The sequence below is a fragment of the Neofelis nebulosa genome, chromosome 11, assembly GCF_028018385.1.
Source record: "Neofelis nebulosa isolate mNeoNeb1 chromosome 11, mNeoNeb1.pri, whole genome shotgun sequence".
NCBI lineage: Eukaryota > Metazoa > Chordata > Mammalia > Carnivora > Felidae > Neofelis > Neofelis nebulosa.
Genome location: NC_080792.1, coordinates 26,264,538 through 26,765,694, shown reverse-complemented (window position 1 = coordinate 26,765,694; position 501,157 = coordinate 26,264,538). Strand labels below are relative to the sequence as shown.

Sequence of the window (501,157 nt, the reverse complement as noted above, 5' to 3'; positions counted from 1 at the left end):
AGGGGAGGGGAGAGATGAGCAGGGGAAGGGAAGGCACGGAACCCGCCGAGCTGCCGACCACCCCTCACTCATCGCCTGGGCCCGGGGCCCCTCCCCGGTCTCCTGCCAGCGCCATTGGGTGGGGCCTGTGGGGGCCGCCGCCTAGTCCACCTTCCGTACTCAAGCCGGGAGTGGACACGTGCTCATCTTTTGAGGGGGCCCGGGGTCCGCCTCGGGGACAGGACGAGATGGGGCAGAAAACGGGTCCGCAGAAGCCCGAGGACCCGACCCACCCTGGGCCCGCCCAGAGGCGAACGAGTGGGCGGGGCCCTCGTGGTGGTAAACGGGGCGGGGTCCGAGATGTAAATAAGCCCAAGGAGGGGATTTTTACGGGTTTTAGGAGCCAGGGTAAGGGATGCCAGGTATTTAGGTAGAACCGGAATCTTGGTTCTGTCTTCGTTAAAAATGGTGCTAGTCATGCATGCTCTGAAAGATCCTTGCGAAGTCTAAAAGATAAGCGCTTAGCACGATGCTCCCTAATTGCTGGGTTATCTTCCCTTCCTCTTCAATTCTCCACTGATGAGGCGATGTTCTTAGGCTCCAACTTCGCACATATGCGATACAAGGCCCTAAGCTGCTGGCTGTCCAAGGCTGGTGGGTGGGTGTCTGCACTTCAGTAATCTTGTCGCTTGTACCCTACGGACACCCAAGCCTATGCTGAAACATTGAACCCAGCTAATCACATCAAGTATTTATTAAGCACCTACTACGTTTGGCGGGGAGCACCACAGAGCCAAAGACGAAGAGGAACAGGTCTTACACGGGTAGTTGGTGCCAGAGCAAGACCGGAACTCAGTTTTCTTGGCTCCATGGCCCGCATTCATCCCCCTCCATCCTTACTTTGTGGCTTCAACGGGGAGCTCAAGACAAACGAGGAAAGAGACACTTGGTAGTACACATCTGTTTTCTAACAGGTCAGGTGACCATTTCCAACAGCAAGAGTTTTGAAGCATACTCTTTCTTTTCAGAAATGAAAGCTTTCCTGAAGAGCGTGCCTTCAAATGGACTTGGAGAGATAGTTGGCCATTCTCTGTGTCCTGCAGGTTTTCCAGACCATCAAGATGTTCATTTCTACCACCTCCTCCAATATGGAAGCCCTGGAGTTAAGCAAATTGTAGTTTTGAATGCTGCTGTGTTCCCAATCTGTGAGCTTTGACAAGTGGAATTCACCTGCAATGATGGCTCTTTAAAAATAGTTACGTCATGGGGCGCCTGGGTGGCTCGGTCAGTTAAGCGTCCGACTTCGGGTCAGGTCATGATCTCGTGGTCTGTGAGTTCGAGCCCTTATCCGGCTCTGTGCTGACAGCTCAGAGCCTGGAGCCTGCTTCAGATTCTGTGTCTCCCTCTCTCTCTGCCCCTCCCCTGTTCATGCTCTCTCTCCGTCTCAAAAATAAACGTTAAAAAAAATTTTTTTTAAATAAAAATAGTTACGTGGTGATTCAATAAAATAAATATGACCATGAAGAGCATAGGGCTTTGAAGTGGAAGGAAAGTCAATAGTCGTTATCATTTCTTCCTTTCTGTTTGTGCTAAGATGACCGTACTCGGCAGAAATTCTTCACAAGTTTACCTCCAGGGTGGATTCTACCATTGTCAGTTTAGGGACAGCTATATTCACCCCTTTTAAAAATTAGCTTGTGAAGCAGACCCGGGAAGCCAATTGGTGGAGCTGTTCCACCTCCTAAGATTTCTATTTCCGCTTCCCAGAGACATCAGGGAGGATAGTCTAGGGCAAAGGCTGTTCCATTTAGAAGTAGGAAGGCTGTGTTTGATTTTTGGTTCTTCTTCCTGCTGACACAAGCCAACAGTTTTAACATGAAATAACTTATAAAAAGCTACCCTGGGTCACACAAATATTTTCTCCTTTGTGACCCGGATGTGCACTTGGGTGTCCACGTGGGTGAGTAGGAGTAGAAACAAAAGCAAGGGTGGCTGGGATTCCAGAAGAATCTGCTCCCAATATGGGAGTCAGGTGCTTTGGGGTACATTAAGTAAATGGGTAATATGCTTGAGGTCTACATTAGACCATCTCTCCGAAGTGTCAGAATTTGGGTTCCTAACTCTTTCCTGTAGGGAGCTTTTCAGGACCTCTGGGATTGAGGAAAGGGGAGGAGGGGAAACCTGACTACAATGATGTCCCCAAAGGGCTTAGAAGTGGGAGCATGCCTACTGTCCCCTCTGCTAGAAATGCATCTAAACTAAAGTGGGTCAAGACAGAAACTAAAGGCAGATGGAGCAGAGATTGTCGTGGCAACAACCAGCTTGGAAATCCACTGGGGTACCTCAAGACAGACCTAACAGTAGGTCCCTATTGTATAAATTGTATTGAGTCTTATTTTTATGTGGATAGACGTTGCAAAATCAATTCAGGGGCATCTAGGTGGCTCAGGCGGTTAAGCGTCTAACTCTTGGTTTGAGCTCCCGTCATGATCTCACGGTCCATGGGTTCAAGCCCCACATTGGGCTCTGTGCTGACGGCACGGAGCCTGCGTGGGGTTCTCTTTCCCTCTCTCTCTCTCTCTGGCCCTCCCCTGCTCTCTCGCTCTCTCAAAATAAATAAATTAAAAAAAAAATCAATTCAGAAGCAATTTAAAAGTAGTTAAATGTATTGGAAAGACACAGAGGACAAATAGTAATGGTGATTGCTTTTGGAAAGAGATGTGTGGAGTCACAAGTTGGAAAACTTAAATTCCATCATTAATTCTTAGGCAGTTTGAGTTTTTTAAAAATCTGTGCTTTTGCTGATATTTCAAAAGATATAACTCCTATTCCATCTCCTCTGATAAATCTATAAAACCCTTCCTGGTTACTCCAGCCCAAAGGATATCACTCACCTCTGAATTTTCTCTCGTAGTCAAAATGATTTACATACCATGACTTCACTTTGATTAATGCCTTGATCAGTTAGTTTAGTCTTGAGCAGTTTTTTAACTTTTCATGTGTATGTTTTGTCTCGCCCGTGTAGATTGTAAATTCCTGAAGGACAAGGACAGCATCTTGTTCTCAGTTGTCTTCCCACACTCGGAGATAAAAAAAAAAAAAAAAAAAATTACTAAGTAATTGAAAAAAGGTGAAATAGAGCATTTGTGTAGCAGGAATATGCTCTATGTGTGTCAAAGGTCTGCAGGCATTCTGCACAGCTTTGCCCAATCTACTGAGTTGCCCTTGACACAACTCTTAAGTATCCTATCAGCATCCAGTCTGTATACTCGCTCTTCCTGGTGGAACGCAATTACAGCAAGCTTACTACCTCTTAAAGAAAGATCCAGTCATTTACAACTAAAAGGACACCGATTAAATGAGATAACCTAAGTAGAAATTGTAAAGAACAAAGGTACGGTGTTACTTTTGTTGCAAATGACGATGAAGAAATCTGACACCAGCTGGATTTTTATCTCAATATGATGAAATAGCACTTTTTTAAATGAGTTTTTAAACGAATTTTTAAACGAATCCATGTTGAAGATGTGTACCTGCCTCTGTGTACACACAGTCTTTATTCACATGCTAGTTTTTATCAAAAATAATAAAAATTTAACATCTGATGGAAATGCTGGAGAATAAAGTATGTATAAGAAAAAAGAATTAAATTTGGCATTTATCTGGTGTCTGTTATGTGCCTATCATAAAAGCATGGTGGAAAATTCTCATTTTATGGCCAACATTTCTCAAGAAAAGAAGACATTTGTTTAGGGTTTTTTAGATTTGAAGGGAGAAAGTATTTGAGAAGTTGGCACTGGTTGAGAAAAACATTCAGTGAAAATTAAAAACGTATGTCTCATCGTTCTCCAGGCATCTGATAATTAATATATTTCTTATCTATACATTTAAAAGTGTAAATAATCATTGGATCAATTGATCATTGGATAGCTAATCTAATGACTGCTCAAATATTACTTGGTAAATTATAAAACCGTTTTGATGCAACGAGCATGCCCATAAAGGCATTTAAATATTATTTAAGATCTATACGTTTGGGAAAAACTAGACAAAGGCCCATGTCTAAATGCCAAAAGAACAATGTACAAATTATTTAAAGTTCTATTGTAAAGAGGGGTAACTTGGTAGTCATATGTCAACAATAGGGCTTTATGCCTTGATTATAATTGTCTGTGTTGACGATATTGACTGAGCCAGGCTGCTGCTAGGCAGGTTTAATGTATGAAGGTATAACGCTCTTGGAAAATTTCAAGCATGTTAGCATAATTGCTCTGATGAAGAGCTTATTTAACATAACTGACTAGGGTAGACAATAGATGCATAATCAGTGTCCTAATGATTGAATTAATGAGCCCCAGTTGTTTGTCCTTACTGTAAACAGTCCTCAGCTATGAAAAAGACATTTTGCTGAAGAAGTCTGACGATTGGGTTAGCTGATGAGTGGCCAGAACATCATTAATGGTGGGAAAGGGCCAACTACTATTGGGTCCTAAAGACGTCAATGGTGGATTTCAAGGAGTAAATTATATCGCTACATAGAAGCTTCATATCAGTTCCTGCTTGCCTTAAAGTATGCATACAGTCATGGAGCCTGATCAATGCTCTTATTTTCAGATAAAGAAACCCAGGCCCGAGCTTCTTCAAAGTCCGATGGCCACTTAGCTCCAGAAATTACACACAGTATCTACCTTTCCTGCTCTGACACTGCCCACTAATTCATATCCCTGTTCCTGGTCTCTACCCTCACCCATGCCTTTGCTGCCTCTCTTCAATTCTCCTGTTCCCATTACCTTCTATGCACATGCCCTGACCAACTATTTCACAGTGAAAATAGGGACACATTTCCTGTCCACACCTAAACCCCTAGCATTAGACTATATGTCTGTCTCCGGATCTATCCTTCCAGCCATGTCCTGTGAAAAACCTGCTCCTCCTAGAAAAGGCTTTTCCTTCTGTTCCCTTGGCCACCTAGTCTAGGTTAGCATATACCACCCACCCAAAACACGCATAGCAGCCACACTATCCTATCACCTTTTTAAATTTCTCTTCCAAACTCTATTTAGAAGGACATCCACTTATTTCTGTACTGATTTATCATTTGTCACTCCTTCCCACTAAATGTGAGCTCTATGAGAACAGGAAGCGTGTCTGCTTTGTTTACCACAGTATCCCTACTTGAGCATGTCTCTCTTGTCCACCACATTATCCCTAATTTAACCATACACGGAGGCACTCAATAGATATTTTTGAATAGTTGGATGAGTTTCACTCAAACTCAACATCAACTGAAAGTTGATCAACTCCTTTTGTTTTCCTCTCTGAGTGTGCCTTAGCCCGGTTCCCTGGAACATAGAGCCTGGTGCAAGGATGCCGGTGCTTTATTTAGGAGGTATTATCCCAGAGCAGTGACCACAAGAGAAAAAGCAAGGAAGAATGGGGAGTAATGCAGAAAGATGCATCACTGTGCTAAACACTGCTTCATGCTAAGCCTTGAAAAGATACAGCCAGTCTCTTGACAGGTGCAGCCACTGGGCCATACAGGACATCTTCCGATGGACAACAAGGAAAAGTCATGCCTTAGAGCAATCTGAGGAAGGGAAGACATTTATCTGCATGTCGCCTGTCTCCTATTGGTCAAAGCTGGTCCCAAAGGGAGCTCACTTTCCCATACTTCCCACCGTATGATCTATATTCTCTGATAGCGACTCCGAAAGCCAGGTGACCTGCCCTGGAGTCCAGGAGTGGTGTGAGAAGACTATGGATATGTGGCTGGTTGGCCTTAGTCAAATCAGAAGGGACTTAACTAAGTCAATTGTGGTGGCAGCTGAGACACAGCAAGAGGCTCAGACAATCTAAGACATGTAAACAGAGCCTGATATAGAGCAAAGGGACTACCACAGTAACAGTAGGGTCGAGTCTGTTTTATTCACTGCTAATTAAATTTTGGTTGAATGAATGGATGCATATATAAATGGCATCACCATCTACTGACTCATTTACGCTGGAACTTTGGCGTCGTCACGATCGTCCTTTTTGCTGAATTCCCACATATCAAAGCGAGGGCAGAATTCCTCCTGGCTCTACTTCCTCAACATATCTCGGACCGATGCCTCCTCTCCACGCTCACCGCCTTGATTCAGGCTACGTCATCTTTCATGGGAATTATTGCTCTGGCTCCTTAACTAGAGTCCTCCTGTCTCCACCCTTGCTCCTTTCCAACTCATTCTCCCTCCTCGCTGCCAACATTTACTTCCCTTAGAGCATGTTTTACAAATGCAAAGCTGATAATGTCACTATCTTGACTATATTGATAGTTCCCCCCCCTCCCCCTTTTTTTTCTTTTCAGGATAGAGTCAAGACTCTCTAGCATAGCCTGTAAGATCCTTCATGATCTGTGCCAAGCTAGTCTCTTTATCTTTACACCTCCCCACTCCCTACCTTGCTCCTTAGACCTCAGCCAGACTGAATTCCCAGCAGGACACTGGGCCGTCTCATTCCTCAGTGCCTATGCTGTGCTCTTGGTTCTGCCTGGAATATGTTTGTGCCTGATGAACCCCTCCTCATACTTCAAAACGATTTCCATGAAATCCCATTCAGCCGTGGATGCCTCCACCCACCCATCCTCACCCCCCCCCCCCCCCCACCCATCTGGTATTCATGGTTAACAGTCAGGTTTTTCAGTTGCAAGTCATAGAAGAAACTGCCATTACTGACTTAGGAGAAAGAGCGCTTGTGACAGGTTATGGGGTGGCTGACACAATAGCTAAGAAGCCTGCAGAAACAGGCCAGACGATAAGCGAGAACAAGGAAGTCTGGGCAGCAGCTAGAGTCACAGCCAAGATTACAGCACAACGTGTTGGGGAGGTGGCCGTCACTGCCACTACCATTCAACACAGGATACCTCAGCTTACACTTCCAGGTCAATGGCGCTGGACTCTGGACCCCCTGCCACTGGCATTACCAGTGCTGTTGCCCCTGGAAACCAGATGTCACTGCAGTGCCTGTTACTGTCATCAGAATGGATTCTGCACCCACCCTGCTCTGCATCACCAGAGCTCCCTCTTCGAAGCCTGGGGCAGATCCATCAGGTTTACTAAGCTTAGCGTAAGTTTCTTGCTCTTGTTGCCGGCAGAGCTGGGCCAACAAAGAGCTGACTTTTTTTTTTTTTTTTTTTTTACTTCTATATTGTAATTGGGATCGGCTTCCTTCCAGTAATTATGAGATGACCCCAAACAAAGAAAAGTGGGTCAGATGCTAGAGAGCCCCCAGATGGCTGATGTTCACCATGTTCTCAAATTTGCTCAACAAATAAATTGTGCGTCTGCCCGTGCCAGGTTCTCTTTAAGGCACTCAGGATGCAAAAATGGATAAGGTGACTGCTTCATGCTCACGGAGGACATTGATGGCCCAAAAGACAAAAAACATGCTTTGGCAAAGATGTAGAGAAATCGATGGGAGGAACGTAAAATGGCACAGTCACTGTGGAGAACAGGCCGGTAGCTCTTCCAAAGATTAAACAGAGTAAACGCACGACCCAGCAATTCCACTCCTAGATACACAACATGTGAGAGAAATGGCAACATTTGTCCGCTCCAACATTTGTACACAAGTGTTCACAGTGACATTATTCATAAGAGCCAAAGAGTGGAAACAACTCAAACACTCATCAGCTGATAAATGGACAAATGGTGGCACGTCCATACAATGGGGTGTTATTCAGCCATGAAAAGGAATGAAGTTCTGGGGTGCCTGGCTGGCTCAGTAGCTAGAGCATGGGACTCTTGACCTTGGGGTTGTGAGTTTGAGCCTTATGTTGGGTATAGAGATTTCTCACAAAATAAAAGCTTTATTTAAAAAAAGGGAATGAAGTGGTGAGACAGGTTGCCACCTAGATGAATCTTGAAAAGACTGTGCAAAGTGAAAGGAGGCACAAAAGGCCACATACTGTAAGATTCCATTTATGTTAGGGGCGCCTGGGTGGCTCAGTCAGTTAAGCATCCAACTTCGACTCAGGTCATGATCTCACGGTCCATGAGTTCGAGCCCCGCGTCAGGCTCTGTGCTGACAGCTCAGAGCCTGGAGCCTGTTTCAGATTCTGTGTCTCCCTCTCTCTCTGACCCTCTCCCGTTCATGCTGTCTCTCTCTGTCTCAAAAATAAATAAACGTTAAAAAAATTTTTGGAAAAAAAAAAAGATTCCATTTATGTCAAACATCCCAAACAGGAAAATGTATAAAAAGTAGATCAGGGGTTAGTTAGCTAGGTCTGGAGATCGGGTCGGGGAGGGGGCGGGTGGCGAATGGGGAGTAACTGCTAATGGGTTTCTTTCCAAGGTAGTAAACACGTTCTAAAATTAGATTGTGCTGACGATTGTACAAATCTGTAAGTATACTAAAAACTATGGAATTGCATACTAAAACAGATACATTGCTCGGTATGTGAATTATGTCTCAATAAAGCTGTCTTTGAATAGCAAGTAAGACCAAAACGTCTCCCTTTTCCTGAAGGGGCTGATGCGCTCCTCAGAGAGCAAACAATCAACAGAGAAACATTACGACTTCAATTCATGGCAAGCCTCTTCCTCACCCCTTACCTCTTCTTTCTCCATTCCTCAAGAGGGAATAGGTCCCTTCCTTCCTGTTACACTTACGCTTTTGTATTGTCTTTCTCTGAAAAGTGAGATGCTTGAGGGAGTCTGTGTCTTTGAACTTTGGGTCCCCAGGGTTAAAATGCAATGCTTGGCATACGGTGGGCTTCCAATAGTTGTTCACTGAATGGTGAATAAGGGACAGAGCCGGGACGAGAATGTGGGTGTCCTGAGTCCCAGCACTCCTTACAACGAGGCCAATCGCATCAGTCGGCGATCAGTTGGAAGCCTCCCCAGATGTAACAGCGAGCCAGGAAGGTGTCCACCCTGAAACAGTCCCATTTTCTACAAGCTGTCAGATTCTAGGTACGGGTTTATACTGTACATCATAAACGTAATTTTGCGGTGTCCTTCCTAATTACGCGGTGTCCTCTGAAGAGTCTTTCCACTTTCTTCGCGAACAGCCCTCCCCACCGATTTCAGCATCAGCTTTGCGGGCATCTTTAGCACCTTGTAATTGTGACTTCTAACCAACTGCCCGGTCAACAGTGAGTGGGGCGGCCTGGCCTGTGGGCCCAGGGTCTCCAAGGCCTAAGTTTTAGAGATTTGGGTTTTTTTTTTTTTTTTTGCTTACCAAGAAGCATCGAGTAGAACTACTCCAAACAAAGATTATTTAGAAAAATAATTTTTTACGGTCTGCTGAGGTATAACTTTGCCACAAATGTTCTCTACTACTTTTTAAAAACAGCTTTATTGAGCTATAATTCACACGCCATACAATTCACCCATTTAGGCTGCACAATCCAATGGTTTTTAGTATATTCACAGAGCTCTGTAACTATCATCACAATCTAACTTTAGAACACTCTCAGCATCCCAGAAATAAACCCTCTACCATTACCATTCAGTCCCCACTCTCCCTCTTACCCCAGCTCTAGGCAACCACTGATGTCCTTTTTTCGCCTTTATAAATCTGCCTATTCCGGACGGCTCGTGTGAAGGGACTCATATCGTATGTGACCTTACGTGACTGTCTTCTTTTGCTTTGGTTGTTATCAAGGCTCATCCATGTGGAAGTGTGTCTCAGGACTTCATCCCTGTTCATGGCCAACTAATATTCCAGTGTGTGCGCATTCCACACTGTGAATACATTCATCAGTCATGGCCATTTGAGTTATCCCCACTTTTTGGTTCTTAGGACTAATGCTGCCATGAACATTCATGTGTCTCTACTACTTTCTAGATCATAATTACTGTACTCTAAACCCTCCTCCCCTATTCTGATGCTTTGCCTCTAAATACACTGCCTATCGGTTTATGAGATTCTCCCAGGCTTTTTACAAAGTATCATTAATGTATATTGAAGGGCTGGCAACCCATAACGTGGCCGCTGTTGGAGTTGGCTGCCAACGTATAAAATATTTTAATGAAATGATGAAGTGATCATCTCTCCAGTGACATTTTCTGACTTCCTTTCGAGGATGCCAGGAAGCCAGGTTTTCCACTCATTCAACAGAGTTGTGTGTTCCTGGAGAGTCTGCTGCATACTGGGGAGTGTGCAGTGTGTGGGGAGAGAGGTCCTCGCCCCGCAAAATCTTCTATTCTGTTAGAGGACAGAGCTTTGGGGGAGGCAGCTCACCTGGTCCTGGTGATCAGGGGAGGCTTCCCCAAAGAAGAAGAAGCAACCAGAACTAAGATGATACAGCTAGGAGTTAGCCAGGTGAAGAAGGCAGAAAGCAAAAGAAAACACGAGCGTAAAGGGCCAGAGGTGAGAGGAGCATGTGTGGATGGGAGAGAGGAAAGAGAAAGGAGAAGGGAGGGCATGCGGAGGGGTGGAAAGAGATTAAACTGAACAAGAGAGTGAAGCCATACCATTCAGGGCTTTGAATGCCAATATAGAAAAGACCCATAGCCTGAAGCGAAAGGGTTCAAAATTCGGCAAAATTAAGCACTCACTGAGGGTTGGCCCTCTAAAAAAATTAAATTAAATTAAACTAAACTAAAAAAAACCACAAGAGTTTATTGAAAAAGGTACAATATGAAAAAGAACTCACGGATTGCTCAAATTTGTAATCTCATTAGAAGCAAAGAGGTTTCTCTTTCAATCAAAAATTTCAGGTTTCATGTCAATGTGTAAGAATAGGGATGTTTAAAATTATTGTTTTATTCTTTAAGAAATGTGTTTAGGGGCGCCTGGGTGGCTCAGTCGGTTAAGCGTCCGACTTCAGCTCAGGTCACGATCTCATAGTCCTTGAGTTCGAGCCCCGCGTCGGGCTCTGGGCTGATGGCTCGGAGCCTGGAGCCTGTTTCCGATTCTGTGTCTCCCTCTCTCTGCTCCTCCCCCGTTCATGCTCTGTCTCTCTCTGTCTCAAAAATAAATAAACGTTAAAGAAAAAAATTAAAAAAAAAAAAAAGAAATGTGTTTAGACCCTCTTATGTGCAAGAGATTATTACTCTGGTCTCTGAGGCTGTAAAATGGTTCATAATGCTGGTTTCTTAACTTCCAGGCAAGAAGTGGTCAATCAAGTGAGACATGAAAAAGAAAAAGACCCACAAAGAGATTTTGTATATTGGATACATTTAAGAAACTATTTATTTAGAGGAACAAGCATTACACAATAATTCAAAGGGCACCAGCACTAATCTCTCTCCTTAGCACAAATATAATTCAATTAAGTTTTATTTATTTTGAGAGAGAGAGGGTGTGTGTATGTGTGAGCATGAGCATTGGGTGGGTGGGGGGGGGGTGGAGAGAGAGAGAGAGAGAGAATCCCAACTGTCAGCATGGAGCCCAATGCAGGGTTCGAACTCATGAACCCTGAGCTCATGACCTGAGCCAAAACCAAGAGTTGGACACTTAACTGACTGAGCCACCCAGGCGCCCTGTTCATATAGAACCTTTTAATTTTTTTTAACGTTTATTTATTTTTGAGAGACAGAGTGTGAGTGGAGAAGGGGCAGAGAGAGAGAGAGAGAAAGAGAGAGGGGCAGAATCTGAGGCAGGCTCCAGGCTCTGAGCTGTCAGCACAGAGCCGAACATGGGGCTCAAACTCACAAGCCGTGAGATCATAACCTGAGCTGCAGTCAGACGCCTAACTGACTGAGCCACCCAGGCGCCCCTAGAATCTTTTTTTTTTTCTTAAGTTTATTTATTTTGAGAGAGACACAGAGAGAGAGGGAGAGAGAGAGAAACAGAGACAGAGACAGAGAGACAGAATCCCAAGCAGGCTCCACACTGTCAGTGCAGATCCCCACTTGGGGCTCGAACTCACGAACTGTGAGACCATGACCTGAGCAGAAATCAAGAGGCTCCGTTCACATGATTTTTTTAAAAAAAGAATTCTATACCAAAAGACCTTCAACTAAGAGTTATTTAGAAATTTTTGCTTTGGAGATTTTTGTATCCTCTGGTTCAATTCGGGGTGGAACACCAAGAGTACAATAAGTAAGAATTTATTAAACGTTCTACTCCGTGGGCCATGGAGAACATAAAGAAGTGGCAGGTATGGCTCCTTCTCTCAATGAACTTCAGTTCATCTAAGAATATGGGAGGCAGTGTGAAGGTCCGGGGAAAGAAGAGAGTGAAACTTTACTGTTCCTTCTATCACTGTCCAAGGCTCCTAAAACTAATGTATTTCACCTCACCTTCAAATGATCCCAGAAAGAAGGGATTTTCTTACCAGCAACCAAGTCTCCATAGAGGTGAAACAAGCCGCCTAAAATCAATAGGCTACAGGGGACACATTTCCAACAGAGGTAAAAACCAGGAAATCCACACCAAGTGCAGACATGTGGGCAAACTCCTAGTTCAACGGGGCAGGAATAGGGCTGAGCTCTCTCATAACTGACCTTCAGGGATCTCGTTTGCATATCTACTCTTTAGTTCCGGGGAAGGCGATGGAAAAACCTGGGGTTTGGATAGCCAGCCACCAGGGAAACGAAGGTGTGTTTCTATAAGGCCTTGGTTTGACCGCTGGGCCCGGGAGAAGCACAGGGGTAGGTACGCTGCTGTGCAGGCAGGGGTTCCACCCCCGGCCCCCAACTAAGCCTGTTTGAGTCCCCAAGATGGGGGTGTGGGTACAGGGGAGTGGGGAGGGTGGGGGGAGGGACCAGAGTTGCAGCCGGGAGCAGAGTGCTTTTGCCTGGACAGAGGAGCAATGAATGTCGCTCAGAGGGTCCAGAGAGAGGTGCCACGTGGCCAGGGGGCTGCATTCCAGAGGGGCTGGGATGGAAGTGTCCCTAGCAAGCAGTTACGGAAGACTGTGACACAGTCAGGCTTGCCGATACCAGGGAGCTGTTATTGTACAATTTTCGCGGGGCCTGAGTGAGAGTCACTCACTCCAAAATACCTACTAAGCGTGTACTATGTGTCAGGCGCTATTCTACTATAGAAATAATTCTACTATAATTCTACTATAGAAATAGAAATCAGCAAATAGCGGTAAATGAGACAGACAAAAATCCCCATTCTCTCAGGGCTTGCATTCCAACCGGTGGGGAAATAGAAAATACAGAAGATGAGCGGTAAACATCAAGGGGTGTTAAGAGAGAAATAAAACAAGGAAGAGGAACAGGGTGGGGGGCCACTGCAGTTTTCAGTAGGTCGGTTGGAAAAGTCCATACCGAGAACGTAACATTGGAACTAAGACATTGGAAGGAGCCTGCCATGTCTTGCCGGGGAAGGAGGCTCTCAGGAAGTGGAAAGAATGAGTGCAAAGGTCCTGTGGCAGAAGCGTGCCAGGCAAGCCAGTTCAGGCATAGCAAGGAGGGGCAGAGTAAGGGAGAAAGAGTGGAGACGGTGGGGGGGGTGGGGGGGGGTTGTGTTAAGGATTGTGCCTCCTGGGTAGAGGCACAGGTTGACCTGGGTAGATCGAGCATTTCCAACATGCTCTGCTATGAAGCTGCGGGTGTGGAATAAGGCAGGGGGTTTGGATTCGCCAAGGTGGGTAGGATTTTGTCACGTGAAAATAAAGAATTGGAAGAGGGGCCAAAAAATTGAGGAGCGATTGCAATGATGGATTATTCCAGTTATCCCTGTTGTGTAACCAGCCACATCAAAACACAATGGCATAAAGCAGTCACGGATTCTGTGTGTCAGGAATTGGGGCAGGACACAGTGGGATGGCTTGTCTCTGCTCCATGATGTCTGGGGTCCCAGCTAGGAAACTTCAAGGTTGGAGAGTGGGCTGACTCAAGCTCACCCTGGCATCGTCTGGAGACACCTTCCCTCTGGCGAGTGATGCCGGCTGTCAGCCGATACCCCGGCGCATGGTCTCATCGTGCAGTCCAGCTTCCCCACAGCCCAGAGCCCTTAGACAGCCCACGTGGCCACTCAAGGCGCCCAAGGTGAGCATCCTAAGTGAGAGAAGGTGGAAGCTGCCCGTATCTTAAGGCCTAGGCTTGGAAGCTGGCACAGTGCCATTGTCACGATATGCTATCGATCAAGTGGTTGCAGAGCCCAGATACAAAGGAGAAAGGAGAGAGACCCCGCCCCTTGAAGGAAGAAGGGTCAAAGAAGAATGATGTTTCAAGTACAAGACTAATTGAACTCATCCAAGAAGGAAGGAAGAAAGGCCATAGGAACACACCTAGAAGAACACGCCATCATTTAGAAGCAGGAAATAGGAAGAGAATCCAGCCGCCGAGAACAAGACGGTAGGCGGAAAGCCAGGAGAACAGGACGATTGTTTCAAGAAAGAGGGAAAGATCCACTCTGCCTAATGCTGATGAGAGGTCAAGAAGGTTACGCTGAGAAGTGACGTTTGGACGTGGCAAGGTGGAGAACAGTGACATGGTGACAATGGCAGATTTGGTAAAGCCACGGGAATGAAAGTCTGATAAGAAAGGGTTGAAGGGAGAACAAGGGAGAGGAAGAAAAGCAGCAAAGACAGGCATGTCTTCGGAGTTTTTTTTTTATAAGGGGTACGGGGGAAATGGGACATGCTGACGAAGCGAGACACAGGTTCCAGGGAGGATTTTCATAGATGGAACATACAACAGTTTTGTAGGCTGAAGGGAATGATCTAGTAGAATGGTGGAAATAATGGCAGAAGAGAGAGGGGATGATGGTGGGAATGATACCCTTGAGTTGGTGAGAGGGGCTGGAACCCAGTGCACAGTGGAAGCTTTAGCCTATGGTGGCAGCATGGACGGTTCACGTGTTGCATACATTCTCAACAGGCGCGAAAATTGGTTCCTACTCTTTTGGGGTATAAAGTGCATATACTTACAGTATATGAACAGATATACAGTATATCTGTGGTAATAAAATCTCATGGGAGAGGTTGTGCAATTAGCAAAAACTCTATCTAAAAAGACTACCTAAGGGGGGGGGTGGCAATGAAAACCAATGATTGTGAAATACTTGTCTATTATAACTGAAGAGAAGGTAGAGTGTATGAGTAGGTGTTTCTCTAAATACATGGTAGGCAACAAGGAAGGAAACATGGAAGATGTCTTCTGATAACGTCTCTTTTCTTTGTGAAATAAGGAGCAAGAAGAATCAAATGTGAGGATGAGGAAGGGGGTCTTTCAAGGTTTGGCAAGAGATGAGAAAGTTTGAAACCAATGTTTTGGAGGGTAGTAGAGGGAATTAATTAAGGATTAACTTGGTGTTGGTGGACCTTTCAATGTGAGACCCATCAGCATGTTTGTGTGCTTTTCTCCAATGACTTCACCTGCTCAGATCAGGAAGAGATTGGGTTTCACTAGGATTGGGATTGTACTAGGGGAGTACAATGGATGGAGTTATGGGCAGGAGTGTATCTTAAAGGGATAATGGCCAGTAATGGTCATCAGTGCCTTCCCCACTCTCAGTGCTCCCCATAACAATACATATGTTGTCTCTTTACACGAAGCACCTGCAACTCTCTGTCTGAGGACTTCCTGTTGATCTGTGTTGTTGGCATGCCAGAAATGCCGGTAAGTCAGTGTCCCCAGCAATGACCTACAGCCAATGATGGATGGGATATCCCTGTTTCCTTGCCCCTGAGGGGAAAATAACTCTGAGGATTATTCCGCATGCCTGTTCAATAAATGCCCTTTATTCACTTCATTTTCTTCCCTGTAGGACTTCCCTATACTCCCCTCAGCACTTCCTGGGATCACCTCCCAAATAAACTACTCACACTCAGATTCTTGTCTCAGAGTCCGTTTCTGAGAGAACCAAACTAGGACAATGATGAACCATAGTTTTTAAGCCAGGCTAGGAGAGAATTAAGAATACGATGCGGGGTAGGGAAAGCAAGTGTTGATAAGACAGTGAAAGGTGATAAGATCAAAGGATTGGAAGACCCAATGAGGTCCAAGAATGTTGAAGTTAAGAGTACTTGAAGTAGGGATTGAAGAGTGGGACACTTGAAATTGGAATTATTCCGTTATTGGTGAAGGTAAACTTTAGTGTATAACCATGGGAGTGAGGACTGGTGAAGTGGAGGGTAAGATCATTGCAGGTGAGAGAACAAGGAATGGAGAGGGCAAAATGGCCCATAGAAGGCTGATTGTTTCTCGTTTGCCTTCTATCTCTCCTAGAACATTATTCTGAAGGTTAAATGACCTAATCCACACAAAGCTTCTAGTTCAGATCTCCATACATAGTAAGTGCCTAACAAATGTTAGCAGAAGTCCACAGTGGGCATATGACCCAAACCACACCAGCAATCCCTCCCAAGGATTGTTATAACTCAATCCATTGAAGAAGCATTCTCTTTCCTCTTTGGGTGTAAGTTTGGGAAGCTACAGCCGCCTATGGCTACCCAGACTGTCCAACAGAGAGAACAAAGGAGTTGGGGCAACACAAAGGCAGAAGGAGAGAGAAGCTGGAGAGAGAATCCTGGCAGTGTTTGATTCCCTAGAGTCGGTTTTCTCTGCAGTCAGATCCACCCTGCCCTCTCTACAATCATTCACTTGGTTTCAATAAGACTTTTGTAAAAACTTTAATTTCGCTTTACTTAAGCTAGTTTGAGTTGAGTTCCTATCACTTGCTATAATGACAAAAACAATAATTTAACTGATAAGGGAGCTCATCTCTTGCCTCACAGTGGCCAAAGGGTTCTAATGCAAAGTTCATACATGGAAATCTTTTCAAGCCTAGAGAGAAGGAAGTATTGTGAGGTTTAAACACCTGAGGAAGCCACATACCTGAGTTTGTCTCAACTCACCCATTTGCCTGCTGAGTGGGTATCAGGCCTTGGCATCTCATTGGGAGACTGTGAGAGTCAGCCTTGCTAATTTATGTTGTAGCAAAGCTGTTGAAAGCATCGTCTACCCCACCTCTCAGTGTCTGCTCTATGATGCACACAGGTGAAGTTTATTTTAGAATTTGTGGGCAAAAATCTTTACTTTTCTCAAAGAACTGGCAAGTGTTCTCTTGGTGGAAAGAGAGAACTAAGTAATCAATTGTGTTTCTTCACTTTGGTCACCTGGAAGCTCACAGCCAAGAATACAGCCCAACTTTTGGGACCTTATAATCTCTATATGTGAATATGTGAGTTTTATGTTTTTCTACTAATCTTAATATTCTATTTTAACTTGTATTTTCCTTAAGACTTACTTATATTTTACTACTGTAAGTGTTCTATAAAACTTCCTCAAATCATTTAGAGAATAGAGCAAAGTATAAATAAATAAATAAGCACACATACTTTGTATTCAACCTGGGAAATATCCCTTTGCCTCTTTATTGCCAAACGATGGGGTTAAAATTTCCAATGGAGGCGGCAAATCTAACACATCCCTTTACTCTAAAATACAGCAGCAATAGAGAACTATAACAAAGCAAAACTAAAATAACACAACTGGGTTCAAAAAGAAAATAAAAATTTCCATGACCCAGAAAAAATAAAAATAAAAACATCAAAAAGTAAACAGGGCTGAAGCCATGGCTTCCCAGGCTTCTGGTCTAGAGGCACAGCCATGGCTAGGAGGTCAGTTCCTGCAGAATAATGGGGACCAAATGTGCTCCACATGAGATTAAGTATTGAAGCCAGAAATACCTACCTGACCATGATGGGAAGCTGTAAAAGACAACTGTTGTTGGCTAATGTGTGAGCTCTCAGCTTTTATAAAGGAAGAAAGGAATCAGAGGGAGGTAGGAAACAGAAACTATCCCACAAGCAGAAAGCAAAACAAGCTGCCCACTGGCCTGGTGACAGGATCTAAAACGTCCTCAGTATCATCATAGGGCAGGAGCCCCCATCCATATACATAAGATCTGGTTCTAGACTCAGATACCTGAGAAAAGGTGGGGGAAACTCACAAATGCACTAAACAGAGAAGAGAGATAGGAACAAATCCCCCTCTCAAAATGAATTTGCAAAATTAAAATGACTGCATTTGAAGAAATCTAAGATAAAGAAAGACTATAATCAAGATCAGGAATTAAAAATACAAATTGTTCCATTAGGAATAAGTTTTAGAGGTTATTTTAAGAAAAGACTTAAACATAAGTGTGGTTAGTATGCTAAAACTAGATTCGTAAAAATAAAGACAAAAAAAGCAGACAGACAGAAATAAAAACAGCTTTACACAATGAAATTGATCCAGAATTTTGAAAGAAAATTAGATTTTGGGGGAGCGTGGGTGGCTCATTCAGTTAAGCATACAACTCTGGATTTTGGCTCAGGTCATGACCTCATGAGTTCATGGGATTGAGCCCTGCATCAGGCTCTGTGCTGCAGCATAGAGCCTGCTTGGGATTCTCTCGTTCCCTTTCTCTCTGCCTCCCCCCCTGCTTGTGCTCTCTCTCTCAAAATAAATAAGTAAACAAACTTAGACAAATAGATTTTGTAATCAAAAACTTAATAGGTCACTGGGCACTTTTAAAGAGCAACTTAGTGAGTTAGATGACTTATCACAAAATTCACCCAGAACACAAAGTGTTAAAAAATAGTTAAGAGACATGTAGAATAAATTGATGGGGCGCCTGGGTGGCGCAGTCGGTTAAGCATCCGACTTCAGCCAGGTCACGATCTCGCGGTCCGTGAGTTCGAGCCCCGTGTCAGGCTCTGGGCTGATGGCTCAGAGCCTGGAGCCTGTTTCTGATTCTGTGTCTCCCTCTCTCTCCGCCCCTCCCCCGTTCATGCTCTGTCTCTCTCTGTCCCAAAAATAAATAAAAAACGTTGAAAAAAAAATTAAAAAAAAAAAAAAAAAAGAGACATGTAGAATAAATTGAGAAACTACACAATACATGTAAAAAGGGTTCCAGAGGAAAGAATAGAGGAAATGAAGCAATAATTGAAAAGGCAGTAGTTGAAAACTCATCAGAATTAAGCGTTGTTACATGTCCTTTTTTTGCAAGTACCAAGTAAGAAAAATGTAACTAAATCCACATGTAGATACTTAACAGTAAGACTGTAGGACATCAAAAATAAATGAAACATCTTTAAGAATTATTAGAGAAAAAGATAGATCACCTAAAAATAAATGACAATTAGAGGCTTCTAATTGACAATAATACACACCAAAAAACAATGGAATAATATCATCAAAATGCAAGAAAATATATTTGGCAAGCTAGAATTTTATACCCAGCTAAACTGTGATTCAGGAGATAGCAAAGTACACACATACACATAATCTGAGCATTTAACACCCACAAGTCCTCACTCAAAGAGAATAATTGCACCTTTTAATTTAAGGAAGTAAGAAACAAAGAAGAGAAAGGAAAAAGGAAGAAGAAATGAAGGAAAGAGAAGCAAAGCCTGGGGTACAAGAAAAAAATTGTGAGCACAGAATGAGAAGGTATGTTTCTATAAATTTAACAAAAAACTGACTGTAATAAAAATAAAAATAACTAATGATATATGTTTACAAAGAAACAGTAAATTGATCTTCTAAACAATAATAGGAAGTTTAGGGACACATTGTTCAATAGGTAAAGTGTATTCATGTCTGTATCATCTTTAAAGAGGGATAGAAATATTGGCTAATTAGCTAAATATGTACAAAGTAAACATTTAGAATAACCACTTTAAAGAATAAAAATAATACCCAGAGCTTGCTAAAAGGGGAAAATTTAAAGATAGAAGATTTTATCTACATACAGAAGGAATGGAGAAAGAAAGCAAAGAATACCATAAATAGAAAATACAAATGAAGAGGGTAGAAACGAGTTCAAACATATCAACAATTTAATATATAGAAAAGGATTAAATTTACATATTAAAAGGCAGAGATTATCATATTGAATTTTAAAAATCCATCTATATAGATCTATACCTTGCTTATAAGGTTCACCTAAAAAATCTATATTTTTTATATATAGAAAGGTTAATAAAAGGACAGAAAAAATATACTATGTCAATACTATCCAAAAGAATTCGAGGACAGCAGTAATGATATCAAACAGAATAAATTTTAAGGCATAAAGCCCATATAGGGATATATCACATAATGATAAAAGTAACAATCTAACAAGAATATATATTAACCATGATCACCTAACCACACAGCCTTTAAAAACTGATACATTCACAAGGAGAAATGGACAAATCTGCATTCATGGTGTAAAACATTAACCTGCCTCTTTTCGAAACTGCTAGATGGAGCAGACACAATGTTAGAAAGAATATAGGAGCTTGAAATAATAGTATTAAGAAATATGACCCAATAGATTATTTAGGAACCCTGCTGGCTGGGTTGGGAGAATACTAGAGCAAACACTCACAGACCTGAGCTTTGGGACATGGGGGCATCCTCAGGCAGCACACCAGGCCTCACTGGTTCCGAATTCCAGGGCAGAGTCCCAGAGGTGCCAGCTGTAGGGCAGGGACCTAGTAGAGGGGTAGAAGCTCAAGACAGGGGCTCCTGGTTTGACTGAGCCACTTTGGGCAAGTCATTTTGATTTTCCTAAACTCTACAAAATAGAGATAATAGTAACACATATACATCTGGGTTTTGTTATGAAAATCACGTTGTCGGTCAATGTCTGTGACGAACTTAACAGGGTACTTGACCCATATTGAGTGTCTGCTATGTGCAAAGCGTGATGGTAGTTGTAAGAATTACAAAGACAACGACGAAGGACCCATCTTTAAAGAGGCAAGATGGCAGCAATGGTCCAGCAACAATTTACCAAGGATTGCTCCCTCCTTCATTGCTTCATCACGAGGACAACAAGCACATGTTTTGGTATCGGACACACCCAGCTCTACCATTTTCTGTCTATGTGCCTTTTTTTCTACTTTGTTAAACTGACCTAGTAACAGTGCTCATCAAATGGGGTTATTGGGAGAAATGATTGGAATAATACATGAAGCAGAGTGTTGGACACATCTAAAATATTCAGTAAGTGGTTATTAATATTACCTATAGGATCGTGTAAATGTGAACTATTACCATAGATATTATTAATAAGATTAAGTAGGAGAAAATAATGCAGGGTTACCATAAATGAAGATGAAGAAAAGACCAAAGGATTTCGTTGGAAAATGTATCTCGATGTACCCAAGTCCAGGATGAGAGCAGAAAACAATATGATTTGGTACTAGAAAAGTATTTCTCTTCCCCAGCCGAACATCTTTGATGTGATATAGGATTATCAAATTCAACCACTTAGTTTTTAATTCCCACATAATGATGGCTACATCACAGTTCCCTGACAAGAGTCAACTGACGAAAGCATAAAAATCTATAATTAGGGATCTTACTTGGATTGATGAAGGGAGTCATGTTACCAAATAATGCTTGAAGACTAATCTTAATTTTCTAACACAGATAATTGCATTTTTTATGTTACCAACACTTTCCCACTCATTAATTTTGCTCTATGGGCTTCTCAACACCTTTATGAAGTATATCTGGGCACATCTAATTCTCCCCATTTTTCAGAAGAGTAGAGACTAAGAGAGTTGAAGGACCCATTCTAAGGTAGCTATCTAATTACCTAAAGTTGGTATCATCCTAAGGCGAAGCCAGGCCTAGAACCCAACTGCCTGCCCAAGTCCATTGAACTAGGCCTCTTCCTAAGAGAAACATTAAAAAAAATCTTGCATGGATGGCACAAAGGCCAAAGAAAGTAGGTCAATCAATTCGATGAAAATGTTCCATACTCAGACTAACCATGTAATAAATGACTTGATGTGTCCTTTTAACAACAAATAGTATTTGCCCTGGCTCTGGGAACACATGGAGTCTCAGTCATTAACCTACCGGAGTTTAAATTTAGCAAAGAAGGAAAGTAGAAGCAAGGAACTTTTTCAAGGGGGAGAGAAATGTACAATAGGCTCACAAAACTGCTATAGTGCTGTATTGGAAAATTAATGTTATCACCTCCCCAACATATCCCTTTCTTCATGAAACAGTACTTCCCTTCTCCCCAAACTGCTCCTCTTCCACTTATAAGGATCCCATAGGGGCTTCCATATGCTTAGATGACCTCAGTCTCATGGCCATAGTTGGCTGGCCCAAGTTGTGCCAATCAGAACCCTATGCAGGGCCACCACCACCAGTCCATATGGCATCTTTGTGGAAATTAGAAAAGGTGCCCTTCCTCAAGATACTTTATGCCCATCTGTGAGAAATTTGTTGAAATCTACAATGTTTTTATGGCATGAATGGTGCCTCCGGGTTTGTGCAGTGGCTCCCTATGGCAGGAGTTTTGAACTTGAGACTAAAAACAACAAGGCAGTGTCTTTCCAGTAGCAAAGACAATAACATTCAGGAGTTTAGGACAGACATTGACTCTGACACATGGAGAACGCTGGTGTGCAGTGAGACAGAATGACGTCAGTGTGTGGAAAAAAGCCAAAATGCAGAACAGAGGGAGACGGTTCTGGTCATATTTGGGGCTATGATTCCAATTGTTCGTGGAGGCTCCGCTGCGTCCCTGCCTCTCTCATTGTTTGGTCGTTAAACTCTTTTTTTTTTTTTTTTTTTTTTCCCCACAAGCCAAAACATTCCTCTTTTTTGCTCATGCAAGATCAAATAGAATTTTTTGTGACTTGCAACTAATGCAGCTGTGAATTTAATTTCACTAATTTCCACATCCCTCAATTTTAAAAGCAAATTGGGGGAGAGCACATTAGCTCTAATCTCAACTTGATCGAGTATGATTTTTACACAAAGGGAAACAGCTCTGTTTCTATCTATTCCAACACAGTAAGTAGTTTCTCATTCTATGTCCATGCCTAAAAAGAAAATTACATGTTGGCTGCCCACTTTAATTGTTTGTAATCACTGAAATTTGCAATCCTATCCTGTGGTGTGTTCTCAGACCTTTCCTCATGGGGCATTCTTTCAGTGTGTTTTGTTGGCAGTAGCTGTAGCAATTAGAAAATTGGGAAATGTATAAAATCCGGAAGGATATCAATTTTGGCATTTCTTCCCTTTAGTCAGTGTTGTTAGAAATGTGTAAGGCCCTAGAAGAAATTAAATGGAAGCATGGGCTTTGCTACTGAGCTCATCCTGTTCCAAGAATCACTTGTTATGCCCATTGGCGAATCTAACTCTAGGGGGCTCGGGGTCCAAAGAGGCTCTTCCTGGAAGGAGAGGAAGACCACTGGGCCATCTTCTTTCCTCAGTGCACATGACCCTTTCTTAGCTTCTCTTTGTCAGAGTGGACTTTAATTTACAGTTACAGTCAAATATGTAGTGCAGGAAGATGTAGCCTTATTTATGTACTTGCATACACAAACCTGATCAAATGCAACTATAAAGTCATAAGACTAATTTTATTTTACTTTTTAAAAATTTTTTAATGTTTATTTTTGTGAAAGAGAGCGAGTAAGCAAGCACGAGTGGGGGAGGGGCAGAGAGAGAGAGGGAGACACAGAATCCGAAGCAAGCTCCAGACTCTGAGCTGTCAGCACAGAGCCCGACACAGGACTTGAACTCATGGAACCGCGAGATCATGACCTGATCTGAAGTCGGAAGCTTAACTGACTAAGCCACCCAGGCGCCCCAGTACAAGACTAATTTTAAAGCATAACTTTCCCCATCTTCAAAGTGCTTCAAAGTTTATTTTCCCTTTGATGTAGTAGGGACCAATTTGGAACCATGTTATCTGGCAAATAAGGTAAGCTGCAGTTAAGCAATTTTGAGTCCAAAGAAAAGTATTATTAAGTTATAAGACTGGTTTTCTCTGTGGCTCAAAAGCTATTTTCAACAACAATTTCCAAAGGAAATCAGCAAAGAACTTTTCAGCAATGGAAGCATCCTTGAAATAATTATGTTGTCTTCTAAAGAAACTACTCAGAAGGGGAACCACTCATTTGGATATAAGAGGCTGTATATGCTTACCATTCGAAAGAAGTTCAGTGATGAAAAGCATAAACTAATGCATCTGCACCAAATACAGCAATAGAGATATATGTTTCTAGAATATTCACCAAATGGTTCTGGAAAAATTGGCAACTTAGAAACAGTGAAGTTAGATCTTCACCTTATACTACATTTTAAGATAAATTCACAAAATATTAAAGGGAAAAAATAAAATCATAAAAACGCTGGTGATTGAAAAATGTGAGAGGAATATAGGTCAATATTTTAAGTGGTCTTGGGACAGATTTTCTAAGCAGACAATTGTGAAAGAAACATAAGTGTAAGAATGATATCTCTGTTTACATAAAACATTTTATTATTTTATTTTAAGTTTTTAATGTTTATTTATTTTTGAGAGAGAGCGAGTTGGGGAGGGGCAGAGAGAGAGGGAGACACAGAGTCCGAAGCAGGCTCCAGGCTCTGAGCTGTCAGCACAGAGCCTGACATGGGGCTTGAACCCACAAACTGTGAGATCGTGACCTGAGCCGAAGTCAGACGTTCAACCGACTGAGCCACCCAGGCGTCCTTACATAAAACATTTTATAAGATCAAATGCATTTTATACAAAAATGTTACATTAAATAATGTTTTTAAAAAATGTCCAATCTTACTACTCACCAAAAAATTTCACATTAAAAATGTTGTAACTAGAGTAATATTTCTAAGTATGCTAACATGAATGTTTGCTTAATGGTCCTACGCATGTGATTTTAATCGGCCTAGGAAATCCAACTGTGTTAGGTGAAGGGACAGGAGAGGGGGTGAGGGTCTAGGGGGCAGGAGGGGCACATAGAATTCTTACTATAAGAAAAAGGAAGGGGCGCCTGGGTGGCTCAGTTAAGTGCCCAAATTTGGCTCAGGTCATGATCTCACGGTTCATGAGTTTGAGCTCTGTGCTGACAGCTTGGAGCCTGGACCCTGCTTCAGAGTCTGTGTCTCCCTCTCTCTCTGCCCCTGTCCAGCTCATGCACTGTCTCTCTCTCTCTAATATGAATAAACAGTTTTAAAAAAATCAAAAAAGAAAAAGGAAGAGTTAATAATTTGCTTTTGATACCCAAAATAGTTTTAGACCATGGAAAAGGTCCTGAAAGACAGATTTTGTCAGGAAAAACAGGATTTCTAAATTCCTGTAGCTCCTGTTTAACCAGATTAGAAACTAATCCAAGAAGGCAAAGAGCACACACTTTCTTCCACTGTAGAAGAATCGTCTGCCTCTGCCCTATGAAGGTTAAACTCTGAGGTCTGCTGACCTAGGGACAGGGAAGGTATGACACAAAGACAGCGGAAAGTCCAAAGGCAGTCCTTGTTCTGCTCAGATGGGATGAACACAGGAGAAAGACTGTTTTCCTCTCCACACATGCCAGGCAGGCACTTAAACGTCCCAACAGGGGCGCCTGGGTGGTTCAGTCGGTTAAGTGCTGACTCTTGGTTTCGGCTCAGGTCATGATCTCATGGTTCATGAGTCTGAGCCCTGCGTCGAGCTCCACGCTATCATTGTAGAGTCTTCTTGGGGTTCTCTCACTCCCTCTCTCTCTCTGTCCCTCCCCTGCTCGCAATCTCTCTCTCTCTCTCTCTCTCTCTCTCAAAATAAACTTAAAAAAATCCAGACAAGTCTTGAGAATCCCAAGGCCATTAGAGCTAGGAGCTCATTTCTACAGAAACAATGTAGGAGAAAACTTACCTGCGGCTGCTTCAAGCACCAAGGGACGCTGCGGTGGGACGGGCAGGAGATGGGCAGTTAGACAAACTGGGAGCTCCTGGTTCTCCATGGCCTTCTGGCGGCAAGACAAGGACCTGTAGGAAGCCGAATGCCTTAGTGGGGAATGCAATGGCACTGACAGGGTCAGGGGACCACAGAAGCAAGATGGGGCTAGATTGCTTGGCTCATGGCTGGGACAATGGCGGCTAGCACATGATCCCAAGAGGCCGGGGGTGGGGGTGGGGGTGGGGCAGGTGCCCTTCAGCAGAACCAGGTTCAGGTAACAGATCACTCCAGTCCCCAAGCAGCCAATACCTTACGGGAAACTAATCTCCGAGACGTTTGAATTTATAAATTTAAAGTGCGCGTTTGTCAGAGAAAGACAAATACCATGTGACTTCACTCATATGAGGACTTTAAGACACAAAACAGATGAACACGAGGGAAGGGAAGCAAAAATAATATAAAAGCAGGGAGGGGGACAGAACCATAAGAGACCCTTAAATACGGAGAACAAACAGAGGGTTACTAGAGCGGGTGTGGGAGGGGGGATGGGCTAAATGGGGAAGGGGTATTAAGGAATCTACTCCTGAAATCCTTGTTGCACTCTATGCTGACTCACTTGGATGTAAATTAAAAGAATTTAAATAAAAATTAAAAAATGATTAATAAAAATAATCTAAAAAAAAAATAAAGTGCATGTTTAAAACCAGAGGATGTGGGAGTACTGTTCATCAGCAAATCTCAGGGCTTCCATCATCCAGGGCTCATGAGGGATATCAGAGTATTTTCAAAGCACAATGAAACACCAGTTTCTTAACTAAGTGTAACTTGAGCAATTCGTCACCCTAAGATGGTACTTTCTTTTTTTTCAATCACAAGGTTTACTGTCTTCAATCATATATATGTGTTTTCTGACTTTTTTCTATAAAAAACACGCATTGCCTTTGAAATACAATTACCTTTCTATAAAAGCACGCATTGCCTTCGAAATAAAAAAACACTATAAATATTTTCAAAGATGTTTGCATATTAAACAAGATCAGAAGAGAATCTAGGGTGGCGTTTCGGTTAAAATCAGTTTCCATATAGTTAAGCACACAATAAAAATTCAAAAGTTAACCAAGTTGTCCTTCTTGATTTAGTCACACTTTACCCGCATGTGTATCTTTCAGTGTGTGTGTGTGTGTGTGTGTGTGCGTGTGTGTGTTTAAGATGAAAACGAGCCATCTCCTGCACTGATTTTCAATCATCTGTACTGTGGAAATCCAACATACTCTTCCCAATTAAGCATATGCTTGGTGGGATTAAAACTAGAGAAGAGATGTACCATCTACCGAGGCTCGCTCGGCTCCCAGCACCGTCTACACGGTGAGCTGTGCCTGGAGCAGTATGGGACAGAGATTTGGTGATTCACTGGAACCTGGTCAAGAGTCGGTGAGACTCTGACAGAAAACAGGATATGGTAATTCTCTCGAGGCTTAGCCCAACTCGGCTGTGGTTTCCTTGATATGCTCTCTGATTTCCCAAGACCAGCCTTCGGTTTTTATTGCTCTGCAGTGGTTTTTCCACTCACACCCTGGTTCGGACGGAATGCGTTCGATAATGAATTTGTGCGCTGTTACTTCTCCAGGAGGCCAAGAGGCGACGAGAGGCTTGCCCAAGGTCACATTGTTGGCTGGCGACAGAATGAAGTCCCGACCCAGGTGTCTGGACTCCTCATCCAGGAGTACAAGAATCAGACCAAAATGCTCACAACCCGAGGTAATACCGCTTGTTTACTTACCAAGAGTCATGACACAACCTTTTCATTTTTATGATCCATTTGAGGGCAGCTCAAGTTCAAACTAATCTAATCCCACAAGGAATACGCCACAAATGATTGCTAACTGTGGGCCGTGTTGAATTGTATTCAAATACAGGCATTCTCCCCTCCCTGGGATCCCCTGGAGGCTGCCCTTTCCAGAGCTTCCCTGCACTTGCCGCTAACGGGGGTTTCTCAGCAAGTCAGCTAAAATTTATTGTTATTGTTTTGAAAGGTACTATAAGCACGTTGCACAGAAGTAAAAACAAAAAAACCCATAAAAACAAACAAAAAATCTAGTGGAACGTAATTCTTTCTCTCACTCAGTTCCCTTCCTCAGACACAGCTACTTTTGTCAGATTTCTGGGTATCTTTCCATGAATACGCAAGTATATATATTTCTATACAAATATATGTCATCTAAAACGTGGATGGAAGTGTGCTATTTATACCGTTGCGCTCACTTTGTTTTCACTTGCTGTATTTTGTCGATTGTTCTCCATTAGCACATGTAACAAGACAGCTATGTATTTTCCCTACCAAATATAAGTGCTTTCTTTCATTCCTTGCAAGATTCATGCTGGGAGGATTTTAACAGTTAATGGTCAGGATACAAACTCACGCACGGACATACACTTCGGATGCTCTCCTTGTATGGGTCCAGTAAATCGTCATTGTATCAGGCCACGCCTTAGTGTCGGAGAGACTTTAAGTGTCATATGGTCTGACTTTTTGCCCCAGAAAAGAATCCCTTCCATGGTTTTCCCGACAGTGTCATATAACCTCTGCTGGAGGGAAGCTCCACAGGCATCCCATTTCCTCCCAAAATAAGCCATTCTACCCCCATGGAGGTTATAGTCTTCTTATATCAAAGGTAAAGCTTGACTTCCTATCAGGAATCTGATGACTGTTACCCTGGCACCTCAGGTCTTGTCTGTAGAGTCCCCTTCTCGGGAAGCACCCGGGTATCCACACCCCCACTGTCCCGGGCAGGTCCCTTGCTGCCATATTGTCTGAAAGAGAGATGCTCGGACCCTGTGGGCCACACAGTGGGGGCCTGGCCAAATCAGAGCAACTGGCAGTCATGCCTAAGGACAAAAGGATATTGCTTGAGACCTTGCTCATCCTTTCCAAATATTTCTCCACTTTCTTTGAAAACACCCAGGACAAATGTTAACCCATGGGTCAGTGGCCATATTTTCTGAGCCAAAAAGCACACACATCAGCCACCAGGCAGAAAGGAGCAGGCACAGGAACAGGTGGGCTAGTGCCTCAACTGGAGGGCTCCCTGCTCTTAGAAGTTCATGCATTGGGGCACTTGGGTGGCTCAGTCAGTTAGGTGTCGGACTCTTGATCTCAGCTCAGGTCATGAGCCCACGAAGGTCTGTAGGACTGAGCCCGACATCAGGCTCTGTGCTGACAGTGTGGAGCCTGCTTGGCATTCTCTCTCTCCCTCTCTTTCTTCCCCTCCCCCGCTCATTCTCTCTCTCTCTCTCTCTCTCTCTCTCTCTCTCTCTCTCACTCTCTCTCTCTCTCATTAATAAACAAATAAAACTTAAAAAACAAGAAGTTCATGGGTTGTCTCTGCCAAGACAGCGTGACCACCATGAGGAATTGTATTGATTCTACGATCTGAAGTTATGATAGTGACTTGGAAAGAATCAAAGTGACGACTATCCACGTTTGTCATCGATTCACAGGGGTATAAGTAATGCACTCCTGATTTTGAGGAAGAGGCTAGATAACTCTCACTCCTTGACAGTGAAAATGGTACTAATCAGTGCGTGACGGATAAGAACAACCAACCACAGAAGTCTCTCCAAGCTGCACGTGGCTTCTAAATCAGTTGCCAGAAGGACAAGGGACACGCCTGCATCAGACCTGCCCAGGTGACCAGAGGATGTCCTTATGCTGGGGTCACTGCATGAGGAAAGCCATAGCCCAGGCAGCCATGAGGGTTCTGTATGACTGAAGAGAGCCTCAGGGACCAGAGCCGAGAGGCAGGCACGCCGCCCAGATGAAGGGCAGTAGAGGGGGGCGTCCGCACTGCCGCTCCTGCGAAAGCATGGAACTCAAGCAGGAGGGCTTTTATTCTGGTTCGGGGCTCGTCAATCTTCTGACTATGGGTTCAGTTTCCTAGTTACCTGGGTACAGGCAAAGGGTGCCAAGAACAACAGAACTCTGAGTGTGCCAGTCGAAAAGGTGTATTTCCCCCTGAGTTAGTCAACAGGCACACGGCTTTCTAGGTCCAGCTTTATGAAGAGTGAGCCTGTTCCTGAGCCTCCAACCACTATGGACAAGTGGAAACAAACTGAGTTGCTGTGAAACCCCCGACCAAGACTGGCTGGTGAAAGCCCATCTCGGTGCTGGCTCTTCCTCTCCTTAAATGCAACACTCAGTCTTGCTCTTTGGGACCCACTCCTAAGCTCCTCGCTAACTCTTTGGCATCGGACTTTCACTCTTTCTCTCCACGGCTGCCATCATCCCAGTGACTTTCAACATTCATGTCAACAACCTGACAAATGCGTTGACTTCTGCCCCCTCAACGCCATGGACCGCTCCTCTGGCCCCGTGCGAGCCACCCTGGCGGCCTCACTTTCTCACCCCCGGCTCTGTGGAGAGCTTGTCCTTGGAATGCCCTCTCTGCCTCTGCCCTGCTCTGGCTGTCAGCCAATGGCACTCTGATTCCCTTGATCTCCGAGATGCTACACTTCCTGGTTCTCCTAGAAAGAGCTCCCTGACCATTCCTTTTCTCTCTCTGGTTTTCTAACTTGCTACATCAGTGAGGAATGACGCTTAGCTTCACAAAGCAGTAACCCCACTACCAGGACTTAACCAAGATCATTTTTTCTTATATCATGAGTCGTACAGAAGTAAACAGTCCAGGACTGGTGCAGTGGCTCTACCATATCTCCGGTCTCCCGGGCAGCTTCTCGAAGCTCTCCTATCCTTAGCACGTGGCTTTCGTCTTCTTAGTTAGTCATGGTTGCAAAATGACTGTTCAATCTCTTGCCTCCCATCCTCTGTCCAGGCAGAACAAAGAAGAAGGAAGCCACAAGGAAGAAGGGTTGTCATCTCGATGAGGAAACAAAAACTTTCCCAGAAGTTCCCATCACGCTTCCACTTAGGTGTCCTAGCTAGGAACTGTGTTGTGTGATCACCCCTTGCAGCGAGGGAGCTGGGAAATGCATTTTAGGCGCAGGCACACTGCTGCTCAGGCTTAAGTCAGTAAAGAATATCGGACGGATACCAAGTAGGCAACTATCACATTTTATTTATCCGTGCAGTAGTGGATGGGTATCTGTGTCGTCTCCACTTTGGGGCTTTTCCGAGCGACGCTGTTACGAACATTTGTGTACGAGCTTTTGTGTGGATATGTTTTCATTTCTCTTGAGTCCTCTATTCCTTCCCTCTAAAACGAGGTTAGCACATTCTTCCAGCAAAAGACCAGATAACAAACATCCTAGGCTTTGCTCTAGAGAAGCGACTCCACTCTGCCCTTGTAGCACAGAAGCTACCATAGACAACGTGCAGACAAGCGTGGTTGTATTCCAACAAGACGAAAACATCGGCAGGCCAGGTTTGTCCCATGGACCGTAGTTGGCCAACCCTCGCTATCAAACGTCAGCCTGTTTATTTCCTTTGAAGCATGTTCCACAAACCTCGGATGGCTCTCTGTTCACTTGTTTGATCTGCAGCTGCCCCCACAAGAATGCAAGCTTCACCAGCTGTCAGACAGTCAACACGTTGTTGAATTAATAAATGTAATTTGTGTCATTGATCCCGTATAAATAGATGTTTGAGTTGTTTTCAATTTTGTGAAGCTGCAAATGATGTTGCTAGGAATGATCCTGCCAATAGGTATAACTATCTAACGTTTTCACTGATTTGACAAATTTTCCTCTTGAAAAGTTATGTTAACAAGTATTTAAGTGTGCCCGTTTTCCCATACCCTAGCCAATATTGGATGTTGTCTAGGGGCAACCAAGCCAATCTCATTATTGTTTTATTTGTATTTGTGTAAGTTTCATAGCAAGGGTTGGAAAAATATGGTCCATGGACCAAATCTGGCCTGCTATATTTTTTGTAGACTTTTTTTTCTTTATTAGACCTTGATTTGTAAGAGCTTTCATTGATTTTTGTACAAGGAAATTAGCCCCTTATCTGTCAAATGTGTTGTAAGTAAGTTTTTTGCTGTGTTTTTATGTCTTGATGTTTTTGGCTTTTGACTTTATGAGAATGCTCTTTTTCTTTCCATACAAAATGTTCAAGTTTTTTAAATGGTCAGATCTATCAAACATTTCTTTTATCTCTCGTGCTTTTTATATCATGCTTGGGAATCCTTTCTCATTGAAAGAGAATAAAAATAAGTCGTTCTCATTTTCCTCTAGTAATCTGTGTCTTCTCTAACATTTTAATCTTTAAGTTATTGATAATGAACAGTAGGACAGGTAAGACAGGGAACCAGCTTTATTTTATTCTAAAGAATGAAGTAGACATCTGTATAAGCCATATTTTCCCTGTTGATTTGAAATACCATTTTTAGAGTCTCCTGGATGGCTCAGTTCGTTGAGTGTCCAACTTCGGCTCGGGTCATGATCTCATGGTTTGTGGGTTCGAGCCCAGCCTCAGGCTTGCTTCTGTCCGCACAGAGTCCCCTTCTGATCCTCTGTCCCCACTTTTTTTTCTGCCCCTCCCCTGCTCATGCTCTCTCTCTCAAAAATAAACATTAAAAAATTTTTTAATAAATTAAAAAAAATACATAGCATTTTTAGAAGACACTAAATGTCCAGAAATCTTTGGTATGTTCAGGAATGATATTCAAAATATTTAAAAACAGATGCAACTCAGACACCCCCAGTCACTGGGAACAGGTCCTCAGCACGTCAGAACACAGGGTGGGTATAGGTGGGTATAGGTAAGCGGTACAACATGGGCCACACAGGTCTATTCCAGGGTTGGCTCTGGCTCTTTGATCCCCTTCTACTTATCAACTCCCCTCCTTCCACCTCTGAGGCCAGGATTCCTGGGACTTGAGATCCTTGAGGGTCTCATGAAATGTCTGATCCAATAATGAAAACACCTATTCCTAGACTTCTGTAAGGTTTGATAATAAATGGCTTGGTATGTAAGTCACTACTTTTTTTCTAATTTTTAAAGTTTATTTACTTATTTTGAGAGAGACAGAGACAGTGTTAAGGGGGGGGGGTCAGAAAAAGAGAGTGAGAGGGAGAGAGAGAGAGAGAGAGAGAATCCCAAGCAGGCTTTGTAGTGTCAGCACAGAGCTCGATGCGGGGCTCGAACCCATGAAACTGTGAGATCGAGACCTGAGTTGAAAAATTTTTTTTTCAACGTTTTTTTATTTATTTTTGGGACAGAGAGAGACAGAGCATGAACGGGGGAGGGGCAGAGAGAGAGGGAGACACAGAATCGGAAACAGGCTCCAGGCTCTGAGCCATCAGCCCAGAGCCCGACGCGGGGCTCGAACTCACGGACCGCGAGATCGTGACCTGGCTGAAGTCGGACGCTTAACCGACTGCGCCACCCAGGCGCCCCTAGACCTGAGTTGAAACCAAGAGTTGGACACTTAACCAACTGAGCCACCCAGGTGCCCCTTGAAGTATTCACCCATAAAACTCTCCAGCCTGGCAATTTGACAACTTTCGTTCTCAATTTATCTCATTGTTTTTGTTCTGGTCACTACTTTGAATTTGCCTTCATTTTATTCATTCATATCGAATAATTTACATTTCTGAGAAAGTTGTCTATCTCACTCAGATTACTTAATTTACTAGGATAGAGGAGTAAAAAAACCATTCTTATAAGAATCACTTGTACTATTTCATCACCGTCAGATAATATAGCCAGTATTAGCTTCTTCCTCTCAAAATTTACTTAGGTTTTCACGGCCGTCTATTTGGTAAAAAATTTTCAAATCTTTCAGGTAGTACAGCATAGAGGCCAAGAGTAAACCATCTGGTTCGTGAGTTCAAGCCCCACATGGGGCTCTGTGCTGACAGCGTGGAGCCTGCTTTGGATTCTGTCTCTCTCTGTCTCTGTCTCTCTCTCTCTACCCCTCATCTGTTCATTCTCTCTCTCTCTCTCTCTCTCTCATAATAAATAAATAAATAAATAAATAACTTTAAAAAAAAAAAGAATGAACCATCTGGTGTTGAAGCCCATTTTACCACTAACCAGCAAATCTGGGACAGTTGTTAGTGTTTTGATTTGTAATATAGGGATAACAATAGTCTCACTGCACAGGCTTTTTTCTTTTCTTTTCTTTTCTTTTTTTTTGGGAGACAAAATACTGGACCACCCAGGCGCCCCAGTATTGTTATGGTTTTGAAATGACTAAGACACATAAGACATTACAGAACAATGTCTGACACATAGTAAATATTCAATAGATATTAGATTTTATTATTATCATCTTGTGGTAGTATCTTTTTGAGCATGTTTTATATAAAACTTTGTGCTTTTAATATTGCAGACAAGTTTAATCCAAAACCGTGTTCTGGGTTTCTTGCAATTTTTAAAAATGTTTATTTATTGGGGCGCCTGGGTGGCTCAGTTGGTTAGGTGTCTGACTTCAGCTCAGGTCCTGATCTCACAGTTTGTGAGTTCAAGCCCCGCATCAGGCTCTGTGCTGATGGCTCAGAGTCTGGAGCCTGCTTCAGATTCTGTGTCTCCTTCTCTCTCTGGCCCTCCCCCAACTTGTGCTCTGTCTCTCTCTGACTCTCAAAAAAAATAAATAAATGTAACAACAAAAAAAAATGTTTTTAATGTTTATTTATTTATTTGGCAGGGGGTGGGGGTGGGCAGATAGAGAGGTGGGGGTGGGGGCGGGGAGAGAGGATCCCAAGCAGGTTCCACAGTTAGTGCAGAGTCTGACACAGGGCTCGGTCCCATGAACCCTAAGACCATGACCTGAGCTGAAACCAAGAGTCGCTCACTCAACCGACTGAGTCCCCCAGGTGCCCCAAACCATGTGCTGTGTAGTAATTCTTCTTTTGCTCTTTATCTAATTTGTACTTGATACATTCCTTCCGATCTTTTCTCTTTGTGGTCTCAATGCACAGGAATCGGAGTGGAGGACAGCCTATTATTCATCTTTGGATGGAACATTCTATTCCAGCTTATTATCTGCCTGAGAATCCCGTTTGTGGATCACCGTTCATTGTTCTTTTTCCCCACCTGTACTTGGAATTTGAGTGGGAGTGCAGGGCACCGTGGGCAGCCTCCGAGAGTGACCTCTGCCTACAGGGAGGGCTGGGAAGTGAGTGACAGCAGAAAGGAGCCTGAACATGAAGCCTGTCTTCCCTCTTGTGCATGTGGCTCATGCTATGAAAGAGGACCACTTCCTGGTTTGGGCTATTCCCTCACTTTGGGGCCAGCCAGTCAGCCTGAAGGGTGTTCTCAGTTAGGAAATTCAGTGAAGAGGAGGGACAAGAGTCTTGCAGTTTCCCTTCAGGTCCATCTCACTGGCCTTTCTCCACCGTGGAAATGGATCCCAAGCGACACATGCCCCTTTTCTTCTAGGTCTTCTCATTACCCCCTATTCTGTATCCATGGTATGGGACCCTCTACCCGTACAGAGCAGCAGTCCCCAGGACACCTCTCTTCAACAATCGCAAGTTTGGGGGTCCCCAAACTTGCTGAACTTGGGTTCAATAATTCATTAGAAGGCCTCGCAGAACTGAGAGCCATGACAGTCAGAGTTATGGTTACAGGTTAATCTCAGCCAAGGGAAGAGGTGCATAGGGCAGAGTCCAGGAGAGCTCTAAGCACAGAGCTTCCAGCTGTCCCCTCCCAGTGGTGCTGGGGACAGTGTCGCTTTTCCTAGGAATGATGTCTGATAATACCCGCGCAAGCTTCAGTGCCCGGGGTTCTTATTAGGGCTTTGTCACGTGGGCATGGTTGACCACCCATGTGACTAATCTCCATCTCCAGCCCTTCCGGAGGTCAAGCTGATACCTTGTGACCCAAATCCCCCACCCTAACTCACATTGTTAGTCTATCTGGGGTGACCCAAGGCCCCGTGGACAAACAAAAACATTCCTAGCAGGCATGGCATTCCGAGGGCTTTAGAGATTACCTCCCAGAAGCTAAGAGTAAAGATCAAACCTCTCTTTGGGCGACATTAGATTCTTTACCAACGAGGCCCCTACCGGCACTCTTATTTACATTTCTAATTCTGTCACTGTTTCGAATTAGAGGGAAAAGGTGCCAGACCTCTGCGCTCTCTTTCGCTTGGGCTCAGTTTTCTTTACATCTGGCAGCTAGAACTCCTGGCGTCTAGAACATTGCTGGCACCTCAGAGGCCCCCTGTAAATATTTGTTGAATGGATGAAGAATGAATGAACGAACGAACGAATGAATGAGTAGGTTTTGAATTTGTCGTGTGAGATTGTGATCATTCCCTAATACTACTATGGTTGAATTTTTTTTTTTTTTTGCCTTTGTTCATTCTGGTGGCTTTCAAAGAGAGTGGTGACACAAACGTGCATTTTGCCCATCTCTCCGGAAGGGAACCCTCTCATTTTCCAGATGAGGAAGCTCGTGTCCAGAAAGGCTGAGTCACCTGTCCTCTGGTGAAGGACGGAGACTGGGCCAGCATACAGGTTTCACAACTTTGACAACTTCTGTCAGCCAAGTGCTTTATTTCCTCTTTTCTTTACAGAAAAATGACCACAAACTCTTTCTTTCTGATAAGTTTGTTACTGAACAGTGAAATCCCCTCGTTTGGGATGGCCTTCCCTTGTCCGGCCTGCCTTGTTGGGATGGTGCTAATGAGTCAAAACTTCATCCATTCCGGGGCTGGGGTGGAACACTGATTCTCCCTTTGAACAAGTGGGAATACACTGTGTTTGCATTTATTTTGAGGATGGAGTGTCCAACTGAATCCCTCAAATATTATATAGGATTATGGTGTAAAAAGAAAAGTGCCCACCCAGAGATGCTTGGGGCCTGGGCCGGTAGCCAAACACTTGGCAAGAAATACTTTTTAAAGACAATGTTTGACCTAATGATTAAGACTCTAATGAAGAGACAATAACAGTAAAAAGGACCAGAAAACAGGACATTAAAATGGTATTTCTTATATGGGATTTGTCCCCTGGAACTACCAGTTGTGTCCGAGTTTCCTGCCATGTTTTTGACTCGAGCATAACTGCAAGCCTACCATTTACTGAGCACATACTATGTGCCAACCACTCTTCATAGTGACCGGGGCGGGGGTGCTATTATTATCATCATCTCTGCTGGGGAAACTGAGGCATCGAGAGGTTAAATCACTTGACCGTGTTAACTCAGTGTTAACTGCCAGCAGATTAGAGAACTCTGACATATCGCCTCTCTCCTCCCCAGCACGCCCACTCTCATGATGGTAATACCAGTCAAGTTCAGTTAAAATGAACTCTAAGGAAGTTACTAGTTTTCTACTGGTGCATAACAAATGGCCACAAATTTAGCGGGCTTGACACAACACAAACCTATCGTCTCCCCGTTTCCGTGCATCGGGAGTCTGGATATGGTTTAATCTGGTTCCTTCCTCAAGGTCTCACCAGGTACAAATCAAGCTGCCGTTCGGCTGCAGTCTCATCGGAGGTCTAAGGTCCTCTTCCAAGCTCACTGATTGTTGGCAGGATTCAGTTCCTGGGGGTTGCAGGACTGAGACCCTAGAGGCCCTAAGGGCGGCCTGCTATTCTCTGCGTTGCGGCCCTCGCCATAACATGGCCATTGCTTCCTCCAGGCCAACAGAAGAGAATGTCTGCGGCTTTGGATCTCTCTGCCTTCCATCTCTGACAGCCAGGCCCTCTTTTTAAGGGCTCACTGATTAGGTCAGGCCCACCCAGGAAAATCTCCCTTTGGAAGAACTTAAAGTCAATGATTAGAGACCATCAATAGATTTCAGAATGGCATATCTAACCGCCCACACTCAAAGGGAGGTGACTATACTGGGAATGTACACAAGGAGGCAGGAATCCTGAAAGCCAGCTTAGAATTCTTCCTACCACAAAGGATAATATTGAGGAGGAAAATGCCAAAGGGTAGAGGTAGGGAGAGGGAGGGAGGGAAAGAGGAGAAGGTAGAGGAAACATCCCTACATGTAGGTATATGAGCCTCAGGTCTCTTTTTAAAGCACAAGCCCATAGAGGCAGTTCATTTCTTACCTCCACCCCCTGGCCACCCTGTGACTACCAGCCAGTCCCCACTGACATGCCCAGGTGTGCCCCATGCTGGCTTGTCTCGAAAATCTTCACCATCTCCTCCTCCCTCACCACTCCCCTGGCACCTGGCTCCTTCTGCTCTGCCTCAATTCTGCCACAAGTGGCCCCATCCCGCATCACAGAGCCTTCCCAATCCAGCCCCCCAGGGCTAGGTGCCCCGTGAGAAAGGAACTATCCTGGTCATCTCGAAGGCCCCCTTAGAGATCGGGGTGTCATCGGGAGCTGGGTAAAAGCAGTCAGTGAAGGTATTCGCTGTGATACACCAAGAGGGAGCTGAGAAGACAGTGAAGAGGAAGTATGCCTGCTTAACGCCTTCGTTCCGAGGCATTCCCAAGGATCTCCAATGGGAGCTTCAGCCTGTTACAATGATATTCTCCAGTGGTCAAATCACCGTCATAGGAGCTCTTCATCAAGTTGTGCTCGTCCGGCCAGTTCCCTTTTCCCCACTGCTTCTTACCTCGCCTTCCCCACGTTTTCTAGACAGCATTCTTGCAAATCTAGAGGCAATCAAAACCCTACCTGTGCCGTGCTGAGCCAGCAAAACAGTTCTACCCATTCACGAGACCAAGTCACCGATTACGTCCTCTGAGGAGACTGTCCCTCACAACGATGAACATTTGCTCCGCAGCCATGGATTCAGGGACTGAAAGAATGGTTTGCTTTTTAAAACACAGAGGGTCCCTTCGGTTATTTGGTAAGACCAGTGGAGCTAAAAATAAAGCCAGGGAGAAACACCCAGAAGAGTGGTCAGAACCGGTCTCCATTGAAAAATACTCCCACCAATGAAACATCCTGAATGAGAGTGTAGGCAAGGGTTTACAGATGACTCAGGATAAGGAATTCGTCATAGACCCTTGTGTGTACCCCCCCATATCTAGTCCAGCACTGTGCCTGTAGAATCTGAATAAACAGTTCATCTCCATCTATAGCTTCCATGCCATTTTGCTCTAGAGAATAAGTTTAGCCTTTGGGGCACAGGGGAGCTTATCAATTTCATTCATTCATTCATTCATTCTTTTATCCATTTAACCAATATTTATTTAATACCGGAAAGAGGGTTATGTCTACCCTGGTGATACTGACCATAGGCAAACTTTCCACCTTTTTGTAATGAGTACAACAGAAAGCTAACACATAATTATATAATGCCACGTCATTTAAGTGTATTTGATATTTTTTGGTATTTGATAAGTGGTATGAAGTTTCCTTAGAAGAATATGATAAAAGCTAAGGTCCTTTTATTAAAAAGAGGAAGAAAGAGAAGGGGAAGGAGAAGGAGAAGGAGAAGAAGAAAGGAAGGAAGGAAGGAAGGAAGGAAGGAAGGAAGGAAGGAAGGGAGGAAAGTCAGATTCAATGTTGCCTATAATTTCCAGAAGCTCATGGATCCTCTGCACCTTCCCCCTTCAATGGAGGCGTTCTCCAGCAGAGGTTCCCAAGCCCATGGACAGGTGGAGGTAGGGCTGATTTGAAGTCTGAGAGCCTTTTTAAAAAGTTCTACCTGGGATTCCACTGCACAGAGCTAAGAACCATTGTTTTAAAACATCAGTTTGAATGGACATGATAGAAAAGGAAGACTACATTCATGATGGTTTACAGGCCAGCAGAGAAAGACAAGCATGCCTAGAAGACACCTGGCCAAGGCCCGCAGTGAGCGGGGTGAGCTCAGCATCTATTGTCCGTGGCCTGTCCTCAGAGGTTTCCAGCCTAGGGAGCCAGAGTCTGGGGTGTAACCGAGGGCATTGGCATTTCCACAGTGTTTAGGACAATCATGCCCCCTACTCTTTCTTTCTTTCTTTTTTAAATGTTTATTTATTTTTGAAGGAGAGAGAGAGAGAGAGAGACAGAGTGTGAAGGGGGGAGGGGCAGAGAGAGAGGGAGACACAGAATCCGAAGCAGGCTTCAGGCTCTGAGCTGTCAGCTCAGAGCCCGACGTGGGGCTCGAACTCAGGAACCGTGAGATCACGACCTGCGCCCAAGTCAGACGCTTAACCCACTGAGCCACCCAGGCGCTCCTCTTTTTCTTTTTCTTTTTCTTTTTTTTTAATTTACGCCCCCTTTGGATCAAAATTAAAATCTTGCCTCTCCCTGGAGATTCTGAAATCAAGTCCTACCGGTGTGTAATCCTCAGGGGAGAATTTTTGTCACTTCGGTGTAATCTCATAAACCGAGACATTGCTCTGCCCAGTTTTTCAGAATGTGCGTTATAAAAGGATCAAGATTAAGATGATACGTTCGTGCTCAATATACTTTTCTTTTTTTTTATTTTTTTTTTTATTATTTTTTTTTTCAACGTTTTTTAATTTATTTTTGGGACAGAGAGAGACATAGCATGAACGGGGGAGGGGCAGAGAGAGAGGGAGACACAGAATCGGAAACAGGCTCCAGGCTCCGAGCCATCAGCCCAGAGCCTGACGCGGGGCTCGAACTCACGGACCGCGAGATCGTGACCTGGCTGAAGTCGGACGCTTAACCGACTGCGCCACCCAGGCGCCCCTCAATATACTTTTCTGCCACATCCGTGCAACTCGTGTCCTTCCCCTCCCTCCTGGCTAAATGTCGTGTTATACAGTTTACGGCCAAACTTACGCATTCTGTGTTCTCTCGGTTTGATTTCTAGGGAGAAGAATAAAGGGATGGGAAAGAGAAGGGGGAACTTGAACAGCAGGGGGTTTTGTGTAAAGATGCGAACACTTGATTTCACTCCCTACTGAAACCCCATTAAAATGCCAGTAAAGAGACTTTTTAAAAAAAAAAATTTTTTTTTTTTACATTTATCTATTTTTGAGACAGAGAGAGAGCATGAACGGGGGAGGGGCAGAGAGAGAGGGAGACACAGATTCGGAAGCAGGCTCCAGGCTCTGAGCCGTCAGCCCAGAGCCTGACGCGGGACTCGAACTCAGGGACCGCGAGATCGTGACCTGGGCCGAAGTCGGACGCCTAACCGACTGAGCCACCCAGGCACCCCAAAGAGACTTTTTTTTAAGGTACAAGCCCACGTGAATGGGGAGAATGGGAAAGCAGAAAACAGCAACAAAATTTGAAAGCTGAGACGCAGCTAGATAAGAGGTAATTTACTCAGCCGGCCCAAGAAAATGGAGAGAGAATTGAATCCCAAGCTAACAGCGCTGAATGTGGAAAACCACCCCCGTTTGTAAGCCAGAATCCCCCAAAGGATCATGAACTGGCAGCAGTGAGTACCTCTGGGAGTGGGGGGTGAAGGCGAGGAGTGCTAAAATTAGAATTGGCTCAAGGTCTGTTTTGTGAAGCAGTCACATCTCCAGATTCCTTCCCCAAATCCGTGTACCCAAGTGACTGCCTCTCCCTCATTCTGGAAAAAGACAGGAGAGGGCTGTAGCAAGAGTCTCTGCCCCTAGAGAGGCAGGCACTGCTGAGACCGGGGGATGCCGATGTCCCCACCTGCCATCCCTCACTCCCCCCTCCCCAGCTCCTGGCAGCCTGGCAGCCAGACCTTGACCCTTTAGGTAAGAGCTTGACAGAATCATCTCTGATGATCTGACCCGCTCCGAAGGAAAGACCTAACAGAGACTGACATTGGACTTCCACAAGGAAGCGGCCTAAACCCACCAAGGTGAGGTTTACATTTGAAAGGTTCACCTATAGCCCGGAACTCTCTTTCTTTTTTTAAAAAAGTAGGCTGCACGCCCAGCGTGGAGTTCATTTCAGGGCCTGAACTCACAACTCTGAGATCAAGACCTGAGCTGAAATGGAGTCCGACACTTAACTGACTGAGCCCCCCAGGCGTGCCCCTCACCTCCCACCCTCCCTGGAGCTTTCAATCAGATTCTTTGTTTCCTGGACCTAAATATGGATCACCTCACTGAAACAGGGGTAGCAATATCCCTACCGCATAGGATTGATCTAAAGATGAAAAGAGATGGTCCTTGTGAAGTCGTTCGAACAGTGCCTGGAGCACAGTAGGACTTATGTAAGTTATTGATATAGCTAGCTATCCAGATAGACAAAATAAGGATTATCAGACATCTAAAGAAAGTCTCTAACATGACCAACAGAGATAAAAACAAATAGAAAATAAGGTTGCTTGGAGGTTCTGTCACGGAGAACACAATTCAACATCGCCGACGAAGGGAGGCAGGCGGCTGCCCCCCCATCCATCATTTACATAAATATAGCTATGAAAATATATTTATGTGGACATACATGTAAACACATAATACGTTAAAATGTATACATATACATATACACAACGAGTTCTTGGGAATTGAAAATATAAGAGTAAATCTGAAAAACTTAACAGAAGCTCAGGAGTTAAAATTGAAGAAATCTTCCAGAAAGCAACTGTAAAATGTAAAAGAGATGAAAAATTGGACAGAAAGGAGAAGATCATCAAAGCAGTCCAGGAGTTCTCATAACCAAGGATAGAGGCTCTAGAAAGTGAAAGGACAAAATAGAGAGAAAAATCAAAGAAATCATTCAATAAAACTTTCTAGACCTGACATATTTTCTGGACCAGAAAACCCATGAGCTGCCCACACTGGGGTACATGCCTGGAAAGTTCAAAATGCCAGATTAGAGTAACTCCTGTCATTCCCAACCAGAGGGAAAGTCAGGTATAAAGTAACAGAGAATCAGAGGCCCGAGATTTCCCGAAAGCCACACTGGAAGCAAGAAAGCAATGAAGCAAAGTGTTCAAAATTCTGGAGGGAAATGGTTTCCGAGCTAGAATTCCATGCTGACCCAAACAACCAAGACGTTCTCTGCATTAACTAACCTTACTGTGGTTATCACTTCACAACACTCATCACCATATGTACATCAAATTGTCACATCGTACACCTTGAACTTACAGAATGTGTGAAGAATACATCTCAAGAAAGCTGGGGGAGGGGGGTGGGAAACGTACAAAAACCATGAAATGACATAACAGAAATGTTGGTACGTGGATAACGGAATGAAAGCTATTTTGTTGAATATATCTACTTCCAAATACTTGATCGTGGGCTTATCCGAAGAATATGAATCATGGCTTCCCGAGAATAAAACGTATTAAACATGAAAGGAAAAAAAAAAAAAGACATCTTCACAGGGTGCAGATCTGAAGAATTTATGTCCCACGCATGCACTCTCTACTGGCAGCTGCTGGAGGGTGTGCTCCAGCAGCTTCTAAACCCAGAAGAGGCAGGATGCAGGAAAGCTGACCTCCAAGTACGAAGGAGGAGGCCTGAGGGGCGGGGGAGGAGAGAAGGGCACCGGTGCGGGAGAGCAGCCGGTCCAGGCTGGAAGCTCTGGCAGACGGGCTTCGTGCAGATTCCATCACGAGAAAAGGGGGCACATGTGAGCCTCTTGAGAGAAGATCGGACAACTGGCGGAAGAATTTGAGGTTGAACTGGGAAACGCAGACCACTTGGCAAATGAAAACCCGAGATGAAGATTCCGGTGAAAACAGAGAGTAGAGAGAGGTAATCACAGTGGAGTGCGGGGGCTCGGCGGAGCCGCAATAATGTGAAGAGTGGATATTGATCGGACTCGAGCTGCGGCGGTGTTAGAGGCGGGGCTGGGCAGCGAGCGCGCATGCGCCCAGGCACTGGTGACTGTTTTCAGGCCGCTCTAGAAAGGAGTTAGAGAACGGCTAAAACCCCCAAAGCGGAAAGTACAATACGGGGATATCATCTAAAATAATCAGCAGAGAGAATAAAAGTGATTGCTTGTGGGGAGAGAGAAATTAGGGGAAGCGAGCGACGGACTGCCTGTTTGTTTTTTTTTAAGAACAAAACCAGAGGTATTTGATCTTACAAAACACATCTTGCATGCGTATAGCTTTGAATAAAGATAGAAACTTTTAAAAAAGTTTTACAAGTGTTGCAGAGTGATAACTGTTTCTTTTCCTTTCACATCTAGGTGGAATCGAACAGTCCTGTCAACACCCCATCGGCTTTGGTGTGGCCGGTGTTGCTCTGATTTTTATGTGTATGTAAACTAAAGCCAGTGGCTCCTGGGTGGCTCCGTTAACTGCCCTCAGCTCAGGTGATGGTCTTGCCGTTTGGAGTTGGTGCCCAGGGTTGGGCTCTGCGCGGACAGCTCAGAGCCTGGAGCCCCATTTCAGATTCTTGTGTCTCCCTCTCTCTCTCTCTCTCTGCCCCTCCCCTGCTTGTGCTCTGTCTCCCCACCCCCCCTCCCCCCGCCGCCCCCCAAAATTAAAAGAGTTGTATACTCTAAAAATAAACAAACATAAATAAAAAAACTAAATCCAAAATTCTACTGTGACCTTTCAGGCGGGTCCATAAGCAATGACAAAGGCTCACCCTGGCCGGGCCCCATGGGGAAAAGCTGGCCTCCTACAGCAGATGAGGTGTGCAGACTAGAGGGAGTGTCAGTCAAGGACTCAGCCGGTGCCGGGGAGGCAAACAGCCTCCAAATGGTTACTTTCGTCTAAAGTTTCTGAGATGTTTTCCACACTCCCGCTTTATATTCCTGTTGAGTTTGGTTCTTCAGAAATCCCCGCCTTGGGGGTGCCTGGGTGGCTCAGTCACTTGAGCGTCTGACTTCGGCTCAGGTCATGATCTCGCGGTTCGTGAGTTTGAGCCCCGAGTCGGACTCTGTGCTGACAGCCTGGAGCCTGCTTGAGATTCTGTGTCTCCCTCTCTCTCTGTCCCTCCCCCGTTCATGCTCTGTCTCCCTCTGTGTCAAAAATAAATAAATAAACAACAACAAAAAAAGAAATCTCTGCCTTGGACAAAGGTGTGCCCCCAGTACATGCAGAGGGTGCATTTCCTTCCCTCTTTGGACCCTCGGCATCTGTATCCAGAAAAGGAAGGGACTGGACCGGAGCACGTCAAGGGCCCTGTGAAGCATCTAGAAAGTTACAAGTACAGCTTCTCGTCTGAACTCCTGCAGCATTTCATTCATCACCTGCACCCAGGGGTTAGGCACCGAGTTACATCCTCTCCCCAAATATTAGCTGGCTTTGTGTTTGCTTATTTATTTTGTTCTGTATGTGTGACCTAGGCTTGTCTCCTCCAAACAGATGAATGTTCCACAGGGCAGAGGCCCACCCTATACTTCCTGTGCACCCCGCCCCCCGCAGCCTGGTACAGGGCTAGACCTCCCGTTCGTGACCAGTGAAAGTTTCCTGAAGACATCACGATACAGGGGCTTTCTGGGGGAGAGGACGAGAGTTGACAATGACCCTTGGTTTTGCTCACTGCCATGCTAACCTAGAGCCATGCTTCCTGCCACGTTGTCCGACACATAGGCAGAGTGAGTGCTCCAAAATTTTGTTGGATGGAAGACAGAAGCATTTGGGGGCCCCTGGAAAAATCTGCCATTGCCCGCTCCCGGTAAGTGCCTTGAGTGAGCCTCAGGGGGAGGAACGGGAAGGCATCCACCTTCTGGCCATGATTCCCAAGCGCAGCGGGTCAACAGTCCATCCCCCCCGGAAAGACGGTTTAGCTAAATATGTAAAGCCTTACGAATATGCGTTACCAACTACTTCCTGTCTAACAAGCTGTTTGCTAAAGAGATAGAGCAGAGGCGGGCACAAGGCTTGACCCCATGATACTGGAATCATGACCGGAGCTGAAATCAAGAGTCGGGATGCTTGACTGAGCCATCCAAGCACCCAGTATTTCTAAAGTTTGCCTTGCTTTTGTATTTAGGGGGAAAAATGTATTTTATTTCTTTAAATGGCATTATGTGGCTTTGCTATCCAAGTACATATAGACAACAATATTGGTGAATCACTAAATGCATGTTTATAACACTCTTATGGACACCAGGAACTCAGGGAGACTCACAATCCCTGCCCTCTATTTTGAGAGAAGTGGGGAATCATTCTGGGCATGCTTAATAGCTAAAAATGTGTGATTCTACATGATGTGCCAATTAAATTTAAGGAGTGCAACTTGTTCATCGGGGGATACAGACGTTAAAAGCCATGAGTAAGAAAACTGAGCCTGTTTTTAATGGTGGGGGGACTGGCCCGGGAAGGTGGGTGGGGGAGGGGACACTTAGGCAGGGAGGAGCGAACAGAGCCAAGTAGCTTGAGACGTGTCATTAAACGTCTATTGTCTACTGTGCGTGCCCCACTCTGTGGCAGGTGCTCTGAGAGATATTAGGGAAGCAAAAGACCAGTTTATAGTCTAATTAGAAAGACAAGCCTAGCACTTATAAAACCATTAAAGACAAAGGCTAGACGGGATTGTTTATAATTAGTGCTAAATAGTGAGATTCAGCCGAGTGCTCTGACAATACTCTGGATTTTAAATATTTTAAGGCGCTTCTAATATACATATATATGTATATTTAAACAGAATTTCATTAAGAATTCAAATAGGCTAAAAATAAGCAAGGACTAAACATTGAAGCAACAGGATACATTTTGGTATCGATATGATTTTATATATAACCTCCTGGTAAGGATGTCCCAAGAGATCAGCGTCCTAGACAGGAAAGACGCCCAGGCACTTAGGTTTGTAAGGAGAGCAGACAGTGGGGCTCACCCCCTTTCTCCCAGGAAAGTCTGATGGACAGGAGAGATCTATGAGGCCTAAGAACTCAAGGTTCAAAGGCTGCTAATGGATTTAGAGGGGAAGGGAGGGAAGGAACTCGAGTTTTCAGGAGATTGGATGTGACAGGAATTGATACATGATAGTGAGGGCATAAACCTGGAAGCGGCTGCAAAGTCTGGGGGTGCTGGTAGGCAGGGGTGCTGGTAGGGGGCTGGCGCTGCTCACTGTCCCCCCTGCCTCCAGATCACCCACCCCCAAAGCCCGACCCAACAAGAAAAACACCATTCACTCAGAAATCAGAGAACACAGGATTAGGATCTTCCCCCCTGATGCCAAAGTAATGCCTGTTCGTGAGATAATTTAGCCAATACGGACAAGAATCAAAGGAGGAAAAAAAAAAAATCATGCGTCATTCCCGTCAGAGAGGGTTGCCAGATTTAGCGACAAAAACAAAAACAATAGGGGCGCCTGGGTGGCGCAGTCGGTTAAGCGTCCGACTTCAGCCAGGTCACGATCTCGCGGTCCGTGAGTTCGAGCCCCGCGTCAGGCTCTGGGCTGATGGCTCGGAGCCTGGAGCCTGTTTCCGATTCTGTGTCTCCCTCTCTCTCTGCCCCTCCCCCGTTCATGCTCTGGCTCTCTCTGTCCCAAAAATAAATAAAAAACGTTGAAAAAAAAATTAAAAAAAAAAAACAAAACAATATTTGGGCCATATATACACTAAAAAAATATTCATTGTTTCGCTGTCGTTCGTATTTATTATTTATTTTTGGGCAGGGAGGGGCAGAGAGAGAGGGAGGGAGGGAGAGAGAGAGACAGACAGAGAGAGAAAGGGAGAGAGAGAGAATTGCAAGCAGGCTCTGGGCTGACAGACTTGGGGCTTGATCTCACAGACCGGGAGATCGTGACCTGAGCCAAAATCAAGAGTCAGACGCTTAACCGACTGAGCCACCCAGGCACCCCTGTAATTAAACTTTAACTGCGCGCCCTGTATATTATATTACCTGGCAACCTACCATCAGAAGCAATCACCAATGGCTGGCTTCCTGGGCACTGCCCCCCCCCCCCCGCCCCCCATGTCTGAATGCCCTTCAGACATGAGCCCTGGCTCTACCGCTTTGGATTCTATGCCTTAAACCAGATTTATCTGAACCCTCACAGAAGTCGTGGGAGAGCCGTTGTGGATTTGTCCTGGGCACCGCCCTGCGGCAGGCACCTGAGACAACAGGCTTGGGTGTCTGTCACAGCTTCCCGCTCGTCCCTACTGCCAGGCCCGCCCAATCCCACAGCACCTAATGCCAGCCAGGGGAATGCCATCATCCTGGGAAGAAGCCAGACACCTGACCCAGTGCACTCCCACTAGGCCACACCAACATGTGCCCAGCTTGGCTTCTCATTTGGCCACTTTCAAAATTACCAGCTCCCCCATTGCCCAAAGCAGGAGGACACAGAAAGAAATCAGACGGAGCCTGGGCCTGCCCTTGCCTCTACACTCTGTTTCCAATCTGTCCCCGTCATTCCCAGTCAGGCCCTTGGGTCTGGGTCCCTGGTGGTCCATCCCTTAGGGACACCGTCCTTCTCCTCCTCCTCCCTTCAGCCTCCAGGTATCTTTACCTCAGGCCAAACGCCAGCCTTCTGGAACCCAGGGCCCTCCATGGGACCAACACAATCCCCGTCAGGGGTGCAGGACCCTCAAAACTCGCTTCTTCTAGAACCTGACTCAGGAGCAGAGCTGTCGAGGGTCAGTGACTATTCATTCCAGTGGTGGGTGGGGAGGGGTAAAGCCGAAGAAGGAAAGGAGGTAACAGGGTGAATTTCTCCCTTCTTTCTCTTCCAAGATGAGGCAACATCTACTGTATTGATTTCTGCTTTCATCAGAATATTTTGGACCATCCGAGGCCTTGCCGGATTCCTGCCTACAACCTGACTGTCCAAAGGGTTTTGGTTTCCATTTCTTCTTCCTCTTTTTTTAATGAATAGCTGTGCTCCAGGGAAATTTATTTCGGAATATCATTTCCCATTTGCAACTTTAGAAGAGACAGGAAAACATTGTTGAAAACCAAGTTGATCAATAGGGTTAGGTTAAAAAAATAAAAGACCCAAACGGACCCACCTTCGGGTCATTACTGAAGCGATCCCTGTCAATTCTGCATTCAAGATATTGACACATGCAAGCGTTCGGTAAACCAGAAGCCGCTTTCCCACTGAATTAAGCGGGTACTCACTAAAATAATTACCTGATTTCACAGGAATATGCTATTAACCCCAATCCTAAATTCAATTCTTTAGACGCTGGGCGTTCGCTTAAGTACTCCTAAATGTAATCCTTTAATCCGCCTTAATCTCCACCCCACCCCCACCCCATTTGATTACTGAAATGGAAAAATCCATCTGTGCTGCTGTTCCGGAAGCCAATCCTGAGAGGTACTTCAGTCTTCCCGGGGAGGGTTAATTGGCAGAAAAGGGAATTCGAAGGAGCCCTGATGTTGAATCCATTTGCTCTGAAAGCATTCACCACCACCAAAACCAAACCTAAAACCAGCAAGAGTGAACAGTTTGGTACAAATAATAACTTCTCTCTACAACTTCTTTTGTTTATTTTTTCTTATTTTTTTAAATCATTACATGATGCCCCTGCTCTTCATTTAAAACAAAATAAAACAGGGGTGCCTGGGTGGCTCAGTCGGTTAAGCGGCCGACTTCGGCTCAGGTCACGATCTCGCAGTCCGTGAGTTCAAGCCCCGCGTCGGGCTCTGTGCTGACTGCTCAGAGCCTGGAGCCTGTTTCAGATTCTGTGTCTCCCTCCCCCGTTCATGCTCTGTCTCTCTCTGTCTCAAAAATAAATAAATGTTAAAAAAAAATTTTTAACAAAACAAAACACCAAAAAAACCCAACCCTTGGGGTGCCTGGGTGTCTCCATCAGTTGAAGAGTCCGACTCTTGATTTCAGCTCAGGTCATGATCTCATGGTTTGCGGGTTCGAGCCTCGGCGTAGGGCTTCATGCTGACCGTGTGGAGCCTGCTTGGGATTCTCGTGCCTCTCTCTCTCTCTCTCTCTCTGCCTCTTCCCCCCTCCCTCTAAATAAGTAAATAAACATTAAAAAAAAGAAGATTGAAAACAAAAGAACCCATTTTTTATGGTTCTTAGGTATCCCCACACCTCTGGTTTTCAGATCACGATGGACTTGCCCTTATGCCCACACATGCAAATTGGAAAGTAAGAAATGGGGTTTTGAGCCTCGGAGGGGACGGTGAGCAGTGCCCCTTACGTGTCTTCATTGAGTTGTTACGGTTTCCGAGTAGAAATCAATCTTGTGGTGTTAGAGGACGTCTGGAGGCGGCAAAGGTGAGGAGATCTGCAGCTACTACTCAAGGCCAAAGCCAAAGGCATTCGTTGATAAATGCAGCCGGTAGAGAATCCTGCTCATTCAAGCTCCTGCCCTCGTCCACCTGCCCCAGCTGCAGGACGCTCCCTGCAAGAACCTTTGACGGGAGTCCCCAGGGCCAGACCACATTCTTGTCCTGCCTCCAATCCCCCAGCTCCTGGAGGGGGACTTAGTGCAGGTCATTTCACTTTTTGGTCCTCCACCGTGCTGTGTCAAGTGGAGAGGATAAATATTTTGTATTCCTGAAGGCAGGGGGCTCATGGAAAGAATGCACACAGGGTGCCCAGTGTTACGCCGGCCCCTGAGAGAGACCCAGTCTCTCTGGGATCTGGCCACAGTGGTCCTTGCTGTAAAGCGCCTCACTGCCCCCCACTGCCGCAGGACGGAGTCCCGGCCCCTTCGTAACCACATTCGCCGCTGCCAGTCCGGAGAGTTCACCCTTGACATTCGGGCAGCATGTGAGTTTCTTACAGCTTCTCCGGCAGGACCTGCTGTTTTGCACCCAAGTCCATCTGGATTTGGGACTTCCCTCGATAAATCCGTCCTTCAGGCTGGTGGCAGAGGGTGGTGTTTTCTGGGCGCTGACAACAGGCTGGGGCCTGGTGGCTCCTGCAGGATCTAGACGGGGCCTGCGTGTGCAGTTCCCACGATGCCCAGCAGACGTGCCTGCTCTTCTCTTCTGTTATCGGGCCAGACCCTGAAGACTTTTGAGTTTGAGGTCACGGATCATCTTACCCCGTGCCAAGCAGATGGACCGAACTTAACAGCCATCCCTGAAGAAATGAGAACAGGCCCCTCACCGAGGGCCGTGCCAAGCCTTTCACCTCCTGCCGCAGAAGCCGGAAGGGCAATGTCCTTACCGGTAATGTCCTCACCTCTCCGTGGCGGTCGCGCACGACAGGCCGAGGGCCTGCTACGTACGGGTTGTCACAGACCAGAGGAAGCCTCGGCCCGTTTAAGCCCCCGTTCCTTCGGCTTGCTTCCTCTGAGAAGGAAGCAAAGTTTCCTCTTAGCTGGTCCCCGAGTCCTCCCCTTTCCCCCCAATGCCTGCATCTCACCAAAGGCTATAGAGGCATCGTTCAAAGTAACTCCGAAAATGGTGCCGCTTCTCAAGACCACTCACCTCACTCCTCCTGTGGGCGACAGCCCCCAGGCCACGGTTGAGAGCAGGTTCACGGCTGCCAGAGCCCTCACGGCACGCTCCCTCAGGAGTGTGGGTCTCAAGCCTGAGCAAGCATCGGAAACACCTGCAAGGCTTGTGGAAACACCGGCGCCCGGGCCCCACCTGCCAGAGGTCTGGATGGGGCCTGAGAATCTGCGCCTCTGACCGGTCGCCCAGGCTGCCGCCGCTGGTCTAGGGAACACGCTTTGAACACCACCGATCTCATGGTCCTCCAGAGAAAATGTAATCTTCTTCAGGCGCTCCCTCCCTCCACACACACACACCATCCACCCTGTGGAGGACAGAGCTTCCCTGCGAGGCAGGTTAGGGGCCTTAGCACCTGCTGGTTCATCCGCGAGGCCGCACCTAGGCTCTCGTGACTCCTGTCCCTCACCTTCTCCCCTTGCTCTCAGTTTCCCTGTCTTGCCCTTCCCATATTTCATCTCTCCCCGCTATGGCTTTGTGTCTCTATCTCTGGGCTTCTCCACACACACATACTTCCCTAGTGATGAGTTGGCATGGGATTTATAGAGTAAGCTCTCAGCCATCTGGAGACGCCGGGCGCCCTGACTGACATATGTTAAAGTACAGGCGGTGGAAAGACTCTGGGCAGAGAGACCAATTTGTTAATTTAATTGAGTTGCAAATAATCAGGAAGCCAACAGGGTTTGTGTGAAACCTATTAGGTGTTCTCAGAATCAGCGGCGGGGCGGGGCCGCCCGCGTGGAGGCGGGGCTCTGGGAGCCCGCATCACAAGGGCAGGGGGCAGGTGGAATGGCCTGTGCCTTGTGCTGCTCCCTGGCTGGGCAGGGGGAGACAGAAAGGTGCTCTGTAGGGGCTTGTCTGGGGCGGAGGAGGGGGAAGACACCATTAGTGACTCCCCATCCCCTCTACTGGGCTCCTGTCCCACCCTCCCTTTCCCCAGAGACGCACCCTTCAGGCCGAATGAATACCAACTCCCCTAGGAGCTTAGCTCCTCTCCTGCTTGGGAGCGCTCCAAAGCCAGTGACTGACCGACTTGGGGACAAAAGCTGGGCCTCCTATAGGAAGTGTTTGCCTGGAACTGAGGGATTTCCTGGGATGAAGGACTTTCACTGTTGCAATGGAGACAGTCCCAGGCCACCCAGTTGGTCACTCTACCATGACCTCGATGTCGAGCTAATCTTGCTATGGGTGGGCTTCAGGCCTCTTCCTGGGATCAGCCTCACAGGAGACTCCAGGAAAGACTAGATCCTTCCTTGCTAAGCTACTTCCCGACGGGTCCTGCTTCCCTCCTTCCTGAGAGCACGCCCCAATCAATCATGCATGCCCAATCCTTGTCTCAAGCTCTGCTTTCAGTGAACCCAGCCTAGACATCCAGCTCCCACCCCTATCGCCACCACGGACAAACCATAAATGCAGGGGCCGGTTCTTCGGTACTTCTAATGGTTTTGGCAATGAGGAATGTTCAGGATGGTAATAAAAAATAATAATACTGCTACTTATTGATTTCCAGGGGACTTCTTGGCTTCACTATGATGCCTCCTAACTCCAGCTAGTTGTCAAAGACTTTCTGCCTTAGTTGCACAGAATGTGGAGGGCTAGAAGCAGGGAACAATTCAGCCTTCTCTGCCTTTATGTTAAGGACTTACTATGCAGTCAGCACTGCTCTTAGCTCTGTGAGGGAAGGAGAAATGAGCCAGACACAGGCCCTGCCCTCCTGTGTAGCTGTGTGGATAAGGCCATCTCACCCGCAGCATCTGAGAAGGGCACAGGGGTAAGTGCTCAGGCTTGCTGAGATGGCAAGAGGGCTTGCGTTCAGAGAAAGGACCGCCAGCGTGGGGTGGGGGATGCCCGACAGGTTTCCCAGAGGAGAGGTTGTGGCTGGGCCCTGAAGGGGTGGAGAGTTAGGGCAGGTGAAAAGGAGAGAGAGCAGAGATGTCCCTGGAAGCCCCACGTAAGGCAGGGAGGCCCAGGTCGTACTCAGAAGCCTGGAAGAGGATGATTTTCTGGAAGGAAGGGCTGCACGAGGAAAGAGGAGTGACGATCTGGGGACCTTGGCTGAGGAGTTAGTGCCCTGCTCTGTGGGCGGCAGAATGAGAAAGGCTCCCAGCAAACTTCTGGGAGAGAAGACTGGGCCAACCCTCGGACAGTTGAGAACACCACCTTCTCCCTGAGGGGCACTGGTCCCTGATCGGGAGGCCGGCTCAGTCACACAGGGAGTTGGGGGCCTAGATCGGCCAAGGCTCTCCCCCCAACGTCTCCAGGATGGTCATAGAAAAGACAGAAGAATGCTGGCAGAGAATCATAAGCAGGAGATCCTCTCCCCTTTCCTCCTCCCTTTAAGTAGCCCTCTTGTCTCTTATCTCCTCTGCCCTGCATTTCTTCGAACTCCAGTCCGTCCGCCTCCCTCGCCCTCCCGGACACAGCTGCAGACTACTCTTCACGAAACACCACTCCCATCCTGTCTCTGTCCATCTAGGGGACGTGAGGGTCTACCCACTGCCTTCTTCAGATTAGCCTCCAAGGCCCTCTACACTCCAAACCCCCCTGCTCTCCCCTCCCTCCCCTTATTTAGCGTTTTCCCCATAAGGCCCTGGGTTCAGTCAAGCAGGTCATGTCCCAAGCTACCTCATGGGTTCTTGCTTTGAATCTTTGTTCAGACTTTTCTTTCCCCCAGGATACCCCGCTCTTTTTCTGGGCCTGCCTGATCCCACTCATTCTTCTCCGTGCCTCCCAAATGTCTTCTCGTAGAATGTCCAGCCACACTGGGCTTGCCCTCTCTGAATTTCTACAGCCTCCAGGTGATACGTTGTCTGCAAAGATGGCTGCCAACCGGTGGTCCCATTCCTGTGTACATCTGCTGCTTTTCCCATCCAAATCTGTGGTCTACTTGCTGACCCCTAGGACCCCAAGCTCGTCTCGTGACTTGCTCTGACCAGTAGAACTCAGTAGAAGCAATCAGTGCTGTGACAGTCTGGGAGTAGGTCTCGGGAGACCTGGCACTTCGTCTTACTGAGGCTTTGAGCTCTGAGAAACCTAGTAAAGAAGTCTGACTACCCTCTTAACAAGAGAGGCCTGGCCGGCACCTGGCCAGTCCAGCGGTAAAGTCAACTGGATGCTCTTTCCCCAGTCAAGCTGCCCCCACAGACACATGAGAACAGAGACGTGCCTTCCTTGCTGAGCCCTGGAGAGAGTCATCGGCCAACAAATGGCTTGTTATGTTAGGGTGTTTGGAGTCAGCTCCCACTTTGGTCTGAATCCTGGCTCTGCCATTTCACAAGGAGTGTAGGAAGTGGTCTCGTAGAAAGTGCTCTCTGGCACCAGGCTTTGTGCTAAGTACCTTACACATATCCTCCCGTGGAGTGGGGACCGTGATTGTCCCCATCACGTGGGGAGAGAGTGATTCTCCCAGGTCCACACCTAGTAAGTGATCAAATGGGACCATCCCCTGAGCCTGAAGTTCAGAGTCCAGATTGCTAACGATTGCTCGCTAGTTACATGAACTGTGTGACTGTAAGTGAGTATTTAACTTCTCTGGCCCCCTTTCTCCTCAACTAGGAGATACAGAGACAGATATGGCACTGTTGGGGTTGGTAGTTCATGAAGAGTAAAATGTGGCTCACTTAAGGGCTGGGCGCTGAGCAATTGCTCATGAAATTCTGGTTCCCTTTCCCCCGGTGTGATGTAGAAACAATCTCCCAGTCTCCTCCCAACAGAGACTGTCGAAATCCTGAAACCTCAAGTCGTAACTTACAAATAACAGCGCCTGGCTACCCTACGACAACTTGCCGAGACCAGATCGCACCAGAAACTCTGTACATATATACTGGAATAAAGGTGTTAGTAGAAAACAATATGGATAGTTAAGCAAAGTGGTTAGGAAGGGGGGCGGGGTTTGTATTTGTCTTAGTAATAGCATAAGTTTACAGGGGTGGAGGGTAATGAGGAAGGGCCATGCTAGCCTTGACCTTAAAGTTCAGGGAAACCTCGAACACTGCCTGCCCATTTGGGGCAAATGTTGCTGGCTGTTCAAAAGCAGGGAGGGCAACTGGTCACGGTGTGAATTCCAGGCTTGAACTCCACCCTCCATCTTTCTGCCCCTTACAGAGTGGGAGGCAGGGCTTGTGTCGGTTCCATTCTACCTGCTTCTGATCCCATGGGTGCCTGCCTCTCAGAGAGCACCGTAAGTTCCTCATGAGTGCTCCCCCGTCCTGGGCCTGACGCATAAAAACAATGGTTACGGTTACATCTACAGTTTAACAGAACTGTATCGACCGCTAACTTGCTTCTTTACTAGACCTTAGTATGGTTTTGTGTTTGTTCACTCGTGGCTTACTTCATAATTAGCCATCCCTGGCTTACTTCCTAATAAGCCGCCCCTAATTTGTTACGTTTTGGGTTAGTCTACACTTGGTTCATGTCAACAGAAGTACTTCACGCTCAACTCACCTATTTGTTCCATAGCTCAGTTGATCTTTTTTTTGTTGGTTTGATACTAATGTTTTCCGATGCACGAATAACCCTTCAACGCCCTCACGGTCGCAGTGGGTGCTGAAAAAGTGACCAGGACTCAGTTGCACACATTTTCTGAATTTAGGTCTTTTCCACGCTGGAAGTCTGTGAGTGGTAAAATGGATAAATAAAGGGTGGTTGACCCACACCGCAGCGTTGTATACAACAATAAAATGGACACACGGTAGCTGCCCTTGACAACATAGGTTGTCAGGATCTCAGGAACACAATGTTGAACAGAGGAAGGAAGTCAGATACAGAAGAACACACACGGTAACGATTCAGCGATGCATTCTTGCCTGGGAAAGGCATAAATGAGGTGAGCAAGGGTTAGTATGAGAGTCACCAGGACGGACCTGGGTGCCTCTGGGACACCAGCGATGTTCCATCTCTTGATCTGAAGGTAGTTAGGCATATGTTCGTTTTAGACTATTTTGTTAGGTCATGTATCTATGTGCTTTCGGTAACAGAGGGGGTTGGAGATCATTCCATCCTGGGTTGAGTGGGAATTTAGGCTTTACAGATTCCATTCCATTTGTCAAGGATAAGCTTCCTGATTTATCATTTTATGTTTACCTCTGACTTTGCCAATTAGGCTTAACCGAAATCCGTCCCACCGTCAGATAAATCTGAGGATGGATTTCAAAATCTTCGAGCTGCCGAGTCCTGCCAGGTATTTGCTAGACAATAGGCGTCGAGCTAGGGGAATGTGTCAGGCCCCTGAGAAACAGAACCAGTGGAATGTGTCCGTACCCGGAAAAGATTTATTCAGAAGGAGTTGGCTCACGTGATTATGGAGGCTGGAAAGTCCAAGACCTGCAGCAGGTTGAAGACCCATCTGAGTTTGAGTCTGGAGGCCACCTGCTGTAGAACCGAAAAGAAGATGAAGTTCACAGGCAGTGTGCTGGAGAATTCTTTCCTGCTCAAGGGAGGTCAGTTCTTGTCCTAATTAAGACCTTCAACTGATGCGGTGAGGCCCACTCACATTCTGGAGGACGATCTGCTTTACTCAAAGAAACCGCTTTAAATGTTAATCCCATCTTAAAAAAAAAAAAAATCCTCATAGAAACACCCAGAATAATGTCTGACAAATACCAGCACCCTCGCCCAGTGAAACTGATGAACACCATGAAATATCATAGTGGGTGTTACATGCTACCTGATTTACTCCTCACGTGGCCCCATGAGTTGGTTATTTCTGTTTTTAAAAAATTTTTTTTAGGTTTTATTTCTCTTTGAGAGCGAGAGAGACAGAGCATGAGCGGGGGAGGGGTAGAGAGAGAGGGAGACACAGAATCCAAAACAAGCAACAGGCTCCAGGCTCTGAGCTGTCAGCCCAGAGCCCGATGCGGGGCTCGAACTCGCAGACCGAGAGATCATGCCCTGAGTTGAAGTCAGACACTTAACCAGCTGAGCCACCCAAGGCGCCCCACGCTGGTTATTTCTAAGCCCACTTTGGACAGGGCATTTAAGTACCCTGTTTGGGCTGCACTGTGACACCACCAATTATGAGTGGTGAGCAAGTTTTTTTTTGTTTTGTTTTTGTTTTTGGTGTGAGACTCGATCCAGGAAAAATGTGAACGCTTACGGGCTGCGTGTTGTCAACCCAGAGGAAGATAACTCGATTGAATCTCATGGGGCAAAATGTATTTTGAACCATAACGATCCGACGTATTGATGGAAAATGGCCTCTGCTTTTTAGTCATAAAAATGTCATACCTGGGCATCCTTGAGAGGAAGCAGCTTTCTAGTATTTCTCCCTGTGAGGGAAACGAAGTGGGCTGTGTGGTACCTTCTGCACTCTGGTACTACCAGGGAGATGACCGAAGACAAGCGGGCTTCATTGTGGATAGCAGGGGAGACGCGGAGTATCAGGTATGTGGGCAGAAATTTCCAGGAGCTGGCTGAGGCTTCCGTGGCGGATGGCCCCGGCTCTTTATCACGTCTAATCTCACTTCAAAACTCAAGGCATGCCTTTCCCTAGAGGAAGCGCGTTATTAGCACAGCACTTAACTTTATCAACCTTGACCTGAATGCTCTTTGGAGGTTGCAAATGCAACGCACAAAGAAAGACGGCAGGAAGAAGGGGAGGGGGTGTGGGGAGAGTGTGAAGAAGGGAGAGACGAAAAGAGACCGGGGAGATGTTTTCCGAGGAAAATGGAAAAGAGAGTGGACGCTGGTTAAGGATGCCTGATTTTTGACAAAGGGACTGTGATGGGTTGATGGGGCCCAAGAGTGGTGATGATCAGGGGACAGGATGAGGAAAGCAGGACGATAAGGGTGTGCATGGTTCCCCCTGCAGAAGGAAGAAAGATGGCACCCCCAGAGACGGGGCTGGACAGTTTGGGGAGCCTAGCTGAGCTGGAGCAGTTTGGGGAGTGGGGGTAAGGGGGCAATGAACAACCATCCTGGTGTGTTAGAGAGCATGGGCTTGGGAATGGATTCTAGGGGCTCCTGGGGGGCTCAGTTGGTTAAGTGTCCGACTCTTGGTTTCAGCTCAGGTCATGGCCTCACGTCACAGTTCCTGAGTTCGGGTCCCACATCGGGCTCTGTGCTGACAGCACGGAGCCTGCTTGGGATCCTCTGTCTTCTCTCTCTCTCTGCCCCTCCCCCACTCATGCTGTCTCCATGTTTCTCAACATAAGTAAATAAATGTAAAAAGAAAAAAGGAATGGATTCTAAAAAAAAAAAAATCATTGGAAGTTCACCTTAAAATCATGTTACCACAAGGGCGCCTGGGTGGCTCAGTCCGTTAAGCGTCCAACTTCAGCTCAGGTCATGATCTTGTGGTCTGTGAGTTCGAGCCCCGCGTCGGGCTCTGGGCTGACAGCTCAGAGCCTGGAGCCTGTTGCCTGTTTTGGACTCTGTGTCTCCCTCTCTCTCTGCCCCTCCCCAACTCACATTCTGTCTGTCTCTCAAAAATAAATAAACAGTAAAAAACTTAAAGAAAATAATGTCACTGCAGCATGGCCATCGACATGAATGTCAATTTACGTTTATGTGATGCCATGTCACGAGATGTTGGTGAAAAAGAGGATTATTTATCCTTTTGCAACAGGTTGCAAGAAAATTAAATATGATAGTAAGTATGAAGTTCCATGCACAGAGCTGGCTCCTTTCTTTCATTCCTGTCTCATCTTGAGTGTTTGTAGCTTTGCCACTTTTCACAGTGTTAGTCACTGTTTTCGCGTCTGTAATTTTCTCTCTTGGGTAAGACAGAAGCTCCTGGAGGTAGGGGATGGGGCACAGCAGGGGGAGAGCAGAAAGAGAGGGGCTCGGGGGTCAGACAGAGGGTGAAATCACCGTGTGGACCCCCCCCCCCCGGGCACAGTATTGCCCTCTCTCGGAGCTCTGTTTCTTTCTTGCCTGCATAATGGGTTTCTAACACCTGCCCTGAAGGTCGTCTGAGTGTTAGGAAAAATGGACGTTCGATGCCTAAGCTGGATCTAAACCAATGATTGTCCCTGAGCTAAGCCCAGAGTAAATGTTCGGTAAGTAACCGTGCAACTGAACGCTGTGGGGCCCGGTCCCCAGGTGAGCTGCATTTCCAGCGTTTGCCAATGAAAATCCCCCTCGGGTTGCGTAAAGCCAAGAGCTGAACTTGTGAGTGGCCGGTCGTCCAACGGCCGAGCACCAGCACACAGGACCTCGGCACCAGCCTTCAGACCCTGTCCTCTGCCTGGGAGAGGCCCACGCGGTCCCCGAGTGGTCGCTGGAAGAGGGGACTCATCCCTAGGACAAGGCAGGCCTTGAATTAGCCGGCGTGACCCCTCCAGTCTGTGGAGTCGCAGAGATACTCCCCCCACCCTCTCTTCTTCTGACTCTGGAATGCCAAGATCTGGTAGAAAATTAAAACCCGCTCTGTGAGATTCCCCGGGGATGAAAGGGAGGAGATGTGGACGCTGTAATTCGTACCCACCAGGTGCTGGAGACAACAGTACCCGGCCTCTGATCCCAGCGCTGGGGACCCACGTGCTTCCCGGAAGTGGGCAGGTCAGGAGAACCTCGCTCCTTGGAGGCCCTCGGTTTAGCACGTGGTTGTATACACGTGCTATTTGCTTTTCTTTTACACGAGGGATTCTGGTCTTCTGAGTTAGTGAGTAAGCACCATTGGCCTTTTTATTATTTCCTATCTGGGCCCCTGCAACAGCCTTCCAAGTAGTTTGCTGCAGCTGCACCTGCCCTCGCACGATGCATCCACCTGGCCAGCGGGCTCCCTTCCAAAAGCAACGCTGATGATCTCAAGTCTCGCTCACCCGGCCCCCCTCTGCAGAGCCTTCGATGGCTTTGCGTTGCCCTCAGCACGGTCCCCGAGCCCTCTCCGGGCTCATGCTACCCAAGAAAACATAGCAGCAGCTGCCTGCCTTGTGCCGGTCTTCCCAGCAGTTATAAGCCCTGCAAGGGCAGGGACCGCGGCTGACTTGGTCACCACTGCGTGTCCAGGGCCTGGCACGCTGCCTGGCACACCGAGACGTTTCTGTTGAATGAGTGAATAAACGATTGGAGGAGTGACCCCGTGCGGTCTCGAGATTTCTGTCAAGCAATATTGTATTCAGTGTCTCTCCTGGGTTGGGTGTTCTGCGGTCAGATCCCTAGCAAGAGGGTTTGTGTGCACATGCCTCATTGAGGAAGGGCGCCATGGGAAACCGGGAAGGGGGTTGAGGGCAACCAAGGGTGGTGGAATCCTAGATATTATTTTGTATTTGTCCGCAGTTCGGGGCCCAGAGCTCCTAAAACTCCTAAGGGATACGAGTGTGTTTTGTTATTCTTAAGGAGCCCCTCTCAACCGCACCTGAGCTTATGCAAATGAGGGGGCTCTTGGAGGTCGCCCAGGTAGCTTCAGGGTGGGGGACTGGTCACCATGTGGTTAGAGGGTGAGAGCTGTCAGCACCGTCCCCCATCTCCAGGGAAGGGATTGGGGCTGGTGGTTGAGTTCAACCATGGATGGATGGCCAATCAGTCACGTCTATGTAATGAAACTTTGATAACAATTCTTCAGCAATGCGGTTCAGGGAGCTTCCTGGTTGGGAAACCTACAGATACATTGGGAGGGTGTTGCACCCCAGCTCCACAGGATAGAGGCTCCTGTGCTCCAGATCCTTCTGGACCTTGCCCTATCTACCTCTTTATCTTTATCTTCCATTAGAACTCCTCCAGCCCATTGGGCCTTTGGGTCATCATCCCTTCAACACCAGTTGAACAACTAACTTGTGCCTGCCCCGGGGGACTGTGAAGACACGGGACCTGGTCTGTCCTCTTGGGGTTATTTTCCTCCGGTGGGCGGGGTCACCTGATGTCTCACTAGCAGAGTAGGAAGCACCGTGCAAGAATTTTGTTACTTCTTTTTTCAAGTTTTAAATGTTTTTCTAATTGAGGCATAATTGACCTATGACATTATAGTAGTTTCTGGCGAACGATGTAACAATTCAATATTTGCACTTATGGCAAAATGATCACCACAGCAAGTCTAGTTAACCATCATCCTGTGTAGTTACACATTTTTTTCTTGTGATAAGAAATTTTTTTTAAGATTTTATTTTTGGGGCGCCTCGGTGGCTCAGTCGATTAAGCATCCGACTTCAGTTTGGGTCACGGTCTCGTGGTTTGTGGGTTTGAGCCCCACATTGGGCTCAGTGCTGACAGCTCAGAGCCTGGAGCCTGTTTCAGATTCTGTGTCTCCCTCTCTCTCTGCCCCTCCCCCACTCACGCTCTGTCTGTCTGTCTGTCTCTTTCTCTCAAAAATAAATAAACATTACAAAATGATTTTATTTTTAAATAACCTCCATACCCAACTTTGGGCTCAAGATCAAGAGATCTGAGATCAAGAGATCACAGGCTCTACTGACTGAGGCGACCAGGTGCCCTTGTGATGTGTAGTTTTACAATCTATTCCCTGCAACTTTTCAATATGCAGTACGATGTTATTAACTGTGGTCACCAGGCTGTACGTTACCTTCCCAGGACTTATTTATTTTATAGCTGGAAGTCTGTACTGGTACTTTGTTATTAATAATAAAGTGCGAGGACATGGAGATAATTTTTTCTTTTTTTTTTAATTATTGGGAGACAGACAAAGAGAATGAGCAGGGGAGGGGCAGAGAGAGAGAGGGAGAGAGAGAATCCTAAGCAGGCTCCACACTGCCGGCGAGGACCCCGATGTGGGGCTCCAACTCCCGAACCGTGAGATCACGGACCTGAGCCGAAACCAAGAGTCGGAGGCTTGACTGAGCCACCCAGGCGGCCCGGAAATCATTTTCTCTTTAAAAAGAAGTTGCAGCACGTTATCTCAAAATAATGCCCATCTCCCTTACTTCTGTGCTGAGGTTTTTTTCTGGAAGCATCCAGCACAGGGGCGAGGAGCCTGAATCCTAAGTACCACCGCGTCAACAAGCAGGGCTGAGGACCGAGGGCTGCCACAGCAGGGGGGCCTTGCGGATCCTCTGTGAGCTCTGGCCTCTCCCCACACCGGGCAAATGGAAGGCAGGGACCTCTCCCAGAACGTGGAGGGCCGGGTGAATCCGTGGCTCTGGGCTGGTTGTCGGGTGGCAGCTGTGGGGGTGGCCTCTGCTGAGCCAGCCGTTCCCGGTTACAGGGCACGATTCCAGTTGCTGACTGCTCTCAGTTTTCTGCTTGCGACAGATCATTAAAGCCAGGCTCTGTCCCTGCTCCCCGCCACCTCGTTTTAATATTAATTGCAGCCAAGCAAACGAGGAGAGCAAATCTGTTGTTCCCGAAACATGCCACAGGCAACAGAGCCAAACTGTAAAGTGATTCGATTTGTACGCACGTCATTTAGGTGACTGCTCTCTTCGACGAGCGCAGAGAGAAAGATGACTGCCTCTGGGATGAGAGGTGATGGGTGATGGTCAAACAGCCGGGAGGTGACCCTGGGAGACTAATAGATCCCAAGACATCCCGCTGTGCCTATGCTCTGGAGGGGAGAAAGAGGGGAAAAAAAACGCCTCATCCTGATCAAAAAGCAAGGGGCCCGGTTCGTTTTGCCGTGTGGTGGCCCACCCACACAGAGCATCGGTCAGATGCATGTCGCGAAGTCCCATCCATCCCGGGCCAAGGCAGATCAAGGCTGGAGTTATCTGTCTCGTGCCTGTAGTTCTTCAACAGCTCCCCAAGGCGAGGGACGGGTGTCAAAACGGATCCTTTGTCCTCCCCTTCTCGGAATGTGTAGAAGGGATGTGTCTAGGGAACTCGAGCTGCCAAGGTTTGCTTGGGAGGCCTTGAATGAAAATTTATGCCACTTCTTGGTGGCAGTTCTGTGCCGGGTCGGTCACCCAAGAGGCTGACAAAGCCTTTATTTAGGGAAACAGCAAAGCAGGCTGGGAAAAAGAAGGGGGGGGATGATTCTTAAACTTCTGGTATTTGACACGTCGCTCCATGTGGAAAAATCAGAACCGTTGGTAGACTTCTTTTTGTGTCACTTCAATTTATTTATTTATTTATTTAATTTTATTTTTTAACGTTTATTTATTTTTGAGACAGAGAGAGACAGAGCATGAACGGGGGAGGCGCAGAGAGAGAGGGAGACACAGAATCGGAAGCAGGCTCCAGGCTCTGAGCTGTCAGCACAGAGCCCGACGCGGGGCTCGAACTCACGGACCGCGAGATCGTGACCTGAGCCGAAGTCGGACGCTTAACTGACTGAGCCAGCCAGGCGCCCCTGTATCACTTTAATTTAGATGTATGTGTGGAGGGGGCTTTGGTATCTCTCTTTTCAGGATCTAGGACTTTAATGAGGCAGACACCCTGTCCCCACGGAAAGGTAGGAGAATGGCAGGGGGCGGGGCATTTGATTTGTGTAAGAATTTTACCCTCTGGGAGGCAGAAGTAAGTTTGGGAGTTCTTTGTTTGGCGAAGCCAGATCTAGAGAGAAATAGCCCAGAACACCCCCCACCTCCCTGTGGATGTGAATGTTGCTTCCTGGGGCCCAGGGAGGTCCTGCCCCGCGCACACTTGAGTGTGTGTCCGAATTACCTGCAGGGCTCGTTAAAATACAGATCACTGGGCCCCATCCTCCCCGGAGTGTCCAGCAAAAAAGCCCTCATTGCAGCTATTGCCAGTTTCTATGGTGTAAATATTCCCATCATGGCCAGTTCTGAGTGACCACCTGATGCCATTGAATTTGGGAAAAGACGTGCCTAGCCAGCCAGTTCAGCAATACGAGGAGCGTGGGTTTACTGGCAGGGAACAGGCCCGTAGCCCGGGGAGTTTGCTGGAATGACTCACAAAGCCACCTGCCACCATGCGGAGTTCCCGAGGTTTCCCACCAGAAGAATGAGGAGCAGAAAGCATGAGGGCAGAGGGGCCGGATACATTTGATCTGCCCTTCTTTCTCCTGCTGCCCTGGGACAAAGATTACTACCTGTGCCTTGTTTTTTTTTTTTTTTTTTTTTTAAGTTATATATGTGTATAATATCCTTCTCCTGTTTCATAAAGTTAAATTTAAAATTTTTAAATTTATTTTTGAGACAGAGAGAGACAGAGCATGAGCAGGGGAGGGGCAGAGAGAGAGGGAGACACAGAATCCGAAGCGGGCTCCAGCCTCCGAGCTGTCAGCACAGAGCCCGACGCGGGGCTCGAACTCACAGACCACGAGATCATGACCTGAGCCGAAGTCAGACGCTCAACCGACTGAGCCACCCAGGCGCCCCTAAAATTAAATTTTAAAAAGGTGCCAAAAAGAAAAGAAATACCAGGTATTATTTTGCCATGCAGAAATAAACACTGGTAACATTTTGGTTTATATTCTAGGTTTGTTTGTTTGTTTACTTTAAAGAACCCCCTCCCCCCCATACAAACATGCGTGCAGATTTTATGGAGTTGTCCTACATACGTTGTTTCGGAACTCAAGTTTTTCACACCACACGGTATTGCGAGCATGTTCTCATGTCATTAAATGTTCTCCTACCACATGATGGTAATGGGTGAAGAGTGTTCCCTTGTTTGAATATACCATAATTTATATTTTGAATCCCTTGTTCTTGGAAATTTGCTTTGTGTACAACCTTTTTCGATTTCAAACGTCTTTGATGGACAGCCTTCTCTCCATTTCTTGCCACTCTGCGATTATTTCTTGGGACTCGGTTTTCTAATAGGAAACCCTGGCTCAGAAGAAAAGCGTGCATCTCTTAAAACCTGTGATTCTGGGGCGCCTGGATGGCTCAGTCGGTTGAGCGTCCGACTTCGGCTCAGGTCATGATCTCACGGTTCGTGAGTTCGAGCCCCGCGTCGGGCTCTGTGCTGGCAGCTTGGAGCCTGGAGCCTGCTTCAGAATCTGTCTCCCTCTCTCTCTGCTCCTCCCCTGTTCATGCTCTGTCTCTCTCTCCTTCAAAAATAAATAAAAACATTAAAAAACAAAACAAAACCAAAAAAAAAAAAATCCCCTGTGATTCATAGTGTCCAATGGCCTTCCAGAGACGTCGCCCCTACTTAGACTCCCGTCAGTGGCATTTAAAAGTGACCGTTTCACCATACTCTCATTGACACTGGGCTATGTACATTTTAAAAATTCTGAAATGTGGTTTTGTGTGTTTGTCTGCTTTTTTTTTCTCCCCCCAGTACGATGTAAGAGTCACATCACGAGAGACTGACCGGCATCCCTGTGCAGGACGGGCCCTCAGTGAAAGTACCACCCGCTAAACTTTGAAGTTCCACGAAATATTTCACTATTTGGCTCCCAGGGAGCTGATAACGGTGGCAGCTGTTACAGTGAGCTATGCCTTCTGAAACCCGTGTGTCTGGATCGAAGCAGGGGAGTGTGAAGGGCCAGGGTCCTCTCAGGCAGAACCATCTCTCCCAGGAGAAGGGGGGCATTTGGCGACCACGATTCCAGGAAGGAACAAGAATGGGCAGTAGCAGGGAGCCAGGGAGACAGAGGACAAAGTATTAACAGGCAAAGGAAGACCAGGCAAGAGAGATGAATCAGAAGCGACCCAATAACCAGCCCTGGATTAAGGGCATCTGGCTCATCCAGGAATTTCACAGTCATTTGCTTCAAGCCGCTAATCTTTTCTGAGAGGTTCCCTTGAAGCCGTCTGGAAGGAATGGATAAATGGAGGGCTTAGCCAAATGTTTGCTCCTGCAGGGTTTCATGCCTGGGTGCACAGACACGTTGTCATGCTTCGTTGATTCAGGACCGAAAGCGTGGCTGGCTCACAGAAGCACGGAATTTTAGGGTTAGAAGGGGTGTAGACAATATGTGGTCCACCTGTCCATTTTACAGATGAGAAAACGGAGGCTCAGAGAGGTGATAGGATTTGTCCCGAATTGATACATCACAGTACTGGCAGAGCCGGGACTAGCACTCTGGTCTCCCACTGTTACTTCAATACCCTTGCCGTCTGTTTACTTCAGTATTTTTTCAATGTACTTAACAGAGAAGAACAGAGAGAATTCACGTGGGCAACTCAAGACTGAAAAAGCAAGGTACGTAGTTTCACTAGTCGACTTCCCCAGGAGGGAAATGACAGGCACACATGCAGGAGGATCCGACGAGGGACTTGGGGTGTGTGGTCCCTGACAGTGCTGACTACTGTTAGTAAAACTACTAGCATGGATGATGTTCTCTTACAATCCCCGCCAAGCATCCACTGGGCGGAGCCAGGGCAGTGACCAGCGGCTCCCCTATCGGCAGCCGGGGAAACAGCAAGAATATTCGGTGGAGCCCCTTTGGCTCTTCTCCGCGCCTGGTGTTTGCAGCCTGGACCGAGTCCTTTGGAATGAGGAAGTCCTGGGTCATTCTGGCTAGAAAGAAGGGTATCTGGAGGGATGTGCTGGGTTTTCTGTTACTCTGGGCAGTAATTACACATTTAATTATTCTGACACATACAATAAGAGCGTCCTTTCCTGTAGCCAAAGCTGGTCACACGGGCTACTAATTTATATCCGTGAAACATATATTTACAAACACACACAGAGCAATCTCAGCTGAGGGCCTTGGTAGTTCTGAATTAAATATATTACACTTCGTTAGAAGGATTTTTTGATAATTTATTGAGATGAAATTCACATAGCTTAAGATTAACCATTTTAGAGTGAACCATTCAGTGGCCCTTAGCACATTCACAGTACTGTGCAACCTCTGTCTCTAGCTAGTTCCAAACCATTTCCATCCCCCCAGGATAACGCCCCATCCCCATTCGGCCATTTCTCCCCACTCTCCATTCTTCCCAGACCCCTGGTGACCACTGATCCATTTCCATCATTATGGAATAATCTACTCTGGGCATTTCATATAAATGGCATTTCATATAAATAAAGGGACACGGGGCCACATAACTAAAAGTTAATTAAGCCTGTGCCCCGGTCATTCTCTGGTTTAAGAATGAAATCTGCATTTCTCAGAGTGTTTTTCAGGAATCTCTCCAAACTTTTTCTCTGCAGAATTTTGGTTTAACTGAAGATTCCTAACTTTAGTTAATAATAATAATAAACAAAAAAACAAAGACATCTGCCAGGTACTTAGTATATCAGATTCTTTTTTTATTTTTTTTGTTAAAGTTTATTTATAGAGACAGAGACAGCACAATGGGGGGGGGGGAGAGAGAGAGAGAGAGAGAGAGAGAGAGAGAGAATCTAAAGCAGGATCCATGCCATGAGCGAAGAGCCCAACACAGGGCTTGAACTCACAAAACGGTGAGATCATGACCTGAGCCAAAACCAAGAGTCAGACCCTTAACTGACTGAGCCGCCCAGGTGCCCCAGTATATTCGATTCTGTGTTAAATGGGTATAGGCATTATCTCATTGGATAGTCACAGGGATTTTACCAGGGGGGTGCACTTCATAGATGAGAAAATTGAGTCCAAGTGACTTAATACAAGGTTACGCAGCTGGCGTTGGCAGATTTAAGACTGGAGACCAGTGTGAATGACTCTAAAATTCTGCCTTTTCAAAGAGTGTTTATTAAGAAGGGGAATAAGAGGTACAATCTTCTGGTTATAAAATAAATAAGACACAGGGATGTAATTTCCAGCATAGGGAACCCAGTCCATAGTATTATAAAAACTTCATATGGTGACAGATGGTAACTAGACTCACCGTGGTGAGCATTTTCTAATGTTTATAAATATCAAATCACTGTTGCACACCTGGAACTAACAATATTGTATGTCAATTATGCTTCAATAAGAAAAAGAGTGTCTATTAATCCCAACACATATTACATTCTTCTTGCATTCACTGGTACTCCTCAGTCCCACCAGTGGGATGTTTTTTTTGTCAGCCACTTAAGGCTAATTAGTATTATTGTTTTATGATTAAAACATTTCCTTATCAATAGCAAAGTCACTATAGTTGTTTGCTTATACATGTATATATTTACTATGTTTATTTGTGTCTTGAATGTTTCTTCTCCCTGGAATGAAAGTCTCTCCTCGTGGCTGCTACAGAGGAGGACCTTGGTCAGTAAGAGTGGAAGAAAACCTAAGTGATATCCTTGGTTTGACTGTCCCCCCCCTACCCCCCCCACATGATGAGCATTCCAGGTTTTCCAGAACAAAGTTCTATTTCCGCTGCTGTCTCCGTTCAGAAGGCCTTGAGCCCAGGGGGTCGTGGCTGCGGGGAGCAAGGCCCTGGGTGTGGGCGGTGCTGGTCTCTCCAGATTGCTGCTGGCTGGTCCCCTCGCCCTCAGCCACACCTCCTGCTGCTGCCCACGTCTGCCCCCTCGCCCCTCGGGCAGAGGCCTCCGCATTCCCACCCCAGAGGTGTGCACCTGCCGGATTGCCGCTCTCTGTCTCATTGTTGGCTACTCTCAATTCTTTGTCCTCACGACGTAGCTCTTCCCCCAGCCCTTCCCCGCCCTTCTCATCTCACCCACACATTTGAGCCTCTACTCGGCGAGAGCCCGCAGCTGTCGCTGGATGTCGAAGATGACCCGTGCTCAGGCCCACAGCATCATCGGGGTGGGGGGGAAGGCGGGGCTGGCAGGGGCCTCAGACGCCACCCAGACCGGAAGTGGCAAACTGCCCTGGGCCCGGGGCTTCCCGGGAAGTGCCTTAGGGACCCCCCTTAGGGAAAGGGGCAGGAAGCAGGAGGGCAGGCCAACAGGGCCCTGGGTCCCTTGCCTTACTTAACCAAGATACACTGCTGTTGTCTGCATTATGTGAGTTCCTTTGAAAAAAGACATCAACTGGTCAACAAGAACAACAAAAAAGGTACTATTTGTTTCTACCTCCTAGTTTTATAGATGAGAAAACTCTGAATTATATAACTGAAAATTCTTCCTTCCTTCCTTCTTCCTTCCTTTCTTCTTTCCCTCCCTCCTTCCCTTTCCTGCCTCCCCCTTCCTTCCTTCCTTCCTTCCTTCCTTCCTTCCTCCTTTTCTTCCTTCCTTTTTTCTCTCCATTCAATAGAGTTTGCATGGTCCCCACACTAGGGACCTTATTCTTGTGCTTTCCTTGCAGCTAGCCCTGAGTGGCCACGTCAGGATGCTCTGGCTCACAGAGCACATGGAGTGATGCAATCTTCTGCGTGCCCCCCCAGGAAGGGTGCTGTTTGCCTTCCCCTTCCTGTTCCTGTGTGCCCAGGTGCCGGCTCACAAATGGGCAGTGACTCAGCCTTGACACCCCCCCCCCCCCCCCCCCCCGTGAGGACAACTCTGGGGCAGGGGTCCCCGGCCTTTCTGTGCCACGAACTTCCTCGGCAGTCTGGTGAAGCCTGGGGACGTTACCAGCATCTTGTTTTTTAAATGCATAAAATAAAACACACGAGATTACAGAAGGAAGCAATTGTACTGAAAGACGGACGTCAGAATAACGGAACACACGTAGACGTTTGTGACAGAGGAGCAATGCGCTTCTTTATTAACATTCAATGGTGAAGCCTAGCAGCAGGATTGACAGCAAATTGTAACTCTGAAAGAGTAATAAATGTGAACTGAGAGCTTGGGGTATCTGTACTATTACAGTATGATATGGAAACGTAGGCGATTTCCGCCGGCCACAGAGTCCCTGATCCTGCCCTTATTATAGTGGTTTGTTGCCACATTCCTAATGGAAAGGAATGCTAAGTTTCACTGAGAGGTTGGTGAAAATGCAGACGCATTTTTGTTTCGTGCCCGTTCATCTTGGGTTCTCTCTGTGGAGTCCGCGTTCAGAACCGTGTTGGGAGCTGGCAGAGAAAATCCGTTTTCTCTTTTAGACATTTACGTCAAGAGTTCCGTGTCAGTCGCCCTTCCCGGCCATCTCCTTCTCTCTGGTGTGTAGACAATGCCTGGATAGGGGTCGTGTGGGGAGCAGGTGTTCACTTACTTTGCGCTGAATTAACACGAATCCTCACGATCGGGCCCCCGAACCCCCTAGAAGAGTAGAGGTCAGTGAGCTGCGGGGCTCTGGGCAGTGAAGTCCTGTGTTTAACCCCTGAGTCTGTCCTTTACTGGCTCTGCCCCTGCGAGTGGCTGTTTACACTCAGCCTTAGTGGTGACATTTGTTAAAACGGGGATAATAGTTTCTTGAAGTGTCCAAAGTCCAATGGGATAGACCAACGATCACTCAGGTCTCACGCTGCTGCCCTTTCTTACGCTTGGAGTCCTTTCTCGTGGAGTTCCAGCACTTACTCACCTGATTTCCAGGCTGCTGTCTTTGCCAGGAATCTCCGCCTATTGACTTGGGGGGCAAAGGTAGGCCTGGGGGCCTCCGAGAATCTTCTGGCCTGCTCTCTTTGCTCCATGACGTAGTAACTACTCTTTTCTGTATTACTCCGCGTCCTGGGTGCCAGGCACTCCGCGTTACCTCACGGATTGCCTCACGATGGCCCGAAGAAGACACTCGTAGTGTTAGTCCCACTTGCCACAGAAATGGAGGCTCAGAGAGGGCAAGCAACTTGTCCATGGTCATTCTGTTATCAAGTGCCCGATCCAGGATTTGAACTCGAGGCTACTGGTTTGTCAGCTGGAGGCATAAGTCACATCTGTGGGCTCGTGTGGAGGGAGACAGTGGTTGTGTGAGACACCCGGGCTGAGAAAGGTGAACAGGGAGGGAGCAGCAGCTGGGGGGTGCCCTGTGGGGCCAGTTTGGAGATTCCCAGGCTGGGGGACCGCCGAGCACTCGAGTCCTCTCTCTCATCTCCTCAGGGCTGAGGGCTCTCTGTCTCCCGGCCTCTGGGGTGACATCCTCCACTCACCTGCTGACTTCCTCTCCTCTTCTTGGCCATTCCACTCCCTCTGACCCTTGCTCAGTGCCCCAGCCTGTGCCTTGTGGCCTGTGGCCTGGGCAGGGGCGTGCGAAAGGCAGTGGCATTCCAACGGGGCTGAGATCATTGAGCCGGGGGGGGGGGGGGGGGAAGAGGCAGCGAGGGGAGGTCAGCCTGCGTCACTCGAGGGCCTTGCTGGCAGATCATAAAAGCTGGAAATGCCCGATGAGGTCATTGCACCCAGGCCCTGGGGGCTGGACCCCGCCGGTTCCCTTGGTGGCTGCCACCTCCCCTTGGAGAGGCAGAGCAAGCAGGCCCCGCCTGGGAGGGCTGCCCTTCTTGACCTAACCTTTCCCTTTGCTTCACTGTTGGACCCGCCCTGGCCTCCGGGAGGGGAGGACAGAGCCCCGACTTCTTGTGGGGCAGCTCCGGTTTCCCAAGGCTCTGCAAACAGCCCCTGCAGGCCCCCACCTCAGAGGGTCCAAGCAGCTGTTCCCTTGATACAGAGGTATATGGAAGAGGAGGGAGGGGAAAGGCAGCAAATTAATTAATGTTGATGTAAGAAGCTGCCGTGATCGATGGGGAGAGACTCACAATCTGGAACGGGTGTTGCTCACCAGAACGGCTTGCTACTCCCTTCTCTGGGCCTCAGTTTCTTCATCTGTAAAATGAGTGTGTTGGCCCAGAACAGAGGGGCAGTGAGAGGTTGTCACCTTTCCTCCGATGCTATGTGGGTTCCCAGCAAGGCTGGGCCTTTAAAGGCCTGCCCCGCCTAACAACCTCTGTGTGCTTGAAGGTAGCCAGGAAATGACACAGAGGCCCCTGGAGTGGTGCCCAGATGCCCATGTAGCCCAAATCCTGAGGCTCTAGGGGCCCAGCCCCCGGGACAGTGAGCAAGGCCCCATGCTTCTTGGAAGAGCCGGTGTGGATAGAGCGCCTTCGAAGTGCCTGACCAGGTCCTGGGAAAGAGGAGGAAGGGGACAAGTGACTGCCCATTTCCGTCCTCCCCTTACAGGCTTCTCGGGAAGTGATCACCGAAGTGGTACCAAAAACTTTCACGTGCCCGAGGTCATCCACACCAGCAGGTGATCTTGCTACGCTCACTCCTGCTACAGCTCCGGAAAGACTTCCTGCCCCACAGCTGGAATGGGCCCAGCTGGAGCTGAAAGAGCGGAAGCTGAAGTCCCAGAGCAATTAAAGAGCCACATAAAACCCTCGGCTTGCTCGCCATTATTTCCAGGAACGCCAAGAAGCAGGTGGTAATATCCGCAAATTTTCAGCTTCTGCATGAACCTACCAGGTCAAGCTCAGGCCCCTGGACCGGTCACGCCAGGACCCTCTGCCTCCCCCCACCCTATTTAGTCCTCACATGGTGCTCAGGCTCACAGTGGGCCATGTATGTGTGCAATGTGTATGTGTATGCGTTTTCGGGTTTCTGAAAGTGCTCACCAGGGTTTAACGCCCATGGCTAATTTCAGCCCCCTCAGCAGGGGCCTCTGAGAGTGGGATATCTGGACTGATGTACCTCGTCACATCCATCCCCGATTAGCCCCATTTTTAAGTGAAGAAACTGAGATTGGGGATCACCCAGCTGTTAGGGTTGGACCTGGCCTCGTCACCCAGATGTTCTGAGGCCACGCTGAGGTCTTCCGGACCCGTTTCATCTGCTCGATTAGGCCGTGATGCCAAGATACGTCTTCTAGGCGGAGATGAGCAATAAGCCATCTACAGCCTGGGGGCCAAATCCAGCTCCCTGCTTGTTTTTGTGGATAAAGCTTTATTAGAACACAGCCATGTCTATTTCTTTACCTATCGTCTGTGCTGCTTTTACTACAAGGGCCGAGTTGAGTAGCTACAGCCGACACTGTATGGCCTGCGAAGCCCAAAATCTTTACAATCTGGTCCTTTCCGGAATCAGTTTGCCCCGTTACCGAATACCGAAATCAAGATGAGTTTCCCCAAGAAAGCAGATCATCAGGGAAGTTACTTCTTATCCAAAGGCCCCATGTCTAAGGGTCCGCAGAGATGATGCAAGCGACTGCAAGCTGTGGGATTGAGCCAACCGGTGATGACACCCTGCACGTGTTTCACCCAGAGCTTTCAAGTTACAGCCTCAGCAGGCCAACACTGCGACTTGGGTGGTAATCGTGAGGAAACAACCGCCGGAGGAAGGAGGGCGGTATTTGAGGCTAGAAGCTGGGGAGTAGGGGTGAGGGGCAGGTTTGAGTGACAGCAGACTCTTACGCCCCCCGCAGGGGAGGGAGGCCACCAGGCTGGACCGGACAGTGCAAAGCGCTCACACAGGGTCTTGTACATGGTGGGAGCTCCATTAGCATCCTCGATGGAGGTGCTGGCCATTGGGTGCCCTGTGCTCAATGGCCCAGGCAGAGGGGGCAGGGCTGGGGAAATGGGATGTCCGTGGCCAAAGGCTGTGTGAAAAGGAAAGAGTTCATATCCTTTCCAACTGACAGCTGGGGCCGGGCTCCGTGTGTGTGTGTGTGTGTGTGTGTGTGTGTGTCCTAGGCTGAAGTGACTGTCCTGTGGGGTCTACGTGACTGTCCTGTGGGGTCTACAAGGCCACCCTGCAGGGATATCAGTTTCTGAGGAAAAAGTGAGTGCTCCCCGGAGGTTCTCTGGATCTCTCCCCTACCCTTGAGATTGGCCTTGGGAGGCAGAAGGGGACCTGGTGTGCCCCCCCCCACCCCCCACCCCCCACCCCCCGTCCCTCGCCAGCTGGCCCAGGATGTGTGTCATGGAGGAAAGACAAGTGGCTCAGGGAGCTGACCAAGGAGCTCTGTCTCTGAAGGCAGAGGGTCTAGATTCAGAAAAATTCCCATCTGTTTCTCCTCCATCATCCTTGACCGTCCCCCCCCCCCCCCCCCGCCAATATGCCCCCAGTCACGCCTTAGTGGATGCGCCAGGATGCACTCAGCCAAGCAGGAAGGTTAAGAGACGGGTCCTATGCCAATTTTGGGTGGAAGCCTGGAAGCAAGTGTGGCGGCACCGATGCCCCATCCTCACCAGAGTCTTCTCCCCTTGCCAACTTGGGCAGCTCTGGGTTTTGTTTTTGGGGGGAAGGTGGCATTTCCTCCTCCCGAGATGGTGCTGGGCAAGGGGTAGCCTCTGGGGGCAGGGCATGGCAAGGACCAAGGGACACAGAGAAATGTGACAGTAGTTGAGGGTGGTTTCAGGTCCTGGACAGGAGGGGCCCCCTTGCTCCGGACATGGTGATGGTGTGGAGGGGTCTCCGGGTTGTTTGCACGTGGGTGGGGGACCCTCTCCCGTGTGCTTCCCCGCATCTCTGCTAACTTTGGTGCACATCCGAGGCCTCGGACGGAGGGTGGGGCATCCGGGGCCTTGGCTCTCGGCTCTGCCCAAGAATGGCTCTCTGGAGCTCCCTAAGTGAACGGAAGCTTCTGTTCCAAGGCGGGGCGCTCTTCCCTCTCTCTGCTTCAAGACCTCCGTGAAGCGGATTTCTTCCAGCCGCTCAGCGCTCACACTGGAGCTTCTGGAGCGATCTTTCCCGGTGGGTGGGGTGTCACAGCCCCTCCTCCTCTCCCTGCTTGCACCCCGCCCCACCCCCCGAGTAATCTCCAGCAGCCTAGTCTGGAATCACAGTTCTTTTCAGGTGGGCTGTGGGTGCTCCCGCGGTCCCGACCCTTCTTCACGGGATCCCGCAGCGCCTGGGACCCACCGCCGCCTCCGCCCCTGGGCCCCGCCCCCAGCACGCGCGGCCCCCGCCGGCCCCGCCCCCGCCGGCCCCGCCCCCGCCAAGCGCTTTGTTCCCCGAGCTGCGTAGCTGCGCGCGGCGGCCACACGGGGGCGCGGCGGAACTGGCGGCGGCAAGCGGTCCCTTTCCCTTTCTCCCAGCTTCTCCGCCTCGCGCCCGGCCCGGGCCCACCACCCGGGCGCAGGTCTGAGCGCGTCAGGGCTGCTCGGAGGAGGCGGGCGGCGGGGGTGCTTCCACAATCGTTTCCCATGTGAGCCTCCCGGGGTGCCCCGTCTGGGATCCCGGCCCGCTGGCTCCCGCTCCCCACTTCTGTCCCCGCTCCAGGTCTGAGTCAGACTCGGGGAGCCCCCGTCCCCCCTGCATCGCCGGGCCCGTCGCGTCTGCACCGTGACCCCCTGGCGCGGCCGCCCTGAGGTCTCTGTGACCCGCGGGGGTGCTTTCTTCCTCTGGGGAGATTTCTCCCGAGTCTCGCTCTAACTCGAGAAGGAATACCTACCTTGTTCGGATTTAGCTACCCATAAGTAGTAAGATTGCAGTAGGCGCTCAAAACATGTCTGTTGAATGGCGAGGTGACATATGTTAGGCCGTGGTGCATTCATTATCATACTAATTTTTTAGAGCCGTTTTGAGTTCACAGCAAAACTGAGCAGAAATACAGAGTTCCCCCCTAGGCCAGTGCCTCCTTCCCCAGCACAGCCTCCCCCTACCATGGTCACCCTGAAAGGGAGTGGCTTATCTGTTACAATGGATGAACCTATGCTGACTCATTATCACGCAAAGTCCATAGTTTATATTAGATGTCACTGGTGCCCTTGTACAGTCCGTGGGCTTTGACAAGTATATCAAGACAGGCATCCGCCACCGTGGATCGTAGTTTCATTGGCCCTAAACATCCTCCAGGCGCCCTATTCATCTCCCTGCCCTGAGTCCCTGGGAACCACTAACCCTCCACGGTTTTGTCTAATCACACTTAATTTTCACATCCATCCAAGAGATAGGAACTCTTCCGGTTTTATCTTTGAAGAAACTGAGGCTCACGGCTGTCAACCAGGGCCTACTTAGCTTCCGGGCAGGAGGGTCATTAAATTCCAGTGCATCACCCAGGCTCTCCACGTCTGTGGTCTGGGATACACTCTTGAACAATAAAGCCAGTAGTGGCTTAAGAGCAGAGCCCCAGGGAGCCCATCATCACAGCACTGCTTCATGCTGGCCAGCAACTCAGGGGACCCCACTGTCCTATGTGGCTGTTACTGCAGGCAGAGGTGTAACAGGTGTAACAGGTGCAGACCGCACAGTTCTGCTTTGGGAAGGAGGCACCTGCTTTGGGCAGGCCCACCGCTAACATTAGTTGGCTGCCATAAGACTACAAATGGAGGCCCCTCGCCTGTGACCTGCCCCTTCTCTTCCCCACCCTGGGCTCCTACCTCCCCACGAGGGACTTCCAGAGCGTGTGTGGACACCCAGCCTAGAACTGATGCCTCCAGGCCTAGGAGGGCACACACTGGGGGGACCAGACACCCACAGGAAAAGAAAACTGCAGACCCTGGAAGTGGGTTCTGGGCCCTTTATGCAAGGTCCCAGGTGCCCAGAATATGCTCCAAGTGGGCACATCCCCTTGACCGTGTGATGAGGTTACCAGATTTAGCAAACGGAAATACAGAGGGTACCTAGTTAAATTTGAATTTCAGATAAACAACAATACAAATATATATATATGTGTATATATATATATATATATATATATATATATATATATTACTGTATCTCAAACGCATACTTAAACTAAAAGATTATTGGATTATTGCTGTTTGGGGTACCTGGGTGGCTCAGTCAGTTAAGCGTCCGACTTTGGTTCAGATCATGATCTCACGGTTCATGGGTTTGGGCCCCATGTCGGGCTCTGTGCTGCCAGCTCAGAGCCTGGAGCCTGCTTCGGATTCCGTGTCTCCCTCTCTCTCTCTCTGCCCCTCCCTGCTCGCGCTCTGTTTCTCTATCGAAAATAAATAAACATTAAAATTTTTTTTTAATTGTTTATCTGCAATTCAAAATTAATTGGGTATCCTATATTTTATTCACTGACCGCACCCAATGGACTTCTGACCCATGGGGACAGACACAGCAGGAGACGGGCCCCAGTGGGGCCTTCTGAAACACAGGACTCCGGGCAACAGATAGTCACTAATGCTAAGGCTCTCCCAGCTAGCTGTAGCGTCCTGGGTTCTGGGGGTGCTGGGGACAAGGTCCTTGCCAAGGGCTAGCTCCTGGGCCAGGAGGAGGCCAGGGTGGTTTGACCAGAAATTTTACCACAAAAGCCTCTGGGATGCATGTACGTTGGAGGGAGGGTGGGAAAGGGGCAGATGATGGGAGCAGGGAGGGGGACAGAGAAGGGAGCTTGCTGCTATGGCCACTATCACTATCCCTTCTAGAAGGTTGGAGACGGTCAGGGGAGTGGGGACAGAAGTTCCAAGGGGAGTTGGGGGGGGGGGGAACTGACAAATCCCCAGAGCTGCCTGCGGTGAAATCACACTGCAGGTGTGTGGCCTGCTTCCCCAGCTGCATGGTCCCTGCCACTTGCGTTAGAGCATCCTGCGCCGGGTCGGGAGGGGAGCTGGGCAGGACTTGAGGGAGGCAGTGTGGACAACCTACTGAGCAGGGCAGAGGGCGGTCTCCCTGCTGGCCTGGTGTTGGCATTTGATGGTCCGGGCCTGGGTCTGTCGGTGGTGCGGTCTCTTAAGGTAGCAGAAGGAGCTGTCATCTGAGGGAGAAAAACTGGCTTAGAGAGGAGACATTGGATAAGGTGGAAAGGCCAAGGCAAAGGTTCTGGAATCATTTCTGAGAAGCTTTTGTGACAGACTGACCGGGACCAGATGAGAAGCTGAGTTCTGATCTACCTGGTGGCTTGAAAAGGGGCTTCCGGGGAAAGAGAAGCCAGTGTCCTCGAGGCAGGGTCCTGGACAATCTTGAGCAGGCGGGGAATTCTCCTAACCTGCTCCCCAGCCAGTCAGGACCGTGTCTTCAACTTCTCTGCACCTTAACCCCCTCGCCTGATGAGTGGAGAGCACCGTGGATTTATCAGTCAATCGGAATCGCACATAACAGCAACTCGCAAATGGAAAAGTGCTCAGTTCCAGATGGCATCCTTTACTGATGCCGTGGATAGTAAGCCCTCCTTTGGGGCCAGGCCCTGTGTCCACCCGGGAAGAATTGGAATGCTTCTCAAGGAGCTAGGTTCTGCTGGGGAAGACACGTAACCAGGTAACATGGGTAGGGCCCGGGTACCCCCAGGGTGCAACCTTGACTCCGGTCGTGGAGACTGAATTTATCTTCAGACAAAAGTGGAAAGTAGCTGCCTCTATCCACTTCTGTCCCCTCGAGTGTTCACCTCAAAGGTGCTTTTCATCACCTTCTACTCCTGCCCGCCTTTCCCCTCTTTCCCACCCCTCCACAGACAGCAGGGAAGGGTAGAGAGAGGACACGGTTGCCCCAGAGAGACCCGATTGCCCGGTGTCTGGACATTCCCGGCCAGAGCCTATTCTGTATATCGATGCTAACCGGGCTGGCCGCAGACAGGTAACCTCTCCCACACAGAGAATAAAGTGAGAAAGAGAAATAAAGAGAGAGTGTGAACAGGAAGCCCAAGGACGTATTCTGGGTCTGCAGTTAAGGCACAACTCCCGAAAACGAACGCGTTTTGCAGAGCTAGTCACACACGCAACCCCAAGCACAGGGGTGACGACGCAGGCATGTGTGTGCGTGCACGCGTCTGCATGCGGGCTCACGTGTGTGCACGTATGAGAACAGAACGTCCAGCAGGCTCACCCCCATCGGAGACACAGGAGGGGAAGCAATTCTGCGTGTTGCTTGGTGTGTTTGGGATCGAATGGCACCCCCAGGGGGCTATTTCGGATCTGGGGTGTCACTGTCAACAATGCTTACATCACGCAGTCTCGGTTTAGGCCCCCATTCTGTGTGTCGGGCAGCTTCAATCCTGGGAAGAGTTGAGGGTGGCCTTTGGTTGGGAAATCAGGCCCAGTTCTAGTGGTCCTTGACGCAGAAGCATGGGATCTTGAGACGTGACAGCAGAAAGAAATCCCGGGGCCCATGTCACCCGCCCCCTCACTTTCCAGATGATAAGATACAGATTGAGAGAGTTGAGGTAGCTTTCTCAAGGTCGCCCAGAGAATCGGTGGCAGAGAAAAAAGTCTTTGAAACCAGCCTCCTAAATTCTGGCCAGCCCATCAGGCTGCCCTGAACAGCGGTAAAAAGGAATTCCAAATGACAAACGGAAGCTCTCAGAAGTCGCGACATCACGGCTAAGTGTCTTCAAACACAAAAATCCCAAGTAACGTTTGGACCCTGCTGTTAGCATCAGGGCCGTAATGATGTGTCTTCCTTGTATGAACAGACGAGAGAAATGACGGAGGACTGTGGTCCCCAGGCCAAGCCCGCTGACTGCACCTGAGCTCTGTCACCTTTCGGTGCTCCTGCATTCAGTCACTCTCCCATTTGGGAGACACCCCCAATAAGTAAACAGTAGGATGCAGAGGCTCGGAGGGCCAGGGATACCCTTTCCCGTCTCTCGGCAGCTAGAGGGGGAGACTGGGCTGTAGCCTTGGATCTTTGGGTGGTCCTGCCTGGGACTTCACACCCAGAGACAGTGACGCCCAGATGAGGGGACGGTCACGGCCTGGTGGCTTCTCGGAATGCTGACGGTGATGCCGATGTCCTGCGGCTTTTGGTTCCTCCCTGTTTTCTGAGGCTGGCCCTCCAACTTCCCTTCGGTCGCCCGGGCTACAATATCCTTTTAACAAATCTGTTTTCTGCTTCCTTGTCGGTCTCCCCTGGCTCACGGACAAGCCCCTCGCCTGCTGCATTCGAAGGAGAACGGAAAGCCTACACTCGTCCCTGTTCTAGTGCTTCTGCTGACCCGCTGTTCTGTATATCTGACCATAAAGATCAGAGAGGCACTTGTCTTGGATGTCCCAATAAAATCAAGTTGGAGGCTACACGTACATTTCACCAGGGCCTACAGCCTTGGCCTGAGGAGAGAAATTTCAAGGGTCAGAACGTCTCAGTGTCCAGCTGGTCACCCAGTGGAGCCTGCAGAAACTTGCAAGTAAGGCGCCAGGAACCCCTTCTGTCGTCTGCCCCCCATTCATGGAGGAACCAACGCCGGGACGCCCGGACACGGGGAAAGAGACCCCTGCCGGCAGGGGAACATTTCGTGCAGCGTAAGCGATCGCCCCCTCTGTCATTTTCCTCAGGACTCCGACTGGTTTGCAGGGATACTGTAGGTGGTGTAGGAAATCAGCCGAGTGGTGGGGCGGGGGAGGCTCTTCTCCATCAGGGAACGGGGGAGGGGTGGGGGTCCAAATGGGGAGAGCACGAGTCAGCGTTCGGACATCGGCCACTCCCAGGGCACCGTCCACCTGTGGTGCCGTCCTGCCCTTCTCCCACATGCCCCCTCTTTGCCGGCTCCCAGAGGAGGCAGGACCAGTAGCTAGTGGGTGTGTGGGAACGTGGTACACAGAGGGGCAGGCGCCTGTTAGGGACTGAGTGCTTGTGTCTTTCTCAAATTCAGATGTTGAGCCCCTGCCCCCACGTGATGCTCTTGGGAGGTGCGGCCTTTGGGAGGTGATTAGGATGAGACGGGGTCATGAGGATGGGGTCCCGTGATAGAATTGGTGCTGTTAGAGGAGTCACAGGACAGCTGGCTTCCTCTCTCTGCTCTCCATTCTGCGAGCCCACAGCGGGGAGATGGTCGTCTGCAGCCCAGAAGAGGGCTTTCAGCTGAACCCAACTGTGCTCCCGCCTCCAGCCTCCAGGACCACGAGGGACACGTTCCTGTTGCGTCTAAGCCATCTAGCGTGTGACATTTTGTTACAGAGGGCCGCTGTTCCCGTCCCCCTATAGGAAGGAGCCTGAGGTGTGGCAGGAGTGGAGGGCAGCATAGGAGGGGTGCAGAGACGGGAGAGGGATGGACATTTTGCTGTTGGTTTGGGCTGGCCAAACCGGTTCAAATAACTGAGAATGACACTTTTCTTATATCTGAGCACGACCAGAAAATGTCCAGGGCCTTCTCAAAACATGGAGTCAGGGAAGGGAGATCCAGCAGAGGGGGGTGAAGGGCAGTGGTGGGGGAAAATGGAGCCCCTTCTTTCCGGCAGGTTACTCGGTCCTGCTCCCTCAGTAAAATGCAGATAATTTCATGGGAAGTCACCATGCAATTCAGCGACAGACCCACCCCAGCCCCGCCAGACCTCTACACCCACGTCCTTCCTTTCTAGAACTTCTGGGACCACCATGGCTTCTCTTGGTCTTTCCCCCAACACCTGCAGGCCTGGGCAAGGAGACAAGTAGAGGTCCCCATGTCTTATGTCAAAACATATAAATCAAGCTAACAAATTGTTAAATAAATTCAGTTGTGGTCTCCAATCTTGCCGAGCATACCTTCAGAAAAACCTAGAAAGCTGGGTTCACTAGATCCTTAGGTTCCTAGGTGTTCTGGTGGGGCAGAGCTGGTCTGTCAGCCCACAGCCACGTCCTGGCTTCCACTCGCACCCCCCAGCTGCTTCCCTGTCCCAAACGCTAAGAGGTCTCGCTTGCTCGCGCCCCAGTCAGGTGTGAGTTGTGTCCATCCTCCCCAATAAACAGCCACCCCTGGTTGTCCCTCAGCTTAGTGGGAGGGACTCCTGCAGCAACCTGCCCTCCGAAAGGCCTGGGGAGGGGTCTGCTGGGAGTTGTGGGGGTTGGGGGGGGGGTCTCAGGTACTCTGAGCATGTGCCATCCAGAAAGGGCACAGGCTCCTTAGATTCTGGGACCCGTGGGGAGCCCTTTAAAACATGGAGCCAGGGGCGGGGGCCTGGTTTCCAGGCCGAAGGGCTGTGCTGAGAACCCTTCTCATCTTTCCGAGCCAAATTTTTAGGCTCCAATTCTGAAATCACGACTTCTTTCCTGGCATGTGGGACAGGCACACGCCTCTGTTCGCCTCCCTCCCCTCCAGGTGTGTGGCAGCCGCTGTCAGCCCCAGAGCGGTCCTTGTGGTGCCCGGGGGGACCGAGGGAGGCTGGGCTATCATCGGGCAGCATCTGGAGAGGAGGCCGTAGCCACAGGTAATCAAAGTTCTGCTGTTGAATGGGTCTCCCTGGGTGTTTTCAAACAGCTTTCCATGCCAGGCAAACCCTGAGAAATCACCAGCTCCATAGTCTAATTTAAAAAGAGGATGTCCTCGTCGTGTCCTTCTCCCAGCTTTCCCACAGGAACCGGCAGCCGATTAACCCCCATCATTGGATTATCCAAAACAACAACTCAGACAAGCACCGGGATAAGCCGTGTGCGCTGGTCCTTTCCTCCCTCCCTCAGACACTCTCCCCTTCCCTCCTTCCTCTTCCATTGGAGGAATAAAAGCAACACAAAAGAAAAAAGGTGAAAAACAGAAATAAGCATAATTATTTTGCGTGGCGTTGAAGGGGCAGAGAGGAAAGAAAAAAGGAAACCAATGTGGATTGAGCACCTACTAAGTGGCAGGCGGGGCTGGTGTTCCACAGGCCTCCTCCAGCCCCACGACAGCTCTCTGAGATGTCACCTCCTTCTTTCTATGGCGCCGAGCAAGGCTGCCCGGGAACACGGGGGCTCCAGGGCGGACAGAGGCTCTGGGTCAGTCCCCGGGGCAGAGGCTGGGCTGAAGGCAGATGGGGAGGGAGACTCTGGAATCCTCTCCAGCCACTAGCAGCTCCATCTGGAGGAGGAAGGAAGGTGGCAAGCCCGAGCCCCGTATCATTTTGCTCCCTTCTTTCTTGCTATGCCACACCCCCCTCCCCCTCCTGCCCTCCCTCCCCCACCCCACCCCGCAAAGGCCGACCTTCGTGGGAAATCCCAGCCTTTAGGAAATGAAAATGCATCTCTGCGTCTCAGAATGCCGTTCCCGTAAGGAATGATATCGAAATGGCAAGATAATAAAGCCATTGTCAGTAAAGCCCACACGCGGGCTCTGCTGTGCGGATTAAACTAGAAAAGCCCGTTTTGAGGAGGGAGCCTGAGCCTGGGCCTGAATCTCGGCACTGGGAGAGCAATATGGGTTAAAGTTCTGGGTCCCTGCAGGGAGGAAGAGGGGGACAAGGGGGACCCAGCCTGGCTGAGGTTACACTCCGGGGTGGCAGGCTTGTATGTCTCCGGGACAAGGGGTGGGGGAGCTCTGAACGAGGGTTTTCCAGGGCTGCAGAGCCCTTGGCGTGTCGGGGGCGGGGGGGGGGGGGGTGGCGGCAGAAAACGGCCAGTACGAGCTTTGTCTGAATCGTCTAAATCTGTCTAAATTCGTCTAAATTGTCTGAATTCTGTTCCTTGGCTCTTTCTGGGCCTCAGCTTCTGAGGGGACGGTGTGGTGCGGTGGCCAGGAGGCAGCACATCCGGGTTCCAGCCCCGTCTCTGCCACAGCTCGCCGGCCCTGCCCCCTTGTCCTCACCGTCTGGCCGCTTCGGGCTTCGGGCCCGCCCCCCATCTGCAGAAAACCGCTTGGTATGTGGCGTGTTTTGAGGCCACATTATTGGAACTCTTTTCCTATTTGGAGAATATGCATCATGAATCCTTCCCTCTCAAGGCGGAAGCCGGAGGCTTACTTTCCCAGGCGGCCTGCGGTTAGGCCGCGAGGCATGGGCCGTGAGCTGTCGTAGTCAGATGCACCGGCGCAAAGTGCCACGCGGCGGGGAGCAAGGTGAGGAGGTCCAGCTGTGTGGGATCTGTTTTCTTCGGGCAGCAGGGTGGTGGGGAGTGGGCCACGGGGTGGCGCTCCGGGGTCACGGGCCCGGTGTTAGTAGGGTGAGCAGTGGGGTCTCCGCCTAGCAGCGACAGCAATCAGATCTCCGCTGGAACAATGTGGCACAGCGCGCCCTGGGGTTGTTCCTGGCTTCCAGGCCTTGGACTATGTGCAATATTGACAAGGGCACCACTTCTGAACACTTTACTGCCATCTGCTGGAAAATGGCTGTGATATACAAACCGAATGTCTGTTACAACAAACATACAGGTCTGTCTAGGTGTGAGTAGTGCCTCTTCAAGAGTCCTGGTGTTGTGCAGTATGCAACCTGCGCAACTGATCTTGGTGACTGCAAGCCTGACTCTTCGGCCCTTGTGGAGATTCTGTAAGAGACTTCTCATTTTTTTTTTTTTTCAACATTTTTTATTTATTTTTGGGACAGAGAGAGACAGAGCATGAACGGGGGAGGGGCAGAGAGAGAGGGAGACACAGAATCGGAAACAGGCTCCAGGCTCCGAGCCATCAGCCCAGAGCCTGACGCGGGGCTCGAACTCACGGACCGCGAGATCGTGACCTGGCTGAAGTCGGACGCTTAACCGACTGCGCCACCCAGGCGCCCCGAGACTTCTCATTTTTAATGAATGCCTTTTCTACTTAAGCTACCTGGATGGGTTCTGCTGTTTGGCTAAGAATCTCAGCTGCTACAAATAGGGATAAGGATATGTGCCGCATTGGGCTGAAATCCAGTCAACCAATGGATGTAAGAGTCCTCTGAGGAAACATAAAGCAGTTAATGTCACTGAGAGGTTGTGTGCGTAGTGTATTCATTTTTCGAGGAACACGGGAAAGGGTCTGATTCACTCTATCTTCCTTCCTTATTCCAGAAACCCCTTTGTTTATTCTTTTGCATTTATGGCCAGGGTCAACGTTCATGGTTGAATAGAGGAATCCCAAGGATGAGAATGAGAGTACGCGTTATAAATATTCCAGCAGGGAGGCCTGTGGGGGAAATGGCCTTGCTGGGTCTCGTCCGTGCACTGCCGTGTCTCCTCTCGTCACAAGGAGGGATGACATCAGCCTGCGTATCATTTGTCTGACGACTCTGTGTGCGCGAGCGTGTGTGCGTGCGCGCGCACGTGCGTGCGCGGGTGCGCGTGCATGTGTGGGTGTGCGTGCGTGCGTGCCTGGCTGCGGCTCAAGTGATCAGTTTCCAGGTTTTCCAGGATGGTCCAGATTTGAGATGTTTTGTCCTCATTTGTCAGTCCGTTTCTGGGCCCAGAGTTTTTGGTTTAGGCCGTGTGGGCTCTGTCCCTCAAGGTCACAACAGCCCCTGCCCAGGATGTGGTAAGGAGGAAAGAATGAGCAAAGCCTCCCCAGGGAATCCTCTCCCCGTCAGTTGCTGGAAATGCGTGTTTGACTCAGTCCTCAGTGCTTCAAAGCTGAAAGGAGGGAGAGGGGCTATCTGCTTGCTTCCTGCAACCCCCTCCACTCCTGCACCCCTCAGCAGGGTAGGGGAGAGGTGGGGGGCGGTGGGGGAGGTCCAGGGGTGATTTCAAGGCTGTCGGTCGGAGTCAGCCATCCCTGTTGCTCCAGGGCCTTTCTTTCCACCTTGAACGAGGAGCAGGGGTGTGTAAAGGCCGGGAGAGGGAGCCTGTGAGTCACGTTCACCCTCGGAGGCTCCCATCAGGGTGTCAACAGAGGGCAGGGAAGAGAAGACAGAGTGCTTCCCTCCGTCCTGAAAGACAGCTGGGATAGGAAGAGGCACCCGGAGAAGGGGACAGGGTGACACGGCGGGGGGTGGGGAGGGGTTGGGGGGATTGGGAAGTAGACCACCGGATACAAACATTTTTGATTCCGGAATTTGTCTCGGGTCCCTGGAGGGGCCTCTGACCCTCTGCCTGCAGGTGGCATTTTCCATCCTGCAGGACCTCCTGACCCTTCACTCCTGGAGAGTGACAGACTTGTCGGATGAGGGAGCCTGTGGCCAGGAGGCCCTGCTCTTTCTCTTTCCCTTACGAAGCCCTAACGGCATTTGGCGCTCAGAAGGGCAAGTACACACACACAAGGGCAACACACAGTTGGGCTGTTTCTGGAAATGCCCGCCTGCCCACTGCGGTAAGCTTGGAAAACCCTCAGGGAGGACGAGCTGGCCAGGTCGCAGGACACGAGGAGGAACGGGGTCTGGGGAGAGGGCTGCCGGGATGTGACACGGACCGACCGCTGCAGCCCGCCAAGTGGAGACCTTTGTTCTCCGCCATAAGTTCGGGCCTTGGGGACAGATAAAGGCCCAGGTCTTCATTCCCGTTGGTTCATTACTGTTTGGTCACAGAAGGGCCTCAAAATAAGTCAGGGCCTTTTGTACAGGGTCCCGTTTCTCTGGCCCCGCGTTGTTGGAGGTGGCCGGAGGAGGGCTGCGGGTGGGGGAGGGCGGACAGCCCTGGGCCACCGAGCTGAGTTTGGTGAACTTTTCCCAGCTCATCTTTTCCACGTGTCACCCACTCTCTCTGGCACAGTCCTTCCAGGCTCACGTGAGGATATATATTCGCCTTTTCCCAAATCAGACGGAAAGGACCCAGGGAGCAGCCCTCCTTCTTCTGGAGGAGACTCTCCTCTCTGGCATTCTTGAAAGGCTGTGTTGAAGCCTTCCAATGACTAAGAGCTCACTGCCTCACAAGGGACCTCATGCCTCTTTAGGGCAACTCCAGATGCTAGAAGTTATCTTCCTTTGTTTGGACACCCAGCTACCTCCTGGAATCTCCCTCCTATCCGTTTGAGTTGGCCAGACTTTTGGTCCAACCCTCCCTCTACCTGACAGGGCTTTAGAAGTTCCAAGGTCTGTTCGAACGTATTCCCTTAAGCCTTCCCCTGTGGGTTAAGAGGCACACGTTTCTTCGGCCTGTCCTCAGTGGCCTCATTCTCCCACCCTTCCCTCCCGCCCTGTGTTGGGAGTTCCTTTGCTGACAGAACCCCAACTCCCTAACCTCCTTGGAGCCCGAGGGAGCAGGCCATACCTGGCAGGGCTCTATGGAATGCCCACCCGGCCGGGACTAGAGGAGAGTTTACTCACATGAGTTTAGGAGCCCCCAAGGGCCAAGGCCTATTGGGAGTCAGTTCCCTATCCTTTCTCCATGTTTGCCTACAGCATTCAGTGGCCTCGTATTTCTTGCACTGAGCTGGGCTGGCCCCCAAGCCCTCAGCCATGAACTTAGGCCTCTCAAAGCTGCAGGGTCGCTAAGGAACATTCTGACTTTACTAGAAGATCCTGGAGAAAAGACAAGTGGTGTAACTGGCAAGTAGTTCAAGATGATGTTTTTCTATTAAGGCAAATGCATCTATACTACGCGATAGAAGGTGGACGCGTGATTTTCGAAGCCACAACCTGCAGCTGCAGACTTTTACACTGTGGGAAGGTGGCTTCGGGCAGTTTTGTGGGGTTCAGGCCCCGTTCCCCAACGGACTGCCCCCGGCTGCTGGAGGGTGTTCGGGTGGAACACTTGGAGAAGCTCTGGGTACTTACTCCCCTTTGTCGTTAGAGGTGAGGAAAGGGAAGACCAGAGTAGGGAAGTGGTTAGCCCGAGGACACACAGCTCGGAGGAGTCTGGAAACCCAGATTTGCCCTGTCCGGAAACGTGCTGCATTCGGTGCCTAAGCATGTTTACCATGGCAAGGAAGGGGATCCCCAACAGGCAAGCTTACGATCAAATAGTGCCTCACACGTCTGCAGGGCAGGAGACACGGAGGAATTACGTTCTGGCCTCCCTACCACGCAGCTCCCCACTGACAACTGAAACGAGAATTGGAAGGAGGACGTCAACCTGAACCAGGAAACGGACCGGCACAGCTTTCTGTCACTCGGAACACTGGCCTTCAGGCGACTACATACGGGTTTGTGCTTTCTGCCAAGGTGTCTTTGACATTTACTGGAAGCTCCTGACACCCGAGCGTCCCGTCCTTTTTTACAGCGAGCACCTACCCACCGACTAGCGGCTGGTCACCTCTCACAGAAGTGCAACTCTCGGTAATTTAATCAAGTCAGTTAATACTGTTTAATAAATAGGCCAGAAAATTAGCTGAGAGTTTTTCTCGGCGGGCTGCGGCGTGCGACCAAAGTTGTGGAAGATTGTCCTTTGAATCACTAAGGCAAACTCTGTTGTGTCATTTTACAGAAAGCAATCACATAAAAAAGAGTTATAAATAGGAAAAAATTCCAAAGCTTCCCCACAGAGGGACAGGGAAATTGAAACACCAAAAAAAAAAAAAAAAAAAAAAAGAAAAAAAAAAGAAAGAAAAAAGGAAAGAAAAAGAAACAAAACAAAACACAACCACCCCTACCCCCACAAAACATTTGTGTCAAGTTCTCCTCGATCATACAGTACTCAAGATCTTTGGATATTTTACAATATACAACCCCAAATTGCAGCCAAGAGAAAACAAAAAGAACTAACCAGTTGTCTGAAAAACGGAGTTTATAAGAAGTCATTACCTTTACAAAATAAAAACAAAGCCCCAACACCACTGGTTTCCAATTTGTTCATTTTTCCTTGTTTTCTTTTAAAGTTTAGGTCAGCCCCAACCCCTTGGCTGATGGGGGGGAACACGGGGATGTTGGCTGATGGGTCCCAGAAGCAAGTGTCAGAAACAGAGACAGGACTCTAAGAGGTGGCTGCCCAGAAGGATGGTGTCTGAAGACAGAAGGGTGTCAGGACCAGTTTCCTCTGGTCGGAATGGTGTCTGGTGGGGTGTGGAGTCAGGGTCCTCTTCTGGGGAGCTGGAGAGTGACAGAGTCTGTGGTCTTCTCTGGCCTTTTTGTTCTTTTGTGTGTGTGTGTTTGCTCAGGAAGAAGCCAAGGCGATAGGAAGAGCCGAAGTCTCTTGTGCCCGCAGCTCCTGGACTGGGGACACCGGCCCTGGGTAATCCATGCAGGTGAACCCTCCTACCGTCGGGACTACCGAGAAACAAAGGCAAACTCAGCAAGAGAAGGGATGGAGGGCAGGAAAGGGGAGAGAAGAGGAAGGCACAGGGCCAGCAAAGCTGTCTTCCTTCTTGAGACCTACTGCAAGCTTATGAACCAGGGAGAGCGTGCATTCGTGCGTGCGTGCGTGCGTGCGTGCGGGCAGCTGTGACTCACAGAGCCCCCTACTGGAGCCGGGCCCCGCCTCCCACCACCGAGGGAAGCCAAACCACCCAGGGAGGGCTTGAGGGTGTTCAAACACAGCAAAGGGGGCAATCCCCAGCAATACCGGGGATTGCTGAGAAACCCACAACAAACATAAACCCTGGGTAACCGGGTGTTTTGTCTGTTTCTAGGAATCAGGGCAGAGGGGGGGCAGCCGCCAGGTGTTAAGAGGTGACGCTCGGCCCTTCCGTGTTGGCCCCAGGAGTCCCAAGAGACTTTGTACAGCCCTGGAGAGGGAGTCAATGCTAACTAGTCATCCCCAGGGGCCCTGGCTTACACGGTGGCCTGCCTGCCTGGAGAGGCGGGGAGTATTTGGAGTTCCCCACAGCTGCCTGTGGACACGGCACATCTCAGCCCTTCTTTGTCACTCCTGTCTAGGGTGGCCACATTCCTCACCTGTGCTAATAGAGAGGTGGATGTGAGAAAACTAAATCCGGCAAGATAGACGGTTTTACCAGAGACTTTAGGCGTGCAAAGCTCCCACCTTCTCAGTTCTTTTGTGTGTGTGTGTGTGGGGGGGGGTGGGACAGGTGTGTATATGTGTGGGGGTGGGTGCAAGAGGGGAAACTAAATTGCCAGCTCCCCTTCGGAGCAGGGTAGAGACGACCGACCCGTCCAAGGTCACAGGACAGTGAGGAATAATGGGCCCGGACTCCAGGAGCCTTCCCTGCCAATAGGGCATTTCCCACAAGGATCCCGGGATGGCTGGAGACGAGAAAAGTGACCCACCAGAGCAGGGTCAGCAGGGACTCTGCCGTACAATGGTGGCTCAGCTAGGATGGGCGCCCCAGGCCCCTCGGTAGGCCTCGTCCCTGTTCCACCTGGTCTGCCTCTGGCCAAGCTACCTTCCTCCATCGAGCCCCACACACAGCTCCAGAGTGCTCCTGGGCACCCAGGGTGTGGCCGCCTCGGGGCACGGGTCCCTGTGAGTTTGTGTGTGACAGCCGGAGAGACAGCCAGGTAGAGGCCAGGCCCTGGGCTCCAGGCCCTGTGGGAGGAGATGCCCGCCTCAGACACCACCAAAAGGGATGCAGGAGGCCTTGGGAGGCCTAGAAAATACCACTGCTGCTGCTAATACGTTTTCGTTCTTTTCCGTTGTGATTTGAAAGAAACAGTCCAGACCCACTGGGTAGGGCAGGGGACGCCTGGTGGGAGAGGGGGCAAGGGCCGCTGGACTGGGATGGACAAAGACCAGCCTAGTTGTTGGCTTCAGACATGGAGGCCACGTGGTTGAGGCCGGCGAGCCCGGGGAGGCCGGCCAGGCCCGCGGCCCACGGGTCGGGCAGCGGGAAGTAGGGCCGCGCGGCCGCCACGTTCTCGGCCAGCGCGAAGGCCAAGAGGCCCCCCGCGTTCCTCTCGGCCTCCAGCTGCGCGCGCCCGAACAGCTTCATCTGCGTCTCCTCGAACTGCCTCTCCAGCTCCTGCAGGCTCAGCGCGCCCTTGGGCGCCGCCAGGAAGTGCTTGGCCGGGCTGGGGCCGGGGAGGCACACGGCCGCCCCGCCCAGGTGGCCGCCCACCTCGCCCAGCGCGGGCGGCATCACGAAGGCCGCCTTCTCGGGCGCGGGGCCTCCGGGCCCGAAGAGCAGGCTGGCGGCCCTCCAGGCGGCGGGCTTGCGGCCGCGCCGGGGCCGGGCCATGCGGCAACTCTGGCGCTTGATGTGGCGGTGCAGGTGGTCGGAGCGCGTGAAGCTCTTGTAGCAGAACTCGCACTGGTAGGGCCGCACGCCCGTGTGGATGCGCATGTGGTTCTTGAGGTCGTAGTTGTGCACGAACTTGGCGTTGCAGTGGATGCACAGGTAGGGCCGCTCCCCCGTGTGCTTCCGCATGTGGATCTTCAGCTTGTCCTGCCTGCAAACGCACAGGCGGCGGTCAGTCCCCGCGGGGAACCCCGGGAGCCGCGCCCCCCCAGCCCCTTCCCCCTTCCTCCACAACCCGCTCCAGCTGGCCACGGCCGTGGCGTCCAACGCCAGAAACGGGCCCCGTGCTAGGGTTTACTTGCAAACGCGGCCTCACTGCAAACGGGTGTGGCTACTCACCTGGATCAGAGGGCTGGAAAAGGAGCGGTGTCCCGAAAGGCCTCCTTCCCTCCAGGACCCCGCTTACTCGTCGGCTCCGAGTAAGGAAGCCGCACCCTTTGTCGGAGGCCCGGCTGGCACGCTGGAAAATGCGCCTGTCGGGGACACTTCTCCCCACAAGTCAGCAGCCTGTCCTTAGCCCTTGCGCGGTGTGGCGACCTCTGACACCGCCTTGCGCCTTAATTTCGCGCCCACTGTCTCCAGGCGGGTCTTCCCTCCTGTTCCTCCTGTGCCTTTGCCCCATCCTGGCCCCTGGGCTCTGGAGATCTGTCTGTCCTCGGCACTAATCTGGGAGGCTACAGAAGCCGGGCACACCTCGTTCAAGTCTCCTGCACTGTGGTTTCGCATCCCAAGCTGTGGGCTTTCCTCTTTGTCTGCAGAGAATTCCAGGGTTTACAAAAGAGCCAGGTGCGACAAGAATGTAGCCTAATCTAGGGCAAAGCTTTTTAGGATTTACGTGCTATTATTCAGAGGGAAGGTATGGTGTAAAGGTGGGGCTCCGTTGGGGTTTGGGAGCCCCTGCTCCAGCTGCAGACCCACCGCGAACATGCTGGAAGACCTTAGGCAAGTTACTCGATGTCTCTGCACAGAGCTGAATTTAGCATTAGACACAGTTCCTATTGTCCGGGGCTGACGGAGAGAATCCGGGTTTGTGTCAAACTAGATTCAACACACCTCCTGGTGATCTCGCAAGGAACACTGACATCACGGGGCTGTCTTCCTAAAGACCGAGCGCTGCACAAGGCAGCTAGAGGAGCCTTCCAGCCTGGCCGAAGCGGAGTCAGGTGGGCTGCAAGAACCCCTCTCGGGGTCCTTCCGCAGCCTTCCCCCACCAGGCCTGGCAGGCCAACGAGCTCTGCGTCCTGTCTCCTACCTCCTCCCCGCAGGTGTGGCCCCGGGGTGGGGCATCTGTCTGTAATTTTTGCCTCGGGTTTGAGGTCGGAACAGATGCAGAGCCCAGGCATTCGCCCTGAAATGGCCAGATTTAAACCATGCTCAATATAACCAACCGCAGGACAGCAGGAGCAGGTCCTGGTCTCCTGGTGTCCCCTGGCCGCTAGAGGTCTCACTGGCTCTCATTTTTGGACTGCTTCCCCAGGGGCGGGGCAGGAGAGAAAAGGACATTCTTAGGTACACTGGCAGAGAGCAGGGGAGGACCAGGACGGGTCCACCCCTTCTACCTGTGTTACCAGGAAGGCACAGGGCACCTGGGAGATGGATATGGGGGGAGGGAGGAGGAAGTGAATGCAGCTTCCGAAGCCGGCAGGTGTCCCCGCACACCAGACCCTCCTCTCCTCCACATTCTCCGTCCCTGCCCCTCCCACGAGCCACCAGCTGCGCCCAGGCTGCATGGCACCCTGCTGTGACATCCCACGCTCCCTTCCCCAGCCACAGCATACTGCCCTTATGGTGTCTATAACCCACATTTCATCCAGGTGACTGGGGGGTTTGAACAGGAAGGGGCTTAAGCGAGCATAGGGGCCAGTGGGTCTCAAACTTGAGCCTGCCTAAGCACGGCTCTCAGGGCTTGATGAAGCAGCATGCTGGGCCCCACTCCCGGAGATGGTGATTTGGGAGGTCCCCGGGGGGAGAGGGCAGGGAACACGCGTTCCTAACAAGCTGCCAGATGCCACTGCTGGTGCTGCGGGTCCATGGGTCCACGCATCACTTTGAGAGCCACCTTTGCTGGTGGGCAAACTGGGGCCCAGGGAGGGGACCTCGGCAGGGCCACCCAGAGAGTAATGGCAGAGCCGAGGCTAGAACTCATGCCTCTTTCCTCACCGCTGCAGAAGTGGGGTGCACAGTGCCCTTTGTGCCCCAACAGCAACGCGATCTAGTCATGAGGGACGTGTCTTGGGACTCACACATTCATCTAGGCGCTCAGGGAAATGCCGATGCCAGGCGGTCAGCTGGGCGCGCTCACTGGCTACGGGACTTGTGTCCTCACCAGGGCCCGGTGGAGGACTCCGTTGGAGTCATCAGTGGGGCTTTAAGTATATCAACTCACTTAATCCCACCATAACCTTATAAGGTGGATATTTTTCAAAATCACTGTTGCACATAATTAGTATTGATGCTGAGGGTCACCCTCAAATAATGGACGGTGCAAAGGGTAAATCTTTAGATATTAAGGGCCCACTGTAAATATCCACAACGTCTCCCAAGCTTTTCATTAGAGCATCCAGATTAAGTCACATCTTAGCAGCAGTTAGCTGGCATGTGTAGGAAGTGCTGAGAAGGTGACTTTCTTTTACTGAGCACCTGCTATGGGCAGACGACTACACCATTTCAATGACCCTGGGAGGTTGTTATTTAGAGGCAAGTTGTAGTGTAGGAGTGGGGCCCCCATTAGGGGTCTGGGAGCCCCTGCTGCAGCTGCGGACCCACCACTAACCTTCTGGGTGACCTCAGGAAAGTTACTTAACCTCTCTGTGCAGAACTGAACCTGGGGCCAGACATCAGTTCCTATTGTCCAGGACTGATGAGAGAAGCTGAGTCTGTATGAGTTAGATTCAACATACCCTGAATAATTTCCTCACTTAGAGGAAGAGTTGAGGCTCAGAGAAGTCAAGCAGCTTTCCCAAAGGTGTCCAGGCACGAGGGGCCAAGGAGCGTGGGGAGCAGTCTGAGGTATGGTTTGTTTGCAAGCTCTTCTGAGGTTGAGAAAGGGTAGATTTTCAAACCGGGGACTTCCAGCCTGTGAGGGAGTCAGGGCTGCCTCAGAAAGTGCAGACTAGAACAATCAAAACAGGGCATTTGCAGCCAGCTTTCGGACTCTGGGGCCAGAAGACCGGGGCATGCCTTGGGAGGGGCTCAGCCCTGGGCAGGAGCTGGCTGTCCCTAATGGAGACTTTTGTGGGAGCAGTGGAGGGTAGAGCTGCAAAGCTTATGATATGTTAGTCCTGGAAAAGAAAGTTAGAGATCATCCAGTCTACCAGGATCCCATTAACATGTTGTGATTCACAGTCTGAGTCAGCGCGCCCAGTAACCTGCATTTTAGCAGTATATTTGCGAGGACCTTGAAAATACTGATTTCATTCAGTCCCTTAACTCTCAAGATGAGGAAAGCGAGGACAGAGAGGGAATGGCTTCCTAAGGTCACGTCTCCTCCTTATTCCTGTAACGACCTTTGCGCGTGGATATAATGCACATGCGCGTTGACAGGCCCGGGGCCAGCCACACTCCAAGAACTAGACCAGGTCCTTAGCTGCCCTGGGCCCCAGTTTCCTGACCTCTACAATGGGGCGGGGGGACCCTGGGCTGCACCATTGTGACCTCTGGTGTTCTGTAAGTGTTCAGATGTTCTGGGTGTTCTGGGTAATGGGCTTACACTGAATCTCTTTCTCGCCAGTTGGCTTCATGCATTATGGTTGTTTTACCCCTATCTGAGGTGATGGATGTGTTAACGTGTTCACCACCACGTTATTGTGGTCTCACGACATTGTATAAGCTTACGTGTTAGACGTCAGTTATATCTCAACGAAGCTGGGAAAAAAGAGATCACCCACCTACTTGCTAGCCCCCGGCCCCCACAGTACTGCACCCGCACAGCGCATGGATATGCTGTTCCACTAGCAGGCTGTGCTCTGGTCACTCTGTACCCCGGCCACCCGCAGGCACGAGCTGGGCTTCCAGGCTTCCCTCCCTCCAATGCGGAGCCTGCCATATTGTGAGACGTGGATGTTTGGTACACCCTGTGTCCTTCCCTTTCTGCGCAGATCTCGTGTTCCCACGCCAGCGCTCCATCTCTGGGCTCCCACCAGAGGTCCAACCCTGGATGTCAGCGTGTGCGCTCCTTCCTTTCCAGCCGTGAGCCCTTGGCTCCGGCCCCCCTCCTCCCTACACCTTTTTCTCAGTTTACTTTTGCAAACCGCCCTGCCTGAAATGTCTCCCACTCCCAACTCCCCCTCCTCCCGCTCCCGCCAACCTTTCAAGGACAAATTCAAGGGCAATCCTCTACAAGCCCTTCCCTGTCCGCCCAGGCCCCGTCCTTCGCCCTCGCCTTCCAGAGCACCTGCGACCTGAGTACTGTACCTCAAGCTAGGTCACTGAGGGGCAAGGAGGGAGCAACAGAAGACAACGTGTCAGCATCACCGTCTCCTGTTCCCAAATGACCCCATAGGTATCAGATTTGTCTCCCCTTCCCTGCCCCCCCTGCAGGGCGTGAGCTCCGGGAGCCAAGCCTCTCTCTCCGTACTGTGGCCCCTTTCGACCGTACGGGTACTCTTGGCAGATGAAAAAACAGGGCTCAGAGGTGCCTTTGCTGCTTTTATTTTCTATGCGTGTTATTTCCAGGGCAGGGGCCATCACGTGTGCCGTTTTCCTGAGCTGTCCCTCTGCAGAGCCACCTCCCTGTCCCTGGCTCCCGCAGCCCTGTCTCGTTGGAAGATGATGCAGGGGGAGCACATGGATGGGCGAGGAGCACTGGTCCCGGCTACTGCAGATAAGGAACCAAGGCTCTCCGTACTAACCAGTAGCATGGACCAGGTGCTTGCTGGGCACCCGGCAGTTACGCCTTATCTCGCGGAAGCCTATGGAGGACGTGTCGCCATCACTGTCATGAGGAAACTGGGGCAGAGAGGCTGCAGTAATGCGTCCACGGCTTCCCCGATCTTGGGCCATATGTGAACGGAATCAGGGGCCTGGGGGCAACTTTAGGAAGCGCCTGCTCCAAGCCCCTCACATTACACGTGGGGAAGCTGAGGCTCAGAGAGGGGAGGGGGCCAAAGTCACACAGGCAACGAGAGGCAGAACCAGGGCCCTGAGCCTGGGGTTCCCGATGACCACTCTGGTGCCCTTTCCAAGGTGCCCCAGTCCGCGGAGACCCTGAGCCCTCCGGTCCCTCCTGGAGCAGCGCTTAGCGTGAGCCTGGCTGGCACTGCTCTCTCAGCCCTCGCTCACGCTCAGTCTGCGGCACCGAAGGTACCGGATCTGCTTGCGTGAGGATCTGCCAGACGCTTCTGTATCCTGTGCGGATGGCGCATGGCACTGAACACGCAGCGGGGGGCTCACGGCACGTTTGTCGACTGACCGCTGGCCTGCAGCTGCCGGATCGGCTCTCAGGACCCCCTACTCCAGTTCCAACGTGCTCTTGGTCACCCTGATTCCCTTGTCTGCCACCCCCTTCCTTTACTCTGCACTGGGAGCAGCCCCGGCCACGTGTGCCCGAGCCTTGATCTGCATTCCCCCTTCCAGCCCGGAGAGCTTATCGTGGGAAAGATGCGCCCGTCCCCATGAGCTCATTCCCCTGAGTGAAAGCGAGGGCTGCGGGGTCTCGCCCGGGGGCCTCGGCCTCCACGAGGGCTCCCGGTCACGATAATGCTTTCCCAGCACCATCCGCCCAGACTTCTTGGTAACCTGATGGTCTGAGACAAACCCTCTTCCTGCTGCCACTGCTAATGACATTGCATTATCTTAATAAGGTCCCCAGGGCTGCCAGGAGTGGGAGGGCTAAAAGGAAAATACGGGAAGAAAGCAGCAGCCAGGCTCCTGGCCTGGTCTGGGGAGCAGACTGCTGCCGGCGTGCGGAGCGACCAGCACGGGGCTCACGCCGGCAGCAGCTGTTGGAGGCGAGACCTTGCGGCCTTTACGGGACGGTGGCAGGAGACCCCGTGGAAACTGGGGATGTCACAGCTGGCCAGAGAGTGATGCTCAGGGTGTGAGGCATAGGCAGAAGGACTCCCAAGTGCTTGCGGGGTGACCAGAGCTAGGAGGGGACAGCGTGGGGCCAAAGAAAACATAGTCTGGTTGGAGACTTTGAGGCCTTGCCCGGTTTCCGGGGGTGTGTCCTATCTGAAACAACCGGTGTAGGACAACGGTCCCCAAGGCCGGTGGAAATTGAGCACCATCTCAGAGGGGAGGGTCTGATGCCAAGGGACAGACAACATCATGGCGGGGAAGGCCTTCATCTCTCTTCTTGGAGAACGACAGAATGAGAGCTACAGGCAGGCTTTGGGGGCAGAATGGGCTCTGTGGGAAGGAGTCCTGGGTCCTTCCACCACGGTGGCTGAAGCCATTAGGAATGATGTCCCCATGGGCGTGGCGATTCTGGGAGTCGGCATCTGAGGCCGTAACTCGGAGCCTGAGCCAAAGGGCCACTTTGCAAGAAGAGGGTAGGCCGCTCCAACATCCCTCGGGGCGACGGGAAGCGGGGTCACATCAAGGAGAAGGGAAACGAGGCCTGACTAGAGAGTAGAAGCCCAGTTGTGTTCGAGGGAAGAAGGGGAAGATAGTGTCCAGGAGGAGGAGTTGAGGGCGGCCGGTCCTGGCTCCCTCAGCCTCTGGGGGGCCGGGTCCCAAGGAGCGGCTTGGCCTTGCAAGGGAGTCTGGGAATTCTGAGTCAAGGCGCCGCTGCTTTCAGTGGCCGCTGAAGCGCCTCCATCTGGGGAGGGAGGGAGGGAGGGAGGGAAGGTGTTCTGGGTGGTGGCTGCAGGAAGTCAACCACAAAGAAGGTCCCCGTGGAAAGGCTGCAAGGGGACTTGGCTGCAGGGAGAGGTACGGGAAGCCCTACATGGACAGGCTGGTGGGAGACAGAGAAGAACCCTTGCAGGGCAGCTCTGGGAGGGGTGGGAGGGAAGCACCGAGCCAGTTCTTCTGAAGAATGTGACCCGGAGGGCGGTCGGGGAGCGTTCCAGGCGGACGGCCACAGCCCAGGGTACGAAATAAAGTCCCCAGGGTCCCTTGTGGGAGGAGGCCAAGAAAATGTCCAGCCTCCCCCCACCCTGGGGCTCCTCTGCCCCCGGGAAGGGAGTGCCCAAGAGCAAGTCTGATCTTTGTCAGCAGGGTCCGGGTCCAGTGGGAACCGGGTGAGGGGAGGTGCTGACGGAGGCAGGAACGCAGCTGCTTCAGGGGCCAGATGGCTGTGGCGGAGCAGAGCAGGAGCAAACCGGAGGGAGGGCAGGGCAGACGCAAGGCCGCCCCGCGGGCGGCCGGTCTGGCCTGGAGGGCTGGTGAGGCTGCAGGCACAGAGGCCCCCTAAGTGATCATCAGGAATGTGCTGGGAGGGAGGGTTCTGGAATGCAGCCCTCCTATACAACCCAATATCCTGCCCAAACCAGGAGGCCAACTCAGAGAATGTTCTCGTGTCAGGAGGGCGAGAAGTCTGTCTGCAGTGAGTGAGCAAGCTTAACCCTCTCCCTAGGGAAGGCAGGGCCCACAGACCGGCGTGGCCTGGACAGAAGGCTGTGTGTGGGAAGGGCCTGGAGGGAAGGGACATGGGGTCCTGGGCAGGCTCACTATGTGGCATGCTGAGACGTGCATCACCTTGAACCCACAGACCTGGGGCTCCCCTGAAGGGAGAGGTGCCCTGGAGGCAGCCATCTGTGAAGGGAACAGGTATGGGAAATTAGGGACACGGACCCTGGACGGCAGGAGGGGGGCACTCTGGCGGACTTGGGGCCTGGCTTTGTGAAGAGTGTGCTCGTCTTTGAAGTCATTCCTGGGGTCCTGGACTGGGAGTCACAGGCTGGAGATGGGTGAACGGCACTCCAGTGTAGATTGTGCCCTAGCTGATCTCCCCAGCGTTATCCCTGTGTCCTTGTGCTCTTGTCACACACCTCGTTCAGGTGTTCTGGCCCCGCACAGGGGTGAATTCAGGAGAAGGTGGTGGGGGTGGGGCATCAGAGCGGCAGGGGCATTAGTGAGGGATATCCCAGGGGAGGTGATCCCCAGGAACTTTCGGTCCAGCTGCTATGCGGCGATAACAGCAGAACACCCTGAGGTCAGCACTGCAGGGCGGAAGGGGATGCACGCGGGACATGGGGGGGGGGGCCCTGCCCCTCCGCACCTGGGGACTCTCCCTCCACTGTCAGCTCAAAGCATCTGGGAGAGATTCGGTGTGGAGTTTCCCTCCCAGAAGCAGCTGTGCGGGGACCCCAAGGCCACCTTTGAAACCGTCAGCATCGTCCTTCGAAACAGTCACCAGAGGAGCCTGCTGCAGGGCCGTTTCAGCAATGCCACGGTCACCTGAACACATTTCCGACACCCTTCTCTGGAGACTTCAAACAGAGTTTTCAAGCCACCCAAGATAGCGGGTCTCATGACTTTGTAAGACTCATCTTCTTTTTACGCCCGAAAAATACCGTCCCTGATATGCTGTTCAACTTGACGCAAAACAATTTCACTCTGTGCTCAAAGGCCAAAGCTTGGGCCCACTGAGGAAGCTCAGGAGAAGGCGCCCCCAGCAGTTCCCAAAGAGAAATTTCCAAGAGGATGTGGGGTAATGGCAGCTCCACTGGCGTAAGCGTGGGTCTCGGGCTGGGTTCTTTGCCAGGGACGGGGGCCGTGTGGAAAAAAAAGTGCAGCGGGGCGCCTGGGTGGCTCGGTCGGTTGAGCGTCCGACTTCGGCTCAGGTCACGATCTCACGGTCCGTGAGTTCGAGCCCCGCGTCGGGCTCTGTGCTGACAGCTCAGAGCCTGGAGCCTGTTTCGGATTCTGTGTCTCCCTCTCTCTCTGACCCTCCCCTGTTCATGCTCTGTCTCTCTCTGTCTCAAAAATAAATAAACGCTAAAAAAAAAAAAGTAAAAAAAAAAAAAAAAGAAGTGCAGGTAAGAAAATGGGTGCTTGGGTTTCTCTTATATAACCAGGGGATTTTCATTCCAAATAAGCCTAGGACCTGGAAGAGAAGGACATCATCGACTCCAACAAACCAGTGCATATGATTTGAATAGAAATGCACATCTTCAAAGGAAAGGACCTGGTCCGGTCAGTCACGGTCACAGAGCTCTGTCCACATCCGACACACAGAAACGAGCAAGCCCTGAGGCAACGCCACTCACCAGAACTTTCTCCACCGTCAAAATGGCTGGGAGGGTCAGCCTCACGCCAGTGACCACAAACAGCCCCGACAGACCCCATTTTCCCCAGAGGAGGACCGTCCAAACCGAGCAGGGAACCAATCTGACCCACATCATCCCACTAATCAGCTTTGAACCTGAAAGTTGCCGCGCAGAGGGGGTACGGAACACACGCTGGCTGAACGGCACGGAGTCTGTGAAAGGCGAAAGGCTTGTCACGTATTGATTTCAAATTTCAAATTATACAACCGCAGGAAGTTAACCCTCTTCCCAACATGGAGAGTCAAGGCGGAGAACGTAAACAAGAGGCTTATCCTTTAGCTCGGTTCCCAAAAGAAGATCGGAGGGGCTCCAGGGGTCTCTACAGTCTCCTGGTCACAGATTTTGCTGTCCTGCAAGTCCCAGTTCTGGCATCTTCCTCTGCACGTGCTTACCAGAGCGGTGGGTGGCTCATCTGTAAACAAAGGCCAGAGCACCTCCCCATCTCCCCAGGACCTGGCCGTGGTGACAATATGCAATATACTTAGGACGGCCCCTGGCCCATCCCGAATAGGATAAAGAGGTGACACTCCTCAGGGGAGCCTCAGAGCGGTTTCCGTGGATCCACAGTGGGGAAGGGGAGGAGAGGTCAAGCGAGTGAGGAGCTGAGGCCCCTCGCTTCCGACCGAACTTGAACCCCTCTGCCCTCATCTGTATTATATCCTGTGCTTCCGCCTAAGAGTGTATCTCAGACAGTATTTTAGCCCCTTAGGAAGAGTTTGGAAATCGCCACACCAGGGAAGGCCTGGCATGCCTTCTAGTGAATAAACGTGCCATGCATCCGGGGTCCGGCTGGGCCTCCCCTCCATCCCAGCCCTCCGTGTCCCTCTCTGCTGTCGTCACGGGCCACCCCCCCTCCCTTCCTCCTCCTCCCCGCCGGCCCCCCGCCAGAGGGCCGTGATGCGCACCTGGTGAAGCGGACCTCACAGATGTTGCACATGTATGGCTTCTCCCCGGTGTGGGTCCTCATGTGCCGCGGCAGCTTCCCGGCCCCCATGATGACTTTGTGGCAGATGGGGCACTGCTGAGAGGCCTTGGGCTTCAGCTTGCGCTCCTCCACCAGCGGCCAGGGCGGGAAGAGGCCCCCCAGGTGCGTGGCACTCAGGAAGTTGAGATAGGCACCGTAGTCGTTCTCCGCCTTGATGGGGCCCAGCGGCCCCCCGGGAAGGTCGGGGAACATGTCCTTGAAGAAGTCGTTGGGGAAGGGGGGCGGTGGGGGCGGGGGCAGCTCCTCCTTCTCCTCCTCCTTGATCTTCCGGTTCTTGATGACCAGGTCTAGCGGCCCACTGTCCATGGGCTGCTCAGGCAGCTGGGCAAAGGCACCGAAGTCCCCCGGCCAGAGGTGCGGGAAGAAGTCAGGGGCGAACGGAGATAAGGAGGGTCTCCTATCAGTGATGTTGGCTTTGGGGTACAGGTTCTCCCTCAGCAAGGATTCGATGGAGAAGTCCCGGATGACGCCCAGATGGCCGGGGCTGCCGGCCTGGAAGGAATCGGGGAAGTCCCTGGGTGCGTCGGAATAGGCCTTCTCCGTGAGATGGTCCGTCTTGGAGGGGCTTTGGTGGCAGTTGATGTCCTGGGGGTCGGGCAAGTTTTCTTGGTCGGCGAAGTCTTCGGTGTCATCATCTTCGTCTTCTTCCTCTTCCTCCTCCTCTTCCTCCTCGTCCTCCTCATCGTCGTCATCCTCGTCGTCATCGTCGTCCTCCTTGTCGTCCTCCTCCCCACCGTCCCCGCCGGGCTCCATGATCTCCAGGCACACGTTCACGATGCACTGGATCTCCAGCATCCTGGCGGCGTTGAGGATGTGCTTGACGTTGGAGGCGGTGATGGTGAGCGTGGAGGTGTAGGCGAAGTCCAGGATGGCAGCCAGGGCCTCGGGCTGGACAAAGTCGATCTCGTAGACGTACGGCTGACTGGCCAGGGCGCCGGCCGTGAACAGCTTCTTGAAGTATTTGCTGCAGGCCGCCAGGACGGCGCGGTGGGTGCGGTACTCGTGCTCCTGCACCACGAGGAGCACGTCGCAGAGCAGGCCGTCCTGCCGCTGCTCGTTCAGGCTGCACAGGACCTCGCTGCTGTGGTTGGGGAAGGGAATGCCGATGAGTTCGTCGATGCCATTGGCCATGTTCTCAGCCAGAGCCCTGCAGGGACGCACAGAGAGGAGGCCGGGGTTAGAGGCACAGTCCCAGGAGGGGACACCCAGCTCTGGGGCCGGTGAGGGGGGCCGCCGGGCTGGTGGGCGCGCTGGCCACGGCACCCCTGCCTTGGCTTAAGGCTTCCCGCTCCACCAGAAAGCCGACCCTCCTCCCTCTCGGCCTGGCCAAACCCCACCTGCGATTCAGAGCCCAGCGCGCAAGGCGGGCTTTTCACTGTACCCCCGGGGCCCTCTCCCGGCACCCCCAAGGCCCTTGGCCTGAGGCTTCTCAATGGGCAGATAGTGTACGCCATTTAGCCGAGGCTGTGGAAGCTTCTCCTGGGCACGGTTCCACTGAATTCGCTTCCTGCTCTGGGCACTACAGGAGTGGCCCTCAGTCGAGGGCCAAGCAAGGGAGTGTTCTGTCGCCACTCAGGGCTCCTGCTGGGTAAATGCTCTGTTGTTTTGTTTCGTTTTCCACAAAGCCTCTGACTCGGGTAATGGATGAATATGTTGCTACTATTGGCTACTGTTCTGAGCGGCGCTGTGGTCCCCCCTCTGCCTGCCCCAACTCGTATGCTGGAACCTTAAGCCTCAGGATCTCAGAATGTGACTCCCTTCGGAGGGAAGACTTTTAAAGAGGTGACTGAAGATCAAATGAGGTCACGTGAGTCAGCCCTAATCTAGCATGACTGGTATCCGTATAAGAAGGGAGGAGGACACAACACTCAGAGGGCAGAGCCCGTGAAGACACAGGGAGAAGATAAGCCGAGGGGAGAGGCCTCAGAAGAAACCAAACCGGCCTGACACCGTGACCCTGAACTTCCAACTTCCAGAACTGTGAGAAAATCGGTTTCTGCTGTTTAAGCCCCCGAGTCTGTGGCTCTTGCTAACTGCGGCCCGAGCAAACCGATAACAGCTTCTAGGAATCTTAACAACCAAATTTTGTGGCCCATTTTCGGCACAGGAATGGGGGCCTAAAGGCATATGTCTTGCCTTCTGACCTTACTTCCGGCTTCGTTCTAGTTGATGGCATTTCTATTCACTTGCAAATCTTGATCTTTTATTTTTTTTTCCTTTTGAATGTTGACCTGCTATATATGTACATCGGTGAGCTGTTTCACATGTCAGTAAACGTTTAAATTCAGTATTAAGTTCGAGTACACTGTTAGTTAACTTATCATGTCTGTATTCTGTTACCCTCAGGGAAACGCATCGCCTGCAGGGAGAAGCCTCTTCTGAGACCCCTTAGGATGAAGTGTGGCCAGTGACAGCCACCGGGAGGGAAAAGTGCAGGACAGAGGACACCAGAGGACATCACCTCCCTTCAGGGAGCCAGACTCATCGCCCAAGTCCACAGATTCAACCTGGACAAAAAGCCACTTCAGTTTTTGTGCCATGGCATCGAGGACCCCCTCTGCTTAGGGCAAAGCTTGATTGTGGCCCATGCGTAAATCCTAGCAAAAGCCTGGTCCTTACCCTGGTGCAATGACGGTGAAAAGCAAATAAAAATGAAAACAAAACCTGAAAGCCTCATGCCCCAGTGGGAAGAGCTTTGGGGATTCCCACACATTTATCTTCTGGACGTTTCCACTTTGGGAAGGCAGGTGCCATGGGAGTGGAGGAGTGAGAAGGGCCACTCACACGATACGTGCCCTGGGTGGGGACTGGAGGCCCCAGGGACCTGGGGGGGAGTGCAGGTGCTCAGGAGGTTTCCCAGAGTGAAGGCCTTGCTGCTGCCCTGCCTCCTCATCTTCAAAAGGGCCAGGGACCCCCACAGGCCACGCATTCATCCCCTAAATAGTCACTGGGTCTCTCCCTGTGCCAGGCACTGCCCTGACCTCTGGGGATGCACGGCAAGCAGACCAAGAAGGTCCCTGCTCTAACAGAGCTTACAGAGAGACAAAACTGTGATAAAGGAATATCAAGATTCACCAAAGAGAAACGGGGGCTCCCCGCACACCCATCAGAATGGCTAAGATAAAAAGAGAGACAACACCGAATGCTGGGGAGCATGTGGGGAAAACTGGATCACTCATCCATTGCTGGTGGACATACAGAACGGTAGAGCCTCCCTGGGAACAGCCTCGTGGTTTCTTACAAAACGAGATGTGTGACGACCATATGACGCAGCGCTCTTGATCAGGCACTGTTGAGCATTTGTCCCCAAGGAATAAGAAGGCAGGTGCACGCAAAGACCCGAACGCCAATGTTCCCAGCAGCTTTACGCGTAGCGGTCAATGACTGTGAAGGGTCCAGAGGTCCTTCAACGAGTGACCGGCTCACCGAGTGGTAGTGCACCTACAGCACGGCATACTAGTCAGCAAACAAAAGGAATGAGCTACTGATACCTAAAAAAAGCCTGGATGAGCCAGGGTGAAAAAAGCAGCACCAACAGGTTACATACTGTATGATGTCATTTACGTCGTGTTCTTGAGGTGGTATAATTACAGAAACGGAGAACATAGGAGTGGTTGCTAGTAGCTAGGGAGGGGGTGGGGCAGGAGGGAGGTGGGCGTGGCTATAAAAGGGCAACAGGAGGGACCCTCCTGGCGATCGGGACCATTCTGTATCTTGAGTGTATGGAGGTCAATATCTCGGTTGATGTTTTACGGGGATTTTGAAAGATGCTACCGTCGGGCCAAACTGGGTAAAGTGTACATGGGATGTCTGGATTATTTCTTAAAACTACATGTGAATTGGGGCGCCTGGGTGGCTCAGTTGGTTAAGCACCCGACTTGGGCTCAGGTCATGATCTCGCGGCTCGTGAGTTCGAGCCCCGCATCGGGCTCTGTGCTGACGGCTCGGAGCCTGGAGCCTGCTTCGGATTCCGTGTCTCCCTCTCTCTGCCCCTCCCCTGCTCGTGCTTATCTCTCTCTCTCACAAATAAATAAACTTTAAAATAAGCTAGATTTCTATTTTAAAAAAAAAACTACGCATGAGTCGACAAGTTATGTCAAAAAGAGAAAGCTTAATTAAAAAAATCAAATGGTAGGAAATAACTTAAACCAATAAATAGATCTCCTTCCACCCTAGTGAATGACTCTTATCATCTGTCTATAGTAGTGGGTGAGGTGGTGGGAAGAGGGAGGCTACTTTAGTCAGAGTGGTCAGAGAAGGTCTCCTTGGGCGGTGTCATTTGAGCTGAGGCCTGGATGGCAAGAAGGATCCAGTCATAGGATGCTGTAGGGAATAGTGAGTGCAAAGTAGGCAGTCCCATCAAGGTACTCTAGGTCTGGGGGGCCAAGTTCTGCTCTGAGTGGCCCCATTTAACGTGGTTCTTGTCCACTGAAAAACCATTTCACTGCTGCATCCCTTTGGGGGGCTCAGATCCCTCGGCGGTCCTGTGTAGGACTCCCCCCTTCCTCTCTGACCAGGGAGGGCATCCCCATGCCGCAGGCCTCAGCTATCTGTGCTGCAGAGAGTGTTCTGAGGCTCCCTCCTTCCCTTACACCCCAGGCCTTCCTGTTGTAATGGTGGGAGCCAGAGGGAAAGCTTGAGAAGCCAGGGCAAGCGTTGAGGCTAGGTGCTTCTTCGGGGCTGCCATTTCTATTACGGTCCCAGGAAGGATGCTTTGTTGCAGCCAGGTGCAACATGACCTCCCGTGCAGTGAGTAAGGGGACCTGAGGACACTGGTCCCCATCCCCCTGGCCCCAGCCTTCTGCTTCAGACACTCAGGCCTCATAGGGCAGACTGGGAGGACTTAGGGCCGGGCCAACCTTGGCCAACACCTTCTCTCTGCAGGCCAAGTGCCCGCCCTAAACAATGGGGTTCCCGAATGAGGGATCAGAGTCATCATCTGCCCTCAGGCCTGCTCATCTTCACGATCACTGGGGTATAGCTCCTATTGTTATCACTATTTCTATCTCACAGAGGAGGTAAAGAAGGCACAAAAGGATAAATCACAGAGACGAAGGAACGGCGTAAAGATCTGAGTCTGAAGTCTGGCTCCTCGGGCCATGCTCTCGACCACAACCAATATACCTCCTGCCTCTGCTTCACAAAGGCAACCAAGAATTGCCAGCAGTCCTTGCTGTGGCCTGAGTGGCCCAGACTCAGGGCATTCAGAGATGCTCAGGGGTGCCTCTGGGGAGGAGGGTGGGAAGGATTTGGGTCAGCAGGAGAGAGCGGCCCTGCCTCCCCACGGGGGGCGAGCAGGCAGGGGCAGCGGGCAGGTGAAAGCCTGGCCAGCCTCAGGAACTGCAGCGTCAGGAAGACTTCCCAAGCAAGCCCCAGGTCGTGGTTTTTCTCCGAGTGGGTTCAGTGGCTCGCCTACTTGCTCCCGGGCAGCCTCCCCTGGTGGTTCTGGCAAAGCTCCGCCAGGGGACGGGGAGAGGGCGAGGGGAGGTGATGGAGCTGAGGCCCCATCAGGCCTTCCCATCCCATCTTCTGAGCACCGCCTACCTGGATATGCTGACCGCCCACAGCGCTGTTCTCAAATGTGTCCCCTGTCATTCCCCGGTACCCCCTTCCCTCTAATCCCCCAACATGAATCCTGCTTCGCAGCCCCCATGGCTTTGCTCACACTGAGCTCCCGGCTGGAGAACACCCAACATCTTGCGTCTCCCGCATCCTTCACCTCTAGGGGGCCGCATCCCACCCACACTTCAAGACTTCCCCCGTCCCTCAGTTCAGATGCCGGGCCTCTCCCGCCTTTAGATCTCCCGAACCCCTGATGCCTCCTACTGTTTATTTCACGCTGCTTGTGCTATAACTTATGTTATGCGCCTTGCCATTTCTGCTAGATTGTGAGCTGCTGGAGGGCGGGCTGTCATTACGATGCTCGGCACAGTCCTGGCACACAGCTGGTGAAGGTCTAGGGCAGGGGCTCTGAGCGCTGAAATTACCACGGTGCGGGTGGTTCACAACACAGCGGCACCCCCTCTAAGGGCAGACTCGAAGATGTCCCCCCACCCCAGGATTCTTGCCTCCTGGTAGCAAGATCCATGCCCTTGTGTGGCCCCCTTCCACGTGAATATGGCTGACCTGTGTAACCGATGAGATTTGTGGACCTGATGGTGTGGTCGTGAAAGACATCCTGGGTGGGGGGTGGGGGGTGGGGGGGAAGCCAGCTGCCGTGTGATGGGGACGCACAAGCAGCCCTATGGGGAGGAACACGTGGCAAGACTGTGGCTTCCTGCCAGCAGCCAGCCCCAGCTCACCAGCTGGGTGAATGAGCCACGGCGAGAGCGGGCCACTCAGCCCCAGTCAAGCCTTCGGATGACGGCAGCCACACTGACATCCTATCATCCAGGGAGATACAATTCCCTGAAAGATACGGAACCAGTGTCCCTTAGCAGAGGTGCTCCCGAGATCCTGACTGTGAGACAGCAAATGTTTACTCTCGTTTGAAATTTCTAAATTCTAGGGTGACTTGTTATGCGTCAACAGGTCACCACACAGGGGGCCCCCCCGCTGACGTCACACGCATTGTAGACGTGTGATCGTTAGCATGACAATTGTCCGGCAGACGGCAGTTAAGATGCTCCAGTCTAACAAAACCAGCGTATTACGAGATGATTTCGATAGATGCAAGTAGACATATTGAGGAAATGGCACCTTTTCCAAATTCCCACCAAGCACCATATGGGCAGCAGGGTCCTCGCGCTTAGAAACACCTTCTCATCTCAGACGATGGTTTGTAAATGAAACTTCGACTGCTAAGTAAAATGTCCAAATCAGTAAAACCCCAGGAAGTCGGTTCTTTACGGAGAGCCAAGTTTTCTTGCTTGCTAAGGGCTTATTCCTCTAAAGACGAAAAATGTTTTCAACGTTTTCCAGAGAAAATTCTTACAAATTCTTTAAGCTTTCCCCCAACCTTTTAAAACAGAGGAGATGCGACCCATGGAACTGTGGGTCGGTGGTCAGTGTCTCATTGGAGCCCACCGAGGAGAGCAGAGTGGCCGTCCCTATGCTAAATGTCCCATCTCGTGTGCTCTTGGAGCATGTCTGCTGGGACTAGAAATCAGGAACCCATCGCTGTGTGACTTTGGGGGGCCCCTCTGCCTCTCTGGGCTTCTGCCTCTTCATCTCGTCCTCGACGAGTCATGGAAAACCTGATAAGTGCTGACATGACTTTGAGAAGCTACAGGTGCAGAATGGAGAAATGAGGAGGCGGTAACAGGCCCGGGTGACCCTGGGCACCAAGGCCGGCCTGCCCAGCAGCGACTTCTCGCCGCGCCTGGGTTCTGAGCCTTCGTCCCATCGCATTCCTGGAGGGGCAGATGTAATCCTGTCTTGGGGGCTGTTTTTCCAGGCAGGAGGCAGGTCTGCCACTTGCTGTTTCATTGTCTCTTTGGGAAAAAGTGCCCCCTCCATGCACCCTGGGAGCTTCCCTGGTGACCCTAAGATTCCCATGCCCTGGAGGGCCTGCAGACAGCACCGTCCCCAAGGGAAGGCCACGCCACACCCCCACCTTCCCGGCCAGGCCCTCCAGCCTCTTCCTCCCATTGCCGGAGACAGGGCAGTCCTGTCTCCAAGAGTGACACACTCAGGAAAGACAATCGCACACACACACACACACACACAGGCCAGAAAGAAAGGGGTGGGAGAGGGGGCAAGAGGGGCTTGGAGATGGAGGGAGGAGGTGAAAGAGGAAGAATGCAGGGTGGGCGGAACCTTCTCCAGTGCGGTCATTATCCCAGAGGACCTCCCCTGGGCCTCTGCCCTCGGGGAAAGGCTCTAGAGCTCAGGTATGTCTGAGTAGCCCTGTCTGACCAAAGCAGCATTTCTCACCTCTGGGCCTCTGTTTGTTCAACTGCAGAATGAGAACATTACCCACCCCAGGTATGCACCTGCTCCCCCCTACCACCCCCACCAGGAGAGGCGGTCATGCCCTCTGAAGAGGGGAGGAGGTGCTCCTCCAAGAGAAACCAAGAAGTGGTGGGGGTAGGGCGATCGGAAGGCGCTTGAATTTTTGTGTTATTCTGTGTCCTCTTCTAATAACCCAATCAGTCAAGCACGCCAGCTAGCATTCGCGCTAATGATCGATCCCAACGACCATTTATGGACTGCTTGTAACATGTCACCCGTTGCACTTCTAATGTTTCCTCAGCTGACACAGTTCTGAGAGGTACATATTTCATATCATCACCTCCAATTAAGAGAGGAAGAAACAGGTATGGAGGGGGTCAGTGGCCTGCCAATGCCACAAGCCAGCAAGTGTGATGTGGGATTGGAGCCCAGCTGCCTCCGGTGCCAACACTCCTATCCATTCCCCTTTACACACTGCCTCCCACAAAGTCCAGCTTGGGATTTGAACCCTTCTCCCCAACGGTTGTCTCTCACTTTAGAGATTTCTCGGAGCCCGGCGTGAGGGATGTGTACATGGGGGCGGGTGGGGGGAAGGCTGCATGCATATCAGGAGTCTCGGTACCAAGTACAAATGAAAGGTATGGACAGGAAGGCTCCACACACCAGGCAATCAGGCTTGGCTTTCAGGAGGAGGGGCCTGTCTGTGCTGCACAGGATAGAAAGGATTTCACTGGGCAGAGGGGCAATGGCAATGTTATTTGGATCCGGAAGGCTTTGGATGTCCAGAATCCCCTCCGAAAGTGTTTAACCTGGATTCCAAGTGGGATCATACAAGAAGCTATTCTCAGCCAGACATGTGCCTGAAGTTGACTGATGGCCACCTGATAATAGGAGGCCTACTCGGAGTGGTGGGGGGTGAGACCCTGTTCTCAGACTGCCTGGGTCCATGTCCCTGCTTCCCCACTGATGGCCTCTGGGACCTGGTAGGACCCTTCTCGAGCTCAGTTTCCTCATCTGTACAATGGGGATGATAGTCCTGTCTACCTCACAGACTCATCCTATGGGTCAAATGAGGTGAGGCACATAAAGGGCCTCCTGGTACATAGTAGGGGCTCAACAATTACGTGTCAGCAATTATGAAGTCCAGGAAGGACACGGACCTCGCACTGATGTCTTGGCAAAGGGAAGTAGGACCGTACTGGGAACTACTTTGCCTTCTGCATAGTTTCCTAGAAGTCCACACTATTTAAGCACTTCTCCTAAAGATATTCTGAGAAGGACACTTACGTGCTCCCAGGGCCACCCCTGGCACGCGGAGGGCATCATCACCTTCCAAGGTCCTTCCATGCCTCCTGTCTCGTACTTCTAAGCCATCAGGCAGGCAAGGCTGACATAAATATGCCCATGTTACAGATGAGAAAAATGAGGCACAAACAGGAGCCTTGCCCAAGGTCGCACAGCAAATTAGTGCCAGGGTCAGAACTAGCATCAGGGTGTTCTGATGCCCCAGCCTCTACTCCCCTGATAGGGCTACAGTGCCCCCTGCGAGGTGCAGAGTTGCCCAGCTAGTCGGGGACCCACGTTCTCGGACTAGTTTTACTAGGAACGTGAGGTGCGTGGAAGGCAGGTTACACACTCCTGCCACCCTCGGTTTGGAGGGAAGTAACTGCCTAGATCTCACCTGCTCCAGGCAGGGTCTGATCCTTATATGTCTGTATCATTCCCAGGATGCCATCAAATGGGAACATAGTAGATGCTGAATGAATGAGATCAGTTCAAATACATAGTGGGGACAGACCTGAAGTCACAAACGGCAGTGGGGAGGCTTGAACCCTCTGCCTTGGGGACATCTAACATTTGATCAGAGCCCTGTCATTCGTAAGGCATGTATACTCATTCATTTCATCCTTATTATGATCCCCATTTGATGGGGATCAGAGAGGCTATGTGACCTGCCCTAAGTCACAAAGCTCGGTTCAGCAAATCTGGGGCTCAGGATGATGCTTCCATCTGCCAACCCCCCAGGGCAGGCTGGCCCCAGCAGTGGCAGACTGCCGCTGCCCCAGGAGTGGCCCCACTGGTCTCCAGTCCCAGCTCCTCCCCTGCCTGGGCATGGAGCTTCAAAGCCACCTGGCAGAATTGGTGGCTGCGGTGAGGGCGAGGGGGCTGTACAGGGGCAGAGGAGGGATGTGGCTTTTTCTTCCAGACCCAGGAATGAGGCTGGGCAGTGGACACCTGCATCCTGTGAGCAGGTTCTTACTCCCTGTGGTCTGTGTAGGCATTGAATTCTGCAAGGGGCCGGTGGGCCAGGGCAAAAGAGGCACAGGGAGGCCTGGCCCAAGCAGCTGGCCAGCCCCGCAGACCTGTGCTGGGCGCACCCCACCCAGCCCTTGGCAGGTCCCCTGAGCGGGGGCAGCCACACCCCATGGCCCCGGGATGCCCCGGGGCCTCGGCTGCCCCAGAAGTTGGGGCCAGACATGTGGGCTGGGAGGCTGGGAAGGGCTACTTCAACTTCCAGCCTGCCGGAGCACCCCAGGAGGAGAAGCCGGACCCACCTGCCCTGTTTCACAGTTCTCTGCTGAAGCCCCCGAGTTAACAAAGCTTCAGGCCTGTTGAGTTCTATATTCTGAGAGGCTTGTCCACATCTGCTTTTCTGCATACGTTTCCCTAGGATCCTTGGTACAGAAGGAATTACTCGGCCCATTTTGCTAATGAGAAACCCCAGCTCATGCTGGTGAACACACTTGCCCGAAGTCACACAGCGAGGTGAGTGACAGAGACCCCAGACCTCCTGCCTCGTAGCCCGGACTCCATCCACTGTATCAGGCTGTATCCCTTGCCAACGACCCCCCCTCACCACCGCCGTCTCCCCCTGCCCCCTGCGTTGGTTTGATCAGAACGAAGTCTAGGACCCCTCCTAGGAGCTGGAGTAGGGACAAAAGCCAGGGTGGGCTTCTCGTCCCTTAAATTCTTATAGACGTGAAGCATACTCTAGGGACAGACTTGAGGGGTACCCAGGAGGGTGGCTTGAGAGATGGGCAAGGAGGAACGAGGGGCGGCTCTGCACTGGACTTCGGTGATGGAGGGGGGACAGGGGTATATGAGTGTCAGAGCTGTTCAGTTACTCCCTGGAGGAACCCCCTCGTCTTTACAGCAGCAGCCTGTGAGCAGCTGGGTCTGCAGGGGCCACAGCCCACAGACCCCCGCCCGAGGGGCCTTTTACTTTGCAAAGTACATTCACCTCCTTGGTGCTGTACCCATTTAGCGGATACAGAGACAGAAGTAAACCGAGGTCCAGGTCATAAAGCAATGTGGTTACAAGACTGTTGAAGAACTCATATATTTCCACCCCCCCCCCCCCCCCCGAGGCCACTTCTACTGCTCTGCAGTAACCTTGCTGACAAGATCGAAAGAGCGGGTTCTCTAAGGGGCCGTGTGGCCTCAGGAACACAATGATAGAGGCAGGCTGGAGGGGCTGAGGGTCGAGAGAGCAGGAGGGTCCCCTGCTGACGGCCGGAGCACTGGCTGGCTGGCCCGGGGGAGTCTGGGTTGGACAAACAAAGTGGTGCCCCTTCAAGCTGCTGTTCTTTAATTATTTATTCATCCTTTATTTACTAGAGGGTGAGGTGAAGGGGGGCCAGGGAACACTCGTTTTCTTCTAAGAAAAATTGCACACCTCTTTATGTTCAAAATAAGGGATTTATGGCTTGTGTTTATTACAGGCGATTTCCTGAGCCAGAAAACTCTTTGGGAGGCTTATTAAACCTTATTAAACTACTGAAAATCTAGATAATAAAATAAATCACTCGTCCCCCACTAAACAGCTCCAGGCCCCGTGTCACGGAGTTTCAGAGTCTCAGCTGCCTCTGGCTGCCTTTTCAGGTATGCTGGTTGGTCTGCTTGGCTCCCTGAAACCGGCATCAGCAGGGGACAAACATATGGGGGGGGGGGGGGACACACGAGCATGCTGGGAGCGCTCTTGTCTTTAGCATTTCTGTCCAAGGAGGCTGTCTCCTGAGGGGGTGGGGGGTGGGGTGGGAATGATTTAGATGTTGCTAGTTATTTAAGGGGCTGTGCGTGGATTCTTGGGTTGAGCCCTGATTTCGACCCTTCCTGGGGATGTTTCAGTGTCTCTTCTAGAAGGCACCAAGGTGGCCGCCGAGGTGGCCGGCCTCTGAGTGTGCTCTGCCTGTACATCATCCTGACCCACGTGCCAAGGGCCCCCCCGTGCTGCGCCGTTGCCGCTGAGTCAGGGGACTTAGAGCAGGAAAGAAGGAAAGCTGGAGGCAGGCGAGAGGGACATAGCTGGGGTAGAGAAAGGCCAAAGTCAGTTTTTCGAAAGAGCATGAGGAGTTAGGGCTGAGCCGTGCGCGGGTGTGACGTCTGCAGGGCGGGGCTGGCCCCTTTTGGGGAGGGAGTCCAGTTCAAGCCTGCGCTTACCATGGTCTCTGCTCTGCCGCTGAGTTACAGGTGACCTTGGACCAGCCAAGTTCCCTCTCTGAGCGTCAGCTTCTTCTTTAACGGAAGCCCCGGAGGCTGCTGCCCTCAGACTTGATGGTTCTGTGCTGTCTTCCAGCTCACCCACTTAAATATTTCGGCTCTGGGGTTGACCTTTGGATCCCAAGGTTAGGGACAGCTCAACTTCTGCCGTCTTGGGGCTGCTGCCCCCAACTGTTTCTGGATTCTGTCCACCTTCCCCCTCTGCCCAGGGTGAGGGGAGACTCTACAGGTTGGTAAAAAGTGCCTGCTGTGTTCCCTCACCCTGCCCCTAAGGGAGGGCGAGGAGACTGACTGTATTTATCTTCCTGACTGTCAGACAGGTGGCCAACGATGGTTCCAGAGCTGTGCAGTGGCCGGGGCAGAGAATGGAAGCTGCTTCTCCAGAATATTCACTAATTCATTACCAACAAACCCTCGGGCCCTGTGGGAGGACGCCGGGGCACAGACAGGGAGGCAGATTGACAGAGAAGCAGTCTATGGGAGACAAGGCGTTAATTCGGAGCTTCCTCCAACTGACATCAAGGGAATCAAACCCGTAACTGAGATGTACAGAGTGCCCATTCGGCGCCAGTTGCTGTCCTAAATGTTTTATACGATTCTCTCATTTAATCCTCTCAAAAACCCCATGAGGGAGCCGGTGCCATCATCGTTACCCAGTTTTTCAAACGGGGAGACTGAGGTAGAGCTGGGATGTGAACCCAGGCGGCTGAGCCCCACGTGTCTTGAGCAGGCCTGCAAGGCTGCCTCGCAGCAGGTGGAGTTTGCCCGTTCTGCCGAGGGCAGAGAGGGAAGGCTGGATTTCCTGGCAGTGAGAACTCACAGTACAGACTTAACGCTAATACTGAACACCGGACAGTGCCGAGTGCTAGCCCAGAGGTGTGGACAGGTCCCCTGGGGGCTGGGGTCAGGGAGGGTACTCCAGCAACAAAGTGGGGGCGCTGAGCTCTGAGGCCCCAGGCAGCCGGGGTGTGGGGCAGGGAAAGCAGAACATTCTGGCAGAGAGAACGGTGTGTGGCAAGCGAGGGCACCGAAGCTGGAGCTTATCAAGGCAGGAGCGACGGGCAGCGGGGCGGTGGGTTCCGTGGCGGCTGCTCACTCTTCGGGGGTCTTGGGGGGACGGAGGCGGTGGCGGGGCAGGGAGGCGAGGCCTCACAAACGTTTGGACTGTGTAAGAGGCCATGGGGGGGAAGTCAGAGAAGGTTCTGGAAGGGAGAGGGACCTGCCCGCCACCGCATTTGAGGTTGGTGTCAGCGACAGGCAGTCCCAGAGCGGACAGGGCAGCCGGAAGTCAGCTAGGAGAACGTATGTTCTGACCCCTGAGGCAGCTCCCGTCACTCACAGGCACGCGCCTGCCCTTCTCTGTGCACCAGACCTCGGGTGAGCCTGGGTGGGGAGAGGCTCCAGCGGAGGTGGGGGCTGTGGGAGGCAGGAGGGCAGAATCACACTGCCAGGCCTCGGCCCAGGTGGAAGACGTCCTAGTTACGCCTTCTGCCTCCCTGCCGTCGTCCGCTTCAGTGTGCCGACGGGGCCCGGATCGGCCGCCCAGCTGGATGGCCTCAAGGATCCCAGCCCTGCCTCTGTTTTCCAAAGGAAGTGAAACCTCAGATTTGCCTCGGATCTCGCTCCTTTCTTCTACGCAGACGGCATCCACCACCAGAACCGCCTGGTGCTTGGCTGGGAAAAACAAACTGGAAGCTTGCAATTTTCAGGCTTAATTGCACAGTTACATATAATGTTATTATACGGAACTTTTATTGCACTGGGAAAGTCCAAGCCTTTCCTTTTCCTATTTATTCTCCAGCCTAGTCTCTCCTCTACTAGAATGTGCTTCCTTGCCCGCTGCGGAAGCTGATGGCTGTTCGGTTCCAGGAGCCCTTTCCAAAGCAAGGACAATTAGGAGGTGAGTGGAAATCATCTGTCATGAGTGGTTTCCTAGTGGAACATCAGTTAATCAAGCCACAAAGGTCACCGATTACTCACCGGGTGCTTGACCTGGGCTTCACACAGCGTGGGGTTTTAAGCAAGACCTCACACCTACTTTTGAGGGGCTTCTGGCCTTACCGAGCGGTGAGACTAACCCACAGCAAAATATCAGACAGAAACAGAAACCAGGAAGGAACCCAGTGTGGTCTGGGTCCTACGATCAGGAATGTGAGGCCAATAAGTGATAGGTGGCTGTCCAGGCCACACAGCTGTCTGGGCAGGAGCCCAGTGCCAGGCTGTTGTGACAGAGAGACTAAATAATGGTGTGAGGCTGTGAGCACAGCCCCGGGAGTCCAGCCTTCCCCGTAGGTTTGGTTTCCCCAATGCAAATCTGAAGGAACACGAGGCTTTCTCCCCTCCGCCATGTTTGTCCTCAGCCACAGGAGCCCGGCACTAAGGACTGGGGTCTTTCACAGCCTCTGGGGAGGTGCCTCCCCTGCCAGAGCCTTCCAGAGTAACTGCCCCAAGCCCAACACTCACCCTGCCCTGCGTCACCCACCAACACTCGTTCTCCATCTGCACTGAGAGTTTTGATCTCCAGAATATCACAAATTGCACTGAAAATATTCTCAAGGCACGAGAATCCTCACCGCACCCCCCCCCCCACACACACACCCCTCCCAAGCAGCCCCCAGCCCAAAGAAGCCTGGCTGACCTACTGATGAGCTGGAAAGGGCTCAGTGATTTCCTCGCACCTAAGGAAGTCTGGTCCCCCTTTGAAGTCTCAAGATCAAACATATCGAATAAGAATTATAAGGTTAAAAAGTTAGAAGAGAGCTGGCAAAAACCCCCATTATTTGCAGAGGATACGATTGGATACTTTCCTATATAAACAATGGACAAGTTCAAAAATATGTTAGAGGAGCCCATTTACTTGGCAACAAAAGTAGATGTAACACCTAGGAATAAGCTCATAAGAAATGTGCAAGATCCATACAAAGAAAGTTTAAAACCATGACTGAAGCGCTTTTTAGAAGTACTTAAGTGGAAAGATATACGCTGCCCTTGGCTAGAGAGCCACAATGTTGGAGTCATGCCACTGCCCCCTAAATTGTTCAATAAGTGCAATACGATCCCAATAAAAATATCAACAAGAATTTCGATTGAAATGAGATAAGCTGACTCTAACGTTCATGCAGAAAAATAAGCATTTAAGAATAGCTGAGAGCGTTTTGAAAAGGATGAGTAGCGGGAGGAGAGAGACTAACCTTACCAGATAGGAAAACACATGATAAAGCCATAAAAATAAAATATTTGGTACTGGATCCTGAACAGTGAGACAGATCAATAGCAAGTCGTAGACAGTCCATAAATAGACTCATATAAATTCATATCTATATAAATTAAGCATACAATAAAGGGGGCAGCTCAATGTCTATTTTAAGATGAAATTTTCAATAAAAGGGATTGGGACAACTTGGCCAAATCATATGGGAAACAAAACAAAACAAAACAAAACAAAACTTGGATCTCTTCCTCACTCCTAATGCCAAGATAAATGACAGGTACGGCAACAACTTAAAAGTTAAAAAAAAAAATAAAAAGGAAATATTGGAGGATGAGTTTATAATCTCAAAAGGAAATGCCTGTCTAAGTAACACAGAAACTCCAGAAGCCACAACAGATTGGTAAATTTGATGAAATAATGACTTAAAATTTTGGGCACATCAAGAATCCCGTAACAAAATACGGGTGCCTGATGGCTCAGTTAAGCGTCTGACTCTTGAGCTCAGCTCAGGCCATGATCTGATGGTTTGTGGGTTTGAGCCCCCCCATCGGACTCTGAGCTGGCAGCACGGAGCCTGCTTGGGATTCTCTTTCTCTCTCTCTCTCTCCCTCTGCCCCTCTGCCCCTCCCCTGCTCGTGTTCTCTCTTTCTCTCTCTCTCTCTCTCAAAATAAATAAATAAAAACTTACAAGAGAAAAAAGAATCCCATAACAAAATCAAAGCACAAACTGGGAAAAATATTTGCAAAACATGATGAAGGGCTAATTTCCTTTATAAAGAGAGAGTATATTAAATCGGCAAAAGCTCTCTATAGCTTGCTAGAGAATTTGGCAAAAAAAAAAAAAACATGAATAGGAAGATCACAGGAAAGGAAATACAGTTTTTAAATATGTGAAAAGTGCTCAATATCATTCAGCATTAAATACATAAAGATGAAATATAAAGAGATTTTAATTTTTGTGTCAGATGGACAAAAATAAAAAATTCTGATGACTGAGACATTTCCCTTATAGATATTCATCATATATATAAAAATAAAAATAAATAAATAAATATATATATATATATATATATATATATATATGTATATATTTTGGGGGGAGTGGAGAGAGAGAAAGTATGAGAGAGAGAGGGGAAAAGGGAGAAGGAGAGAGAGAATCCTAAGCAGGTTCCGTGCCCAGCACGGAGCCCAACACAGGGCTCCATCTCATGACCGTGAGGACATGACCTGAGCTGAAATCAAGAGTCAGATGCTCAACTGAGCCACCCAGGTGCCCCCATCTTATAGTTCTATTATCACATGTGTTCAGCTTATGTACAAAGATCATCCCTGCAGCACTGATTCTAAAAGCAAAGACTAGAAGCGAACAATATGTTCAGCCATTGGGGGCTGGCTTGACACATGGTGGAGTTTTACGCAGCCCTTGAAACGAATGAGGCATGTCTGTGTACGGCAATATAGAGAACCGTCTCTCAGATTTAACTGCAAAGCATACTACGGAGCACGTGGTTTGTTGCCATGTTTGGAAGGCAAAGGATGACCACATCCACATATCTGTTCGCAGATGCCTGGCTATCTTTGGAAAGACACCCTCTAAAAACTGGCTACTGGTTCTTTCCAAGATGGGGTTGGAGATCTGCCAGTGGGGTGGAAGACAGATATATTTCCCTACACACACTGTTGATATAGATGATATTTGACTTTTAAAGCCATTCCTATTAACAATATTGAGTGATCTGGAGTCTCTCCCTTCTTTCACAAACTCCCAAATCTGTGGGTTTTTTTTTTTTTTTTTGTAATGTCTGATCACTTTTGATTCGTTGTAGGGCTTTTCAACTATCCTATCTCAGTTTCCTGTCTGTAAAATGGAGTTAACCACCCTGGGGTGTCTATCTCGTAGGTGGTTGTGTGGATCAGATGAGAATTGGCTGAGGACAGGCTTTGGCTGCCTTCAAGTCTTGCAGGATACGACTGTAGGGTATTAGGGGTGGTCCATGCTCTGTCCAGCACCCACGTGCCATAATTCCTGTGGCTACAAAGGCAGGCCATGGGTGAGACTCTTCAGTAGTGGAAGGGCGCCTGGTTTCAGCCTCAGGAGGCTGTTTGCTATTCCAACACAGGGAAGAGGAAGAGCCCTGATGTGTTTCGCACCACCTGAGTGTCAGGACTCCTAGGAAGGGCTGGCTGCAAATGGTGATCTCTCAATAATCAAAACCTACTGCTTTCTTGTCAACCACCAATCTTACACATATAAACTCATTCACGATGTCCATTTTACAGATGTGGCCACTGAGCTCTAAAGGGTTGAAGTGACCCACTCAAGATACCGAGATAGTAAGAGTCTGAGCCTCCCATGGTCCCTGTTCCGTACAGAACTTTCAATGACTCCTTTTGGGGGATCTCACCATCCCAGTCTGCCCATCATGATCCTTTATAGTCCAATCTTGACCTTGTTGCCCAGAGTCGTCTAACCTAGATTCTCTGCATTGTCCTCCAGACACACCATGCTCATTGCAGCTTTTGCACCTGTTCCTGTAGGCTGCTCACATCTCTACTCTAGTCTCCCCTCTCCTGTCATCCCAGTCTCTTCAAGACCCTGTTTGAATCTCACTCTTTCATGTCTAACCCAAGGTGACTTTCCCCTGTGTGGCAGCCAGCCTCCGAACCCCAGTGATCCTTGATTCTTGGTATTCAGGAAGTGAATTCCCCTCCCCCACCCACATTGTCATCAGGGTTGGTCTGGATGTGATGGTGTGCGGCTTCCAAAGCTAGGTTAGAAGAGACACTGCCAGTTTTGCCTTCCTTTCTCTTGGATCTCTTGCTGTGGGGGAAACCAGCTGCCACGTTGGGAGATACTTTCGTGGCCCTCGGACAGGTAGGCGTCCTACCAACAACCAGCACCAACTTGCCGGCTATGTGAGCGAGGCATCTTGAAAGCAGGTCTTTCAGTCCCAATCAAGCCCTAAGATGACTACAGCTCCAATAAGTCAACATCTCGACTTCCACCTCTCGGGAAACCCTGGCCCAGAACTCCCCAGCTAAACAGCTTCTGAATTCCTGACTATAAAAATCATAAGGATAATAAATGCTGTTGTTTTAAGCTTCTAAAAATGGGTTATGCAGCATTTTTGTTATGCAGCAACAGCTAACTCATGCACATATCTTTCAACGCCTTTGGGGGTCGGGACCTTACCCCTTGGTCCTCATGCATTTACTCCCTTGCCTAGCTTTCTGTGTATGTATTCTCAGCTGCCCAGCAAAATAGTAAATGTGTGTGGGTAAAAATTCCCCTAGATCTCCCGTCATGCCTAGTTGGGGGACTGGAGACAGACAGAGCCGCAGCGATTTTCTGGCTTACTCTTTGTGAAGAGAAGGCAAGTGAGTAGATGGAAGGCCACAGCCCACAGGTGTGGAATGCTTCCTGCTTGACTGGTACCCACCTAAGTATGCAAGCAACTCACAGAACACCTGCAAACCTGCCACCCGAGACCCACAACTCACCCACACACCGCAGCATTCGTGGAGGAGCCTCCTGCAATCCACTTCCAGGGGTGTCCCAGAGGGCGGGAGGGGGAGGTGGGGGGAGAAGAGGGCCTGGAAAGGGCTATTGTCTCATACTTACGACCCTGAATGCTACTGGTGATTTATTGCTTGTTCCACACCCTTTCCAAAAATATTTCTTTCAAAGCCAGAGTAACAGCCTCCATTCAGCATTTCTGACACTCAGTTCTAAATAGATGGTATGCTTAAGCCCAAAGAACAGTTTTGGAGTTTAAGGATCATAAAGAAAAATACTGTAAAGGGAACTACCACTTTCAAAGCAGTGCGCGCCCCCCCCCCCCCAGTCCCTCAAAGAGTTGGAGCTGCCTGCCCTGTCCCCAGAGACACATCTCCAAAACCACCCAGGCTCTTTTTCCCTAAAGGCAGCCTGTGGGAGGACACGACCTGCACCCCCGAATTCCCTCCCGCCACCCATCTTTCCCAGGCCAACGGGCTGATTTTCCAAGGCTGATCAAAAAAAGAGTCGAAGGAAGGAAGAGAGCTCTTTTGTAAAATGGTGTCTAAACAGACGCGGCCCCCCCCCATTTTGGGGGCCGGGTGGGTGGAGGTGACCAAAGATACAATTATAACAGAGCCCATCCTCTCCCACGAGACCCATTTTAACCAGTGTGTAATAAAGCCCCAGCTCATCCACCCTCTGATTTGGGTCAGATGAGATGAATTTTTAGCTTTTCTGGGGAGCCAGTGCCAGCGGGGGAAGCAGAGGAGGGGAGGGACGAACAAATACGCTACAGTTCCCTGGAGGAAAGGAAACGTAGGGAGCAGACGGGGCAGGGACTGAGGAGGTCACCCTTTGCCTCCTTCCACCATGTCTCCACCCTGTCAACCTCCTCACCCTCCTTAACCTCTATTGGGTTGACTCTCGCTCATCCTTTGAAACTCTGCCCAGGCGGCACCTCCTCCAGGAAGCCTTCCTGAATTAGGTGCCTGCCTTCCATGTTCTGTTCCTTGCCTGTCTCTTAAGCCCTTGGCACATGGAGGTATAACTGGAAAATGGGTGTTACCGTGATTGATGCGAGGTGCTGGGGGTGGGGGCTCAGGACAGGGGTAGACAGACCACAGTGGGTGCTGCAGGATGAGCATAGGAGTGTCAGGGATCTCCAAAACCCATTGAGTGAGAGGGGCTGCCAAGAGGGAGCTAAATGCATCCCAGTACAACCCCAGGAGCTTGAAAGGTGGTGACCGAGCAGCCATGGATTGCTGGGGCTGGGGCGGGACTGGACAGGGGTAGAGTATGTATGACCCTGCTCCAGCCTGTCCAGCCGAGGAATTTTCCAGGTAGTGAGGGAGGCAGGGCATCTTGGAAGACGCTACAGGCGATTTATAAAGCTTCAGTTATTGAAATTGTGAAAGGAACAATGGGTACCCAGATGCAAAGCTCGTCAGAGAGAAGGGTTAGGGAGGAGGGCTTCCTAAAACAGACAACAGTAGCCTTGGGCAAAAGTTGGATTACTTACATATTCCCCCAGGAAAGTGTCATTCCTTCCTTTTCCCCTTCGCCCCAACATTCACCATGGTCTGCGACTGAGAGGGCCAGCCAACTGGTGCGTTCCTGCCCTGGAGCTCTTGGTCCCCTCCTTTGTCAGGCATGTTCTTACCCTCTCCAGCCTGAGACCCCGTGTCCCTCCCTCCAATCGTCCTGGGTCCTGAGTAAGCCCCCCAGGCTGCTGGAGTCAAGGGTGGGGGGTGGTCTTCAGAGCCCATAAAACCCCAACTCCGTTGTATGCTGAGCAAATGATTTTGCACGCACACACGTACGGTTAGTTTTCCAATGCATGCAGATGGGATTGTAAGGAATTCAACACAAATGCACAGAAAAACATTACTGAATTATAAGAGGCAGGTACAGCCAGGTGGAGGTCCAAGAAATGTTTTGAGCTTTGAAAGGATCCTCATTTTTATTTTTTTAAAATTTTTTTAAACGTTTATTTATTTTTGAGACAGAGAGAGACAGAGCATGAACAGGGGAAGGGCAGAGAGAGAGGGAGGCTCCGGGCTCTGAGCGGTCAGCACAGAGCCCGACGCAGGGCTCGAACTCACGGACCGTGAGATCATGGCCTGAGCTGAAGTTGGACGCTTAACTGACCGAGCCACCCGGGTGTCCCGGATCCTCATTTTTAAAAGGATGGGTCCACAGGATCGGAATATGAGGGCCTTGACAGTAAGGTTTGCTTCTCTGGACCCTGCACAGGAGGGACACGGAACTTCATACCAGCAGGCATTTGGCCTATGTTTGTTGAGTGACTCATTGAGCACGTGGGGGCCGGTTTACTTTGAAGTGGTATGACCTTGCCTCTCCTAAGGAGGAAACGCCTGGGAACGTAAATAGTAAAGAATAATAAAGAATGGTAAAGCCCTCGGTGAGCAGCACCGTATGCTTCCATATGCTTCACCCTTCTAGTAACGTCGGGCCCAGCCACGAACTGTGCGTCCGTGCTTTTGTGTAGCCAAGGAGAGCAAAATGCTCAACCAGAATATTTACATGAGTTACATCTCCCGAGGAAAAAAAAAAAAAAAAAAAGTGAGACTCTTATTTCTTCGGATTCAACAATACCGCCTAGGGATAAAAAGGATTTCCTCTGAAAACCTCCAGCTTTACAAATGCTACAACCCCAACACAACAAACACCACCACTGAGACACTCCATTTTGTTCTTGAGTAGTCAGAGAGGTGAGGGGAGCATCTGGTTGGTGCTCCTGGAGAGATCTGATCCTCGGGAGAGGAGACAAGAGAAGTTCCCTCTCTCCCTCTCCCAGAAGGACCCGGGTTGGCTGCAGGCATGCATCATGTTGGATGGTTCACAATATCATTTCTGTGCTAAACATCCTATCATGTCAACCCACAGAACCACTGAACCCTGAGCCTGTCAACAGATCTAGAGCATTTTTAATTTCATGCACCATTTCTTGAGCATCTACTATGAGCCAGGTATTGAGTGGGCTCTTTTACGGATATTATCTCGCTTAATCCTTACGACAACCCTGTGAGCTGGTTGTTTCTACCCCCGTTTTCCTCTGAGGAGACTGAGCAAGCAGGGGTGAAGTCACACGTCCCAGGCATCCAGTCAGGAGTGGACTATTCTATTCTAGGAGATCCATCGGAGAGCATCCAAAGGCCTCAAACTGGGATAATGGTGGGGCAAGCTGGAAATACTGTGTGCAAACATCTGAAGAGGGTTCCTAGGGTGTCAGGGCTGGACAAGATTTTTCTAGTTGAGGATGCTGAGGCCCAGAGGGGAAAAGAGACTCGCCACCTAGTTATGGCAGCAAATTCAGTGTGAACTCCTAGTCATGGCCATCCTACCGCTCTGGCACAGGGACTGTAGTGACCACGTGGGGCCCACCTTTTGCTTCCCGGCTACTTAGCTCTCCACTGTGGGATAGAGGCCCAGGCAATGGTGGGTGGGAACAAGTCTGTAACTCTGCCATCCAGCACTCCAGAAAAGATTAGAACACATGCTTCTCACCCCAGAGGTACCCTCCCTCCTTCTCACTGCCCAAAGCCCAGAAGGGAGAGACCAACCAGGACTTGCCTGGTTTAAACATTCAAAGACCCACATTCTGGGGATCCCCTCAGTAACCCTCAAAGTGGGACAGCTGGTCACCCTAGATAATCTCCACCTTCTTGTATATATCACCTCCACTGACCCCCGCTGCCACCTCTGATGATCACACGACCCAACAGCACTAGAAAACAGTGCTGGGCTTTGGCCCTAGCCCACGCTCTTGAGGCACTACCCAGCCCTAATCAATGGCACAGGAAAAATTCCTGCCATCATCACGGGTTGCTCAACCCTGGCACCTTTCTGTTTTACCTGTGAGAGGACAGCCTTCTGTCTTGGGCTCCCAGAGGGACACAGGGAAGGAAGGGGCAGATGTCAGGGAGGCAGATGTGATGGGGGTGGGAAGAGGGGAGGGAGGGGGAGGTAATGAAATTGAGATAGGGAGAAAAGGGAGCAAAGGGAGGCATGGAGAAGGGACAGAAAGAAGGACAGGTGGCAAAATGGGTCATATAACCAAGGGAATGACCGATTGCTGTGGCCAGCTGTTGTCCAGGTTTCCATGAATGCCCATTGGGCAGGGGTGTATTTAGAGCTACGTGGGGCTGTGGGGACCGCCTGGCTTGATGTCTCCATTCTGCAAATCTTGAGAAAGCTGAGACCTCGTAACTGGAGGATAAGAGCCTCCATAGTAGAAGCCATGCCAAGCTCTTTTTTTGGTACCCAACCCAGAACCTTCATGGTATTGCGTGTGTGGCAGGTTCTTAAGTGCTCATTACTAAGGACTGTGACAATAGTGATATTTATCTCTGGTAATCCAGACCTCTTAATCAGGTCTCTCCAAATCAATGTCAACATAAGGCTGGATAATTATCTTGGAAATTTGAGCAATTTGGCCACGAAGGATGGGAAGGTGGCTCTAATCCATTGGGAAATAAGCAGGGTTGGCCTCACACGTGGGCAGCTGCTGGATGGGGTAACTGGAAGGACCTCGCTAAGCCCTACCCATCCCGGTGTATATCTCTTCCATGAGCCCCATACGATGCCACCCAGCTTGCCATTCCCACCCCTGGAATTCCCACCAGGGGGGCATTTTGACAAGGAATTCTGTGGGTGGGAAGCACCAAAATCGTTTTTATCCCACACCCAGGTTTTTGAGGATTTCTGGATTAGCCCAAGGGTAGTAGAGGTGAGCTCATCAGATCGAGTGCTTATCTCCTTGGAAGACCCAGGGAGCCTGCCCCATGGACCCCAGGCCTATTGTCCATGCCGCTAGCTGTGTGAGGTGTGCTAGGGGAGAGAAGGGTGATAGGAGCAGGGAGAGGAGGGGGACTGAGGACGAGGGCGCTTCTCCAGGAGAAGGGAAGGAAAGGGGGGAAGGGGCACTCTAAGGTGGGACCTAACAGGTCTGTGCTAGAGGAAACTAGCAGGGGACAGCCTAGTCTTGAGTGGCAAAGCCCGCAGTGGGCTTCTCCTGATACTGTGGGCGTTGTTAAGTACCAGTCCGAGAGAAGGACTCCATGGTCAAAGATTTCAACTGCCAAGACCTGACATGTGTCTTTGGTCCGGCATGTCTCTTCCATTGTGAAAGCCTTGCTGGGAAGCCCCTGCTGGGGAAGAGGGGGCTCCCTCCTCTCCCATCCCCCAGCAGTGAGCTCATGAGCCCATAACCCAGGTTCAGCTCATCGGACGCGGCTGCCTTGCCAGGACTTTGAGTCTTAAGTGAGGGACAGCTAGCAGCATTGGCTCCTGCCTCTTACTTGCAACTGTGAACTTGAACGACACAAGTATGCTTGGGACGCCTGAATACCAGAGCCCCGTAGGAGAAACACACGGACATCTCACACACGCATACACACACACCCTTCTGAGAGAGCCCGGAGTAAAGAAACCTGTTTAACTTTGCATTTCCCAAACTTGTTTACTCTTTCTGCTTTGCCTAACAGCTTTCAATACCCTGCAGGACTGGTGCGACAAGGACGCCTGCAGGGACACTAGTATGAAGCTGGGCTTTCCCAGACTTTTCCAGTCACGGAATACATCCAGGAATACTGTTTTCATGATGCCCAGGAGTACGGGGGCTCTTATGGGACTGCTGGCCTGCTCAGCCGGCAGGACCGAGGGTGTTAGTGTGTGGGCACAAAGCTACACGGGTTAGGAAGCCCTGGAATAGAGCCTCAGGGATAAGAGCCTGGAGATCTGACCTTCTGCCTTGGCTCTGGCTCGAACCAGCCTCCCTGAGGTCACATAGGCAGTTGTGGCCCAGCCTGGGTCTCTGGACGCCCTGCCTGGGGCCACCCCAGACAGCTTCCTGTCCAGAGCCCTTGGAGGAGTGGTCTTACCCACGGACATCTGTTTTCTGTCATCAGATGAGGAGGGCAGCCCATCTTCCAACCCACCCTCCACCCCTGGTGTTGGCTCAGGGTCAGGGCTGGCCAGCTCTGCCATAAGCCCCCTCCTTCCTTCAGCAACCAGTGCCCGGATCCAGCCCCAGCAGGCAGCTTACGGGAGCTTCCTGTGGGAGGCAGCCGTGCCTCTGGAGGCTTCCTGCCCCGGCATGCCCATGCTGTGTCTCTTCTGTTTGTTCTTCACCTGCCAGCCAGGAATCATCTCCTGGCTGGCCAAACCTTTGGCTTCAAAGCTACTCACCTGCGGAGGCCCCACAATCATTACAGGGGATTGGTGGGGCCTAGCCTGGTGCCCACTGTGGCTCTCTGAGCTCTGGGTTTCGTCCTCTCCCTTGAGTCCTCTGTCTGCCCACAGCCTGCTTCATCCAGGCTTTGCCTGGATCACAATCTCTGGCCAGCATCACACGTGGGTTTCAGAGGGTCCACACACCCCACTGATATGGGTGCTGTCAGACCCTTGGGGGGCAAGGATGGGGGTGGCCTGCCACTTACAAGATCAACCATCACTACTGGGCAAACTCTATGTCATGCACCATATTTAATACTGAACAAGACGCAAATATGCAGACACCATCTCTGTGGCTGATGGCATTAAGTGTGCACGCCCAAGCATAAATGCAGCAGCCGTGAAATTAAAGACAGCAGCGGGGCCTGGATACACGTGCAAGGAGTTGGCAACCATTGGGGGGGTTTCCCAGTTCTCCCCTCCACTTAGAGGGACAGTCAACCCTCCACTCTTCTGTTCCCAGGATCTTGAAGAGTGAGCCTGCAGGCCGGAGAGAGACGCAAGGCTGGTTCACATGGTCACAGACTCGAGCTGCAACATCACCTCGTCCCTGGGTCTCTAGCCTGCCAGCTTGCCCCGCAGACTTGGGACTTGCCAACCCCCACAATCACATGAACCAATTCCTTAAAATAAATCTCTCTCTCCCTCTCCCTCTCTTCCTCTCTCTCTCTCTCTCTCTCTCTCTCTCACACACACACACACACACACACACACACACACATCCTGGAGAAGTCTGACTAATGTAAGGTAACTGGATGAGTTAGTGGTCCTCAAACGCGAGTCCTGTGGGTTTTAACCCTGGCTGCACGTCAGGATCACTGCAGAAGCTGTTAAAACTTACACCAGTGTCCACACCCTATCTCCAGACCAGTTGAATCAGACTCTCCAGGGATGGGGCTTGGGCATTAGTGTTTTAAACTCCTCAGGGCCTCCCCATGTGCAGCCAAGGCTGAGAACCACGGTTGAGTCACTCCGGAACTTATTAAAAATGTATATTCCCTGGGCTCCACCCAGGAGCTATGATTCAGAACTTTGGGGGTGGGCTCCTGGCATCTTGAGATTTAACAATATCCCAGGCACATGGGTCAGCTTCCCTCTAAAGTTTGAGAGCCCTGGGTATGGATCGCCTCTCGGGGCCCTCTTAGCTTTGACAATGTACCATATTCAGCAGTCCGGGTTTTGGGGCTGGAACCCACGATTCCCTTTCAGGTGCAGGCCAAGGATACCGCACCCGGAGAAGCAGTGGGGCACCATCATTTGGAAAGGGGACAAATTCTGCATCCTCCCTTCCTCCACCATGGGCACGTGGCACCTGCCAGGTAGGTCACCTACCCTCGTGGAGGGCACCCAGCGTTCCACCCATCTTTGTATCCCCAGCCCCCATGCAGGGCACGGCACAAAGAGGTGCTCATATGTCTCTGTTGCATCATCGACTGAATGAACGCATTGTCCCATCACCGCAGGGCTCATCCCTGTCCAGGTGTTTCTGTGGGTGGCACGCCTCTGCCCTTTTGCTAGCCTCCCCTGCTACAATCTGAGAAGGCCCTGCCCTTCCTTGTCATCTCAGCAGCTGGCCATTCTCCAGGGTCCAGCTTACACCCCTCCCTTAGAAAGATCTTTGCCATTCTTCTCTTTCCCATCACTGAATCTGACTGGACTTAGGGGCAGACCTGAGAGCTGTCACATGGTGCTCTCCAGCCGTCTCACCTGCCTTTCTTGCGTGCCATCTTCCGACTGGGGGCAGTGAGAGGATGGGCCACCCTCCAGGGTCTACCCAGGGCTGGCATGCGGCATGCAGTTGTGAGAATGCACGGCACAGGCAGAAGAAATCTGTGCTTTGTGATCAACAGAGGCTCAAGAAAGCCAGCTGGCCACTCCAACCTCTCCCACCACCCCACCCGCCGTTTCGAGGAGCCTCTGTTATCAGGAACAAGGCTTTGAGCCCTACGTGTACTGTCTTGTACCCTGTTCCTTCCAGTTCTGGGGCTATGCTCTTAACCACTAGACCATAAGGCCTTCCCACTGCCCTGTAGGTAGAGCAGACAAAGGGTAGTTATTGTCCCTGAAAAAGGCAAGAATGGAGAGCAGGATGTGGATCAAGGAGGTAGATTAGAAAGAAGATCTGATAGGGGCGCCTGGGTGGCCCATTCGGTTAAGCGTCTGACTTCGGCTCAGGTCATGATCTCGCGGTTCGTGGGTTCGAGCCCCGCGTCGGGCTCTGTGCTGACAGCTCAGAGCCTGGAGCCCGCTTCGGAGTCTGTGTCTCCCTCCCTCTCTGCCACTCCCCCGCTTGCACTCTGCCTCTCTCTGTCTCTCAAAAATAAATAAAATGTTAAACAAATTGAAATAAAATAAAGAAAGAAGATCTGATAGAGGCTTGGGCAGTTAGTGGTTGGGAAGTCACTTCAGGTGAATTAGGTCTGGTGTCTGGAGGGGAGCCCTCTGCTAGGTCCTTGCACATTCCCTCCATGAGGCTTCTGGAGGCACCTGAGGCTCCTACTTCATTTCCCAGGCGAGGCAACAGAGGCTCACGGAGCTGAAGTCACCTACCCAAGGCGTCAGCCCTCCCGTGTGGTAGGGTCAGGACCTGTGTGATGGGTCTGTGTGACTTCCAGGGGGCACTAAGCGAATATCAAGGAGGCAGATGGGGCTCCATTCCTTCCTCCACTCAAAAATACATGTTATGGGGGCGCCTGGGTGGGTCAGTCGGTTAAGCATCTGACTTTGGCTCAGGTCACGATCTCGCAGTTTGTGAGTTCGAGCTCTACGTCGGGCTCTGTGCTAACAGCTCGGAGCCTGGAGCCTGCTTTGGATTCTGTGTCTCCTCTCTCTGCCCCTCCCGTGCTCATGCTCTGTCTCTCAATAATAAATAAACGTTAAAAAAAATACACGTTAAATATGTGTGATGTGCCAGGCAGTGCTAGGCATATAGCAGCGAACAAAAGTCCGCAATGAGTTTACGGTTTAGTGAATGAGGGATGGAATGCTTCTACACCATGGCATCCTGGAAGCCAGCCTGCCTGGCTATAGAATCATCCCCACCAGGACCTTCCATGCCAAGCCCCCGGCTGCAGACTGATACTTGGCCTCCAACTGTGAAAGCCATGAAGACACTCTCAATAGATGGTGTCCTTTGGAGTAAAGCATTGGTGCCACTTTGCTGGTCGAGGTCCAGAGGCATCAAGAGGAAGAGAAGGAGGAAGGCTGTGCCCTAACCCAGTGGATGCCAGCCAAGAGCCCCGGCAAAGCTGGAAAGAACCTGTCCCATCTCAGTGCAGGGGCCACACCTTCTCCCACGAGGTGTTCTACTGGAGAAGGGCAATCCCCCGCCCTGAAACAGCACCCAGAGGTCAGAGATTGCTGCTGAGTCAGACTTCGCATCCATATGCCCCATTACCAGACGAGAAGCCCAGAGCAGCCATCAAGGGGGACAAGGCATCTGTGCATGTTGGGTAAAGAGGATGTCAATGTGCCATCATGGTAGCCTCTGGATGCGAAGCACCTAGAGATCCAGAGCCACTCCCCCCACCCCCCAGCCCTGCAACCCTCCTCTTTCCTGACGTGCTGATTCCTTCTTTAGTTTCATTCGGAGCCTGGGTTCCTCCCTCTCCTAGCCAGTCTAAGCCCAGCTTCCTACACCAAATTTCCCATAGATGATGACATACCAGGACTTCTCGTTCAGAAAATGTGCACGTGTCACTTTGTGTTACCACTGCCTTCCCCAGCCGGGTCTAAGGTCCCTGAGGGCAGGGACCAGGATACATTCCGTCATGCCTACAGCACAATGCTTGGTGGGTACTTAGTAGGTACTTAACACATGCATGGTAAATGAATGAAAATTTCACAAGAGCTATGGATTTTCAGGTATTTCAAATGCAGCAAGACATACAACAGCACTGCACGAGCTGTTTACCAGAGAACACTGCAACTTGCCCAGGGGTCCTGGTTATGAACATAAATGACTTTAGATGCTCTGAAAAACTCCTGATTATTATTATTATTAATATTAATATTATTATTATTATTAGAGAGTGAGTATAGGTGTAGGGCAGAGAGAGAGGGAGAGAGAGAATCTATTTTTTTTAATGTTTATTTATTTTTAAGAGACAGAGTCAGAGCACGAGTGGAGGAGGGGCAGAGAAGAAGGAGACACAAAATCCGAAGCAGGCTCCAGGCTCCAAGCTGTCAGCACAGAACCTGATGCGGGGCTCGAACTCACAACCTGTGATTTCATGACCTGACCCGAAGTCGGATGCTTAACCAACTGAGCCACCCAGGCGCTCTGGGAGAGACAGAATCTTAAGCAGGATCCACATTCAGCATGGAGTCTGACATGCGGCTCGATCTCATGACCCTGAGACCATGACCTGAGCCGAAATCAAGAGTCAGACGCTTAACCGACTGAGCCACCCAGGCGCCCCAATTTGTAATTTTGAGTAAAGACGCGTGGATGACACAGCCACAATCAAACCACACACAGCCCAACTCAAGAATGGACAAAGGACTTAAATAGACATTTCTCCAAAGATACCTGAGTGACCAATAATCATAAGAAAAGATGCTCTGCATCACTAATTATTACAGAAATGCAAATCAAAACCACAATGAGGTACTATCTCACACCCACAAGGGTAGCTACTATCAAAAAACAGACAAAACAACCGAGAAAATGACGAGGGCTGGCGAGGACGTGGAGAAATTGGAACCCTTGTGCACTGCTGGTTGGAGTGTGAAATGATGTAGTCCCCGTGGATAACAATCCAGGGGTTCTTTAAAAAGTAAACAGAGAAGTGTCCCATGACCCAGCAATTCCGCTTCTGGAGTATATACCCGAAAGGACTGAAAGCATGAACTTGAACAGATATTTCTACACCCATGTTCACAGCCAACAGTTCAAAAGTCCATAGACAGATGACTGGATAAAGAAATACGGTACCTCCACAGGATGGAATATTATTCAGCCATAAAAAGGAATGAAGTTCTGACACCTGCTACATTATGAATGACCGACCTTTAGAGACGTCATGCTGAGTGAAAAAAGCCAGTCATGAAAAGACACGGACTGTATGCTTCCACTCGTACGAGGTCCTTAGGATAGTCAGATTCATAGTGACAGAAAACTGAACGGTGGTTACCAGGGGTTGTGGGGAGGGGGGATTGGGGCGTCAGTGTTTAGTGGGGACAGAGGTTCAGTTTGAGAAGATGAAAAGTTCTGGAGATGGATGGTGATGATGGCTGCATAACACTGTGGATGTACTTAATGCCCCTGAATTATATACTTAAATGTGAATTTTATGTTATGCATATTTGACAAGGAAGGAAGGAAGGAAGGAAGGGAAGGGGGGAGGGAAGGAGGGAGGGAAGGAAGGAAGGAAGGAGGGAGGGAGGGAAGGAAGGGGGGAGGGAGGGAGGGAGGGAGGCAGGAAGGGAAGGAAGGAAGGAAGGAAGGAAGGAAGGAAGGAAGGAAGGAAGCATGGATGCCTCTCTGAGGAAGACAGCCGTAATTTCTAGTTCCAGTTGTGTGAGGTCGGGTGACACTTTGCTTCTCTGAATTTCAAGTCCCTCGTCTGTCACACCCAAAAGGGGGAAAAAACTACCCACATTATGAAACAGATTCAAAGACTGAAAGAGATGGGCCAGGTGTTAACCCTCCCTGACCTCTCACCTGTCACCCTCCTTCCCTACCGGCCCCTGGGCAGTGGTTTCAGCTGGCCGGCTTTGCCTCTGGCGCCCAAATCCCGCTCACCTTTCCCGGGCCCGCTCCTGAAGGATGGCTGCCAGCTTCCTGGGTTGCCCTACTGGTGGCCTCCCTCCCCCCAGAGTGCTGGAGACAAGGAAACGAAGGCTGAAGTGGGAAAGGTAGAATTTCACCCTCTGTGGGAAGCTTGCGGTGGGTATATTTTCAGGATGGGAGAAGGAAGAAGGTATTTTTAGGGCCGGGTATTCTTCCCACTACTTCTCAAATCCTCCTTCGCCGAGAGGGAGAAGAGCCGCCTCTGTGGGGAAGGGAGAAGAGGGGGTTCCCAGGGGCCTCGCTTGAGGGGTGAGGCAGCCGGCACCCTCGGCAGAGCAGGAAGTCATCCCGTGCTTGGTCCTGGGGCCGGGACCCCGGGGCGGCTGACCCCGGCCAGTGCCCGGCCAGCCTCCCTTCCAGAACAGCCTCCTTTTTGGGAACGGGGCCTAGAGCTCCCTTCCCCCTGCGCGGCCACATCCCGACTCTGCCTTCAGGATCACCTGAAAGGGAGGTTTATAAGAGGAAAAGGAACAAAAAGGATCCCATTTAACAGCACATACTGGGCGGGGGAACTTCCTGACAGGAAATGCTGTGGAAACCGGGCCCGGTCTGGCCATGGAAAACTGGTTTGGCTCAGAACTGGCCAGAGTGGACAGGAGACCTCGGGCAGCTGAACGCCACAATTAAACTGGACTTGTCCGAGGTCACTTTCTTTCTTGTGCCTCTTCAGCAAGCAGACGCTGTAATAATCTGCACACCACAGGGGGGAAAGGTACCATTTCTTCTTTTTTTTTTTTTGATCCAAGAAAAACCCCCCCCTAATTTAGGCCGCAGAGACAGAAAGGGCTACTGGTTCGGCCGGCAAATCGGCAGCAGATGTAGGCAGCTGAGCGGAGCCAGGCCGAGCAGCACGGCTGACACCAGCCTGAGTCACCCGGGTGTGGAAGGCGGGCGGCAGTGGGCAGGGGGCGGTTATCTTTATTCTTGGGCTGGGGTGTGGGGGTGGAGGAAACAATAGGACAGAAGAATCCTCGGGGCTGGGACTGGCGCAGTGTGGCAGGCAGGTATAGACAGGTTCCCAGCAGGCTGCTTCTTCTGAGCCAAAGAATTCAAACAGGCCCTCCATCCCAATGGGGAGAAGGCCTCTCCTCCCCGCCCCACGCGACGAGACCTTGCAATGTCCCATTGGCAGGGCTGAGTCTGGCTGCGGCCGGCCGGCCGGCCGCTCTCCGCCCCTGCTTCCCCACCCGCTTTCTCTAAGAGCCAGGCCATCCTGCGGCTGGCGTGGGCGGCCCAGGCCCTGCCCGGGCTCCTGCTCTGCTCAGGACCCCGTTCCTGGATCAGGCTCTACCCCCTCTCCTCAGTGTTCCCTTTTCTCTCTGCTCTGCAATGCATTTCTTGTGGTCCCGAGACGCAAGCTCCAGGGTGAAGCCTCTCAGGCTACTGGCTCAGCCCACAGTGGGGGACCTGGTAACACTGTCCCCTGGAACGAGAGCTGTCAGGAGCAGGGACATCCCCTGTCTTGGTGGCCCTCCGGCAGCGGGCCTGGCACAAAGCAGGGTTCAGCAAGTGTCCGCCACCTGAATGGATGAGTACCACTGGGCATCAAGGCTTCTAGAACATTCCAGCACCCCTCTGAGGCCGGCTTAGTGGCTCCTTGTATGAAAAGGAGGGTTTTCATGATATCCTTGAGTCAGTTAAACATAGAACTCAGCCTGGGACAGAGTGTTTTGGTTTTCCCGGCCCTCACAAACCTTCCAGTGATAGAAAGGAGAGAGGAATCAAGGCCTGCCCTCAAAGATGCACAGAAAACAGAATGGAAGCATTTTTCGCGGGAAGGTCTCAGAGCTCTGCAGCCTGCGGAACGGGGAGGGAAATGACGCGATCAGGAACACTTGGCTCATCAGAGGAATGGAAACCTAGGTCTCTGGCCATCCAAAGCCTTTCCCATTCACTCATGTTTTGGGGACAGGTCACGTGGTTATTAACATTCTGGCACCTTTTGTTTTTAATTCTCAAGCTGTCCTTGACCCTTGGACTCCTCTAGTTAATTAAACTCACATTCGCCAGGATCAAAATCGGTCATCTTTAAAAAAAAATTTTTTTTTAACGTTTATTTATTCTTGAGAGAGACAGAGCGCGAGCAGGGAAGGGGAAGAGAGAGACAGGGAGACCCAGGATCCGAAGCAGGCTCCAGGCTTTGAGCTGTCAGCACAGAGCCCGATGTAGGGCTCGATCTCACTAACGGTGAGATCATGACCTGAGCCAAAGGCGGACACTTAACTGAATGGGCCACCCAGGTGCCACAAAATAGGTCATCTTTTAAAGTGCACAGAGAAGACAGACGTGGCAAAAGGTATGAGGGAAAGGAGAAACGAGGGGCTTTACCGTTTTCCTGGTATACAGGCCTCTTGTGTATTTTCTCAAGCGCTGCTTTCCCTACCCCACAACGCGACAGGGATCATCGGTAACAAATAAATGAGTTTTCATCAGTATGCGCTCTTCCTCCGATTACACTGCTAAGCAGACTACTCGGCAGACTTGGTTTCCACCTGTCACCGTCTCCCAGCCCAAATGCCCACCTCGTTCTACAGGAGACAAGGGGCCCAAGAGGGGCCGTCGGGTTTTAGCTGCACTTGCTTGGTGGTGGCAGGGGAAGGGGCGGCGACACGGAAGGGCTTCTAGCTCAGGGCCTTGAGCCGGAAGCGAGACAGAAGCAAGACTCAAGTGTCAACAGCCAGTCCAGAGAGGAGGCACCTGTCCAAACCTCCAGGGACCTGTTTGGGGCCTGAGGCTCCAGGAAGCCCAGTAGTGGCCCTTCTTGCTCCACCACGGACTTGGCTGAGATCAATGATGGTCACGCTGTTCTGGGTTGTTTATTCCACCTCCATCTCCCCACTTCCAGGATGGGATCTGTGGGCGTAACCTGCAGCTTTTGGGATAGCAAGAACCCCGGGCCTGCTTCGGGTTCTTCTCAGGGAGGGGCACATAAATCCCTCCCATCTTTTCCCAGAGGTGGTTTTCTCTTTCCTGCATCTGGATGGGAGAGTGTTCAGGTTAAACAGAAGTGCTAGAGAGGACCCACCTTTCTGTTGGCTAATCCCCCAGCACCGGCAGAAATCAGAAACGCGGGTCGAAGACGCTCCAGCCTCCCCAGAGACCCCAGCCGTTCCCTGAACGTTCCCAATAGAACACATTGTCTATGGGCACCTAAGGCAGGGCCTGGCACCCAGGCTCCATACGAAGGGAATGTTTGCTCCCTCGCCCCTCCTTCCCCGATCTTCCTCCCCAGGGCACATTTGGGCACCTTCAACAAGAGCCCCTCTGTGTGACAGACCCGGGATAGGTGCGGTGGGATGAAAAGCAAGGAGGTGGGTGGGGGACAGGACCGCACTTAATGAGTTGCTTCTATGTCACAAGTACTTTGCGAAGGGCTAGACCCCCATCCTCTGACTTGATTTCCTTTTCACAACAGTTCTGTGACCAACTGACAATCGAGTAGTGCAACGGGCTCTTCATTAATAACCATGAAGGTCGATGTAGTAAGGGCCTGGGGAAGGAAAACAGAAAGTGCCCTGGGGGTGGCCCAGAGGAGGTCAGGTGGGGCTGGGGCTTCCCTTGGGGGAAGGCTCACCAGCAGTCTTTCCACATCCAGGATACTAACTCCAAAGACTCCCTGCTTTCCAAGCACTTTGCTCTGAGACCGAGGTCAAGGTTGATGCCCAGAAAGTACTGATCTCCCAAGCAGAGCAGACACAAGAACCCCAGGGGCAGGAAGCACAGGAAATGGGCCCAGGCTTGGCAGGAGCTTAGTTCAAGTTACTGATAGACCTGCACCCCCACTGACCAGAGGCCTTAGGATAGCGACTACTACAGGATTTCCACACTCTACCCTCTGGACTCGCAGGCCAGAGCCAGGGGTCCCATGATGCACTGCTTTACTGAGAACCCACAGGAGCCCAGGCACACATGGTCCCTGCACGCCCACCCCCGCCCCAGAGGCCTGACCATGCTCACCTTTTCCAGTAATCTAATGAAACCAAGGAGGAAGCTTCAACTAAGTGCTAACCTGGCTTTAATACCTCTCCTTAGCATCCTACGTGTGTGTGCTGACAGCCTCTAACCAAGAGAACGCCCAAGCTCGCTTCTAACAAAGGCAATGAAGGTACAGTGGAAAGAAATTACTGATCCGTTTTGCGGGGGAAAAATGAGTGAACTAAAAAGAAAACATTTTCTCCTGTATGGTCTTCTTATTGGGCAATACAGGCTCATTCCTAAAAAAACCCAGAAAATACAGAAAAGGAAAAGGAAGAAAACAAAAACCACCATCTATCCTGGTTATTCAGGGACAGCCCCATGCACACTTTGCAATATCTATATTTTTGTGCATATAGGTATTTTAAAAATGGGATTATATATTATAAACTGCCTCGTAATATGCCTTTTTTCCCCGCTTAACAATATTCATAAATTTCTATGCTGTCCTGACTGCCTTTGCTAGAAAGGAATTTAGCTAGTCTCTTGGTTAGGGGCCATTATAGATACCTTGGGTGTTAGGGGCACCCGGTGGCTCAGTTGGTTAAGCATCTGACTTCGGCTCAGGTTATGATCTCACGGTTTGTGAATTCAAACCCTGCGTCAGGCTCTGTGCTGATGGCTCAGAGCCTGGAGCCTGCTTCAGATTCTGTGTCTCCCTCTCTCTCTCTCTGCACCCCCACCAAAGTAAAAAAAATAAGATTAAAAATTACACATTAAAAAAAATTAAGATACCTCGGGTGTAAAGGTTAGTACTTATTTGCTAGTTGATGCCTCCTCCTCGATTTAACTTGACTAGTTGAAAGAGAATTAGAAAGAAAAAGAGAGTCTATGAATGCACACTGGTAGCCATCTTGAATAATTTTGTTCTAGAACAAATATTGGAAGAATTCTCCAACCTCTGGGTTTCCAGCACCCATCTCCTCTAAATAAGGAGGGTCTTCTGGATATCTGGATGTTCAGAGGGCAACTGTGAGTGGAAGGGAGTCCTTGTCTTCCTGGGATTCCCTGAGATTTGTGCGCTGGTCACCAAGGACCCAGTTGCTGAAGTCTGTGTTCCCAAAGGAATAAAAGGAAAAACTGGTAATTACTCAGTCAACTGAGCAAAGCAGATGGTCTGATTTCATGCCCACCTGAAAGTAAATGTTTTGGACCTGAACTCTTAAGTGTGGCTGAATTAACCAGATAACAATCAGGCCTGCCCCCCCCCCCCCCATAGAACCATGGAGGCTAATTCTCCCACAGATGAGCATAGTGTGAACAAATCAAAAGTCAAAGGTCAAAAAAGTTCCAAAGGTATTTTGGAATGTCCCAGAGGCCTCTTGGTCTTGTGTCTATGAACATTCCAATACAGGAAATCTGCTCCCAATTTCCTTGTGCGAATGGGGGTGACAATTAGGAGAACAAAGTGGGCGACACTTGAAAACACAGCACCGGTGATTCTGATATGGCACCCTCCTCATACACCCCAAACCTCCTGCCTCTTTTTGTGCAATTAATTCACAAAACCAGGGAATGAGGAAGGGGGTGTGGAGCATATCACGCCCCACCCAGGTAGACTGAGCCTAGTACAGGGCCTGGCATGGAGTCGCTGCATAAGATAGCTTGTTGGATGGATGGGTGGATGGATGGATGGACGGATGGGTGGATGGAGGGAGGAAGGGAGGAAGGGAAGGAGGAATACACAGAGAATTTACAGTCAGGGCGTGCATAAAGGACACCAGGGAGTTTAGCTGCTTTAGCATCAGATGCATGTGTGAAAGTGGCAGGAGGTGAACTTCTGAAGGTGTGACAGCTAACTGTAGCAGAAACAACACTTAATGAGCACTTGGTAAGTGCCCAGGCACCACGCCAGGTGCTTTCCATGCCCAGGACTCAAGTCCTGTCTGCCGCACTGCTGCCTCCCTGGTTGCCAGCATAAGATGGTGGGGGGGGGCACTCCTCACAAGGCTCTTTCCATCCCTTAACCTTCCCCAGCTCACATGGCTGGATTCCAGCCTGAGCATAAGCTGTGTCTACCCAGAATTAGAATGTGTCAGGGTGCATTCAGGAGAGTCTGGGAACAGGTGGCCAAGCATCTGTTGTTTGAAGGAGCAAGCTGCCCACCAAACATGAGTCTTCTAAGGCAGATGGAGTTGAAGCCCTGAAAGGGTCTCAAATGGTTCCCTCAGGGTTGGAGGTGACAGGAGATTTGGGTACAGCTGGCTTTTGTCTCTAAGATAGCCCTCTGGCTCTTCTCCCATGGTTCCAATATCCCTTCGTTCACCTGTTCATTCACTCATTTGAGACGCCAAGTATTGAGTACCTATCATGTACCAGGTTCCGCACCAGGGAAGGAGTCCTAAAGGGGGAGGCACAGGAAAATCGAAAGGGGGCGGTGTCTCTAACATCTCTGAGATAGGAACACAAGTCTCCTTGGGGCCTATGGTACAGGCGTCAACACACAGATGGGGAGGGGGGTTGTCCCACCTCTGTGGAGCACACAGTGTGGCAGGGCACCCTTGACCCCGGCCCACACTCCACAGGGAGTGGCAGGCCCCAGCACGGGGAAGCAAGTTCACAGGTGCACAAGGGAACAGTCATGGGACACCCTGGGGCACACCAAGGGTGGTGGTGAGTGCAGTCCCAGACCATGTGGAAGCTTAGCTGCTGGAAACCCAGTGTTCTTACACTAGAGTGGCAGAAACAACCTGAAAAATAGTGTTTGTTGCTTCCATTGTGGCCCTAATTTATACCCAGCAAGTATGGCGTGGGAGACACAGGCTATACTTATATTATGGTTGTTAGGAATTATAGAAGGTTGGGGGCGCCTGGGTGGCTCAGTTAAGTGCCCAACTTCGGCTCAGTTCTAGAGTCTGAGCCCTGCATCAGGCTCTCTGATGTCAGCATGGAGCCTGCTCTGTGCCCCCCTCTCTCTGCCCCTCCCCCACTTGTGCTCTCTCTCTTTCTCAAAAGTAAAATAAACACATAAAACATTTTTTAAAGGGGATTACAGAGGAGTTTTCAAATTGAGGTGAAATTCACATAACGAAATCATCTTAAGCCGAACAATTCCCAATATTGTGCCATCGCCACCTGTACCCAGTTTCTCAAACATCCGAAAAGAAAGCCCCATACCCATTTACCACTTGCTCTCCGCTCCCTCTTCCTCAGCTCCTGGAAACCACCCATCAGCTTTCCGAATATTTCGTACAGTTGAGACACAATATGTGACCTGTTGCGTCTGGTTTCTCTCACCTAGTGTAATGTTCCCGTCGTTCATCCACTTGGGGGCATGTTTCCGCACTTCACTCCTTTCTTATGGCTGAACACTATTCCATCGATATACCACAACTTGTCGATTCGTTTATCTGTCGATGGATAGTTGGGGAGTTTCTCCCTTTGGGCCACTGTGAGGAGTGCAATGAACACTTGTGTACAAGCATTTGCCTGAATCCCTGCTTTCCCTTTTTTTTGGCGTGGGATTACTGAAGGGAAATCATAGCTCTTTGAGCTAGAATGAACTCTAAGGTCAGTTCTTCCAATTTTACACACAGGGAAACTGAGGCCATTATTTGCCCTGCTGTGGGCCACCTCCGTGTCAGGATAGGAGGTGTGGCCAGAAGCCAAGGTATCAGAGGCTCTTCCCTTGTCTGTTGCTCACAGTATGGATTCCAAGGTGCCACCTGCACATGATGTTTATGGGTGGGTGAATGAAAGAAAACATTTAACCCTGGTTTCTAAAAGTATTACCCACTAGGAAAAGGGAAGTGCCCCTTATCCCATTTCAAAGGTTCAAAGGATCTTGAGGTCGGAATAAAATGAGCCCAGCAACCACCTCCCTTGGAAGAGACAAACGCAACCAGAGTGGGATCAGCGGGTGCTTGTCACTCCATTCCCTAACCTGTCCCCTCCTGGCTACCTCGGCTTCTCCTCGTCACCTCCCGCAGTAGGGGGTGAAGTTGGCTGTGCCTCAGTGAGTCACCGTGGCTCAAGGAGAAGGGGGCCAGCTCACCCCTCAGCCAGAGCCTTGTAGGAGTCATACTCATGGAAGAATGCCCTCACTGGGCAGAGCCAGTGGGCTCAAGCCCACTCGATAGGCCAGCTGCTGTTCCATTGGGCTCTATTGGGCTCTCATGGTACCAAACGATTCCATTTTGCAGGGCATGATGTGGTCCCCAGGACTTCCTGCCTGGGAGGCGATAGGAGGTCTGGGCAAAGGGTCTGTGGTAGTAGAACCTCAGAGGGGACCAGGCAAAGGCGACACCACTGGCAAGAGACCCTAGTCTGTTGGCCAGGGAGCATGTGGCCAAGGGTTACAGGGCACGGTCAAGCTCCTTCCTTGCCCTTTCACCTCCTCCATCAGCGGGACTGTTGAAACTTAGGTCAGCTGCACAACAAAGCTACCCTAAGGACAGCGCTGCTAAGGAGCAGGGAGGGGCTCGGAGCTCACCACCCCCCCGCTCTATTCCCCGTGCTGTCCCTGACTGGCCCTGGCCTGGTCATTTGACGTCTGGGGGCCCCTGATCCCGCATCCGTAAGGGAAGGAACTGTCTCTGTACCATTCCTTTAAGCTCTGAAGGGCCCTTGGCAGTGACCTCCACACCCCGGCAGGTGTGTACCTCACACTGGATGTGGGACAGCAGGCTGTGGCTGACGCGGCACCGCGTAAAGCGTGGTGAGCTGTCCCGACTCACAGGCTGCCGTGGGCTGGGCCGGTCCCCGTCATGATGCACACAGCTAGCCTCCGAGCCCACAAGGCCGGAGCAGCCACAGAGCCCACGCTTTTCTCAGACTGGCTGTCACCCTGTCCACCGTTCCTCTCCTGCCTCTGTCACTTCAGAGAGTCCGGATGAGCCCGCGGGCTCACTCCCGCCTCCTTTCCCACTCGGATTCGTGTCTCCTTTCGTCCACTCGTGCTCTGTGTAACCTCTCACCAGTATTACTGCAGCCTTCTTGGGAGTCAGACACCGGCAGACCTACAGCCCTCCCTGGGGAGCCCACGGCGGGGACAGCCAGGCAGCCCCACGCTCGGATAAATGCATTCTGGAGGGTTACATCTGAGGACAAGGATGCTCATCCAGAATAATGGGGCAGCAGAAAGGAATGACTAAGCCTGTTGGGCGGGGCTGAAGAGAGGATCAGAGGCACCTTAGAGGACGTGGCCTCTTGGGGAGCAGAGAGGACAAATGCCTACAGGCCCTGGACAGGCTGGCCGTGTGGGAACACCTGAAGTGCAGGTAAGAAGCCACATGCTCCCTGCACCCTCCTACTCCCACCCCAGTCCCAGCCAGTCCCCAGCCCCCTGGCCTACAGTGGCTCTCTCCTTCCTGTCTCTACAGATCCACAATTAGCATTTCGCCACTCCTGATGCTGATGGTTTGCCCTTCTACGACAGATCCCCCGAGGCCCTGGACCTCCTCTCGTATTCCGGTGCCTTCCAGAATCAGGGACACTGATCATGGGACAGCTGGCAAATGGTGCTCCAGGCTGCGGTCCTTCCACCAAGCAGGCGGTCCTTCTGTCCTCGAGCATGTGGAGCAGCAGCAGGGGACAGCGGGATTCCAGCTTGCCCTGGGGACTGACCCCCTACAGAGATACCACAGAGCTTCTCCTCTTACTTGGGGTAAGGTCCTTGAGGCGCGTGCACAACAACAGCTAAAATTACGGATCTTCTTAATGCAAATATACAAGAAGCAGAGTAGAAACCTACCTGCAATGAACACGAGAGCTCAGGGGCCAGCGCTCAGTCCCAGGGCAACTCAACGGCCTCACTTCCGGTGAGACTTGGCAAGGCTCCCGGCCCCGAGAGACGGGCCCTGCAAGCTCACAGCACAGGGGCGCGGAGTCTGTACTTGCGACTCTGGTTTTCTGATGCTCAACACCTCTGGAACGCCCCACGTCATGGCGGGCAAACACATCTGATGTAGCTGTGAAAGGGAGGCGGTTCTGTGGCTGATCTGAAGGCTGTGATTCTGCTCATTCTAAGGACTTCTTTCCAACACCCCCAGCAGGGTCCTCCTCCCAGGTTCTTCACTCAGTCCCTGCTCCCCAGTCTCGGCATACTGCCCGCAGTTCAACAGGTGTCCGACGTCAGGTTCAGTTCAGCAAAACGTTTTGAACTCCTACTCTGTTCCAAAGACTCGATACCTGAGCCATCCCACATGGGAGCAGCAAGCCACACATGGCTACTGGCACATAAAATTTGGCTAGTCCAATGAAGATGAGCCGTGGGTATAAAATATATGCCAGATTTTGAAGATCTGGCACCAAAAGAGTGGAATACAGCATTCATAACTTTATATGAATTATATATCGAAATAATAATGATATTGAGGAGACTGGGTTCACTAATATACAACACTAAGATTAACCTCACCTATTTCTTTTTCTTTTTTCAGTATGACCACTAGGAAAACTTTAAGGTGCAAGATGTTTCTGTAAGACAGCGCTGGTCTATATACCCAGGGATGCCAGGAGAAGAAAGTTGGTCCTCACCCTCAGGCTTCACCTGAGGTGAACTTTCACTTGGAACAGGGCTTTGCCGCCCAATCCAGCAGCAAAACATGTTCCCAAAACATGTTTGGGGCCCTGGAGTATTCCAAATGAGTTGACGTGAAAACAGCGTCCAGGGCGCCTGGGTGGCTCAGTCAGTTAAGTCATGACTCTGTCTGACTATTGATTTTGGCTCAGGTCAAGATCTCACAGTTCATGAGATTGAGCCCCACGTCGGGCTCTGTGCTGACAGCCCAGATCCTGCTTGGGATTCTCTCTCTCTCTCTTTCTCTCTCTCTCTCTTTCTGCCTCTCCCCGACTTTCGTGTGTGTGTGCGTGTGCGCTCTCTCTCAAAATAAATAAATAAAATTTAAAAATAAAATGAAATGAAACAGCCCCACAAGGCATTTGTTTTCCACATAATTATGCACCATCCCCTTGCACCACCTGTTTGGAGAAGATTCCAACACACCAAATTTCATACAGGGCAACAGAGCGTTAAGGTATCTGGGGCCAGATGTGGGGTCTGGTCCATCATTTTCCTCCGCAGGTGAGGCAACAGGTAAGTCTTCCACACCAGTCTCCGGACACGAGCACGTTGTTGGTCATGCTGTAATTTTCCCAACCCACCTCCGTGACTACCAATCATGTCACTTATCTGCAGGGACCCAAGACGGAACGGAGCCGTCCCTCAGGTTCTCGGCAGAGAAGCAGCAAGCTCAGAGAAGGGCTAGAATCCGGCTGAGAAGGGAAGGGCCATGCAAGCAGTCTCAGCTCCTTGGCTGTCCTCTGGGGCGTTTGGCTGTGGCGAGGTACTGGTCGGGGGGAGGTGCACCACGTGACCAGATACTTGGAAAGAAAGAGGAAGTACAGACAAATCGCGTGCTCTGAGTCCCTTCCACAGGCCGGACATGGTTTTTATGTAATCCCACTACCCTCCCCACAACCCTGCTAGGTGGGTGTGGGCTCAAATTATGGACAAGAAAACAAAGGCTCAGAGGCTTAAGTGACCCAGCCTGGTGCAGGCTGCTTCAGAACGCTCCCCATAGAAAAGATCTGATGCATGAAATTGTTGGAGGGTGGGGCCCGGCCGAGAAATCAGGCCACGCGTCCTGGATTCAAATTTCATGAACTAGGTGATCTTGGACAAGTGCTTTCCCCTCTTAAACCTCAGTTTCCTTAAAGAGAAAACGTAGCTGTTGGTGGACAAGGCCAGTGTTTCTCTCACTTGTGAAAACTATAAGTCACCACAGCATTTTTTTCTTCGTGACCAGGAAATAAACCTGTGTGTGTGTAAAACTGAACGAAAAGCTTGGTTGAATATTTACGTTAACTGCAAATGAGGAAGGCTGATATTTTCTATTCTGTTCTCTTTTTCTATCTCTCTGTATCTTTTTCAGCTGGTGGATTGCCATCCGCTAGATGAATCAAATGACCCACATGAGGTTGCCACCTACAGTTTGAAAAACGTGGTTCTAAATGATTGATTTCCAAGCACCTCTCCAGAACTAATAACCTGAGGGTTTGTAACTGACGCCAGACTGAAAATCTGTAAGCACCTCGGTCTCTCTTTCCTTCTCAATATTCCTCCTTCCCTTCCAACTCCCTTTCCCCTCCTCTCGTGCTCCCGCCACCCCCACCTCCTCAACAGGCTAAGCAGAGAATTTACCACGTTTCTCTCCGCCCAAGGGCACCCTGGCACCAGGGAGGGACAAGAGGCGGCCGCTCTACAAAACGGTGCCTCTGACCCCCAGATCTTCCTTTCTGGAGGCCATTTGCCAGGACACAGAAATCTCTCTATTCCAACGGAATGCTTCTCCGTAATGGACTTTGTTGGAACAGGGCTTTGCCGCCCAATCCAGCCGCAAAACATGTTCCAGAGCCCAGAAAAAAGATGACATTGAGAAGTTCTCCTGATTGTAAACGGTGCCTGTGGAAGGCAGTCCAGTTACTCCTTCCGATCATGAGGCTATAAAGTGCCTTGTTTTAGCAACCCCTTCCAGGAACTTCTTCTTCCTCCTACCTTGTCGCTTCAGTGGCCCAGGACGAGCAGCTGGATGTGCCCTGATCCCACACAGCGGATGCCGAATCGTGTTGGCAGAAGCAGCCCTTTAAACACAGCCGAGATATCTGTCTGGGGGTTGTTGCAGGGACAGCCTTAACCTCCTTGCTGCCAAGTGCCTGTGGAAAGCCTCTACACCCAAGCATTCTAGAAGCTTCTGAGGGTGTGAGGCCTCCTCTGCATCCATTACCCCTGGGGGGATGTCCCACTATGAAGTGTGGTGTTGGGAGGCAAGCGGCAGCTAAGGAGGGTGGTGGTGGCCGGGGGGACAGGGAAGGACGGAGCCCAGCAGAGGCTCAGCTCTCAGAAGGCAGGGAAGGGAAGTGGCGGCCAGGAGCGGAGCTCAGTGGGGGGCAAACACACGTCGTTCTCTCCCGACTGCTGGCTGTTTTGGTGACCCTCCCTCTACCTGTTGCCTCGACTGGGTAAATGCCTGTGTTTCATTTCTTTTATTTCAATTGTTCTCTTAGGACCTATTCCATCCCGGCCCTGGGTTAACTCTTGGACGTGGCGTCAGGTGATTCTTCCGGTCCTGGCCAGTGTTCCCTCACCACTCCTGTGTCCCTCGGGGCTGACTCCGGTGGGGGCCACAAATCTGAACTTCACTGCGGCATTCAACATATACCTGGAGACCCCAGTGGGCTGTGAGCCAGGGATGAGTGAACTGCTCAGGCCCCAGCTCCAGACCTTGGCTTGCGCTCATACAGATTTAGACCCAGCATGGCCAAAATGGGCCTCTTGGGATCCTCTGGGCCAGGGCCGAGCACTCCCCCATGCTTCTTGGATTCCTCAGAGGTCCTAGTTTGCAGCCCCTGGCAGGACACAGGCAGAAAGGACGGCTGCTTGCATGGGGTGTGGTTTCAGGAGCCGGGAAGAGCCTCTCTCACCCTGATCCCTTTCCTACTGTACCCCCAAGCCACCTTGGTTGTCTGATGCCCATAATTCCACAATCAAACCTTCATTCCTTTGGGGCAAGCCAAACTTGGACTTTAGCCCATATTAAAATGCCCATCCCTGGGAGTGGCGTCATTAAAATCTTATCAGTCACTTATCTCTTAGAATGAATAAGTTCATTCAAATAAACTCAGCTGAACTCCAGGGCCTCGTTTGTGTCTGGGCCTCTGCTGGGCCTTCCGGGGGGATGGGAAGGCGCGAAAACATAGTCCTTGCTTCCAAGGCCCATAGGCTCCTTCCTGAGAGCAGGCTTTGAGGAAGGGATAGGAATGTGCCGGACAAAGGAGGAGGAGGGAGAGGGAAAGAAGAGACCCATTTCTGCACCCAAGCATGGTGTGATGCACGCCCAAGGGACTTGTCACTTCCCCCCCTCCCCCACAGAATTTTTCTCACCAGAGAAGTCTGGCACAGGCGCATAGCAGACGGGAATTCACGCTCCCTAAACAAAGGTGAGCCGACCACAGTTGGCATTTCTGCTCTGCTATGTATTAGCCGTGACTCGGAGTAAGTGACCTAACAAGCTCTCTATGCCCCAGTGTTCTCATCTGTCAAATGCAGAGAAGAACAATACCCACCTTCTAGGGTTGTTATGAGGATTGAAAGAGTTGGTAAGCCTGATGGACTTATCATTCCCTAGTAACTTCCAGAATCACTGCAAAGAGATGTAATTGTCTCCTGCTTCAACAGTGGGCCCATGTATGCTGCTTGCTCCCAGATAAGATCACGGACAAGGTAATGAGATGTCATATATCGAGGCATTGGTATGCATGTCCCAGTTTATTATAACAAGGCAGGAGAGGCAGCAAAGGCTGGGAAAGACTCTAAAGTTTCCTTCTTTCTTTCTTTAATTAAGAGAGAGGGAGGGGGGGGAGAGAGAATGCGAGCGGGGGAGAAGGGCAGAGGGAAAGAGACAGAATCCCAAGCAGGCTCCACACTCGGCACAGAGCCCGATGCGGGGTTCCATCCCATGACCCTGGGATCACGACCTGAGCCGAAATCAAGAGTCCGGGACTCAACGGACTGAGCCACCCAGGGGCCCCTCTGAAGTTTCTGATAGGAGGACAGCAAGCACAGAGGGTGGGCCTTGTAGTAGCAGCTGAGGGCAGCTTCGGTCTGGAAGCAATAGACCACATACTTCTCAAGAATCTCAAGAAGGTGAAGGGGCCAATGGATGGGGGAATAGGGTTTGCCACAGGCTACCAGAGCATGAAACCGTGTCATCAGGGGGAAGCGACAGTTGGCAGTCTCTAAGAGAATGTAGCCAGACCTGAATCTCTCAGGCGGTAGGTCCTCCAAGAGAGAGGGAAGAGAGCAGTCCAGAGTGTGAGCACGGGGCTGGCGGGCGGGGCAGGGCAGCCCCTTTCCTGTTGTCCCAACAGGAGAGGGATGGTATCACGTCATTCTTTTTCCAGCTACTTAGTGCAAGAGTCAGGATGTGACTGCAGGCCAGAGTCTAAACCCCATGCTCCCTTCACTGAATTATGCTACCTTGTTAAACATAGAATTTTATTTTTATCGGCACATACGTATTTGATTTTAAAATGTATATACGTCCATGAATAAAATTTGGAAAGTAAAAAAAAAAAAAAAATCACGTTAATAAAAAGAAATGGACACCTCTGTTGCTACCTCCTAAAGGCAATTCCTGTTGAAAAGGAGTTGATAATGTGAGTACCCGGCCTGGCCGGGAGGATGTGCTCAGTCTACATTAGCCAGGATTAGTATCTACTGGTAAATCTCTTCAGGGGAAACCGAGTGTTGGCTATGCTGAGCTGGGCTTCGGGCTCAGTGTAAGGAATGCTGGTCATGGACAGATGCTAGGACCTCTTACGGAGGTCTGGGATCTTCAGAGACCCCTCCCTGCCCTGGCCAGTGTCCAGGGCAGGTTCGGTGACTCTGGCCCAGGTGGGAGGCCTCTGAGGGGCTCTGGCTCCTTCTCCAGGATCCCCGGCTGTTGTGCTGACCATGTGTGGGCCGTCTCAGCCAGAGGTGATCAGAGGCCAGGCCACTGATGGGTTAGCACTTGTCCCAGGCAACTTGTGGTTGTCCCAAGAGGGGCAGGCTGGGCAGTTAGGCTGCCTCTCTTCTCTCCCTGCACTAGGGACTCTGAACATTGCTGGCCAATTCACCTTCTCAGCAGACAACTTGGATCATGCCATCCTCTAGCTCCAACACCTTCAATAGGTTGTTGGTACTTTGGACCGACTATGGGTACTTGGTACTTAGTACTTCACCCATGGCATGAAGGAGAATCCCTTAACCTGGCATTCACTCTGCCCCTACCTGCTTCCTGGGCGTTTCTTTTTCTCACTGCTGTCCCCGCCTAATAGCCCCAGCGAGCACTCGCTGAGCTCTGAGGCTGTGCTCCGAACTGCTGAACAACCTCGTGAGGTAGGTACTATTATTACCTTCATGGCATAGATAGGGCACTGAGTCACAGAGAAGTTAAGAAACACACTCAAGGTCACCTAGCTAGCTGGCGGAGCTGGGACTGAATCCCAGTAAGCCAGGCTTCAGACCTGCTGTTCCTATTTGCGGTCCCACGGGGCCACGCCCAGGGATCTGTCAGTCTGGATCACTTCCTGTTCCCCCAACACCCGTGCATGGTCCTGCTGAGCGCCCCACTGCTCAGGCGGAACACGTCCTGCCCTGCTTGCTGTCTTGGAAATGCACATGCCGTTGTATCTGCCTTATTGGGTTCCAAGGGCTCGTCTGTGCATCCCTGGTCTTCCTACAGCAGCCCAAGCTGGCTTAGAACTGTTTGTTAATGAATATATGATGAATGAATGAATAAATGAGTGAATATATGATGAATATATGATGTGAATGAATATATGATGTGCAACAGGTTTTAAACTTGACAAGCACTCCAAGACTTCCCGTTTAATCAAGTTCTGTGTTGGAGTGGGTAGTATTGTCCCCATTGTGTAAATAATAACAATAACAATAACAACAATAATAATAATAATAGGTTCCATCTATTAAATGCTTACTCTGTTAGGTACTGTGCTAAAGGGTTACCATATATTTTCTCAGTAACTGTTTCCAACTATTCTGAGCAGTAGCTTCAATTACCCCATTTCCCAGATGAGAACACTAAGGGTCAGGAATACCAAGGGACTTGCCCAGCAGATTCTTGGAGGGCCACCCCTGCGTCTTCCAGTGCTGGTTCCTAAGCCCTGGCTATTTGCTATCCAGGATCCACTATCCTCCCAGGTCTGGAGGAGGCACTGAGAGGGCGTCCCAAAAGGACGACATCTGAGTTCTATGAACAAAGGCAAGATATGAGGAAGTGCCAGTGTATTCGGGTGACAAGGGGGACGCTGGGGTTCCTATGAGAAGGTGAAGTCTCCAAGTCAAAGAGTTGAATACGGTGCAACCTTAAAATACGATTCTTGCCGGCTGAGTGTGGGGGGTCTTACAGATCCCTTTTCAGGATGTGTTTGCTTTAAAAATAGGCTACGTCCTTATTCTTATTCCTAGTTGCTCTCCCACTTCTCAGATTTGATTCCAAGTGGTCAGAGCTGAGAGCTGGGCTCACGCGTGCCACACCCCCACCCTGCCCTGCTCCTGGGAGCTGCCCAGTGGCTGCTGTCTGATGCCTGCTAATACCAGACTCGGGACCAGTGACGGATCCGATCCCAGGGAAGGTATTTTCCCCAATTTTTCTTATTTCTCGGTGAACTGCTGTTGCCTTTTCACCTTATTCTACTTCATTCTTTCTTTTCTACTCTTTAAAGCTACCATTTACTTTCTGAAAAGACTAAAAGCAGATTTACCTACTCCCCCCCCCCCACGTATGTACATACATACACGCATACATGCATACGTGTGACGAAGAGCAGCCGTGCTGTCCTCCTCAGCCAGTTCGGGATGTTACACTGAACATCCACACCTTCGGTTAAATGAAACCAGGCCATGCACAGGCTACAGTGCTAAATGGACTTAGGAAGAGAGAAGTGTTACAATGAAAGCATAAAGATTTGGTCTGGGCCTTCACCTTAGTCTCACAGTCTAACAGGAGAGGAACACTGACCCCCCAAATGCCCCCTAGGCTCCCATTACCTTGGGCTCCACCAAATGAATGATACAGTCGTAAGTTAGCCCCACAGGAGCTTACAGGAGGGACCCACCGCCTTGAGGTCGGGCTGTCAGAGAGCCTAGACCTTGAAGGATGGACAACATTTAGGGACAGAGAAGCTGTAGCCCTAGAAGGGGCTGGGCAGATGGTCTATCAAACACAAGACAAAAATCAGACCTGTATAAACAAAGGCACAACAACAACAAAATGAACGCAGGAAGTGTGTTTGGCCTATCAAGTGGTTCCGTTTTGGTCATGTGATGGATTGATAGAAAGAAACTGTGGATGCGAGCCTGAGAGTAGGCTGGGGTGGGGGGGGCGGGTGGTGGTCGTGAAATTATGGAGCTTCTGCAATGCCGGTCTAAGGAATTTGGCCTTGATTCCTTAAGGGATAAGGCAATGGGGAGCCACAGATGGTTTTTGGATGCAAGAGTGATGTGTTGAAAAGCAATTCGTTTGGTGGTAGCATGTGTGCAATTGTCCCTGGATATGGGCTACCCGTCACAGAGGGAGGAAAGGGGCTCTGAAAAGATGAAATAACCTAAACCCATTATTTCAATTAAGTAGGACAATCTTCCTCACGGCTTAAGAGTGATGCCTGGCCCAGACTTAAGGGTCAGGTTCAGAAAGCGGGGACCCTGCGTTTGTCGTTCCTCTAACTCTGCTAAGTGGTTCTGATGTACATGAAAGCAGTACCCTCACTCTGCACTGTGCACGCCGACCACCCCAGAATCATTAAAATACAGATTCTGATTCAAGAGGCCTAGGGAGGTGCCTAAGAGTTTGCATTTCTTTTTTTTTTTTTAAACGTAGTTCTTAATTTTTTATCAAAATTTTTTTAACGTTTGTTTATTTTTGAGACACAGAGAGACAGAGTATGAATGGGGGAGGGTCAGAGAGAGAGGGAGACACAGAATCTGAAACAGTCTCCAGGCTCTGAGCTGTCAGCACAGAGCCCAACGCGGGGCTCCAACTCACAGACCGCGCGATCATGACCTGAACTGAGGTTGGACGCTTAACCGACTGAGCCACCCAGGCGCCCCTTAATGTTTTATTTTTAGACAGATTCTTTTTTTTTTTTAACGTGTATTTACTTATCTTTGAGAGAGAGTGTGCAAGCGGGGGAGGGGCAGAGAGAGAGAGAGGGAGAGAGAGAGAACCCAAACCAGCCTCTGGAAGCCTGATGCGGGGCTTGAACTCATGAACTGTGAGATCATGACCTGAACCGGAGTCGGATGCTTAACTGACTGAGCCACCCAGATGCCCCAAGAGTTTACATATCTAATGAGCTTCCATCGGGTGCTGATGCTCCCAGTTCAAGGGCCACACTTTGAGCAGCAAGGAGACAAAGTTTTGCCCTAACCCTAAATAGTTGTTTTCCACCCTTCAAAGCTTAAAATAAATAAATAAATAAATAAATAAATAAATAAATAACCAAAACCTTTTACCTGGGTACTTCAGCCTAATTAATCAGATGCTGAGGTTGCAGCCAGACCTGGATATAGTTTAAAAGGTCCCCGCATGCATCCAGTGCAGGCAGGGCTGAGATTCTCCATCTGTAACTCTGGAAGGTAAGCCTCATCAAGGGTAGTCCCCCGATTCAGAGCTGGGTGCTGGCGGCAGGAGTATGGCCAGCAAGCAGAGCAGTGAGGTGGACAGCCCTGAGCCCTTCCCGCCCTTGGCTGACAGCCGGCACTCAGGAAGGTTCACATGGGGTGGGACGCAGGCGTGGAAAGTGACGGGAAAACACCCACATCCAGAGACAGCATGTGCTTTTTCCTATAAGCCCCCGGATTTTGTCAGGTCATAAAAGGGGAAGGCGAGGCGGGGGCTCGTATGAGGTAGTCACATGGCCCGTCTCTGTGTGCCAACTTCGAAGCAGGGGTGCTCGGCCTGCGGAGAGGAAATGTGTGCTCCGGGGAGCTCCTCCGGCTGGCTGGCTGGCGGCCAGGGGCGGCTGGCTCTTGGGGTTTGGTTACCCGTTCCTGATCCTGGGGTGCGAATCTCTAGCAAGGGGAGTTCTTGCCCGAGGAGTTCAAAGCCGCTTGCCATGACACCTAGAGAGTTCTGGACACCATTCTGCCCTTTCCTGAGCCATCACAGCCTCTAGGCACAATGCTGAGCTGGCCTTACAGATGAGTCAGGCAGCAAGAAGGACCCTCTCTTTGTTCCCGCTCATTTAAAGGGCCTGGTTGAGCTGAGCATGCTCAGTGGGGGGCACTGAGAAAGAAAAAGGAGTAGAGGATGGTTGATGGCGGGGGGGGGGGGGGGGGGGGGGGGGGGGGGGAGGGGGGGAGGGGGGGAGGGGGGGAGGGGGGGAGGGGAGTGGAGATAGGTCAGCCCTAGGAATGCTCAGCATGGTCCTGGCCGGTCTTTTGAGCCTTCACGCCCCCAATCCCCTCCCAAAGCCTTCACTTCCAGAAAGGTTGGCCAACCAGGCACCTCGGCTGCAGGATGAGTATTTCCTGCTCTGCTATCTGAAGCGGACCCACCCCGCTTCCTGCCATGTCTTGTCGGGGGACTCCAGCCCATCATGCTCTTTCCTCTCTGAGCTCTTGCCGCAGATGTGCCCTGGGTACCCTTATCTCTTTATGCAGCTTCTCCCTGCAGCTGTGCTAGCCCACAGAAATATAGTATAAGCCACACATGCAATTTCAAATAGTCTGGCAGCTGCATAAAAAGAAGTAAACAAACAAATTTTAGCCATATATTTTAACTGACTATGTCCAAGATATGATTGGTTCAAGATGTATCGATCATGATGTAAGTCCCCTTTTTTTTTTCTTTTTTTGAGGCGGGGGGGAGGGAGGAAGGGGGCTGCCATCCAAATCTAGTATTTTTTTTTTAAGTAGGCTGCACGCCCAGCACGGAGCCCCGCATGGGCTGAACCCACGGCCCCAAGATCAAGACCTGAGTTGAAATCAAGAGTTGGATGCTTAACTGACCAAGCCACCCAGAAGCCCTGAAATCCAGTATTTTATATAGTCGCAGGGAATATATACATTTGGGGTAGCCACATTTCAAGTGCTCAGTAGCTACACGCGGCTCATGGCTATTGTGCCGGACATCTCTAGCCTGTATGCACTCTGAAGGCAGGAATCATTTTTTTTTTAATTTTTTTTTTCAACGCTTTTTTATTTATTTTTGGGACAGAGAGAGACAGAGCATGAATGGGGGAGGGGCAGAGAGAGAGGGAGACACAGAATCGGAAACAGGCTCCAGGCTCCGAGCCATCAGCCCAGAGCCCCATGCGGGGCTCGAACTCACGGACCGCGAGATCGTGACCTGGCTGAAGTCGGACGCCCAACCGACTGCGCCACCCAGGCGCCCCTGAAGGCAGGAATCATTTTATGAGAGCTCACAGACACATTGGAAGTGAACGCTGAAGGAAATCTTAGGACTACCTGGTCCAACTCCTGCACTCTGCACGTATGGGAACAGCCTCAGCCCACGAAGGAAGTGGCTGGCTCTGCCTCTCAGGGTGGCGAAAGGCTGCGGCCAGGCCAGAGCTCCAATCTTGCAAACAGAACCCTAATGATCGTTTTGGTGCTGTGCCGTCTCAGGCTGCGTGGCCTCCCCGATGCCGGGAGACTCCACCCCCTCACCCACTGTGGGTTCCCGAGAAAGGTGTCCATTGATCGGTGCCCACTGATACCTTAGGGGCCACTCAGGGGGCCTCCGTTTAGCCACGTGGCACAGTCCAGCGCTCTGAGTGTTCCCACTCAAGCCAGTGCCTCCTTTCACCCCCAACTCCAACCCTGGGTTAAGCTGTGAAGAGATAAGTACTCAGGAGGAAGAGACTCTGGCAAGCAAGCGGAGTGTGGATGCCAATCACACAATTCTTGGCAACAGAAGGCATCCTGGGAATCATTAAGGCGCCGCTATTGTAATAATTAGGGGACCATCCATCGAATCAGCCTGAGTGCCTGTTTCTCCAGAGCGGGTCCACACTTCCAGACACTGAGCCCTGGCTGAAAGGACAGAGGCCGCCTCCACTTACTAGACTCACCGTTTTGTTTTGTTTTTCATTAAGTTTATTTATTTATTTTGAGGGACAGAGAGAGAGCAGGGAGGGGGGGCAGAGAGAGCAGGAGAGAGAGAATCCCAAGCAGGCTCCGCGTTGTCAGAGCAGAGCCCGACGCGGGGCTCGATCTTGCAGATGGTGAGATCATGACCCGAGCTGAAATCAGGTGTCGAACACTGAACCGACCGAGCCACCCAGGCGCCCTAGACTTGTCGTGTCAATCAGTGCTCCCCATGCCCGCTGCAAACCTGAGCATCCTCCACACTCTGAACACCGGAGGCTCACTGGGCACCCCCTGGGTGAGCCCGGGCACCTCCGGAGCCCTCAGCTGAGTGCACACCTTGCAGGGAGCAGCTGTGCCCAAGCCTGTTTATGCCAGTCGAGCTAGTTATTATTTCACAATTTAATGTAATATAAACAGATGAAATGGAAGTCCAAAAGGAAAGCACGTTGAAGTTTTCACACAAACAAAATTGGTAGTCTCAAAGGTGAGTCATTGCAAAAATGCTGTTGGATGAGGTGTGGATGCGATAAGAAAATATTGGAAAGCAAACCAGGAACCTAGAAGGATTTCGCGCGCACGTAGGCTTTGCGTGTGTCTTTACGTTCTTCGCTTTGATACATCCATTCGAGAAACCTCAGAAGATGCCTTATTTATGGGGATGTTTATGCAGGAACAGTGGGGAACCCGAACTAGTAGACTCATAATCAAATAAAAGGACTTGACTTGGCCTCAAAAGATTGGTGAGGAAATGCACCTTCAAATGGTCTAAGTTAAAATAAGACATTCAAGGTATTCATGTGCCTTTAGTTTCCGACGCCTGCCTTAACTGTTTTTTGTTTTTTATTTTTTGGGGGTGGGGGGTGGTGGAGTGGGGGCAGCTGACCGATTGACTCCAGGTTCTGATCAACTAGATAAAAGTTGATGGGGCCAAATGTTTGCTCAAGGGGAGAAGCCCATGAAACACAGCTGGTCTCCACTCAACATTGAGGTTGGAGGTATACAGGGTTTGCAATTTTTGAAAATGTTTTATTTATTTTTGAGAGAAAGAGTGTGAGCACGGTTGGGGGCCAGAGAGAGGGTGGGGGGCAGAGGATTCTAAGTGGGCTCCTCGCTGACAGCAGCGAGCCCAAGGCGAGGCATGAACTCATGAACCGAACTTTGAGATCGTGACCTGAGCCAAAGTTAGATGCTCAACCGCTCAACTGAGCCACCCAGGTGCCCCAGGGGTTTGCATTTTAATACAGGGGGCTCCTATTGGTCAGGGACCAGTCTGGACCAGGTAATTCAACAGAGAGCATTCAATGTGAGGGAACTCATGACAAACAATGGTGGGAAGCTGCTAGAATACCCAGAGAGCAGATGGTGTCAGCAGAGTGCAGCAGACTCCAAGGCCAGAGCCATGGTGGGTCACCTGGGAGGAGCTGGAGCCACAAACAGGACACAGGCATGGTGGAGATGCCACCAGATTCACTGCCCTCCTGGCCCAAGCTGGGGTCTCCCATGGGCCAAACCCAGCCAGAACCCTGTTGGCTGGCAAGGGAGCAGTGCTCAGGCTCCCAGCGTGCAGAGCAGGGAAGAAACGCATCTGAGGACAAAGGGCCCAGGATTGGCCCAGATCTCCCGAAATCCAAAAAGTCCCCCTTGAAGAAATCGGCATGGAATCTAAGGCTGATCGTGGAAAAGGGAAGACTTGGGGCCAGGGCTGTCCTCCTGGTGCCTTACAATGGCGCTGTAACAAGTGACTACCTGTCCTGAGGCTGGCCGGACAGCAGGAAAAACAGTGGCAGGGATTCCTTCGGATGTAAACCTAGCAGTTCACAGAAGAGGAAGCAACAAACTGCCCCGGGGAAATCAGGAGAATTCACCGTGAGGCAACGCCACGTTGCATCTGGCTTTTGAAAGTTCTTTCCTCAAAGCTCTTTAGGTTTCACAGGCTTCCTGTTGATGCTAAGCAAAATCCAAAGTAGGGCTAACTTAATCGGCCGCGGCACTCCGTCGTGGCTGTTGTCCAACTGCTGTCCTGAAGTCCTGGCTGCCTGGATAATGATGCTATCACCTGCCTGGGCCCCTCTCGTTTTCCCCTCATGTTTTTGCTGCACGTGCAGACCTTCTGGGGACCACCAGGATTAGGCAGCTAACATTGGGGGGGGGGTGGCACGTCCTAACGGTGGCACTTGACTAGCATTGAAGAGACTTGGCTGCTGGCAACCATCAGCCGGGTGTCTTAGGGCCAGGTCACTCCGCCTCCTGGGTCCAGGGTCCCCGTCTGTGAAAGAGGGGGCTGAACTGACCTCCTACATTTTAGGGTCATCCCTCCGACATTAGTTTTTGTCATACGGGCCTCTAAATGGAGACGAAGGAGAAAAGGGATGTTAGGGAGAAGGTAGATGGACTCCAGGCAGGCTTTGGAGGACGTCTAATAAAAAATTCCTCAGATGAGATTTTTTTCCCCCGTTATCATACGCTTTCCCCCCTAAAAGCGGAATTCTACGAAATAAATCCTAGTTAATTGAGGGTTCTGGTTACTTGGGGTGCAATTAATCAGGGTTTTGCTGCATTTCCAATTGCAGTGAGTTACACAGTGGTTTGCATATGCGGTAACTTCTTAAGTGACTTCTGTTCCCTGACCTCATATCTGTTTCATTAAAATTGAACACTTTGAAACGAAAAAGGGAGCATGGAGCGGAATGGTTCCACCTGGACACAGCTCTGGGGAAACAGCAGTCAAGGTGATGAAAAGCAGCGTCCAACCATGCCCATACATTAGCCACCCTGCCTGAAAGGCACTGATTGTATTTTCGACCACACTTCACAGCACTTTTCAACCTGGCCAGGCCTTCCTAGGTTATTCTTCTCACTCTGGGGCAGGTAAATTTGGTATAAAAATCTCCCCCAACCCCTTCCTGGTACTCCAAAACCATAACTTAACTTGAGCTGGCTAAGCAATGTGAACAGATTATCTCAATACGGTCAAAATGCTGTGCATCAGAACTCGGGCATTCGGGAGTCTGGAGAAACATAAGGGGCTCTGTAGCAGGCAGTGGTGTTGCCATTTTACACAGATGGATCAGAGGTCTGCAAAAGCAAAGCCATTTATAGACCTGCACACTTCTTCAAGCCAGACATCTGGTGGTCAAAGCCAAAGACCTGGGTGTAAACTTCAAGGAGAGTTCTGGGGCAGGGTCCGCCAGTCGGGATCTCTATATCTGATTATTAGGTGAATGAATGAACCAATGGGCTTTGCTGAGCTGTCCTCCTGCAGCCCGCACATGGCTGTCTCCTACCCTTGCTTCCCCTTGAGTATCCAGAGGGAGAAAAGCCTATGGCCTACAAGCTGACAAACAGCAGGTAACTCCTATGCAGAACCCGGAGATGCACAGAAAGCCATATTTCAATCAGGCGGGTGGACTACAGCCAAGGCAATCACCCAGCCTCTCCTCATAGCTGCCCTTTCTCCTGGAAACTTCAGTTACTGTCCCTTGACACCCAGCGCTCTGGCTTTATTGGGGGCTCGGATCCTTGGTCCCCTGAAAGCTCTCCCACCCCTCTTCTGGAAGTGCCTTTTAATTCAGGCAGGTAAACACGGTTGCCTTCCATTAGCAGGACAGAGGAAAAGGAGAATGTGCCACGTGCGAGAATCTGATTAGAAAACTAAAAAAGTAGGCGGCATTTGGGTTCCTTCAGAGAGTGTGTGAGAGCAAGCCAGAGCGGAAGAGAGGAAACTGAATCACAGGCCTGATCCCTTACACACAGGTCACAAGCTGAGCTGTCGCTTCTTATGAAAGTTCTGAAATGCTAAGTTCTCTGCAAATGTACTCGCAGTGCAGGATCCTTATGGAGAAAGGAAATGGGACTCCTAATGACATCAGCGTGGTTGCAAATTGCTTCCTGGGCTCTGGCATGACTTTATCCCTATTTTTTTCTTTTCTTTTAAAATAATTGTCAGGATGTGACAATATTTGACGGGAGAGAGTGAAAGGGGAGGACAGGGTCTGGCTGGATGATAACAGGTTGTTTGGGGGGCTGAGGGCACTGCTCGGCCAGGGACGGGGGGCAGTAGGGAAGGGACAGTTGACAGGATGCTTCCCTCTGAGGTCAGAAGTCTGAATCTTGACATGACCTTGAAACCTATGAATAAATGTTGTCTCATCTTGTGGGGAGTTTGAGAGAAATGGGTGGAGAGAGGGCAAGGGGGTGTGGTGAGCCAAGTCAATACAGTGATCCTGCCCCCAGGATCTGCTTTTTGGCAGGTATCAGAGTCAGCGTGGGGTCGAAGTCACTTTTCCTTACTAGATTTGCCAGTCCCTCAAGGGAAGGCTGAGTTTTACTGATGTCTGTATCTTTGCCCCGGCTACTGTCATTGCCATTATTGCTACAACCATTACCACTGTGGCGTCCATCACGACTCTCAATGTGTGGTCAGCAAATACACAGAATAAATAGAAAGGAGCCACCTTTGGGAGTGTCTGGCCAGCCCTCAATGACCCTCTTTTCCTGAAATCTGGCTCCTCTCTCACCTCCTAAGGTTCCTCATACTAAGGAGGTGTTCTTCGACCATTGTTGACTAGATGAAAGACCATACCTGTTCTTTGACCATTGTTGACTAGATCAAAGGTAGATAACTGACTTAGGCTAGGGTAGCCCAGACTTTCTCCACATGTGGTTAGACCTGACAGCCATTTAAATGAGGATCTCCTAGAATGCAAATTGGTGCAGCCACTCTGGAAAGCAGTGTGGAGGTTCCTCAGAAAATTAAAAATAGACCTACCCTATGACCCAGCAATAGCACTGCTAGGAATTTACCCAAGGGATACAGGAGTACTGATGCATAGGGGCACTTGTACCCCAATGTTTATAGCAGCACTCTCAACAATAGCCAAATTGTGGAAAGAGCCTAAATATCCATCAACTGATGAATGGATAAAGAAATTGTGGTTTATATACACGATGGAGTACTACGTGGCAATGAGAAAGAACGAAATATGGCCCTTTGTAGCAACGTGGATGGAACTGGAGAGTGTGATGCTAAGTGAAATAAGCCATACAGAGAAAGACAGATACCATATGTTTTCACTCTTATGTGTATCCTGAGAAACTTAACAGAAACCCATGGAGGAGGGGAAGGGAAAAAAAAAGAGGTTAGAGTGGGAGACAGCCAAAGCATAAGAGACTCTTAAAAACTGAGAACAAACTGAGGGTTGATGGGGGGTGGGAGAGAGGGGAGGGTGGGTGATGGGTATTGAGGAGGGCACCTTTTGGGATGAGCACTGGGTGTTGTATGGAAACCAATTTGACAATAAATTTCATATATAAAAATAAATAAATAAATGAGGATCTCCTATAACCCTCTTCTCTCATGCGCAAGGAAAACCAAAGACAGATAATCTGTAGAGATGAAAAGATTAATTAAAAAATTGTATAGATAGGAGCCAAGATGAGACAGCATATGGCCCAGAAAGACAAATATTGAGAAAATAATTGGTTGCCAATGGCTTTCCTGGTTCCATGAAGTCCGGTGACTGTAGTGTTTTCCCAGAGTTTAAGACCTATAACCTATCCCTGTACCCTTGTAACAAATGGTATTTTCACCTTAAGCTACCTTGAGTTGGTTTTCTTCACTTGCAACCCAAAGCGTCTTTAAAAAAATTTTTTTAAGTTATTTATTTTTGAGAGGTAGATAGAATGCGAGCAGGGGAGGGGCAGAGAGAAAAGGAGACACAGGATCTCAAGCAGGCTGCAGGCTCTGAGCTGTCAGCACGGAGCCCAATGCGGGGATCAAACTCACAAACCATGAAATCACGACCTGAGCCAAAGTCAGTCACTCAACCAACGTAGCCACCCAGGCGCCCCGTTTTACTCGCAACCCAGTGTCTTAACTAACACCATGTGACTACGACCACCGTACTTGTCTCAGCAGGCATCACTACTCAATCACAGCAGTCTTCCAGCAAGCCTCGGAATCCTTTGTCTGCAAACCACTACCAACTGAGCCAAGTTAGTAGATAAAGATAAAAATCTACTGGCACAAACAAACCCCACAAACTGTTGGCTAACTCAGTCTGTGATGGGCTGAGGACCAAAAAGAGTACAAGAGAAGAACATGGGAGGGAACGATTCATTCTGAGCATGGACTTGACCATTGTGTGGGATTTATCCAGGCAGAGGTGGACAGGATACACTTTGGGTGAGAGAGGACATGGGCAGCGTTTGTGGATCAAGTCACAGTATGGTGGAAGGACCCAATATTCACCTTTGTGTCTTCCTAATCACAGATTACCAGGCTGTCTCTGGTTCTGGGAATACCTTTTTTGTTAGTTTTTTGTTGCTTAGGATGTTGTTAGGATGCTCTAGAAAGATCTGCTTGGAAAAGGAACCCTAAGCAAAGCCAAAAGTTGGCCTGAGCTACAGTAGGGATGCCTGTTCTCCCACTGTTTCCCAGTTCCCTGTGGGATTTGGAGGAAGGACCACATGACTTGGTACGTGTTGGTTTCCAGGTCTGGCTTTATCACCACTGCACTCTCTGTCCTGAATCTTGTGCTTTGGCTTCCCAGAATTCATTCTACCTGTTTTAGCCACAGCTGCTTTTTTTTTTTTTTTTTTTTTAATTTTTTTTAGTTTATTTATTTTGAGAGAGAGAGAGCAGGGGAGGGGCAGAGAGAAAGGGAGAGAGAGGGAGAGAGAGAATCTCAAGCAGGCTCCACACTGTCAGCATAGAGCCAGATGTGGGACTGGAACCCATGAACCATGAGATCATGACCTAAGCCAAAATAAAGAGTCAGACGCTCAACCAACTGAGCCACCCAGGGGCCCCTAGCCACAGCTTCTGATTTCCAATTGTGCATGTTTTGGCTCCCACTTTGGACCATGCGGTGTGAGAGGACTCCATAACTGGTTTCAAGATGAAGTGTGTGACTGGGCATAAGCCAATCAGAGTTCCATGCTCTGGCTGCAGGGATTGATTCAAGGACAGACATGTGACTCAAGACAGCCAATCAGCCCTACCAAAACGAACCCTAAGGCTTTGTCTCTAACAAACAGCAAGAGGTGTTCTCTTTTTTTCCTGCTGGGCTTGAGCTGGAGAGGGTGTGAGGCTGTCCCTGCTGCTACCCTCTTGCCTCTTTGCAGACCTGAGAATGAAGCAAAGACAGGAGACAAGAAACCTGCATCCTGAGCTTACGGAGCCTGGATGCAGGGATATCTGAATCTGACCCTACCCACGAATCACTGCATTATGTAGCCAATACATGCTGTTTCGCTTAAGCCAGTTTTCTCTCATTTGCATCCAAAAAAGTCTGATTACGCTCTGGGTTGGTTACCTCATCAATAACATGGGATTAGCAACGCTATCCTTTTGCATGGGACCGCTCCCAGGAATGACTGAGTGCCTATAAAATGCTGTATCAATTAGCAAATAGGCTCTAGTTGTAAATGATAACACCCAGTCCAATAAGTGGTTTCAGGAAGGGGCACCCAGTGTTCTGCAAAGAAAAATGAATGTGAAAGATGTTGTCTCATCTTTTACAAAATTTAGCCCAGCACACGCCCTCCAAGGACAGACGCTTAATAATAATAGTCAAGGGCTAAAAGTCGTTGAAAGAACACACCTCCCGTGCTTCACCATTGACCCTGGGCGCTCTCCCCAATCTCTCCACACAGGGCGGCAGGAGCCTGAAGAGGTCCCATGCTGTAGATAGCATTGAAGTGGACTTCCACTGTCACTCTGGCTTTAGATGACATTTTCCGACCACCCAGCACTTCCCCGCCTCCCCCCCATATACACCCAGGCCTGCCTGTTTTGAAAACACCCAGCTCTAGCTGTTTTACCAGGGGGTTGGGAGAGGTTGCAGGGGAGGGACTGGGCAAGTCTGATGATTGAGTGTGATCCCTTAATGAACCGGTAGGATGTAGCCCCCAACAACCAACCTCCCTTGCTAGTTGGGGTGCAGGGGGAAGGTCAGACAGCCCCAGTTGGTTCTGATAAGGAGCCTGGTTATCACCAGCCAATCTCAACTAGCTGGAGCTTTTCCCCACCCACCGGGACAGGTACAATGGCTCCACTAATGGCCCTGGTTGTCCAAATATCATTCATCACTTACGACAAGCCAAATAAAAGGCAAAGGGTGCTCCCTCTGACACTTACTCCTGAACGCAATTCACTTTTAAATTATTCGTGCCTCCTTTAACCTGCAGGGCTGTAAGCCTTTCCAGGCTCCTCCGGGGAAGCCTGAGCCCAGAGCCGCTCCCGGGAATGGGGCGCCCACACCCCCACGTCTTTGGCAGCAGCAAACTCTCCAGTTGGTTTCCCTTCGCTCCTCTCCCATCACCCGCCCCCTCAACCTGGACATTTGGTTTGGGGGAGGTGGACACGTTCTCCCAGGTTTTTCTCATCAAGCGCTCCCTTTTTAACTTTTCCTCCTTCGTCAGCAGATTAGGATTGGAAATAATTTACGTGCAAGTAGGTGATTCTACAGTTCAGCTTGCACGCTTGACAATTAACTAAATAAACTGCTTGGGGTCACTTGGAGTAACAATTCACAGACTTCCCCGTGACAGGCAAAAGTTAAACCCCTCGGCGTGCAGGACCTCCCCACGGGGCAGGAGGAGGCTGGTTCTGCGGGAGGGAAATTCTAGGCATCTTATTATTCACCCGCTCCCTTTCCAGTTCTGACCTTAAGAGTACTCTTAACCTTCCTCCTCCAGCTTGCTAATGGGGAAATAAATCTTGGGAGAGTATCTTAAATTCTTTTTTATCACAGACTGTATCACCGAGATAATAAGACCAGCCTTCAGAGTAACCATTAAGCCACAGAAGGTGTGGTCATCATTTATGATTTTTTTAGCCTTAATTGCTAGACAGACACTTTAAGTGGGAAGTCTGTCTAATGAGCCCAGTCATTAAAACATCAAAAACTGTTATCTGGGGTTTCTATTTTAGTTAGACATTACATTATTTTAATAAGGGGGCCGCATTTCTTGTCACAGGGTTTGGTAATGGAGGCTGAAGCAACCCCCCGGGGACTGGGGGAGGGAGAGGCAGACTTGCCTTTGGAAAACAAGGTCGCAAATCAAGACTGAGCTCTGGAAGGGGGATGCAGATGAGCAAATCTGGGAACCCAAGTGGGAGGAGGGCCTGCCGGTCTGGCCACGGGGACTGGAACCGCACCCTCGCCCAGGACAGGGGGAAGGCAGGTAGCGGGATGCTCTGGCCTCATTATGCTTCGTGTCCGCTTTCTGAGCCATTGCTACGGCTCTGTGCACAGTGTCCTTGGCCTGGAAGGGCCTCCCCTCTTGGACACCTCCTCGCGGCCCGGGGGATGTGGGCAGCCTGCAGGCCCAGCCCAGTGCCGGGCTCTGCGAGGCCCCCTACTCCACCAGCTCCCTGTTCCTCCTTCCTCTGGACCCCCACAAAAGGTGTGCTCAGTGCCCCCCCGTGTAGCACTCCAGTCTACACCGGATGTTCTCGCACTGAAGCCTCCAGATTCTGACAGTCACTGTTGGCTACGTTTTACTGATCTGGACCAGTTACCGTCCAATGGAAATACGATGTGAGCTACAAATCCAAGCCACACGGGTAATTTCAAAATTTCCAGTAGCCATACTTAGAAAGTTAAAATAAGCAGGTAATTTTCCTTTTAACAGCATATTTTATTTAAACCAACACATCCACAATATTATCACTTCAACATGTAATCGATATTTTTAAAATGGCTAATGAGCTATTGTACATTTTTTTTTTTTTTACACTAGGTCTTACAGCGCATCTCAATTTGGAGTAGCCACAGTTCAAGTGCTCAACAACTACATATGGGGTAGAGGCTACTGTTTTGGACAGAACAGGTTTAAATAGATTTTCCAAGTAACTAACTGTTACTGAACACTTACTCCGTGGCAGGCACTGTTCTAAGCAGTTTATGTGCATTAATTCACTCAACAGTCACCACGACCCCATTGAGTAGATACTATTATGCCCATTTCACAGATGAGCACACTGAGACACAGAGAGTTTGTGTAATCTGTTCCACACAAACACACAGAGCTTGTGAGTGCTACCACTCAAATGGGGCACATGATAGGTGTGGGCTCAGCCTGTCTTTGATATTCCACCATCAGCCCCATGCCCCTTCTAAATTCAGCTGAGCCCTAGAGGACTGGCAAACGTAGTGACAAATTCCCCATCAAACTGAGCCATCTGGGAGCAGGAGGTTCCCTCCCTCAGTGTGGCTGACATCCCTGGGCTCGGGAGCCGCAGGTAACCACCAACTGCCTGTCTGGGGGCATATGTCTAACACGAAGACATCCTCCTCCCAGAAAAACTGCCAACATGTAGCCATTATTTTGAAGAAAAAAAAAAAAATCCAGAGGGGATCCTTAAAAAGACAGCATTAAAAAAAACCCAACTTCTTAAAAAGCTTCTGACACTGACAACTTCAGAAGAACACCCTCAAATCCACGCTCACACGATAGGAGGGCAAAAGGTAACAACAGGAAGTTGCTCTCAGGGTTATTGTCACCTCCTTATCAAAATGATATTCATTAATGGTAAAGGGCCCGCCCCACACACTGCAGCCTAGAAGGTACTCAATAAATACTGGCTGGAAGAATTGAGCTAACCAGGTCTTCTCGGAGAAAGAACGCAAGGCTTGAAAAGTACACAGTTCCAGAAAGAGCAGTCTGGAACTACTTTCACCTAGACACAACTGAGAATGGTTATCAAAACCAGGAAAACAAGATAGCGCGACCAAAGCAGATAGAGGTTTGCACCAAATGCGAGCACCAAATGCGATGAAGGCAGGAGGGGAAAAATCTTGACTCCTGTGACCACGCTGCATTTACATCTCACCCAGTCAGCCCTCACTAGGTGTGTGCAAAACATATAAAGGCAGTCACAATTCACAGCATCATTGTTTGCTTTTAAATTTTATCCGAATCCAATTCAACTGATTACGCTTAAAGAGAGGCAGGAAAGGCAAATATAAGACAGGAAAGATACACACACACACACACACACACACACACACACACACCATAGAAGAAAATGCTGGAGTCCTAGTGGGTCACAGACCAGCCAAAGACTTCCAAAACTCAGAAAAGCATATTCCCAGAAAGAGAAATGAGAAGTCAGGTCTGGTCCCACCAGGAAGGCAAAGATTCAAAGAAAACAACAAAGGCATCGTTGGCAACCAGAGCTGCTGGCAAAGATAAAAGGATCACACATCTGAGCTGAGGGACAGGTTAATATTGGCCTGCTGGGGTGCAGGAGCTTCTGACCTAGAGCAGCACGGATCGCAGCACAGAAGAGTCACACAACTTGGGGTTGCCTGAGCAACTCTTTGGCTCTGTGGTCTGGGGCAATTTCTTTACCTCTCAAAGCTTTGCTGCCTTTATCTGTGAAGCAGGGGTAATGACAGCTGCCTTGGCAAATTGGACAAATCGGTAAAAAAAAAAAAAAAAAAAAATATATATATATATATATATATATATATATATATATATATGTATGCGTAGAGTTACCATATGACCAATTCTGTTGCTCCTCACTATATACATAAGAGACATGAAAACATCCGTCCACGAAAACCACCTGTAGGTGAATGTTCCCAGCAGCATCATTTCCAAAGTGGAAACAACCCAGATGCCTGTCACCTGATGACTGAATAGTCAAATGTGGTAGATCCATGCAATGGAATATGAGTTGCCAATAAAAAGGAATGAGTCACCGATACCTCCTACAATATGATGACCCCTGAAGACGTCATGCCAAGTGAAAGAAGCCCAGTCACAAAGGGCTTTCCGTTTTTGTGAGCTATCCAGAACTGGCAAATCTATAGAGAGGAAAGAGCGATTAGTGGTTGTCAGGGGCTATAGGGGGAAATGGGGAGTAACTGATAATAGGTCTCAAGTTTATTTTCAAGGTGATGGATATGTTCCAAAAGCGATTATGGTGATGTTGCAAAACTCTTCGACTCTACTAAAAACTTTGAACTGTATGTTTTTAACGGGTGAGCTGCATGGTGTGAATTATAGTTCAGGGGCACCTGGGTGGCTCAGTCGGTTGAGTGGCCAACTCTTTGATTTTGGCTCAGGTCAGGATCTCATGGTTCATGAGATCGAGCCCCGCCTTGGGCCTCGCATTGACAGCACAGACCTGTTAGGGATTCTCTCTTTCCCTCTCTCTCTCTCTGTCCCTCTCCTGCTCATGCTCGCTCTCTCAAAAATAAACTTAAAGAAAAAGAAAAAAATCATAGTTCAGTAATGACATACATATATGTATGTGTATGTGTGTGTGTGTGTGTGTGTGTGTGTGTGTGTGTGCAGGTGCGTGTGTGTGTATATATATATATATATATATATACACATATATATTCCAGTCAGTGCCTGGCATATAAAAAGCATACCCAGTAGTCCCTGTTATCTGCAGTCTGGCTTCCTGTGGTTTCATTACCCAAGGTCAACTGCAACCTGAAATCAGATGATCGTCCTTCTGACGTAGGGGCAGAAGGTCCGCATAGCCTAAAACTACGTCACAGTGCCTGCGTTCTCCACCTCACTTCGTGTCATCACGCGGTGCTTTATCACCTCACATCATCACAAGAAGAAAAATGGGTGAAGAGCATACAACCAGATATTCTGAGAGAAAGACCACAAGTCACATCACTTCGATTACAGCATATTATTATAATTGTTCTATTTTATTATTGGTTATCGTGGTTAATCTCTTACTGTGCCTAATTTGCAAATTAGACTTTGTCATCGGTATGTACAGGAAAAAAAACCCACAGTAAATACAGGGTTTGGTACTACGTGTGGTTCCAGGCATCCACTGGGAGACCTGGAATGTGTTCCCCACGGATAAGGGAGGACTTAATCAGAGAAGCTACCTGGTAATTGTTGGTTGTATCAGATCATTTCTCCTCCTCATTTATTTGGTGTCACGATGCAAGAGGGGCAAGCACCACGGGGACCTAAATGCCCTCCTAAGTCAGTCTTGCAACAGGCAGCCCGCTTCAGGTTTCCCTGGGTGGTCCAGTCTCCAGGTGGGACAGGAGGGGTACAAAGAACAGGGAGTGGACCCAGCAGGGTGTGGGTGTGTTGGGCAACGTGAGGGCACACCTGCAGTGCCTCCCAGGCCCTGGGCAGGCCAGCCCTGCAGCACTGGGCTGCTGGGTGTGGGGCTTCTATAAAAAGAGCCCACGCCCAGCTCTCTTGGGATAATTTGGCCTTGAGCTCTGCTAAAGCTGCATTCCCATAGTGCTTTGCCAAGGCTGGCAACACACTGATCAGTGCCTCCGTGGCTCTGCACGAGATGCGTTCCAACAGGGCAACACTAAACTGTGGCCAGAGTGTTTGCAGAGGCTGTATGGCCTCATCCTCTTCATTTCTGTCCTTTCTTCAGAAGACAAGCCCTCCCTGCTTGCCCCCAATTCTGCTGACGTGTCCATTCAGGATATGGGCAGCCTTGCTTCCCGTGCCCACTGCAGACCTGTACGCGGCAAAGTCATCGCGGGCCCGCGGGAAGGCGGAGTCGAGTGCTGTTCACCTTCATTGCTCCACCCAAGGTGTCTGATACCCTTTGGTGGAACGGAATTGGACTCTCGGACCTCCTTTACCAAGCCAGGAGCTCAGCAAAGAATCTTCGTGCTCCTCACAGAGGCACTGCTGCATCTCAGGTGCAACAATCTGGGGGCTGTGCTGGGCTTCGCAGAACACCTCGCACCCATGGCCCTACCCACTTAACACCAGCGGTGGCCCCCCACTGGGGAGCCCCAAAGGAGTCCCTGCACAGGCTCTCCAGATGCCCCTGGAGGAGGTGCTGCCCCAGGCCGTGGCGGTGGGGTACTGTCCCTGGTGATCTCCCAGGTCCCTTCCAGCCCTGATCAATGGAAGCCTGGTTAAGTTTAACAACCAGCTCTCCAGGACAAGGGGGGGAGGGGAAGGCGCCCCTGTGTAGACTGCATCGATTTCCATGGAGTATATACTCCCACCATGACAGATTTCAAGGATGGTTTTATTGAACAATTGATTCACCAAATTCGTAAAATTTAACAATCAGCTAGAGCATTCCCAAGCTGGTACCAGCCGGCCCCAGCATCCCAGGGCCTGATGTCGAGTGTCTTACGTATCGCTCTGAATGCTAATTAAAAATGTACACTGAATCAGGAAATCAATTGGAATATTCTATGGTGATATTTAAGAGCCACCTAATACTACTCCTAATAAAAATCCTCATAGCATCCTGGGACCTGAACCAGGCTGTGGAAAATGGAGAAATGTTTTGGGAAAGGCACCACTGCCGGCCTGCACCCTGAGGGGCAGAGTGATTATGGCTCTGGCTCCTTCCTCCCCGCCTTGCCTCCCATTCCAACCTGTAGCAGGAACCCTCTCCTCTTCCCAGGCCTCCCCTTGGAAAGCACCTGACAAACTCCTTCATCCCCAGGTGGTACAGACTTGATGTGAGCCTCCTCCTAGGGGACCTCGTGTTTCCAAAAGTGGCAACAAAAGCAAGAGGCGGTGCTTAAACCAGAGGGTTCCAGACCTGGGCACAGGCTGGAGACGCAGCCCTGGGCGGCCAGCTCGCAGAGAGGCGGCAACTGTAATAAGAAACATGGAGGGTAAACCCTGTTCCAACCGGGGAGGGTTAGGGAAGGGGGCTGAGAAGATGGTGTGTGCAAGAAACTAAAATCCCTTAAAGGAGAAATATACTTAGAACTAGCCCCCAGGTTGCGGGCGGGGAGTCCTAGGAGAGGCAGGAGGGAGGGTTTAGAGGGGTAGCTGGGAAGGAGGCATGTAGGGGTGATGGATTCGTCCACTCTCCTGACTGTGGTGATGTTTTCATAGGCAGAGCTATCAAAGGGAACACTTTATGTGCCGGTAGCCCCCCTGGGCAAACTGTGGACAGGGCTACTTGGCTCACCAGCTTGGACCAGACCGGAGTGGCACTAAGAATTAGGGAAAGGGGACCTGGAGTAGGGTTGGGGGGCAGGGGAGAGGACCTCCGTGGCTTCCCACCTCCAAACAGCAGGGATTGCAGGGGTCCAGGGAGGGGCGAAGGGAGGAGGGGAGGAAACGGTTATATAAGCTGGCTCAGCAGGCTTCTCGGACTGCCCTGAATTGTCTGTTTGTGAAGATGAAGGTGATATAATTGGAATCAGAGCCTCAGCTGAACCAGGAAATGAGCGGAGATTTAAATACCAGGAGGCAAAGATTACCAAGGGGATAGGAGGAGAGAGGGAGAGAGAAGGGCGGAGGGGTGGAGATGTGGGAGGGAGCTCTGGAGGAAAGAAGGGGTCAGGAGAGAGAAGGGGGGGGGGACGTTGGGAGACAGGAAGGATGAGGAAGGAAGGAGGGATAGGAAGAAGGTAGGGAATGATGGAGGAGGGTAGAGGGGTGCTAAGGAGGAGGGGGGGAGGGAGGGGGAAGGCTGAGGAAGTGGTGGGGGGAGACTGAGGAGGGAGGAGGAAGGGGGGAAACTGAGGAGGAAGCAGGGGGAGGCTGAGGAGGAGGGGGGAGAAGTGGGGGAAGGCTGAGGAGAAGAAGAGGGAAGGCTGAGAAAGGTGGCGGGGGGGAGGCTGAGGAAGAGGGGAGAAGAGGAAAGGCAGTAGAAGGGCCCAGAAGAGGGAAAGAAGAAGAGGAGGAAGAGGGAGGTGGAGGGCTGAGAATCAGTGAGGAAAGGTGCTGATTCAGCAAGGCCAGGGGCAGGTCACACAGTGGGCTTTCTGAGAAGATTCCTGGAGGTTGCCAGCACCATTCAGGCAGTCAACAGGGAAAGGGGAGCCTGGAGATGTTTCCGGAGATACGAGAGGCTGGGGAGGAGGCCAGAGGCGGGCCCAGAGGCTGCGCCTGGGAGAACCCGGGAGCTTGGCACGGCTTTCGGTGCTTCAGGACATGTGGGTGCTCCCGGACTGTAGGTTACACACGGCACTGACATGGGATCTTGCCTGGACAGGGTCCCCCTATGCCCTAGGGGCTCGTTTCCGAGGAAGGACAGAATCTAGGGTCATCCCTGGAGCCGGAGCTCAGGTGTGGACGTGGAACCTCAGAAAACTCCACAGCTGCCCAGTGTAGCAAAAGGCAAGTTACCTGGGACCAGAGCTACCAGAGAGCAGCTGTGGAACGAGCTGGTAGAGATGATTTCCTTAGCCCCCCTCCTCTTTTGCTCTCAAAAGGAATTCAGGGGTTCCTGGGGTTTGATTTTCTGCCCAGGAAAATGTCACCTCTTCCTCCTCCCTCATTAAGATAAAACCTCTCCCCCCAAATATCCGTCAGAGTGAAACTCCACCATTAGAAAGTCATTCCTTTCAGTGTGTCTGAGGCTGGAAGAGTGACGTTACTTTCTCATGGTCACAGGTGTCTGACTCCAGAGCCCAGAGGAACTTCTTTTAACCTGAGGGGAAACAGCGGGGTGCCCTCAGGGGTGAAGCATCCAGGAACAGTAAGTAGCAGCAGGATGATGTGGAGGGATTGCCAGACTCCAGGGCCTGGAGTTTTTTCATGAAATTTACAAAAATGAGAAGCCGTCAAGAGGAACGTTGCGGTGCAGAGATTTAAGAGATGTTAGTGCAAGGAGGCTAGCCTGGCCAAGCAGGAATGTTAGGCCAAAGAGAGCAGGACACCGAAGGTGGTAGGCTTTTCCCAGCCCGGGAACCCCGGGAGCAGGGAGATTTGGGGAAAGACAGAGCCGTGCAGACCTCAAGGTCCATCTACTCTAATGACCCCATTTTGTAGCTGAGGCAACTGAGCCTCCGAGAGGGGAGGACCCTCAGCGAGCCCAGGATGATGGGCCAGACCACAGGTTCTCCCCTTACTCCGTTCCAGGACTGACCACTCGAAAGCACTGGCAAGTTACAGGAGCCTGGGTAAGTGCCTTGTGCCCTGCTCTGCCTGTTCTGTTCTCAGTGAGGCGGAACTTGCTCCTGGCCATGGGGTCACTGGATTACCAGAGTGGTGAACCGTCCCTGCAACCGTAATAAAGTGGGGAGAGGGAGCGCTTGGGTGGAAGGCACTGAGTTTTGGGAGACAAAGTCCTGGCGGGGGACATAGCTCAGGAGGTTCTGGAGTAGGGACACTTCCTGGAGGAGAAGAGTTTGGAGCGGAAACAGGGAAAGACACACTGTTTTGGTTTCCCTTGTTGGTTTCCCTGCCCCTTCCTGTAGGGCCCCTTCACTTTCCAGAATTGGAGAGATGCAGAAGTGACTTCTGCCATTACAAATGATGCTTATGGGGGCCCCTGGGTGGCTCAGTCGGTTAAGCGTCCGACTTGGGCTCAGGTCGTGATCTCACAGCTCATGAGTTTAAGCCCTGCGTCAGGGTCTGCGCGGACAGTTCAGAGCCTGGAGCCTGCTTCAGAATCTGTGTCTCCCCCTCTCTCTGCCCCTCCCCTGTCTGCACTTTCTCTCTCACGCGCGCTCTCAAATATAAATAAAAACATTAAAAAAAATTATGCGTATGGGGGCACCTGAGTGGCTCAGTTGGTTGAGCGTCTGACTCTTGATTGGCACGATCCTGAGATGAAGCCCTTCGTCGGGCTCCGCAAGGAGCTTTAGATCCTCTCTCTCCCTCTGTCCCTTCCCTGCTCATGCTTGCTCACTCGTGCTCTCTCTCTCTCTCTCTCTCTCTCTCTCTCAAAAAAGATGCTTATGACCACTTGGTAACTTGCAAGGCTTATGAATTTGAGTGAAAAAGCAGGATACAAAGTTGTAAATGGTGTGCGCATTACTGCATTGCAACAGACACCCACACAAATGGTGCCTGCCTGGCAAGGAGAGCGGGGCCAAGTGCTGAGCGAGGTTGTCCGAGGCAGGGCCTGGATGAAGAGGACGGCAAAGCAGGAGAGACGGGAGCAGGACAGGGACTGTGGATGTAGGTTACATTTTCTAGGCATGCTACACGGAGCAGGTGTTACTTTATTGAAAGGAGAAAAAATACTACATTTTCAAAAAAGAAAAAGAGCCTTCTTGCGCAGGAAGAGACCCAAACACGAGCAGTTCTTCAGCCCACAAATACTTCCTTGCCTTGGCCCAGGCTCGGGGAACCTGGTTTCCGCCCGTCCCCCGTGGTCCACGGGCTTCGCGAGCAGCAGGATGGTCGGGAGACGCGTGCGTGCTCAACGGGGAAGGACCACTCAGCTCAAGTGGCACCGCAGGCTGGACAGACGGCTGTCTTTCCCAGACTAGGAGACTGAGGCCCAGAGAGATAAAGTGACTTAACCACAGGCCCACGGGAAGGTCGTTAGTGGGAGAGACCACGGGTCCTTAAATGCAGCGTGGTGACCATTTCTGTTCTACATACTGCTTTATGGAATTTATCACAGCCATCATCATCATCACTGGGCGCAGCAGTCTTGTCTCACAAGGACAAAAGAGATCATTTTCTGTGTGTCTTTCGCACGCAGTCCTCGGGGCCCCTCCGGGCCCCACACCACGCCGATCAGAGGGTAGACGCCCTCCGGCTTCCGTGACCACACGTACATTCGCTGCCCTGCATCTGCTGGCCGCTCTGTCCCCTCACCTGGTTGGAAGAACAGACCTCTAAAAGCCTCTCCATTGCTGGCACCTCTTCTCCAGCCTGCAGAGCCTTTTTAAGAGGCATGCTCTTTAGGGAGCTAATTACCTAATTAGTGCATCTAGAGGAAGGCTTAAGTCATGAGGCTGATAATAAGGCAAAACCCACGGAACAATTGTGCTAGGCGGCTCCTTGCTGCCAGCCTCGTTGTCTGCGTCAAATTATTAATTACGATTCTTAATCACTCCTTTTCCCGTCAGAACCCCGGAGATTTCATTCCCTTCATCGCCTGGCCTTCCTAGAATACGCGGTCCTGAATGTCTTTCTTCTTCAGGGCGGTGGGAGGGGCGGACGGCTACATCCTGACTTAGGTGGTCATGCTTTCTGCCCGGACCCGAGAGCCACCGGCCTGACCGCTGAGCTGGGGTCTCCCCCTGCCCATGGGTCCTGTCCTGGGGAGGGTGTGCTTGGGCGGGTAGGGCCAAGGAGGGGGTCCGGGATGCGGAGAGGGTGCCGGACAGGGCAGGGGAGCCCAGAGCAGCTGTTGTTAGCCATGTGACAGGGGTGTCAGGCACAAGAGAGATTAGGTTTACTCCACTGTTGCAGGGCACAAACAGAACCGGTGAGAATGCTACGTGGAGGTTCCATTCCGGTATCATGGGGTAACTCTGCCAGTTAGAGCTGTGTCAAGGACGGTGGGGTCTGTCTGGGGGCCAAACCAGCCTCCAGTGCCCGGACGCTTTCTGGCGGCTGGAGGATTGCTCCTTCCTCTGTGCCCCTTTCTACCCTAAACTGACCCCTGCCCCCGCCCCGAGGCCAAGACCGTGCCTGACTCACACCTGTGTCCCTCTCACAGCCCCCCCCCCCCCGGGGACAAGGGCTCCACCAACGTCTGTGACTTTGAGTTGGAATAAAAAACAAGCCCAGATTTCAACGCATCAAAAAACAAGAACAGAAAATGGAATATTGGGATTGGGGGGGAAAGGTCAACGGGGGCTTAGTTTTTGTGCTTGCCTTTTCTCCAAGGGGCAGAATGAATTTCTGTAATATTTGTGACACCAACAATGAAACTTCGAGATCCGAGAGTCAATATGAAACTTTACTGGAGTCCTGAGATGGCATTTTCTCCTTCTTCTAAATATTTGGTAGCCCAAGATGAGCTACAACCCAGGACTGTTCTGAGACTGTCACAGCTGTTAGGGGAGGGGGTGGTGGGGAGAGACCCTGGGAGGACCGGGGTACAGGAGGCAAGTTCTCCTTAACCTCGGGTGTGACAGAGGATAAGGTGGCTGCGGAGTCAGCTCAGCCACAACGGTGACCCTCACTCTGGGGCCTTCTTGTAGACGGACTTCCCGTGTTCATTCATTTTTAGAGACCAACCTTGTCAAAACAAAAATCAAAACATCTGTGCATATAAAACAGAAGAAACTCAGGCATAGCCCGTCAAGGAAGGAAAAAGAAAAAAAAAAACCCCACAAATGCACAATGTTTTGATAGGCAAGTTAGCAATTTAGGACCTAAAATTATTATGTACATTTTCTTTGAGCTGGCAATTCCACTTCTCACTGCTTATCCTAATAATTAAGTACGTGCAATGGTTTTATTACCCGGTATTAATCTCAGTATTGCTATGCCATGGGAAAAAATTTTAAATGTCCAAAAAAAAAAAAAAAGGTTAAAGTATGAGATGGTACATTTATACAATGAAATGACTTGTAGCCATGAAAATAATGCAGATAAATAATTTACTAGCATGGGGATATGTTCTGTTGTGACATGTACAAACATTGCTGTATAGAATGATCCCAATTTGCATACTAAGACATGTTCACAGAAAAATGTCTGGAGTAATACAGATGTATATTTTTAAGATTTTTTTTAAAGAGTTTATTTTGAGAGGGAGACAGAGCATGCACGTGTGCGTGGGGGGGAGGGGCAGAGAGCGAGAGCAAGAGAGAGAGAGAGAGAGAGAGAGAGAGAGAGAGAGAGAATCCCAAGCAGGTTCTGCACTGTCAGCGTGGAGCCCGAGGCAGGGCTCGATCCTACGAACCATGAGATCATGATCTGAGCCGAAATAAAGAGTCGGAAGCTTAACCCACTGAGCCACCCAGGCACCCCTGGCGTAATATATATTTATAATAATCACGCTCAGCAAGAGGATTATAGTGGTTTCATTCCCTTTCTCTTATTGTCTGTATTCTCCTAATCCTGTCTTTCAACAATGGATGTGTGTTACTTCTATAATTTAAAAAAGAAGTTTAGTACTATGTGTCCTTTCTCCAGGAAAAGAAGATCATTGCAGACGGTTGCGAAAAAAAGCTTTGCAAAGTGTATGTGTAGAAACCCATTATGTGTGTGTGTTTGCGTACATTCAGAGAAAAACGAGAGGAAAATTCTAAGAGGATTGTAACAGGGGATGAAGGGTACCCTTTCTAAATAGCGGGAAGATGAGTATTTCGGTTGTTGAAACCTTTCTATGTAAAATAACTATTTTAACATAAAAAGCTTTGAACTTAAAGACCGCGTGGCCTCTTAATTGCTTACTGGGTTCAGCGCTTTAGAGAAAGGGTAACAGTCATCCATGCAGATCACACCTGACTTTGAGGGCCCATCAGAGGAGAATCCGCCCGCACGAAGCCAGTAAGCTGACAGGGTGATATTTCCTGAGCAATCCTTGAAGGTGCCCTTCCTGCAGTCAGTCCTATGAACGGGCATTCTGTTGCAGACAGGAGAATGACACGAGGGAGAAGTCCCTGAGCCTGCTGGCCGGTAGACCACCCGCGACGCCAACTCCCTGCAGTCTTGCTTCCAGACCTCGGTTTTCCTCATCTGCTCAGATGGGGATACTACTCTGACCTGCCTCCTTTCTTGGGTTGTGGGTGTTCACGGAAAAGCAAAAATCCGCAGGCGCAGGAAGAAAAATCACAGGAAAGACACAGAAGAGACAAGAAGGTAAGTTCAATAGGGCTATTTGGAGCTAAACTGGTTCGGAACTCACTCTGGCCCCCAGGGCTGGCAGGAGGCAAGAGTCAGGAGGTGCTCCGTGGGGTCCAGACCTCTCACCTCATCGGGGACTGCCTCCTGACCGAGGAGGGGGTCAGGCGGCTCCAAGTCAAGCGGGAAGCCATGCAAACCTGCAGGTCTAAATTTCTTCCAGAATCTCAGACACGGAGAACGTGCAAATGATGAACTCATCCGCAAACCCAGCCCCGACACAGATTCGGTCTCGAGTTGCATTTTGGCTGCCGGTGGTATAAACACGGCCCCGGCTATATCAGTAACCAGCTCGGCCTCCTTCCCGTGCGAGGCGTGCTCCTGGCCAACCATCAGTGGAGGCGCACCAGGAAGCGGCACACGGGGTGGCTGCGGAGGAGGCACTGCGGGCCGGGCGGCGCCCGAGACCTTGGGCAAGTCCCCCTTCACTCGGGGTCTTTGTTGACTCATCCGTAAAATGAGGGTTATGTTGCCCCGTGAAAGGTCTGTTCCACTTTTGAGCTCCTGGGATCACTCGGTAACCCAGACGCCGTAGTTCGGTTCTTGACAGCGGTCACAATACCGGGATGGATGTAAATATACAGGAGGCCGGAGTACTGGGCAGGAAGGAGCTCAAGATAATATCCAACTAGGAGCTGACGGACAGCTGGGCGAGCGAAAATGGGTACGACCACCTTGGGACACGATTCGGCATTATTTTACGAAGGGACGCACACGTACCCCCTCACCCAGCAATCCCACTCCTTCATGCAGAGCACGGAGAAACTCCCGGACCTCTGCTCCTTCTTACCTAGATGCTTCCAGCTCAATCTGAGGCTACCTCCTCTTCAGTCCTCAGGACAGATGAACACAGGGCCCGTCGGGTCCAAAGTCAGCTCCCACCCCCAGTCTCTGCCGGGTTTGCTGTCTTTCACGACTGTCCCCGCCTATCTCTCTGCCGGTCACACTGGGGCCGGCCAGGTGCTCATCTTTCTGTGGCTGCCGTGGCCTGCTCCCTCCATGCCGGTGGCTCTCCGGATCCTGCCACTTCCCAGAGCCTCAGAGGGTCCTTGCTCTGACTCCTCACCTCCACAGGCTGCCCTGGCCACTGCCTGCCTAGACCTTGACCCTCTGTGCATATCATCTTTAGTCCCAGCGCAGACTTACAGCCGGCCCACTACGTGCCCATCATCCTCTCGTTGCCCCACGCGGGGAGATGCTGAACAAGTATGGCTCCTGCGTTGCTGTTCCACAGCGAGAAGCTGACAGAGCCAGCGCATAGAGGACAAAGAGGCAGCTGGCTTCTGCTTTTACCCTACACCTCCCTCGGCGGAGGTCCACATCAGGCAGGGCACCCGTCCTGCCTGTCACGTGGAACCTATTCTTGTAACACAATCAAGCTGCCCTTGGCCGAGGCCCGAGGCCCTTTCTCCCCCAGCCCACATCTCCTGCGCATTCCTGTCCAGGGTGGACAAGTCCCAGGCACCTCGTGTTTACAGGCTGCCTTGCAGAGGTGGCCCAGCAAACGCTCCGAGACCCAGACAGGAGCCGGGGCCCAATCTAGTGCCCATCAGAGTCTGGAGACGAGAGCTGGGTTGGCAGGGTCCCAGAGGGGTGTGGCCGCTCTCCCAGAGATCCTGGCAGGTGCGAAAGGATGAGCACACACCTGTCAGTGATTTCCCGGGGGGGCGTGGCCTCTGCCAGTGCTCGCAGGTTCTCCTCCCAGTCTTGGTGCCTCAAAATCCCCTTCTACTGGGCATCACCTTACCTGTCCTTCACCTCCCTGCCTGGGACTTCTGTTCATATCAGCAGAGTTAAGCAACACCTGTCTTAACAAGACCTTGCTCTAATCACGACCCTCCTGGCTCCGCCTTCAGGGTCCACGTCACTCACTCAGTTTATCACTGGCTCACTTGCTATAACATCCGATGAGCCCTTGGCAAGTCCGAGGCAGTCTCGTGGACTGTGCTGGGGACTGGGGGACACAAAGATAAGCACAAGGGCCACACTCCTCAGACTGTCCCTCAAAGCCCTCCTCTATGGGGACCCCACCTACATTTCCGGCCGGATCCTACCTCTACCTCCCAATCCAGCCAATCCGGAATGCTCACTTTCTGAGGACACCTGAGCCTGCCACCACTGTGGGTCTGCATCTATCATTCCTTGTATATTGCTGTTGAAATCCTTCCAGGACCCGTTCAGGGGACACCTCCTCCAGTAAGCCTTTCTGGTCAACCCCACCAGAAGCTGGTGTCGGAAGAGAGAAGGCACAGGACCTGCATCGCCCAGTCCATCTAGTTCTCCAGTCCCGTTGTGAGAAAAAGGGTGCTACATTCCTCAAGGGCAAAGGCTCTGCTCTCTGATTCCTTCGCGGCTCCCATGGTACTTAGCACACCTCTGCGCACCTGAGAAAAAAGCTGTGACCTGAGAAAGGATTTCATTTTTTCCTTTCCAGTGATGCAGTTTTCCTGGGGATGGGTTAGAGCTGGGAGTCTAGCCAGCTGCCTCCGTCACTCCGAGGACCCAGCAGCCATGGAAACGACGGGTCTATTTTCAAGCAGAAACAGGCTATCCCACGGCATACCAGTCCCTCCATGAGCAAAGCAAGTTGTCAGCTTGCTTTATAAACCATGAATCTTTCCTTACCGTTATCTGCAATGCAGGTGCCTCAAAGGCATGAAGGGTGTCTAGCAGGCAGGGCAGACCAGAACCCACGGCCAGCGTCAGCAGATGAAAGGTGACCGAGAGAGATGAATGAATGCCAAGTAGGTAAGTTCTTGGGTGGCTCTGGGAGGGTCACTTAGCCTTTCTGTCCCTCAGCTTCCGACCTAACTCGAAGACGGCCTTCCACGGAGCGTAAGCTCATGGGTGTTACAGGGAGACTCCACGGGTTCAAATCTTAGCTCAGTCAATCTCCTACCGTGACCGTATACAAGTTACATGAACGATTCAGCCTCATTTTCTCATCTATAGAATGGAAATAATCACTAGCCCCTCCCTGGATGGTTGTGAAGGTTCAGCAAGTCAACACAAGTGAAACACTTAAAACAGCGCCTGGGCATCACACGCTCTGTGGACGGAGCCTTTGTGACGTCTAATGAGCCATCCTCGCGGAGCTAAGCTTTAGTCAAAACATACCAAACTGGTCTCCAGAGCAGCGGTACTGATTTATATTCCTTCCAGAAGACCTGGGTGGGGAATATCTGTTTCACTTCACCTTTGCTTTTATTACGTTGACACAGCGTTGTGAAATGGACGAGTTAAAATAAAAAAAAAAAAAATGTAGCATCAGGGAGCTTTAACTTGGGGATTTTTACCAGTAACGAGGCGGGGCAACAATTGCTTCATATGTGAACCGGTCACTAGCCACATGCAATCCCACATCCGTCAACTGTCAGCTCCTTTCCCCCACTTTTATGCCACTAAGACCTGTGACTTTCTCTTAAGGTTTCAGAAGCTCTCCATAGGGTTGATACCTTAACTTTGTTTGGCCATATGTGTTACATACACCTGCTTTAAAACATTTTAAATAGGCAAACGTTCATAGGGGGACCTAAAGTATTCAGTGTTTGCCTGAGTATTCTTCTTGTAGCATTTTAGCCTAAGAAAATACGGCTGACTCTGTCAGAGGAGCATGTGACTCTTGATCTCGGGGTTGTGAGTTTGAGCCCCGTGCCGGGTATAGAGATGACTTAAATAAAAAAAAAAAAAAAAACTTTTAAAAAATTCTAAAGACTAAATATTTTAAAAAAGAAGAAAATATTCAGATTTTGGAGCCAAGATGTTCATTCTCGTGCTATTTATATTAGGGAAAACTGGAAACCAAATGTTTAGCTATTGCTGCATATTAACGTGTGTGAATAATGTGAAGCCGTTACAGTGAATTTCCTATGAATGATTAGAAAATGCTCACAGCTAAAATGTTAAATGAAAAAAAGCAGCACAATATCCAGCGTAATCCCAATACGGACAAAATTAAAAAAAAAAATTACACAAGTGCTTTACAAAAGTCTGTAAGAAGTTATACCAAAATATTAATAGTATTAACCAGAGCTATTTCTGAGTGGTAGAATTACTGATCCCTTCATCTTTGTACGTTTCTGGCTTTCCAAATTTTCTATAACAAATGCATTTTTTCACATATTTTTTCTTTAAAAAAATTTTTTTTAATGTTTATTTTTGAAAGAGAGACAGAGAGAGACAGAGCACGAGCGGGGAAAGGGCAGAGAGAGCTGGAGACACAGAATCCGAAGCAGGCTCCAGGCTCCGAGCTGTCAGCACGGAGCTCGACGTGGGGCTCGAACCCACGAACCACGAGATCATGACCTGAGCCGAAGTCAGACGCTTAACCGTCTGAGCCACCCAGGTGCCCCTCACGTATCTGTTCTTAAAGGAGATTTATTTTTATCCCACCGGTCTCTCAAAATCCAGCGCCCATCAGATGCCTCCCTTGGAAGCTTCTTAAAACACAGATCGCTGGGTCCCTCCCCCGGACTTCCTGGCCCGAGATTCTGCATTTCTAACAAGATCCTAGGCTATGCCGCTGGTCTAGACCACACACTATAAGAACCAAGCCTCTATACTAGAGGGTATCTTTTTTCTCCGTTACCTTGTTTCCATCCAGATTGAGGTGATGAACACTGGTGCCCGCTTTTCTTAATCTTTGAAGATTGATTGTTTCCACCCAGCAAGAAGGAGCCAGAACATCACCGCAAGCCCAACCAACAGGCAAGCGTCGTCCTTCCCGCTGCCAGCCCCACATTCTTGGAAGACCTATGTTCCACACATTCCTTCCCTAAAACTACCAGGCACCTCCCTTGCCTTCTCATTTTGCAAGCAGATGAACTTTGGGGGGTCTGGGCGCATTTCTCATTCATAGTCAGCTCCCATACTTTGAATGAACTTTCACATGTGACGGGCAGGTCCTCCCAGTCGGACCCCAAACTCCCAGGGGGCTCGGGGAACCCTGCACGGGCCTGGCACAGGTGCTCGGGAAATACGTGATGGTTTGTTTGGGTGCTCCAGGGACTGTTACAGGCTGGGAGGACCCAGGGGAGGGCAGAATTGGCCGGGCCTTACCCTCAGGAAGCTTACGTGCTAGTAGGAAGGCATACAATATCACAAAAACATAAATAATCTCATCGATGGGGAAGAGCACTCTGAAGAAAGTAAAACAGAAGAATAGAATTGTAAGTAACGGGAGTGGGGGGGTCTCCTTTATTTGGGGGCTCAGAAGGGGCCGTCCGAATCTGCAGGGAGCCAATCTGTGTTGGCCCTCAGTGAGGTCAAAGGGACAGAGCGGATCTCGCTGGGTCTGCCAGGCTGGTGTTCCTCAAAAGTAACCTGCACCGTGCCCTGAGATTTCTACTCAGTAGGTCTGGGGTGGAGCCTGAGATCCTGCATTTCCATCGAGCTCCCAGGTAGGGTCCAAGCCACTGGTCCAAGGACCGACCTCTGGTTAGCAAAGGCTTAGGCCAGAGTAAGTTTAGAATCTAATCACAGTGGGGTCCACCGAAGGTTTGAAGCTGGAGAACGACAGATCCTATTTATGTTTTAACAAGATGATTCTGGGGGAGAGGACATCTGGGAGGCTCCAGATCAGAGCCCGGGAAGCAGGAGCTCCGGAGCCAGCGGAGGGCGCTAGGCAGCTGGAGGTGGCAGCGGAGGTCCGGAGGAGGGGTCAGGTCCAGGATGTGTGCTGGAACGCGGGCTAGCAGGACAGGCTGTGTGACTGGGCTCTGGGGGAGGGGAGTGGTGGGGGGAGCAAAGGAGATTGAACCTGTCGCCCAGCAGGTGGGTCCGCACACCTCAAAGGGCAGGACCATACCGAACCTCATCCTCCCGTCAACCCATCAACGATTTACTCGGGGACTGAACTGGGTGGCTTCTTTGGCACCGTGCACACACAATCTGGGCTCCGGGACCCCCCTGATGTGCCTGCAGGTGAGGCTGGGAAGGCACGTGGTAAGTTTGCACGCTTGAGTCCTCCTGGAGCATCAGCTCGGAAGGGAAGGCACACGGCTGCAGGTGGCAGCTGGGCCCTGGGAGGCTCCAGGAGAGTAAGTGGGCACCTCGGGGGTCTCTGTCTCGAACTTCAGGTGACACGGCCCTCCCAGGGCGGTCCCAGGGTCCTCCCGGGGAGGCAGCTGCCTTCCATCATGCCTGCTCCTATGCTTCCCACAGAGCCGGGCCTGGGAGCGCTGTTCTCTGTCTTCCACCCCAGCTGAAAGAGAGCCATCTCTCAGGGACAGAGCTCCAGGCCATGGAGACTGGCCATGATCCAGGAAGAACGGGTGGAGAAGAAAGAGAAGGTGGACCACCCGGGCAGGGACAAAAATCTCACATAAGCGACTCTCAGGCTCCCATGTGTTTGTATCTTCACGGTCGGCCTGTGCTCTGCCCCCACCAGAGCCTTCCCCTTCCTGGCACATGCCAAGCCGTTCTTGCTGTGCATCGTCAACCTTCTACAGCCTTCCACGGTTGCTCCAGCCTTCCTTTCATTCCTTTCCAATGTTGGCTTCACGCTCACTTAAAACTATTTTGTTGATTGTATCACAATATCCAAGGGCAATTGTTGAAATGCACGCGCTAGAATCCCTGCGCCACGCTTACACTTACTCACACCGCACCTGTTTCCCTTTCTTAGTTCCCTTGGAGCCGGCACCCCATGCGTTCCTGTTTATGCAAACGCGATTCTGGACTTAGCTCTGTGCGGAACTGATGGGCAGTCATCCTCAAGGAAGCTTTGGATTGGATGGAAAGAGGCAGTCCAGCAGGGCGGGGGATGGCAGGAGAGACAGCAAGAACAATGCCGTGAGTCCGCACCTGGCCGGGCAGGCATGTTGGAGGAGTCCTTGAAATTAGAGCTTAGAGGACAGGCAGAGGACTGTGGGACCCTGGTGCCAAAGAGGGTGCGGAGAGAGGGAGAGGGCTGTGCCGGGCACACGGTGGCTTTGCTGTCCTGAGGGCTCCAGGGGGGCCCGGGGAGGCCGGCTTCTCATGATGTAGCAGCGGCCGAAGCTGGAGAATTAAAGTGTGAAGCGACCTGTGCCTGGGGCCCCGTGAGACCCCACGGTCCCTGCTGACTTACAGTCTGGGGAGGTTTCCTGCCTGTGCTGGGGGAGGTGCTCGCAGCCGGCTGAGCTGAGCTGGGCGCCATCGCCATCGGGTCTGGCTCGGGAAGGGGGATCTGCATGGACGATACGGATGCCAGCACAGCCTGGTGGAGGCACAACGGCGTGGGCAGCACAGGCTTTGTTCTGTTACTTCTTTTAATGGTGCTTCATACATCCACTTCCACGTTGCTGGGCAAGGTCGGCGTTTGTCCTGTTCATGGTATACGATATTCAACCGAGTGGATGGCAGCAAATGGGTATCACCATTGTCTGATTTTGGACTACCTCGATTGTTACTCCTCTTTCTCTCTCTTATGAAGATGAAGTCGTTATTTTATCTTTACTTTAGAGGCGCACGGACTGCTGGAGCAGCCTGTGTAGGGGGTGAGGGTAGAGAGCACACGTGCCGTCCTGCCCATGTGCAAGTTCCCCGTGAAAGGGGCCTCTAAGCAAGTGGTGTCGTTTACCCCCACTTGCCGTGCCGTCCTAGCTGGTTTCGCTGAGAGGGCTCAGAAGAGCGAGGCTGGTGAAGGCTGGGAGCGCAGGCATCAGGCTGACTTAATCTGTTACAACACGCTCCGGTGAAGCATCTGGAATGGGCAGCAAAGTGCACGGGGTGGAACCAGGGCGGGGGCATTCCAAGGGAGAGGAGAGAACCAGAGGCCAAATGAACATGAGCAAGAATTCCCTGGAATGGGAGGGAGTGTTCCAGAATGGGGAGTGGGGAGTCCCCGTCCAGCTGTATATACAGTCTGCCCCACAGAGGAAAACTGCCCACACCCTGTGCCTCGGTGACCCTGTGCCAGATTCACTGGGGGGTGCTCCGTGAACGAATGAATCAATGAATGAACGAATGAACAAACGGATGAACGAATGAAGGAGTGCGTGAACAGACACAATGGCAGCAGCCTATGTAACTCACACAAAGTAATCCTCAACCCCCACCCCCACCAGACCCTGACCCCCTGTAGAAGGGAGGGGTGAGGCTGGGAGGAGCCTGTCCCTGGGGCTCTGTCCAAATTGGCTGACACCCTAAACTGTAGCATCTCCCTCCTGGCAGCTGTGGCCTGGGTGATGGGTCCCCAGGCACAGAGACCTCCAGCCTGCTGCCTATAACGGTACCTAAGCATGGATCACTGACTGCCTTATGGCCACCTATCATGTGCTTGGCTCCATGCAAAGCCAAGGGCTGTGGGGGGAGGAGAGGGCCTTATGGGATACACTTCCTGTCTACAGTAAGTTTACGAACTAATGAGAAAGACAAGCCATGTACAGAGTGCAGAGGGCACAGAGGTGAGCCACCCAGGTCCCGCTCCACATGCACTGCTGGGAAGCAGTCAGCGGTCACCCTCAGCTCAGAACAGCCCTTGGAGGATTTCCTGGGCTGCAGAGCCACCTGACCCAAAGACATACCTGTCCAGGGACACCCACATTCAATGCCTGCCTAAGGCATCAAGGGCTCTATTAAGGCAGGGCGTTTTGACCCAACCTGGGACAAACCAGAGGGGGTCATTTCAGCTCCAAAGTTCCTACGGTTTGGGCTGAAGCTGTTGGGGCTCATTATCAGTGTCTCCTCTAGCCCTCAAGTTCCCTCCCTCCACCTCCTGCAGGAGTGGATTCCCTGGGAACTCTGACCTCCTCATACTGAACTCTGCCTTCTAGCCATCTGCCCAGAGCCCCCAGCCTTGGAGAAACACGGACTGCAACACTGAATATAACGCATACAGTAGCACTCAGGGTTAATTTTGTCGTTCAGACTGTAAGCGCTTAGAGGAACGGCGGATGTGGAAATAAATGTTGTTTGAGATATACTCTGAAAATACGGTTTTCCTTAGCAATTGTCAAGTAAGTTTTTTTAGTAATGAATTTGTAAAGTACAAATACATACACGTTGCAGTCCTCTTTATTAACAAGAAGAGATGGTTCTCTCGTATTTTATGTATGATGCTCAGCTCTGGGGTTCCCTGATGGACAGGAGGTGAGGTAGCCTGGGGACAGTGAGATGGTTTCTTTCCTGTAGGGCTCAGCCAGCCAGGAAAAATGCCAATTAAGGCAAAGCTGTCTGCGAGGAATCATTTCAGTTGTCACGTTAACCCCACGACCTGGGGATCACAAGCTGGGTACTATCTCCCCCACTCTCCAGGTAAACCGGGCCCCTTTAATTGGCATCCGTTCCTTTGGGTCGTGGTGACCCTCACCTAGTAATGTTGAACTTTGCAGGGTTGACGAAAAAGCCAAATGAAGCCTGCAGTCTGTCTGCCTGTCTGAGAACCCTAAGCGAGCCAGAGATGGGAGAAGGTGGGAATGGGTGCCCCCATGTGAATGGGTTAGGAGATGCCTAGAATATACCTTCACCAGGAGCCAACAGCACATGCTCGTATAGAATCCGCATCGTCCCCAGGGCCAGACAAAATGCAACCAACTACCTTGGAGAATCGTGGTGTTTTGTCGCTAATTGCCTTTTTCAGATGTTTTCACTACTAAATTATTGCCTATGCTATTATCGATTACATTTATCATTGTTACAGATAGCTGGCTGGGTGCAGGGGACAGGAGTGTGTGCGCCCATCCCTGCTGGCCTGCCAACAGAACCGGCGGTAAGAGTCCTAACTGTGCAAGGACCACGGCCCCTTTGGGGCATAGTGATGCAGAGGATTTGGGGGGTGGTGGCTGGCTGGTCCCAGGGCCTTGGGAGTGAGGCAGGGGTGCTTGCCCTCACTGGCTGGGGCACTGGGAATAGTCATGGGATACTAGTTGGTGTCTGTCCATTTGTCTAAGCTGACCCTGGAGGGGCTCCGGTTCCTCAAGGAGCAGAGGTGAGTGAGAAAATGCAAAAGCAGAGACGCCTGTTTGGGAAATGGAAAGGAAGGGTTTTAGAGATAGTTAGGGAGAAAGCCTTTCGCTGTCACCCTTCGCTGTCACCCTTCGCCGTCACCCTCTCTCCAAGCCCCTCTGCCAATATAGGGATGGTCAGGAGGGAATTGAAGGCCAGGTCAAGGCAGGGGCAACGGCGGCTGATCTGATCACTTGCTTTTCTGCAGCGACAGGAGAAATGCCAAGGTCCCGAGATGTGGTACATGATTTATCTTTTGAATTCTTCCGTCAGCTCAGAAGGCAGCTGTAATTTTTGCCATGTACCGATGAAGTAATCCAAAGCTCAGAACTTCCAAGAAGTCCACAGTGACCCGGCCACAGGTGGATGAGCTAAGACTAGAACGCAGGCTAAGGGATTGTCCCCCAGCAAGTGCCTCTTGCTGTTGAAGCCACAGAAGGGTTCGTACTCCTGAATGAGACTCTGGACTCAATAACGTCCCGAGGAACAAGGTTCCGCAGCCCCAAAAGTGTGTCTCCTCTTGGCTGCCTCCCAGACATCCGCTGTTGCCCCGCTGAGCCACTGGCTGCCGGCCACCTTGCTGGGGAACCCCCCCCCCGCCCCCGGTCACAGAGAGTGCAGGGAGCTCTCTGTGCCTGGGAAACCACCCGTCAAAGCACCTTGTTTCAGGGTTTCTCTATCCTGGCGCTCGGGTCCCAGCAGGCCGGGAGGCAGGGTGGAGGGGTGCTGGCCGTAACAACTCAATGGCTTCAAGAGGCAGTCAAGCAACACGGCAAGAGTGTGGTCTTCGGGGTAGGTAGACCCATATTCTGGCTCTGCCATCTGTGGGGAAGGATTTTTGGAGCAAGCGGTCCTTGGGACACTCCGACGTTGTCTGCCTCTCCTCGTCGGGTGGCCCCAGTGGACTAGGACATCCAGGGCATTGACCCTGCCCAGACGGCCCTGGGAGACACCGTCCAGCAGATGTCTCTCTGGTGCGGTGTGGCGTGGCTGCACTCTGATAGCCAGTGGTGCATTCTAAGAACGTGTGACCAGGGAGAACCCTCTCCCTCGTGCGCTTCAGGCAAGTGATCCCGGAAGGGCCCCGCCAAGAACAGGGCAGCCAGGGCGGCGGGCACAAGGCCACTGCAATAGCACCGAGCATTGCAACGCATGCTGTGGGAAGCTTTGTGAACTCGGCCAGGGCCGTTCTTTGGTGATAACACCATTTTTAGAACACTTCATGTCTTCAGTGGGTATCATTTTAGCAGTTTACGTACTAATATTTTCTATTTCCTTTATTATCTCTCATGCTGATCACCCCCCCCCCCCGACCCCGCACCTTCATTACCTGCTCTGATTTGATAGCTGGTAGTAATTTGAAAATACATGATAATCCTTCACCGCCGTTGGTCAATCGACGGAATCTGAGAGCAGGCCAGGATTTTGTCACAAGCCTAAGGGGTTTCTTATTAAATACACTAGAAGAACCGTATCTGTAATCTACCCCGTGACATCGTGGAACTTGAAGACATCCTGGTGTGCTGTCCTCTCCGTCCCCATCAGAGCAGGGCTCAGAGCCCAGCCCTGCCCAACATGACCACCAGTGGCTTTAATCCCGGCACCCGAAACCGACTCTGGACTCACATCTCCCACAGGGTGCTGCTCAGCTTATTTCCAAAATCTCAGACAGTTCCCGCCTCCAGGGGAGATCCTGGCCAAATGCTCCTGTCACCTGCGCCCACCTGCCTGGAATGGGCCATTGTGATGCATCGCCATTCATCCTGCCCAAATGGTGACGGCCAACACGTAGAGGCTGGGCACGGAGGAGTTCCCTTGTTCAGTCCTCACGGCAACCCAGTGAGGTTTCCTTCCCATCTTACACATGGGGAAAGTGCAGCACAGGGAGGTTAAGTTAGAAGCCCAAGGCCACAGAGCCTGTAAATGACAGAGCTGGGGCTTAAACCCGGCCCTGGCTCCAGAGCCTATGTGCTACAAGGCTGTGCCATACTGTTTCACCCTCACAGAGCACCTTGGTGAAACCTCTCCTGAGCGCCCTGCCCCTCACCCGCCGCTCTGACCCTGAATGGCACTGCCTTTCCGGACCACTCAGCTGAGTGTGACACTTGACTCTATAGCATCTTGCTTCATTTTCAAGTTCTGGTCTTAACTGGGTATATGGATGATCACCTTTGAAAGGTGAGGGCCAGAGAGCTGCCTCCCTGTCCTTTCTAGGGCCACTCAGGGTCTGGCCACTTCTGCCCTTGCTGGTTAGGTATCACCTATCATGGCCCCTCCGATTGCAGGGAATTTCTCCTCCCAGGGCCCCACCCATCCTCTCCTGGCTCCCTCCACATGAGGCTCACTTGGCCTGGGCCTTTCAACCCAGCATGGACTCAGGCTCTGGGTTGGCTGACGCCCAGGCTCTCTCCTCTGCCTGGGTCTGCAAAGAGTTCACCGCCATGTTATTGGAAAAACTTCTAAGAGCTGGAGGCCAGGTTCACTCAGAGGGTGCACCACGGGAGTGGGGTGGAGGGAGGGCAGAGATGGTGTAGGGATGCACCCCTCAGCAGAGAACCCCGACAGAAGAGGGTGGGGAGGAGGAGCCTCCGAGTTGAGAACCCCAGAGCTGGATATGCATGGGGCCAGCTACGGGGCCCATTGCCCCAAGGCCCAAGCACCCCTTAGCTCCATCTTTGCATTCACTCATTTGTTTCCCAGCTTTCCCGGGCCAGGTGGGTCACCCCCAGCGTTACCTTGAAGCAACCTCCTGGCCTACAGACAGGGAAACCATTGTCACCTGCCCAGCTCTCCCTGCAGTGCACCCTAGGGTACCCTCCTTCTGGTCACTCACCCTCCTCTCAACTCATGCCCCGCCCCCCTCCCCAGGCCACCTCTGTGCCCAGGCATCACAAGCAGGGACCAAAGTCGCTTGGTTGAAGTAGTTCTAGCACGGATGTCCCCATTCCCACATGAACCGCCCCGTGCTCTGCCCAGAGTTATTTATTCTGCCTTATTGCCACGCCACCATTAGAAATGTGGGTTGGTGAGCCCCCTCTTCCAAAGACGGAAGCCCCGCAGAGGGGGTAACTTGGCAGCCAGTGTTTTCTACACCTTGATGTGAATTAGCACAAAAAACTGGCTATCTCCTAATAACTGGGTCAGATCATCTGAAAGAGAGGACAAGGTGAGAGTTTTTGCAGGGGTGCTAAGAGATGGGGGCTGTGGGGTGACTTGGGCACACAGAATAATTCCAGTTGGGCAGACCCCAGGAGGTAGAGGAATTTGAACTTTGAAAGGAGAGCACGGAAGTACCAGGGAAAAAAAAGTTTACAGTAAATGCCTGTTTCACTGCCCTCCACAAAAATTGCCAAAATGGAGTGATGACAAGCTAGGGGTCGAAGACACTCAGGGAGGCTTCATAACTGGTCCTTGTCACCTGGTCAAAAGCTCACAGCTTAGGCAGTCAATATTCTTAGTGTGGAGTTCACCGAGGGGACACACGCACGCCCGCGCGCGCGCACGCACACACACACACACACACACACACACACACACACACAGGCATGCACACACACAGTCCAAAGGAAAATACAGCAATGCCCAGAAATCTGCCTCAAACATGTGTCCCCAACCAAGGAGGCCTTGCCGATCAGTGGGAGGTGGCAGACCAAGCCTGCTTCCTTTTATTGCAACTTCTACCCTTCTAGAATTTCTCCTTCTCTGCAGGTCCAGACCACAGAGACATTAATCCCTATTCAAATGAGCCTTCAAGGTTCTTCATTAGAAAACAAAACAAAACAAAACAAAAATCTCTCAAAACACCCTAAAGCAGGGCTCTCATGTCCTAGCGTTGTCATCGGTGTGTGCATTCACCCGCAAGGGAGGGAGAGGGCTCTGGGCCTCACCTGGCCTCTCTTGTTAGAAGGCAGAAATGCGACCCTTCCTTCCCTCCTCCGCCTGCTCCCCCACCCTGCAACAGCTTTCATAAACAGTGATTATTTCAGTCTTGGAGCACAGCTGTCCTGTGAATTGTCCAGTCAGGGTTACGGGGTGGGAGCCACGGGCTGGAGCACGGAGCTCAGATCTCGGAGGAAAGCAGCCCTCCCCTCCCCTCCTCCGCCTGCCAGGCTCCGTGCAGGTGGGAGTTGAGGAGGAGGGCACGTCTTTGGCTGAGCCCCTGGGATGACAGAAGCATTTTCCCAGCAGCCGGATGAGGGCAGAGCCTCAGCGCGGGGAGGGCTGGGAGGCAGAGCTCGTACACAGGGCTGGAGGTGGGGTCGCCCTACCTACGTGCCAGGAATTTGGGCCTCTCCAAAACGCTGCCGCATCCAAATCAAGGAGCCCTGAAATTGCCCCTCCGGCGATCAGCCTCAGGCTGCCTGTCTGGTTAAGATGTGCTGGCCTACTGAGGACCAAGATGGAGTGGCAGTCAATCTGGTACCTATAGGGGGTATTTGGGAAATGTTGGTTAAGTGAATGGATAAGTGAGTGAAGGACACGCTGGGCCATTAGACATAGTAGTAGAAATAGGGGAGGAAAATCCTGGGTGCTTCAAGGCAAGCGGGTAGGATGCCATCACGGGGGTTGGGAGAAGAAAGGGATGCTGGGTAGAATTCTGCCATGTCACAGCTGTGCACTCCACCAGCCAGGGTAGCCTGGGCCCCTATGGAGCACGACTCCATTAGCAAGCAGCTATCAACTCCTCCTCCTATACCCCCCTCTGAGAAGTTGAGACAATGGTCCTCTGAGAAGGTGATGCTCAGAATTGTCATAGATGAACGTCAGGAACCATCTACTCGAGGGCCCTCTGAATTTTTCTTCAGCCGCAGAAGCCGCCTGGTACAAATAAAATTTTGTGCAAGACGAGACACACACACACAACTGTTTTTGGATCAGTGCAGTGAATCCCTTTGAAGAACACCAATCTAGTCCCGTTTCTCATTTTGAAAACGGAAACCCAGGCCCAGAAAGGCCAAACTGTGTTCTCAGCCTCCATCATAAACATCTTTCCTACAACTGGTTTCCTCTTCAGTACTTCCTGGGTGGGGCCCGGGGCACCTGTAATCTGTTCAAAGGTTTCATAGGCGATCACCTCTAATCAGGTTTCGGGGCTGCTGCATTACGCACTGGTTTGAAGGGGAGGGGCAAATTCGTAGCAGAGCCTGACCCAAGCTGCTCCTGGGGTCATACCGGCCAAAGTCCATGACAGTGACTTCCCAGAAGTTACAGGAATGAATTTCTGGTACTGAGGCTTGCTTGTATTGAACACGGTGCCCCAGGATGGCCACTGACCAGCACGGCAGTTATGTTCTGGGGAACAGGTAATTTTTTGTAATCTTTGGCAGTCATTCAAACTAGGTGAGTTTCTCCATCTCTCTCAGCTCAAATGTATCTTTGTTCAGAGTGTTACCCCAGCCAGTCCCACAGGTATGAAGATGGGATAAAATTATTTCATCACGGAGCTGAAGCCCCAGTGTGAAATGGAGCGCTAAGCCACACCAAGCAACTGTGAATGAATCTGTGGGCCTTGCTGGTGGTTCAGGGCCCCAGCAAGCAAGCAAGAAGGCAGCCTTGCATCGCCTGGTTAAGATGTCAGAGCTCTCCAACTTTCTTTGTGGTCCCAAAGGGGTCATCCAATGGAGTAAAAATGTCAGGATCTTGGTTATGTCTCCATTCAAAGCCCCAAACATTGAATAGCTTGTCCACATTCACTTCCATTAGGTCAATTTCTTCCCTTCCCAAGGCCTGGCTTTCCCATCAGCAGCTGTAGCTGGAGAGAGTGGGGCTGAGGTAGCCGACCCCACCGCCAGCTCTCTGGAGCATTCGAGCATTCTCTTTGGGAAAGAGAATGAGAGCACCAAGCCCCGTGTCATACTGTGGGACCCTGAACTGTTCTACCGAAACATACAGGGAAAACCGGAAGTGAATCCAGACACGCAGAGGAAACCCCAACCATGCAGGACAATCCGGAAGTCGAAATGGCTCTCACTGTAAGAATGGCAAACGAATGTGACTGAGCTAAATCCAGAAAACTTCCTGGGTGGTGCTTCTTTGAGCACATAAACCCTTAGAAGGTATGACGGCTACAATAAAAAAAGGCAGATACTACCAACAAGCGTTGGCAAAGATGTGGAGAAGAGTCTGGGATTGTCACGTACTGCTGGTGGGAATGTAAAGTGGGGCAGCCGCTGGGAAAATCGGTCTGGCAGTTTCCCAGAAGGTAAAACGTGGAGATACCGTATGACCCAGCACTTCCACGGCCAGGTAAACACCGGAGAGAAATGCTAACCTAGGTCCACACAAAACCTCGTGCGCAGATGTTCGCGTTGGCATTCTTTACAAGAGCTGAACGCGGAAACGCGCACCCACCCCTGATGAATACAGAAATAAAATGTGGTATATCCCCCCATAAGGAATATCATTCACAAACACAAAGGAATAAAGCACGGATACGTACTACAAATGGATGGACCTTGAAAACATTACGCAAAGAGAAAGAAGCCAGTCATGAAGGGTCACATACTATACGATCCCGTTGATAGGAAATGTCCAGAGTAGGCAAATCTGTTTAGAGACAAGAAGTAGATTGTTGGTGACCTAGAACTGGGGAGTTGAGGCCAAATGAGGAGTGACCGCTAACGGGTACAGAGTTCTTTTGTGCACGATGAAAATGTTCCAGAATTGATTGCGGTGATGGTTGTACATACGTGAATATACTAAAAGCCAGTGAATTCTATACCTTTAAACGAGTGAATTGTGTGGTACATTAATTATAACTTAATAAAGGTGTTATTGTTAAGAACTTAGAAAGTTTCCCATCATTTAAGCTCTGCTTAACGGATGCATCCTCCGCTAGACTTCCCTAAGGCCTGACTTCCCTAAGGCTTAAGGAAGGCCGGTGTCAACACAAACTGGCATCACGGTCACCTCTCCCGTGGTCTTTACCTGTAACTTCACAAAGACCAACGGGCCGACCTGTTAACTCCAGAAACCACTGAACAGTAACAGAATCGTCAGCCAGAATCCATAGCCAAGAAAGCAAGAGCCCTGGGCGTATGAGTGTGCCAAGTTCGGCTCTATGACATCATGTGGGTGGGTCACGTGTACATTTGCTTCTGGTTTGTATCTAATTTGAAAACGCCGACATAGACTGTGTACTCTATTATTAGGCAACTTTTCCAGTTTGGAGTCTCAGTGTTGTTTCACTCAGTTTGTTCAGAGAATGAACTCACTTCTCCACCGATGAGGAACATCCCGCCCCAGGGTGCTGCCCTAGGACGGGCAGGCTTCGGTCCTGCCAGCTTCTCTATTCTGCGCTCCACGTGGACAGGAGCCAGGCCACCACTGGGGGAGAGCTCTTAACCCGCAGGGGAAGCTTCCTTCTCCCTAGCCGGCCTCCTGCATGGCATGGCGGAGGGGGCGCAGGGGTGACTACGAGCGGGTAGGGGGCCGAGTTGACTTGCTCTCCCAGGCAAGGCCCCGATGGAGGGGCGGGGGGGGTCTGCCAAAGGAACAAAAGGGAGTTCGACGGAAAGACGGCCCACATTCCTCTTTTTCCAAACACAGGCTCAAGATGTGCAGAGGGAAAGTTAAATTATGTGGCAATTTTCAAAGTCATCCACTGAAGATAAACTCTCCCTTCAAAGGAATTACTCATCTCACTCCATCATGATACCTCAGGGTCTATCAGTATTCAAATTTATTAAGCAATGACATGGAGAACGCATTGTTTAAAGGCCCCGTTTCATCACCCCCATTCCCCAAGCTATTTTTTTTTTTTTTGCTAAGTCATGAGAAGTCCAGCAAGTGAAAAATCAAAACAAAAATGAACGTGCACACACACACACACACACACACACACACACACACACAGATGGGGGGAAAAAATCCTTCGTGGAAGCTGCTGTGAGGCAGGCAGCTTCAGAAAGGAAAAACACAATCTCTGACTAATATGAAGGAGACTCCAAATTGCCCTTGGCAACCATCTCTCAACCCCAGATTCCCCTCCCTCTATTCATCTCTGAAGTTCCCAGCCAAAGGAAAATAAACTGAACAGCTCTGTCCCTGGCCCAACCTGTAGGGCTGCACGGCTGAGAAAGAGCTAAGCAAACAAACATCCCCATGCAATTATACACCTGTGTAATTGCTGCAAACAGGACAGCCAGTTGGGCGCTCGCCGCGCTTTCCAGGCTGATAATCTCAACATCGGGAGAAAATGCCTATATTCAGGCACCGTGACATCAAAAGGGAACGCAATATGGTTTCGTGACCCCAAACACAAGAGATTAAGAAAAAGCAGGTGCGGGGGTGGGGGTGGGGGTGTGTGTGGTGGGGGCGGGGTGCTGGGGAGGAATAAGGAAAACGCCATCGAAACTGTCCCTCCCGGAAGTCAGTTCTAGAGAAGGAAGGCCCCGGAACATCACTCAGGTGGGCTTAGCTTCCAGGCAAGATTTATCAGTTCACCTTCCTCACAAAAGTGATAGTTAATTTTAGAGGTAGTTATCTTACGCCTGTTACATCGTTGAAGATGGAAGGAGAGTTAAGAGGCCAAATGTCCTAGGAATATTTATGGCCGCTCTGTCTCAAAGATTCATCTGACACCATTTTATGAGGACGGATATGTCAGGTCGGCTCAATGGAGATGGACAGGAACAGCAGGAAATGGCACTGAAGTGGAGACACGAGCAGGTGGTCTTTACAGCTGAGCCCTGAAATGCCCTGGAAGGCTAGTGCAAGCCGCCGTGAGGATTACGGATGGCCGAGAGACGCGGGGTCCAGTGCTGGCTTTGCTACCAAGTCCCGCGAACTTGGACAAGCCTCCCCGGTGGTCGGATGAAGGTCAGAGAGCTGGAACTCCAGACCTGTGGGTGTGGAAAGCGCCACCCCGGCCACAGAGCAACAGCTGATGCATCAGGAGGGCGATGTTCTGGGGCATTCCCAGCCTGGCTGGCCCTGCTCCAGAGAGGGGCCAGCCCTCCTGGAGGCTGCACAGGGTTCTTGTCATCTCCAGCTGGGATGTGCCAAATCTAAAAGCTCATCTCAGAACTGGAACCCACAACCGTAAGCTGATAATCTGAGCCACGGGGGGTTCCAATAGCTTCCTGGATACTGTGTGCACCCCACAGTGTCCTCTTGAGCCAGGGATGAGTTCCTGTGACTGCAGCCTGGGGACAGCTCATCATTCCAACTTCCCACCCATCCTCTTCACCCAGGCTTCCTGCCGCTTCTCCTTCAGGGCAGTGCTTCTGGAACACCTTGCCACACACTGTCGCATTTCATCCACTCAATACCCGCTGAAGGATGTACTGTTGCTATATTCCCACTGGATAGAGCCCAGGGACCGGGTGGGGACTTCAGCTACTAATGTATGCCCAGCACTTAGCAGGGTGCCTGGAATCACACATTAGACAAGACAGTCATAGTTGAATAAATGATTGACTGACAGAGTGGAAAGAAACCGAGGTTCAAAACAGTTAATATTGTGTGTAACACTTACATACTATTTCGTATTGTGCTGTAATTATATCAGGGGGATTCCTGGGGCACCTGGGTGGCTCAGTCGGTTAAGCATCCGACTTAGGCTCAGGGCATGCTCTCATGGTTCGTGAGTTTGAACCATGTCGGGCTCTGTGCTGACAGCTCGGAGCCTGGAGCCTGCTTTGGATTCTGTCTCTGTCCCTCTGCCCCTCCCCTTCTCGCTCTCTGTCTCTCTGTTTCTGTCTCAAATATAAAAAAATAAAATAAAACTTATGTCAAGGTGATTCCCGTCTCCCCAACTAGAGTATAAGATTCTAAAGGATGTGCACTGTAACAGGCAGCTTTGATTCCCGGCTCTGTCACTTATAAGCTGGACAGCTCACTTAACCCCTTTAAGCCTCAGTTTCCTCATCTGCAAAGTGGGGCTGGTGATTCATAGCCGACAGCTTCCGTGGATCACAGTAGATAATGTGTGCCAAGCACAGTCTGGCACCTGGTCTCTCAATGCCCCGTCCCTTTCCTTCCTGCCTGCACCCTCTCTGGTTTATCTCCCAGCACGGACATGACAAGATAGGCCTAAAGCTCTGTGACCTCCAGGCCTTTGCTCTTCTGGTGTTCCTCCTTACCAGGTCCTGCCCCAATACCACTTCTGATCTGCAGCCTTTCTTGACATCACTGGCTGCCAAAATGCCTGTGCTCAGATCCCAGAGTGGCTCTCCTAGAGTCTGTTGAGGACAGTCTACTTGCTACCCAGGTTCGCTATTCTTTGCAACCCTCATCTCTCTGTGCTGGCCACCCCTCAGTGGTGGCTCAGGCCTGAGTCTTGTCTGTGTCTCCCCAAGGTCTCGGGGGGGGGGGGGGCGGGGCTTGGTGTGATCCAAATCTCCCAATCTCATGAAGTCCTGGAACCTAGGCTGGTGGCCTCAGGGCCCAAGCGGCACTGGGGTCCTATGGTTCTGGGCAAGGAGCACTGGACTCTGCTGGTCCCCTGGGACTCAGTCCCTCCTCGCCGTAAACTGGGGGTGCTAAAGATACTGCCCCTAGTGGTACTCTTCCCCCCCCCCCCCCAAGCACTAGCCCTAAGAGACAGAGACCCCAGCCGTTTTGGGGAGGGTGGCTTTCTTCTCCCTTTCAGTCCAGGTTGGGCCTTAAGGGCAAGAGGGTCAACCAGGGCAGCCAGGTTACTTACTGTCCTTTCCTGGAGATCTATCCAGAGGAGGTTCCTGACCCTTGTCATCCCCCCAGAACATCACTGGGTGGAGTGGAGCTTAAACTTGAATCCAGCAGGGCCATCCCCTCCCCTCCCACAAAATCTTCAATCAAATCTGGAGAAAACTGCCCGATTGTCTCAACCACTTCCTTCCCATTTTCAAAATTCTGCATTTAGAGGGATTGGAAGGGTTATGCCCACAGCCTGCCAATGAGTCCTCGGGATTCATTAATAACAAGGGTTAAAAGAAAGAGCGCAGTCGTCCCCTGCCCCACCTGCCCGCAGCCAGGAAAACACAAGCCAGAAACTGGGGCAACCGCACCGGGCGCCCCCCGTCCCCCCCCCCTCCCCCGGAGCGCTCACCACAGGCACGAGAAAACCGCCCCCACTCGGGATGCTCCGCGCTGGGCTCTTTGCGGAGTGCTTCCCTGGCCCCGCCGCGCCCACTGCAGGGAACCGGGCGCTACGGCGGGCGCCGCGCACGCGGGCGCCGGCAGGGGTGGGGGCGCGCGGGGCCGCTCCCTTCCGGTCTCCAGGCCCACCTGAGGCTCCAGGAGCTTCGAGACCCCGGCTGGACTCAACGGGCCCGGAGGGAGTTGTCCCGTCCACCGTGCCCAGGTCGGAGCGCAGGGAAGGATCCCCCGCCCACCCAGCTCTGCCAGCGGCTCCCGCCCAAGGATCGAGACGCGACCCTCTCCAGCTTGCAACGGCGACTCCTGCCAGTCCTCCCCTTTAATTTCTGCCCCCCGTCCGGCCCTCGACTTCTGCCCCGAGTTGCCTCTGCTTTTGCCCCTCGTCCCCCAAACCCAAGTTTTGCATCTGACCCTGGGGAAGCCCGAGGTTTTTTGGAGGGAGGGAATTTAAACGATCCGCGTCTGTCCGCCACTCCCTTCCGGAGCGGCCCTCGCGCCTCGCTGTCCCCTCTCCCCGCTACCAAAGGCTGCCCGCGAGGGCCGCGGGCACGGAGCAAGCCAGGAGAGTTGCTCTACAGAGTTCCAGACTCTCTTCTGCGTCCGGCCGGGAGGGACGCGGCCGCGCGCCCCGCCGGTAGCCTAGGAGCCCCGGCCCCCGTGTCCCCGGCGCGCTCGGCCGGCCCGAAGCGGGTTTGAAATTGCTGCCGTTGCCGCCACTCCCATCCGGCCGGTCGGAGCCCACGCCCGGGGCCAGGGGGTCCCCGCGGCGCCCCGAAGGGCTCCCCGCTTACCTCCCTCCGCCGCCCCGCCGCCCCCTGCCGGGCCCCGTTCCCCGCCGCCCGGGCCGGGTCGCCGCACACCCACCTGGCCGCCCCGGGGGCGCCGCGCTCGTGCCCGGGCCGTGTCCTGAGCGCCGCCTGGGTCCCGGGCTGGGGATCCACGCGGCAGCGCTGCTCAGGGGAGCCTGCCGCGGCCGGCGGGAGGTTGTCATTGATTCGCGCTGGGCGAGTTAAGCCATTCCAGGAGTGGTTTTGAAGAGAGCACTCCCACCCCTCCCTCCAACCAAAGTATTTGGCAGGCAGCCCCTGCCGTCCACCTGTACTGCTAAGCGCGGGACAAGGACCAACTTCACTAGTGGCGCTTTATGCTTCACTTTAGAGCACGCAAACGAAGCTCTTTCCTAAAGGTAAAGCAGATATAAAAGTAGGGGTGGTAGAGGATTCCTCAACCCCCCCCCCTCCCCGCCTCTCTCCTGGTCTCCTGTTATTTCTTCTTCCCTCTGAATGTTTCACAAAATGCCTTCCCATTTTTCTCAAACCAGGGCAGCCTTTTATTATTATTGTTTTACTCAGTTCTGTGTGTCTCTTGTTTTTAAAGGCGATTTTACTTCCATTTGCCTGAAACCTGAGCCCAATAAAATTACCAGAATTACGTCTTCTGCTCAAAGGGTCTTGAACGTAACTTCACCAAATCAAACACTGCACTGCAAGCATTCAAGGGGCATATAAAACAGAGGGAAGTGCAAGAAGGAAGCACAGAACGGCAGCTCCCTCCACCAGGGTGTCCACCTGGGTTTGGCCCAGGTGGAGTCAAGGGGCCTGCGCGGGGGCACCCGCGGACAGGGCTCACCCACAGCAAACATATCTGACAGGCTTTCCATTGCTTTGTCTCCATTCGAAGCCTGACTCAGAAATGCCAACCGGAGATCCAACAGTCCGCATGTGGGGTGGGCCAACCACCAATCACAGGGAGGTGTGGCTACAGCACCCTCTCCCAAGCTGCTCCTTAAAGCCACATGCTACACCCTTTTTGAAAACTGCCAGTGGGGAGGCTCCTGGCTCTGTCATCCCTCTTTCCCCTGCAACTGTCCTTCACCTGGGGGAAATCTTCGTTAACCCCTTGGTACCTAGGCTGGCAGTTCTCAGAAACATGGGAGGAGCCAAGGGGAGCTCTTCTTCCCTGGTGATCAGCATCTCCGCGTGCCATGGAGAAGCCCCACAAACCAAAGGAGACCAATGGGGGTCCTGGCCCTCTGTGGCCTCTGCCCCTCTTCCAAGGCCAGGCCACTAGCCTTAAAGTACCCCAGAGTCAAAGGTAAATCCCAAAGGTCCGTCAGTCCATGAAGGTCAAGAACACTAGGAAGATGGTTCCGACTAAAATATCTCCTCCAACAGGTGCCCCCTGCCTGAAATTCCAGTGTTAGTGATTCATTCCTTTGTGAGCCACGCCCTGCACAAAGCCTGTACCAGGCAGGCAAAACTGCTTCGGGAGGGCAGGAAGGGTCTCTCCCTGTGGTTCTAAAACTGTAAATACCCATGGGCAAGGGCATGGATGAGTCTGTCAGTCCCTGCTTGCTGTGGTGGGAGGGCCATGGATGGTGTGTGAGGCAACAGAGGGTCTCAGAGCCAGGGAGGTGTGGAGTAGGGTGGGGAGGGGGTGCTAAATCAGGGAATCAGTCACTGAAGTTCAGAAGGGGAAGCACTTAACCAGGGCAGGTGGACAGTTTCCAAGACTGGATGACTCCATAGCTTTTTATCAAAAACCACGTACTCCCGGAACACCCAAGCCAAAGAACGAAAAGGCAGATCCCTTTGTCCACAGAGTCACTAATTAAATATCCAATCATGTGTAACTCCATACTCCACTCCCAGACCCGGTAGGTAAAAGTGCCACCACATGACCTGGACGGAATCAGTATCAGTCCAGAAGCGTTTGTCGTGCACCCACAGGGGTTTGCCTCAATGCCCTGGGCAGAGGTGGGGTGGGGTGGGTGCCGTGGGGTGGGCCTCACGTCTGGTGGGGAGATAAAGCACCGAGGGTTGGCCAGTGTGGGGCAGGGCCCGTAGCGCATTGTGCGGGGTCCATCAAGACAGGGTGCTAATTTTGCACAGCAGACAAGGAGCTGAGAATAGTCAGGAAGACAGGGATCATCTGGAGAGGGCTCCAGGAGGTAGGCTAGACGGCTCTGGAAGTGTGTGCTACCGTGAGCAGGAAGGCATGTCAGGTGCGGGAATGAAGGCCTGGGGAGTGGGCAGCTGGCCTGGGTGAGAAGGCTGTCGAGGTGGGTACAGCAGCAGGTCGGGGTCTGTGTGATGGACCCAGTTTATAGGTGCAGCTTCTGGCTGAAAGAGAGCGCAGGGCAGGGACTGCTTTCAGGGGAGGGAGGGAGGGAGGACTGGAGCACGTCTTTCAAACCCAGCTGGAGCTGGATGTAGGCAGAGGGGTGGTGGAGGGAGGCTGCCAGGAGGGGTGGGGGAGAGCTGTGGTGCCTAGCCCAGCCTGCCCCCAGGCGGCCCCTCCTAGCAGGGCTCCAGCCCCAACCCGAAGGAGTGTCTGAGTAGGCCAGTGGGTGGTGCCAGGGCCGAGGATACTGCGGCCAAGAGCCTGGGGGGGAGGGCTGGCCACTCTCCAGCCCACCGGCTGGGCCCCCGCAGTGGACAGTGAATGTCATCCCTCCCCCCAGCCCTCCTCCTTAATCACTGTCTGTGTGTGCCCAGTTGGGACACACCCTTCGGAAGGGCTCTGGGCAAAAAGTGGAGAGCCCTACCCCTTGGCCCCTCCAGCCTTGCCTCCTTGTTCTCAGTCTCCGTGCCAGGTGCCTCTTGGGAACAGAAACATAAAGGCGTCTCTCTCGGAGGGGTGGGGTGGGGTGGGGGAAGGGACCGAGGAGGCGACCAAAGCCACCCACAGAAGGGGCTCTGGGCTGGCCGGACTCTAGATCTGTTATTGTGCATTTCCTTTTGGGATGTGGCTTCTTCCTGGGCCCTCTGTGGACCCCTCCCTCTCGCTCCCCGCCCCCCACTCCTCTCTCCAGTCTTTCCCACCCCCACCCCTCTTCCTGGGTCAGGTCGGTCAGAACTCTTGGAAACAGGCTGGCTTACAGACACCTTGCTTTTCACATCTGCCTCCAAACCCACAACTCTCTCTTGTTCCAGGGAGGGTGAGCGCTCCTTCTTCAACCACCCAGCATGGCTCAGAGGGCTAAACAGAAGCCCAGTGAGCGAACCCGCTACTGTCTTAACTTGAAACTTCAGTGATGCCTGGTCATCAGCGGTGACGTAAGCACACAGACGGCTTCTGAATGAGCGTGCACACACACAGGCTATGTTTGCACACATGTACAGAGAGGTGGGTACAGAGATGAGCCGTACTACCTAGAACTAGAGATAACACATATCTATTGAGGGTCTACCCCCGACTACAACCCTGCAACCGCACCAAGAGACAGATCCTCTCATACCCCGCCTCCCCCCCCCCCTTCCTTCTGATGAGGAAATAGGCTCAGAGATGTCTTGCCACTTGGTCAAGGTCACAGGACTTGATAAATTGTAACATCGGGCGTGATACCGGAGTCTTGGAGCTCTGGTGCCCAGGGGCGCTGGGGTGGCTCAGTGGGTTAAGTGTCTGACTCTTGATTTTGGCTCAGGTCATGATCTCAGGGGTTTGTGAGTTCGAGCCCTGAGTCGGATGGACTCCCAGCTGACAGTGCAGAGCTTGCTTGGGATTTTCTCTCTCCCTCTCTCTCTCTGCCCCTCCCCTGCTCATGCACTCACTCTCTCTCTCTCTCTCTCTCTCTCTCAAAATAAACTTAAAAAAAAAAAAAAAGAATTCTGGCACCCAAAGGCTGCTTCTGGGGCTCAGCTCTGGCTCTTTGTCTAGCTCCTACAGCCGATTCTCTTAGGAGTGGTTTGCTTTGCTGATGTGTACCTCAGTTTCTCCAGCTGCTGATGACTCTCACCAAACCAGGAGGCTATTATTAGCCAGGAGGAGGCTGAGATGGAGGGTGGACTAGTAAAAAGCACCAGAGCAAGTCTTCCCTAGAGAATTTGCACAGCAATGGTTTTGAGTGTTACTCAGACGGGAAACTCAGAGCCACCCTTGCTGCCTCCCCGTCCCTCCCAGCCTGCACCCCACCCCTGCCAATCCATCCATCCACAAGTTTATCTCCAAAATAGATCTTAAATCCACTCTCTTCCTGCCACCTCCTCCACCACTGCCCTCTGCTGGGCCACCATCCCTTCTGGCCTTGACCTCTGCAGAGACCGCCTAAGTGGCCCTCCTGCTCCCTTTCCTGTCCTGCTCCTTCAGCCCAGGGCCACAAGGCTGCCCGTGTAATCTTCTTAAAACGTGCATCTGGTCACATCACAGGACACTTCAAGTGCAGTCCAAACTGCTCGCCACAGCCCCTGAGGCTCAGCAAAATTCCTGCTTCTCACTCCAAGCTCACCCGTGCCTTCTGCCCCCATCCTCTGGTTGAGTTCTTTGTCCTTCCTGTTGTGGGACTTTGCATGTGTGGATTCCTTGGCCTGACATACTCTCCCCCTATGCCAGGTCTTAACAGAAACATTACCTCCAGGGCGCCCGGGGGGCTCAATCAGTTGAGTGTCTGACTCTTGATTTCGGCTCAGGTCATGATCTCACGGTTTGTGGGTTTGAGCCCTGCATCAGGCTCTGTGAGGACAGCATGGAGCCTGCTTGGGATTCTCTGTCCCCCGCTCTCTCTGCCCCTCCCCTCCTCGTGGTCAGGTCTCTCTTTCTCTCTGTCTCTCTCAAAACTAAATAAACATTAAAAAAACAAAGGAAAAAAAGAAACATCACCTCCTCAGGCAAGCCTTCCTTGACCACCACAGATAAAGTAGAAACGTCCCTCACCATCATCTATTTCAGACCTTTGATCAAAGCACTCATGCAACGTGCATATTTTTATTTAACTGCTTGCTTACACGGAATTATTTTTTGACTGTCCCTCCCACTAGAATAGAAGCTGCTTGTGGGCAGGGACCTCGTGTGTCTTTTTCACTGCGTGTACCTGAGACACGATAGGCCCCTGGCAAACACGCGCGAGGCAAAGATTTGTTGAGAGAGCCTCAGATCTGGGAGACAGGCAGAACGGATCTAGTTCTGGATCTGTGCCCTCGAGGATGTCACATGGCCGCCCAGATCCTCTGCTTCCTCCTCTGTCAATGGAGGCCATGGATGAGATGGTGACCCAGAGCCTTTCGAGGGCTGGTGCTCTGCAGCTGGGTGGGCCTTCACTCTCCAAGAAACTGCAAGCACCGTTAAATAGACAAGAAGAGAAACTTGGCCATGCTGTACCTTGGATGGCTTTGAGAAGGCTCTGCTTCTGTTGTCCGTCCTGCTGACACTTTAGACAAGTCAGTTTGTGAGGACTTAGCCTGCTCAGGGCCGTGACTGGCCACCATCCCCACAGCACACCCTGCCGCGCAAGCATGGAAACTGGGGCTCGTCCAGAGAAAGCAGTTACCTCGGAGAGAACCAGCACTAAGTCAGGGCAGATTTTATCTAGGGCTTTCCGTCCCAGCAGTCATGTTCCCCCCAGCGCCCCAGGTCTGAGGCCTGACCTCTGAGGATGTCACCTTGTGTGGGTGCAATGCTTTAACTCCCAGTGGCTTTCTACTGGGCCTTGCTACTTGGCCTTCTTCGCAACAACCCGGGAGGGCAGACCGAGGAAACTGAGACGCAGACCAAAAAAGTGAGTGAGTGGCAGAAAGGAGACCTTTGAAATCAAGGAAGAAGAACTCTAGTGACATTAATATTCTTTATATTATATAAATATAATTTGTAATTCATATATTATATACGAATATGCGACTTTAAGAGAATATTAATATATATGAAATATATTTGAAAAAAAAAATGAAGTTCTCCCATATTAGAGAAAATTCGTGAAACAGAGGAGAGAGGGTCCCTCATAATCATACCACACTAGACAGGGTGGATACTTGTAGCATTAGAGCAGGTTAGGGCAGTTAGTCTGGGTCTTAGTGTCCCTCGCCCTCACTCCCCCTCTCTCTCTCCCCCTCCTTCGCTCCCCCTGCCTCTCTCCCCCTCTCCCCTTCTGGTTCACTCACCAGAGTGAACACTGACTCCATCCAACGTCCCACTTTGCACTTCTCAGGTGCTCCACAAATGTTTACTTAAATGTTGAGGCAAACTGAGAGAAAACTCAACCTAGCCGGCTGGGGCAAGAGGAAGAGGTTGCACTTCAGGGGTGCCAGCCTCGGTCTAGGTGGCCCTGTGGCTTCCCAGTTCCAATGACAAGCCAAGTCCTCACTATTCCGAGCTCCCTGCTCACAGTTACATGCCGATTTAAATAACAATCCGTAGCTGTTTAGCATCAGGAACAGAGAAGGAGCCTCGCACATTGGATCTCGGCTCTGCGCTGACAGCCCTTTCTGTGGTCACAAAGGTTATCCAAGTCTGCCGGTTGCCAATGCGACACATTTTTCTGCCACCGTGTTTTGGGAGGGGGGCAGACCCAGTCATCCAGAACCTACTGGCAGTGGGCCAGGCTCCTTGACCAAACTCTCCCCCTCTTGGAGCACGCAGAGGAGGTCCGGAGAAGCAGAGCTGTGGCCGTCTGGCCTTCGGCTGCCCTGTCCTTTGGGAGCTGGAAGGTGAGAGTGGGGCCCAGAAGGGAGGCTCGGATACTTGGAGCTGCCTCCTGCTTCTCAGGTGTGCTGAAAGACCAGCCAGAGCTTGCCCTGACCCCGGGCCCTTGGAGGGGAGGTGCTGGCTGAACACGGGGTCCCGGAAGTGCTCCCTCCGGGGAAGCTAGGGGAAAGTACCCCACCTGGCTGGGACTCTGGGCAGGGCTCAGAGTCTGGCCGGCTGTACAATAGACAGAGCGAGTGGCCGGGTCCCAGCCAGCTGCCGCTCACAGCCCCAGGGCCCCAGGGCTGCCAGGGCCTCGCCCTCCTCTCGGATTGTGGATTGTATTGGGTGACGCAGTTAGGCACCCACGGTGGGGGGAGGAGAAAGTGCCAAGAGCCTCCAGGGCTCTGGGTGACTGGGCCTGTCACCTCAGAGCTGGGAGCCTTGGGGAGGAGGAGGGCTCAGCCAGGACCTGGCCAAGGGGGCAGCGGAGGGAAAGGGGGCAGCATTACCTGACAGGGGAGGCAGGTTCCTCCTCCCTTCTCCCTCCTCCCTCCCACCCTCCCTCCCCCCTCCCACCCTCCCTCCCTCTCTCCTCCCTTCCTCTCCCAGGTCTGTAGTAATTGCCTGTTTGTGCCCCACCCCCACTACTCCAGGCTTTGGCTATAAAGTGGTGAACACGTCAAGATCTCCCCATCCTCATGGAGCTGACCTTCTAGTAGGAAAGACAATGCCTAGACAACCATCTGCCAGGAAGTCAGGTGGGTGAGGCCGCAGTCACTGCCCCCAACCCTGAGAAGCGGGGAGAGCCGGGACTGCACCCCATGCAGAGTGAGGACACGGAGTGAAGGCAGGGGTGACTTACCAAGACCAACCCAGGAGAAGTGGTGGGGCTGCTATGCACTCAGTGCTCAGTACTCAGTGCTCCCAGCACTCTCCCTCTTCCCTAGCACGGCCACCGAACAGACCTATCTGCAAAGCAAAACTCTGTGCCCCTAGGGATACCATTTTTTAAAGGAGGTGTTTATACCCAGAAAACTAAAAAACAAAAATCAACTAAACTAAGAAGCTCAGGCTAGGCAAAGAGCTAACTCCACGGTGTGAAATGACACTCCTGAGACAGGAGCCTGCGGGTCTAGACAGCCTGGGGAGCTGAGGGCCAGGCAACACTGGCCGCAAACTCTGGCCTTGACCCAAGTTCTCTTTAGTGACCCTGGCGAAAGCTGGCCTGTCCCTCCTGGGTCCCCGCAGATGTGTGAGGGCCCCATCACCCAACCGCGCTGTTGGTACCCTTTGGGCATCACAAATACACCCTGGCGGCCCATGTGTCCCTTCACAGCGGTCTGACCAGGAAGAGAAAAGGCAGTGTCGGGTATGAGGAAGATGTGGGCAGGACCACGTGTGTGCATGCAGGTGTGTGTGTGCAGGGGTGTGTTGGGGGATGCGGGAGGGTGGATACCGAGGGGGCCGGCGAGTGGAAGGATGGGCTGCTGGGCTGGGCGGCTGATTGTTGATGGGGGAGGGGTGTGCACCAGCAGTTTCTCTGTTGGATGAAGCAGTGGACAGGCTCTGACACCCTCCAGATGCTCTAACTGGCGTTAGAGCGTGCTCAGGCAGAGGTCGGCCTCACCCCTCGAGCTGGTCAGCATGCCATCGCCAGGGACTGCTGGGTACGGCCAGGACAGCCTGCAGCCCTTCCCTGCTGCTGGAGGGTCAGCACAGGGACCCTCCTCATCCTGTGAGGGTGGCAGGGACCTTCTCATTGAAGCTGGCACCTTCCATAGGTCAAGGTTACGGCTGCAGGATGGACGGGAGGACAGGCCAGAACTGAATGGCCACTATGGAGATCAAACCCAGGCATGGTGATGCCTTTCCGAACGCGGACCTCTGATCCTCTGCTCGAGTCTCTGGGCAGATGGTTACAATGCAGATTCCTGGCACCCCCCCGCCCCCACCCCCGGCCCACTGAATCAGAATCTGAGAGACGTTGTCATTGACATAAGTCCTGCAGGTGTGTGCTGGGAGGCGGGGCCAAGGAGGAGGTTTTCCAACTGCTGGACTGTTCCTTACACGTTCTCCGCATCAGCCGGTTTCAACAGCGGCAGAGCATGCCAAGGACTAGAGACACCGCTGTGCAGGTAGGCGTCCCTACTCTCAGGCACTTGGGACTCTTCCATGTTATGGATAATGTTGGCATGAACATCCTTATGCACACTTGCCCTTATGCGGACTCGTGCCTTAAAGTCCATTCTCAGAACAAAGGATGAAAAGGGTATGAACATTTTTATGGCTCCTACCATAATAGCACTAAATTGCATTTTCCAGAAAGGCTGCACATTTGGGCTGACACCTGCAACGTGCAAGAGTGTCGGTTTCATCACAGTGCTGCCAGCATTTCCGCCCCTCAGTTAAAGATAAGGAAACTGAGGCTGCATTGCTGAAGTGACCTGTGACCTATGTCAAGTGACACATTCAGTCAGTGCCAGAACTGGGACAAGAACCCAGGGATTTCTCATTCAAGGGCCAGGATGTTTCACCAAGGCCGACTTCCTCAGTCTCCAACCAGGCAGGAGGGAGAAATCAAGTCTGGCAGGTCACTCTCTGTCCCCCACCCCTCCCTGCCAGCTCTGACCTCAGCTAGGAGCTCACGTTTCAGTGCATTTCATTGTTTTTCTGCCTGTAAAACCGGGCCTCTCCCTTGTCTGCTCAAGCTCCACATCCTGAGTGAACTCTCTGATTCCTCCGAGGAGGCCATCACATACTTGAACCGCGGGTTAGATGCAGATAAGTGGACGGGGAAGGAGTGGGACAAAGGCGAGGTGACGGTCCCGGGGAAGGACAAAGGCCAGGCCAGATCGGCCAGAGCAGTGGGGGCCCCAGGAGGAAAGTTAAGACGCAAAGGAGTTGGGGCCCAGGGTGGCAGACAAAGGAGTCCAAATGGGGGGCCTTGAGCACATGCCTAGGTCTCCATCTGCTACTGGGATGTGGGTTGTTCCCATGAGAAAACTGGGCTCTGGCTTTAGCCGGGGGGTGGGGGCAGTCCTTACCAAGGTGTCTGGGGGTGCAGAGGATTCCCAACCCCCCAGCTAATCATATGGAAATTGCAGGAGTATGTGAGTGTGTTCCTTTTTCTGGGAAGACAGCCCATAGAGCTTAACAGATTTTCAAAAAAGTTTATGACCCTCTCTAAAAGTTCAAAAAATAAAAGTTAGATGAAAAGTGGAAGTCATGGAGAAGTCAGAACTGTTTGTTGTAGGAATTATATATATGTTTTTACCCATGGTAAGGAGAGAGGAGATAATTATAGGTGGTCCTTCTCAGATAGGTTGATGATAGATGGATGGATGGATGGGTGGATACATTTGATAAATGAATGAAAGGAAGGAAGGAAGGAAGGAAGGAAGGAAGGAAGGAAGGAAGGAAGGAAGAGGGGAGGGAGGGAGGGAGAGAGGGAGGGAGGAAAGAAGGAAGGGAGGGAGGAAGGAAGGACGGGTGGAAGGGAGGAAAGGAGGGAGAAAGGGAGGGAGGGAGGGAGGGAGGGACGGAGGGAGGAAGGAAGGAAGGAAGGGAGGGAGGGATGGAGGGAGGGAGGAAGGAAAGGAGGGAGGGAGGAAGGGAGGGAGGGAGGAAGGGAGGACTTTTTGCAGAGACTGTAAAGAATCAGTATTCGTACCATCTAGGTTTCTTACTTTCCAGTCACTGCCCTCCAAAGATGCTCCTAGGCAAAGATAAAGCCTTCTCAAAGTGGAGAAGCCAATTAGTGGGAAAAGGGGATTTGGCTTCACAACTTTTCCAGAACCATCTCTTGCGTAAGACGGGATGCGCTTGAAAACAATCACAGCAAGCCCTTCTCAAGCACTTAGTGGGTGTTCGGCACAGTGCTGAGTACTTTAGGAGTATTATCTTGTTTACTGCTCAGCAGCCCTGGTGGTTTGGACAGTATCATACCTCCCATTTTACAAGGGAGGAAACGGAGGCCCAGGGAGGTAATGTCACTAGCCCCCAAGCAAACAGCTGTAACTGAAACAGTGGGTACTGGAAGCTAGGTGGGCAGGTCCGGAGCGGGGGCTAGATACAGCCTTAGAGAGCAGCCACGTCCTGTCCTCAGTAATCAGCCCCATATTCATCTTCCACCAAAAAACCTGGACCGTGACCACTTGAACCCTACTGTTCTCTATGCCTTTAAAGGGATAGCGCAGTGAATATACTTGAAATTATCCAGGCTGATTGTCTATACTTGCTAAAAAAAAAAAAAAAAAAAAAAAAATGGTAATAGTAGACGTAGTAATAGCAATCCCTCCCATTTACTGACCATCTAATACGAGTGAGAATATATATATATATATATATATATATATATATATATATATATATAAAGGCTTTATGTTCATTTTCTTAATCGTATCCTTATAACAAGTTTCCAAAGTGAGTATCAGCATGTTCATTTTACAGATAAAGGTATTGAGGTCCAAGGGGGTTTAAATAGCCTGCTGGAGGTCAGCTAGGAAGTGGAGGGGGCTGGACTGCACTCACACTCTTTTTCTGCTTCTCTGTCTCTTGCTGGGTAATGCAGAGCACAGAGGTACAGGAGCTGGCTTCCTTGTTGGGGCCTGCCTGACGACTGGGGCACAGAAAAGGCCCAAGGGGCTCACTGCCATGGTCAAAGGAGAAGGAAGGAAGGAAGGAAGGAAGGAAGGAAGGAAGGAAGGAAGGAAGGAAGGGGGGAAGGATGGAGGGAGGAAGGAAGGAATGGATAAAACATAGCCTATGCCTCAGGCAGCACCAAGATGATAAATTACCCAAATCTAGAGCTGCAATTTCAAAAGTCCTACAAAAAGGGGAAGTAGCCACTGGCGCTGTGAATCAATCCACCCTGAGCCACTCGCTCGAGTGTACATTCAGAGGCATGACCCAAGTGTTTTTGGAATTTGGCTATAGTCTTTGAGGCCAAAGTTCAGTGCCTCATGAAATGTTCTTGTGAAGTTCATGTGCAGGTGGGATCATGGCCCTTAACTGAAATCGGTGGTTGTTTCAGTGCATCCCTTCTCTGGGGTTTTGATCTTTTTTTTAACATTTATTTATTTTTGAGACAGAGAGAGACAGAGCATGAATGGGGGAGGGTCAGAGAGAGAGGGAAGCACAGAATCTGAAACAGGCTCCAGGCTCTGAGCTGTCAGCACAGAGCCCGACTCGGGGCTTGAACTCACGGACCGCGAGATCATGACCTGAGCTGAAGTCGGACGCTTAACCGACTGAGCCACCCAGGCGCCCCTCTGGGGTTTTGAGCTTGATCTGAAAACCCCAGGGCCTGGAAAGCAAGAAACGCAGTGGGCAGAAGGGATGGCCAACCCCAAGGACAGGGCCGGGGAGTTGGGGGTAGATGAGGTGGCAGCTGCGGCTCAGGGTTGTGGCCGGGAAAACCTGAAGGGGAGGACTACGCCAGTCTTGTCAAGTCCAGAGGCCGAGCGGACACAGAATCTGAGAAGTCTTTGGGCACAGCATGCTGCCTGAGTTCCAAGTAAGCAAGAAAGGTCACGGCTAGGCACGATGCCAGACGTGTGGCCCTGTCGCCTGGGATCCTACCAAGCAGGCACATATAGGGGTCAGGAGTCTATCTGAACAGCTAGGAGGTCAGTTAAGGCAGGAGGAAACAGTCTGGGTTGGATCCCAGGCCCTGGAGGGAATGAGAGGAACCTCTCGCAAAGGGCTCAGTGAGCCTTAAGGAAACCCAGGCATGGAAGACAGGGTCTGCCCTCTGGGGCAGCGTGGGGGCTGAGCTTGGCCAGGGAGAATGGGGATCCCAGGAGACTGTGGGCTAGTGACTGCACTCCAGAAACCAGGCCAACCCCACAACTGCCTTTCTTCCACGGGGGTGGAAGAAATCCACCCTGGTCGGTTCTCAGAGGGTCGCTCTCCCGACTCTATAGTCCTCTCGGCTCTGGCATTTCCTTTCATTTCAGAAAATAAAACTTTGTGTCTCTTAATCTTCAAAGTCATACACATACATTGAGAATAACCTTATGTGTTTAGGATTCTATTGTTATTCAAGGCACTTGTTTTCACCCCGTTTTCCTCACTAGCCATTTGATGGTGAGCACCCTTCCATGACGTACGTCCCCCATGCCCCTTCCCTGCTTCTTGCTATCTCGCGTCACCTCTTACCTGCAGGTGCCTCTGGCTGGCATCTGGGTATTCAGATTAAGCAAGACACCCTCCAAACCACATCGTCACTGCAAAGATGTTCAAGCCCTAGTCCCTTCGTGGGAATTGCTTAAACAATCTGAAGACATTTGCATAACAGAAAGTTCGAGAGCCGCTCGCCCTCCCGACAGTGCCAGGCATCAGGCAGTGCTGCTTCCGTGAGCCACCAAACACGGAAAGAGCTGATGCAAAGCCGAGTTTGCGTTAGCCACCCTCCATCCTGTGTTCTCATCTGCTCCAGCTGGTTCCGTGATGTAGGTTGGAAACCAAAAAACTGTGTAAGTTAGGATTGTGTATGAAACAAGAGCCGATGGGCCCCCCAGTCACATGGGCCCCAGGAAATGAGCATGACAACCTGTTCTGTGACTTCTTGGGGTTCAGTATGGTTTTATGTTCCACTCAGGTTCTTGGCTCCGTCCCAGATAGAGGAGGAAGCCAATTAAGTGATGCTTCCCTGTCCTCGTAATATTCTCTGTTACATTATATGGACTTTACTGCTTTGAAGTTGCCAATTATTTCCTTCTTGCTCCTGTAACATTACTATGGCGTGGTTATCTCTGTGGGGAAAGACAGATGCTTCGAGGTTCCATGTTTTACTCGTCCGCCCAGGCTGAGAACCACTGGTTTAGGGCAGCCAGGGCTATTCTAGAAACACCAGACTTTCAGATCTCCCTCAGCCCGTCAGTGTTGCAAGGCTCCTCAGAGCCCCTAAAGACCGGCACCCTCGCCTTATCCCTAAGGAAATAGGGTGTGTCTAAGGTTACTAAGGAAACTATTGCCTAATCTGCAACCATCTCCCCCACAGGAGACCTTATGAAATGATTAACAATGACATCCTGGGGAGGACTGTGTGCATTTCTAGCCCATCTTCTCCGGAAAGGATTTGAACCAGCTTACAAACGTGCCTACAAGTACATTTGTAGGCAAACGTATGTTAAAAAAAAAAAAAAAATTAGGAAGAGACAGTAAAGCAAGGGGAAAATAAGGAAGAAGATAGATCTGGGTTTAAGATCCGCACCCAGAACGAACACCACCGAGACGGGTGTGCTCAGTCCGGGACGACCATAGATTCCATACCAAGACGCCCAACCATCAAGACTAGGGGAGGTACACCAGCCCCATGGGGCCCCACTTTTCCTGTTCTCTACCACTTCCTACTTCCCTCTTCAGGCCATCGGTTTTCCGGTCTGTCAAATGGGCAAGTCCCGCCTTATAGAAGCGTTCTGAGGCTCCAGTTAAGTCTCGTATGTAAAAGAAAGCACTCGAAGAATATGGCGCCCAGAAGGGACTGTCATTTTCTTTTCTTGCTGCCTCCTTGTAATGAATTGAACATTACTCATTTTCCTTGGCCACATGAGGTGGCCACCAGATTTTAGCTGCTGTGGTTGGTCAAAATTAACTCTATATCCATTTTAAGAACACAAGGGGCGCCTGGGTGGCTCGGTCGGTTGAGCGACCCACTTGGGCTCAGGTCATGATCTCACGGCTCGTGAGTTCGAGCCCCGCGTCGGGCTCTGTGCTGACAGCTCAGAGCCTGGATCCTGCTTCCGATTCTGTGTCTCCCTCTCTCTCTGCCCCTCCCCTGCTGACGCTCCATCTCTCTCTCTCTCTCTCTCTCTCTCAAAAATAAACATTAAAAAAAAAAGAAAAAAGAAAAAGAACATAAGCACAGTCCAAACACTGGATGAGAAGGCTTGTAACATCTTTCTGAGCTCCAATTATGCCAATTTTTACCATCACACCTTTCCCCCTTTCCTTGCTTCAGTTGGAGGGGGGTGCGGGGGTGGAAATCAAGGTACTTGGGAGCCGCAGGGAATGTGAAATTCTAAAGTAAAGTTTAAGTACCCTAGAAAATGCCCGTTTTCTGGCTCAGGGATGATGTTGGGCAATAAAGAGGAGAGAGGAGGGTTGAGAAGAGCAGAGGGAGCCCCTTCAGGGGCCTGTCCGGGTGTCCTTTGGCAGGCATGGCACCTACCTGTCGTCACTCAGACGGTTTCCCCAGATTTAAGCTTTGGGGGTGGGATCAGGCATCTTCTGAACACAGGCCGGCATTTTAGCTGAAAGCTGACTAGTGCTTAAGATGGGGCATGTTGTGATTCTAAATGGAGAGTGAGGGCAGAGGGGCCACCGAATCTCGGGGGACAGAGCTTCAGGGGCCTCAGCTGGCCTCCTCTATGCGGCATTTGTTATACTCACCGCAAGGCGAGCCGCTCAATATACGAGGGCGCTAACAGCAAGAACAACCATACAACTACCACGATAAGAGAAATGTCATACAAACAACACACGCCTGGTCTGTTTGGTTTGGGGTTGAACACGAGAAGGTCACGGTGGGCAAAGGGGGTCCAGCATCCTCCCTGGGAAGTCACTGGCCCCTCCTGCTACTGCTTCCAGCACCTGCTGCACTGTGAAAGAATAAACAGCAGGTGGATAAATGACCCTCTTCAGGGAATGTGGTCAGATAAGAACCGGCCCTCCTGTCTGTAGAGACCTTCGCACGTCCCAAGGCTGCCATCTGAGGGGGGACCACGGGGTTACGGGTGGGATCGCCAGTCGACAGATGGGGAGACAGATCTGGGCTGGTGGAATTATTTTAAATTTTTTTTTTCAACGTTTTTTATTTATTTTTGGGACAGAGAGAGACAGAGCATGACCAGGGGAGGGGCAGAGAGAGAGGGAGACACAGAATCGGAAGCAGGCTCCAGGCTCCGAGCCGTCAGCCCGGAGCCCGACGCGGGGCTCGAACTCACGGACCGCGAGATCGTGACCTGAGCTGAAGTTGGATGCTTAACCGACGGCGCCACCCAGGCGCCCCTGGGCTGGTGGAATTATTTGTCAAACCATCAAAGATCCAGTTGTCCCAGGGGAAAGGCAGCCTGTGATCCCAGATGCGAGTGTGGACGCTGGAGCTAGACCCCGAATGTTGGCTCTGCGATCACTCACTGTGTGACCTTAGGTAAGTTCTCTCTCTGCCTCAGGTTCCTCATCTGTAAAAGGCGTTGGGTGCGTTACCTGAGCCGATATCAGTCAAGTGCTTAGAACAGTCCTGACACCTATCAGGTGCCCTATGAGCGTGTTCAACCCAAACTCCCATTTCAAAGCCTGACTCTGCAGCCCCCAAACCAAGACAGAATAACGGCAAGATCCCAAGTGTGTGTGCTCTGTCCCACAGAAGAAAATTCTAATCCTACTCAGTGTCAGCCCAGCGGCACCGCTGGGGGTGGAGGGAGGGGCTGGAACCAGATCAGGGTGGGGAGCGGGCACCTTCCCCAGCGCCTGGGGACGGTCCCACTTCCTTTCCCTTCGAGGTCTTGCCAAGGAGGAACACATGGGCTCGATAAACATGTGCCAAGCAGGAACGAGATGGTATCTGAGCCGGACAAGCGGACAAGTTCAATGTGCCCAGGCTCCCAGCAGGGGCAGACACCCGCTCCCCCTCCCCCGCCGGCTTGGGCTTGGCCCTCCTTCTCCTTCTCTTTGCTTTGGTGGATTTGTTGTAGCTGCTGCCAAGGGCACCCATCAGGAATGACAGGTGGTTTGCCTTTGGGGAGGGCTGCAAAAGTGTCAGGCAAACAAGCCGTGGCTGGCTTTCTCATGACGCTGGCCCTAACAGGCTACAGGCTGAACACGGTTTCCCAAAAGCCACAGGCCCATGCGCTTCAGCGCAGGCTCTGAACTGGGACGCAGGACTCCTGTTTCTTGGCCCAGCTCTGCCTCTATGGGCCTGCATGTCCTTGACCAAATACTTCTTCCTTCCAGGTGCTCACTATTCTCATCAGTAAAATGAAGGCCTTGGGTGGGGTGGGGGGGGGTCGGTATTGGGGGAGGCAATGAACCTGAAGGCCCTTTGGACTCTCCCATCTATGAATCTGGAGCAAGTGTGCTGGGGCTAGAGCCGCACAGCTCTGACCGGTTGCTGGTGGGCATGGGCGGTGTGGCGGGGCGTTTGCTCATTCAACAAACGCATGGAATGAGTGTCCCCTGTCCCTCTTGCCCTGCCGTGGTGGGAACAGAAGAAGGTAGACTCCAAAGGTAGAGGATGGCAAGGAGAGGCCCAGAGGAAGAGGGCCAAGCATGGTCTTCGCCTCACTGCTTGGTTCACCCATCTCAAGGCCTTGAAGGCCCTGTTTTAGTGCTGGGGGACGGGGAAAGGGGCGGTCTCAGGGGGAACACGGAGGTGAAGGCAAGTCCCCAGAGGTGGGCGTGAGAACCAGGGGCCTGGGGAAAATGAGGCCGGGTCAACTGCTCTTACCTGCATCTTTCTCAGCACATCTGCTTCCAAGCAGCCAATCAGAATGTGGAGCAGAGGGAGCGTCGGACCAGAGACCCCTGCCGCCCCGGGCACATCCCTTCCCCTCTCCCGGGCCAGTCCCTTCAACTGAAAAATGCCAGGACTAGACTAGTGACCTCTTCCACCCTCAGTCCCTGCGGTTCTCTTGGTTATTCGACGTCTGTTATGTACAGGCATTACTGGAATGGGGCAGGGGACGCAGGGAGACTCCTGCCTTCAAACAGTTCAACCCATGTCCTCACCATCGCTTAACTAACGAATTCACTTACTGAGCACCTACTCTATGCCAGGCCCTGTGTTTACCTCTACCACTAGCTCCGAAGCATCTAGGGGGAGTAGAGGTCATGGCCTATCCTATTTTTTTCTTTTTTCTTTTTCCCCTATCCTATCCCCTTTGCCCTAACACATAAAATCTGGCAATTAAAAGCATGAACCCTGGAACCAGACTGCCCTGGTGTGAATCCTGGTAGTTTTCTTTTTTTTTTTTTTAATTTTTTTTTTTTTTGTTTATTTATTTTTGAGACAGAGAGAGACAGAGCATGAACGAGGGAGGGGCAGAGAGAGAGGGAGACACAGAATCGGAAGCAGGCTCCAGTCTCTGAGCTGTCAGCACAGAGCCTGACGCGGGGCTCGAACTCACGGACCGTGAGATAGTGACCTGAGCCGAAGTCGGCCGCTTAACCGACTGAGCCACCCAGGCGCCCCAATCCTGGTAGTTTTCTAATACCAGCCTCAGTTTCCCTGTCTGTAAAATGGGAAGAATGATCATTCTTACCTCATAAGGAATCCTCTTGAGAAGGATTAAAAAACTTAATGTTTATTAATTTAGCACTTAGCACAGGGCCTAGCATGTAGAAGGTGCCCAATAAATGTTTGTAAATAAAATGTTTAGCAAGGTGAACGGAGCTGACCTGCTTCCAGTCAAAATTCGTTATCACAATAATGCACGCACCTTCCTCCTCACTCTGAGTCATGTGTGCGCTGTTTATCTATGATGGGCCGTGTTCACAGGCAGTGCAAAGGTGAACCTCACCACAGCCAAGCTCAACTATCCGAAATTCCAAATCACTGAGGTCCAAGTTCACGAGCTTCTACTGCAACCAAAAGTGTTATTTATTTTAACCACTCATTTCGGTCCATTTCCTCTGCAAATCCTTTGCTAAAACTGATCATCGTAGCCCGACTGTCTTGAATTTCTCCTCCTTTTGCTCTTCCTGACCCCGTGCTCAAAAATAGCCAACACCCCGCAGGCAGGACCCCAAGGGCTGGGGCAGCTCCGAGTCAACAACAGGGGCCTCCAGTCCGGAGTTTCTGGATGTGTGGGGCCATGGTCTCCTAACACAATGCCTGGCAGGGCCCCAGGATGACAAGAGTCCCCGCAGGAACAGACATGCCTCGGTCTTTTGCAACCTTTTCTGATATTGGCTGAGGGCAATGAATGGAAAAGAGTCACAGCATTGATTGCTCTGATCTGTACTTGCCAATTTGGCTCATGCTGATACCTACCTCCGGACCCACAGTTTCCTTGGGCATAATGACCGGGCTCGAGGTGACCAAAGCTGATGCTAGAATCCTAATGGATCTCCGACTACCCTGGAGAGACATTTCACCAGCACACTCAGTGGAGAGACGCTAGAGTCCCAAGCTCGTAGGGGTGCAGGGGTCTTCTCACTTCTCCCAAGTGATGTATTTCTCTAGCTTCCTCACTGAGGCCTCATCCATTCATCTCTGTGCCTCCCTGGTGCTAAGCTAGGTCCCCACCACAGAGCTAACCCTAAAATTAAAGCATGCTGGCCAGGGAGCTAGGAGGTGAATTAGAGTTCCAGCTGTGCTACTAACAAGCTGTGTGACCTTGGGCAGGTCACTTACCTCTCTGGGTCTCAACAGCTTCAGTCTACAAAATCTGGGACTGGGATGCTGGTGCCTGTGGTCCAGTTCTGTTAAAGATCCCAGGGATTGAATCGATTTGATAACAGTCTTGATAGTGGTAATCTTGGTCAAAGAGTTCCAAGCTTGTGACAAACACAAACTCAGCAACCCACGAAACTTCCCACAGTCACAAACCCGAGGGTGTCCGGTTTGTCACTTGGAAATGGAAGAACTCACAGCCTCAGGGGATGAATTAGAAATTGAACTGGCCAGTGGGAGAGACACAGGGGCAGGGCAGTGGCGGGTGTAAGAGGGGCTGTGGTGGCCTTCTTGATGTGATCCCAGGGCCCTTGAAAAGCCTCCCCTGCCTCAAATATCCCCTCCCCCAAATCCAGATCCCAGTCTTTGTAATTCCATCCTTTGAGAGGAACTGGGGCCTGGGCTGTGTGTGTGTGTGTGTGTGTGTGTGTGTGTGTGTGTGTGTACCATTTTGGGAAGCTCCCTGCAAAATGCAGACACCCTGGAGAAGGGTGAGCTTCTTACCCTGCTAAGGTTGCCTGGGTCTTGCCTCTTTGCCAGCAGGAGCCTGGCAGCCTGTAGGCACTAGGCCCCTGAGGCCACAGGAGAAGGGGGGACCCTGAAGGGACAGTAAAGGACTGGCATGGGAGGGAGGGCCTCTGGCGATGATTCACTAAGCTCCTTCAAGATACCCCAGACAGCCTGGGGAGGGGCAGGGGTGCGGGGAAAGAGAAAAGGAGGGCATGCACAGGAGTCCTCCAGGAGAGGGTGGGAGTGGGGCCAGCTGAGGGCAAGAGCTTGGTGCCTCCCTCTGGCTAACCGATTCCTCGGAGGAACCAACCCGGAGAGGAGAGGGGAGGGGAGAAGAGGGAAGGGGAGGGAGGGCGACGGGAGACGAGGGAGGGAGGGAGGGAGAGGGTGGGGCTGGGTTTGGGGGAACTGTAAAACAAACGGGGCGGCTTCACAGAAAAATTCCCGGGCGTCATGAGAATAGAGGGTGCCGGGCAGCACCCCATTTCGCCGGGCCCACGCCCCCTCGAGTTGCCCGGCCAGTTCAGACTGGTTCGCCCACCTCTCCCTCCCCGCCAGCCCCCCTGGCCCGATCCCTGAGAAAGCAGATTCGGGAACGTGATGTAACCACAGCCGCTCCGCCCCGGCCACAGGCACTCCGGACTCCCAGCCCGCCCGCAGCCCCCTTCCCCGCGCCGCCCCCTCCCAGGTCCGGCCCGGGCGCCGCCCCCCTCCCGCCCCTCCCTGCTCGCCCCCCCCCCCCGCCCCCGGCGCCCCGCCCCCTCCCTCCCCGCGGCGTCCTCGCACCCTCTCCTCCCCGGCACCCAGCGCCCTCGGCCCCTCCCCGCTGTGCTCCCCGAGCCCCTCCCCGCGGCCCCAGCCTGTGTCTCCGGCCCTCCCCTCCGCATTCTCCCACTGCCCCGGCCCGACCTCCTCACCCTCCCGCCTCCCCCGCCCGCGGTTAACGCCGGAGAGCCGGCGCCGGCCCCGGCGGGGACTGTGCCGACCCCGGAGGGGGGCGGCGGGGTGCGGCAGGGGCCCGAGGGCCGCGGGCGGCAACGCCGAGCCGGACCCCCGCCCCCTCCGCCCCATCCCCCTGCCCGCCCCCCCCCAGCGCCCCCCCCACCCCCCCCATCGGGCCAGGCTCCTTGCCAGAGCGGTGTGGGCCAGGCAGGCAGCCTGCCAGGCTGCAGCTATCAGCTGGGTGGAGGGTAGTGCCAGCTGCAGGCGCCCCTGAGGGCAAACACCACCCCACCAACAGGCCTGACTGCGGCACCTTCCACCTCAAATCTAGAGCCACGCAGAGCCAAAGGCAGAGGACTGCAGCTCGCCTGGAGGTCTCACTGGAACGGGGAGACTAGGGGCCCCGGGACTGAAGCCCAGCCCACTTATTTTCTGGGTGACCTTAGACAAGTCACTTCTCTATGCCTCAGCTGTTGCATTTGTAAAGTGGAGGTGATCACAGTCCCCACCTCTCCGGGCGTTGCGAGTTTTGGTGCATGACACATTAATAGTTGCTTCATAGATAATAACAATTATTATTATTACTATTAGTAGCAGCATTAGTAATCATCACCATCATCTCTCCGGGGGCATTTGCTGTTGGCAAAGGGAAATATAGTGTAATCTGTCATTAAAGATCTGTTAAACACCTATTCTGTGCAAGGGAGGACCCTTGGCGTTGTGCAAGAGTCTTGGGAGTGAGATGGTGGCTTTGAGTCCCAGCCCTGTCACTTAGGAGCTGTGTGACCTTCTCTCTGAGCCGTGGCCAGACAGGGGACGGTACTTCTCACTCTGCAGAGCCAGTGCGGGGATTAAATGAGATGTGAGGACGATGTGTGGGACAGTTCTCAGCACATCAGAGGTTCCTGCCAGTAAGTGAGAGGTGCAGAGGAGTAAAGAGGATGGGGATGCGAAGAACAGATTCAGTCTCTGCCGTGGAGGAGTATTGAGGAGCTAGGACTTGTGTGCGAAACATGTCACTGAGTCAAGGGGATCCGAGCTCAGTGCCAAATTCCAGGTCAGGAGAAGGGGCAGTGGGAGGGGCAGGGCGGAATGTCGGGCAGCGGTGGGGTGGGGTGGGGTGGGGTGGGGGATGTTTTGGAATGCACCCCCAGCCCTCTCCCACCAGGATCACGGGGGTGGGGGGGGGGGGCAGCCACTGGGTTTGGGAGGGACAAAGTGGCTCCTGAACAGCTGGTGTCAGCATCTGCTTTACCAGGGAGGCCCCAAAGATGGCTTGGCCATCTCCCATCCTGACAGGAAAAGAGGAATGAAAAGGACAGTTGGAAAACGCAGGCTGAGCGAAATCTCCACCCTTTATAATGACGGTGAATGTGGCTGAACACGGACCATGCCCGCGGCTATGGCCGCGCGACTCTGGAACCCAGTTCCCTCGTCTGTGAAATGACAGGGTTGGCCCCCTGGGCTGCCACCCTCCACCCTTCTTGAAAACAGTACTTGCTCTGACCTGTAGGAATGTGGGGGAGAAGCCGCTCCTGCTGGGAGATGCAGGCAGGGCTCCGGCCCATGGACCATTCTGTGAGCTGGCTCAGAGCCCTCTGGAGGGGAGCAGGAAGGAGGCAGGGCTCCACCCTGGACAAGCAGCTGTCCCGTGGAATATGACCCTGCGCTGGAAGGAGCCTTGAAGCAGGCATCCAACCCTCTCACTTGAGGACAAGAGACAAGAACACAGAGAAGTGAGGAGACTTGCCCAAGTTCAGGGGTCTCTTCGGGGGCACAGCCAAGGTTCAGTCCGCAGCAGCATACTGCCTCCATTTAATTTAGCTAACAACAGACCAGGAAGCTGGTGACCGAGGCGAATCCAAACCTCTCTGAGCTCCTTTCATGAAAGCAAAATGGAAATGCATTCGCTTCACCGCCAGGTAAGAAAGCGCTTCTGGAGGTGAAGGAGCCATATGAACAGCCCACACAACCTCCACCAACACCGTCCGAAGCTGGAGGGGTGAATGGTGGAGCAGCGGGCACAAGTCCCTGCCAGACCGGGGCGGGGCGGGGGTGGGGTGGGGGGAGGTTTGCTTTTGTGATCAGCGCTGCAGGCTCCCTGAACAGAGCCCAAGGACACTGGGCTCGAGTACTAATATGCATTTTTATTCTGCAATAATTTTCACACTGAGTTCAAGAGGCACCAGCTCCAAGTACATAAAACCAAATCAAATTAAATTAATTGATTTTATTGAAACCTGCTGCAGTTGTATTCAAGCCCACAGCTAGGGGCATGACCCTCGTGAAATACCAAAGGGGCTTTTGAAATAATTAAATTAATCACACCCCGGGTTATGCACCAGGGCTTGCTCCCGTGCTCCACGCAGGCAAGTTCCCGCTCACAGCCACAGGCAGGAGAAGTGCATGTGGCCGTGACACAAATTGTGGAACTGCCTAGGGGTCTCAAGGCCCAGACTTTCCATTCGGGGGTAAACCATCGTCCATGCTCTTTCAGCAAACACACACATGAGTGCAAACACACATACACTCACGCTAGGGAGAGGTCCCCTCCCCTCTCTCGTTCTCTGCCTACCCACGGCCCCGGCCAAGTGCTCTCCTTGTCCTCCTGCTTTCTCGACCCCCCCCCAGAACCCCTCCAGCACTTACACTCATGCATTTGGATGATGCATTCCCTTGTTGGCTATTGTTTCATGGGAGATTGTCTTGCACCACTAAGCAAAGGTTAAGAAGCCCCTGACATGCAGAGAATGGCCCTCTGCCTTCTCTGGATGTTGTAGGAAGCTTGCACAGAGCTCTTCCTATGCAAAGAGCTCCACACATTTGTTAAACACCTCCTGTGTGCTAGGCACCATTCCAATGATTTTACACATATTAACTCGCTTAGTTCTCTCCAGCTGCCCCCTGTCCCCCCCGCCCCCGAACTGGGATTGTTCTTGTCCTTATATTGCACTAGAAGAAACTGAGGCACAGAAAGTTCAGGTGACCTGCCCAAAGCCATCCAGCTGGTAAAGGGAGCAAAGCTGTATCTCTTGTCAGTAAAATCTTAAACCGAAACACTTCTGTAAACCTTGTTGCTGATCAAGCCATGGCATCACCCTTTCTATTTGAAGACATTCTTACAAACAAGTAAGGTCACAAAATCCACCAGTATTCCTGGTGGAAGGGACACACCAGCCCTTCGTTCCACAGAGGTGGACATGTGCAGACCAGCAAGGGGAAGTTCACACAGCAAATCAGAGATAGCATCCTGTCTCCTGTTGGCCCCCAGCTCTGAACCGCTCTACCCAGAGCACAAAGTTACTGATTATTCCAGTTACTCATGTCTTTGGGGCTAACACTCCACCTTAGGCTATTCTCGAGAGGACGGTGAGTGTTCAAGAAGGGGCATGAGTAACCCTGTAGAGTCCCCCACTTTCTGTGGCCTTGTGCACCTCCAGGGAGCACACCGGAGCAGAGTGAGGGAGCCTGGCCCTTCAGGGGTCAAACCCCCCACACCTCATCGGGACCTGCTCTCTTCCTTGCCCTACTGCCGGGGGACCCCTCAGGGGACAAAGCCTGCCACTCTATCTGTTGCACATGAACTTCCAAGCGCTGCTCCCCGGCCCTCCCCCCTCCCCTTCCACACCCTTCTCACTACCCTCAAGATCAACCTGCCAACAGAGCCCAGGACGCTGGCCAGCCTGACTCCCGTCCCTAACTCTGTGAACCCAAGCTGCTTCCCGATAATGACCAACACGATCATCACAGCCATGACGGCCACTCATCACTGTTCTTCATTGCTCTGTTCCAGCCACATGCATGCCCAGTGCGTCTAAGCCTCCCAATAACCTCATGTGACAGGTGAGGAAACTCAGGTAAAGGGAGGTGAGGAGTTTGCTCAAGGCCACAAAGCTAACACCTGCTGGGGCCTGGATTCAAAGGTGCGTTTGTGGCTTACCTGTCCGACATACCTGCATAATGCATGTCCCCTGTATTTTTGTGACGGAGATTCTTTGATTACCTCCTTATCTGAGAGTAGTTTTTAAAAACTGTGATAAAATACATATAACACTAAAGTTGCCATTTTCACCATTTGGGGGCACAGTTCGGCGGCATTATCCTAGCCACAGCACTGTGCGATCGTCACCGCTATTTCAAAATCTTTGTCACCAACTCAAGACCAAAACTGTAACCATTAAGCAATAACTTCTCAATTATTCCTTCCTCTCTCCAGCCCTGGTAGCCTCTCATCTACTTTCTGTCTCTATGAGTTTGCCTGCTCTAGGGATTTCATACCAGTGGAATCCTGCCACATTTGTCCTTTGTCTGCAAAGCCAGAAAGCCCAGCTCCTCGACTTTTCAGGCTTTCAGGTTGGCACCTGCCGAAAGGCCTGCCTCCTTCAGGGGGATATTGTGGAGGTGTGAATTCCAGCATGGGGGCTTGGATGCCATCATGGGGAAGGCCAGTCCTGTGGGGGGTTCAGTGTCCCTGGTTACTGAAGGCAAGGGGCCTCCTGCAGAGGGCTGCTGAAGCAGCATATTAGGGGAAAAGAGAGAGGAGTCCTCGCAGGAAGAGGAGGAAAAGAGGGGACCCCAGTGCCTCCGGCACATGGGGGCTGTGTTGTCACAGGTGGCCAGCGGCAGGCCTTGGAGGAACACGTTGGGCATTGCATCCCCGAGGAGAAACAGGGTGGCCCGACCAATGTTCAGAGCCCCTCACCCCCATTCTGGGCCCACGGACTCTTCAGCCACCTCCTCCTCTCCTCCCGCCGTCTGCCCTTCCCTGGGATTCCAGCCAGGCAACTTCTTCCCTATCCCGAGGTGTTGCTCGTACAGCCCTGTGTATTCCCTCCGCCAGTGCCCCGGCTCCGGCCCCTAACTCAGGTCCCCAGCTCTTTCAGGAAGCCTTCCTCCCCACCTCCACTAGGTCCTTTTGAGTCTACATCATGGGATCTACCACGCTGCGGGGGTGGCGGGCAATGCCTGTCACACAACGGAGAGGGTTCTGCACCTGAGTCCCGGGGCTGCCCTTTTCCTTCTAGCTGACCTAGGGTGCCCTGCTCAGCCACTCTGCACCTCAGATCTTTATCCGTCAAGCGGACCTGAAAATACCCACCGCGTGGGATGGTCACGAAGATGAGAAGGAATGCGTGTCTGTGGCTTACAAACCGGGGTGTGCGGCAGAAGTGACACAAAGGCACAACATACGAGGCGGCAGATCTTTCTGATGCTCAGTTTTACTCAACTGTTTGTGCAAAATGCATTCCTTTTAGGTTAAAAACTACAGGTGACTACATAGAAGAATGAAACACTCGCATTGCTTTTAAAAGATGAAACAAGCAACCTCCAGGGCATCTCTCGCTTTCTGGGAGCCACGTTAGGAATTCTCTTGGACTCACAATAGGCATCGCCCACTTTGTTTAGTGGGTGCTTCTGGGACGGGCTGCTGAGGACACGGGAGGTCATGGGCCAGGCACGTGGCAGGCACTCGATAAAGGGTAGCTGGGGTATTCCCCCCGTTGTTGTGGGGGAAGGGTTTAAAGCAGCGGCACCTGCTGAGTGAGCCAGTACAGTGGACAGGTCTTACGGTTGGTATTTGTGTCTTGATCTCCCTTGAGACAGGTACAGTATTGGGGTGGGAAGCCTAGGGGGCTGGATTCCCCGGAGACTTTTGTCTCGGCTCCACCATCACAGGCTGGATGTGTGTCCTTGGACACGTCACTTAACTTCTCTGAGCCTGGGTTAACTCACCTACAAAATGCAGACAAATGGCCTAACAAAGGCTTCTTTGCAGGGCTCTGTGCAGATGACATTAAGAGCAAGTTGGTGCAAAGAGAGCAGAGACTAAAGAAGCATCCACATGCTCGTTTAACTCCAGTGCTCCCCACTGCGGCCCAGTGAGGCCCGTTGGGCAGGTAAAGCACTCTGTGAACGGTTGACCACAGCCTGGAGTGTAAGGTTCTGTTACCACAGCCCTGCAAGGCAGACGGGGCGGGGGCTGTGCTGTCGACTCCGGAGACGGAGACCAGGAGGCCAAGGCACTAAGTGGCTTTCCAAGATCCAAGTGGGGGAGCTGGGCCCGGAGCCCCTGACTCTCAGTTGGTACTCTCCCGGCTCACCACCCTCCTACTGCGCAGTGCGGCCCAAAGATGAAACGGGGGTGGGGGGGGCCTCGGTAGGCGATGAGCTCCCGGTACCTTCAATGTTCACTCAGAGGTTGGCAGGCATGACAGAGTGAAATCCAAGCCCTGGAGACGATCCAACCTACTGATCTCTGAAAGGTGTCTTTCAGTTCCTGAGTTTCTGGGATTCTAGCTGGCTATCGGATTGGGAGAGGCTGCCAAGGGCTCTGATTTGGTGGTACTCTCCATGTTTGCTTGTTACACGTCACTTGTCTTTTCTGCAGAGCCCGGTCCAGCACTCAGCACCCAGTTAGTGCTCAATATATACTTGGTGATGGTTTTGCTAAAGTGGCCCTGGAAGCTGTTGTCCACCTGGAGCAAAGCCTTTGGGGCTCAGCCAGCGAGGACACTGACACTCACGGGGCACCTCCTGTATGCTGAGCAAGGAGATGCCTCAGCAGGCCCTGCCTCTCCCCGGCCTGCTAAACCCCATTCCACCCTTCCACCAGAATGATCTGTGTCTGCTCTCTCTGCACAATGGCCATCCGGAGGTAGCTCTGTGTCCGGTCCCTCCTTGGCCAGAGGCAAAGTCCTGACCCTTCCCCCACCCTCAGAGGCTTCCCGCCCACTCCTGAATCTCCACTTTGAAAACTTCTCATGGATAAGAGATCTCCAGGCCACAGCCACCTACCCACCCTCACTTCCCCTCCCTGTCCGGGCTGCCCCTCCCACGGGGCCCCAGCCTACCCATTTCCTCTGCCCTTTTCACCCTTTGGCAGCATAACTGGCTATTCTGAGCCTTTGGCCCAGCTCCTTCTCCCTACCAGCTGCTCCCTTACTGAGGCCTCCATGTTTGCCTCTCTCTTTGGAGGTGACTGTGACTCAGGCCTGCCACGCACACAAAAAAAAATCCTGAAAGCATTTGGCACTATGATATGGGGACCCCAAAGGCAGCAAGACTCAGCACAGACCTAATTCTTGAGTTACCTACTTGGAAATGTTAAATACAGACCTCTGCATTGCTAGGCTGTGTGTGTGTGTGTGTGTGTGTGTGTGTGTGTGTGAGTGTAGCGCGTGCATGCCAATAGATCCGGGGTCCTTCCAAGAAGCTTTTCAAAGCAATCTTTCCCCCCTCTTGCCAGAAACAATGAATTAGTAAAGATGAGCCCCAACAGGATTAATAGTGCTTTTCTGGTTACCCCAGGCTTCTTGCTTTCATAACACAGCAGCCACTGGATTTCAAGGTTTCTTTGAGAAGATTCTAGGGCAATTACTGCCGATCTTATAAAATTACACCGAATGGTATGTTTGAAAAGACAATTTTCTGAACTCGGCTCTGTGAAAAGTTTCCCATAAAAGCAGCAACAGATAAAGATGCCCGCCCCCCATCAATCAGTGTTAGTAGGATCTTCGGATTCCTTTCAGACAGTGAGGAAGGGGAAGGGGAGGAGGACAGGGTTACAAAAAGGAAAAAAAAACAGGTCCCTGTGCCTTGATTTGGCCTTGGTGACCAAGAAAACACACTCTGAGGGCACAGTCCATATTTGATTCGCTGAGCTTATCAGCCAAGCCTCGACCTGCGGGGAGCAAAGGGCAGAGCCTAGCACAAAACCTGGGATGCTGTGTGAGGTGTTCAGGACGAGGGCTGGGCGGGCCAACAGCTTTCCCAGGTCAGAGGCTCCTTGCAAAGAGGCCCTTGCAAAATGTTTGCTTCCTTCCAAGACAACTTTCCTGTATCTCTGTCCCAAAGCTTTCAGATCGTGAAGCTGTGGCAAATTTGTGTTTTTGACAAATACATGGTCAACATGCTGGTATTCCTAAGCGGGACACAAAACCCAAGGCCATAAGGGGGAGAAAAAGGGGGGGGGGGAGATGAATATGATTAAATAAAAGTTAAAAACTTTTATGTCATAAAGATGCCACAATCCAAGTTGGAAGTCAAGAGACTGGGAGAAAGTAACTGTGTTATACGTAACAGACATACATTTACACCTACAGTATAAAGAGTTCCTATAAATGTATAAAAAAAAAAGAAAAAAAAAGAAAATACCATGAAGGATACATGCTTGTTCAAATTACACTGCTCACTGCTCGATCTCACTAATAATTTTTTTAAAACGTGAAAACCAACTGTTAGGGACGCCTGGGTAGCTCAGTCGGTTGAGTGGTCAACTCTTGATTTCGGCTCAGGTCATGATCTCAGGGTCATGGGATCAAGCCCGGCATCAGGCTCCAGCTCAAGATTTTCTCTCTCTCTCTCTCCCTGTGACCTTCTTCCCCATTAGTGCTCTCTCTCTCTCTCTCTCTCTCTCTCAAAACAAACACAAACAAAAAACAAAACAGAACAAAAAACCACACAAAACAAAAACAAAAAACCCTAGAAACAACAACAACAACAACCCAACTGTGAAGTGCATATGATGAGATGAGGGGGCAGACACCCTGTCTCTGGAGGAGGCAGGGGCTCCGGAGGCCAGAGAGTGCGGGACCAATGCCAGGGTTCTATCATGGTGGCTTTTGAAATTCCAGGTAGGACCTTCGACTAAAGAGCTAAAACATGAGATCTAGTCATCTGTCCAATGAGACCTCGGGCAAATCATTATCCCTGTCTGGGACAGTTTTCTAGTTAACATTTTAGTGGAAGTGGCACTAAAGAATGGTATTGGTTGGTTCTGTGTCTTTTGCGTCAAGCATTAGAAATGGCTTTGGACACCTTCCCCCTTCCCTGAGCGGCTCCAGAATGTTTCTTGCACTGTTCTCTACCCACCTTCTTCACTCTGGAAGACTGGAAACAGAGAAGTTTTAGTGGGTCTGCTTCCCAGCTGTGGAATCGGAAAGCCTGGAAAAGAAGTGGCTGAGCAAAGACCCTCAGCAGCCCCCGGTGAGTGTGACAGCTGTTCCTGGGCTCCTGCCCCGTCTCCTTGGGGGTCTGTCTGTGCCCCAAGGGCTGCTGGTCGGATGGGTGCATGGGGGTGGAGTGGAAGAACAAGCACAGGTCAGACAAGAGGAAGGTGAGGTGCAGGGAATGAGCACAGACGGCAATGAAATGTCATTCCGTTAGCTATTCATTGAAAGCCCCATTTGAACTGTGCTCATCCCAAAGACAACCTTCCCCCAGCAACACCCGTGAACGTTCAGGTCAGCCACCAAGGGTGTTCTCACGGCCTGCCCCTTGAGCAATGGGGTTCCTCAGTGCTTAGCTGTCCTCCACTGCACCACCAGTGAGGAGTGGTCCAGAGGCACCGCCTTCGGGTGCTGAAGCGGTACTGATCCCTCCCCGCCCGGCTAACTAGCACCTCACTTTCCTATTGGTCAGGGGGCCCCTGAGCCCGTCTCAGATGGATGGGGACTCATTCACCACAGCTCCCGGTGGGCCTGGTGGCCTCTCCAGAGAAGAATAGGCAGGCTGAGATGCGAGCTGGGGTCCTGAGGTCCATCCACCTGGAGAAATGGGGGGTTGAGGGGAGGAGGAGACACATCTGGAGTAAAGAGAAGTGCTCCCCCACACCAGGGACAGCTCCAGAGACGCGCATTTTCAGATATGTTCTGGTTTGTGTGGCTGGGCTCTGGGATTAGGGGGATGGGGCTGGCGTGCCTCCTGGTCCTCAGACATTCAGAGATGGCCAGGAGGAGTAGAAGACCCATTAACACCTCAGCAAAGGAAGCAAGTGCCTGCGAGAGCCTCCTACACATCTGTGGAAAACTTCGAGCCGGGGTACACAGGTGCCTGCCCTAAGTGAACCCACCCTCCCTGGGTTCACCCCATCCTTTATGCCCGTCCTCTCCGCACGGACGTGACAGATGATGGAAGTCACGCTTTTGCGTGGCCTCTGGGGCTTGCTGTGGTTGCCCCTCGCCCCAGCAGGTCACGGGGGGCATGGTGCTCTTCCACTGGAAGACAGCTCACTGCCCCATCAGGCAGGAACGCTTCACTTCCTGACCCCGCAGGGAGTGGACCCTGGGCTCTGCACACAGCCCACACTCAACTGGCACTTGTCAACCACCCACCTGGAAGTGGGCATTACACCCCGGGGTTGGCAGGTCCCTGGGCCCAGAAGGTCCCTTGGCAGCCACTGAAGACAGCTTAGAGTCTCACTTGCTCTCCCCCAGCCTTGCCTGTGCCTGTGGACTCCTGGCCGACAGAGCTCCCTGGCCTGGCTCTTAAAGCAGGACTAAGCAGTCTCGTGGCTTCTTCCCTAGGCTGGCCGATACCCAGCTCCCCCACAGGAGGGACTGAGGCCATCTCAACGCCTCCTGGATAGCAGTGGATGTGACACAGCAAGAGCTCTTTGAGATGGGGAAGCCAGCGCTGCTCCTTTTGAATTCCCCCGCCCCCTCAGCCCTTACTTTGTTCACCTAAGCCAGGCCTTCTACTCAGTGAGGAATATTCCAGAAATCATCCATCACTAAACTCTGGGAGTGGATCTCCGTAGCTGTACAGTTAGAAAGGATCTGGAAAACCCACAGACCCCCCGCGATGGGAAAGACCGCTAGCACGTGGCAGGCAGGGACGCCGCATCCGTCACTATGGCACCAGCGCCTGCACGACCCGGACGGGCTGGGCTCTCAGCATCAGCGTGCAGTGTTGCACTCGGGCCTTAGCTTGCCGTCCTCTGGCGGCCCTACGGCCTGGCACAAAGGCACATACTAAGTGTCTGTAAATGAACGGACATGTGCCTTTTGGGCATCAGGGTCCGGGCTGTGCCTGTGGCCTACTTTATTGGTGCAATGGCCTTGCAAGGCAGATATGATCATTCCGTTTAACAGATGAGAAAACTGAGGCCCAGAGAGGTCAAGGGGCTTCCCCCGGGACACTCAGCAAGTGTCTGGCCAGAGTTCAAGCTTACCTCCTGTCCCTAACCACTGTGGTTTTTCCCTTTGCATCTCGGCAGCTGGGCACTGATTGCCCATCCCCTATCTGTGACACTACGGCTCAGCATTCGGGGAGCATTCAGAGCTGAATGAGAAGCAGTTCCAGCTCTCAGGTCGTCCATACTGAAAGGGGCAGACAGTCCCATTCACAGCTACCTTTGAAGACCAACAAGGCAAGGCCTGCCCAAGCAGCTGAAGCCCCACCTGTGTGGGCCACAGGCGCGGGGGTGGGGGTGGGGGGCGCGGTGAAGGGGGCGGGTAGAGGGTTCATTCTGATGTTTGAGAAAGGAATCTGGGAAGAGGCGGCTCTGAGTTGGGCCACAAAGGCCACATGGGCTTGGAGTGATGGACAGAGGCTGAAGAAGCTTTAAAGATGGATTTTCAGGGCACCTGGGTAGCTCAGTCTGTTAAGCATTGGACTCTTGGTTTCAGCTCAAGTCATGATCTCGTGGTTCGTGAGTTCAAGCCCCACGTTGGGCTCTGTACTGGCAGTGCGGAGCCTGCTTGCGATTCTCTCTCCCTCCCTCTGCCTTTCCTGCGTGCCCTCTCTCTCTCTCTCTCTCTCTCTCTCTCTCTCTCAAAATAAATAAATAAATAAACTTTAAAAAATTAAAAACTAAAGATGGATTTTTCAGGGGCACCTGGGTGGCTCCGTCGGTTAAGCTTCCGAGACTTCGGCTCAGGTCATCATCTCACGGTTTGTGAGTTTGAGCCCTGCGTGTGGCCCTGTGCCGACAGCTCGGAGCTTGGAGCCTGATTTGGATTCTGAGTCTCTCTCTGCCCCTCCCTTCTTCACGCTCTCACTCTCTCTCTCTCTCTCTCTCTCTCTCTCCACGGTAAGTAAACGTTAAAAAAAAAAATTACAAATAAAAAAAAAAAAAAACAGATGGATTTTCAGGAGCCCCCTGGGGGGAGGATGGGTGTGAGATGGGGGCTTCCCAGCATTTAAATGTCATGACGTAAGTCATCTGGAGCCTGGCAGGGCAGGCCTTGGGGGAGGGGGAAGGGCTGGTAGCTCTCTGTGACTCTGCTCCAGGGGACCTTTCGGATCTCTCCGCCAGAACTTCAGCGCAGAGGAGGTTGGAGGGGGGGCCCTGCCGGTGAGAGAAGGGAGCAGAGAGCCGGCCTCAGCATGCCCTCCCTCCTAAGTGTGGTCTGGGAGATTCAGCCAACCTCCTGGCCTCGATCATCAGGACCCCGGAGCGGGGAGGCAGATAAGCAAGCTCTGAAGGACGAGTTCCAACCACAGGGCCACAGACTTATTATTTTTCCCACACACTTGATTGGCCTGCCACACTGGGCCTCAGGAATGGCCTCGCTGGGCCCGCAGCTGATCCTGGAAGAGGAGGGAAAGGACAGGTTTGGCGGCCCGTCCCCCAAGTGCCTGGCCTGGGGCTGGATCCAGAGGGCAGTGGGGTTTGCTGCTCTCCCTGCCTCCTGTCTGCTGCCTCCTCCTGGTTTTGGGCTTTTTCCCTTCCAGGTCAGCACAGTTCAGGAGGGAGCACTTGGCTCAGGAGGCCGTTGGAAAGGTTCTATCAGAGGCCCACAGGCACATGCTTTTCTGGGAGTGTGGCCAGAGCGCTGGGTGGGAGTGAGAGCCCACATCTCTCTCGGGAGGACGCCCTGGAGCACAAACAGTAACTCACTGTAAGCCATTAACACTCTGTGACACCTTCCCTGGGCCTCAGTTTCCGTTTCTGTAAAATGGGCGCCTCGGAGCTGCCCCTGTCTTAGTCCTTGAAAAATGGCATCTTCCTCTAAAACCAGGTGAGCGGACAGATAGTTTGCTTCAAGTTTTGTGAGAATTTCTATGCCTACATTGTGATTTGAACAGTCCCACTGTGTCGAGGGCACTGGACTTGAGACCTGATGAGGAGAATCAGCAGAACCCCACCCCCACCCTGCAGTACAGGAAACTATTGTTTGCTGAAATTCCACTCCATGCCAGGCCCTCTGCCCATGGAAAATATTTATGTTTATTATCTTATTCAGTCTTGACATCGACTCTGGGAAGAGATGGTTATCATCCCCATTTTCCCCAATCTGACAGAGTTTCTTCAATTTCTTAAAGTCCTGAAGTGGTTTCCTACCCCCTCCAGGATGAAATCCCGCACCTCGCCACTCCCTGTTAGCTCACTTGGGGCAGCTCCTACCCCATTCATTCTGGTTCCTGAAGTCCCTTCAGGTCCTGCTTCTCCCCAAAGAAGGGCCAAGACCTGGGGGAGGCCAGTGAGGTGCCCAAGGAGCAAAATTTAAGGAGGTCCTCACTCCCAAGTGCCCGAGCTCCACTGGCACAGCGCTGAGCGTGAGGCCTCCTTAAATTTTGCCCTACAAGCTGCACTTGTCCCACACTCGCTGTGTCTTCCCTCCCAAAGGACCTGTTTCTTCTTTGGAGTTCCCTTAGCCTTTTGGTGGGGGGGGGTTCAGATTTGATTCCTTGCCTGAGCCTCTCTCACTCCAGGGCAGAGACCACTTTTCCTCTGTCCCCATCCTGAAACCAACTGGGCACAGGGCTTTCACACCTCCAACCCTCCAACGTGCTCCCCTCTGCACTTATCTGCTCTCTGCTGCATGGCCCTGATTCTCCTCTTAGCATCGACATAAAAATAATGATTTTTCTTCTCAATGAAATATTATGTAGCCACTAAAAACTATGCTTGCCCGTGGGTGAATTCTTCTATAACCTCGATGTAAAAAAGGCTTTCTAAGTATGACTGAAAATCCAGAGGCAATTACAGAAGAGACTGATGCATCTGACTATATAAAAATAAAAACAATTTAGGGGTGCCTGGGTGGCTCAGTGGGTTAAGCATCTTGATTTCGGCCCAAGTCATAATCTCCTGAGTTCATGAGTTTGAGCCCCGCATCAGGGGCTTAGGCGTGTGTGTGTGTGTGTGTGTGTGTGTGTGTGTGTGTGTAAACTCTTAAAAATTGAGAAACAAAGAACCAAAACCCAATAGAAAAGTAGACAATAGAAAAAAGAACAAAAGAATGGATAATTCACAGAAGGAATATAAAAATTATCCTTAAACCTATGAAAGAATGTTCAACTTCACTCATGATAAAAGAAATGCAAATTCAAACTACCTACACCAAGGTGCCATCTCATACTCATGAGACCGGCAAAACGTCCAAAATTGACACGACCTTCTATTGGCAAGACTGGGAGGAAAAAGGTCAGAAATCAAAACAGTACAACCGCATGGAGGGGTACCTGGAAACACTTAACAAAACTACATGCATATTTACTCTTCCCAGTAATCTCACTCCTAGAAATTTGCCTGGAGGATACACTCCCGAGCATTGAGACACACACACATTATTTGGAATTGTAAACCACAGGAAACCACCTAAACAGCCATCCAGAGGAGAGCAGGTGCATAAACTATGGCGCGCGCGCGCACACACACACACACACACACACACACACACACAGAGTACTGTGCCAGCTATAAAAAAAAATGTGGAAGGACCTCAATGAACTGGCGTGGAGTATCTTCCAGGAGACAATGTTGAACACGTAAAGCAAAGTATAAAAAAAGCGTATATGATACGGTCTGATACGGTGTCTTCTGGGTAAATAAAGAAGGGAAAATTAAAAAACGTATATAAAAATGTGCTTATCTTTACAAAAAGCCATAGAATTAATTGTAAGCATAAAAGAATTAAGTTGGTTAATGCAGGGGGCGGGGAATGGGGCTGAAGGAAAACAGGAGAGTGACACATCTCTTAGTATAGGTTGTGTCGTTCTGACTTTTGAAAGTATGTTAACATTCCACCTATTTTTAAAAATTTAAACCAGTAAGGGGCGCCTGGGTGGCTCAGTCGGTTGAGCGTCTGTCCGACTTTGGCTCAAGTCATAATCTCGCAGTTAGTGAGTTCGAGCCCTGCTTCGGGCTCTGTGCTGACAGCTCAGCGCCTGGTTCGGAATCTGTCTTCCTCTCTCTCTGCCCCTACTCCGCTCACACTCTGTCTCTCTCTCTCAAACATAAATAAACATTGAAAATTTTTTCTTAATTTAAATAAATAAGAATAGGAAGGGGAAAAAATGCCTAAAGCTGAAAACACACTGGAAAAAAAAATAAACCTAACTGTATTTCAAATAAATACTCTTACCACACTGAAGGGCAAGGAAAGAAAGAAAGGACTACTCCAAACTATTCATGAACAAAGCAGGGAGAGGGAAGGGAAGGTTTGTTGATTGCAGTGGTGAAGCAATCCTGACATTACTTTGGATGTGATATAGGATTAAGTAGATGACTGAATGTGTTGATGGCTTTGGGGTTTTCACTGTGGGCGAAGGATACATAAGTATGGAATGGGGAGAGGCAAGAAGCAGCCCTGAAGAGGTGGATTGGGATTGGAGGCACTGGTGTGGACTCGTGATGAGTAGCATACGAATATGTAAATGTATATGCATGCTTCTGTGCATACGTACATACATGTATACGTATGTGTGGAAAATATGTGTATGTACATGTGTATAAACATGCACCTATTTCCTAGTTCTGTCCCCTGAAAGGGCTAAGGAGCAAAGATACCCAGAGGCAGTGGGCACACCCAGGGCCCAGACTTTGGTCTCTAATACCACTCCCACTAAAAGGGAACAGGCACCTCAGAGAAATGACTGGTTGCAAGGCTTGTTCAGGGGTAGATACCTGAGGAGCCTGGAACCTCTTGTTATCCCAGCAAGTAAGAAAGCGCTCCAGAATCGGGATGGTGGCATATTCAAATATCATGGGAGTCAGTTTGTAGAGGCTCCCACTGGTGAAGTCTGGGGCAATTTATGCACCAAAAGAATTGAGCACAGTGAGAAACAATAAACCACTGGAAAAAAAAGGAACTCATCGGTCCACACAGATAGATACGTTTTACTGCTTATGGTCATAAATATATACTGACCAAATATATCGTGCTACTGTAGAATGCCAAGGGCTTTCTACACTACACACTATGGAGGTTGTGCTGGAGCTGGAAAACCACCATTTTTTTTTTTTTTTTTTTTTTTGGAAAACCACCATTTTGCAACCATCACATTAAGGATTGGATCAGGCAAGAGGCATCAATGGAGGCTCCCCCTGGGGGAAACTGATGAGAAGCAGGGTATTTGCATGGTCTAAAACGTCTCCCCACTGACTGCTTACTAGTTCCAAGGGAGAACAAAGATAATGATCATGTAGGGGGAAAACAGGTAATACTTTGACCTGGAGATTAAAATTAACATCACCAGTGAGGGCCAGCAGTGCCCGCGGATGTGACTGCGTGAGAAGAACCCACGGTTGCCTCGGCAGGATTCTGGCCAAGGCTGTATAATCTGGATCTCACCACAACAAAACATCACACACACCCCAAATGGGGACCATTTTACTGAAAATAAGAAGGGGGCATTGCGTCCTTCAAAAATGTCAATGTCATAAAAGACAAAGAAAGGCTGTAAAAATGTTCTCCAATGATTCAGACAAAATGTGTAAGTACGGGTGTGTGTGTGTGTGTGTGTGTGTGTGCGCATGTATGATAGAGCACACATGATAAAGGAAGTGGGGTAAAATTTTAACAGATGTGTCTAGGATAGAAGGATCTAAAAGCCGTCTTTGTATTATTTTCATTTGGGGCATTTTTTGGTAATTTGAAATTACTTCCAAATAAAACAATTTTAAAAAAATGTTCCAACTTTTGAACGACATTCCCTTCTCTGCAGGTGCAGACTCTCCTTGGCCAGGGGACCCCTGGCAGGCAGCCAGGCCAGGAGGCAGATCTGAAATCCAGCCATCTGGGAAATGTGGCCTTGAGCAAGTGACTTTCCTCCCTGTGTCTGATCCTCCTCTGCAGGGAGATACCCACCTCGAGGGCTGGTGGACAACAGAAACAGATTACGCTGGCGAGCGCTTAGCTCTATGGCCCATCAGTGTGAGCTGCGGCTTCACTGGTCTCATTTCTCATCAGCAGAAGTCCCGGCAGGGTGCAGAGCTGAGAGCCGCCTCCAGTGCCGAGAGCCACGGGTGCCCTCCAGTAGGACTGTGGACCCAGGACGAGCAATCGGTCCAGGGCTAGCCTCGGGCGGGCCGCCACCTGGCAGAACTCCTCTCTGGGCAGGCGGCCCCCTGTCCTGCCTTGGCCTTGGGAACTCTTTGTGACAGTATTGTTCTGGTAAAAAGAATCGTGATCCCTGGAGAATAGGCCGGGGAGGGGGCATGTTTCTTTGCACTGGGGGCTTTCTTGGAGGACCTGAAATTGGCCTTCAGAGCAGGCCTGTCCTCACAAGGACGCTGGGCCTCCCTCTCTACCCCTGGTCTGTCATTTGGAGAGGACTCACTGTGCCCCTGTCCCCATGTGCCCCTCCTGGCCCACTCTCTACCCTCTCCACTGACTGCTACAGACCACAGCAATGGGCTCCTTTCCCTCTGCTGTCTTTTCTGTTGGAAGCCAGTTGGGGCCCTGGGAGGAGGACGGAGGGAGGGAGGTCAGGTGTTGAATGCCTTGTCTCCCTGTCTTCGGGGGCACCTCAGGGCACAGCCCAGGTAGGGTGGCCCCCTGCAGAGCACTCTCGCTGTCTCTGCTCTCAGCACCCTTCCTCTTCTTTCCCCTTCAGCCCTAGGGGGTGACTGCGCCCTGGTGTTGGGGATCCTGCACCGGGTCCTGTGGATTCGCTACCCTGCACTGGCCTGGGGACTCAACTGTCTCCAAATCGCCAGCATTGAGGGCGCTCCCTGCTCCCTGCTGGGCCCCGCTGCAGGGAGACACCTGGGTGGGGGTGGGGAGGGGGCAGTGCCCTCTTCCATCCGTGTGTTTGGTATTTGTCTGCCTGGGAGGCCCCCTATTACCAAGCTTAGTGAGGGGACCCACCTCGAAGCCATTCACATGGCAGAACAAAAGCGAGCGCCTGCCACTTCAGGCCTCCTCCCGGGGCTCATCGCTGCCTGTTACGACTTCATTTCATCTTTTCGTAAGTTACTGTTAACGGAGAAGCATTACAAGAAGAGAATTAAAAGAGAGAAAAGTTGGTGGAGAGATGCCTTTTTTCCCCTGGTTTAAACCTTTTGTGATCGACTCTTCAGGAATCTGATTCAACCAGAGGAACACGTGGCAGAACACGTTATTCAGAATTAGTTCCGAGAGACACTCGAGGGGCTCTTTATTATTCATCCTTCTAAAATCAAAATATTAGCTAATGCCTCTTGTGTCCTCAGAGCGGGTCTGGCAGCTTCTCTGATGTATTGTCCTACTTGAAAGTGAAGAAGAAGGCCTTTCCTGCGGAAGCCTCCGTCAAGCCCCTCGGACTCCCGAGCACACAGGGACGGAGACACCCAGACATGCCTGTGCCTGAGACCCTTGCAGCCCTTTGTGTCGCGGCCAGGCTGCCTCTTCCAAGCACCCCCTCCCTGCGCTGGAACGCCCCCCACCGCCAAGGAGCCCAGGGTGGCCTGGAGCAGAGGGGGGGAGGCCCCTCCTGGTCCCAGGAGCCCAGTTTCCCATATCCAGAGCCAGAACTGGTTTGGAAGGGGGTGAAGGGGTGATGACTCAGGGACCCTAAGGCTTAGAAATCAAAACTGCTGTGTATGTTTTGTTGGATCCCCGCTGCTGCCTTCATTTCTGGAAGGAATACCACAATGCAAACGAATTCTATTTCTTCAGCAGGAACAAACAAATTTGGCTTTTGGTACTCTGAGCTCTAGAGTTACCCAAAAGTGTCATGGTGACATTTTTAATCAGGCCACTAGGAAGACAGTGAGGTTCTTAGCTTGCTGGGGTGGGGGTGGGGGGGGGGGTGGTGTTCACTGGCCTTGAGGACTGTGGGTGGGACTAGTGCTCCCAGCTGATAGAGGTTGGCTAAGCAGCTTCTGTGCCTAGTAGCCTTGGCAGAACTTCCTGGAGGCTAAGTGGAGCAAGGAGGGCTTCCTGGAGGAGGTGGTATTTGACAGATGGCTAAGCACTGGAAAGGAGAGAGTAGAGGGAAGGCAAGGAGGAATGTGAGCAGGCCAGGTGGGAGGGAGGCAGGGCAAAAAATGGTCAGAGGTAAGGCTGGAAGGACCTTGACCGCAAGTGAAGGTATTTCTTCTTTCTTTTGTTTCCTTGAGCGATCCTAAATTCACGATTAATCTCCCAAGACCTATCTTGTTGGTAAATGTTGATTTCTCCTGTGCACCTGTTCATATTTCTGATGGAAATGTATTATAAAATCACTCCATTCGGGTGGTGATTACCATGGTAATCAGGCATGCTTGCTGACAGGCCAGCACTCCTATTGAAAACAAGATTCGGAAGATAGGGGCTTTTATGTCACTTAGGTTGTGCCGGGGAGAGAGAGGGCTGGGAAGCAGGTGTGGGGGGGCCGGGTTCCTTCTCTGGGGAAGTCTTGGTGGACAGCACAGCCCTTCGCTGGAGGAGGGTTCTGTAGGAAGATGGGGGAAAGGCTAGACGGAGGCGGGTAAATGGGGGTCCTCTGCAGCCTGCGTACAGAGGGGCACAGCTGTGAGGGATCCCATGTGAAGAGAGAATCAGAGCCACCAGGAGCCCAAGATCAGGAACCTGGGCTAGGATATCATTCAACCTCCTACCTCCACCGCAGGAACCACCTCTGTGCCTTTTAGAACATTACAAAGATGGGGCGCCTGGGTGGCTCCGTCGGTTAGGCATCCGACTTCGGCTCAGGTCATGATCTCACGGTCTGTGGGCTCGAGCCCCGCGTCAGGCTCTGTGCTGACAGCTCAGAGCCTGGAGCCTGCTTCGGATTCTCTGTCCCCCTCTCTCTCTGCCCCTCTGCCGCTGTGATCTGTCTGTCTTTCAAAAATAAGTAAATGTTAAAAAAAAAATTAAAAAAAAAGAACATTACAAAGATGTTTCTATCATGGGATTACGGTTCAAGGTGTGGGGAAAGCCCCAGGCCTTTGAATGGCATTATCTAGTTCTGTTGCAGTCTAGTTTAAGTTCGCAAGAGCTCCCACTAGACTGCTGGATTTCAAATCCCAGCTCCACCCCCTTTACTGGCCGTGTGACCTGGGGCAAGTTACTTAACCTCTCTTTTCCTTCTCACTTGCAAAAAAAAAAAAAAAAAAAAAAAAAGACAATGTAAATTTCTAATGCATACGATTGGATTGTCGTGAGGATTAAGTGAATTGATGCCTGTAAAACGATTAGAACACGCCCACCACAGAGTAAGCACTCACACACGCTGGGGACACAGCAGCGCCTCCCCCCACGGTGGATGGGGGACCGGCAGGATTGAGGGTACAGTCACTATCCCGGACTTGGTACAAACATCGTCTCACCTCCTTCTCCTGACGCCCCCACGTAACTCTGAACACCGAGCAGACTGCCGCCCTGAACTCCCCCCCCCCACCGCCTCTCTACCCACAGCATTTTCTGTTTCCTTCCCCAAAGACGTTGGCTTACTGACCTCTGGCTCTGCACCCAAAACGGCCCTCCTTCTCAAGCCCATACCCTGACTGCAGTCCTGGGAAAATCAGGCCTCGCGGGCACAAGGTTCCAGAACACTCACGTCCTAAAAGTATACAAACATCTACAGCTTTTAGTCCCGTTTCCAAGTGCCCACAGAGGTTAGATGTTGTCTGATGAACGACAATCACCATAGGAATAGCACTAGATAACACTTCTTCCTCATGGTGTCCCAGACTCTACACTGCCTCTCACCTTAATATAATAAAAATTTGTCATTAATGGAATGATATTACACTCCACCAGACACCGTATGATCCAAATCAGGCCAAGAGCGGGGGGGGGCGGGGGGGGGGCGGGGCTCTGCCTCGCGGAACCCACCCCACCAGCAGCCGCTGACAGGCCATTATTCTGTGTCCTGCAAATTCTGTGCAGTGATAAGGAAACTCCACCAATTTGATGCTTTATCTGGTTGCAGGTTGGGGAAAGAGATTATTTCAATCAAGATAATGATTCTATTTCTCTGACGGAAATGAGATTTTTTTTTTTTTTCCGTTGCCTCGTGGGGGTGCCACCAAAATCTGTCTCGGGGCTCAAACTGGTCATGCACAAGTTAGAGGATTTTCGGGCAACCTCCGAGAGCGTGAACATGACAGAGAACTCAAGGGAGTGAGCCCGTTGGCAAGAAACACGTGCGTGCGCGCACGCACACACACACACACACACACACACACACGCCAGACCACTGAGATTACAAAGTCAGTTCTGTTTGGCCATTTATAGGCATTAGACAGCACCTGTGAAACCAAAATTTGGAAGATGAGCAGGTAGTGTGAGTAAGATGGCCTGGCTTGCAAACCAGGTAAACCCTGTCAAGGCAATAACGATAACGAAGTTCCAGACACCATGTGCTTAGCAATGACAGGACGTGAGTAGCCTAAACCCGCCCATCACGTAGGGAAGATTTCCTGTGCAACTTGGTAGACAGATGGCCCAGCGACTCTTCCCGCACCTTCCACGACAGGGAGCTCACCGGCCTCGGTCCTACTCCGTCGCTATGTTGAGAAAGTACCTCCAAACCGCAGCAGTCACTTTATGAAAGGAACCCACAGTGAAAATTCACAAGGTGCTGATGCTACGATGCATCTAAACCCATTATGGTGACAACACACGTTTCAGGAAGTCAGCAAACGATATGCAAACGATGGTAGCAATCAGTGCAATGAGTCGGGAATAATTTGAACTAGTGAATTTGGTGCAATTGTTAATTATTCTAAATATTTGTGAATTTCGAGGGCTGTAACACAGCATCTGAAATTCTTTAGAGGTGATGTGCCTTAAGGAGGAAGTAATAATAATTTGTAACTCAGACATCAATTGTTTCTATAGTAACTGTAAAAACTTTGGAAACGTTTGGAAAGTTTACATGCGTTTTGAACATTCCCCTGGGGGCTGACTTGTGGATTACTCTCTCTCTCCAAATAAAAGGCACATTTTAGCTCAATTCCTTCAGAAGGAAGAGCCCCAGCTGCTGGCTCTTGAGTGGTCTCTTACTGGACTGCACCAGGCTCACCAAAACTTTGAAATCTAAGCCACACCATTGTTGCGGTGCCTAGACTGTCCTTGGAAAGTAACACAAAAACCCTGGTAATGTTGGTTTTGTCGCCAGGAGAGGATCCAGGCAGCTTGGGGACAGAAGCGGGAAGGAGACTTGTCACAGGACACCTTTTGGTATTTTTGAATTCAGTCATGGGACTGTATGACCTATTAAGAGTAAACGGACAGTTTCGAAAAGCGCATCCATGTTTCATTGAACACAGGCTTTGATACTTACGATTGCTATTTTAATACCGACACGCTTAAAATGCAAATTTACGACAGTGGAAATTACGGCCGAATCAGGTAAAAACCGTATTTGGCTGTCTTCACGGTAGTGATGCTCACAGGCACGAGAGTAGGTGCAACCAATGGCCTCCTCAGACTCCCTTTTCTCGCTGGGACGCCCACTTCCCAGCTGCTTTCACCTGTGGTATTCTCCCGACCCTGGCTCTTGGTCAAGGGCATGCCTTGGAGGTCACACCAGCAGCGCCGTTCCCAGAAGTGGCCAGTGGTGAATGAGGGGTTACTTGAGGCCTGCCCCTTGCTGCCAGGCCAGACACCGTGGAAATCCACATGGGTCAAGCCAAGGAAAGACTTGCCCTGGCACATCCCCCCCTCTCCCTGACAAGTAGTCCCTAAAAGCTCTCCCTTGGTACATCGCATGCACCTGAATCCCTGTCTCAAGCTCTGCTTCTAGGCAACCCAGCCTAAATCAGCCAAACCGTAGCTCAAAATGGAACCCTCTAGTATCTTTCCAGTGGGTTGTCCCTGGTGGTAGAGACACACAGGAGCCTGCCTCTTTGAGGCAGGCTGCCTTCCTGCCCGTCCCAAAGATCACCAGTCGACACTGCACACCCCATGAAAGCCAGCACAGCAAAATGCTGACCAGCCAGAGCAGAGAGTTCCCACCACCAGAGCCATGCGGGACCACACAAATACTCTTCTTCTCCAGGATGGCTGAGCAGGAGCAGGAGGCAGGGGTCGACTCAGCAGCCTATCCCCCAATCAGATCCGCAGTTACGTGCCCCAGAAAGTCAGCATAAATGTCAGCTCGATCACTTCTTGGCTAAAGAACTCAAGCAAAATATTTATTCCCAGCCTTAGTTTCCTTATCTGCAAAATGGCAGTATCTACAGAGCCTCTGCGAAGCTCATCTGAGGCTATATTGTCAAGCGCGCTGCAAACTGGCAAAATTATATACGTGTTGGTTGTTATTCGTGAGACTGAGAACATGCTAGCTTCCCCTGCTTGCTTGGAACAAGTAATCAACCTTTGCCAAATAAGTAAATCTGAGCTTCCTCTCATCTTGGGCATCGTACCTAGAGCTCCCTATGTGAGAAGCAGCTCCAGAGAAAATCAAGTGGACATTGGGAGCCCTGTCCTGGTGACTGTCCACCTGGAGCTCAGGGCACCTCCTCATGGATCACACAGGTCTCAGGTGGTGGTCAGCTGCAGCTGTCTGGAGAGGGCCCCCTCTCTCTATCCTCTCTCTCTCTCTCTCTCTCTCTGACATCTAGGGAGGATCCCCAATGTGAATTTCCTAACATTGATCCAGGGTCTGTACTGATCTCAGATACAACTTCAAGTTCGGTGAAAACTCCATGCGGCCACTTTCATATGGGTCACAGACAAACTGGCAGAAACTCAATTTTATTTACATAAATGAGGGATACCTTACTCCATCCTGATTTTTTTTTGCACATGGACCGTTCACGAAGCCACTTCTGGCCCTTTACCACTTGGTCCTACCCAATGTCACCGGCATTTTTCTCCCCACCCCCACCCCCTTTCAGACTATCTAGGACCCCTTCAGGATGTCTATGACATCCTCCCCATAGGCCTTTGGGTGTTCCCATCCCGGCACCTGTTCCTGCCCCCACACCCCGACCGGCTTCCCTCCTCCATCAGCCCAGTTCAAGTCCCTCTGTCCCCAGGAAGTGTGCCCTAACCATTCCTGTCACCAGCACTTCTGGCTGTGGTGTATGTGCCACACTGGACTGTGTGCTTGATCGTAAAGGTCTTTAATACCCTCACATGCCCGGTTTCCTCTCCTCCCACCCTGGACTGAAGGCACCTCCAAAACACAGCCTAGGCCGCTGCTTCTCTTTCTATCTCTCTAGCTATTTCTTGCCAGGCACCTGGCGATTAATAATATTCTCAGCTTGAGTAAAGCATTGGGTTGTATGATTGCTCTTAGTTTAACACACTGTTCAACGGCCTATATGAGAACGTACAGTTCTAAATAGGGTCAACCTGGCAACAAATTCAGAATTGTACAAACTGTTTGCGGCTCCAGGACGAAAAAATGCACACCTTCCTTACCCTCCCGGAGTCCCGCTCTCCCCGCAAATACTAATCAGCCGCAAGGGAGTCACTCTTTCCTGAGCCAGTGGGAGGGCAGAGCCCAGGTTCCAACCATCCACCTTCCGCTGGCAGCCTTGCATTCCTGAGTCCAGCCCCACCCAGCCGGACACACCTTCCAGAAGAACCAAAAGCCCACTCCATCAAGGTCATGACCCCTTCCCCAAACAGGGAAACCCGCCTCCTCCCAGGAACACTGGCAAACCACAGACCTAAGAAAGCAAAATTCATACTCACAGGCAATGATGCCTTCGTCTTAAATTTCAGGCCAGCAGTTTCTCTGCAAACCTGCTCATCTCCTGCAAAGAGAAGAAAGGGATGGAGAAGCATATTAGCATCTGCTCTGGTAGCCTTTGGCAGTTTCCTGGCCGACCTCGGGCTGCTGCACCTTCTCTCCTTCTTACTCCCAACAGCACGCTCCCCTCCCAGGAGCACCGCGTGCTAGCTGGGTGCGCGCCCCTGGCTCCCCACACGCCTCCCTCCCCCTCCACGGCGCCATGCCAGTCTCAGATTGACCACTGCCTCCAATTCCCTGAAGGCGCCGGGCTTCTCCCCACTCCGGAGTGAGGCCTCCTCTTCTGTAGCACGGGGTTGCCTAGCAACCCCGTGCGCCGGCTCGGAAGGCCCTCCTAAATTGGACCTCACAGCACAGGGCATCTCCTTGTACAGCTGCCTGAATCTTAACAATCTGGCTCTGAATAATAACACAATGGTAATTGCATGCATGGGCCCCAAACTACATTTAAATAACGTTCAAGAGCTGACACAAACCAACAGAGGCCAGAAAATGCATTGCGGAGGTTGACCGTAAGGCCAGGCGGGACGTTCGGTGCGGGAGGGAGTTGACACCAAAGACTTGAGTTAATGACAATGCCAACCTGAACTGTGAATTCTCCTGCCTTTCTGCCTGAGTGTGTCACCGCTTTAATGTGCTTTAAGTGAGTTTGGGATCTGTAGAGGCAATTAATGCCCAGAGATAGTGATGCTTCAAGACAGGATGCCCTTTAGTGCATCAGCAGCACACGCGGGTTTTTGGAGGGAGAAGGCGAGAGGACGACACAGGACAAGAAGGGAGAACCGCGCATGAGTGATGTCCCTTGGCTTTTACGATCGTGGCTAAATACATTTCAGAAGGCGGGACAGAGAACTTACCGAGCGAGAGCACAAAGCACTTGCAACCTCAGCACGGCTGATGTGTTTCGGGATAAGAAGTGAAGGCCAAGAGGCTTGAAGCTGGCTAACAGGCAGACTGAAGCGGCTTAGCGTGGTGTGGGGACGGCCGTGCGTGCCAGAGTCCAGCCTTGAGTCGGGGTCCCTGGCACAGTGTGACAAAGAGCTCTGCTCAAGGCACAAGAGCCTTAGCACGGCAGGAGAAGGCAGCCATAGCAGCGAGGGCCTGCGGATCGGCCCCAACTGTTTGAAAGCCAAGGCACTTTTTTTTTTCTTAAAGCTCAAAATCCTGCTGCGAGGGGCTTAAACAGATATCTGCACACCCACGGGTGTAGTAGCGTGATTCACAACGGGCAAGAGATGAAAGCAACCCAAGAGTCAGTGGACAGATGAACGGATAAGCAAAACGCGGTCTATGCGCACAGTGGAATATTATTCAGCCATAAAAAGGAGGGCAGTTCTGGCAGGTGCTACAACATGGATGAACCTTGAAGCCAAAACGACAAATACGGGGGGTGCCTGGGTGGCTCAGTCGGTTAAGCGTCCGACTTCAGCCAGGTCACGATCTCGCGGTCCGTGAGTTCTAGCCCCGCGTCGGGCTCTGGGCTGATGGCTCAGAGCCTGGAGCCTGTTTCCGATTCTGTGTCTCCCTCTCTCTGCCCCTCCCCCGTTCGTGCTCTGTCTCTCTCTGTCCCAAAATTAAATAAACGTTAAAAAAAAAATTAAAAAAAAAAAAAAAAAGAAATTCCCCTGAAATAGTAGTACAACATACATGGTCTACAAGACTTCCGTCCATCTTCCCCTTGGAAGTCAAGAGTGGCCTGGGTCATCCATAAGCTCAGACAGGGAGAGACTGCCACCGGGACTCAGGGACCAACTGGACAGTGTGGCTCTGGGCCAGGGAACCCCACGGCTTGTTAAGCGTGGTGTTGGTGCAGCACCGTGTCAGATGGAGGCGGCTGAGCATCGCATAACAGGATTATCTTACGTCCACCTCGTGAGGTCCAAACACCATCACCCTGCAGAACGTGGCCTCCTTCCACTCAACCGGTCCCACCCATCGTGTCCCCGCCTGCTTCCTCCTCCAGGTACATAGGCTCTGATGACACTGTCACTGTTACCCTTTGCCGAGTCTCAGCTCCCTGCCTAGAAAGCCCCTCCCGTGCTGTCCACCTGACCTGCTCCGACTCTTTCTGGGGGGCTCACAGCAAGCTCTGCCTCCTTCATGGAGCCCTCCAGATGCTCCCCATTGTGCTTTCTCTGAGTGCCGCAGCCTGCAGTCAAGCATTTGCTTAGTTGGGTACTACCTTCCTCTCACGTCTGGAAGTCTTGCCTCTCCCGGTGCATCCCCGGCAGGACCCCCGGACAGGGACTGTCGCTCATCTTTTTTGCCTGCCATGGACCGTGGCTCAGGGCTGAGCACACCACAGACCATTCCTCCCTCAAGGCTCTCAAAGGGACAGCCTCCCTGCTTCCCCTCCCAGGGAATCTGACCACAGCCCCCCTGCCCGGGGTGGAAAGCACGTCTGCGGGCTGCCGAGCCCTGGAGCTGCGTATTCCAGGCAGGCACGCAGATGCCTTCAGTCATTTAGAGGTGCGACTCGGTGTGTGCAATGAACAATTGAGCATTTACAGATTTTATTAATTTGGAAAGGTCATTAGAACTAACAGCTTCTCCAAGTGGAAGTGAATAAATAGCGTGCATCATTTTTTTTTTTTCTTCAGCGTCCTGAGCTTTTTCTTGGAAGGTGCTTTTAAAACCTCAAAAAACAGGGTTGTATTGTTACAAGTTAAAAAGGGGTGGGGCGAATGCAGGCTTGTGAGACAAGAGGAGGCCCACGGAGCTCTGGATGAGCCTCTGGCTTTCTCTGAACCTGCACCTTCTCATCTGCAGAAGGAAGGAGTGGTCACTAAGCTCCCTCCAACTTAAAATAAACTGACATTACAATACGAGGAAACGTGCGAAGTTAGCAACTCTCCAAGCTGACCGTTACGCCCCACCCCCAGCCCCACCCATCCTCACAGCTGTCGGACACTATTGCACCTCTGGGTAGCAAAGGTGCGAGTCTGTGCCCTGGCAGCCAGGAGAAGGGCCTTCGTGATTTCGGGGGCCTTCCCGGACCCTGGCCTGGAAGCTCTCAAACCCACAACCTGGCTGCCTCGCTCTCGTTAGATCATCAAGGAACATTCTGGACTCATGACTTGTTTTCTCAAATCTCCAGGAAGGGCTGGAAATGGGCCAAACTGTAGCATCCAGGTTCCATCTCCCCGGCCGGCCCTTGGCTCCATGACCGGCTGGCACTGTCTGTCAAGGGCCAGGCCTCTGCGGGCAGCTGCTATCGGTTCTCCTGGAGGCAGGAAGGAAGGAGCATTCAAGGAGCAGAGGGGTCAGGTTCCAGCCTGCTGTCACGGAGAGACACGGTTGGCCCTTGACCAGACCATGCAGTCCCACATCCCTCCCTTTCTCCGAGTCCCCTCTTCTCTCTGCCCCAAGTTCTGACAGACACCGGACGGTGGGAGGCCCACGGCTGCCCATGCTCCTGCCTCCGGATCACTCAGGACTTTCAGTAGCAATAAGACCAGGTCTGAATCACAACTGTGTGATCCACAACCTAATAGTAATACTAATGTTAGCACTGGTACTAGTTAATATTAACTAATATTGGTGCGATGCAGTCCTGATTAAAAGGATATTTTCCCCCTCGCTTGGCAGGCAGGTAGGAGAGACTTAATTCATGTATTGAGCGCCTGCTGTGTCCCAGGGTCTTGGCTACCTGTTGGGGAGGCAGACATGAAAAGGTACGTTTCCTGCATGCAAGCTCTTTGCAGGATGGTTGAAAGTCAGGACGATGGGGACACAGAGAAGCTGAGTAACTTTCTCAGAGGCATTCATCTGGCAAGTTCTAGCAGTGTTCAAACCAAGTCCTTGGACCCAGAGGCCTTTCCCAACGGTTCCTGCATTGCCTGCGAGTGTCGTATACGTTTAGCCTGCACGACGCCATCCAGAAGGGACCGACCAGAGGACGGCATGGTTTAGGGACAGTGGGAGTTTATGCCCAGAGTGAACCGATGCCTGTGGATGTCAGGCCATGTTGGCCCTGGACACCCCAGGGGGGCAAACCTTGGCTGGGTCCAGGTCAGAGCCTACTGCAGACATGGCCTTGACCTCTCACGGCCTTTCTGCTCGTTGATAAAGACCCGTCCTTTCGTCAGAAGGGCTGCAGAGATGCTGCCTTGAGAGCTGATGCAAATTCAAGAATTTTTTTTTTTTTTTTTTTTTTTTTTTTTAGTCTGCACTAATCCTTGTCTTCTGGGCTGCCAATGCCCTTACAATCAGCATGTGACATACATTGGTTATTGTTCTTCTGAAGTTCTCTATTGGCTTTTTGTAAATGATGTCTTGTGCTTGGAGGAGCCCTAGAAATCCCTGTATTTACAGCCAGCGTACCCAAGCCCAGAGAGGGCAAATAACTCATCCTAAATCATGTCACAGGTAAGACGAGAACCAGAACCCAGGTCCCCAGGGCACCAGGGTTCTGGAGCCCGCATACACCCACCCGAAATGGTGGGAAGGCAGGCTCAGGCTGTGTCCAGCTTAGCCCCCACCACAGCCCCTCAGCAAGCATGTGGGGCTGGGATGAGGGTTCTCTGATGCCAGATAGAGGCCAGCAAAGGCAGATTCCCCTCTCCGCCCCCGTCAATGACACTAAAGTGATCAACTCTGCCTCCTCGCCTTGAGTGGCGAGCCTCACAGGGAGGGGCAGAGGCCATGAGAGGTGCCCTTGGGGACGGCAAGGTCACAGTCTCTGCCGCAGGGCCTGCGGCTCTCAGGAGGCCACGATGTGCTGTGGTTTGGAGCCAGACTGACCCTGCTGTGTCACTTTGGGCAAGTGACTTAACCGCTCTCTGCCTCAGATTTTCCCCAGCAGAATGGACAGGATCGTGGCGCCTATTTCCTCCCTCACAGGGGTTAAGGAAGAATTAAATGAGAAAACGGAGGGAAAACGTGGCACGGGGGCTGGCATTTGCGTAGTCTCAGGTGAGGTGAGTGAGATCAGCTTTTCTCTGGAAGGACAGTTCCGTGAAGAGGGAGACAATCTGACAAGGCTACATACCAGACGATGCCAGCCGTATGGCATTCTAGAAACGGCAAAACTCAGAGACAGTAAAACGATGGGCGGTTACCGGGGGAAGAGAAGACAGATGAACAGGTGAATCCCAGAGGAGGTTTAGGGCCGTGAAACTACGATCCTGCGATGGCAGATACGTGTCTCTATACGTGCAACATCCATAAAACTGTACAACACAGAGTGAACTCTAACTCTAATGTAAACTACAGACTTTAGTTCACAATGACGTATGAGTACCAGCTCATCAGTTGCAACAAAAATACATGCTCATGCAAGATGTTAGCAATAGTGGACACTGGGGTGGGGGAAGGGAGAGGAAAAGGGGTAGATGGGAAGTCTCTGTGTTTTCAGCTCAATCTTTCTATAAACCGCAAACTGCTTTAAAAAGTCAAGTCTATTAATTTTTTTTTTTACAAAAAAAGATCAACCATGCCAAAACATAGTACTCAGGGCCAATCTGCACACAGGCCATCACTGAGCCACCACTGGGCATCTGGGCCCCATGAGGGGGGCTTGGAGCCGGAGCGGGAGACTAGCACGGCCCTCCCAATGTGAGGTACCACTGTGTCCCGTGTCCGGTGAAAATGGAAAGCCAAGTGGGGGAGCCAGCGGGATAGAGCACCGCAGCAATCAGGACATCTCTGGCTACTGGGCAGTGACTCGGCCTTAATTTACCCTTCCAGAGCACACACCCTGCACTCGCCTCACCCTCTCTGCCTTCCAGAGGGGGATCAAAAAGAGACTCGGCCTCTCACCCGCAAGCCAGACTCCTCCCAGCCTTTTCCTGCCCCTCCACCCCTAACACCAATATAGTAGGTGCTTGATAAACATTGACTGGATTAAACAGTGATTATCTGTATGCCTCTTGCTCTCCCCACCAAAGGAAAGAATCTGACTGTAAGCCTCCCTGACCCTTCCCAGCAAAGTATTAGCTGAACAGGGCGTGAAGAGCGGAATCCAGGCAAAAGTAACACTCCGGGGGAGACGCTGTGTTTGGTCATGGGGCCACCGTCCACAGTCTTGACAGCGTATCTCCGAGGGGCCTCCCCCAGCGCACCTGGCACAAGCTGGCCCGCTCAGCCCTGAGCCCCCATCTAGCAGGATGCTAGCAGCTGAGCCCCTGCTCCACCTGGGAAGGGCCAAGAGGCCAGTGTGCCCTGAAATGAGGGGGCAAGTATGGGGAGTCACCTCAAAGCAGCCTGCAGGGACAGCGCGGAGGCTGAAGCAGAATGAAGGCCCTCAGCCCAGGGCCCGGATGCGGGGGTGCCCCCGGAAGTGTTTTTAGAGCAGGAACTGAGGTCCAGCCCATCTTACCTGGCACAGCAGGGCACCAAGCAGTTTGGTCTGGTCTGATTCTGAGAAAGGAGTGTTTGCGTGTTGCTGGGAACAGCATCTTCTAAGGCAACTGAATCCTCCTTTAGTCATTGCTTTGGGGGTGATGGCCCCTTCGAAGTCCAAATTTCTGTGACCTTGGCCTAGAATCTTAAAATAACCCTGAGAAGGACGGAGGGCTAAGCCCGGAGCAAAGCCAACAGTGGGGCCTGGCCTGGGGAAGCAAGGGAGGGGAGGAGAGCCTGTCTAAGGATCAAAGGCCCAATCTCCCTGGTCAGGCTGCCCGGCCCAGGCCTGGCTGTTCAGTCACGCATATTTTATTTTTTCTGGCCTCAGGGAAGTGTTCCTGGGGCTGGGCAAATCTGAGCAAGAATCTGCCAGCAGGGAATGGCCTGGAGCAGCTGAGAGAGAGGGCAGTGGCTGCCCACATCTGCTCCTTGGACCCCAGCAGCCCCCCGCCCAAGGGCTAGGGTAGGAAGGGGGAGGGTGTCCACTGAGGGGGGCCTTCCCACTGCTCTCTGGCCGGTGAAGCAGGAGAGGTTAATTCTCAGTCACAACATAGGCAAAGAATATGCAGTTTTCTCATCGCAAATAACAGCTCACATTTGGCAAAAGGAAAAGCTGTCTCTACCACAAGGAAAAGAAAGCAAGCATGTTAAGTCTTCGTCTGTGGGACGCAGGGCGGCAGACCTCCTCCCCTGCAGGGGCGAGATGAGGTAGGGGCGAGATGAGGTAGGGGTGGCTCAAGAGGGTTCTCCGTGCCTGATCTCACTGGGTGATGGTGTTCAGGAGGACACATGCTGTGGAACTTGCGTGGCTGGGTGATGGGACTCCAGCCCCGCTGCCTGGTTCTACGGCCAAGTGGACTGGGATTTTGAGGCTGGCAGAGGGCAAGTGTGGGGAGTGGGAATCAGAGGGCGCAGTGGGAGCAGGCCTGGTCAGCCCAAGCGGGGAGTGATATCAGACAGGTAATGGTGGCGTTCAGGGCTCCAGACAACGGCATGGGGAGGCGGGCCTGTTCTGTCTTCAGCGATCACAGGCTTCCCCTGGACAGCTTCTCCTGCTTCTGTGGGTCTTGCCCCCGGCCCTGACCTGGTTCCCCGAATCCTGTTACTCTCTCTCCTCCCTCTAACTAAATCTGCTTTCCAGAAAGTTCTATCTCCACCTGGTATCCATTGTGACGGAATACTTAGTGCCAGCGTTTCTTTCTCTCAGAGAAAAGGCATTTCCAGTCTCCTCTCAGGTGGGAAAGTTATATCCCCTGGGAAAGGGATTTATTTCACTTTTAGTTTTTGAACTCCACCATTGACTCTGAATAACACGGACAACCAGTATGTAAGTAAGTGACACACTTAAATAACCAAGAATGCACATGTGGATGGACCAGAGGTCCTTACAGCAGGAGGGGCGCCCCTAGAAGAAGGCTTACTCTAAAACTGTCCCCTCTAGCTCCTGCCCCTTACCTCCCTGGACACCCCCACCATGGAGCATGGGTAGGGAACCCATACGTTTTATTGTCCCAACAGGGACCCTTTGGAGAGTGAGGGGGGATACCACTAGTGATCTAGGGACAGCAAGCATAAGGCGGCTGTCCCAAGTCACCCAGCTGTGTCACCCAGCCTTTGGGGCTTGGAAAAACCTAGTCAGAGCTCTTCTCTGGAACTTGCTTGGCATCACTTAGGAAAGAGAGGTCTGCCTTCACCATCCAGCTTCCCCTCTTAGGAGGAGGCATCAGAAATGATCCTGAGAGAGTCCACCAGGCATTATCAGCGCCCAGCAGAAGCACCACATGTATCCATGTGAGACAAAAGCACTCCTGTCTGGCCCTACTGATCCTCAAGGCTCCCCACTCAGATCTTTGCAGACCCCACCTCCTACAAGAAGTCTGCCCAGAAGCTCCATTTCCCTCAGCACTGTGTGAGTGTGTGTGTGTGTGTGTGTGTGTGTGTGTGTGTGTGTGTGTGGAAAGAGAGGGAGAGCGAGAGAGAGAGAGAGAAAACATACAAATGACAAAGGAAATGGCATACAATTTTCACAACAGACGAGTCTAGGATATAAGACTGTCCAAGCTCCTCAGGCAGGTGGCCGTCTCCCCACCAGCTCATTGGCTCTTGGGGACGAGCACAACTGTGAATCATTCATCTCTGGACCCTCCTGGCCCTCCCCTCTCCTCCCTACCCAGGGCCCTGATTACAGAGAGTCTCTGATTTAAATTTGCTGGAAAGTACCGAGCTGAGCTGAACTCCTGCAATTTGCCCCTCAATGCTAAAGACCCAGGGCTCTAGGAGGGGTCCTGTACTCCCTCAGGGGTTCATTGATTGTCTCACATCAGCTTATAAGTCATCTTCAAGGCAAATACTCCTGAATCTCCGTGACCATGATAGTACTGTTCGCAGTGGCATTTTTGCAATCCTGCAGGGTGGTGATTGTTGAAAGATAGTAAGGCAGTCAAGACTAAGTGCAAGACGATGGTGCACTCAGTAAGTTTAGGGGGGTAATCGGGGAAGGCTTCCTGGAGGCAACAGATAGTAACCAGAGGCTTGAAGGATGGGGGGGGGGGTGGATATCAACAGTAGGAGCAGAAGACTGTCTAAAAATGGCTATGGAATCACTCTGTCCCACTGTGATAGCTGTGGGAGCAGGGGAGAACACAGAGAGCACAGGCTGGACTGAAGCTTCTTGCGTAGGCCCTCAGGGAAACATCTGGGAGGCAGCCGAGGGACTGGCCTGGGCTGAAGCCATCCCCGACTTCTTCCCTGGCTACTCCCAATTCTGCCAGCTCTGGGAAACCCAGCCAACTCAGCATCTGTGGCCCCAAATGTAAGCTTGCTCTGCATACCTCTCATTCAGAGGGGAGGGAGCTAGTTTCCAGGGGCTGAAGCCCAGCGAAAACATGCTCTGAGCTGAGCTGGTTGGTTGACTAATCAAAACATTTTAACGAATGTATGCTTGGATATTCATTCACCAAACTTGGGATGTAAAGCCAGGGCCTTTTCCTTAATCTCGCATCTCCTGGACGGAACAGATCCTATTGTCTTTTTTGTAGAGGTCACCCTCCCGCAGCTTTGTCCCCACTTTCCAATTACGGGTTTTCTTTAGCGGAATGAGAAATTAAATATACTTGCAAAATAATCTGAGTGCAAAAGTCTCCCTCGATTTGATGGATATTTCCCTAAACTTTCATGGCTATTCACCCACACCCAACTCACCCACATTTTGGAAAAACAGCCATTCTTGTTATGCCTTTCCAAAGCTTTAACTTAGTTTTCATTGGGAACAAACTTTTTTCTTCTTCTTCTTCTTCTTCTTCTTCTTCTTCTTCTTCTTCTTCTTTTTTTTTTTTTTTTTGCTATGGTATTTAATTGGTTTGCATAATACTTAATTAAATTGCATAATTACAACAGCAAGTTCCACTGGCATAAACAGGTTTGGGCACTAAGCCAGCTGCCTCTAGGGAAGCATTCGGCTCAGCCGGTGGGTGCAGATGCGGTGGACATTTGGGACAGCCGGCTTCCTGCCTCACCCAAGTGTCCCCCAGCTGTGGGCATCAGTCACAGAGGATGGAGAGAGAGCCCGTGACTTTGGCAAGATGGGTGACTGCAGTGTAGACCGCATCTAGCGCTCTCCTTATCAGGACCTGGGTAAAGGTTAATCCTTCAGGGACAAAGGACCAGACACCGGTCCTGCTCCCACCTTGGTCCTCACCTGATGCTGTTTCCTCCCCCCTCCCCCGCTTCCCCCCTTGCTGAGTTGGCCCCACCCCTCTGGATGCTTTTCCCCCCTCTTCCCCTCCCACAGGCAGGGCGCCCTCTGGTCGCAGCTGTCTAAGAAGGATTTGGCAAACTAACTTTACAGCTTTAGTGACAGGTAACAGCCAAATGCACCACCCTCCCAGAGGTCATGGGAATTTCTTACACTGAGATGAGTTTCTGATGATGTAATCTCAGGCATCTGCAGCAGGTTGGCTGGGGAGAGAGGTTCAGCGTCCGGGGAATGTCTAGGGGTCCTCCCTCAATCCCACGGTCTTCCTAAGGCTGAGCTTTTTGACCCTGTCCAACTGAGTCACCACAATGCACACCTTCCCTCAGAAGATGGGGCTGTGGACTCACCTCTGCCTTTTATTCTTCGTGTTCCCAAATCCCTTACGTGGCAAGGGATACCATCCCCCTTTTAACCTTTATCAAAGTCATTTTCTCTATCAGAGTCAATCTTCCCCATCTCATGGATCACACGGAGCAAAAGTTCAGATTTAGCTTAAATGACATCAAACCAACCAACCAACCAATCAATCTCAAGTATTCACAGGCACCTACAACTCACAAGGAGGAGAAATACTCTCCAGAGGAACACATGTACAGTGGACATGGCTCTTTCGAGCCATTCGCCATTCTCCGCCCCTTCCTCTTGGTAAGAGAACCCCCACTTCCTCCCAGATTACCCCTTGCTTTCCCCATAGACAACGCGCTTCCAGGGTGGTCATGGCTGGCTTAAGCCAACCAGCTTAGCTCAGCTCCTTGGTTGTGGCGATCGGACAGATTCTGTGACAGAAGATGCAAGATGTTTGCTGGGGACCTCCTGGGGAGAAGCTCCATTTTTAGAGACGCGGAGGCTGTACGCAAGGCTTGACGCTGCTGCAGCCCTTTTGTGAACAAAAGAGTTCAGACGGCGGTGCCCAGCTACAGAAAACCAGAACGGAAGGCCTGAAGAAACTACTCTGAAGGTCACCTTGCTTCTGGCCTTTTCACTTACCTAAGCCAATACGTTCCCTTCGGCGTCTCCTAATTGGTTATCTTTTAAAAACCAAACTAGTACGTACACAAGGGTTGAAAACCCAGAAGTAATAAAAGCCCAACAGTGAAAAGTAGCAGGCCAAGCTCCGGCCCGCCCGATACTGAGCCCCAATTCCCAGGGATACCACTCTCAGCTGCTTATCTATTTCTCATGTTCTTTGCTGCTGTATTTCTAAACAGCATGCTGTGTTCATCAGCTGGGGCCGCCATACCAAAATGCCACAGACTGAGCGGCGGGGGCAGCCGTTGCGGTCGGGGGGCGGGCGGGCGGTGGTGCTTAAACAACACAGATTTATTTCTCACACTCCTGGAGGCTTGGAAGTCCAAGATCAAGGTGCCAGCCGATCTGGTTTCTGGTGAGGGCCCTCCTCCCTAACTTGCAGGCCAACAGCCACCTTCTTGCTGTGTCCTGACTCAGGGAAGAGAGTGAGCTCTCTGGTATCTCTTCGTATAACGACACTAATCCTGTCGGATCAGGGGTCCATCCCAATGACCTAGTTTAACCTTACTTCTTTACTCCAAATACGGCCACGTTGGGGGGGGGGGCGGTTAGGACTTCAACATACGGATTGAGGGGGCGGGGGGCACAATTTATTTCATGGCACAGGCTATAAGCCACTATTTCTGGATTTCTCACTTTGGGCTGTTACCTGCGAATGCTGTGTAATAGAAGCTAAGGTTTTATCTCCCTGATGCCGCCTCCTCTAAACACACATTTCTGTTCAACAGGTACAGTAGAGTGATATCACCACTTTTGGTTAAATCATTTGCCCGCGTTCCCAGTATTGTGATTATGGTGAGATTGCTCAGGGAGGAGCCACATGATAATATTTCCTTTCTTGCATTACTTATTTTCTCTCGTGTCAAAAATGGCTTGGGGCACGTGGGTGGCTCAGTCAGTTAAGGGTCTGCCTCTTGATTTCAGCTCAGGTTCATGATCTCACAGCTCGTGAGCTCGAGCCCCGCGTCAGGCTCTGTGCGGACAGTGTCGAGCCTGTTTGGGATTCACTCTCTTGCCCTCTCTCTCTGCCCTTCCCCTGCTCATGTACTCTCTCTCTCTCTGTCTCTCTCTCTCTCAAAATAAATAAACATTTTAAGGGAAAAAATGGCTTTATATGCACCTCCCATTTATTTATACACACACGGACTGCCAAAGCTGTTAAAATCCCTCCTCAATTAGCTCAGTGCATTAGGAATGTCAGTTCCCTTGTTTTTTGTGGGTGGGGGGGGGAGTCATCCCATCCAGAGTTCCCCACCTTCCAGCCCCAGTCTGGAGCTGAGACTTCTGCACAGCTGTCACCTGGGAATCCCTTGTTTCGTGGATCCCATACCGCATTCATTTCTAACGGTACTGTAACAAATTACCACCAACTAAGTGGCTTAAAACAACATAACTTACTATCTACTAGCTCTGGAGGTCAGGTTCTGAAACGGGCCTCACTGGGTTAAATCCAGGTGTGGGCAGAGGTGCGCCCCTTCTGACGACTCTAGGAAAAAGAGGACCCATTTCCTTCCCTTTTCTAGCTTCCAGAGGATGCCCACATTCCTTGGCCCATGGCTCCCTGCCTCCACCTTCAAAGCCAGCAACCCTGGGGGAGACTTTCCGTCCTGCATTACTCTGACCTGCTCTCCTGCCTCCTTCTTTCCCTTCCAAGGTCCCCTTGGGATTACACTGGGCTCCCCGGGGACAATCCAGGATCACCTCCCACGTCAAGGTCAGCTGATTAGCGATGATCATTCCATCTACACCCCGAATACCCTCTTGCCTGTAAGTTCAGATTTTCACAGGCCCCGGGGATTCCGAAGTGGACATTTTGGGCGGGGGGGGGGGGGGTCCGTTCTTTTGTCTCCCACATATACCATTCTCGCTTGTGGCTAACTCTCTTGTTTCATTGGTGCCAATCTTCCTCGAGTAGTTCTCAGAGAAAGGGGGCGTAGGAGGTGTGTGCTTGTCTGGGACCATGCTTGTCTGGGACCATGCTTGTCTGGGACCATGCTTGTCTGACTCTACTTTATGCCCTCTCCCTCCTGAGGGCCTGCTTCCTGTGAACAGAAGGCCAAGTTGAAACCACATTTCCTCAGAAGGCTGAAGGTGCCGTCTCAGTGTCTTCTAACTTCCAGGGATGCTGCTGGAAAACCCAATTCTGTCCTGTCCTCCAACTATTCTACACCGCTCACTTTTCTCCTCTCTCAAAAGTTGTGTCATTTTTATCCCTAGCATTCTGAAGCTCCACAATCATGGGCCTTGGGGTGGGTTTGTTCCAGCCACGGTGGTCCTTCGTGCAGTCTGGAGGCACGCGCACATCCTTAACCCAGGGGATTTTCACGTATAGCTTCCTAATAACTCCCTCTCCTAAGGTGTCCTTGCTCTCTGTTTCTGGAACTCCCTCCTGGCAGCCCTCCTGGATGGAGCTTCTAACGTCCGTATTTTTTTCTCTCCTAGTTCCTACAGTGCTGTGCTCTTTTCCTACTGTCCATGGAAGTCCTTGACCCTACTTTTCAGATCTTCTACTGAACTTTGAATTTCTGCTCTTACATGTTTAGTTTCTCAGAATTGCTCCTTATTCTTTTATATTCCTTTTTTTTTTTTATAACCCTGTTCTCATTTTACGGGTGCATTATCTCCTCTTATCTCTCTGAGGACATTCATTATTCTTTTATTGAAGTTTTCTTCTGCTCCTGGATTTGACTCTACTAATTCTAGCTCTTGGGTTTTGTTTTTTTTTTCTGTTAACTTGGTCTTTTGCCCCCCCCCTCTCTTTTTCTGTCTTCATCTCTTACGTTACAAGTTTTCACAAATGACAGGTGATCCTTGACCACCATTAGTATTTAAGAGTGAGACAATAATAAGTTGGCGATTTCTCTACGGGGGACTGGATAGAGTCCCGGTCATTTCTTTGGGGGACTGTGTGCATGCATGTACATACCCACACACGGATATACACACGTACAAACCTAAACGCACATACATATACACACGTACATATTCATATATACATGTATGCATACATACACATGCAGATACACATACACACATTTATCCAGTGTACGAGTAAGGGTTTTTTTTCCCTCTTGGGCCAATCAGTTTTCTTGCAAGGGGAGCCTGCACTCACAGGTGGATGTCCCACAACTTCAGGTACAGTCTTTAAATAAATTCTCCCATTTTGAGTAAAGTGCTCAAACTCACTCTCACTTGTAGGCTGTGTCTCAGAGCCCAGAACTTCTCTGGATCATATCCTTCTGAAAAGCAACCGCTAGTCTTTGACCAAGGAGGAGAGACAGAGTTGTGGGTGGGGATGTGGGGTCTGCTCGTGCTTTATGCAGACTTTCAACCAGTTCCCATGTTTTCAAGCCCATTCTTCACCTCACCTTCAGAAGTATCTAAAATTCCGGCTTCTGATCCGTTTGAGGGTTTGGGGTGGGACCCAGAGCGAATGCTTCTAGAGGCTTCTTCTCACTGCCCACACTTGGGTTCCAGCTGTCCTCTCTGCTACATGAGTAAACATCCATCTGTTGACTTCCCAACCTCCACGGTCTTACTGACATCCCTCACCTGCGGTCATCTCTTCCCTGTCCTTGTGGACTTTGGCTTTGTCATTTTCCCTAAGGCCATGGGTGGGGGGATGGTTAGGAAAGGCGGCAGAGGTAAAAGGCTGTGGCCAAGTCACCATGTTTAACAGGAAGTCTCTCCTTGATCTTGCGGATGCTCTAGGTGGGGTTTGCGGTACGTGAACCAGACCGAATCCTGCTTCACACGCCACTGCATCGAGGGATCCCTGCCACAGCTCAGGGCACAGAGGACAAACCCTGCCCAAACCTGCCTGGGCAGCCAGTTCCTAGCACTGCCCACTTGGGGGTCCACAGGCCCCTCCCCCCAGCGCTCACACGGCCCCCGACTGCAGTGCCAAGAGCTTCCAGTAAGTTCTGTTGCTCTTGTTAACAGCTCTCAGCTCCCACTCCTATCCAAGGTGCTTCCCCACCCCACTCCAGTCAAGTACCTCGAGTGCCACTATTGGCTGCCCCTGTCCACAGCAAGCGCGTCTCCACATTGCAGGTGCAGGGACCTTCCAGGAGTCTCTATTGAGTGGATCGGTCAGGAAGAGCCAACAAAGGACTCTTTCACGCGTACCAGTAACACAAAATCATCCACATCTCCCTTTCAGGTTCACACGGCAGAAAGCCCCACCCAGACGTATTCTGTGACTGCACCTCAGTCCCGGTGAACGGCCCGGTGTGGCCAGGGCTCGTAGTGAGGTTACACCTGGGCGAGACGAGGAGGGCAGCTTTAACCCCTGCCTGAAAAGAGACAGACTCTCACTCGACACCAGGCTCACCCCTGCACCAACACACCAACCACAAGCCGGACAGCAGGGAGAGATCTCATACCACGGGCACCAGGCGTTAAAATCCAGACCTGAGGGCCCGTTGCTAGCCTATGATCGCAGTTTCCTCAAAAACAGTATTAAAATCCACTGAGTCATTAGGATGGGGTCTTCCAGCAGAAAGAGGCCCGTTAGCAGGAAATGGGTTCGTTATCAGAAACGCTGCCTCCACAGAAGCATGGCCTGGAGGGGCCATCAGCCTCGCTTGCCTCCCCCCATCCCTATCCGGGTCCCAGCCTCTATACAGTTACAATCTAAATAACAGCCCTGTGGTCCAAGTGGCCTCGGAGGCAGGCAAAAAGTGGGTGGGCTCCCTGTGGCGCGGTCGACATCCGGCACAGGCACCCTCCTGTCCTCTTAAAAAGCAACAACTGTGTCCCTGGCCCTGGGGGAGAGGCCAGGGTGAGGCTGCTGCCTCCGGGAGCCTCACGCAGATGGGGACGTGCCAGAAGCGGGACAGGGTCATGCACCTGGGCAGGTGAAAGCTTTCCCCACACATGGGATCCAACAGCCTAATACCTCGACTCTCATTTAAGCCCACCAAAGGCTTTGTTGTTTAAGTGCGTCATTTTTGTGCCGTGAATCGTTCCCCCTCCACGAGGCCCCCTTTTCCCCAGGACGCGTAACTGATCTGTTCTTAGGAGATTCTGATTTGGAGCACCACGCATGCTGCAAAGGACATTCACCTATTTTTGAAAGCCTCTCCAGAACATCAGCAACAAGGGAAATCCCTGCCCTCCCCTGCCAGCCATGCCTGAGGGCCTGGAAGCACAGTCACAAAATAAAAATCCAGGGGAGGGGGGCGGCAGGCCACAGAGGGGATCATTTTGTATCCTCCGAAACTTGATCTAATCTCACGCGTTGGCCATTCCCATGGTGATATCATCCCCGACTCCGTCCCTGTCCATGCTCTGGCAAGTTCTTGATGGAGCCCCGGGGGCTCACGACTTTGGGTTCTCAGTGCGTCTTCTTCTTCCGTCCCCTTTCTGGAACCCTGCCCCTCCACCTCTATCTACCACAGGTGCTCTGCCCCTTCCTTCCAGCTTTGCCAGAGTCTCCTCCTTGGTCTCGGCCCCAGGCACCTCTTTCTTTTAAAAATTCATTCTGAAGCATTCTAGCCATACAAAAAGGCATAAAAATCATGTATCAAACACCTGTGTACCCACCACCTGGGCTCACGAATAAAAGGCAGCTCTTCCTCGCCCTGGGCCCAGGGCCCTCTCTGAGACCACAGTTCCAGCTGTCACCGAGACTCTCCGTATTAATTCCTTCTCTACTCTTCGTGGGTGCGGGCCTCCCCCCGGCCCCTCCATTCCCCCGTTGCCCAGGGTCCCCACCTAGTTAGAAGTCACACGAACAGGTCAACGGAGAGCCAACAGTTGGAACAGGGACTTTAACCTGGGTGGTACCCCTGGGCAGGACCACTTGCTTCCTTCCCACACCCATTCGTGCAACAGGCACGGGGTGCAGAAGCTGGGGAAGAAGGGGGGTTAGGGGCACACTCTGCCTTCTGTGGTCTTGCAGTCTCTTGGCGACAGTAGGATGTGCACAGAGGCAGCCCAAAGCCAGGTAGGCAGGCTGGAATCTGAGAGGTGTCAGGGGTGGGGGGCTGCCTGTGTAGCAAGAATGGGGGCTGTTGAGAAAGATCAGAGCCTGAACTCTGGGTGGGGGAGGGGGGGATTCAGAGAGGCACAAAGGGACAAATTGAACTTTCCAGGTAAGGGAAGGAGAATGAGCAGAGACAGTTGGTGGTGGGGGCAAGAGTGGGGCAGAGAAAGAGAGCCCAGCCAGGCTGCAAAGGCAGGCAAGATGAGCCAGCCGGGCAGAGTCTTGGGTGGCAGTGGGCTGGGGGGGTGGGTGTTGATACTAAGAAAGCTAGGGCACCCCACCTCTGCCAGGCCTGCCTTTGTTCTCAGCTCCGGTTCAGAGGAGGATATGTGTATTCGGGAGCCCTCCGTCACTGCGTCCCAGCCCTGCCTCCACCCACGGCCCCACGGAAGGACGCGGACAGGCAGTGCCAACCGCTGAGCACACTGTTGACATTGGCATGGCCTGGGCAGAGGTAGAAGTTGACTCGCTGGCCACCCTCTCACCTACAGCCCGGCGCAGGAGGCAAAGGGGCACCCACACAGCCAGCAGTCTCCTCTGGCACCTAGCACCCATGGCCCCGGGCAGAGGGTACGGTTCGAGTAGAGGGTGCCCACCCTACTTCAGGAATCTCCAGACTGGAGACCACCACCGCCTTCCCACTTGCGCTGCTGGCCTCGTCCTCCACTTCTGCCCTGCCACCCACCCCCAGGCACCTACCCTACCCCTCACTCTCGCGTGTCCATGGCTCCCCCACAGTGGTCGGGCCCTGTGCCCAGCAAGAGTGTTAGGGCACAGGCTTCTGACGTTGGTGTCATCTTCCTCTGCCTTGTGAGTCTCTATCTCTTCTCTGCCCGGGGCCCTCATTGACTGCCTCCCTCTGCCCTCACCTTTCTAGCAAAGCCCGTACTCCATACTCCATTTGCTGAGGCATAAGTGGCTGAAAACAATATGAAGTGTGTCTTGTAGGGTAGGTACCGTTCAGTGGAGCCAGAGCCAGACCCCAAAGTGGTATCTCAGGCAGCACCAACGAAACCACACAGGCCAGGGACTATGTGCCTCACCGACGCGGAAGGCCGCGGGCTCCTCCGGGAGCTCTTGGCCTCACCCACCCCACCCTGGGGGAACCTGGAAGCTGCTAAGAAGAAAGTAACGGTGTGAGTCCATGTCAAGAATGCTCGGAGGTGTGGAAGAATGGACTTTCTTCTCCTGATTCTAGAAACATTCTGCAGAGATGCCAACCGCAGGGACAGCAGCTCCGTGGAGCTGTGACCCCGTCAAGGTCGAACCTTTGCAGTCTGCCTGAGAGGTGGGGGCTCTCACCTCGTGGTCCTTACCCATTCTCTCCAAGGTGCCCATTCTCTTTTGTATCCTTTCCACCTCTGATTTATACTCAGAAATCTCTGGGCAGAGGGGGCCCTGGAGAGGGATCCCCCCTAAAAGAGCAGACACACTGGGAGGCTGGCCTCCTCCTCACCACTCACCCTACACTTCCCCTGCCCAAGCTCTCACTCCCCTGTGAGCATTCCCAACACTCAACTCACACTGATCCTTCTGGCTAAATACACGCTGTTCTTACTGTCCCTACTGCTCATTTGGACACTGGTCATGAATGTTCCCTTCTAGACTGTGTCTAAGGTAGATGGCACTGGAAAGAATAACAAAGTCCCCCTTTTAATTTCATTGGGAGCAAGGCCCATGAAGAGTGGGAAGGCACATGTCGGAAGACTTTAAGCTCATTGGTGATAGAACCAGAATTTGAACTTAGGTCTCTGGACTTCAGTTTAGGGACCCCTCCACTTTGGGTGGCTTGGGCTTTGACTTGTTCACTACCTCACAATCCTGGAAAATAAAGGCTGTGTTGTATGCCTTGCATTATCCCGAATTGAGGATGAAGCAAAGGGTTGCCCAGATTAGAACCTTGGTGAATATTTGGTGATGGGTTCTGTTATGTGTTCTAAGGCCTAAAATGACCTCCACGCCCCACTCCTCCAGGTCAGTGCCACCCTTTCTGCCAACACAGCCCAGTCCAAGCCCTAGCCTCTCACAGGAACCCAGATGAAATCCCTCAGAGAGAGGAGAAGGGGTGGTGTACATTTCCTCTCCCCCCGGCCCACTGGTGATTTTCATTTGGTCTGCCGCCTTAATTCTCTTAGCCAGTAAGCAAAGAGGCAAATACCCATTTTAATGCTGGCAAGGGGCTGTAAATAATAAAACTTCAGACCAGCTTGAGAGTGAGGCGGGAAGCAAGCTTGAAGGGGTTTAGGCTTACCTAGGGACCAGTGATCAGGGTCCCCAAGGTCCCCAGGGCATGCCTTTTTTCCCTTGTCCTGCAGTGGGAAGATTCTCAGGAGAGTCAGTGAGTATTTATAGAGGTGCAGAATTCTACAGGAGGGGCTGGGGATGTCCTCCTCCAGTTAGTTTGCCATTTGGTTAAGACAAGACATGAAATGGTAGATGAAGTTTAGATTGCTGGACATACAGTCAATAATAAAAAATCAATTGTACTTTCTTTAGACTGTAACAAACAAATGGAAGACAAAAAGTTTTAAATACTTGAAGATTGTCTTTAAGTACGTAAAGGGCATCCAAAAAAAAAAAAAATCTAAGAAAGAAATCCAAGCAAATAGAGCACAACCTCTATACTGAGAAGTATAAAACAATCCTGAGAGAAATCAAGGACGTAAATACATGGAGGTACTATGTTCATGGATTTAAAGAACCAATAGTGTTAAGTTGTCTATTTTCTCCAGCGTGATTTATAGATTCAGTGCAGTGCAGCAGATTTAGCCACATGCTTGTGTATGTGTATGCAAAACTGAGTGACTTAAAAATTCTATGGAAATTCAAAGGCCCTAGAATGGCTGAGATAGTAAGGAAGAGCAAAGCTGGAAAAACTTCACTACTGCATAGCGGGACCACTACCGTAAAGTTTCAGTAATAAGACACAGCAATATGGGTGCAAGGATATTAGGCCAATAAACAGATTCCAGAAACAGACACATTCATGTATAGTCACTTAGGACAAAGTCTCTATCACAATTCAGTGAGGAAAGAATGGTCTTTATAATAAATGGCACCGAGTCAACTGGATATCTGTATGAAAAATATAAATCTTTATCTCCTCGTCACCCTAAACAAGAATTTGAGATGGATCATAGCCCTAAACATGAAAGGTCAAACAATAAAGCTGCTAAAAGAAAACATAGGAGAACATATCTTCATGACCTTGCGTAGGCAAAGAGTTTCTTTAGACAAAGCCAGGAAAGGACTAACTAAAACTGGAAAAAAAAAAAAAAAAAAACAACCCAACAAATTAGACATTATTAAAATTAAGAACATCCGTTAATCAAAAAACATCATCAGGGAACAAAAAGAGAAGATATTTGAGAGAGAACTGATACCAAAATACACGAAGCAAGCCTGCAAATAAGAAAAAGGCAGACATACTAATTAAAAAATGGGGAAAATATGTGAAGAGCCACTTTACGGAAGAGGCTATCGAAATGGCCAACAAACATACAAAATCATGCAAATGCAAAAATCAGACCATAGTGACATTATCACTACACCAACCAGAAGGGCTAAACCAAGACATCAATTCTTAAATTATTGGTAGAAATGGAAATCTACACAACTACGTACTTCAAACAAGTAGTTGGTGATACCAATGAAAAAACGATGCGCGCATACCACATAACCCAGCAATTCCACTCTTGTGCATCTCCCCAATGGAAGTGATAATTTATAGACACCAAAAGGCATCAGTAAGGACGTTCAGAGAAGTCTTTTCCAAAATATTTTCAAACTAGAAGTGACTCAAATGTGAACCAACAATAGAATGGGTAAATAAATTATGGTATACTACAACAAAAAAGAATGAACGTCTGGCACTGCCTACAAAACAGAGAAATCTCATGCCAAGTGAAAGACGAAAGGTGTGAATAGAGCACGATTCCATTTATGTGAGTTCAAACCAGCAAAATTATTGTACGGTAACAGAAATCGGGGTAGTAGTTCCCCTTGAGGGAGGGTGCGGACTGGAAGCAGACAAGAGGCAGCCGTCAGGAGGGCTGGGATGCTCTGTAACGAGATTGTGGTTTGATTACAAGGGTGTTTGGGCCCTTTACCAAGAAGGTAGGGGTGGGGGGGCTGGAGAGGGAGCCGGTGTGGGAGGATAGGACTCTAATGGGAAGGGAGGAGAAGAATAAGGCAGTAGCAGTCAGAGGATAACTGGGGTGGGGGCTGACACTGGCCTTGGGCGACCTTCCCTGTGTCTAGGAGCCTTGAGGGACAGAGCAGCATTCCAGTAAAAAGGCTAATGCATCAAACGTCAGTCCCAAGGATAAAAAGACACCTCTACCAGCACTTAGTCCACTTTGAAAGATAAGTACACAAGAGTGGCTTTTGGAGGGGGGTCGTCAGGGACAGCGGCCACCGCAGGGTGTGTACATGCGCGTGTCCCCGGGGACCACAGAAGCCTGTGTCTCTGGCGCTGGTTTGCATCAAGTGTGGCTGCTCCAGAGGAAATTCATAAAATGAGTTTTCTTTTCTTCCTTTTTTAACCCCCCCACCCCCAATCTGCCAACTCACTTCCCTCTAACTTCTACTTATTCCCCAGGAGAGAAAGAGGAGAAAATATCTTAGTTGGCACCAAGCCTGGAGCCTTACCCAGATAAGAGAGATGTAGCTTTACGTTGCATTTAATTCCTGTGGGCTCCTTAATGTCTCCACCCACTAACTGTGGAATCTGTCACGTGCCCCAGGAGGGCTTTGTCAGCACTACTTTTCATCTCTGCCTGATCTGCAAGCCCCTGGCAACTTGGGCTCCCCCACCCCCCTTCCTGCCATGTCAGACCTTTGGTGGCAGATGAGTGGCTTCGGTGTGCCACTTCCTTCTGTGCTTCTCCTTACCCACATAGTTTGTGATTTATTGATATTTGTTTGCTTGTAGCAACCCGGCAATCTGGCTCTATCCCCCACCCCAGCCCAGAAACTTCTATTAGGGTGGCTCTGGAAGTCTGTTATTTGGATTTGCTCTCCATCTGTCCTGCGCTCAGTGTTGCTGTTCTCCATGTTAAACTGTTTAAAAATAAAGTCGAAAAAGTAACAACTAAATAGATGACAGCCTGGCAAAAACAGCAGCTGTTGCCCATAAGGCAAAATAGAAAATATTCCCCTGGATATATTTATATAGAGATGGATATTACAGAGTGAGAGAGAGAAGAAAGTGGTCTCATTCAATACAATATTGTTTAACCCTCTCTGATGCTGAGGAGGCGATGGCTATTTCATGCTAGCACGGTTCTCTGGCACAAAATGTGAATGTATGGAGTCTAAAGAGTCCAAAGAAGCAGCTGGTGTCTGGGAACCTTCATGAGATGAGCATTTGTACTCTGACACCAGGTACAAATCAGATCCAAATCAAATCAACAAGTCCAGACGTTGGAACAGATACAGCAGATAATTTCATATGAATCCTGCCCTTGACAAATGTAACATTTGGTTGGGTTAGCATGACACAAACATACCAGAAGTTTCCTTTAAAAATCCAAGTCGTATGCCATCAAAAGCACAAGTGGCCACAAAAAAATGGGCTTCTTCAAAGTTGAAAGTTCTAGGCTTTGATAGACACCATCAAGAGAGTGAAAAGACAAGCCACAGAATGGGAAATCCTATACCGCACATTGGCAAGTCACAAAGCTGATAGGAAACTTATGTCTAGAATATACAGACAACTTAGATCTCAAAAATTAAAAAAAAATTAAATATGGTCAAAATGTCTGAATAGATAATCCTTCAAAGAGATACAAGTGGCCAATAAGCACACGAAACCACAAAAAGGTGCTCAATGTCATTACCCACCAGAGAGATGCAAATCAAAACCGCAGTGAGACACCGCTCACATTGATCAGGATGACTAGAATCAAGAAGTCAACCAATAACAAATGTTGGCAAGGATGTAGAGAAATTGGAGCCCCCGTGCACTGCTGGTGGGAATGTAAAATGGTGCAGCCGTTTCGGAAAATGGTCTGTCATTACCTCAAAAGGTCAGACACAGAGTTACCATACGATCCAGTAATTCTACCCTGACATATATACCCAAAAGAAATTAAAATACATGTTCACACATAAGCTTATACATAAATATTTGTAGCAGCACTTTCAAAATAGTCAAATGTGGAAATGAACGTCCATCAATTGATGAATGGATAAATTGGATGTAGTATGTCTATACAATAGAATATTACCCAGCCATAAAAAGGAATGAAGTATTAAATTTTTTTTTAGCGTTTATTTATTTTTGAGACAGAGAGAGACAGAGCATGAATGGGGGAGGGTCAGAGAGAGAGGGAGGCACAGAATTTGAAACAGGCTCCAGGCTCTGAGCCGTCAGCACAGAGCCTGACGCAGGGCCTGAACTCACGGACCGCGAGATCATGACCTGAGCCGAAGTCGGACACTTAACCAACTGAGCCACCCAGGCGCCCCAAAAGGAATGAAGTTTTAATATATGCTACAACATGAATGAACCTTGAAAACCTTATGTAAAGTAAAAAAAGCCAGTCACAAAAGGCCACATATTACATGATTCGTTTGTGTGAAATGTCCAGATAGAGACAGAAAATAGGTTGAACAGTTGCCAAGGGCTGGAGAAAAGAAGCCACCGTTCATGGGCACAGGGTATCTTTTCGGGGTGATGCAATGTTTCGGAATTAGTGGCGATGATCGCAAGCTTCATGAATATACTAAAAACCATTGAATTATGTTTTAAATGGGTGAATTGCATGATATATGATATACAGTTTTTCAAAAATCCATAAAGTTTATATGGAGAAGCAAAAGACCCAGAAGAGCCGACTCAATACTGAAGGAGAACAAAGTTGGAGGACTGGTGCTCCCTGACTTCAAAACTCACTACAAAGCTATGGTAGTCAAGACAGTGTGGTATTGGTGAAAGAACAGAGAAATAGATCAATGGAAGAGAACACAGAGCTCAGAAATGGACCCACATAAATATAGTCAATTGATACCTGACAAAGAAGCAAAGGTAATACAGGGAAAAAATATAGTCTCTTCCAGGGGCACCTGGGTGGCTCAGTTGATTAAGCATCTGACTCTTGGTTTCAGCTCAGGTCATGATCTCACAGTTCATGGGTTTGAGCCCCGTGTTGGGCTCCGTGCTGACAGTGTGGAGCCTGCTTGGGATTCTCTCTCTATCTGTCTCTCCCTGCCCTTCCCCTGTTTGCACTGTCACTGTCTCTCTCAAAAATAAATAAACTTAAAATACACACACACACACACACACAGAGTCTCTTCCATTAATGGTGCCGGAACAAATGTACATCCACATGCAAAAAAAAAAAAAAAGAAAAAAGAAAATGAATCTAGACACAGACCATACACTCTTCACAAAAATTAACTCAAAATGGATCATAGACCCAAATGTGAAATGCAAAACTATAAAACCACTAGAAGAAAGCACAGGACAAAATCTATGGGTACGGTGATGACCTTGGGTATGGTGATGACTTTTTAGATACAACACCAAAGCCCTGATCCACGAAAGAAACAACTGATAAGTTGTATTTTGTTAAAATTAAAAGCCTTCGGCTCTGTGAAATAAGATGTCGTGAGAAGACGACCAGCCACAGACTGGGAGAAAGTATTTGCAAAAGCCACATAGGATGAAGGACAAGTATTCAAAGTACAAAGAAGAACTCTAAAACTCAATAATAAGAAAAGAAACTGCCTGAGAAAAAAAAAAAAAAAAATTGGCAACAGACCTGAACAGACACCTCACCAAAGAAGATATACAGAGGGCAAGTAAGCATATGAAAAGATATTTGATATCATATGTCATTAGAGAGTTGCAAATGAAACAAGATGCCACAATACACTTACTAGAATGGCCAAAATCAAAAACACCGACAACCCCAAATACTGGCAAGGATATGGGGCAATGGCAACTCTCATTCTTCGCTGGTGGGAATGCAACATGGTATGGCCACCCTGGGACATGGTTCGGCAGTTTCCTACCAAACTGAAAATGCTCTTCCCATGTGATCCAGCAATTGTGTTCTTGGACATTTATCCAAGTGAGTGAAAACTTAAGTCCACACAAAAGCCTGCAAGTGAATGTTCACGGCAGCTTTATTCAAAATCGCCAAAACTTGGAAGCAACCAAGATGTCCTTCAGTAGGTGAATGCATAAATAACCTGGTGCATCCAGGCAACGGAACATTATTCAGTGCTAAAAAAGAAATGAGCTACCAAGTCACGAAACGACATAAATGCACATTACAAGTGAAAGAACTCAATCTGAAAAGACTATAAACTATGATTCCAACCATACGACATCCTAGAAAAGGCAAAACTAAGGAGACTGCAAAAAAATCAACAGGGGGCACGTGGGTGGCTCAGCAGGTTAAGTGACTCTTAATTTCGGCTCAGGTCATGCTCTCACAGTTCGTGAGTTTGAGCCCCGCATTGGGCTCTGTGCTGACAGTGCAGAGCCTGCTTGGTATTCTCTCTCTCCCTCTCTCTTTGCCCCTCTCTCCCTCAAAATAAATAAATAAACTCTTAAATCAGTCAATCAATCAATCAATCAACCAATCAGTAGTTGCCAGGGTGAGGTGGCAGGATGGTTGAGCAGACAGAGCATAGAGGATTTTTTAGGGGAGTCAAATATTACTCTGTAGGATACTGTGCTAATGGACACATTTGTTCAAACCTATAGAATGTAGGACAGCAAAAGCAAGCCCTAATGTAAACTATGAACTTCGGTGTTAATGATGTGTCAATGCAGGTTCACCAGTTGTGACACATGTAGCACTCGGGTGGGAAGTGCTGGTAATGAGGCAGGCTCTGTGTGTGTGTGTGTGTGTGTGTGTGTGTGTGTGTGTGTGTAGAGATAGCTGGCATAAGGGAACTCAATGCTTTCTGTTCAGTTTTGTGGTGAACCCAAACTTCTCTTAAAAAGCAAGCTCATTACGGCACAAAAACAGACACTCAGGTCAATGGAAGAGAATAGAGAACCCAGAAATGGACTCACAAACATAAGACCAACCAATCTTTGACAAAGCAGGAAAGAATATCCAATGGAATAAAGACAGTCTCTTCAGCAAGTGGTGCTGGGAAAACTGGACAGCGACATGCAGAAAAATGAACCTGGACCACTTTCTTACACCATATACAAAAATAAACTCAAAATGGATGAAAGATCTAAATGTAAGACAGGAAGCCATCAAAATCCTCGAGGAGAAAACAGGAAAAAAACCTCTTTGACCTCCACTGCAGCAACTTCTTATTCAACACATCTCCGGAGGCAAGGGAAACCAAAGCAAAAATGAACTACTGGGACCTCATCAAGATAAAAAAAAAAAACAAAAAAACTTCTGCACAATGAAGGAAACAATCAGCAAAACTAAAAGGCAACCGACTGAATGGGAGAAGATATTTGCAAAAGACATGTCAGATAAAGGGTTAGTATCTACAATCTATAGAGAACTTATCAAACTCAACAGCCAAAAAACAAATAATCCAGTGAAGAAATGGGCAAAAGACATAAATAGATACTTCTCCAAAGAAGACATCCAGATGGCCAACCGACATGTGAATAAATGCTCAACATCACTCATCATCAGGGAAATACAAATCAAAACCACAATGAGATACCACCTTACACCTGTCAGAATGGCTAACATGAACAACTCAGACAACAGATGTTGGCAAGGATGCGGAGAAAGAGGATCTCTTTTGCATTGCTGGTGGGAATGCAAGCTGGGGCAGCCACTCTGGAAACAGTATGGAGGTTCCTCAAAAAACTAAAAATAGAACTACCCTACGACCCAGCAATTGCACTTCTAGGCATTTATCCAAGGGAGACAGGTGTGCTGTTTCAAAGGGACATATGCACCCCCATGTTTATAGCAGCACTATCAACAATAGTCAAAGTATGGAAAGAGCCCAAATGTCCATTGAGGCATGAATGGATAAAGAAGATGTGGTACATGTATACAATGGAGTATTACTCGGCCATCAAAAACAATGAAATCTTGTCATTTGCAACTACATGGAAGGAACTAGAGGGTATTATGCTAAACGAAATTAGTCAGAGAAAGACAAACATCATATGACTTCACTCATATGAGGACTTTAAGATACAAAACAGATGAACATAAGGGAAGGGAAGCAAAAATAATATAAAAACAGGGAGGGGGACAAAACAGAAGAGACTCTTAAATATGGAGAACAAACAGAGGGTTGCTGGAGGGGTTGTGGGAGGGGAGGATGGGCTAAATGGGGAAGGGGCTTAAGCAATCTACTCCTGCAATCACTGTTGCACCATGTGCTAATTAACTTGGATGAAAATTATAAAAAATAAATAAATTACAGAAAGTAAAAAAAAAATCAAGCTTATTAATTAACAAAAAAAAAAAAAAAAAAAAATCAAGCCAAGAGAAGAGATGGGACGAGATGGGTCATGATTCATTGCTGAATGGCCGGTACGGGGGTAAGGCAGGAGGTTAGAGCAGAAAGAGCATCCTACCAAGGCAAGGGAGAAGAAGGGGTGGAATTTGGAAAGGAGAGTTATTCCACATGTGGGACAGGTGGGGGACAAGTTCAGGGGTATCAGAAGTCCTCCTCTCTGCCCGCCCCCAGGTTGGACCACCACCAAAGCTTATAATGTCTCCAAGACCCAGCTCTAGCCAGGCACGTGGTCTGGCCCGGACATAGAAAGGAGAGCCTCTCCTCCAGCCAATGACAGAAGCGTTGCTCTGCAGTCCTCCTGGCTTGCCCGCCCGGCTGGTTTCTTGTCCCAGGAAGATCCAGTGCTTCCTTCACCCAGAGGAAATGTCCCCCTCTCAGATGAAATAACCTGGTCCCAGTGACGAGAAGCTAGACTGCCTTTGACTCTCTGATTGTCAGGCGCTCTTCAAAGTGGCACAGACACAGCACGAATAAGACAGACAAGCGGCCTCGAAACTGGCAAGGAGGGGGAAACTGACAATAAAGGACACGGCAGAAGTGTGAAGTGCTCTGTGTGAAGGGCTCCGCAAAGGACCAAAGCAGAGTGGTACTGAGCTGGACTGGTGGTCCCGGAAGGCCCGGGTGCTATGTGAGTGGAGCCCTGAATCCTGAGAACGAGCAGCCTGTGAGAACAGAACAGGGCTGCACCAGCAGGAGCAGCTGGCACAAAGATCTCTGGAAGGAATAAATGAGGCTCGTGTGTCAGAGGAACAGAATGTGGACCCGGGTGGGTTCGTGCCCTGGACGCAATCCTAAATCCACTGTCATCTCACTTTCCCAATCTCCAGGGCCTTTGCTTTTGACGACACGGGTGCCTTCGCTTTGGTTTCTCTACCTCCAAACCACCCAATGTCAGGAAATTAACTCAGCCCGGACAGCTTGCTGCAGAAGAACCCTCCATGACGGCCCTAATCACTCCTGAGGTGATGTGTTCACAATTTAACCAGAGCCTCCTGGCTTGCACGAAGCGGGACGTGGGCTTTGCTGTCTCTGGGGGCCTCTCCCGTAGGCACTGGGACACAAATGGCTCCGACTGGACGGCCTCCTGATAATATTTCCATGTTCGTTAGCACCTCGTCACTCTCGACATAAATGAAGCAAATGCCTTAACTACATCAAATCTGAAAAGAGAGCAGCTAAATCTTAGGCGACGGTAAGAACGGGGGAACAGAAGGCATGGGCCTTACCCAAATAGATCCACCTCTCTTGTGGGTGCAGGTCCTGACATTCTGCACTAAAAGCAGCCAATGCCACGTAGTTCAAGAACATGACGGAGAATTCGGACCAGGATGGGAACTGGCACAAAAGTCAAGGGAGAACTGGCTAATGGGCCACGTCAGGGCATAAGAGTCCCTCCCGGGGCTGGGCTTTCCAGGGTGGGCGGCTCCACGGAGCTGAAAAATGTAGGGCTAGGATGAAAAATGGCCTCCCAAATGCACAGCGGTGACGATGTGTGTGGCAAACGAAGGACTAGGTGGGTCCAAAAGTACCGCTTTCTTTTCAGGCACACGTCAGCCCGTCCGTCGGCGACAGTGGACGTCGTGTGCGCGCACGGGCTGGGTGTGAGTGCCCGTGCTTTGCAGCGTCTGCTTTGGAAAGACTAGTGGCTTCTTTTCCGCCACATCTATTGTTTTTTAGCGCGGTAAGATACAGGCAATATGAGGTTTACCATGTTCACCGTTTTTTTTATACGTCGCTATCAATAATTATTTTATTTTATTTATTTATTTTTAATATGAAATTTGTTGCCAAATTGCTTTCCATACGACACCCAGGGCTCATCCCAACAGGGGCCCTCCTCCGCGCCCATCCCCCACCCTCCCCTCCCTCCCACCCCTTGTTCACCATTTTTAAGCGCACAGTTTGGTGGCATTAATTACATTCTCATTGTTGTGCAGCTATCACCGCCATCCATCTCCAGAACTTTTGCATCTTCCCAAACAGAAACTCTGCACTCATTGAATGCTGACCCCGCCCCTCCCCCCCCCCCCCCCCCCCGCCCGGAGCCCCCTCTCCAGTCCCTGGAAAAGACTGTTCTATTTTCTGTCTCTGTGAATTTGACTACTCTAGACTCCTCTATATAAGCGAAACCGTAGGCTACTTGTCCTTTTGTGACTGGCTTCTTTCGCTCAGCATGAGGTCTTCAAAGTTCATCCGTGTTGTAGCCCGGGTCAGAATTCCCTTCCTTTTCAAGGCTGAATACTATTCCACTGTATGTGTAGACCACCTTTTGTTTATCCATTCATCCACTGATAGACCCTTGGATTGCAGCCACCTATTCTGCCCATTGTGAATAACGCCACCCTGAGCGTTACCTGTTCAAAGTGCCTGCTTTCGCTTCTTTGGGGAATCCACCCAGAAGTGGGATCTCACGGTCTCCACGTTTAGTTTTACCTATCTTAGTGTATATCTGTGTTTTAAAAAACTCAGAATGGCCGTTTTTGTTTTTGGAAGTGGGTACCGGAAAAAAGTGATAAATAAGTAAATCTCCTCCAGGATCTAGGTGGAAATCTAGGTGGATCTCCTAGGATCTCGCCTAGGAGATCTAGACGGCAAGGAATCCTGTGCATCACCGTTATTCAATCAACATTCACAGACCTGAAGACCTCTCCGTGCCCCCTCCCTCAATTCATGGTCATCCACATGGGAGGTAGGAGGTCTGCAGGGGACAGGGTGGGGGTCTCACCATCTCAGCAGGCAACAGACAGCACTGTGGGCAGTTTTGATGGTTTTTCTTTCCTGTGCTGAAAAGAAATCTGTCTTGCCAGTCAGCTAGGAAGGGGGAAGAGCTATTTTGTGGATTTGCTTGGCACGAGTGAAGCCGGAGTGGGTAGAAAATGCCGCCCTGGGCTCCTCTCGCTGCCTTGTTGTGGAGAGAGTGACGGCTGATGTAAGTGGAGTTATGTAATCACCCTGAGACGTGGAGGTTTGAGGATCCAGAGCCACGCCACCGGTGGTGGGAATTGAGGGGAGACAGACACAGGTGCCTGGTGGCGCTCACACCCTGGGGGACCAAGGATGTGAGGAAGAAAGGAGACCCCGCCCACTGGCAACCCCTAAGCCCAGGTCTCCGGGCCAGACTCGTCTCCAGGTCTTGGGCCCGTTTTGCAAAGTGAGCAGAAATCCTCTCCTGCTGGCTCCCCGAGCTGACTTCTCAGTCAGAAGCTGGTCATTCTAACATGGCCCTTCCTCAGTCCTACCTCCATCCACCCTGAGTCTGCAAAGCCCAGATGTTCACACCTTTGGGGTCCACACATCCTCTCTATCCCACTACCCCCTCTGCCGTGAGACCCTCACCATCTCTATGGGTTGCCGAGTCCCCCCCCCCCCCCGCCCCACCCCAGATTCACATGTCGAAGTCCTAAACCCCAGCGCCTGTGAAGGCTCATCTGGAGATAGGGCCATTGCACCATCATTAGAAATGTTCCTAGGGCACAGAGCTGGTGCTCAAAGCTCATGGTGGTGGCTCCTTCCACAGAAGCACAGACCATTTCAAAGCTGGCCCAACTGTGGCCCGTCGTGGCCTCCTCTCCCTCCTCCGCTCTGCACACAGCCCATTGCAACCACACGCGAGCCCTCGAAGTCCTCTGTTGGGGGCCACGCCATCCCTCACACACCTCTCGTCCTCTGTCTGGCCCTCCTTTCCACCTGCAAAGTCCCAGTTCACCCTGGGAGACTTCCCCAAACACCCCCGAGAGGGGCACGCTCCCTCGGCTGTGACTGTCCATCACTGCGCTGACCCCACTGCCCTGTTCCCGCAGGGCTCTGTCATCTTGGGCTTCTGCCTCCTGGCCAGTGCCGTCTGGTCCAGCTGCAGAGCGGTGGCCTCAGAAGGCCAGGGCTCACCGGCTTAGCTGTGTGCCTCTTCTGTCTGTGGCAGAACCCTTCCAGGACAGACGGCACGTGCTCTCAGCATCACTGACCCCAAGGTGGCCCTGAGAGGAGCCATAGCCCTGCCAACCTGGTGCACTGAGGCAGGCAGAGGCTCCGTAAAGGACAGGTGACGCCCCAGTTAGGCAGGCGTCCAGTAGAGGACAGGATCCGGGGGCTGTACCTGAACCTCTGTTCCACCCTGGCCCCGCCCCTCCACGGGCCTGGCTTCCAAGCAGCATCTGAACCCTGGGATTCCAGGGCGGTGGGCTGGCTCTGGCAGCTTCCACATTCGGCTTCCTCCCAGGGTAGCTGCCCCTTGACGGAGAGCTGCCAACCCTCACCCCAGGTCTGCAGTCACGGGCCAGTCCCCACAGCATCCCTGCTGTTCTGTAGAAAATCAGTGCTTCTGAAGGGCCGGAACCAAAAAGAAAAGCAAGACTGTGGCCCAGTATACCCAAGGGGCCCTGGCCCGTCACCAGGCTCTCTCCTCCAGAGCGCTGTCTCCGTCCTATTAACACCACGGGGGCAAGGACACGCACCTGCACGGCATTTCTCCAGCACCCCCCCCCCCCCCACCCAAGGCTGAAAGGTGCTTCGGGCAGAGGACCCGGCAAGGGGAAGGGGAGGCCTGAGCAAGACCTTTGGTCCGCGCTTGCCAGAGGGGTACATGTGTGGAGGTTGAGTAGAAGTTTGGGGGTCATCCGGTCCAGCCCCTCTCCACACAGGACAAGGAGGAGGTGCCTGATGAGACGCCCGGAGGAACTGGTGTCACCAAGATGTCTGTTAGCAGTGAGTCTGCGTTGTTGGTTAAGCCAAAAGCGACTCTTCCTGTTCTCACCTTAAAACAGTTCATGTCCCCTGTGACCTGAATCTGCCCCTCTGAGAACTTGTTCAGCTCAAGCCTTTGCTTTTCTCCCAACTCCCCCCCCACCCAGACCCCGCCGCCAGGCTCCCCACCTCATGGCCTCCCATGTGAATTCCTGCCCCGGCAGCTGCCATTCCCCCCAGGCCCAGGCATCCTCTGTCCCTCCCCTCAGGCCCCGGGTGGCAGGGGCTGTCTGGCCAGAAACTCACCTGGCTTACGCTTCGCAGGCTGTGGCCTGGGTGCCAAGAGGGAAGGCTCCCTCTGTCATAGGCTGCTCTCTGCAAAAGTCACATAGCAAACACTGTCCTGAGGGCTCGCCCTATCCCCCCCTTCAGGCCCTCAGCACACGCAGAGCAGCACCCTCACCCCACCCCTATGTGCTCCCCACACCTTGTCTGCTGGCCGCCCACCGCCCCCCCCCCCCCCCACCACCACACTAACAGCCCTGCCACAAAGCCCTCTCGATCCATCATCTCCTGTGACCCTCAAGCTTGGGACGTGACTGGGGCACTGGGTTAAGACGCCCATTGTCTCTTGATGAGCACTGAGAAATGCGTAGAACTGTCGAATCACTGTATTGTACGCCTGAAACTAATACAACGCTCTGTTAATTACACTCCGATTTTTAACTTTTAATTCTTGAAAAAACAATTTTTAACGTTTTAAGAGGCAGAGAGAGACAGCATGAGTGAGGGGAGGGGCAGAGAGGGAGGGAGACACGGAATCCGAAGCGGGCTCCAGGCTCCGAGCTGTCAGCACAGAGCCCGACGCGGGGCTCGAACCCACCAGCCGTGAGATCATGACCTGAGCCGAAGTCGGACGCTCAACCGACGGAGCCACCCAGGTCCCCCGATTACACTCCAACTTTAAAAGAATTGTGATTCTCTCGTATTTTCTAGATGCAGCAGCCAAGAGCTCAAGGGTGAGCCGTCTGCCTGCGACAGCCAGAACAGCTCTCCCCATCCAGAGACGGCTTCTCTCCTCCCGCGCTGCACACACTGCCGGCCCCTGCCCTCCCTGGACGCTGCCCCGCCTGTCTCAGCCTCCCAGCAAAATCTGGCCTCGCAAGGTGGAGAAGGTGATAACGATGACAGCAACTCTAACATGTGACAACAGCCGGGACGTGCAGAGCCCCGGTCTGAGCATTTGCACGCAATAAGTCATTGAGTCCTCCCCGCCTCCCTGGGGGGCGGGCTCTACCATTACCTTCCCATTCCAGGCGAGGACACCGCGGCCCACGGACTCAGTACCCCTCCCGGGTCACCCTGCCTGCCAGCGGTGTGGAGAGGACTCAGGCCCAGGCAGCAGACTCAGCCCTATGCACCCATCCACACTAAGGAACCTATAACCGCTGAGGGCCTGCTCTGAGTCTCTATTTTAACCTGTGGCGATGCCTTCGTCTGTAGAAGGGGCACCTCAAACGGCAGAAAGGTGGGCATACTTGCAGAATGGGGAAACCGAGGTAAGGGGTCTTGCGCACCACGTCCCCCTTCCTCAGCCATGGTGGGTCCGGGCATTAAAGCAGCAGGGTGACTAGATCCAACCGGTGTCGGAGCGGAGGACAGGATGAATGGAGAGAGAGATGCAGGCGGGTAGATCCGGACTGAAGCCGAGGCCCCGGGGGTAAGAGGAGGCCCCCAAGTTTCCCGACATGGCCTCAGAAGATGGCCCGGCAGCTCGGGGTGCTGGCCGCCATTTGTCCCGTGAGTTTCTGTGGTCTACGGATGTGGGGCAGACCCTTCGGGCCCACTCGCCAGGCCCATTCTCCGCTGCTGGGGGTGGGGGTGGGGGCCTGGTGGACCTGACATCGTATGGGCTGCTGGACCAGAAAGCCAAGGCCCTCCCTCACCCAGTTCCCACATGGGAGACCTGCTTGAGAAGATGCCAGACCAGAGCCCTCAGTCGGCCATCAGCCCCGGCTCCCTCTCATTCCAGCACTGCTAGGCTCACTCATGGTCGGGCACAGACCCTGGGCGGCGAGGAGATGCATTAATGCACATCAGCCCCTTTGCTGAGGCCGGGATCCTAGCGCCGGCATCTTGGGTGGGAGCCTTGGATTTGCTCAGTGGTGCTGGGCTAGGGCTCAGACAGTGGCGATGCTTCACTTCCTCCCTACGGATTTGGGGAGAGCAACGCTGTTCTAGGGAACCACCCTGCGTGACAGGGGTGTAACTGGAACCCAAGCTGCGGATTGGCCGGCCCAACAAAGTCACAATTTCACCTGCACGCTGTCCTGACGTCCCAGGCACCCAGGATCCCAAACTTCAGACTTTTACATACAGTACAGTCTTACGTCCAAGTTCAGAGGGTCTCTGCCCAACTCTGCAGAAAAATCAACCAACCAACCAAGAGCTAGCAATAATGATAATTTAAAGCTACTCCGTGCCAGGTAGTTTTCTAAGTGCCTTAGAGGCGCTAAGTCATTTAATCCTCGGAATAACCCAGTGAGGCCGATATTACTTTTTTTTTTTATTTTTTATAATGTTTATCTATTTTTGAGAGACAGAGCACGAGCGGGGGAGGGGCAGAGAGAGAGAGAGAGGGAGACACAGAATCCGAAGCAGGCTCCGGGCTCTGAGCCGTCGGCACAGAGCTCGACGCGGGGCTCGAACTCACGAACTGTGAGATCATGACCTGAGCCGAAGTCGGACGCTCAACCGACAGAGCTCCCCAGGCACCCCCCAATATTACCATTAAGTCCATCTTCCCGCTGAGGAGATGGAGACACAGAAAAGGTAAAGCGATTCGCCAAGCACATGGAGCAGGTGGCGGAACCCATCTGTGTCTCCTGCCTCCTACCACAGCTCCTAGTGTCTTGACTGTATTTCCTGTCTCTTTCCTTGCCTCCTGCCTCTAGCCAGCAGTCTGCGAGCCCAGGGTGCGGTTAAAGCTGCATATGAAACAGGAACGGCCCAGGGCTGCGCCCAGCTCTCGGCCAGCTTCTGCTCTGGATGGCCTGGGGACTAGCTGTCCGTGCACTGGACACTTGCCCAGTAAGGGATCGTGACCCCGGGCAGGAAGAAGGAACGGAAGGAACAACTGCCTCGTTTGGAGAGGAGGACTGGACCATCTCTGCCCGAGAGTCCCCCACACTTAAAAGACATTTCCATGCCTATTCTTTCTTAGTAACCCTGTGGGATAAATCAGGCAGCTGGTTGTGGTATCATCCCCATTTCTCAGATGAGAAAATCCGGGGTCGGGGAAGCTGAGACTTTACCCAAAGCCCCCCAAAGCTGGTCCTGGGTGTCTCCCTAGCATACCTTGTTTCCAGAAGGAAGGTGAGAGCCTCCCACACAGACACAGGGCACCAGGAACTATTCCAGTTTTAATATGTACGTGAGACTGACATGGGGCCACTACCAGTTTACGAGCAGCTCCTTGCTCCAGAAGGGGATGAGAAAGTGTTTTCTTCAGCTTCTCATCTCCCCACGGGACCACCCAGCTCTGGAAACCTTGCACCTTGCTCTTCCCCCAAAGGAAGAACTCCGGGAGAAGCAGCTAGAAATCTGAGAAGTGTGGGGGAGGAGGCCGAGGTGGAGCTAAAACCTCTAGGTACAGAGGGTCCCTGCCCCTGGAGCTGGGCAGCCCTGAGCCAGCAAGCCCCAGGCGCAGGCCCTGTGCCAGCAGGAACATGGGTGACTTCGCTGCCTGGAAACTTACATTTCCAAGACAACTGTGCAGATGGAGGTGGCTAATAAGACACATGTAGCAGTTTCTAGGTGAGACCACAAGAAAGCTCTTTAAAAGTCATGATAGCTGGAGCTCCAGCAGCCATTTTGGACCACGAGGATGATAAGACAAGGATGCTGGAACAGTGTGACAGATGTCCCAGATATCTGGGGGCACCTGGGTGGCTCAGTCAGTTAAGTGTCCAACTCTTGATCTCAGCTCTGATCATGATCTCGTGGTTGGTGAGTCTGAGCCCCACGTAGGGCTCTGTGCCAACAGTGTGGAGCCTGCTTGGGATTCTCTCTCTCAGCCTCTCTCTCTCTCTCTCTCTCTCTCTCTCAAAATAAATAAATGAACTTAAAAAAAAATCCCAGATAACTGTAGATATTTCATACTGGCTCTGAACTGTCTACCTCCAGGATTCCTTTACATGAAAGACAAACAAACAAAAACTTTGAAATTGTTTAATCACTGTGGCTTACGATCTCTGTTGCTGACTCAGTTCTCTAAGTGGCACAGGGCCTGCACACATTTACAACAGCGACCTATTCATCCAGTGCTCACAGGTCCAGCACGTTACCGTCAACTCCACAAAAGTCCACGGAAGTCACAAATCTAGAGCCAAGGAAGGAGCCTCAAACACAAAGATCTGATTAATAACATCAAGGAGAACTAACGCATGGGAGAAAAGAGCTGTCGCCGGCCCGAGGAGAGGTGAAAAGCCACGTGGCAGAAGGAAGTAACACATGGACGCGGGGGCCATAGAGGACAGGGAGGGCCTCGCAAGGAGGGAAAGAAAGCAAACGAGGACGGGAAACACCCCAGGGGCCTCAGCTTCGGGCTGGACGGTTCCACCCATGGTCTCAGATTCCCAGGGCACCACTGGACTTCACTGAGGCAAACAGCGGTAAAAACAGAGTTTTCCAGAGCATTCAGGTGGTGTGATAATATGAGGAGCTCTGGCAAGGAAGTCAATTCCTAACTCAAGGCCAGCTGGACAGAGTTGGGTACCAATGCTTAGCAGCTGTGGACAAGTCAACTAACCTTGCTAGGCTCTTTTCTTTTTTTTTTTAATTTTTTTTTTTTCAACGTTTTTTATTTATTTTTGGGACAGAGAGAGACAGAGCATGAACGGGTGAGGGGCAGAGAGAGAGGAAGACACAGAATCGGAAACAGGCTCCAGGCTCCGAGCCATCAGCCCAGAGCCTGACGCGGGGCTCGAACTCACGGACCGCGAGATCGTGACCTGGTTGAAGTCGGACGCTTAACCGACTGCGCCACCCAGGCGCCCCTAGGCTCTTTTCTTTATCCATGAATTGGACGTAATCACAGCAATTGTTCAGAGGTCCTGTGGGTTGCAGATAATGTATATTAAAGAACGTATTTTGCACAGGAAGACTACTTTTTTTTTTAAGTAGGCTTCACCCCCAGTGCACAGTCCAATGTGGGGCTTGAACTCATGACCCTGAGACCCGGAGATCAAGAGCTGAGCTGAGATCGAGAGTCTGACACTTACATGACTGACTGAGCTGCCCAGTGCCCCAGGAGGCAACTTTCATTACATACATGTGTGAAACCTTCCCAACAGAATATAGGGCGGCATTGGGACTTGTTTTAACAGTCTTCCAGCTTCTGTTCTCTCCCTGTTCGAATGTCGTCACTGTCACATGAAGATACACCAGCCAGCCTCCTTAAGCATGGGAGACACATGAAGAGAGAAGCTCTGTCATCTCACACTGTCGCAACCGAGCCCAGGCACGTGAGTGAGCCCAACCAACCACACAGAGCCCAGTCCCGAATGCTGGCCGCAGACTCACGAACACAGAAACTATTGTTGTTTTAAGCCATGAAGTCTGGGGACTGTTTGTTACGCAGCAGTAGGTAACAGATAGAGGTCAGTCCAGGAAACATCTCCAAGGTGGCCTCTGAGCTTCTCCACCCAGGCCATGATGCAGTGACAACCCCAGATGGCGGCCCTCCCCTCTCCCATCTTGCGTCTCACTTTCTCCCAACGTCTTACTTTTCAACACGGACACACAGCAATCAGGATGCTTATGTTGTTAAGGGGCTGGGGGCTCACCTCTCAGTCGATGGCTTCTAAACACTGGTAGGGCTGGAAGGGGTAGACTGTATACGGATCTAAGGCCAACTCTGGCTTTTATAAATCGAGAAAACTGAGGGTCAGGGATTCGCAGTTGTACGTGCATGATTCTTCTCTCTCCGCCTGGACCGGAAGCACCGGTGGTGGGTAAGGTATGCGTGTCAGACTGTCGCACACCTTCGCGGCTGCTGGGCGCCACCTGGGGCCTCGCCCACAGAGGGTGGCTGGTGTATGTTCCCTAAGAGAGTGACTGTCCTCGTCCAGCTAGTTAGCATTCCACTCTGCACCCCTAATGCACAGTGACGGCCCTTCCTCTGTCTTCTGCCACAAGAAGGGCCACCCCCAGGACAGCCCTGACAAGGCCGTGCTGGCCAGGAAGGGTCTGACAGGCATTTGGGAATCGCAAGACCACAGTCTCCCGCGTACAGTCAGAGAAGGGCGAGGTGCCGCTGTGTCCAGCAGGAAGGCTGCAGCTGCTGCTGCCTGACATTTACAGAGTCGGCGGTTCAGAGGGCACCTTCGCAAACTTCCTCCCATCAATTCTCGCTCCGCCCTTGCAGGCAGGTACCTTTACAACTGAGACTCTGTCGGGGAGCCAGCCTGACCCATCCTCTTCCTTCGGGCCAGTTCTGTAGTCACTAAGGAGGAAAGGGATCTATCACGGTCTTAATTGTGACGTCCTACCCCAAACACTAGGAATTGTCTTCAGATTTCACCCACCTGTTGGCTCCTAGTTTCTCCCTTCCATTGCAAGTGATCCCAAGAGTGTCCATGGCTGTTCATAGTGTTGTTGTTTGTTATTATTATTATTGCCAGAAACGTGCAGGGCATAGGGAGTGAGTGGGTCACCTTTCAGAGTTTTGCTAATTCTTTCAAACCCCAGTTAAAAACAGCCAGTTTTGTCTTGTCGTAAGGATTTTCACTGGACTAGTCTTTGCCCTCTTGTAACTAAAAGGGGAAATTGGGAAAAGAAAAAAGTATTAACAACAGCAAAAAGAAGCTGCCTGGAAGGTATAATATTTGCAGAAGGGTCCCCCTTCCCTCTCCCTCTGCACTTCCCTCTCAAAGCAAGAGAGCAGGAGCTGAGATGGATCTTGATGAAGGGGACCTTTTGGGTGCAACTTTTATTCCCTACATGAAGCCCAACTTGGACAGTTGCTGGACGAGGGAGGGCGAGCTCCATGAGGCCCTAAATGTAGCAGCGGGAAAGGAAAGGACACCACGGGAGAGCAGGATGGCTGAGAAGGTGCCGGAGAGGGTATCCGGGGAGCCGCAAGATGCTCCAGGCACTCCGTGAATGGAGAGGCTGAGCAAAGGTCGATGGATGGGGGTGTCCTCAGTGGTGTGGCTCCTCAGCTGGGGAGAAGGCCCAGCAGGACGGTAGGACTTGGGGTAATAAACAGCAGTAACAATCATATTAGGCAACAGGCACTTCACTCCCATCCTTGCATTTCAGGATGGCCCTGTGTCCTCATCTGTACCACGGGAGGAGTGGGTTAGATGTCCAAGACCACTTGCTGCTTTGGGCCACAGGCGGCTTTGTCAAGGGTGGGCCCCGAGAGGCAGTCCCAAGCCTGCCTCTGGAGGGGACAGTTTGGCTTGCCATCTGCGAGCACAGGCAGCCCCGGGTCCCTGCCCTGGGAGAGGGTTATAGGACTGCTGGCCTTCTGCGGGCCGAGAGGGGGCGGGGCCGGGCCTCTGAAGTCGTTGCCTCCTCCCCACTGGCAGGACCCCTCCTCACCGCCGCACCCCTGCCAAGGGCGGAGGCTGCAGCAGGGAGAGCAGAAGCAGCCCGGGCGCGAGGTGGTGGCCTCCCTGTGGGCCCACAGCCCTTCCTTGGAGGCCAGGAGTCAGGAGGCTCTGAGCGGAAGTAAAACCAAAGAGGGAGTGGTCTTCCAACTTAGAGGACATTCAACACACAGGCTCACACACATACATATGCACACACTCACACGCTTACACCCCCACCCATATGTGCTCACACACGCACATTCTTACACACATCCCCCCCCATCCCCCCCCATGCCCAGACACACTCGCACACACTTCCTCACACATACACACACACAGACACTCTGGACAAACAAGGACATATCTTCCCTCTTCCTTTATGCCCCGCCTCCACAAAAGGAATCCATCTGGCTTTCCAGTGGCAGCCACAGAGCTTCAAACCATCTGGAAATACAAGCACATTAGAGCCGTGCCAGGCTGGAGGTGAAGACAGCCAGGGTCAGGGGAAGGGAGGAGACGAAACGGGGCGGCTGCCAGACTCCAGCCAAAACGACATGCTCGCTCCCCCTCACGTCTGCACAGCCCCCAGAAGGGCCCTCGCCACCCCTGTGTCCACCTGGGCAGCTGGCCCCAGCCCAATGTTCCTCCTGCGGTCTGTTCCGCCCGCCCCCACCCCTGCCCCTTGCCTCACCAGCACCACACTGGTGACGTCTAAAGACAGCCACAAAGTCTAATTTTAGCTCCAATCTTCCCTGGCTATGGTTGTGTGGTTTCTAATTATTTTATTCCCAAGATTTACCTTGATGGATAGTTATACATTTCCCAATTTACAGCACAGTATCTTGTAAAGTGCCCCTTTAAAAAAAAATGTGTGGATTAGTCCATGTTGTTAATTTTGCCAATCCTAAGGAGAAATCTGCAGATAATCACCTGCCTGGAAGCTCTGATTCAATCCTCATTTCCTTTAATACTAATAAAATGGACAGTTCATTTGTAAGAAGTTCCCTAAAAGAGGGTATTGAAAAACATTATATTTCTTTTAAAGTTGTTAAAGGGCATAAATCCATTACTCAGATAGAGATCGCTTAATAATTTAATGCCTTTGGCTTGGCATTGTTCCCGGAATATTTTCACTTTATCTGTCTTTATTTTCAGGTTGGAACAAATTGAGGAATAATCAGCCTTGTTGGCGGGAATTGTCGAGGATCCCCGGGAAGGAGAGGGACGAACTGGAGGCGGGGCGGGGGCATGCGGGCAGCCTCTTTCACAGGCCTTCAGGCAGAGGAGCAGCTTGGCTGTTGAGCGCTGAGCTGGGTCCAGGGTGAGCCAGCCTTACCTTTGGGCCTCCACGCGGTGGGGAGTGTATCCAGCATGCTGCCCTGGCAGGATGTGCCTCCTGGGAAGCAGGGAGCTGCCCGGGACACGATCACCCCCATGTCCCTTCCTCCCTCCCCCACCCCCTACCCCCACAAGCAGGTGGGAGGACCCACAGGCAGAGACTTCCTGCAAAGGGGATTAGTCTGCATTTTCTAAATAAAATCATTTACATGATGCATTAACCCAAACCCATAATTAAAATCATTAACGTTTCTTTGTGCAGATTAGCAATAAAGAGAAAGTAGGTACAGGAATCAACATTCCTTCTTACAGGCTCCTCAAAGGACTCTCCCCTGAAGAAGGCTTGGGAACTTCATCCTGCCCACCCGCTCACCACACTGCACTAGTCAGGGACCCTCAGCTGACTTGTTTAGAACTGCTTGAGGAAGGTCTGCCCCAACCCAACTGGATGCCGCATAGGAGCAGGGACCAGGGGTTTGGAGAAGAAACCCTGGACGGAACTGAAGGATGGGCTCAAACCACTGCTCTCTAACCGAAACCTTGTTTTTCTTCCCCTCTCTGTTCCTCAGTTTCCCCTTTAAAAGATGTCTCCAGTCTCCTTCCAGTTCCCCAAAGCCATGGCAGGCACCCTGCACTGTGGGGAGGGCAGACTTTTGCCATGATAGGTATTCTGGGCATGTCTGTTGAAGGGCATTGAAGGGACTATTCCAGACAGTGAGGGGGTGGGCATGGGGGGTGGGAACATCACCACTTCCTGTGCAGGGATGTGAGCGGACAGTGGGTGGGGCTGAGCAGCTGCTGATGCTCTAAAGGGAAAGGGTGGCCCAAGGTCAGCAGCATGGAGCCCCACTAGGGTGTCCCCACCTCTACGGGTCCTGCCCATGTAGTGACCTCATCTGGACTCAGGGCACAGAGGCAGCATTAACTAGGCTGCTACAGGAAGGGAAAGCAGGGGCACCTGACATGCAGGAGGCCCATGATCCAGACTCCTCCTCCAGGGACAGCAGCCAGGTCTCCTGCACAGACAGGCAAAGCTGGTGAGGCCATTGGCCGCATCAATGAGAGCCCAGGGCCACTGGAAGGGAAAAGAGGGCTTAGCAGTCATGTGGTGCTCCTGGTGGGGAATCTGGGCCCAGGGAATCCTTGCCACTATTGTGGTTACCTCAGTCCCAGATCATCTATGATGCTCAGAAGGCTCACCTTTATGCCCTTCCCAGGCTTCTGGAACAGCTCTAGATCTCTAGTACCAACAAGGAGCTGCCTCTCTTTTCTTTCCAGGCTGGTGTCCCGGAGGGAGCAGACTTTAGAATGGGACAGCCATGGGCTGGAATCCTAGCTCCAGAGTTTACCAACCATGTAGCTTTGAAGCCTGACTCAGGATGGTTAAGAGGGGTCATTGAGGTAAAGGGTGAAATTGTGCACCATGCTACATGCAGTAGTGGCCTCCACAAAAATCATTCAGTGTGGCCGGTTAAAGATGGCCACAAATTCACTGACATTCCCTCGGTCAGGAGGTGGTGTCTAATCCCCTCCCCTTGAAGATGAGCTGGCCTTGTGACCCACTCAACCAATGGTACGCGGAGGAAACGACATTCAATGACTACCAAAAAGAGATCATAGGAAGCCTTGCAGCTTCCCCGTGGGTTTCTTGAGGTACCCTCCATGAGAGTCCAGAGGCACTACCTGGGAAGCACAGCTACCCTGAGATACCACTCTGGAGAGGCCATGGCAGGCACTGAGCCCAACCTTCCAGCCGACTTTGCGCACTGGGGTGAATAGTGTCCCACCCAAATTCGTGTCTATCTGAAACCTGTACATGTGACCTCATTTGCAAATAGGGTCTTTGCAGATGTCATCAAATTAAGCTGAGGTCATACTGGATTAGGGTGGGCCCGAAATCCAAATGACTGATGGTGAATTTTTAAGAAGATAGTCTCGACACAGGCCTACGGGCACAGAAGGAAGAAGGCCATGCAAAAATGGAGGCAGAGATGGGAGTGATGTGCCCACAAGTTATGCCATAGACTGCTGGCAACCACCAGAAGCTAGAAGAGGCAAGGAAGGATCCTACCCTAGGGCCATTAGAAAGAGCATGGACCAACCGACACCTCAGTTTCAAACTTCTAGCCCCCAAACTTGTAAGGGAATAAATTTCGGTTGGTTTAGGCCTTGTTGTGCTATTTTGTTACAGCAACCCCACGAAACTAATACACCAGCCCAGATGCCAGACCGAAGAGTGAAACCATGTAAGCCCTACCTCTGGACCAGGTCATCTGCCAGCTGAGCACCACAAAATGACCTCAGTCAACTCCACTGGTCCACAAGCAGCCTGGTTTCTGAGCTTACAGCAGCTTACTATATATCATATGGCAGCAAATTGTTTTATAATATCTCTATTGTCTTAAACAATCTTCTATAGCTGCTTAAATATATTTTTTTAAATATATTTTTAAGTGATGATTTTAGTAAAAAGTTAGACACACTTTAGTATGTCAGAAAAAAACTGGGAGATAAACACATACAAAATGAAAAGTAGGTCTCTGTCCAACCCTCCAGTCCTCTTCCCCAGAAGAATCTACCATCTAGATTCTAGAAGGAAATCAATCCAATTAAGTTAATACACACCTTCGTGTAAAGACCAATGTCAACTCTCCCAGAAGTCATCTAAGCTCATATCTGGATACCTACCCTCACAAACTTCAAACAGGACCTTGGCCCTGATGGGGCTTGATAAATTCCTGTTGCACAGATGTATGAACATGAAGGAAAGCGATAAACTTATAGCTCAGAAAGCCAACAATGGCGCCACACCTCTCCAGCCTCAGGGAACAGAGGAGTTTGGACTCTTGTTTCAGCTGGAGGAAGACTTCATAGAAGAAAACCATTTGAACTGGACCTTGAAATACGAAGAGAAGCTTATTCCATGGGAAGAGGGAGGAGAAAGAGTTTCAACTTTTTAGGCCGGCCTACCTATAGCAAAAAATGGTGGTGGAAGGGAGGAGGCTAGTCTAATGAGGGTAGTAGGTGAGATCTGTGCATGGCGAGAGTCAGTTGTGGAATTTTAAGGTGGGGTTAGATTAGGAAAGGATTAAATAAGAGGATTTCAACTCTATCCTATTGATAACAAAGAATCTTACAGTTCCTTGATTGGGAAGTTGGGCCCAGAGAGCCTATATCAGTGAAAGTCCAGCCGAAAATCAAAGCCCAGGCGAGGCAGCCCCACAGAGGGAATTCAGCAGGGGGAGTTCGTTAGAAAAGTGTTAGAAGGGCCGAAAGGCCAAACAGAAGATGATGAGGCAATTCAGAGATTAGCAACAGCCGGAAGCTTCGACCACTCCGAGGGACAGAGGGGGAAGGGGAAGGTCATGTTGCTGGAGCCCAGCAGCTGGGACTGTGGGCTGGAATTGGAACTGAGAGGACTTAGGGAAACCACAGCTATTGCTAGAGATGCTGCCCAAAGCTGAGTGTGGGCAAGGAATATGCTGGCTTCTCCCCTCTGAAAATTCCTTCAGTCTCCTTTTAGTGTATTCCACTGACCAAACTTAGCAAAAATCTAGTTGCCAAGGGAACCTGGGGAATTTAGTCTGAAGGGGTCATCCCTCTGCAATATAACACAGAGGAGAAATCAGCAGGAAATGGTACGAAGAACAAATAAGCAAATGACAAGGGCAGCCCATCAAGGATGAGCTATGAGGGGGAGCAGAATGGATGCTGAGAGCAGGGAGATCAGCCTGGGAACTCACAGAATAGTGCATGCCTGGGGACGTAGGACTCCAAACCACAGGAGTGGCAAGTGAGGAAGGTCCTAGAGTCCCAAACAGCCAACACAAGTAAGAAGAGATGCCGAACCTCAGTCTTCAAGGAAATGGAAACAGAAACCTTGCAATACACACATCAGAATGGCCAAAATTCAAAGATCTGATAAATACCATCTGAAAGGGTTGAACAATGGGGCATATAATTTAGTGTGCAGTCTTTGCCTGCTTGTGGAAACATACTTTGATATAACCACTTTGGAAAAAAACGTTTGGTGTTATCTAGCAACAAGGAGGATGGGCATACTCTACGATAGACAATCACTCCTAGCTCTATATTCTATAGAGATGTGTACCACATGGTTACATGTCAAGAAGATTTACATCAGTTTGTATTTGCCCCAAACCGGAAATAACCAAATAGCCAATCGAGAGTAGAAGTAATGGAGCACCTGGGTGGCTCAACTGATTGAGCATCTGAGTCTTGATTTCTGCTCAGATCATGATCTCAGGGTCATGGGATTGAGCCCCATGTTGGGCTCTGTGCTGAGTGTGGAGCCTGCTTAAGAGTCTCTCTCCCTCTCCCTCTCCCTCTCTCTCTCTCTCCCTCAAATAAACTTTAATTTTTTTTTAACGTTTATTTATTTTTGAGACAGAGAGAGAGCATGAATGGGGGGAGGGTCAGAGAGACAGGGAGACACAGAATCAGAAGCAGGCTCCAGGCTCCAAGCTGTCAGCACAGAGCCCGACGCGGGGCTCGAACTCACGGACCGCGAGATCACGACCTGAGCCGAAGTCAGACGCTTAACCGACTGAACCACCCAGGCGCCCCTAAACTTTAAAAAAAAGTAGAAGTAATAAAAAAAAAAATTAGTCTATATACTTGTATATTCATACAATGGAATGCGGTAATGAAAATGAGCTACAACTATAGACAACCAAATGATGATTCATACAACGTAATGCTGAGTGAAAAACAGACTTGAAAGAATACATATATAAGGAGTCCACCTTTTTTAGGTTCAAAATCAGGCAAATCTAAATGACAAATATGAAAAATGTGATTGGTAAAGTAAAAGTAAGGAAATAATTACCATAAAAATAAGGCTAATACTTACCCCTCAGGGGAGGGAAAGAGTTTCTAGGAATTCTTGACAGGGATGGTGGTTAGTTGGGTGTTGCATTATAACTATGTGTTAAACTGTATTACAAATTGTATGCAGTGTTCTATGTGGTATATTATTTTTAAAAGTAAAAACTAAAAATAAAAAAAAAATATGGAGGAGGAGAGGAAGGAAGTGTCTCAAGTGCCTTTTCTCATGAAGCTACCAAAGGATGTGTTCCATTAAAATGAGAGAGCAAACCAAGAAAGAAGATAATGGATCCAGGAAACAGGAGTTCCAAACAGAAGACAGAAAAAAAGGAATCCTTAGAAAGGTGCTGAATGATGCCCTCATGCTGACAGCTGTGCACCAGAGAGCAACCAAATAAGAATGGACTGGGTCAGAAGCCTTCAGAGAGATTTCAACAGGAGATGAAATCGACAGATTGCTTGATGTAGTTACAAGGATTGGGAAGGTATTTACCCAATTATGGGAACATTTGGGGCTAAATTAACGATAAATACACAGAAAACTAAACCAAGAAACACATAAACAAAACCAAAGGCAATTATTAACTCCAGGAAAACAAAAAGTTGTATCAGAAAGGAATCATATACTGTACTACATAGCTCAGGTGTGACTCGCATACATGATTACAATAATGTAAACGGTACATATTGATTGAACCACAATTATGATATAAGGATAGGGATATGGAAATTCTGAGTTTCTGGTGTAGATCTAGGGTCAGGGGAGCTAAATCATCATTCTCCATAGAAGAAACTCAGTAAATCATAATGTTTAAAATAGGAAAATGAAAATGTAACTGTAAAAGTACATTACTTAGAGAAATTAAAATTTAAAAAGAAAAGCAGCATAAAAGAAAAAGGTGCCTATCTCTGTCAAATGGGAAATGAGGTAGCATTGAGAGGGGACTGCTATTTTTGCAATAAGTCATAGTGAAATCATTTATTCTTTAAACCATGGACACACATAAGGGCGCCAGGGTGGCTCAATCTGTTAAGTGTCTGACTTTGGCTCAGGGCATGATCTTGCAGTTCATGTTCATGAGTTCAAGACCCACACCGGCCTCTCTGCTGTCAACGTGGAACCTGCTTTGGAGCCTCTGTCTCCCTCTCTATGTCCCTAACCTTGCTCACACATTCTCTTTTTTTTGTTGTTAATTTTAGTTTTTACTTTTTAAAATTTATATCCAAATTAGTTAACATACAGTGCAACAATGATGTCAGGAGTAGATTCCTTAGTGCCCCTTACCCATTTAGCCCATCCCCCTCCCACAACTCCTCCAGTAACCCTCAGTTTGTTCTCCATATTTATGAGTCTCTTCTGTTTTGTGCCCCTCCCTGTTTTTATATTATTTTTGTTTCCCTTCCCTTATGTTCACCTGTTTTGTCTCTTAAAGTCCTCATATGGGTGAAGTCATATGATTTGTCTTTCTCTGACGGACTAATTTCACTTAGCATAATACCCTCCAGTTCCATCCACATAGTTGCAAATGGCAGGATTTCATTCTTTTTGATGGCCAAGTAATACTCCGTGGTATATATATACCATTCTCTCTCTTTCTCTCTCTCTCTCAAAAATAAACATTATGAAAAAAAAAATTAGTGAAATAAACTATGGACACATATATTTTGATAAAAGCTAAAAATAAAATTAAAATTAAAAGGGGATACGAGACAATGTCTTGTTGAGGGTATACACTAAGGGCAACATCATCAGGTACCTTCACCCTCCCAGTCTGTCTGGCCATCTCTCCCCCAGGGCTCCCTCAACTACAGTCAGAGCCAGGATCGAGGCAGTGACAAAGGGCACCAGGCTGAACTGACTATGAGCACAGATGGGACAGTCTTAAAAGAATCTCAATATATTCGATACATTAAAATTATACCATGACAGGTAGGGTTATCCTAGGGCTGCAAGGAAGAATTGCTTTAAACAAGTGTTCTATTAATATGACATATTATGTCAAGATGCCAAATAGGAAAAGCATTTTGTAATTTTGTTTTAATTTAAAAAAAATTTTTGGGGGTGCCTGGGTGGCTCAGTCAGTGAAACATCCGACTTTGGCTCAGGTCATGATCTCATGGTCTGTGGGTTCAAGGCCCACATCAGGTTCTTTGCTGACAGCTCAGAGCCTGAAGCCTGCTTCTGATTCCGTGTTCCTTCTCTCTCTGCCCCCTCCCCTGCTCACACTCTGTCTCTGTCTCAAAAAATAAACATAAAAAAAATTTTAATAAAAAATTATATACATCACTTGTATATGATGTGATTACATACCTAGGAAAATATGCCAAAATTATTTAAATGTAAAAATATCTAGTGATCCTGAGGTGCCTGGGGGGCTCAGTTGGTTAAGCATCTGACTCCTGACTTTGGTTCAGGTCATGATCTCACAGTTCATGAGATGGAGCCCTGCATCAGGCTCTGCTCTGACAGTATGGAGCCTGCTTGGGATTCTCTCTCTCCTGATCTCTCTGCCCCTCCCCCCTGGCTTAAAAATATATATCTAGTGATCCTATTAAGGTGTAACAAGTTGTTTCTCTCATGCTCTCTCAACTCCAGTGGCCTTCCGTGTCACTGAGTTTAAATCTGGTATCCTCACCAGGGCCTCATATCATCTGGTGACAACCCCATTTATCCTCATCTGCTCCATTGCACACACACGGCTTCCTTATTTCCTTAGTATGCTATGGATGCCTCCGACCTCAGGGCCTTTGCACTTGCTATCCCCTCTGCCACCACATTCAGGTCTCTGCTCAAATGATAACAACTCTTATTGGTCCTCTCTATCCCAAATGTCACTCTGTGAGTCAGCCTTTCCTGAGCACTTAATCTTTCCTTTGTCTTTATTTTTTTCTTTATAAGATTTATTACTACTTAACATACTGGCTACATAATTGCTTATTGGCTTTCTTCTCACTAGAGTGTGAACCCTAAGACAACAGGAATTCTGTATCTTTGGAGCTGAGAGGGGTATCTGGTCCATGAAAGGCATTAGTTAACTCTGTGTTCAATAAATGATTAAATGAAAGGCAGACAAGGGGCGCCTGGGTGGCTCAGTCAGTTAAGGGTCTAGCTCTTAACTTCAGCTCAGGTCATGATCTCATAGTTCGTGGGCTTGAGTCCCCATCAGGCTCTGCACTGGCAGTAGGGTGCCTGCTTGGGATTCTCTCTCTCTCCCCTTCTCTCTGCCCCTCCCCTGCTCACGTGCTCTATCTCTCTCTCAAACTAAATACATAAACTTTAAAAAACAATGAAAGACAAAATACTCAAAAGATCTATAGAGGAATTACTTTCTCTTCTTTGGAAAAGTAAAAAGTACTCATAGATGAAGAAATTGACAATCCCCATACAGAAATAACAGTATCAACCTTCTCGATAATGAAAATGAAAATTAAAAAGAGGATAACAGACTAGGGTAAATATTTGAATCAACAAGACAAAAATGATTAAATCTTATAGTCTATCAAGAGCCCATTTAAATTTATAAAAAAAACCCACCAAGACAGTAGTAGATAAGCGAGCAGATAATTTGATACAGTATAAACAAACACAAGGAGAAATGGTAATATTCACTAGTAAACAAAGGCCTGTAAATCAAGGCAAATCGAGATAGCATTTCATCTATCAATAGCAACAACAACAAAAAATCTTTTTGCTAACTGCTGTTGAAGTTGAGATGAAATTATAGATGCATTCCAGAGTGAGGACACTATATTAACTCACATGTTTGGAAAGCAATTCAGCAATGTACAGGAAGAGCCATATACATGTCTGTGTCCTTTGCCAGTAATTCCTCTATTAGGAATTATTCCTATTGAAATTCAACAGCAGCAAAAAGCTATTTGCAAGAAGATGCTCACTGCAGTGTTATCTATAAAAGCCCCCAAACTGAAAACGTAAATGGCCAACATTAAGGGGAATGGCTTAATAAATTACAATACCTCAGCACAATGGAATATTATGTGGCCATTAAAATGATAATTATGCAGAAACATGAAAAATGTTTATGATCCTCTGGCCAGTGAAAACATACAGAATATAAAAGAGTAGGTACGTACCATGCACAAGACTCCCAGCATATATATATGTACATTTAGAAGATAATATGGAAAGATAACGGAGTAGTTGCATTGAGGTCAGTGGAATTTTATAGTGAGTTATAAGATACAGTATTTTTTTAAATGTTCTCTTTAAATTTCCACCCAAAAGCTCCTACCGTTTCTAACAAATTAGATGAAACTCTTCCTGTGCCTGAAGCAACACTGCATGAACTAACAAGTTGTATTTGTCCATGCAAACCTTTCTTATCTTTACTTATAGTTACGTTACAATAGTAGAGCCCCTGTCACTGCCCCTTTCAACACCCCTTCTGCTGTGCACTTAGTGGCAAAGATGCGGGAAATATGTCAAATAAATAGACAGAACAACACTCGGGCTGCAGCGAAAATGACTCTCGTCACCACTCTCGCCACCTGTTGGTAGCTGGCTGGGCTCATGGGGTCTTGCCTTGACCAGCTAGTTTGGTTCCACCTTCAAAAGTTTCTAGATGGAGAGAGATCCCCATTCTGCCCAAACGAGAGCACATGGTCTGAAAACACAGCGGGCACTTGTTTGAGCCACCCTCTTAAGCCAAGGACACACGCCCCCCAAAATGTCCCCATCGTCATGCACGGGAGGTGAGTAGACCGGCTAACCTGGACCCTCTGCATCCCTGACAGATGGCACAGAATGGGATAGAGGTCCAGTCTGCCCAGAATGCTCTCGTCCCCCATCATCTACCTGGAGAACAGATTCCCCAGCCTTCCTTACCATACCTTCCTGACTTTCCCATCACATCCTAGTCATGAGACCTTGAGCAAGGTCCTTAAGCTCTATGCCTCACTTTCTTCCTTTGTAAAAATGGGGATAATGGAAGCCCCCACCTCATAGCACTGTGCAAGAAGTAAATGAGTTCATACCTGCCAAGCAAAGGGAATAGGACCTCGCATATAATAAACACTCAAACAGTAATCATCGTGCTGTTGCCCCCGAGTGGAATTCACCCCTCCCTACTCCATTCTGTACACATTCCTAATAAAGAAACCTGGTCCCAAACCTGGTATGGGATAGAACCTTTTTGCATGATGTAATTCCTTGCCTCCTTCTGGGAAGAAATTAGCGTTGATAAAATGCTTAAGCAATTTTCTGATAAACTTTAATGAGATTAAGACCTCTTCTGGGAAGCCAGTTACCCACCCACTCAGCTGACTGTCAGTCAGAATGTAATGATCTGGAAACAATCCTTCTTTCTTGTATCCAGTCTAACAGTGATAACCTAATCGTTCTGTTTTCCTACAAAATTCTTCTGTGAGACGACCTCTGAATAGGCCTGCTTACACCTCTTTCCTTGGGATCTGTTTAAACTAAAACTCTGATACATGTTTAAAATTAAATGCCTGGAAAAAATTAGCAAACCTATTATAATACATAAAATAGTTTATAGCATTTATTTGTATTCTTTTCTAATTTTTCTTCCTAAGTAAGGACCCTGGGAGGCAGAGACCATACCTGTTTTTACCCATATTTTTATCCAGAACTTAACATTGTGACCAATACATAAAAGAGAGTCAATAAATATTTGTTAAGATAATAAATTAATGAAATTACAAATAAACCTTTAAAAACAAATGAAGAGAGGGGCGCCCGAGTGGCTGGGTCGGTTGGGTGACAGACCAGCTCAGGTTATGATCTCGTAGTTTATGAGTTCGAGCCCCGCGTCGGGCTCTGTGCTGACAGCTTGGAGCCTGGAGCCTGCTTCAGATTCTGTGTCTCCCTCTCTCTCTATGCCCTTCCCTTGCTCACGTTCTGTCTCTCTCTGTCTCTCAATAATAAATAAATGTTAAAAAAATTTTTTTAAACATATGAAGAGAGCACTTATTATTCAGAAGAATGGAGATGCTCTATTATAAAGCACCACCAAGTTTAGATTCAATTGTAGGTTCAAAACTTGCTTTTAGCTGTGTGGCTTGGGGAAAGTTGCTTTACCTTCCTGAGTTTCCATGTCCTCGTCATACCATGGGCTAATAATGGTGCTGTGGACATGTCATGTGTGGGAGAACTTATATACCGAGCATAATACAATGTCAGGTACGTTAGGACCTCAAAACATTTTACTTCCCTCTCTTGTTACTCACTCTCTGTGACAACGAAAACACTTGTCTCCAGGCTCAGTTTCCTCATCCACAAAATGAGAATTAGAAAAAAAAAAAAAAAAAAAAACAAACAAAAACCTCACATGCCAGGAATATCATCAGGACAGAATAAGATGATGAATGAAAGATGTTTTCAAATGTAATTAAACCTCAGGGAAGGCTTCTGCTTTTAGCCAAGATGGAGAAACGGGGACCAGATTAACCTTCCTGCTTGCAACAACCAGAGCCCTGCACAAAATACAGGAAGCCCGTAGTTTCAAGACATAGGGCATCAAGCAACAAAAGACAGTCATACCTGAGAGATGACGATAAATTTATGGAAGCCTTAACAACCACCTCAGTTACAGCCTTGAGAGAGTACCCAGGCCACAGAGCAGAAAGATGAACGGAGACAGAGCTTAGTGTTCTCCCTTAGCCCAGAAGACAGAGCTGAGAGTCCTCTAGGCAGTTCAAGTTTGCAGACAGAGCACCAGAAAGAAGAGAGTTGCACAGAAAGAAAAAGCCAGAGATCTGCAGAGGGTCCCCTCACGTACTCACCACAGTACTGATCATGCACACAGATGAGGAAAACTCCTGAAGCTGGGGAAAGAGACACCCAAAAGGGCTGGAGGGAACAGTTTCTGACGCTCACACAGCAGGAATAGTGCTATTCCCACTGGCCAGCCTGGAAAACCCCGTAATTCATAGGGCACCGATTACTCACAGAGGTCTTAACACTGAAATGGGAAACAATGAGTCCTAGACTATCTACGGATCCGGTCCTACCTAACAAATCTTAAAAGTAAGGTCCAACAGGGTCAAATAGTTTGATCCTATTCCCAGTAACTTAACTGAGTCCCCAAACAAAGTCCAAAAATACTGAAAGGAATACAAGAATATCCAGCACACAACAGGATAAAACTCATAATGCCTGATAGCCAATAAAAACTTACCAGGTCTGAAAAAAAAAAAAAGCAGGATTATGACCCATAATGAGAAGGGGAAAACTAATCAAAACTGAGAAAAACTAGAATTTAGAATTAGCAAAGGACAATGAAACAGTTATTATAACTGTATTTCACATGTTCAAAAGTTAAGATACAAAAAAGACTAAAATCAAATTTTTATAGATGACAGTTATAATGTCTAAGGTGAAAAATGTACTGGATAAGATAGGCAGCATATTAGACTTTGCTTAAAAAAAAAAAGAAAGAAAGAAAGAAAGAAAAGAAAAAGAGGGGGAAAAATAGAGAACTTGAATACATAACAATAAAAGCTACCTAAAATGAACCAGAGGGACAAAAGAATAAAAAAAGTGAACAGGGCATCAGTACATTGTGGGGAATCACTTCAAGCAGCCTAATATATGTGCAATTGGAGTCCTGAAAAGAAAAGTGAGAGGGAAAAGTATTTGAAAAAATAGCCACCAGAAAAATTCACTAAACTTGATTAAAAAAGAAAACAACAAAACCATAAACTCACAGATCCAAAAAGCTCAACACTCCTGAAACCAAAGAAAATGAAGAAGAGTATGCCAAGACACATCATATTCAAATTGTTCAGGATCAAGAATAAATTGAAAATCTTAAAAGCAGCCAGAGAAGAAAGACATAACTATACTCAGAGCAACAAACAGAAGGATTACAGCAAGTTTCTCATGAAAAGTAAAGCAGGCAGGGGCGCCTGGCTGGCTCAGTCAGAAGAGCGTGTGAATCTTGATTTCAGGGTTTGAGTTTGAGCCCCACGTTGGGTGGAGAGATCACTTAAAAACAAACAAACAAGGGGCGCCTGGGTGGCTCAGTCGGTTAAGCAGCCGACTTCGGCTCAGGTCACGATCTCGCAGTGCGTGAGTTCGAGCCCTGCGTCGGGCTCTGTGCTGACGGCTCAGAGCCTGGAGCCTGTTTCGGATCCTGTGTCTCCCTCTCTCTGACCCTCCCCTGTTCATGTTCTGTCTCTCTCTGTCTCAAAAATAAAAACGTTAAAAAAAAAATTTAAAAAACAAACAAACAAACAAACAAATAAATAAGCTAAAAAAAGAAAATAATGCAGGCAAAAAAACAAAACAAAAAAACCCAAAAAACCAAAACAGTGAAGCAGTATCTTTAAAGCACTGAAAGAAAAAAAAAAAATGTCAACCTAGAATTTTCTACACAGTGAAAGTATCTTTCAAAAGCAAAGGTGAAACAAATAACATTTCAGACACACAGAAGCTGAAAAAAATCACAATCAGCAGGCCTACACGATGAGAAATGTTGAGGGACATTCTTCCAGCACAACAAAAATGAGACCAGGTGGAAACAGAGGCCCACCCAAAAGCAATGCTGTGTTTTAAAAGCTAATTGAGTATTTATACAAAAGAGAATAGCAATATAGTATGGGGCTGCTCTATATTAATAACCTGAAAGCAACTATTAAAATAACAAAGCAAAGAGTTATAGGTAAAAAGTTAACAAAAAAGATAAAAGAGAATAATAAAAAGTAATCCAAAGGAAAGCAGGAAAAAATGGAACAGGGAAAGAATGAATAGAAAACAAATAGAAACATGACAGATTTAAGCCCAGCTCAATAATCACATTAAACAACGGGGTCTAAACACTACAATTCAAAGGCAGAGACTGTGACATTGGACAAAACAGGCTATGTACTGCCTACACAAACCCACTCTAAATATAAAAAAAGGAAATAAATAAAAATAAAATAAAAATAAAAATAAAAAATAAGAATAAAAACATACACCTTGCTGATACTAATCAAAGGAAAGGTAGAGTAGTTATATTAATGTCAGACGAAAATGGATTTTAAACTGAACTATGACTAGAGGAATTAAGATTAGCGCATCAGGATAAGGAGGTCCGTTTATAAGGGAAGAGGTCACAAAAATTCCAAATGATTATACACCGAATAACAGAGCTTTAAAAAACTTGAAGCAAAATCTAAAGTACAAAGAGAAACCTTAATAGCCAATATATCTATTAACATAATTAAATTTCAAGTTAAAAACCTTCCCATAAAGACAGTCTAAAAACAGACCCCTACATATACGAACTGGTTTTTGACAGAAGTGCAAAGGTAATTCAGTAGGGAGAGAACAGTCTTGTCAACAAATTGTGCTGGAACAAGCAGATATTCACATGCAAAACAAAAACAAAAACAAAATGTTGATGTACACTTACGCCCTTACAAAAATTAACTCAAAATGTTTCACCGTCCCAAGTGTAAAACCTAAAACTATAAAATTTCTAGACAAAAATATAGGAGAAAACCTTTGCAACTTGAGTTAGGCAAAAATGCCTTAGATAGGACACCAAAAGCACTACCCGAAAAAGAAAAAATTGAAAACTTGGACTTTACCAACATTTGAAACTTCTGATCTTTGTAGATGTTGTTAAGAGAAGGAAGACACTGGCGTGCCTGGGTGGCTCGACTCAGAAGGTAGAGTGTCCTCCTCTTGACTTCGATTCAGGTCGTTATCCCAGGGTCATGGGATCAAGCCCTGCGTTGGGCTTTGCGCGGAGCGTGCAGATTGCTTGAGTCTCTCTCTCTCTCTCTCTCTCTCTCTCTCTCTCTCTCTCTCTCTCAATCTCTGTCTTTCTCTCTCTCCCTCTGCCCCTCCCCCCGCTCTAAAATTAAAAAAGAAAAAAGAATGAAGATAAGCTACAGTCTCAGAGCAACATCTGCAAATCACATACCTGATGAAGAACTTGCAAATGTCATAAAGAACCCCAAAACCCAATAATAAGAAAATAAGCAGCCTCCCCCAAAATAGGCAAAAAACTTGAACAGACACTGCGTCAAGATACATGAATGTCAGATAAGCACAAGGAAAGACGATCAACATCATCGGGGAAAAAAAAGGTTAATACAAATGAAAACCACAATGAGATGCCACTCTGCAACAATTAGAATGGTTAAAACCAGGAACACAAAGCACGCCAAGTGTTGAAGAGGACAGGATGGCAGGAACCCCGAGACACTGCTGGAGGGAGCGGAAAGTGGTACCACCACATTGGAAAAGAGCTTGGCAGTTTCTTTAAATGTTAAAGATATAGCCACCACGTAATCCAGTCATTCTCTCTCTCTCTCTCTCTCTCTCTCTCTCTCTCTCTCTCTCTCTCTCTCTCTCTCTCCAAGAGAAATGTAAACATATATGCCTACATGAAGACTCATACACGAATGCTCAGAGCAACTTTACTTGTGATAGTCTGTAACATATCGACGTACAATGGAACACTACTCCACAATAGAAATGAATGAGCTATTGATATATGCTCCCTGCTACAACATGGGTTAATCTCATATGATTGTGTTAGGTGAAGGAAACCAGATTAAAAAAAAAAAAAGAGTGCACCCCGTCTGTGGTTCGATTTCTATAAAATTCTAGAAAATACAAATAATACATAGTGATAGAAAGCAAACCTATCACAGAGCATTCCCCTGCTCCCTGGGGACTGGAAGGAGAGGGAGGGTATGATTACAAACGGGTATGAGGAAGCTTTTGGGGCCAAGGACTTATTCATTATTTTCATTATGGTACCGATGTCAGAGTTGTACGTAAACCAAAACTCAACGAAACTGCACACTTGAACACGCGTAGTTTATTGCAGTTCAATTATACCTCAAAAAAGCTGTTAAAAAGTGTGTGCACTGCAATGAGGAGCGGTGGTTATCAGTCATTACTGGGTATTCAGCAGAACAGAGCCAAGCTAGACAGCGGTAGCCACCACGCGGGAGCCAGTCTGAGCCTCCTTCCGGTCAGGAAGACATTCCATGCCTCCCACTCACGATCTCTGTGACTCATATCTGGGTGGGGGAACTGTGGCCAAGTTTTTAAGCCGGTAAAACCAAAGCAAGAAGCCGGGGATGGCCAAATTAGCTGTCACACCTTATCTGGAAGGCCAGTTGACTTGCTCACCCCCTCCCTGACCGCCTACTTCCTCCCAGCAGATAGCACAGAAGACTGTTCTAGGGCTAGAGGTCCAGCCTCTCTGCCCACTCTGAGAATCTTGCTTTCTTCTTCCTGAAAACTGAAAACTGTTCTCCAGAAAAAACAAAATCATGATAAAAGGCAGCAGCGTGGTCTCACGCAGGACTTTAACGGGCAAATTTGTATGAACAAGGGCAAAATGAAGGACAGCAAGTAAAACACTGAATTAAAAGCCACTTAAATTAAGAATTCAATAGCATCCACTTAACTAATAAATAGTATTCCTCTTTGCCATTGATCGACTCGGGATTGTAATGAAGAGTTCCAGGGGCAACAGCAGAATGTCTTAATTCATGGTATAAACGTCACCAACTCTTGGGTTCCTGAGATTGAATGTGTCAGAGAAGAGCAGAATGGAGAGCCGCAGGAATTAATTCTTGGAACATCCCTGCGGGGTCAGCATTATTATACCCTGCTTCTAGGTGGATTTAATATCTCGAGTGCTGGGCAGGGTGCCGTTTGCCCGGGGTGGGCTCCGTAATCATTATTAAGTGATGATGGGGTACAGGGACTGGAGCTGGAGCTCACACGAGATCGGCTGTCTTATTTATTTCCAAGTTAAGAGACTGAACAAATGTAGTGTTGTTATTATCATGGTGATGATTATTGCCGTGGTGTATAATAACAGCCCAGAGCTGCCAGAGCTATGTGGGAAAGATAGCACTAAGTCACGGGCTGCAGAGAGCTGTTTTCTCACAGGACAATGTTTTGCAAAATAAGAATTCATTTGAAGGATGCCTCGTATCCTTCTCCTAGACTCCCACCCGACAGTCCTGCTTGGCCTGCAAACAGAAGCTGGCCTCTCACTGGCACTTCTCTTTGGAAACTGAATGTCAGGCGGCTTCGGTTTGGGCTTAAGGGTCTCTCCAAACGCTCGCCGCTAAACAGGACGTGTTGATCATGAAAAGGCATCTGGGGGGTGTGGCTGCTCTGAATCTACCAAATTGTCATAAATAAGGGTCTATTTCCCGTGCCGAATGGGAGAGGATGCTTTGGATCACTGCCATCTTAGGTCTGATGAGCAGGGGTAAGGCAGAATGGTGGAAGGAAGGTACGGAGGGGACAGAGGTGGTTTTCTCTATCCTGTGGCCCGTTCTGGGTGTGCCTGGTCACAGGGCCAGGATTATTCCCATCTCGGGAAAGTCACACGGGCAGCTGAAAGAACACGACTGCGGAAAAGGATCTAAGATATCCTTACAACCATTTTACATGATGGTCGCAGTTCACAGTTGACAAAAGTGGAAGCTCAGAAGGACAAAATGACCAGCTCAGGGCTGCCCAGCTCGAGGAGGGCAGAGCTGGATGTGGGCCCTGGCTCCCTGGCTCATGGTCCCTTCTATAACATTAGGCTTCCAGCCCCTCGGTAGGTTAGTGAAGTTGAAGCTCAGACGCACCTGAGAGGCAACACGTAACAGGCGTGCCTTCACCCTTCGCCGCGTCTCTACTCTGTGAACAGGCCCCGTGGGACCTCCGGAGAAGGCTTAGTGACCTCCCCTCAGAGAGTCTGCTCTCTCCCCGAGGAGGCGGGGCCTACTCACAGGAAACCCTCCAAGAGAAACATCAGGCGGTACGTAAAATCGAAACTCAACGCCGATCGCGAGAAAACACTACGAAAATGGCTCCATTCACGTCTTAGGTAGAATGAGTCCCACAGGTCCACTTTATAAATAGATGTTCGGAAACTGCCAGCATACACAGAAACATCACTCAGCCTTTCTTTCCCCTCAGATGTACTCGACAGACAGGGACTCCTGGACACACGACCACCAACCCGGTATAAGTACGCACTAGAAGACGCAAGGCCTTCTCTCTGTACGCCACACACGACCACCAACCCGGTATAAGTACGCACTAGAAGACGCAAGGCCTTCTCTCTGTACGCCACTCTCTTTTGTTTCGGGGATACAGGGCCAGACTGGGGGCGTTTCAGGCTCCACCGAGGCCAAGCCCCCCAGCGCACATCCCGGACCACTCACAAAGCCTGACCCACAAAGCATCTGCTGGCACAGAACCTACTAGCCCAGAGCCTCCACTCGTACCCTTGGAGCTCCGTCCACCCCGGCGGTGTCTTCCCAATCCTCCTGCAGCACCACTGTCACCCCGTGCCCCCACTGGAAAGCCTTCTGTGTCCCACTCGTGGGTCACCTCCACCTGGCCTGTTATGCTTTTTCTCCCTCCCTGGCCTAGAACTGCCCCCACCTCCCCCAGACACCCTGTGCTCTGGCCTGATCAGTCCCTCACCATCCCACTAACACCAGGGCCTGGAAGATGCATTCTCCCATCTTGCAAAGTCCTTGCTGTCTCTCCAACTGGCTAAGTCTTACCCATTCTTTGGGACTGTCCCCCGTGCCCAGACTGCAGTAGCTCCCATGGCCCTCTGCCCTCTGCATCCCTACTTAACCTTCACAAGTGGTGCCACTCACACCGTGCAACATCACGCCGTGTTCAGCTCCGCACCCACCCACTGAGTCACCAGGGTTCAGGACTAGGGGACTGGAACAGACACAAAGGTAACCTAGTTGCTCCTTCCTTTGTTTCAGATGAAGGAATAAAGGACCTCTGACAATGGATTTAATGAGGGGATGCTGGATGGCTTTGTCGGTGGCGTGTCCGACGTCGGCCCAGGTCACCATCTCACACTCCGTGGGTTTGAGCCCTGCGTCAGTCTCCGAGCCGACAGCTGGAAGCCTGGAGCCCGCTTCCGATTCCGTGTCCCCCTCTCTCCCTGCCCCCCCCCCCTGCCTTGTGCGCTCTTTCTCTCTGTGTCTCTTAAAAATAAATACACATTTTTTTTAAAAAAGGACAAAAAAGGACTTAATGAATGCATGCAGCTGAGCTCCATGGCAGACTTAAAATGACCTTTGTGCACTACCCGCTCCACCGTCCAGAGCAGAGCCCTGAGCAGGTGAGCAGTGCGGCAGTACTGGTGGGCCACCTGTGCTCTAGACACCGAGGAAGCGTCCCTGTTCAGGTTCGGGCTCCCGGGTGACGATAAAGCTACCCAAAAAACGCAGCCAAAAGGAGCAAAGGACGTAGACAATACACACGAGGCAATACAAATAAACCAACATGTAAATTAGTCATCAAAGACATGCAAAGTAAACCACTCAAGCCCCCCCAGATGCGAAGTAAGGGCAATAATGTGCCATTTTAAACCTATAAATGAGCACAAAACGTGGAATCAATCAATCACATGCTGGTAGGACTGTGGAGAAATGAGAATGTCTGGAAATGGCTCATGGTGTTCAGATCTGGTACAACATTTTGAGGAAAATATCTCACAAAGCGTCTTAAGACCCATACAGATGGATCTTCGTGCCCTACAGCCGAGCAATCCCACTGCTGGGATTTCATCCTCAAGGAAGGCACAGAAATCTGCAGCCCTGCGGTTGCTGAGTCAGCACGGCTTTAGGCCAGTGTGTGGGTGACATCTCTACAGTCAATTAATGAGCCGGTCTTTGTAAGACAGAACATTAGCCAGCCTGGCTAACATCAATTACAGTCAAAGGCTGAGCCGTAATCATGGGACGAATCAGACTGAGCTCCTCGCTGTTTAAAATGACCTCAGAATCGGGGTGCCTGGGTGGCTTAGTCGGTTAAGCGGCCGACTTTGTTTCAGGTCATGATCTCGCGGTCTGTGAGTTCGAGCCCCGCGTCGGGCTCTGTGCTCGCAGCTTGGAGCCTGGAGCCTGCGTCGGATTCTGTGTCTCCCTCTCTCTCTGCTCCTCCCCTGCTCACACTCTGTCTCTGTCTCTCAAAGATAAAATGAAAGAATAAAATAAAATGACCACAGAATCAAATCACCTGTATGAACAGAACTGGGATAAATCAGAGAGAAACAAAGGAAGGAGCCCTCGCCGCCTGTCACTCCACACAGCTGGCTCTGTGTCCCAGCACATCCTCCCAAGTCCCAGCCAGGCTTGCCTCTCCGGCCCTGGGAAGCCACAGCCCTACTCCCCAAGCTCGGCTTGACAGAGGACCTTCTGGGGTCCTCTGAGTGGGTGGCTGGGTGCCAGCTGTCAGACAAGATCCTGGTTCCACAGAGGTGACGGAACAGCTTTTCCACGTGCTGGCAAGCGGTGCTTCGAGAAGCTGGCTGCTGGGGTTGGGATTAGGGAAGCCGGGGAGGGCTACCGCCAAGTCACCATGGCAACAGTCTCCCTGGCATCACCCTCCCCTAACCCGGCCAGCCCCCACCAACTGGTCTGCTCACGCAGGGACCATGACTGACTGTTTCTCCGTGTGGCAGACACTCCCCACAGGCTTCTGCCCGTGAGCGAGCCGCGAGGGCGGCCCACGACCCTCTACCTTCACAGAGGGCTTCAAAAACCACTTTCCACCTGTTCTCTCAGTTCAGCCTACAAGCAGAAGGAGGAGGAAGGCCAGGGGTGCAGATGAGAAAGGGAGAGAGAGAACTCGATAAGCCCTGGCGGGGAGCTCACAGAGGAGCCAGACCCACCTCTCTGGGGGAGGGACAGTGGAAGGGGGACGGTGTTGAGGGAGGGACAGTGGAAGGGGGACGGTGTTGAGGGAGGAACAGTGGAAGGGGGACGGTGTTGAGGGAGGGACAGTGGAAGGGGGATGGTGTTGAGGGAGGGACAGTGGAAGGGGGACGGTGTTGAGGGAGGAACAGTGGAAGGGGGACGGTGTTGAGGGAGGAACAGTGGAAGGGGGACAGTGTTGAGGGAGGAACGTGCCTTCTAGCCACACAGCTGTGTGACCTGGGACTCTCACCTAACCTCTCTGGTTGAAGGGGAAAAGGGGAGGACTAGACAAGGGCCGGAGTTTGTAGGTTTTCAGGTTAAGCTGGCAAGTGTAAAAAGAAAAAGGGGGGCTCTGACATAGGGTTCCCAGGCTTGCTGTGCTTACAACATCAGAAACCACTTGCTGTCTACTCTCTGCACGCTGTAAACAGGCATGACCTCAAAATAAAGAATAATCCTTCAATTGGATAAATTCAGCTTTATAAAAATTGTCTTTCTTTTTCTGACTTGCCTTCAGACTGCTGAAGACTGGCTCGTAGGAACCTGAGGGAGGGTGTGTAGGGTCACTGACCCCGGAGAAAGTGGCACAGGAGACGTCACTGTCCCAGAAACAGATCTGAATTCAGGGTGAGCTGCCCATTGGCACTAAGATCGCCATCTTCTTGGTGCTGTAACCCCTGCTGGACCCAGCCATGGAAAACAGTCTCCACTTTGTGTTTCCTTTTACTTTTTTCCAAAGCAGGAGCAACTTTTTCCCTAAGTAGACAAAACCCTCAATTTCCCCTTTATCCTCAGCAGTTTCTCCAGATGAAACTCTTCTCTCAGGGGAGGAATTCCCGCTGGTCAGAATCAATGTTCTAAAAGGCTCTTGGCCCAAGGTGCAGCCCCACCCTGCACCCCACCGCTGCACGGCCCAGAGGTCCTGACTTGACCCTGTGCACTTTGTGAAGGGCGGGGCGATCTGGACTCTGGTTCATGGTAGAGCCCAGGCGGCCCCTCCGGATGGGGTAAGTGAGAGAATGGAAGCCCATCTCTGGGTTCCTGCTAGATGCGGGTGACCCCTGTCCCCTTCTGTTTAGTGCACTGGGGCTCAAACTAGTGCGGGCACCTGCCTATTCAAACCGATTCCTAGAACCTACTCCAGAATTTCTGATTCAGTGTTTCTGGGGTAGGGCCCGAGAATCTGGATTCCCAACCAGCTCCCAAAATGTTGACGGTGATGCTGCTGGTCTGAAACCTCATTTTGAGAACCACAACTTTTAGCTCGTCCTTCCTAGGAGCACCTTCAACCCGTGACATTGCAGAGGTGGATCAAGAAGGGGGCAGTGGGGCTGGGACCAGGAGAAGAGGGCGAAGCCAGGGTGAGGGAATGCCAGGGCAAATGTGCTAGTCTGGTGTAAGCCCCACAGTTCCCGAGGCTACAGAATTTCTCTGTAGGGTGCCTGTAATCCCCATTCACAAAGGGGAAGTCTAATTTACAACTGTGTCCCTAAACACCATAAACACCGAGAGGCATCCTGGTGTGAGCCTGCCTCCCACAGCCTCGAAGGGCTGGCTAGAGGCACACTGGTGGGGAGTGTGTGTGTGTGTGGGGGGGGTGGATACCTCCTCTCTCACCCAGCTATACAGCCCATCCGCAACCCCGCAGGCCAGGCCAGGGGGCTGGGGAGCCCACATTTTCATTCTCAGTTCATCCCTGTCTTTTGCTGCTCTGCTGTGCTCTGCTGTGCTCAGAATCCCAATCCCATTTGGATGGAACTTGCACAGTTTATTCTTGCCCAGCCCCAATGCCAAGTCCAGCTCAGTTATGGCCCCTGCGCCAGGAATGATGAGGTCCCTAGACCCAGTTCAAGTCCCGCCGCTGACACAGTATGTGGCCCAGCCAAGTCCCTTATGACTTCTCTGAGCCTCAGAGTCTCCATCTGTCAAAGGGGCATTTTGATTATTACCTGACTTGGACAAGTGAGAAAATGGATATGTATGTGTGTTAAAAATGTAAATATACAACACAACACAAGACATTCACTAAGGCCAGTGAAGAGCGACACTCCCCTTCCCAGCTTCTAGGCAGGCTTGACTCTTCTTGACTGTGCCTTGACCCTGTCTGTGCTGGGCCTGCACAGTCCGGTTTTAGCAAGACCCCTGCTAAGTCAGTTTAGCTAGAATCCCCCTACCCTGATGTCTCCTCTTAATAATTTTCCATCCACTGACCCCTCTCCCGGCTCCTTGGCTATAAATTCTCACGTTTCCTTGTGGTATTTGGCATTGAGCTCAGGTCCAAACCGAAGTCTCTTTCCTCCTATTGCAAGTTTCTGAATAAAATCTGCCTTTGCTACTTTTTTTTTTAATGTTTATTTATTATTAAGAGACAGAGAGAGACAGAGACAGAGCGTGAGCAGGGAAGGGGCAGAGAGAGAGGGAGACACAGAATCGGAAGCAGGCTGCAGGCTCTGAGCCATCAGCCCAGAGCCCGACGCAGGGCTCGAACTCACGGACCGCGAGATCGTGACCTGAGCTGAAGTCGGACGCTTAACCGACTGAGCCACCCGGGCGCCCCTGCCTTGACTACTTTAACTGGTGTCTGGCTCGGGTTCTCTCTGACAATCGCCGGTATGTTCCCAGATTTGAATTCAAGTCTCTGCTCTTCTGTGATTATCACGTGACGTGGGCAAGTCACTTACCCTCTCGGAGGCACTGTTTGCTCGTCTCTAGAATAGTGAGTAGAATGGACTGTACCCCCATGTGAGGATGAAACGAGATCAGCAGGTGAAGCACGTGGCCCAGTGCTGGCCTGTGGCGGCCACACAAATGACCATGGTTTTCACTTTGATCTCATTTAAATGAAAACTGAAAAATGGAGAGACACGGCCTGACTTCCGCAGTTGTCCTGTCACAGATACCCCTTGTGAATCTAATCGTGCCAGCGTCAGGCAAACCGCCCCATGAGGGGCATTTCTGAAATCCTGTATCCCTCAAAAGTATCCGGATCCTGGGAATAAGAGAAAGACTGAGCAGCTGTCCCGGAACGGAAGGAGGTACGGCATGTGATTCTGAACTGAACCTCCTGCCAAAAGCACATTATTGAGACATTTTGCGAAACTCGTAAGGGTCTGAGGATAACAGAGTAGTCGCGTGTCAGTGTTAGTTTCCTGATTTTCCAGCTGTGCTGTGCTTCCGCAGGTGAATGTCCTTGTTTGTGGGAAACACACACTGAAATATTCTAGGGTGATGGGGCAGCAGGTTGGCAACTTCCTCTCAAATGGGTTTAGGGAAGAAGGAGGTTGTGCTGTATTTGTGGCTTTTCTGTAAATTTCGGATTGTTTCAAACCCAGAAAATTACTCAAAAATAAATAAAGATGAAGTAAGGAGAGGTTTAAGTGCTTATGCTCAGGGGTCTTGTGGGCCTAGGACTCACTAACGTGTAGGTCTTCCCATCCCAGGATGAGTGCTCTTCCCGCTGAGCTTCTCAGCAGGGCAGAGGGCATCCAGAAGGTGCTTAATTAATACTACATGAGGCATCTGGGGCTCTAGTCCCCATTCTGCCTTTAACCACCGGCTAGCCCCTTTCCCTCTTGGCACACTGGTCTCCTCATTTGTAGAATAAGCGGGTGGCAGGAGTCTGAGGTCCTTAATAAGGGCACCCCCACACCTGAGATGTTCGGAAATAGAAATGCAATGTTACCCATGATCCCACACGGCCAAGACTCGCCCTGCGTCCTAGCACGGCAGAGAAACTATTCCTCGTTTTGTTCATCATTTTAGCAGGAATTATCCACCTTTACAAAGAATTTTTTTAATGTTTGTTTATTTTTGAGAGAGAGAGACAGAGTGCGAGTGGGGGAGGGGCAGAGAGAGAGAAGAAGACACACAATCTCAAGTAGGCTCCAGGCTCTGAGCTGTCAGCACAGAGCCCGAAGGGGGGCTCAAACTCACGGACTGTGAGATCATGACCTAAGCCGAAGTCAGACCTGACTGGGCCACCCACGCACCCCTCACCTTTTTTTAAAGTTCATTTATTTTGAGAGGTAGAGAGAGAGAGAGAGAGAGAGCAGGAGAGGGGCAGAGAGAGAGAGAGAGAGAGAGAGAGAGAGAGAATTCCAAGCAAGCTCCACACTGCCAGCACAGAGCCTGATACGGGGCTTGAACTCATGAACCGTGAGGTCATGACCTGAGTCAAAACTAAGAGCTGGACACTTAACTGACTGAGCTACCAAGGCGCCCGGGGTTATTCACCATTTTAAAAGAAACCTCATCACAATAGCAATGCTGCTCTGGGAAAGTAAGCTGCCACAAGAGCCACCTGTGTGCCACAGGGACAAACTTCTGACCTTTTCATGTATCGTCATTATGTCTGGTCCTGCCTGAGCACTGACTTAGTGAAATACACATAGGTTTATTACAAGTTACTTTCATTTCTCTCTCATGTTATTGTTAGCTTTATAGAATGGATTTTTTAAAATCTCATGAATAGGTAAGCTTCTATGTATTCATGAGTTTCATTCAGGCCATGCAGTATTTGTTACAAAAAACGGCACTAGATCAATGATGGTTGAGACCTACTGTCCTGTTTAGTGGGCTCCACCTCATTCTTTTAAAGGGCTTGTACTGATAGACATTTAAATTATTTGCGATGATCCATTTCTCATTGCTGCAAAGAAGCCTGCAGTGAACATCTTGGCACCTGGCTCTTTGGTACATGATTAGTTTCTAAAGTAGGTCAAATTAGATCAATGTACAAGGTCATTTCCTTCTGGCCAAGCCCCCTCCACTGCTCATCAGCTACTCCCCTCCGCACCATAGACACTACATGACAGGAACACTTTTCCTTTTCTTCCTTTTCACTGTCAACAACTCACCGATCCCTGGCAACAGTTCACCCAGTGTTAGAGGAGGCACGTGCTCACCGCTTGACAACGGGACCCTCTCAACAGCGCTCCTCCACTAAAACTGATCAGCAGGAACCACGCATGGCCTGGCACAACACGCTCAGTGGGAATTTACACGATTTGAAATGCATTTTGTTCCGATAGCAAAGTCTTTTTGCAAGTGGGCCTTCATGTTGATCGATACGGTAGCCAAACCCAGGGGAACAAAGGAAAACCAAATTCCCCTTCACACTCCCACTATTGGTAGCTTCTCTCCAAGGGCTCCGCTGAGCACATCCTTCTGTGGTTCCCAGGTCGGAAGGTCTTTCAGATTTCCAGCTCCTAAATGCCTCTATCTTACATATGTGAATGCGAGTACTTTCCACAGGCCCTGCATTCAAGACATAACCACTTCGAGGGTGCCTGGGTGGCTCAGCCTGTGGAGAGCCGACTTCAGCTCAGGTCACGATCTCACGGTTGGTGAGTTCGAGCCCCGTGTCAGGCTCTGCGCTGACAGCTCAGAGCCTGAAGCCTGCTTCCAATTCTGTGTCTCCCTCTCTCTCTGCCCCTCCCTTGCTCATACCCTGTCTCTCTCTCTCTCTCTCAAAAATAAATAAAAACATAAAAAAAAAAAAAAGACATAGCCGCTTTAGCAACTGGGTACAGCATTTGGCAGGTATTTTCCATAGGTGGATGAGGACAAGTTTGAGGTGGAATATTTGGAAATAACAAGCTATACACTTGTTTCAAGCATTGAGTGGCTAAGTCCAACAGGATGCTTTTCAAAACTAAGCACTTTGTTTACGTATTAATTTTTTTCAGCCCCGCTTTGTTCATTTATTAATTTATTCACAATGTATCTAGATCCACATCTAGAAGCCCAAAAGAAAATTTTGCACTGGACACTTGTTAAAAATGGCAAGACAGGTTTGATTCAAGCCACTGTGGTATGGGGGGATACTTCGGTATCAAACCGAGCACAATTCCAAATTCAGCAAAGATAGCTGGGGATTTGTAGTCAAGGAGCAGAGTGAGGGGGGACAGTAGGTGGAAATTACTAACAGAACTTACTTACATATCAAGGGTAGGAGGGTAGGGGGATTCTTGCTAAAGGCAGACCAAGGTCTTAGACACCAAGGGTGGGGGATGAGGAATTTGATTAGATATCAGGGGTGACCAGATACGAATGTTCTGAAGGATTCTTCGCTAAAACTGGGCTGGGAAGGCCAAGGTTGAAGCCTACGTAAGAGGAGGCTCAGAGGAGGCTGATTGAAGCTTGGTCAAGAAAGGAGTCCTTGTGAAGACACAGCTATAGATGTAGGTGTGGGTATAGCTTTAGATGGGAATATGGATGTACATGTGGATACTGACATACATATAAACATACATGCACATATAATGAGGCACCATATTGGAATCTGAGGATGGATGAAGGTAGGGAAGAAAAAGGCCCTGTGTAGACAGAGTGCAACATAAGGAGCTTCCCCATATTGTGTACTAATACAGTGTGAGTAGACCAAGAGCACCATGATCAAAGCATGGAACCCACAACAAAGATGTTGAAATCTCAAATTACAGGGCAGCTGAAATTATGGGGACAGCTGGGACCACATCTAAAGGCTTTCGGGAGACTCCTGGGAGCTGACAGAAGGAAGCCCACAGATTGAAGGTAGAAGTCACTTTGATGGGTAGATGGTTCTGGCAATGTTTTATTCCTAGGGTCATTTCCTTCTGGGCCTCTGTCCCGGAAGCCTCTGGTCCACACTGGAGGCTCGTCAGACTGTCCTGAAGTTGGTGAGGAAAGACCATCTGTTGTCCCAAAGATCTCACAACGGTCTCCAAAGTCAATGAGCGCAAGGGCCCAGAGCTACCTCCTCCCCTTATTAGTTAGGCAGCTGGGAGGAGATTCTTCGAGAGAGCTCTTAGCTATCCTTACAGCCCTGGCCCCTTTGTCCACAATGGCCAGAAGAATCGCCCTGGTTCTCATGGGGAAGGGGCCAAGCTGGACCAAACTCCTTAGCAACATCCTACATGTGCATGTATTTCAAAGAAACCTACCTAGACGCTTTAAAACTATCTGTGAAGAAAATCTATTTTATACAAGCTGGGAACAGTGAAGCATATTTACAAATAACTGCCCATGAGATAGTATTAAGTAAAAACAACCAACCAAACAAAACCAGATACATAACAGCATCTACAGCATTACCTCATATGTATATAAGAGACATCAGAAAATGTCCGGCAATGATTTCACTCAGGAGGATGTTGTAAGTTCACACTTTGTGTCAGCCACCCTGCCGACACCCCCAAATACAGTTTATAGCAAAAGTTAAGAGAACTCAGCCATATGCAGCAGCAGGATGTAGAAAGCATCCAGTGAGAAGGGCCTGATGCTGTGCGCCTGTTGAACATGGGGTCCTGCAGCAGGAAGAAGCTACCAGAAGTCCAGCCCCTGTGGCAGAAAGCCCTTACACCAGGCAAGGGGCCAGAGCCATGGCTCAGGGGAGGCAGCTCATCTGAGCTGCTTCTGACCACTCTCTGGGGCTATGCTCTTTGAAGCCAAGCATCCTGGGAAACTGGAGGACTCAGACGGCCTCACACGAGGATCCGAGCCAGGCCAGCCACTGGCTCGGTGACTGGATCTGCAATACTCCCGACATAAAAGCAAGCGGAAGCCATGAGATGTCAATACAGGACCTGATACTGCCCTGAAGGCCCTAAATAACTGGGTAGAGGCAAATACAAAGTCACCATACAGAGAAGAGTGAGCACTGGCGGAGGATGAAAAGTCGCCCTGTACTCAGAAGAGATGGCAAACCACAACAAAGGAGAGAAAATGAAGAAAGACAACCAACAAAATCCACAGTTGGGAAGGGAATGGACCGAAGGTAAAACAAAAATGATAGAAAAATCTGGAAAAAAAAAAGATTTTTTTTAAAGCAGCATGCTTTAGTATCCACAAATACAGAATGACCACTGTAAAAAGAAAAAGAATTACCGAACAATAACATAGACACAAAATAAAAATGGCTCTGTAGGAAAAAGAGCCATTAAATCCTGAAAATTAAAAGTAGAGTCAGAAAAGTAAAATGTAATAAGTTATAAAATCTATACTGGACATCATTATAATATAAATTAGTAAATCATAAGACAACACCAGGGAATTGGTCCAGAATGAACCATGGGGAGATTGAGATTTTAAAAACTGTAGAAGTTAATTAAGAGATACAGAGGGTAGATGGATAGGGTGCATTGTGTCTCACAGACATCCCTGCAGGGGCAAATGAAAGGGATCGTGAAGGCAATGCTCACAAAGATAATGGCGAAGAGTTTCCTACATGTGAATCAAAACTGTGGCCACCAGATTGAAAAAGTATTTTTTAGGCCAATAGTCGTGAGCAAGAGACACAAAAATAAATGCACGCCTTAGACACAAAGAGGAAACAGTGAAGGGCATGAAAAATAAAGAGAAAATCTTAAAAGCTACTACAGAGTTAACCTCATGAAGGAGACATAAATGTGAAAGAAAGCAGACTTACTAGTATTCACAGACTCCAGGAGCCAATAAAGTAGGGTCTTCAAAGCGCTGAGGAAACGAGATCTGTTACTCTCAAATTCTATACCCAGCTAAACAAAACTTTGGCAGGAATCAATAAAGAAAGACAAAAATACACAAGGACATATATTTTCATGCACAAAAGACTGAGAGTTCATGCAGCATCTGGAGACCCTCACTGACGAAACTACACGAAGCTCTATTTCAGCAAGAAGGGAGCAGAGAGAGAGAGAGAATGCTGGAACGTAAAACAAAACACAGAAAGGGTAAATGCAGCAATCGATAAAATAGGTGGTTTGATTTATTAATTGTTAATTGTTTTGAATTACTGATCTGTGTATAGTTAAAGTAAATGGAGTTAAAGTCTGCTTATAATAGCAAAGGAGAGAGAGAGAGAGAGAGAGAGAGAGAGAGAGAGAGTTCTACGTACAGTGAAACTGGACTAAGGAACTTTTCTTGCTTGAGAAGAATAGAAAGAAATTAAATAACTTTAGGTGTTATTAGAAAAAAAAGTACAATCAAGACTGTATTTTTTTTTTTAAATAAGGAAAGGGTAGCCTCTTAAAAACAAAAGCCCACTTAAATGGGGAATAGGTATTAAGGAGGGCACTGGTTATGATGAGCACTGGGTGTTGTCTGTGATGAATCACTGAATTCTACTCCTGAAATCAATATTACACTATATGTTAACTAACTAGAATTTAAATAAAACATTGGGGAAAAAATAAATACAATTAAAAGCCCACCCAATCTATAGCTTTTGAACCAGTAAAGGAGAAAAAGTAAATAGCAAAAATGTGATGAGTCCAACCAGAGACAGGAAAGAGAAAAAGAGAAAACAGATTTAAAAAGTTACAAACAGGGGCTCCTGGGTGGCTCAGTCAGTTAAACATTGGACTTCAGCCCAGGTCATGATCTCACAGTTTGTAAGTTCAAGCCCCACATCAGGCTCTGTGCTGACAGCTCAGAGCCTGGAATCTGCTTTGGGTTCTGTGTTTCCCTCTCTCTCTGCCCCTCCCCTGCTTGTGTTTTGTCTGTCTCTCTCAAAAACAAAGATTGAAAAAAAATAATAAATAAAAACGAAAAGGTATAAACAAACAAAAAATATGAAAAACCAGGTGGCAGAAATAAGCCTGTACCAGTAATCACAAAATATAAAACTGGATTGAAATCACCTATTGAAAGGCATATCTTTACGTTGAGTGAAAAAAGAAAAATATCCTGCTGAATACTGTCATAACGACACCCAAAACGTAACAAAAAGAGATTGAAAATAAAGTGATAGAAAAAGACAGGCCAGGTGAGTCACAATTGATCCCACACTCTCAATGTTAGACCAAAGAGAGAGGGACCAGAGGAGTAAACATCAGTAAAAGCTCACCTCAAGAAGTGTGTTTAACATATTAAACACAAAGAAAGTAAAGGAGCTGAAATAATAAACCTAAGAGCACACATTAATGACACAGAAAAGTAATTATCAAAAGATAAAGTTAGTTCTTTGGAAGACCAATGTTTAGCAAGAAAAGGAAACGTGATAAGACAAAAAAATTAGTAACAGGATTTACATGGAGAGGTCTTAACAACAACAGTAGCTGTTCCTTAAATCAAAAGAGAAAGTATTAACTGAGTTAGAAAAACACAAGTGATTTTCTTCAAAGCTACGTAAATGATCACAACTTCGATAAGCAGCAGAAAGCCTACATACACTAATAACCACAACAGAAATGTATACTGATGGTTAGAAATCTGTGCCTCCCTCCCAAAAGGCACAGGGTAAGAAGGTTTTGTAGACAAGTTATGCCAAATCTTTATGGAAGAGCTGATTCCCATCCAAAGCAAACTGTTTCAGGGGCGCCTGCATGGCTCAGTCGGTTGGCTGTCCAACTTCAGCTCAGGTCATGATCTCACTGCTCATGGATTCGAGCCCCACGTCGGGCTCTGTGCTGACAGCTCGGAGCCTGGAGCCTGTTTCGGATTCTGTGTTTCCCTCTCTCTCTGCCCCCTCCTGCTTCCGCTCTGTCTCTATCAAATATAGGTGAAGGTTAAAAAAAAAATTAAAGAAAAAAATGAAGCAAACTGTTTCAGAGAATAGAGTAAGAAGGAAAACTAGCAAAGTGACTTTATGAGGCTAGCAGAAGCTTAATAAACTGCAGAGCAGAAAAATAAAAGAACATTATAGACCAGTCTCACTTATGACAATTGATACAAAAATCCTATTAAAATGGTCTCAAATCAGTGTAGCAGTGTATAAAAATTATATGTAGCAGTGTATAAAAATTATATCTGGAACAACTACAGTTTATCTTAGAGACGTAAAATGTTCATCATTAGAAAATGCCAACTTACGAGATTAAAGAGGAGAAAATGTATGATCAACCGAGTAAACGCTGAAGAAAAAGGCATTTGACAAAACTCCATACCTATTCACAATAACTATTCACAATCACAGCAGATTAGGAATAGAAAAGTACTTCTTTAATTTGATGAAGGTATTTATTAAAAACTAATGGTAAACATTATATGTAACTGTGAAACTGTAGACACGTTTTCATTAAAGTCAGGAGCCTAACAAGAATGCCACTATCACCTACGTTATTCATCACTGAATTCAAAGTCCTATGCAGTGCTACGGACAAGCAAAGCAAAAGTGTAATGACTGGAAAGAGATAAAACTCCCATTATTTAAGACGACGTACCTAAAGACAAGATGATAAAATAGTTCGGCAAAATGACTGGAAGGGCATAAAAAAGGATCTTTCCAAATGAAAAGATACATACTGCATTCGTGGATGACAAGAGTCAACGTGGGGATGCTAATTCTCCCCAAATCAATCTGAAAACCAATGCACTTTCAATCGAAATGCCACGAAGGTTACTATTTCACACCTACTAGAATGTAAAAAGGTACAGTCACTTTGGGAAATAGTGCGGTAGCTTCTCAAAGGGCTAAACATAAAGCTTTTCCCTGTGTTTAAAAGGTGACCATCTAACCCAGTAATTTCACTGCTAGGTATATACCCAGAAGATGTGAGAACATGTATCAACACAAAAACTTGCATGCAAACGTTCACAGCAGTGTTATTCATAATAACCAAAGGGTGGAAAACCCCCAAATGTTTATCAACAGATCAATGGATAAACAAAATGTGGCATGTCCATACAGTGGAATGCTATTCATCCCTAAAAAAGAAATGAAGTCCGGATTCAATGCTACAATGTGGATCAACCTTGAAACCTTTATGCTAAGTGGAATAAGCAAGACACAAAAAGCTCCATGCATGATTCCATTTATATGAAATGTGGAGAACAAGCAAATCCATGGAGACAAAAGTAGATTAGAGGATTTTAGGAGCAAGGGCGAGGGGGAAGAGGGAGTGATCGCTAATGCACGTGAGGTTTCTTTCTGGGGTAATGAAAACATTCCAGAGCTAGATAGTAGCGATGTTTGTAAAACCTTGTGCATATACTAAAAACCATTGAACTGTACATTTTAAAAGAGTGAAATTTATGGCACGTAAGTTGTATCTCAATTTTCTACAATTACTATCAAGGCTGTTGTGGTATGGGACAGAAATCATAAAATTCATACGGACATATAAAAAGCAAAAAACCGCTGTGACAATTTTGAAAAAAAAAATATGGGAGAGACTTTCTCTATTACATACCAAGACCTATTTAAAAACTTAGTAATAAGAGTTACATGCTATTGTTATAAGGATAGACAATTAAGCCAAAAAGAAATAGCGATCCCAGAAAGCAACTCATAGGTAGATGCAAAGTTGGTAAACGGCAAATTTGACATTACGAATCAGTAGGGAAAGGGTAGACTCTTCAATCAGTTTACCCATAAATGTAAAAAAATTAGATTGTACCCAATGAGGTTTAAAACAACAATGAAATTCCATTTCACACTCAGATTAGTAAGCATTCTATAATAGCTGTTACATGTTAGGAGAAAGGGCAAAGAATAGAAAAGGATGGGAGGGTTAAACGGTATCTACATTTTATTTCTAAAAATGTAAAGAATCCAATCAAATATAAAATACTAAGATGGGTGAATGATGGCTCATCATACACGATAATGGTTATATAATCTCTCTGTACGTTTCTACACATTTCAAATAATCTCTAATTTTTTAACTTCCATGCAAATATTGCCTGCAGGAAATATGCCAAACCATGTAAAGTATTTTTTCTCAGAGTAGTGAAAATGTGGGTGATTTTCTCCTTGTTTCTAATTTTTCTATATTTTTCTTTCTTAGTTTTGCTTTCCTTCTTTCCTTCTTTCTTTCCTTCCTTCCTTCCTTCCTTCCTTCCTTCCTTCCTTCCTTCCTTCCTTCCTTCCTTCCCTTCTTTCCTTCCCTCTTTCTTTTCTTTCTTCCTCTCTTTTTTTTTTTTTAACAATAAGCAGGTAGTATTATTCTAAGAAGGACAACAATCCGCTTTGTCACCGCTCTCCTGCTAAGAAACTCTCACTGCAACTTGAATAAAATCATAATTTCTGTAAATTTCATGGCATGTTATATGTTTCATGCCACTTCCACCCATCTGTGTCATGATAAGTGTGTGAAGCAGATAAGCAAAGACTCATGGTCAGTTGTTTGTTCTAGTCAAACCTGGTTATTAGTGATGGAGCTCAGTCAAGAACTGGTATTTTACGACTCTTAATCGCATGCTTTTCTTGGCTACACCAGCTACTATTTCTTAACAACCAAAATCATCCCTTGGGATAAATGTATATAGCTACTCCCAGCTTCCAAATACTTATGCTCCAGGTGTACTTGTTAAATCAGGTATTTTGAACTTGAATCCCACTTTCTCATAAAAACAGCAATATGGTAGCCAAGTCAGGTTCACAGAAGGCACGGTCTCCAGCCGACGTCTCTTGTTAAGAGTTGTAACCAGCTACTGCTTTCAGTCATCTCTACTGGGATGATTCTCCAGGCATCCTAAACTCTGCATTTCTAAAACGAGGCCATTTATATTTCACCTGACGTTCCCCAGTCTTCCTTATTTTCATAAGTGCACCTTGGTCCACACAGTAGCCCCATCCAGAAACTTGGGAGTTCTCTGGGAGTCATCCCTCTTCCTCCTCAAACACCACTTACCCACCCTTGCTTGCCACTGTTGGAGTCTAAGCCTTCATCAAATTCTGTTGAGTGTGTGCCTCTAAAATATATCTCAGGTCCAGCTACTTGTCTTCATTCTCCTGCCCCTAGTGTGCTCCAGGCCACCATCCCCTCCCCCAAACGCAGTCATTCTTTGGACCCTTAGCAAGAAGGCAAACACCAGTCTGGTCTGCCATCCAGGGACCCTGACTCTCCTGTTTGGGGTGACTCTTAGGTCAATGGGCATCTGCTCTTGTCCTGGCTAAAGAGCTACTTGCAAAAGTGTCCTTACCGATGACCATTCTGGCACACATGCCTGGCTCTTGTCATATACTGTCCTTTTCACTAACCTTTCCTTTCACAGAGCCTTACCCTTTGGGGCCTTGTCATTTCCAACCTGAAGCCAGAGCTATACTTCCTAATGATAAGAAGGACTTACTGCTGGGAAAGAATCACAAGTGAGCAAAACGGGACTTCATTAAAAGAAAGTTTCGATCTCCAGCAACGGGAAATTAATTGATGAATTAATACACACCAGACCAGCCCTAATAACATTGGGCGAGGTGCAAGTTTTATGGCTACAGGAGGAAGTACAACACAGGCTGGTGAGGACACGCCTGAACGTGGGCAAGGGGTGCTGGGGGTCGGCCCTGCTTCATGGCAACTTGCGAGTTTCCTTCAACAGAAATCAGGAAGCATTCCCTCTAGCGCTAAATTTGTAGACAGACATCTTAGGTTTATAGTGAACATGAGTTCTAGAACTCGTAATTCGTAGCCACACAAATAGCACACGAGTTTCGTTGGGTTTTCGTTTTCGTTTTAAATGAAGCCCCTTTCTGCCAGGTAGCACGTCCTCTTTCAGGACACTGGGAGCAGGCAGAGCTGGCACAGGGCAAGTAGGAGTCTACGTATTCATAGGATTATGCATACTTGGGCCAGCAGTCCCAATGAAGCGAGACATGAGAAATCTAGGAAAAGATACTAGGTCCCAATAACACCCAACCCCTGGATGGTCTGAAATTCACTATGAGCTTATTATTCATTGATTTAAGCATTAGGTTACTAGGCAATTTTTTTTACATTATTTTTTTTATCATTTTTAAATGTTTATTTATTTATTTTGAGAGGTGGGGAGAAGGAGAGAATCCCAAACAGGCCTCACACCGTCAGTGCAGAGCCCAGCGTGGGGCTGGATCTCATGAACTATGAGAACATGGCCGGAGCCAAAATCAACAGTCAGACGCTTAACTGACTGCGCCACTGAGGCGCCCCTTAATATTTTAATTTTTAAGTAATGTCCGCACCCAATGTGAGGATCGAACGCACAACCCCGAGATCAAGAGCCGCATGTTCCACCAGCTGAGCCAGTCAGGTGGCAATTTTTCAAATTAAAAATTCTTAGCGCTGTGACCCAGCAATTCCAGTCATACATATAGAGCTGACAGAAATGCAAATGATCACTCACCAGAAGATATGTACAAGAACAACTGCGGCAGCTTTGGTTCTAACAGTCCCAACCTAGAAATGATCCAAATGCCTATTCACAGTAAGATGGTGTTATGTTACTTTCACACAATGAAATACAATACAGAAACAAGAATGCACAAACTCCAACTACTCCCAGGAATATGGACAAATTCCCAAGCGTAATGTTGAGTGAAATAAGGCAGACGCAAAAGAATAATGCTACATGATCCCATTTATATAAAATTCAAACATGGTCAGGACTCAGCTATGATGTTAAAAGGACAGCGGTTACTCTTGGGATTGTGATAATGAATGGAAGGTGGCTTCTGGAATGCTGATCATATTCTATGTCATGATCTAGATGCTGGGTTCATGGGTATTTCATGTGAAAAGTGACTGAAGCATGCACGTATGATGCCTCATTTTTTTCTACGTATGGAGTACTTCGAACAAAAGGAAAAAACAACACTGATGAGAGTGCACAGGAGTTGACACTTTCTTACACTGGAGAATGCAAATTAGTATAGCTTTAAGAGAAAGAATCTGGCAAGGTTTATTAAAACCTTTAAAAACTGCATATCCTTTTACCTAGCAATTCCAGCCCTAGAAATTTACCTTCAGGAAACAATGAGAGTGTACAATGGTAACTGTCATGAAATTATTTGTAAAAGAGAAAATTTGGAAATAAATGGTGAACACACATATACTTGTTAAAGACACTAAAATATGTTTTATATTCAAATATTTAATGAAAGGAATTCAGGAGACTTTCATTTCTTCTACTTTCTATTTTTTCCCCAATTTTCCTACAATGTATCACATGAGAAAAGAGCTATTTATAAACCTATAAACGCAAATGTCCACGCAGAAATTAACAACTTAATTCAACATTCACTCAACAAGTGTTTCCTGAAATCTTCCATTGCCAGGCACTGAGGATAGTAATGAATATGGCTTAGGGACTGCTCTCAAGAATCTTAGTCTAGTCAGACTTGAAGGTCAATATCAATTATTAACATCTGATGCAATTGGAAGAGCAACCAATGTGAAGTCAAAATACATGAATTCAGGCTCAGCTCCACCCTTTATATAACCTTTTTTTTTTCCAGCACCTTGGGAGGTGAGGTCCTCTCTATTCATCAGCTCTTTCATCTGTTAAAAAAGAGCTCTCCTAGTTACCTCACCTTGATGTATTCAGCTGCAAAGGAGACTCCAGTGAGCATGCTCTGAAGATGTAGGCTGTAAATATCACCATCAGGTTATTCTTTACGTCATGAGCAAAAGGAGTACACGTATGCTCTCCAGTTCTATGAAGAAACATCATGGCCCTCAGCCTCAATGTTACCCTATCCTGCCCTGAGCCTTGCTCTTGGTGCCAGCATCCATGATAGAGTGACTACTGGTTAAAGGCAGAGGGAAGTTCTTTTTCATCAGTGACTTCCAGTTGCATTGCATGGTGGCAGAGAACACGGTCTGTGGAATGTTGGTTCTTTGGCATCTGCTGAGTCTTCCTTAGTGGTCTTGTCCATGCTCAGTTTCTATAAATGTGTGCTTGAAAAGAAGGTGTAGTTTCCATTTGTAGGGTGTCGTGTCATATATAGGTCCACTGGCTGATGTCTTGTTTGACCCTTTTATAGACTTACAAGTTTGTATCTCTTTGATCATGCTAAAAAAAAAATCTATAGGAATTGTGGATTTGTCCTTTCTTCCTTTCAATTTCTGCTTGCCTTATTTTGAAGCTATGTTGTTAGGCACATAAAAATTCATGATTATTATATGTCCTAGTGGATTGTCCCTTTTATCACTAAGCAGTGATCCTTTTTCTCTACTTACACTTTATTCTTTGTTTTCTACGTTGTTAATAACATTGCAACACCAGGGGTTTTTGTTTTGTTTTGTTTTTAATGTCTGCATAGCATATTCTCTTTCAGCACTTGGCTTTCAATGTCTTTGTATCAGAAAATAGTATGTGTGTGCCTTATAAAGAGTATAAACCTAATTCTGTCCCCTTTTAAAAAATTCTTTTATTTTTCAATATAAAACTTTCTGTCTTTAATGGGAGAATTTTATCTGTTTGGAGTATGATATCAGCTTGGGGTTCCATTTTCTCATGGGTACATTTTGTTTGCTTGTTTTTGTTCTTCACTCCTGGCCCTTGGAAGATGGCACATTGCTTAGTGGATTCCCTGGGATGATGAGCAAGTGTCCACAGTTATCAATTCACAGAAGAAACTGCCCTTCGTGGTTCCTGCCATTAGTTTCCCAAACACGAGGACCCAGACCTGAGCTCCCCATACCTTGAGGGACTGGGGAGTAATCAGTTTGTATTCATTTTACCCTATATTATGTCTCATACCTGTGAGGCCTTTGTCTCCTACTATGCTCAGGGGGGTTAGTCTCTCTCCTAACAATATCCCTTTCTTGGTTTGAAGCCTGGCCTCCAAATACCATTTTGTTGGGTTGAGGTTGTTTTCGTCCCGGCCATCTTGGCATAAGACATCAAAATCAAGCAGGTGTCTGCATGGGTATGTCAGGGGGATGGGAGGATTGTAGATTACTTCTTTGTCAGCTAGATCCACCATGGTAACCAGATGTAAGACAATGGAGAAAAGACAGTAGAAAATATCCTCAAAGTGTTGAGGTGATTGACACCCTAGAATTGTGTACCCAGAAAAATGAGCTTTTAAGAATGAGAATGAAATGAAGACTTTTCTCCAAAAAAAAAAAAAAAAAAGCCCTGAAAGTAAAAGAGAGATCACCACCAACAATTATGTAATGAAGGCATTTCTAAAAGATAAACAGTGACTACTTAATGATAAAATGTTTAATTCATCAGGAAAATATAATAATAATTCTAAATGTGTATGTCGTAATAAAATATCCTCAAAATATGTGAAGAAAATTTCGGTAAAAGAACAAGGAGAAATGAGCCAGACACAGCATTAGAGTTGGAAATTATAAAACTCTTCTCACAGTAATTGGTGGATTAAAACAGATACCACACACAAAAATATAGGAGTTTTGGACTTCTAACTGTGAATAATTGACTTCTAACTGTGAATAATTGAGTTGGATTTAATGCAAAGCTGTGCACCCCAAATTAGAGAACATATAATCTTGGGTTCACACACAATACATTTTTTGAGAAAGAGCGAGAGAGAGAGAGTGCAGAAGTGCACTTGCGAGTGGGGGAGGGGCAGAGGGAGACAGAGAGAGACACAGAGAGAGAGAGGGAGAGAGATAATCTTAAGCAGACTCCACACTCAGTGCAGAGCCCAGTGCAGGCTCCATATCACAACTGTAAGATCATGACCCGAGCTGAAATCAAGAGTTGGACACTTAACTGACTGAGCTACCCAGGCACCCCACCTAGAACAATTTTGAAACCTGACCAGACATAAAGCAATGTCAAATAATTCCAAAGAATAACACAGTCAATGATCCTTGAATTTAATGCCAATAAATTAGAAATCAGTAACAAAAAATAACTAAAAAAAACAAACAAATGAAAATCATATTTGTACATTAAAAACACTGATTTAAGGCAAAAATCATAGCAGAAATTTTAAACACTTAAACTGAATGATAATGAAAAAAATCTATCACACTTGTAGGGTGCAGATAAAGCCATATGTAGAGGGAGATTTATAGCCTTGAATTCTTATATTATATATTAAAAAGGTTAATTAATAATGACCTAAGTTAGAAAACAAGACAACAGAATAAAAGCAAAAAATATAGAGAGGAGAATAGAAGAAGAAGAAATTAACAGAATGGAAAATAGAGATACAATACAGAAAGTTAACCAAGCAAATAGATGTCTCTTTAAAAGACTAGCCTATGGAGAAACTGATTAAAGGGGGGAAGGACGAGGAGAAAAGGAAGACAGTCAACGTTAGGAAAGGAGGGGAGCTAACCTTAGGTACTATAATGACTTTTAAAGATGGTAAGAAAATAGTGTGAAGAACTTTAGGCCAATATATTTGAAAACTTAACTGAAATGGACAAATGCCTAGAAGAATATAATTTACAAAAATGGATTCTAAAACAAATAGAAAACTTGATGAGTTTTATAATTGGCAAATACACTGAATGAGCAACTTAAAATCTCCCGACAAAGAAAACTAGGGGCCCAAATGGTTTTATGGGCAAGTTCTGTCAGACATGCCTTAAGTAAACCATTTCATCGTCTATGTAATCTTCTTAAGCATAAGAGAAGAAAGCCTATTTTGTAACCCATTTTGTAAGGCTAATGAAAACCTCAGACCAGGAGAGTCTGAAAAAAGGAAAATTACAGGCCAATCTTGCTCATGGATAAAGATCCAGAAAAGCTGAAAAATAATAGATAAACCAAATACAGACATATATTTTAAAAATATGTTATGTATCACTACCAAGTTGAATTTTTCCAAGGAACTGGGAAAAGTAACTTAACAACAGAAAATCTCTGGTGTAATTCACCAGAGTAATGGATTAAAGGAAACTAATCATACAATCATCCGACAAAAGGGGGAGGAAAGCATGAGATAAAATGTAATGGGGCCATTCCTGATTAAACTCTTAGCGAGCTAAGAATTAAATGGAGCTTCCCTACCTTGATAACGGTTAGCTAACATGCTACAACCATCATACTTCATGGTAACATACTGGAAGCATTCCCTTTCCTCAGGAGCCATACCAGGCCCCCTGCCATCCCTGACTGTATTCGATTCTGTATTGGATACGCCTAGGTAGGACATTAAGGCAAGAAAAAGAAGCCACGGGTGGACAAACTGGAAAGGAAGAAATGAAACGATCGTTACCTGAATATGATATAGTCTTTTATAGAGATCTAGAAGAATTTATATCAATGCATTAGAATTATGAACAGAAAGACTGCTAGTTATAAGATCACTATACACAACAACACATACACACCTGAAAAAAAAATTATATCTGTCTTTATAAATATGTGTCATTTGGTATTAGAAAGAATTCATATCTAGTGCAACCGAAAACTGCAAACGGTTGATTGAACTTCACTGACCGATCGGGGCCATATAGCAGCACTTCTATCCATTACATAGTAAGAGGCATTGATCAGGAAGAGTGAGAGTGTTCACACACTGTTACCGGGAGTGTAATTAGGTTTTCAAAAACATTGGAGAGCAAACTAGAGACACGTGTCTCCTAAGACCCAGAAAATTCACTTCTGGGTGCATTCTTCACTCTCAGTCTCTCACACTCGTGCACCAGGAGACAAGTTCAGGGATATTAACCATGGCATTGTAACAGCAAAAGAATTAGATGCAACACAAAAGTCCATCAGCGAGAGACTGGTTTGGTGACCTGTGGAATATGATGCAGTGATGGAAAAGAGGCAGATCCAAATGTACTGTCACAGAAATGTATTAAGTAAAGCAAAGAAAACCAGGCAACTGCAGAAAATGGAATACAATTTTTTAAACACCACAAAACATAATTAGGTATTTACATATGCATTCATTCAACTACCATATGCCAGGCATACTTTTAAGGGCTAAGGCTACCACGGTGGTAAAACAAACAACACAGAAGCCTACCCACGTGGTGCTTACGTTCAAGGGCACATACCTAGATATGGATCTTTGGGCTTTATGTGGACCTAGGTGCATGTCTGGGCATAGAGGAAGTCTTAATAGTAGTTACCACTGAAGATAGAAACAATGTGGACATTCACGCAATGAAATACCATATAGCGGTTAAAATGAATGAACTTGATTGATGTCTATGTAGCAATATGGATAGGTGTTTTATGTGCTTTGGTCCCCTAATCTTGTTAAGGGTCAGTTTCCACGTGTGTTAAAATAGGGTTATAATACTTATGCTGGTACCTTTTTATGGGGTTGTTGCATGATTTCAAAGAGACAATTCATTTAGGGAATTTGGCATGTAATGGGTGCTCAATAAACGATAGCTAATACTATTTTTACAAAAGGGAGGAAAGAGGCCTAAACTGTCCACAGGACCGTGTCAAGCAGTTCCCGTGCCTGTGGGTTCCGGCTGGGGCTGCGTGTTCCGAGGTCCAAAGGCCGCAGTGGCAGGGCCCTTGGGAAATGGACAGGGCCCTGTCCAACCTTGCTTCCCGCGACAGTCCCAGACACACTAGGGGTGCTCCCTTTGGGCTGCCCAAGCTCCTGAGGACAATGGGTCTCTGTGCGTGGGGAGAAAGCAGGTGATGGCTTCTGTAGGTGGAAGGGTTTGCAACCTTCAAGCCAGGTAGTGGTAAGCCAGTACAGAATGTCCTTTGATTTGCTGGAAGATCCTAATTATCTTGAGTTGCTGATCAGAACTGCTCCCTTAGAGTGTTTTTGAGGGTCATTAGGAACATGGAAGGGAACACCGGGGAAAGCCTGTTCTTTCTTCCCTAGGCAGACAACGGGGCCTTATTGTTGGAAAAACAAAAAGAATGTGCCCTGGGCTGGACTATTAATCATCTCTGTGTCCAGGCCTGCATCTCCTGGCCCTGCACGTTCTTCCCTACTCTAGGAAAGCAAGGCTCCATCACTTTACCTCAGAGCGTGTTTGGCTGATCAGACACCCCCTCTCCCCAGCTCCAGGGGGCCACAGCCAGGCTGGCCTGGGCAAAATCATGCGTGGGTGTCACTGGGTCCAAAACCCTTCCCCTGCCACCTGCCTTGCCCTCCTCCTCCTCCAATGCCCGGACAGACAGTGACTGAAGGTCAAAAGTCCTGGCCCAGGATGCCCTATCAAGTGTTTCTCACTTCTTTGAAATTGTGAAAACGACATTCTCCAGAGTCTAAAATGAGAGGCTCCTCAAGTAATAGTTATTCATTTGGAAAGTCAAAAGCATTGACTGCCTGTTAGCATTTCCCCAGCCTGAACCCTAGGTAGGCACTCCAGAGCTTTCTGCTCTCGGGACAAAGTATAAAGGAGCCCTCGGTTTGGTGCACTGGGCATCTGCAGTAAGAACACACCTCCACTAGATTTAGAGGCTTTGGCTAAAAAGTCTCTGGCTTGTAAACAGGGCATTATAGCAGCCTTAGAACACGAAGTATCTAAACTTTTACCGAAACGGGCACTTCTCACCCCATCTCCCATCCTCTTGACTTCTAGGTGGTCCCACAGACTCAGGGGGAGCTGGGGACCCAAACCTCCAGGGATTTTAGAAAAGGAAAGACAGTTGGATCTTCTTCTATCCGGTTGGCCTGGATTCAATGAACCAGAAAAGCTATTCCCATAGCTAGGGGATTAAAATCCAAGGGAAACTCGGAAGTAAGTTGGCAATAGCCCCAAAGAGAAAGCCAAAGGAGAAAGCTGGATGAAACCCAACTTCTGAAAGCCATGGCCTCCTCACTCACTCACTGGGATGGATGGCGTCTTGGCCTGGTTGTTACGAAAATCGTCTTCATGTTTAGGTGGCAGTGCAAATTTGGAAAGTGCTTTAAAATCATTTATGTTCATAGACCTATAACTAATCACAATATTGCACCGTTCCATAACCACAGCTGTCGTGATCCCTGTAGTCTGAGTGGTTTCCAGTGCTCTTGACTAAGGAGTGGTACCACTGTGGGCGTGAGGAAGGGGCTGGGAAGGAAAAGGCAGTCAGGGGCATTGGTCAAGTCTGGAGGTGGATCGAACTCACACCCTATAGGACACAGACACCAGCTATTGAAAACCTCTAATGGGGACTCGGCCTCTTGAAAATTACTACATCTGTTAAGCGCTCGCAAAGTCTCAGTCACTGTATACACGTTCCCACGCACGTTCACGATTCCTCTACGCGGCAGTTCCATCAGCCCGTTCCGTGGAGGGGGAAACTGAGGCACAGAGAGGTTAAGTTACTCAGCCAAGGTCATACCGCTAGTGAGGACGGAATAGAGTTTGGGATTAGGCCTGTCTGACTGCACAGCTTTTCACTATAAGCCACTGCCTCTCTCATTCCAAGCGGCCCAGACCCACTGACGTACCCAAGATAGAAACCAGCTGTATGTATTGAGGCACCTGCCTCCCAGCGGGGCCTAGTTTCACACCAGAACCAGCTACATAGGACTCTGTTTCTTCTTCTTTTACTTAAAAAAAAAAAAAAATTTTTTTTTTTTTACATTTATTTATTTTTTATACAGACAGAGCACAGGTGGGGGAGGGGCAGAGAGAGAAGGAGCCACAGAATCCGAAACAGGCTCCAGGCTCCAAGCTGTCAGCACAGAGCCCGACGCGGGGCTTGAACTCAAAAATCACGAGATCATGACCTGAGCCGAAGTCGGACGCTCAACCGACTGAGCCACCCAGGTGCCCCAGTCTGCTTTATTCTTCTAACACCCTGCTCTCCTGCGCCTGACCTTGGAGAGGCTGGAAACAGTAGCCGGCAGGAGGGAAGGAGAGGGACAAGCAGAGAGAAAATATGCCAGCCATACCCCATCTCTTCTGCAGATCCCAAACCCTGGCAGGGACCCGGGAGTGAGGCAGGTGGGAGGAAAAGCCTGGAACTGGAAACTGGATGAGATAGTGAGGCTTGGGTTTTTAAACTGGGTGGGATTCTCAATACCTAAAAATGAAGCCATTCATTAATACCTGGGTGTGAGCAGAAGAGCTGGGGGATCCGCACAAGACTGGGTCCAGGATCTGGAGAGAAGAGCTCGAGGTGTGGTCCAAAAACCAGTAAAGTGAGAAAAAAGAAGCTCTTTCATGCTTTCACCCACAGAGCCTGGCTCACGGCACAAAAGTCCGGGAATCTGCTACCCCTCTGCCGCTCATCGTCGATCCCTCCACGCTGACACATCGCCCAGCAGTGACTGACCTGACTGACGTCCAGCCTCCCTAGATGGCCACCTCGCTGAGGGTAGGAGCTGTGTCTTGCTCAGTATTGCAGCTTTCGTTAGCAACGTGTTTGTGGGCGCTCAATAAAAATTTGATGAACAAATAACCAAACACCCAAGACTGTCAATCACCAATTGGCATTTATCACTCACATCACCTCCCGTCTCCTCTCCTTCTCTTTTTGACACCGGTTCAACCTGGTGAAGATGCTAACAAACTTCCCAGTAGCCCCCAAATAAGGAGGAAGGGAATCAGGAGCAAAAACGGTCTGAAGACTGGGAAAAAAAACCAAAAAACAAAAAAACCCAAGTATGAGTCATCAAAGGGTAAGAGTGTGGCACTGGAAGAAAACCCGTAGCAAGAGAACCTCTCCCCTCTTCCTTATGATGCAAAGGCAAAAAGGTTTAGCAGCATCAGCCATTTGGTCCAGAACATTGCTACGATTTAGCAGCATTTTTTAAACTCCCCTGAGAACAATGAAATGAAATGAGACAGAGATGCTGGCCCACGGTGGCGGTGCTTCCGTGGCAGGGTGCTGCGGCCAGCTCAGGAGTCATTAGGAGGGACGAGGTATGTGCCTCCCTGGAGAAGGGTGAGCAGGTTGCTCTGGTGTTTCAGGATGCCCCGTCCCCTGGGACCCAGGGAGACTGTGGCTGCAGAGGCCAACGAGGGGGGCTCGGCAATCAGCAGGTGCTTTCCGCACATTCCAGCCCAGAATTCTGCATTAATCACCTGCAGGAGGCACAATGGGCAGATGGGAGGGAGTTGCAGGGAAGGAGGCAAACAGGCAGCCTAGGCAGCTGCTAAATTTAGCCTGGTCCCCAAAGCAGGACTTAATTAAATTAATCCTGCACACACACCCCTCCACCCCCCAGGCCTGGTTCCCAGGTGGGTTTTTTCTGTGTGTAGCTTGGCTCACATTATAACATGGGCCTCCAAACGTTGATCCCCTTGACAGGTGCCCCAGGCCAGCTCCTCTGGTGCCCGTGTCGGGAAGGATGCGCAAGTTCCCGGCTGTCCTTGCTGCTCCTGAAGTGTGGGGGGCGGCCCAGAGCAAGGCCATAGGTGAGGCTGTGCCAGGCAGACCTGCTCCACCTGCTGAGATCGACCTGACACTTGGCCACCCCCCCACTCCGTCCCTAAATCAGGCAGGGCCCTCACATCGGGGCAAGCATTCTTCTGACCAGCCCAGGCTCCAGTTTCCACACGGCCAAGACCGGCTCTTCCCCGCCACTGTCTCCATGAAGACGGCTTCACCCCCTCCAGCACCTGCAAGGCAGTTACTACAGCTGGCCTCGGAGCAGCCCCAGGGGCATAGCAGGGAAGGTCATCATTGTCCCACGTGTCAGTGGAGCGAGCTGTTGGTTTCCAAATCTCCACTCTGATCTCTTCCCTGCACATGTGTAACTTCACCACCCTGCCACTTACTGCTGTCCTTTTCATTTACATAAGCTGAGCAACTGAATAGGAATTGGGAGACCTGGGGCCTGGTCTCCCCCTACTGATGTAGGAAAGCAGACAGTGGACAGTGTTCTGCTCTGGCATCCTGTTCCCCGTGGCGGAATGGGATATGAGAAGGCAGGCCCAGGGCTGAGCACAAACGTTGGCATCACTCGGGAGGCTCTCTAGACTGTGCTCGGGCCTCCCTTCCTTCCGCACCGCGGAGAAGCCCGGGTCTCAAACTCCATCGTGCATCAGGACCACCTGCAGGCTGGCGAAATGGGGTGCTCCCCCCCCCACCCACCCAGAGTCTCTGCTTCAGCAAGCCCAGCGTGGGGCCTGAGGATTTGCATCCTAAGAAGCCCCCAGATGACACTGATGCTACAGGTTCAGAAACCACACTTGGACAGCCGCTGCTCTGGCTGATCACCATTCCCCAGGGCTTACAAGTGTTTTAGACTTGCTGAGGGCTATTTTGTGGGGGCAGAGGTAGGACCAAACTCCTGGTCCCAGGTGACCTCCAGTCCGGTGTTCCTTCCTTCCAGGATGCTTCCTCCCTGTAAGTGAGGGGAGTGGGATCCAGTGGTGGCAGGAGCTGGAAGCTTCTCCCTTCCCTGGCCGCCCACAGAGTCGCTCGCCTTCTGGGACCCAAGCCCAGGAAGATTCAGGTTATAATGTTTTTAGCCTGAGGGAGTTACCTACTCCCAGTGGTCAAATTCAATTCAACAGAACTTCCTGGAGCTCCTTCTATGAGCCTGGCCTAGTTTGGGGCTAAAATGGTTCAAGAGGCACGAAGCAGCTTCAAATCCACAAGGAGCTTAAGCTCTGGATGGCAGGCCTCATAGTGCTCCAAAGGAAAAAAAAACCCATATCATCTGACTCCTCCTTCCTTCCCTGACTGAGTCTGTCAGCAGCAGGAGAGTCACAGGCTGAGTGGGTGGTGAGGTGAGAGGGGTGGGAAAGGGGTCCATTTCTGAGAAATGAAAAATCCTAGTAAGGAGCATTGCATTGGGCCAATGAGCGAGATAGCTGCACGGCATAAATCCTTCTCCACCGGCACCTAAGAGACAGTGCCCAGAGAGGAAGTCATGTGCAGACCAGTGGGTTTCCTCAAACCAAAGGCCCTGCTGGGGGAGCCTCCAAGGGTCTCTGCTGAAGCGTTACCACTGAGTGCCCAGCCCGAATTCCAGCATTTCATGAATCTCTTCCCCTCTTATTTTTTTCTCTTTAAAGTTTTTCTTTTTGTTTTCTTCTCCTCTCTCTATTTGCCTTTTCCTAACTTTTGCAAATAATTATGTTATTTTTTTTTAATGTTCATTTATTTTGAAAGAGAGAGAGTGCGCACAAGCAGGGGAGGGGCAGGGAAAGAGGGAGAGAGAAAATCCCAACACTGTGAGTGCAGAGCCCAACACGGGGCTCGATCTCACAAACCATGAGATCATGACCTGACCTGAAATCAAGAGCTGGACGCTTAACTGACTGAGCCGCCCAGGTGCCCCAATAATTATGTTATTTTTTAAAAGTTAGATAATATAAGCACACAGTACAACATCCAAACAGCATGAAAGAACATACGGTAGAAAGAAGCTTCTCTCTAGCAACGTGTGCTGAACACCCTGGGTCTCCTCACCGAGGGGACTGTGCTGTCTGCATCCTGTGAGTCCTTCTAGAGATACGTTATCCGCTTGCCAGAATATTCGTACATGGTCTCTTCTACACAGACAGTGGCTTACTGCACACACTAAGGCATACCTTGCTTTTTGTCCTTTATGTGTTTGTTTAATCACAAAATATTCTAGATATTCCGACAAACAGTGAGTGCTATAACAAACTCACCTGCGCCTCCACCATGGTCACATGTCACAACCGTGCTGTGTTTGCGTTTGGATTTTGTTTTTATTTTTTATTTTCTTTTTAATGTGTACTTATTTATTTTGAGAGAGAGCATGCACACACAAGCACACTCCAGTGTGAGCGGGGAACAGAGAGAGAGAGAGAGAGAGAGACAGAATCGCAAGCAGACTCCGCACTGTCAGCACAGAGCCTGACACGGGCTTTGATCCCACACATCGTGAGATCCTGACCTGAGCCGAGATCGAGAGTCAGACACTTAACCGACTGAGCCGCCCAGGTGCCCCTGGATTTTGTTTTTAGAAATAAAACCTTCCAAGTGCTGTTGGGGCCCTGGGGACGGGTCCACATCTCCACCCTCCTCAGAGCAAAGCTCGACCGCGCAGCGGCTGTTTACAGTCTCTAACGTCTCTGCTTGTCCCCGTGTCTGTGCACCCCCTCCTACCTGAGGAAATCCCTTCTGGGCTGAGATGTGCTCAGTGCTGCTGCAGTCCATCTAGAACACGGCGGGCTCTCCTAGTTATTTCCGGGTTACCCTAACAAATGAGGTGCTATCAGAACGCAACTGGGCATTGCTACAGCGCCGGGCTGTTGCGGGCTATTTCGAACCTCGCAGACTCTCAAATAGCATTGTCCCCTTCAGTCAGAAGTCATTGCAAGTGGCATACATCACGGCTAAAAATCAATGCCTGCTAATGTCCCTGCAGGAAGGCAGAAACATTAACCTCATGAATTCTCCTTCTGTTTACACACTCATTAGGAGGAGAAAATGTTAGCTGGGTTGGGTCAGGCTCTTTGCCGCCTCAGAGGTGGTCCTGCATGAAAACGCACACCTTCATCTTGGTACGGCTCGTGTCACACGTTCAATGCCTATGGCAGCTACAAAGTGCAAATTCTGGCTCTTTTCTTTACAGGCAGTAAGTACTCGAATATCAAAGTAAGAGCTGTGAGCTGAGACTGCCTTGTTGGTCTTTCTGTAAACTGGAGCTGGGGACAGACCTGCTGTTGTTCATCCCACTGAGGACACAGGCCTTTCCTTGTTGGCGGGATGGCTTTGGATGCTCACGTGGGGGGCTGCGGCTCAGAAGGCAGCCCGCTGCTCTACACCTAACTGTTTAAGGCCTTCCTGTCTCCACAGCCACCTCCAGCCTGGGAAGCCGAGCCGCAGAGACCTTCCCGGCTGTGCTGGGGCACTCTGCCCCACAGTCTCCCCCACTGCTGCTGGCCCTGACCAATGCCACATCAGTTCCACTCAGAGCTGGGGACGCTCTAGAGACAATCCTTGTCCTTCAGTCATTTTCAAATGAGACGACTGAGATCCAGAGACAAAGATGCCCGGTGGCCCAGGGTGCCCAGCAGGCTGGCCCCAGGGGAGCCCTCAGAGGGCCAATGTCCCTTAGCAGGGCCAGGCCCCAGCAACTGGGGCCAGGGTGGGAGTGAGAAGTTCTTCTCAGTCCCTGGCGCTGTCCCGGCCCCTTTCCCCTGCTCGCGCTCTGGTCCCCGGTTGCTTTCCTAGCTGTGGCCATCTTTTCTCGAGCGCTGGGCTCTCATCAAAACCTGCCCTCAAGACAGCAGAACAGAAGAACACAACGAGTGGTTCTGTGTGCGTGTGCATTTTTGCAAGGCAACTGTGGCCAAATCATTCAGAATTGGGAGCTGGTTGGCTGCATGGTTTCCGAGGGGCAGAGAGGCCTTCCAGGCTCCCCCACTCAGTCTCACGCCCATTCTCCTCTAAAGACACAGACGTGAGTGGTCCGGTCCTGTCCCTGCCTCAGAAATGCATCCCTCCCCCCCCCAGAGGTCCTGACCCCAGAGATGACGGACCGGGAGACAGGACAGGAGACAGGACGCAGGGTGGAGGGAAGGCTGAAATGATGACCTGGGAGGGTGTTGCTCGGCAACAGAAATGAAGGGGGCTTGGCTCAATGAGAGGGTAAGTCTCTCCTGGGTCTGTGCAGCATGACCTTTCTCAACGTTCAACGCTCAGCACTCGTGAAGGTAAAGAAATGAGCTTCTAGTATCATGGGGAAAGACTTGCGTTTCCCTTATGCTCACTACATTCTCAAAGTTCCCTCCGCACCCATTCCCTGCCACCAATACTCATAAGGATGGTTATGATTTATGCCGGGGGGTTCTTCTCACTTTGGAAAGCATCCTAGCATTCGTGACTTGACTTGACCCTCACAAAGGACAGAAGAGGTATGTTCTTGGCCTCTTCTGGCACAAACAGAAGTGACAAGGAAGGTAAAGAGGTGAACTGGATTTGGAAGCCGGATCTCCCCACTACCAGACGTGGTTCTCTCTACCCTGGACATCCTGGGAGCTGTTACCAGAAGGCTGAGATGCCAACCAAGGGGAGAGGTGGGGCGAAAGATGGCGGAAATGAGAGGGGAGGGTGGCAAATGATGTGGATGGGGCAAAATGCCATCCACATCTCACCCAAGTCCACCTGTGGGTGAGAAGGAGTCAGCCAGGGAGGCGGGAAGATGGCAGAGGCTAGAAGGAGGATGAGAAACACACCAGGCAGAACACAGCATGTGCAAAGGCCCTGTGAGGGAGAGAGAGAGAACTGGGCTCCTTTGAGGAGTGAAAATGGTGAGGGTGTCGATGTTATGTCTGTCTTCCTGCCCACTAATATGAACTGACGTTGATTATGAATTTTTTACGCCACGCCTACACCCAAAATGGATTTGTGGCCACTTACATCAAAGTAACAGATATTACCGACTAAAGGGAATCCTAAAAGACCACTCACAGAGCAAATGCCTTGCACAGGAACCCCGGGGGCCCTGTTACTACCCACGTTCTGAAGTCTGGGGCAGCGCCTGAGAGTCTGCATTTCTAACAAGCTCCAGGTGACGCTAAGAACCCCACTTCAAGGAGCAAAGCTGGCAGCAAGGTGCCAGAGCAGCCCTGCTAACCTCGCTGCACAACGAGGGTCACCTGGGGAGCTTTTACAACATAAAGACGCCAGAGCCCCACCCAGTCCCATTGATCAGACTCTCTGGGGGCGGGGTCTAAGCCTCAGGATGTCTTAAAAGCTCCCCCGGTGATCCTAATGCGCAGTCGGAGTTGAGAACACCAGGCTGGCCCCTTCCCAGCGTTGGGCGTATCAATCATCTCCGCCCGGCAAATGAGTTGTGAACGCAGTCTACCCCGTGAAACAGAATTTTACCGGCAGGGAACGTGCAGCCTCTGGAATAGGAAAACAGATGTTTCTGCCCCAAGTAGGAACCATACGTTGTCAGAGCCGGGCATCTAATTCCACCTCATTTTCCAGCTAAGGCTACTGAGGTCTGGAGCCCACCCAGATGGTGAGTGGCAGGGCCAGGACCATCCGGGGCTCTTCCCACCCACCCCCCTGTGGATGTTAAGCAGGAAGTCTCCCTGGAAGGACGCAGGGCTGGATGGGGCGGGTGGGCTGGGAGGAGCTGCAAGTGGTGGGGGGACATCCAGAATGGAGACGGTGGAAAAGGCTTTGGGGGGTGCAGGAAGGGGAGGCTACCCCTAGTTCCTTTCAAACCACAGGATTCAGGTGGCGGCTGCTCTGCCCGCTCAACAGAAAGGCCTGGAAGGCTCCTGTGAAGCAGCAGGTAGGGCAGATACAGCCAGGAGACGCTCTCAGGGCAGGGACGGGTCAGGAGCCCAGAGGGCAGCACTGCCGCAAAGCTGGGACCTACCTGGTTGAGGACTTACTTCAGAGAGGGCGTGGGCAGGGCATAGCCTAGGGCAGGCTTTTAGGAAGTTTCCAGAGAAGCGAAAGCATCCCATAGTGAACCACCCGCTGCACATGCCCTCGGAGGACTCAAGCCCCTTATCTACCTGTCACAGGTGAGGAATGCCATGATCGTTCTTTTGGGGACACCCAGGCACCAAAGGCACATGGAGAAGGTAGAGGGGCAGGAGATGCTGAGTCAGAAAAGAACACAGAGGACACAACAGTTGGCCATGGGCTCTGAGAGGGCTGTCTGCGCAGACGGGGCCAGAATGGAGAGTCATGCTAAGTGGGTAGGGAGTGGGTGCAACGTGTGGCTCAAGCTCACAAAGAGCTCTCTAGCAGTGACTGTTATCCGAGGGTGGAATCTGCCTTGCAGCGTGTGAGCCCTGTGCTGGAGCCATCTGGGCAGAGACTAGATAGGCCGGCATCCCGGAGACTATGGGAAAACTGGCTGAGCAGTGGGAGGTGGGGTGAGAAGCCTCGGCTGTTTTCTTCCAGACCAGCCAGAGGAAGCACCCTGATATTTGACCTCGAGGGAATACAGACTGGATTCTTCAGAAAACCAGCTCTCATCCCATCTAGAGAAGACAGCGTCCATCTGCCATCTCCCAGGCAGGAAGATGGGGGGCGGAGGGGAAGCCAACGCCCAGCCCCAAGGTTTCTGAGAGTTCTCAGGGGGAATACATTGTTCGTCACCTCCACCTCTGATGTCTGGCTTTTGTAGAGCTCCCCACCCCCCCTCCAACGTGAGTTGAGGCCACTTCTCTAGCTCCGTCCGACGATCCCTCTGCCCCTGTCCTTGGACTTCCTCCCATGCCCCCATCATGGCACACACAGGCGGGGCGAGGAGAAACACATGCCACTGGAGATTCAGGACAGGGGAGAGCGCAGGGCCATCAGGAATTTTAAACTACTGAGCAGACATCTGCTGTTCTTTGCTGCTCCCTTGGCCGTCTCCATTCATGCAATCCCAGGCTCCAATCAGGTCCTTCCTTTTCTCCCTTCTTTGCACTACAATTCCTGTTCTTCTTATACAGAGGGGTTCTTTTATATATATAGACTATATATATATATAGACTATATATATATATAGTCTATATATATATATATAGTCTATATATATATATATATATATATATATATATATATAGTCTTTCTTTTTCTATTCATGCCCTCAAGGACTCATCTCTCACCCAAATGACCTATCAAGATAGTTCTTAATGAAAGCAGCTCCTTCCCTGGGAGCGTCCGAATGCCAGCAGGTAAAATAATAATTTTTCTCCTTGCTGCATGTTCGATAACAGAGAGCTGGCCAAGTCTAGCCAGATCAATGTCCACTCTGTGTCTGGTGAGCTAGCTGGACTGGCTGGACATAGAACTGGAACATCTCAGGTGCGATCTCACAGCATCCCTCTACCGAGGCCTTTCCCCCAGAAACCACGCTCCATAACTGACTTCTAGGCTTGCTGGCGGTTAAGACAAGTCCCAGGAGTGCTCTGGACCTGGCAGGGGACTGTGAGTCATGTGTGTGAAGTCCCATTCTTCCGATCTGGCATGCTGCTGTGTCCCCTGGCCCCGGGGCCAACAGGATCTGTTCCCCCTTTGCAGCCGCGGAGCCCACAATCCAAGTATATATACTCTGTGGTTTTGAAAGCTTGTAGTGCCACCAGTATTCGCTGGGCTAGGAGCGATACCAAAGGGGGAGAGTGGACACAGGGTCGTGATGGTGGTTCGGGGTACTCAGGACAGGTCACCAAACCGTCAGGCTTCCCTCTCCCTTGCCCGCCTATCACTGGGAATGCTTTAACGTCCATCCGTGGGGACGGGATCCACTTGCAACCACTGTGGAGAACGTATCTTTGAATTTCTGGACTTCTGTGTACTTGAATACCCCCGGGATACAGTTGTTTCTGTCTTGCCTCTTGACCTGCTCTCTCTTTAGACTGGAGGAGGGGAAGAAGATACGCCAGTCCTCATAGTCTGCCTCTAAGCTCTCCAAAGAGCCAAAGCAGGTAGTGAGTTCAGAGTCACCAAAGACTCCCCGCCCCGTCTTTGACGAGATCTCAGATGTGCCGACACTTCCTTTAATCCCAAGGACCTACAAGGCCGGGACTGTGGGAAGTACAGGGCGAATAGATAAAATGCCACGTGGTGCAACAGCAGGGGCCCAAGGACATTCTCTGCCTCCCCAAATACCTTGCCAACGTACGAGCAGGTTCCCACCACTCTACAAGTTCATTCCTGTCGCATAAGGGGTTGACCTTGCTAAAATACAAAGGACCCCGCCAGGGATGAGGTTTTGAGTTTCTCTTGGCTATGAGAACAGAGATAGAGGCGAAATATCACAGCAAAGCCAGGAAGAAGGTTGGGAACAAGAGCCCAGGGTGCCTGGGAGCTGGGAAAGAGGAGGCTACAGCCCCAGGCAGTGACCAGGCCTCTATTCCAGGTTTGGCCCCACTTCCGCTTTGTTCTGCGAACTTGGGCTAACTCCGAATCCCTTTTGCAAAGTGAAACCAAAAATAAACTTAACTTGCTCCCTGCAACACGGAGGGTGGCTTTCCCGGTCACCTTGTTCGGGAAACTATTCTGGGACAGAGTAGTGAGCTGTTACACCATGCCAGGTACTGTTCCCAGCCTTTCACACACATAATCCTTCCAAGGGTCCAGAGGCAGGAACTACGACCACCCCCCATTTTGCAGATGAAGATCTTGGGGCAAGCAGCCTAGAATCCCCCAGCTGGCCGGTGAACAGCCTGCCGGGAATGAACCTAGGCGGTCTGGACCCGGAGCCCACACCTCGATCATCACGTTCTCTGTGTGCGGGGCCTGCGAGCCCCGTGCATAAACCAGGCTGCCTGCTCCAAATGTTCTAGTCCAGTGTGTGAGGGGTACGGTGTATCCCCGGTCACAACACAGGGTCTGTCTTGCATCCTTATCCTGTTGAGAACAGGATGACTGTCTAAGTCCACTTCACGACTGCCCCCGGAACATGGTTCTCTGCTCTGACGTCAGGTAGGCACCTGTTGTTAAAACGATGGTCTTGCTGGATTTGATTTGTGGCACTGGGACTTCATTCTAATCCTGTTTAAGACAAAGCTAGTTTTCCTCCCAACGCTCTACAGTCCTGACACCGCGGGGAGGGATGAGGCGCCCAGAGCCTTTGTTACCTTTAATTAGGTGTGCTCTCATTGATGGATTGATTGATTTTCCTCCCTGGGTTGCAAGAGAGGACAGGGCGCCTTCTCCCCAGGTGCGCAGGGCCTGCCGTTGGAATTATAACAAGCAGTAAGAAGGCCCAGCACGCCATCCCAGGTCTGCCAGACCTCCACCAGCTCCCTGTCAAACCTCAAATTGATTCTGAAATTGCTTTGAGGACGTAAAGCGGCGAACAATTTGAAACCCGTGTAATTATCTGAGGGGCTGTTGCTGGGTGACCTGGCCATCGCTGCCCGAGACCATCTGAAGGGGCCAGAGTTGCAGTTCCACAACGAAACGGTTAAAGAGCTGCTGGGGATCTGTGACTCAGGCAGGACTGACCTGCCCCGAACGTCCCCAGCTCGGAGGCCTGGAGTGTGGCCGCTCTACGGGCAAATTAAAAGGCTGCCCTTGGAAATACAGCCCAGACCGCGCGGCTTTACGAACAGACTGCTGAATCAACTGAGTGCCAGTGGAGCACCTGCCATGTACCCAGCACCGTGAGAGACATGGTGGGCATATGAAAAGGTGGTACCCCTCCTGGGTGCTATGTGAACCTAGAGGAAAGAATACCAACATGGGGAAAACGTTAAATAAGAACGCACTGTTGGTTGTGAAACACCGTATGTTGAAGCCGAAATTGAGTGGTAACGCTCAAAGCTGACAGTCGCAAAGAATCCCGCATGCCAGCTGAAGCTAAACGCTTTCCGTGCCCTCCATCGCCTGTGCTCGGGACCTCCTAAGGGTTTGGTACAGACAGAGACACTAAGCCTCGGAGAGCTGAAGTCACTGGCCCAGATTCCCCTCAGCCCTACCGGTGGCATGAACGTGAATGATGAATCCACAGGAAACACTGAGAAAGCCATTATGCTATGTAGCCTCAGCTCACCTGTTTTTGAAAAAGAAACTCTCAGAAACACGTTCTGGAAAGAAGAAAACTAGATCCTGAACTCTGGGTATCACCATGGTTACAACCCTAAGGTTTTTATCCCTTAAAATTTCTGTGAACAAACATTAGTTCCAAATAGAAATTCAAACTCCAGCACTGTCCTTATGCTGGCAACAGCTCAAAATCAAGAAATCTGAAATATTTTTGGCAAGAAATTTTTAAAAGACAATCAGCACCCTCTGTTGCATGGGCGTGCAGAGGGGGCGACCCCTGCTGGAGGTCCCCCTCCTCAGCCCGTCCCGGGTACTCCCAGACTCCCGCGGTCTCCCCTCCACCCCGAAACCCCCTCACCAGCAATTTTTCTATCTATAGTTAGCACAGCAGCTGGGAAATAATAGCGCTCAATAAATACTTGCTGAATGAATGAGTGAATGAATGAATGAATGAATGAGTGGTGCAGCACGCAGGCGGCTGGCCGTTACCTGGCTCTGGCATGGAATTCCAGAGAGCTGCAAAAAGACAGATGTGCTGGTCTTATCACACATCAAATCTCCTCTCCCCTCCCCGAATCAGTGGCTGTTCAGCTCTGGCTCAACAACCATCCCCAGGCCGCAGAAGGAGCAGGCACCCCCTCCCTAGAATAATGCCAACTTTTATGCCGTGCTGACTTCCGAGCTGGTATTCACTGCAAATGAAAACAGAAAAGCAGGTTCCTTGCAGCCCAGCATGAAAACCCAACAAGAATTAGCCCCAGAGGAAAAATAGGTGGGGTCCATTGGACAGATATGCACGTTGCACCGGATCCTTTGAGGCACCCGGTATAAAAATGTAAGCCAGCGTTCCACGGAGCAGGCCTGGGAAGAGATGATTTGCCAACTATCTGCCACCTTCTGACCACCTTCCCTCCACCCACCCACTCCACCCTCCTAAGGAATCTCATGCCTGGCACAAGAAACAAACGAGGGGCTTTACTGTCCCTGTAATTGCTCCAAATCCCATTAATTACATGGTAAGCCTCCAACAATGGGCCCGCTGCCTGCCTCAATACAAGCCCAACTTGGGCAGATTTGGGGCCTCCCCGGCCTCAGTTTCCACCCTGCCGAATGAGGGGTTGATGAATGCTAAGCCCCCTTCAGGCTCTGCTTTCTACAACCCTGAGCCTGAAGAGCCAGTAGCCTCGTCATATGCCCAAAGGCACAAGACAACTAATTAATGCTCACACTGTCACTATAAAATGTTGAAACATTATCTACAAAGATGGTGGGTTGGATTCACAGAGCTTTTATTCCAAGCTGAAAAGGACTTGTCCGGGCCAGGCATTGGCGAGGGCCGATGACCAGACTCAAGCCGGATCCCTTGCAAGCAGAACCGCTTATTATCGTGGTATTTATTGCCATTCAAGCCTTCTGAGCAATTTATAATGCCATCTAAAATTGGGTACCACCTTTAAATTCTGTTACCTTCCTCTGTAGGAACAGGTATCCCTTACGTTATGCCAATGGCTATGGCTAGACGTTATGTCAATGGCTGTGCTAGAAGCCATGTACAGACAATATTTTGGTAACATTTTTTATGTAGCAGCAATTCCTCCAACTCATCTTTCTTAAAAGGAATTATCCTCACCGCCCCATGCCAATCTACCCCTTTTCTACATTGGAGCTTTTGCATATTGGTTTTGGATAAAGCAGGAGGTACCCATAAAGTATCGACAATGTAGCCCTGTCACCATGGAAGGCCACACACACACACACACACACACACACACAAACCACATGCACGTGTGAGCACATATGCACACACTGTTACTATGTACAAAAAGGGCACTCTGGTTGAGCGGGTTCTGACCAGCTCTCCTCCCTCCCCATTCCCTGCCCCCCCAGGACTCCCACCCCAAGAGAAGGCAGCGAGGCCTGGAGTCAGGCCGGCTTCTTAGACCTACCCTTCCCCAGCTATTGTTCCTAAAGAGGGGTTCTACTGGCATTTAGGGCGGGATAAATCTCTGTGGTGCCTACGCCCAGCCTTCAGTCATCAAACGCCATTTTCTCCTCTACCCCACCAGCCATTCTGACAACCAATACCCTGCCCTTTCCCCATCCCCCTAGACCCTCACATGTTTCCGAACACCTTCTGGGGCCAGTCCACTGCCCAGCCTGCCCAGAGCCCTTCTGCCTGCGTTTCCTGATAGGCACTCCAATTGTCCTGCCAGCCAGGGGGCGGGCGGGCGGCGGGGGGGGGGGGGGGGGCGGGGGATTGCCCTGGACGCTGGCCATGAGGCTGGCCCTCTCAGCCAGAGTTACCAAACTGCCACCTGTGTCAAAGAATGTAATGATGGGGCGCCTGGGTGGCTCAGTCGGTTGAGCGTCCGACTTCAGCTCAGGTCACGATCTCACGGTTCGTGAGTTCGAGCCCCACGTCAGGCCCTGGGCTGATGGCTCAGAGCCTGGAGCCTGCTTCCAATTCTGTGTCTCCCTCTCTCTCTGCCCCTCCCCCATTCATGCTCTGTCTCTCTCTGTCTCAAAAATAAATAAACATTAAAAAAAATTTAAAAAAAAAGAATGTAATGTTTTTCTTAACTACTGAACCATCATGGACCAATACTTCTGTGAAACAAAATAAAACTGAATTCATAGAAGAATAATCATGTGCTTGGCAGTTTTGGCAATGTCAAACTTCAATAAAAGTGTCTAAATGCTTATTCTTAATTTCTGTACCTAATTTGTATCATAGGCCAGCAACAAGTAGTTACCAGTGGGCCACACTTGGAGTATTACTGTTCACTCCAGGTCAGTGGTCCTCAAATTGTGGTCTCTATACCAGGAGCAGCATCCCTTGGGAACTTAACGGATCTTGAGCCCATCCCAGACCCGGTGAATCTATCTCTAGGGTAGGGCCCAGCAATCTGTGTTTTGAACAAGCCCTCTGATGGATGCTCAAGTTTGAGAACGAATACTCTAAGTAGCCCCTTTCCTCAGCTGGCCTGGGACCCCAGGAGCCCTACCGAAGGTCAGGTCCGCCTAAGGATTCTAGAAGTTTCCAGGCCAGGTCTCTGGTCATGTTTTTTACCCCCCCCCCCCCCCGCCATCATGGAATTAGAAAAGCCCTCTGAGGCTTGGAGGCCTTTAGAGGTGAGGGAGGGGGGAAAGAGGGTGAAAATTAAGATCATTGGAGCCCCACACTGCCAGGAAAATACTCTTTAATTAGGGCCAGACTCCTGGAGATAACCAAGGGAGGCTTGCCGAGACCACTAGTCTCCATTAGCATTTTCCCAAGGGCTACATCCAGGTTATGAAATAGGAGGGCTGTGCGTGATTTGCATATAATTTGCATATGCCTACTTGGACTGCACTCTCTTCTCCAGCAATTTTCAACAGAATTACGATCTTTTCTTAGAAAACCACTGCTGCCCTAAGGGTTGTCACTTATCATTTTTCCTGGTTTCTCCTCCTCCTCACTCTCCCCCTCTGACAAATCCACAACCCTAAGCAAAAGTGTAAAACAGGCAGAGAAGTACAGAAGTGGGGACAGTGGCTTCTTCTCATAGAACATGGCAGGAGCTGTTATTCCTGGTGGGGTTATGTGACCTGAGCATCTCATTCACAAAGGAATTACCAGACCTGGGAATTTCACGGTCCTGTAAAACAAAAATTTTTAAAGGGCAGAGTAGCAAATTTTCATGGTGCCAACATCTTCTGTGAACGACAGTGCATCTTACTATTCTAAAAATATTAGAAGAACATAAACATACGAAATAAAGGACAATCCTTTCGAAGGAGATAAATTTCACTTTTTTTTTTCCTTAAGTTTGTTGATTTATTTTGAGAGAAGACAGAAAGCGCACGCGCAAGCTCGACCTGGGGAAGGGGCAGAGAGAGAGGGAGACAGAGCATCCCAAGCAGGCTCCACGCTGTGGGCGCAGAACCCCATGCGTTGCTGGAGCTCACGAACCCGTGAGATCGTGACCTAAGCCGAAATTAAGAGTTGGATGCTTAACCGACGGCCACCCAGGCGCCCCAAATTTCACCTTATGGAAAACTCGCCCTATGATGTTTATTTTTCTTCTTCCAAGACCGAGATCTGAATTCTGGCTTCGTCGCCACAGGCTAGCGGGGCGAGTTCAGACTTTGGTGTCCCACCTCTGAGATGCGACAGTGGGAGTGATCTTGCAGGAAGCTGGGAACAGCCGCACACGTGAATTGCCTGGCGCACAGCAGACGCTCAAAACATGGTTGAGTTTTTCATTAACCCTTGTTTTTGTTTTTTTAATCACGGTTGTTGCTGCTTTTATTACTATTACCCCCCTCCCCGTTTTTTTTTGTTTCTGTTTTTGTTTGTTTTTTTTTTAGCTTTTGTTTCTTGCCACTCCTGAAAACCATTCCTCCCACTTCCCGTTTCCCAGACTACTCATGACGGTCTGGACTTTAAAACCAGAAATGGAAGAAGTGGATTCAAGTTGAAAAAGGAACTATGTCCAAGACTCGTAAAGAAAGGCTCCTGTTGGAACGCACAGGCTTCCTTTCCCTCCCAGTGCTTACAAAAGTGAGGGTGAGAAAGGCTTTTTTTCTATTTCCTCTAAGGATGGGCCTTATGTCAGAACGCCCAGGAAAGGCGCTGTCACCCAAGCCCGCAGGCCTGGGTAGGCACACTGCTTTCCCGAGTTTTTCTTCAGGACACGATTTTTGGCACATCTGCCTCGAAGTGCGTGGGTTTCTCCTCCCTTGCTGTCCTCACAGCCCAGGTCTCCAGGCTACGGCGAGTCTGAGGCACGGGCACATCCCGATTGGCAACTCAGGCTGGTAGCAACGCCACTCTTTTGTGGGGTGACCCAAGCAACCCACCTGTCCTCTGCGTTACTGGTCTCGTTGGAGGACACATCAGCAGGCTCCTGGCTGCCTGGCTCCAAATGTCGGCATGAAGTAACTGCCCCTCCGTGTGATGAATTAGTGCACATCTTCTCCGTCGATCTGGGCAGTAAATTCTGTCGCGTGCAGGCTTTGTCACCCGTTCCTAGATTAATTCCGTCAACAGTACGAACGTGGGAATTCCTGCGGCACCTGTGACCACCCTCCATACTCCCCTGCCCCTTCGACAAAAAATCCAGGATTAAGCATCTCTTTTGTGTGTTCCCACAGCACCACGAGTTTCCCCAGCGTAGCGTATCCCAAGGTGGTGTGGGTGCCTGCTCTTTCTCGCCCCATGGCCTCGCCAAGATGGGAGCTGTGGGCACGTGACCTGTCTTGCTCACCATCGAATCTCTCAGTGCTCAGCACGTAGCAGGTGCATGGTAAATCTCTCTCGAGCTAATGAATCCAAAAAGGAATGAATGAAATTTAGCCAGTTTGAGCCTGAAAGACGCCCAAGGACTACAGCCGTTGTCAATTGTGGGCAGTTTTGCCTCCCAGGGGACATCTGGCAATTTCTGGAGACACTTTTAGTTGTCACCAGCTCAGGAGTTGGGAGGGTGCTACTGGGATCCACAGGACGGAAGCCAGGGATGGCACTAAACATGTTACAATGCTTAAGACAATCCCCACACAACAGATGAGACAACGGAGGTTCAGAGAGGTAAAGGAAGTCATCCAAGAACACGGAGCTATTCAGTAGCTGGGATGAAACTCAAACTAAAATATGTCTGACACCAAATCTATGCCCTACAGGGAAAGCCAGAGAGCAAGAGGGATCCCAAAGGCATACAGGGCTGATGGTAGAAATGTAACAGTTGTACCATTAAGTTTTGCCTTTATTCTGATTTTTCTTCACTGATGAGATAAAGACAAGGAGACAAAGTGGCCACCTGGGACCAAATAGTTCTTCCCAAGAAGCCTGTTTGGATTCCCAGATTTCCCCAGTGAGTTACTCTCTCAGGTTAGGACGAGAATCTGTACTTGTGCTGATGTTCCTCCAGAACATCCTTGACGGCCATCTGCCATCTGGCCAGTTCCAACCCATCTCTCAAGGACAACATGAAAGTTTCCTCCTCTGTGGCACCAAGTCTGACCCCCTTGGGAGGGAGCCACCACCTGACCTCCATCAGAGGGCACCGAAGGAGCTCCCAGGCAGCGCCCAGCTCACATGCCCGTGCTCCGGCCACATCCCGGAACGCCAGTCCTCTCCTGAGTCCTGCTCCCAGCTGGCGGCTTCCCTGCCTGGCCCTCAGGTGCCCTGTGTCCAGTCCACAGGATCTCCTTGAGGCTGTCCAGGCCTCACTTGTTCATCCCGCCCCATCCAGCACTGGCCCTACACCAGGAAGTTTGTCCAGCGCCCCTCCTGGCCTCGCCTGGTCGCACCACACTACCACGATTAGCCATGTCACCCACTGTGTCACGACTCTATCCTACTCCTCCAGCAAGTATCCAAGCGATGACTTTTATACCGCAGTTTAACACCCACTTGGTTCTTTATATATACAGGGCCATGTGTGCCTGCCTGGCTTCTGGAGGCAGAGTGTCTGGGTTCAGATCCTGGCTCTGCTGCTTTCTCCCCATGAAATCTTGGGCAGGCTACTTACATTCTCTGTGCCTCCCCTGAAGAGCAGAGAAATACCAGCACCTAGCTCACAGCAATGTTGGGAGTATTAAATAAGTCAAGAGCTTAGCCAAGCACCTGGCCCATAAGAAGTGCTCCAGAGGAATCAGCTCTGGTCGTGTCACGAGCCACGTCCCTGGGAGCTCAGTTGCCCCTAGGCTTCGGGGACAGTATCTCAACCAGTTGCTGGTCCAGCCGTGAGCCAGTCATGATGCTAGTGTTGGTACAGATGCTGGGGCAGCGGTGAGCAGGCAAGCTCTCCCATGATGCCGTGGGGCAGGGGTGCCTTAGTAAGCGGCCTTCTTGAACACAGACGCTGATATTCTATGTAGTTTCCTTGCTCAGTTCCTACTGTCGTCTCATCTGACATTCTCACGGCTATCCTTGGATCCAAGAAGCTCTTGCATACACGCTTCACTCATCCTCTTTTTTGTTACAGTTAATACTACCTCCAACCCTTTATAAATGTGGGCCTCGGGCTCAGAGAGGTTAAGTGGCTTGCCAAAGGTCACACAGTACTCAATCTGTGAATTCAAAGCTAGGCTTTCTGCTTCCCAGGCCAGCTGTGGCTGGCATGCCCCCCTTCAGGGGGACACCATCCACAAGCCCACCTAGAGTCGTGGAATGGATCCATCCTACACCCAGCAAGGCCCAGAGGCCTCAGGCCAGCTTGAGAAGAGGGACTACCAACAAAGAGCCTGGGGCAGTCGTTCTCAAGTCTGCCTGGGAATTAGAATCACCTGGGGAGAGGATGTGGAAAAACTGGAGCTCATGTGAACTTGAAAATCAGTGCTGGCGAGGATGTGGAGAAACGGCAACCCTCTTGCACTGTTGGTGGGAATGCAAACTGGTGCGGCCACTCTGGAAAAGTGTGGAGGTTCCTCAAAAAATTAAAAATAGATCTACCCTATGATCCAGCAATAGCACTGCTAGGAATTTATCCAAGGGATACGGGAGTGCTGATGCACAGGGGCACTTGTACCCCAATGTTTATAGAGGCACTTTCAACAATAGCCAAATTATGGAAAGAGCCTAAATGTCCATCAACTGATGAATGGATAAAGAAATTGTGGTTTATATACACAATGGAATACTACTTGGCAATGAGAAAGAATGAAATCTGGCCTTCTGTAGCAACGTGGATGGAAGTGGAGAGTGTTGTGCTAAGTGAAATAAGTCATGCAGAGAAAGACAGATACCATATGTTCTCACTCTTACATGGATCCTAAGAAACTTAACAGAAGACCATGGGGGAGGGGAAGGGGGAAAAAAAGTTACAGAGAGGGAAGGAGGCAAACCATAAGAGACTCTTAAAAACTGAGAATAAACTGAGGGTTTATGGGGGGTGGGAGGGAGGGGAAAGTGGGTGGCGGGCATGGAGGAGGGCACCTGTTGGGATGAGCACTGGGTGTTGTCTGGAAACCAATTTGACAATAGATTTCATATAAAAAAAAGAAAATGAGTGCAACCGTTATGAAAACTAGTATGGAGATTCCTCAAATTTTTTAATTACAAAAAAATTAAAAATAGAACTACCATACGATCCGGCAATCTCATTTCTGAGTATATACCCAGAAGAATTGAAAGCAAGGTCTCAAAGAGATCCTTGCACACCCGTGTTCAGAGCAGCGGTATTCACAATAGCCAAGAGACAGAAGCAGCCCAAATGTCCATGAACAGATGAATGGATAAGTGAAATGTGGCGCATACATAAAATGAAATATTATTCAGCTTTAAGAAGGAAAGAAATCCTATCACATGCTACAACCTGGATGAGCCTTGAGGAGATTATGCTAAGTAAGTAACAAAAAGGCAATTACCAGCACAATTACATAGGAGGTATCTAAGGTAGTCAAATGCACAGAAACAGAAAGTAAAATGGTAGTTAGCAGAGGCTGGAGGGAAGGGAGAAGGGGGAGTTGATGTTTAATGGGTACAGAGTTTCAGATTCGCAAGACGAAAAACTTCTGCAGATGTGTTTCACAATAATGGGAATGTACTTAACACTACGAACCACACACTTAGAAATGGTTAAGACGGTAAATTGTGTTATTTGCTTTTTGCCACAATAAACACAATCTTTTTAATCAAATAAAAGTCCCTTGCTTGGGCCCTGCCCCAGACAAATTAACCCAAAATTGTGGAGTGAGCCCCGGGGCACCAGTGTTTTCAAACCTCCTTCCCCCAGCGCCCCACCCTAGCCCACTTCCCTGTGAATCTGAGGTTAGCTGGTAATCACTGCTCTATTTCCTTGCTACTCAAAGTCTCGTCCTAGGACCAACAGCACTGCCCTGGTAGCTCGTTAGAGATGCAAAGTCTCAGCCCTGCCCCAGACCTACTGAACCATAACTTGCATCTTATTAAAATCCCCGGGGCATTGGGGAGTGAGACCTGGTGCTGCAGAGGACAGAAGACACAGAACACAGACGGCACCCCCTCCCGGGCCCAGCCTCAAGTGGGGAGATCTCTCTGTGGGTGAAGTTGCCAGATTTAACAAACAAAAATACAAGACTAGATTTGAATTTAAGATAAATGACAACTGATTTTTTAGCATAAGTATGTCCTGTGCAATATTTGGGATATATAGGCTAAACTTTTTTTTTTCAGTGCTTATGTGAAATTGATTTTTTTATTTATTCATTTTGAGAGACAGAGAGACAGAGTGCATGCACATGCACACACGAGCAGACGAGGGGCAGAGAGGGAGAATCCCAAGCAGCCTCCGCACAGTCAGCACAGAGCCCGACGTGGGGCTCGAGCCCACGAACCCATGAGATCATGACTTGAGCCGAAACCAAGAGTCAGACACTGAACCGACTGAGCCATCCAGGCACCCCGTTTGCTTGTCTGAAATTCAAATGTAACTGAGCATCTTCTGTTTTATCTGGCAAGCCTACCTGTAGAGCCCAGTGAAGGAGGAGAGAGGAGACAAGTGTGTGGGGTTACTGAACATAACACTGGGTCCCCAGGAGCAAGACCCAGCCCTTTCAGAAAGCTCCTTTAGGAAGGTGTCTCCCGCTGAGCTTTCTTGGAGACCGGAGGAAAAAGAACCAACAGTTGTCCTCTCCCTTCCAGGCCAGCCCACCCCTCCGGAGATCGCTGACAGCTGGGAGAAGGGTTCAAAGCTGCAGGCCACTGGAAGTCCTAGCCCTGACACCGGCTTTCATTTTTAACATTCTCCCGGGACTTTACAAGCACGCAGGCAGGCATTTTTTGCAGCCAGCACAAGAGTCCTGAGCGACCTGTTAATGGGTATGGTTTCCCTCCGCTGCCCCTCCTCTCCTGCAGTCCGCACAGACACTCGGGGTGACAGGAGCCCTCTATGGAGGACATAGTGACCGTGGGCATGGCCGCACTCGCCCGTCCTCTTTTCAGGCTGTCAGAGCCTAGAGTATCATCTGCCTGGGCAATGCCTTCACGAGTGCCAATTAACGTTGCGACAAATGTGTATGATTGCAGAAGCCAGTTGAGTTGAGACACTTGGAACACAGCGACTTCTGCATAAAGCCAAGTACCTGGAAAGCTGACCTTGAGAAAAGCACCGACCAGTCGTCAACTATTGGAAATCTGCTGGGGGGAAATTGGCATACCAATACTGAATTAGGCTCACAGGACCCAGGGATGTTTGAAAATTCAAAACCCTAACAAAACACAGGAAAATGACTGAACTTTTTCTGTAATCTGGTGAGGAAGGCAACCTTGGGGGATCATGTGCTTGGATTCACAATAAAGTGAAGGTTATCCTCACAAGGGCTCTTGATGTCCAAGGTCAACCCATTTTCTCTTCCTCCCATCTCCCCACTCCGCCCTGTTTGAACACAAAGAGCAACGGTCTGGTACTCAGGAGACTCCCACTTGGCCACTTTCTAGCCTTATGACCCTTAAGAAGTCACCTGCTTCTTTGGGACTCAGTTTGCTCATTTTAGGCAAAGTGGGAAGTAAGGAGGCAGACCGGGACCTATGATCAGCCCCACACTCTGTAAGAATGGCAGCTCCTAATGGGCGTGGATGAACCAGCCTTTCTGGGGGGGGGGGGGGGGCTGCAGAGTTGGACCCCCGCCCCACTCCATCCAACTGCCCTGGCCTGCCCCTGCCTCTCCAGGCTGGGTGAACTCAAGTCCAGCTCTGAGACGGGGGCTCTATCAGCCTCACGGCCCTCCCCTGCAAAAGTGTAACACAAAATGGAAAGAGGTCTATAAACATGCCTTGGAGACAGACCTTATGGATCCAGATAGACTTTCATGACCACATAAGCACCTGGAAGCCCCCAGGCCAGCCCTGCTCAGGGAGGACCAGTAGCCCTCACTGCCCCCACTCCTCTTGCCCCTGGAGATTCACATCATCAACTTTCCAGCCCCCCAGGCTTCCCATCCAGACCCCAGCTGCACCAACCACTGCCCTGAGCCTCAAAAGAACACTCCTTTATTCATTTTTCCCTTTCCCTACAGATGTAGTAGAATTGGAATTGTCAAAAGAATGTTCTAAAAATCCTCACGGAAAATAAACGGAGGAAGTTTTTTAAAAGGATGGGGTGTGGAGACTTTGACAAGAATGACCCATCCATGGGGCGCCTGGGTGGCTCAGTCGGTTAAGCGTCCGACTTCGGCTCAGGTCACGATCTCGCAGTATGTGAGTTCGAGCCCCGCGTCGGGCTCTGTGCTGACTGCTCAGAGCCTGGAGCCTGTTTCAGATTCTGTGTCTCCCTCTCTCTCTGACCCTCCCCCGTTCGTGCTCTGTCTCTCTCTGTCTCAAAAATAAAAATAAACGTTAAAAAAAATTAAAAAAAAAAAAAAAAGAATGACCCATCCATATATGGGTTTGGGAATAAGAAGTAACTGAATGCAGGGCATGGGTATGTGAGGAGCCCAGACCCCATCTTCCCAGCGTCTATCACCACAACCCCTCAGCCTGGGGAGGAAGCCACAGGTTAGAACTCCGGGGAGGCAGTTGTGGTATGGCGAAAAGTTGAGAGACCTGGTTCTCCTGTGTGACCTTGAGCAAGCTGCCAGGCCTCTCTGGACCTCAGTTTCTCCCTCTGTAAAAGGGGGATATGTGTATCCCTCACACATGGTTGCTCTGGGAATTGTATGAAATCATAAATGTGAATACGTCTAGCACATAGGGGACCCTCCACAAATGTTGCCTTCCCACCAGGTTTGGCTAACACCACACCCTAGCTAGACATCATGACCGAGGTTAGGCTTTCAGGGAAGCAGGTGTCATCATCATCTCTGACCTGAGGCTCTGGCACAAGACAGGATCTACCATTTTTGACCCAGACTTCCAGGCCGGCTTCACCCAGGGCTCAGATTCCAGACACAAAACATGTCCCCAAATGTTGCGTGTCCCAAGGAGCCCAAATGAAGCCACTGCTCCTGAGGATGCCAGGTCCAGAACCTGTTCGTGAAAGACACCGTGAACTGACTGTACAGGTTCCTTGTAGGTGGCTGCCATGGGCAAGCTTTACACACAATGTTTCCCTTAATTGTCACAGCAGCCCGCCCCCCCATGTCATCACATCCATCACCATCGCCATTGTATACATGGTGTTAAGTCAGTACTCAGTCCTGCAGCTAAGGAGGGGGGAGGGGGAACAGAGGGGGCAGTACTCAAACTGCAGAGTGTCTGACTCAGTGGATCTCAGCCCCTGCTGGAGAGAAGAATCATCTGGAGAGGCTTTAAAACAGACAGATCCCTGGGTCCCTTCCCGGACCTTCTGATTCTGTAGGTCTGGGTAGGCCAGGGCATCGGTATTTTAGAAGTTCCTGGGGCCATTCCAATGTGCAGCCTGGGTGGAGACAGCTCATCCTGAGCTCAAGCAGTCCTTTCCCCTTCTGGTGGATTCCGTGCCTCCCCACCCCAGCCCACCTCACTTAAGTGCATACACACTACTGATGGGCCCCATGCCCTTCCACAGTGCCACAGACCTGCACTCAGCTTGAAGGCTTCTGGGCCCACAGGTGCTCAGGGGAAACTGAGGCTGGGGTGAACTTACTGGCAGTGGAGGCCCCACTATTTGTCTTCTGCTCTCTGCCGCCCCCTATCGATAGCAAAAGGCAGAATGTGTCGTAGTGTTCACCTATGTAACTTCCCTCCTCTGACCTGACATGTCTGGAACTTCCTGCTTCATACACCTGCCTGTAAGCCCATCTGTAAGATTCCTCTGCCTTCCCCCTGCAGCTCAGTGAGGCAAGTCCCAGGCAGCCCTTCCAGACCGTCTCTGCTCCAGGCCTGGGCAAATGCTGGCATAGTGGACAGGCCACTCCTCACCCCAGAAGGGTAAAATCCATGGCTGTGTCCTCCCTGTGGTCAAACCCAACTCACACAAGCCCAACACTGAGATCAGGACCAAAGCCACCAAGTGTTCATTTATTTGCCTGACCTTGGCCCTGCCATATGTGACCCCTGGGGCAGGGGCAATTGTTCTTGAGACAGGATCTATTATTTGCTCAGTCCTGTGCCCAGCCCTCCAGTTCCCCATCATTTCCGTTAGTTTCTAATACGAAAGAGTCTTGCCCTTGAGAGGGTGTTCCTAATATCATGAGGGGTAGCTGAGGGCTAGGGGTCCCTGGAAGGGTCAGTTCTTGCCCACACTGGTCACGCATGCCTAGTTTGCTGAGTGAGGCCCCTGCAGTCACCTGGGGCTCTGGGGTGGAGGGTTCTGCCCTGAACAGGCCTCTTCCTCCCACAGGCCAAGGGCACTGTCCCAGCCTGCTCCCTTCCCAGGAGCCAAGCCCAAGGGCACAGCCTGTTCAGCCACCAGCCGCCGTAAGCACAAAGCCTAGATGCCTTTTTCTTTTCAGAGAGGAGATAGATAGAAATAGACAGGGAAAGTCAGGCAGCTCTTGGCAAGCATCAGAAGCTAAGGTATATTTTTCCTAATATAATTTTTCTATCAATTAACAAGTACTTGTGAGCAATTCCAGAACACCAGTGTGTTTGTGTGTGTGTGTGTGTGTGTGTGTGTGTGTGTGTGTTGAAACTCTGTAACCGAGAGGCATTCAGTGGGGTTCCTAAAGTCCTGGCCGTGGTGGTGGGTGTGTGCAAGCAAGCATGCTCACCATTTGTTTGGAGACGTGGGATTGTGCAGGGCCAGCAAGGCCTCTGGAGCCACACTGTACGAGTTCACATCCTGCCTCTGCCCCTTGAGCCATTCTGGTGTGGCCTTAGGCCAGTGCTTACCTCTCGTGTCTCAGTTTTCCCATCTGGTAAGTGAGGCTAATCAAACAGCCGAGGGCCTTGCACAGAGGAAGTACTTAATAGACGTTAGCTATTGTTACGAACTTGGCACTCTGAAGGGACATAAAGTGAAATATTCAGTCCACCAATCTTTTTTTTCTTTTTTTTTTTTTTTTGTCATCAAAAGGAATGAGCCACAGCACATGCAACCAAGTAGGTGGGTCTTCTAACAATATTAAGTGAAAAGGACTTCAAAGATTATACACAGTATAACTAACAGGCTTTGTATAAAGCTAAAAATAAATACAGTAAGATACACTTTTTAGGAATACATATAAATGCAGTGAAACTAGATAAAAGGGAAAATAGGAGAATGATAAAGTCAGAATTAAGGAAGAGGATTACCTCAGTGGGGAGACCGGGGGTGGTGGGAGGCAGGATCATGAGTTTGGACGTAGGTGTGGTCAAATCCGTGCTTTGTTTTGGATGATGAGCTCTTGGGCACTTATTACATTAATAAAAATAACTGAAATAACTACATAACTAATAAGAGCAGACCATGAATGGGCCAGTAGAATGTCATGAGACAAAGACTATGATTAAGTCAGTTGTAAGCATCAACAGTATGAAAGAGGGAAAACAGGGACAAACATATTGGGACCCCACTGCAGACTGGATACTGTCCTAGGCTCTGGGTTTACACCAGCGAATGTAATAGAAAAAAAAAAATCCCCACCTTCTCGGAGCTCACATTCTAGTGCAGGGAGAGAGACAGTAAACACAATACACAGGGTCAGTATATAAGTGTCATGGAGAGAAACAAAGATCCGGGAGACAGGAAGCAGCAGGTGGTCCGGGAAGGTGTCATGGAGAAAGTGACATTCAAGCAAAGTCCTGAGGAAGGGGAAGGAAGAGGCTTGTACATTTCTGAGCTTCTAGGGGACTGAGCTTCTAGGCAAAGGGAACAGTCTGGGCAAAGGTCCTGAGCCAGGAGTCCCTGAGAACTGGCCAGCTAGGCCAAAGCGGAGTGATCCCAGGGAAGGTGGGCAGATGGGTCAGGAGAGATAGTGGGGGCCTTTCAGGCTACTCTGAAGACTTTGGCTTCTACTCTGAGCAACATGGAGAGCCACTGGAAGGTTCTGAGCAAAGGAGGAAACCATCTGATACCTTTTAAAGAATCTCTCTTGGCTGCTGCCTTGAGAACGGCCTATGGGGGGCTGGGGGAGGGGGGGTGGGCCTGGAGGCTGGGATAATCAGGAGGCTCTTGTGGAAACCCAGGTGGGAGATGAAGCTACTAGAATCTGAGAAAACAGCGGAGAAGGTGAGAAGTGGTCAAATCCTGGGTGGAATTATGACCCGGCTACCGCTCTCCTCCGAGGCTCCCAGGCTGGCAGCAAAGACCAGACACACGTCCCAAGAACCACAAAACGTCATCTACCATAAACTCTACGGCAGTTTATGTGGAGTCCTGAAGAGCACTCTGTCAGGGGCGGGGAGTGTGCCAGCAGCTCGTCCCTGCTCCTCAGACCCCAGCTCTGGGCAACCTCTCCCCCTGGGAAGGAGGTCCTCGTGTTCTTCCCCCAAATCCTCTTGCGGTCCACCTGAACGGAAATCCTGGTCACCTGTATGGCCACCGAGGTGATGTTCCGCCCCTGGCTGGGGTCTGTCAGCTGCATGATTTCCTCCTCATGACTAGGCTTTCCCCTGTACCCCAGCCAGGGTTCCCCCAGTGCCCTCATTACAGGCTTCAGGGTGGCTGGACTAACAGAGCCCAGCGAAGCTTTAAATCAGTGGTTCTCTGCCTTGGCTGCCGGTTGAAATCACCTAGAAAAATTGAAACATTTGCTGGTGCCTGAGTTCCACCCCCAGAGACTGCTGTAATAGGTCTGGGGTAAAGCTTGGGCACTGGCATTTTCTCAAAGCTTCCAAGGGATTCTACTAGGCAGTCAGGGCTGACAGCCACTGCTCAAGCGGCCTGCTCTGGCTTCCCTGCCCCCCGTTCCTTACAGGTGTTTCGTGACCGCTAGCCTCCCTCCCCCCCCTGGCTGGTGCCTCCTCCCCTGAAGTGAGGTAACCTCTGAAGGCCCGCTCAACCCCGAGGTGAGCTGAGATCGCCCATCTAACCCACACAGTGGGCTGGGACCCAGGGCCGCCCCATGGTCCTGAGCAGGCACTCAGAACCACCCACTTCCAGGAGCCCTGGGGCTGCATCTAAGGCCAGAAAAGCCCTGCGGCTCAGATACACTTAATCAAGGCTGTGCTGGGCTGGCTCCCCTCCCTGGCTCCTCCCCATCCTTCCCCCTTTAGGACTAGAACTTGGAATGCATTTTTATTAGACTTTTCCTAGGTGAAAATGGTGCCGGGCTGGGGGTGGGGAAGCTGGATGGAGTGTGATTTACACTTACCCTGAGTCCTCACACCTCCCAAGGGCAGCTGCTCACAGAGCCTCTGGCAGATGGGGAGCACTGCACGGGCTGCTCTCTGGTCTGCCCTGGCCTGGAGCCACACCCCTGCAGAAGCGCCCCGAAATCTCAAATGGTCACAGGCCCTTTGGAAAATGGGTAGGGGAAGGTAGGTGCTGGCAAAGATACCACTCAGAGAAACTACTCAAATGCCCCAAGCCCCATACACATCCGGTCAGGCTGCTCCTACTACATTTTCTCTCTGCTCCACACAGCTATTTGACTCTCGTCTGCCTCTGAGTTCTAGCTCAGGCTTCGATCCTGGCTCCGCCTCCTGCAAGAGAGGCCGTTTTCCCCGGATACAGACTTCCTAGGCACCTGCTGGCCTTTCTAGAGAGGGTGCCCTTCGTCAGGTCAGTTTCTGATGGACTTGGTTTGCCCAGGGCCCTCTTATAAACGCTTTAGCAGGATTTCTCAGTGTTGGTGCTATTGACATTTTGGACTTCTTTGCTGGGGATGGGGTTCCTGCTCATTGTAGGGTGTGAGGCAGTGTCCCAGGCATCTCCCCGCTGTCAGTAGCACCCTTCCCCACATCTCTGGCCGTAAAAAACGTTGACAGATGCCACCATATGCCCCCAGGAGAGGTGGGGGGAGGGAACAGGCAAAGTCTCCCCAGTTGAGAACCACTATGTGATAGCAATACGACCAGAACTTCTGTAGGACAAGGGCTATGCCGGTGACTTCCGACAGACAGCTCACCCCAGTGACCGGTACGGAAAACCCGGCTGTGTTAGTTACTGTGTGATCTTTCTCAGGATGCCGAACCTCTCTGGGCTTCCACGCCATGCTCTGTAATACAATAATAACGACCAACGTGTGCTCAGGGCTGGCCGTGTGCTAAGCACCTGGCATGGGGTTTTCTCACTTAATGTGACATTCTTCTCATTTAACCCTCAATGTTTTTCTGGAAAAGGTATCGTCCCCATGCTACAGATGAGGATATTGAGACTCAGAGACGTGAGGCAACTTGCTCAAGGACACACAGCAAGAAGACAGGCGGTCGACACCAGAGGCCTCAGACTTACCCACAGCTCTATGCTCCCTCCCTAAACGAGGGGCTTGGGCCTCCCTCTGAGGAGACTACCTCAGGAGTCCTTTGTAGTTCCACGACCGTGCCCTTCTGATGTTGCCGCTACAAAAAAAATGTTCACTGGGGGTCCTGTATTCTTTGCGCCCCTTGCCCTGCCCTCCAGGAGACAGTGCACACACACTTCCCCTCATTCGGTATGCTCCTACTGTGTTCTATGCACTGTGCCAGGATCCAGCTGTCAGCGGGAGGCGGAATTTACCCTCTGGTGAGGACAGAGATACGAAACAGCTCGTTAGACTTTTATTTCAACTGTGATCGGGGCTAACAGGGGACCCGACCCAGCCCAGCAGGTCAGGGGAGGGACACCCTAGCTCCTCTCCGATGGGTGTGCAGGGGTGAAGCCCATGAGGCTGAGGGAAGCCAGCTCCCAGAAAGAGCCGTGGGCATTCTGCCCCAGGAGGAAAGGAACCCTGCTTGCTCTAGAAACCAAAGGGAAGAGGGTGCAGAAGAAGGCTGGTAAGGGGGGCAGGTCCTCCAAGTCCTGGCAAGAATTTCTACCTTTATCACAGAAGCAACAAGAGGCCGGCAGAGGGTGGAAATAAGGGGGTGACTTAATCAGGTGAACATGCTTACCAGAGCAACTACGGTGTGCCCCGGAAAGATCGGGGTGAGGGTGGCACGAGGAAACGCAGAGAGGCCAGTGGGCCGCGGGGCTGGTCCAGAGAAGGTGCTCTGGGCTGCGTGGCGACAGGAATGGAGAGGCATGTCAGACTCCAGGGACAGAGGGGAGCAGGTGGGGCTGAAGCTGGAGGCCCGGTGGACAGAGCCGATGGTGGTGCTAACAGGAGGAGGGTGCACAGGGTGTGAACACATTGCGTGTGAGGGTTTCTGTGCGCGACAACATTGGACTGAACAACCGATTGATCTACCAACTGATTAATGGGTAAATGGTGCCGAGACCGCTTTCCTAGGGTGAGGCTCACTGGGAGGCACCTGCCGACTCAGGATATACCCTGGGCAGGAACAGACGTACCCCAAAGAAGGCACCCAGGCAGGCAGGGAAGCCCTGGGGAAAGAGCCCACATGATGAAGCTATAAGTTATTACTACTATTATCTTATCAGATCTGACAAGATCATAGTCAAAGGTGGGGCCGCTGCAGTGTAATACAATATAAATGGGCTCTCGGGTGGCGGTTGGCTGTTGCCTTGATTCTTATTCACTCAGAAGCCAAATCACGGTGCTAACGTGAAACATTTGTGAAATATCCCTTTTTCATGCACTGGCAATGAAAGGGCTTCACAAATCTGTAGCCAAATGAATGTACTTATGAGTAATGGGAATCTGCACACGGGCACCATTTTATTACCACGTACAAGCCAGCTTCATCGAAGCTTCGATTTCACGTGAAAGAAAGCACTCCGGCCACCCGGGAGGCGAGGAAACACCAGCACAAGGCCCCTAGTTGAGAAAGTGACACGTAATTGCGAGCCAGGGCCCGAGGATTTTAAAACTGTCCTTAACACCATTTTCGGTTGCTCCTATGACTACAGCATGTCGGGATGGGAAAGGACCTCAGGCCACTCAGCTCACCTGTGCGATGAGGGCAGACACTCTCATAGCATCCCCCAGTTCATCAGTGGCAGATCTGGGACTAGAACCCATACCCTCTCACCGGTCTAGACCATGATGCTTCTACCCCTGGGTTCAGGACTCCTTGCCAACCTTTCTAGAGATTTCATAGGTCTAGGGCTCAGGATGGAGTCTTTACTGAAACCATCAGAGCCAATGAAAGTAAAGACTATTTCCAGTGTCCCAGGTTGGCAGGCAAAGGACACTGTCCTTGGCAGATGTTTTGGTGACTATGGGATGCTAGGGAGCTGGAGACTGAGTCACCTGGATAACAAAGTGTAGAAATCTGGGAGCAAAGTCTGGTTCCCTTATCTGCTCACATATAAATGCATACTCTGCCTACTTCTAGAAGAGGATTTGGGGTGGTTTATAATGGAACGTATACACACATATAACAAAATAGTGCAGACTGACATCAGATTGCAGAATTGTTTTTAATAGCAAAAAAAAAAAAAAAAAAAACTGGAAATGATCCAAGTGTCCCTCAATAGGGGGCTTGTTTTAAAAATTCCTATCCAGGAGCACCTGAGGTGGCTCAGTCAGTTAAGTGTCTGACTTCGGCTCAGGTCACGATCTCATGGTTCGTGAGTTCGAGCCCAGCATCGGGCTCTGTGCTGACAACTCAGAGCCTGGAGCCTGCTTTGGATTCTGTCTCCTTCTCTGTCTGCCCCTTCCCTGCTCATGCTCTTTGTCTTCTCTCAAAAAGAAGTAAATATCAAAAAAAAAAATTTTAATAAATAAATAAAAATAAAAATTCCTATCCATACATCCAGTGAATACTACACAGCTATTAAAAATAAATAAATAAATAAATAAATAAATAAATAAATAATCAAATACATAAATAAATGAGAAAGTGCTCTCTGTACTAATATGGAGACATTTCAAGGATACACGTGTAAGGAAATTTAAAAAGCAAGGTATAGAATACCTAATAGGCTATATTTTGTATGGTAAGGTGGAAAACTAAAAATATATATTCAAATTTCTCCATTTTAGCATAAAGTAACAATAGAAGCATAAACCAGAAAGTTATATAAATGGTTATCTATGGGGCCAAAAGGGCTAGAGGGAGAACTCTGGGTATATGTGTCTTTGTGTGTCTTTCCGATTTTTGAACTGTGTAAATGCTTTACCTATTCAAGAATTCTAATTCAGTTAAACACAAGAGGAAAGAGGAAATGGGAAATAATTCCAGGTGCAAGAACCAACAATGTCCCTTCTGCCTTCTCCCAGAAATGGATGCTACTCCTGCCTTGCCTGGGCTCCCACAGTCCCGTGGACCCAGAAGTTGGGAGGGGGATGGCCGGTATCACCGGCCTCCAGCCTCGAAGAGGCTAGGACCGGAGGACAGATAAGCAGCCTGCTGGGGCTGGAGGCCGCCGTGGCCCGGCCTCCCTGCCTCGGCACTGGAGAGAGCGGTGAAAGCTGGGGCCCACACCAGGCCTACGCCACTCAAGGCTGCCCACATCTGGAGGGCTGTGCCCACGTCTGCTCCCCGACTCAGGCCTGACTCACATTTGTCCCGGCTGCTGACATTCCGTGGTCCCAGGAGCAACCAAACCGCACTAAGAACTATGTGCACACAATTAGGCTCCTGCCTGCCCATAGCTCCAGCCCACCGCACCCCAGGCCCTCCTCACTGTGTTCCCAGCTTGACCGTCAATGTCCCCAGTTCTGGGCAGCAGTGCCTTCGGCTGAAGACGGTGGTTCTGGTCCTAGAAACGAGTTCTCCCTTCCCAGGCTCCTCTCTGACCCGCTCCCGGAATAGGAGGGGTGGCTGACCATCAAATCAATTACAATTCACTGCCACCACCCAGATGTCCATTAGCAAAATTAATTCTAGTCTATTAATAAATTATATCCATACTATAGAAAGCCATATTATAAAAAACAAGAGTGATGTGTATGAGTAGTTTTTTTTTCAAGATATATTAAGTAAAAACACAAGCTGCAGAACATAATATATAGCTTGATCCCATTTGGGGGCAATCTGGATCTATTTTCCAGACCCACGGTGACAATACAGATGTAATGATGCCCTGAACTGTTGACAGTGGTTGTCTCTGAGTGGGGAGGGGGCTATTATAATTTCTTTCACTTTTTCAGTGAAACACTTCTAATTTTTTTCTTAGATGAAGCAGTTATTATTTTTGTAATCTGAACATAGATCTCTCTCATTCATTACACACTTCATTGGGCTGGTTTGCTAAGTCAGAGGCTCGGGGCAAGACCTCCCCTCCCAACCCTGCACTTCCTGGAAGATGGCAAACGGAGGCCCAGAGAGGTCACTATTTTCTTACTTAGCATCATGCAGCAAGTGAGTTAACAGCAAAGCTGGGCTCAGAGCTCCTACCTCCCGACCAATCCCTGTGCTCTTTCCACGACACAATGTGGCCTTAAAATCAAACGAGTGCATATTTGTGGAGGGTTCGTTACGTGGCTGAGAGTGGGAAACAGGGGAAATATTGGCCAAAAAAAATAGACTTAGCACTCCAGGCCTCATTACCTGGCTGCTGCCAGGTCCACACCACCACCTTTGACTGATGCAAGATTCCAGACAAGTGTTCATTTAAAGATGAACCATTAACTGTAAATCAAAGCCCACAGTGAGTGCTGAGTTATAAAGTGAATTAGAATAAGTGGGTAAATGGATGGCTGATCTCAGCCCCAACGGTCAGGGCTGGGGAAGATAACACCCTCTGACTCAGAAAGACAACAGAGGATCAGGGTCAGGGAAGGCTTCTTTAAGGAGTGTCTCTAATAGAAAAATAGTCACCACTGTCTCCCCAGAAGCGGGGGAAATAGCAGGCTGCACATTAGTCAATTAACAAGTGTTATTAAATCTTTTGTTCCACTGGGCTCAGAAGGCCTGGCTGACTGTTATGAGGATGATGGCCTCTTCCATTCGGTCACCACTTGACAACGTAGAAAGGCTTTAACTCATCGTCCTGTTGAATCTTCTTGATGTCCTGTGGCCGGCAGTTTTTAGCCTTCATTTTTGTGTCTGAGGAAGCAGTTACCCAACTTGCTCAGGGTCACATAGGGCAGTTTCAGGGGCAGAGCTGGATGCCAGATCTGCTGGGTCTGGCCCCACGTGCTTCTCCTACATCCCAGCAGAGTGGGGCGGTGGGCCAGAAAAGTGGGTCGAACAGCCTCTGGGAAAGTGAACCAGCCAAAACGCACGAGGCAAACCAGTTTCGAGTCAGGTGCTACCTGCCTCCCTCCCAGACCACCTGCCCCATGCTGTGGACACATTTTGCCACTCTGGGAGTTCTTCGGAGTATGGTTTACATGTGTGCGTTTGTAGAGGTGAATACGTGACACGAATACACACACGAATACATTTTTTAAATGTTGAACTCCTTCTACTCCTTGAATGTTTTTACATACATTGCCCACTAAACTCACTCTTCATTGTTAAGTGAGGTTCGCAGGGCGGGTAATCTAATTATTTCCATTTAGTAGATAAGGAGACCGAGGCTCAGGGTCACTTGTCAGATGTCTTGTTACTTGTCAGTGGCCGAAGAGGTAGAGATGAAAACTAAAAGTTGTTGAGGGCCCATTCTGGATCATTCTTTCTGGATCATTTCATTTCCTCCTCCCAGCCATCCTGGGAAGAAGGCATGGCTACCCCATCTCATACCAGAGGACACTGAGCCTCAGAAAGACTAAGTCACCTGCCCAAGTGCTGAGGTCAGGACTCAAGAGCAGGGCTCTCTGATCCCAAACTGAGGTCTGTGGTTGCTATGAAAGCCATGGCATGGGGGGAGGGGCAACTATGTGCCAGGCACTGGCTAAGTCCTTCCCCCGAATATCAGTACTAACAGGTTTCTGAGCCTTAAAACGTGCCAGGAATGGGCTGAGCTCTGCCCACGCAGACTCTTAAGGACACAGCATGTGTCCTACACGTCTCTGAATCCTTGCGTGGCACAGAGTTGGCTTCCTTGTTGATTTGAAGTGCCCACCCCAGCCCTGTTCTTCTCTGGGTTCCTTTTCTTTCATTTCTGCTGTGCAGATTAAAGGGCAGCGTGGGCTCTCTGTTAACAAGTGCCCTTGACTGCTATTCACATCCCAAATAGCTGCATGCACACCCCACGGGGGGAGTCAAAGCCCCCCAGCCAGCTCTCTGCATCTCAGAAACCAGGCCAGCTCCCAAGGGTGCCTCAAATCCCTTCACTTCTGCTTAAACCACCGCTGCCCACCTTTCGCACGATTCCCACTCAGGTTGTCTTCTCTCACTGCCCGAAGGAATGATCTGAAGGTGATAAACGTTTCCACATGAAGGCTTGGGTGTTTCTGACTCATAATTTATTGCTTTGTTTCTGTGGTTTATACTTTTTTTTTTAACTTAAAAGAGAGGGCAGGAGTGATGAGTGTGGATGGGATGAGTAATCCCAGCTCTTCTGGGCTCCGGCGGGAAGACAGAAACAAGAGGTGGAGACAGAGTGGAGGAGAGGATGGGAGTGGCTGGGAGGGCCAGGCAGGGGGAGCACTGACCCCTGTTCCAGATGGGGAGGACTTAGGCCCCCACGTGAGATAGCGCCATAATCCAAACAAGGTTTATGTGCTCAGCTGCAGAATGTGGGCGTGTGGAGGCTGGAGGCAGGGAAGTATTCCAGCTGAGTGATCCATAACCAACAAGGGGGTGGCCCGTGCGAATCTCCAGCAGCTTCGAGGCCCAGGTCGAGTGCCACGAACCAGCCAAGAGTGCTCCCATCTTCCTCTTAATTGTAACCTTTCATTTGCCCTGAGGGCTAGATGGCTTCGCTAGTCCCCACCACTATTTATTCTCACTGCCTCCCCAGTTTTATGGTGACCTCCCCAAGGGCAGAGAGCTTGTTTTTACTACCTTTGTATCTTTTGAGCACGTGACACCCACAGCAGTCCCTTCTTGAGGTGATGTGTACCACACCCTGTATACAGAGCCACGAGCCTCCAAGCAAACATTCATGGACCGAGTTTCAGAAAGTGGCACCAAATGAAAATCACACAATTTAACCTTTGGTCTTGGGCTTTACACTGCGTATGAAGCTCTTTCCTATTCTTGTAAATATCTGATAGGTGATACTAAGCTTAGGTTACAGAAAAGAAGACCAAGTTTAGGTGATTAACCGATGACTAGTTAGTAAACAGAAACAGCTCTGGAACCCAGGTTTCTGATCTTCGTCTGATTTTCCCTGAAGGGGCTGGAGGTTTCTCTCTCCTTTGAAGCACATAACTGAGGGCACACTGCATTGCTATAGCCCACCCTCACCCAAGATGCACAGTGTCTATTAGCATAACCAAGGCTCTGAAGAAATCTGCTTGGACTGAGTTCAGTACAGCCTTCTCCAAACTGACCTTACCTGGAACTCTTTTGCATGAGACCCCTGTGGTATCCTGCACTGGAAAAAGTTCTACGGACCCACTGCTACTTTCCTAAAGGGGGACTCGCACTCCCAGGAGAAGCTGTATGTTGTGGACGAAGGAAGGCTTAAGCTGAACAAATGAAGCTCTAATGGTGAAATTTCAGGGCTCAGTCAACTAGTCAAGACATTTCTTCTTCCTCATCCTCTTCCTCCTCTCCTCCTTCTTCTCCTCATTATTATTATTATTATACTTTTCATTATTAAACTTTCCAAATATGCACAAATGGAAGAGCATAATAAATCCCTACTTGCCCATCACCAATCACCAAACCAGCTTCAACGATATGCAACAATCTGCTATTTTTGCTCCATCTTTTTTTTTATCTGGATCATATTAGAGAAAATCCCAGATATCCTATTATGTCATCTGTAAATACTTCAGTATGTAATGCTGCCACAATATCACACGCCTTAAAAAAAATTAATAATAACTCCTGGATATCCAACATCCATCCTGGACTTAACGTCACTGATTCTCTCAGATTGGGCCATCTGTGGCAGGTAGGCCCCAAATCAGGACTCAAACCAGACCCACAGAGTGCATTTGGTTGGTGTCTCTCTTAAGACTCTTGAGACTCTAGTAATCTGCCATAATTTCCCCTGTACCTCCCCTTAACTCCCCCTCCTCATCCTATTGGCAAAACGGGGGCATTTGTCCTGAGGTCTTGGTCTGGCTTTGGTGATGGCAAAGCCACCTTCCATGGTGTCTTTGCGTGTTCCTCTAGTTCCTGTATAAAACGGTAGTTAGATTTACAGGCTTGGGCAGATTTAGGTTCAGCTTTACAGCAAGAAAATATCACGGGTGGTGCGTGTCCTTCCTATGACATTACATCTGGTTGTCCGACTTTTAGCAAAGCCAATATTAACCCATGGGTTTGGACAACTTTTTGAGCAACTGGGTCTTCCCAGTGCCTCCAAAGTTATATCACATTCTAAAATTTGGTTCTAGATACATCTCTAACACATTGAGACTTGCTCACTTTCTAGGATTTCATGGGAGAGTCTCTCCTACCGTCAACCTCCAAAATTTTTTTTTCTAATTTTTTTAATGTTTACTTATTTTGAGAGAGAGAGAGAGAGAGAGAGAGAGAGCAAGCGGGGGAGGGGCAGAGAGAGAGAGAGGGAGACACAGAAGTAGCTCCAGGCTCTGAGCTGTGAGCACAGAGTCCGACGCGGGCTCAAACTCACAAACCACGAGATCATGACCTGAGTTGAAGTCTGACGCTTAACCAACTGAGCCACCCAGGCACCCCTCAGCCTCCCAAATTCTATCAGCATACCGTTTCTTAGGCTGTCTCTGTGTGACCCTTAACCTTTCCTTCTTTTTTTTTTTAAGAAAAGACATCTTTAAATGGCCAGCCAAGCTGGGGACCCCGTGCTCCCTTCAGGCCGGGCCCCACCAGCAACTCCGTGGGCTCAGCTGGAATCCCAGGGCCTCAATAGCCCGTGGATTCCTCCACCCATCTCCTACAAGATGAGTCGAATCTCAAGGAGAACAAGAACACATAGTTGAATATGATAAATATGCATCCAAAATTTTTAAAAACCAAATTACACAAATCAAGCTTATTCTGAGAGGTTCATGTTACCAGGGGTCTCTAGTGCTCCAATCAGCATAATTAAATACCAAGATCTCTCTAGAATTGATTGTGGTTTGCACATTTTTTACCATCCAAGGACCATTTCAGTGGGATGATTTTAGGCTAATAAGAACCCCCAAATTAGAAACTAATTAAGGAGATGGAAAATACAAATGTATTTGTTTTTAGTCGGCACTATTTTTATCAGAGGAATCATGAAAAATTAAAATTGTTAAATACCCATATGAAGGTTGTCAGTCAAGGGCAATGTGGCTGCCTGCCTCCTCTCCCTGCTGCAAAACTGCACGGAAGATATATCAGAAACTATTCCCTGTGTGTCCCCAGGAAGCAAGAGAGAGACTAATTTTAAGGAATAGAGTTAGTGAGGAAAAGGGTGCTGCCATAATACTTTCAGATCCTTGGTGGTTATGATTCAGAGTGCCTCTTACTTTTCAAACGCATGTGTACCTGGCCTCACCATAGTAGGCTTCCTCATGCCCATTTAACAGATGGGAACATTAAGGCCTGGGGAAGGTGAGGCCCAATAAACAGAGTCACCCAATGAACTTAGGGCCATGGCTGCCTCTCTGTCTAAATGTGCTTGATTTTGTGAAACCTCCTCCCCGCTGTCCTCCAAATGTGCCACGGGTCACCTCTTAAAATAGATGCTAAGTCACAGTGACAATGGTTTGGAGGATCCTTTTTGATTCGTGACAGCTTTGAGAACACGGGCCCCAGCAGAAGCAGCAGGAAGCAGGAGCCAGCTGCTCCAGGGGACAGGACCCCCTGTCTAGAGAGGCAGCAACACAGGGCCCCACAGGCCGCCGCAGTGAGCCTCAAAGCACCGCTGACCCCGCCACCCACAATCAAGTGTTGACCCAGCCTTGAGGACACCGCTGCAGTCCCCGGGCCTGGAGACCCTCATTCGTTCTGTAGACTTTGCACGATCCCAGCGCAGCTGACACTGACACTGACCTCCACCTCCTCGTCCTGCTCCTTCCACACGAGGCCAGGGGGACATGGGGTCTTCCTGCAGACGCGCTCTTTAAACCTCCTTCCCTGTGGCAGGACTCTCACCAAACCTCACTGTTCTGCGGTGGTTGGGGGCCAGTGGCTAGAGCAGATGTCGTTCATAAAATACTCCCCACCCCTGGAAAGAGCAGCCATACTCTGGAGCAATGGGTTCCCTTGCCCTCAGAGGGAGTTATCCGTATTTTTATGGCTGGGGAAAACAGGGGGTGATAAGGTAGAGGTGGGTCTTTGTCTCAAAGGCCACAGCTGGAAGAATGGAGACAGAGACGTTGAAGGAAATACAGCTTTTGAGGTAGGATCCCTGGGGTGGGTCCCAAGATGCCTGGGATGGCTCAGGGAAGGGGTCCTGCAGAGGCCAGAAACCCCCCCTCCACTGGAACACAGCACCTTGGTGGTGTCCAAACCCTAGAGATGAAGGCCTAGGGGCCCCAACATTCCCTATGGCAGAGCTGACACTGGGGCACAAGCTGTCGGCAGAGCCTGCCTCCTCCAGAGGACCACACAGATCCGGATAAGGTGAGACCACAGATAGACACTGCCGCTGTGGGCAGGGGTCCAGGCCTCGCCTCCCTCCCCATTTTTCCTGACCTCCAAATCCTCATCGTTCTCATACAACAGACAGAACTACAGAAATGCCTGCTAGGAAACTTGCCAGACTTAGCCAACAGGGGAACGCAAATTGGTTGTCATTTGATTTAGGAAAATAACATGGATCCCTTCTTGACATCAAATGCCACGGAGTAATCACTCATTATTGTATCCAGTCCTCCTAGTTACCCAGCAAGATAGACATGATCAGTGCCAGTTTCAACCAAGGCTCTGAAGCTCAGAGAGTTTTAGGAACTGCCTGAGGTCAGCCTTGAACCAGCGGATGCTGGGGTCCTAAGACCAGGTGGGGGGACCCATAACCAGGGCTGGTTCCAGAAAACATAAATCACCATCTAGAAAAAGTGATTCAAGACATCTCTGATTATTCAAGCTAATTTCCCCAGGGATACGTTACAGATGTGCCATAAGAAGAGGACATAATAGTAAGTCTTGTCGTTTAGCTCAAGATACACCTGGCCCCTGGGTGCCCCTTGGCAAGAAATTCCAGATTCTAGACCTGAGCTGTCCAGTACAGTAGCCACAAGCCATATGTGGCTGCCGAGCCCCTGAAATGCAGCTAGTCCAAACTGAGGGGTATTTGTAAGTCTCAAGTACACTCTGGACTTCAAAGACTTTGTATGAAAAGAAGAATGTAAAGTATCTCATTAGTAATTTACATATTGATTACATGTTGAAATGATAATACTTGGGCCTTTTGAGTCAAATGAGATGCATTATTATAATTAATTTCACTTGCTTGTGTTTACCTTCTTGCTGTGGCTACTAGAAAATTTAAAATCGTGTGTGCGGCTTACATCTGTGGCTCAGGCTGTCCTAGGCAGCCCTGCGGCAGGACCCAAGTCTTGGTTTCTATACCCAGCTCACCCTGCCCCACTCCCAGGAACCGCCCTGGAAGCCGAGGAGGCATGATGTCTCCAGGCTCTTCTCTTCTCAACACTTCTGTAAATCCCTGGCACCGCCCTTCCTGCCCTCTATCCTACTCGGTACCCATACAGAACCCGTGGGCCCAGCAACTGCCAAAGCACTTGAACACGGTCACCATTTCTGAGTGTTTGGATCCACCTGGAACTATATCTTCCACAGCCAGACAAATTCTGACAACCAGGTTTTCGGAGCCCATGCCTCAGACCCCGTTGGAGCAATCTGAAGCCCTGGGAATCAGGATGCGTTTCTCCCGGGCTTCTCTGCTCCCACCCCTGCCAGACTGTGAGCTCCTCCAAGAGCAGCGTAATGGAAGTAAACTCAATGTATTGATCACTTATTATGGTGCCAGCTGCTGTGCTAAGTGTTTTTGCATGTTTTATTTTATTTAATGCTCCCAACCAGCCTGTGAGTGAGAAAGCATGGTCCCTGTCTTGAAGATGGGAGCCCGAGGCTCCTGGAGTCTTGGCTCTGTCCCCACTGCCATTCTTTTTCCTATGTCCCATACCCCCCTCCCTTGGGGGCAGAGATGCCTCATACAGTTTTGCATTGCTGGCACCTAACCCAGGACACAACAGGTACTCGGCAATATTGCTAAAATAGGTTGAGAACCTTCTCATAGACCTGATCCTTTGCCCTTTCTTGACTTGATCAGGAAGCATATTGTCGCTCCTTTCCTGAGGCCACACACATGATGAAAGTCTTCACATACTACCATGCAAGCTGAACCTTTTCTGCCCGTCACCTGCCCTCCAGGGTCAGCCCTGCCCAGGTCCACAGGCAAGTCTGAGATACACAGACCTCCTTCCCCACTGAGAGGTAGGGTACGTGAATAGTGCAGCGCCAGTATCCAGAGACACAGCCCCAGGCCGCTGTGCTGGGCTATACTTGCTGAGCTCCCTGGAGCTTACCCCCCTTTTATTTCCTTATATACACAGGAGCTAAGTCCTGGGCCTGCCTGGTGCCTGTGGCTGACCCATTTCCTAGAGCTGGGCTCAGCTTTCTGAATTCCTTCCTCATCTTATTCTTTCCGCCTGATTTAGAACAAGGCCACCCAGAAGTCCTAATACTCTGCCCCTCCCCACCCCTTGGCCTGACCCTATGGATTCTGACACTGGCCCACACTGGAATGGAATTTGCCACACCTCCTTGGGCCTCCTGCCCCAGGCCATTGGTCCTTCTCCCCCCCTGCTCTGATCAGTTTCCCAAGGCCCTAAGCTATTTTTGCTTCTGCCCTAGACTGCCGTTTTCCCCAAGGTGAAAGTTGCCAGAGTGTTACCCTGTATGACATATAGAGCAAAGACCAGCTTTGGGGTCTCCAATCCCACTGGCTCCCTGTCCTTCTAGCCTCAGAACCCCACCTTCTAGGCTCCGGAGACCTGTTTGATACTTCCTGCTTGGTTGACTTCCCAGGCTCAACTGCTTGGTTGAGATTCCCAGGGTATCTGCCAGCCCCCTCCTGTGCTCCTCAGACGCCTGCTCATGACCTTCCCCAGGGACCCTTGACATCCGCTACTTGATCTAGCACCCTTGGAGGGATGGAGGGAGCCATAAAAATCCCCTTGTCGTTTCTTCTACAAAAAATACCAACCTATCGCCTCACCCTATCATTGAAGAAATCTCAATCCATCAGGAAGTCTCCCCAACCAGTGAGGTCTCCAGATCTACCCCTCATGTATCTCCGCTTCCTGAATACAAGAAAGTGCTCTTGCACCCCTCACTGCCTCTGTTTCCCCACTGGCATCAACTCCTGGCTTCCCAAGGGGCCAGTGGGGAATAATGACTTCTTGATTTGTTGCTTTGAGCTCTTCAAACAAGCAGTGCTCCATCTATAAAGGCATCAGGCCTTCCCATAAGGCCTAGGAAGTGAACCTACCTGATGCTAAATCTTCCAGTGCCCGGATCTAGCAAGTGCACAGGGCAGAAACTAATAACTATAAAGCACCCATCTATCATCTTATCAGGCCTTACAGCACTTTGTTTGCATAGTTATCTTTCCGAGGGTTGACATTTCATGTCTACTGCAGGCTGATGTATTCTCCTACCTGCCACATCATTCAGAAAGGATAGATGAGCCCCAGGTTCATTACCTGTCATTACACCGTGTACATGTCGCTGGGGGCCGAAGCATTAATTCTTCTTGAGTCTCCCTGGTTGTGTAGCCTTCCTGACTTGGAGGCTCCAGGTCCGGTGGTTGTGGATTATGGTCACTCCTCAGGCCCTGGCGGGGCTCCACTCCATCCCTTCTTGCTTTCCTGGCTGGCCCACTCTTCACAGGTGGCAACACGTTCTGAGCCCCCAGCTGTTTCAGAGGGGATCTGCAATAAGAACAGAGGCGTCTGTCGCCTCCCATGACCAGAAACACATGTCCAAGTTTTAACTGTTCTAGAACTTTCCAACCATCCTCTTATTGCTCTTTATTCCTAGGTCCTGCAGATCCTGGTGATTATATAGATTTTACCCCAGCCAGGTCTTCACTGCCCATGTTCCGCCCACCAGCCCTGCTCCCAGGCCTCAGTGTGCATACACACACACACACACACACACACACACACACACACACCCTTCATTCCTATTTTCTTACCTCTGTATATTTTGTTTTATCTGCCTGAAAGACCCACCCTTCATCCTACCTACTATTCAGAGTTCAGCTCATAACACCTCATTGCCCCAGGAAAGAGGAGAGAACTTGGTGCTCTCCTTCCAATGTTGAGATACACAAAGAATACAGCCATGTCTACCAGGGACATTCCACCACCCCTGGGGTGAGGCTTCCAGTGCGCTGTGGTTTGGGGATCCAGGAAGGCCACCCACCTGTGGCTTATTATGAACCTCCTTCCCTAGCCCTTGGGCTCAGAGCAAGAGACAAGGGTGGGGACGCAAACCTCACTGAGTGAGGGACCCAGGTTGGCTCCACTGAGTTCCCATCTCATAGCCAAGACCACAGCTCACACTCTAAGGGGTGGGAAAGCCCCAGCTGGAAGTTACCCCACTCAGCATGGAGGCCTGCTCACCTCTGGAGACTGGGTCCATGCCAGCCACAGCCCTGTACCTCTGACCAGTCATGGCCTCCGCTTCTAATGGTGCAGAGCGTTCCTGCTACCCAGGATGGCTGTGACCCTGAGTTCCACCCTGACCTTGGGCTCCTCTGAGCCTCAGTGAACCCATTTCTAAGAAGAGACTGTGGCAGGTGGAGAGCGTCCACCAGGGCACCCAGCACTACCAGTGAGGGGTAGCACCATGGACAGGGATGAGTGTGGCAAAGGAAGGCAGGGACATGAGGTCCCATGAATTCTGTAAGCACGATGATGACAATGTCTTACAACACGTACAATGACTAATACCCTTCAAGCTGCTTTTATATCCATTGGACCTATTTGTTTCACAACAGCAACATAAAGGGGTATTTTGATGATGGGGAAACAGAGCACAGAGACATTGAGAATCTTGCTAAAGGTCACACAGTAAGTTAGTAAACGAGCCAAGACAGCAACTCCTGACTCCCAACTATCATTCTTTCCAGCAAGCTCCCTGGTCCTCGGTTAATTTCCTGTCACCTCAGGGGGATGGTGGGTCAAGAGGAGTAGGAAGGGGAGGAGAACAGAGGCATGCTTGGCCTGCTACTGTAGCATGGGGAGAAGAGAACAGTCATGCCTTTGGTTTCTTCCCTGATAGGAGGGTTTAGGAGGAGCAAGCACAGAGGGAAAAGTGATAAACAGGAAGACAGGAATGTGCAGGCTCCTTGCTAACGGGAGCAGCTCAGGCAAAGAGGAAATTGGCTGTGATAAATAGCCACAGCTTTCTGGGGGTGGAGTAGGGGATCAGGCAACCTTGAGCTTCCTGGGGTACCTGGCTGTCTATAGCTCCCACCTGCGAGACATTTCTGGGCAAGGCATCACTGGGGGTTAAAAGCACCTTTGAACAAACTAGGCAATTACTATTATTACCTTCAAAAAGCATATAGGCATTCGTATGTTCTTTTGTATATGTGACATATTCCTAAATAACACAAATGGGAAGAAAAACCATAATGCTCCACCCAGATGAAGAAAGATCTGCCCCTAGACAATGGAATTCCTTGCCTGATTCCAAAGCTGCTCTCTGCTTCTATGCACAGGGAGAACGTCACGACTTGGAAATTCCTACCTGGCAATAGAAGACGGGGCCAACTCCTTCCAGAGCAAGCAGCACAGGCCACGGGGCCTACAAACCCAGGATAGGTGGCAAATCCACAGAGGTAGGCAGGAAGATTACCCCAACGCCAACGACAGCCACGTAGCTCAGTGCAGACCCACACGCCCACCTCCAGTCAACAGCAGACCAGACCTCCAAACATCAGGCTACGGGAAGAACAGAAAATCATTCCCTTGGCATTAGCCCTGAGTCCCAGGCAGCCCAGTGGGTCCTCAGTCAACCTTGGAGCTCTTAAGGGAGCCCTACGTCATGCAGGGAACGCCATGGGGGAAGGAGAACACGTCGAACCCCTTAGAAGCCAGTCACCGGCCTATCCTGCTGGCTGCATGGTCACCTGGCAGCTGTAGCTCCAGGGGCAAACAGCTAAAGCTCATCAATTCTTGTTGGGGGTAGGGAGGGCGAGGAGAGGAGGCCTCCCGGGCCCTCCTGCAAGGTGGGGCTGAACCACATTCACAGCAGATGTTGCTGTCGCCCTCACTCCGGGATTCTCATTCCTAATTATCTGTGCTGTCAGCAAAACAATTAACCCTCGAAGAAAAATTGTGCCGTCCACTCCCAACCATATGAAAAGGCAATTTTTCCCAAGGACGAGGGACACTTAGGGCAGCGGCAGACGGAAAGTAGGGCAGCCTTGCACGCGGTTCCGGATCTCACTCGCCCTGGGCAATTTCACCATCCTCTCACCTCCGCGGTCTCCGAGGCCCCGCGGCAGCCCCTCCTGCCTCTGAGCCTGCACTTCCTTTCCCATCCAAAGGCGGGGAGCCCAATCCCTAGGGTCCCCTTCAGTCCCACGGCGCTACCATTCTACACGCCTGGGTCTCTTCCTCCGAATTCCAAGTTCCTGTGGAGCTGAGCCCGCTTCTCCGCGTGTTCCTTCGTTCGTTCGCTCACGTGCTTATTCGTCTGCTTGTTCGTTCACCCCGTTATTGCATATTTACCATGTTGCTCCCGGGAGGAACAAAGAAAACATCTACTCAGCCTTCTTGACCACTGGTTGGAGCCCTCTTCCCTGAGATGTGGGGAGAGGGAGGGAGGATGGCACAGGGAGAGGTGGGGGGCCCCCAGCCAGGAGCTTGGGCACTTGGCAGGGGCTTGGCTTCAGGCCGCAGGAGGAAAGTCCTGCTTCTGCATGTGGATTCTCTCTGAAGATTAGGCTGCAGGAAGGCAGCCTCCTCTCAGAAGGGCTGATGTGGAGCAAGCCACTTTGGTCTCCAGGGCAGGCCTGCAAAGGGCGGAGAGGTGTGATGGAAGGAGAGCCTGAAGCCCCCACCAGCACTGTGGGGCCGGTACCTGTACGGGGTCTGCACTTCCGAGGGTGCTCGTTAAATATGTGAGGCGAGATGAATGAACCAGGTTGCCCCTCCTTAGAGGACCTGTTTTAAAAGCAAAGGGAGTTTTTACAGGGCTGGGGCATGATGTCTGTTCCCCCGGGAGGCTACCATTTAAGGCCAAGATCGCTTGATCTAATTCACCCATTCTCACGCGCTGACATGGAAGAGAAAGCAGGGTGGGCTAGAAATCCCAGAACCTTTGTGGTCAGTGCTGAGCGAGCCTTCAGGCATGAGGCTGTCAGGGCCACATTTTCCACGTTCCATCTGGAGAGGCTGACGGGCGGGCTGCTCTCAGACAGAGAGCTGGAGCAAGACCCTGCGGCAGGTGGCGGCCCCGTATCCAGCCTGACTCTCACCCCGCTCACGCTGCCCCCCAGGATTGCCCCTGAACAGAGCAGGGAACTCTAGAGGCAAAAAGGGGAGCCCAGGTCAGGACACTGGCTGGCTCCCATGGGGCTGTGGGCCCCCTAAGGGGCAGGGGCGGCGCTCCAGCCACCTGGAGAAGGAGCACAGAAAACAGAGGGTGGGATTGTGGGTACGGTGCGTGGGGTAGAGAGCTGGGACCCCTCCTCCACCACCATTTTGCCCAGGTCAAGCCCATGACATCTTTCTTCCCTTCCCCCATTGCCCATCCGGCTACCAGTCCTTGCCCCCGTCCAGGGCCCGAGCGCACAGGCTCAGATGCCAGCTCCTCGGCATAAAAGGAGTGTGTTTATATTCAAAGCGGGCTGTTGCCCACTCAGAATCTGCCCACTCGAAGGCAGCACATGTGACCGCACCCCCTGCCCAGAGTCCAAGCGGGACACACGCCAACCTCTGGCTGGAGACATTTCTAAATATGAGCCTGGCACAGAGAGTCAGGTTCCCAGGCCTCTTCTGCCCTGGGAGACCCAGCCAGCATTTTCGAGGCTGCTGGGAGGGAGAGGGCTGGGGGCAGGCAGGCAGGATCAGGAGGCAGCCAGCTGAGACAGCCATCAGCCCTAGAAATATCGCCTGAACCCCTCCCTGGCCTTCCAGCCTCGTTAAGGGAAGAGAAAGGATTGCCCTGCATCCAGAAAGTCTAATCAATTGCCCGCAACCCTTGGCAGTGGGCACAGGAAAGCCACTGCCTGCTCAAATGCGCACGGATTAAAAATATACAAATGGAATATTTTTTTTTCCCCTCTCCTCAACCCCCTGAAGCCTGGGATGCTTGTTAAAAATAGCCTTGCTGTGGCGTGGATCCTACAAAACCCAACCGCTGGCAGGAAAATTAAGGAGCCGTTGGAGACAGCGCTAAGTGGTTACCCCTGGGGAGTAGGCTGGGGAGGGACAGGAAGGGGTGCTCTCAGGTGCTTCTAGACACACTGCTTGCATTTTTAACGATAAGCAGATATTATTTTTATTAGTTTTTTCTTTTAATGTAAGTTTATCCATTCCACCCTCTAGGCTAAGTTTAAAGCTGAACTTGCACTGTTCTAGCAATCCAGCAGCCTGGTGCTGACCGGCTTGGCTGTGCACTGACCCTCGGCACCCAGGACGACAGGCACAAATACAACTCTGAGTCATGAAAGGAGCACTGAATCCAGAGTCAGGGTCTCAGATCTCTAACAAGCTGGCTGTGTGACCTTAGGCAAGTCACTTAAGCTCTCTGGGCTTTAGTTTCCAGCTGGATCAAATGCTAAACCAGGTACCTCCGAGTCCTGGCATCTCCCAACCTTAGGTATTGAAGGAAAACATCTAGGACTTGCCATGGACTTCTCCCCACCAAGAATGGGCAAGGGGAGTGTGTCCCTGGGCAGAAATGGGGTTTTAAAAGTGGGAAGTGGGCAGCAAGGAGAGAAACTACTCTGAGAGAAGAGACTGACTCCACACCTTGATGATGAAGTGCAGGGTAGAAAGAGCATCACTTCAGTCTCCAAAATGTCCTGGGTTCAAATCCTGAATTCAGCTGTCAGCAACTATGTGAACTCAGGTAATTGCTTATCGCTGATGCAAAGTGACCTCCTCATCTGTCACATGGGGTAAGAGGGTGTGCACTTCCAAAGAGGGTGTGCATGTTAAATATAATAAAGTGAAAAAGTACCCAGCTCACTGTAGAAGCTTAACATCCTTTTATCCTCTACTTTCTCCTGTCGTCCACCCCGCCCTGCATTGCAGGGCAGTTAAGGGTTGGGCCCCGGATCAGGTTTGTACCCCCACTTCCACCACCTAATAGCTTGTGGCCTTGGGCAAGCAACTCAATTTCTCCGTGCCTCGGCTTCTGCATCTGTAAAACTGGAGTGAGCTACTGCTGTGGCCCCAGCCCGCAGTCCTGCCTCTACTAGCCAGCGGGGCCCTCAGTTTTCCAGGTTGCATCTTCCATGGGTTTGCCATTTAGACCTTCCTTTACAGCAACCCCCCCCACCCGCCGTCTCGCCGCTCCAACCTCTCTAGGGTTCCTGGCCCACAGTGGCCCACCACCTGTAGTTATCCTGCTGATCTGGCCCTTCCTTATTCACCCCCTAGCTCCTCCCCATGTGGTCTCCACACAGCAGGTTGTGCACCTGGCCAGGAGCATGGATTCTTTCCTGGAGGCATGGGGAAATGGGTTTCAGATCAGTGCTTCTCAAGCTTTAATGTGCTTATGAATCACCTGGGGATCTTGTCAAAATACAGATGCAGACTCTGATTCAGGAGGTCCCGGCAGGGTAGGGGGTTGGGGAGGTGGTCTAAGATTCTGCATTTCTAACAAGCTCCCATGGGATGCCCATGCCACTAGTCTGGGATCACTCTTTGATTAGCAGGGCCGTCGAGTGGAGGAAATCCGTGTGTGTGTGTGTGTGTGTGTGTGTGTGTGTGTGTGTGTGTGTAGGGGACAGAGAGGCAAAGACAAGGCAGACAAATTATCCAACTCAAAAAAAGGAATAAAATTTTGACAGAGATGGCACGATGGAGACCAAGTGTGGATTCCAGAGACCCACTGAAGGGGAAAAGTAGGAGAACGTTTTACAAAATTACATGACCTTATCCAAACAAAAATAATGCTGATTGAGGGGTGCCTGCGTGGCTCAGTCAATTAAGCGTCCGACTTCGACTCGGGTGATGATCTCCCGGCTTATGGGTTCCAGCCCCATGTCAGGCTCTGTGCTGACAGCTCGGAGCCTGAAGCCTGCTTTGGACTCTGTGTCTTCTTCTCTCTCTGCCCCTCACCAACCCCCGCCCCAAAGATACATAAACACAAAAATAAAAAAAAAAAATAATGCTGATGGAGGGCGCCTGGGTGGCTCCGTCGGTTAAGCGTCCGACATCAGTTCAGGTCATGATCTCACGACTGGTGGGTTCGAGCCCCTCGCTGGGCCCTGTGCTGACAGCTTGGAGCCTGGAGCCTGCTTCGGATTCTGTGGCTCCCTCTCTCTTTCTGCCCCTTCTCCACTCCACTCACACTCTGTCTCTCCATGTCTTAAAAATAAATAAACGTTCAAAATAATGCTGATTGAGATAACGAAGGAACACAGAAAGATGCTTACTCCATGTTAATTGAAAGAGCAGACTGCCAACTACATACACTCCACGTCTTTAACTCTGCCAAAGGCACATTTAAGAAAACTGCTGGTAAGGCTGCGACTCAGGATCACGAGGGCCGTGACACAGTAATGCAACCACATGTATTTCTTTGTCGTTTTCTAGGTGTTCTTAATGAAGTTTTATTACCATTTTTGTAATTCAGAAAAGTACCTTCTACCTATTCTTATTTGCCCACGTCCCCAAACCATCAGTTACTCTGTGTTCTTGAGGTTTGGTGTATTTTGAGCACAAACAGCCATTTGCTTGCAAGGGCTGGAAAATGGTGCATTAAACCTTCTCAGTCAAACCCAAAAATAAAGCAACCCAGATTCTGTTATTCCTCTAAGCCAAGGGTCCAGCGCTTTGGAAGGCTGGCGCTGTCACCTCTCACTATAGCAACAAGAGGACCCTGGTAACCCCGGGCTTATGGTTATTAAGAGTAAAAATAGGAAGTCTGTAGATAGCTGTTCAGTAAGAGGCTGCACTGGACAGGCCAGGCTCGGAGCCCTTTCTGCCTCTCTTGCAGGAAGGAGAAAGCAAAACCCAGACTCTAGCAGCTGACTCCTGCAAGGTGACAAGGTGGGCTGGGCATTTTCTTCTGTGTTGCCCAGGTCAGGGCCATCAGCTGCCTTTCAAACCAATTCCTGACCACCTGGAGGTGGGTTGTTCTAAAACAGGAGTCAAACGCTCCGGCCAGGGATGCTTGCGACTCACGTATGTACTGGGCACATCCACACCACTTCCAGCTCCTCGCCCCCAGGCTGCCCCATGCATCCTGGCAGGAACACCCCTCCATCCACCCGGGTGCACATCCCATTCTGGGTAGGGTCTCTTCAACTCGTCCTTGGGCAGATGTTCGAGCCGCGCCCCCCCCCCCTTCCCCAAGTCTCCCATCTAGACCTTGGCTCTTACCTCTGGGAGGTGGGAGGAGGTCCCAGCCCTGGTCTGGCTGCTCCTGGCTGAGGCACAGGGTCTGAATCCAGGCCCGCTCCCCAGCCCCTGAATTCATTTGGCTCCCTAGCGGACCAAGTTGGAGGCCCAGTTCTGACAACAACTGGCCTTGGAAACTTGGGCAAATCACTTCCCATCTCTGAGCCTCAATTACATCATCTATACACATTTTTCAGTGGGTCTGTGGAATCTCGTGGTCTTTTTTGCTCCTAACGCTCCACGATGCAAACAGAAATCACCATTTATCTGGCAACACAGATGAGGTATTTCACATACGAAGGTTTTCTAGACAACGAAAAACATTGCCCCTTCAAGCAACAAAGTGTGTTTCGTTTTAACGCTACAGCACAAATTATTTTTCTAAACGTTTATATACTTCCCTTCCGTTTGTGGCAAAGGATATAAAATCTAACACTTGTTGGGTACATCCCTCCCCAGCGTTGTTCCAGAAAGCACTTGCGGTGGCTGAGCTGCAAGGTAAGGTATGTAAGGTAAGCTTGCCTTCATGGTTAGCTGTTATCTCCAGGAGGCTCTCTGCTGTGCTGGGGGATCTGTCCCCACTGTGGGTTTTTCTCTCTTTGTCTATCTGCCCCTTCCCACAGGGAGGCTCCCAGACCTCATGCTATCTGTTTGGGTATGGCTGCCTAAAGAAGCTTCTCTGCTTCTAAGGTGCAGCTTAGAATCCTCTCGGGCTGGGCAACCATGGGGCTCTGAGTAAAGGGTCGGGTGGAGGGGTTTTTAGGAACAAGAAGCCAGGGCTTCAGCCACTTTCAGTGACCAGAGACACTTTTCCCTCACTCTGAGATCTTTGTTCTGGATAGGAGGGGTGACAGCGGGCTGATCTCTGGATACGTGAAGTGTCTGTTTCTTGGCCCCCACACCTGAACTGGTACTTGTTTCTGCTTCACTCGATGATTTTCCCAGATGCCGGTTTAGACTAGACCGTCAGGGTTGCCAACATTATTACCTACACAGGCCAAACTAGAAGGCGAGCTCAGGTTTAGAATTTAACCCCAACTCTGTATGTCCATAATGTCACCTCCTCCAAACCGATCCTCAAGCTTCAGTGTGCCTTTGCCTTGCTTCTTCCCAAAAGGATGCTACAAGTCCCCCAATTAGGCTTTCTTTTCCCTGCCTCCCCCAGGAAGCCACCTGGAGGCATCAGGTCCGATGCAAGCTCATCCCCAGACCAGCGACAGCTAGGAGAGCAATCCATGTGCCCACTCGTCCTCTCCCGGGTGAGGTAGGGTGAAGCCTCAACGCCCCCTCTGCCTTTGCCCCTCCATCCCAGGTGGGAGCCAGTTACTACGCCCGGCAAGCTCTTGTGTCCCCTTTGCACACCGGCCTCCAGAAGCCTCTTCTCCCAACCGACCAGTCAACTCTGTATTCATCATCCACCCTACACATGCCCCCGGAACATGTGAACATCCTGTTCTGTGCACAGTGGAGCCCACCACAGCACTAATCTCGAGGGGACGCCAGCAGAGAGCCTGGAGGTCATGGTCAGAAAAGAGAATTTCAGAGTTTCAAGCCTGGTGATGGATAGTTCTGAAAGATAGCCTTGATGGAAAGCCAGGCTGCCCACTCCGGGAGGGGGAAGCTTCTGGGGATGAAACATCAAAGCCACTTTGAGACCAAGGTGGGAGACGGCTTGCAAAATACTGAGGTCAGCAAGAAAAAGGGCAGGGAATGGGGGCAGAGGCGGCCTGGGAGACCCACGGGGGAGGCAGCTTAGGGAACAAGTGGGGTGATGGATAACCGGGGCATCAGTGAGGGCAGATTGACCAGTCCGGACCTGACCCGCGATTTCACCCTGACGCCTGTCAGCAGGGGGCCTCTGCAAAACCACATCCCCACTGGATCTGGCCCGGGAAGCAGCATGGAGGCAAAAAGATGAGCCAAGATGGTAAAATAGCACAAACTTTGCAAAATAATGACAACCGCCAGGAGCCAGGCATTTCCCAAGGAGAGGTCAAGTCAACTATCAGGGCACCTCGCCCCTGAACTGGCCCCCACTTCTGCTTCGCCAGCTGGTCTCACCGGCGGAAGTGTATACGCGGAGCCGACATGAGCCAGACCAGAAGGCAAGCTCTGGTTAGAATTCGGTCCCAACTCTGTACATCCCAGTGTGATCCCAGGTCTGAGACCAACTCCCATTTTTATAGACCAGCAAAATGAGGCCCAGAAAGAGAAAGCATCCAAGGTCACACAGCTCATAAATGGGGAGTCTGCATTTACACCTTAGCTATGAGCCCCTTGGCTGCCACACTTCCCTAGACCCCCGTTCCTCCCCTGGGCAAGGCCAGTGGCTCCAGGCTGCTTTGTTCTAGGAGGCCCTGCTGTCTCCCGGCATAAAAACACTGCTCCAAAGTCTCGTGCAGAGGCTGAGACGGGGCCGCAGGATTAGTCCCTCCGGTAGGGCTGGTTTCCAAGAGTGACAGCGTGCACACGTGTCACCTGGCTGTGCACTCTGCACCTCCGGTCAAACACACACAGCGCACTTGGCCAGGAGGGGAAGGCTGAGAGATGAAGCCACTGGAAGCTGGGGGAGGGAGGGAGGAGAGGGGAGACAGCTGCAGGGGGAGGGCAGCTGAGTCTGACGCGCTTTCGGCGCAGCTCTGGGTGTGGTGCTGGCTGCAGGGCGGCTGGCAGGACTTGAGAAGCACCTATTTGCAGCTTGGTGGCCCCTTCAAATGGAAGAGTAGCAGCGCCCTGGCAATACATGACAGAGGAGGGAGGGCTAAAGGAGGAGCCTTTTGCCTTCATTTCCTATAGAAATGGCCATGGACAAAGGAAATGGCAGAGAACAATGATAGATTTCCTCTTTATAAACTAGGCTCAAAAACCAAGTTTCCAATGTTTGTTTGTTTCTCGCGTCCTTCCTAATGCCTACCCGGCACTGCCCGGGGCAAACTATAGGGGCCGCATATATGCTTCCATCCAACAGGCTTTTAGTGAGTCCCTGCTATACGTTTGGCCCTACTGAGATGACAAGTGGACAGTAAACCACAGCGGACCCCTGCCTGAGGGGGTGTAGGGGTCTCATGAGGGGAGGTGGGACACACACCTCCCAGAGCAGAGGGCCAGGGTCACCGAGTCCTTGAGCGCTGCCCAAATGAACGGTGTCCACCCTAAGCGCTTTAGGAGGGATGTTCAGAGCAGAACCCACATTCTCAAGAGGTGTTCAAGGCAGGCTGCTGGCCACAAGCAGGAGAATGAGGGCAAGTCGTGCCCACTGGGGCCCCAGGTGGCAAAGGTCCTAGAAATGCCATGCCCGACAGGCCAATGTTGGGGGCGGGGGACACAGTGCACATATCCTGGAAACCAGTTTTAAAGGGAAGTGGAGATACTGCAAACTTCCCAGGAGGCCTCTGGGGCAGGGACCACGTTTTTTCCCGTGTGAGGCTCCTGTTAATATTTCCTTGTGTTTCTATCCCATGAGACTTTATGCCCATGAGACTATACATGTTGTAATTTTTACCCTTTTGTTTACACCAGCAGTACCACACCCCCGTACTGTTCTGCATCTTGTTCTTGTCATAATACCTGTGACATCATCCCGGGTCGGTATACAAAAGCACCCTTCTTCTTTTTTATGACCGCATACTAGTCCACCACATGGCTGCGCTATAACTGATGAACCCCATCTCCCGCTGACATTTATATTTGTGCTAATCCCCGGCTCTTACAAACAGCCCTGCAATGAACAGCCTTGCACATATGCCCTTTCCTATCTGTACCTAGACCTGCAGGATAGAAGTGGAATTCTTGGTCAAAGGACGTGTGCATTGAAATTTCACAGCTACTGTTGACTTGCCCTCCGTAGAGCTGAACCAATTTACACATAGGCTCCCTCCCCCTGTCCTCTGTAGGAGTGAGCTCATTGCAGCAGGGATGTCGAGGCTTACGTTCCCTCCGTGTTCCCACAGTGCTCACTCCAGGGAGAGACTCAGGAAGCCTTTGGGGATCACCACTGCTCCCAAGCACCTGGGCTCTTAGTAACGGGGGCTGGACCAGAGAGGAGGGTGAAGCCAGCAGCCAGCGAAGGGAGGGCTCAAGTTCAAAGGATTCAAAAGAGCAGTGGCTTTGTGCCTCTTGAAGAGCCAAACTGCTCCTCCTGCATGGACATCCCGCAGGTTGAGAGACAACAGGTTTCCCCAGGGGGGACAGCATATTAACACCGTCTATAGGAGGGACTCTCCACATGTGCTCCAAGAGGAGATTACAAGCGATTTGGGTTTCCAAAGTCCCAGCTGTACCCGTGGTAAGAAAGAACCGTTTTCTTGCTGTTAATCCATTCCTGGTGGAGATGTTGCTTCAAATTGAATGAGCCTTTTATGTGCTGAAGTCAAATGCGATCTAAAAGATAAGTGAAATCACTTATTCCGGAAAACACGAAACCTTTGATCAGAGTGATTAAGATTTCACAGCAGCAGTTGCTGAATCAGGGGGGGTCCCCGAAGTACCCATTCCTCCCACCAGCTTGGCCTTGCCCCCCGCCCCTCCACCCGACAGAGCAAGCTCAGACTCTGGCCCAGGACCCAGAATCCTACACGCTGGGAGACTGCTCTCTGGCAGAGCACAGGGGAGACTGGAGGGGAGAGAGCAGAGATCTAAGTCTCTACAGGTGAGCCTCAGGGGCCCCGCCTGGCCAGAGGGGCAAGAAGTAGAGGTGTTATGCCCTCTGCCCAGCCTGCCTCCTCACCTCTAGCCAACCTCTACTTGGCCTTCTAGGTTCAGCTCAAGGGTCCCTCTCTTCCGGGAGGCCGCCGGCCAGGATTCAGCAGGCGCCCCAAAGCATGTTCCTAGAGTGCTTCTGACCCTGAAGTGGAACCTTGTCTGTCCAACTGTCTCGGCATCTATGGACTGTGAGCACTCTGAGGCAGAACCCCCACAGTGTTTGATCCCCACTAAGTTCTCAACACTTGCTTGATGAGCGAATGAAACTGAGCCCCAGGAGAAGTCAGCACAGCTACCTCCCCTAACGATGCCACCCACCAACCTACACAAACGTTCACAGCCCTAGTGAGTGCCAGCCATTGATGTAGGCTCTGGGGCATCCGATCCCCGTGTTAGGTGACGGGTTCCGACAGGGCTTCCTGGACTGAAATGCCAGCCCGGCCCCAAAGGCCCACTGTTTGAGGCACTCTTTTCAGTGGAAGCATCACCTTGAGGAAATCCCCACCCCCAAGAGGAGTTTCACTGTCGCTGAGTGGTCCTCTTTGGCTCCTCAGCCAGCTAGGGGAGGGGCACGCGAGTGGGAAGGCTAGATCTAGGGCCCTGCTGCACAGTAAGAGACAAGATGAGGAAGTTCTCTGGGATTCTACAAGCAATATGCAAATAGAAACGGTTACAATGATAATCCTTTGCTTTTGCTGCATCTTACAGTCTGCGTAGAGCTTCCTGTGCGGTATCTCCTGATCCTCAAAGCATCCCTGGGACAAGTAAGGGCAGTCACACCCGATTTACAGATGCGAAAACTGAGGTGCAGACAGCTCAAGTCCCAAATCACCCAGGTAACAAAGGGGCTGAGCTGACAGCCGTCTCCAGGTCTTCTAACTCCAAATAGAATGTTCTGTTTACCACATCAAGATGCACCAGCATTGCCTAAAACCACAGCTTTTAGCTGTGCAGAAAACCTTACTCCTTTTCAATCCTTCCCTTTCCCCAGATTTGTTGATTGACAAAGGAGCTTCCCCAGGCTCTTTGTAACCAGCAGTGTTAGGGGGGTGGGGGGTAGGTGGGCAGAGTCTTTATCTGGGCTGCATCCTGGGCTCGGCCTCTGACCCACTCTGGGGCTGTAGGAGAGCTCCCATCTCCCAATTTCCTCTAATTCCTCATATCTTTGATGTTAAAACCATGCAGTGACCCTAATCTAGGCATTTCAAGGAAAATGCACTCAGGTTCTTCTAGAAGGGCAGCGGCCCTTTGTGACAATAGGGATCGCTGGGCGGGGCTGGCCTATACAGAGAGGGATCCACTGGCTCCTAGCTCTTTGCATATCTTCTCAGTGACCCCTGATAACTGCAGCTCAGTGTCAGCACAGAGGAACAGCATGTTACATGCCCTGCCCACAGCCATCGCACGGCCTGGAAGGGGTCAGGCCCAAGGACCACCCTTGCCTTTTCCTTCACAGCACGGGTGGAAGAGGTGGAGACAGAGGCCCCGTGCTGGGCCTCTTATTACATCCCCACCCCCAAAAGGCTTTATCGGCACTCCAAGCCACCTCCTGGGCCTCCCAACTTTTCCTGCCCACCCCCCCTCCCCGTGAATTCTGTGGAACAAAACACATTCAGTTGATAGCAGAAATCAGACTCCCGCTTCACAGACACCGTCATCCTACGACAGCAGTGTCTGGGGCAGGGTTGCCTAGAAATACACCTGTGTGATTCACACCTGCGGGCAAAACGCCGTCTCTCTACAAGGCCCATTTACACAAACAGGTGTTTTAGGCTGACATAACCCATCTCAACACGAACACAATTAATGACTTGGCTCACCACAGTTTTCTGCTGGAACGTTGTGTGCCCTGTAGACCCTGTTCTCCCTTTCAGAGACCACCAGATACGGGAAAACTTGACTTTGCAATGGGCAAACAAGAAGGTGATTAATCACCGGGCTGAAGGACTCACCCGAGAGCGAGCTGCCACTCATCACCCCCAAATACAATTACGATGGCGTTCCTCTTCCCACACGGTTTGCAGAGCACACGTATCTAATGGACTTGGGAACACGGCTTGAGAGGCACAGCTATTTCCTGCCTCCTGACTGCAAATCTAGCACCAATTCCAACCTGTTAGCCAGTTAAGCCGGAAAAGGAGAAGGCTGGTATGGGGGGGTTGGTCAGAAACAGAGCAGTACGCTCCCCTCTGTGTTCCACAGAAATGAAAGGAGATGGGCCGAGCTATGGTGAGCCCCCATGCACGCTGATGCCCCCCTATGTCATGGGCATCCAGGCCCCTCTGGCCTCACACCAGCCGGAACTTTCTTGTTGACCAGTCTCAGAGGGCTTGCCCTATGTCCACTGTGCCTCCTGCTTCCTCTCTGATGCAACAGAGGACACCTAGCCTTCACACGGCCCCCCTGCCTCCAGATATATCCAAGTCTATCTGTCCTGGGTCTCCTGCCCACTGGTGCCTGGAGAGAAGACTGACTTGTAAATCTGCTCTAAGGGGACCAAGCAGGGGACACGCAGGTGAGTTTCTCTCCGTCTTGGGCATTTCTGGTTCCTAACATGAGCCTTTTGGAGAGGGGTGGTATTTTTGAACACAAGGATATAATCTTTAACGGTGAAATTTCAAGAACTGTGGGGGAGAAATAGGCTGGTGGGGGAGAGGTAACAACAGAGACATCCCTGAGGTGCAGCCTTGAGATCGTGCCACACGGACGGGCCATGAGCTACTACTGCAAATCTGTTTTTCAAAATGTAAAACAGTCCATTTCCAGATGTCTGCTTTGGGGAGCCAAGCTGCTGTTGATTTGTTCCCAGTTCATCGTGGAAGGAAGTCTGAGCTCCTCACTGAAGCATCTCAGGCCTTCCACGGGGCCTGCTCCTACAAAGCCTTCACTCCTTCCGACTGGGTCCTGAGTCTGTAGAAACCACCCCCACACCCGGGCTAGCGGGCTGAGAATCTGGCACTGGCTTTCCAAGCGTGGCCCAGGGACCAGGGCAGTGCAGCCCCTGGCAACCTCTTAGGAATGCAAATGCCCTGCCCACTGCCGCCCTCCCAAACTCTGGAATGAGACACTCTGGAGGTGGGCCCCGGCATCCTTTTTAGAAGCTGCAGGCAATTCTGACACACAGGAAGTGTGAGAACCACCGAGGTACAGGATCCTCAGCCTCCCTGCTGGGCCTGCTGAATTGATCAGCAGGCTTTTCCAGAGAGGAAGGGAGCAGGTCCAGTGGAGGCCGCCCATGGCACTGGTCTCTCGTGGAGACCCGGCTCTTGTGGTTGCTCTGAAGAATCACGAAGTGAATCTGCTCAGAAGGCCTTCCCAGCAGCCCGAAGCCTTATCTACACCGTGCTAAGGCTGAACACAAAATGTGTCCTCCAGCAGCCAGGCGGCCTCCAGCTCTCCTCCCAAGGGCTCTCTGGTCCCACTATCCTCGCCATGCTCTTGCTCAGCAAGCAGCTGGAGTATAACACGGTCCCTGTCTCCCAGTGTCCCTACCAAGTGCTTGGCCATCTCAAAGACCCCCCCCCCCCTCCAAGTTCCCACACCGTTCCAAGCCCAGGCTAAGCCCACAGTGTCCCGTCTCCTGAGGCAGAACTGGGAGTGGGGGCAGTTCCCAGCCCCGACTCCGGACTCATAGGATCTGGATCTGTAGGAGGGGCCTGGGAATCCTGGTGTTGAACTAGTCTCCTCTGGTAACTCTTTTTTTTTTTTTTTTTCTTAATTTTTAAAATTTATTTTTGAGAGAGTACCAGCAGGGGAGGGGCAGAGAAAGAGGGGCAAAGGAGCTGAAGTGGGCTCTGGGCTGACAGCGGCAAGCCCAACGTGGAGCTTGAACTCACGAGCCGCGAGATCGTGACCTGAGCCGAAGTCGGATGCCTAACCCACTAAGCCACCCAGGCGCCCCTCTGTTAACTCTTATCATCGGCAAGCTGCAAAGCAGTCAGTGAGTCCACATTCCTTATTTGTCAGATGGGGAAACTGAGGCCCAGGGCTGTGACTTGGCGTTCCCCAACTATTCCCGACCACAGAGCACCAGTCTCCCTGTCTCGGCCTCCACAGCACTCACAGCCTGGATCCCACCCAGAGTCCTAACATACATCACCCTGCACCACATTTCTAAACACTGCCGGCTCAGCCCCGCCCCTCCCCCACTGAACCGCAAGGGCCTGGAGGCAGAGCCAGGCCATTAGTCACAACCCACCCCGCTTAGTGCTTAGGGCTCAGTGCTGGGCACATAGCAGCCTCAATAACCGTCTGAGGAAGGAACAGTCCCCCTACTCTTCCATTAGCACATGCACAGAGATTAATCTACCAAATCACCAGATTGTCACCTTAAAACACACTCAAAGGTCTGTCCCACAGGGGAGAGAGAATGGATACATTCTGATGTGAGGCAAACAGCCACCTGCAAAACAGGTGGAGAAGGGGCCAGAGCAACGGGGGGCAGAGGCTGGGTGGGGACCGGGGTAGTGTCACAAGGACAAACTTCGCCTTCTTGTTGATTCCGCTCAGAGCCAACCCCCACCCCCACCTCGGAGAAACACAGCTGGGAAACGGGACACGGAGCTCACGCTTTCTCACCTCTGCCTCTCAAGAGCCCTGATGCTGACACATAGAAGAGGTGACAGTGAAACAGAGACAAAGAAAAGCTCCGAGGAAAACAAGCCTGTTCGGTCTGTGGGTCACAGGGTCCGGGGAATCCTCACCAGGTGCCCCAGGCAGTGCAGTAAACGGGCCTGGCGTTCCCAGTGGCACAGAAGGTGACTGCCAACACGAGGAGCTTTTGGCCCTCCCCACCTCCCCACTGTTCATCAGGTAGGCTGGTAAAACAAACAGCTCCGAAATCTCGGGGCCCGAAGACACACAAGTGTATTTCATGTCCACGGTACGTGTCCACTGACACGCCAACCTTTTCATTTGCATATTTTACATGGAATCCATTTCTGTGCCGGCCAGGAGGGGCTAGGTTGTGTCACAGTAGCCATGACCAGCCATGTATGGTGCTTGTGGCAGTCACTCAGGGCTCAAGCTGATGCAGGGGCCACCACCTGGAATGGTGCCACCGTGCTGCCAGCACAGGAGGGCTCATGCTGCAACCTGGCAGTGAAACCCGGCCCACCCCTCAGCACCTAACGGCCCCACCCCACAGCAAAGAGCACAGGGAGGACAATCCTCCCAAGGGCCAGAGACACTGTCCCTGCAAATGCACACCCACAGCCACCCAGTGATGGTGGCCGACATTCCTCCAGCAAACCTTCATCCCTTTCCCTCCCCTGTGGGGGCCCAACTTCCTCCCCTTATTTGTCATTTCACCCCAGGATGAAGGAAAGCTTTCAGATCACGGGTAGAAAAAGGGAACTATAAAGACGATCAAAACATGATTTTCAAAGAAAACGACCGGGGGCGTTATTACCATATAGAACATTACAGTCTTACAATGTGTAACAACATTCTAACGTATAACATTATACATTTTTAGATATCGTGGCAAGTTCAAAGTAAAGGTTTTAGACTGATGGCAATATGACGGTCACCAGATGCCCCTGTGGGAGTGAGAAGGCAGGATGCACAAAGGGAAATTTCAAGAATGAATTTAACAACCATTGGACCTTCCAACAGATGAAGGGCATAAAAGGAGGCCAGAGAAGGCCTGTCCTGTGAGGTTGGCCCCTTGAAAGTCCATCAAAAGCTGACCAAATCGGTTCTACAAGGATGCTTTGTGACTTTAACCATCCTTTACTTTTTGCCCAAAGAGATCAAGGTGGGAGAGAACTGGAAAGGAAACCATAGGTGGTGCTAAACAAGAACAAGACATCATATGTGCTGAGGTGGGGCGGGGTAGGAGGGCAGGTGCAGAGAGAGGCCAGAGACCAGAGATCACTGCCCTTCTGGGGTGCTTATCAGGAGAGGGATTTACACCCAGGAAAAAGAACCCAGAAAAGCACACAGGACACTGGAGCTTCTCCCTGGCTCAGAGCTGGAGTGTTCTGGCTCCTTCCAGAGGCCAACCATAACATCCTAGGATGTGCGCTGTTCATGAATGGAGCCTTCATGGAGGAAGCTCCTGCTGTCTGCTGAAATCAGGACACGGCGGAGTCTGGAAATCTCAAGCCTCTAGCTAACTGTGAATTAGCAAGAGATCCTATGTGAGGTTAACTACTTTTCCAAGCATGGGAACACAGGAACAATATGAAGCTAAACGGACCTTTCCTTGAGCATCCAGAAGTCACCGTGGCCTGTCAAGAGGCTTTGAGCTGCCCCTTGCAAATCAATCAATTCAATTCTACAAACATTTGTTGAATGTCAACTCTGCACCAGCTCCACCAATTTGACGGTGAGAGCTTGAAAGAGGCAGCGCCAGCCATGAACTCTTCTCTCAGTGAACTCCTAGGTCCTTCGGAGGCAAAACCTTGCACGCATCACACAGCGTGAGGTGAGCTCTACAAGCAGCATCCCTGAGCCTTGGTGGCCCAGAGCAAGGCAAGGCAAGACTAAGCCCAGTCGGGAATGGAGCGAAGAAACCAGGGGAGGCTCCTTGATGGATTTGCTCTTGAGCTGGGATTTATTAAATGAACCCTCCTCTAGCATGTGGGTGGGTTAGTGGTGGGCAGGGAGGGTTTGGGGGGGGGGGGGGTACCTTACAGAATGTGGAAAATCACAGTCACAACTCACCATGACACATCTGTGGAATGAATGCAAATGTAAAAGGGAGCGTTGGGAGAGATGAGCCCGAAGATACAGCCAGGGGCCAGGTCAGAAAGGGCTTCCTGTTGGACATGACCCTGCGGGGCAGAGGGAGTGAGGGGAGGGAGGTCAGGATACCTTAAGAGGCTGGACCACTAGCCCAGCTGAGAGAGGAAGGACTGAAGCCAGGCTGTGGTTGTGGGCGCTGAGTGAAGCCACGGCTGCGACAAACACTGCAGAAGCAGAAGCCCCGGGACCACGTGGGCAGCCACAGGTCAGGGTGAGAGGGCAAGGGAGACAGAGAAGGAGCCTGAGGAAGGAGAGTGGCATGAAGGGTGTGGTCCACAGGACACATACTGCAGAGACCTCGGGTAGACACGGATACAGCAGCTGGTCACGGGTCACTGGTGGCCTCTACGAGGGCAGAGGTGAAAGCAGGTGAGGAAGAGGGAGGTCTCCACAAGAGCTGCATGTTCCAGAAACCTGGTTGGGAGGCAGGAGTAGAAGGGTGGAAGCTGGAGGCGGAGGTCACAGGCGTGTTTTATTTTTACTGTGGGGGAGAGAAATATGTTTCTATCCTGTGGGGAAGAAGCCAGTGGCGGGCGATGAAATTTGAAGATGGGAGCTGGCGGGGGGGGGGGAAGGGAGCTGGTCAGGGGCGCCAAGAGCGGACGAGGTCTGGAATGCACATGGAGGGCACGAGACCAGGAATTCGGGACATCTGGTCTCCTCGTGTCAGGCCAAACCCCTCAGGGATAGTGTCCAGAGAGTCAGAGTTGACAGAATGCAGAGCATTCGGCTGTTTTTATGCAGTATTTTCACATGTATAGAAGTCTTAGTTTCTTAAAATGTTTTCATGAATGATCTCACTTGTTCCTGACAATGATTCTGTGAGACAGGCACTAATATTCCCATGTGGCGGATGAGGAAGCTGAGTTCAGAGAGGGTAGGTGGCCTCCCCAAACTCACAGAGCGAGCAGGTTGACGCAGCCAGCCTTGGCAACCAGTCTTCCAGGTTCTAGTTCTCTGTCTCCCAGCTTCCCCATGCTCTCAGCGCTCAGATCCCAGTGGAGATTCATGCAAAGTCACACATACAGTATTTTGCTCAACATGAAAATCTTAATGTAGTCCTTCAGTTTTCTGTGACCTCGCAAAATACATCCGGTGTCAAGCCTAAAACGTACCAGAGCATCTCATAAACATGCTTTTAAATATTTTTCTAGGTATATGTGCTGCCCTTGTGGGTCTGGTGGGTCTCCTCCCCATGCATGCATGCCCTTTGTTTTGCCAAAGAGAGTGGGCCTCAACCCAGGGCACACTGGAACCCCCTGGGAAGCCTTTAAAGACCTACCAAGCCCAGGCTGTACCCAGAACCGGGGGGGGGGGGTGGGGGGGGGGGTGGTCAGAAACTCTTGGGTGACAGCCGGGCCCTGGAGGCATCGAGGGGGGCTGCCCAGGGAGGGTTCAGAACTCTGATGTGGAGGAAAAGACACCCCAGGAAGGTGCAAGGGAGAAGTCAGGGGAGGAAGGCATGGGGGGGAGGGGAGCGGCACAGAGTCAGTGAGTCTGGTCAAACACACAAGCCCATCAGCCAGGACTTCGGGAGGAGAAAACCAGGGAGAAATTCCTCCCATCACTTATTTCCAGGACTGCCAGTCATGAAGCATTTGCCCCTGCAGGGCTCACTCCCATTTCACCTTCCCAAAGCTCTGCCACAGGGAAAGGGAAGGCAGATTTGGGTATTTCTCCCCCTTTCACAGATTAGGTAATGGAGGCTCAAAGATGGGCGCCGCCTGCCCCAAGGCCGGCATCTTTACAGAACAAAGACAGCCCAGCTGGAGAGCAAAGCATCAGAACCCCGCTGCCAGAAGGGCGCCCCAGGACAGAGGGCCGACTCCGGTCCCTACCTATTGCCAAGGCCTTCTTCCCACATATGGGTCTCCCTCATTTGCAAAAGGGGACCCTTTCCAGTGAGCTCTCTTCCCCTTCCAGTCACACGGTGCTTCTTGATGGCTCTCTCCTGCAGTCTTACAACACGCACAGGATTCAAGCCCCACAGGGAAGCTTTGTCACCGGCATTACCGAGTCACCTTGCCACTTTCCATCTAAAACAAGGACCATGGTGGGCGGGGCGGGGGGGGGGGGGCGTTGGGTGGGGAGGTACGGCTGGGTGGCTCAGTCAGTTAAGCGTCTGACTCCGGCTCAGGTCATGATCTCGTGGTCTGTGAGTTCAAGCCCGGAGTCCGGCTCTGTGCTGACAGCTCAGAGCCTACCAGCCTACTTCAGATTCTGTGTCTCCCTCTCTCTCTGTTCCTCCCCTGTTCGTGCTCTCTCTCCATCTCTCTTAAAAATAAAGATTTTTAAAAAATTCAAAAATAAAACAAGGACCATGGGTAAATTTCGGGCAACTCCACCCACCACACCCAAATCAGTCTTTCTGGCTCTAAGGAAGGTACAGAAGCCTCCCTGCCCCTGCTCTATGCCAGCGCCTGTCTCTGGTCTCATGAGACAAGGACCTCCGACAACCCGCAAGCACTTATGATGACCCTAGCGTGGCACCTTGTGCAGCACCTAGAAATGTGCCACGCCCACCCTGAGGGCCCGCCAGCAGGTTGGGAAGTTGACCTGTATGTATGACCTACATACACAAAACAGGAAGATCAAGAGTTAAACTGTTTGAAACTCACCTTACATGTATCCCAGATCTTGGACATGTTATTTAATCTCTGTGCCTCAATCTACTCATCAGAATAATGGGGACACTAACACTGAGACGACCTCATGGGGAGTGTGAGACAGAATGAGTGAATCCATGTAAAGTGCTCAGCATGTGTCTGAAAGATACGTAGGCTCTGAAACCCGCTGGTTGTTATCACTACTGGGAGTTTGTGTTTCCTCGATGCCCGGAGGAAGGCAGGACCACGGGGCCTAGAGTAGCTGAGAGGGAATTTCTGCGGTAAACTGGGATTTTAGGCATTAACACAATTGAGAAACGAAGGTATATTCAAGAAGAAGACAGAAAGTGAGGATCCCCAGAGCCCAAATTTGGATGTTAATTTACTGTCAAGGAACCAAGGAGGGAGAGGCCTACCCGCCGCCGCCCCCCCCACCGCCCCCCACCCCCCTAGAATTCCTGCCGCTGCTGCAGGATGGACCACGTTATTAAAGCAAATACCCCACAGGAACCGAAACCAAACAACTCCAGGCAACAGGAGTTCAGGGAACCTTTGGCTCTATCTCCAAGGCAATTGAAAAGAGCTCAAAACAGATTAAAATATGAGATGAATTTTGAAGCCCAGGAATGAGAGAAAATGAATCCTGTGACTGAGGAGCCAATATGATTATTTCATTATTTGGTTAGAAAGTTAAAATGTGCAGGAAATGTCAGATGCTTTCTCGAGATGGAGGGAGGCTGGGACGGCATGGCCATGGGGGCGCATATTCTCTTTAATATTAAAAATAGCTTCACCCCGACTTAGTCTTAATCAGAAAACCCTCCCTTGGTAGGGCAGTCCACCCTTCTGTCAGCCGGCATGAGGTCTCTTTAAGACCCACCACCTCTCTCCCGCAACAGCACATCTGCCTTTTGAAAAGAACTCTTCACCCCCACCGTACCCGACGACCAATATTTTCAATAAATCCCATGTGCTCCCAGGTGAAGGGTGCTCCCCCTAACCTTACCCCATGGGGCACTGATTATGGCTCAGCCCAGCCCCAAACCAAGCCTGGTGGAAACCCAGCCACCACTGCAGCCTCTCCCCAACCTTCCTTCCCAGATCCGTTCTTCCCCTCCCCAGAGTGTCTAAGCAGACCTCCCCTCCTTACATCTGTTCGTGCCCATGCCACCCTAAGTCCCCGTGTCTCCATCTCTACGTCCATCATTCACTTGATCACTCAATTGTTTGCTGAAGATATCAACTATCAAGCTGTGCAGGTGCTGGGCACACAATGATGGGCAAGGCCAAGTCTCTGCCTACAGAGAGCTGACAGTCTACTAAAGAAGACAGACGTGTGGTGAGCAATACAGAGGCACAGGCTGGAGAGCCAAGGGCTGATTAATGCTGACTGCAGGGAGGGGTCAGGCAAATATCCCAAGGGAGGCAGCATCTGGGTCTGACCTCTGAGTTGGCTTTGATTATGCAGAGAAGGGTAAAGGAGATTCCGGATGTGGGCACAGAATGAAGCAAAGGCCTATGGCCACGACGTGTGACCCAGGCACAAGAGACAGTGAAGAGACAAGTTTGACCTGCGTGAAGAAGCCACATAAGAGGTGAGATAGAAAGCTAACGAGGAAGGCTGAGGTCTGATTGATGGGAGCTTTTGCATTTTCGTATTTTAAAGAAGTAATACATTAAATGATTTGCGTGCAAAAGGTACAAAAGGATATTCAGTGAAAAGTCACCTTTCCATCCTTGTGCCCAGCTATCCTATTCCCCATCTCAAAGGCACCCAATGTTATGCACTTCTCCTGTATCCTTACAGAGATATTTTATGCCTAGTCAAGTAAATATATACCTCTCTTGCACACAAACAGTAGCATATCACATATGCCTTTTACCCTTTCCTGCTTAATTACAAATATTGGAAACCAGTAGTTCTCAAAATGGAGTGTGCCTCAGAATTACCTGGCTGGCTTGCTAACCACCCAGATTGCTGGGCCCCACTCCACGGTGTGATTCAGTAAGTCGGGGGTGAGGCCTGCGAAAGTACGTTTCTAACAAGTTCCCAGGTGCTGCTGCTGTTGCTGGTCTAGGAACCACCACACCTGGAGAACCACTGGTGAGGCTCACACTACATGGGTTTATAAAGAGCTGCTTCATTCCGCTTTGTGGCTGTGTAGTATTCCACTGCTAGGCTGTTCTGTCACATACTTAGCCAGGCCTTCCATTTAGGTTGTCTCCAGTCTTTTGTTCTTCCAAACAGTTCTGCAGTGATTACACTTGGGCATTCATTGTATCACACGTGGGGGAGTATAGTTCTGGGATAAAGTCTGGGTCAAAGGCTTTGAACTCTGGCCATCTTGACAGATAACTGCCAGACAGCTCTTAAAGGGAGTCCAGAATGCTAATATAAGAAATTCTAAATTTTAACGAAAGCTTTTGAACAGAAGGCTGGTGAGCTCAGAGCTGTACTTTGGGAAAATTAGTCTGACTCCGTTATGAAATGTGGACTGGACAGGAGAGAACCTAAGAAAGGACAGCCACTGGGACAGACAGACTCTACAGGTGCCTGCAAGCCCTGCCTCTAGAGGTCATACATAAAAGTAAGACCCTTCCTTGAGTGTGGATGGGAACTGTAATTGACTTCTAACCAATACAATATGGCAGAGGTATATGGGTCACTCCTGTGATCACATTGCTTTATAGAAAACTCCACCCATCTTGCTTCTAGACAAGCCCCTGAGGCTCTCTTTCTCCCTTTTGTCTTGAAGAAGTGAGGTGCCATGAATCCTCCAGTCACAAGGAGCTGAATGTTGCCAATAATCACCCGAGAAGGGAAATGGATCCTTCCCCGGTTGAGCCTCCAGATGAGAACCCAACCCAATCGAGGCAAATGACACCCTGATTGCAGCCCCATGGGAGACTATTAAGGCCAGGACCTAGCTACTCTGTGCTGGGATTCCTGGTCCCCAGATATAACAATCTGTGGACTAACCCATGTGTGTTGTTTTAAGTAACTAGGGTTGGGGTGATTTGTTTGGCAGCAGAGATAACTAAAACAAACACATAGAAGGATGCTCCAAAGATAGTCTATAACAGTGAAGTCCCGAAGTGAACAGGTGTCAGGGGCAAAAGAGGGGAGCAGGAATGAAGGTTGGATGTAGGAGAGATTTCAGAAAGGAGTATGACCTGCGGGCTCATGAGAGGAGCAGAGGGACCTCCTACCATCAGGGGGCAAGACAGTTGCACAATATCCCTGAAACAGACTCAGCCCGCTTTCATGAGATCGAGCCACAGAGCAGTCCAAGGTGAGGTGGAGCAGACATGCTTGCTCCTGATCCCTTTCTAAAAGTGTTCCTTCCCTTGCAGATGGCTCCAAGATTACCTCAGCACAGCCTCCTCACGCCATCCGCCGCCATCTGTGATTTGCTGACAAGGCAGATAAACACCTACACGGAGAAGACCCACAATAAAGCAAGGTGGCACTTCAACCCACTGGGGACAAAATAGACTTTTCAACTAATTGTGTGGCGACAACTCAGGAATCCTCGGGAAAAAATGTGAACCATGTGCAGCAAGGATCTGAACAAGAAATTAATAAAGAAGAAACTGTGGAAAGAGCTAGAAGAAAAATGCAGGAGAATGTTTGCATTAATCTTGAAATAAGAAGGACTTTCAAAGCATGACCCAAATCCAAATGTCACATTTTGGTTTTTTTTTAAAGGCTACATCTGGGTTCAAAATTTTTAAGTACCTAACACCAGAAAATAAAGTACATTCAGAAGATAAATGAAAAAATAGGGGGGGAAATATTTGCAACATATATGGCAGACATGGGGCTAATTTCCTTGCTGTGTAAATAATGTGCATGTGCCCAACAGAGAAATGTACAATAAAGAGGAAATTAAATTGTCAGTCCACAAAGCAGGAAATACAAACGCATTTCACCCATCTGAAATGATGCTCATCCTCGCTCATTAATTTGCAGGAGATGCAAATTAAAACTACGAGGTATGGTTTCTCATATATCAGGTTAGCAAATTTGTTTAAATAGACACAGAGCCACTGAGCCAGAGTGTGTATAACCACACCCATCCATGCTTGGTGGAAGTTTAAATTGGTGACAATACCATGTATGGGTAGAGAATACACACACACACACACACACACACACACACACACACAGAGATTCTCTTGAGAAGGACACGGGGCATGGTTAGCACTGGCTGCCTCTGATGAAAGAGCTTGGCTGCCAGGGTATGGGAGTGAAAGGAAACTTTTCACTGTATCCCTTTTGTACTGTTTGAAACTTCCCCAAGTACCTGTACTACATTCTCAACAATTCTAAAAGGTAACAAAGAAACAGAAGTACAGAGAACTTCCGCATCTGGGAAAACGGAATAAATGTATTTTTCCCCACGCCACTCTGTAAGTGCACCTGGAAACCCAGGGCATTGTACGTGAAGCAAATACAAAATGAACCTGCAAGGTCAAGAGAAGTGACCGGCTAGAGATTTGGGGACCTGAGTCTCGAGAGGATGGTGAGGTTCCTGGGTTTTCTCTTAGTCTCACAGATCCCAGATTTGGAGCTAAAGAAGCTGGCAACCTGGAAATATCAATGGGCACAGACAATAAAAGCCCCAACAAAAGCCTGTTCTTTCTAGTCAAAATGCCAGGAAAGGGGCAGCCTAGAAAGACATTTCTAGACAGTAACTGCTCTAATCCAGCCAAACATTGCAGAAGAACTGGGGACCCACTCCCATCTATGCGAGCAAAGGCCAAGTGCAGAGCCTTGACTTTTACTCCCACCAGCAGTGAAGAGGCACCCTTACCCATCCCTGCTGAAGTGGTGCCAGAAGAGGCCTGATGGAGACTCAGGATTTTCACTATTGCTCAGCAGTGATGAGGCCACGTGACAAGGTCACGTGGGGAACAGTAACTGGCATTCTATGCCCCCAGCTGGGATTTGTGGAGGCCAAGTGGGATACCCGGACTTCAACCCTCACCTGGCAAGAATGAGGCAGTGCCCCAACCTTCCCGGGGTGGGGTGGGGGGGGGAAGCCATCTAAAGTGGAAGACTGAAGGAAGATCTAGAGGTCTCAAAAAATATTACTCCAAATGTCCAGTGCTTTATCACAAATCACTCATCATAACAAGAATCAGGAAGATCTCAAACTGAAGAAAAAATACAATCAATAGAGACCAACTCCAAGAAGACAGAGATGTTAGAATTATCTGACAAAGATATTAAAGCAACCACCATAAAAATGCTTCAACAAACAACCACAAATATGTTTGAAGCCAGTGAGAAAAAACAAAGTCCAGCAAAGAAGTATAAGATATAAAGAAGAACCAGTGGACACGTTAGAACTGAAAAGTACAATAACTGAAATACAAAATCCAATGGGTTGATTCAACGGCACAATCGAGAGGACAGAGGAAAGAATCAGTAATCTGTAAGATGGAACAACAAAAACCTAGTTAATATTCAATAAATAAAATATAATCACAATAAGTAAATAAGAAAAATGTTTAAAATTAATAATACATATGTTTTTAAAACCCAGTCTGAAAAAAATAGAAAATTGACCGAAAAACAAACAAACAAAGCCTCCGGGACTTGTGGTACTATAACGAAAGATCGAACATACCTGTCACTGGAGTCCCAGAAGGAAAGGGGAAAGAAGGCAGGCTGAAACAGTGCTCAAGAGTTGAAAACCTCCCCAGTTTGGGAAAAGACATAAGCCTACAGACTCAAGAAGCTAAGTGGACTTCAAAGAAATCCACATCAATACATATGATAATCAAACGTCTGGAATTCAAGACACAGAAGAAATCTTGGAAGCAGTCAGAAAGAAACACCTACCTAGAGGGGGAAAAGAATAAGAAGGACGTCAGATTTCTCATCAGAAAAAATGGAAGCCAAAAATAAGTAGTACACTATATTTCAAGTGTGGAAAGAACCATCAACCCAGAATCCTCTAACCATTGAAAATACACTTCAGGAAGGAGGAGGAAATCAAGTCATTCCAAGATGAAAGAAAATGAAGAGAATGCGTTGCTAACAGGCCTACCTCCAAAAGAATGGCAACCTGAAAATACACAATGAAAGAAAGAAACATGCTAAGCAAAAGTATAGGTTAATAAAACAACCCTTACTTCCCTCTTGAATTTCTGAATTCAGTTTGACAGTTCAAGCAAAACTTCTCACCCTGATGTGGTTCTAAATGTATGTAGAGGAAATGTAATTACATTACAAGCAGGAGGAAAGTAAGGAGATTTCAAGGGAAGTAAGGTTTCAACATCTCATTGGAATGTGTAAAATGATGACACCAGCAGACAGGGATAAGTTACGCACACACCATGTATTATGTAGAACAACCACTAAAAACACTACACAAAAAATAAAAACTGAAAAATGGTATAGATAAGTCAAGGTAGAGTTCTAAAAACTATTTAAGTCACTCACAAGAATGCAGGGAAAGGAAAACGAAAACGAAAGCTAGAAAAAAGAGAAAACATAAGAATGAAATTGTAGGGGCGCCTGGGTGGTTCAGTTGGTTAAGTGTCCAACTCTTGATTTTGGCCAAGGTCATGATCTCACACATGGTTCATGGGTTCGGGCCCCACATACTGTCAACACAGAGACTGCTTGGGATTCTCTCTCCCTCTCTCCCTGCCCCCCCCCCCCACCCCATGCACATATCCACGTGCACTCTCTCTCTCTGTGTCTCTCAAAACAAACTTGAAAAAAAAAATGAAATTGTATACTGAAGACCTGACATATCAATAATTACATTAAATGTAAATAATCTAAAGACACCAATTGAAAAACATGACTCACTATGCTGCTTAAAAGAAATTCACTTCAACTGTAATTATATAAGCAGGTTAGTAAAAGGATAAAAAAATATATATATCATGCAAGCGTCAATCAAAAGAAAGCAGGAGTGGTTATATCAATACGAGGGGAGATAGACTTTGAAGCAAAAAAATTATGAGAGACAAAGAGGGATATTATATAATGATAAAGGGTCAATCCACCAAAAAGACATCACAATCCTAAATGTTCATGAACCAAACAATAAAGACACAAAATATGTGAATCAAAACCTAATAGAACTGAAAAGAAAAATACAGTTGACCCTCGAAGAATGTAGGGGTTAGGGGCACCAACCCTCACACAGTCTAAATCCATGTATAACTTTCGACTCCCCAAAAACTAAACAACTAATAGCCTTACCGATAACATCAACAGTTCATTAACACATATTTTGTATGGTATATGTATCATACACTGCATCCTTTTATTTTTAATGTTTATTTATTTTGAGAAAGAGAGTGCGTGTGTAGGGGAGGGGCAGAGAGGTGGGGGAGAGAATCCCAAGCAGGTTCCGTGCTCTCAGCACAGAGCCTGACTCAGGGCTCGATCTCACAGACCTTGAGATCATGACCTGAGTGGAAATCAAGAGTCAGATGCTTAACCTACTCAGCCACCCAGGCATGCATTATACACCGTATTCTTTTTTATTTATTTATTTATTTATTTATTTATTTATTTATTTTTGGGACAGAGAGAGACAGAGCATGAACGGGGGAGGGGCAGAGAGAGAGGGAGACACAGAATCGGAAACAGGCTCCAGGCTCCGAGCCATCAGCCCAGAGCCCGACGCGGGGCTCGAACTCACGGACTGCGAGATCGTGACCTGGCTGAAGTCAGACGCTCAACCGACTGCGCCACCCAGGCGCCCCATACACTGTATTCTTAAAGTAAGTTAGAGAGGGGCGCCTGGGTGGCTCAATTGCTTAAGCATCCGACTTTGGCTCAGGTCATTATCTCACAGTTCATGGGTTTGAGCCCCGTATCTGGTTCTGTGCTGACAGCTCAGAGCCTGGAGCCTGCTTCAGATTCTGTGTCTCCCTCACTCTCTGCCCTCCCCCACTCATTCTCTCTCTCTCCCACTCTCTCTCTGTCTCTCAAAATAAACATTTTCAAAAGTAAGCTAGAGAAAAGAAAATGTTATTAAGAAAATCATAAGGATGGGGCGCCTGGGTGGCGCAGTCGGTTGAGCGTCCGACTTCAGCCAGGTCACGATCTCGCGGTCCGTGAGTTCGAGCCCCGCGTCGGGCTCTGGGCTGATGGCTCGGAGCCTGGAGCCTGTTTCCGATTCTGTGTCTCCCTCTCTCTCTGCCCCTCCCCCGTTCATGCTCTGTCTCTCTCTGTCCCAAAAATAAATAAAAAAATGTTGAAAAAAAAAAAAAAGAAAATCATAAAGAAGAGAAAATATACTTACAGTGCTTATCAAAAAAAAAAAAAAAGCACATAGGTGGATGTACACAGTTGAGATCCATGTTGTTAAAGGGTTAACTGTTGATAAAGCTACGATTATGTTTGCAGACTTCAACACTCCACTCTCAAAAATTTAGAAAACAACTAGATAATCAGCAAGCATATAGAATAACAACAACTATCAACCAACAAAATCTAATCAACATTTTAGAATACTCCAGGCAACAAGAGAAATATGCACGTTCTTCTCAAGTGCCCGTAGAAAATACACCAAGACAGACTAGATGCTGGGCGATAAAAACAAATATCAATGAATTTAGAAAAATTTAGAAAAATTTAGAATGTGTCCTCTGACCTCAGTGAAATCAAACCAGAAATCAATAACAGCAAGATAACAGGCAAACCTCTACACACCTAGAAACAGATGAACCTACTTCTAAATAATTCACAAGTCAAAGAGGAATCCAGGTGTCTTTCAGCAGGTGACTGGTTGAGCAGACTGTGACACGCCCACACCATGAAATACTACTGAGCAATAAAAAGGAAGAAGGATCGCTATGTGTATCAACATGGATGAATTGTGCTGGGTGCAAAAATCCCATCCCAAAAGGTTACATACGTACTGCATTATTCCATTTGTATAACATTCTTGAAATGATAGAATTCTAGAAGTGAAGACCAGATGAGTCATTTTCAGAGGTTAAGCAGGGGAGGAGGATGGGAGGGAAGCCGGTGTGACTGTAAAAGGGAAACAGGAGTGCTCTGTGTGGTGATGGAAATGTTCTACGTCTTCACTATATCCGTGTCTTGCAAGTTATTGCCATCGGGGAAAACTAGGTTAAGGATACATGAGATTCCTCTGTGTTATTTTTTACAACTGCATGGGAGTTTCCAATTATCTCAAAATAAAAAGCTTAATTTAAAAAAAGTAGAGAATCCCAAAAGAAATGCCAATACATATACACCTCCCATCTCTCTCTCTCTCTCTCTCTCTCTCTCTCTCTCTCTCTCTCTCTCTCTCTCACACACACACACACACACACACACACACACACACACAGACCCCCTCATCTATCAACAGCCTTCAGTTGTTGCCATATAAATTTGCACTGATTTTTCACTCCGATGTGATTTTCTGCCTCTCTTCGGAGAGGACTCATCCAGTCTCTTGTGAGGTCAGAGAAAAAAACCTCTGAGAACTTTCCTCTCGCCTCCTGAGACTCTTCCATGGCTTGGCTCAGAAGAAAACACAGAATTTGTTTAAAAAGAATTAAAATGTCCAGAACCCACTCAGAAAGCAAAGCAAGCAGGTGGCATGAGGTGATCCAAGCTGCATTTTGGAGAGGCCATGAGCCCATGAAATTAAATGTAAAAGGGGGTACGTTTCTGGTACCTGGTTCCGTGCATGTCACATGTTTAACTGGAGATACAGTCTGTGGCTTTCCCCCATTTCTCAAAGGGGTCACTTCCCAAAATGGTGAGAGAAGGAGGACCATACCTGATGCATACAACCCTCAGTTTCTGCAGCCCCAGGTGAGCACTGCTGAGCCCCAGTCTATCTTCTGGAAACTCCAGATAAGCCTCCTGGTATTCTTGCCCTTAGGTGAAAAAGCATGGCTCTGAAAATAGCTGTACCCTTAGGATAATCCATTTCGTCCTGTGGAGCTGGCTGGAAATGTCAGGGCTTGAAGATCATTTGAAAACCCACACCCAACCAACAGAAGAGGCAACTGAGGCCCAGGGATACAGGATGACTTCCCAAGACCATCCGGACAGGAGCCAAGTTTAAGCCAGAACCCGGGTCTCCTCCCTGCCGTCAGCTTTGGGACATGTGCCCCTTGGGTTGGCCCCAGAGCCTGACATCAGGCAGGGCAAACAGGAGGGCAATGGCTAGGCAGGAGGACCACACTGTCACCAGTGGAAGATGGCAGTGGGAACACAGCCAGGCGCTGGATTAAAATGAGCACAGATATGCCGACGTTAATGAGCAAAAGCTTCCTCTGAAAATACCTGACCGTACTTCTGATGTGGCAGCTTTCATTACTCCTAAGAGATACAAATAGGTGGCAGCGAAGGTTAGGAACACTAGAGAGATTTTATTACCTCGGAAGACAGGCCGTTAAATGTTTCCCAGGGATGTCCCCAATCCTGCCCCCCTTCCACCTCCAGGCCCCTTCCTTCGCACCCACGGCTCGTTTACCAACTGCTCGCTCACTCCACAGATGTTCGGAGGACTTCTGAAGGGCCAACAGCACGGACAGGAGACGTGAGCCCTGCCTTGTCAGAGTTCACCCCTCGTGAGGGCCTAGGGGCTAAACACCAATAACATCTACCCGCTCAGCCCACGCGGGGCCCCGCAGCCCCCCGTGGGACCGCCTATTGCTCCATCGGCGGCCCCCCACTGCTCTCTCCCCCCACTGCTATCTCCCCCCCTCTTCTTTCAGAGCCCGAAGGCTCACCTGGCTGCATCTGGAGACAGCCCGGGAGCTGGGAGGGCCCTCTCACTGGATCACTGGAAGCACCTCCCTCTCGCCCTTTCATCTGTTCTCTACTCCGCCATCAGAGTGACCATCCCAAATCACAGATCAGTCCACGTCATCTTCCTAACATCTGTGGCAGCAGCCCTCGGTGCTCCCAAGTGCATGTGCACCTCCTGAAGGTTCCCGGCCTCCTCTGCGGTTGGGCCAGGGCCAACAGGCTGTGAGTGGAACTGCAGGTGTCACTTCCAGGATGAGGGCACGGAGGGCTGGTGCGCTTTCTCCATCTCTCTCTTCCCTCCTACAGGAGTAGAGTTAAAACTTTACTGGGGTTAAGCCATTAAGCTGTTAGGGGTTGGGGTGCCTGGGTGGCTCCGTCACTTAAGTATCTGACTTCTGCTCGGGTCACCATCTCATGGTTCGTGAGTTCAGGGCCCACATCGGGCTCCGTGCTGACCGCTCGGAGCCCGGAGCCTGCTTCGGATTCTGTGTCTCCCTCTCTCTCTGCCCCTCCCCTGCTCACACTCTGTCTCTTTCCCTCAGAAATAAATAAGCATAAAAAAAAAAAAAAAAAGATGTCAGGGGTTGGTTTGGGGACGGTTAGCAGTGATTGACTAGTAAAACTTTTCAGTGGCTCCCCTCAGGATATAAAGTCGAAACCCTTCAGGGTCGCCATGTTCAGTGCTTTTATGGCCTGGCCCAGCCCCTGTCTCTGGCCTGTCTCTTGGCCCTCCCCTCAACACATCCTATCAGGAACCATGATTCAGCCATATTTGCAGGTTCTGGAATGGCTGTGCCCCTCCCACCGGAGATGTCCCCTCTACCTAGAATGCCCTTATGTCTCCTCACTCCCAACTCCTCTATCTGCTTTGCAAACTCACACTCAGTCTTAAATTTCCAGCTGAAGCATCCCCAGCTCCGACCTACCCCAAGATGAGCTGGGAGCCACTGCTTCCTGACCACAGGCACCCCATCTGTAGCTCCCAGAGAGCCCTTGCGTGCAGCTGTACCTTAGCTTTTTTGTGTTACTCTTTTGTGTTGCCCACTGTTCCGTGAACTCCACAGGAGTGAGGAAAAGGTGTTCCTCACATTTATCTTCCCCTGAAACCCATCTCAGCACCCGACTCCCAGAAGACCTTCAGAAGGTGTTTAATGGCTGCTCAAATAGAGCCCACATTAAACTCTTTCTGAAGGAAGTCACCTCTTCTTGAAGGAGAAATTCAAACAAGTGGCAGGAACTCTTCATGAAAAGAGGAGAATTGAAATGACCCAGAGTGGCAATGGGTTCTAGAAAGAGCTCTATTCCAGAGAGCCACAGGCCAGGTCTGGCTGGCTCTGTCCCTCCTTGGCCCAGTGACTCTGAGCAAGGTAATCCCTTCTCGGTCATCCATGCTACATAGTCCTGAGCACAGCAAAGCCATCTCTGCCACCGTGCCTGCCCCTCTCGTGGTCCCTCTCTTTCCCAGAAGCCTCGATTCAAGAGTTCCTGGCCCATTTCCACTGAACCCAATCCGATAAGGCATTCACCAGCAAGGTATTGCCCTTCCTCAGGCATCCGTCTTTAACATGACGATGAGATGACTAAGGACCCAGTGGAACGGTGCTCATGGGAGGATTTCAGGCACAAGACACGCAGTGGGCTAGATATCCGGCCAGTGGCGAGGGCTCCTTTGGAGAAGCGCCTTCCCTGCTGCCCCCTCACAACCCACGCATCACACTGCAGAGGCCAGAGCTGTTCCAATGGCTGGACCCTGGCAGATAGCAGGGAGAATGCTGCCCTGAAAGAGAATTAATGTTGATGGAATATCCTGAGGGCGGGACCCAGGCTCCTCACTCCTCATTCCATGGTTCCTTTTATCTGGTATTTCTGGGCAAGACAATGAGCAGACAGACTGGAAAGTTACAGGCCAGCTTTGCCGATCCCTGCCAAAAATGCAGCAAAGGAAGCTGGAGGGAGACTCGAGCCTCTCTTTAATTTCCTCTTCTGTTTGGCTCTGCATGTGCTCCCCCACCCGCCCCACTTGGACTCTTTTCTGCCCTTGGGCTCTGACTCCAAAGGAGCGCTGCTTCCCACCCCAGATGTGTGGGAAACCCCTCACCCACCCGAGTCTCTCCTGACTGATGTGCTGGCCGCCTTTAGCACGGCTCTGGCCCTTCCTGGAGCAGTAAGGACACTTAGAAACATGACATCAACCAGGAAATCCAATTCCCAGGCCAGGCTGGAAGTACAGTGGGAAGAAAGCCTGGGGGGTGGGGGTGGGGGGGGTGGAGAAGGGGAGGAGTCTCGCCTGCTGTCTCTCTGGACTGAAGTCAGAACCCAACCAGAACCAAGATTGGAAAGGCAGTAGATGAGACAGGACCCGCAAGACAGGAGTGCTACTGTGACCACTTATGTGTGTCCCTACCCCTACCCAGCAGGGTCTGAACATAAACTCTCCAGGGTCCATGCATGAGCACGTGCCCGCGCACAACAAACGCAGGCAAATGCAGAAGAGAAAAATCCGGATTGAAATCCTGTCTCTATCTGGGCATATTCTTCGATAACACTAAGCCTCAACCTCCACCTTTACAGATGGGACGATCTGCAGAATCGCTGTGAGGTTTCGATGAGATAACGCTCCTGCTCCGGGACTTGCATGGAGAAGCCCCCCCCCCACCCCCATAAATGTAAATTGCTTCCCAGATCCTGGCAACCAGCCATCATTTGAAAATGACAGTGTGGCCAGCAAACTAGCTTTGTGACCTCAGGCAAGTCCGTTACCTTCTTGGGCTTTCTTGAAGCTTCCTAATCTTGAAGAGCAGTGTTTCTCGAACTATGGTGTGCACCAGAATCACCTGGAGGGCTTGTAAAACACAGATGACCGGGCCTGAACCCCAGAGTTTCCCATCCTGTAGTTCTGGGGGAGGACTGGAGAATCTGCATTTCTACCGAGTTCCCTGATGCTGCGGACTCTGCCGGCCCTGGGGCCTTACTCTCAGGAGCACTGAAGTCCAGGTAATCCAAGAATCCTTTCCAGTTCTAGTGGTTTAATGAGTATGTTAAGCTAATCCACAGTCAGGTGTTAGTGACTGATACTTAGTTAATGTGTTCTTCTTAAGGCTACTTGCATTTTAAATAGAATAATGTCTTGACCCCCAAAAATCAATCACCTCTAAGTGGGGTATCGAGGCAACCCTAGTGATTTGAAGGGAAAGAACTTTCCAGGCCTCTCCAGCCACACTCTGCAGGTATGACCTAAAAGGAAGATCACTTGCAAAACTCGAGCATCCCGAGTGACTCAGCTGCACTTGGCTAATTACCATTTGGGGACATGTAGTCTGAGGCTGAGGAAAGGCCTCTGGTTGCCTGAAATCAGCCCAAGGCCAGGCCCCATTGCTGGGAGCAGGGCTGTCAGTCAGCTGTGACTTTCTGGGTCCCCCCCCCCCCAGTTCTGTCAGAGCCCAGGAGAGCAGCCTCCCGCCTGGGGAGTGTGGCAGAACCAAGGCCCTGCAGCCCCAGAGGCTGTCACTGCGCATCTGCGCATCTGGGTGTAGAGTCCCTCTCAGCTTCAACGCCTGCCTTTGTGTCACTGTAAGACCTGTCCAGCCAGGTGGCTGGGCTCTGTAATGCTGCTGTCATTCTGCTACCGCTCTGGGCCTGCCTCAGGGAAGAGAGCTGCCCCGCTCGTCAATTACAGAATAATGACACCTTCCTTCGTGCTCTGCACCAGTCCCCCACCCAGCATGGCCCTGCCTTCGGTGCATAGGAACATGAAGAGGGCAGAGATCAGTATGTAGCAACACAGCTCATCCCTACTGTGTTCTCAGCATTTCTAATCGCAAACTCAGGCATGCGGACAGTCTTCAGGGAAAAGGTCAATGCTGAGAAAAGGGGTGCCCAGGAAGAACTGAGGGGCTGAAAGCAGGGCTGAGGTCAAGCTCTCCAGGACTTCTGGCCCAGCATGCAGGTCACCAGGGAGTGGGGGAGGGATACTAAGGGCAAGCCCACCCCACCAGAGCATCACCCCAAAAAACACCTGATTCTGCTTTTGTTCGTGCCACAATCACTTCGTAAGTCTACTGAAGTCTGAACATAGGGTCAAGTGGTGGAGATCTAAAGACAAACAAGAGGTTTGTGGAGATCTAAAGACAAACAAGAGGGCTCGCAGAAGCTTCTAGTCTAAGAGGGCAAGACAGCTGCACAGGTTATCATCAAAAAAGGCAGTGAGGGGAATGAGTGCAAAACCTATATGAGCTCAGAAGAGACGGCTAACTCTTCTTGTGGAGGGAAGGAGGGAGGAAGGGGGCAGAAAAGATAAAACAGCACAGAAGGGGGGGCATCTGAGCCGGTCCTGAGGGGTGTAGAGGAGAAAGTGTGTCTGCAAGGGGTAATATTCAAAATCGTTTAACAACTGCTAAGGCCCAAGCCTGGCCCAATCAGAATAGATGCTGGGCCTTATCAGGTAAATATGACTAGTCAGACATGTTCATCTACCTCTGCTTTCTACCCAAACCCTACCTGAATAACAGTTTTTAACAATTAAGTATAAAGACGCAAGGATGGGAAAAACCAGAGAAGAGACAGAAGTCACAGAACTCTGGAAGCTGGAAATCAGATGGACAAGGGGTAACTGGCCCAGGAATCCCCAAAAAACTGCACTCTAAGCCAGCAGTAGGGGAAGCAAACACCAACATGATTTATACTGGCAAACCCTCTTCGCAGCTTGGAAGTTGCTGGTACCCATCCCTCTTGAAAGCATGAGAAAAGAACTAAAGAGGGTTGGTTGGCAATCTGTTTAGGAAGCAGTTAGAGCCCCAGGTTCTTTCCTTGACTGGCAACAGCCCCTTGCCGAGCCCAGCAGAAGATGGAAGTTTGCTCTCTGAAATAAAGAAGCTTTCTGGACTGGGAGACACCAGGCAGAATTGAGGATGGGCCTACCATGTGAAAAAACAGAGGGATTAAAGAACATTCTGGTTACTGAGGCTCCATTTCTCCTCCACTGGGCACCAGCTCTCAGGATGTCAGCCTCCCGGCAAGAAACAAGATCAGCCTTCTCTGAGCACTGCGACCTAACTTCATGAGAAAACCTCATGATTTAAGAAAGACTTCATAACATTTAATATTCCACAAGAAAAAGACCCAGCCAGATCATCCTCCAGTGAAGCCCATCATCATCAAATCCCATCTGCGCTGAGATCCGTAAACATGTGCAGATAAACAAGAATAACCAGACAACTGAAGAAAGCTTCAAAACTGAACAACAGAGGCCAGAGCAAACAACTTGAAAGAAACAGAGACTGTGCAGGATGAAAAAAGCTTGAAAAAAAAAATCATTAATTTCTTCAGAAAGATGGCATGGCAATCATAAAACGGAATGCTATAATCCCGAAAACAAAAGGACAAAAAAAGAATTTTTGGAAATTAAAAATATAAGAAATGAAATGTCAATAAAGGGCTGGAAGGTGAAGTTGAGAAAATCTCCCAGAAAGTAAAACAAGAAGACAAAATTAGGAAAACTAGAGAATTATTCCCAAGGTCTACTACCCACATGAGATTCTTAGAAAGCGGCAACAGGACAGGTGAAGGGGGAGACATAAACAAGAAAAGTAAATCATCTACAACATCAAGAAAATGTCTTGAGGGGCGCCTGGGTGGCGCAGTCGGTTAAGCGTCCGACTTCAGCCAGGTCACGATCTCGCGGTCCGTGAGTTCGAGCCCCGCGTCGGGCTCTGGGCTGATGGCTCGGAGCCTGGAGCCTGTTTCCGATTCTGTGTCTCCCTCTCTCTCTGCCCCTCCCCCGTTCATGCTCTGTCTCTCTCTGTCCCAAAAATAAATAAAAAATGTTGAAAAAAAAAAAGAAAAGAAAAAAAGAAAATGTCTTGGAACTAAGGGCCCAGAGTTTACAGAATGAAAAGGCCTGCCAAGTGGGCCTTGGGTAAAAATATGAACACAACTGATAAAAATAGATCCACTGCAAGGCAAAGAACATCATTCTAAGGTCTCAGAATACTAGGGTAAAAAACAAAAACGAGAACAAAACATGTTCTTGGGCTGGAAGACTCAACATTAAGATGTCAATTCTTCCCAACTTTTTCTATAGATACAACACAATCTTAACCAAAATCCCAGGAAGTTCTTTTGTAGATATTGACAAACGGATCCTAAAATTTAAATGGGAAAGCAGGGGCGCCTGGATGGCTCAGTCGGCTGAGCCTCCAACTTCGGCTCAGGTCACAGGCTCACAGCTCGTGAGTTCGAGCCCCGCATCGGGCTCTGTGCTGACAGCTCAGAGCCTGGAGCCTGCTTCTGCTTCTGTGTCTCCCTCTCTCTCTCTGCCCCTAACCCGCCTGTATTCTGTCTCTGTCTCTCTCAAAAATAAATAAACATTAAAAAAATTTTTTAATGGGAAAGCAAAAGATCTAGAATAACCAACACAATACAGAAGAACAAAGCTGAAGGATTCACACTACTTGATTTCCAAACCTACTCTAAGGCTACAGTAATCAAGACAGGATGGTACTAGAGAAAGAATCGATATACACATCACTATAACAGAAGAGCAGAAGAGATTGCCCCAAAACAGGCCCATACAAATGTAGTCAATTGATCTTTGATGACGAACAAATGCAACTTAATACAGAATGGATTGTCATGTAGACAAATGATGCTGCCTTGTTTAGAGATAAATAGATACAGATACAACTATCGATATATAGATATAGATCAACTTCACCTAGACACAGACTTTATGCCTAACACAAAAAATTAAGTGGCTCATAAACTTAAATATGAAGTGTAAAACTATAAAACTTCTTGATGAAGCTTAGTAGTAAATCGTCACGAATATGGATTTGCTGATGACGTTTAAGATGCAACAGTTGTAACAAACACATTGCAAAGCACAGATACGTGAAAGAAAAAAATTGCTAGGTTGGTCTTTACTCAAATTAAAAACTTTTGATCTATGAAAGACAAGCTTCAACTGGAAGAAAATATTTGCAAAACAAGTATCTGAGAAAGGTATATCCTTTATATACCAATATATACAATATAGACAACATATATTTCCAATATACACACACAACTCTTAAAACTCAACGATAAGAAAACAAACAAGTGGGTTAAGAAATGGGCAAAAAAAAAAAATATGAACAGACACCTCACAAAGGAAGCTATACACATGGCAAATTAAATGTATGAAAAGATGTTCAACATCATTTGTCATTAGGAAGTTGCAAATTTAAACAATGAAGTAACACTACACATCTATCAGAATGGCCACCAACAAAAACTGACAATAACCACTGCCAAGGACATGGAACAACAGAAACTTTTCTTCACTGCTGGAGAGAATGCATAATGGAATAGCCATTCTGGAAGACATTTTGGCAATTTGTTTCCAAAATTAAACATAGTCTGACAATACAATCAAATAATCATATTCCTAGGTATATACTCAACTGATTGGGAAACTTTTGCCCACATAAAAACCTGTACAGGAATGTTTATTCAACTTTATTTATAACTGCCAACAGTTGGAAGCAACCAACATATCTTTCCATAGTTAAATGAATAAACAATTTGTACCATATGCATAGAATGGCATATTATTCAGCAACAATAGGAAATGAGCTACCAAGCCACAAGAAGATATGGATGAACCTTAAATGCATATCGTTAAGTGAAAGAAGCCAATTTGAAAAAGCTACATACTGTATAATTCCAATTATATGAAATTCTGGAAAAGGCAAAAGTACAGAGATAGTAAACAGATCAGTGATTACCAAGGATTCAAGGGGAAAGAAAGGGGAACAGGTGGAGGGTATATTTAGGATGGTGAAACTATTCTGTATGATATTGTAATGGTGAATACAAGATATTAAGCATTTGTCAAAACCCATAGAACTTTACAGCACAAAGAGTGAAACTTAATGTATAAAAAAATTGTTTAATCATTTAGGAGATAGAGATATCTGATACGTGTGTGTGTGTGTATACACACATACACACACACACACACACACACACACACACACACATTCATTGAAGGAAATGAGGAATCAGGTGCTGACCTAAGTAGCTCTGGATATAAGTAGAGTCCATAAGCCTAAAGGCAAAAGGAACTGTACATAAGCACTATACTCTAGCTGATCCAGTTGTCTCCCACAAGAGCATAGGTTAACAATTCTGAAATTATTACACATGTACACTATAATTGAATGTTAACAAATGGATGGCAGACGGTGGTGGCCAAGTTCTTCACTTTTGGAGTGGGAAGTTACAAATAAGCAAAGGCTAGAATGATCCAGGTGGTAACTGGAGATAACCAGTATGAATTCATGGTTACCTTCATATAGAGAAATTTCATATATGTATATAACCTTGGATTAGTATACAGATTTTATATCCTTACTCTGTCACTTGAGAAGGTCTACAATGGCATGCCATTAACAACAAGCACATCTAGTACCCAAATCTTGGTTTCTTTTTTTTTTTTTTACAGTTTACTTATTTATTTTGAGAGAGAGAGAGAGCAAGTGGGGTGAAGCCAGAGAGAGAGGGAGAAAGAGAGAGAATCCCAGGCAGGCAGGATTTGAGCCCAATGCAAGCCCAACGCAGGGCTCGAACTCACAAACCATGAGATCATAAGATCATGACTTGAGCCAAAGTCAGATGCTTAACCGAATGAGCCATCCAGGTGCCCCCAGATCTTGGTTTCTAATACTATTCTCCAGTAAAAGGAACTAGGTCTCCTGGTTGTAGGAGTGCGACAGGAAATACACAAAATGAGTCTGGAGCATCTTGTAATGCCAGAACATAAGAAATTGCTAAGACATCTGCTGGTGGGAATGTAAATTGGTGCAGTCACTCTGGAAAACAGTATGGAGGCTCCTCAAAAAATTTAAAATAGAACTACCCTACGACCCAGCAATTGCACCACTAGGTATTTATCCAAGGGATACAGGTGTGCTGTTTCAAAGGGACACATGCATCCCCATGTTTATAGCAGCACTATCAACAATAGCCAAAGTATGGAATGAGCCCAAATGCCCATCGATGGATGAATGGATAAAGATGTGGTATATATATATATATACAATGGAGTATTACTCGGCCATCAAAAAGAATGAAATCTTGCCATTTGCAACTACGTGGATGGAACTGGAGGGTATTACACTAAGCAAAATTAGTCAGAGAAAGACAAACATCATATGACTTCACTCATATGAGGACTTTAAGACACAAAACAGATGCACACAAGGGAAGGGAAGCAAAAATAATATAAAAAAGGAAGGGGGACAAAATGATAAGAGACTCAAATATGGAGAACAAACAGAGGGTTGCTGGAGGGGTTGTGGGAGGGGGAATGGGCTAAATGGGTAAGAGACATTAAGGAATCTACTCCTGAAATCCTTGTTGCACTATATGCTAACTAAATTGGATGTAAATTAAAAAAATAAATAAAAATTATTTAAAAAGTGCTAAGACATATACATGCACACACAGAGGTATACACACACATGCACATGTATACACACACACACACACACACACACACACACACACACACACAGAGTGATGGGGGTATATCAGAGGAATACGGGAACCAACTGAAAGAGCTCCCAATGGCAAAAGCTGGAACAATTAAGCAACAACATAAAGTATCACTGGATTATACCCAAAGTATAAAATGAGTCCATAGTGATTTTCTTTGAAAGAGAAAAGTATGGAAAAGGAGGGGGTAAAAAGAGTAACTTTAAAAATGGAGAAAGCTGACAAACACTACCTCAAATCAGGTGACCAAAAGTTAACATCAATAGTAAGTCATACTGAGAGTACGTACCTCTGATATCATGTAATGACAGGGTCACTGTACCTCTGTGCATCTTTGTTCCCAAACATATTACCCCAGTCTAATTAATCATGAGAAAAACATCAGATATATCCTAATAAAGGGACATCCTACAAGATACATGACCAGTGCTTCTAAAACTGTCAAGGTCAGCAAAAACAAAGAAAATCTGAGAAATTGTCACAATGGAGGAATCTAAGGAGATATGACTACTAAAAGTAATGTGGTGACCTGTATAGTATCCTGCAACAGGAAAGGATATTAGGGGGAAACTAAGGAAATTTGAATAAAAAAGGAATTTAGTAAATGATAATATACTCATACTGGTTAATTTATTGTGACAAATGTACCAAACTAATATAAGATGCTCAAAAGAGGAACAAATTAGGTGTGGGGTGTTTGGGAACTCCCTGTACTATTTTCATAATAATTCCATAAATCTAAAACTGTTCTAAAGTTAAAAGTTTATTTTAAAAAACTCTTACAAGCTTCCAGAGAGAAAAAAAAAAACAGATCACGTAGAGGATCAGGTATCAGAATAGTTTTAGATTTCTCAATACTAACAGTGAAATCTAAAAGATAATGAGAGAACACCTTCAAAATTCTAAAGGAAAACAATTTCCAAACTAAAAGTCTATACCCAGACAACTGGCAATCACGTATAATGGCAGAATAAATATACTTGCAGATATTCAAACTTTCAAATAACGTATGTCCCATGAACCTCTTAGGAAGCTACTGAAGGATGTGATCTACCAACACAGGGGTATAAACCAAGAAACAGGAAGCCATAGTGTATGGGAAACAGAAAATCCAACACAGGAGAAAGTCAAAGGGAATCTCAAGGATGATGGTCAAAGTTGACCCCAAGATGATAACTATGCACCAGGCATAGAAATCAATCAGTCCAGATTGGAGCATTTTGGAGATACAAAGAGAGATTTCGGAATGAAATGAAATCTGAACATTCTGAGAAGATTTTTAGCAGGAATCTAGGAGTTGAATTAGTAATAAGAACAGGTAATCATAAACAAATAAAAAGTAATGCAATGATCAACTCTAGGGAAAACAAAGAGTGATTCAAGAAAAGAACAGCATCACAGAGACATTAGATGATTCACCTGAAAAGAGCATGTATATACTCATAACAATGTAGACATTCCATTTTTATTTCACAAAAATTATGATATAAATATTTTGGGAGGATGAAGGAGATGATGTACCAGTTAGATTTTGCTAGGTTATAATGAAGAAAGAAAGAAAGAAAGAAAGAAAGAAAGAAAGAAAGAAAGAAAGAAAGAAAGAAAGAAAGAAAGAAAGAAAGAAAGAAAGGGAGGGAGGGAGGAAGGAAAAAAGAAAAAAGAAAGTGAAATCTCAATGGCCTACAAGAACAAAAGTTCTCATACATGTAACATTGCAGCATAGCTGTAGGTCAGCTATGGCCAAACCACCTATCTCCTTCATTGTAGAATCTAGGCTACAGGATCAGCCCCCCTTGGGGACATGTCCGTTTTCTTGGACACGTGTGAATTTTTCACACATGTGAATAACACAGGCCATGCAATGAATGGCTCCTGAAACTTCCGATGGGAAGTTGCATAATCACTCCTACTCACATCCCATTGACCAAGCTAATCACATGGCCATGCTCAGTGCCAATTATTCCTCCCATAGGGATGCTAAACGCATGACAATGTTAATGGGCACACTATCCATTTACAGGTAGGCAATGATTCGATTGGGAACAATAATACAACTGGTGAATGTATATAGTGTTATAGTGCCAGGCGGATGGTAGGTGCAGGAAAAGAGGGCTAAATGCTCACCTTGCACCAGTAGGAAGCCAGTGGAGAAGACCTCAGACCGAAAAACTCAAGAAGGAGCCATGTATGCATGTTATTTAAAAATATGGACATAAATATGATCATTCAGGAGTAGGACCTGAAGGTAGTTCCCTGTGGAGAGGAGGAAATGGGGGAGGGGGAGCAGGGGACTACTATTTTTTACGATACATTTGTAAAACCACTTGGTAAAAATAACCAAAATGAGAAATAACAACAACGAGTCCGAGAAGTTCTTCACTGCTAAACTTCACTGTGCAGCGGTGACTTTTCATGCTGTTTTGATAGTAAGAGAGTGTAAAAAATCTTTTTACTTTAAAACAAAGAAAGTGAAATAATTGGCAGCTACTGTTATATTAACACCCCTTCAAAACCCATCGCCTGGTGTCATATATCCTCAGCGATGACACTCCTTCCTACTTAAGAGAAACCTAAATATTCTCTACTTTCTTTCAGTCTACTCTGTATTACCCAAGCCACAAAAGGATAGCATCGGAACAGAATCGAATTCAGAAGTCACACAAATGATTTGAGAATGCATCCATGTTATTACTGCGTGGGTGACTTACCTTATTAACTATGCATAATCCCGAATAACACTCAAAAAGTTTTGCCCAAACACAGATTAGTTTAGGAAAAACTGTACTGGTAGCGCTCAGAATAACAGAGCTTGGCAATAAAAAAATTTGCCTAAAATGATAAAACATGAGGCTGACCAAGAGTTGACATCCCTTTTCCTCCTCTATACTCTCAAGGTTATATGCTGCATCTTGAAAGCCGTTGAAAGTGGGAAACAAAGTAAAAACCAATCATTGTTTCATAGGAATGCAAATTTGGCCTAATATTTCCGTCTCAACTTAGCCAAGCTACATGTGAACTTTCATTTATAGGCATTACCTCACAGTTGATTTCCATAACATAATCAAAATTGGATACAAACAGTATCTTAGCCTCAAAACACAATGAATCAACTGTCAGCCTGTCAACCCCCAGACCAGGCTACTGGCTCCGGTCAATACAGAATTAACAACTCCTTATGCACTCCCCAACACACAAAGTTTTGTAGAAAATGAATTCAATTACAAACTTTTAAAGACTGATGCAGCTTAAGGATAAGAGAATACTTTTTGCTACATTTCTTGGGATACTTTTCGATGTTTGGATTGGTTAAAATTTTTTTAATATTTTTTTAAGTGGCACAAAGGGGGATGGAGTGAGAAAGGCATAGAAGAATTTAGCACGTTTTAGGAACAGTGAACAGCAGACTGTCCCCAGGACTGTGGTGTTAAAGAGAGTTTAACACCAAAAGAGAGGTCCAGGAGCCAGGCTTTAAAAAGTCTCGTATTGGGGCGCCTGGGTGGCGCAGTCGGTTGAGCGTCCGACTTCAGCCAGGTCACGATCTCGCGGTCCGTGAGTTCGAGCCCCGCGTCAGGCTCTGGGCTGATGGCTCGGAGCCTGGAGCCTGCTTCCGATTCTGTGTCTCCCTCTCTCTCTGCCCCTCCCCCGTTCATGCTCTGTCTCTCTCTGTCCCAAAAATAAATAAAAAACGTTGAAAAAAAAATTAAAAAAAAAAAAAAAAAAAGTCTCGTACTATGATGCAGGGGCTGGACTTTAAACTTAGGTGTGAGAGAGATAATCCTGGGGGCTGAAAAATCTTAGGGGTCAGAGCTAGTGGGGAGGAGGGACTGTTTGTATCCTCAGTCCTTCTTGCATTATCCGGTTTTCAATCAGAAGAGTCTGAACTAGAGCAGTAACAATGGAGGTAGAGCCAATGGGATGGAGTCAAAGTACTCAGATGGTTGAATCCAGGTTTGGGAACTGCTGCAAAGTGAGGTAGGATAGAAACAGGAAACAAAGCTTGATTCAGGTTAGCTTGGGCTTTAGCCCCCACACCTCACCTTGCCCCAGGACAAGCCCTCCCACAGCCTCTCAAATCGTAGAACGCATCTCCTCCATTGTCTCGATCCGATGAAGGAAGTGTGTTTGGCCAGCTCAGCCTGAAGATAAATTGCCTGCCCTGGTACCAGCCACACTGTCCCTTGAGCTCCCACCACTCTGGGAGCAGGGACTTTGAAAATACTACAGGTGAGGCTTTAGCAGGTAAGAATAAGAGCACTGCCCCCTGCTCCCGGCTGCCACACCCCCACAAGAGAAGCTGCTGGAAACTAAAGGGTGTGGTCAGGAAGCTGGGAAGGAAATCGAGGAAGATGTGGCACAAGACACAGTTGGCGGATAAGTCATGGTGCTGGATGTAACTTACACCCCGGCTGCCATATCAAATGCACCCACTTCCTCTGCTGAGTAGGTAAGGCTCTACGCTGTGTGGCAGTCAAGAAGCCTCCGGCGACATCTGTCGCGGCTGATGGGGGTCAGAGATCAGAACACCCGTGACGAGGAACTAAGGTCAGGGTCTCAGTGCCCGTCCTGGCCAACTGGTTTTGCACAGCCCAGCAGCTACATATCCCATCTTGGGGTACAGCCAGGGAGGACGGATGGCCCCATGCGAAATCACCCCCATTACGATTCCAAATGCATGCGCTTTGTGCCCTACACAAAGGCAGCCTGGCCCAGAAAACACTTACCATTGGGAGTGGAAGGTAGAAAGGCAGAGACGGACCACATATAGAAGCAACTGAAGCATACAAAAAGTCCCTTTAACCTCTTCCAGCTAGCAGTTCAGAAACACACAGGAAACCCTCGATATTTGCAGAGTCGTGATTTGTGGTTTCAGACCTGCACAGCGCTGCTTTGCTCCTCGCTCCTCGCCGGCCCACACGGCTACACTGCAGGCAGCCAGTGTGGCCGGACCCATGTGTCTCTACAGAGCCCCCTCAAAGTGGCCTTTCAGCTCCCCTGCGTCCACGAGGAGGAGGAGACTGTCTCTGCCCCCCACCAGTCCCCCAGATGCACTCTTTTTAACCCCTCGTGGTCGAGTCGCAGATTCACATGAGGCCTGAACCGGAAGGCAGGGATCTAAGAGACCTAGCCCCCTCTATTTCTGACTCCTGGCCCACGATTCCTGCCATCCCAGCCCCTGTCTGATGCAATCGGGAAGGAGCGTCTCCTCCTAAGCAGAGGCGGTTCTCTCTGGTTGACGGACTGTGGCTGAACTGTGACTGAGAGGGCTCCTCCATCCACCCTGCGGACAATCAGTGCCGGCGGGCTCGATCAAGAAACCCTGCCCCCGCCACCACCAACAGCAAGAATCTTCTGGGCTGGACACTGAAAGGCGGGAAGAAGCGAGGGAGGGACGGGCAGAGGGCGAGTGCGGAGAGTCCGCAGGGGAAGAATTTGTGCCAACCCAGCATCCAGGCGGACTGGGAGTCAAAGCCCATTCCTCCCGTCCCCTCAACAAGTGTTTACCCTAGCTAGTGCAGTGGATGCAAACAGAAAAGCACTCGCGCCTCCCGCAGAGGGGGACTGCAATATAAGCTGCAGAGTGTACCCTCAGTCACCAGATTTTCCAAACCGCCAATCAGAGCTCTTCTGGAAAACCCAGGTCACAGAGGAGCAGGCAAGACACAAAAGAACCCTGGGTGTAGGGTGACGAAGTAAGGCTTGTGTGTAGATGTGCTGGGACAGTGCAGTTGGTCCCCTGAATGCAGCCAGGCGCCCCACATCACCCAGTCTTCGTGAGGACCCTAGTCAAAGATGCAGAGTGCAGCAACCTACAGCGACCGGTAAGAGATTCCAGTCCTGTCTTGCTTCGAATGTCATCAGACACCACGTGATGACCCACAGAAACATTTCTCAAGACGCTCTTTCTCCCCCACCCCCCCCCCAAGCGGTTCCCCACATTTCTCTGGAGCCTCTCTTTGCCACACCTTCTAAGTCCTCCCAGATGCCCAGCATGCACCTTCTCCCTCGTCTCTCTCCTTTCTCGGGCCGCAGTGCTGTGGGAGCAATTCGTTCTGGCGGGATGATCCAGGAAGGCTTCCTGGAGTGGGAGGCATGTACAGTGAATTTGAAAAGATGAGCTGCCTTTCACTAGAGGAGTACTAAGTAAAGAACCTTCGGGAGCAACACTCACGTGCGGGCTGACAAGCTGTAATGAAATGCCCTGTCATGTTCAGGGACAGCAAAGTAGCCAGGGTCAGGGTATGCAAAGATGCAGAGATGATGAGACTCAAGAGCTTGGTCAAGAGTAAATTTGGGGGTCACAAATCTGTACTCACTGGAGGTCTTTCAGTAGAAAGGTACGGTGAGCCAAACAGCATTCCAGGAAGACCCACTGGTTAGGTTAGAGAGGAGGAGACCAGTATGAAATGTATTGCACCAACCCACCAAGCCAGCCTCCGTTTTAATCGATGCTCAAGACAAATGGGGTTTTATTTCTAAGAGGCAGCTGTAATGGAGAAAGCTGGAAAACCAGGTGGTCTGAAACCCACACCCAGCTCTCAGGTCTCACTGTAGCATCACTGTACGGCCAGCCGCCTCGTCCACTCAATTTCTTGCCTGAACTTCGGGAAGCTGCCAAACAGTTGGGTCTGACCTTCTTGGCTTTGCCTCTGCCTTTCTTTGAGCCAGAGAGACAAGCAGGGAGATGGGCCGGAGAGGCAGGGGCGGCAGGAAGAGGTTATGGGCCTGCACACGAACAAGCAGGGCACCGTAGTCAGACAGAAGTGACACGCCAGCTGAGAGCATGAGATCATAAGCAGCACCGCTTGGCAAAGTGAGAAAGAAAGCATGGTTTGCACTCTGGACCCTGGTCTAATCAGCTATGCAGTCTTGCTTAATAAGACTGTTTCCTCCTGCCCCTCAAAATCCTAGCCATGCTTCAAAACCCACCTCAGCCACAGAGCTGCCCTCATTCTCCCACCCTCCATGCGGTCCCCCTTCTGAACATCTATACCAGTTTGCCACCTAATTTCAATGCTGTCTCGTATTTTCTTTTTCATCTTGTTTCAACGGACATTCACGCCTTCTCCCCGATGAGGGACTATATTTCTTTTTTGAAAAATGTTTACTTATTTGGGAGAGAGAGAGGGTGGGAGAGGGGCAGCGAGAGAAGAAGAGAGAATCCCCAGAAGTCTCCACGCTCAGCAAGGAGCCTGACCCAGGGCTTGATCTCACAACCATGAGATCTGATATCAAGAGTTGGTCGCTTAACCAACTAAGCCACCCAGGTGCCCCAAGGGCATATTTTCCTTAAGGTCAGGTACCCTATCTTGTCCCAGACGTCCCCACAGCACCTAGCAGTGCGTTGAGCACATATAAAGAGCAGAATACACTGTGGCTGATTTGTTTAAATGTTTGCAAAACACAGCAGTGGTTGTATTGCTTTCTTTTCTACACCGGGAAATCCGAGAGAAGCCGGCTTTAGCAAACTGATTTGAAAAGATCTAATTTCATGTAGACGGACAAATACTGATCTAGAAGTTGCTACTAGAGGGATGAGGCACTTGGGCAACTTACACCATCTCTCATGGAAGGATTAGACTAACTGATCTCGAACAGGCAGGGATGAAGGATTGTTCGGAGGGGCACAAAGGTACCTGAAACTATGTTCCCCTAGAGTTCAAGCCTTGCACTCTCTTGTCTTGTTTATGGGGCTCATTTGGCCTCCCCCTGCCTCCAGGCTTTATTTGGACCAAGTTACACTTCGGCCCAACCCTGTCTGAGTCATCATACTTTCTAAATAATTGCCCTGCGGTCTGACCTGATGTGCAGGTTTGAGGCTGACAGTAGCAGGCTAACGCTGCACGCTGCAAACACGTATTTTGCCATTTACTCCTACAGTGATGATGCCCAGTGCCTTTTAACTGTTTCTCTGTGTGTGCATGCACACATGTATGTGTTGTGGGCCTGCCTGAGGACCCTGCAAGCACTTGAGGGCCTGGACCGCCTCTGTAGAATGGGTCATAGAAGGGCAAGGTAGGGACACCAGGACTAAGACAGATGAAAAAGATGTGGGCTCAATTCCTAATTCTGGGGCTTAATCCTAGCCGTGCGATCCCGAGCCAGCCCCTTGACTTCTGATGCTGGGTTTTCTCGAATCTAAAGGGTTGTTGCAAAGATTAAAAATATGTGTGAGCACTTAGCACAGTGCCTGGTTTAGGAAAAATCAATAAATGGTAGGGAGGGTCGCGATGCCTCTGCGTATTCCCCCGAGGGGGCTTATAGCCTCGCCTCCATCCAGGCCACCCTAGGTCCAAACCCCGGCCTCAAGAGGCCTGCTGGAGGCACATTCAAGTGCAGTGAGGCTCTCTCCTGCTGAAAATAGAAGATCTGGATCCATACCAAAAAGGAGAGAGCTCAGGGGAAAAGCAAGCAATCGTGCTCCTTAATGCCTTATCGAATCTGCCGAGCCCAGGACGGTACCCGACACACAGATGGCACTTGATACAAATTTTTGGATGAATGACCAAATGAGTGAATTATCTGTTTATTGATTTGCAGGTCTCTCTGGAGTCCCTTCTCCACCTGTGGGTATGCCCTATGCTTAGCGAGCTGCAGTCAGAAGAGTCCCAACAGAAACACATTCTTCGTGTATTTAAAGGTCCCATCGCTGACGTTCGATAACACTAGGGACGTCCACAGGAAGCGACAAGGCCTGGACTGGGAGCCCAGATTAAAGAGCGTTGGCTGGGTTGTCCGAAGATACCAGTGCTCTTTTCTGTTTTAATTAAAAGCAATAATTATTTTTTTTTCTAACTACAAAAGTAATTTGTGTCCATACTAGCAAAAAACTGGAAAGCGCAGAGAGGCTAGAACGAGACAATTTTAATCTTAATCTTATTGTAATATTCATTTACTCCAGGGTTTCTCTACACATAGATCCATTTCTATCAGAATGGAATCACACCAAAACCACCGTGTCCTTTTTTTGTGGAGCAATTCGCTTTGATCATTTTTTTTCCAAAGTGCTACATAGTCTCCGCAGAATTTATTTTTCTTTGGTCTAGAAAAGTACTTCTTTTTTTAATTAGTTTTTCACACACACACACACAGAATAAAAGGCACGGTCAAAATCACACAAACGGCAACAAAGAATAATAAATAGAATGCAAAGTAAAAGCCCCACCACCACCATCCCGTCACAGCCCCAGAGGTAACACTTAGAGGCCAATATTTTATAGCCGCTGGTGGTTGTTTAAAACCTGTAATCACAGCATATCGCTCACCTACTTAAAATCTTCCAACAGCTTCACGTTCAGAGTAAATTCCAAGCCCCTCCCCACCCCCCAGGGTCTGCTCTTTAGGGCCTCCACTGCTCCACTGGCAGAATAAGACCCACACTCCACCTTCTCCAAGGTGGGCCAGCCCTGGCAGGGGGCAGCTACGCCAGGCATATGCCTGTCTCCAAAAGGCACTGCCTCTACATCTCCCTGGGAGCTGTGCTCTCCCTACAGGGGGAAACCGAGGCGCACTGAGTGGCAAACCATGCGAGAACAGGCCGCCTCTTGGGTCCCTTCTCTGTCCTGAGGCCTCTGCGATGAACAAAGGAGCCTTTCTCTGGCTCTCACATTCACCTTCATGTGGTGCAGGGTCACATGTGTGAGGACAAACTGACGAACGGCGTGGGTGACAGGGCCCAAGTTCTTCTTCATCTATAAAAATGGAGTGAGCGGGCCGGTTCACCAAAATCCCCTCCAGCGCTACCTCTGTTCCAGACAAGCAAAACCACGGTCACCTAGGGGACCGCCGCCACAGATTGGCAGGGCCCTCAGGGCGGAGGCGGCCCCGGGGGAAGGGAAGTTCTCTGAGCTGGACTCTGGCTAGGTGGCACTTCTCAGTCTCATGGATGCTCAAGAACTCCGTGAAGCAGGTCGTTTGTACCCTGGTTTTACTCAACAAGAAAAAGGAGGCTCAAAAATCCTAGATAATATCCTCAATTCCCCACTGCCGGTAAGAGGCGCAGCCAGGAGCTAGAGCCAGTGGGTCCGATCCTCAGGCCTCTGTTATGCTCTGAGTATACTTTTTACTTTTTGTTTGTTTTGTTTTTTGAAGCACCTGTTAAAAGACCTTATTACAAACGCATGGAAATATTTTAGGCTTAACATGTTCTAATGCAAAACAGTAGAATCTTGAACAACACCAGTAGTTAGGCGTGCCAACCCCCCCCCATGAGGTCAAAAACCCACATATAACTTTTGATTCCCCAAAAAGCTTAACTAACAGCCTCCTGTTCCAAAAGTCTTAGCAATAATATAAACAGTTGATTAACAACGCTAAAATAAGCTAGGAAAAGAAAGTGTTATTAGGAAAATCATCTTAAAAAATACCTTTACGGTGCTGTATTATATTTATCAAAACAAAAAAAACCCAAACCCTGCCTATAAGTGCACCTGCACAGTTCAAACCTGTGTTCAAGGGCCACCATATAATATCCAACTCACTGGATTTTTGATATGCAATTCAGTCAACTATATATTCTATAGGATAAAAAAAATTCTTTTATTAAATTGACGAGACATGAGTTAATGAATTAGCACATTCCTAAAAACAGTACAGAATCCATACTCTGACCCCCATCTGTTATCGATGAATCATGGCCTAACATAACCCCCATTCTGTCTATAGCCAAGGCTCTGAAACTTGTGAGTTCGTCAGAACCTCCAGGAAGGCTCATTACACTACAGCTCACTGGGTCCATCCCTAGAGCTTCTGGTTCCGGGTATCTCAGTAGGGAAGGGCCTGATCATCTGCATTTCTCAGAGGTTCCCAGGAGATGCTGATGTTGCTGGTCTGAGGACCCCAGTGAGAGAACCTTCTTGCCCATCTAGCTCCTACTGGCTCAAGCGTTCAACTGTCCCGGCTGTAACTGCCACTGTTTGACTGTCACCACTTTGCTCCTATGTTCAGGGTAGGCTGTCTATACCTACTTCTCCCGCTCTGGCTCCCAGCACAAGGGAGAGCTTGGCTTTCTGCCCCATTAGTTGGCTTTCTGCTCCACACCAGCTGGCAAAGGCTGAAAGAAAAGGCCTTCTAAGTAAGCATCCCAGCAGGGAGAATTCCCTATGATGAGCCCTTGGATCAGAGGAAAGGCTGTTCCCCTTTCAAAACATAAGATCTTCCCTTTCCCCCATACATTGGGTGTCTATTAAGTACTTGCATCTACATACAATTGGTTTCTTCACTAACCTTTTTTTTTTTTCAAAGCTTTGAATTCTTCAAGATGAAACGCTCTTTTTTATCCCAAAATATAGCTTTTTCAGAACTTTTTCACAGACACACACACACACACACACACGCACCAACAGAATGCAACCAGGATTTTAAATAGTGGTTTCTGCACAGAAGTCCGAGAGCATGCAGCTATGGCCGTGTTTCTCTGTTTGGCCTGATTTCTTGCTTGGAGTTGTCAGGTATAATCAAAGGATCGCTGCTTTGGGAATAAGGAGCTAAGTTTTGGGGTTCTTCACTTGATCCCCACTCCTTTTAGGGTTGCTAGTTGACGAGAATTGCTTAAAAATCAGTTTTTTTCTTAAGGGGGAGTGCAGTGTCCTTACTGAGAGTGTTTTAACTAGCAAGGAGGCACCCTGGAGCCGGGCTGGGGAGCTGCTACACTGGACCCCTGTAAGGAGACAGATGGGCCTTTGAGGACCTCCATCTTGCCTTTCTGCCCACGTCTCCTGGGTGGTGCACGTGAGGCCATTCCAGCAGGGCAGCGATGACAAGGCCCTGCCACTGGACTACACAGGCAGGCGACCAGGATCCAGTCCCAGCTCCACCCCGAAGAAGAGTGTCCCTGGGTCACTTACTTGAGCTCCAGGATGATATTTGGTTGTGTATCTACAGGGGGATGGGCCCAGATGACCTCAGAAATCCACTGCAGCAATCCTGTTCTGTTAGCAAGAACAGGAAATGGTTTTGGCCAAATGCGCTAATGAATACGCTTTTGATGTGACAATACCTTGGCGTTTGTGAACTGTGCATGACCAGGGAGGAACGGTTGTTGTCCAAAAGCTGAAGAGCCCCACCTGCCAGGGCAGGACCTTGTGGAATCAAGGTGGGGGGTGCCCTCCTAGAGTCTGTCCCCCACCACCCCATGGGCCTGCTCTGACCACCACACTTCCTGCCCACGTGACTCCCTTCGGCACAGAGAGCGGAGTGAGAGAACATCCCTGCGTGGGCTGTGTGGGACAAAAAGAATCCTTTCCCTCTTCCTCCCCCTTCAGTCTGGACCTCACTGACACCCCCCTTTCTTGACATATACATATTAACTTAATATATATGTCGTTAAAAATTAATCACCGAATTGCGAACCTAAAATAAACTGAATCCTATGGCATGTAAATTATACTTTGATAAAGCAGTTAAAAACGTTCCTTAAAAATAATTGCTTAAATATAAAGGTTTTAGTTGATTTTTCTGCAATTCAGCTCTGAATCAAAACTAAGGGGATGCTGGTCCAGACACTTTTGAGATGATCTCTCACACACACACACACACACACACACACACACGCACGCGCACAGGACTAACGCAAATGTTCAGAACCCGGGCAGAACCTGAAAGGCATCCCGAGGTCAGCAACGGCAGGCATCTGAGTCAACGGACGGCTGCCGCTTCGGCAGCCAGAAAAATGATATTCCTTCGCCTTCAGGAAGCAGGGACCCTCCCAGATACCCCAAAGGGCATATAGTTCCCAATCTTCAGGGCGCTCTTGGCAGCATTTACTTTCTAATGGGACATCGAAAGAGCAAAGGAGACCACACAATGAAGAAGCCACTAGAACCCCTTCCCAGCCCTGGCCTGGTCTCTCCGGGCCAGCAACCCCCAGGTTAGCCTTGCAACTGTGGATTTTGGCAGTGTTTCCACAGCATCCATCACATTTGAAGATTTTTACAGTCTGGGTATTTAATACACCTTACACTTAAACAGGGTAGAACAGACTTCAACTTGGCATCCTTTTTTTGTTGTTGTTGTTCTGAACTTCAAAAAGAAAATCTCCCATCTGACTATTTTTAAAATTCAGGAGACTTATACCTGTGAGACCTTGAAAATGTCTAAGTTACTTTTCTTCCTGCTGCTCTATTTTGTTTGGTCAAACCGAGCACTGCCAGTGGCAAGTTCTGTAATGATTGATTAGAGGGTGGGGTGTGGGTGGCTGGATTTTCTGGTGATGTTAGAGTGAGACAGCAATTTGTGATGAGCGAGTCAAGGAGCTGAACTACACCAGAGGCATGACAGATGACTGAAGCCTCAGGCCGGGGGTGAGCGTGGGAAGCAAGGGACCCAAGCCAGGAAAAAATCAGATGCAGTGGGTTCATTTATTTTGACAAACCTTTTCTTTGTAATCATCTGTAATAAGACCACAGTATATTGTGCCGTGTGTATGATATATTCCGAGAAGGTAATGAAGTCTGGGGGACAGGCAGCATAACTCAGCTCCCAGCTAGTAAATCCTTGCTTAGAAGTAAGCTAAAGTCAGAGCTGCACGCGCGCGCGCGCGCGCGTGTGTGTGCGTGTGTGTAAAAATTATGGAGCTGGTACATTAGCAAGGGCAAAAATTAGCCAAGTTCTACTACTGCATTGAGATTTAGAACATCCGAGTACAGTGACTACATTTTTCTGTAGAGATCTTTACAGCTATTTGAAATTATGAACCCATAATATGCAAATGCACAGGGCTAAGAAATACACATTCTTGGCAGAGACTGAAGACGTTATAATGTGTGCTGTAAACGGCAACGCATGTGTGTATAAAATCCATGCGCACAGACTAACTGGTCGATTATCCCCTCTAAAACCACACATAAATTCTCTTGACAGGAATTGGAATTTTGCACACATCCCAAGAATGAACAGACTCTTAATGTGCTGTGTGTGTATGGATGGAGCATGAAAACAACAACAACAACAACAACAACAGAATGGGTCACTAGGCTAAGAGAGCTTTCTGAAACTCAAGCGTGGCCACAAAGGAACATGGGGCTATAGTTTCCTTTTGAACATGATATGATACTATTAGTCGTAGTTGATAATATTTATTAAGGTCTGGGCTCTGTGACAGCCTCTATACCGGGTGTTTACCACTTCTGATCCCATTTAAGGAGGGAAGGAGAGAGAGAAAGAGAAGAGGAGAGAAGGGTGTGTGTGTGTGTGTGTATACAGGCAAGCACATAGTCCTATTGAAAGGCTTTACCCTCTGTTGAATGGCTACAATGTAACAATTTACAATGGTGAAAATGTTACGTTGTCCATGAGGCAGGCAAGAAGGAGAACTAGGTCATCCAGGTACTCGGCCGGGGCAGGGTCCTAGTACAAAGATGTGTCCTTTTGTGGTGACACTACTTCAGACCTGCAGCCAAAATCTATGCAATGGCCATTCCTGAGCAAAGAGCAGAAAACTAGGCAACCGCAGTCCAGAATCTGAGAAAGAGGTAACAAATTCCCAAAATAGAATGTTGCTGAGTCAGGTCTGTGCAAATGCAGGGTCTTGAAAATTGTAAGGAAGGAAAAGAAAAGCCTTTAGTTAAACAATGGCTTTTAATGACTTCTGCAAATAGGTGCCGCTCAGCCAGGTGGCTCGGTCTGGTGCATCAGAATCTGTCATGAGAAATTTCTGGCAAAGCAACGAAGACAGAATACAGTGTGATTTAGTTTTCTATAATGTAAGCAGAAATGTTACTTTATCAGATAATTCACTTTTACAACGTTCCTCTCCACCCCCACCCCCCTCAAAAGCAGTTTAAGAAAATATCCAGGGCTCCAGGTAGACAAAGGCAAGCTCATACTCCCCGATCTTCCAATGGCTGGCAGGACAGCGAGGGGGGTTTCACCCTCCGCTTTCTCTTCTGTACGACCCGGCCTGTGCACACAGTTTCTGAGTTTTGGAAACCAGCTGAAGTCTGATTTGGCAGATGATCTGCAGAATGGGTGCAAGCACATCTAACATCAGAGGGCAGCCAGAAATGGGAGGCACTTCCTTCCCTCGGGGAGCTTTCTATATTTTGCAAAGTAGAAGCAAGGAACCTGAGATGGACATCAGTTCATCCACTGAGTTTTGAATCTAATAATGCTTCATCATGGCACAGATTCCTAAGTCACAGATACCAATGGTCAGGAAAATAACAGGCAGGCTTTTTTGTTCAAGTGGTTTGTACTTATTTGTAAATCAGTACTAGGTCAGAGAAACCTTGAGATTATAAAGATGGATATAAATCCTCTGGGGGAAGCTTATACAAACAGAGGCCTTGGAATGGGGTCCTTGAATCTCTCCAGAACATCTCACCACCTAACCATTACACAGAATTTCCTAGCCCCCAAATCCTTTCTTCTGTTTCTGTCCATGCATCACCCCAACAATGCGTATTGTTTGGCCCACATCACACAGAGGAAAACAAGAGACGAATTCTCATCCTTGACGAATTCTCATGAACAACAAAGTCATGAGCAAGTGGTTCTCATAGAAGTTGAAATATAGAACCATCCATCTACAGAATTCTAAGACATGGGTAAATGCACACCTCTGGGATTTTAGTGACCTGGTATTCCTATGTGCTGGTAGTTGCATTTTTATAACAGTGTTTTAAGTAGCTCCCCAAAAAGCAATTTCCTAAAATGCCATAGGAAACAGATATTGGTCAATGAATAAAAAATCCTCCCAGTTGGAAAATACAAACCAAAACCACAATGAGATACCACCTTACACCTGTCAGAATGGCTAACGTGAACAACTCAGGCAACGACAGATGTTAGTGAGGATGCAGAGAGAGAGGAACCCTTTTGCACTGCTGGTGGGAATGCAAGCTGGTGCAGCCACTCCGGAAAACAGGATGGAGGTTCCTCAAAAAACTGAAAATAGGACTACCCTATGACCCAGCAATTGCACTACTAGGCATTTATCCAAGGGAGACAGGTGTGCTGTTTTGAAGGGACACATGCACCCTGATGTTTATAGCAGCGCTATCAACAATAGCCAAAGTATGGAAAGAGCCCAAATGTTCATTGATGGATGAATGGATAAAGATGTGGTATATATATACAATGGAGTATTACTTGGCAATCAAAAAGAATGAAGTCTTGCCATTTGCAACTATGTGGATGGAACCAGAGGGTATTATGCTAAGTGAAATTAGCGAAAGACAAATATCATATGACTTCACTCATATGAGAACTTTAAGAGACAAAACAGATGAACATAAGGGAAGGGAAGCAAAAATAATATAAAAACAGGGAGGGGGACAAAACAGAAGAGACTCTTAAATATGGAGAACAAACAGAGGGTTGCTGGAGGGGTGGTGGGAGGGGAGCTGGGCTAAATGGGGAAGGGGCATTAAGGAATCTCTTCCTGAAATCCTTGTTGCACTAGATGCTAACTAACTTGGATGTAAATTAAAAAAATAAATGAAATTAAAAAATCCTCCCAGTTTGCTTCTAGACTGAAATACATGTTTCTAATCATTGATAGGAAGTGGATTATTTCTTCCCAAATTCTTATTGTTTAATGCAAAGGTCAACAGGATGACATCCCCTGAAGCATACCAGAACTGAGCTAAAGCAGGTCAAACTAAACAATAAACAAACAAACAAACAAACAAACAAACTGGACAGAGGGCATAAACAGCTTGTGAGTTAAGATCTGCTGACCCTTAACTTGGGAGTTAACAGCTTGGGAGTTAAGCCTGACCCCCCCTTAACAAAATGGATTTCCTCCTGCGTCCTACCCAGGCCTTCCTGCCAAGGGGACACTTCTTCAACGAGCATGACACAGGTCATGTTGAAACTTACACCATCTCTTTACATCCCTCCCTGAATACTCTCCAGGAAACTCAGTGTCCATTTAAGTGAAGCGCAAGAATAGGGGTTCTGGAATCTGAACAGGTGGGCAGTGGCTGAGAGAGGCAGCGGAGAGGAATCAGGGACATGACGTCCCAAGCTGTGGTCAGAAAGCCTTGCTGCTCGTACACAGCCAGTCGGCCCAGAGCCCCCTCCCGGGCACCCTGTACCTCCCCCTCCCCCACCACCTGCCCAGCACATCGTAGGAACTCCAGAAACACGGGTTTAATACACGACTATCGACAAGGCAACTAACTCATTTTCCAGAAAGTTCAATGCAAAAAATTGTCTATTCTCCTCTTAACCCTCAAACAGGTAAGCAACTTTATTCTTTGAAATTTTATTCTTTATTTTGCGAACAATAAATAAGCAAATTTAAAATGCTGTCAATGTGTCGATAGAAAACTCAAGGATTGCTTTCATAACAAAAATCATTGGGTAAAAACCAAGAGTATTATAGGGGCGCCTGGGTGGCTCAGTCAGTTAAGCATCTAACTTCGGCTCAGGTCATGATCTCATGGTTTGTGGGTTCGAGCCCCACGTCGGGCTCTGTGCTGACAGCTCAGAGCCTGGATCCTGCTTCGAATTCTGTGTCTCCCTCTCTCTCTGCCCCTCCCCCACTTATGCTCTGTCTCTATCAAAAATAAATAAATGTAAAAAAAAAATTTTTTTTTTTAAACCAAGAGTATTATATAAGCAAAAGACTGGAAACATCTAAAATCTCTAACTCTAAGGGGCTGGTTCACTAAGTCAGGGAATACCCACACAATGGAATCTATGTAGTGGAAACAAACAAGCAAAAAACAACGAAGAAGTTCTTTATAGTCGGAGAGTCAGATGTGCCCAAGATTTTGTGTTCAGTGGAAAATGTAAAGTGAAATATAGGGTGTGTGGTATGCTTCCATTTGGGTAAAAACCTTCAAAAATACAGACACACGTGTACATATACCTGCACACGTGTATACATACTTTCTTGTATGTTCACAACGTGTCTTTATGCTGAAGAGACCAGTGACAGCAGTTGTCTCAAAGTAAGGGGACCAAGAGACAAGGAGAGAGAAAGATGTTTCGTTTTGAATACCCTTTTGTACCTTTTGAATGTTAAACCGTGTAAGTATTGACCTATTCGCAAAAATTAAATTAAAAATTCAAGGCAAACAATGTGTGGAAAAGTAATAAAAAATCTAGTTTAGGAAAACATACAAGAGAAATCCTCATTTTAAAAAAATGGTTCACGGCAGCCTGTTGAGTCATCTGTAAACTGTGGAGGAGACGAAATCTGGGGAGGAAGCCCTGCGTGGCAGAAACGATGCCCCGGCAGCCGTGGCCACCTCCGCGGCCTTGACGGGCAACCGGGGGGGCGCTGGGGCCTCTCTGACCCTCCGTCTCCTCATTTGTGAATGGAAGTGTTTGGACCAGCCCTTAAAGCAGGCAGGCCCCTTCCCCGTGTGGGAATCAGAGGTCCTCAGGTAGATACACCTAGTCACTTGACGAGCATCTAATTTAACAAGAAGAGACACTCCTTTAAAAAGAGAAAGAGAGTCTGTCTGTGGCAGGGCGATAAAAACCTCAAATCCCTCCTCGCCAGAGTGCAATAAAACCAATGTGTCTAACTTCGGGAGCTTAAAATACATTTGCGGACACACCCTTCCCTCCAAACACACCTGCTGCCTTTTTCCTCCCTCTTCCCACATCCTCTCTGGACAGGCCGAGTGCCCGTTGATGACAGAGCTGGAAGATTTCCTTTTTTGTTCTAATGTTTCCTGCGGGCCCCTCCCCTCTTTTATGCCTGCCATTCACAGCCATCTGGGATGACCCAGGAACAAGAAGACGCTTCAGGATTTAAAGACAATGAAAATACGTCGCTTTTTACAAATAATTGTTAGCACTCGGCTCCCTCGGTCCCCAGAACATTCTTTTAAATAAAGGCAACGTAATGGTGGTGAGTGGATATTGGCCATTGCTAGAGAGGCTTATGTGTCTCTCTAAATTGTCCAGACAGAACTTTCTACGACATACTTGAAAATGTGGGGCCTGGACAATCTCTCTGCCGCCCAAACTTTCTCTCCAAGCCGCATCTCCAACCTCTTCCAAGTTAGGAAGTGGCTAAGTCTGTTTTCCATGGCTTTCTCTTAGGAAATGAGAGCCATGAATGGTTCTTGGAGGTAATGCCAGCTCATTTTACAGATGGAGAAACTGAGGCCCGTACGGGTGGGAAGGCTCCCTCAGGCATACACAACACACCCGCCACTGGGCCAGGACAAAAGTCAGGCCCCGCAAGCCTTTGCTTCTTCCCTAAGGTACTGGCTTTCACTCGTTCCTGCCCAGAGGCTCAGCTGTCTTCCCCTGCCCCGCCCCGTAACACCAGCCCCCCCAGACCGGCCCACCTGACCTGGGCCCCAGGCTGACTGCGCTGACCCGGGGGACCGCTGAGCACCTGCAATGGGACAAGGGGCACATGTAGAAATGGTGACACTTTGGATATATTGGGTTAAACTAAATGCATTTCCTTTTCACTTTTTACTTCTGCTTCCTTTTACTTTTTTTTTTTTTTTTTTTTAATGTGGCTACTGGGAAACTTAAAATGACATAGATGAGCCACGCTATATTTTTACCAGGCTGCCCCGCTCCAGGTCATGTGCTGTTACCCATTTAGCTCCCAGTCAGCAGAACTGACCTGCCCCATGTGCCACTCTCTGTGTGGCCAGTCTCTGTTCTAAAGACCAACTCATGCCCAGGAGTTGAGGAGTAAATAATGTGCCCCCGCCAGTGACATCTAGAACGAGCCTCTGAAGCCTCAGGGTGATTTTCGCAAGTGTATCTCCCCTTCCACGGGAGGGATGCAGGGAGGGATTCTGGCACCCCTCCCGTGACATTGATTCTACCCTCATGAACAGTGGCTTCCCAATGGTCATCTTTCCTGTAGACGGGATTTTTATCCCCTTGAAGTATGGTGGTAGCTTGGGGAGGAGGAAGAAAACAGTCTTAGATGTTTGGGGGTCCCAATCCTCCGCCTTCCCCCCTCTCCCTTCGGGTTTGGAGTAGAATTCACAATCGCATGAATAACAGTGGCTTCCACGTTACACACGCCTCAGTCTTTGTCGGGAGTCCTGCCGCGTCTTTGTATCGTGTCATCTCATTTCCCCATCCACCCCGTGAATCTGGCGTTCAACATTTTCTAGACGAGGAAACTAGAGCTTTGAGAGGTTATGCAACATGCCCAACGTGATCAGAAAAAGTGGCCAAGCCACAGGATTCAGGTCTGATCAGCTCCAAAACCCATGCTCCTCACCGTCCCTTAACTTCTTGAGGCCTCAGCGTCCCCACCTGCAGTGCGGCCATGGAGGCAGGGTGGAGCTCTGTGACCCACAAGGGCCCATCCTCCCCGGAACTGGGTTCTGGGCTCATGAGGAGCCGCCATTTTGAAGGGCCTCCAGCTCCTGGTGGAGCTACACCCCTCGTCCTGGGCTGACAGACTTGTTCTCTCAACTCTGAGGCTCCACACAGCCCGCTCTCCTACCTGGGTGCCCTCTCCCTCTTGTCTCCAGGGAATTAAGCATCTCTAGCCCCTTATATCAACACTCCACCTAAACGTCACCTCCTCCAAAAACCCCCCAAAACTGGTAAGTCAGAGAAGTGCTTCTCGTGTTGCCCTTTCCCGCTTCCCAGGACGTGACTATCTTCCTCACCCCTTCACCCCCAGGGCCCTGCCCTCCCTTGTCAGCCAAACTCACTCCCCAAAGAGGCCCTGACATGGCCAGACAGGCCCAGTCATGGTCTCTCCTCCCACAGGAAGGCTTCTGCATTTCCTTCATTCAGCAAAATATTTCCTGAGCACCTAGAGTGCAGTGGGCATTCTTCCAGGCCTTGGCAACATGGCGGTAATGGTGACAAAGCCCCCGGGCCCCTGAAGGAGCGAAGGTTGTCTCCAGACATTCATGCCCTAAACACACTAATCCAATGACGTGGGCTCATACTTCTCAAGATTGTCCTGCTATTTTTACTTTTAGGTCAAGGAATGATTAGTGAATGGGTACTGGGTTTGGTTTTTTGCAGGCATGTAATAGTTAAATCAAGTATGATACGTAATTTGAAGGAATGCTACACATCTATTAAAATATGTTTCTATAGAATACGATGGCGTTGGTAAATGTGATAGAATGCTCAGTAAGGAGATATGGTGATGTCTCTCTTCACACAGTGATGGAGATAAGGAGTGAGCAGTAACTTCCTAAGTGCTTTGGCCATGTGTTGGGGGTGGGGACTGTTTTCCTAATTTAAACCGTAGAAGGTAAAGCTCACTGAAATCTTCTCCGCCAGTGGGGAAATGTGGAAAATACATTTTCTTCTAAATATCAGTGATTCACGGTGGGAATGGCTCAGACTCCCAAGAGAAGAAACCTTTCTGTTTATTAAGAGGTGGCATGCGGGGCACCGGGGTGGCTCAGTCGGTTAAACGTCCGACTTCGGTTCAGGTTGTGATCTTGGAGTTCGTTAGTTCGAGCCCCGCGTCGGGCTCTGTGCTGACAGCTCAGAGCCTGGAGCCTGCTTTGGATTCTGTGTCTCCCTCTCTCTCTGCCCACCCCTGCTCACACACTGTCGCTCTCTCTCTCTCTCAAAAATAAATAAACATTAAAAAAAAATAAAAAGAGGTGGCATGAATTTGGAGCACCTGCGCGGCTCCATCAGTTACGAGTCGGTCTCTTGATTTCGGTTCGGTTCATGATCTCATGGTTCCTGGGATTGAGCCCTGCATGGGGCTCTGCACTAACAACACAGGGCTAGCTTGGGATGCTCTGTCTCCCTCTCTCTCTGCCCCTCCCAGTTTGCACGCTCGCTCACACACTTTCTCTCTCTCTCTCTCAAAACAAATAAATAAACATTTTTGAAAAAAGAGATGGCATGAGTTTTAAAAGTTTCAGAAAACCATATTTAATCTTAAGATACACTTATATGTGTGGGGGAGGGTGTGCGTGCACACACATGCGTGTGGGTTTTGGTGGGAACAGGAAAAAAGACTAGAAGGAAACGCACCAAAATTAGGGTGTTGTCACAGTTTTTGGTTTAAGTTTTACACATTTCGATATTTTCCCAAGTGTCTATCGTGACTCTCATTGCTTTCATAATCAGAAAAGAAGCGGTAAACTGAACACTAATAGTTTTTTAATTTCCTCATGAATCTGTTTTTACAGGCACCATGTATGTCAGTGGGGTTTGGGAATTTGGGAACCAGCAGGGTGCGAAACGCAAACGAAATCCCCCATTCCTGCAGGGCTGAGTGCACCCCTTGGCCCTGACGAGAAACCCTCCCTACATCCACGCTGGCAGCCAGCTGTCCACAGCTGTTCCGAGGAGACGGCGAATGAATGGAGCCGGTGGAAAAACACAACATTCCTGACTCTCCAAGGATGGCAGTATGCTTGGAACTCTCGCTCACCAAAGAAGTAAATAAACAGAGAGAGAGGTGGCAGCCAAGCCGGCCAGAGGAGCTCCAGGCCTGGAGGCGGCTCAGCTGCCAGGGCTCCGGACCCCTAACATACCATCGCAAAGAAGACCCCTCTGCCTGAGCCAGCCGGCCTTGTCGAGTCAGGGCTAACGCCAGGTGGCCGTGGCCCTCCCGGCCTGTGTCTCGTGAATGCCATCTTCCCTTCCTGCCACCATCAGAGTCTAGGGGAGCAAGTTTTTGTGCCCGTCGGCTGAAGAGATCAGCGGGCAGGGCCCCTGGATGGTTCATCTTCACAGACCCCTGGCACTCACTGGCAGGCCCACTCACCATCTATCTCCTCGGGCACTGCTACACGCCAGGTGCTGTTCTGGGGCCAAGGACACAATGGGGAGCAAAACAGACCAGGTCCCTGCGCTCGTGGCGCTTACGTTCTAAAGGGAGAGACAAGCCAGAGACGAGAGGAAAATCAAGAGTATATCCGAGAGAGAGGTGGGTGCTATGAAGAATGTAAGATGGGGTGCTGTTTCAGCTGGGACCTGAATGACAAGGGGCGGGGCGGGGCGGGGGGTGGGGGATGGCGGGCAACTGGGGAAAGCTCTGAGGGAAGGACACGCCACATGAAAGGAAGAGTCAAGGAGAAACACATGGGCTTGATGTGTTCACAGAACAAAGAAGATCCAGCAGGGTGGAATACAGGCAGTGGAGGGAGTCCCTGAGGCAGGCAGGGGCCGGACCCCAGGGTCCCCACAAGAGAGTAAGCAAAGGAGTGGCCCACCTGCCTGACAAAAGGAAACTCACTCTGCTTGATCTGTGAGGTCGGACTGGGCTTTGGCAGCTCCTAGAAAAAGACTCTTTCGCTGTCTGTTGCTCCCAGCATCTCTGGCCGTGTGAAATGGCCAATCAGCTTGGCCCAGGGCTCTCAAAATGCCTGTGGAAACCAGGCTCTTCTCACGCACACCCCGATTCTCTGCCTCCTTGGCCTCCCTATGCCAAGGCGTGCTGCTGGCGGCAATGAAGAAGCAAACCTGACCGCCCTCCACCCACCCACCAGTGCCCCCCAGCACTCGCTCAGCAAACATTTGCGGGGCCCAGGACTGGCGCCGGGTGCTGGGGGTGTGATGACGAGCAACACACAAGCCCCGCCCCCGAGACCCCCCTGCAAGTGATGCCCGGGCCAGGCTCGGGAGGCACCACCCGCGGCCAGGGGCTGCCCGGCACCCACCTCTCCACGTAGGGCCCCCCGCTTGTCTTCTCTCCCTGGCAAAACCTGCCGCGAGCCCCTGAAATGGATCTGATGGGAGGATTAATTCACTGCAAGGGGCTGAACCGAGAGACAAGCTCAGTGCCTTGCTTGCTTCCTCCACCACCCACCCTCATTCTTCCCTCCACCAACCCAGGGGGAAAATATGCCCAGTCGCAGGGATGAGGTTGTAACCAGTGGCGTGACAGATACCGCTTCCCCGAAGACAAAAGAGGACTCAGGTGTTGGTCTGAAGAGGGTCAAGGCGAGGGGGACCACAGGGGTCCAGGGGAGGGGTGGGCAAGGAGGGAGAGTTTCCGCGCAAGCCCCACACCTCCCTGGCCAGCACCACACAGAAATGCTTCAGCTCATGGTCAGGGCGAACCGTATCTGCTACGTCGCTTTCAGAATCTCCCCGCGCATAAAAATCATTATTACCGTTATTCAGAAAAGCCAAGTCCCCCACTTTTGCAGATTCTTAAGTTCTGCCCTGTGAGGTTTCTGGGGTAAGCCTCGTTTTGTGTAAAGGGGGGAGGGGGGCGGGGTCAGAGCCTGAGAAACAGTGCACACACTGGCTCTAGAAAATCTTTGTATCTTAAAACTCCCAGAGCAGCCGAGGTTCCAAGAGGCCCCACAGGACCCCTCCGTGCGGGTCAGAGTTCACAACAATACCCACCATGCAGATGGGTGGTGGTTTTCTTCCAGTGAGGCACAGCTACCCTGGGGAGAAGTCACCACTGAGGATGGTTCCAGACCCTTGAGTCTCTTCTTCCCAGGAGGAGAGGAGGGGTTATAAATAGCCTGGACTCCTTCAGCCCTACACAGGCACAGATCCCACACCCCCGCCCCAGCCTCAGCCAGCTGGTCCCTCCTCCCCCAAGTTCCCACAGCCTGCTATAAGAGGGAGGAAACTGCTCACCCACTGCGGGGGTGGGGAACATCAGAGAGAGTGGCCTCCCATGAATTGTCACTGTAGCCCCACCACACCTCTGCACCCTTCTGCAATGGCAGTGCTTGGAGAGGGGTAGTGGGCAATATGTTCAGGCGGCCTCTTACACCCCAAGCACCTCCGGAAACCCTGAGCTGAAGGCCCAGAGTACGTTAATGCACTCCATGAAGTGTAGGAATAACACCCTCTCCTCTCTCTGCCTCAGCTTCCCCGTCCGTAAGACAGACAAACGGCTGGGCTGAACTGTGCACCTGCTGGGGATGGCCCTGACATTAGCATGCAATGAAAGTGAAAAGACACTAACCCCGGACTGTCATTATGATGCCCGGTCTTGGTCTCATCTACAGGAGCCCCAGTCACAGCTGGGGAGACACTGATTCTTATCTGCTCACGAGAGCAGAAGAATTCTACTCGGTGGCATTGCGTGAGCCTTGAATTCCTGATACTGCATGCCCTTGAAAGCAATAAAACTTACAAAATATTCTCTCTCACAAGTCACTTCTGACTGATACAGATCGACACAGGCCGCACCCAGACCTATTTTGATTTAATATGGTTCTGCTGGATGTACATGACAATATGTATCGAAGGATGAGCATTGCCCTAGAATAGTTTGATTTGGGAGGGGAAGCTCTCTCAACAATCAGTCTGTTTACCATTCAAATCCTTCCCACTCATACACACTGCTGAGAAACAAGTGGCTAAAATCTAAGTGGCCAACTCCCAGTTCTTTTTAATTAAGACACTTTGTTTGCTCAATAAAATACGGCGTAAAAAACATTTACTGAAAACCCACTCATTGATGTCTAATAGCTGTGTCAAACACTCATAACAACATTTATTCCAACACCCCCAAATAATAGCCCATCTTTCTCATTTGGTATCCACAACAGCACAACATTTGTGTCCAAGTGTAATTGGTCCAGAATTGGGCTCCCTTTCAAAAATATCTGTAAAACCTAATTACCAGGAAAACAGAGTTCTGGCATCCTACGGAAAGAGGGTGCTTCACAATGAGACAAGCTGCAAACTCATCTTGGCCAATCAAGCTGCATTATGTTACCAGAGGAGTTTGAGGAATTTGGGGTGATGAGGGAGCAGGAAAAGTTGGAATAGAGTCAGACTGGAATCTTCAGTGATAGTCCTGATTTTTTTTTTTCTTTTTTGAGCCAAGGGCAGAGGACAGGAAATATATACCACATTCGCTGGCAAACATGGATGCAGAAAGTACCAGACAATGAGCCCACGATCGGCTTGGGGTGTGGGGTGGCATTTCTGATCTCAGGCCCTACAAGGCCTTCCTTGCCCAAGGAACTCTCTCCACCCTGGTCTGGGAGGCTGATGTCATTTCTAGTCTCCCGGGGTTTCTAACCGCTGTGACAGGTCACTTTCCCTTGGGCCTGAGTCTGCTCATCTGTAAAATGAATGTTCCTCATATCTCTAGGACATCTTTCGGCTTCAAAATTCTGTGACCTTTTTCAAAGCAAAGGGCACGCTTTCTGCTCAGGGACTCGGTGGGGTTAGGGGACTAGGGAGCGGCGGCAGGAATGAAGGACTCAGTGTTTCCAACCACCTCTCACGCAGTTCTGTGCAGACTTGCACCAGGTGGGTATCAAACCCACTCCGGGGATAAAGATTCCTTTCAGCCCAGGCCGGACCTCCCCGGGTGGTTCTAACCTCGATGCCCTGGATTCGACAACCGGCCAATGAGGAAGCCGGCCAAACCGCTGGACTTCTCTCCCAGAGCCTCTCTCCCAGAGCGGACCAGGGCACATCTTCCTCTTCGGAGGGGTGCTCTGTTCCCACCTTCATCCTCTTTGTGTCTCAGAGACCCCAGACATCCCAGCCCGAGCCTTGCCAAGGATGCAGTGAAGCTCCCCAGGCAGGGAGCACACACAACCGACTCCGGGCTCCCCTCGGCCCTGGACCCTCCTCGCCTACGTTTGGGTAGGAACCTCCACAGCTGGTTTCAAAGGAAAGGAGAGTTGCGGCTGCTTTGCCTTTTCTTTGGCTCCTCCTAAAGAAACAGACAGGCAGCCCGAATAACAAAGCAGCACAGCGGCCAGAGACGATTCGATCTCAAAGGAGCAAGAGATACGCACGCCAGGAGCGAAGACGAGCGCGGTTCCTAGGAGGAGACCCCGCGCTGCCCCGTGTGGGCGACAGGTAGCGGGCTGGCCTCAGTCTAACTTTCCCGAGGCACCGAGGCACCGCGCGCGTGAGCCCATTTCGCGAGGCTTCCCAAAGGACAGCCGCGGGAGCCCCGAGGTCCCCACAAGGGCGCCCCCCCCCCCCGGGCAGGGACGGCCACGAAGCCCGGGAGCCGCGTCGCGAGATGCGGGATCCCAGACTTTCCAGCCCCCTTTCTCGTCTTCAAGATGAGACAGTGTGAGGTGCGGGTGCCGAAGTCTCAGGAAACCGTCACTCTCCAAAATGCTCCGGCGCCTTCCCGGCAGAAGTGCGGTAAAACTTTTGGCAGGAACCACCTGTGGCTGCCGACGGGCCCGCCCTGTCCCGGCCCGGAGGCGCCGCCGAGCCCCGGGCCGCACGCGTCCGCAGAAGTTCCCCTCCAGCCCCGCGCGCCACTTCGCTCCGGGCCGCGGTGCCAGCCAGGAGGCGCGGCGCCCGCTCGCTGGCTCGCTCTCCGCTGGCTCTCCCCTCCTCCCTCCCTCCTCCTCCCGCCTCCTCTCGTTGCATGGCTGCCGCACGGAGCCCCTGAATAGCCACCGCAGCCCCCCGCCTCCTGCCCGCCGCGCTGGGGGCGCCCCTGCCCCCGCCGGCGCCCCGGGGCGCGCGGACCGCCGGCCTCCTAGCAACAGCCCCGACACGGCTTGCCGGCGTCGGCGATGCGGAGCCACCCTCCGGGAGCCCCGCGACCCCCTGACCCGCCTCGGCGGCCGAGGTGCGGGAGAGACCGTGACCCTCGCCGCCGGTGCCCGAGCCCGGCGCGCGAAGCCACTCACCTCTGCGCGCCGCCAGCCCCGCGCGCCTGCCGCACTTGGCGCCGGGCCGCGGTCCTCGCGTCCTCCGTCGCCGCCGCCGCGGTCCGTCCGTGCCTGTGCGCCCGAGCAGCGCGGGCCGCGCGCTGTCAGAGTCTCGTGGCGGGGCTGCGCCGGCGGGTGTGGAGCCGAGCGGCGGCGGCGGCGGCGGCGGCGGCGGCGGGCGCGCGGGCAGCTCCTCCCTCCCCGCGCCGCGCCTCCGCCCTCCTCGCGCCCCGCCTCCCGCGCCGCGGCTGGCAGCCCCGCGCCCCGCGCCCGGCGCCCGCGCGGCCCGCGCCACCCGCTCGGGGGGCGCACGGGGCTAAAGGGCCCGGATGTCTACGGTCGCCTCTCCGCGCGCCCGCCTCCTCCGCGGCGCCCCCTCCCCGCCTGCCACACTTGCACTTGCTGCGCCCCGACCTCCTCCCCGGCTCCGCGGAATTTCTATTTTGACAGGAACTGTGGCGGTGGGCGGCGCGGCGGGGGACGCCTGGGACCCGCGGAGGCGGCGGGCGGCTGGCAGGACCCCGGCGCGGGGGCGGAGTGGGGGGCCAGGCAGAGCCACCATCCGCTCGGGGCTTTTTTTCTTTCTTTCCTTTTTTCTCTTTGCCTCCTCCAGGATTTAAAGGGACAGCCCCGGCCGAGGCGAGGGGCCAGGCGGCCGCCGTTTCTCCGGTCTCCAGACGCCCTCTGCGGCCCGGCCGGACCCGCCCGCACCCGGAGCGCAGGCTCCCGACCGCCGGGTATTTTTAGGTCCACACCCGGCCCGGGGCAGCGGTGCGGCGGAGCTTGGCTCGCCCGCCCCGGCGTACGGCTATTTTTACGGAGTCCGGTTGGGGGAGGAAATAAAACAACTCAGCAACCGCTTTCCCATTCGAAAGTAGGGAGTAAAGAGTGGGGGCGAGAAGTTTCCCAAATGCTCTCGGAATTCCAGCGAGTCAGAAAGACACCTCTCCGACACGAGCAACTACGGGCTTGCCCCATTTCAGGGCGCCCAAATCCCGGCGGGAAGCCCCGCCCCAGAGACCGCTCGGGCGCGGGGTCTCCCACCCCTCGCCGGGCGGAGTCCCCGCACCCCTCACCCCGCTCGCCAGGGACCCGCCAGCGGCCACCGGTCACTCCCCTGGACGGCCTTAGAAGGCGGCCTTCCAGAGCATCCAATCGCCCAGCAACGCAGCCAAGGGACGGGCCCGTGGAGCGCTTAGCTCCGCCCCGTACCGCCAAGCCCCGCCCCCGCTGTTACAGCCCGGGCGGGAGAGTCTAGGTGGGTCGCGCCGCGCGGAGCACTGACAGACAGCGCTAAGGACCCATCCCAGGGAAGAGGCAGGAGGTCTCCGCCCGCGAGCGACGGCGGGAGCGGTTGCAGGCGAGGCCGCGATCGGCCAGACGTTCTGGACACCAGCGGGCCGGGACACGCAGGGACTGGCTTTTCTCTCTGCATATTTGCCACTCACCCCTCCGCCCTCTCGGCGGACTTCGGACCCCTTGCCCGCCCTCGGATGTCAGCGGGTTCTCTCAAGGGCTCCTCCATCAGACGCGGGCAAGTTGGCGGTCCTCAAGTTCCTGCAGGGGCTGAGCTTTCCTGGACCGAGAGGGGCGGCCAGGACGGTCGAGAAAGCGAATCCCTCCCCCCCGTGCCTATTCTGGCCATTGGCTAATGAAAGAGCAGTAGAGCTGTTGCTGTCTGGGCAATGTCTTTTAACGTTGGAGATACTCGATGGCGCCCTTTACAGCAGTCACAAAAATGTGTGGACCTCTGGCTCGGCACTTCTTCCCAGTGTCGCTCATTGGCATTTTTTATCGCTTCATTCATTCGTGTAATAAATGCACATTGTAAGGCACCACGTTGGGATAGCGAAGACAGGAGAAACACTCTGGAATAGGATGTGACAGTGGACAGCTAAGTACAAACATGAAAGGGGAATCTGGAACATAAGGTTTTGCATGTCGTCTTCCACTTGCTACAGACGCCTGGCTTTTCCTGCAAAGTAAATTATCATTCATTCAATAGTTTGAACAACCACCTTACCCAAACCGTTCAAAGGTTCATAAGAACTCCAGGGAAGTCCGTCCCAGAAACTTAAGAGATTTTTAGATTCAGGATATCAGGCTTCCAAGTTGCTAGAGCTTTCAGTGGCAAAATCATACCCTTGCTTTGAGCCCTAGGAGCCATTGCCCTCCCAAATTAGGTTGTCTCTCTCTTCTCCTTTCATTAAAGGGTGTTCAGCAATTTGGAGTTCTGCTGACCCAGCTGATACTGTGAAGCTTCTAAGCCAGAAGCATGGGGTTGCATTTGGGGAGTACCGGGAGGATCTAAGCCCTGGAATGGCAAGGCACTAACAGATGATGGGACTGCAGTTCTGGGGCTGAGGGCAGCTAGAGCCATGGAAAGGGTGTTTTGTTTGAGAAAAGAATTTTCTACCAAATTAGAAATGTCTCTGAATTGGAAAGATTTTGCCACAAGGGTTTGAGCTCCTTCCCCAGCTTGGTGTCCTCAGTGCCTAACACACTTAACACCTAATAGGTGCTCACTAAAAGATTAATAAACCGGGGCGCCTGGGTGGCTCAGTTGGTTGAGCGTCTGACTTCGGCTCAGGTCATGATCTCGCTGTCTGTGAGTTCGAGCCCCACGACGGGCTCTGTGCTGACAGCTCAGAGCCTGGAGCCTGTTTCAGATGCTGTGTCTCCCTCTCTCTCTGCCCCTCCCCTGTTCATGCGCTGTCTCTCTTTGTCAACAATAAATAAACATTAAAACATTTTTAAAAAATTAAAAAGCCAAATGAATGAAAAGTCCTTTCAGAATGGTGAAGGTGTAGTAACACGTAAGGACAGAGATCCAGAGAACTCTGTAAGACTCATTTGCAATATCCTTGTCGGTAGGTAACTGCATCAGTAAACCTGACCATAGGTAGTAGGATTTACTGGCTCCTGCCAGACTCATCTACTTATCAGCCATGGAACATAGAAAGGCATATCATTCATGTCCTCGTGCCTCTGCTTCCCAATCCATAAAGAGGGGATAATAACGGGAAGTTTCCACCCCATCGAGACGCTTGAGATGACCAACGAGAAAGGCCGTGAGCAAGTATTGCCCAATGGACAACACTCCTGAAGGAGCATATTGAGCACCTTGGAGTACTTCGTAAATTATCAGTATTAGTTATTAGAATAAATTGTACAGAAATTGTCAGGGAGTCGGGTTCAAAACTTTACCTGTGTCCCAAGGATGGGAAAAGGCTGATTCCAGAGAAGGGGAAAAGAAGGGAATTAACTTTTACAGAGCTCCTCTAGAATCAGAACTCCTGACACGGACCGTCGTACATTCCTCCTAACAACTGTGCACAATACATTTCATGGTTATTTATCGAAGAGAAATCTGGTATCGGCAGTGGTAATGACCAAGGTCCCACAGCTGGGAAGTGGCAGAGGCAGTCCCGGAACTCGGATTTGTGAGTTCAGGAATTCACCTACGTCCCATGCTGCCAAGCTGCATCTACATCCCGTGCTGATGAAAGCGATGGTCCATGTTACCACAAGGCAGGGTGGGCTAGAGATTTTTAGATGGGTGGGCATGAGGCAATCCCGGTCGAGAGGAACTTCCTGGAAGAGGCAGCATCTGATTCAGTCCTTTAAGTCGGGATGGTTTATGTATCTCTCTCTCTCTCTCTCTCTCTCTCATTGTTTGAAATAATTTCAGATTTTCAGAAAAGTTAACAAAGGTAGTATAAAGAATTCCCATATACCCAGGTACCCTGTGGGGAACATTTACCATGTTCGCTGTATCTTGCTGCCTCTCTATACATACATATTCCCTTTGTCCTAAACCATTTGAAAGTAAGCTGAAGACATAAGGCTCTTTTACTGATAAAGTCTTCAATGAGTGTCTTCTAACAACACGGACATTCTCTTACATAATTGAAATCAGGAAATTGCCTTTGATACTATTACCTAATCTAAACTACACCTAGACATTGCCACGTATCTCACTCAAGGCAAAAATGAGAGATAAATTAATTCTGGTCAGGATTTAATCCAGGATGATATGTTGCATCCAGCTGTCATATCCCTTGGGAGGGTATTTTTATTATCAAAAATAAATTTTCTGAATTCTCATTTCTTCTTTTAAATGGCCACGCGTGTACGGTTTATATAGGGCAACAATGGCAATCTCCTTGATCACCCTTTAGACAGGTTCCTCTGAGCCCTCTTTTTGATGAGGCCTCACCCTTGGGCCCTGTCTTCAGCCTGCCAAACCCAGCGGTGGAAAGAATCCTGTTAAGTCAGTTTAGTTAGAATCCCCCCACCTTTGCTATCTGATCACCCCGGTTTGCCTTTAGCAAGAATCCTGTTAGGTCAGTTTAGCAAGAATCCGCCCACTGGGATGTTAGTAATTTTCCATCCACTGACCCCCACCTTCCTTGGCTATAAATCCTCACCTGTCCTTGTTGAACCTGATCTCTCTCCCCTACTGCAATACCCCTTTTGCAATAGTCTCAAAAAAAATCTTCCTTGCCATTTTGACAAGTGTTAGAACAATTTCTTCTTTAATGGTGCCAAAGAAAATATAGAAAAAATTTAAACCCATCTGTAATTGCCCACCAGATATAACCTTAATTAATCCTTGGCTAATTTAAATGTATTAATACTCAATTTCTTTTTAATGTACAGGTGTAATCCAAGCACACAACCACCACCCCCTTCCAGGGGCCAGCTTCCCCTAGAAAATATTGAGGATATGGAGGTCCTACTTTTCATTCCTCCAGAAATTCTTCCTCCAGCTTGAAGCTGCACAAGACCTATGACTTCCCCCATGTTCCAGGGGAGAGCAACCCTCCACAGTGGGTCCCTGGATGGTGCACCTGGCCCCAACTTTGTTCATCTACCCTTTGATGTGACTCACCACAGGAGAGCCAGCCCCTAACCTAAGGGGAGGCGGCTTTCCCTGGGACCCCTTTCCCATCAACTTCCCACCACACAGTTCGCAAGCCTCAGTCAGTCAAGACATCTGTATGACACTCTGGGGCAGTGGCAGTTGGGTAGTGGTCACCAACCGGGCTGTTCAGTAATGGCCGTTGTCATTCTATGCACGGCCGAACAGCTAAACAAGCCAGGGCAGGCGAAGTCCCCAGGTCAGTTCAGCCTCTTTCAAGATCTCCCCAGCTGTCTGACTTACAGGTGTGCCTATGGGTTCTTTCAACTATTCGGCGAGTCGTTGTTGAATGGAGCGTGCACACGCGCATACTCCCACGTACATCGTGGAAGGCAACTCTCGGGGCTGATTCGGTCTAAATCTCTGAGCATCAGAGAATTTGCTAATTACCTCAAAGTTTTCAAAATGCTGTAGTGTTGCTTTTATGTCATTAGCATCATATGTTACATATATGCATTATATAGTATATAGTATACTGTGGATTATTATGTAATTATTTTTTCTTCATGCCCCCCTTCCTTGAGTTTATCTTGCCTTGTTCTCTTCATGAGAATTCCCAGGTGGACACCATTTAGGGCCCCCCCTGGGATTTCCCTTTGTTATCCAGAGGCGCCAGGTCACAATCATCCTGAGGATGTGATTACAAGCAGAGCCCTCACTCTACTCAGAGGCTGCGTGAAAGGAGAAGACTGCTTTTATTCAGGATGCGCAAGGCACAAGGCAAATATTCGTTGCAAAGTCCCTGTCTACAAAGACAACTTGATTTTAATTTTTTTTTAACGTTTACTTGTTTTTGAGAGACAAAGCGAGACAGAGCATGAGTGGGGGAGGGGCAGAGAGAGAGGGAGACAGAATCCGAAGTAGGCTCCAGACTCTGAGCAGTCAGCACAGAGCCCGACGCGGGGTTCGAACTCATGGACTGCAAGATCATGACCTGAGCCGAAGTTGGATGCTTAACCGACTGAGCCACCCAGGCGCCCCTACAATTTGATTTTGAAATGCATCACAAAATCCCTGGCCCATGTGAAGTACAGTGACTTAATGATGAAGATGTAGGAAAATGGGTAGAGAGCAGGTATTTGCATACTTATTTTTTGTTTCATCAGCGCCCATAAAGATTCTCCACAATGTCCAGGCACCCTCTCTTCCTGTTGAAGTCCAAAAACTACCTCCTCGTTTTCTTTCTTGTTCACTATTGCCAAATACACGATTCTCAATTAATTTCTTATTTCCCACCTTGAGAAAAGGTGGCCATGGCATTATTACTTACAATGCCATGGCTCTCTTCAGAGCCTATTTGTGTAGAAACAGTACAGCTCTCCCTGCCCCTGCAGTTCCCTAATGCCATTGACTCACGATGCCATTGCATCATCCATCCCGAGGTCTGTGAACCCTGGCTCCCAGTGACTCTTAAAAGCTGTCACTGTACTTTGTTGATGAGGATCTCAAATGCTAGTCTTACCCAAAGCATGCAGGAAAATGTGAGCAATCACTCGTTTCCAGATCATGTTAAATTTGCCATTTGGAATTACGTAGTATAAACCTAAAACAACATATTTTCCACCCATGACTTCTCTTAAACTCCTCAGGCTGTAATCACTGCCTTCCTAGAATGTGATCTCTTTCATTGTTGACCAAATTTCTGTGTATTTGGTTGAAGAATGCTCCCCCCTTAAAATTCAAGTCTACCTGGAACCTGTGAATGTGACCTTTCTTGGAAATAAAGTTTTAACAGATGTGATCAATTTAAGGTAAGGTCATACTTGTATCAGGGTGAGCCCTAAATCCAGTGAGTGGTGTCTTTACAAGAAGAGGGAAATTTGGAGACACAGAGACACTCCGGGGGTAACACCATGGGATGATGGAGACAGAGATTGGAATGATACATCTATAAGCCAAAGAGCACCAAGGATTTCTGGCTCAGAAAGAAGCACTGAACAGATTTTCATTTGGAGCCTCCCAGAGAAAGCAGCCCTGTTAACACCTTGGTTTCAAGCTTCTGACCTCCAGAACTGTAAGAGAATAAATTTCTATTGTTTTAAGAAGCCAGGTTTATGGTAATTCGCTACAGCAGCCCTAGGAAATGAATATGTCCTGCTTCCTACAGACTGCCACCAGTGGGAAGGAAGGCAAGGAGCCTGTGGGTGGAATGAGAAGAGAAACTACTTATGCAAGGCATGTCTATCCCTTGTCCAACATGGGGTAAGACTGACCTAGAAAAACATGACATCGCATATTGGTTAGAGAGGACATTGATGAGAAAAGCCCGTAGGCATTCTGGATGGAACAGTGATCTCAAAAGTCATCAGGGGAAATAGCCACTGCCACCCCTGGAGGACTTTCTGACCTGTGACACAGAGCCTACTGAGGACACAGGGTGACTTTCCTGGATGCTGGGGTGGGGACACACGGAATGAAGGATGCCTGTCACCAGATCCATGACCTTCAAGTGCTATAGGCCAGAAGCAGCAGCAGGCCTGTGGTCTGATTTCATATAAGGGTAGGAGCTGATGTGCAGGCCCGTAGACGTGGCCCAAGTCCAAGGGTCAGCAGTGGGCCACCAGTAGCCTAGAGCCCCAAACTCACCCTGCATCCATATGAGCCACCACAAATCGGCATGCCTATACCTTTCCTCTGTCCCAGGCTGACACCAATCCACAAAACAAATACCACACTTGTCAATAGGAACTATCCACTTACCATGCCAGCCTCCCATGGAGCCCAGGGTTGACTCTACAGGTGTGAGTCCTGGACTCTTGGGACTTCTAGTCTACTCTGTGCATGGCACAGAAGATCAGAGAGGGCTAGAAGGGGAGAAACAGGTCCTGGGACACCTAAAGGTTCTGGGCTGGGCTGTGGACAGTGTACCCAGCGGATCTCACGCACGTGAAGGCATTTAAGAAATTTTGATGAAGGTATTCTAAAGCATGGGGCCTTCTGGAGCTCAAGGATGGGACAGGATTCTATTTGTAGGGGTCTGACAAGGACTCCCTCCTTGACCAAACTTGAGTCAGTCTCCTTCAATCAAAGCAAGGAACTTACTCTGTTGTTTTTCCAAATAGTTAGATAAATGTGATACGTATCAGAAAAAAATCACACCCCAGAATAAAGGAAAAGAAACAAATCTACAAAGGTAAGAATTTGCAAAGTGAGTTGCAGAAATAGCAACCTAGTATGGCTGTAACAGAAGAGGCAGATATGGAAAAAATAGGAAGTATGACCAGAAAGGTGGGTAAATTCAGATGGGGGAGGAATTTGAAATTAGAGTTTCAGTCTATCAGCCAAGAGGAAGTCTCAGGGGCTTGGAGAGAGGAGGCATGTGACCAGAGCCAACCGTTAGGACAGACACCATGAGAAGAGACAGTGTGCGGTGCGCAGGGCCCAGGGATGGGGAGAAGGCCATGGCAATGGCCAAGGTGCATGCAACCAGGGTATAAATTAGGACAGCAGCGGCGGGGACAGAGAGGCGATGGCTGTTCCATGCCTACAAAGCATCAGAAGGACTGACTCTGGAGGCAAAGAAAGGGTCTGCTGTGACTGTAACTCTCTAACCTCATGGTCATCACGAAGACAAAAGTTATTCATCATATGGATTGGGCTATTCTACCCCTCATGGCTTCTCTCTGTCTGTTTTCTCAGGTGGCAGGTGGAAGAAGTTTTCCTTTCTGTATTTTACAGATGGGGAAACAGAGGTTCGGGAAGTCATGACTTGCTCAAGAGACCCTGGAAAGTTAGATCCCTTGCAGCACAATCTGGGCAGAAATGTAGGCACAGAGCTCTGGAGTCCTGTTATTTCTTTTTGAACGTGGTGAACTCACCTCACCTGTGTGCGCGGGGTTGGGGGTGGGAGATGAGGGAATGTGTGCCTGTGTGTGTGTGTGTGTGTGTGTGTGTGTGTGTACGCGCATGCGTGCTCCATGAGCATGTGGTTGAGGAGGGTAGCACGTGAGCCAGCTGGATTTCTCTCTCAGGAGGTGCCGATGGGCACCAGTGCTCCCTGGATGCCTTCCTCTTCCCAAATAAACAATCATATGACACAATGTCTGAAAGCCCAGAAGATTTCCTGTCTCCATTGGCCCAGTGCCCTGCATACTGCAAACCCTGAGCCAGTAAAGCTATCTCCAGCCTTCCACATCCCTCCACCCTTAGTCTCTAGCTCCAGGACCCAGGGAACGCCATGAGCTAACTGTGCCTGGCCTGCTTGGCACCAGCTACATGAAGAGTCTGGACGTTCTTCTGCCAAAGAAAACCCAGTGGCTGGGCCAGCGACCTGGACTTCCTCCAACAGGCCGGCTCAGCCACACTACCTGCCTCAAGCCTGCGTCCCTCCCAGGGGTCTGCTACTCCCATCAGAGTTGACCCGAGGGACCCCGAATAGGGTCCACTATCACAGAAAAAGAAGTCGTTTCCCAGGGGCCATTACCTTCTCTCCAAGTTGCAGATAAGCCGGCAACAGTGCCGGGAGTGAAAGGGGGTCTGGCGGTTTCTAACCTACGGAACCTACTCATCCTTTGAGGTCCCGTCGGTTTGTCGCCCACTCTGTGACTTCTCACCCAAAGCCCACCAAAAAAGCCAACAGCTTTTGTGTTAGCAAACGTGTGCAGTGTTATCACAGCCTTTGTGGCCTGGGAAGCAAATACGTCCCATATTTTGCTCTTGGTACAGCTGACGGGTAGTGATTGCTCGGTTGCCGCATCGAGAAGGACACTGAGGCCATATTCGGACACAGCAGGAAGAAGCTTGCCGTCACCAGTTCGTAAAGGCAGTTGCAGTGGGTGATAGCCAGGCACCACGCAGCTGTGTCTGCCAACCCAGAGTGCCACACTGCTGCCTTCGTCACCTCGATAGCCCTCCATCACCATTCGAGCAATCTGCACTTCTTTCTATCTCCAGTACCTCGCACGGTGCCTGGCACTTAGTAGGTGCTCAAGAAATATTTTGGGGGGCTTCTACCTTACCTTACACTGGGCCTAGCCTGTGGGTAGCCAAAGGCATTTAGTGATTCCTAGTTAAAGAAATGAACACATCGGGGCGCCTGGGTGGCTCAGTCGGTTAGGCGTCTGACTTCGGCTCAGGTTATGATCTCACGGTTTGTGGGTTCGGGCCCCACGTCGGGCTCTGTGCTGACAGCTCGGAGCCTGGAGTCTGAGTCGGATTCTGTGTCTCTCCATCTCTCGGCCCCTCCCCTGCTCAGGCTCTGTGTCTCTCTGTCTCTCAATAATAAATAAACGTTAAAAAAATTTTTTTAAAAAAAGAAATGAACATATCTTCTTCTGACTCTGTGTCTGTTGCCTACTCTTCTGTTTCGTAAACACCACTTGTTCAGTTTAATGCCTGATAGTAAGTAAATTTCCATAGATGGACTTAATTTCCTCTTATCAAGCAGTGACCATCTTAATTGAATTTATAAATATTACCAGAGTCACAGCATTTTCAGCTGGAGTGCACCCTTCAGTTTAAAACACTCATTTCACAGGTAAAGAAACTGAGACCCCAATTATCAACAGATTGTTATCTCTTTTCTTCACTTTGCCTTTTTCATTCATTCACTCAACAATATTTTTTTCGTGTTCACATTCAATGAAAACAGGTATAAGTATAGGTAATTTTTAGAAGAACCCAGAGCAGGAGCACCTGGTGACTTAGTCTCTCGGGTGTCCAACTCTTGATTTCAGCTCAAGTCATGATCTCACAGTTCGTGAGTTTGAGCCCTGCATCAGGCTCTGGGCTGGCAGTGCAGAGCCTGCTTGGGATTTTCTCTCTCCCTTGGTCTCTGTCCCTCCCCCCACTCGTGCTCCTTCTCCATCTCAAAATAAATAAATAAATGTTTAAAAAAGTATTGGGGTGCCTGGGTGGCTCAGTCAGTAAAGCATCTGACTACAGCTCAGGTCATGATCTCACGGTTCATGAGTTTGAGCCCCGCGTCGGGCTCTGTGCTGACAGCTCAGAGCCTGGAGCCTGCTTCAGATCCTGTGTCTCCCTTTGTCTCTGCCCCACCGCTTCTCCCTCTCTCTCTGTCTCTGTCTCGCAAATATAAATACACATTAAAAAAAATTTAAGCGTCATTAAATAAAAGCACAGAGCAAACCGTACTGTTTCTTAATGTTTTGATATCTCTTTTATATTTCTGTGAGCTTTTAGACAAAACCAACGTTAAATGGAGGTAGAATTAGCAAGGCCACCCACTAGGTTCATCTCCAGTCCCTCCCCAAGCCATCCACAGCGCTTCAACGCGAATTTACTAACAACCCAGTGTGTGTCTTAACCAAGTACTGCCGGTGACACACACACAAAAATAGAAGACACAGCGCATGCTCCCCAAGTACTTATCTCTGCAATTATCTAGAGCTTTAAATGTGCTCTACAGGAGGTCAGAGCTACAATAGCTTCCCATTTTTGTGGTATGCCACACAAGCAGATTTCTAGACGTTTAAAGCTTAACCCTCCTGCCATCGGAACTTCAAATATATACGTATTATTATATACATCGGAAAGGAAACTTCCTAAAACATATTGCATACACATGTGTAAAACAGAAAATGCTCCGTGTAACTCCAGCCCCGCTTAAGGGTGGCGGGGCGTCTTCCTGAGCACCTGCGGGCTCAGCGACAAAGCTGCGGTAGACTCAAGGTTCATGGAGGTGTGAGAGGCTCTTCCAGCACTGCATGGCCCTGGAAAGCCATAGATGTTTAGTTCTTCTATACAATTGTGGGCATTCTTCCGCCTCCATTCTGGGTGTTCTTCCGCCTCCATTCTTACTATAAGCTGTTGGCCATTTCTTCATTTTGCTGGCCCACCTGACCTCTTTTCGCTCATGTTCGTGGGGCTCAAGAAGGCTGCCCTGCATCCACCGTTGACTGTTTTCCTTGTGCTTTTCTGTCCCTCCTTCCCTCTACTGGCTCCTCCTCTAGGACCCATGCAATTTCATAAGACCCCCTCCCCCCCCCACCCAGAAGGCGAGAGAAGAGATACGCCCAGTGTGTGTGTGTGTGTGTGTGTCCCCACCCTTTGCCACACATGTAGTGCTGGCTGTGCCCTCTCTGTGGCTCCATGACAACCCCCCCCCCCGTCCTCCCTTTGGGTCTGGCTGAACTCCCATGCATTGTGGGCCCACGCGAGTCCTGCGCTCCCATCCTGTGTCCCCACAGCTATGGCTGAGTGAGTGAGGTTCTGGTGCCCCAAAGGGCCACTTTTTCCATTCAAACCAGAACTTGCTCCAAATACAGAAGGATGATAATGACATTGCTAAGAAACAGAAATGACCAAGGAACCCTGTCGTATCCTTTGCTTCCTTGTGTTACTTCTCTGTATTAGTCAACCACTTACGATGTAAATGGTGACATAAAAAGAAAGGGGCAGGGGGGAAACCTGGCAATTCAGGTTCGTTTTCCTTAAAGTCCTCTCCTCCATTCTCACCAACTGGTAAACTTGAAGGTAGAGGTAGGTGTTTCCTGCCAAAAGTGAAATAAACATTGCTGAGTTAGTTCTATCCAGCATTTCCCATGTTGGTGGTAATAATGAAATATACATGTATGTACGGGCTATGAATTCTGTAAATTCGGTGATTCTGCATAGGAGTTTACGTTTTTACATTTTCATTTAAACTCTCCTTGCTTGGGGTGCCTGGGTGACTCAGTCAGTTAAGTGTCCTACCCTTGATCTCAGTCAGCTCAGGTCTTGATCTCAGGGTTGTGAGTTCAAGCCCCATGTCGGGTGCTGCACTGGGTGTGAAGCCTATATAAAATAAAATAAAATAATAAAATAACATAAAATAAAATAAAATAAAATAAAATAAAGAAATAAAATAAAATAAAATAAAATAAAATAAAATAAAATATCATCCTTGGCTTATTCACAACAGCCAAAATGATATAACCCAAATGCCCGTCAGCACATGAATGAGGCACCTAGACTTGTCAAACTCATAGAGACAGAAAATAGAACAGGAGTTGCAGGGAGGGCACAGTGGGGAGTCAGTGTTTAGTAGGGACAGAGCTTCAGCTTTGCAAGATGAAGAAAGTTTATGGTGGATGGTGGTGACGGTTGCACAACAGTGTGAAGGTCTTTACGGCCCCTGAACCGTGCTCTTAAAAATCGTTTAGGGGCGCCTGGGTGGCTCAGTCGGTTAAACGGCCGACTTCGGCTCGGGTCATGATCTCGCGGTCCGTGAGTTCGAGCCCCGCGTCGGGCTCTGTGCTGACAGCTCAGAGCCTGGAGCCTGTTTCAGATTCTGTGTCTCCCTCTCTCTGACCCTCCCCTGTTCATGCTCTGTCTCTCCCTGTCTCAAAAATAAATAAAAAACGTTAAAAAAATTTTTTTAAATAAATAAATAAATAAAAATCGTTTAGATGGTTACGTTTTACGTTATATCCATTTTACCACAATTTAAAAATAGTAAATGAGTGAGTGGATGTATAACTGGCACAATAGAAAGATGAATGGCGGAATGAATGCAAATAATTTAAATATTTTTTCTTTATTGACAATATTAAACTACAAATGAACAAATATTAAATAACATGATAAATGAATACATAAATAAATAACAATATTAAGTAACAAAGGGGAAAAGCTCTGTATTTTAGTCCCTTTAAACTGCATTTCCTTCTGCTTTTTCATTTTGCACTGGGCCCTGAAAATTATGTAGCAGGTGCTATGCACACGCCCCCACCTTCTCCCGATAGCCTTCCTTTTCTTAACCAAGAGCAAGAATGTTGCTTCCTTCCTGGACACATTTTCCTTTCCCTTCCTTCCTTCCGCTGAGAGCTGGGCCCCCGGTGAGTGTTCTTCCTCACTCTGTGCTCATTCCACCCAGCCATCTGCACCCAATTCCCTTCCCTCCTGCATTCTGAAGCCATGGCCCTTTGCCACGGTGCCCCCATGGTCTACTCTCTCTGTCCCTCTGCTTCTTCCTGGTTTCAGTCACTCCTGAGGTAGAAGGCTCCTGAGAGGTCCCTCTACTTGGGAATCTGATACTTATTCTTCCCTCAACAACCTTAGATTCCACTGGGTTATCCAGAAACATTAAAAGGACAGGTGGGCAACCCAAACATCCATCTGTGGATGAAAGGATAAACCAGGTGTGGTCTCTACATGCGACAGAAGATGATTCAGTCTTAGAAAGGAAGGATGTTCTAACACATGCCACAACATGACTGACCCTTGAAGACATTATGCCGAGTGAAATCATGAAGACACAAAAGGACAAACGCTGAATGACTCCACTTCTGTAAGTTTCCTAGAGTAGGTACATTCACGCAGACAGAATGTAGAATGGTGGTTGCCAGGGGCTGAGGGGAGGGAAGAATGGGGAGTTAGTGTTTAATGGGTGTACAGTTTCTTTTCAAGAGGATGAATAAGTTCTGGAAATAGGTAGCAGTGATCGTTGTACAACATTGTGAGCGTGCTTAATGCTACTGAGTTACACATTTTTAAATGGTTAAAATGTTACAATCTATATTGCGTGTCCTCTACCATAACAATAATTTATTTCAAACAGGTGAAAATGCTAATTTGTGCCCCGGTCTCCTTCCCATCTTCCTTCTCCTCCTAGAGGTGTGTGTCCTGGAGAAAGCAAAGATGATTTACGTCTTCAGTTCAAGGCTGGACGGGGAAAAAAAGACAGAGGAAATGAAGGCGAGGATGTGGCGTTATCCATCAAGGTAATGGCACCCGTTGAAAGGTTGTTTGCAGAGAAGCACTTGAAGGCTTTCTGATGGTGGCGGAATTTGGGGGATCGAACGTTAGAGCTGAAAGGCTCAGAGGTGAGAAATGACTTAGCAGGTCCCCCCTGCTCATGGGTGGCATGAACAGTACTATAGCCAGGAAAGGACCCTTGCTTCACCGATTCCACCTTTTCTGGCCGGCAAGGGCGTGAATCAGCACCCAACACTGCTGCCCCCAGCCTCGCCCACTGCACAGCCCTTCGCGGGCCTCCAGGCCCTCCAGTACCCACAACGCTCCCCTTCCCAGTTCCACCGGGGCAGGGACCGGTCCGCAAGAGGCCCTCACCAAACACTTGTTGAATGAACAGGTGACCCCTGGTGAGGTGTGCAGCTCCCAGGAAAGCCGTGCCATCACGCACTGCAGAAGTTCGATCTCCTCCTCTGACCAGCTCACGGTTCTCAGGCTGGTCTTATCAGTTTCGATAAATGCACGTCCTGCCCCTTGACGTCACTCACGGCCTTCACTGTGAAGGCTCACTGCGTTCGTTTTCGAGGCACCTTGGAGGCGGGAAGGCATCTGCATGGTGCCAGGTGTATCTGGAAAGTGCAGGAAGAAACTCAAAAGGTGACGGATCCATCCTGCCCAGGATGAGGAATCAAAAATGCCGGCTGTCCCTGCTGTGTGTCCTCGGGCAAGCATACCATCTACCTGTGCCTCAGTTTCCCATCTGGGAAACGGAGACCCTGATCCCATCTGCCTCATGGTGTTGTTGTGAGGTCCTGGCTGGATGGGAAGGGCTCTGAAGAGCCTCAGAGTACTCACATCGCCTGCTTCCCCACCTCCATCAGCACAATTCCTACGCCTTCTTCTTTACAAAATTCTTCTTCGTCTGTACTCACCCTTGAATATTCCACGCACACTGCCACACACACCCAGGGTGGCTTCTTCCATTCAGTCTATGAACATATAGTCACCTTCCAGTCTTCTCCTCTGCACTCCACGCAGGGTGAGTTTCCCGAAGGGCCCCTCTGCACCTGCTGACCCCTCCCTCACCTCTCCGCCATTCGGCCCTGCCCTGCAGCTCCCTAGAGAGGGTTGCCACTGGCAGCCCCCGGGAGGCCATCCTGCCAGGCCCCTGGTGCCTATGGTGCCCTGATGGCTCCCTCCTCCTCAAGCTGCTCCCTCAGTCCACTTCCGGGACTCCATGCACCACTCCCTGCCTCTCTGGTCCCTCCCTTCCTGCACACCCTGCCTCCACCTGCGTGACCTCGAATGTGCTTCTCCGTGTTCCACCCTCCACAGAGGCTTCCTGACACTGCAGGCTGCTCTCCCCGGTGACTAGACCAGATCCCGTCCTGACACCCCCAAGTCTGCCTTTCCAGCCCCAACCGCCTTCTGATGTTGGGGACCCAGGTGTCCAACGGCCCCCTGGACATTCTACATGGAGGGCCCGCAAGCGTCTCAAACGCAGCGTATCCAGAAGCCAGCTCGGGGTCCCCCGACGTATCCAAGTGGGTTCATTTTCTAAGAACAAAAAAGGCATTAGGCATTTTAAAATTGACTTTCCCCCCAAATCACAGCCTGAGAGAAGGATTCAACCACGAGTGGTTTAATTGGGAGGTCACATCTCCGTGAGGATCGATCTGACCCCTCCTTGTTCCACCCACAACCCCACTCTAATCTGAGAGCATTTATCAGCTTTTTTTTTTTCGGTTTATTTTATTTATTTTGACAGAGGGAGAGAGGACGTGTAAGCAGGGGAGGGGCAGAGAGAGAGAAGGAGAGAGAGAATCCCAAGCAGGAGCCATGCTGTCGGTGAGGAGCCCAACGCAGGCCTCAGTCTCACAAACCATGAGATCACGGCCTCAGTGAGTGAGTTGACAGCGTGACCCAAATCTAGGGCGACTCTTTCGGCCCATGCGTACTGTCTCACTGTGACATCTTTAAAGCTTTGAACACCACTGCGTGCAGCTGTAACAAGAGACTGCTACAGACACACGACCCTCTCTCCTCCCGGCGATGGTGTGCAGGGAAGGAGCTCAGCACGCAAAGACCGGGTGAAGCCCCAGTTTTCTGGAGCCAGGTATGGGGACGTGAGGAATACCCTTCACCTCTCCTCTCTCCTGTGCTCCCTCTCTTCACCATCACTCCGCGGCATTGCAGGCTGGGGCCCACAGGCGGACCACCTGGCTTTCAAATTATGACTCCTCGACTTCCTCGCTGTGTGATCGAGGGCAGATGACGGACCATCTCTGTTCCCTCAATTGCAAAATAAGGATAATAAAGTGCCTCCTCCAATGGGTTGCTGAGGCCACAACGAAGTGACGCGGGTGAGGTTTGCAGAACAGTGCTGCCACAGGGTGAGCGCCGGTTATTGTCCCTCAGGTTGGGGAGTCCCAGGAAATGCTGGGTGTGGAAGAACTTTGAGACACAGAGTCCAAGGCGGAGAGAGGCGGGCACACGGCTATTTTCCTAGCGCTTGCAACCCGTTATTTATGCCTCTCGTTTCTTGGCCTTTTCAATTTCTTTCCTTAAGAAATACCAAAACCCAAGTGTGAGAGGAAGGAAGTACAGTTTCTGAAAAGACTGGCGTGGCATTGTGAGTCTGACCACCACTCAGGGTGGCGTCTGAACATTTTCTCCCTTCTGAGACATCACAGCCCTCTATTTAGAACGAGAAGATCCGGGGGCACTTGGGTGGCTCAGTCCGTTGAGCAACCGATCCTTGATTTGGGCTCGGGTCATGATCTCACGGCTCGTGGGTTTGGGCCCCCCATCCGGCTCTACCGTGACAGTGCGGAGCCTGCTTGGGACTCTCTCTCTCCCTCTCTCTGCCCCTCCCCTGCTTGCTCACTCCGTCTCTCTCTTTCTCAAAATAAATAAGTAAACTTAAAAAAAAAAGAACTAGAAGATTCAAGGTTCTTAACTGAGCCTCGTGCTTATAGCAACACGATGGTGGGTATATTGCTTGGTTCCCTCGCCTGTAAAATGGGATCTATAAAGCCTTCCCTGCTGCCCTCAGTGGGACGTTGTGAGGTTCAAGAGGGAAGTGCTCTGCAACCTGGAAAGCACCTGACACCCACGAGCACACATGACTCCTGGAGCGGAAGAAAGGTCAGGAAAACTTTAAGGACAGTGACCAGATCTTGGTCATTCTTTTATCCAGCCCTGCTTCCCCAGTGCTCCTTTGCACACACTTCATGTTCAATGAGATGACTCGAGGCTGGGGAAGGAGAGGGGAGGGGACCCATAACCCTTGTGGGTTTCCAGCCCTAGGGGTTTGGACATCTTTCAGCAGCGCATGGGCTGCATGGACACTGCCAAACACGTCACCTATGAAATCACAGGGCCACCAGGAAGGCAGTGCGGGGTGGGGTCAGCCGGAATGTACTAATTTTGTAAATTGCACCGTGCCATCATACACACACCCATGGGCAGGAGTAAGGGACAGAAAGAAGGGAAGGGAAAAGGGACAATTTCATGTGAGTGAAATTGTCGGTCCTGCCAGATGGCTTACAGGCCCCAGGCTGGCCCTGGGCACCAGCGTGCAGTGGGAAAGCTTGTTTTCCCTGTTATCACTCCCTCCCTGTCATCCTCCACTGCCCCCCACCCCCAGCACACGCACACCCCACTTCTCACCCCTGCGTTCTGTCCTGTGGTATGCCCCACTCTTCCCTGCCTGCCTGCCCCTGAGGGAAGCCATGACCTGAGCTTTCCTCTATGTCCCTGCTTCGTGACCCCATCTCCCACCACCACCCTTCTGCTCCACAAGCCACCTGTCCCAGAGCTGCTGATCTAATTGTCATCCCTCACGTCATTAACACGAATGAGTTCCCTCCGGCTAACATAGTTGAACTCCATGCTTGGAGCCCAGACTGGCCTCCCCGTGAGAGGGCCGGTGTGTGCACCTGGGGACTATGTTGGATCCTTTTTGCAGCCCACTCAGAACCCAGCACCGTGGAAGGTGCTCAGTCATGTGCTGGGCTCCTTACCAGTGGCCTGCACCTTGTGCACAGGCAGCCACAGAGCCCAAGTCTCCATAAGGGTTGAGAGGGGTGAGGATCTAAAGACCCCAAGGATGGAGGGAATGAGCTCCTTAAAGAACTTAGCTGGATCCTCACTCCCTCAGGCGATGTCATTGGACGGACTGCAATGTTCCAAGAAAAAAAAAAAAAAAAGTCTGGCTCAGCTTGGGTGAAGAATATATCAGAACTCTGTCTTATTTTGCAATTTTTCCATTAGTCTAAAATGATTTCCAAATAAAAAGAGGAGGGGAAGAAGGAGGAGGACACAATGACAGACCTAGATAGTTTTCCACAAATTATATCGAAACTTGGAAGAACAAATAATTCTTGTTGTATATAAACTCTTTCAGAGCACGGAAAAAGAAAACCAACTAATTCACCTTCATTACAAAAGCAAACAAGGACAGTACAAGTAATGAAAGATCGGGCTCGCGGATGACCTTGGTACAACCATCCTAAATTAATTAATAGCTGAAATTATCAGTATATAAAGAAAACTATATCATAACAAGGTAGGATTTAATCCAGAAATGTAAGGATGGTTTAACATCAGAAAGTCTTTTTATGCATTCTATAAACTAATTATAGGAGAAAATTGATATTAAATATACGTCAATGGCCATTCGTGATAAAGAAATTGAAGTCTTGGCAAACTAGGAATTGTAGAAAACTTCATTAACAGGACAAGTAGACTCTGTCAAATTATTAAAATAAGATAGTTTGGGAAACTTGTTACATACAAGAACAACATATAAAAAGGGGCACCTGGGTGGCTCAGTTGGTTGAACGACTGACTGACTCTTGATTCGGCCCAGGTCATGATCACAGAGAGGTGGGATTGAGTCCCCATCGGGCACCATGCTGAGTGTGGAGCGTGCTTAAGATTCTCTCTCTCTGTCTCTCTCTCTCCCTCCCTCTACTCCCTCTCTCCTGCCTGCTCTTTCTCTCTAAAAAAAAAAAAATAATAATTAATTGTTTTGAAAGAACAACATATAAAAACTAACACATTTCTATAAATCAGTTGTAGCCAAGTAGAAAATATAGTAGAGAAAGAGAACTCATTCGTCAGTAATAAAATTTAGGAGGAACATAAGACTACATTTGACAGAAGAAAAATGGGTAAGATCTTCAGAAAGAAATGTATGACTCTCAGCAGTTATCCGTCACTGTGGCACAAACCACCCTAAAATTGTGAGCCTAAAGTAACCACCATTTTCTTTGCTCATGATTCTACAGGTGTGCAACCTGGTCTGGGCTTAGCTGGGCTCGTCCTTTTGTTGGTTTTACCTGGGGTCGCTCCTGCAGCTACAGTCAGCTGGTGTCCCCATGGGCTGCATACTGTAAGATAGCCTCCCTCAGGCACATGGTGGTTAGATCTGGTGTTGGCTGGGTCGCCGTTCAGCAGCCACCTGGCAGGAGAAGAGTTCCAAGAGGGTAAAAGGTGGAGCTACAAGGCCTCTTGAGGGAGGCACAGGCATTGAAGACATATGACAGCATTTTCATTGCAGTTGCCTCATCGAAGCAAACATTAAGCCCACACAAGGGATGTGGGACTGGCAAAATCACATCGCAAAGCTTGTGCATCTTTGAATAAAAACAGGCCCTGTGACCACCCTTACAAGCAAATCCCTATTTATTATTAGAGATGGAGTGAATAAATATAGAACTATTTCTTGTCTTGAAGGTATCTGTTCGTATCTATTCAAATAGATGTGAAGATATAAAATTATAAAATGTACCAATTCCCCCCAAGGTATTGTATACATTTTTCAAATTGCCATAAAAATTCCAAGGTTGTTTTTCAGTGTAATTTTTTTCATGTTTATTTATTCTTTGAGAGAGAGAGAGAGAGAGAGAGAGAGAGAGAGAGCACGAGTGGGGGAGGGGCAGAGAAAGAGACACAGAATTCAAAGCAGGATCCAGGCTCTGAGCTATCATCACAGAGCCCAATGCAGGGCTTGAACTCATGAACTGCAAGATCATGACCTGAGCTGAAGTCGGTCGCTTAACCTACTGAGCCACCCAGGCATCCATCCCTGTTGTTCATTTTATTGTTGCCACTGGGTGTGGCTTAATGACCTGATCCTAAAATGCATAGGAAAGAGTGAAGGAATAAGATAGATTATGAAGAAGTCACCTAAGGTTAGTATACAATGTAAGATGGAAAATGTATTACAGAGAAGTCAGAGGAGACAAAGAGGATTAAAGGTAAAGACAGTGGATTGATCTAATGCTTCCACTTTTACTGTCAATCCCAAGTGACAGTAAAGTAAAAAAAGAAAGAATGAGAGAATGGGACAGAATTCTAGCAACAAAATTTTGGAAGCTCAAAATGCAGATGAGAGGGTGCCTGGGCTGCTCAGCAGGTTGAGCGTCTAACTCTTGATTTTGGCTCAGGTTATGATCTCACCATTCGTGAGTTTGAGCCCTGTGTTGGGCTCTATGCTCATAGCACAGAGCCTGCTTGGGATTCTCTCTCTCTCTCTCTCTCTCTCTCTCTCTGCCCCTCACCACTCTCTCTGTCTCTCTCTCTCTCAAAAAAAAAAAAAAAGCAGATGAAAGAGTAATAAATAACTTAGCAGCACAGTAGATCCAAGAAAACAGAGTACTAGACCAACCATGGGGAAAACCAAGAAGCAACGTGGTTAAATTTTAGAACTATCCAAAGGCCCCGAGAAAAGGTTGAACCAGTTATTGTTGGAAATCAAGGCGAAGACGGGGCTAAAATAAATAGTTGAAAGTCTATACAGGCACACATTCCCAGCCTCCCTCCCAGCTGTACATAGCCAAACACAGCCTGCCCATCCTGGCAGTAAGACCACAAGTCTATTCTCTGGGAAGGATCAAACAGGAGGTTCCTGATTGGGCAGAGTTGAGGAGGGGAGTCTCCTACTGAAAGCCAGAGCATTAGCAATTATGCACCTGAGGCTGAGACCACAGCCCTCCTGCACCTCTCCGGAAACCATAGAGGCCAGGCATTCACCTTCAAGACCAGAAACAATGTGGTGAGCCCAAAAAGAAAAACCTAAAGATACTGATATTGAAAATCTCCAAGAGATGATCTAGTCTGATAGTCTCAAGACAATCTGCACTCACATACTCAGAGCTTCCAAGAGGCCTTTTTGTCTCTGTAAGTACATAAAAATATCCAAATATGTGGGGAAAGCCAACAAACAGGAAAGAGAAAGGCCCAGAAGAACAAATGGAGAAAAGGAACTTAGAAGAAGCAGAGCAGATTTGGGGAGAAAAAGACTTACGGTGCTACAATTAATATCCTCAGAGACAGAAGACATTGAAACCACAGAACAAGGAGAGGGTCTTGGAAAAAGGAACATCCAGAAAACAAAACAAGTGATCTTGAGAGCTTAAGAACATCAGAGTAGACATGAAAAATTCCATAGAAGAATAGAAGGCAAAGTGGAAGAAAGAGGGCAAAAAGAAAGGGATGGAGAACAGAAAAGGGAAGAAAATTAGAGAATGAGTCCAGGAGTTGCAATATATACAAACAAGGAGCTCCAGTGAAAAACAAGAGAGAGAATGGAGGAGAGAAATCATCAAAGAGAAGAGGAAGGAAGGAAGGATAGAAGGAAGCATGGAAGGAAGGAAGGAAGGAAGGAGGGGGAGGAAGGTATTGGAGTAGACAGGAGAGAAGATGTTGGAAGAAAGGAGAGAATCTCCCAGAATTGAAGGACTTAAGTTTACAGAGTTCAAGGACCTACCAAGTATCCAACACAATGGATGAAATATCATTGTGAAATTTTAGAACATTCTCTTTTAATAAAAAAAAAAAAAAAAAAGCCTACAAGTTTACAAAGATCAAAATGGCTTTGGAGTTTTCCACGGCACTATTGGAAGTTTGAAGATAACAGTGAATGCCTTCAAAATTCTGAAGGTAAGTGTTACAAATCTAGAATTGGGTAACCATCCAAAGTAGCAATCAATTGGGAAAAGAGAATACAGATATTTTCAGATGTGGAGAATCTCACAATATTTACCTCCCATCTACCCCTCTCCAACAAGCTGCTAGAAAACACATGCTGCTCCCACCCCAAAACCAGGAAATAAACCAGTAATTAAAGAAGAAATGGGACACAGGAGATGCACCGTGACAGACAGATTCCCTGGTCAAGGAAGGGCCCAGCATGACAGTTGTTTAGCAGACACAGAGGCTTCCAGGCTGCAATGGAGCACATCAAAAATCTGCGGGAAAGACTTCTCAAAAGACAAAATTGATTAAATATCTGATGTTTATGAAGGAAAATTGGACAATCATTGAAGACTTTGCAATCACATTAATACATCTAAATAGAAAGCCATGCAAACAAAAAAGCAAGATCGGGTTTACCTCCAGGAGAAACAAGAAGTTGTGTGGAATCGAAAAGTCATCGCGACTTACTACACGGTTTTCACATAGTCTGATTAATGTTAACCCCAAATACTGATCCAGCTAAAATTATGCCACAACCACCCCGAGGGGCTGGGAAAGGGAGGGAGCACAGAGATCCTCAGTAGATGAATGGTTAAAACATAATGATTACATAGAAAAAAAATTACGAGATAGCAATACAAGATTAGACATTATTTAGAGACATGGAAATGAAAACCCAAATAATCAGAGCTGAAAACGATCGCCCCTGGGTGGGGGGCGGGGAGCAGGGGATGTGGAGGGGAAGGAGAGGGGCTGTTTTTCATAGCAAAGCTCATAAAACAATTTGTGCCTGTGCATAACTTTGATTAGAATACAATTTGAAAGATAAAATGGTAGAAACAATATCGGCCCTTACCATTCTATCAGGTTGAAAAATTGTAAAGTGCCATCTAACTAAAAGGTATTTCCTAGCTAATGAGGCACAAGAACACCCTGTACAGGTCAGTATTTATAATCTGGTTGATATTTTGAAATGTCACAGCTCTGTCATATATGCTCAATCTTCTGAATTGTTTGTGCTTATTTAGCCTAACTTGTTCCAAAATCGAGGAAACATTCATGTGCGTGCGCATGCACGCACACACACACACACACACACACACACACACACACAGAGGAAGATCTAAGAATAGCCAAGGCAGCTGAATAACACCCCGGCAGGGGACTTGCTTTGCCAGTTATTAAGATTTTACAGAAAACAATATTAATTAGGTACGGTATTGGCACAGAAGAAGTAAACCAAGAGAAACAAACAGAGGGCCCAGAAATATATCAGTCTGCAAATGGAACCCTAACGTGTTTGTCACATCTCCGATGCTTGTCACACACTGTAAATAAATGCAGTTGGGGTGATTGGTTATCTAAATTGAAAAACTGACATTAAGGGTAATGTTGATCTTTTTTTAAGGGAAAAGGCTAGGAAAGTAGCAACATGCTAACATTTAAGTTTTCTATAAGCCGAAGGAGAGCTAGGTAAGAACAGAAAAGCAAACAAAGCCTCACTCTGGGTGCCGTGAGGTCGACAGACTGGGGGAAATGGGGAGAATCCAGCCGAGGACACCAATTAGAGGCCAGGACACTGGTGAGGAGAAGAGATGATGTGCATTTGAATAAAAGGAGGAGGATGTTAGGGACTGGGCCTGTGTCCAGCAGACATCTCTAAGGAATACTTGTTAAGACCCAGCGACTGAGTGACTTGGGGAACCATAGGAAAGAAGAATCAACCGACTCCCAGGTACCTAGCCTGCAGGCTGGAAGGACGTGCCAATATCATAGCTAATAAGTCATACTGGGTTAACAACAGCTCTAGGTGGGATATAATTATTTCCATGGTGGATATGTTTAAGTCAAAGTCTGCTACAGAACTTGTAGGTGGAGTTGGGTAGTAAGCCGTGGTAAGTGCAGGTCTGTAGTTCACGAGAAAAGTGGAGCTGGAACAGGCTGAAAAAGGCCTTGGTGGATGGCGTTCAGACCCCTGCTATGTGCTGCTGTTACCCTCTCGTCTGTTCCCGTCATGCTCTTGTCATCATCGACTGCAGCCACTCCCTGTTTCTTCACCCAACTGTAAATCCCGGGAAGGCAGAGGCTGCATCTTGTTTTCTGCAGTATCTCTAAGGTCTGGCCCATAGCAGGTCTTTTTTTTGAGAACCTGGCAAGAGGAAGATGTTCAAGGACAGAACCTCGGGGAGCACCAAAACCTGTAAGACCTGCAGTAAGAGAAATCCATCAAAGGAGCTGTCAAAACAACCACCAGAGAAAGAGAGGAACCACAGGATGTGCATTCCCCGGAGCCAAATGGAGAGACGATGTCTAGAGGCCAAGACATTCCTCTCCTAGATGGGTTTTCTGCCAGCCCCACACCAGTTCTTTTCAGAGGAGCTTTCCAGGCCCCATGGATGCCGACGAGACCAAAGATGGACGCCTGACCCATGGCTATGTCTGTCCATGGCGGGGAGGTTTCGAGGGAAAATGGAAGATGAAGTCAGTACCGTGATGAGACAAAGCCCCATGACATTTATGAGGGAGCAGGGCCTCTGGGTAAGCAGAAGCTTATGGTAGCAAGAGAGGATAAAATGAAGGGAGGTAGGCTGCATCCCGGGTAAGTCTCTAGTGTCCAGCCCCGGCCTCTGTAAGACCTGCCCTGACCTTAGATTATATGGGATCCCATAAACCTCCTTTATTCTTGAGCTAGTTTGAGTGGATTTCTATCTACTCAGCTCCAAATAGAACTGTCTTTATATATCTATTACACAGGTAACAATTTTAAGGGAAGTCAAATGTCTACAGACTTGAGAAAATCTTTCCCTTTACTGGAGATTGTTGACAACCCTTTGCTCATATTAAAAATATAATCTTCGTTTGCACTTGGAACACCTCTGTTTAGAATTTTGAACTTGAAAGGAAACTTAGAATCAGGCAGCCAGGGAAGGATTTGATCGCCTGGAGCCATATGCTATTTAGTGGCCTGGAAAGGACTTCATTGCACAACCCCCAACTCTCAGTCCAGGGACCTTGCCAAAACTGTACCCTGTTCGGCCACCTCTAGGCTCAGGGAAACAAGTGACAATCAGCCCCATCAGTCCTCCAAAGCCAACTCTGGGAGGCAGTGCCCAAACCTAGGGACTGATTCTTCTATCAGGAAGGTGGCTTAAAGGAATTAAAACCTGCAAAGAATGGCCAATGACGACTCCATCAGAACCCAATGCTGCACAGGATTCTGTGTGTCGAAATCTTGTGTTCCTTTTGTGCATTTTAAAAGTCACATCTGGTGCTAACCCGAAAGCTAGCACTTTCGTGCCGAATAAAAGCAGGACGGGATGGTGTGCTCGGGGTTCGGGACCCCTCTGAAAGGCACTCCCAGCCCTCCCAAACTGGTACAGGATGTCCGGCCCTGGTCGGCTTCCTCTTCTGCACCAGAGAGTGCCAATCGAAACACCGCCTCCTGCCAAGACTCCAGGACCCCGCTCAGATCCAGGCCCCGGGGGCAAAAAGCAGATCTCATGCCAACTTCTCCCAAGCCTGGCTCCTCCCAGGCTCTCGTCCCGGAAGTGCTCTGGCGTCTCCTTTGGAAAGGGGACATCAGCCTTCAGATGGTCCCTGACCCTCCTCCAGCCTGTCTTGCACTCTGCAGCCTGGAAAGGCTGGTTTGCAGTGTCTGGAAAAAGCATTTACTGGTTCGGTTGTGGTCTGCCCTAGCAGCCGGGCCAGCTCCTAGTGCCACATCTCCCAGTGCCACGTCATCCCCCAGCCACGCCACCGAACGTGCCCCCATTCAGGAAAGGGGGCCCGGAGGCCCACCTGTATGCTTGCGTGGTGCTGTCCTTCCCCCGGTCTTTGGACTCCAAAGGTTCATTTTTGTGGAATGAATTAAAAAAAAAAAAAAGCTTGTCTGAAATTCGTTTTCCAGCAGTCCTGATGGCAATGCTTGACAGGCTAAGAGGAGTTCGAATGAAGTTTTCCTGCAGGATATTTCACCGGGTTTGTGTCAGATTGGTCTGGTTTCTTAGGCCATGTATCTTCCCAACCTTCTTAGAAAGGAGCGAGGGACTAAACCTCCCCTCTATTCTATATGTGGAAAAAAACGGAGGCCCAGAAAAGCTGCAGAGACTCACAAATGTAGGGAGAGAGCCGGGGAAGGCAGCAATGCAGGACTAGTCTGAGAAAAGGCATGATGGTTGGTAGGGTAGACTGTTTCCGGACTTGAGGGAGTTGTGCAACTGTTAGGCATTGAGGCCACCATGGGTGGGGAATTTGGAAGGTAGAGGAACTGGTCCCTTTGCAAAATTAATTTGAGTGACCCCATTTTAACATGCACCCCAAACTCCAAGCCTGGTACTCTTATACTGAGGCTCCAAGACCTGGCACAAATGACCCCATTTTAGAAGTTTTCCCTAATTCCTCAGTCTCCATCATCCCTCCCATTTAAGACTTGCTCTCCCAACCCCAGTCTGAGCCACAGCCTTGTTCTTTACTGTTCTCAAGTTCATGGTAGCTTTCTCTCAGCTAGATTACTAGCTGCCTCTCAAAGGCAGGGATTATGCCCTAGACGTTGGAAACCCCAATCCCCCTGGATTTCCTCATTTTTTGCCAAATGACAGGGTCATGAGCACAGCCCCAGGGGCAGGATTAAAGAAAACAGTCATTAGGGACTTAGGGGTAAATGGTCTTATTTTCTGTAAGAACTGATCAGTGGGGGAAAAAATCAACCATCTGAAATGACTTGGTAAAGAAGTGTGGCTTCCTCTTCAAGTCATGGAAGGTGGCTGTGCTGTTAGCTTTACCCATAGAGAATGGGTCTGGGGTCCCACAAACATATGTCAAACTAATCTTTGACAAAGCAGGAAAGAACATCCAATGGAAAAAAGACAGTCTCTTCAACAAATGGTGCTGGGAGAACTGGACAGCAACATGCAGAAGGTTGAAACTAGACCACTTTCTCACACCATTCACAAAAATAAACTCAAAATGGATAAAGGACCTGAATGTGAGACAGGAAACCATCAAAACCCTAGAGGAGAAAGCAGGAAAAGACCCCTCTGACCTCAGCCGTAGCAATTTCTTACTCGACACATCCCCAAAGGCAAGGGAATTAAAAGCAAAAATGAATTACTGGGACCTTATGAAGATAAAAAGCTTCTGCACAGCAAAGAAAACAACCAACAAAACGAAAAGGCAACCAACGGAATGGGAAAAGATATTTGCAAATGACATATCGGACAAAGGGCTAGTATCCAAAATCTATAAAGAGCTCACCAAACTCCACACCCGAAAAACAAATAACCCAGTGAAGAAATGGGCAGAAAACATGAATAGACACTTCTCTAAAGAAGACATCCGGATGGCCAACAGGCACATGAAAAGATGTTCAACATCGCTCCTTATCAGGGAAATACAAATCAAAACCACACTCAGATATCACCTCACGCCAGTCAGAGTGGCCAAAATGAACAAATCAGGAGACTATGGATGCTGGCGAGGATGTGGAGAAACGGGAACCCTCTTGCACTGTTGGTGGGAATGCAAATTGGTGCAGCCACTCTGGAAAGCAGTGTGGAGGTTCCTCAAAAAATTAAAAATAGACCTACCCTATGACCCAGCAATAGCACTGCTAGGAATTTACCCAAGGGATACAGGAGTGCTGATGCAGAGGGGCACTTGTACCCCAATGTTTATAGCGGCACTCTCAACAATAGCCAAATTATGGAAAGAGCCTAAATGTCCATCAACTGATGAATGGATAAAGAAATTGTGGTTTATATACACAATGGAATACTACGTGGCAATGAGAAAGAATGAAATCTGGCCTTTTGTAGCAACGTGGATGGAACGGAGAGTGTGATGCTAAGTGAAATAAGCCATACAGAGCAAGACAGATACCATATGTGTTCACTCTTATGTGGATCCTGAGAAACTTAACAGAAACCCTTGGAGGAGGGGAAGGAAAAAAAAAAGGTTAGAGTGGGAGAGAGCCAAAGCATAAGAGACTCTTAAAAACTGAGAACAAACTGAGGGTTGATGGGGGGTGGGAGGGAGGGGAGGGTGGGTGATGGGTATTGAGGAGGGCACCTTTTGGGATGAGCACTGGGTGTTGTATGGAAACCAATTTGACAATAAATTTCATATATTGAAAAATAAATAAATAAATAAAATAACAGAAGGTATGAGAATGGGTCTGGGGTGAGTCCCTGGGCCACTGACCCAGGCTGACGGAACCCATAGGGAGATTTCTCTTTTTTCTGCTTCATAGTTAGATGCTGTGTTCATTAGCTAGATCACATGTACATCATGTCTCACCTAGGCTACAAGCCCCCTATAGGCAGGGATAGCTCACAATTCTTTTGGACACCATAAGACAGTGTTAGACACCTAACTAACACGCTGCTAACACTGACTGATAAACCTGAATATCCAGCCAAAAGAAGAGCCCATAACCCAATCTGGGAAAATGAGAATGGACCATTTTCTAAGTGGAGAGGTTGAATAGATGGCCCATGGTAGTTCCTGCCAATCAACTGCAAGGTTATAACCATGAGTTAGGCTCCCTGTGACCAGTTCGCATCCCTATGGATGCTGCCAGGCCTTTCCGGGAGCTTCTAGCTATCTCCACATCATGCACAGGGATTTCCCACCCGCTCCCCTTCGGGAAGCTTCCATCTGTACCTAGGCGCATTACCCCATGATCACCAGGAACAGAACAGGAGAAGCTCCTTTGCACCTCCATGCTACAAGTGAGACCCAGAGTCAGGGCACCTTGACTTCGGTGCCATCTGTGACCTGGAGCAAGTGATTTCCTCTCCGTGTTTGTACAACAAAGGAATCTACCAACTGATCTCTGAGGGACACTCTCGCCCCAAACATCAAGGGTCTAGAGTGGCAGGCGGCGTGTTGGTGTGGTTATTGTCTGGTTGATTTTCTCGTCCGTGTCATTGGCCCCGCGTGGCCATCTTTACCTGGAGTGAACAATACAACTAGCCCCGTCAAGTCCCTTCTAACTACATGTCCTGCTCCAGGGAGGCCTGGGGTGGGCTTAGGGCTGCCCAAAGGAGGTATGAGATGACTTTGAAGTCTCTTACTTCTCTAAGAAATCCATGTCCATTTGGGGGCACCTGTGTGGCTCTGTCAGCTAAGCATCCGACTCTTGATGTTGGCTCAGTTCGTGATCTCATGGGTTGTAGGCTCGAACCCCACATCAGGCTCTGCACTCACAGCCAGGAGCCTGGGTGGGATTCTCTCTCTCCCTCTCTGCCCCTCCCCTGCTCGCTCGCTCGCTCTCTCTCTCTCAAAATAAATAAACTTAAAAAAAGAAATTCATGTAAATGTTGCATTCTTTTCTATACTATCACAAAGTTCTTTACAATAGAAATTTTCACCTCCCAGTCTTAGAAGAAAGTGACCTTCCAGGAAAGTATTTCATGCTAAAGTTGTCTGAGCTGAAACACCTATCTATGGGCGTTTTCACGGACACTGGAGCTTCTGGGGCTAAAAATTCATCTTTTGATCCGACCAGAACTCCCTCATCAGATATTCGGCCTTTTCTGTTAAAATGCCCATTCCCTTGGGAAGAGCCTGAAAGTTGGGCCAAACTGAGACAAGAATAAGATTCTATATTTGGGTCTGGGAAGCCAGTCACAGCAAGACTGGCTCAGGCTGTTCAGCTGAGCTGTAACTGGTGAGAACAGGGGAGGACTTTGATCAACCTAATCAGTATCATTCGACTGTGTCCTCCCAAACAAGGACACCTTCCTGCGGGTCCCAGACCTGGGCAGGTCTCCTGGAAAGCTGCACTCAGAGCTGGAACCATGCCTCAGCGGGACTTGGTCTAGCCGGGCACAGTGTAGACAGAGGTCATGGAAGGGCATCTCATGCAGATTGGGTGCAGGGACCAGAGTAAGGAGTGGGATGGGGATGCTCCCAGTTGTCACGAGGATGATTTATTTTTCTTTGTGTAGCCCCAGAGAGCAGAACCCAGAGAAGTGCTCACCTGTTTTGGCTTAGGGCTCAGGAGAGGGAAAAACAGAAACTTGTGAAATGGAGTTGGGCTGCCTCAGTAGGAAATGAGAACCATCTCCCTGGTCCTGGGAGAATAGAGGCAGGAGCCTGCTGGTCACTGGGCAATGGGATCCTGTGACAGGGTGAGATGCGCGTGGAAATGTGGCTCCTAGATCCTTTGAGGAAGGCGTCGCTGCCCAGCTGTGTGAAGTGTGGTCCTCAGACGGTCTCCAGGCTCTGCTCTTCCGGTCGCCTTAGCTTCAGGGAGCCTCCTCCCCTGGGGCTCGCGTGTGGTGATGGGGAGAGGCAGTGGCATAAAAGCTCGGACCTCTGCACCACTGCAGGATACCCTGATGGGCGGTACTCACTCCAGGGCTAGGTTGGCCAAGGCTTTGCTGGGTCCGTTCAGTGTCTCCCTCCCTCCCTCTGCCCCTCAAACTCCATCTCAGCCTCTACTTCTAGAAAATCCTACGTGAGACAAAAGGATACAACACCGGATGGGTCAACCTGACATTCTAGGTGATCATACTGTCATCACTCACTTATACCTAAGTGTGATTGAATTCACTGAATTATTTACAGAGAACAAATTTATACAGGTGTAGCTTCAGAAAGTGGGGAGGGAAAAATTTGCAGGCCAAGGAAGTTAAGAGACAATGGATTGAATTGCACCCTTTAAATGGATGAATTGGGAGGTATGTGAATTATATATCAGGAAAAACTGCTTACAATTTTTCTTTCTTTTCTTCTTCTTCTCCTTCTCCTTCTTCTTCTTCTTCTTCTTCTTCTTCTTCTTCTTCTTCTTCTTCTTCTTCTTCTTCTTCTTCTTCTTCTTCTTCTTCTTCTTCTTCTCCTTCTTCTCCTTCTCCTTCTCCTTCTCCTTCTCCTTCTCCTTCTCCTTCTCCTTCTCCTTCTCCTTCTCCTTCTCCTTCTTCTTCTTCTTTTAGAGAGACAACAGAGTTGCTCTAAGATGGCCAGTCCCTTCAGGGCTGTGCGAGGAGGCTCCAGCATTGTAGCCAGATGCCAGGGAACAGGAACTGCAAGGACAAGTACAAGACCCTCTGCAAAGCTCTGTCCCCAGCAGGTTGGGCATGCCTGGGGCGTGGTTAGCAGCTCTGGGAGACTTCTGTAGCGCCACCTGGTGCTACAGGTGGGAGCCCCACTGCCAACCAGATCCTAATGTGCCATTTTGTTTTCCTGGGACTGGAGTCAGCAGACTTTTCCTGTAAAGGGCCCAGGAGCTGAGTAGCACAAAAGCAGTCACAGACAATAACTAAATGAACTGGCATGGCTGTGTTCCAATAAAACTTTATTTACAAAAACAAGCAATGGCTCAGATCTGCCTCAAGGACTATAGTGTGCTGACCTCTGTCCTAGACTCATGGACCAGCCCACTCGGAATCAATCCCAGGCCATGGAATAGAAAAGTCTTCTCTGTTTGAGATCCAACCACGCATCATGGTGCTTGTGTCTTCCAGGCCTCACTGGAGAAGTGGGCCCAATGGTCTATATATGTGACATAGGTTTTGGTTCAACTGGGAATAGAGACTCATAGAATATGCTTTCTGTTCACAAAGAGCCCTATTGAGTTCTGGAGACATGTGAATAAGCAAATAATTTCATTCAGTATGATAGGTGCAAGAAAACTGGGTAGATATAGACAGGGAGGGAGAGAGAGAGAGAGAGAGAGAGAGAGAGAGAGAGAGAGAGAGAGGAGAGAGGGAGGGAGGGAGAGAGATTCATGTAAGTTGGGGCTAAAACCATCATTGGCCATTGTCACCAGTATTCGGATCATTAATTTGGGGGCTGGGTCAGTTAGCCTTCGTGGTGGGTACCTGTAGTCCCTTCCAGCCATGATCTTTGCACATATGCAGAGGACTTGACTTTCTCACATTAATCTTGGAAGCAAGGACAAACATAATCCCAGCTTGTCACTGAGCCAGGTCCTACAGGTATTATTTTAGTGCACAAGCCACAGGGGTACCCTCCAGGAAGGGAGGGTGGTCACGGCCATTGTATGGAAAAGGCCAGGGGCTGGGTGTGGCTTTATTTCAGCTTGTGTGTGTGCTTTTCCCTCTGCTGTGCCGTGCACCAACCATGGTTGAGTGTCCTCTCTGGCTCTGTCTATGGGTGCCCTCTGGTGGCCTGTCTCTGGAAATCCTTGGCACCTGTTAGGCAAGGAAAATAGGCAGGCAGGAAGGGGGAAGGTATGCGAATCAGTGGCAGAGATTTCTGCCAGGTTCCTCCTTTGCCAACACAAACTCAAACCTCCCCATAGGGATTTTGGTATGCACCCAGAGCTTGCAGAAGGAATCATTTTCATCCCTAATCTGATACCCTTCATTCTTCTAATTTGGATAATTCATACCATCGAACTGCCCAAGAGACGTGGCATTCCAGACTGTTTATGGCAGAGAGGAAGGACATCCAAGATCTTCTAAAGGCACTTGGGGCCCGATGGATAAAAAAGGCAGCTGCAAATTTTCCTTGTGGGGAGCCATTTCTCCTTTGCATCTACCCCCCCCCGCCCCCACCCCCGTCCTGTTCCCTCAATGTGTCCCACAGCTGGGGCCTCAATGGGAAAAGACAGTAGTCATCCCTCTTCAGTGGGAAAGGACAATCTTCTTCTATGTGTGAAATGAGCTAAGGAGAGCCATTTCTGGTGGACGTGCTTGTTTCAACTGCATAGTTGTTCTGGCTGGGGTTTGCACGTTTCCCACCCTCACCGAAAGATGTCCCCATGTTTTCTTTCTTTTTTAAAAAAAATTTTTTTTAACGTTTATTTATTTCTGGGACAGAGAGAGACAGAGCATGAACGGGGGAGGGGCAGAGAGAGAGGGAGACACAGAATCGGAAGCAGGCTCCAGGCTCTGAGCCATCAGCCCAGAGCCTGACGCAGAGCTCGAACTTACGGACCGCGAGATCGTGACCTGAGCTGAAGATGGATGCTTAACCGACTGAGCCACCCAGGCGCCCCCCCCCCCCACACATTTTCTTTCTTGATCAGAGGGCAGGGTCTGTGACCCGTTCCTCCAAGCTATGCTGCTGCTCTCTGTGATTCTGGCAGTGTCCGTCTTCGGCCAGGCTGTAATGTTGGTAAAACTCAGCTTTTGTTCCAGGCCCCCTGGGTTATTTTTTTTTTTTTAAGACTGTTCCCCTCTCTTGAGCCTACTTTTCTAGCCTCATAACTCACCTTCCACCATCCAAAAATCTACGGGCACTGATGTTCGAGTGCCTCTCCTAGGGTGACTTGCCTTTTCCAACTATGTTTCTTTTGGACAAAGTTGTTGTTCTAAGAGTGAAAGACCTGGATTTTCTTTCCCATTCTGCCACTGATGGCCACATGACTGTGGACAAGACAATTTCTCTATACGTAATAAGGGGGATTGGTCTAGGCCAGTGGTTCTCAACTGAGCTGCACATTAGAATCAAGTTTTTTGTAACTTACCCTTTGAGGCCAACTCCAGAGACTTGGATCCATCTGGTGTGGGGTAAGACCTAGCCATTAGGACTTTCTATGAACTCTCTAGATAGTTCTCACCATACAGTTGGGTTGAGCTGTTTGAGGGGCCTCCATCCAGCAGAAAGGTCAGAGGTCTGGGTGGGCTGGGAAGGGGAAGTCTCTGAGAGCCCCATCACGCTATCCCTACTATTTCCCTACATGTACGGCCAGCCCTGGATTCAGGAAATACATGTGGAAGGGCCATCAGGAGCCAAGAGAAAAGCACAGGACAGCAAGGGTTGAAGTAATTAAGGAAATGTCTTTTTATAAAGCCTCTGAGCAGAGCCCTTTCCGGCCTCCGGAACAGTGGTGTGGCCCCCATCGGATCTAGGACGACTTAGCAACAGCCAATACCAAGTTTCGCAACTGCTTCCTCCGCTAACTATTGATGGGACTTAATGCGAAAGTGCAGGGCCTGAGTCCAAACAAGTCTGGGGCTGGCTCAGCCCTAGCAACAACATGTTAACTGGTCCTGGTTCCCACCACCCCATCTTCACAATCTCACGTTTCCAAAAGCTCTAGCAAGACCCTGTAACACACTGACTAACTGCCTGAACTCTGGATCCGGGCTACCTGGGTTCAAATCCCAGCTCTACTGCTTATTAGCTGGGCAACCTCAGACAAGTCACATAACCCCCCTGTGCCTCATTTTCTTGTCTGTAAGATGGGAATAATAATAGTGTCCACCTCTTAGGGTTGTTTTGAAAATTAAATGGCTTGGCACCTGAGCAGGGTGTGGCACTTAGAACATGCTCGATAAATGTTTCCTCTCCTTATTTAGGAAAAACCTCACACTTTCATGGAATAGAAATCTGAAGAGTTGGCTTTTCACCTCAGTTCCATCTTTATCCAGCAGTACGTTCTGAGAAGGTGACCTCACTTCCCTGTGTCTAGCACCCTCTACTCCCAGATGAAGGGTGAAACTCCCTTACTCTAAAACCCTCCATGGATCCCTACTGACGTCATGAGAAAGTCTCAGTACCTTCATTGACCTGCATTGCCCTTGGCGTCCCCAGCCCCTGCCACCCTTGTCTCTAGCCTAGATTCATGGGACACCCAAGGTGGTCATGCTAATGAGCGTCTCGATGGCATCATTGCATGTCCCTCCTCTGCTCAGGGTCTTCCCATGGCTTCCTGTGCCACACAGAGTACACCCAAAGGCCCTTTGCAGAGCCTGTTTGGCCCCACAATCTAGCCTCAGCCCCTACCCCTGCCCCTCTCCATCTCTGCACCCAGCCTTCTGGCCTCTTGGCTGTTCCCAAGATGCCAGCGTCCACTGCCGTGGGGGCTTAACACTTGCTATTTCTTCTGCCTAGAACCTTCACTCAGATGGCCAACCCTTACTCAGGGGCTCAGCTTCTCCAGGTCTCTGTTCTAGCGTCCAGAGACAAGACAATAAATAATAAAGTGAAAGGGCTTTAGGACAGAAGGGGCGGGCAAGAGACACATACATGAAACAGGACACAGCAAGATGGAGACAAAGTACGCGATCACAGCAGAAACAATTGAGTTAACTTTTCGAGACAATCTGGAGTGCTTCTAAAGCCTCAGGCAGAGAGAGATCAGGGTGAGCTCCAGTTGTGCTGGAAGATTTGAACTGTGAGAGAGGCCTTCCCTTCCCACCCTACAATAGCACGCTTCCCCATCACCCTGCTTTATGTTTCTCAACAACCCGACATCCCTAACTGACTGTATATGAGTTTTCGGTCTGTCTTCCCTTCCGAAACGTAAGTCCCGGGAAAGCAGGAACGAACTTTGGCTCCTGCTATGTCCCCAGCGCTTATGCTCATGCTGGGCACATGCTAAGTGTTCACTGAACAATGAAGGATGCTGGCTGCCCAGCCAGAGAAACTTGTGTCATTGCAAAGAACTTCCAGGAAGGACATGGCTTAACCTAAAGGAATGAATCTCTTTTATAGGCGATGTCAGGCATGGAGGCAGATAGGTGGGAAAATATTTTAGGAGCAGTAGGAACATTCCTTGTAGAGGTTCTCAGACCGGGACACTGGGCCAATGCCCACCCCTGAGAGTAGGCAGAGCAGGAGAGCTTAGAAAAGCCCCTTAGCTCAGCTCCCAGCTCCCCAGAGGACTAAAGCCTGAGTTTAGGCCTAATGGCTTGTCCTGTCCCAAAGGGCTCAACAAAGGAGGTGGCATTCAGGCTCACTGCACCCGGCCCTGCCCACCAGTACACCTCCCGGCACCTGGGAAGCCGCAGGAGGCTGGAGGCCACCTGGGCTCTCGCTATGTGGACAGGACCCCTCTTTTACTTCTTACTTCTGCACTGCATTACTTGAACATGTGGTGGCTTCCAAAACGAAGTCACGTGGTTCTATGGCAGTTCTCAGGGGGGAAATGCCGCCCTTTAATTGTCCTCACGACTGTTCTGAAAATAGAGTCCTTTTTATTCAAAGCTTAATTCAGTTAATGTTCCCAATATACATGAATAATCTAAAGCGTAAGCGAATTCTCTCGCAGGCTGTGATGACAACGTTCCTCCGCTCTATTTAAAGACCCTTCCTGGGCAGAGCCTAGGCTCAGCTTTCCCTGAACCTACTTAAAAGTCCTCACCCCCAGGCACCGCACTGACTACCCTCGGGCACTGTGTGTCCTGGGAAGGGCGTAAAGGGGCATCGAGAAACGGCTGCCCACATATCCAGGCTCCCACACGTGTGCCCTTTGTCCAGTCCCCAGCACCAAGCCGCTCTGGGGAGACCCAAGAAAAGACATGGGCCCCTGAGGCTTCCAGGGGTTTATGATGTTAAGGGGAGGGCAGGGGACACACGTGAAACACGACAAAGCAAGATGGAGAGTAATTGTGCAATCACAGCATTAAAAGTTGAGTTAACTTTAGGAGACAGCCTGGGAGTGCTTCTGGAGAAAGACCAGGGTGGGTCGGAGGCTTTAAGGCCCAACTCAAAGCTGAGCTCTCAAGATAGCCCTCTCCACATCTGGAGGACCTCTACTCCGAATCTGCACCTCTGTGGCAGGGGTGGGGGTGGGGGGGTCGGGTAGGGAATCAACCCATCACTACCTCTCCTTGTGATTACTTAGGTACAAGGTGAGTCATTCCCTCCGCCTGGAGGTGGAAACCTACTTGTGTGCTCCATTGTTCCCCAAACTCCTCTCCACTGGGCCACTAAGCACAGTGCGGTGGGGTTAGCTGGTCTCGTGTCTGTGTCCCTCACCAGGCTTAAGGCCTTGGAAGGGGAGGGCTCAGATCAGTCTGGTTCATTGCGCTATGCCCCGAGTGCAATACGGTACCTAGACCCTGAAGGGCCCTCAGTCGATATTTGTTGAATGAAGGAATCTGCCCTACTAGAACGCCCTGCTATAATCTTTGTATTCCTACCTGTACTTACCACAGAGTTGGCACTCTCTGCTGGCTGAATGAAGGAATGAATGAATGGTGGACTTCACAGCAGGACTTGATAGGACTTGAACTGGGCCTTCAAGGATGAAGCAATCCAGAAAGTCCCAGGAAGAGTGGCTAATGGCTAAGGTCCCATCAGCCTCTTACTGTGGCCCAACTCCCCTGATGGGGTCTCTGGTTGGACCTGGTTAGCAATTGGATGTGGTTAACAATGAGAAAATCCACCTGGAAGTGTAATAGAGAAAAGTATGCTTTCCATGGTAGACGCCTCATAAATACGTATCGAATGGAATAAAATATCTCCAAGCCATCAAGTATCCCACAGCCCACAACACTGGGACATCCAAAAGTCTGAATTAGGGGAAATGTGTGCAGAAGTGGAAACCCAAGCAAAAATGTCCCCCGTCTGCTGGGTGAGATTCTGTAAGCTAAGATTCTATAAAAGTAAAAGGATTCTAAATCTCAGATAGGCACTGAGCCTTGTCGAGTACAAGCTATGACATTTGTTCTGAAGGCCTGTCATATACCGGATCTAGAGGCCAGAGCTGTCCCCATACTCCTGAGCCACGAGGGGCCCAGCCCAGCTCCTCACGGCTGACACATGACGCAAGCAAGGATGAGTCAACAGAGGGGCATCTGGTGGGGGCAGGGGTGGGGGTGGGAACAATGTCCAAAGGAAGGGAAGCACATAATTCAGAGCATGGGGGGAGGAGCCCACAGGCTCATCGATCTTGGTGAGCAGTGGGTCACCCTAGTTCCTAGAAGTGAAAAGTCTCATTTCTCCCAGAGAATCCGGCCCATGGATAGTTTAAGCCGGACTATTCCAAATGCAATGCAGGGACTGCAAAAGGGAGACATGATGTCACCCTTCCCTCCTGTCCACACCTCTTGCCCAGTAAAATGAGAAGAGAGGGAGAAGATGGTGATTAGATCCCTCCCTCCCCATCCTCCAGTCTGCACTGCAGCAAAGTTCCTTCTGGTTCAGCGGGTGATGTAGCTGCTGCTGCCATGAGACCCCTTCTGGAAACTGGCTGCCAGGTTCATGCAGCCTGGGGAGCAGCTGACAACTGTCCTGGAGAGGAGTCGAGTGAGCCACTCACCTCCTGTGCCCCCGCCCTTCCTGGGCCGGGTCTGGGGTGGGCAATCAGGTGGGGCCACCTTCATCCGGGTCCTATGACTCCGTCCCTTCCAGGAAGGCTCCAGCGCCTGCCAGGATTTGCTGCAGAGCCGCGCCCCTGCCGGCTCAGGGACAAGACACTGCTGGCGCTCAGCCCGGGGCAACCTTTCCCCAGCCGCAAGGCCCCTCTCTCTGATGGGTGCCCAGGCTGCATCCTTGCCTTTTTCCTCAACCAGTCTGAACCTCAGTTCCTTTGCACGTACAATGGGAACGATAATAGTGGCTTCCTCTCACAACCGGGGGTCTGCCAGTGTAACTCAGGGAGACATTGGGTGTGAGGTCCAGGATGAATTATCAAGGGCTCCAGGTTAATATTATTATTATTATTATTATTATTATTATTATTATTATTACCACCTCTGCTCAACTGACGAAGGAAGGGGTAAGGACATCAGACAGGGCTGTGGTGACCAGGGTAAGGCCGGGCTGGGCTCTCTTTGCCCTCTTTCAGCACACAGGGTCTGCACGCAGGGCTGCAGGAAGCAGGCCTGGGTCCAGCACTAGGAGAGCAGAAGGGCCTCAACTCGGGATGCACCACGGGGTTGGCGAGGAGCTTTTCAAGGGCCTAGGCAGGTGGCTGTGGGATCACAAGGCCATTTGGAGCTTTCTACTTGCTCCCAGACTATGTCAGGAAGGGAGCGGCGGCAGAGAACGCTTCCCGGTGTTGCCGGAACAGCATGAGCTCCCCCGGAAAAATGGCAGGTGCTCCGAGGCCCCTTGGGTCTGCTAGACTCCCCCTCGGTGAGCATTAGAGCCATCTGCAGTGGCAGAAGACACGCCGCCTGGAGCAGAAGGTTGGTGAGGCCCCTGGGGACTGGCAAGGATTCCGCACTGCTGGGAATGCAGGCCGAGAATGGGAGGAGTCTTCGGCTCCCAAGGTGATGCCAGGCCCCCCCCCCTCCCCGCCCCGGGACAGCTGCCATCCAGGACGCGGTGGGAGGTGGGAGGAGAGCGGGCAATTGCTGGGAGCCCGAGAAATGGGACCTTCCCCGCAGCTGAGGGTCGGGAAGGCCTTTGCGGAGGAGTTGGCGCATTCTAAGAGCTGGCCCTGAGCAGAGGCTCGGTCCTCGGGCTGGATGGGCGGTCTTGACCCAGCCCCTCCTTGAAAATTACAAGCAAGTAATTTTGAACTTTTCACTCGTGCATTTTCTCATCTGTAAAATGGGGGGGGGGGGGGGGGGAAGGGGCAGAGCGGGCCACGAAATGGCTGTGACAGTGGAATGTGATGACGCACACAGCGCGGAGCAAAGTCAGCCGCCATTAGTTCTCTATGAATAGGACAGGTGGCCGGAGCCGCGCAGGTGGCGGGGAAGGGGACGCACCTTACTACTGCGCAGACCAACTTTGCCCACCGGTTAGGTCTGAGGAGCTCAAAATCTCCTTTTAAATAACCAAGTAAGTTTCTATTTAAAGTATGCTTTTATTTTTTTTAATATCTATTTATTTATTTTGGGAGAGACAGCAGGAGCGGGGGAGGGGCAGAGGGAGGGGGAGGGGGGGGAGAGAGAGAGAGAGAGAGAGAGAGAGAGAGAGAGAGAGAGAGAGAGAGAGAATCCCAAGCGGGTTCCTTGCTGTCAGCACAGAGCCCTATATGGGGCTCGACCTCACAAACCCCTGAGATCATGACCTGCGTCGAAATCAAGAGTCCCATGTTTAACCTACGGAGCCACCCAGGAGCCCCTAAAGTACCCTTTAGAAAAATGTTTTGTAAAATGAAAATCCCTTTTTAATAAGTGAAGAATCTGTCTCCCCATCCCTGCTTCCCAGTCTGTGGTGAAGTTATTTCACCGTGTACTAAGCCTGTAGGAAGAGATCAGGTAGTTTCTGCCCTGGAGGAGTTTGCAAGTAACAAGGGGAAGTGCCCAGTCCTGCGAGGGAGGGAGGAGGAGGTCAGGAAGTTCAGCCCCTCCCTCAAATACCTCCAGGGCACTGCCGAGGATGGCTTCCTCCCCCCCACCACAGGCCCCATGGTGTTAGGCAGACCAGCTTCTGCTATGATCAAGGGCAAATGAGCCACTACTAAGATGGGCAAGGTACCCCCAGCTGGGAATGAGCCTAAGAGGTCTCTGAGAAATTCCAAGACCCCAGGGCAGAAGTGCCATAACCGGTGGAATTTAAAATTAACAGCCCAGCTGCAAAGAGACTATTAGTTCTGGGCTCCCAGGGAAATGGCCTGTGTAGATCTGACCTTGTCCGACTCTCACCCCTCTTGCTGTGGACCAGAACCACAGAAAACATTAACCCTCAGTCCACCAAACTCCTGTTCTTCAGCAGAAGGCACTGAGCTCCTTGTGTGGGGTCAGAAGGGGGTGCAGTATGTCCTAGCAATCGTTGATGGAGCAAAGCCCACTACGTGAAGTGGCTCATCGTGCTATGGGACAGATTCTTGCGTTAAACCCATTTGACAGATGAGGAAACCGGTTTAGCGAGGTTTAGTAACCTATCCAGTGATCACACAGCTAAAATGAAGCAAGTAGGCGATGTTTGTCAGAGCTGGGCACCAGAACCTGGGGTTTTTTAAATAGTTATTTTGAAAGTGAGAGAGAGAGACAGAGCTCGAGGTGGGGAGGGGCAGAGAGAGAGGGAGACCCAGAATCCGAAGCAGGCTCCAGGCTCTGAGCTGTCAGCCCAGAGCCCGACGTGGGGCTCGAGCTCACAAACTGTGAGATCATGACCTGAGCTGAAGTCGGTCGGTTAACCAACTGAGCCACCCAGGTGTCCCCAAAACCCGTGTTTTTAACCACTGCCTCTGCCAATGCCCAACCCAGTGCTGTGTTTTAAGAAGCCCTCGTGGGGCTCGGACACATCTCTTTACAACTTCTAGGTCAGAATAGGAGAACTGTAGATTGTGTACGAGAGGGCTGGAAACTCAGCCTGAGAGGTACATCTGATCAGGAAATACGTTTTGTTGGGCCCAAAAGGATTGTTTTTAACATTAAAAAAAAAATTAATTTAAATATCAGCGCGCCATGTATTCTATGCCTTCCGTCTGATCCTTATGCTATTTCATTGTCCGCCTGGCCCCAGCAAGCACTGGGTCTGTGACCCCTGGTAAAGCCCATCTCACCATGGGCCAGAGTAAGATGAGCTTTACCAGAGCCCGGCTATGACTTCACGCTGGTGCCTTAGGACCTTTCTTTTCTGAAGGCGTTTCACCATCTTACCCTCAGAAGGTACTTTGGGACCGTCTCACCTGCCGTGAGAATTAGGACCAAGGAGCCCGCTGAACTTGTATGACTCTCATTCTTCCCCTGCTCCACCAACTTTGTGTCTCCGCCTACCCACCCTGCAAAGGACTCTACAGTCCTAGACAGGCCAGCCTGTGTCCCCAGGGCCAGAACCCCACTGAGCGTGGGCAGCTCCGAGGGGAGCCAGGCTGTCAGCACTAATCCCACACAGTGCTCACCGGACGCTGTAGGCCACAGGCCTGGCATTGACCGAGGCCTCTGGGCGCAAGGCTGGGTCACTGCCACTTGGCCCTAGGAGTGCTAACCCAAGGCAGCTCCCATCCCAGATCTGCCTTAAAACAGTGCCAGTTGTAGCAGAGGTGAGGCCTCTAGGTCCAAGAGAAGGGGTGGCGGGTCCCCTGGGTTGTCCTAAGGGCTATGGGCACCTCTTTGTTTACATGTTGCTGGACTAAATCTTGAGAAGCCTTGTTTCTGGACACCAGGAAACAACTTTCTGATGGGAAAGCCCCTGGGGAGAAAAACGGTGTGTGTGTGTGTGTGTGTTGGTGTCGGGTGTAGAAGGAAGGGAAGAGGGAGGGAAGAAGAAAGGAAGAAAACAAAACAAGAGAAAACAGCCCAATTCAAAAGGCATGTGGTTTTCTTCTTGTGGTTAGATGCAAGGGCTTGGTGGTTTAAGTAAAGCTCTGAGCCCAGATTGTGGGACAGTTAAACGCTGGGTGGGGCTGGGGCAAGTCCTGAGAACAAAGAGTCTATTGAGGTCGCCCTGCCCGGGGAGGGTTGGGGGCAGAGGCAGGAAGTGGGAAGGGGCCACCTCCACTCACCTGCAGGAACTGGGAACCGCCCCTGGGCACAGACTTCTGGTCTACCCAAAAAGCCGCCGGGCAGGACTCACACAGGAGCGCTTCTCATTCTGAAAGGGGCAACTGCCAGATGCAATGCTGTACTGGGGAAGTTTCCGAAAGAATTTCACCCCATATGAGCTCCAGCCTTGGGTTTCAGAAAATGAAGTCTCCGTAGAGAAAGCCCTGGGTTGGGGATACGGGTTTTAATTCTGGTACAGTCACTGACTGACTCAGGGCTTGGACCAGGTCACTTACAGCTCCAACGTTACAAGATTCTAGACCCTTTTCTTCTTACTTCTGGGGCTTAGCAACATCAAGTTCATATGGCATGTATTCACCTGGCTCTCCTAAGGGTTCTCTATTCACTCACTTAATCCCTGCAAGTCTATGAAGTGGGTCCCATGACTACTACCCTTTAACAGATGAGGAAACTGAGGCGGAGGGATTGGGTGACTCCCCAAGGCACAGACCCTGCAGCCCATCTCTCTCCTCCAGCTACCAACCTCCTACCCCCAGTATGCACACACACATGCAGCAAACAATATTTACAGGGCGCCTGGGTGGCTCAGTCAGTTAAGCTGTCAGCACGGAGTCCAATGTGGGGCTCGATCTCATGAACTGAGATGATGACCTGAGCTGAAATCAAGAGTCAGATGCTTAACGGACTGAGCCACCCAGGCACCCCTGGAAACTTCTTTGAAACGTCTATGTAAGGATAATCCCAGAGCTAGCATCAGCGCTAGCTGATACTAGGGTAGGGTCTACCCCCCACCGCTCCCTCATGCCTTCCCCCTTCACAGAGCCCGTTAAAACCAACAGGGTCCTCGGAGGGGATCTAAGACCCCACACAGCAGCACAGGTGGTGGAAAGAACTTTGGAGTCCCAAAGGCCAGTGATTTGGAGCCCATCACTTACGCTTTCTGAAATACCCGGGGAGTCCAAGCACGATGCTTGAGCCTTTTTTGTTTTGCGTTGTTTTTTTTTACAGTTGCTAAGGATCACTGAAGATGTGAAAATTCCAGATCATTTCTTTTCTTCTTGAATATTTTTTAGAGCATGGGGCGCCTGGGTGGTTTGGTCAGTTAAGCGTCAGTTGTGGGAGACCGTTGTGCTGTCCCCACACGTGCATTGCCTCCCCCAGAAGCAACATCCCCCACCACAGGGGAACACTTGTCACAACTTTTGAACCTACACTGACATGTCACTATCGGCCAACATCCCTAGTTTCCATTAGGGCTCACTCTCGGTGCTGTACATTCTATGGGTTTTGATAAATGTATGTGGGTTTTGATAAATGTACAATGCCATGTATCATCATTATGGTGTCACACACAATAGTTTTACTGCTCTGAAAATCCCTCATGCTCCAGCTCTCCATCACCCTTGCCCCCCGCCCCCTGGCAGCTGGTCTTTTTACTGTTTCCATCATTTGAGTTTCTTCAAAATGTCCAGCGATTAGACTCATACAGTATGTGGCCATTTCAGACTGGCCTCTTTCACTTGGTAATATGCGTTTAAGGTTCCTTCATGTCTTTTCATGGCTTGTCAGCTCATTTCTTTTTAGTGCTGAGTAATATTCCATTGTCTGGATGTACCACAGTTTATTTATCCATCCGCCTACTGAAGAACATTTTGGTTTCTTCCAAGTTTTGGCAATGATACCTGCCTAAATGGCCACAGTATTTGCATTCCCACTAGGAAACAATGAGAGGGTTCCTTTGCTCCATATCCTGAACAACATGTAGTGTTGTCAGTGTTCTGGATTTTGGCCATTCTAACAGGTGTGTAGGGATATCTCGTTGTGGTTTTAATTTGAATTTCCCCAATGACTTATGATGTGGAACATCTTTTCATATGCTTATTTGCCATCAGTATATCTTGCTTGGTGAAGTGTCTGTTCATGTCTTTTGTCTATTTCTTAGACAAAATTGGGCTTGGATTAATTAATTTGGGTTTCTTATTACTGCCTTTAAATTGTTTGATATATTTGGATCCTTTGTCAGATATGCCTTTGCAAGTATTTTCTCCCAGTCTGTGACTTGTCTTCTCATTCTTTTGACAGTATCTTACACAGAGCTGAAGTAATCAACCGTAATGAAGTCCAGTTTATCAGTTGTTTCTTTCGTGGGTTGTGAAACATACCTGGGATAAGTCCCAGTTGGTCATGGTGTATATTTGTTTTTATAAATTGTTGGATTCCTGTAATATTTTTGAGAATTTTTGCATCTATGTTCATGAGAGATATTGGTCTATAGTTGTTGTTTGTTAGTTTGTTTCTTGTAACATCTTTGTCTGCTTTTGGTATTAAGATAATGTTGACCTCATAGAGTGAGTTAGGGAGTGTTCCTTTGCTTCTTTCTTCTGGAAGAGATTATAGAATGTTGGTATAATTCCTTCCTTGGGTTCATGAAGAATTCACCAGTGAATCCATCTGGGCCTTGTGCATTCTTTTTTGGAAGCTTACTTATTAATGACTCAATTTGTTATCAATTAATTTTTGATTCTAATATATTGTCTTTTTCTTCTTGCATGTTTTAGAAGATTGTGTCTTTCAAGGAATTCGTCCATTTCATCTAGGTTATCAAATCTGTGAGCATGGAATTATTCATAGTATTCTTTAATATCTTTTTAATACCCATGAGATCTGTAGTGTTGTCCCCTCTTTTATTTTTGGTTTTAGTTTTTGTGTCTGTGTCTTCTATTTTTATCTTAGTTAGTCTAGCTAGCAGTTTATTGGTTTTATTGATCTTTTCAGAGAAACAGGCTAGTCTTGTCTTCATTGATTTTCTCTATTGATACCCCATTTTCAATTTCATTGATGTCTGTTCTAATTCTTATTACTTCTTTTCTTCTCATTTCCTCTCTCTTCTATTTCTTCTTTTCTACTTTGGATTTAATTTGCTCTTCTTTTTCTAGTTTCCTAAGTTAGAAGCTTAGATTATTCATTTTAGATCTTTCTTCAATACTCTAAATACTATAGTATATTATTCATTACTACAAATTTCCCAATAAACGTTGCTTTCACTCTATCCCACAAAATGTGTAAGTTGTCTTTGCATTTCTTAGTTCAAAATATTTTTCAAATTTCTCTTGAGATTTCTTCTTTGACCCATCTGTTGTTTAACCTCCATTATTTTGGAACTTTCCAGCTATCTTTCTGTTACTGATTTCTAGTTTAATCCCATCGTGGTCTGAGAGCAGATATAGGAGTTCTTTTTTTTTTTTTTAACTTTATTTATTTATTTAAAGTCAGCTCTATGCACAACATGGGGCTTGAACCCACGACCCCGATATCACATTCAGTTGGTTCAGTTGGTTCACGTGCTCCACCAACTGAACCAACCAGGTGCTCCCAGTCATAGGATTTCTACTATTTTAAATGTGTTGAGTTCTGTTTTCTGGCCCCGAATGGGATCTATCTTGGGGACTGTTTATGTGAGCTTGAGAGTATGTGTATTCTGCTGCTGTTGGATGAAATAGTCAATATATGTCAATTACACCTGGCTGATTGGTGGTGCTATTGATTTCAACTATGTCCTTACTGATTTTCTGCCTACTGGATATGTCCATCTCTGATAGAGAGGTGTTGAAGTCTCCAGTAACAATAGTGGATTCATCTTTTTTTTGGCATTTATCCTGCTAGTGTTTTCTGAGCTTCCTGGATTTCTCCTTGCAGCTCTATCAGTTTTGCCTCCTGTATTTTGACACTATTGTTAGGCTCATACACATCATAGGGTGTTATACCTTCTTGGGGAACTGAGTTGTTTATCATTATGAAATGCCAATGTTAGTATGGTGTATCTTTCTCCATCCCTTTACTTTTATGCATATTTATATTTGAAGTGGATTTCATGTAGATGACCTATAGTTGAGTCTTGTTTTTTAACCCACTCTGAGGATCTCTGTCTTTTAACTGGTGCATTAAAACCACTGGTGTTTAAAGTGATTATTTATATAGTTAGATTAGGGGCACTTGGGTGGCTGAGTCGGTTGAGCGTCCGACTTCGGCTCAGATCATGATCTCACAGCTCGTGAGTTCAAGCCCCGTGTCAGGCTCTGTGCTGACAGCTCGGAGCCTGGAGCCTGCCTCGGATTCCGTGTCTCCCTCTCTCTCTGCCCCTAGCCCACTCGCATTCTGTCTCTGTCTCTCTCAAAAATAAATAAACATTATATAGTTAGATTAATGCCTATTGTATTTTCTTTTTACTGTTTTCTTTTGGTTGTCTTTTGTTCCTATTTTTTCTTCCTCCCTTTTTCTGCCTTTGTGGTTTTAATTGAATAGTTTATATGATTCCATTATCTCTCCTTCATTAATATACAGGCTGTACTTCGCTTTTTAACTTGTTTAAGTGGTTGCCCTAAAGTATGCAGTATAGGGGCACCTGGGTGTCTCAGTCGGTTAAGCGTCCAACTTCAGCTCAGGTCATGATCTCACGGTCCGTGAGTTCAAGCCCCACGTTGGGCTCTGGGCCGATGGCTCAGAGCCTGGAGCCTGCTTCCGATTCTGTGTCTCCCTCTCTCTCTGCCCCTCCCCCGTTCATGCTCTGTCTCTTCTCTGTCTCAAAAATAAATAAATGTTAAAAAAAATTTTTTTTTTAAAAATAAAGTATGCAGTAGACATTTACAACCAAAGTCCATTTTTATTTTTTTTTTTTTTTTTATTTTTTTTTTTTTTTTTTTTAACATTTTTTATTTATTTTTGGGACAGAGAGAGACAGAGCATGAACGGGGGAGGGGCAGAGAGAGAGGGAGACACAGAATCGGAAACAGGCTCCAGGCTCCGAGCCATCAGCCCAGAGCCTGACGCGGGGCTCGAACTCACGGACCGCGAGATCGTGACCTGGCTGAAGTCGGACGCTTAACCGACTGCGCCACCCAGGCGCCCCCAAAGTCCATTTTTAAATAACACTAAACTGCTTCACAGGCAGTGCAAGTACCTTATAATAATATATATATTAATATATAATATATAATATATATTCAAATGCATTGCTATTATTATTTTGAATAGCTGTTAGCTGAGCCTCGTAGAGCAATTAAGAATAAGAAAAATAAAAATGCTTACTTCACCTGCACTTGTCCCTTCTCCCGTGCTTTTCCTTTCTTAATGTAGATCTGAGTTTCTGACCTATGATTTCTCTTCTTTCTGCAGAACTTCTTTTAACACTTCTCGCAAGGCAGGTCCACTAGCAACAGGTTCCCTCCTTTTTTGATTTTGTCCAAAGTCTTTATTTCCTCTTCACTTTTGAAGGCTAATTGTGCAGGGTACAGAATTCTAGATAGGTGGCTTTTTGTCTCCCAACACATTCAATATGTGATTCCACTCTCTGCTTACTTGCATGGTCTCTGAGGAGAAGTTGAATTAATTTTTATCTTTGCTCCCTATAGGTAGGGTGTTTCCCCCCCACGCCCACACTGACTTCTTTCTTTCAGGATTGTTTCTCTGTTTTTGATTTTCAACGGTCTGAATATTATATTCAGACCTGGGTGTACGTTTGGTTTGTTTTGGTTTTGGCATTGTTTACTGCTGGGGTTCTCTGAGCTTCCTGGGTAATTTGGGGTCCCAACATGGACTTGGGGAAATCCTCTGTCGTTATCGCTTTAAGTATTCCTTTCGTCCTTTCTCTTTCTTCTCTTTCTGGTAAATTCTATTATATTGTATGTTACACCTTTTATGGTTGTCATACAGCTCTTGGATATCCTGTTTTCTTTCTTCAGTGTTTGTTCTTCTTGCTTTGCTGTTTTGGAAGTTGCTATTGACATAGCCTCAAGCTCATAGGTTCTTTCCTCCACCGTGGCTGGTCTACTAATCAGCCCATTAAAGGCATTCTTCATTTCTGTTACAGGATTTTTCACCTCTAGCATTTATCGTTTATTCTTTCTTAGAATTTCCATTTTTCTGCTTACATTGACCAGACCTAAGTATGGCAAGGATATTGGAATTATCAGACCAGAAATTTAAAACAACTATGATTAATATGCTAAGGGCTCTAATGGATGAAGTACACAGATGTAGAGCATCTCGTGTTTCTGTAGGGCCCTTTCCCACATCCTCCAAATCAGACTGCACCCTGTTCGCTACCCTCCATCCTCAATCACAAAGCCAGACCAATACCATGCAGCACAGCAGGGCTGCTCGGGTATTCATCATTCCAAACTTCTGCAGCTTTAAGGCAGAACATAACTTCCATAAAAGAGGAAAGGCTGTCCTTCTAGAATTAAATATATCTGATATATTTCTAGAATTAAATATATCTCCCTCACTTAAGGTTTCTACTCCCAATTTCCTTCTGTCAACATCTTCCATTCTAATGCCTCCCAAGTATCCATCGTGACCCTACCCTGACTTTCAGACTTCAAATTAGCAGATTAAAGTTTATTGAATGCCCATGCCCATGAGCAAGGAGCCTTTGGAAGATACCCAGTACTTCTGTGTTGTTTGTATGCTGGAAGAGGTAGAGAACATGAGTTTGTAACTCTGTTTTCATTCCATCTCAATAATAAAAGTGTCAAGCATTTTCCACAGTTCTGCCACTACTTAAGACACAACCATGTGGAGCAATGTGGTCTCTACCTCCAAGGAACTCACAAACGAACAGAGACTTAGTAGCTGATACAAAGTCCCACAAGTTAAGGCTCACGTAACCCTCTGGGTTTCTACTAACAGTCATCCCTTAGGAGGCACCAAAAATAAATATTATTTCGGTAGATGGAAGGGTGGACAGATACATAAATACAGGGGCGCCTGGGTGGCTCAGTCAGGGGAGCGTCCGACTCTTGATTTCAGCTCAGGTGATGATCCCGGGGTTGTGGGATCAAGCCCCACATTGGGCCTTGTGCTGAGCATGGAGTGTGCCTAAGGTTCTCTCTCTCTACCTTTGCCCCTCTCCCCTGCTTACAGTTGCGTGCTTTCACTCTCACTCTCTAAAAATAAAAAAAATGAATAAAATAAAAATTTTTTAAAGATACATAAGTAGTTTTGTATGTATACATACATACATAGCTGAACATATGGATAAATGTTCCTGTCTCTATCAAGCCCATGAGGACCCCACATTTACCAAGGAGGCATGTAGAAGTGGCCTCAAAAGTTGAATCCAGAAAGTAACTGAAAAGGATCAGCATGGTAAAAATAGGCCATTACTAACCATTGCCTAATGATGGCACTGCAGCGTTAGAATTACATAGGGAACTTTCAAAGTTACAGGGATGACCCTTAGACTCCATCCCTAGAGATTCTGATTCAGTGAGGAGATAAACCTAGGTATCTGTATTTTTTTAAGTTTCTGGGATTTTTTTGATTCATAGCTGAGTTCGAGAACCATGGGGACAGATCCCCAGATCTAGCAGGTAAGAGTCAGGCAGCCATAGATCCAGGCAAAGAGTCAACACAGGGAAGACAGAAAGCCCATTGAGAAGGCACAGCTAAGGCAGAAAACAGGGCTCTTTGCGTACCTTCAATTATAGGTGCAGTTGACTTCAAGTCTGCAATAGACCTCAGTTTTCCAGCAGGTGCTAAGACAGTTGTATATCACTCTTATTAAAGTAACACGGCTCTGAGAATATTTAAGGCTAACATCACACGGTTCACCCATGGTTGTCAATCAGATCTCGCGGTGTAACTCCCTCTGTGAAGAAATGAAGCTATGGGAGAGAGAGAAAGCACCTCAATATTTGCACGGCGGAAAGTATTATTTTTCTACTGTGGAAATGTGAGGCTGTCACTACAATGATTATCTTTTCCATTAAACCCTAAAAGGTTGGCACTGTTGAGCAAAATCAGCTTAATTCATCATTATCTTGTCACTGGCATGTCCCGAGGTCATCAAACATTGGTGAAAGCTTCCCTCTGGTTTTTCTTCACTGGCGTTTTTCACTGTCCTAGCTCCATAAAACCCAGTCCACAAGAGCCAGCCAGGAACCGTCTCCTGAGAAACATGCATGCCCTTCAATTTCACCTGAGAACACCCAACATCTGGAAGCCACTGGCTTTATCTTCAGGGAGCCAAAATTCAGTCTGGCCAAGGTAAACAACAAATTAGATTTTTGAGTTCAAGACACAACAGTGGGCAATGTGAACCTTTAAGAAACCCTATTAGGCTGAAACTGAACTCTTCCCCCTGCTGATTAGAACACGATCGTTCCCATCGACAAAGGAACTCACGCCTTACAAAAGAGTTATCCGCCAGGCTCCTGGAAACGTGGAGCTTTTCCTTACTTCTCGGGAGCAGGGCTGTTGCACGAAATTAGGCACACCTGGATGCCTTCGTGGACCATGTTCATATGCTGAAGTCTTCTAGTGCGTTGAGCCCTTGAAAGTCACAAAATTACATCTGGCTAAATAGCCTCCAAGGTAAGAATTATTGAGTGACGTGAACCTAATTTGTCCCTGTTTTCCCGAGGCATAGTGCATGTGACACAGACCTCGTGCCTCTTTGGATTACTGTTCCTGGCTTCCTTCCCCCAGGTTCTGCTTGTCTCCTGAACCATGTTGCTGCCACTGCTTTTAACAACCTCCCCAAGGTGGCAAGAACCCAAGAGAGTCCCCAGGCTGCATGGCCAGCATGGACCGTGTACCATACTGAGGTACGGAGGCATTTCTAGACTTGGGTAACATGCTACACCCAGACCATGGCATCTGGCTCCCTGAGCAGCTGCCATGGAGGCAAATAATAACGCAGGGGGCTGAGCATCCATTAGGAAATGGAAGGTGGAAGGGAGCCGCCTGACAAATTTCTCCTCATGTCTCCCCTCTGTGGACTACCCTGAGGACTAGTTCCTCTTTGAAATCCTTTTGGAGAAAATCCAATGTGCAGCATTAATGTGCATGCCAACTGAGTTGCACGTCTTTTTTGTGGCTTGTTGTGAAGCAATAGCCAGTACGGTCACATATTGCAGAGTTTCATACGCTCCTTGGCTCACTTTCCATTTTCTTCACCCTCATCTCACTGGTCTTCCACTTTGCAAATGTCACATCAGCATTTTAGCCCTCGGTGAAAGCTCTGCTTTCTACAAGATGCAGGTGAAACAACTGTCCGAGAGTAGTTCTAGGAAGCAATTTTCAAGATGGAATTAGGGGGTGGATGGGGCGCCTGTCTAAAGGTAAATGGTACTCCACCACTAGAGGTACACGGAATGGGAATAATCCATTGGCATTTGGGAGACTCATGAACTCTTCAACTTTCATTGCAGTTAGTAGGGAGAGAGCGCAGATGGAAGGAGGTCAAGGCATTGGGAGCACAAGGGGTCACGGCACTCAATCATCATAGGAACAACAATAATTACAAGGATTGTGGGTTAGGATGGGTACTTATGGCATCATTAAAGATACTTGGATAAATAACAACTCAAGGAAGTCAATTTAAGGCATGATTTAAAATCCAGATACCCTCTATGGGAGTATTAAAGGAAATCTTTATTTCCTGCAGCCTCAGGAGAGACTCTGCTAAAAACCAGGGCAAGGCTCTTATTCTAGGGGGTCCAGAGCTGCCATGAAGTTGAAATGCAGAACCTTGGTGAATATTCTATGTCAAGTCAGAGCCCTGATAGGGAAGCGGAGGACTCTGAGATCTGGGATAGAGACATTTGGGTGAAGGAACCTGAGCATCTCGAAACTCTGAGTTCCCTTATGCCGTCTTTCCCAAAGAGGCAGCACCTTCCCCCTCGCCAGAGAAGACTAGCCTCTACTTGCCTGGAGGATGTGCAGTGCTCTTGCCTGAAGCAGCTTCTCCACAAGATGACGCTTGTCCTCCTGAAGACAAGCTTGTCCTCCACTAACCGTCCTTGTCTCCAGGCTGACAACCAAAGTCAGGTCTCAGCGAGAGCAGATGGAGAAGCAGAAACCCTGTTTCAGGAAGGAATGGTCTAGATAGGTAAGAAATTACAAAGCCAGCGAGAACTTGGGAGCATAAATGGAAGCGAATGTTGGGGATGCTAGCCAAGGGTAGCAGCAGCATACACAGCTGGACAGAGGGGAACTCAGTGACACGGGATACTTCATTTATGATTCACACTTTACTTTGTGTCAAGAAACACCTGCATAACTTGCCGGGCTGGCTATTTGAAGCCTGGACTCCACAAGGGGACACAGTGACCAGAATGAGATGCCAGAATCACCTTGGCATCGTGTTAAAGAAGAGATCAGAAGACTTAGGGAAGTGGGAACATTAAACATGGGTCTACCGTGTATGGTCCAAGAACCCATCACTCAGACGACATGGTCTTTACTAAGTCAGTAAAAATCACACTGACGACGAAGAGATGAGCATTTTGGAGAAGTTCAGTGGGGGCTTTCAGAGGCCCAACGAACATAATTGCTTGATAGGCAGGAAGTTGAAGTGATAGTCAGGGTTTCTTGATCCAGAGGGATCCATGGCAGTAAATTAATAGATTATTGTGTCCTGGGGGTGAGACAGATGGGCAACCATTAGAATGTTGTATTTATACACACAGAAAAATATCTAGATTTCCTAAGTAGCAGGCTGAAATTAACCACTGGGAGAAAAATTGTGGCCTTCACCTCTTGACCAATTCACAGACACAGACCCCATGGTGAAGGGAATTCCGGGACCCTGAATCCTGACCGAAGTCAGCCTCACAGAGGACCCAGTGCATCTGCAAACCCACCCTGTGGTTATTTGCCCAGTTCCCAAGTATGTAGTTAGGACAGATCCACTTAGCATATGGTTAGCACTGAGACCCCCTCACAGTATTAGCCTGATGTGTGGAATAAGGGTCACTATGGTAGAAAGGGCCAGGTAGAAGCCCTGAAATTTCCCTAACTCCACAGCAGCCCCCAAGGTGAATCAGAAGCAATGTGACATTTCTGGAGAAATCTCAGAGATTAACACCGTCATCAAAGATTTGAAAGAGGAGGAAGGTGGTCCCCATTTAATTCTCATCTAATTCACCCTTGGCGGTGGACTATTGTAAGATTAACTCCATTTTCAGCTGCGGGCTGAATATGGATCTTTACTGGGGCAGATCAACACAGCGCCTGGCAATCTATCAGCAGGGAGAATCAAAGGAAGTTTATCTTTAATTAGCAGGAACAGCAGTACATACTCACTGTCTTGCCTCGGGGCTATGTTAACTCTCTTGCTTTCTGTCATGATATAGCAGAACATCATGCTGATCCACTGTATTGGTGACGCTATGGTAATTGGAACCGGTGAGCAGGAATTGGCAAGTATCCCAAACGCACTGAGACACCTGCATGGGAGAAAGTAGGAGATAAACTCCACAAAGATTCAGAAGCCCGCCACATTGGTGAGTTTTATAGCGTTCCACTTGTCTGGGATGTGTGGGGATATCCCCCGAAGGTAAAGAACAAGCTGCTGCACTTTGCATCTTATAGCACTAGGACAGAGGCAGAATGCCCGGGAGTGTCTCTGGATTTTGAAGGCAACGTAGTCTAAACTTCTGTTCCATTTCTCTGATGACTCAGAAAACCACCAGTTTTGAACGGGGAGCAAGTCCAAGTTGTGGTTCCAAGCTCTCTGTTGCCTGGGCCATGGGACCAACAGATCTAAAGGTGCCTTGGGGTATCTGCGCTGGATAAAGATGTGCGGTCCTCAGTAGAAGAGACATAGCACAGAGCCTACAGATTCTGGAATGGGGCCATGCATTACGGTAGAGATCTATACTGTCTGAGAAGCAGCTCCTGGCATAATACTGGACCCTAACCGAGACTCGGTAGCCAACCACGAGATACCCCGTTACTATTCAGTCTGATTTCCCCTTGTGAACTGGGTTGTTATCTAATCTACAAAGACATGTTTGGACATACACACCAGCAATCGATCATGCAATGGAAGTGGTATATTTGAGTATAGGCTTTAGCACAATCCGAACGGTGAAGTGAATGATATGGACAGCCACCTGGACTCTCATTTCACTTACCTCTGCCACACTGTTGACTCTCCCTCAATCCCTACTTATAGATACCTTGTAGGTACCCTCTTCCTTACTGAACTCAGTGTTGGTTCACAGAATAGGATTGCCCCTGTATTGTTGCCCAAATTAAGAGAAGCCCCTTAAAGGTGACAGTAAAAGGTAGTTCTTCTAGTGGAGCAAGCTGGAACCAGTGCACTTGGTCGCCCACTTTATGTGGGCAGAATGGTGGCCCGAGGCATAGATGTGTACTACCTTCTTTGCGGTATTAGATGGCTTGGATAGCTGCCAGGGGCCTGGAAGGAACAGAGTGGAAAATCAGAGACAAGGAAATCTGGGGATGGACCAGTGGACACGTGTACCCAAGTGCACGTGTGACCATTTGGGTCTCACGTTAGTGCCTGAGGGCGTGTACCCACGGGGGGGGGGGGTGTTAATCAGCAGCTACAAAGGATGGCCCATCTCCAGCGTGTCACCCAACCTCTGTCCTCAGATATCTCAGTATTTGTTCAATGTGTCTGTGAACAGAGGGGTCAAAGTGACAAGGATCCAAAAACAGGGGCTCCCTTTCCCAAGGCTGACTTACTTGTGATTGCTGATTGCCTAGTCTGCCAACACAAAGGCCAATGCTGAATCCTTGAAGTGGCATCGTTTATTGTATAGACCAGTGGGCCCCATGGGGCAGGGCAGGTACAACAATCTGTGAAGAGTAAATGAGTGACTGAATGAATGAATGCGGGAAATAAATGTGTGAGTCAGAGAGTGAAAGACTCACAGGAGTTTGGGAAGACCAGTACAGCCCCTCCAGTCTCCTTTCCCCTGTTCCTCAGTCCACGCCCTAGGGCAGACTCTTAAATGGACCATCCCCGTCCCCGTTCAGATACAAACCTCATCTGCAATCTCGCTCTTGCAGCGCCTTTCTTCCAAGTGTAAGGCATCTCCCTGTCCGGGTAAAACACCCTGACGGATATTATTTCATTTCATCCTTACCGCAATCTCTCTCGAGAGGGAGATGTGACAGAAAAAGAGTGCTCACAACGTCCGTTTTCTCTTCTTCTTGGGCACAGGACTAAACCACATTCCCCAGCCCCCCCCCCCCCCCCCCCCCACCAGTTAGATTAGGACCAACTGATCTCGTTCAGACAAATGGAAAACGGCGTGTGCTGCCTCTGGGTCTGGCACACACGAATACATTTCTTGGCGTGACCCTCCAATGTCTGTCTGGCCTGTGGAGACCTCTGAGGCCACATTCCGAAGATGACAGCCCCAACTAATGTCAGCGCCCGGGGCAGAGCCCCACCTTCGGGAGCCTAGCCCTAAACAGTCCTGGTGCGCATCCCGTTTTCCCCAGCCCTGCTTTCTGCTGTGGCCAAATGGCCATCTTCCCATTATAAAGGAACCCCCATTAGAATTCACATTTCTGGAAGCCTTTCCCGAACATTCTTCGCCTGCACACGTTTGAAGGGCTGGCATGAGGCCGAGGCGTAACCGGCACCGCGTGGCCCTGAGTTCCGTTGCGACCGAATCTGACTGCACTTGGAATAAAGGTGATGAAGAGGTCGCGCCCGGTGACCAAAGCTACCAGATTTCCACTCTGCCCTACGTGGATTCAAGCTTTGCCTGTTTCCAAGACTGAAGCCAGCCGCCAAGAGGAGTCGTTTTGTCGGTTCTCCTTTCAACTGCCGTCATCGCTGCGCCCTCTGGTGGTGGTGAAAGTAATCGGGTCTGTCTACTCCTAGACGTTAGGGGAAAGGTGGGGGAGAGACGAAAGGCACGGAACTGGATGAAGCCCCCGCAACGGCCCCTGTGAAAGGTCTGGGCGGTCACACTCGCGCGCGCGCGCGCGCACACTCTTTGAGGACACTAGCAGGCTGGCGTGTGTGCGGCCCAATGGCAGCGTCTGCAACGGTGTGGGGGGGGTGGGGGGTGGGGGGCGGACTTTGCCCAGAAGCAGATGCCAGAGGTGAGGAGAGGGATCGGCAGGAATGGAGAGGAGCAAACACATCAACGGCGAAAACCACAGGATTTGGAAGTGGACTCAAAGGAAAGAAAGGAGGCAAAATGATGAAAGAATAAGCTAGGAGGTCTCTCCTGGTTCCAGACCGCTGGCCACATGCTACCCGGCGACCTCGGCCTCCAGAAGGTACAAATAGTACAGAATTGCATGGGGCAATCCGAAGACTGCACCATCCACTCCGAATGCTTTCCCCTCTTCCGTCCCCTTCATGCCCCATCCCTGCACCGACCAGAGGGGTTGGCCAACTCCGTCCTTGGGGAAGGAAGCGGTACAGGTGATGACACCTGAAATCTTGCACCTACCGGGATAATGCCTGAGTCCCCTCCACCCCAGTCCTCATCTCCGGAAAGACTCATTCCTTGAGGGAAGCCTTTCCTGGGCTTCAAAGCAGAATACAAGCAGACCCAGGAAAAGTCGATTTTGTAAGAATTGGGAAAATCTGGATTAAGCAAAGATAAGTAGTTTTCTCTACTGCGGGACTTCTCAGAGCCTTAAGTACACTAACGTGCTATGAGAGTCAGCTGTAGGGAATCAGAAGCTGGTGTTTCCAAAATTACTTGAGCACTGTAACCGACTTTTCAGAGAGCATCTTGAAAGCACTTGAGTGCTTCCTTAAACAACTGGTGAGCGCATTCCTGTTAAGGTCCAGAGGGCAGGTCCTTGTGATAGAAAGGGTCCTGTTCTAGGTGCCAAGACGCCAGAGCTCCCCCTCAGATCTTCCACTCTGTATGTGTCTCCGTGTGTGTCCCTTTTTATTTTTTTCTTGGGTTTTCTTTCCTCATCTGCAAAGTGAGGAGTTTAGAGAGATCCATGGTTTCCAAACTGTTCCAGGGAACTTGGGGCTTCAGGACGGTACTTCATCGGTTCCACAAGTCATGACATTTCCATAAATTAAGAAAATGTTGGTCTCAGGTCTTGATCTCAGGGTCGTGAGTTCAAGCAGCGTTGGGCTCTGTGCTGGGGGTGAAGCCTACTTAAAAAAATGTACTAAAAAAAATGTGAAGTGCTGAGAGAATCCATTATTCTCCTTTTACCTATTTTACATTGAAAGACTTTCCAAAGATTTTATTTGAACAAGAGAGTTTGTTAAAACTGCTTGAAACCCTCTCGAATATTAGATCTCTCAGGACAATTCTGGGCATCTATAACTGTGCAAGCATATGAACCAGAATCCAGGTAGAATGGTCTGGAATTACAAGACTTACCAGTGTGGATGGTTGCTAGCTGAGTGATAGAGCCAAGTCACAAGATGCCAGGGGAATTTCTGTGCCACTCGTTCAGCTATTGGGAATCAAGGAAGAGTAGCTGTGGCCACAGTAGGAAGCTGAACAGGACACACGTCAGAGGAAGCAGGGCTGTCCTAGATGGGCAGTGGGAGCCAAATCCAGGGCAAAGGTTCCTGTGGCTGGAGTCGCCTTTCCCTGGGTCACTACAACAGCCTCTTCCTTTCCTGTCTCCCTGGCTACCCCTCCTGCTCAGCCCTCGGGTGTTATTAAATAATCCTCCTCGAATAGCCCTTTTCTTGCTCCCTGGTTGCCCATGAACCTGCAAGAACGCATTGCAACCTTTTGCAGACAGTCCCTGACTGGTTCCCAGTGATGTACCAGGAAGCTGCCATCTCCATAGCTCGCTAGCAGAGAAAATCATGGGTTAAAAAAGGAAACCAAAACTGAAATGACCCACTCCTTAAAAACAAATGACCCAAGGGGCACCTGGGTGGCTCAGTCGGTTGAGCATGCGACTTCGGCTCAGGTCATGATCTCACAGTTCGTGAGTTCGAGCCCCCACATCAGGCTCTCTGCTGTTAGCATGGAGCCCACTTCAGATCCTCTGTGTCCCTCTGCCCCTCCCCGGCTTGTGCTCAAAAATAAATATTTTTTAAAACATGACATGAGAACCTTACGTATCCAATCTGTGGGCTTCCGCGGAAATGGAATTGAGAGGAAAAGGCAAAACTTTATTTCTTTAAGTTTATTTACCTATGTTGAGAGAGGGGGAGAGAGAAGGAAAGAAAGAAAGAAGGAAAGAACGAACAAGTCCACACAGAGCTCGATGCAGAGCTCAAACTCACGAGCTGTGAGATCATGAGCCAAAATCAAGAGTCAGACACTTAATCTAATGAGCCACCCAGGCTCCCCGGAAAATGCATAACTTTAAATTGATATTTTAGAAAATTAGAAAGAAAATCAATTAAGAATACGACTGAAGGGTGGCCACAGTGGTAGTTTAGTTTGTAATCTCCCTGTAAAGCCTCCTGACCACCGAGTGGACCGGAGAGGATAGCCCCCACCGAAAACAGAACCAAATAACAAGTCCGCATGTAACCTCTTCAACCAAACTAGGCGACAGGAAATCTACCAAACTCTGGGAAATGGACAAATGCCATCAACCCAGCCACAACAAGACATGGCCGCAAGAATGAAAACCCTCCCCCACCTCAAAATGCTCACGCCCACAAGAGGAAGAAGGATTCTGAGCAGAACCCGGGCCGGCAGATTTGCGAGCGTCCTGCATGGACAAGGAAGGTCCCACAGGCTGGCAGTTGACGGGGACAACAAAAATAACTGGGGACATGGGCTGAGCAAAGGAGGGGTGGGGCCATTTAAGACCTTGGGAATCTCAGAAAAGGCTGGCAAACAATTCATTCCAGCAGGAAAGAGCCTCACGTTGAGGGGAAATTACTGGAAACAGAAACCAAACTGAGCAGGCCAGGAACACCCTGAGTAAGTGAAAGAGAAAGCTCGGGGTGGGGGGGGGGGGGGGGGGAGCCAGTCTCAGAAAATGCCAAAAGGCCACGAACAGAGAGCATGCTGGGAAAGCTGGGCCTGCAGAGCACTATGGTTGGGAAGGGGGGCGGGGGAGCGCCTGGAACAGGAAATCTCCTGGAACCAGACTTGTAGCCCAATGAGACAAAGTAGCCATGGAGACAGGCCTTATTTTGAGTCATTTGTGAGAGACAGGAGGTGACCCTGAGCCTTGAGCTGGGAAAATGCCCTAGGCCATCTCCTCCCAAACCCCCTGCTCACTCCCAACTGAACCTCTTCGTCCAGGCCTGGAAAAGCCAACTGCTTTAACCGTGAGGGAGAAGGCAAATCCAGCCCAGCTCCACACGAAGGTACCTTCAGGAAGATGAACGAGCAAGACTGGAGCCAGGCAGGCGCCCTTAGGGCCGGCTTCCCATGCCCTTGGCCACCTCTCCTTTCAGTCTCAGCTACGAGCCCAGCCCCAGCCCAGCCTGCCCGGCCTCCTCCCCTGGGCTCCTTGCCTCTTCCCGCTTTCTGCCTGGGGGCTTTTTCCAGTATGGCTCAGCTCACTGGTAAGAGCAGCCTGGAAGCACAGGGAAGCTGATGCCCCCAGGGGCAGCCCTCGAGCAAAGGAAGATGCCAGCCTCCTGGACCTTTGCAGCCTCTGCAACCTTTGTCTGTTTGCAGAGATCCTGGTGGATCAAGTCCCCATTGCCCACAACTTTTTTATTTTATTATTTTTAAAAATTTTTTAATGTTTATTTTTCAGAGAGAGAGACAGACCGAGGGTGAGTGGGGGAAGGGCAGAAAGAGAGAGAGAGAGAGAGACCCAGAATCAGAAGCAGTCTCCAGACTCGGAGCTGTCAGCACAGAGCTTGATTGGGGGCTCAAACTCGCAAATCGTGAGATCACGACCTGAGCTGAAGTGGGACATTTAACTGACTGAGCCACCCGGGCGCCCCTATTGTTTTACTTTTTTTTTATTTTTGAGAGAGAGAGGGAGAGAGAGAGAGAGAGCATGCGCACACAAGCAGGGAAAGGGTAGAGAGAGAGGAAGACAGAGGATCCAAAGCGGGTTCCGCGCTGACAGCCATGAGCCCGATGTCTGACCTGAGTTGGACACTTAACCAACTGAGCCACCCAGGGACACCCCCCCCAGCCCCCACCGTTGCCCACATCTCGATGGCACATCTTCACTTTGTCCTTTTTCCCCTCCCTGTCTCACTGTCCCACATCACTCCTTTCCACCTCCTGAGGTCAACCCCCCAAATAAGCCACCCCCACCCAGTCTATTTCAGGCAAGCTAATATTGGACGGGACCCTAGAAGACAGAACCTAACAAATTCTCAGGACAACCCCCTAGAGCTGGTGAGGCCGTTGTTTTTAAAATCGAAGGACAAGACAGAGTAGTTGACAGAGTTCAAAGTTCTTGCAAAGGATAACGGAGACAGCAAATTTCTAACTCAAGGAGATAATGATGAAGCCCTTGCAGAAGCTTGCACAAAGCGGGGCTAGAACGGGCTGGGAAGGAAGGAAGGTGGAAAGAGCCAGAGGGATTTGCTGTAGGTTGGTGCGGTCACCATCAAAATGAAGGACTGTCCAGAGTTCACGCGTGTCCTCCTTCGGCTCTCATAAAGTGCACGTGTGTTACCAAAACGTGAATCCTAAGATGAGAAACGGTTCCTGGCACCGAATTGAAAGGAATTCTGTTGATAAAGAGAAAAACGAATATGTCTGAAGTGTTCTATTTTCCGTATACAAGGAAACAATGTGGGGATGTGTTTCTCTTGGCCAGAGAAATGGTTCACCAGTTAGAGAGAGAGAGAACACCTTGGGAGAGGAGGGTGGAGTTGAGCCCTCAGTGGCCGACGGTGGCTGAAACGAACGGCAAACTGCGCGGCAGATATGAGAAGAGTATGGGGCACTGGTAACTCCAAGGATTGTAGGGGCAACTAGCTTCTGTGACTGCTTTGTAAGCCTTGAAGAAACACAATGGCAAGTTCCGTGTGGCCTAGTTTTAACTCCGAGCACGCTGCGAAAGGAAGAAGCTTCCATGGTGGTGTTTAAAGAGACCCATAAACCCTGCAGCCAAAGGGTGGACTGCTCAAAGGCCCAGGATTTAGTGGTCATGGTGACTGAGCCCCAGCGGAGTCTGACAAGGGTCTTATTTGCTAAAATCGTGGCCCCGATAAGAAAGGCGTAAAATGCCAATCTCAGGATGGTGATGTTTGGGCAAATGCCCCTGACAGCCTTGAGCCTCGATTCCCCTGCACCTTCCGGGGTGGCATAAGGGGCCCTCTCTTCTTGCTGGAGGACAGCAGCCTTCCCCTGCCCAGACTCTATCCGGAGATAGAACCTGAAATAGGGGCCTCATGAGATGATGTGTGTCATGCCCAAGCTGCTGCCCCTTGCCCACATCGCCCCCAGAACTAAGTAAACGTGCACACCCAAAACTTGGCGAGAGCTGGCTGATATGTACCAACAGAACTGGGGCCCCTACATGACAGCAGACCTTGATGAGGGGGTGCTGAGGGAGTACCTGGATGGAAGAACCTAAAGAGCGTGACGGTTAATGTTACATGGCACCTTGACTGAGCCACCACGTGTCCAGACGTCCCGTCAAACATTATTCTGGAGTATCTGTGAGGGTGTTCCTGGATGAGATTAGCATTGGAATCACCAGATTAAGTAAAGCAAATTGCCCTTCCGGCTGTAGGTGGGCCTCGTCCAATCCACTGAAGAATAGAACCGAAAGCCTGAGTTAGAGGGAACTCTGTGGGCCTGTCTGTTTGGGTTGGGGCAGAATTCTTACCCTGCCTTCAGATTCAAACTAAAACGTTGGCGGGGCGCCTGGGTGGCTCAGTCAGTTAAGCATCTGACTTCCGGCTCAGGTCATGATCTCACAGTTCATTGTCCTCCATGCTGGCAGTGTGGAGCCTGCTTGGGATTCTCTCTCTCTCTCCCTCTCTCAAAATAAACTTAAACAAAACAAAACAAAACAAAACAAAACGTTGAGTGTTCTTGGGTCTTGTGGAGCCTGCTTGGGATTCCCTCTCCTTCTCCCTCTGCTGTCTGTGTGCTCATGCTCTCTCTCTCTCTCTCTCTCTCTCTCTCTCTCTCAAAAAAAAATAAACTAAAAAAAAAAATCGGCTCTTCTTGGGTCTTCAGCCACTTTTGGCAGGCGAGAATTTTACCACTGAACCACCAATGCTCGCTTCGGCCACTTTTGGACCAGAGCTCACACCATCAGCGATCCTGCTTGCCAGGTCTTTGGACTTAGACTAGAACTATGTCATTTGCCCTCCTGGGTCTGCAATTTGCTGATTTCACATCTTGAGACTTCTCGGCCCCCATAATCCCATGAGCCAATTCCTTACAATAAATCTATCTATCTATTGCTATACTTTCTTTTCTGAGAAATACATTCCTTGGCCAGAACACCCTGACAACAGATCAGGCTTTCTGCGAGCCCACAGATAGTGAGGCAGACAGAAGCACTATAAACAGGAAAGGCAAATCCGGTTTCAGAACACGTATCTATTCCAGTGAAGACGGATCGCTGCCCCATTCCATAAGAAGAGGTCCAATACAGTCAGTTTGCCACTAGGTGGCTATCTGGTCTCCTCTGGGAACGGTATCATATTGGAGGTCGGTGTTGGTTCCTGCTGATGGCAAAGCATTTGGTAGCAACCGTAATTGGTCAGCCTCAGTAAGGAGAAATCCATATAGTTGGGCCCGTGCCTAGCCTCCATTCCTCCTGATCACTTTATTCATAAGTCCATTGTGCAAGCACTCAGTGGCTGGGGATAGAGGATGACTGATCTCTGTGTGGTCCACCTGCTTATTGAAAGCCTCCTGTGCAACGGGTGGTTTTTGACGAGCAATCGCCTGGGAGACAAACAAGTTCACAATCCACGTCCATTCTGAGAGGCCTATCCAATAACCTTCCCAGATTTTCTTGTCACCCGTCTTCCAATCCCGTTCTTTCCAAGTCCCTGACCATCCAACGAAATCATTTGCAACCATAGATCCACATTTCTGGCCATATCTCGCTCCAAATGTACAATCAAATGAACTGCTCAAAGTCTTGAGCACTGGGAGGATTTCTTCACTGCTGCCCTTCAGAGCCATCCGTAAGTGGGGCCATAATGCCTGTAGACCCATTTGTAAGAGGTGCTCAAGTTTCTTCTTCTCCTTCCATTGATTATAA

The 501,157-nt window shown here is 49.7% G+C and overlaps 1 protein-coding gene and 1 long non-coding RNA gene across 6 annotated transcripts; both read right to left on the bottom strand.

Moving 5' to 3' along the window:
• Positions 1-87,895: 87,895 nt before the first annotated feature.
• ZBTB7C (zinc finger and BTB domain containing 7C) lies at positions 87,896-438,011 on the bottom strand. 5 transcript variants are annotated; one of them, XM_058692176.1, is made up of 6 exons: positions 437,663-438,011; positions 367,965-368,192; positions 240,820-240,881; positions 140,599-140,815; positions 99,700-100,926; positions 87,896-89,730 (listed from the first exon to the last, which is right to left on the bottom strand). In XM_058692176.1, the coding sequence occupies exons 5-6, from the start codon at positions 100,908-100,910 to the stop codon at positions 89,079-89,081; spliced, it is 1,863 nt and encodes a 620-aa protein (XP_058548159.1). In that variant the 5' UTR covers positions 100,911-100,926; positions 140,599-140,815; positions 240,820-240,881; positions 367,965-368,192; positions 437,663-438,011; the 3' UTR covers positions 87,896-89,078. The 5 variants fall into 5 exon arrangements, with proteins under 5 accessions (XP_058548159.1, XP_058548157.1, XP_058548158.1 ...); XM_058692174.1 differs by lacking the exon at positions 140,599-140,815 and having other exon boundaries at positions 437,663-438,010; XM_058692175.1 differs by lacking the exons at positions 140,599-140,815; positions 437,663-438,011 and adding an exon at positions 370,021-370,201.
• Positions 438,012-490,286: 52,275 nt separating this feature from the next.
• LOC131489773 (uncharacterized) lies at positions 490,287-491,954 on the bottom strand. The gene is made up of 2 exons (XR_009250731.1): positions 491,359-491,954; positions 490,287-490,694 (listed from the first exon to the last, which is right to left on the bottom strand). It is a non-coding gene; the product is annotated as an uncharacterized LOC131489773 (long non-coding RNA).
• Between the last annotated feature and the right edge of the window lie 9,203 nt (positions 491,955-501,157).

What these genes read in the sequence shown, in the direction of transcription:
- ZBTB7C (XM_058692176.1), bottom strand. Translation starts at nt 100,910, where the DNA reads ATGGCCAATGGCATCGACGAACTCATCGGCATTCCCTTCCCCAACCAC. An exon ending in TGTGAGGTCCGCTTCACCAG is followed by an intron (nt 89,731 to 99,699) that starts GTGCGCATCACG and finishes GTGCGTTTGCAG; the next exon opens with GCAGGACAAGCTGAAGATCC.